Source organism: Callithrix jacchus, chromosome 15, assembly GCF_049354715.1.
Source record: "Callithrix jacchus isolate 240 chromosome 15, calJac240_pri, whole genome shotgun sequence".
NCBI classification, from domain to species: domain Eukaryota; kingdom Metazoa; phylum Chordata; class Mammalia; order Primates; family Cebidae; genus Callithrix; species Callithrix jacchus.
The window spans coordinates 60,844,272-61,420,987 of NC_133516.1; the positions used below are offsets into that span (position 1 = coordinate 60,844,272).

General features: G+C 38.9%; 2 protein-coding genes across 9 annotated transcripts; both read left to right on the forward strand.

Annotated features, from left to right (window-relative positions):
• Nucleotides 1–140,879: 140,879 nt before the first annotated feature.
• Nucleotides 140,880–470,886, forward strand: LOC100415537 (leucine rich repeat neuronal 1). Of its 8 annotated transcripts, none has more exons than XR_013527442.1 (4): nucleotides 140,880–141,876; nucleotides 151,735–151,931; nucleotides 161,585–161,631; nucleotides 176,892–180,137. XR_013527442.1 is itself a non-coding variant. In XM_035276158.3 (3 exons), the coding sequence occupies exons 1-2, from the start codon at nucleotides 141,188–141,190 to the stop codon at nucleotides 161,589–161,591; spliced, it is 696 nt and encodes a 231-aa protein (XP_035132049.2). In that variant the 5' UTR covers nucleotides 140,880–141,187; the 3' UTR covers nucleotides 161,592–161,631; nucleotides 176,892–180,137. The 8 variants fall into 8 exon arrangements, 4 of the variants coding, with proteins under 4 accessions (XP_035132049.2, XP_035132050.2, XP_002758623.2 ...); XR_013527444.1 differs by having other exon boundaries at nucleotides 140,880–141,864; XR_013527445.1 differs by lacking the exons at nucleotides 151,735–151,931; nucleotides 161,585–161,631; nucleotides 176,892–180,137 and adding exons at nucleotides 307,285–307,423; nucleotides 470,130–470,886.
• On the forward strand, nucleotides 176,891–180,639 carry LRRN1 (leucine rich repeat neuronal 1). Its single transcript, XM_078351525.1, has one exon. The coding sequence runs from the start codon at nucleotides 177,167–177,169 to the stop codon at nucleotides 179,315–179,317; it is 2,151 nt and encodes a 716-aa protein (XP_078207651.1). The 5' UTR covers nucleotides 176,891–177,166; the 3' UTR covers nucleotides 179,318–180,639.
• Nucleotides 470,887–576,716: the final 105,830 nt, after the last annotated feature.

The following is a 576,716-nucleotide window of genomic DNA, read 5'->3' on the forward strand; positions in this document are numbered from 1 at the left end:
TTCAAAATGCAAAAAATAGCCAATTATGTTAATTTCCTAAGAGATTCCAAAAGACTACAAAAGCCGATGGTTTTCTAATTAGCATCCACAAGACTATTATATATAAAATCAGTTTAAGATATACAAATGGTCCTTGAGAAGTAGAAAATGAATGGGAAGAAAATGCTTTGGATGAGAGCTCAATCAAAACAAAAGAAACTTCCAGATACTAAAGAGTCCCATGGATTCCATTTGCATGCACATGCACAATGTAATCTATACATGTTCCTATCTGGATAACTAGGTAAGCATCCTTAATTGCAGGATTTGCCACCATGAGCACTGATAGCCCCAAAAAGAGACAACTGAAAACTCCAGGCTGAAAAGCTAAATCTTATGTTTCTCACTCCTAACTCAGTCTGGAACTCTAACCTCACACATGCTGATTTTCTTCCCCAAAATAGCACTTCTAAAGAGAAAACTGAGATCACAGAAAAGCCTCGTGGGTTATGTTCAGGATAATCAGCTGAATTCCTTAAGGAGTCCCTTTGTTTCTTCATTAAAACAATACTATTTACTTGGAATCTTTTAGTCTTTTGAGACGGGTTGTGGTTTTGAAAATAAACCTGAAGCACAGTGTTTTAGGATAGGGGAAAGTGGAATAATGGTTCGCATTAGGGTGTTTAGATTCATGCAAAATCCAAACAAAACACATGATGTCAGATTTGCAGTTCTCCAAGTCTGTCTCCCAGTATATGTGCTTGTATCACACATGCTCTGGAATACACAGGTACACACACACACCAACACCATGTCTTGCACCCTTCCATACCCAGTCTAGTCTTAGGCTATCACCTAATTCTGACCCTTGGATGCCACCAGAAGTTTCAAATGATCTCTTTATGTGATTTTTTTCTGCCTCTGGCTGCAGGGACAGTTAGTAAGCTCCTTCTCCCCACCTCTTCTCACTCATATAACAACACTATGCTTCCTTCCTTCCAAGTTCTCACGTTATATTTCTATACCTATCTTTAAGCCCATTTCTCCAGCTACTAATTGTGAGTGTAAATCTAAATGTCTAACAGGACAACAAACATTGCTGGGAATGTAAAATTCTAATCAAGTTCCTATAGCCTTCAAGTACTAAAGGAAGTGTATTAGGCCATTCTTGCATTGATATGAAGAGAAATACCTGAGACTGGGTAATCTGTAAAGAAAAGAGGTTCAGTTGGCTCACTGTTCTGCAGGCTTTACAGGAAGCAGGGTGCTGGCATTTGCTTGGCTAATTGAAAGGCCTCAGGAGGCTTACAGTCATGGTGGAAGGCGAATGGGGAGCAGGCCCGTCACATGGGGAAAGCAGGAGTAAGCAGGAGAGTGTTGGGAGGCAGGGGTGACACACACTTTTAAACACATAGATTTCTCAAGAACTCACTATCATGAAACAGCACCAAACCATGATCCAAACACCTCCCACATGATCCAAACACCTCTTACATGATCACCCACATGATCCAAAAACCTTCCACAAGGCCCCACCTCCAGCATTGGGAATTACAATTAGACATGAGATTTGGGTGTGGACAAATATCCAAACTATAACAGGAAGTGCAAGTAGAAGGTCTGCCAATAGTAGATGGAACAGAGTTTTGGGTGATCTCTCATGCCCCTTCCCTTACCAGAATAGTGCACGCCAGCCTTACTTCCAGTTGCCAATACTGAGGGTGTTCTTTGAGCTCTGAACACTCTTTGCCACCCTAGTGGCAGAACAGAAGTACCAGGGAATTCATGCACCCTTAGAACAGTCCTCAGCCAATGGGCGACAGGAACTGATATATAAATACCAAGCTTCTTTGCCCACTGGGTAGCAGGACTTTGGGGTGTATATTCTACTCTGGTCTCCACAGCAGGATTAAGTTTCCCTAGTAGGATTAAGTTCCAAGGGCTCATGGTAAGTCTGGTTTGCTGAGCACCCTTCTTTATGAACTACCTTCCTCTGGACTGTTTTCCAGCACCAACCAATTCTCCAACTCCCTGGACACCAACAAGAGGTCCTACAATTTAACTCAATTCTGATTCCAGCTACCCTGATTTAGTGCAGACCACAGAGGATCTAGGCCCACAAGACTGCTTTCCCCCTTCACATGCCAACTGCAAGTAGGGGGTCCCAGGTACCCACATATCAGTCTGGCTGGTTCTAAATAGGAGGTTCCCACAACCCCCTCCCCAGGGTTCAATAATTAGCTAGAATGGTTCATAGAATTTGGGAAAGCATTTACCTAGATATACCTAAATTTATAATAAAAAATACAATGAAAGGACAGATGGAAGGGATGTCTAAGGCAAAGTGTAGAGGTGGGGAGGAGCAGCCCAGAGCTTCTATGCCCTCTCTTGGCACACCACCCTCCCAGACCCCAAAGTTTTTCAAATCTCTTTGTTCAAGAGTTTTTATACCTGCCTAGGAAACATGTTGAGACCCCATCTCTTTGGAAAAACTTAAAAATTAGCCAGACATGGTGATGTGCGCTTGTAGCCCCAGCTTCTTGGAAGGCTGATGTGGAAGGATCACTTGAACCCAGGAGGCCAAGGCTGCAGTGAGCCACAATCATGCCACTGCACTCCAATATGGGTGACAGAGTGACATTGTCTCTAAACAAACACACAAACAACAGTTTTTATACCACATAGTCTCCAGCACCTCCCCCGCCCCCTAATCACTTGGTCTTTCTGGTGACCATTTCCATCCTGAGGCTATCTAGGGGCCCCACCCTAAGTCACCCCATTAGCATGAATTCAGGTGTGAACAAAAAGGGCTTCTAGTGAATAACAAAGAATGTTACTATCACTTAGGAAATTCCAAGGTTTTTAGGAGCTCTGTGTAGAAACCTGGGACCCAGACCATATACATTTGTTAGACCACATTTCTCCTTGACTGTCTAACTTCCCCAGTCCCTGTTGGTGGCCTGTTTACTTCCCAAATATGCTTCTTGCATCAAATCTTGTCTCAGGGTTTCCTTCTGGAGAACCCAAAGTAAGATAGCAGGTAACATCAGAAACATGGCGTAATAACACGTACTAAACTTGGTATTTTCAAATCTGTTCCAGCAGAGCAGGCACAGAGAAGCTTCAGTATAGAGTGCTGAATGACAGTGACACTCCAAAGATCCCAGTAAAAATGCCTGTGGGGAGCAGGGTCTCTCAGAGTCAATTAAAGGGCATTAAAAGAAGGAATGGTAGAGGTCGCTTAAAAGAAGAAACATTCAGTGGAAATCTTGTAAGATACCATAAAATTAAATGATCCACTTTTCAGAGCACTTGAAAAGCAAACTTTTCAGAAAGAACAAAACTGGAGTTCAAGGTTAGAAAGAACAAGATGGTCTAATGAACAGCTCTAATTAGCACTTTTCCTAGATGTATTGCAAAGGAAAAAATGAAGGTGTAGGTTTGGGTGAAATAAAAGCCAATGCACTTTAACCCTCAGATACATTTGCTCACCTCTAATACTGCTACTATCTCATTAAATAAGCCACAGCTATTCTGCTGCTGGTCATTAGGGTTCAGAGTTTATGTCATAATTGTAATAGGTTATTGATTGGCTCTTAAAGAACTTCATAGCTCCCCAGGCTTTAAAATCCATTAATGAATGTTGGAGCTGACAAAGCTGAGTTTAATTACATACTGAATGTCTTGTTAGACATTGAACTTGCATTTATTATATTATTAATTTTTTGGCCCAGTTGAAATTTTATTTTATTCATTCACAAAATAAATGTCTGTCTTAGCTGCGTTTTATTCTCCAGAAGTCATGGGCATCAATGAAAACTTAATTTGGAAAAAATATAGCACATTCTTCTTCATGATTTATTATTTACACAGTAGTAAAGTTGTATTTGTGCCTGACTCCATAGTTTGCAAGATCGGTAATCTAATCAGATGATCTCCACTGGGAGAACCCTTTTTTCTTGTTCTCAGCTCCCTACTAAATTTCCATGCCCCATACACTGCTCTGCCCAAGAGGCCATTATATATCATCCTCTCTTTAGAAGACGCTGATGTATGAATGGCACAAGGGCAGCCCAGCCACAGAGGTACATTCAAGAGCTTAGACAGAAATGGAGAAGCAAACCTTTCACGTCAGATTACTATTTTTAATCCATTCCAGGTCAGGAGTGTGCCTGTTTGAAGGACATTCTCAAGGCCTCTTTTAATGGGTCAGTGGGTTTGATGTGAAGTCTTGAATAGTATATAAAACACATTTGTAAAGGAAAATACTGCCAGACCTTAACATTACTAGTGACAGTATGCTAATAAGGGAAATAGCAATTTCTACCATGGGATTCACTCTCTCTGATTCTCAGAATCCAGATCAAGTATCCTCCTCTATTAAGTATTCTTGGATTATACAAAAACATTCTCCCTCCTTGGAATTAAACACATTGTTTTCTATCCTTCATCTTGAAATAAATATTGCATTATGACAGCTTTTGAAAGTCAGGTTCTTGGGGGATAAAGATAACTTCTACTTCTAAGTCTCCCACTGGGGCTGATGACATTGTTCCTGCTCAGGTGTAGGCACTCTACTGGAAGCCCAAGGAGGTACCAACCACATAAAATTCTCTTTCTGGAGCAAGGCAGAGGAAGAGAGTGTGGAGAGAACATCACAGAGAAATAAACTGAAAACAAAGGGGAACCTGGGAAATACCCCTTCACTGTCTGAGAGCTTCATTAGTAAAACCCTAATGGCTGATTTTAGCCTGTTCCAACTCTCTTTGTAGAATATTTCACAGGCACAAAGGCAAAAAGAAAGGAACTGGGAAAATCTAATCAAAGTCTGACTACATAAGAAAACTGTAACCTAACCAATGGTATGAGCATATCTGAAGAGAGAACATGTCAATAGACATGGGCTATGGTCCATATGGAATATAAGAAAAGAGATGTCCTCAGGGGAAGATTTGGACAGCATTTATCCGGGCCTGAGGAGATGCAGTGCTCTCCACCATTCTGTTATTAAAGAGCCATGATAGCTTCTTAGCCCACTTTGTGCCGCTATAACAGAATATATGAAACTGGGTAATTTGTAAAGAACAGAAATTTATTTGGCTGATGTTTCTGGAAGCTGAGAAGTATAAGACACAGGGATAGGCATCTGGTGAGGGTCTTCTTGCTGCATCATCCTAAGGCAGAAGGCAGAAGGGAAAAGAGCATATGCAAGAGAAAGCAAGAGAAAAAGGAAGGGGCAGAACTCATTCTTTTATCAGGACCCCACTCTTGCAATAAAGGCAACAATCCATTGATGAGGGCAGAGTCCTCATGATCAAATCACCTCTTAAAGGCCCCACCTCTCAAAACTGTTACATTGGGGATTACATTTCTAGTACATGAACTTTGGGGAACATATTCAAACCATAGCAAGAGGAATCCTTTAAGAGTGTCACTCTTTCCTAATGGTAAAGCAAAGGGAAGATCAAAGTCCTGTGTCCCTAATTTTTCAGAAATAAATATGTGAAACTGTCAGGGACCTGAGGAAAGGTCAGAAAAACATGAAGTCAGTTACATACATTGTGACCCACAAATTAACATTTTATTTAATAATTGAAAACTTGCTAAATTTGTTACCAATGTAGAAAATTAAAACAAACAAAATAAAAAACTTTTTATTATTACAGAATGACACTGATATGCCATTTTACTAATGTATCCTATGGGAAGTTCTACCATAACTAAACATTATAGTCACCCCCCAATGAACTCCTTATCTTGATTATAGAGTCAATAGCAATTTGAGATTATGACTCGACTTCCCACATTATGTGTCTCCAGATGTAGGGTATTTAAGGTGATTCTTCTCCTAACTTTTCTTTGGACTTACTCCAAGAAAGACTGGAAGAAGTCCAACCCTCCTCTAAGAAGGTCATATAACTTCCTCTAGGATGCCTTCACCTGGCTAGTGATTATAAAAGCCCGATTACACTCCATGAGGCTACAGTCTTTCATAGAATGGCCAACAGTCCCAGTTTTCTGGGATTGGGAGGTTGAGGAAAAGGGAGTTGCTGAATGGAGAGCTTTCAGTGCTAAAATCAGAAGAGTCTCAGAAAAAAAAAAAAGAAAAAAAACAGAATGCTTTGATCACTCTATTTTACATTTCCATTTTCAGGACACCTATGGCAGTATCTACAAAATATATTCCAAATATATATAGGATAAAAATGTGATTCCAGTGATTCTAGATACAGAGTTAACCATTGGATCAATTTAGTAGGCCTTCCTTGTAGTTATGACTAAGCATTTGTTTACATTTTGAAATACATAAAGGATAAACTAATTTTGCCTTTTTCTCTATTTATTACCAAAACAATATGGGAGAAAAAGCACAATACATAATTGCTTTTATACTGTAACTCTGAAATATATAGTCCAAGATTGAAAAGCAACATAAAAGTAGTTACTTTGTTTTTATGATAGATAGGGTCATGGTTTTGTTTTATTGGAAGATTTTTATATTAAAATATTTTTATAATTTTTAAGTTGATTTAACACTGAATCTTTGAACTCCAAATCATATTCTACTTTCTCTCTGAAACTTTTCCAAGAACCTTCTAGAAAGAAATAATGTTTCCCCTCTGAATGCTTTCGCAATTGTTGCCATTGATATTCATCTATCATATACCATATTAGTAACTTATAGTTATTTCTTTTCCCTTCCTTGTGACCTTACTGCCTATCTACAATGGACTCTGCCCGCCTGGAGGACAGGCATTACATTTTCATCACTTAAGGTCTCTTCCAATGCCTTACAACCTCTCGGCCAAACTGCCCCTACCCAGCCCTTTCCAGCCCTGCCTGGGGAACCCTACAGTTCAATATCCAGAAAGCTGCAATTTGCAGCCATGATCCTACTGTCCTGTGAAACTCAGACCCTCTCTGGAGTACAGACAAATTCTCACAGAAAAGACTGGGCCATTCCTTCTCCATAATCCCCTCCTTTAAAAGTCTTTATTGGTCCCAGGACAGCTATTGTGAACAGAGTCTCTATAAATCAGTCAGCTAGAGATGTGCGGAGTGAAAGTTGAACACCAACCTTGCTGCAGTTCAATTCTGCTCTGTTCCCAAAAGCAAGAAGTGTGTTGCTTCTTTAGGCAGGGAAGGGAAAGCAGGATGCAGCCTGGAGAGAAAGCAGCAGGTCTGGGGGGAAGAAACAGACTGCTACATCCGAGGAGAAGCCAATTCTAAGATTTGGGCTAACAAAGTTCCGGAGGCTTCAAAAGATGGGACTGAAGTTTCAGAGAACTTTTAAAACACCTGTTTTTCATGATCCCATGTAAATTTCATTAGAGGGGGGAGACTGGCCGTAACAAAGATGTATCTTACACCTGCTAACCAATGCCTCTGATCTCTGGAAGCAGAACTGACAGATTTAAATGAGAAAAAGAGATAATGTTCTCTCTAAAAAATGTGCATATTTCAAATTACAAGAGAAGCGGGGAATCTGGAAGCAAAATCAAATTGAAGGGAAATATGGAGAGAGAAGACCTCTGACAAATTCTGCATTATCCCAGTTGGGAGGAGAGAGGGAGGGAATAACTCCCTCCAGAGTGGTCAACCCAGCACTAAATTTATGTCCATTTAGGGGGAAATTAAATTAAGGAGCAAGAATAACATACCCAAAATACTTCATAGACGGCCCCTTTGCCCTCCGATCTAAAGACATATTATACATTTTAACTTTTCCTTCCTTCATTTATTTTCTTTTATTTTTCTCTCTTTGTGTTTAAATGTATTCTCCTTGCTTTGTGTGAATACTCAGTGCAGGAACAAAAGGCCCATTTGTCATGCTGAAGACTAAGAACACATTAGGTATAACGGAATTCTGGTCTGGGCAACGCTCTTCATTTGTTCAGACATTTCATCACTTTGTTCTGACATTCTGTGTGATTCTTTTACTCCTAATCTATGTGACCCCACACAGCATCTTCCCAACGTTATGTAATTAATATTGGTAAACAATCTTTGTTCACTACCTGCCCTTGTAATTTCCTAAAAATCTTCTGGCTTATTCCTCAATGTTAGCCAAATCTATATACTCTGAAAGCAAAGTCATATGCAGAGGACAAAAACAATTAATGATTACATAATCAAGTACAAGGGAGAAGAGAGAGAACTCTATCCTGTTAGGTGACTGGATAGTATTGATAATATCACAGCATGAATGTGTGACTAAAAATCCTAAACCAAAATCCCTTATAAAAGTATATTCATAATGCAATGTAGTACTCCCCCCTAATTGGATTATGCTTTTCTTGCACAAAGTGGAAGTATTTTGCTATATTTTGGTTTTATCTGTTACGGCAAATATAAGAGCAGTGCAGCAGTGACAGTGAGTCCTATCTGGAATGCTCGGTACACTCTCAGGAATGGCCGCGGCTTCCTTTGTCCCATCTATTCCGCCTTGTCACTCAATACCCAAGTATTTCCACTCAACCACCACTAGGGCATTCCCCCTGTGGTTCTAGACTGCAAGGCTCAGGCTTGCTCCCTCTTGTGGATTCAGTGCACTCACTGTTCCTGACTGGGATCTCTTGGGGAGACCTGGGTGCTAGTACCTCTAGCAAAACTGGGTGTGTGATTTTCAGTAAATAACACAGACATTGTATTAGTCAAGGTACTCCAGAGAAACAGAACCAATAGTGTGCACACATCTGATATGGTTTGACTGTGTCCCACCCAAATTTCATCTTGAATTGTAGCTCCTATAATTCCCATGCATTGTAGAAGGGACCTGGTGGGAGGTAACTGAATTATGGGGTGGGTCTTTCCAATGCCATTCTCATGACAGTGAATAAGTCTCATGAAATCTTATGGTTTTATAAAGGGGATTCCCCTATACAAGCTGTCTTGCCTGCCACCATGTAAGATGTGACTTTGTTCTTCTTTCACCTTCCATCATGACTGTGAGGCCTCCACAGTCTCACAATCTATGAACTGTGAGTCAGTTAAACCTCTTTCCTTTATAAATTATCCAGTCTTGGGGATGTCTTCATTAGCAGGATGAGAACAGACTAATACACATGGGGAGAAAGAGAGAGAGGATAAGAAATTGGCTCACATGATTATTGAGTGTGAGTTCTATAATCTGCCATCTGCAAGCTAGAGACCAAAGAGAGCCAATGGTATAAGTTCCAGTTGAAGAGCAAGAGAAAACCAGCATTCCAGCTCAAGCAGTCAGGCAGAGAGAAAAATCTATCCATTTCTCTACCTTTTTGTTCTATTTAGGCTTTCAATGGATTGAAGGCTGCCCAACCACAATGAGGAAGGCCATCTGCTTTACTCAGTCTACTAATTCAAATTCAATCTTATCCAGAAAGACTCTTACAGACATACCAAAAACAATGTTTAACCAAATATCTGGGCACCGCATGAACCAGTCAAGTTGACACATAAAGTTAACCATTATAGCAACCATTTGGTTCCTTTTCCTGGCAAAGGAAAAATGTCAGATTAGATCAAAGCTTGCCAAAATATTTTAGTTGTACCTCTTGAATAACTGGCATTTTGTTTTGTTTTTGACACAGAGTCTTGCTCTGTTGCCCAGGCTGTAGTGTAGTGGCATGATCTTGGCTCACTGCAACCTCTACCTCCCAAGTTAAAATTCCTTCATCAGCCTGATGAATAGCTGGCCTTACAGGTGCTGGCCACCATACCTTGCTAATTTGTATATCTTTAGTAGAGATGGGGTTTCACCATGTTGACCAAGCTGTTCCCACACACCAGACTTCAAATGATCCACCCACCTTGGCCTCCCAAAGTGTTGAGATTACAGGTATGAGCCACTTTGAGCTAACCAGGACTTATTCATATGAAAGCTGTCACAGTTCTGAGACAAAAAGTGGACACATGCCAGTTCCCTTCAGGTTGGAGGCTTGGAATTGGCATAACATCACTTCTGCCACATTCTGTTGACCAAAGAAAGTCACAATCCAGCCCAGATTCAACGTGTGGAGAAATTAACTATCTCCCTATGGGAGAGGCTACACAGTCACATTGCCAAGGTTATGCATAAAGGGAAGGGTGGAGAATTATGGCTATTCTGGCATCAACCAGAGTTTTTCCTTTCTGTAACTCCGTAACTATTGAATACATTGCCTTGCCTGGCTTAACCACCACCTATAAGGTTTTCTCCTTTCATAAGGCAATGAGTCACTTGCCAAACATTTACCAAAGACCAAATTACTGCTGGGAATTGCCACCATGCATGGATATTTGAGGATATGTGAAATGGAAAGACATTGTCCCCCAGAATCTAGAGTTTAGGTGAATACATTCTTGAAATGTCTAGTTCATTTGTTTTGTTTAGTTGCAGATGATTTAGTATCAGGAACTAATAAATCATTAAAGCCAGTAATAAACTGAAGATCATCTAGTCCAGGGATCACAAAGCTAAATGCTTTAGAGAACAAATAAGTAAGATAAATGAGCAAAATTTGGCTTAAATGAGTTTAAGCCAAAATGGAGCAAGAGAGACTGAGAAAATGGCTGGAAATGATCCCAACTGAGATAATTAAAATTCTTGCCTTAAAAAAGAAAAAGAGCCAGGCACAGTGTCATGCCTTTAATCCCAGCACTTTGGGAGGCCGAGATGGGTGGATCACGAGGTCAAGAGATCGAGACCATCCTGGTCAACATGGTGAAACCCTGTCTTTACTAAAAATACAAAAAATTAGCTGGGCATGGTGGTGTGTGCCTGTAATCCCAGCTACTCAGGAGGCTGAGGCAGAAGAATTGCCTGAACCCAGGAGGCGGAGGTTGCGGTGAGCCGAGATCACACCATTGCACTCCAGCCTGGGTAACAAGAGCGAAACTCCATCTCAAAAAAAAGAAAAATTAAAAATCAGCTAGGCGTGGTGGTATGTGCTTGTAGTCCCAGCAACTTGAGGGGCTGAGGCAGGAGGATTGCATGAGCCCAGTAAGTCTAGGCTCTAGCGAGTCATGACTGTTTTACTGCATTCCATCCTGGGTGAAAGAGTAAGACCCTGTCTCAAAAAAGAATGAAAAGGAAAAGAGGGAGGGAGGAAGAGAGGAAGGGCAGGGAAGAAAGAGAGGAAGAAAGAAAAAGAAAAAGAAACAGGAAGGGAAGGAAGGAAGGAAGGGAGGAATTGTTCAGAATAAATAAGAGACACATGTAAACAGATTCCAGACCCCAGGCCTCCATTTTGTAATCTGTGATTCTAGGTACACTCTCACTTTACAGATGGAAAAATCAAGGCCCAGAGAGGTTAAGACATTTTTCCCATTGTGGCCCAGCTGATCAGCAGCAGAAATGAGAATGGATTCTGACTTGCCTGATGCTGTGTGCTAACATCAATACTGCCTAGAGTACAATTTTACAAGTTTTCTTCCAGATGGGGAAGCTAGATTCAATCTCTTCACAAAATACTTGCCTCATGGGTTTTGTCAGAATTGAAAAAGCTCTCCTGAAAAATGGCCATCTCATGGGAGTAACTGCCTGGGTCAGGTTTACGAAGGGAACAACAATGTGATTTGTGGCTGTCACCCGTGGGAGCCAGGTTGTGCTTGCCACTTCCTCACTGCTGGCAGGAGGCCAATGAGGCCGAGGTGAAGCCGTCAGTGGCTGCTGCGCTGACAGATGCCACCAGTCTGGGCACAGGCTGTGCTTCCAGGCAGCCCAGAAGACATATCTGACTCGTCCTTCTGGCCCCATGGAAGATACTGCCTGGCAGAAGTGGAAATGGCAATGCAGGACAAGAAAGGAGAGAAATCCAATAAGGCTGTGGTCACTAGTGGCCAGAAATTGATGTTTTAGCTATCTTTTCCTCAATTCCATTGGTCTGTTTACTTCCCATTTTTAAAATATCCTGGTTTTCTCATCCTTGGCCTTGATGGGTAAAGGGTTGTTTTGTTCAGGGAAGAGAAGGAGATATAGTCAGTGTTGATGAGTGTAGAAGGATTTATAAATCAAAGAAAAATAAGTCAAACAGAAAATCACATCCCATGTATATGTAGGAGTGCAAACCACAATTTGGCCTGCTGCCTGGTGTCACAAGACATCAGTGGCCTTGCTGTAACCTTCTCAGGAAGGTTTTCAGGAACCTTTTCAGGAAGCCCCTGAAAGTATCTACTTGTAATAGTCAAGAAAGGGAGGTCTAAGCCTGCACACTTCCTCAAAGCTGGTTTCTCTGCTCCCACAGATAGTAGATTATCAAGAGATTTTTGATGATGAAACTGATAGATTAGATAAATAATTGCTTGATTCTGAATTCTTTTCTAGCATAATAAAACACAAACAAAACCAATGAACATTTTACTGAAATACCTGGAGGTGGTAATTAAAAGACCGGACATACAGTGACACATGCGTGCAGTCCCAGCTACTAAGGAAGCTAAGGCAGGAGGCTTACTGGAGCCCAGGAGTTGGAGTCTAGCCTGGACAACATAGTGAGATCCCATCTCCTGAAAAAGGACACTGAGTGTTTAAAAGCCATAAAGAAATAGGAACAAAAATGAGCCAGTTAGAAGTGGGTTCTAAAAGCCAAACATCTCAATATAGATATAATAGCCCAGATAGTCAACACCTGTTACCCGAGAACATACAATCGGGATGCTTGACAGGCCAAGCCTGTTCTTTCTAAAATGTCTTACAATCTTTATTCAAAAATGAATGAAAGTGCCTACTTGTCTGGAGTCCATCTGATCTAATATAGAAAGAAAGATTTAAAAGGTGAACAGTTTTAGGACAGGTATTGCCACTGGGTGTTTTCAGAAAGATACACACTCAGGTGATGTCCTTCTCATTTTTACCCTCTAGTTGAACAATATTCATCTACTTCCACACTGTTTCTAAAATGAGATGTTTTGGTGCAGGTCAAATGAAAAACAGGAATGTGCTCTGCTAGTGGTCAGGAGATGGAGGTTCTGGATCTGCTTAGAATAGGACCTGTGTCCTCCTGGGTCCCAGGTTTCCTCATTTTACAAATGAGAGATTGGAGCAAAAGTTTATAAAATTCCCTTTAGCTTCACAGTTCCTTTTTCATTCATTTTGACATAGTATTCATTCATTCATTCATTCATTCCTTTTCATTTATTCAACAAATTTTATTGAACCCTACTCCACATCCAGCACTGTACTGATAACTACATATAAAGTAGTGAACAAGAAAAACAGTCTCTGTCCTCACAGTGCTTCCATTCTAGATAGAAACAGATGATAAATGAAATAAAGAAGCAGGTAAGTTCAGATTTGCTTGGGGTGTGATGACCAGGACAAGGAAAGAATCCTGTGTTGTGTGAGAGAATAATTGAGACTGGGATAGGTGGGGAATACCTAGATCAACAGGAAATGAAAAGACCTGTGTATAGTTACTAGTGACCACAGCCTTACTGTGCCACAAATGAAGCATGTGAAATTAGACAAGTCTCTTTCCCTTTCTGTATCTGTATCTTAAAACAACACAAATATATTACCCTAGACTTCTGTAGGTCAGAAATCTGACACAAGTTTCAACAGACTAAAAGCAAGGAGTAGGCCAAGCTGTTTCTTTCTGGAGGCTCTAGAGGAGAATGTTTTTCGGGGTTTTTTTTTTGTTTTGGTCATTCAGGTTGTTGGCAAAATTTAGTTCCTCGCTGTTCTAAGACTGAGTTTCCTGTTCTCTTCTGCTTGTGAGGGAAGGCCATCTCCAGCACTTTACAGTCTCCACATTCTTGGGCTCATGGTCCACTTCCTCCATCTTCAAAGTCATCAATGGCAGTGAAGTTCTTCCCACATACCTCTCTCTGATCTATTCTGCTTTTCTGATTCATTATCAGATTAGGCTCATTAGCATAATCCAGGATAATCTCCCCATGTCAGGGTCCTTAACCTTCACCACATCTGCCCAAGGATATCAGCATCCCAATCCCAGAGCCTAGGACAATGTTAACTTACACAGTGAAAGGGTTGACATATAGAGCTTGGGCTCTAAAACACCACTTGAATACATGTCCCTTGAGACACACAGTCATTTCCAGAAGATGTCAGGTGAGTCAGACAGTTTCAAAACTTCATATTTCATAGATCATTAGGATTATAAAGATTGCAGATAGAAGATCCTGCCTTGAGTCTTAATAAATTACTGTGTGACCTTAAGCAAGTCATTTAACTTCTCAGTTTCCTCATCTGTGAAGTGAGAATAAATAATATCTATATCACATCACCATTATAAGGTTCAAATAAAGTAAGTACAAGTGCTTTGCAAAAGGTAAATGCCTTATACACATTAATTGATAACCCTATTATCATTCATAGTTCTTTAAGAAAGAGTAAGTTGAGAGTGCTCACTAATTTTGGTTAGCTGTCATGATTTGTAATTGTATATCCATGTGTTTATTGTACAAAAGGCTTTTCCTGCCCCCAGCATCCTATAAGCTCCTGAAAGCTGGAACTGGGTCTCTTTTGATCACCACGGTTTTCTTGTTCTCTTACCTAGTACCTAGCACTTAGTGGGTACTCAAATATGCAATGAATAAATTAAAGAGAGAGTAAAAGTGAGAAAACATAGAGATGTAACAAGGAAAGGCAGGAGGAAAGAAATAATTGTTTTAAAGTGGACGGTGCAATGTAAATGTTATTCTCTAAACTGCAGAGTTTAAAATAGTAATAATGAACAAAATAGTTTCTATTTATTGTGTAACAATTATTGTGTGCCATGTGCTATTGCTGAATTTAATACTTAAAACAGTCCATGAGGCGGTACTATTATCACCATTTTGCAGATAAGGAAACTGAGGTTTATCTTGATGAATAACTTGTCCAAAGTCATAGAGTAAGTGGTAGAAGTGGATGAAAGTCAAACTCCGACAATCTAACTCAGAGCCTATACCAAGTTATTCCATGCAAAATTTTATTTTTTTATTAGTGCAAAAACAGAGTTACCCCATGGCAAAGATAAATTACTGAAGGCAGACTAGAGTACAGGAAAGCAAAAGGAGCCCTATGAATTCCCCTCCCACAAAAAAGTACATCATACAAAAAGAAGTAGGGAGAAATGCAGTATAAGGTCAAGAGATGGAAGATACTGTAATAGGCTGCCAGGCTGCCTTTATATAAATTCTATAAAGAAATTATTTTTCAAATATTCAATAAAAAGCAACTGTTATTTAAAGACATGGCCAGATAGAATGACAAATGGCATACCATTTCAATTTTTCTCCGGTATGCAAGTTTTAGCTGAATAAACATTAAAGAAATCAATCTACATGGTGCAAATGTGAAAAGAAAAAACAACAAAATCTATATCCTCAATAATAAAAGGCATCTACTGTTCTAAAACAGCCAGCTCATGGAAAATGGATACCAACCAGAGAGAGAAATGCATGATGGGAAAGCCAAGAACCTCTTCCATTTAGTTCTAAGCTATCAACATTCAATTAAGGGTATACTCTTTGAGAAAACAGTGCACAAAAAGATTCTGCAAGATAAACTGAACAGAGAGAGCCTGATAAACTCTTTTTGTCCTTCTGTGGTTAGCAGCCATTCCAGATCCCAGGATGTTTTTCAAATATTAATTATGTCTCAAAAATCCCAAGACTTAACACTTACATTGTGGTGACCAACCATATCTGCATGGTAAACTGTCAGCACAAACCTAAATAAAAGCTGACTGGGACATACTGGGGGAAGGAATCAGGGGTCACTCTAAAATTAACCACGTGATTACTGAAACAGAAATCTTAGTTGAGGACATGCAGTTAAAGCAGGGAGTCAGACTGTTAGAATGCTGAAGACCAACCAGTCTAGAGCAGAAATACTAGCAATCCATGGGCCAAATCTGGCCCAGACAAATACATGTCTGATTTGCAGGGCCACATGGTGCTTTTTGGTTTTTAAATTTTGAAATAGTCGCCAACATTTAAAAATTGGAAAAATTTTTTTCAAGTTTTAATCAAAGCTTGTATATAAGATTACTTTATTCCTGCATCTTCTCAATTGCTCCTTCCTTGTATTTGCCCTTTTCATTCCCTACTTGGTAAGATTTGGCTTTCCGTTCAAGGATTTTTTTTGCAGTCTGTCCAGTTTTAGCCTACAGATAACCACCTGGCTGGGATGAATGCCTATGTGGACAGTTGTGCCATTAGCCTTTTCCCACTGCACTCGTTCAATGTAGATTACATATTTCTTCCTGTAAACCTGGACTACTTTGCCAATCTGCTGACCTTTATAGTGTCCTCGTACAACCTGAACTTCATCATCCTTTCGGATGGGCATGGACCGCACGTTGTACTTCTGTCTCAGCTCTTTGGACAGCTCTTATGTCCTCTGGGAGGACATAATCTTCCTGCGAATGTGGGAAGGTGCATTGAAATGCCTTTTGCGATTCTTGCTTTGGTCAGAAGTCACAAAAGGATTGAACTTCATTTTGGCAGCTCCCGCTTAGGTCAAAAAAAAAAAATTGGAAAATTTTGAACGCTAACAAAATCTAAATTTCCCTTGAAAATGTGAAAGAGCAGACAATACTTGGCCCTCATTCCCGAATGGAAACAATTCGCTAGATGAGAATGGGTGAGCCCTTCCAGAGAGAGTATGCTTTCTAGATTAGCACAGTCCTTCTCAGCACCCATTATCTCACACTCATTCTACTTCACTGATTTACATTACAGCCTGGGCTCTGTGGTCTAAACTTTCCACTTTACAAATAAAACTCAGAGGGCTAAATAGTTTGATCATGGTCATAGATAAAGGTGCCGTGTTAAGGTGGGCCCTAGGCCAGAGGCTTCTGGTTAAGCTCAGTGTGTTAACATTATCTTCATGGGCTCTTTGGAATCTATAAATGACCTGTAAACACCCAGGACACTCAACTTGCTGTTCCTTTACAGCCCTTACTACTTCTTACTTTCCATTGGAGTTATTTCTATATGCTCCACTGGTCCTTTATTCATTTACCCACTTAGTATTTACTGAACATTGACTGCATACCAAACATTGTGTTTGATTCTGGGGATACAGTAATAAACACATTTTATACTCTAGTGGGGAAGACAGACAAGTCTGAGCTCCTCAACTACCCTGTTTACTTTCGAGCTAACACTCAACACAACAATAAAAACATGTAAGTGTCCAACAAAATATGGAATAAATAAAGGAATCCTTTCTTCATTTGTTCTTTACAACAACCCTAAGAAGGAAGCATGACTAAGATCTCCATTCACCAATAAATAAATCATGGCACTGAGCTTAAATCACTTGGTCATAGCTAGTAAGTAATGGAAGACACTTGACCACTCATCCCGAATTAAAACAAACATCTTTCTGTAAATAGTTTCACCAGTAAGACACAATTACATAGCAGTATTCTATGAAGAATACTACTTCCTGTTAATATTTATCACTTTTACTCTATCACATGGGTTCTAGCTCTAGATAAATTGCTGGTTAGCTGTGTGATCCTGGATAACACAGGTAACATACTGTTCTTCAACTTCCTCATTGATAAAATGTTAGGTTGTACAAGATGAAACCCAGTGCTCTTCACTTGGGTAATATTCTATAATCTTTAGGTTACAACAAAAGAACTTTCTCTGTTTTTTGCAATGATGCTATGGATTTATTCACTTCTTTTAGATTTATACTCCTAATAACAATCTCTTTAGAGACTTTTGTATGCTGGTAGTTTAAATAAACTATAGCTAATGTGGCTTCATAATAGGATTATGATAAATTTTGACAGACACTCAATGCTGATTCAATTTTAACAGAATAATGATAGTTCTAATGTGTTGATTCACATCATAGGAACATCACTGGGATGAAAACATTAGTGTCTCAAAATATTATTTTCATGATTTTAATTATACTTTGACTTACAACCACAATGGAAAAACTTAAATTACCAAGTTCTTTTTAATTAGCTCAGTGTACATAAAGATCACTTCATTTCATTTTGGAGCTCCCTGTTAGTATCTCTGAAAGGTTGCCAGTTTATTATAATGGTGTATTTATTAAATTGCTCCAGAAGCACATGAAACCAAAGTCCTACTTTTGTTTAAACCTATTTAATATTAGTATTTCACATGTAAATTAGAAAACTATATGCTCTGGAAATCTTAGAATCATTTTATTAAGCACAGTGAAATGTCAATAGATGGGAAATGAACAGAAGGTTCTTCCAGCCATCATTTTAGGAGGCTTGTGATTTCTAGGCAGTATCCAGAAACAAATCCCACATGTACCTACCCCACTCTATCTTCTCCTGTGCAGTTTTCCTCTTATTGCTTCATGGGAAGGACCTATGTAATCCTTAGAGCAAAGGGACTGATAAAATATGATTGTTGTCAAGATGCAAGTCAAGAGGCAGCTATCTGGGTAGATTCAGGTAGTTTCTGTGAAAGACACAGCTCAAGGCTTCCCACATTAAATCTTCTTTAAATTAGCCCCAAAATCTTAGTACTGTGAGTCTGCGCACAGAATATCTTCTAAACAAAACAGTATATTTAAAAAAAAGTCAGCACTATTTTTAAAAATCTATAACCAATTCTTTTGTTTGTGCTCACATTCTAGAGTCTTAGTTTAAGCTCTGTAGGAAATACCTGGTTCCTTTGTCATAAGTATCATATGTTCCATGTTGAAGACTTACATAATTTCTTACTTCTGTAAGATTTTGCATTTGAAACTGGACCACAAGAATTGCAGTGAAAACAATCATGTCCCTCATTCATGAGTGTTTCCAGTCCCAGGACCACTGGCCTAGTTACAACTAGGTAGCAAGCACAATAGATTAATTGTATGGCAGTGTTATAACTCACCTTTCTCCCTCAGCTCACACTGAGCTAGAAACAAAGACTCAAATAATTAGCTGGCAGAAGTTGGAGATAGAAAATTTTGCAGAGTTTGCTTTTCTGCAAAAACAGACAAAACTCGGCTAGGAAGAGGGAGGAGGAATTAAAAAGCTAACTTAGACTTTGGGAGTAGAGAACCTGGCCTATTTGAGGTGAGAGGGAGGAAAAAGGGCCACTCTGGAGAAAGAAAGTGAATTGGGAGCTAAGGGATGACCCTCAAGGTCTAGCCCACTGGCCATTGAATATGCCAAGTCCCTATCTCCTTATGCTTCCCTGAACCTTCATCCTTTCTTGCCCCCAAATAAAGGTGGGGGACTAGTGGGAACTGAATTCATTACCCACAAAGGTAGGAGAGGACACAGCCTATTAGACATGTCCCCTGTTGTACTGGTAAGCACAGCCAAACCATTTCATTTACTATATCCTTAAACGAACTCCCCTTTCCCACCTTTGAACTTCTGCTCAATCATCTCCACCTATGCTATCTTCTTTCCAATGACTAGGATGACCATACATCCCAATTTTCCCAGGACATCTCAGTTTATTCCAATTATATCTATATAATTGTTAATAGTGCCTCTTTATTCTCTGGTCTCTCTCCTGTTGTCCAAGTATAAACAGTAAGTTATCACGTTGCCAATCCATTTTATTTATTTATTTATTTTTAAGATAGGGTCTCGCTCTCTCATCCAGCCTGCAGTGCAGCGGTATAATCTCAGCTCACTGCAACTGCACCTCCTGGGCCTCAGGGGATCCTCCCACCTCAGCCTTCTTAGTAGCTGGGAATACAAGTACGAGCTATTGGGGTTTCACCATGTTGCTCAGGCTGGTCTCGAACTCCTAGGTTCAAGTGATCCACCAGCCTCAGCCTCCCAAAGTGCTGGGATTACAGGAATAAGCCACCAGTGCCCAGCCCTCAATGTCCATTTTTATCTTTGAAAATATTCCCTATTATTCAAGGTATAGTTTAATCCCTACCTCTTACAAGAAGTCTTCCCTAATTTTTTAAGTTATCATTTCTCCCTATTCTTTTATTTTATGGCTATTTGGAGAAAGAAAGTAATATCTGCCTTTATAAAATAGTATTAGTAAACATATCCTATCCCTGTCTAGATTTATAAAGGTCAGCATCATATTTTTTAAGTGTTATCCACAGTAAATTCTACACAGATCGTCACCATCTATTTCCAGAATTTGTTAAAATTATATGTATTTTCAGACATCATAATCCCTGAATGAGAAAATGTGAGGACACATTTTCCATAAAATTAGTTTTAGAATTAAATTTGATTATATATGCAAAATTGTCAGCACGTTGTTATTCAGTAAGTTTCATAATTGGTAGCCATTTAAATATTACAGTTTTGATAAATTATTGTATTGTCTACTGATGAATTAACTGGTTCTTCCTCTGTGTCTCCATAGCACTTTATCCATACATCTATTATGGCATTATCATGTATTACTTTAAATATATGTCACACCTCACGTAAGATACACAAGGACAGTTGTATAGCAATTTTAGCACAATGCCTGCTTTACTATATAGCTGAAAAATACACAAGATACATGAGTCATAATCATACCACTGCATTCCAGCCTGAGTGACAGAGCAAGATCCTGTCAGGTGGAAAAAACTAAATATCCATCAACTGGTGAACAGAGTAACAAAATGTATTATATGTATACATTGAAATATTATTCACCAATAAAAAAACTAAATACTGATACATGTTACAAAACAAATGAACTTCAAAAATATTATCCTTTGTGAAAGATGCCAGATACAAAATAACACACATTCTATTATTACACTTTTATGATATGTTCAATAAAGACAAACGTACAGCAAGTCAGTAGAACAGCAGTTACTCTATGCTGCAGGAATGGTGAGTGACTAAACAGGCATGTGGTGATGGAAATGTACTAAAACTAGATTGTGGGGATGGTTAACAACTCTGGAAATAAACGTCAGTGCATTGACTTTAAAATGTGTGAATTTTAGTAGAGACAAATTAGCCGGGTGTGGTGGTGGGTGCCTATAGTCCCAGCTACTCAGGGAGGCTGAGGCAGGAAAATCACTTGAACCCAGGAGGTAGAGGTTGCAGCGTGACAAGATTGCCCCACTGTACTCCAGCCTGGGTGACAGAGTGAGACTCCATCTCAAAAAAAAAGTGTGTATTTTGTTATGTAAATTATATCTCAATAAAACAGTAGAAAAGAAATCAAACTGACAACCTACTGAATTACTGAATAGTAATATAGAACACTTAGATGCATTCTTTGATTTGCAAGTCGCCGTTTGCTTCAGTTTCCCAATCTAAGGGTGTTCTTCTTCCCTTTAATTAGGGAGAAGTGCCAGAAAAGTGGGACAGATATAATATATCCTTGGTGATTCTTTTTTAAGGCAAAATAATGTGGACTGTAAAGGAATAAGGAGCCCTGAGTTTCATAGATATCCATAAGTCAGCAACTGGCTGTATAATCATGGACAAATCACTTCACCTCACAGGTGTTCAATTCTCTCCTCTTAAAATGAAAGGCTAGAAGACCTGGTTTCTTATTCTCACCCACCCACAGCATTACAGAAGGAGATGGCCCAGTAGCCACGGCTGAGGACAAAGGATGGACACACAACCCAGTCTGATTCTTCTCCTAGAAATCTGGCTTTGCCCTTCTGGGTCAGCAATGGTATGAAATTCAGAGCAAGTCATGTCAACTTCTGCCCCCTAGTCCAGTATATCTGAACCATTTGTAATCTGAGTAGGTATCAGTGGAAAATAATCCACAGTATAGCAAGAAAAAGGAGCAAACATGAGGCAGAGATAAAAAGATCTTGAGAGATGAGGGCAAGGTAGGCCTGGTTTCTGTAAACTTTCTGGTTTTCCTGAGGTCATGTAATACTCTGTGTCCTGTCCTTGGGTTCCCAGAGACCTGTTTGAGTCTTTATACTATCACCCAATTTTCTTGCTATAACTTGAGGAAGGCCTCCATTCCTAGCAATCAAAAGAACCCCACCTAGAAACAAAGACACTGCATTAAATGACTTTTATTCTGTGTGGCAGCTCTTATACTTTCTCAATACTTGAGGTCTTAGGCACCCAAGCCCAGCATAGGACAAAACTTCTTTCTAGAGAGTTAAGAATTTCCCCATTAAAACCTACTTTCTTGGGCCAGGTGTGGTGGCTCCAGCCAGATGTGGTAGCTCACGCCTGTAATTCCAGCACTTTGGGAAGCCAAGGCAGGTGGATCACTTGAGCTCAAGAGTTCAAGACCAGCCTGGGCAATATGATGAAACTCTGTCTCCACAAAAAAATACAAAAGTAAGCAGGGTGTGGTGGCACACACCTGTAGTCCCAGCTACTTAGGAGGCTGAGGTAGGAGGATCACCTGAGCCTATGAGGTTTAGGCTGCAGTGAGCCATAATCGTGCCACTGCACTCCAGCCTGAGTGATACAGAGAAACCCTGTCTCAGAAAAAGGAGGATTGAACTTGGTGGCTCACCCCTGTAATCACAGCACTGTGGGAAGCTGAGCCGGGCGGATCACAAGGTCAGGAGACCAAGACCATCCTGGCCAACATGGTGAAAACTGTCTCTACTAAAACGGCAAAAATTAGCTAGGCATGGTGGCACATGCCTGTAGTCCCAGATACTTGGGAGGCTGAGGCAGGAGACTTGCTTGAACCTGGGAGGCAGAAGCTGCAGGGAGCCAAGATCACATCACTGGACACCAGCCTGGATGACGGAGTGAGACTCTGACTCAAAAAAAAAAGAAAAAAAAAAAAGGAACCCTGAATGAAAGCTGGGAAAGATTTACTCTTTTTTTTTTTTTTTTTTTTTGAGATGGAGTTTTGCTCTTGTTACCCAGGCTGAAGTGCAATGGTGAGATCTCGGCTCACCGCAACCTCTGCCTCCTGGGTTCTAGTAATTCTCCCGCCTCAGCCTCCTGAGTAGCTGGGATTACAGGCACGCGCCACCATGCCCAGCTAATTTTTTGTATTTTTTAGTAGAGACGGGGTTTCACCATGTTGACCAGGATAGTCTCGATCTCTTGACCTCGTGATCCACCCACCTCGGCCTCCCAAAGTGCTGGGATTACAGGTGCGAGCCAGAGCGCCCAGCCCAAGATTTACTCTTATACACCAAATAAATATTTGAAAATGACTACTAGGGGGTCTAATGCAATTGTGTCACTTAATTCCACTTAATCTCAACACCCATATTTTAGTGTAAGCATGGACTTAAAGATTAAGGCAACCAAGGAAAAGTAAGTGATTCTGTGGTCTACAATTTTTAGCAAAAACATCCTCAGCAATGACTCGCTTAAGAGCCACTCCTTCAGCTCAGCCACGCCCACTTCTCTTGCTCTCTGTAGTTTCCAGTGTTTGGAATAGCATGAAAGCTCGCAAGCAAGGAGGTAGTCACTCTAGTGATTAAAATCCTACACCATTCTGCTTCACTCCCACTTCATGAAATGGATTTTTTAAATGGCAGGCAAATACAAATCAGCACATCATCCCATTTTACTGAGCCTAAATGATTTTATGTGCCTTCTAAAGAAGCAACTAATGTGACCCATAAATAAAACAATCAAAGTTTAAAGCCTTCAGCCTGTTTTCTCACCAGACCACCCACTCTGATTTCACAGCCAGACTAGAAGTAAGTAATCAGATGTCCTAATTAATCAGACAGAACCCATGAAACTTTCTTTACCATCCTGTTGAGTCATGAGGATTTAGAGCTACCAGAGGTCTTTTCTGATTACTCTACACAGTACTTGGGACATGGAACGTGACTTAAGTCTTGCTCTCAGTAGCCTCTCTAGCCAAGATTTATTTAGACCTGGAGCAGTGGCTTTAAACTGGGGGTGATTTTTCCCCCTCAGGAGCATCTGGCAGTGTTGGGGGCATTTTGGTTGTCACAGTTTGGGAGAGGATTACTAATGGTATCTAGTGGGTAAAGGTCAAAGATACTATTAAACACCCTATGCCCTTAACATCAGATTTGCTTCAGATGTTAAGGCTGCCGATGCCATACACACACACCAAGAGGGTATGCAAAGGCTTATTACTCACATAAGAAGGCTTTCTGGAAAATGCAAGGCAGAGCCCCACGTCAGTCTGAAAGTGGCTTGGGTTTTTATTGTGATTAGGAAGTGAGCTAGGGTGAAGACTCCCACCCGTGGGCCTGGATTAGCTTGATTAGAACTTCCTCCTGGAGCCCAGAGAGAAATGCTCCAAGCTTTCTTAGTTAGGGCTTGTTCAGAGGTGGGGCAAGAGGGAACTAGAGGGTGGTGGGACTGGAAAGTTGTCACAGTCAACTATTAGAAATGGAGTCAGACTCTTTATTCTATCCTACAGTACACAAGAGAGCCCCCACGATGAAGATTTATCTAGCCCCAAATCTCCATAACGCCAAGGTTGAAAACCCCTGTACTGGAGGAAGGCTAGCCTGACTCAGGCTGTATCTACAATGTTGAGGGTGCCTCTCAGATGGGCTCCTTTCCTGCTGGGGTGCTCCAGTGCTGAGCAGGCTGCTGCCCAACTCACAACAGAAACCCCACTCTGTAATTATCTTTTTGGCCAGTGGAAAAAGCTAACTCACTTAAGGTGACACCCTTTCCCCACCCATCCCCAGGAGCTGCCCAATATCCACCTGGCTCTGAGGATACAAAGGTCCTGCCGCGCTCTGGCCTCAGTTCAGGACAAATCAGCAAGGCCATCCAAGGTCTACAGTTCCCCATGGGGATCAGATGGGACTTCCGTTGCAATTATACATCTGTCCAATTTCCTCCCCTGACCAGTCCTCTTACCCTCATCCTTTGCACAGGTGTTGTTTCCACCCTGCACTTTTCAACAAGCTCACCGCACACAATTCTCCATCTCAGAATCTTTCCCAGGGAAACTGACCTTCTCTTGACCAGACCTAGAATGAGAAATAAAATTTACATTGTGACCAGGTACACGTATGCATATGTATATGTTCTCCCTATATACATAAATGTTCACAAATCCAACACTAGCCATTATTATGACATATTCTGATATTTTCTATTTTAGTATTTTATTTTAAAAAATGCTGGCCAAAACTCAATAATACATTGATCTCACAACACACTAATGAGTCTTGATCCACACAGACTGAAAAGCATTTATTTAGATGTACAACCAGGTTAACTATTTTGGCAAATTGTACTTTTGAAAAATGTAACTAATTGGATTTTTTTAATCTTACTCAATTTGATAGGCCAATTTGGATCCAAAAGCCTAATTAGTTCTATGTGTGTCACTACGAAGAGTGAAAAATCTCAAACATAGACCACCATTAAAGAAATGGGCCTTATTACTTTCAATCATGTTATAAATCCAACTAACAGATTGTTAACCCTTGCCAAACTCAGTACATTTAGTCTTGTCATTATCTCATTACTACTGACTAATTATTATCACAATGCCTCAAGAGTTAATTTTCTTAAATTTCTCCTTACAAACCTAACCTAGTTTTCTTAAGTGACCTCCTCTTTCTTTTCTGAAATAGAGATTTTAATAAAGTTCCAGCCAAGGAAGTTTTACTAGATACAATTTGCTAGTAAATTGTATTTACTAGAAGTATTTTAAAGTGATTAAAAATGAGAAATTTATATATGTGCCTTTTGCCTTATAAATATCATTTACAAGGGTAGACAGAAGTCGTGTCTCGTAAGGATATAGTGCCTCTGGGAGAAGGAGGCTGGTAATTGCCACAGCCAACACGCCAGGAAAAAACAATGGTAAGAGAATGCTAGTGAAGACTTAGAAACTGTCCAGTGTTTTCCTTTTACACAGAAACTGAAGTCCAGACCAGGTAAGCAATTTACCTATGGCCACAGATCTGACAGGCAGCAAAGCTGGAGGAAGAACTACAACTCCTGGTTATCTTGTCCTGATGCTCTTTCTGCCACATTGCAGGACTTCCAGCCATGAGATTTCCTCTTATCATAAAGAGCGTGTGCCTCGAGATTTCCCCAGATTTATTCAAAAATAAGTTCCAAGAAATAGGTGGAGTTGTTTTCTACTCAAAATATACCTACCACAGAGCTTTCTGCCAACATTAGAAATATTTTGACATCTCCCGAAGCAACTCTAATGGAGGCAGAAGACAACTTATCTGTTCTCTTTTGATAAAAACAGGTAATTCCTAAATCTGTTCTTTCTTCTCGATACCCAGAAAAACTGCTAAAACCTGCTGGGTTTTATCCTTTGAAATATTAACTTGAGCCCTTGAGAGTGAAAAGAAGTTACCAAGACTCTGGCATAATGTCGTGGGGGAAATTATGCCTTATTTGCTCATTTGCAGGTGTTTGAGCTAGTGTAGACTCCCCAAGTCAAGATCGTAAGAAAGTTCTTACTCTAAAAGAGCCTTATTTTAGAATTGCCCTTTCCAAATTTCTATCTGATGCTTTAACTGGCTTTGTAAGAAAATCCCTTTATCTCTTTTGGATTTCTGGAAATCCTGCTGGTTGGACACAGAAAAGCAAACAATTTTGGTTAAGCAAATTTCAGATCTTAAACACATACTAATATGAATGTATGCTATTAGACTATGTGTAAATATCTTACGAGAAGGATGCTTGCCTAAAATAAACATTTTAAAAAGATCAAATGAAACTTCTATTTAGAAAGTACCTTTCTCCAAGGGGTTCAGAAATGCTTTATAAACACTTGCTTGATCTTAAATCAAGATTTTTTTTTAGCTTGAAACTATCAAAATGTATCTCTTCTGTTGTGTCTTATGTTTGAGTAGAGTTTCATTCAGGGAAAACTAGCCATGATTTTGTTCAAAGTTCTCCAGCAATAGTTTGGGAGTCTGGGAGTCTGGTCTCTGGTCCTCAATGAGCTGATGACCAGCTGGGTAACCTTAAACAAGTCAGTGCACCACACCACACCCTATGTCCCAAAATGGGGAGGAGGTTGACCTCAGTCCTCTGAAAGAGTGTTTCTAGTCTGATGATAGGAGTCACCTAACCCTAAAGGCATGACAACATTTTGGGATACGTGAGCCTTTTAAATCTCTCATTTTTATGGTTAATTGCATTAAGGAATTATGAAATTTATTTGACAAAAACAAACCCCATTCAGAACAGAGCTCAATTTTCAACTTCTCCTGTCTGCATGTTTATAGTTTCTATCTAAAATTCCAGTTAACTTTAATAGTCCATAAAATGTGGAGTTAACAGAAAGAAATGAGTTCAAACTCTAGTGCTTTCACTAATAAGCTGTTTGTTGACCTCAAACTCTCCTGTATCTCATTTGTAAATTGGGAATAGTAACATCAACAGATAAAAGTTGTCGTGAGCATTAAATGAGATAATATATGTAGGGCCCCTGGTATATAATAAGCATTCAAGAGATGGTAGAGGAGTATTGGGATTTTTTTTTTTACATTGACATGTTTATATTGACAGGTTTATGTGGTTTTTATTTTTATATTGACATGTTTTACATTGACAGCTCATGGGAAAACTGAAAATCATTGATTACTTTCAGAATGAGTTTAGGGGGAGAGAAGGGTGGTTAGAAAGAATATTGAGAACATAAACCAAAAAGTATCTGAGACAAGTCTCAATCAATTTAGAAGTTTATTTTGCCAAGGTTAAGGATGTGCTCTTGACACAATCTCAGGAGTTCCTTATGGCATGTGCCCAAGGAGGTCAGGCTACAGCTTGGCTTTATACATTTTATGGAGACATAAGACATCAATCAATACACGTAAGATGTACCCTGGTTAGGTCTGGAAAGGTGGGACAACTTGAAATTGAAAGCCTTCAGGTCATAGGTGGATTCAAAGATTTTCTGATTAGCAATTGGTTGAAAGAGTTTATTTAAAGACCTGGAAACAACAGAAGGGAGTCTCTGGGCTAAGATAAGGGGTTGTGGAGACCAAAGTTCTATGCAGATGAAGCTACCAGGTATCAGGCTACAGAGAGAATAAATTGTAAATGTTTCTTATCAGACTTAAAAATGTGCCAGACTCCTAGTTAATTCTCTCCCAGATCAGAGGAAAGACCTGGAAAGGGAAGGGGATTTGCTACAGAATGTAGATTTTCCCTACAAGGGAAAGTTTTGCAGGGCCAATTCAGAATATGTCAAGGAAATATACTTCACAGTAAAATACTTTGATTTTTTTTTTTTTTTGAGACGGAGTTTCACTCTTGTTACCCAGGCTGGAGTGCAATGGCGTGATCTTGGCTCACCGCAACCTCCACCTCCTGGGTTCAGGCAATTCTCCTGCCTCAGCCTCCCAAGTAGCTGGGATTACAGGCATGTGCCACCATGCCCAGCTAATTTTTTGTATTTTTTCAAAGGTCTCTTCTCTGTCTGGTGATGCTACACTAGGATCAGGCTGGAATTTGGTGTCTTGTTGCTACCAAAAGTCTTAAGACCTCTGTTTCAATGTTAATTGTGTTAGTTATACCTGCATTACAAAAGGAGGGGGGTAAAAGAGAGATGTCCAGTCCCCCACCTCCTTCACATCATAGCCTGAACTAGTTTTTCAGGTTAACTCTGGAATGCCCTTGGCTGAGATGAGGGGTCCGTTCTGATGGTTGGGCTTAGAATTTTATTTTTTTAGTTTAAAAGAGTAATAACATTTGATATGGTTTGGCTGTGTCCCCACCCAAATCTCATCTTGAACTGTATTCCCATAATTCCCACATGTTGTGGGAGAGGCCCAGTGGGAGATAATCTGACTCATGGGGAGGTTTCCCCCATACTGTTCTCATGGTAGTGAATAAGTCTCATGAGATCTGATGGTTTTATCAGGGGTTTCCACTTTTGCATCCTTCTCATTTTTTCTTGCCACCACCATGTAAGAAGTGCCTTTCACCTCCCACCATGATTCTGAGATCTCCCCAGCCACAAGGAGCTCTAAGTCCAATTAAACCTTTATCAGCAGCATGAAAACAGACTAATACAATATTCGTTTTTATAAGAAAGGAAATAGAATCTTCTGGAAATAAGAAGACTTCATAAATTAAGAGAAAGATGAATTTTGTGCATAAGAATAATGCAAGTTATAACAGGATGAAATGGGCTCCTACTTGATCTAGAGAATGAACTTATGAATCCTCTGTAAATTCTCAGTAAATCCGTGAGCCACCAAATGTTGACATTCTACGAAATAACAAAAAGATTTGTGTGGTCCTGAGAATAATTGAGATTTTCTTTAAGTTGGAAAAAAAAATGCTATCACAATATAACATCAGATCACACTGCCACTAAACCACACACTGGAATCAATGATTTCTGAACTGTAAATGCTACTCTAAATTTTGAAACTAATTCCAGGTTCTCGTGACAGAAAAGCCTTTGTTTTTGTGTATATTTTGAGCAGTTTTTCTGTTTTTCTGCCATCTTCCCTCTTATTTGGAACAATGAAGGCCTATGATTCTTTTAACATCATAAATATTAATGTACAGCTTGGAGATGACACAAACCTCTCATTCATTTATTAGGCATTTAAAGACCACCAACCATATGCCAAGCTCAGTGATGGAGAGGGAGGATAAAAATATGGGCAAGAGTTTCTGTTCTTTAGAATTCTAGAATCATCTATCACATACTCCCCAAAGATAGAAGAATCCCCTGTTCAACTATTTTGTTCCATTGGCTGAGCACCTGTGATGTGCCCAGGTACTGTGCTAAGTGTTTGCTGCATTATCTCATTTGCCCTGACAGATGCACATCTGCCTGTGCTAGAATATGACAAGGTACTTTCTAACCCAAGGCCATGCTCTTTACTCCTGAACAGATGCTGTAACCAAAATCTGCATCCCTATAACTTCTGCCTAATCCCCCTGGAGACACACAGTATTGGGCTAATTCTTTTTCTGCCTGTCAGCTGTTCAATTGCTGTCAGCTAGCAAGGGCCTCTATTATCAACTCCAGATTAATCATCCCCTCTTTTCAGAAACTCTTGTTCACCAATACATCCCCAGTACCTAGGACTGTAGCTAGCATATGAGAGAAATTCAAAAACATTTTTTCTAAATATAAAATACAGTCATATACCCTGCCTGTCCTATGGTTTATTAATAACCTACTCAAAAGATAAAGATCAGAACTGAACACAATATTACAGGTATAGTTTGACCAGTGCAAAGTAGACTGGGTACAGTGCAAAGTAACTTGGGTACTTTGCACTGATCAAACTATACCTGTAATATTGTGTTGAGTGTAACCCAATTAAACAGTATATTTTCTGGCAACTAAAAAAAAGTCACTCATTCAGCTTGAGTGAAGTTAACACACAGCCCCAAAGGAACATTTTTTCAAGCAGGTTTTGCCACCCACTCATTTGTGTAGTTAATGTAGGTTTTTGTTTATTTGTTTAACCCTTAAGCATAGGTCTCTCTTGTATATTTTTATCTTTTTAAAATTTGGTCCAGTTTGCCTCCCTAGATATTTTTGTTTAAATCTGCCACGAATTTTCTAACATAATTCCAAACTTCCCCAATGTCAAGCCTCCTACAAATCCAACTGGTAAACTCTTTCATATTTTATCTAAATAATTAACAAAATTATTGAATAAAACAGAGTTACATAGAATGACACTAGCAATCTGGCTCCAAGTTGATACCTATTCACCAGTCAACTTTTGAATTCCCCTAAGACACCATCACATGCAGGCACTTTCCTCAAGGATATTATGGAAATTTTTTTCAAATGCATTGCTCAAAGCTACAGAGCCCAGCTCACACTGTAATAATCCCAATTAAAGTTAAGTATGCTGTTGGGGGGGCAGATATCCTGTATTTCAATTCATCTAATTTATTGCATACATTTTTCTCTCTAAATCTTTTAAGGGTTTAACTTATGAAACTAATTCCAGGTTCTTCTGACACAAAAGCCTTTGTTTTTGTGTACATTTTGAGTAGTTTTTCTGCTTTTCCAACATATTTCCTCTTACCTGGAACAATGGATGCTAATGATTAAAGAAGAGAGAGCAATTTATTCAAGAAAATGGACAATGAAAGGGTCCATATAAAAGAAACTCAAGTGAAAAACACCTCAGAACACTCCCAAAATATTATCTGGCTATATGGATTTAGAAACCAGTCTCCCTCACAGTTGGTTAACTTTTCTTCCTGATAGGAGAATTTCAATGCATGGGCTGAATTTACAGTAAGACTTTCTTTACAAGTATGTAGCAGAGTAACTGAACAAGCATGAGCAGAGACTTTTTGGTATTGCATACCAGCTGAAGATTAACATGGCTACTACACATTACATGAATTAAAAATTTCAGGAACTTTGCAATAAGAAACCTTATAGCTCTTTATAAGGAAGAAAATTATTATTTCTATTATTTTCCCTTTAGATGCATTGACAAACTTAGACATTTAGAATATGTTATCTTTAGTTGTTCAGGCCTTACCATGTATTTGTATAAAGCAATCTATTTTTCTTGGGGAAAACCAAATGCCCATGACGTATGTTTGCTTTAGAAGATGGTTTCTTTGACTTGTTGGAATAAATCACAATGTCCTATTTCTACTTTTGTCCTTCCACAAGGATTTCCACAATCACTTTTAAGATGTGTTTTAATATTTAAAGGGGAAATATTTATTCAAAAGACAATTGAAATGCTATTATATGCATTTGCCAAGGGAAATGTAAAGGTTTAACTCTTGAGGAGCTTAAAATATAATAAAGAAGCAATGTCAAGGTCAGTCAAAATTGATAAAATAAATATCTATACCACAACATTCTTTGGTAGACTAATTTATATTTTTTCTGCCTGGTTGCGTCATTGCGATGCTAGGTATTTTTTTTAATATAAAGATGAGTTTCTCGCTATTTTTAAATGTTGGTTGAAAAGTCCCATATCAACATTTATGTGTTTCCTCAAAAGTCTTTTGTGATTTAGATCCTTAGCTATAGTAAATCTATCAAGCTTTCTAAATATTTGAGTCATTGTATATTTTAATGGAAACTGGGATACCCAAAAGCTCAATGATATGTGATTATTAGAATGATTTGTTAAAAATAATAGCTCATGACAGCAATGTTTCTGACATTATCTAAAAACCCTTTTGTAAGCTCAGCCTTTCCATTATTACTCTTATGACTATAATCTCACTTATCCTTGTACAGAGCAAGGATGATAAACAGAAAATTATTCCTTTTTAAGACATAAAGACTTATTAGAACTTGTTCTCCAGTCACCTGGTGCATCTTACGTTGGTTAATATTGTTTTCCTTCAATCCTTTCTGGTATTTTGTTAGAAGCAAAGTGACAGTCATAATTCTGCAAGCTTTGTGTTTTTTCACTGCTGAAGCAAACAAATGTGTATAACTTTGAAGAAAAAAATTAAATAAAGAAGAAAGAGCTCATTGATGTCAAATGTCTTGCTTACTGATTCCAGATAGAAACCAGAGTAAATTATTGACTTAATAATAATGCTCGAGAATGGCCAGCTTTCTGAAAATATTAACAAAATGACACACACCTCCCGAGTTCTTTCTCCAGTGGAAGGTATTTAAAGACTGTAATCCCTGAAGGATAGATTAATTTAAATTTGTCTCAGTCTAATACATTAAATTATATATTTAAATAAAACAACAGAAAGGAATCCTCAGTTTATTAACAATTTCCTTATACCTCTTTAGCACTATCATCATTTACAGATGAAAGATTTACTTTCAATATAGGCTTAATAGTTATTATAGACCATGAAGAAATGACTCAGATTTTCCCTGATTTATGCAAAGTATAATAAAACAATTAGAAAAATACAATAAATTCTTTTATCTGGTTAAATAATAGGAATAGAATGTTCTGGTTAATTAATCCAATAAGAGAGTTAATATTAACTTTCCTGCAGAAACTTGCTAGGTTTCTAATTTTTTTTTTTTTTTTTGAGACAGAGTCTTACTCTTGTTGCCCAGGCTGGATTGCAATGGTGTGATCTCAGCCCACTGCAACCTCTATCTACCAAGTTCAAGCATTTCTCCTGCCTAAGCCTCCCAAGTAGCTGGGATTATAGGCATCCACCACTACACCCTGCTAATTTTTACATTTTTAGGAGAAACAAGGTTTCACAATGTTAGGCTGGTCTTGAACTCCTGACCTCAGGTGATCCACTCACCTTGGCCTCCCAAAGTGCTGGAATTACAGTCATGAGCCACTGTGCCTGGTCTAGATTTCTAATTTTTAAAGGGAAGTTTACTATGTCAAAATCCCTATAACACTACAATGTCTGCTTTAGGATATATCAAGATTTTACCATGCCTCAGAGACATCATTGTGTCACTGAAATGTAGATAAACTCATTCTTTTATACTACACATGTTGCTTGACTACCTATCTATTAGGTGTCAGTCAAGCTGCATGTTAGGGAACAATGATGCCTTCCATAGGAGACCATGTCTTGTTTCAGAGGAGAAGAGAGGTATATATTTATATTTATCTAGTAATATGGAAACAATGGTGGCTTACTTTGGACTTCCTCCAAAGCAGACCTTTTTATAAAGAAATGGGTACAGGTAATTTACTCGGAAGTGGACCCTAGAAACACAAATGTGCAGGTGACCATGTGGGAAGCTGGGATTCAATGTCACTGAGGTCTTGTCAGGAAGCACATACAGCGTACTCAGAATCATCCTGCTAGAGCTGGGAAAACACAGGTCTCCACCACCCTCCTCCTCACTGGTTGAATGTTGTCCCTGAAACTTCTAGGCTGTCTGACCCATAAAAAGCACTCAGGCAGAGAAGAGAAAGATGTACACTCTTGAGGTGGGGAGTCATGGGCACACAGGGGAGACACCCACCACAGCTTCCCATGAACACTATGGTGGCCAAGGAGCATGGGTATGACATCAGCAGCCTCTGCAACAGATGATGATTTAAAGTCCACCATCGTAGAGTGGGACCCAGAGAGGAATCAGTTCTACCTGGGAGTCCACATTTCGGAGGACAATAGATGCCTGAGATGATGGAGTATTCTCCAGAACAGGGGTCCCCAATCCCCAAGCTGTGAACTGATACTGGGTCATGGCCTTTTAGGAACTGGGTCATACAGTGGGAGGTGAGTGACAGGTGAGTGAGCACCACCTGAGTTCTGCCTCCTGTCAGATCAGTGGTAGCATTAGATTCTCATAGGAGCACAAACCCTATTGTAAACTGTGCATACAAGGTATTTAGGTAGGTTGTGTACTTTATATGAGAATCTAATGCCTGATGACCTGAGGTGGAACAGTTTAATCCAAAATGAACTCTCATCTGTGGAAAAATTGTCTTCCATGAAACTGGTCTGGTGCCCAAAATATTGTGGACCACTGCTCCAGAAAATACAAGGAGTGAAGGTGGAAGACTGCTACTTAATTGCAAATACATTCAAGTAAAATATCAGATCATAGAAAGGTCACTGAGTCCTACCTTTGCAACAGCTGTGATCAGATTCACTGTTTAAATAAATAAATATTTATGTGCTTTTGCTTAGGTAGGTACAGGTTCCAATGTGCCCCTTTTTTAGAGCTAATGTAGATGTTTCAAAGTGTTGACAGTATAACAGACAAACAGTTTCTTACAAGAAATATGAAAACATTGCCTTATTCTACCCTTGACTCTGACCAGCAGATGTAAAGGTGGCATCAGACAGATGACAGGTTGACTGGCTGGAAATCTACAGGTAATAGGACTCCAGGAGAGAAATTTTTGAGCTCTAGGAGAACAGAGAAGGGCAGGATCAGATCTTGGTCTCATAGAAAATGAGAAGCTTGATCTGTGTTCAAGGCAGACAATAGGATGTATAGAGTGGAGAGTAGAGACTGGGAACACAGTTCTGGAAACTGAGGCACACATAAATATTAAGAAACAAAACAAGACCCCACTGACAAAAACTGGGCACCAAGTCAGAACAAGTGTAGCACCAAGAGTGATGGATCCAGGGCCCCTAAGCTATGAAATTTCGGTTTCTTCATTTTTACATAAATGAAGTCAGTAGCTTTGGGACATTTATGCACATAAGAATCCCCTTGAAGCCTGTCTTACACATTTAAAAGTAAGCCCTCATCATATCCTACCCATATATTATGCTTCTGTAGGTTTAGAGTGAAGTCTGGGAATCAGCATTTTTAACAAGAGTCTTAAGTGCCTCAGATGCAGATAGCCTGTGGATTGTCTGTTAGGAAACAGTGCATTAAGAAGAGATTGATCTCAGGGTCTGAGAAGGGAAGAGCTTCAACTGGCCCCAACAATGCCAAAAGTAGAGTGATAAACTCATTCTAATTTACCCAGAACTTTTTCAGTGTTAGCAGGGACAGTCCCACATTCCAGGAGACCATTCGGTCCTATATATACTGGAACAATCTGCCACCCTAGCATGAAGGGACATGCCATTGTGTCAGGAGCTCACAGAAGACCTAAGCATCATCACCTCAATCTCATGCGTTCCTCTAGACTTCATACTGGACCAAGCTTCCTCCACCCACACACACTTCAACTGACTCCATTCTTGGCTCAAATCTGTAATACATACTAAGGTCAGAACTGATGCATAAAAACTCATGAGGTCCTGAGTTGAAGATCCTACTTTCAGAGGTTACATATCTACCTCCAATTTCCCTACCCTCATGCCTGGAAAGAAAGTATTCCAGTAAACAAAAGGAAACAAAAGACAAAAAGGGAGTGGGGGGGCACGTTGACTATGGTGGCTCATGCCTATAGTTTTGAGAGGCTGAGAAGTGGGACTACCACTTGAGCCCAGGAGCTCCAGCTCTCTCCAATCATAGCAGAGAGCCATGATTTGACCACCGCACTCCAGCCTAGGTAACAAAGTGAGACCTTGTTTAAAACAAAACAAAAGAAAAAGTCAAAGAAAAGAGTACCCTACCATTTGGACAACTGTCTATGTAAGAATCCTAATGTAATGCACAAGGCTAGCCCTGGGGTCTCATGCCTGAGCTTGCATCTACCGCTTACGAGATGTGTGACCTTGGACAAGTTACCTCCACTCTATGTACCTTTGTTTCCTCATCCAAAGTAATCATAATATTGTCTACTTCATAGGATGAAATTAGTCAAGACAGGCAGTGCTCTTTGCGAAGTGCCTGACACACAGCAACAACTCCATAAATGCAGTTTTTCTTATTAAACTCCTGATGTTTAAGATAACCCACTCACAGTTACCTGTATGAATAATAAGACTTTCAGCACCCAAGCAAACTAACTTGTAACATTCAAAGTCCTTTTAAACAAGTAGTTTCTTTTCCTATCGTTGAAAATACCATGTGGAAAAATCCACACTGCACTTTAGCCTTCCTGCAGGGCTGGTGGAAGGAAAGATGAATCAGCCGCACACAAGATGCCTGTTAGTTCCCCAGCCAGCCTCGAACCTCCAGGACACTCCCAAGCACAGGGAAGAGGCTTGGAAACATTTCAAAGCCTGCCGACACACAGATTGCTTCTGGTCACCAGTAGATTAGTATTGGTGTTATGTCCTTAGCTGCACACTTCACCTCCGTATGTCTCAGCCCTCTTCACCTTTCCCTCTGACTGTGACAATGAGAATATTGAAATCGATAAGTTCGCCCTCCTTGCTCCACAGACTCAAGTGCTTTGAAATGAAAAATGGCTCAGGAGGAAGAAGCCAAGACAGGGGCTGGGAGGACACAGATGGAAGTTAGAATTGGCAGGATCTGCAGTCTAGAGAAAGAGGCAGAGAGCACAGTGGACTAGGAGTGAGAATACTGGTGTTCTCCCACCCTTTGATCACTACTCAGTAGTAGGGACAGGTCATTTTAATTTAATGGACCCTGAAATCTCTCCTCTGTAAAATAAAGGCATTGTGCCAGATAAACAGCTATCATCCCTTCTAGTTGTAAATATCCTGAGAATATTTTAAAATGAAATGTGAGCCAGCTGTCTTTAGCCTTATTCCTCTCTTTCATAAACACCACCCTGTTGGTTATTGGGTTACAGTGCATTCTTCTAATGCCCATTCTCAGTTTGAAACCACCTAATCACACATTTGAATTTCCTGCTAGATCAGAAGTTCCTTAATGGCACAGACTTTGTTTTAATCTCATTTTATCTCTAGTGCTTAGAACTATGCCTGACACGAAAAGATTTTCAAAGGGTGTTTCCAGAATTGAACCCATGCATCGTCAGTCTCCTCACTCATGTTATTAGTCAGAAACCCAACAAGAAACAGACAGTCCACATGCACAGGGCAATTGAGGCGAGAGAACTCTTGCCAGATGTGGTGGCTCATGCCTGTAATCCCAGCACTTTGGGAGGCCAAGGTGGGTAGATCGCCTCAGGTCAGAAGTTCGAGACCAGAAAATCTGAGAAAGTCATGGAAGCTATAGGTGCTGAGAGCGCACTGCCTGACCTTATTTAGAAGAAAGCAACTTACCTGTATCTCAGGAGGGAAGGACTCCCTAGCCACATACCTCCTCCTCAACCTCTCTCTCCCTTCCTTTTTCTCTCCGGCCCTTCCATCTCCCCTCCAGCCCTTCTATCTCCTGCCAGCACCTCCATTGGCTGAACACAATGGGAAGCAAGAATGCATGGCCAAGTGTCCAGGCAATACATGAAGGACACTGAGTAGGGTGGAGAGCCTTCCTGGGAAAAAGATGAACAGAAAACATCCATCACACTCAGCTCCCAGCACCACTGCCTCCTCCTTTGAAAAGTCCTGTGAGGTTGGGTGTGGTGGCTCACTCCTATAATCTCAATACTTTGGAAGTCTAAGGTGGGAGGATTGCTTGAGCCCAAGAATTCGAGACCAGCCTGGGCAATCTACTGGGACCCTATCTCTACAAAAATATTTTAAAATTAGCCGGGCATGGTGGTGCGCACCTATAGTCTCAGCTACTCAGGAGGTTGAGATGAGAGGATCGCCTGAGCCTGGGAGTTTGAGGCTACAATGACCTATGATCATGCCACTGCACTCCAGCCCAGGCAACAAAGCAAGACCTTATTAAAAAAAGAAAGAAAGAAAGAAAGAAAGAAAGAAAGAAAGAAAGAAAGAAAGAAAGAAAGAAAGAAAGAAAGAAAGAAAGAAAGAAAGAAAGAGAGAGAGAAAGAAAAAGAAAAGAAGAAAGAAAGAAAAAGGAAATGAATGACTATTTATTCAGGTAACATTTCTTCAGCAAACGTGTACATTTTGCTTTATGTGTACACAGTGCTTTATAAGTGCTGCCTACTTTTTAGCTAGCATACATTTCTTCTAACCAACCAGACTGTCATCTCTAATACATTCTTGCTGTATATATAGCACTCAATATGTGCAACTTGAATGACCACTTTTATAAGAAAAAAAAAGTTTTCAAAACAAATTATACAACTGGTTATCCTTAGAGTGTTACCCAATTTCTAAATCTCTACAAAGAGCTGAATCAAATGTATAGTGTGGCTCATTGCCTTGAGTGTTTCTGTCGAATGGTGACCATGGTGGCGAGGTGTGAGTCTTCCCCCTCAGGAAGACTGGAATTCACTTCATAGTAGTTCCTGGAACCCATTCAGTCAATATGCCTCTATTCATATTCACTAGGAGTAATGTGCTGTACCAGATACTCGAGAAATCAAAGGTTAATTTGACTTAGATTTTGTCCTGGGAATTAGAGTACAGTGGGAGACAGAAAGTGTTGATGTAATTAGGTGAAGATAAGGAAAAAACAATCCCAAGACAAAAAGAGATGCAATGCTAGAAAAGTTCTGAGTAACAGCAATGATTTTGATGGAGAAATTTAGAATAGGCTTCATTTTGGTTAGATCTTGGAGACCATGTGTTCTTTGGTCATGAAGAGATAAAAGAAGGAATATGCTACACACATGTGGCTGAAAGCTTTCAGGGAAAAACAACTCTGTTCGTTCCCCTGAGAGTTCAAAGAAAGTGCCGGAGAGGTCTGTAATTAGGAAAATATGCGCTGGAATAGATATGGAGAGCCTTGAATGGCAAGCTGAGTCTGAACCACCTTTCTGCTGGCAATAGGGAGCCAGTGAACCATTTTGAGCCAATGATGAAAACTGGAACTTCAACGAAAAATGATAAGAGGGGACAATGCACCGAGAGCTTTCTGTGCAAGCACAGTTCTTCATACCGATCCCCAGTGGGCAGGAGTATGTTATCACTGCTATTGTTTAGAATTGCAGCTGCAGGATGATAATAAAAAGCATCCAGATGATTCGTTGCTTTCATTATTCTTCCTAAACTCTCTACGAACAATGCATGTCCCGCCTTGGCTGCAACTTGTTGCCTGTATCTGGGGCAAATGCTACACACATATCAACTCATTTAATCTTCAAAACATCCCTGTGAGTTAGATACCATTATTATTGTCAGAGAAGCACAATGAGATAAAGTGATTTTCTCAAGATAACAAAGCTGGTAAATGGCAGAGTCAGAATTTGAATGCTGGCTGTTCGACTTCTAATAACTACTCCCACTGGCCTGGCAGGAAGATTATAACTTTCTTGAAATCAGGGGTTGTGCCTATTAAAGTTAGCTCCATGCAACCCGTTGGTAAATAGGAACTTCAAAAGTAGTTATTTTGTGGTGATTCCAGGCCTGAAAAACGATCCAGTTTTCTACACACAAAAGATCCTAAGCAGTTGTATCTTGATTTTAAGTTGGTTCTATTTTGAGTTCCAGTAGACATAAATCAGGGTGTTTACTAAGAATCCAGGTGTATTTAACAGAAAGCAAATAACTACAATTGTCTAATCAGGCATGTGGAGATAAGTGCCATGCCAGCCACTGCATGGGTAGGTCGGATAGTTAACATTCTCAGTGGTTAAATAAAATCATTTCCTGCATTCTGACTCTACCAGCTATTTGCAGCATTTCTTTTCAAGTGGTCCAGGTGCTATTGTTCAAAAATGATTGTTCTTATTATTAAACCCTTTAAGTATTCCAAATGCCAAGGGCGAAATCTCCTTGTCACACTGTTTCAAGTGTGATTAGGTATTTAAAAAAATTTCCTATTATCAGTTATTATTCAGCACTGACATTGCATCTTGGATAAGAAAGCTTTCTGATTCATGGATTCAGCAATCACAGTTTCAATGTGTGACGCTTCCTGATTATAAGTGCTTTTCCAGCCTCTCCCTTTGTATTAGTCAGTTTTCACATTGCTATAAAGACATACCTGAGACTGGGTAATTTATAAAGGAAAGAGGTTTAATTGACCCACAGTTCCACATGGCTGGGGAGGCCTCAAGAAACTTATAATCATGGCAGAAGGCAAAGGAGAAGCAAGCTAAGACCTTCTCTCACATGGTGGCAGGACAGAGAGGATGAGAAATGAAGGGGGAAGAGCCCCTTATAGTCATGATATCTAGTGAGAATTCACTGCCATGAGAACAGCATGTAGGAAACTGCCCCCATAATCCAATCACTTCCCACCAGGTCTCTCCCTAAACACCTGGGGATTACAATTCAAGATGAGATTTGGGTGAGGACACAGAGCCTAACCATATTACCCTCCCATTGTGCCTTCTTCCTACCTCATCCTCCTCCGCTTAATCCATTTCTCTCCCTGTTTACCACCACCTCCTCCTCCATCACCACCACCGCCATAGTGCCCAGTGGGGCTGCTGGCACAGCTACTGAAGCTGGCACATGCAAACGGATCTGGGCTTGGCTCAAGCTCCTACAGATTAAAAGTTAATATAATAATAATAATAGCAACAATAGCAACTGCTAACACCCGTTTGGAGGTTACCACTTTACATGCACAGTTTCATTTACTCTTCAGGACAGCACTAGATAGTCAGAACTATTACTGTCCCCAATTTCTATGTAAGGGAAACCTCAAAGGGGGTTAATGAAACAGTCAAGATGGTACAGTTCATCAATAGCAGTGTCTAGACTGGCTAAGAAGCTGTGTGGTTTCAGAGAGCATGCTATTAGCCCCTGCACTACACAAAGGGTTTCCCCTACATTGCTACAACCAAAGGAAATTAAACAGCAGGGGAAAGAGAGAGAGTCTCAAAAGGGGGAGCTGTCGGAAGTAATTTCTGGAAGAAACAAAAGTCCTAGGGTAGTTTTCTCTTTGGGCGGATACTTTGGATGAGAAGGGAGTTTTATCAGCTGGGACAGAGGAGCATTTGTAAAATTCTATTAATCCCTAGTGGGTTGTCTCCATGGCTGTGACTAGATGACACTGTTACCACATTTTCTGCTTAAAAAAAAAAGATCCTAGGAAAATCAAATCACTGTCTCCAAAATATGAGAATCCCAGACTTCTGACTCTCCCCAAGAGACTTTGGTCTATTTAAACACACCAAACTCTCCTGCCTTGCATTAGCAAAGGAAAGTTTAGAAAAACAAAATTAGATTTTACCTGCAATATGTTAAATGAAACCTTCCAAATTATGCCCACTTTAAAAGATAATTGAATGTTAAGTTTTTTACTTATTTAAGAGCAATTCCATTCCACCCACTTTGCCTTTTAGCATATCAGATGTTCACAAGCACACTAATAATATTAGGGGTGCTTCACCTACTCCATTCTTCTCCTAGTTGATATGTCTTTTTAAACAGAGAAAAAGATCAAAAGAACAGCAAATTCCCCTGCATGGCAACCAAATCGGAAGATACATTATAATGACAAACTTTTCCTCAATCCAAAATGAACATGCTTCATTTCCCCCGTGGTTTATATCATGATCATCTCTTTTGACAAATTTAGACCAGTCTGGATCCAAATAATATAGAATATGTCCAGAGTGTCCATGGAGCTTTCTTTCACCACTTCCAGTTCTGCCATCAGATGCTCAGATCGCCTGGAGCAGGGGAGAAAGATGAAGCGATAGGAAATCTACTTAAGTAAAAACGCCTGTGAAATAATCATTCTTCTAAATAGGCAAGGTGGTAGATAGACATTTTCCTGCATGATCATCCCGAACAGTTCTTAGAGGGTGCTTGGAATGGCAATTTGGGAAACGTTGATCAATCAGTAGTATATCTCTGAAGCTGGTATATGCAGAGGCCCTGGGCTTGGCTCAAAGCTCTACAGATTAAAAAATAATAATGAAAATAGCAACAATAACAACTGCTAATACCCATTTGGGGCTTACCACTTTACATGCACAGTTTCATTTAATTTTCAAAACAGCGCTAGGCAGTAGGAACGATTACTATCCTCATTTCCATGTGAGGAAAATGAAACTCGAAGGGGTTCATTTGGGAATGCTGATCAATCAGTGGTGTTTTCTGTATATGGGTGTGGAAGGGAAGGGCAGAGCTGCAGTTTGGGGAATGGAATAATATGTCAGATTAGATAATGATGTCATCAACCTCGGCTAACTTCTGCTGAACTGAGATTGGGTTTTCCGTAAAACACTCTCATTATTTTCTTCCAAGATTTCTGTATATACATTTTTTGTCAAGGACTCAGAGTAATGGATACAGTTTGTAACTTTTTGGAGTGCTATACTACCTCCTGTATATCTGCCCAATGAATCCCTTTATTCCCCCACCGCCCCCTGCACTGCCATCACCATAGTACAATGCACCCTCACTTGTACTTAACTTACAAAACAATCACGTTCCCAGCCTTCATGAACCAACTCTTAAGCTCTATCATGCCTCTCCTCACTATTAACAAAGGAACCATTTTAAAATAAAAACCTGGTCAAATTCTTTTGGACACCCTCTTCCTCACATACCCACAGCCTCCCATGGACTCATTCTCTCTCACTGCAATAAGTAATCAAGCCATTGGTTCAACTGTAGGCGTATTCCTGGTGGCCTTTGCCTGTGGAGAAGTTAATTTCAACATTCATAGATCTATTTATTTTTAAAATTTGTGTGATAGCATTCCACTGTATGAATGTACCATCTTTATTTAACTGAACATCTATTTATAGATATTTTGATATCTCTAATGATAGTGCAATGAATACCTGTGTTAGTTCTTGCACTGCTGGAAAGAAATACCTGAGACTGGGTCATTTATAAGGAAAGAGATTTAATTGGCTCATGGCTCTGCACACTGTACAGGAAGCATGGCAGCTTCTGGGAAGGCCTCAGGAAACTTTCGGACATGGCAGAAAGCAAAGGGGAAACAGGTACAACTTACATGGCTGGAGCAGGATGAAGAGAGAGAGTGGGGAGGTGCCACACACTTTTAAACAACCAGATCTCATGAGATCAGCACAAAAGTGATGGTGCTAAACCATTCATGAAGGACCCCCTGTCATTATCCAATCACCTCCCACCAGGCACCACTTCCAACATTGGGGAATACAATTGAACATGAGATTTGGGTGGGACACAGATTCAAACCATATCAATACCCTTCTATACATACTTCTGTACAATTGCCTAGTTATTCCCTGGGATACACTCCTAAGAATATAATTGCTGAGTCAAAGATTACACTTATTTTCATTTCATTTTAAAGTAGTTTTTTATGCTGTAAGTGTAATATATGATCTTGGCAGAAAATAATAAATCAAAAGTTCAGATGAACATAAAGTTACAAATAAAAGCCCTCTTTTTCTTCCCCATTTCCAGGATTATTCCTTAGAGACAACCATGTATATCCTTCTGTAATGTTTGCCCAAAGAAAAAATAAATGTAATTGTTGTTTGTATATATACACACATATATACACATATGCATAAGTATAGCTATATATAGTCTATTTTTTTAAAAGGCCGCAATATATGTTATACTTGCATTCAATTTTGATTCATATTGCAAAACTATCTATAGCCACATTTACACTCCTACCAACAGTATATGAGAATGTCTATTTTTCAGCATCTAAACTTAAGATGTAGAATATGAGGAAGAAAAAATAAAGGCCAATGTCTCTTAGCTTTGATTTCCTTATTTTTTAAAGTCAGCATAATGTCTATTTTGCATGCCTGTTTGTGAACATTAAATGAGATGATAGAGAGAACTTCCATACATTTTTCCTGGCCCACAAAATATGTATGAATAAGTGATAATAATTCATATTGTTACTGCTATTATTATCATTTGGTTTATCTAACACATCAAATTACTTTTATGTAGTGATCCTGGTTCTATCTTTTAATGTAAGAAAATAAATTTAACTTTTCTAACCTTAAGACCTTGAGTTACTACCTTTAATAATAAAGTGCTAGGAAATTTAAGTGATATGAGTCAAGAAGACAGCAGTCTCTAGAGAAAACATATATATCTTCTATACTATCTTGCTAATCAGTCATCTGACTACAACTTTCTATTGATTTTTTCCTTGGAAAACTTGAGAATATTCTAACACCCAGAACTTAGGCTCCGAAGGATGAACAGTTAGATTTCATGGGCCTATTTCCCTATTACAGAAAGAGATATTTATTGCCTGCAGCACAGCTGAGGGACTGCATTTGGAAATGCCATAGAAAGTAGTCTGTGGCTGAGGTCCTGGGGCTCAGCCCAGGATAAGGCATTTGGCAGGTTCAGTCCCAGAATGGCAGGAAGCCTGCTTTCCAAACAGCAGCTGCAAAAAGAGACTGAGTTTGTTAAAACTTATTTGGCCTTATTCTCATCTCCCACTGCACCCCTTCGGCACTCTCCCAGGCATAGTGCTGTCTTTGTAATCCAAGATAGGGGAGCAGGGAGGGAAAGAAAGGGGGGGAAAGAGGGAAGGAGAGGGGCAAAGGGAGGGAGAGGAAGGGGGAAGGATGAGGGGGAAAGAAAGGAACTGGGGCAGAGAGAGAGCTAGAGAGAGACAGAGACAGAGACAAAGACAGAGACAGAGAAAGGGGGTATCCCTGAAGAAAAGACTGAAATTCACTTCTTTACAATAAAAGCCATGCTCAAAGTAATATTGACAAATGGATCTTTTCCACAAAGGAAACCTGAGGCTTTTCTGCATTCAGGCCTTTACTCTGAATCTATAGATGCATTGACATTGGTAATATTACCATCATCATTATTTCCTTTAACCAAGCTCTTGATCGCTATTCTTTAACTTTAATAAAAAATAAATTTTTAAATAATAATTTTCCATTTTTCAGAGGAATGTGCAGAGTAGTAAATAACTATCCTAGTATTACCCTGGAGGTAATACCGAGGGGATACTGGGAAACAGACTCCCAGTGTTACCAGACAGGCGTCCCTATCCAGACCCCAAGAGAAGTTTCTTAAATCTCATGCAAGAAAGAATTCAGGGTGAGTTTATAAAGTAAATGAAAACAAGTTTATTAAGAAAGTGGAGGAATGAAAGAATGGCTACTCCATAGACAGAGCAGCCCCAAGGGCTCCTTCTTGCCCATTTTTATGGTTATTTCTTGATAATATGCTAAACAAGGGATAGATTATTCATGCTCCCCCTTTTTAGACCAGAGAGGGTAACTTACTGACATTGTTATGGCATTTGTAAATTGTCATGGCACTGGTGGGAGTGTGGCAGTGAGGATGATCGGAGGTCACTCTTGTGGCCGTCTTAATTTTGGTAGGTTTTAGCCGATTTCTTCACTGCAAACTGTTTTATCACCAAGGTCTTTATGACCTGTATCTCATGCTGACCTCCTAGCTCATCCTGTGACTTTAGATGCCTATCCATATGAGAATGCAGCTCAGTAGGTCTCAGCCTTTTTTACCCAGCTCCTATTTAAGATGCAGTTGCTCTGATTCAAACTCCTCTGAACCAGGATCCCAACCCGATGCTCCCTCTCCAAAGCCAGGCTTTCTGATAATATGTCTCCATTTTGCCATTTGCTTGCTACATTATGGATGTCATCAAGAAACAGCTGAAGATGGGAACAGCTCCATAAACTAGAGCCCGGGTTCCATGAACAGGTTGTCTGGGTGTGAGTGTGGGCTTTGTCACCTATCAGTTGTGTGACTATAAGAAAGATCCTGACACCTCTGTGCCGATATTCCAATATCCAAAATGGGAATTGTCATCATATCTACTTAGTAGGGTTATTGTAAGAATTAACCAAGGCCAGGCGCAGTGGCTCACACCTTTAATACCAGCACTTTGGGAGGCCAAGGCAGGTGGATCACCTGAGTTCAGAAATTCAAGAGCAGCCTGGCCAACATGCTGAAACCCCGTCTCTACTGAAAATACAAAAAAAAAAAAAAAATTAGCTGGGCATAGTGGCACATGCCTGTAATCCCATTTACTAGCAGGGCTGAAGAGGAGGATTCCTTGAACCTGGGAGGCAAGGTTGCAGTGAGCTGAGAGCCTACCACTGCACTCCAGCCTGGGCAAGAGAGTGAGACTCTGTCCCCCGCAACCCCCTTCCAAAAAAAGAAAAAGAATTAAGCAAAATAATGCTTACGAAGCACTTAGAATAGAGCCTGACACATACTGAGGACCTAATAAATGCTGGTGAGATGGTAATATTTAGATACTAATGAATTAGTATCAGATAATGTAGACAGGATTTTTCAGTTACATAGCAGATCTTGAAAAAATATTCTCATAATCTCCACTTGATTTTTTACCAAAAAAAAAAAAAAATGAAATTGTCTAGAGCTAGGGAGGACAGTTGTTCCAAAGAAACATGCAGAGGGCAAACGTTGGTCTGTATTTAGCTGAAGTTCTGCAATCTCCAAAGATTAGGCGTGGGAGGTGCCCTGAATTCACTTCTTAAGGGCAATCCCAGGCCACAGAGAAAAACCAGCCCATCACATTAACAATTCTTTACCAGGCACGGTGGCTCACACCTATAATCCCAGCACTTTGGGAGGCCGAGGCAGGTGGATCACAAGGTCAAGAAATCGAGACCATCCTGGTCAACAAGGTGAAACCTCGTCTCTACTAAAAATACAAAAAATTAGCTGGGCGTGGTGGTGCGCACCTGCAGTCCCAGCTACTCTGGAGGCTGAGGCAGGAGAATTGCTTGAATCCAGGAGGCGGAGGTTGCAGTGAGCCAAGATCGTGCCATTGCATTCCAGTCTGGGTAACAACAGCGAAACTCTGTATCAGAAAAAAAAAAAAATTCTTTACCTTTGGGGAGAAATTTCTCTCTTCAAGGTTCTGATGAAAGCTAGGAAGAAAAATGCATTACCATGCAAAATTTTGCATCCAATTTTAAGAATTAAGCCCTTACCTAATGCCAAGCATCCTTTGGCAGATGAAGAAAAGATAAAAGATGTATTAGAAAAAAACAGCCTTGCTTTTCTATATTTAAGGTCTGCGGTGAAGTGCAGTTTTGATCCTACTTATCCTCCCTGCTGATTTGCTGCTTCCGAGTGTGGGCATCACCTCTAACCTATTTCACCAGCAAGGGTGCACAGGAGTATTAGGTCAGAAGAGGAGAAATAGGACAGAAGTGGGGGGAGCAGACATAGCAAACGTATAGGCAAGAACATTTTATTATGCCTCCTTTAACTTTCTCATGAGAGTGGGAGGGGGTGAGGGAGAAGAAAATACCCAGGAGAGATTTATAGGAACAAAGAAAGGTCTCTTCTAGCCCTGTGACTCTACTGAAAAAATTTAATCTCCTCTACATTTTCCATGAGGCATCAGTTGCTCTTTATAGTTTTTAAGGCAGCAGAATTATTATTAGTACTATGGAAAATATTGAACCACAGTTGTTCTCAGGAATATCTTGCTGCTTAAGCTTAAATGTCACAAGGTATTTGATCATAGATAGATACCAATAGGGCAGGCAAAAGCCTGCTGCTCAGAAAGGGAAAAGCACACGGAAATGACAGAGGTGGGCACAAAATAGACCTGGGGATGTGGGAGACAGATAAGACTTTTCTGAGAATGATAATTTAGCTTTAGAATGTGGCTGGCAACCCTGTAGTTGTTTATCTGGTGCTTGTTTAGCTACAGCAGCCATTCCCCAGCCTTGGATTATAGCATTTCCTTATCAATACTTTGATCAAGATGCAAATAAGCAGAGCTCCCACACCAATTTGGGAGTAACAAACAGTTCTCACTCTCTCGCACCCGGCATACCTATGAAAATAAGCAGATCTGAGTAGGTCTTTCTAAGGATCTGTTCAAAATAAAAGTAAAAAAGAAAAGTGTGACTATTTTTATTTACTTATTATACTTAAAGTCCTGGGGTACATGTGCATATCATACAGGTTACATAGGTATACTCATGCCATGGGGGTGGTTTGCTGATCCATTGCCCCATCATCTACATTAGGTATTTCTCCTAATGCTCTCTCTCTCTCCCCAATCCCCCCACCCCCTGCTATTCCTCCCCTAGCCCCCGCACCCCCCAGGCCCTGGTGCGTGATGTTCCCCTCCCTATGTCCATGTGTTCTCATTATTCAACACCCACTTATCAGTGAGAACATGTGGTGTTTGGTTTTCTGTTCTTGTGTCAAGTTGGTGAGAATGATGGTTTCCAGTTTCATCCATGTCCCTCCAAAGGACATGGACTCATCCTTTTTTGTGGCTGCATAGTATTCCATGGAGTATGAATGCCACATCTTCTTTATTCAGTCTATCATTGATGGGCATTTGGGTTGGTTCCAATTCTTTGCTATTGTGAACAGTGCTGCAATGAACATATGTGTGCATGTGTCTTTATAATAGAATGATTTATAATCCTTTGGGTATGTAACCAGTAATGGGATTGCTGGGTCAAATGGTATTTCTATTTCTAGATCCTTGAGGAATCACCACACTGTCTTCCACAATGGTTGAACTAATTTACACTCCCACCAACAGTGTAAAAATATTCCTATTTCTCCATATCCTCTCCAGCATCTGTTGTCTCCTGATTTTTTAATGATCACCATTCTAACTGGCATGAGGTGGTATCTCAATATGGTTTTGATTTGCATTTCTCTAATGACCAGTGGTGATGAGCATTTTTTCATATGTTTGTTGGCTGGATAAATGTCTTCTTTTGAAAAGTGTCTGCTCATATCCTTTGCCCACTTTTTGATGGTTTTTTTCTTTTCTTGTAGATTTGTTTATGCTGTCTGTAGATTCTGGATATTAGCCCTTTGTCAGATGGGTAGATTGCAAAAAACTTTTCCCCATTCGGTTGGTTGCCGGTTCACTCTGTTGATAGTTTCTTCTGCTGTGCAGAACTCTTAAGTTCAATTAGATCCCATTTGTCTATTTTGGCTTTTGCTGCTGTTACTTTTGGTGTTTTAGTCATGAAGTCCTTGCCCATGCCTATATCCTGAATGGTATTGCCTAGGTTTTCTTCTAGAGTTTTTATGGTGTTAGGCCTCAGGTTTACATCTTTAATTCATCTTGAGTTAATTTTTGTATAAGGTGTAAGGAAGGGATCCAGTTTCAGCTTTCTGTGTGTGGCTAGCCAGTTTTCCCAACACCATTTATTAAATAGGGAATCCTTTCCATATTGCTTGTTTTTGTCAGACTTGTAGAGGCATCACGTTACCTGACTTCAAGCTATAAGTCTACTGTAATCAAAACAGCATGGTACTGGTACCAAAACAAGAGATATAGACCAATGGAAAAGAACAGAGGCCTCAGAAAGTATGACGATTTTATATAACCTAAAAGGATGACTAATTTGTAGAATCAGTATATCCTGATGGTGAAGGAAACTTCTAGACACCTACATAAAGGTAGCAGATATACCAAGAGAGGGACATGTAGATTGAGTTAAAGGGTCAAATTTTACTTCCTTTTTTCTTTTTTTAAGGTAATGAGGTTTTATTACCTCAGGCACACTGGCTACACTGAGTAACTAGAACTAAGCTGAGGAAGTGTTTCTGACTGGAGAACCAACTCTAACAAATAGATAAGGCTGGCTTATAGTCATTTATCAATTATTTATTCACACATGAATATACTAAAGGGCTTGAAGGTACTTTGTGTGCTTCTGTCAGAGATGTTTGAACCAGAAAAACTCCATCTTAAATAGGGACTGGGTAAATGAACCTGGGACTTGCTGGGCTGCATTACCAGAAAGTTAGGTATTCCTAGTCTCTAAATGTGTACAGTTAAGGGAACAGATTGATAATGTTTACTAAGCAGACTCAGGCTTAAGAGTGTCCTGATACCCTGATATCTTGAGAACAGAAGCACTCCTAATTTTGCTTTAAAAATAATAATGATTCTTGCAAAATATAGTAACTGAGGAAATTAATCCTTTATCACAAACCCTTGTAACAGAATGTATCTCCCATGATCTTTTTTCATTCTACATATAAACAAACACTGTACCCAAGGTGAACACATTTCTCCTCTCACTTTCAGGAACGCCCTACTCTGTCCATGGAGTAGCTATTTTCTTACCACTTTACTTTCTTCATAAACTCGCTTTTGCTTTATACTGTGAACTCGCCCTGAATTCTTTCTTCTGTGAGATCCAAGATTGCTCTCCTGGGGTCTGGATCGAGACCCTTCCTAGTAACAGTTCAGTCTCCCTATAAGCCTGTTCTGCAATGTCATTTTCTAACCACTTTTCTTCTTTTCATATATAGGACAAAATTTCCTTCCATCCATATTCTACCTCCAAAATTCTGAATTAATATGGTCTAAGCAATGAAGGTTTTAATGTGCCTACATTTCCACCTGTCTATCCTCTAATTTTACCCTCAGGCCAGCCCCTTCCCTGAGCTCTACATATTTTCAATTCTCTACTGCAGCAATCTTCAAACTGAGATATCTGTGCCCTCCAATATTCCAGCGTACAAAGGGTAACTGAGCACAAATAGTTTCAAGAGTAGACATTTCCAGATCCTCAATTTCCACACGTGCTTTCGCCTAACATATCAGCCTTAGAAAGTGCCTGTAGTCAGCATTATATCAATATTCTTTCCACCCTCCTAACCACCCCTTTTCCTCCATTTTAACAAAAGGAAAGCATAACTCTTATCTATCCAGATATTACCATTGTAAAATAAATCTGGCAATCTCCAGTTCTTTTCTTTCAACACATATGAAGAATTTAATAAACACGATTACTGACACATCATTAAAAATCAGTTTTATGATAAATTATTATGTGATTTTTGGCATGTATCTGTAAAGATATTCATAGACTTGAGTAACATTGCTCTTAAAAAGAAAAAACCAAACAGAAAAATGACATAGAATTGATGCTGCATCATCTCTCATTCCAACAATAGTAATTTTTATTCTTAATACATGAGCTAATTAAAAAAGAAAATCAGCCCCAATCATCTCCTTAAAAGATGCATTTCCAATATAATTACTTTATATTTAGTATTTATTGAAATGTATATTTTGATCCAACTCATTGAAACAAACAATTTAATCCAGAAGGAAGTTTTAACATTTGGACATTAAAGCCTTAAAATACTTTGATCTTTTTTAAGTTTCAATTTATATGCATATTTTTATGGTAGCGAAGTAGGCAGAATACTAAAAAAAACTTTCAACACAAAAATCTATCACTTTAGGATAAAATTTTGTGGGAAACATACAATGAAGTATGAGTAAAAGGAATGATGTATTTTTTAGCTGTGTAAGAAAAACTTGTTCAACTATATTTTAAATACAAGCATATTGTACTTGTTCAAGTATATTTTAAATAGATGATGATGGGAATCAAATCACTATGGTTCATAGGCTCATGGATTCACTTAAAAGAGGTGATATAGTCTGACTCTGTGTCCCTACCCAAATCTCATCATGAATTGTAACCCAAAGTGTAATCCCCTTATGGGAGGTGATTATATCATGGGGGCAGTTCCCCCATGCTGTTCTCTTCATAGTAAATGAGTTTTCATGAGATCTGATGGTTTTATAAGGGACCCTTTCCCCCTCACTCTGTACTTCTCTCTCCTGCTGCCTTGTGAAGGATATGTTTGCTTCCCCTTCTGCCGTGATTGTAAGCTTCCCGAGGCCTCCTCAGCCATGCAGAACTGTGAGTCAATTAAACCTCTTTCCTTTACAAATTACCCAGTCTCAGATAGTTCTTTATTAATAGAGTGAAAATGAACCAATACAGAAGGATATTACTGAGTTTTTAAAGATGTCACTAAAACAGACTGGAAATTATCCTTTGTAACTGTTTAAACACAATACAAAATAATGGCTGTCAACTTATAGATGTGCAAGAGAGGAGATTTCCAAAATTCTTTAGGTAGTTTAGAAGCAAAAATGTTTGAAGCCCATTGCTCTTGAGCCTTGCTACTGAAAATGAGACTCCACAGGCGTCCCCTGGAAACTTGTTAGAAATATGTATATCAGGCCCCCCTCAGCCTTGTTGAATAAGACTCATTCAAATACAATTCCCAAATAACCCATATCCCATTAAGGTTTAAGAAGTTCTTCAAGATTCCTTCACTGAGTGTCTCAAAGTTAACCTATTATGTCCCTAACCTTTGACATTTCTTTCACTTTTTCTTGTCCTTGTTAATGGCATCAGCAGCCAGTTAACCCTGGGTAGAAACCCCAAGGTCATGTTTAAGGCTTCCTCTTCGCTTACTCCATCATCACTCCTCACATCCAATCAGCAAAGAAAGAAGCCAAATCAAGTTTACATTTTTCATTAGTTACTGTGTACTGGGCAACAAGGATAGAAACATATTCCGAGTTTAGGCTGGGCGTGGTGGCTCATGCCTGTCATCCCAGCACTTTGGGAGGCTGAGGCAGGCAGATCACAAGGTCAGGAGTTCAAGAGCAGCCTGGCCAATATAGTGAAACCCCATCTCAACTAAAGTACAAAAAAATAATTGGCTGGGTGTGGTGGCAGGAGCCTGTAGTCCCAGACACTCAGGAGGCTGAGGCAGAAGAATCACTTGAACTTGGGAGTCAGAGGTTGAAGTGAGCTGAGATCACACTACTGCACTACAGCCTGAGTGACAGAGTGAGACTCCATCTCAAAAAACATGTATATAATATATATAACATTTTTATCTATTATATATAATTATATTATATATTATATAATTATATTATGTATTATATAATTATATAATATACACAACATAGTCATATTATATATAATATATATAATATAATTATATTTTATTTATTATATATTATATTATTATATAATTATATATTATATACATTATATATAATGTATATAACATATAATTGATATTCTCCAAGCTTAATTTAAATAATTGTCTTCTAATTCCAATGCCCTCTGTGGTGGACAGACTCTTAAAAAGTAAACAGAGGAGCAATAAAGTTTTAAAGGTTTATTTGAGCTAATAAGGATTCATGAATTGGGCAGCTCCAAACAAGAAGTGGTTTAGCGGATCCACTGAAGGAACTTAAGGGAGAGGCTTTATAGGACAAATGCAGAAGTAAAGCTAAGAAAATCTTTGACTGGTTACAGTTATACAGTTGCCTTATTTGGTCTATCCTGTTGGAAAATCTCTATTTACATAAATTTGTTGACTGCTTCTGATTGGTTGAGCTTAAGTTCTGCCTTTCTTTAATATAGACATTTATAAAAAAGAGCTCAAGTTATGTTTTACTTATGTTTGCAATTTTATCAGAGTTAAGAGCACTGGCTTTGTCTGCTCAGAGATCCTTCAGGCCTGGTGAAGAATTCACTTTAACAACTGTAAAGTGACCCCAACTAGTCTCCATATGCTATGGTAATCCTTTTTTGTAATCTTCTCCCCTTGAGTATATGTGGGAAGGTGGACCTGTGACCTGCTTTTAACAAAGAATATATACCAAAATAGGTCCCTCCTGTGCTTACATTTTATAAGATTCCTTGCCAGACTTGCTTCAAGTCTCTGCACTGCTGGCCTTAAAATGGTGAGTTGAAAGATAATAAAGTGCCTGGAGAGGGCTGTGTGGCAGGGAACCAAGCCCGCCCCCGACCCAACAACCCCCTGCAGGAGCTGAGGGCAGCTCTTAGCACTACAGTTGCAAAATAAATAAACAGATAAATTCTGCCAATAACTTGGGAGAGCTTGGAAACACATTCTTCTCCAGACAAGGCCCCAGAAGACAATGCAACCCAGCAGATAGCTTGATTGCAGCCTTGTGAAAGACCCTGAAACTACCTCAGAGAGAACCATTCCCATTCTTCTGATCCATTCTAAGCCATTCCTGGACTTCTGATCCATAGAAACTGTACGGTAGTAAATGTGTGTTGCTGTTAAGTTTGTGTCAATTTGTTATGCACAGTAGAAAACTATGTGGGCTCTGATAATGTCTTAGCTGGACAGGTGAAAGAAGACCCTTGTCATTGTTCCTCTATCCACGATTTTTCTCTTTCTTCATCCTGCTTCAAAACAAATCTCCCCATGTCATATTCATGCCTAAAATACTTCAAGGTCCTAAAAACTCTGTCCAGAACATAGTAGGTTTTCAATTAGTGTGTTAAATGAATAAGAATATAAAAGTATTATTAAGTTACCTGTATATAATACAACAATAAGCAATAGACCCATTGATTACAAAGACACAGGGCAGGCCTTCAAGATGCATCAAGCTCACATACCAAGGAGATGATAGGGCTGAGGCAGTTGTGATTTTGCTTAAATTTTAGCTTTACAGGTATTCTTTGCAACCTTCGAAAAGTCACCTCTCATATCAGACTGTCCTATTTTATAATAACAAAAAGTAGGCAATCCTCTGTAAGTGTCTAATTGATGTATTTTAAAACCATGTCCTGTTTCCAACTGCAGGGAGAAGAAAACTTTCAATTTACTGAGCACCGAGTCTCCTACTTTACGTTTCATGGGCTCCCTGTGATTTAGGGATCAGGCACAGGCCCAGCATACACAGGCCCAGCATCTATACTTTCTCACATCAAAACAACTTTCACATTTGCCTCCATTTTGCTTTATTCATTCACAGAGAGCTTTGAGTGCTGCCAAGTTCAAAATGTGTTGCTAAGAGACAGACTTGCCCTGTGGATCAGGAAAAGGAATCAAAGGCAACTTGCCAATGGTTTCGTTACTGACTCATTTATCAATCTTGGAAGACATAGGGCTGCTCTGCCTCTTGGTTTCCCCAAATGGTAATTAGAAAAAATTATCTGATGGATGCTCTGCGCAGAAATGTGATCCTATTAATTTCCATCACCCCCTCCTGTCTCGCTTCTGTTGAATCCATGCTGCACCCCAGTGCCAGGTGGACTTTGGCACAGCACACCTCTGTCTCTCTGCCTTCACACTCATGCTGAAGCCCTTCAGTGATCTACCAGTGCATTGCGGACCCATTCAAGCTGTTCAATAAGGGCCCTTTAGGATCTTGCCTCACCTTCCCGCTGTGGCTCCCTGGGTTTGCCCTGCATGTTCCTTGCACAGCAGCCACCTGGCTCCCCAGATAACCCACGGCTTCCCATCCCAAATTTTTGCTGCAGCCATGCTGGCTGGTTTACAAAGAAGTCCTCTGATATTTCTGGCCATTGGAATTTGCCTCCATCCTTCAAAGCCTTTGCAATGATTTTCTTTATACTGTGCCCCTAAACAGAAATGATCTTCCCCCCCTTCATCCCGGTGATTGTGTATTTTTCTATTTTGAGATTCCAGCTTTCTTCACTATAGTGGTTACAGTATTTGTTATCTCAACTAGTCTGTTGGGCTACTTGATTTTAGGCACTATGCCATCCACACTTGTCTCCCACACAATAACACAAAAGCAGATACTTAATTTGTTTACTACATACGATGACTAACATTTGTGGAGTGTGTTATCCAGGCTAAGCACATTACATGCATTATCTTATTCACTCCTCATAATTACCCAAGAAGTTACTGTTATTAACCCCATTTTACAAATCGGGAAATTGAGCTTCTAAAAGATTATAAACTAGCTCAGGGTAACAGCCACACAGCTGCTCTGTGGCCAAGTCAAGATTTGAACACACATTTGTATGTCCCTACTCCCTCTCTACTGAATGCCATTGATTTATGGATATTTGAAAGCTTAAAACGGAAGTCCTGAAAAATCCTTAAAATTCTTTTGAATAAAAATGATAAAGACTGCATTATTTGTAGTAATGCATTTAACTTTCTTTCAGGCAATCTCATTCACTGCAAATGAGAGTTTCTACAGGTACAGCCTCCTTTCAGGATATTTAGATATTATTTTCAATACATATTTCATTTGAATAAGTTAGAATTTCATTTGACAGTGTGTAACAGTGAAAAAAAATTGTAGTAGCTGAAACAATATAGAAACTTAGTTCTCTTTTTGTAAAAGAAAAGAGTTGTCAAACACTCCAGGGATACTATGGTGGCTCAAAGTTTTCAGGAGCCCAGGCTCCCCTAGTCTTGCTGTCCCCCCATGACCTTAGTATATACCCCATGATTCACCACAGCTTCCTAAGTCCCATTAGCATGAAAAAGGTAGGAATGAAGAAAAGTTTACTCTTTAAATAGTAAGGAGACTGCTCAGAATAATTAAATAATACTTGAGCTCAAATTTCATTGGTTAAAAGTCACATGGCCATACCTAGCCATGAGAGAATCTGGGAAATGTAGTCTTTTAGCTGACTGCTCTGCTCCCTAAAATAAATGTGAGGTTATATTATTAAAGAAGAATGAAAGAACAAATATTGAGGGGCAACCAGCAATTTTTACATCACATCTAACACAGGATTTCTATTTCTAGCAACTAGTTACACAGGTATCAAAGATATATGTGTAAGGATAGTTATTCAGCACTATATGAAACAACCAAACATAAGTAATTCTAAAGTGTTTAAGGATGTGGATAAGTTACTTCTAGTATGCCAACAAAATATGATGATGTTCTATGCAAAATGTAGTTAAAATATATAGTTAAGTGAAAAAGCAACTTGGAAAACAGGGATTAGAGTGTGATCTAATTTTTCAATAAATGAAATATGAATAAAATGGCTTCTATATTACTTTATATACTTATATATTATTTTAATTTTTTTAAACCCATGAATATGTAATACCTTTACAATGATTTAGTTTTGAGTTAATACCTTATTTATCAAAAAAAGCACCCCTAACCTTAGGATCTTTTACATCCCTTAAAACAATTTTATTTGATATCCCTTTATTTCTGTTTTACTTGCTAACTCAGAGCAGCAACATTATAAAGCTTCACACTTGAGACTATAAAGGGATTATTTCTGAGCCACCCTAGAAGAGTTCTATCCAGGTTCTCTTAGCCCCTCAGCCTATTTCAATGCAGGACAGGAAAACCTTTTGAGTCACAGTTATATAATGGAGTTCCACTATCAGAGAAGTTTGGAAAATGCTAAGTTGCATTAAAATGAGGGTTTTTTTTTTTCTGCAGAATATTTTAGTGTCTTTGATAGGGAAAGACTTGTGAATCGATAAGAAAGATTCACAAGTCTTTCCCTAGCAAAGACTCTAAATAATATGCATTAATATACAGTAAGTAATATGCATTGCTTAGAAAGTACTTTACCAGAAAGTACTGGTATTACTTACTTTCTCTAATAGGTTTTTGCATTGAATATTGTTCAACCTTCAGAAAACTCTTTTTCAGAGAAATACTTGGGCAAATCATGCCGTAGACACAGGCTCTTAACGATTCATTATTATCTTACTCAGCTCTATCTACAAAGACAACAACAATAAACAAATTAAAGACTTGGGGGCTTACACAACTAATATTTATTTCTCATAGTTCTGGATGTCTGGAAGTCCAAGATTAAGGTACAGATTTGGTTTCTGGTGAAGACCCACTTCCTAGCTTTTGTCTTAGTCCATTTGCGCTGTTGGAACAAAACATTATAGACTGCCTGGCTTATAAACAACAGAAATGCCTTTATCTTCTAGAGGGTGTGAAGTCCAAGATCAGGGTGCCAGCATAACTGAGCTCTGGTGATGGCCTTCTTCTGCAATGACCATCTTCTGTGTCCTCCCATGGTAGAAAGAACAAAGGAATACCCCCTCCCTCCAACTCTTTTATAAGGGCACTTATCCCATTCATAAGAGCTCCACCCTCATGATCTAACCACCTCCCAAATCCCCAGCTCCTAGTACCACCACCTTGGGGTTTAAGATTTCATTATATGAACTGGGGAGGGATATAAACATTCAGGCCATGGCACTTGTAAAGGGCCACCTCTCATTGTGGCTCACAGGGCCCTTTCCTCAGTGCATATGCTTGAAGAGAGAGAGAGAGAGAGATAAAGCAAGCTCTTAATGTTTCTTCCTCTTTTTAGAAGAGTATTAATTCTATCACAAAGGCCTCAAGACCTATCTAGTTCTAAGGATGTCCCACAGGCCCCACCTCCAGTACCATCACATTGTGGGTGAGGGCTTTCACAAATCAATTATGTGGGGGACACATTCAGTCCACAGTAGACCCAACAACCTTTCCATCTCCCATCGCCAGCTCACCATTCCTTTTGTTCCACCATTCCTTTGTTCCAGATAGACTAATTATCTTTTGTTCCACCCTTCCAACCCTCTTCACTTGGCAAATTCCCACTTTTCCTTCAAACTTCTACTCAAATTTAGCCCCTCCATGAAGACTTCCTTGCTCATCCTCTTACCTCCCCCACCTGCCAAGTTTTCTTTATATTGATCATAATACTCACCACCACTGTGTGTGTAATATCTAATGCATTTCTCAGTCCCCCCCACTGGAATGCAAATCCCCTCAATGCTAAGAGCTTGTGGCTCATTTGCTTTTGTATCTTCAGAACCTAAAATAGTACCTGGAACATAAGGTATGGTGTAATACATACTTTTGAATGAATAAATGGGTGAGCTTGGTAGTTAAATGGTGTGTTTAGGATAAGTTGTAAAGTAGAGAAATTTACCACTATTTTCTGATTAGTAGAAAAATTATTTCTTAAAATAAGAAATTTAAGAGTTCTTTACATGAAGGAGGTTTCATGAGTAAATGCATACTGTAAATAAGGTTTCAGAATTTGAAGTGGCTATCATGAAATAAAAAGTAATATCTCTAGTTTGAGTTGAATGCTTATTTCTCATAAGTCCTGCTAAATTTTCACATTAGGATGTAAATATTTCTCATTTTCATTGATATAAAGGTCCTACCAGAAAATGTTGTTATGAGTTGAATTGTCTTCCCCAGAAAGACAGGTGTAAGCCCATTCCCTCAGTAACTGTGAATGTGACCTTATTTGGAAAGAGGGTCTTTGCAAATGTAATCAAGGTAGGATGAGGCTGTGTTTGATCCAAGTGGGATCCCATTCATTATAACTGGTATCCTTATATGAAGAAGAGAAGAGATATACAGACATACAGGGGGAACACTATGCAAAGATAGAGGTAGAGATTGAAGTTATTCATCTACAAGTCAAGGAGCATCAAGGGGTTTTAGCAATATCAGAAACTAAGAAAAAGGCACACAACACTCCCTGGAGTCTTCAGAAAGAGGATGGCCCTGCTGACACCTTGATTTCAAACTTCTGGCCTCCAGAACTGTAAGAAAATTAATTTATGTGTTTTTGTTTTTGTTTTGAGACAGAGTCTTGTTTTATTCCCCAGGCTGGAGTGCCAGTGGCATGATCTGGGCTCTCTGCAACCTCCACCTCCCAGGTTCAAGTGATTCTCCCACCCCAGCCTCCTGAGTAGCTGGGATTACAGGCGCCTGCCACCACACCCAGCTAATTTTTGTATTTTTAATAGAGACAGGGTTTCGCCATGTTGGCCAGGCTGGCCTCAAACTCCTGACCTCAAGTGATCCACCTGTCTTGGCTTCCCAAAGTGCTGAGATTACAGGTGTGAGCCACAACACCTAGCCTAATTTCTGTGGTTTTAAGCCACCCGGTTTGTGGCATTTTGTTACAGCGGCTGCTGGAAATTGATACAGGTATATATTGCTCCATATAACTCATTTAAACAACTCTCAGACTTGTGATCCCAGGTTCCACTTCCACCAGGTCTGAGTATATCTAAGGTAAAGCCCAGAAATGTGTGTGGTTAATAAGCTACTTATGTGATTCCAAGCATGGTGGATCACAGACAAAATTTTATAAAATGTTAATTTAGGCTGTCAAGGTGCTTTGCTTCTTCCCTGACTTTAATCAAAAGCCAGGTCCTTTCTCCTGTGCTTTTTCCCAAGTAGACCAGGGAACAAAAAACAAGCATGTATATTTGGTTCAATACTAACCCAAAATGATCAACAGTAATTTTCATGATAAAGCAATGCTAGCTAAGCTGACATACCATATCCCAAATTGTAGACCAGAGGGACTAGAGTTCGCCAAATGACTTTCCATTGAATAGGGGAATATGGAAATTCTGACAAGACTCTTACTTCACATCAAAATGAGCAGGTGTTGCAATACTGCAAATGACATTGCTACCAACAGCATTCCCCTCTGCTCTGATGGCTCACTTTGAATGTTTTAGTGTGTCCACTCACTAACAGCCACCCTGCAGCACAGCCAGCCGGAGAAGGGAGAGAAACTGAGGTTCGTCAGGAGCTGTGCTCCTTTGACAAATTCCTGACTTGGAAACTCAAAGAATGATCTGCATCGAGTTCTCCAGCTACATCTAGTCAGATCATTGAGAACCTGAAGATGAGGCTGCTTAAAGCTCAGTGCTAAAGACATCAGGACTTGGATCTCGGCACTGAGTGGATCACTGAATGTTACCACCCACATCATCAGGCACATCAGTCTTGATGGATACACAACAGGGCTTAGAGTCTAGGACTCATCTTGACCATGTCTCTAATTGCTGTGTGACTAGGCCCAAGTTATTTACCTTCTCTGAATCTCAGCAACTCCATCTATAAAACAGTGATAATAATTCCTACCTCCCAGGGGGCCATTTGGAGATACAACAAAATGGCTTATAAAAAATTATCCATAAACTATTAGTTAATATAGAAAGGCATCCACACGTATATTCTTCAGCCACAGGCTATACCCGCAGCCCCACAAGTAAGCTCAAAGGAGACCAGGTCAGAGATAGTGAACCTGTCTGTACAAGCCACCCCACCCCTGTTCAGTTTCTACAGAGCTTGTGCTGTGGACATTGGGTGCATCGTGTACCTTGGAGGGGACACCTTGAACAGCAGAAATGCTCTGTTGTTAGGCAGTGTGACAAATTGGGTAGTAAGTCAATTAACAGAGACTATTGGTAAACCGGAAAATCTTTTAAAATTGTTCATATGTAACTTAAATTTTGACTGTAATTTACGATGTATAAACTGGATCCACTCCTAAGATCCTGATGCCAGGGTTTTGTAGTGTGGCTGACTTTAAATTTGTCCAGTAGCCAGAGTTCACATTGTCTTTGTTGCAGGAATACCTTACATGCACTCTCTCCTGGGATTTACAAGTTTGCTTTCTTTAGAGCAAAGTGAGAATGTAAAGACCTTTGTGAAACAATCTGAGTGCAGACTCTGGAGTTTTTATGATTCCTTCCACCCCCAAGGCTTTTAGAGTTATCTCACCCACATCTAATTCAGCATTGTTTTAGCAACTCAACCCTACTGTTTCCAAAATATTCATAGAATCAACAACTCTCTTTTTGCACTTATATTAAATCAGTTTATAAAACCCTTAATTGAAGCATGTAATTACATAACAAATAAAACTGGCATAAATAGATATGGGCGGCAGCACAACTGGCTCTTGGCAAGCAATCAACTGTACTGGTGGGAACAGAAGTACCAAGATGAACAGCAAGCTGGCCATTAGCTCGGGACAATCTGCATTAGCTAGGCATTAGGCAATATGTTTTACACAGGGGATAAAAAGAACAGTTTTGCCTAGTGGTAAGGAGATTGATTAAGAGTTTCTGATGTGGCAATTTGTCGAATACAGAAGCACTAAACTATTAGCAAAGAGAGACACTAGCAGGGGCTAGCAGAATTAGTATGGACCAAACAGAGCCTTTAGTGTAGACGTGTACTTCTAGAAACTGCTATTTGTGGGTCAGTAGAGAGTTCTGGGGTTCTTCCTGCATTTTTATTCTAAGAAAAAGTTTATTTCATCAGCTCCTTGAATATTGAAAGACTCATCTCCTGATGAAGCTTCTGTGCATCCTGACCCAGTAAGGGAAAGTCTCCAGGCCTCCTGGAAAACGACTCAGTGTGTCAGTTTTAAGCATTGGCAAATAGCTGAGCTGATGCTTGACTGAAGGCCCAGCAGGAATTCCCTGGAGGAAACTTCTTGTGTGAGGCCACAGTGCTCACTCTGAAGTCAGAGCCAGACTACCATTCTCAGGACAGCTTCTTCAACAAATGTCACTAGAATCCATGACAAGATCCCAGCAACTAACAGCCACAAAACTCTTTCTCATAGTCAGACACTGTACTAGGTGCTGCATAAGCATTATCTTGTCTATCTAAGCTTAGATTTAAGCCTTACAACAACCCTATGAGGTTATTATATTATTCCTATGTCACAAATAAGAACACTGAGTCTTAGAGGATTAAAAACTTACGAACACACAGCTGGTAAGTAGCAGAGACTGTCTTACAATGGAGCAAGGGTCTTTAATCAGGACAAAAGAAAAAAAGGAGGAGACTATTCCTGGGTGTGGTGATATACAGCAACATGCTGTGATTTTAACAACAGTTATTACTTATTTAAGTGACATCCTTGAAGATGGAGAGGAGCTTAAGCTTCCAAATCAGCAACACAGATAAGGCAAAAAGGCTTTATTTGGAGTGTTTTGGGCAAGACAACTGTCAGTATCATCACTCTGGTGAGAAACTCTGGACTACTCTGTTAGGATGATGATGGTGGCCTGGTGGAAAATGAAAACGTCAACAGAGAAGGAAGTAGGAGGGCCCCGGCTCAGTGTTAGGCAGATAAGCAGCCTTCCAATGTGTTGTTTTTAATTTATTATTTGCTTGAGAAAATCCCATTATAAAACACTGCCTTAAAACATCACCTATGTGACCACTTGATGTGTAATAGCGTATGGTACATCTCTCCAACAACGGTCAACAGGGTGAAGTCTTATCTCTGGCATCACACCAATAGTAAGTTGGAATAAATACTTTGAAAAATATTTGGCCCTTTTATAAGAAAATTGACACATATTACTTCCTTTCTCCAATATCCCAGTGGGATCAGGAGAAAAGCTATTAAATTAGTATCTCAACTTCGGTAGAGACAAAATTTGTTCAAAGTCGCAAAGCTGTTTATTAGATGTTACAACCAGTACTCAATTGGTTAGAAGTCAGACAAGAGGATCCAGTAGGAGAAACAGGAAAAAGAAACTGACCCAAATTGAATATTTTCTGTTATTCCTAAAAAACCACAACTAGCCTTGAGCAATCAAGAGATGACCATATTAACACTTTAAGGTCCTTGGTTGAAAGGCAAATTATAGAATAGAGTCTCATTTTCTTTCATTCATTCATTCATTCATTCATTCATCCCATGGATATCTGCTGAATACATTCTACATGCCAACCGAAGTGCTAAGCAATAGGCATACAGTCACAAGCAGATGTACAAAATTGCTGCCCACATTCTCTTAGTGATCTATTCCATACTGTACAGTTTGTACTAAGAACTAAGAGGCAGAATTCTCTAAGCCAGATCCACAGCTGGCCAGCAAGGCATCTACTAACCTCCTGAAAACAAAGACAGTTTTGGTTGTGTGTTTATTTTTCTAAGGAATAAGTTCCTAGCCTTTATTCAGTTCTCAATTTCTTTTTTTGGCGGGGTGATGGAGTTTCACTATTTTGCCCAGGCTGGAGTGAAGTGGCACATCCCCCAAGTTCAAGCAATTCTCCTGCCTCAGCCTCCAGATTAGTTGGAATTATAGGTATTACCACCATGCCCGGCTAAGTTTTGTATTTTTAGTAGAGACAGGGTTTTGTCATGTTGGCCATGGTCTCAAACTCCTGACCTCAGGTGATCCACCCACCTCTGCCTCTCAAAGTGCTAGGATTACAGGCATGAGCCACCACTCCCAACCCATTTCTCAGTTTCTTACCTTTAAAAGTTAACAACTGATAGTAAAAGAACCATGATAAAATCAAGGAATAAACAAGGAGCTATTACTGACAAAGGGCTAATGTCCTCCCTTCCTGACCTCTCCATCCAACCTCAACCCCTGGTCACATTTTATCTGACAAATCCCCAGTAGTCACCAGGGTCTAACAGTGTGGCATTTGCCTTGTAATCTCCAAAGGACTATATACAAATAATAGTTAATATTATGGCTATTACTACTCAATTTGTAGGTTTCTTCTTCCAACAGTTCCAAAGAAAGACAAATATTTAATGAGCAGCCGCTGCGTTCCAAGGATGTTACTGTGTAACACAAGGTCATTTATGAAGTGAGAGAAGAGGGACTCAGCTCTCGAGCTACCCCACTGGCCAGCGAGTTTGATGCTTTTAGTTTTCAATTTGTCTTTCCTTCCATCCAGTCTTCCTGCATTACTTTTTTTTAAACTACAAAACCACCAGAAATTTTTAAATGGTTATTAATTCTGCATATTTTTAAATGACATTAGCACATCCCGAGACTAAATGGGACCAGGTAGTTTTTATGAATATAATACATACATAAAAACACATCCCCACAGAGCTGGGAATAGACACCTATGTTCAAAAACCCTCCTAGGAACTAAAAGAAATTAATGTTTTTCATCATCTGAACCCTGGGCACAATGTATAGGCTGAATCCTGAATTACACAGTGGTTTGCTAGATTTTCTTATCCTCCTTTATTTGATATACACTACAGTGAAAAAATTCTCTGAAGAATTTAAGGAAGCACTGTCACATAATTGCAGCCTTTGAAGACTGACACCCAAATGCATGCATACACACACACACACACAGACACACAAACACACAGACACACAGACACACACACACAGACACACACACACACGAGCTTTCCTCGGCTCACGCTTTCAGACAGCTTCTCCTATAAAGATGACTTATTTTTTAAAATAATTGCACTTATTTTGACTAGCCTGGCTTTTTAAGACAGTTTAGTTATATTCATTGCAAAAGCATTTGGAAATGGTCTATTCATTTCCTCTCTCCCAGCACACATACTATCAATTCATCTTGTGGTTATGAAAGAAATAAACACCCCACAGGAATCCTCCGTTTTCAAAGTCAGGTAGGTGTGTAATATCTCCAGCTTTTTCAGGATTTAAAGCAAAGTATAACTAGAGAAACGCTCCTGTCTTCTGCTGCTGTTAAATTCGATGGAAACACCACAATTTGACTTTGTAGATCCCAAGTATCTCCCTTCCCTATGACAACTCTAGTAATAGTGCCGGGGTTAGAAGCAAGATCCTCAGAATATGAAAATCCAATTCTATATAATCCGCTTACAGCAGAAGCAAATTAAAAGTGATTTGTATAAGTTTTTGAGCTCAACATATGGTCTTTACCACAAATGGAATTTGACACTCCATCTCTCCTTACCAATGACCTGAGGGATATTTGTCTGTCCAGAAGCTTACAATTAGCTAAATCCACTCTAGTAACGGGCTGTCCAGTCTACATTAAAGACATATTTGCTTAAAGTCTCTAAACAGAATCCGTTTTCTGCTTTTTATTGGTAAGTAATTTCCCTGAAAATCACTTAAGCATTCCAGTTTACTGTATTATCTGAAAAACAGCATAACTTTCAGCCCCCATCTCTTGGTCATAACATAACAAAGTCAATCTAAGCCAAGAATATAAGAAGCAACTTTGTTGTAATGACAATTTTTTTTTTCTGTTGCGGTTACACCCACTCTTTGGAAAGAAAGCAGAGGTCTGCCTCACAATGACCAGCTTTAAGAACACCACGAGGTCAAGAGATCGAGACCATCCTGGTCAACATGGTGAAACCCCGTCTCTAATAAAAATACAAAAAAATTAGCTGGGCATGGTGGCACGTGCCTGTAATCCCAGCTACTCAGGAGGCTGAGGCAGGAGAATTGCCTGAATCCAGGAGGCGGAGGTTGCGGTGAGCTGAGATCGCGCCATTGCACTCCAGCCTGGGTAACAAGAGTGAAACTCCGTCTCAAAAAAAAAAAAACCACCATGCAGGTTGCATTTTGCAAACCAGACTAACTGCTTATACATTGGAAAGGAAAGCTAGATTATTCGAGCCAAGTGGAAATTTACGTGGAGATACTCGGGATTTATCTTTTGTTATTGTATGAGATGCATGTTACATATCAACAGGCAAATGTTTCCAAGTAGTACAGCCTAATGTTTAAGAGTGCAAATTTTATTGTCAAATGGAGTATTTTTAAATCTCACCTGTCACTAGTTATCTGTATGGCTCCATGCAGATTACTAAACCTTACTGCACACAACTTTCTATTTGGTGATGTAACGATAGCAATTGTATCCCCTCACAGACTCATAGCAGGGATTAAATTGCAGGATCCTAAAACCCCTCCTCTCAGGCTGTCTTTGGAAATTCAACATTCACAGCTTCATTAAACAGAGCTTCAGCTCTTTCCATGTCTACCTTTTGCCCACAAAAACTGAATGCAGGGAGGACTTCTTCCTACACAACCAGAGAAGCCATCGATCCAAGCATTCCCTAAACAGAAGTCCTTCTCTCTTGAAAAGGAATTCTACTTTCAGCTTTAAAATTAAATAATTTAGGTAAAAGCAACAAGCATAGTGCATAGCCAATTCTTTTTAAAAAATGAACTAAATTTGAATCTGTAGCTTGCTTACTTTTGTTTCCTCAGATTCTTAGCAAAATATTTCTGCTATTATTCAAAGAGTAAATTAGCTAGGCATCTGCATCCCCATGCCTTTCCTTGGGAGACACTCTTTATCCTGCCCCAGAACTTTCACTGGCCATAATATCCCTGTCACATTTTAGGTTTTCTGTTTCCTACAGCCTCCTTTGGCAGAAGTCATAGAAGGAGAGAGAAGGAGGAGCAGAAGACAGCAGTAAGAATTGGGGAACTTGCTCTGCTGTCAGGCAGTGGGATGCCCAGGTCACTGAGAGGTGCAGATTCCTCCAGTATCCAAACAATATTGAAGCTTCTGAGAGGAGCAACTGCATGGCCAATATTCTTGTCTTCTTTATTCATCCATGAGTGAATATGTGATAAACGCCTGGATCCTTAAGGTACCCTGACTGAGTCTCCCTTTCCCATAACCCAAAGAATCTACCTTCCACGCTTCCTGTTGGACTGCACATTTCATCATCACACACACAACTGACTTTCAGGGAGCAGCAGCCCATGACTGATATCCTCTGTCTATCAGACATGTATCTTCCACACAAGGAAGCAGGGAACCATGCAGTTGTCCTCAATTGTTGGCTAACTCCTGGGCTCCTATCAAAGGCAGGCAGAGAACGTCAGTTGGCATCCAGTCCTCTTTGCAACACACTATTTCCCTAACACGTCTTCATACAAAAGCAAGCACCAAGTGGATAACAGTCATGAGCAGGGACAACTGATATGCTCCTTGGGGGAACACCCTGCCTCTGGGAATGTGCTCCCTTGAGTCCCAAGAAATAGTCTGCCTGTGGTCTAACTTGTTACAGACCACAGAGATTCCCACACTTGGTGGATAGGTCTGCTGCCCTATGCTGAGTATATCCTTGGGCTGCTGGCCTTGGCTTTAACTCATCAACCCCTTGACCTCTTCAGCCATTAGCCACTTTCTGGCCCATAAACCAATTGCTATTTTTCAGACTTTTCACATCCCTGCAAACCCTCATAATCTACCTGCTTAAGGTGACTCAGAGTTCTTGGCTGTTTGGTCCATGCTAACTGCCCAGGGTTCTCAATCTCCTTAGTCTCAATGCTACAAGAGGATGATATTCCACTTAACTCATCCCACAGTATTCCTCAGCTACAGACAGCGGTTCATCTCAACTGACCCAGCTCTGGTACCTTGACCCAATAGAACCTGAAATTTTCACATCATATTACTGGAATCAGAAGATCCAGGTTTTCATCCTGCATTCATTCTATATGATCTTGGCAAATAGTCTCTAGATCCAAAACCACTTCCTAAACCCTACTGATGTATTAGTTTGCTAGGGCTGCCATGACAACATGTCACAACCTGGATGGCTCAAACCACACAAATTTATGGTCTCACAGTTCTGGAGGTTAGAAGTCCAAGGTCAAGATGTTGACAGAGTTGGTTCCTTCTGTGAGCTGTGAAGGAAAGGTCTGTTCCAGAACTGTCTCCTAGCTTCTGTAGGCCTCAAGCATTACTTAGCTAGTACATGGCCATCTTCTCCCTGTTTTATTTTTTACCATCTTTCCCCCATGTGTGACTATGTCCAAATTTACCCTTTTTATAAGGACACCAGTCATATTGGATTAGGGACCACCCTATTTCAGCATCACCTCATCTTATCTAATTACACTTCAAATGAGACTATTTACAAATAAGGTCATATTCTATAATACTGGCAGTTATAACTTCAGAATACGACATTTGCAGGGGCTCACAATTCAACCCACAACAAATGGCTACAAAAGCATCTTGCAAGCTATAAAAGTACTGCACCAACACTGGGAATGACTAGGAATCAAGCGTACTCATCTGTCAGTTTATTTGTTGAGGTTTACAGTACGTGGCCATCCGATTGATCAAGCTGCACGTAAGAACTGACTGGAAGTGGCCTTGTTACTTCTACAAAAGTGAATTTTATCTTTCTGCAAGTGCTGTTTCCCTCTTATTTATTGATTTGCATAAAATGCCACTTAATGCTTAAATATTTATATTATATGGACTCAGTAATAGCTTAATTTCAACAAAATAAAAAGGTACATTATCTCTTATTGCAGACAGAGTCTTCTTTTTCCAAGTCATTTATATTTCCATCTCCCCAAGACAGAACTTAGGTAAATGGATTCATGGCATCGAAACAAGATATAGTCCTTGCAGGGGAAAATCTGAACAAAGGGTTAGTATTCTGAATCTGTCCGAATCTCTTCTCACATAAGAGTTCCTCTAAAGCCTAAGTTGTAAGGGGGACACTTGAAAAGCTAGCTGAAATGATAGTTATTATTTCCCTTAAGGAAGAAAGAGAAAGGAAGGTTTCTCATTCCATTTTCCTGTTTATCCCAAATGTTAGTATTGGGCCCATCTTCTTCCTAGGGGAGGCTGATGACAAGAATCAACAATTGTTTTCACAGAGAATGGCTATGGACATTTTATAACACTTCTGAAAATTATTTTGAATTACATGACATATTGGTTTCCAGTGGCTGCTGTAACAAATTACCACTAGCTTGATGGCTTAAAATGATAGAAATGTATTCTCTCTCAGTTCCAGAGGCTAGAAGTCCAAATTCTGGCAGGTGCATGCTCTCTCCCAGGGCTCCAGGGAAGTCTGTCCCCAGCCTCCACTAGCTCCTGCGGCTGCCCCAGCCTTCCTAGGTTTGTGGCAGCACCACTCCAACCTCTGCCTATCTTCACATCACCTTGTCCTCTATGTGTCTGTATCTTCTCTTCTGTCTGAATCTCCCTCTACCTCCCTTGGGTAAGGATATGTATGATGGCATCTAGGGACAACCAGAGTAATCCAGGTAATCCCCTCATCCCAAAATCCTTAACTCCATCCCATCTGCAAAGACCGTTTCCTCATCACAAGGTCACATTCAGGGGTTCCAGGGACTCTAGGTAGAATCTTCTAAGGGCCTATTTTTCAACCTACCACACATGGGTAGAGAAAAGAAGACTTCCATATTTATTTTTTTAGATCATTAGTTTTCAAGCTGGTTCCAAAAAGCTTTGGGGCTCTGAGGGGCCATAGCAGGAATTGCAGAGAAAGGTGAGACTCTGAGTCCTGAGGCCTCTTCCTCACTTCCTCCATCATTAAAATCAGCACTGCTTTCCTGTTTTGGAAAATGGCGTCCTGGGAGAAATGTCATTTCAAGGTAGGATTCAGTAGCTTAAACCCAAGGCCGAAAACAACCTTTCAAGGTTGGTGATTTTGAAAATGTTTTTCTATCTTCATAAAATCTACATGGAAAGAATCTTCTCAAAAAGAACATATACTCCCAGCATGGGAGAATCTGTGCCAATTCCAGTCCCAGGCCTGGGAGGAACCTTGGAATTGGCACTTTAAGAGGTACCATGGCAGCTTGATCTCACCTCTAGGATGAGGTGTCATACAACTCCTTGAAATCAGGGTCCTCTCAAGACCATTTTTGATCTATTATTTGCATTTTTGGCAGGAGAGAGACATTTCTAGTGCCCAGTAAGAATAAGAAAAGGCTGGAAAGGCCATTTCTGTGATGCAAATATTTCAGGGCACTACTATTTTTATTGTTTGAGACAGAGTCTCGCTCTGTCACAAGGCTAGAGTGCAGTGGCATGATCTCAGCTCACTGCAACTTCTGACTCCTTGATTCAAGCAATTCTCCTGCCCCAGCCTCCTGAGTAGCTGGGATTACAGGCATGTGCCACCATGCCCAGCTAATTTTTATATTTTTAGTAGAGATGGGGTTTTACCATGTTGGCCAGGATGGTCTTGATCTCCTGACCTTGTGATCTGCCTGCCTCGGCCTCCCAAAGTGCTGGGATTAAAGGCACGAGCCACTGCGCCTGGCTGGGTACTACTTTTTAAAGTACCATTTGCATTGCTAAACAAATATTACCATTTCCCAAAAGGACAAATTCTGTATGATTCCACTTATAGGAAGTGCCTAGAACAGTCAAATTCATAGAGACATAATAGAGAAGTCATTGTCAGTGGAGGGAGGTGAAATGGAGAGTTGTTGTTTAATCTGCAGCTTCAGTTTTATAAGATAAAGAGTTCTTTGGTTGGATAATGGTGATGGCAGCATGACTATGGGAATGCATCTGATTCCACTGAAATGTACACTTATAAGTGGCTAAGATGGTGAATTCTATGTTATGTGTACTTTATACCAATTTTTAAAATTTTCATAGGAAGCAGGGTATCATAGACAATGTTGGTGCTCTGGGTTCCTGTTCAACACTTTTGTGCATCCCTTTCTTGTATAATCTTCGTTCCAGCAACCAGCACCCATAGATTATCTTTTTAGGACTTCCCTTAGGTAACTTGAGCCACTCTGCACTCACCAATGCCCAGGAAGTGCCTGGACGGCCTCCACCCAACAACTCAGAGGTGCTCCCTAGTCAGGACACCTCTGTACACAGCTTATGCTGCAGAGCTCCTGTGGGATCAGGCTGAACACAACCTCCAAAACGTTCTGTGTGAGATTTCAAATTTGCTTGGCTTCTTTCCATTCCTTGGTTCCCAGTCATGCACACCAGTCTCCCTTGGGAGTCCTTCCTAAAGAAACTACTTGCTCCCCCACGCACCGCATTTTGGTTCCCATTTTGACTTGAGTCAGTGAGAACAAATTCATGGACTAGAACCCATTATATAATTCTTCCATAAAAAAATATAAATTGTGTTCTCCCTTCTGGAATCAGTTGAGATTTTTAAATGACATGACATCAGGAAGTATATGAAGAAGGTCATATGGGGGATATGAAATGTTGAGGCATTTCAGTGCAAGAATAAAGTAATTCAGGTTGGGATAGCTACGGACAACTGCATGGAGGGAAGGATTGGCTCTAAAAGGATAGGAAGGATTTGGATAAGCAAAGAGTAGGTGATGGCAGCTCTGAAAAAGAAGAAAATGATACCAGAAGTGAAGGTAGAAAAAAAAATGTGTTCTAAAGCTAGGTGTGGTGGCTTATGCCTGTAATCCCAGCACTTTGAGAGGCTGAGATGGGTGGATCACTTGAGGTCAGGAATTCAAGAACAGCCTGGGCAGCATGGCAAAATCCCATCTCTACTAAAAATAATACAAAAACTAGCTGGGTGTGGTGGCACACACCTGTAAATCCAGGTACTTGGCAGGCTGAGGCATGAGAATTGCTTGAACCCAGGAGGTGTAGGTTGCAGTGAGCCAATATCACACCACTGCACTCCAGCCTGGGTAACAGAGTAAGACTCCTTCTAGGGAAGGGGAAGGAGAGAGGGAAGGGCAAGAGGAAGTGGGAGGGGGAGGGGAAGGGAAGGAAAGGAAAGGGTTCTGGGAAGGGAAGGGTAGGGTTCTTGGAAGGGTCTAAGAAGGGAAGGGTAGGGTTCTGGGAACAGAAGGGAAGGGTTCTGTGAAGGGAAGGGAAGAGTCCTGGGAAGGGAAGGGAAGAGTTCTCGGAAGGGGAGGGGAGGGGAGGGGAGGGGAGGGAGGGGAGAGGAGAGGAGGGAAAAGAAGGGAAGAGAAGGGGAGGGGAGGGGAGGGGTGGGGAGGAGAGGGGAGGGGAGGGGAGGGAAGGGGTGGGGAGGGGAGGGAAGGGGAGGGGAGGGGAGGGAAGGGAAGGGAAGAGTTCTGGGAAGGGTGGGCAAGGAAACCATGTCAGATGGTGCACTTTCTCAGGCTACCTGACCCACAGGAATTACAGGGAGGGACTCTTGAAACCTTAAAGGAAGTCAGTTACTGCAGGAGTCAGACTTAGAGATGCTAAACTAGAAGAGAACGAGAAGCCAGGAGCCAGAATTGGCAGGCCACAGGGCTAGACACGTCGGCATGTGAAGAAAGAAAATTAATAACAAATAAGAAACAAAATGAAGTTCTCGATATGAAAAGATAATTTTTAGAAAAGGAAAAATCATGCCTCTCCTATAAATGTAAACTTAAAATGTGTCAATGATTTTATTTAGCTCATTAAATAATGAGGGAATAAGTAAGATGTAAAAACTGAGTAGAAAGGGAAATCCAAAGAACACAAAGGAGTGCTGAAATCAACCTGTCAGCAGGTGTATCCTGACAACACCACCAAATAAAAAAATGCAATCGTACTTCCAAGAATAAGAATGATTTATATTACTATTAAGTTTCCTACAGTTTACAGATTTGTAAAATAGCTTGGTCATAGACGATAAAAGGCAGGTGCAATGATGGCTCATGCCTGTAACCTCTGTACTTTGGGAGATTGAGGTGGGAAGACCACTTGAGACCAGGAGTTCAGGGCTGCAGGGACCTATGATTGTGCCCCTGCACTACAACTTGGGTGACAGAGACAGACTGTGTAACTAAAAACAAACTAAACATCTTACAGAAGTCTCAAACCACCCCATGAGGTAGGCACTATTTTGGCCAGGCAGAGTGGATCACTTTGGCAGGCTGCAGTGGGAGGATTTCTTGAGGCCAGAAGTTTGAGACCAGCCTGGGTAACAAAGTGAAACCCCTGTCTCCACAAAAAAAATGTAAAAATTAGCCAGGTGTGGTGGCATATATCTGTAGTCCCAGTTGCTCAGGAGACTGAGGTGTGAAAATCACCTGAGCCCAAGAGTTAGAGGCTGCGTGAGCCAAGATGGCACCACGGCACTCCAGCCTGCACAACACAGTGAGACTCTGTCTCAAAAGAAAAAAAATGGCAATTAAAAAAACCCAACCCAAGACTCATAGAATCAGATAACCCAAAAGAGCAAGGCAGTAGTTAATGCCTCATATTCAATTAAAGGGACACCCAGATATCTCTTCTGGACATTTCAGTCTTTCAACTATTCCTGATAGTGATCAACTGATTTTGAGAAACATTGGGTTAAACAAAGTTATCCGTTAGCTGTTCTCAAAGCCTTTAATGGTTAAGATCCATTGAGAATCAATAAGAAGGCATGCACTGTTTTCCAAATTTATGAGGCTATGAGACTCTTTTTCATGTAAATCTTTTTAAGATATTATAAAACCTCAGTATTCTGCAGAGCTCTGTTTGGAAAACCCTGAATATTAATAACTCCTGGAGATAACAGAAGAAAGGATGATCTTTCCTGAGGATTGTGGTGGCTTAACAATTTTTGTCAGTCCTGCGTGAGCAAACTGGACCTACAGATTTCCTGCAACTTGTCCTCATCTTGTTGCTCCTTCCCCTCCCTACCCCACTACATGACACAGAACACACTTTCAGTCTAGCACATAAAGGGACTGAAAGGATTAGAAAACTAACGATTCTCGTCTCTTCCCCAACCCCATCCCAAAGTTCTATATCTACATCTGTTACATGTGTCTGGCATGCCTTGGGCTCCATTAGAGACAAAGACATGTCTCAAGAGAAAGGATTTGTAGCTAAAATACACCTGCCACATATATGTCTGTCAACTGAGCTATCAATTTAGAATGTTTAAGAGCTACCTATTTAGAACATTTAAGAAGAATGAACAACTGTTCTCATCAGCAGTCAGCTGTTTGGAGAAAAAGATATCTTCTTCCACCCTGGCTCAGACAATAGAGAAAGGCACGAAGCCACTGGAAGTTCCTTCTTTCTAGGACAAATAGAACTCCTAGTCGTTCCGCAGCCCAGTGACCTTTGAAACCAGAAGACATGAATTCAAGTTCTAACCTTTACAGTCTCTACCGTGTAACTTCAGACAAGCATTTCCCCTTTCTGAACTGCCACTCTTTCATGTGTGAAACAAGTATAAAGGTAACACTGAGCTCAGAAGATTACCCTGAGTAGCAAAGTATTCATTGAGATCACACATATGAAGCACCTACTGTGTATCTGGCACAGAATAGTTTCCAATATTAATGCTCCCCATTTCTTTCATTTAATTAAATACAAGAAGGCTGTGTTACGTGAAGTTTAGACAAATGATATGCCACCCTCATGGTGCACGAGCTAATTTTACATAGTAAATGTATTTATTTGTATATATATTATTTAAAAAGCACTCCCCTTTCAAAGCCATAGTTTCGCAGGTAATTTTGCTTAGGATAAAACTAAACTATTTACATAAAAAAAATAAGTCAATTAAAATACTAAGTGAATAACATTACAGGTAGTACTCAGCTATAAAACAATTATAAAGGGGTACCTGAATGACTAAATTTGGGGAAACATTAATATAGACGTTCCAGATGTTCCAAAAAGGTTCCAGAAGCAAAAGATGTAAACTTCCAGAAGAATATTTTGTGATGGAAGAACTTTTTAAGATAGCGGAACAAAGATGGACTGGACCAGGTAACTATTTTGCTGCTGGAGACATTCAAGCAAACATTATATGTTGGTGAATTTTAGGCGTCAACTTGACAAGGCTAAGGAATGTCATAGAGTTGGTGAAATATTGTTTCTGAGTGTGACTGTGAGGGTGTTTCTGGAAGAGATTAATTAGCATTTGAATCAGTAAACTGAATAAAAAAGATCAGTCCTCAGCAACATAGGCTGGCATCATCCAATTCACTGAGGGCTCAGACAGAACAAAAAGGCAGAGGACAAGGGAATTCACTTTCTGTGTTTGAGCTGAGATGTCCATCTTTCCTGCCTATAGACGTAGAAACTCCTGGTTCTTGGGCTTTTGGACTCAAACTGAAACTTACACCATCACCCCAAACCCACCAATTCAGTCTTTAAACACAAACTGAATTACATCACTGGCTTTCCTGGTTCCTCAGTTAGCAGGCAGCAGGTCATGGAATTTGTTGACCTTCATAACCAAATGAGCGAATTCCTAGAATAAATCTTTCCTTAGATATAGCTATATATTTTCTATTGATTCTGTTTCTCTGGAGAACTCTGACTAAGGCTTTGGAGATTTGGACTTCGGATGGATGATTAGACCATGTGCCCATGAAGTTTCCTTTGAAGCATTTGAGACTGTGCTCCTATCATTAGAAAGACTTCCATTGTAGAAGCTTACAGATCACAAGTAAAAATATCGAATAAGAGACTTGGGACAATGTACTATCCTTCAGTAGTCGAGGGATTAGCGGTTCTCTCCTGGGTCCCGAAAGTCACCCTGACTGAGTCTCCACGGCTTGTCTCCATCTATGACTGCATGCCAATTTCAATTGCATTTTCCAGCTTTTGCACTTTCTATTCACTGAGTGCTTCCTTTGAGAATATAGTCCAGATCCTGTGCTGCAGTGATTTCCTTTGGGTGTGAACGGTTGGAAGGCACGGGGTAATTAAAGCCCACACACACAAGCGTGTCTGACAGACTGATGTGTACTCCCCTCTCATTGGGGTCTGATTTGAATAAGAATGCCAAGCAGGTCGAGCCAAGAGAAAGCAAAGGCATAGGAAGCCTTTCTAAATTCTAAAAAGAAAATGTCAGACCAGGGCTGAATTGCATCTTCAGCCAAGCTCTTCCACCCTCCTCCCCCTACATACACACACACACACACGCACACACTGAAGACTTTGGTCTATAGTTTTGGAGATTCCACAGAGAGCCTCTAAGAAAAAACCTGACTTCCTGGTCTAACTACCTGGTTGCTCTATACAAACCAGGTTTTACAGATTGTCTAGGCAGATGCCCAAGAGGCATGATTTCCAGGGAACTTGGAAAACTCTGAAATACTTCCTTTTGACTGAAATCCCTTTAACAGCTAACAATGTCTCTATAAAGCAACTGCCCCCAGGGAAAGAAAATGCCATGACTGAAATTCAGGTTGAGGGTAGAAATGATACACTTGGTCCTAGATTGTAGAATCTTAGATTGGGAATATTACAGCTGCTGTTGCTACTGATGATAGTATGGTCCAGGTGCAGTCCTAAGAAATGCTTCACTTGCACCAATTCCTTCTCACAACTACCTGCGAGGCAAGCGCTTTCAAGATTCCCATCTTACAAGTGACTGCAGACTCAGGCAAGGCAAGGGCTAGCCCCAGTGCACACACCTGGAAACTATCATCCTGATTATCTGATTCCAAATGTAAGTTTTAAATCAAGAAAGAAATGTATAGATCATTTAGACTAATGTTTTGTTTTTAAAGAAAGAGAAATTTCAAAGTAGAGAGAAGTATGCAGCCACCATTATGCAGCCAGTAGGTAGCAGAGCAGAAACCCAAGTCCAAGAATTTCAGAATGTTGAAGTTCAAATTCCAGGCTCTTTTGAAGGAGCAGGTGTAAAGGGGAAAGAGGTAAAGGATTCTGGGTGTGTGAAGTTTAGGACAGAAAGAAAACCGCTGAGAGCAATGAGCACGTACTTCATACCTCCTTCACGGATTCCCTGCAGTGGCAGTGCGGTGACCTACAGCTCAACTTATTGAGCCCTTCCTATGCACCAAACCCCTTTCTAAGAGGGAGCAATGTGTGTCTTGATGCCAATAAAGGCATGGGATAAAGTCCCAGCTGTGCCACCTTCACCACACAGCCTTAAAGTCCTTATTCCACTTGACCTCTGGAGAAGCAGAGAGTGGGCGAGGCAAGGCCACGTGCTCAAAGTCAGGCAGCCACGGACTGGTAGAACATTCATAGCAACTGGTAAAAACAGAATGGGATAATTTGTCATAATTTTGGTGTTTGTAGTTTGGGAATTTTGTTGCTTGCTTGTTTGCTTTTAATCTGAAGAGGAAGGGGGAAAGTGAGGCATGTTGCTGGCCTTCCAGGTGCTGCATCCTGACTGTGACTAATATTTCTGCTAAACATTAGCCCAGGGGCCACTGGCCCTGAGGCTGTTTCCCTGGCTCTCCCCAGATGCCAAGTGCTGTGTTCCCCACAAGGCCAGCTCTCAGCAATAGGCAGCCTCTCTGAATTCCCATGGGAAAGGGTGCCCTGGTGACCTGGAACAGATAAAAGTGTCACTTGGAGAATGGAGCAATTAGCTGTTCATGCTGAGCTGCTGCCATTAGTGACCTGGGAAGTAGAGGTGAAAGAGCCCTGTCCCCATCACAGTATTACAGTGAGCTGGGAGTCTGGGAGCCTTGACCACTTGGGAGCAGACAGTCCTAGGAGCTGTTGTTACCCAGGATGTCAGGACCCTCTGGCTCTGCTACAGGAAGCAATTCATATATTCCCAGGACCTGGCTGGCATTTGGAGAAAGGGGTTTAGCTATAAGCAACCACTTGGCCTAGAAGGATGAGCACATCTCAGGGTCTGAGCAGCTCTGGGCCCCGGAGCCTGACTACTCTGTGCCAAGTTTCCACATGTTGGATTGTGAACATTAATTAGACACCTGGGTGATGTTTATGGCCCATGACTTCAATCTCTGTTAAGATTTTTTAATATATCAAGCTCTTCTGAAACCATCTGCCAATGGAGGAGGAAGAACCAAGTGAGAAGCAGGTTAGAGTTCTGGCTCTGAAATCTTATAGACCTGAAATGAAATCCCCAAAAGCTATCAGTCTCTGTTGCTCCTGGCCACTTCTTAACCCCTCTAATCCTTGATTTCCTCATGTAAAGTGGGAATCATATTTCTTGTTTTTATTGGAATTGCTTTTAGACTACACAAAAAATGTTAGCTCTTATCATACTGTATTGTAATTACCTATTCTCTGGTTTCAATCCCCTACTAAACAATACATTATGTAAGAATAGAAAGCGACTTCCTGCTCATCTCTTGGCTTAGGCTGGACTGTTGCAGAAGTGTCCCAAGACAAGAAATTGAGAGCAATAAATTTATTTGGTGGTGGTCCCAGGAGGCAGGAGTAGTGGACTAGGGAAGCAAGGCAGAAAAGGGACAGGGAGTGATGAATGCCGTGTCCAGTCTGCTACTGCTGTGGGCAGCTGAGGCTCAGTCCCATTAGGATCCTCTGGGACAGCATGATTCAGGGGTTTCCCTCTGGAATAATGAGCGAGCTGGGTGCTTATCTACCCCAGCATGTTCATCTTTGCAGGAAGGTAAGAGTTGAGCAAGCGAGGAAGCAGGGCTGTTAATCCACCAATTCCCATTCACTCTTGGGTGAAGGCTGCTCTTGGCCCATTGATTCCTTGGCACTTTCACCTGCCCTGGATACCTGATAGAAAGCCTCCAGGCAGAGAGTTGCAGGAGCTTGCATAGAACATCAGAAGCAGGCGATGACACAGCCAATGCCATCAGGAAAATGGGCAGGACACTATCAGTATCTGCTATTCCTCTAGATCCCTGGCTTCTAGCACAATGCCTGGCATATGTCTGGTCCCAATAAATATTGAATGAAACAATAGAGGACATATACACCGACATTATTAACTATAATACAAGATAATAACTGATCAAAACTATGAAAAGGCCATTAAATTACCAAGGGAGATTGAAAAGGGATAAAGTTCACTTTTATTAAAGGGTATCACAAAGGTTTTAAAAAGGCAACAGTTTAACTGACTCTTGGAGGATAGGTAGCCTCTGAGGCTCTGGGAACCACAGGCTATCTTCATTGTATCTCAGAACCCAGCATACTTACCACATTGCAGGGGCTTAATACATTTTTGTTCTGTGAAAATCTGGCCAAGTGGACAGCAGAAGAAAGGTATTCCAGCAAAGAGATGTGCGTGAATAATGAAGACCAGCAAGTATGCTACCTACTGGAAAAAGCAAGAAGTTCAGTTTGGCTGGAATGCAAGTGCAAGCAGTATCTGGTGTGTTGGGATGGCAGATTGCAGTTGGAATAAATTAATTATCACATTGAGGATTTTGGACCTTATTATATGGAGTGGTAGTGACAACCCCTTGCAAGAATCAGAGCTCCCTATATCCCCGTGGTGATTCTGGGCTTGGCTAATGGTACGTTGGCAAATGTGATACAAGGAAAGCTTGAGAAGTTGTTGCATATTGGGGCTTGCCCTCTCTTTCTGCTCTTAGGAACCCTAAGATCACACAAGAAGAAGCCAAGGCTTAGTCTCCCAAAGGATGAGAGATCAGGTGTACCAAAGACAAGCTGCCCCCAAAAGGCTCCCATACCGTCCAGCCTACCCACCTTCACACCTATGAATGAGGCCATCCTAGACACTCCAGTCCCAGCCGAGGTGATCAACATCAGAAGTATCTGGCCAACCCCCAGAATTATGAGAAATGATTATTTGTTTTAGTGCACTAAGTCTTAGAGTGGTTTAGTATGCCGTGAAAGCTACTGATACAACTAGGGAGTTTTGAACGGTCTCAGAGGAGGGAAGGATACAAACTGAGGCTTTAAGACTAATCTGAAAACATTTGCAGGATTTAGGAAGCAGTTGTTCTAGCTGTTTGTCACTGGAACAGGTAAACCAATTCTATATTCTCCCCTTCTCTGAATTTGTCTAGCACCAAAACTGAGATGGGTCACACACAGGAATCTTTGATTATACTATGGATTTACCACCTAGAGCTACTTGTTCCAGAGAAGATGTGAGATTTGTTCCTTTGAATCTAAATTTTGCAAATGCAGGGCAAAAGCCAGGGGTGGGATGCCAAGATAATAAGGCAATTGAACTATTATACATGCCAATACAAGAGGGATACCAATGAAATAATCTCAAATTCGGGGCAGCTGAACTACAGAGAAAAATAGTTCAGAGCTGGAGTTCAGGTCAGGATAAAGGAATGGCTCATACAACTCTGAGACGGAGCTCATGTTGGAGTTGATTATGGCTGGTGTGTACAACCTCTTGGCCCTGACCCTTTTGCCCTTGTATACAGCCAGAGTCACTTAGCAGAACTGAAAGGTAATAAAGATTTGTGGGATTATTTTGATTCCAAAGCTATGACAAAATGCTAAGTCAGAAAGGAGGTGTAAATCATTGCTTAATTTTAATCATGCTACTCCTCTCCCCATCTATTCCCTTTTTTGTTTTTAGATGAAGTCTCACTCTGTTGCCCAGGCTGGCAGGCTGGAGTACAGTGGTGCGATCTCAGCTCACTGCAACCTCTGCCTCCTGGGTTTAAGCAATTCTCTGCCTCAGCCTCCCGAGTAGCTCGGATTACAGGCACGTACCACCACACCTGGGTAATTTTTGTATTTTTAGTAGAGATGGGGATTCACCATCTTGGCCAGGCTGGTCTTGAACTCTTGACCTCATGATCTACCTGCCTCAGCCTATGAAAGTGTTGGGATTACAGGCGTGAGCCATCCATTGCCGGCTCTCCCCAACTATTCTTGGAATTGGATACATTATACCATGCAAACAAATTCAAGGTAGAGACAGTGTTCCGGAACAGTGCCCTTCACTTTTGAAGGTTTCGCGTTTACAGAGTTCATCACTGTAACCCTTCCAGCAACTTCATACTGCAGCTCTCAGCTGTGTGTGTGGTATTTCACAAATAATCCAACCAAGGTCATGGCATATGACTTACTAGAAGGCTAGAGCAAGTTACCAACATAACCCAAGTTAGAAACCACACCTCCAAATGTCCAATCCACATTCTCAGCTCTGTCCTCACTTAATTGCCTATAATTTCCTCAAAGATGATAACGACTAATTTATGAAAATAGAAAAATTGCTCACATTGTTTTCAATTCAATGCACTCTTCAGCATGCAAATCACATGAGACTTTCGCTAAGGTTTGGGGCAGGGAGAGAGTGAAGAAATTGGGTTTGATGCTGCTAAATTTGATTTACCTTTAAAAATCATAATCCAGCCAGGCACAATGGCTCACGCCTGTGAGGCCGAAGCAGGCGGATCACGAGGTCAAGAGATCAAGACCACCCTGGCCAACATGGTGAAACCCTGTCTCTACTAAAAATACAAAAATTACCTGGGTGTGGTGGCATGGGCCTGTAGTCCCAGCTACTCAGGAGGCTGAGGCAGGAGAATTGCTTAAACCAGGGGGGCACAGGTTGCAGTGAGCCGAGATCGCGCCACTGCACTCCAGCCTGGCGCCTGGCGACAGAGCAAGACTCTGTCTCAAAAAAACAAAAAAAATCATAATCCACTATAATTATGATAAGCAACCTAGAACTGATGTTCTACCCAGCCCACTACCTTCCCTACATTCATTTTTCTAACTTCAAAGGGAACCAATCCTCTGATTACTAGTAAGCAGTGTTTCCCACATGCGTGTTGAGAGCATGAACCTTTGTGTCTCTGTAGAAACAATTATCTGCAGGTCTGGAAAATTAAAAAGTTGCATTATGTTCTCACGGATGCAGATTCAGATGTTAAGCACTAGTGCAGAGAAGAGAGTTCTAACAATCCTCTCCAGATAAATCCTCATGAAAACATAGGACTTCAGCAATCTGCTCTTTTCACTTGCTCAGGATTCAGGCTTCAGGTTGCGTGGGGACTGTGTAGAGGGCTCATATTTAGTGATTGTTTTGCAAATGTTCTCTCAAAAAGTTTCACAGATGTCTCACGCAGGCTGTTGAGGGTACGTGTCCTTTTAGTGGGGACTATCTGTTGTCTGAACTTGCCAAGCCACTCCTGCACAGATAACAGATTTCACATTCAGTTTTGAGTGAGATCGATGGGTTTTTGAATCTATGACAAGCAAGACGCAGTTGTAGCACAGTAGACAGATAACAGCACAGGTTTAAGAGAAAGGAAACCACAAGCATCCCAGGTTTTATTAATAATAACATTAAATATAATTGCTGATAATGTTATACATAATAATAGCAGATAATATTTACTGAGTTCTTAATAGGTGCCTCTGTCCAAAAATCAGCTCTATCACTTGCTGCTGATTTGACCTTGGAAAGTGACTGTATTAGTCTCATAGGGCCGCCTTAACAAAGTCCCAAACACTGGGTGCTTAACAGAAATGTGTTTTCTCACAGCTGTGAGGGCTGGAAGTCTGAAATTAAGGTGTTACAGGGCCATGCTGTCTCTGGGGACTCTAAGGGATCATCTCTCCTCTCCTTTCTAGCTTCTGATATTTGCTGACAGTCCTTGGCATTCCTCAGTTTGTATATATGCCACTCCTGTCCATGGCCATCTTCTCTCTGTGTGTGTTAGTCTCTGTGTCCCAATTTCCCCTTTCTATAGGTACTGCAGTCATATCGAATTAGACCTTAACAAATGACCTGATGTTAACTTGATTACCTCCATAAAGATACTATTTCCAAATAAGGTCACATTTTGAGACACTGGGAGTTAGGACATCAGTGTATCTTTTATATGACACACACTTAAACCCATCAGAGTTTCCTAACCTTCATCTTAACACCACTTTCCCTTTATAAAATGAGGATATGAGTGCTGACCTCACAGGGCTGTGGAGAAGCTTGGGCTATGCATGCAGAAGGATTAGCATAGTGCCTGGCACATGGCTGGAAGGCATCAAATGTTAGCTCGTATTATTATGAAATGGGGATATAGAGCCTTAAAGCTCCATTTATTTTGCTTTGCTTCATAGAGAAGCCCATGTGGATAACATTATCCTCCAACTCTAAAGGGCATAACGATTTTTCATAACAGTGTAAGTTGATTTTTACATCTTGTACTTTACAAAGGAACTATGTTTGAATACAATTTACTTTTTATTTGAATATTACCACCTATTCATACTATGATATTATCACCTTGAATAAATACCTTACTCCCAGAAGGTAAATTAAAGGTTAAAAATCTGAACAGTTTCAACAAGGTCAGAAAATGCTCCTTCTAGATTATTCCTAAAGTAAAAGAAATAAGGGCTCTACAATGCAACATGAAGGACTTTAATCCCACAAACCATGCTGATGTAGATAAATCATATTTTAAATATTGGGAGATAGCTTCATAAACTGAGAAGAATATGGCTTTTATATCCAAGTACATATGGATTCAACTCCCAACTTTACCCCTACAGCTCTGTGACCAGTGGAAAGTTGGGCCGACCACTAACAGCTCAGGATTGTAGCTCCCAGTGAAAGCTCAGAGAACGAGACGACGCCACATCATTAGACGAATTTTCGTCACTCACCGATTAGCCGACTCCCAGTGGAGGAGCCCCACGGGTCGCCAGCGCGACTCTTGTGGCCGCTGCAGTGGTTTTGCCGGCGTCTCGGCGCAGCAGCTCTTCACGCAGAGCCAACGGGAACGCTTCCCCTACTGACCAGAGTTTGGAGCTCCGGGAAGTCAGAGCCGCTTGTTGCGGACTCAAGAGGGAAGCCAGACCAGAGATTCCCGGGCAGAAGAGCACCATCAGTCTTACTGCTGCTATTTAGGCTGCCACAGTGGGTGGCTCGGATCCCAGCACTGGGAATCAATAAGTTGGACGTCGACTCAGAAAACTAATTAGAAAGGCGGGTCATCTACAATGAAGGGAAAAAAACAGCCTAAGAAGGCCGAGTATACCCAAAATCAGAACCCATCAGCAACGGAACAAGCCATGATGGAAAAGGGCTCATCAGCAACCGAACAAGCCCTGATGGAAAAGGACTCATCAGTAACAGAACAAGCCCTGATGGAAAAGGACTGTGTTCCATTATCTGAAGTAGGCTTTAAAAGGTGGATGATAAGAAACTTCTGGGAGTTAAAGGAACTTGTTCTAACCCAATGTAAAGAAACTAAGAACTTGGAAAAAAGGTTCGATGAAATGTTGAAAAGAATAGACAATATAGAGAGGAATACAAATGAACTTATGGAGTTGAAAAATACAACACGAGAACTGAGTGAAATATGTACAAGCTTAAACAGCCGAATGGATCAAGCAGAAGAAAGGGTATCAGAGGTCGAAGACCAACTTAATGAAACAAAACGACAAGACAAGAATAGAGAAAAAAGGATAAAAAGGAATGAGCAAAGTCTCCAAGAAATATGGGACTATGTGAAAAGACCTAATATACGCTTGATTGGTGTACCTGAATGTGACGGAGAGAATGAAGTCAAGCTGGAAAATACTCTCCAGGACATTATCCAGGAAAATTTTCCTAATTTAGCAAAGCAGGACACTATTCAACCCCAGGCAATACAGAGAACACCACAAAGATATTCCTCAAGAAGACCAACCCCAAGGCACATAATCGTTAGATTCACCAAGATCGAAACGAAGGAGAAAATATTAAGGGCAGCCAGAGAGAAAGATCAAGTTACCCATAAAGGTAAGCCTATTAGGCTTACAGCAGATCTCTCAACGGAAACCCTACAAGCTAGAAGAGAGTGGGGGCCAATATTCAATATACTTAAAGAACAAAACTTTCAGCCCAGAATTTCATATCCTGCCAATTTAAGCTTTACATTTGAAGGAAAAATAAAATCTTTTAGGAACAAGCAAGTACTCAGAGATTTTATTACCACCAGGCCTGCTTTACAAGAACTTCTAAAAGAAGCATTATACACAGAAAGGAACAACCAGTATGATCCTTTCTAAAAATACACCAAAAAGTAAAGAGCGTTAACATAAAGAAGAATTTTTATCAACAAAAGGACAAAATAGCCAGTTAATATCAAATGGCAGCAACCCTAAAGTTAAATCAATCAAATCTCCCAATCAAAAGATACAGACAAAATCCAACGGTATATCCAAAGATATACATAGACTCAAAATAAAGGATTGGAAAAAAAAAAAAAAACGTACCAACTAAATGGAGAGCAAAAATAAATAAATAAAAAGCAGGAGTTGCAATTTTCACATTTGACAAAATAGATTTCAAAGCTATAAGGATACAAGGGTAAAAGGATTAATGTAACAATAAGAGATCTTAACACCCAGATACATAAGACACATAGATTTAGATTCAACGAGACAACAAATTGATAACGATATCCAGGATTTGAACTCAGAGCCAGAACAAATAAACACAATAGAGGTCTCCATTTTAAACACATAAAATATGCATTAACCACTTTAAACACTCAAAATATTGATCGGCCATTATTGAAACCCATTTTAGGAATGAAGTAATATTCCTTTTTCCCTCTTTTTCTTTTTTTCCCCTTCTTTTTCTCTTTTTCCAAAAAAAAAAAATAAATAAAAATAAAGAGGAAACAGTAGTCGAAGGTCATGGTTTTATAATAATAATCTATTATTTCCAAAATATTTATTGAATCAGAAAATCTGAAATTACACTTATTGTGAAAGAACTAAAGTAGTCCCATACATTCCCCATTATTTACTCTTTAAACTTTACCAATAAAATACAAAAGGATTCATGTGTCAAAAAAAAAAAAAAAAAAAAAAGAAAGTTACATAACTTTGTTCAGCCTTGGTTTCTTCATTTGTGAAATTAGGGCAGTAATACTCCTTCAAAAGTGAGACACTCTAACCAGCAGTGGATGAATGGATAAACAAAATGTGTTATCTACATATGATGGAATATTATTCAGCCTTGAGAAGGAAGGAAATTCTGACATATGCTGCAACATGGATTAACCTTGAGAACATTATGCTAAGTGAAATAAACCAGTCATCAACAGACAGATACTGTATTATTCCACTTATATGGGGTACCTACAGTAGTCAAATTCATAGAGGCAAAAACAGAATGGCAGTTGCCAAGGTCTAGGAGAAGGGCAGAATGAGGAGCTATTGTTTCCTGGGTAGAGAGTTTTAATTTTGCGGGCCGAAAAGAGTTCTGGACATGGCTGCTGGGGATGGTTTCACAACGATGTGAATATCCACTAAACTGTACACTTTTAAAATCTTGACAGTGGTAAATCTTATATGTATTTTACCATAATATTTTAAATAACTTTTTAAAATATATTCTTAAACATTTTTTTAAAATGTGAAACAGCTTAAGGAAATCCCCTAATGCGATGCCTAGAATAGAAGCAGATAGCTATTAGACATATTCCATCATTAATATTAGCCTTCCCACCATAAACAGTTCCAAAAGTAATTGGAGTGTGCACAGAGCCAAGGATTTAACGAAAACAATTTCCAGATAATTCACTAACCCTTGATTTTGAAGTGAAGCTTATAAGAAGGTGAACCGCATTGGATCAGGAGATAAGAAAATCAGCCCATATACTGCAATTAACTCGTTCTGAGATTGGGAACAAGTCACTTCGCTTCTTTAGACCTGCCTTCTCAGCTGCCAAATGAGGGGGTTGAACTAGATAATCTACATTAAATCCAAGTCCTTAGAGGCTTTTATTACATAAATAAAGTCAAGACATGGTATTTAAGAATGAAGGGTCATAGTTCGGCATGCCAATATTTCTTCTTTGTGCAAAAAATAGAAGAGGAAAATAAATATCTTTTATCATGATAGCATGATACATTTGCTAGAGGGAGGAAGGAATAGATTATTAGACAGGCTGAAAGGAGCAATTAATAGCAAAATGTCACACTATTTTATGTCAAATGTTATATATTTAGAAGAATATGTCAGTTTTACAAGATGAAACAGTTCTAGAAATGTGTTGCATAATGAGATATATATAGTTAACAAGTCTATGCTGTACATTTAAAATGGTGAAGATAGTAAATTTCATATTATGGGTTTTTTTTTTGCCACAACTTAAAAAAAGAATATGGGCACCTATTTTCTTTTTTAAACATCCTCATTTTTCAAAAACAATACCAGTGGTTTTTTAACTATTTTTTAAAACAGCAAATCCATTCTTCTAACAAAGTTTTATGAGAAAAATAACTCTTTTTTAAAAAAAAAAGAGTTGAAAGTGAGGCACAAGATGGAGGTAACGAATATTCCCAGTTTAAGCCTTTCTCTCATGTTCCCTGGGCCTACCCCTGAGTTCTGCAAAGATTCCTAGTGGTCCAGGAGGCTGGTTTGAAAATCAATGCTTTATACTCTATAAACAAATGTAGGCCAGGCACAGTGTCTCACACCTGTAATCCCAGCACTTTGGAAGGCCAAGGTGGGCAGATCACTTGAGGTCAGGAGTTCAAGACCAGCCTGGCCAACATGGTAAAACCTGTCTGTACAAAAACCACAAAAATTAGCCAGGTGTGGTCCTGTAGTCCCAGCTACTCAGGAGGCTAAGATGGGAGGATCACTTGAGCCCAGGAAGTCAAGGTGGCATTGAGCCGAGATAACATCACTGCACTCCAGCCTAGGTGACAGAGCAAAACCCTATCTCAAAACAAAAAAAAAAAAAAAAAAAAAGAAGGAAAGAAGGAATTGTAAATGGCCACTCACAGTGCATTCAACTGGGAATTAATAGGGATAGAGCTTTAATGAATCTGACCCCACAATCCATCTAACCATTTACTGTAACTACTGTACAAGTGGACCTTGAAGGGAGTATTTCTATCTGCTTTCAGGAAGAGATACTATGGATACCCTGAGTTTAGTATATGCTCAATAAAAAGGTGTATAAATGAATTTATGAAAGGACCCATGCTTAGGAAAAGCACAGCAGAAGTATTTTATTCATCAATCCATTTATTCATTAAAAAACATTTCCTTATCATCAGTTATATTCCAGATGATTGTTAAGCACAGAATATAAAAACATGAATCAGATACTATCTCCATCCTCAAGGAACTCACTGTCTGGTGCAAGAGACATGTTTCAACAGGTCATTGTAAAGAAATGTGAGAAATCCAAGAATTATGCACTGAGGGTTATGGTAGTACTAAGCCAGCTGTGAGGGAGCCAGGGAAGACTTCTTGAGGGAGGGATTAAGAGCTAGCTGCCCAGTGACGGGGAAGTCATAGAAAGTGTAGACAAAATAATGAACATGTGTGGGAAGCAGCTTGATGTGTTTGGAAACACATCAGAGAGGGAATGGGAGACATGAAGCCACAGGCAGGGTTGTGGAGAGTTTTGCATGTGAGTAGGGTCTGTCTGCTTTGCCTGGCTCCTTTCATCCCATCCTAGGGGACCTCTACCTGATACTCCCACAAGCATTGAGTTTTATGATCAGTAGCTTACTTCCACTCCATGGAGAAAGAGGAAAGAGGGCTAAGAGGAAGAAGGAAGGGGTATTTCACCTACTCAATGGAAGCCAGCATAAAAAGTCAGATCAGGCTGGGTACAGTGGCTCACACCTGTAATCCCAGAACTTTGGGAGGCCAAAGCAGGCAGATACCAGAGCTCAGGAGTTTGAGAATAGCCTAGGCAACATGTTGAGGCCCCGGGACTACTAAAAATAGAAAAATTAGCTCAGCATGCTGGTGTGTGCCTATACTCCCAGTTACTAGGGAAGCCAAGGCAGAATTGCTTGAATCCAGGAGGCAGAGCTTGCAATGAGCCGAGGTCACACCACAGCACTCCAGCCTGGGTGACAGAGCAAAACTCCTTCTCAAAAAAAAAAAAAACAAAAAATAAAAAAAGAAGTCAGGTAAAAGGCAGATTCAAGATGGACAAATAGGAACAGCTCTGGAATGCAGTTCCTAGAGAGAACAATGCAGAAGGTGAGTGATCACTGCATTTCCAAATGAGTTTTTACTGCCCACAAATCAGGAGATTCCCGAGATGAGAAGCACCACAAGTTACCAGCATGGCTGTTTCAGCCAGCACAGCAGGTCTCTGCACAAAAACTCACACAAATCTGGGTGCCCATTTCAACTGGTGCCTGGAACGTCTGGGAGACAGAGCCACCCATTCAACTGAACAAAATGGGGCTAAAACAGGGAGCCAGGTGATCTGGCTTGATGGGTCCCACCCCCACAAAGACCAACAATCTGAAACACTCTGGATTGAGAGCTTCCCAGCAAGCACAGCTGGAACCGGGACAGTCCAGCTCCCTGGGGGGAAGGGCATGTGTCATTATCAAGGCAGTCTGCCATTACCGAGGCAGCCTGTCATTCCTGAGGTAGGTCTAACTACACCTCTGTGAACAAAACCCCAAGGAGGTTCATACAGCAGCTGGACAGAGCCCACCACAGCACAGCAACACCTCTCTGTATGCAGACTGTGTTTAGACTATCTCCTTGCTGGGCAGAACATCTCTGAAAAAAGGCACATCAGGAACTTATAAACAAAGCCTCACCTTCCCAAGACAGAGCACCAGGGAAAAAAAAGCCAGTTATGAGTTCCACTGCAGCAGACTTAAATGTACCTGCCCAGTAGCTCTGAATGGAACAACAGAGCTCCTAGCTTAGCACTTGAGCTCCAATAAGGGACAGACTGTATCCTCAAGAGGCTTCCTGACACCTGTATATCCAAAAAGACACCTCATAACAGAGAGCTCAGGCTGATATCTGGCGGGTATCCTTCTGGGATGAAGATAACAGAAGAAACCGGCAGCAATCCTTACTGTTCTGCAACCGCCAAAGGTGATCCCCAGGCAAGCAGGGTCTGGAGTGGACCTCCAGCAGTCCTACAGTAGAGGGGCCTGACAACTAGAAGGAAAACTAAAAAACAGAAAGAAGTAACTTCAACATCAACAAAAAGGATGTCCACTCAGAGACCCCATCCAAAAATCACCAACTACAAAGACCACATGTAGATAAATCCACAAAGATGGGAAGAAACCAGAGCAAAAAGGATGAAAACACCCAAAACCAGAACATCTCTCCTCCTCCAAGGGATCACAACTCCTCACCAGCAAGGGAACAAAGCTGGATGGAGAATGAGTCTGATGAATTGACACAAACAGGCTTCAGAAGGTGGGTAATAACAAACTTCTCTGAGCTAAAAGAACATTCTAACCCAATGCAAAGAAACTAAGAACCTTGCAAAAAGGTTTAACGAAATGCTAACAAGAATAAACAGCTTAGAGAAGAACATAAACCACTTGATGGAGCTGAAAAACATAGCATGAGAACTTCATGAAGCATACACAAGATTCAATAGCCAAATCAACCAAGTAGAAGAAAGGATATCAGAGACTGAAGATCAACTCAATGAAATAAAACAAGAAGGCAAGATTAGAGAAAAAAGAGTGAAAAGAAATAAATAAAGCCTCCAATAAATATGGGATTAGGTGAAAGACCTAACCTATGTTTGATATGTGTATCTGAATGTGATGGAGAGAATGAATCCAAGCTGGAAAATATTCCTCAGAATATTAACCAGGAGAACTTTCCCAACCTAGCAAGGCAGGCCAACATTCAAGTCCAGGATATACACAGAGCACCACAAAGGTTTTCCTCAAGAAGAGCAACCCCAAGGCACATAATCGTCAGATCCACCAGGGTTGAAGTGAAGAAAAAAATGCTAAGGGCAGCCAGAGAGAAAGGTCAGGTTGCCCACAAAGGGAAGCCCATCAGACTCACAGCAGATCTCTCCACAGAAACCCTACAAGCCAGAAGAGAGTGGGGGCCAATATTCAACATCTTTAAAGAAAAGAACTTTCAACCTAGAATTTCATATCCAGCCAAACTAAGCTTCATAGGAGAAGGAGAAATAACATCCTTTAGTAACAAGCAATTGCTGAGAGATTCCGTCACCACCAGGCCTGCCTTACAAGAACTCCTGAAAGAAGAACTAAACATAGAAAGGAACAACTAGTACTAGCCACCCCAAAAACATACCAAATGGTAAAAGGCATTGATACAATGAAGAAACTGTGTCAACTAATGGGCCAAACAACCAACTAGCATCAAAATGATAGGATCAAATTCACATATAACAATATTAACCTTAAATGTAAATAGGCTAAATGCCCCAGTCAAAAGACAATAGGCTGGCAAATTGGATAAAAAGTCAAAACTCATCAGTGTACGGTATCCAGGAAACCGATCTCATTTTGCAAGGAAACACATAGGCTCAAGATAAAGGGATGAAGGAAGATTTACCAAGCAAATGGAGAGCAAAAAAAAGCAGGAGTTGCAATCCCAGTCTCTGATAAAATAGACTTTAAAACAACAAAGATCAAAAGAGACAAAGAAGGACATAATGGTAAAAGGATCAATGCAACAAGAAGAGCTAATGATCCTAAATATATACACACCCAATACTGGAGCACCCAGATATATAAAGCAAGTTCTTAATGAAGTACAAAGAGACTTAGACTCCTACACAATAATAGTGGGAGACTTTAACACTCTACCATCAATATTACATCAACAAGACAGAAAATTAACAAGGATATCCAGGACTTAAACTCAGATCTGGACCAAGCAAACCTAATAGACATCTACAGAACTCTCCACCCCAAATCAACAGAATATATATCCTTCTCAGCACCACATCACATTTATTTTAAAATTGACCACATAATTGGAAGTAAATCACTCCTCAGCAAATGCAAAAAAATGGAAATCATAACCAACAGTGTCTCAGACCATAGTACAATCAAATTAGAACTCAGGATTAAGAAACTCACCTAGAACTGCACAACTTCATGGACACTGAACAACTGGCTCTTGAATGTTGACTGAATAAACAATGAAATGAAGGCAGAAATAAAGCTGTTCTTCGACACCAATGAGAATGAAGACACAACATACCTGAATCTCTGGGACACATTTAAAGCAGTGTCTAGAGGGGAATTTATAGCAATAAATGCCCACATGAGAAACAAGGGAAGATCTAAAATGGACAGCCTATCATCAACACTGAAAGAGCTAGAGAAACAAGATCAAAAAAACTCAAAAGCTGGCAGAAGACAAGAAATAACTAAGATTAGAGCAGAACTGAAGGAGATAGAGACACAAAAAAAACCTTCAAAATCTCAATAAATCCAGGAACTGTTTTTTTAAAAACATCAACAAAACAGACAGACTGCTAGCCAGATTAATAAAAAAGAAGAGACAAGAATCAAATAGATGCAATAAAAAAAATAAAGGGGATATCACCACTGATTCCACAGAAATACAAACTATCATCAGAAAATACTACAAACAACTCTATGTACATAAACCAGTAAACCTGGAAGAAATGGATAAATACCTGGACACTTCCACCCTCTCAAGCCTAAACCAGGAAGAAGCTGAAACCCTGAATAGACCAACAACAAGGGCTGCACTGCAGCAGCAATTAATAGCCTACCAACCAACGGTTCACAGCCAAATCCTATCAGACATCCAAAGAGGAGCTGGTACCACTCCTGAAACTATTCCAATCAATCCAGAAAGAGGGAATCCTTCCAAATCATTTTATGAGTCCAACATCATCCTGATACCAAAACCTGACAGAGACTCAACTAAAAAAGAAAACTTCAGGCCAATATCCATGATGAACGTGGTTGCAAAAATCTTCAATAAAATACTGGCAAACTGAATGCAACAGCACATCAAAAAGCTTATTCATCACGATCACGTAGGCTTCATCCTGAGGATGCAAGGTTGGTTCAACATATACAAGTCTATAAACGTAATCCACCACATAAACAGAACCAAAGACAAAAACCACATGATTATCTACATAGATGCAGAGAAGGCCTTTGACAAAATTCAACAGCCCTTTATGCTAAAAACTCTTAATAAACTACATATTGATGGAACATATCTCAAAACAATAAAAGCTCTTTATGACAAACCCACAGCCAATATCATACTGAATGGGCAAAAACTGGAAGCATTGCCTTTGAAATCTGGCACTAGACAAAGATGCCCTCTCTCACCACTCCTATTCAATATAGTATTGGAAGTTCTAGCCAGAGCAATCAGGCTAGAAAAGGAAATAAACTGTATTCAGTTAGGAAAGGAGGAAGTCAAATTGTCTCTATTTGCAGACAACATGATTGTATATTTAGAAGACCCCATTGTCTCAGCCCAAAATCTCCTGAAACTGATAAGCAACTTCAACACAGTCTCAGGATAAAAAAATCAATGTGCAGAAATCACAAGCATTCCTATACACCAGTAACAGACTTAAAGAGAGCCAAATCAAGAAGGAACTGCCATTCACAATTGCTACGAAATGAATAAAATACCTAGGAATACAACTAAAAATGATGTAAAGGATCTCTTCAAGGAGAACTACAAACCACTACTCAAGGAAATAAGAGAGGACACAAACAGATGGAAAAATGTTCCATTCTCATGGTTAGGAAGAATCAAGATTGTGAAAATGGTCACACCGTCCAAAGATATTCATAGATTCAATGCTATCCCCATCAAGCTACCTATGGCCCTCTTCACAGAATAGGAAAAAAACACCTTAAACTTCATATGGAATCAAAAGATAGCCTGCAAAGCCAGGACAATTCTAAGCAAAAAGAACAAAGATGGAGACATCATGCTACCTGACTTCAAACTATACCACAAGGCTACAGTAATGAAAACAGCATGGTAGTGGTACCAAAAGAGGGATATAGACCAATGAAACAGAACAGAGGCCTCAGAGGCAATGCCAGGCATCTACAACCATCTGATCTTTGACAAACCTAACAAAAACAAGCAATGGGGAAAGGATTCTGCTAACCATGTGCAGAAAGCAGAAACTGGACCCCTTCCTGACACCTTACACTAAAATTAACTCCAGATGGATTAAAGACTTACACATAAGACCTAACACCATAAAAAACCCTAGAAGAAAACCTAGGCAACACCACTCAGGACATAGGCATAGGCAAGGACTTCATGACTTAAAAAGCAAAAGCAATGGCAACAAAAGCCAAAATAGACAAATGGGATCTAATTAAACTCCAGAGATTCTGCACAGCAAAAGAAACAATCATTAGAGTGAACCAGCAACCAAAAGAATGGGAAAACAATTTTGCAATTTACCCATCTGACAAAGGGCTAATATCCAGAATCTACAAAGAACTAAAACAGATTTATAAGAAAAGAAAACAAACAAACCCATTCATGAGTGGGTGAAGGACATGAACAGACACTTTTCAAAAGACATATATGAGGCCAAACATGAAAAAATACTCATCATCACTGGCCATTAGCGAAATGCACATCAAAACCACATTGAGATACCATCTCATGCAAGTTAGAATGGTGATCATTAAAAAATCTGGAGACAACAGATGCTAGAGAGAATATGGAGAAATAGGAACACTTTTACACTGTTGGTGGGAGTGTAAATTAGTTCAACCATTGTGGAAGACAGTGTGGCGATTCTTCAAGGACCTAGAAAGAGAAATTCCATTTGATCCAGCAATCCCATTACTGGGTATATACCCAAAGGATCATAAATTATTTTATTATAAAGACACATGCACACGTATGTTCATTGCAGCACTGTTTGCAATAGCAAAGATCTGGAACCAACCCAAATGCCCATCTATGATTGACTGGACAAGGAAAATATGGCACATATACACCATGGAATACCATGCAGTCATAAAAAACAATGAGTTCCTTTGTAGGGACATGGATGAATCTGGAAACCGTTATTCTCAGCAAACTGACACAAGAACAGAAAATCAGACACCACATATTCTTACTCATAGGCAGGTGTTGAACAATGAGTACACATGGACACAGGGAGGGGAGCATCACACACTGGGGTATGTTGGAGGGGAATAGGAGAGGGCCAGCAGTGGATAGGGAGTTTGTGGAGGGATAACATGGGGATAAATGCTACATATAGGTGACAGGGGGATGGAGACAGCAAACCACATTGCCATGTATGTACCTATGCAACAATCCTGCATGTTCTGCACATGTACCCCAGAACCTAAAGTGCAATAATACACACACACACATACACACACAGGTATATATATAAAAGAAAACATCAAAAAAGAGGCAATTCCAACGTATTATAAATATTGACATTTTAAAAACAAAATGTTATATTACTTAAAAAAAAAGAACTCAGATCACAACATTTACCCATGAAAGAAAATGATGTTGCTTCATGAGTCCTTGGTGGGTTTCTGAGATGCAGAAACCTTGACTTGAAGATGCTGTGTGGAAAGGGCCCACTGAGAACTCCTGCTCCACCAACTCCCTGAGACCAAGCTATCTATAGGGGCTGGGTGTTCATGGCTCATACAGCCTCAGGCAGACCTGGTCCTTCAGCTTCAATTCAAGACCTTCAAGTACTTTGAGCTCAAGACTGCCCCTCCTTAGGACACCCTACTTTCCAGCTTTATTTAATGAAAACATTCACTTCTGATTCAATAACATTAGAAAACTGGGATTTCATTTCTCTTTAGACCAGCAAGAATGCCTGAATCATTCCCCTACTGGGAGTCTATTTGGAATTTGAATCAAAATACTGACCTTAATGGAGGGACTTCCTACCTTACATCATCATTCACTAGATAAACATCAAACAAACATAGATATGAAAATCCTGACATGGGGAAGACAGGAATGAAAGTCTGTTAGGAAAGACCTCAGAATTCCCTACACTGTTTCTAAGTAGATAGAGATACAGATAAACATCCCAAATTTTAAGTTCTTAAAACTTTATGTTGATAAAAAGTAAAGCAGTGACTGACTCCATGTAGTCCAGACCAGGTTTTCATCTAATGAAACCTCAGAAACCCAACAGCCCCACTGAGTAGATTTAGACCACAGGTTTCTGGGAGAAGATAGATTTCAGAACCAGCAAAAATCAAAAGCAAATATTCTATTGAAACTTGAAAATCAATGTTTTAGAATCTGAATTATATTGGCAACCAGAGAGAATCAAGCATTCTTCATTGCCCAAAACACTAACATTTCCCTTGTGGAATTGATTCTCAATTTCTATTTATTTCAAAAGGAAGAGAAACTTGAAGCCTTATTCTCCTTCTTTTTCCCTTTTCCATTGTCATGAATAGCAAAGCACTGTTGCTCTGAACATAATTTTGCATATGCTATCAGATAAATCTAAAACGTTTGTGTGGCTACATTTAGATATTTGTATAACATACTGAAGGAAAATTACTTAAGTGATTTTGGCCCAATACTCAAAAAAAGTGTTTCTATACTTTCAGTAAAACTACAACAAACTCATTTAATATTTGGTAAAAATAGGGAAACTTGGTTAAAATTTGAAAATCAAAAAGTCTTAAATTAAAAAAGATAAGATGATAGATTCATGTTTCCATGAACTGGTAGAAAAATTATTTTTTAAAATATATACATATGCTGTTTTTAGAGCAGTTTGGGGTTCACTGTGAAATTCAGCAGAAAATATAGAATTTATAACCACTCCACCCCATGCACAGCCTCCCTGATCATCAAGATCCTCACCAGGTGGCACATTTGTTAAAACCGATTAACCAATTAGAGCCCACAGTCCATAGTTTAATTAAGGTTCACTACTGTCTATGAGTTTTGACAAACGTGTAATGCCATGTAACCACCACTATCATATCACATGGAATAATGTCACTGTCCTAAAAATCCCCTGTGCTCAACTTGTTCGTCCTTCCTTCTCCGCAGTTGTGGGCAACCACTGATCTTTTTGCTGTCTCCATAATTTTGACTTTTCCAGAATGTCGTACAGCTGGAATCAGGCAGTATATAGCCTTTTGAGATGGACTTTTTTCACTTAATAAAATGCATTTAATATTCTTCCATAATTTTTCATTATCTAGATATACCACGGCTTATTTATTCATTCACCTACTGAAGAAGACCTTGGTTGCCTCCAAGTTCAACAATTTTTTTTAAACTTAATTATTTAAAGAGTGGCTACCTCAGAATAACTGCTGTCTTTATTTTCTTACTGAATTTCAAAGGTGACCAAGACAGCTCTTAAGGAATGCATGAATTCCCCTTAGCAACAACCCCAACCGACTGTTAGACTGACTTTGCTTGCTTCTTCCTCTAATGACATTATTTTCATAAGGCAGCCCATTTCATTACAGGATATTTCTATTTGTTATGAAACAGTTCATCCTAATGGTGGGCTATTTCCTATACCTTTCGAGGTAAATCTACTTCCTTTCTATGTGTTTCCAAATGTATCTTTTTACCCGGAAATCTCAGTATTTTTCTTTGTTTTTAACTTTTCAGGTTCAGAGGTACATGTGCAGGTTTATTACATAGGTAAACTTTTGTCACAGGGGTTTGCTGAACAGATTATTTCATCACGCAGGTATTAAGCCTAGTATCCATGGGTTATTTTCCTGATCCTCTCCCTCCTCCCACCTCCCACCCTCCAATAGGCCCCATTGCATATTGTTTTCCTCTATGTGTCCATGATTCTGTTAAAAGCAAAACTTCAGCTGAATTAAATTGAAAGGAGTTTAATTGAGCAAGGAATGATTCACAAATCGACAGCCCCCATAATTATAGCAGATTCACAGAGACCCCAGGGATGCCTTGTGGTCAGAATACATTTATAGATTTATAAAAAAGGGACGTACAGAAATTAGAAGTGAGGAACAGAAACAGCTGGATTGGTTACAGGTTGGCGTGTGCCTCATTTGAACACAGTGACACTCAGCAGTGTGTGAGTGGTTGAAGTATGGCTGCTGGGATTGTCCGAGACTCAGCTATTGTTACAGGCACATACTCCTAACTTAGGTTTTCAATCTTGTCTACCTATTAAGTTAAGTTCATCCACAAAAACTCACATATAGAAGTACAGAGTCCTTCTCAGGCCATATTTAGTTCATTTTAACAATTCTCATCATTTAGCTCCCACTTATAAGTGAAAACGTGGTATTTGGTTTTCTGCTCCTGCACCAGTTTGCTAAGGATAATGTCTTTGAGCTCCATCCATAAGAAAAATCTCAGTATTTTTCCATTGTTTAAAGAAAAAAAGTAACAATTATTGGCGTGTTGTTTTTTCAAGCGCTTTGAAGTTTATTCTCTTAAAATATTTACAATAAGCAGAGACTTTCAGATGGCCAGCGTGACCCCTCCCAGAACCACCATCCCATCTGGCCAAGCTTTTCTCCTCCAGGATTAACATTGCTAATTTCTTGAAGTTGCTCTCACATCATTTTAGGTCTCCCACATAGTTCTGGGAATCCTCCTTTAAACATGGTTCTTTTTCTCTATATTCTTTCTCTAGAATTGGGCACAATCTTCGATGAGTAATCAGCTGAATGCAGAGGAGAGGGTAACAGTGATCTTCACATGGAGTAAGTACACACATTTCCATGACTGCAGTCAGGGACTGCATGAGCTTTCCTGCCTTGCCACTGTGAGACCACACAAAACCTACAGTTCATTCAAACTCACTTCTTCCCCATCTGCTCTACTCTGCCCCACACTTCATCACATTTTGCCTCTTAAATTTCATCCTATTACATTTGGCCCATTGTATTAATCTGTCAAAGTAATTTTGGAGTCTGTATCTGTGATCTAAAATGCTAACTCCCTCACCCTGTTTTGCATTTATGGTTTTGATCAATTGTGTTTAATTCATTAATTAATTCATTCAACTAATATTTATTGTCAATTACAGTGTCATAATCTGGGCTAAGCTCTGTGGATAGTGGCCATAGGTTCCTATTCTTAGGAAATACGCAGTCTAGTGAAAATTACCAGGTTATAATCGATCAGAATAATGAATGCATAGCTACAAACTCACTGAAATTAAAAGTATAAATTTATTAGTGATTATAGCCAAGTATTCTAATGTAGATATAGGCAGAAGAGTGGCAAGGGAAGGCTTCCCTAGAGAAATGACAATTGAGCAGAAACCTAAAAGACAGAGAAGTTAATTAGCTAACAGGGCAGGTTGGAGAGTGGAAGGGAGCCACCTAGCCAGAGGAAGAGCCCTGGAGAAAGAGCCCTGGAGAAGGAGCATAGCAGAGTTCAGGGACCTGAAGCAAGCCCAGGGTGTCTAGAATGCAGTGGTCATGGAAGGAATCTCACAAGGCAATGCCATAGACACAGACAAGGACAGACCTTGTAAGGGCTTTGCAGGGAGAATTAATGGATTAATGATTTGGCTGTCCTCACCCCATGAACAGTTTCTCTGAAGCAGAATTCTCTTTATAAATTTTCTTCATTTTCCCAAATTTTCAGAGACTTCCCGCTTCATCAGTCAAGTCCAAATCCTCCAGCTTGCCATATAAGGCCCTCAAACTTTGATTTGCCTTTTCAACTATGTTTCAAGTATGATGTGAGCCCCTTGTTCCCACAGAAAGGACCAGTAAAGGGGGATATTTTCTCACTCCTCTGTGTTCACCTGGAATGTGCTACTGCTCTGCTCCAGCCTCAACTATGGTCCATAAAATGAATACATGGTCACATGCAAGACCACGTAGCATTTCCTCAGATTATGGCCCTGTTTTCTCAGAGTGAGACTGTGACTTCCCAGTGGGCCAGGCACATTTTGTTACTTCTTTTGGATGCTACATGGCTTCTATGTGACTTCTACACCCAATACATAGCTGATTCCTGTTTACAGATTGTATAAGTAGCCCCGCCCCCACAACAGCTCCCTACTGAATAAGATTACTGCTTTTGCCAAGCGCCTGTCGTATGTAGTAGGCACAGCAGTAAAGCCCGATGATTATGAGGTTCAGTTTCCTAGAATAGATGCTGTTGGGCCTTCTGCATTATGAGTCTTTGCATAACAGAGCAGGCAAATTAGGGTATGGATACTTCCTCTTCCCTAATATTCAAGGTAGCATTTTTCAAAATGTGCTCCTCACTAGTTCGGAGTGATAACAACAGAAGTTACTTGAAAAGGAGTGCCTACATATGTTTGGGAATATCCAGTTATATATGAATTCAATCTACAGAACTCAGAGCCTTAACCTATTGGTGAGTATTCTGATTGCCCATGAGAGAAACATGACGTTGTTTGTTCATTCTTTCAACAAACATTAAGAATCTACCATATGCCAGGTAATATATGGGATATTAACAAAGGTATATTGGTAAATGTTAAAAAAAAAATAGCTGTCTTAAAAAAACTAACTAAAAACACTAATTTGTAGTGTTTGCCAATTTCTGTGGTATAAATATTCCCCCATGGCTGATTAAAAGCTATCAACATGATGTCACTGAACTTAGAGTAGGGAAGAAACGCACGCACACAGCACCCACCAGCCATTGGAAGCTGGTTCCAGCACAACATAGGTGATAACCACTAATGAATGAACAATAATGAGCAAAACGACCATGCTCTCTGGCCTTGTAAACATCTAGACTTGTGCAGGGACAAAAAAATAGATGAGTGAATAAACCTCATGAATGAATAAACAATGAGGCTGAATTTTGCAACGAATGGCCAAGGGAAAAATACTGAGCCCCGTGAGACGGCCAACCACTGGAAATTAGGGAGATGGTCACGTAGGTCCTCCCCAGAAAGCTGAGAACTAAATTATCAGAAGGAACCTGTCCGGGGAGCAAGGAAGGGAAAAGCATTTTAAGTGAGAAGAACAGCACAGGCAAAACCTTGAGTCTAAAAAGGATGTGGTCATTTAAAGGACTAAGAATTCCATTTTGCCTGGCCAGGAGTAGGTAGCAGGAAAAAAGAAGAGATGAATTTGGAAAGGCAGGCATGAGCTACATGTACTATCTCAGAGCTCCTAGGAGGGAGTTTGGATTTTAAAATGCAAAAGCAAGCACTTGAAGGTCATTTTGATTTAGTTTTAGAAGGAAGTGAACTCTCCTTAGCAGTTTTACCAGGTCAGGCTGACTGGGTGTGGAGGATGGCCTGGGGCAGTTTCCACTGTGATCTGACTGTGGATCCCTGCTTTCTCCAAGCGTCTTTCTCCAGAGTGTCCCTCACAGTGCATTTTGGAAAATGTTAAATTAGGAGTTATAAAGAGGCTTGTAACTAGTTAAGGTATAGACTGGCACAAAAGTAAATGAGGTTTTTGCCATTAAAAGTAATGACAAAAGCCACAATTACCTTTGCACCAACTTAATATTATTTCTCAACCTCTCATGTAGTAAGAAACAAACACTTAAGTGTGATTCATACAGGATTTTTTTCTTTGCTTCTTCCTACCAAACCTAGGCTTTCCTAACAGGCTTAGTAAAATCACTGCCATTCATACAAATGAAACAAGTGAAATTGCTTTCATTAAAAATTCTGGAGACAACAGATGCTGGAGAGGATATGGAGAAGTAGGAATACTTTTACACTGTTGGAGGGAGTGTAAATTAGTTCAATCCTTGCGGAAGACAGTGTGGCAATTCCTCAAGGATCTTGAACTAGAAATAACATTTGACCCAGCAATCCCATTACTGGATATATACCCAAAGGATTATAAATCATTCTTTTATAAAGACACATGCACACGTATATTCATTGCAGCATTATTTACAATAGCAAAGACTTGGAACCAACCCAAATGCCCATCAAAGAGAGACTGGATAAAGAAAATGTGGCACATATACACCATGGAATACTATGCAGTCATAAAAAAGGATGAGTTCGTGTCCTTTCCAGGGACCTGGATGAATCTGGAAACCATCATTTTCAGCAAACTGACACAAGAACAGAAAAACAAACACCATATGTTCTCACTCAGAAGTGGGTGTTGAACAATGAGAACACATGGACACAGGGAGGGAAACATCACACACTGGGGTCTGTTGTGAGGTGAGAGGCCAGGGGAGGGATAGCAAGGGGTGCGGAGATTGGGCAGGGATAACATTAGGAGAAATACCTAACATAGGTGATGGGTGGGATGGAAGCAGCAAACCACCATGTCATATGTATACCTATGTAACAATCCTGCAAGATCTGCACATGTACCCCAGAACTTAAAGTAAAAATTAAAAAAAAAATGTTTTAGGGAAAAAGAGAGAGAGAGAGAGGGAGGGAGGGAGGGAGGGAGGGAGGGAGGGAGGGAGGGAAAAAAATCCAAAGTGAAAGACCTAAAGACACTGTGAAATCCAAGTCAGGTGACACTGGCTATTGATAATTAGGCCCCAAACCTGGCTGGTTTCAAGAACAGCACTGCACAACAGAACTCTCCATCATCATAGAGTTTTCTAGTTTCTGTATCTGCCTACCCACTAGGGTTGTCATTAGCCACATGTGACAACTGACCACTTGAAATGTGGTAATGTGACTGAGGCATTGAATTTACATTTCATGTAACTTGAATTCATTTAAATTTCATTTAAAGAGTCACATATGGCTTGGCCTGCCATGGTGGGTGTCAGTTCTAGAGGATATTAGCGGCAAAACAAAAAGCGGTAACTTCCCTCTTTTTGTAGCTAAAGGAAACCCCTGCTCTCAAATAAACTTAGTCCCATAAGAGAGCGGTAATACATTGAAAGCATTTTAAAGGCCACTCTGCAATGTAGTCTTCTGAGGCTATTTTCTGCTCATTCCCAGCCACCCTTTCACCCCCCCATTCAAAGCCATATATACATAGGAAATGCTTCCTCTTTGATGGAAGAAAAAAGTTAGAAGGCCACAGAAAACAAAAGAGTCTTGTGACTTTGTACACAAGTTTGCTTTGTCAATATGTAGCTGCAATCAACTAACACAACAACTATTACCCAACCCTCCTATTTTTATGTCACCACTCAGAGTTCCTTTAAATCTGCTTTGAGCTCCCCAAGCCCTTTTAAATTACATCATACCAGTGGAAGAATAGGAAAAATGGTCAGGAATATATGGTCCATTAGAAATTCCCTACTGACCTTCTATTATGAGTTGTTTCTCAAACTATTCTGCAATTTTGCAAGATAAATCTTTCTTACTGATTTCCATCTTTAACACTTTGATCATGAAGAAGTGAGCTTGTAAATGGTCCAAAACATGGGGTTGCAACTTGCTGTGTTCAAATCACGTAACCCCATCCTTTTCCATGTAGGCTTGTATTCCTTTCTTCAGTCCTTTATTTCTAATCTTTCCTCCTTCCTTCCTTCCCTCACCTGTCCAGCAAATTTTTTCTGAATGCTTACTACGTGTCTGGTACTATGGCAGATGGGTCGTAACACTCATAGAGCAATGGAATGCTACCAGACACATGACAGCCTGCTACACAGCCCGAGAAGGTCTATAAACAGAAATGTTTGGGAAACAGATCAAAATATTTGTCTACAAGAAGAAAGAAAAAATGAAGAGATAGGCTTAGAGAACCAATACACTGGGCTTGAATTTCATCCAGAAGTTTTCCTTTGTAAAGGAAAAGGAAAATGTTTCCCAGAATCATCTTGAAGAACCACTGAAAATATTTGAAAATTATTGAAAATCAAAGCAAATCTCAGTCCATCACTGAATAAAGAAGTTGTCTTTCTGTGAATAGAAGAATAAATAAAAATCTCTGTGTTTCAGGAAGCTGATTGTTTAAAATTGATTTGTGGGCCATTAAAGTTTCCCCATATTGCCGACCGGATAGCCTGATATCATTAGCCAGGCATTCAAAGCCCTCCAACATCGATCTATCTCCAACTTACTCATTCAATTTTACATCTTTCTGCCCTTCTCAGGAACTTTCTGTTACAATCAGGTGGATCTATTGACTATGTCCTAAACGTTAGGGCATTCTTTGCCTCTGTTTTTATTTTCTTTTCAAATTCTTAGCAATTGCTCAAAGGCTAAATTAAATCTGATCTCCAATATATAGCTTGGCCTAAACTCCCTAACTTGTAGGACATGCTCCTTTTCTCCTCTGAATTTGTAAGGCACCTCATTTTTTGGGGGGGGCAGTGACAATTTATCATTTTGCGGTTAGCAAACAAACAATAGGTATGTCTGTCTAAGTCATAAGAGCAATGTAGCCTACACTTTTTACTAGTAAAACATTTGTATATACATATACAATATATAAAGTGTTTTGACAAACCCTATCTCATTAAATTTAATCCCTATTACTTAAGGTATTTTCTTTACCTGTGGACAGAGGAACAAATTAACTTGGGGTTACACAGCTAATCATACAGAGCTGAGTTTAAAATGAGGATTTTGACTCCAAAACTACTGCTCTTTCACTCTAACAGTAAAGAATCTTCAAATACAGGACCCTTGATACAATGCCTCAACCTGCCCAAGATAGCTTCAACCATACCATAGGTTTTAATGGGTAGTATTCAAAGACTATTACTGCTGGTTAATGATTAAAATGAGGCCTCCTTTAAAATCAGCTTTATCAGTAATGCAAAAGCAGTGAGGATGAGGATTCATCTTTTATAGTGCCGAGCATGGTAATTTTTGGATTTAAAAGACAGCTACAAAAAAACAATTGTGATTGTGGCCAAGGCTGCTCCAGAGTCAACTAACCTGTGGGTCTGCTTTTTTCCTACTGGTTTCAAGCCACACAATCAAACCCTTAATGGCATAACAGCTCCTCCATAAATGGAGACAGATCAGAATAGACTATTAATAGCCAAGCAGATGCAGAAACCACTCAGATGGATAATTTCAATGTTAATACAAAAATATTTAAAAGAGTTACAGAATGTCACATAGAGGCTTAGCAATACAAAAAAGATACAAGGCATTTATTTTTGGAAAAGTAATTTTTTTTCTGTGTATCACTTGTACATTTTAAATAGAGCTTCTACTACAGCTTACACATAAATTCTACTTTCTGAGCAAGAGGTATTTTCCCTGGTAGGTAAGTGTGCTGCTGGGTTATATATACTTAATCAGGTTAGCTTCCACATGCCAAATGTGTCCTCTACTATGCATTGTGAGAGTTCTTTTGTGCTCCTCATCGACAACCCTGCAAGCTGCATGTTATTAGAGTCATTCTACCCAGGAGGAAGAAACCCCCAAACTGACTACAGATTGGTGGAATATGAGACTATGTAAGAACTGTAACAGAGATTATATGATTACAGCTTGGTTGAAGGATAACTTTTTTTAGTATGGAGAAAATTAATTAGAAAATCACATTTTCTAATGGATTAAAGTTGGAGAATTGAGTAATACAATTGTTAAGTTGGAAAAATAAAAATGAACTCAATTTACCTAAAAAGAAGTTTTTTTTATTCAGTTTATTTTTTCTCTAAAATTGACCCAACAGTGTCAGCAGCACTTTTTTTTTTTTTTTTTTTTTCTTTTTTGAGAAGGAGTTTCGCCCTTGTTACCCAGGCTGGAATGCAATGGCGCGATCTTGGCTCACCGCAACCTCCGCCTCCTGGGTTCAGGCAATTCTCCTGCCTCAGCCTCCTGAGTAGCTGGGATTACAGGCACACGCCACCATGCCCAGCTAATTTTTTGTATTTTTTAGTAGAGACGGGGTTTCACCATGTTGACCAGGATGGTCTCGATTTCTTGACCTCGTGATCCACCCGCCTCGGCCTCCCAAAGTGCTGGGATTACAGGCGTGAGCCACCGCGCCTGGCCAGCAGCACTTTTACTTCATCAACTCTTTATGTGGATCTCTAGAGTTCAGATATCAGTTTCCAATAAGTTTCTCCTGAAAAGAAACCTAGGATTCTTAGAGGGTGACTGATTCCCTGCCTTGAAACCGAGTAATATCAGGAGATCCTGGAACAACCGCAGTTGCTTTAAAGAAAATGGTGCTCGTGAGAACACTGAGATAAATAGTCAACTTAAATAAACTTGTACTGACCAACTTAAGGTAATTTGAGGATCAAAAAGATAAAAATAATTATGCCTACATGAAACCAATTTGAGTCTGTGAAAGACCATGATTCTATTCTAGAAATAAATGGAGAAAGTTAACACAAAGTGAACTAAGCAGTCATTCTATTGCAAAAATTAAAAAAATTAAAAAAAGAGAGAGAGACTATAAATATATATGTATTCTTTTAAATTGGTTATAATAATTAGAAAAGAGATTACATGTAAGTATATTGTTTCTTCTATTTATTCTCATGTACATCTGTTCGTAAGTTGTAGATATATACCTTCTGTCTAAGTAGAGAAGGGTAAATAAAGGAATTATGAGTCGGGCAAGTAGTTCCAAGGACCTTTGGAACTAAACTCCAAGTTAGGAAGGATTCATTACCAGTAATAATCAGGTAGCATGAAGATGCAGTGTGTGGTGACACTCAATGACCAAATAGAAAGAGGGTTCAACAGTAAATTTTGAGATGATTGATAACCAGAGAGCCAGATGCCCTACTGAGTATAATAAAATACTAAAAAGTAGTATTTATTAGTATCATAGATACAAAATTAACACCATAAATACAATATTAGTATCCTAGATACTAATAAATAGATACATTTTAAATAATGTATATAGGACAGGGCAATTAATAGTCATTGACAATAGAGTGAAGATACAGTTCTGGCCTTGCAAAAGTTTTTAAGAGTGCTACATTCTGGAGATAAAAGAAACACAAGTTGCGAATATATATAAACCTGTGGGAACACATAAGATTAAAACTATTTCAAATAGAGTTTTATAAGAAACTTATTCAAACAATCAGTGGCTCAGGTTTGAGTCAATTTGGGATGAGCAATCCTACATAGATCAGAAATCAGCTGGCTGTTAATTCAGATCTTATGTAGGTTAACATGAGAACGTAGTGAGTGGGTGTTTGTTTTTTGAATTAGTGAACACCTTTATAATCCTAGAAAACCATCAACATAATTTCTAGTATAATTTTCAAGTTAAATTAAAACAAATATTTTATACTCCTATAAAGGTATTTTAAAACATATAGAAATAATAAAGAATAGTGTAATTATAATTTTGAATAGTGTAATTACAGGAATACATTCAGTAAACATGATGATTACAGTTATTTTGTCTAAGGTATTTATAGTGTTCAAAATTTCAGTCACATTAAAATTCTAATTTTAATTTGCATATTCTAGGAGAATTTAATGAATTACATTTGTAGTAAGTTTTAAATGTTCTATTTGATATTTCAAGTTTATTAGATCTGTACATTTTCATGTAATAAACTGAGCGTTTTATGAAGTATACACATACATTTTTAGTCCTATTAAGTAAACCCCCATGAAATCAAGGCATCTTAGCAGAAGCAGTCCCAGAGGGGGTAAATAATTTGCCCCAGGTCACACTGTTAATAAGTGACAGATCTAGGACTCAAGCCCAGATCTATGAACTTAAAACCTGTGTTTCTATCTTCTGCACCCCAGCTCTTTGCAGACATTTTTTGAAGTAGCTTTTTCACATTCCTAGGACACTGTTTTCTTTTTCACTTAGCAGTATGTGATTTAGGATCAGACAGACATAGCTGTCAGTACAGGTTCCCATAGGCTGCATTCAGCCGTTAGAACTGTTGGTTTGGACCACCACATAATTTTTTATTAAAAAATGAATTAACTAGTTGATAACATTTTTAAATTGGAGGATTGCCCATAGGAAACTAGTTGTCTAGCTTCTCTTGAAAAACTGGAAGATTGGTAATATTGGGCCCTCATTGGCAAAAATCAACAGAACTGAGTGGTGGCGGCCACTGGAATAGGGCACTTGTCTCCAGTTAGCCGCTGACCCCATCCAGCCAGGTTCCCTAATTTACGTCTGGCACCTGTGTGCATGAAACATGCTGTTTCTACTGCAAACCAATGTACTGAAACCAACTGCTCAAAGATCCTCAAGTTACTGCATGCTTGTGGAAACCATTGTCAAAGGGGAATTTAAATAGTACAAGACACAATGAAGAGAAAGAACCTATTTCGAGTCCTCAAGAACGATGTTTCCTCAGTTCTAAGCTGTTGTTAAAAGAAAAACTTCAGGCAAATTAAATCTAAAGGAGTTCAGTTGAGCAAAGAATGATTTATCAATAGGGCAGCCTCTCGAGCCAGGGTAGACTCAGACTCCAGTGCATCCAAGTGGTGGAAGAAGATTTAAGGACAGAAAGTGAAAGTGATGTATAGTAAGTGGAAGTGAGGCACAGAAATAGCCATATTGGTTACAGCTCAGCGTTTTCCTTATTTAAACACACCTTGAACGGTTGGCCATCTTTGATTGGCCAAAATATGGTGATTGGCACAAGAGTAGACTACAGTTTGTTTACAATTCCATTTAGGTTATAGTTCATGACGTACAGAGAAACATTTAGGCTGAAGTTAAACTATGTAAGGAGCCAGCTTTAGGGTAAATTTGATTTAACATGTGCAAACTCCAGAATAGTCATATAACCAATAAGATCGTTCTCCACACCTAGAATTGCATGTGTGAGTAATCTGCCATTCCTAGTCCTAACTTTAACATCTAAAATATTCTAAATACAATTAGACATCAAGCAAAGGAGAAAGAGCCAGCATAGGGCACAGAAAAAAAGCGGCCAGAGAAGTCAGAAAAGTTCATCATCCATTCCTTCATCTATGAAAGTCCTGGTATATAGGGGGCTCCTCGTACCTCTTCATCAAATACATCCATCCACTCACCAAGTGGGTTTGAGGACCCACTTTGTTTTAGGCACTATGGAATACACACTGGATACACAGCAATGCACCAAATGGATAGGGTGACCTTCATCCCCTATCAGCACTTCAGTGGATAATCATACCAATAATGTCTTAACACTGTGATAAATGTGATAAAGAAAAAAGCACAAGATGCCATGAAAGTGTATACCAGAGGCTGCTTATCTTTTTATTTTAATTGCATTTAGGTTTTGGGGTACATGTGAAGAACATGTAAGATTGTTGCTTAGGTACACACATGGCAGTGTGATTTACTGCCTTCCTCCCCATCACCTACATCTGGCATTTCTCCCCATGCTATCTATCCCCAACTCCCCATGCCCTGCTGTCCCTCCCTATCCCCCCTACCCGCTGACCCCTGACAGACCCAGGCTGCTTATATTAACTTACGGATTCAAAGCAGTTTTTTTCTGGGGATGTGACATTAAGTAATTAGGTCCCACAGGGCACTGATCATCCCTTTCCAAACCCTGGTCTGCATCCTCATCTGTTCACTTGCCAACTGGACTAATAACAACAGTTAACATAAACTAAGGACTTAGTATTTGCTCAGCTTTGTGGTAAGTGCTTTACACAAAATAACTATTTAAACTTTATACCAAATCTATTTTAAGGCTAGTGTTATTATTTTCTTAATTTTGTAGATGAGAAAGCAAGTGGAGGCATAGTGGGATTAGGTACTTGCCCAGAGCTGGAAAACTAAAGTCAAGAACCAAATCCAGATCTGCCCTCCTTGACATGTCATGCCCTTAACACTTGATTTTCTTGTAAAATAGCCATTCCTTTTCTACAGATGTCAATCTAACTGGTAAATAGCTGCATAGTAAACACACACACACACACACACACACACACACCCCAGAGCAGCTTTTCCCAAAAGAATAAATATCAATATATCTTAACCCACTTTTCTAGTAACAAGTTGATCCAGCCATAACAAGAATATTCCTCAGGTAATGCCTTTTTATTAAGAACAAATATGAGTTACGAGACACGATACAGTATCCAATCTCAGAAAGCAATTTTCAAGGATTGAGTATCTCCACTTTATGCTGCAAAATAATGAACACATGGATACCCCAGAATGCTTATCCAACATAGCTTGCCACGTTAGCATTTAAAATAGGCAAACATGTGCTGGGAGACATAAAGAAATGTAACTATACAGATGATTTCTTCCCTGTTTAGCTCAACATTGATGATTCGCTGTTAAGTAAACACTTTAACTTAAAAGGAGTCCATGAGAATTTGGATATTTGTGAAGAAGTCACACAGCAAAAGCTTACAATGGAGAGGTGAGAAAAGGTAGCAGAGAGTCTAGTCCTGCTGAAAGGCTGAGAAAATCCTTTCAGAATAAGACATCTACATATGCAGGGAAGATCACTTGATATGCATTTGCTTTGTGAAATATGGGAATTTTCCCGCTTTATGTAAGTAAAATAAGAGAAAAGATTTCCTCCCTTATCCACGTGCAAGAAAAATTATTTCCATTAACATTAGGAATATGAAAAGATGGCATGTCACGCCCTAGATGTCTCCAGCATCAAGACCTCATGGACTTTCTTAACCCTTTGACACTCACACCTTTCTAAACAGGGCTTCCTGGGAAGGTTTGTAATGCAGCCTGAATCCCAATCCTTAAATACCCTGCTGTGCAGAGAGAACAGCCAAAGCCAGAAAACCTCAGGAAGCCGTAGAAGTCTTTTTCCTCTCTCCTTCAAAGCCAGCAAAACCTCATAGAAGCATGAGTTTCTTCTCCTCCTTTTGGACTTGGGAAATCTGGGCCTATTGACATGAGATAACATGTACACATTCTGCCTAAATGTAATGAATGTTTCAAAGGTTTCACCGAAAGCTCAAGCAATGCAACAGAATGGATCTTTTATGTGGGTTTTTTTTGTGTGTGCATATTGAGAGGGTAGGAGAGGAATCAATGTTTTTCAAGTTCTGTGATGTTCCATGATAAATTACAGCAATATTTCTGAAGTGTATTCAATTATAAATTGGCTTGAGTTTTCAAAAGGACAGGGCTTACAGGTAGATACGCCCTGAATATGAAACATTACTGTACTAACGATCTGTTAACATGTGCAAACTCTTATTTCATAAAAAAAATCCTTCTCCTAAAGTACATAAAAAAGTATCCACAGCTTATCATATATGCTATGTGAAAGAGAGAAGTTCTTGGCTAAATTTCAAATGCCGATGGGCACAAGAAAATGGAATCATCTAACTAAGCCTTGTGTAGTTCTGTGTTTTCATTCACTCATTCCACAAATATTTAGCAAGGGTTTACTATGGATGACATCTTTCCAGGCACTGAGGATATAACAGTGAATGAAATAAAGTCTCCTTCTCCAGGGGCAGTGGTTCTATTTGGAGAAACATGATAAAAAGCAAATCAACGTGCAGTAAAATGTCAAGGAGGAATACGGTGTCTGCAGATGAGTTTAGCAGCAAAAGAGAACAGGGTGGGAGGGGTCTGGGAAGGGCAATTGAAGGAAGGTCTTATGAAATGGTTTGCCAATGTCATACCTCCTGTCAAGAGGATAGTGAAACCCAGAAAGTGTCTTGAGTTAGAAGGCCAGGAGATAGGGGCCCTCACGATACCCTTCTCACCAAGGGCTCATTTTTGTTAGGAACACTTATATTCAAGATCTTAGGCAAGCCCAGAAAAGTAAGAAAACTTGAGAGAGTAAAAAATTGAAAAGAGAACTCTCAGCACTGCTTGTTTGAAGGCCAGGTCTTTTGCTTTATTGGGAAACAGGAAAGAACAAGGGCATTGGAAGCAGAAAGGTTCAAACCCCAGTTCAACCTCTTGTCTGTGTGACCGCTGGTAAGCCACTTTATCATCTTTCTCACTCCAAGTCAATATCTTCATCCATCAACTAGAAATCCATTACTGCCTCAGAAATTTCCATGAGGATTAAGTTTGATCATGCACACAGAATTAGCTCAATGCTTAGCACATGGTAAGCACTCAATAAATGGGATATGGCATTATTATAGAAGATAACAAACTGCTAATATCTTTAAAACAAAACCAACAGGCCTTCTTACTTTCTCAAGATTCCCTTCCCTTCTTCCAGGTGAAAAAACCTAATTATTGTAAATTGCTCTCTTTAGCCTACTTATAGATTTGTGAATCTATAAATCACACTATAGATTGGTCCACTAAATATTTTTATTTTTAAAATAATAATAATAATTTGCAGCTATTCAGATAAGCTGAAGGAAAAAAAGCGACTGAAAACTAATGCAAGTCATTCCGTGACTGGGTACAAATAATTTATAATTGCAGGGGCCAGGTTTTCCCAGGTTTGGACTCACATGGAGAGAGAGGAGCCCTGGGTACCGAGTGGGTGTGTTTATGTGTACTTGATTGACTGTATTCTAAATACAAATATTAAAATAAACTTGAATTTTAACTACTTCATGGATTATTATTACATGGAACTCTCTGCTAAAGCCAGCAGAGAGATTTAAGTGCTGAATTGAAAATATTTCTAGGTATATTTACATACCCTGCTCAGAAACAAAAAGGAAAGCAATATTTTTAAAACTTTGCAATAAAACAATGTGCAGCAAAGAGGAGATTAGCCATTTGGTTACGAACGGCTCAGCCAGCGGAAAGCCTATGCCAGGAATGCAGACAGAATGCGACAGACAGACGTGGTGCTATTTGGAACAGAAGGAGTTCCCAAGAAGGATTTCTTACATTTGATCCATGAAGCAACAGGTGTTCTTGGAAACAGGATCCTAGGTTTGACTCAGACCACAACCTCTGTCAAAATGAGAACAAAGGATTGGAAAAATCACCACCACACTGGCAATTCCCATTAACCTCTGGCATGGAATAACATGCTCTTATCTGCCTACAACTGCTGCCCAGTCTGCAGCCTGCACCTTGTCTCCATTTGCAGGCTTTAGAATCACCCTAGCCTCTGAAAATTCACCAAGAGAAAATATTGCTACAACCTGCACCTCTTTGGTAACTAAGACCCCCCTGAGGCCCATAGGGAAGGGTTGCAGATACATGTTTCTCTTGATATGTACACATCACATTGCCTAGGCTTTTCAATCCAGGCCAGTAACTGTCCCTCTTTTTTTGGAAAATGCACAGGGATTGAATATCCATCAGGCTAAGAGGGTAGAGAGGGGCAAGAGGAGGAAGGAGCAGGGCCCGTGGCCACACTACTTTCTCAGCTAAAAATGTCAGGGTGTGTAGGACAGCAGTGACATTCTGGAAGAGGCTGCTAAACAAGGAAAGGCTAATACAAGACATTGCCCAACCCCTAACCCAGGACATGTATCTCAAATTGGTACAGACATTTTCTTGGCTGTCCATAAATAGCCAATCTCAATGCAGTCATCCAGGAAGTCATTTCCAACTCATCAGACCTAGCACATGAGAAGAAATCTGCTTCACCTATTTTTGCATAAGGACATAGTATAATCTTTCCCCCGTAGGACATGGAAACCTAAAAAAACTTTAAGCTTGGGGATTTTAACACCATTCATTCCCAGCTAGATTTTGACCCATGTGGCACCATTCTAGAAACCACATAGTCCATAAAGGAAAATGTCATTGCAAAGCAGCAAATGTGAAGGCTTGAAATGTCAAGTGGATTTAAAGAAAAACTGTACTTCTAAATGGCAACAGGTGGCCTTTACTTTTCACACTCATTTTAAGAGAGAAGATCACAGAGGAGGACACATTCTTCCCATCAAGGTGATGATGGATAATCAGACAGGAGGTGAAAATTAAGTCCAACATAAGGAAGTTACAAGTCAAAAGATTTGAAAAGGTTATAAAAATTTGTTTTCCATGGTACTCAGTAGTTTAAAATCCTTTTGTGGAGGGAGAGTACATAGAAACATGTTGTATAATTTCAACTATGATCTGTCCTTCAGGTAGAAAAAAAATGGGTTTTGCAGAGAAAGGCCAAGTTGCATTTTATGAGGAAAAAAATGGCAGTAGAGAATGACTGACAAATAAATGCTTAGGTGACAAATACTTGCATGTGTCTAATCCAACTCTATAAGCAAAGTTGAGTCTATCTACATTTAATCAATTCACAGGTGACTTCCCACCAGGAAGAGAACTAAGCCTGTCAGCCAGCAAGAGGCTCACTGTGAAACCAAGGTCTTTGAGTTTTGCACACAAACCATTGTCTTGTAGCTCCTTATTGGCTATGTTTTCAATTCTTCAAATCTAGCCAGTTTGCATAAGCAAACAATATTTCCACTTCACCATTTGATGAATTAATGTCTCACTACCAAAATAGGGAACTTTAACATGAAAAACCTCTACTGAGGCCCCTAACCCATCTTCCTGCCAAAGTGGCATTTTTGCAAGGCATGTATTTTGTAGTGCTTTACTTATTCCCATTTGAAATATACCAAGCAAAAAGCCTTTCACTGCCTAAGTGCTCTCACTGCCCAAGAGCTTTCCTTCCTTATACTAAATGTACACTGAACTAAGTTCAAACAATTATTTCTTTTTACTGTTCCCCACTGGCACCCTATTTTGTCCCCAGTAACAACTGTTATAGAAAGAGGAAAAAAAGAGGACAGAGAATTGTCAGAAGGCTTCAAAAAGAAAACAGAGTTGAAGAACTAGCTCTTAATTCTATTATAGAATTAAGAATGCACAAAGCACTTTATGAGTTAGTTGATTTCCTGCAGTAGCAGATAAATTTTCTACTCAGTCCTCCCAATTTTATAAATGCTTTTTATGCTTTCTTCACTCCCACACATTCTGTCTCACCCCACTACATCCTTTGGGTGCTGATTCCCACAGCTGAGTTTACCCAAGATGAAAGAGTCACAGAAATTCTGAAAGAGGAAGATCTATTACACCCATTTCATGGGAACTGTTTTTTGTCTGTTTGTTTTTCTGCCAGAAACTCCTAGAGGAATGCATTTATCTTTAGCTATTCCTTTTAATAATTTTAAAACAGATTTCCTATTATTTTATTGTATAATTAAATCCTTTACACAGTTGATCTATTAAAGTGAATTCACGAGTTAGGCAAAACAATGCTTAGATTTTGACATTTCAATGATAATAAACAAATTAATCTTAAATTATAAAATCACTGATTAGAGTCATATGATACAATGATTTCTATAGTCCAGAGAGGTCACTCAAAATTCTAAGATTTTTTTTAAAAAATGTGTAACAATTTTGAATTCAAAAAGTAAGAGGATATGATAGGACTGACTATCAGAGAGGCCAGTCATCTCTCCTATACATAAAGGCAGATATATAATGGTCTCATGTATTATAATTTATGCCTGGAGAAATGCCCAGAACTTTTCACATTTCTCCTTTCCATTTCATATATTTCATAAGTATTTTTCATAACTTTTCATAAAGTCCTGTTTCCTCTTAACAACATGCGTATGCATTCGTGGGAGCATACAAAAACTCTAAGAATAATAAATGAGATTTAGTAGGCATTTACTCTGATCCAACAACTAGTCTAAGCTCTGTAGGTAACAACACATTTCACTCTTACAAAACAGTTACAGGTTTTATATTATGGCCATTTTAAAAATGAAGAAAGTGAGGTAAAAAGTTAAGTTACTTCTCTAACTTAATTCAGTTAAAACCAATGTGTCAAGAACCTACATCCCCAACCATCGTATTTCACTGCATCCCTCAAAAGAGCAACCTAAGTTGATACCATCTATTACTCCACTGTGCTTTCAACCTTGACTGAACGGTAAGAAGCAATAACTTAGTGGCAATTAAATGCTGCTAAGACGAAATACTCAGAAATTTTCTGAGGCTAAAGGACCATTTCAAAATTGCTCTACTTGTTGAAAGTTATTTCACTACAACTAAAATTATATATTGCCTCAAAATGGTGTGCTTGCAAATAATTGGCACCATCTTGCCCTTTTCTGAGATCAGGTCAAGGCTGTATTCCAAAGAGTGGTGGGCAGCCATCTTACACTGACATTCATCTTGGAGAGTATTAAAACATCAACAAGATGTGATTGCTTTATTAGCGCACCCCTTATTCCATGGAACTCTCACCACCACACTGAGATGTAGAGAGAAGCACTTCCCTAGATGAAGTGGAAGACACAGTTTGAACCCAGGTCTGTTTGACTCTAAAAATTTCTCTTTGGGTTCCGGTATACTTACAGAGAACCTGAAGAGAATCTCTAAGCTTTTGGAGCAAGGGAATGGCTTAGATACAGTTTATTTTAATTTTATAAAACATTTGACAATCTTCTATAACCATGTATTATTATGGAGATTTGCATTTATTTAAAAAATTATTCCTAATGAATGCTACTTAATTAATATCAAATTGGAGAGAAGTCTCTGGGATAGTGATACATAGTTCTGTTTGGGGATCAGTGCTCTTGAACATTTGAACAATATCTCACATTAAAATGCAGAATACGTGTCTGCAAAAAAAAAAAAAAATCTTTCGAACAGAAAACTCTAAGAAAGATAGCACTATAATGGCCAATAAAATTAAGTTTCAAAAACATCTCCATAGGCAGCAATATGGAACCAAAACGTCAGAAGAAATTTAACAATTATGAAAGTAGTTTTCTATCCTTAAGCTTCAAAAAAACCCATCATTCTCAGCAAACTGACACAAGAACAGAAAAACAAACACTGCATATTCTAACTCATAGGTGGGTGTTGAACAATGAGAACACATGGACACAGGGAGGGGAGCATCACACATTGGGGTCTTTTGGGAGGAAATAGGGGAGGGACTGCAGAGGGTGGGGAGTTGGGGAGAAATAGCATGGGGAGAAATGTCAGATATAGGTGATGAGGAGGAAGGCAGCAAATCATGCTGCCATGTGTGTACCTGTGCAACAATCTTGCATGTTCTTTACATGTACCCCAAAACCTAAAATGCAATAAAAAACACTCATTACAAAAAAAAAAAAGAAAACCATAAAAAAAATCAACTAAACAAATGGACAATGAGAAAAATCCAGGTTGAGAGCCATTTCCTTTTTTAAAAAAAATTAGTAACTTTTATTTCATCAATGTCCAAGCTCCCCTTCGATACAAAGGACATAGGATGCCAAATTAGCAGAAGAGGCTGGATGGGGACATGGCTACACCTAGATCAGCTGCTGATCTACCCTGAAAAGAACACATTTGAGTTCAAGCCCTGGAGAGCCCTCCTGGGGTATCACACAAAAGGGGCTGGGTAGAGCAGACAGAATTAGACACAAGCCAGTGGCATATCATAGGAATGCTCTTGCCCCTGGGGCAGTGCTGGTTAATTTGGAACCATGAGAAGGAAGCAGAAGGCCTGAGTCACTAGACAGGCCATTAGGTTTTTCCAGGCCACAAACGGCCATAAATAATAGTAAACAGCTGAGTGTGGCCCTGTTCCAATAAAACCTCATTTATGGACACTGAAATTTGAATGTCATAATTTTCATGTGTCACAAAATATTACTCTTCTTTGAATTTTTCCCAACCATTTAAAAGTGTAAAAAGCATTCTTAGCTTGCAAATGGTACAGATATAGGCAAAGAGCCTCCGTGTGCCAACTCCAGTGGTAGACAACAGTTGAACGAATGAATGAATGCCCTTTATTCAATGTTTTAGAGAACAGAGATAACACCAAAAGCAATGGAAGATGAACTTCAAAGGAAGGGAAAATACTTATATGATCATTCAGCTATTTTACAATAATTCTGAGGAACATGTTAAAGTATAAAAGAAAAAAAAAAAAACACTAAAAATAGTCATAACTGTGCAGTAGTAACCTGGGCCAAAAATTGATTCAGGGAAATGTGGAATTGCTTCCAACAAAAAGAGAGGAAGTTCATCATTGCCTAGCTTAAGACATTCCTTGAAGCTGAGGCCAGGAGTGATACACTAGCACTGAATGTATGCAAGAAACAGGACATAGCAGCATTTCTATGACAGGACTGGGTTTCCAATTAATATTATTTCAGACTGAAATAAAACTTTTTTTCCCCCAGAAGAAAGGCTTTTTAAAAATAAATACAAATTAAATTATTTTCTAGGATACTTTGGATGACTATAAGGTTAATTTTGAGTATTTATTCCAACTCATTTGACTACTTCTATTTCATTCTGCTTGCACTGAGAAATTTAATCAAACTTAGCAGCACAAATGGCAGCAGTCCCTTTGTTGGAAGGGAAATATAAGAACAAAGCTAATGGGTTTCCTTATGAGATGTGTGCTTTCCTTGGAAAAAATATGCTCCTGAGTGTTGTGCCAGGGAATAAATTGCTCAGGGTTGAAGATTTTCCCATGAATCATGTACTGCAATTAACGTACACTTGAATGCTATATCTATCAAATATTGCCTATATGTCAAATATTATGTTCGTGAATATGGTGTGTAGTCCCCTAATTTCTAAATGGACAATGTTAATACCAATTCTAGAGCAAGAGTGACAGCCTGGTTGTGTATTACACAGCAGAGCCTGCCATCATCCTCTTTACATGAAAAAATAATGAATCTCATGTCATTTGCAGGTTCTTAAAAGCAGAGCATCATGTGGTCACATGACTGTATGAAGCCATAACTCATAAATAGTAAATGCAAGCAGAATTTTCTTATCTTATGACTGAGAGCTCTTTGGTCCTCTTGGGACCCAAACTTCTTTACAAAAATTTGAAAGTTCAGGGAAAATATATAAAAAAAAAACAAAAGCCTCTGAGTAGTGTGGAAGAACACGAGGTTTCTTTTTCTCTCCCTTTCCCCTGGAAGTCAGCCAGTCATTCTATAGCTATAATCACTTCTAGGATAGGAAAATCCATCATCTGCAGAAAACCTCGATGTGCTCATTTTCACGAGTAATACAAATATTTCTTTTTTTTTTTTCTAGAGTAGCTCAACACGCTCATGAAATTTAGCATAGTACTTGTGTTCATTTCCAGGGCTGCCATAACAAAATACCACAAACTGGGTGGCTTGAAGCAATTTAAAAGCATATTCTCTCACAGTTCTGGAGCCAAGAAGTCCAAAACTGAGGTGTTAGCAGGGCCATGCTCCCTGTGAGATTCTGGGTAAAAATCCTTCCTTGCCTCTCCCCAGCATCTGCTGGTGACAGCAGGCCCTGGGGTTCCTTGGCTTGCAGCCAGGTCACACCAATCCGCCTGTGTTGTCACATGGCTTTCTTCTCCCTGCATCTCTCTCTCCTCTTCTTATAAAGCACCAGTTACATGAAATTAGGGGCCACCTTACCCCAGAATGACCCCATCTTAACTAATGACATCTGCAACAATGCTATTTCCCAAAAGGTCACATTCTGAGGTTTTGGGAGTTAGGATTTCAACACATGTTTTGGGGGCACACAATTCACCGATACTATTACTTCAAGAAATCTGAATTAAGAGATTTCAGGCCCAAAGAGTTTTCATGTCAATGAAAAGCGCAGGCACACCCTGTTTTATTTTGCTTCTCCTTATTCTAGTTTTCAGATCCTGCCCCCCGCCTTTTTTTTTTTTTTACAAATTGAATGTCTGTAGCAACACTGCATAGAGCAAGTCTTGCCATTTTTCTTTATTTTATTTCACAGATATGTTTTATTTCAATAGCTTTAGGGGTACAAGTGGCCTTTGGTTACATGAATGAATTGTATAATGGTGAAGTCTAAGATTTTAGTGCATGCATCACCCGAGTAGTACATTGTATTCAATATGTAGTTATTTATCCTGCACCTCTCCCCACTTCTTAGTCCCAGTATAGGTGTCATTTATCTAACAGCACGTGTCTCTGTGTCACATTTTGGTAATTCTCACAATATTGCCAACTCTTTCATTATTATTTAACCTATTACAGTGATCTGTGATCAGTGATCTTTGATACAACTTTTATAATAATTTGGGACACCATGAACCATGCCCATATAAGATGACAAACTTAATCAATAAATGTTGTGTGTATTCTGACTGCTCCATCAACCAGCCATTCACCTGTCTCTCTTCCTCTCCTTGGGCCTCCATGTTTTCTGTGACATAACAATATTGAATTTAGGCTGACTAAAACCCCTATGACGCCCTCTAAGTGTTCAAGTGAAAGGAAAAGTTACACATCTCCTACTTTAAATCAAAAGCCCTAAGCTTAGTGAGGAAGGTATGTCAAAAGCTGAAATGGACCCAAAGTTAGGCCTCTTGTACCAAAAGCCAATTTATAAATGCAAGGAAAAAGTTCTTGAAGGAAATCAAAAGTGCTATTGCAGTGAAGACACAAATGATAAGGGAGCAAAACAGGCTTATTGCTAATATTGAGAGTTTTACTGGTCTGGATAGAAGACCACACTGGTGGCAGGAGCAGTGGCTTATGCCTGTAATCCCAGCACTTTTGGGGGCCAAGGCAGGTGGATCACCTGAGGACAGGAGTTCAAGACCAGCGTGGCCAACATGATGAAACTTCATCTCTACTAAAAATGCAAAATATTGGCTAGGCACAGTGGCAGGAGCCTGTAATCCCAGCTACTTGGGAGGCTAAGGCAGGAGAATCACTTGAACCTGGGAGGTAGAGGTTGCAGTGAGCCAAGATAGTATCAATGCACTCCAGCCTGGACAATGAGAGCAAAACAGAAGAGAGAGAAAGAGAGAAGGAGAGAGAAAGGGAAAAAGAGAGAGAAAGAGAGAAGGAGAGAAAGAAGGAAAGGAAGGAAGGGAGAGAGAAAAAGAAGGAAAGAGAGAAAGAAGGAAGGATAGAAAGAAGGAAATAAGGAAAGAGAGAAAGAAGGAAAGAAAAGAAAAGAAAACCATGCTGGCCACAACATTCCCTTAACCCAAACCCTAATCCAGAGCAAGGCCCTAATTCTTCAATTTTCTGAAAGCTGACAGAGGTGAGAAAACTGCAGAAGAAATGGTTAGAGCTAGCAGACATTGGTTCATAAGGTTTAAGCAATGAAACCATCTCTATAACATAAAAGTGCAAGGTGAAGCAGCAGGTGCTGATGGAGAAGCTGCAGCAAGTTATCCAGAGGGTCTAGCTAAGACTGAAGAAAGTGGCTACACTAAACAACAGATTTTCAGTGTAGATCAAAGAACCTTATGCTGGAAGAAGATGCTATCTAAGACTTTCATAGCTAGAGAGAAGTAAATGTCTGGCTTCAAAGTTACAAAAGACAAGCTGACTCACTTGTTAGAGGCTAAAATGCAGCTGGCAACTTAAGGTGGAAGCCAATGCTCTTTGACCATTCTGGAAATCCTAGAGCCCTTAAGAATTATGCTAAACCTCATCTGCCTGTGCTCTCAAAATGGAAAAAACAGAGCCTGGATGACAGCACATCTCTTTAAAGCATAGTTTACTAAGTATTTTAAGCCCATTGTTGAGACCTACTGCTCAGAAAAAAAGATTCCTTTCAAAATACTGCTGCCCATTAACAATGCAAGTGGTCATACAAGAGCTCTGACAGACATGTACAAGGAGATGAATGTTGTTTTCATGCTGCTAACACAGCATTCATTCTTCAGCTCATGGGTCAAGGAGTAATCAACTTTCAAGCCTTAATATTTAAGAAATACATTCCATAAGGCTATAGAGTGCAATTCCTCTGATGGATCAGGAAAAAGTAAATCGAATACTGTCTGGAAAAAATTTGCCATTCTATATGCCATTAAAAGCATTTGTGATTCATGAGAGGAGAAAACTGCCCCTACTAATAAAAGATTGATAGGAGTTTGGATGAAGTTTATTCCAACCCTCATAGATGACTCTGAGGAGTTCAAGACATCAGTAGAGGAAGTAACTGCAGTTGTGGTAGAAATAGCAAGAGAACTACAGTTAGAAGTAGAGCCTGAAGATATGACTGAATTACTACAATCTGATAAAACTGGAACAGGTGACATGTTGCTTCTTACGGAGGAGCCAGGAAAGTATTTTCTTGACATGGAATCTACCCCTAGTAATCCTAATGAAGATCTGTGCACATTGCTGAAATGACAACAAAGGATTCAAAATATTGCATAAACTTAGTTGATAAAGCAATGGTGTTGTGCCGAACCCCTATTAACCTCAATAGGGAAGGCACCATGTTCAAGTAACCAAAGACAACACCTAGAGCCAGCAAATGAGACATGGAGTTTATTAGGGGATGAAATACAGGGGAGGGAGTTCAGTAGCAGAGGGCTGGACAGGAGAACCACCCAACATACAGAGATGGTTCAGTGGTGGTGGGCTGGACAGGAAGGCAACAACAGCTTGCAAACAGCATGCAGCACCACATTTTCACTTAACGCCCTCCCCTTAATGACCTCCACCTGGCAACCTCCATTTAACCCAAAACTCAGGGTCTCAATCCCCTGTATGGCCCATGTTTCATGGGACGGGACAAGGACTCAGATGTACCTCATAGGCAAGGAATGAATCTCCAGGTTGGCCATTCCCAGATTCCCTGGCTCAGAACACACATTAAGGTGTATCTGCCATACAGTGATTCTCAGGGTGTGCTTACATTAATGCTATCAGGTGCATTTCCCATACAAACAGCAGGGTTGAAGAGGATTGACTCCAAATTATATGAGTATGCTATCAAACAGCATCACATGATACAGAGGAATATTTTATGAAAGGAAGAGTTCATCAATATAGCAAACTTAATTGTTGTCTTATGTTAAGAAACTGCCTCCGCCATATAAACCTTCAGCAACCATCTTGATCAGTCAGCAGCCATCAATACTGAGGCAAGACCCTCCACCAGCAAAAAGGTGATGACTCGGAGAAGGCTCAGATGATTGTTGGCATATTTTAGCAATAAAGTATTTTTAAATTAAGGTATGTACATTTTTAGACATAATGTTATTGCACACTCAATAGACAATGGTATAGTGTAAACATAATTTTTATATGCACTAGAAAGCCAAAAAATGCATGACTTGCTTTATTGTAATATTCTCTTTATTGCAGTATTCTGAAACCAGACCCTCAATATCTCTGAGGTATGTGACTATACTAAACAGAGGCCAAGACTAAACTCACAAACATTTGTGGAGAACTCCTTCCATGCAATAGAAAGCCTATGTACCTCTTCCTGGGCATCTTTTCCATCCCAGCCACCATACAACCACAACACTGCTAATCCTTTTACTGTTCTGCAAGGAAGATGCATTATATCATCTCAGTTTTATAGATGAATAAAATGAGGATCCAAGAGGTTCAATGATTTGCCCAATGCCACAAAGAGAGCAAGAGAAGCAAGCAAGCAAGATTCAAATCTGGGCCAGGCGCGGTGGCTCACGCCTATAATCCCAGCATTTTGGGAGGCCGAGGTGGGTGGATCACTAGGTCAAGAGATCGAGACCATACTGGTCAACATGGTGAAACCCCATTTCTACTAAAAATACAAAAAATTAGCTGGGCACGGTGGTGCGTGCCTGTAATCCCAGCTACTCAGGAGGCTGAAGCAGGAGAATTGCCTGAACTCAGGAGGCAGAGGTTGCGGTGAGCCGAGATCGCGCCATGCACTCCAGCCTGGATAACAAGAGTGAAACTCCGTCTCAAAAAAAAAAAAAAGAAGATTCATATCTAGGCTTGTCTGGAAGGCAAAGCAGTGAGTAAATGTATAGGGCCATGTGATTAAATCATAATAAAATAAATTATTATTATTAATAATGTACAGCAGGGTGGTATCATTTAGAATTGTTGCAAAGGTTCAGAGGAATGAGAAAGTGTTTGGGAGGCCGAGGCAGGTGGATCACGAGGTCAAGATATCGAGACCATCCTGGTCAACATGGTGAAACCCCATCTCTACTAAAGATACAAAGAATTAGCTGGGCATGGTGGCGCATGCCTGTAATCCCAGCTACTCAGGAGGCTGAGGCAGGAGAATTGCCTGAACCCAGGAGGCGGAGGTTGCAGTGAGCCGAGATTGCACCATTGCACTCCAGCCTGGCTAACAAGGGCGAAACTCCGTCTCAAAAAAGAAAAAAAGAAAGTGTGTGGGCTGCAGGTCTTTATAATGTTTTATTCTGAACGCTTTTACAGGTAAGGCTGACATGAAGAATCACCAATTGTTGAGTACTTACTGTTTGCTTGGTCTTGCAGTAGATACTAGAGACAGAACACTGAACAAGGTATAGTCTCTGCCTTCAACATGCTTATAGCCTGTGAAAGGAGAAAGACAAGTAAATGGACAGTTAAAATGTGGTGTAATAAGATAACTGGTTACATTTGTGGGACATTTATTCTCTTCCCAGGTCTAAGTGTTTAACATGCATTCGTGTCCTGGTCCTCACATCAAACCTAAGACAGGTGCTATTTTAAATCTTCATTTTACAATGAAAAAAAAAAAGGCAGAGCAAGAGCAAGTTTAACTTGCCTGGAGCCACACTGCCAGGAACTGGCAGAGTAACTCCACACCCTTAGCTGTTAAATGTGTTGTCATCTCAATAATAGATGTGAGAACAGAAGTCAGCACAAACATTGCAGAAGCACAAAGGTTAGGCACATCACCAAGATCATAGAGGAGGTAAGAGTGCCTCACAAGGGGAGAAATACCTGAGCAGAAACCTAGAAAAAGAGTGTGTTTGCAGCAAATTCAATGACTCAAAGGAAAACGAGGGTAATAATCTTATGTGTCTCTTGAGATTGCTACATATGGTAAGTGGAATAAATATAGGTAAAGCCCTTGGTTCAGTGACTGACAATTCGTAAGCACTCCGTACCTGTGAGCTTCCATCCCCATGGCCAACACCATCCCTAGGCTGACCAAGAGCCGGCTGGTGGAAGGAGGGGTGAGAGATTTAAGTACGGGGTGGTCAGATTCACAGGTGGACTGAATTGAGTAGCAGGCATAGGATCAAGCGGGATGGAAGCAGGTGAATTTAATATAGATTTCTCAAAGCAGAGTGATTAACAAAAACATTTGGGAATAGTTTTTTAATTGCAGTTTGGGGGGTTCTAGAGCAAACAAATAAAATAAATAAAACTCTGAGAAGTACAGTACAAGAATGTGCATGTTGAAAAAGCAGCCCAGGTATGAGATTTGGAAACTGCTGAAGTGCATGACCGTTAAGGTTCTTTCCAAGCATGACACTATGATTCAGACCTGACCTGACATTTCATTTGATCAGGTATCCAAAAGTTGGGAAAGATGGATATAAGTGGAAAATAGAGAGGCAGGCCCATCAGAGTGCAACAAAGGCAGACAATGACATTCTGACATAGTCACTGTGGCACAAGATCATTTTAATGCTGCCTAAAACAGAAGGCATCACATGTTATCTAAAAATTACACACCAAAAAATCTGTCATATTAGCCCCAATGATAAGTTTCAACCCATGCCTGTTACTCAACTCAGTCCACCTGTGAATCTTATTTCTCCTCTCACCACACACATGAATCTCTCACCATTCTTGACTCTTATGCTCTCTCTGAACCTCGTGAGGCTCCTGAGTCTTGCCCACAGCAATGGCGCAAGGGATATTTAGGGATGGAGTGTTTGCTGGTATCTCTGATATACAGACTCCTTAGGAATCATATATAGCATTTTTATGTCTGACAGAGCAAAAATAAAGTATCAGTACTCCCAACCTTACCTTCCTTTGTCCTCTGGTGCAAATTCTGTCTTTGATAGCTTGTTGGTTCCTGGGGTTGAGGAGATGGAGAATCCAGGCAAGGCTAGAGAGGGGCAATATTTAAAAATAAATAAATAATAAAGGCCTTAATTTTAAGATTAGCTCCTGATCTGAGAGATACTGGGTTTGAGAGAACTAAAGAAACGTTATTTTAATAATAGTGGATCGATTTTCAGATTTTTATCTGCCTTGACATTATTCAAGAGAGTCCAATAAAGATTTGAATCGTCTAAATTACTTTTGATTGATAGCTTGTATTTTTTTCGAAAGCAACACTGAACAAACACTAGGTATGTAGAGCAAAAAGTTTTTATTTTGGTTCATGCATTTTGACATAGCCAGTTTGATGAGATCAAATCTAAATGACTTGCCTTAGAGTCCCATGAGCCCAGTCTCCTGGAATGGGTTTTTTTCTTTCAAATCACAAGCTAGATCTTCATAACCTACACACCTTCAATTGGCTTATTTCCACAAGAAACAGGGTAATTTCTACTTAGTTATAGCAGTTAATTGGCCTAAAGACACAGGTGTCAACTGTATTTCCATTTAATTTCAAATTTAATGGAAACCTGGGTCTTGTGCCATCTCTTCGCATCTTAAGTGTTAATCGCCTCCCCAGGTTAAATGCATTTGCTAAAAATATCTGGCCTCAGTTTATGTTCTCAGTAGAAGTTAATATAAAAGTTATTTATCTGAGATGTAAACAAGTGTCATGGATATTTCATAGCTGGCAATAAAGTTATTATGAGAATAAGACAGAACTGGGTTCAGATTCTGGCTCTTCAAGTTAACTGCAAAATTTTAAGCATTTCTTATTTACCCTAAGCTTCAGCTCTTGCAAAGTGAAGATAACAATATCTACCTCATGATTGTTGAGATGAAGAACGATTTTATTTTTAGAAAGTCCTCAGTGCACAGAAACCATGAAAAAAAAGAGTCTGGAAAACACGCCTTGCATAAACATACAGAAAGAAGGCACAAAAACTTAAACGCCCTATTGCAAGAAAATTATAAATCTTGAAAATGTGATAGATGTGTCAAAAGTACATCAATCACTATAAATTTGTAACACATAAATCTTTATGTGACACATAATTTACTCTTCTGTTTATTATGTAGAAAATGTTAAAAATAACAAATTTTTTTATGAAGGAAATAAAAAGATAAAAAAACTCAATAACTAATGGTGCTTCAATTGTTTCTCTTGTGGCCAAGTGTAAAATGTGTCCCTCAATCTCCCAGCCCCTCCCAAAGCATATTAATCATGTTTTATCTACACCAATGTGGGACAGCCTAATCTAGGTGAATCTGGAGAAAATAAGTTAATTTCAGTTTTTGTACAGGTCACAGATTCTGCTTGAATTCTAGCTTTCCCAGTCTAGAAAAGGCAAATCTGAACAAATTTATCAGTCATATCTTCACTTCTTCACAACTATTGAGTGATCACCTCACATTGCTAATGTCAACCATTAGGCCATTCATTTTACTTTTAAAAAATGCAACAGTTCCCAACACAAATGATATGGTTTGGCTGTGTCTCCATCCAAAATATTATCTTAAATTGTAATCCCCATGTGTCAAGGGCAGGACCATGCGGAGGTCATTGGATCATGGGGGTGGTTTCCCCATGCTGTTTTCGTGATAGTGGGTGAGTCTCACCACATCTGATGGTATTATAAGCATTTGACATTGCCCCTGCTTGCACTCACTTCATCCTGCTGCCCTGTGAAGGAGGTGCCTGCTTCTCCTTTGTCTTTGCCATGATTGTAATCTTCCTGAGGCCTCCCAAGCCATAAAGATCTGTGAGTCAATTACGCTTCTTTCCTTTATAAATTATCCAGTCTCAGATATTTCTTCATAGCAGTGTAAGAACCAACTAATACAGTAACAAAGAAATGATAAATGTTTGAGATAATGGATATGCTAATTACCCTGATTTGATCACGGGAAGTACCAAAACATTACTATGTACCCCATGAATATGTACAATTATCAGGTTGGTGCAATGGTAGTTATGGGTTTTGTCCACTTTTTTCTACTTTCAATTAAAAAATAAAATAAAATAAACAATTTTTAAAATGCAACTGAAATATTTACCCTCTACCTTCTCTATTCCACCCTACAGAATAGAGTAGCAACAATGACCAGATTTGTTATATAATTTTTAATGTACATAGTTAATAACCAGTGAGAAAATGGACCATTGCTTCTCTTGTTAATGTGGCTAGTCCACCTATATGGTTTAGCTGGGACATGTCCATCTTCAGCATGATACTGGCGGAAGGTGAAGAGATGAAATTTGTGGTCCAAAAGGAATAGATATTCCAGCCGGGTAATTCCAGGAGTTACTCAAGAGCCGCTATCCAGTGATTGAGCACATGCATTTCTTTGGCCAGGACACACAGCAGACAAGCTCTCTTGTGTTGGAGGTGATGCTCTAGACATAAGTTCAAAGCATCAGCAAAGAATCTGGCCTGAGTCCACTCTGAATCCACCCTGGGGAACCTCCAGATAAACTGATTTAGTCACTCACAAGTTAGCAAGTAGAATCCAGGGGTTTTATTCCCCTTACTTTTTCTCAGTGGAAGTGCAAAATGCTCCTAGGTCATGTGCAGCAGAATATGCTAAAGCTTTCCATTGTGAATGGAGAACCAACTCCTCTCACTCCCCACCAAAATTATGTGAATTGTATGGGTGTCACTCATTTGTTTGTATCTGTTACATTAAGTAAACAGAGTCATTCTCATTAATAAGTCCAGGTAATCTACACTGTATTAGGGTTCTCTCAAGGGACAGAAGTAATAGGATATATATGTATGTGAAGTGGAGTTTATTAGGAGAATTGACTCTCACAATCACAAGGTAAAGTCCCACGATAGACCATCTTCAAGTTGAAAAGCAAGGAAGTCACCGGTGGATCAGCCCAAGTCTCAAAACCTCAAAACTAGGGAAGGTGACAGTGCAGCCATCAGTCTGTGGTCAAAGGCCCGAGAGCCCCTGGCAAAACACTGGTGGAAGTTCAAGAGTCCAAAGGCTAAAGAATTTGGAGTCTGATGTTCCAGGGAAGGAAGCATCCAGCATGGGAGAAAGATGAAGGGAAGAGAGGCAAACAGGCAAAAAAAAAAAAAAAAGATAAAGGCAAGAGATGAAGGCAAAGAGTCAGCAAGTCTGCTCTTCCATCTTCTCCTGGCTGTTTTTATTCTAGCTGCGTTGGCGGCTGATTAGATGGCACCCACCCAGACTGAGCGCGGGTCTGCCTCTCCCAGTCCACTGACTCAAATGTTAATCTCCTTCAGCAACACTCGCACAGACACACTCAGGAACAATACTTTGAATCCTTCAGTCCAATCAAGTTGACATTCAATATTAACTATCACATACACCAATTGATTATTTATGTGAAATCTCAAAGGACCCCTCTAACTATTGACAAACACACCTGGATTGGGTGGACACTACTTATTAGAACAATTTACAAAAGAGAAGCCCATGGGCAGAATGCAGCCCAAAGACATTTGATTTATTCTACAGAGCTTTTAAAATTTAACTTAGGTAGCTCAGGTGCGGTGGCTCACGCCTGTAATCCCAGCATTTGGGGAGGCCAACGAGGGTGGATTATGAGGTCAGGAGATCAAGACCACCTTGGCTAACACAGTGAAACCCCATCTCTACTAAAAATACAAAAAATTAGCCAGGTGTGGCGGCACACACCTGTAGTCCCAGATACTCGGGAGGCTGAGGCTGGAGAACCACTTGAACCCAGGAGGTGGAGGTTGCGGTGAGCCAAGATTGCACCACTGCACTCCAACCTGGGCAATAGAGCAAGACTCTGTCTCAAAAAATAAATAAATAAATTTGACTTAGCTGCTATCTTGACATTTTTAAATGGAATATTTCACACAAATTTTGGATTCCCATTCTCTCTTGGCAAAGCCAGACCCACGATCTTCAAAGATGGCAATTGAATAGAACTGAATAGCAGCTGCCCACTTTAGACAGGGCACATCCTCTGCAATTTGGTGCCGTCCTTTCCAGGTCACTTTACTCACTTATCTGCCAGCCCCCTGCAGACATCTGGCTTTGTGACTGCTGGAGTAAAGAATCTTGTAGTTCCATGAGCTAAGCTAGAAAAGCAGCAGTCCCCTCAAAGAACTCTCATTTAATGCAATTTACATCTGTCTGGCTGTGCTACTTGTCATTTTTGTATCTCTCACAGCACAGTGACTTTCACAGAATAGTTGTCATATATTTTAGTTGAATAAATGAATAAATTAAAGACAGCTGCTCATGTTCAGTAAAACCTCTCCTCCTTTGTTTTAAGCTTAATACTTCTTTTAATGAAGCCCAAGGTCATATTAGCTCTTTCGGCAATATGCAGCTAAAGCCCACCTCCTTTCTGCTACCCTAAAAATAAAACACTGAAATCACCTCTTAAAATCTATGGTACAAACCCAGGAACATCCTTCAAACAGCAGAAGAGGATGTTTCTAGTTAAGTGATTTTAGCAGATTTCTCCAGCCTGGTTTAGGAGCTGATCCCAACAACCCAGTGCTGAACCATCACTCAGAACCAGCAATACCTTTTGCCATGAGAACTGATTCAGTCATGCAGAGGACAGACCTAATGTGAAGACCAGCACAGCCATCACACAACAACATATGCCAAGGATGCTGGATGAACATTTGGCTTAAAGTCAATCACAGAAACCACTTGGTGTGAAAGAGATGGAGGGAGGGAGGAAAAGGAGAGAAGAGGAATTAATATGGGAAGAGTCAAGTTCACTGCTAACGAGTGACATTTCTCCCCTAGGAACTTTTAAAGAAAGCCCTTCAGAGTTTCCCAAATGAGCAGACCGACTAACCCATTATGTTAACAGAAAATTCGAAATTACAAAGAAGTTTCTCTCCATTTGGCTAATGTGGGGTTGCATGTGGCTGCTTGTTGCTGCTTATAAACTCCAGTCCCCACAATTAGATTTGACATTTCAACCATGTTTTCTCCGGCTCATGGGCACAGAAGGATTTCTGCCTACATAGCATGGCAAGGTATATATCTGTCCTGTCTCTACCACCTTGTCATTGCCCTTGCATTTGCACATGGCAAGAAAGTCACACAGATAAAGGGATTAAAATGCAATAATTTAGGTAGGATAAAGGCTTCAAGAGGATATGTTCTGAGCTGGCTCCTCTTACATACATATAACATTAACATTCATGGTGGTAGACTCGCAGTGTAAAATGCAGATCCAAAACTAAGTATTTGCTGCATATTTTATTCTAAGGGCATTACAAACCAATCTCAGCAATTTGTGTTCCCAAAATTTGACTACACTAATTTCTAGAAGCTTTTAGGAGACAGCCAATACATGAAAAGACAACACTTGCACTTGGGGAGTTTACAATTTTGTTAGTAACTTGGAACACACCCAATTGAAACATTTAAATAGCATTACCAGGGCAATACATGAAGCATAAATGAAGAAAGGCTAATGCAGACAAGCGTGTGTATATGAAACTTCTTATCTCTAAGCCAATGTGGCATGTTTTCTTATTCCAAAGAAACTTAAAACATGAAGGCACTCCCTCTCTGTGCAAGGCACTTGTGCACGTATTATCTCATGTAACCTGTTCAAATGCTCAGAAGCTGGGTATTTCTGCTTGTATAGATGAGAGAGCTGAAGTGCAGAGAAGTAATCAATTTGCCAAGAGTCATCACAATAGCAAGAAGAGCTAGAGCCAGGGTCTGAGCTGCCCTCTGAAATTTCACTCCAGACCTCTCTGTACTACATCACCACTGCATCCCAGTTCAAAGCTTTTCATTTTGAATGCAGGGAAATAAATTCTGCAAAGGTAGAGAGGCTGTCCAACAGGGGATGTAAAACCCATTAACATGACCAATTTATCCCAATTTAGCAGAACCTCCCTGGCTTTAGCATGAAAATACCACATCCTGGGAAAGCATTCAATTCTGGTTTTAAAAAGAACTGTTTTACATCCTAGACAACCTCTCAGTCCCAGGCAAACTGGGATGGTTAGTCATGCTATCTGTGGTTTCCCAACGTACATGGGGCAGAGTCAACCCTAATATCTCTTTTTTAACATCATTCCTCGTGTCCCCACCTCAGTCCCCATATGATCATCTCAGACCCTATTAAAGCTCAGAGCCAAAAAAAAAAAAAACAAAAACAGTGCTTAGAACACAGTAGAAACTCAACAAATATTTGCTGAATTAGTGTCATGTTTGTCTAGTCTCCAGTTCATAGGCCATCATGTTTACATGTAGCTGATGTTTGTCTATGTCTACTGAGTCAAATACAGATGAAAGCAGTCCATAATTGATATGGTTTCGCTGTGCCCCCAGCCAAATCTCAACCTGAATTGTAACTCCCACAATTCCTACGTCTCGTGAGAGGAGCCTGGTGGGAGGTGATTAAATTCTGGGGGCGGGTCCTTCCCCTGTTCTCATGATAGTGAATAAGTCTCACAAGATCTGATGGTTTTAAAAACAAGAGTTTCCCTGCACAAGCTCTCTTTTTCCTGCCACTATTGACATCAGATGTGACTCGCTCCTCTTTGCCTTCTGTGATGATTGTGAGGACTCCCCAGCCACATGGAATTGTGAGTCCAATTAAACCTCTTGCTTTCGTAAATTGCCCAGTCTCTGGCATGTCTTTATCAGCAGCTTGAAAACAGACTAATACAGTAATAAACAACAAGGGAAATCTTGGAGTTAAGGGAGACTCTGAGGGACCCTCTGTCCCTAAGTCTTGGTGATGATAGAGGACTTGTGGTTGATGGCACATTTATGAATATCACATTTCTTGCTTTTCCTCTCCCCAGCAGCAGGCTCCCCAAGTCACTGCTCAACTGCTAACACTATTTAGGCCCCATTTGGGCCTCCAAATGTCCAAAGTCTAGACAAAACATCTATTGTCTCAAGAAATGTGCTAATAATTTAACATACATTGTCCCATTTAATTCTTGCAACGTGATGCAGTTACTGTTATTATTCCCATCTAATGGATTCGTTACTAATGCTTCCAAATGTCAAGGGAATAAATCCAGAGTCCAAGCTCTTGGGCACAATAACATGGTGTATCCCAAGTTATCAAACAGTGATGGACATGTTATACCTAATAAGACACCACCTCATCGATATCTGATGTCTTCGGGGTACTTTGATAACAGTTATTTTCTGATAATTGAGAGACTTTAAAGAGTCAAAAGATTATATAAACAGACCTCTGTGTAATTTAAGGTAGCTTAAGCTTGCCCACTGCTTCTTTTGACTTTTGGAGCTCTGTGCTGGGGCTTGTAAATTTGAACTTAAACACTGTAGGCAGTTTTCCTATCTGCGAGTACTCTCAACTTAAAAATGCTTCTCTTGAAAGGCCCCAAATCTGCTCTTCTGAAAAGAAATCCCATAGAAGACCTTTGTCAGAGGTTTCTTTTCTCTCCCTTACACTCCCTTTCATTTTATGTGAATTGGGTAATCTTATACTGATACCTAATTGAAGAAATCGACTAAAATGTAAATGTAGACAAAGCCATACTCCTTGGGAATAATATTCTTACAGGAAAGTACTTGTTTAAACACTTCTACTCTAATTTAACCTTGGAATACATACAATCAAGGAATTTTAGCAGTGGAGAGAATCTTAAAAATAATCTAGTTTGGTCATTATCTGACTTGATCTGCAAAGCTTTGGGGACCTGTTTAGTGCATGACCAGCCAGCAAGGCACCACCATCCCCAAGGAACAGTGACAAGAGAAAGCTGAATAGGGGCTCCTGCTCTGGCCATCTTAATGAGTGCAGATGACAGGGACAGGCCCACCCATACCCAGCCCTGGCTTCTAGATGGCTTCCTATTCTGCACTGGGCCTGGGTTTAGTCAAGCAGCACGGAGGCACAGTGAGCTACATAAAATGACAGCTATGGCTAGGGGCCTAGATCTTCTGGCAGGGACAATGGCAGTATCATTTGGGAGAGGCGTGCAGAGTTTCTGACCAGACTAGACCATAATGTGATAGGTACTGAATGATGGGCAAGAATGACAACATTGATTCTACCAGAATAGGCACATGGGATGTCAGGGGGTTTTCTCTGGGGGCTTTTTCCTGGCTGGGCAACATTCACATTCTCTAGCCCTTCCAGAGACCCTGTAGACTAACTCACACCTTTTAGTAAATATCTTCCTGCCCAATTAGCTAGAGTAGATTTAGTTGTTGTGACCAGATAAATTTGCTATTATGTCTTGATATGTTTGTTTCTTTTTTTCTTTCTTTTTTTTTTTTGAGATGGAGTCTCACTCTCTTGCCCAAGCTGGAGTACAGTGGCACAATCTCGGCTCACTGCAACCTCTGCCTCTCAGGTTCAAGCAATTCTCCTGCCTCAGCCATCCCAGTAGCTGGGATTACAGATGCATGCCATCATGCTCAGCTACTTTTTGTATTTGTAAGTCGAGACAAGATGTTGGCCAGTCCCGTCTTGAACTCCTGACCTCAAGTGATCCACCTGCTTCAGCCTCCCAAAGTGCTGGGATTACTGGGATGAGCCACTACAACTGGCCTGATATGGTGTTTTCTTATGATTTAATTTAACCAAAGAGTTCTGGGTGGAAAAGAAAGTATGAATACCACAGATACTTTCAGTGGTCTCATTTTATACATTAAGAACTGAGAGGGTCAGAGATGGAAAGTGATGAGTGTTAAGACTGAGTCTAGAATCCAGTTCTCACTAGAGGCTCACCAGATCCCTTCATTCCAGGAAGTGATCTGGCAAACCACATCCCATATAACTGCCCTACCCTTAAGAATCAACGACGTGGTCCCTGGATGACCCTCCCTGTGCCCCAGTCAGAAAGCTCCAATATCACAAATGGAAATTTCATTACTTTTTACACATCAAAAATTTTCAAATACCCTACTAGTTACTTTCAAATATTATTTTCTGAATATACTGATGAAATGTGAGCAGTATTTCTTATGTTTCTCATTTTAGAAAGAATTAATATATCTGAGGACAGCTCCTTGGACACTACTTCAGTCCATGTTGTTTATTGAATTTAGAATCTTTTCCCCTAGTAGACATAGTATCAGTGTTGATATGATCAAAACAGGGCAGGCCTGTCAGATTCTGGTATTATGGCATAGATAGAATCTGGGGCTACAGATCACATCAGAGTTGAGAGCATGAGCTCTGGTATCAGCCTGGTGATCCAGGGCACGTGATATAACTTCATTAAGGTCTCAGTGGCCTCATCTGGAAAAAATGAAAGTAATAAACAGCATCTGTCTCTTGGGATTATTCTAAGAATTACATAGAATTCATGCAGAAATTGCACCATGCCTAGCACACAGCTCATCCTTAATTAGCCATTATTATTACCATTATTATTACAACTAAATCTTACCTGTGATGGAAAAAAATCCCACAGCAAATTGCTTCCTGCTTTCCAGCCCCAGATTCCTTCAGGAAGAACTGAAGTATGAAAGGCAGAGGACTCTGAAATGTCTGGAGGGCATTTAGTCATTTGTCCCAAGGTGTGCTGGCAGTTTTGTTTTCTTCCCTGACACTGTAGTGAAAGGGAGCAGGTACATTTGGGAGGTGCAGTCTACATTAGGCATCATACACATGGCACAGCCTGCCACAGTCTGTGGGAACCCCATTCTGGAAGCCCACCACCCACAGAGCCTTCCACTATCCCAGCATCATGAAGACATGGTCTACACATTCCGCCATTTGCAAAGTACTTCCCTGAGCAGTTTGATTTGATCTGGAAACTGAGGAAGCAGGCCAGATGGATGTTTTTACTCTGACTTCTCAGGGAGCATGTGAAAACTGAGTCTGTCAATGGCACATTGAGAGGTACATGGCTGCAAATGACACACTCAAATCTTCTGACTTTGGTTCAGGATTCTAGAGATAACTCTCTCTCTCTCTTTCTCTCTCTCTCTCTCTCTCTCTCTCTCTCTCTCTCTCTATATATATATATATATATATATATATATATAGTACAATTAACCTATTTGGGTAGTCAATTCTGAACCAACTTATACACCAATGTGCAGGGGTTTGCTTTTCTCCACAATCTTCCTAAAACTTACCTTTCATCTTTTGATAATAGCTACTATAGCAGGCATGAAAAGATAGCTCATTGTGATTTTGATTTTCATTTCTCTGATAATTTGTGATTTTGAGCATTTTTAAAAATCTACATATACCTTTGGACACTTGTACATATTCTTTTGAGAAATGTCTATGCAGATATTTTGCTTATTTTGTAATTGGATTATTTTATTACTATTGAATTAAATTATTTATATATTTTGGATATTCACCCATTATCAGATGCAAGGTATATATCAGACATATATGTTTTCCCATTCTATAGGCTGTTTGTTCACTCTGTTGATTATTTCCTTGGCTGTGCAAAAGTTTTTTAGTTTGATGTAATCCCATACACATACTTTTGCTTTTGTTTTCTGTGCTTTAGGGTTCATGTATAGCAAAGTAGCAGACTCTTAAGAGTATATCCCATGAACTTCTGGGAGGCCTGAAGATCCTAATTAAAGTTACACTAAGATAAGAGAAAAATCAAGTAAACTAGATTTTAGCCCAGCTCTCTTGTTAACCAGCAGTGGACCTTGGGTAAGGATTTAAATCCATTCAAATTTCCCAAATGCACTGAAGTAAATAGAAATGTTGGTCTTCTTGAGCCTTCAGTTTGCTCATCTGTAAAATGAAAGAGTTGAGCCAGACCATCTCTGAGGCTCTTTACAGCTCCCAAACCCTCTGGTCCTTACAGAACTGAATTACAATATGACCTTGCTTCGAGTAACTAGATAAATCACCATTATCTGCAGCCTTCTTTCTCCAAGGCTACAAAACTCAAAAAACTCAGTCTCCTTTCCAAAAGATAGCTAGTATGTGATGCAAAGTTTGAGCAAAGTGATACAGACTCAAAAGTACAATGTGAACTGAATTCAAGAAAATATGGTTTTTAACAGATGATTGGTCCAGTAAGTGAATAGTCAGTTATCCATGAAAATGCAATAAGGGCAATGTTTTACTCAAAAGAGACTGTTAACATACTCAGAGATAACAAGTATGAGAGTTCTCCCTCATAAAAATAAAATAAAGTACAGGCAAATGGAGACAAACTTGTCAAAGAAGGTACAAAATGAAATGTAGAGGAAATTCTGTGGGCTTCAGTGTTTCTGCAAAATGTGTATAAGCCAACTGTGTCTCCTCTAACTGCCAATATTTCTTTTATAGCCTCATAGGCCCCCAGGAGTAAAAGTAACTGTGGATATTAAATTTATGATAATAGGGACACTGAATTCCAGTGCAGTAGTCTCTACGCACTTTCTTGTGAGGAACGATTCTGAACTTCCTTAAAGTTTTATGGTTACTGAAAGAAGAAAGATGGTACTAAAAGAATAAGGAGTGCATGCTTCTGGCAAGGAAGCTGACAGTCTTCCTCTCGCTGCTTGAAGTCTCTGGGAACTTTGAGAAGGCACTATGTTGATGGTAATTAGAATAGCAGTCAACCAAGAACAGTTTTAAGCTGAACAGAGGACTTGAAAGCCCTGCTCTAGTTCTATACATATTTTGTTTGCTGTAATGATGCCCTCCTACTTACAGGATGTCCCTGAAGTAGTCATTTTCTCTCTTATCTTACCAGAGTTGTTATGAAGACTAAATAAGATAACAGCCAACAGAAGGCGAGATGACTGTATTTCTAATATATGTTACTGTATTGCTAATACAGACTGCAAAATGTTGCACAATTTCTTCCTCTACTTTCTAGGCACATACCTAGCCTGCATTCCCTAGCTTCCCTTGCTATTAGATGTAGCTATGTAACTGAGTTCTCACCAGTAGTAATATGAGCCATTTCTTAGGCTGGCCCATAGAACGTTCCTGTGATCCTTTAGTCTCTTTCTCTTTCTATCCTCTGTGCAAATGGAAAAAAAGCCTACAGCCATGGAGGAGGAAGAACCAAAAAGTGGAATTCACCTGGGCCTGGACTCACCAGGTAGAGGCCACTGGGCCCAGAAACACACTCTGTTACTTGAGTATGAAATAAACTTGCCTTATTTAAGCCAGTGATGGTCTTTGGTTTATTTGTTCCCGGTGACAATTATAAGAACTCTGGCTCTTAATTGTTACACTAGACTACCTCTCTCAATACAAAAAACATGACTAGGTGTGCTACTTGGCCCAGAGTTAGTTCTTAGTTTATGTTAACTATCATTATACAGACAAAAGAGAAATCACAATGGAGAGCAAATAATTAAAAACAAAGAAAATTCTAAAATTCTTCTTTCAACTGAAATCTTTACCAAAGCAACCAAATATTCTTTTATTTTTTAGTAACTTTGCCTAGCTAAAGGTAAACAGTAAGGAAAATAGAAAAAGTAGTATGTGCTAACTTGATCATCCAAAGTGTAGTTTATGTTTATAGATCAATAACCAAAATAGCATTTTTAAACAAGTGTGTTTATTATATGTGGTAACAAATAATTCAGAAAGTCATTTCTCTCCAGCAAAACACTGGTGGAATTATGCAGACATTAAGCATTATAGCTTCAAAGACTTTTTAATGATACGAAAAAAATACTCATGAAATAATGTGATCCAATTACATAAAATCATTCATTTATTAACTTATTCATTTATTTTATAAAAAGTTTACCAAGTACCTATTACACGGTACAGGCCCTGGGCTAGGAGTTGGTCATATCATCCCTCTCCAAAGAGTATATGGTCTAGCTTTCAATGTAGGCCTTGTAAACAGACTGGCAGAGTCCCTCTTCTAGGACTTAGTTTCTTTATCTACAAAATAAGAAAGTTGGATTTGATGACTGACATGGTTTGGCTGTGTCCCCATCTAAATCTCATCTTGAACTGTAGCTCCCATAATCCCCACATATTGTGGGAGGGACCCAATGGGAGGTAATTGAATCATGAGGGTGGATTTTTTCCCTGTGCTATTCTCATGATAGTGAAACAGTCTCAAGTAAGATCTGAAGGTTTTATAAGGGGCAGTTCTCCTCCCATACTCTCTTGCCTGCTGCCAGGTAAGAGAGTGCCTCTGCTCCTCCTTTGCCTTCTGCCATGATTGTGAGGCCTTCCTAGACATTAAAACTATGAGTCTATTAAACCTTTTTTTTCTTTATAAATTACCCAGTCTTGGGTATTTCTTCATAGCAGTATGAAAATGGGCCAATACAATGACTGTCAGCCTCTCTACAACAACTAAGTCCTACAAATGGAAACAGGACCTTTTATTCAGTCAGGAATAAAACATTATTTAGTATATTTGCAAAGCTGCAACTCGACTAAAATTGTAATAGCATCATAAACCTATTAATGATAGTTTCATTTAGAACCACCTCCATCTTGTTTTACCCAAGACTAAGGGGTTACCTGAGATGTTGAGACTTTTAGGACCAAAACCTGGAGATTCCCAGGCAAACTAAGATGGTTGGTCACTTTAGTTTCATGTCAAGTTTTTAAGCTTAAATGCAGAACTAGTTTTAATTATAGAAACCTCAATTAACGCCTTTTTTGTGTTGGGGTATTTTATGTACAGTTAAAAAAAAACTAGAACAGGAACTATGTATCTATAGTAAATCCACTCATTGTCAAAAATACTTAGAGAAACAATACATTTGGTATGAAAGTTAACAATGACACAACAGTCACATAATTTTAAGTTGCAGTCATCACCCTCTAAGAACTTGGTGGTAGTTGTTTTAAAACTATAATTTTAGTTCAGAAATTGGAAAGAACTCAAACTACTGGTACTCTATTAATATTTCAATTAGAGAGAGACATATTTTCAACTTTGAAAAATTGCATTTAAGTGGCATATGATAATTATCTTTTCCCAAAATACAGATGTTCTTTTAAAAATTATTCAAATATGATTATTCTCTGAAGTTTCTTTTTTTCCTTCATTTACCACATAGATCAGTACAATTAGGCTAATACCAATTATAATGTTCCTTCAAACCAAAGCTAAAGAACCTCAAGGGGCCAGTGAAGGAATCCAGAGGGGTTTGTAGTGTCTCATCACAGCCAATCTAGGGGCAAGAACTCTTTACATCAACTAAGACTTTGCTCTCTTGGGAACTCTTGGGCTCTTGTCTCCAATTTCGTTCTCCTTCAAAGATTCCAAGGTCTTCTGCCATACCTTAATAAATAACCATTAAGAGCTTTTGTACTCATTCAGGATCCCAGGACTGTGTGGGCTGACTAGGAGTAATTCAGAGTGATTTGAGCTCTTTAAGCAAGAAGCAAGTAAGAGATTTGGTTTAGTTATGCTGGTTCACTGACTTGGTGTTTCCTCTTCTTCCATCCCAATGACAAGGAGTTTTTAAGTATCAGTTAACAAGATAGTCTTGAAACCCCTTTGCAGAGTTAAAAAAAAAAAACGGTAATTTCTAAAATTTGAACCAATTACCAGTTAGGCAATTGAGCAAATTTCTAATAACTGCACCAAATTTCAGACTCTTTTATAATTGCCATGCTCATCTGTCCTCTTCTGTCCACAGCAAGCCCCATCCTCTCACCCAAATTCCTTCCCCCATCCCTGACACACGTCTTCCTAATGATAATGCTCTCTCTGTCTGGAACCAAATGCATGCAGTGGTCAAGTAGAAACAGGCAAATCTGCCTTTCTCACTCTTGCTTTGGGGAAGAGGGAAATTAGTTTAAATAAATGACATGCTAATTTAAAAATAAATGAATTGAACAGTGGGGAGAGAGAGTCCATTTCCACTACTGGAACAGCTCGTGCCTTTGAGATACTCTGTCACATGTGGAATCATCAGCCCACCTGTATGAACTGATGTCTTCTTTTAGTCTTCAATACCTGCCTAATAATGCCAAGAGTTTACAACTGTCATTGAATGCTTACTGTATACTAAGCACTGTCCTAAGCATTTGACGTGCTTACTCCCACTTAACCATCATAATTCTTTGGGATAAGTACTGTTATTAACCCTAGTTTAGAGCCAAGGAAATGAAGGTTTAAAGAGATAAAGTGACTTACCCATAGGGACACAGCTCATAAATTATAGGGCTGGGATTTAAAACAGGGTTGGCCTGGTTTCAAACTTCACACATTGGTCCCTGACTCATACCATTCTCACAAAGTCTCTTCCAAAACCTGGAGGCTGTTCTAGATTTTGCCTCCTAGGAGCAACTGTCACCATCATTAATTGCTCCAAATGCTCCTTTAAGACCTCTCTGTAAAGCTCCTCCTTGAAGGGCACAACCTCATCTCTCTTCCACTCCCAGGAAGACAGGCTGGAAACCTAATGGAGACTCCCTAAGAAACCTGCATTCTATCTTTCCCTGACCATTCAAGTTCTGTGCTTCTACCAGAGGCCACCTTCTGTCAGACAAACTCCATGTTGTCTGCATGCTAACTCCATGGATAATCTGCATGAAAGGGGGGAAAAGAGACAAAATCATGTTACAAAACTTGGGTAAGCGTCTAGACTCAACTTGCTTTGAAAGATCTTAAATCTTATTCAGCAGTGGGCCTTTTTCTCTAGCTGTTCCTCTGGTCTGCAAGATGTTCTAGCCCAAGTGCTAATATCATCTTTTCTTAAAGCCTTCTAAAACACAATGTGACCATTGATGTCTACATGACAATTTCAGGATAACAATGTATGTGAAAACATAAGGACATCAAACGTTTATCAGATCTATGCGAGACGCCAAGAAATGTTAGAAGGATCAAGAATATGATTACTGACAGTGAATTTAACTCGTGGCTTAGAAGAATCCAAAAGATTATTCTCTAGTAATATATCCTTCCAAATTCTCCAGAAGTTTTAAGCTTAGACATCATAATGAAATGTCACCACAATCCTTTGCCCAAAGTGGTTAAGTACTGAGGGTCTAATGATGCTTTCGCTTAAAGCAGATTCCCGCAGTAAAGAGTGCTGTTCTGTGCTTGCTGGCGATTTTGAAATTGAGACGCCGGTTCACTTGCAGTTTCCGAAGACCCATTCCCTCCCGACCCTCCACTTAAGACTGCGTTCTCAGTCCTCCGCCGCCTATTTAAACACAACTTTTACACCTAACAGATCAGAAAGCTGTAATTTCAAAGTTTCAGAAACGTTTTCAGAAAGCCTCCTCAAATGGGGAGCGACTTCACCACTGAGGTAAGCGTCCGAATCCTCCTTCCCGCGGCAAGGGCACCGGCCCGGGCCAGGTCGGCGGAGGACGCCCCAGGCCACGCACACACAGCCCGAGGACGCGCCCTATATTTTAAGACGCAGGGTCGGATTTCACCCGGAAACTTGGCTGTCACAATCCCGGGCCCAACTGCGTCCGCTTCTCAGCCCTGGAGCCCAAGTTCTGCGTTGCACAGAGATGTGGCCCCATTGTGCCTAGCTGGCCTCCTAGCACGGACTGTTTTTCCTCTTGGTCTGTCTTTTGCTAAGAAACATCAGTGCGCCTCGCCTTCCTACCCAGCCGCAGCCTGCTGTCCCCTAGACAAAAAGAGGCTGCCGGCTGCTCCCTGCAGCGGCGACCGCGGCGGCGCAGCGCGGCCCGACCACCCGAGGCCCGCCGCGCTGCGCCTTTGTTGGGCGGGCTACAGATGGTGCCCAGCACCGGGCTACGCCGAAGGCGGGGGCGGGGGCGGGAGGGGGAGTCCTGGAAGGGGGTCGGGCGGGAGGGGAGGAGACGGCAGAGCAGCCAATCCGCGCGCGGCCCATCAGCTGACCGCCTTTGCTTACACCAGGTGCACGCCGGCTGCGGGGAGCACAAAGCGGGGCGCACCGAGGGCGCCGGCAGCGAGCGGGGGAGCGAGGCGAGGCCCGTGCGCCCGCGGCTGCAAGCGCCTGTCGGGCGGGGAGAGGGGCCGGCGGCGTCAGCCCGGGCGATTGCCACCGCGCAGCGGCATCCCTACTCGCCTGGGGCGCCTTCCTCCGGACCTGGCCGCTCGCTGCCCCGCCCTCTGCACCCCACTTCTCTGACCCTCTTTTCCAATCCTGCCTGCCCCTGCCCTGGCCTCGAAGAGCTGACTGAGCCCAGCCCCGTGCAGCAGCTGTTGCTTGTGTTGCCGCCTCGCCTCCTGTCTTGGTGCTCTGCCGGGGGTCCCCCGAGGAGCCAGTGCGCGCTGCGGGCTGGGAAGGAGGCGCCTCTCGGCCCGTCCTCCTCCTCCTTCTCCTCCTCCTCCTCGTCGTTCTCCTCCTCCTCCTGCTGCTGCTGCTGCTGCTGCTGCTGCCGCCGCCACGGGTGCCGGGTCCGTGCGCACCCCGACACCCCCACCAGGTGGGCCTCGGGGTAAGTGCCCTGGCCAGCGGGGCCGCAGCGGGGGGTGTGGGAGGCAACGAGGTAAAGTCGAAGCAAACTTGGTGGCGTGGGGGACCCTGGAGGGTCTGGGGAACCGCAGGGTAAGATCGCGGGCCTAAGGGGGACCAGGGGGCGCGGCTCATGGAGCTGGGGAAAATGACGAAGTGCGGAAACGGGAATATAGTGCTCCGTCTCTCCCTGTTTCCCCCCACCAAAAAGAAAAAAACCAGGGTGTGGGAGAGCGACAGTTGGGAAGGAAGGCCGGATAGAAACAGGCAAAAGGCAGTGACTGGAGCCGAGCCCGCTGGATTTCAGGGGCCGACCAAGGGAGGGTGGTGCCCGGGGACTGGGAGGGAGGAGGGCTACCGGGATGTGAACTGGGGAAGGCAGCTGGGGCTGGAGGAAAGCGTGGAAAGGGAGCCAGCTCAGGGAGTTGGAAAGAGGGCCAAGAGGAGGGAAAGGAAGGTGGCGGATTATGGGGAGAGAAAAGAAAAAGGGTGTCTTGGCGGTGGCCTTGGTAAAAGAAAGGGGCAAAGGGCATAATTGACAAGGCATTGAATGTGCTGAAGTCAGAGCCTTAGGAAGAATCTACCCAGCTATCGGCGGTCCACGCGGGGATAGACCTCAGCTTGTGAGCTTTGAGCCCGGAAGGAGTGGCAGCCTCAGGACGCTTGCCAGACAGCCCAAAATATTAGGGAAGCCTCATTCCCGCCAGGAACCGAGCTGGCGCAGAGTTCCCGGCTTGGCCTGGGTCAGAAGCGAGGAAAGTTTGCCAGCGAGTGTCCTTTGTGCTGTGTGGAGAGGGGTGTGGGCAGCCGCCGACTCGGCGCTTCCCCGCCTCCCGCGGCGCCCGCGTCCCGCCCAGGGACTCCCTGCCTGGCTGGCTGCGGTGGGGGGGAAAGTCCAGCAGCGGGAAGGCCGCTCGTCCCGGGACGGTTCCGGGGGTGGGGGGGGGGGACGCACGCGCAGGTACGCGGACTGGGCGATTCTGCGGGATGTCTGCTCCAGGAGAAGGGGACCTTGCCCGCCGTGTTCACCGCCGTAGCCCCAACGTCAAGAACAGAGCCTGGCCATAAGTGAATGACCGGCCGGGGTGCAAATGGTTTTGAAGCATTAGAACCTAAAAGGCAAAGGCTAAGAGTCTAAATCCCATCCTGCCGTGTAAGTATTTTCATTCCCAAACCTAAATCACAAAGGAAGAGTAGAATTCTGATGGAGTGAGGGAACAGGTACTGCCGACTCCGGCTTTTGCGTGTAGGATTTTCTAAAAGACAACGTGTTTTGTATTGTTTTGCCAAGACAGTCCAAGTAATATTAGCGGAATAGACTCATTACTTCATTTGTAAAAGCCAGGGCTGGAGGAGTGGAAAGTTCAGGAAGGCACTTTGATCAGTATAAATCTAGAGTAAAAGTGTTACTGGCTCCAGGGCCATATGTGTCCTGAAGTCTCTGATTTGCATGCAAATGTGAGCGGATCCTGGCAGATGTCTGGCCTCATCCATTCACATGAAGGAATTTGAAAAGACAAGGAGTCTTCAGTTAACAATAGACCTTAAGAACATAGAATAAAGAAGCAGTGTGAGTTTTTCTGTTTGGGAATTCCATGGCTTGCTGACACCTTTATTCAAGAGCCAAATTCTTTAAGTGCTATTGTATTGAAAGCTCAAAGTGCTGCTTACTCTTTACCTGGCTGTATATATTCGTGCAATATTCAAGCTGGATATTGTGAGCCAGTTAGGAATAGGTTTATGTGAGGCTAACAGTAATTTTAATCCACTTCTGTCGGCTTGAAGTGATTTCTGAATTGACCCCTCAACTTCTCGAGTCTTCTTTTAATAATTTGACTCTTGCTCAAATTTGGTCCTCATGGTCAGAGCCATTCATGATAGTAGAAGATCACTACTATCTTCATGTCCTTGACTGACATGAAGATCTCATGAGCATGTCCACTGTCTAGTCAAAGTCGTTTTGGTTCTTAAGGTACCAAACTTGTAGAACCGCAGGTGATGCAGGTGTCCCATCCCGTTACCCAAGTGGTTTTCAGGTCACAGAAAAGTGAATGGGGAGGCAGTCATGCAACAGACTCTGGAGCAAGGGCCTTTCTGCCCTGTCTAATGTTAGCCGAGTGACCACACTGCACTGTTCACCTCTTCGCATTGTGTGACAGCCGAACAAAAGGCCGAACATGAGGCAGGCGATTATATTAATACCTAGGACTAACCAGCCCCAGTGGCCTCTTCTTTTGTCAACCTCAAACACTGTTGAAGGGAAAAAGAACCTATTCACTGAACAGCATTTGCCCCTGTATTTTATATATTCACTGAAAGGGACATTAAAATACAACACCCCCCACCCCCACGAGAAAAAAAGACAACATTGTTTTGGAGGGCTCAGTGTTTGGGGGAGGGGTAGACAACAGATGTTAGTCTGCTATTTTACATGTTCCCTTAAGTTACTTTTTGCTGGTTCAGTGCCTTTTAATACATAAGGCAATATTTTCCCAGGAGGGGAAAAATGAAAATGTGATAGCCAAGTTTGCATTTTCTGTCTTAGAGCTATACGGAAGTCAGAAAGTAACAAATTATTGTAATAAACTCTTAATTTGACTCTTCACACATGGGATTCTGTCTCCCTGATAGAGTTGAAGGGTAACTTAAACTTGACATTTCTAAACTAGACTATAAAGTGGTTTGTTGTAAAGTTATCATCTGTGTATTTTTGAAACCTGGTAACTTAAAAATGACCCTCACATTTGTGAAACCTTATCTTTGGCAATTAACCTCCCTGTGTGTAATCTTTATTCTGCAAGTCTCATGAAAGAAAAGATTAGAACACATTTCTTGGTAAATAAAAGTAATAAAGTGTTTAATTATTAGAAAAGGATCATTCTGCTAAATATTTCAAGACCAGATCCACCTGCAGACTGTGGTTCTGAAAAATAACCTTAGCTAGCGCTGGTTAATGTCTGAAATTCTGAAAAAGCAAGGAAAAACTCAACCATTGATCTCTCTCTGGTCAGTCTGTGCTAAGGCCACCTTCTTGACCTGAACTGCTAGAGCTATTACCACATATTCTAAAGCAGTGACACTCATGGGAATATACTAGGTACTAAAGAATATCTATCTCTACAGAGTTATATTGCTGCATCTCAAGCCAGTGGAATACAAATAATGATGATAAATAATCAGAATGGTGGGCTTTTTATATCACCATAAGTAGGCCATAAGTCATAAATAAAATATGGTAAATTATAGGATGCAGATGTCACTTTTATGAGACTTTCACAATGCTTACTTAAAATTTATTTTTAAGTAACAGAATAATAGCTCTCCGAATGATTCATTTTAGCACTATATGTCAGGTTATTCAAATATTGTATTTGATTTTTTAAAATTAAGTCAAACATCTATTTTGGGTTAAGCCACTCTGGAGATAAAGCAAATTCCATTTTAGAATCATATGATCATTTAGAATCATATGTTTCTGAGAACAATGAAAGTATCTTTACCTCATGAATAGAGCTCTGATTAATATTTAATTCAGGATGAAATTATAATTATATAGATGAAGTCAGAAAAACATTTATTCTCTCTTGTTTTGGCTCAAAGTACAGAATAGAGACAAAAGTTAAACCATATCTGTAAAATTCAATTTAGTGACCAAGGGATCCATTTGTTCTACAAGTCTTTTTAAGTGAAGTTTGCTTTTTAATTTCTTGTTTTAGCATATCACCATTCACCTACTTTATAGATTATAGAAAGTAGCTTTCCAAGTTTTGAAATATAGACAAATAGATGATAAATGGTTTATTGACATTGCATTGTAATCCATGATAAAATGATAAAGGTTTCCAGACTTTACGGGTACCCTGTAGAACTAGTGAAGCATATTATCCAATAATTAAAATACATACTATTTAATGTTACAGTTTTTTAAAAGAAACAATATGCAAGCTTACTACTATTATATGTTTTACTTTTTGAACGTTTTCAAAGCTCTAGGCAAATGTCGAGCTTTATTAACAGTTTTATCAGTTGATTGGTTGGTTAACAAGCTATTATCCAATCATAGCTGGATGATCTTGGATCTTGTTTAACTCCATACCAACCCTCACTTTTGTCATGTGTAACATAATAGAGTTGCGAGAATAAGGCTGCCATAATCAATGAGATTACCAAAATGTTTCTGTAAGCCATGCTTCCAGTACCACAATTAAACATTTAATTTATATGGAACCATTATACCTAATGAACTGAAAATCATCCCTGAGATGCAAAGAAGCCAGGAGGGAACTTGGAATAATACATTCCCAAGTTCTTGTCCACTCTGTCTTCAGAATACCTTCTAAAGATGCTGCTGTATCAGCTTAAGACACTTAGTTTTTAAATCTGTGGAGTGAAAACTGCTTTTAGAGTTGCTTATTGCTTTCCATTTACACTCTTTATTGCTCAGAGGTTGAGTGTTATTTGAAAGCTCTGATTAATATAAACGAGTTGTAATTTTCCAACCCAGGCTGTCGTAGCTCACATCTATTATACCACTGGCAGACATGTGGACTCCACAGCTGTCCCCTCATTTGTGTATGAAACAGACACATTGGTGGTATTTTTTGGTTACCATAATTACATTAACAATATACATGTGACATGATATCCTATGTGAAAGGTTTCTGTGGCAGATATTTTGTAGACCTGGGAGTAAAGGACAACTATTTAAAGTTTGGGGAACACATAAATTAGTCTGCCATTGTATTCTGGAGCCACCATTTCAACCCAGGGAAGAGAGCCATCCTACAGTGGTGTCTGGGAAAGGGCAATCTTGGAAAAAGATTTTCAAGGGAGGCACTTCCAGCAATGCCTAACCTCTTCAGGAGAATGTCCATTGAATATTCATTTCAAAATATTTGCTCTTCCTATTTATGACTGCCCTTTGTGAGATAACATATTAGCATAGTCATATTCAATTTGTGGGGGGACAATGGACGGCACCAATATTAGCATCTATCTCAGTAAGACCTAGGAAACAAAAAATGAGTTTTCACTATTAAGTGGGAAGCTGCAGTGAGAAAAACTAAAAAAGCTTTAAAAGAAAGAAAGGTAGCTTAATTGCTTTCATGCCTATAATTTTCTCCTCTAGAAAAAAAAATGTTAGCATGGCAATAAAGAATATCATTAACCTGCATTGTTATTTCACAATAGTGATGTCTTAATTTTCATCCATAATAATCAGTGTAATCAAGTACTGTACAGAGAATCAGGAAGGCACAGGCTCAATTCCCAGCAATGACACTAATGACTCAATGTTTGACCTTCTGGATGTCCTGCAACCCTCCTGGTGCTTCACGGCCCTGTGAAAGTTGTGCACTAAAGGATCCAGGTATACTGGTAAATGATTTAAATATTACCAGTACAAATAATATATTTCTGCCCTAAGTGCTTGAATTAAATAGAGAGCTAATAGTCTGGGTACAGCCCCACCTTTCTGCAGGGTGATGTTTCTGGTCCCTAATCACATAGCTAAGAGATTTTGTTGTTCTTTTTAAAATTTTCTCTCCCTATCATTGACAGTTCCTCACCACCTCACCTGGGCCTTCTTGAGGGGAAAAATTTTACCAGGGGTACAGGATGCCATTTACAATCATTAAACATCTGTTCACCCTGGCATACAGCAGGTATATATTGAGCACCTGCTGTATGCCAGGCATTACAGAAGGCAATAAAACCAAAAGAAGTTAGCTTGATTTCTCTGCAGCTTGTACATTGGAGAATTTTGTTTCCATCAACCTATGCATTCTCCTACAAATATTTGGTGCTCTGTATGAAAAAGGCACTCTGCACAGAGGATTTCAACCAAGGGTGATTTTTGCTTCTGAGGGGACATTTGGCAATATTTGGAGACCTTTTTGGTCAGCTGCTTTCACAAGTGAGGGTGGGGACAAGGGTGCTATACTGGCATCTTATGTGTAGAAGCCGGGATGCTGCCAGGACAGCTCCCATAACAAAGAATTATCCGGTCCAAATGTCAGTAGTGCCAAGGATCCTTACTCTGCCCTCAGTGAGCTTCAGTTTAGTTAGGGTTATAGAAAGGAGTCTGACAAGTGCAGCATGGTGTGCTATGATGGCAACAGTGCAGGGTACAGACACATGGAAGCAGCAGCTTTAATTCAGATGTTAGCTGCCAGCAGAGGCTTTAAGAAACATACTGGTTAATTTACACAACAGGCTTTCACCTGCCACACAAGTGCTCAGCAGGAGACGATTTTCAATCTAGCCTCATTGAACATAAGTGGGTTGGATGGTTGCTTGAGAGAGGGTAGACTCCTTAAGTTTGTTGAGAACTTTAAACTGGAGATGAAGTTGTTAATTCCTTGTAGCACTTGGTCAGAATTCAGTGTGTCTTGAGTAAACAGGAGAGGAGGCTGGAAACAGAAAGTCGATAGCAACAAACTTAGGACAGCACAAGCTGCATGAAGAGAAAATGCAGCTGGGCTGACAAAGCTGGGCTGACACTGCCTCATGTTTTAGAGCTTTAAACTTTGCCGAATCCTTAAATATGTGTCTCATTTGACCTGTAACATCCTGAGATGCCAAATGTGATTGTTCTTTCTCCTTTTCCCCAATAACTGAGGGACCAGAATCATGGAGAGGTTCATTGTGACTGTGGACAAGTCACTCGATCAAGTTTATCTGTAAAAAAAAGAGGTCTTGCAAGGCTCCTCTTCCTAACACTAGTTGAATTTGTCTAGGGTCACACATCTAGGGAAAGACAGAGGTGGGATAAGACCTGAGACTTCCTGCCTATCTCAGACCTAGTGTCTTCCACTCAGATGGTAGTTGCTTCCTGGACTGTGGAGTCCAAACAGGTAACAATAAGACAGTGACTCAGCATTCTAGCTCTTGGGTTACCAAAGAAAGCAAGGACCTGTGATGCATCAATTAAAAAGTATCAAGCAGGGAAACTTAAGCTGGGTTTCCCCTACACTTAAGGATTAACCGTGCCCTCTCCTTAATGGCTTAAGCTGACCTTAGCCACTTAAAAAAATACTTGTGACAATCTGGGAAGAAAACTTCATAAGAGAGCACAGCTAGAGTTAGAAAATGAGATGGAAAATGGGATAACCCAAAACATGTGGGAAGAATGGAGGATGTTCTGCCTAGAAAAGATGTTATTGTGGTATCATTTTCTCTTTTTGTTGACTTTTGTTTTTTCTTTAGTAGGAGCATTTTAACTATCCTATCAGAATAATGACCAATGTATACAGATATGCACACATACACACACACACGTCACACATATAGAGCAGGGGAGACAGATTTCTTACAAGTTTGTTTGTTGTTTGTTTAGAAAGACATGCATATCAAAATGAGTTTTGGAGAGAGCCTTCCTTCAGGGTCTGAAAAGTATACTGAGTTTTGGTTTCTCTGGGATAGTGTAAGGTTTCCTATGAGAAGTAAGACTGAGAAGCCACATGACTACTCAAGGTTCTTTTTATTCTCTGTGGTTTCCAAGATCAGGAATCAGAGTTAGGTAGGACTTCAGCCATATCCAGAGAGTTTCCAGGACATATATGGACTCTATATGAACTCATCAGACCATCAGAGAACCATGAGGACAGTGGAATAGCAATGACTGGCTTTTTCCAGATCGTTATTCCAGCTCACTTTGGTTCTGTGCAGTGAGGACTACATGTGAGGCCTAACCCCCCAAAGGACCAGTTAGCTTTGCTGTGTTATACAGGTACACAGCAAGCCTCATCACATACTCAGAAACTCATCCTTTCTTACCAAGAGGCCACTTCACAGCCATCTGAAGGCAAAACACAAAATATGTGGGCAAATGCTGGTGGAATAGTTTTCTCTTCATGCATTCATTCACACTGTCAAATTGGAATCCTGGCGAAGTTCCCAAATGGCTTCACTACCAGGACTGAGCACTGCAGTGAGAGATTAGTTCTATGCAAATGAGACACTTTAGTGATTGGGAGGAAATTATTACATATTACTCCCAAATTCTATCCCCAGAACCCACCATTTTCCCTAACATAGCATATAGTAGTAGCAGTAGAACAATGATGTCCTACACTGTGCCTTTCCAATGTGTTGGGAACCGTCACCAACACCTTATGTGGATTAGCTCCTTTCAATCCTTGCAACAATTCTGCAATGTAGACATCCACCTTATAGCTCAGGAAACTAAGGCAGGCTGCAACTAAGTAACTTGCCCAAGGTCAAACAACTAGTGTGCATGTAATAAATATTCATCAACTGAATGAATGGATACATATCTGTTTTAGAGGAGACAATCCTTTATTTGAATTCTCAGGTATGGCATTCCTGCTTTCCAGGCAGGGCATTTTCAAGAACTGCCTCTGTGACTTGGGAATGATAGGAGGAGAGCTGGTCATTAGAGAAGCAGGGATTGAACTTGGGTCTGTCTGACTCTAAACCTGTGCTGTTAAAGTGCTTGCCTATTTTTCTTCCTCTTTAATTGCAGCTATAAAACAAAAGGACTAGACTATGTTAGCTCTTTTAGCCCATTCTGCTCAAAATATTATATATTTCCATGTTAACATCTATCTAAAATCACTTTTTTTAACTACTTTTAATTTTGAAATCTAGTTTGGTATGTTTATTTAACCAATCATTGAATTGTCTTTTAAGATATTACAAGTATTAACAGAACATATTTATAAACCCTCTTTAAATCATTTTAAATGGATGAGAATGCATAGTTACAGACTGCATTCTCCTAACCATTACCATCTCACTGCCTATTAAGTTATATCATCATTGTCTAAATTTAGAAGGTTTCTAAAAATTCAAAAGCAACTTTCTGTTACACAGGGAAAAGACAGGTAAAGTGATTAATTTTGAAAAAATTACTGCCAATATTTGCCAAAATAAGTAGGTTGCTGACTCTAATGAATAGTATTGAATGATTTTCTTTAATATGGAGCCTTGTTTCTGTCGCCCAGGCTGGAGTGCAGTGGCTCGATATTGGTTCACTGCAGCCTCTGCCTCCAGGGTTCAAGCGATTGTTGTGCCTCAGCCTTCTGAATAGCTGGGACCATAGGTGCCTGCCACTATGCCCAGCTAATTTTGTAATTTTTTTTTCTTTTGTGATGGAGTTTCACTGTTGTTTCCCAGGCTGGAGTGTAATAGCTCTGTCTCAGGTCACTGCAACCTCTGCCTCCTGGGTTCAGGCGAGTCTCGTTCCTCCTAAGTAGGTGGGACTACAGGTGCATGTCACCGTGCCCAACTAATTTTTGTATTTTTAGTAGAGATGGGGTTTCATCATGTTAGCCATGCTGGTCTCAAACTCCTGACCTCAAGAGATCCACCCACCTCAGCCTCCCAAAGTGCTGGGATTAAAGGCATGAGCCCCCGTACCCGCCCATGAAAAGCAGCGAATGATTTTTATGAGCTTCAAACTGCTACTAATATTAAAAACTACTACTTGAGATTCACTTCTAAAGATTGTTTTGCTTTAAGGTATCCTTCTGATATGCAAGTGAAGCATCAGAGCAATGTGTCAGTCATTGCCATAGTGTTACAGGACGAGCAGCCCAAGGCAGGGGAAAGAGTGGGTAACCAGGCATGTCCTAGATTTGGGAAGAATTAGTTTCAAAACTGCTTCTCAGCTCCGATCTATGGTGATTTCATGGAACCTCAGTATCTACATCTGCAAAGTGGAAATAATAATAGAACCTGCCTCATAGAATCATTAAATGAGAACATGCATATAAAGTTCTTAGCACAGTTTCTGTTCCAAGGTACATACTTAGTATACTATAGCAATGAGTAGAAGTGGTATTATTATGTTCACATCTGACATTTCTAACTGCTACAGGGTCTGCAATCTGAGGAAGCTAATTCCAAGGCAAGCGGAGAGATTTTAAGGAACAGGAAGATTCAGACGAGATATTTTATGAAGTCAGTAGTTCACATGGTTGTCACCTTTTGTGGTGGACCCTGGAGTACTTTATATTTGTCCAGACTTGGGAAATTGGGATTCCACTCATGTGCTTTGAAAGAACTGGCAAACAGGTGAATACATTGGACTATTTTTTGTTTGTTTCTAGATTCTCTAATGTATCCAACTCTCTCTTCTCTCTGAAAATATTATAATGCCCCTAAATAGTAATTCATGGAATCACATTTTCTAACTAAAAAGAATAGGTTAGGTTCAGAGCTATCATTCCACCAAGAGGAGCTAAATTTAAGACATTTTAATGAACAAACTCAAAAGCTTCATCTCTCTGCATCGATTGTGATATGAAAGTTGTTGGCTACGTAAAACTCTAAGAATAATGCCGAGCGTCTTGTGAGTGGTTCACAGGCAATGCAGCTACCATTGTTGTTGTTAATTCTTAGTATCATCATTATCACACAACATCATCATCTTGTGTCTTGACCAAATCACAAAGCTCCTGGTTAGGACCAGACTAGAACAGTGCAGTTAAACCACAGATCTTTCTGGAAGCAAGGGAAAGTCACCAGGTATACTGAGCATGGTGGTGCACACCTATAGTCCCAATTACTTGGGAGACTGAGGCAGGAGGGTCACCTGAACCCAGGAGGTCCAGGCAGCAATGAACCCTGATTGCACCATGGCACTCTAGCCTGGGTGACATAGCAAGATGTTGTCTCTTAAAAAAAAAAAAAAAAAAAGGAAAGAAAAGAAAAATAGAAAGTCACCAGACAAGCCAAAATCAGGTGTGGCCCTTGGAGAGATTCCTGGTGAACCCACAGAGGCCGGTTGCTATGAGTTGCTCTCTCTAACACCTCCTCTGTTTCAGCTAGCTAATTTTCACTTGCACGTAAAGGGAAGAGTTGAGAATACCATTAACCTGATATTCTTCAAATTCTTTGTGAGATGGAAATAACAATTGCAGAGAACTCCATATTCATTGTCTTGTATAATCTTGATTATCAGTGCTTTCCAATTGCTGTGACCACATTTACAGGTAATTGTAGATATTCATACTCTAAGCTCTGGGGGAAAGCCAGTGCCACACAGCTAGTCACCTGACTACCCTTGCAGGCCGGTAAATGGAGTTTTCTAAGTGTGCTGAGAGGAACACATGTCAACTCTGGGAGTTGTGTATTATCTTCATTTTAAAGATGTAGGAAAAGACCCAAGACAAGGATCTTTGCCCAGTATCTTACAGCTAGTAAGAAGTATGCGTAGGAACAGTAATTCTGGTTTCCTCCAGACTGAGTTAGTCACACTGTCCTTGATTCTCCCACATCTCCTTGTCCTCACTCAAGTCTAGCATGTGTTATGTTAATTTAGGAGCATTTATTTACATTCTGTAATACCACCACCACCAAACAGCTCCTTAAGGGAAAAGACTATGACTGAGTCTTTGGTCCCTGGCACCTATGAAAGCATTTGGCACATAGAAAATGTACCTAGTGAATATTCAGTCATTGAAAGAGGAAAGGGATTTCTGTGTCACATGTCTATTTCATTTTGCCACACTGCTTCTTTAACATAATTTTTACAAAGTTATTTCCTTTGTATTTGGTAGAAAATGAGTAGTTCATAAACCTGTATTATACTTAAAGATATTACTATGTTACTGCTTTAGAGAGGTTATTATAGAAAGTTGAACTCATTTGGGAATGCTTTTTGTGATACTGCCAAGAAAGTGTTATTAATCAAAAAGTATTCATTAAATGTATGTAGAATATCAAGTGCTATTGGAAAGGTGATATGAGGGTTAAAGAAAATGGATGTTGTGTTATTTCTGTCTAAATGAGCTTCCAGACTCACTGGTGAGATAGAGTGAATAGAAGCAAATCAAAATAATTAAGTGATCATCTGTAGGAATTCTGCAGCAAAGCAAAAAAAGAGGAGCTCAGACCAGACGGGTTTGAAGATCAACTCTGTCCTGTAATAGCTGTGCTCAGTATTGGTTAAAAGACTCAATTTATTAACCCCAAACTCATCTGTAGAATGGAAGAATAATGTCTACCCATAGGGCTGCTATGAGAATATATGGGAAAGCACTTGGTACAATTCTTAGAACATGACAGTCATTCACTGCGATCATTTGGCAGATATCCACAGCCCCATTGTGTGCAGATCTTTTTCTCTGGGGTGGGAATATAGTGGAGAGCAAAACAGATGATTTGTGCTCCTTTCCCATGTGGAGCTTGCTGTCTGATGTAAGCTAAAAGCAGTAATCCAGTTATCACACAAGTAAGTGTAAAATGATGGCTGTATTAGTCCAGTGAAAAAGAAGTACATGAGGCCAGGAGAATATAACATAAAGCCTTCTAAGAGAAGACCTCCCCAAACAAGTGACATTTAAGGCAAAATCTGAAGGTCAAGGGAGAGTTCGCCAGGCAAAAGATATGGAGAGGGAAGAGCTTTGTAAGCCAAAGCCCAGAGGTGAGAAGGACTTTTTTTGGTATGCTCGATCAGCAGAGAGAAGACCAGTGTGGCTTAGAATAGAATAAAGTGGGACCTTCTTTTGTGCCTAGTTCCAAAGTGCACTTGGAGTTCAAAAAAGGCAGAACTTGTACAAAGTTCAGCAAAGAAGAGACTGCATCCTGTACTGAAAAGATGTGTCACCATGACAGAACGCTTGAACTGGTGGAGAGGGAAATTGTGTGAGCAATTCTATGGAGTCTTAGCTGGTTCGGGGGCATGTCACTGTCTTATGTGGTGTGGACTGGCATATGACAAGTCAGGCACATCAGGGAGAAAGTTTCTCCTCCATTTCTGTGTGGCCTTGAGCATGCTGATTAACTTCTCTGAATCTTGGTTGTAAAAAAAATGTAGCATCACAGGTTTGTGAGAATGGGAAGACATAATACATGTCAACATGCACATAGTGTCTAGTAAATTAGCTTACCTTGTTTTATTTTCTGCTCTTCATTGCCCTTTTCTTCCATATACTACATTTTCCTTTCATTGTAGATGAACAGCTGATTAAGACACTTGCTAATTGACAACACATCACCTGTGTTGCCCAGAGATGTAGATTTTTTTATAGGAGTTTTGTGATAGCTGAAACATTTCTCTTGCTTGGCATGCACATGCTCCGTGCATGTACTATCATTCTCATTCATGAACTCATTGTGTAAAATGCACTTAGCCACATCTGGCTGGCATTCGCATGAATGGAGGTGACTGATAGTGGACAAGATCCTCCACAGGCTTTAGATGTTGAGTAATTTCACTGGGGCTCTAATGACCATAACACTTAGTTGCTATCGATTTATCTATAGTGGAGAGATGTACCTTTCTGCCTGATCTTAATTATCATGGCTTATGAGATCATTTCAACACTGAGTTAGCATTTTGCCCCTGTAACAATTTGTTTTAGTTCCATCTTTGCATTAACTTATAACTAAATTTAGAAACTATTACCAAATACTTATGAAGAAGAGATAGTGGGGGTAGAGTTTGTCATTTTTCAGCAAGATGCTGAGTAATCCTTTATTACATCCTTTATGGCAGTCAATCTTGGGCTCCCCTACACCCTTTTATTACTAACCTACTTTTCTATGTCCCTTGAGATCTTAAGTCTTCTACTTATTAGATCATTATGAGAAAAACTCCCAAATTTCTCTCCATAGCCTCACTTCCAAACTCCAGTCCTATGTTTCCAAATGCCTGCTGGATATTTTCATCCTGAAAATCACAACATCACTGAAGAAGCTAGAGGAAGAAGTGGTTTCCAGGATGCAGAGTGAACTGTGGCTATGCAAGAGGAGAGAGAACGTTCCTTCAGTAGAGGAACGAAGCCCCTGCCTATTGGCTCAGCAGGGAGGGAACCAGGAGGAGAAGTACTCCAGCCTCTCTTTTCCCACCCTCTTGTAATCATTCAAATGGAAACTCATCCCACTCCCAAAATGAGCTCCTGCCCTTGCTGGCCCCTATCTTGTTTTGAGAACTGCCATCATCACATCACCCAGGCTCAGTCTTGGCATTATTTTTAACTTGTCCCTCCCCTGTCTGCACATCTAGTCAACTGCAGTATCCAATAGATACCTCTCTAGTTATAGTTCCCTAGTGTCTTTTGAATATGGCACTTCTTCTTTTTTCCTATCAACACTACTCCAATTCCAGCCTTCATTGCCTCTCCTTTAGCTTACTGTAAGTCCTTCTTAACCAGTTTCCCCATATCTAGTGTGCCTCCTCTCCAGTCTATCTTACATACAGCTGGTGGATTCATCTTTCTGAATTACAGGAATTATCCCATAGTTCCCCTGTAAAGAGGCATTAAATGGTCCCCCCTGGCTATAGTATTGTGCTTGATATCCCTGCAGTTCTGCCCAATACGCTTTCCACTTTGCTTTGTACCCTGGGAATCAGATGGATATGGACTGCACCCATAAGTGGGTCCCTTGGCAGCTGGCTTCTTGTTGGGTTCTGCATCCTGCAGTAGCTCACTCAGGGTTGCTTGCTCCTCTTTTGTGAGTTGACTTTAACCTTACCCATCCCTTACGCTATTGTTTGAATGTATGTGTCCCTCCATAATTTGTATATTGGAACTTAAACCCCAAGGTGATGGTATCAAGAGGTGGGACCTTTTGGGAAGTGATTAAGTAATAAGGGCTCTGCCCTCTTGAGTGGACTATGCTCTTATAAAAGAGATTGAAGGGAGTTCTTTAGTGTCCTTTTGTCTGTCAGTCTCCTCTGCCATGTGAGGATATGAAGACATAGCCTCAGTTTTGTCTCTGTCCCTTCCCTTCATGTGAAGACACAGAAAGAAGGCATCATCTTTAAAGCAGAGAGCAGCCCTCACCAGAAACCACATCTCCTGGTACATTGATTTTTGGACTTCCCAGCCTTCAAAACTATGAGAAAATAAATTCACGTTCTCTATAAATTACCCAGTCTCAGATATTTTATTGTAGTGACAGGAATAGAGTAAGACATCTTAGAAATGGTCCCTTTTTAAAATATTTCTTTATTCATTCTCTTTTGAATGTACCATCTGTTTTCTTCTAAGTCTCTGACAAAGATGTGAAATTAGAGAAAACTCCTTAGTGAGGCATAAAGGCCCTCATATCTAGGCACCATCCTACCTTTCTGTCTTGATCTCCATTGCTGTTGTGGCATAACCAAAATCCCATTCAAAATGAAACCGTTCCTTTTCTGTCCCCTATTCCAAGTCTGCTGCCTTGGCACCTTTACACCAGTGGTATTCCTGTAAATGTTTAACAACTGGCTCTCCAAAAAGATAAGCCCTCATTTTTACGACCAATTTTAAGATACCAATGTGATATATCTGAACTCAGATTTGGAAAGAAATGCTCACAACTGGCTCAGAATACCAGTGCTTTGTGAACAACTTCCCCTCCACCTGTGATGCTCCACAGCTCCCCCGCCTCCCCTGCTGCTGCCCTCAGTGCCTTACACAGAATAGTTGCTCAATAAACTATTCTCATTCATTTCTATCACTCCTGTGGGCATTCAGAATGGTACAAAAACCTAATTACCAGCCACATGTTGATGGTAATATTTGTGTACCCAGAATTTTTTGGTGAGGGCCAACATAGGTACTAGTTGGATTTTGAGACTTGAAAACCCTGAAGTGAAAATAAACTAACTACCTGCTCACATTTTTATACTAAGTTGCTGAAGCATACTACTTAATGTTGCTTAATTCTCTAATAAAATAATTCTCATTTTCTGTTCTTGTTTTCAAATTATATCTTCATTATCCTTAATTAAATGTAATTTGAAGTAATAACCACCATTAAAATATATTTCCTCATTATTATAACCATGAATGTTCTATAGGTTAAATTATGTTTCCTTAAACCAGAAACTCTACAGGAATTTTTAAGGCACATGTTCATCCTAGACATATAAGATTGCACTGCAATTTACTCTAAAATGTATTTTATTAAGAAATAACCCTTTCTTAGTCTAAGAGATAACTTTAATTTTGCTTCATTTAAACAATAATATCTGTATTTAAAGTTCAAAATGCAACTACAATTTCTATTTAGAAAACTAGGAGGTAAACCAATAAAAATAATCTTATAATAGCATTGGATTCTTTTATATTTTAATGGTTATGAAGGACAATGTCGATATTCAACTAAAATTATTTTTACTTTTAGTTTAATAAACATATTAGTTGAAGAGATACAATAGAATGCACTATGATTTGTAATGCATTAAAATGAAGAAAGCATTTAAAAGAACATTAAAATGTTCTCAGCTATTCCTTTGCACGATTTGATTACACAAGGCCAAAGCTGTGCAACTACGAACTATCCACTAATGTGCGCTAGTGGATTTATGGCGTCCAGGTCATCGACGATCTGAGCACTTAGAGTACTGGGCCGTTAGTTTAAAATGCATACTAAGATAGGGGAACGCATTGGCATCAAGGAAAATCTATAATAAGAAACTATTTCAAATTCAGGGAGGTAATTTTCACCTGATTTTAATTTACCAAAACAATTTAAAAACATGATTAGCAGAAATCCTAATTAACTAGATCCCCTCCACCCTTAGTCCACTGTTAGAAGAAAAGGGAAGATTGGAAGAAAATAATTTAACCAGGGCTTTCGATTAAGAAACAAAAAATTCCAATAGAGTTTATTACTAAGGCCTTGAAGAAAACTATGTCTTAGTAAAAACACATATGTTACCAAAGGCAAAAATATAGCTATTTCAATTTGATGAGTGCCAATATAGGTACTAGTTGGATTTTGAGACTTGAAAACCCTGAAGTGAAAGCTTTCTAGGAAACCTTCTGCCAAACAGAAAATTAAATTTGCAAATTCCCTGAGCCCTAATGCTCTAGTTAACCAAGGTTTTACTCTACAAGTTAATTTTCTTCTATGTGTCTAAAAGAAAGCTGCCATGTACTCTTGGGGTCCAATAAGACAGTTGAGGTAGGTGAATTCACAGAAAGGGCCCGGGGCAAGAAACTTGGCTTTAACCTCAGCTGCTTCACCTATAGCTGTGGGAATTGTGACATCACTTGAATTAGTCATGATTCGCCAGATAAAGAGAACGAATAGGATGGGCAGATGTATGACTGATAAGATAAAACAGAGAGATTTATTATAGGAATTGGCCTACATGATTGTGGAGGCTGAGAAGCCCCACTGCCTGCCATCTATATGCTGAAAAACCTGGGAAACTGATATTCTGTCCCAGTTCTAAGAATGTAGGTAAAGTACCTTCCACAGTTTCTGTTTTGTATTCTGTACCTCTTCCCTATGACCACTTCCTTAGAGAAATCGTCATAAAAAAATAGTTTCGAAAAGGAATTTGAAACAAAGTTTAAGAGTTCAGGGACAGATGACTTGACTTTGCTTCTTTAAAAAGATGGCTTTCAGTGTGGTTGGGTACTATCAAGTCAAAGGACAAGTACTGTCATTGTCCCTAACACGGCTGTCTTTAACCTTAACTAGCAGGAACTTTTACGTTAAATGTATGCACACTTCTGTACATCTGTCTTCAAATTTTAAAGGAATATTTTAATGTGGAAGGGGCATGTTCTTGACATTTTCTCAGTCTGAAGTTTAAACAGCACTTCAGTCTTCTAATTAGCAAATCCTAAGCAGTCAGGCTCTTTAGAGAAATACCACTAGATCAGAGCTAAAGGCCCCCATATTAAGGACACTGGATGTTAGATTTTTTTAAATAAAAATGTTAAAATGTCAGATAATTAGTACAGATTACTACTGGTTTAAAAAATATAACAAAAGTTAGTGCAGAGCTCTAGATGAGCAGAGAAAAATGCAGTCAATGTTCTGAAATACATGTGAAAATATTAGCCATTTTCCTGATGAGGAGAGATTATTCTCACAATTACAAACTAAACTTTAATTCAGTCTGGGAGCGAAAGCAAATCTGATATAGTCTAATGGAGTTGCTTGACTTGGCCAGCATCCAAAAATCCATGGCTCGGTATTAGCCGCCTACATATTGGCACTTTCAGTGCCCACAGTGACGAGTCTATTTTTTCGCTGGTGTGTATGTGTAGTGTTGAATGTACAATCTGGAACCATTGTAGCAACCAGTTCCTTATGCAACATTTATTAACAGCGCATGGTCAAATCTGTCCGAAGTGAGAATACCCAGCACTGTGCTGTGAAATACTTAAACAGAAGTAATGAAACTGGGCCTTCCAGGCATATTAAGGCTGCCAAAGTAAAGATTTAGCATTTATTTAACATTTAATCATGCTGCTAATTACAAAGCAATTACTTCATATAGACATATTACAGGAAGAGAATTGAAATCTGTAAAAGACTAAAATTAATTGATTTCATGGTAGTTTTTATATAATTACACTTGCTGGTGCTATAAAGTAGCAATAAAAATAGCCCAGTTGTTGGTTGATGTTTTGTTCTGTGCGGGCCTTCTGTCAGTTTCTCAATTCAATAATGTTAAATTGCTACTTTGTGATTCCAGCTATGCAGACAATCCATTTCTTGAAAAGAAAATCAAACAGAAACTTTCTTGATCTTACAAGTGATTTAAATGACAAAAAAAGTTTTCCCCTGTCCTACTTTCCTTGCCTGTCATAGAACCTTGGGTTTAAAAGGGCTGTGAAAGACTAAAGGCTTAAGATTCTTCCAACTGTATCTGCTGTGTGACTTTTCAAAACATGGGAGGAAAATGATTTGGACACAGAGCAAAGGTAGTTCATGAATAACTATAAGTTTAGACTGCTCTGTCCTAGAAGAAGTTACAAAGATCACAGAGCTTACCACAGCTTTTAAAGTTCAGGAACAGGTACCTCTGTCTCCCTATCTGTAGGATTTCCAGGCAACAGTAGAAAGCAAACTCTTTTCATCATCAATTATGTGTACTAAGACTGCAATAGGGAGGGTAGGGTAAGGAAAGTCAGGAACCTAAGTATTTGATAAAATAAACATTCATATAAAAATAATTTAGAAGGTAGTTAATACGCATATTAACTAGTTTACTTTTTTTTTTTCTTTTAGAGACACAAGTCCCACTGTTTTGCCCAGGCTAGAGTGCAGTGGTGTGATCACAGCTCACTTGCAGCCTTGAATTCCTGGCAATCTCCTACTTTAGCCTCCTAAGTAGCTAGGACTGTAGGCACACGCCACCACGCCCAGCTAATTTGTGTATGTTTTGTAGTGATGGGATCTCACTGTGTTGTTAGGCTGGTCTTGAACTACTGGGCTCAAGCAATCCTCCTGCCTCAGCTTCCCAAAGCACCGGGATTACAGGTGTGAGCCACTGTGCTCAGCCCAATATGAACTACTTTAAAATATTTATACTTCTTTGGTTTACTAGGTCTGTCGGAGCAAAGCACCACAAACTGGGTAGCTTAAAACAACAGAAATTCATTATTTCACAGTTCTGCAGGCTGGAAGTCCAAGATGAAACCACAGGGTGTCAATAGGGTCATGCTCCCTCTGAAACCTATAGGAGAGCGAGTCCTTGCCTCTTAGCTTCTGGCTGTTTGCTGGCAAACTTTGACCTTCCTTGGTTTACAGCTGTGGAACTCCAATCTCTGCCTTCATTGTCATCATGGCGTTTTTGCTGTGTGTCCTTGTCTTCACATCACTTTCCCTCTTCTTTTAAGGATACCAGTCATATTGGATTAGGGGCCTAGCCTACTCCAGTATGACCTCATCTAAACTGTATCTGCAATGACCCTATTTTCAAAAAAAAGGCCACATTCTGAGGTTCTTGGGATTGGGATTCAACATCTCTGTTTTTGAGTCCACAGGCCGTAACTAACAAGCACTTCGACAGAGATCATGGGATGGACTCACGGTAAGTGATGTAGGCATTTTGTGCATATTAACTCATTTCATCTTTTTAACATCACATGAAGCAAGGATGCTGACGCTACTCTCAAAGGAAGACACAGAGGCTACAAAAGCATCATGTGTGGAGCTGGATTTTAATCTCAATCTGTTGGCTCCAAAGCCTATGTTTATTGCCGTATTCTGAAGAGCTGACTTCTCAGGGATCCTGTTTTCCCATCCTCGTTTTTTTCTTGTTGTTCTTTTTGGAAAATCTAGAGATAATTTCCTAGTTCTCCAAAACCATATCTACCTTTCCCACAATAATATTAATCTGCCCTGCCAACTTTTAGAATTACTTTTACTTTATATCTTCTATAATTATGTGGTCTAAGAATCTGATCTGGAAATGACACATCTTTTTAATGAGAAGTAACTAAAATGCCTAAAGTACAAAACAAATTGGTATCACCTAAAAAGCCTTATTTGTTCATTCAACAATCATTTTCCAGTAACCCCTCTATGGCTAGCATTCTGCTAGGCCCTGTCTAGCAAATTTGCCATCAAAAGCTCTTAATTTCTAAAAAGTGTCATTCAGCTTTTTCTTTAGGGAATATGGTGGGACTCATGGCATTTCATATAGGGCTAAACATTTTTTGTTTAAGTTATTTTCTATGTAAACTCTTCAGTTATTATATTTGAATACAGTAAGGAGAGCAATGGTGTACTCTGATACTTGAAAAGAGGAGCTCTATTCTGATGAAAACCTTTGTTTGCTTCATCCTAAGAGTTTAGGTAAAAGAATTCTTACATATTTCCTCTGGATTCAAATTATGTGAAATTTATGAGTCCATACACCTGTTTCAGACAGCCTTTGTTCTCTCTGGTATAGCGAGAGAAGTCCAATAAATGAAGAACGGTCTGAATAGATTTTGTGACGTACTCTGGTTGTTTCATTGAACACTTGCAGGCTAGTCACTGTGTTAAGTGAGGTACCTACCAGGATGAATAAAACATAACCTTGGTCTTCAAGAGTTTGAGTCACCTCTGAGAACACTATGATGAGTGACTGGAATAACGAAACACTGGCTTAGAGCAAGCCACAGCTACCTGTGTCTTTGCAGTTACCAAGCCCCAGCTGACATGCTGTTGGAACCTATGAGCCTGTGAGTGGTGGCAGGGTAGAGCAATAATAAGGCTGGGAGTCTTTTAAACGTGCTCTTCATGATGGGACTCAGATGCTTTTAAAAATATACAGATATTCCCAGACCCCATCCCAGACTTACTTAATCAGAATCTCTATGAGGCTTGAGAATGTGCATTCTTAAAAAGATCTCCAGATGAGTGAACAACTAAGTTTGGAGATCTTGGACTGTGCTGCCTAGTGTGGCAGCCACTGGTTACATCTGGCCATTTAAATGTAATTCCAGTCAATTGAAATAAAATGTAAAAATTCCATTTCTCATTCCCACCAACTACATTTCACATGCTCAGTAGCCACTCAGGAGCTACCATGCTGGAGAGTGCAGACAGAGTATTTCTGCCCTTGCAGGAAATTGGATTAGATAGTGCTGATAGAGCAAACACAGGTTGGCAACTCTTTCCCCACCCCAAAAGATCCACCTATCCCTGTATTACTCCCTTTAACATGTACCTTTTATTTTTTTTTTTAGAGTCACTTGTGTACTTGTCTTATTCACATCCCTTAAGATTAGAAGCTTTATAAGGGCAGGGTCTGATCTTCCTGACCCTGTGACACAGTAAACACTCAATGTTTTTTTAAAATAAATTAGTGTGATTAAATTTGTACCTATTGGATCCCTTTTGCATTTTTATGGACACTAGATTTCATCAGAGTCTAGAGAAAAGGATGGATCACAGAGCAGGTTTTTCTCAATCACAAATTGTAGGATGGATTTGTGCTAAATTACAAGTTTTTCTTAAGCACAAAATGTAGCTGAGACCCACTGGGGCTATGAGTATTTGCAAGCCTAAACCTGTTGTTGTATTTGGATACCTGGAAAGCACATTTGAATTGATTCAGCTAGCTGTTTGGTTTATTTATTGAGTACCCACTATGTACATGCCAGACCCAATGCCTGACCCTGGAATGACTCAGAGTGAACAAGACAGTAACAGGTTCCTCGTTCCATCAGATGGACACCCTTATACTGGCATACTGAAATATTGGCAAGGACTCTCCTGGTCCAGATGGATTGGGATAAAAAAGGGATGTGATTTGGGTTCTGGTATCAGATGCCTTGATTCACATAGAACCTCAACCACTCTACTGTACTGGTTCCAAGACCTTGGGTAGTTCATTTTATTTTTCTGAGTCTCCATTTCACCACCCTTAAAAATAAGAACATGATAGCATTCAACTCATAGGCTTGTGAGTATTCCATGAAATAGTTTATGTAAAGGATTCAGTGCAGTACATGTTACATAATAAGAGCTTAATAAGTACTAACTGCTGTTACCCTTACAACTCCTACTCAGTCAAAACTACCCTGCAATTAACATTAAGATGTAAAAAATGAGGTGTATGCAAGGTTAGAAAATAATTCATTATTTGGAAAGGGTGTTTCCTGTCTTTCTTGAGCTAGCAGTTTAATTCCCTTAGCTTATTATTTACATCCTTAACATCTCGAATGACTGAGATGGATATATAAATGTTTTGGTAGATGCTTATCTCTTGTTTTATTTTTTGTATTTCTTTGGTGAAGGATTTAACTTGTTTGAAACACTTTTTTCCAAGACAATTAAGAACATGGAAATGCTTCAGGTATCATTCAACCTATCTTAGTGTAGAGAGATGACAAAGGAGAATTCTTTAAAGAAGCTCACCATTAAACTGCAGAACTGAAATCTTTATAACTAGAATGCAGATATTTAATTAGCATTTGTCTCATTATAATAAGCATGTGAGTTTTTTCTTACCTTCAAAAATGACATGGCCTTTGAAAATACATACTGGAATTGAGCTGGGAAAGGAAGGATTGCATTTTGAAGGCAGCCACTCCATACTGGGGAGTTTGCAAGTTGAGCCTTCCTGAGTCCTTCCTACTCTTGTCTGTGGGAGAACACTTGCTTGCACACCTGTATATAATAGTGAAATTAATTTCAAATCCAGGATCTGCTTTATTCTCACTTCATATTCAATGAAAACTGTCTTTGCTTTAAACTTTTTCTAGTATTCTAGAAATCTACTCTAGAATCCTTACCCAAGGGATACAGAGTGTTTCTGTGGCACCCAAGCTGTTCGGTGAACAGATGAACTACCCCAGGTTCTTCACTGTGATTGGTTGGGCTCAAATCATTTGGTGAAAATCTGTTGCCTTCAAGAGCTATAAATGCTCCCGGGAAGCCAGTCTATATTGTTGATACTTTATTTAATTCAAAATTGGGGGTTCTTTAGGATGCTTGTGTGGCATGTGGGAGGTGATACTTAGAGCAAAGGCTTTGAAACCAAGATGACTCCATTTGATTCCTTCCTTCCCCACTTTCTAGGTGTGTATCTTGAGCAGGTTATTTAACATCTCTATCCATCTATTTCCTCAGTGTAAAAAGGGCAATAATAGTATCTAGCTCCTGGGGATGTTGTTAAAAAAAAAAAAAAAAAAAGTAAAAAACCAAAGAAGGTTAGGTTAAAAACAGGAGGAAAAGTTCCAGATAATTTTCATATAAAATTAATGTATTTCCTGAAATACATTATACTTCTGAAATACATTAATTTTCTTATTGGAAGAGTAAATATTAACTTATGTTTTCAGCACCTGACCCTAATTGTCTAAGTTGACACCAAAGAAAATTTGTTGAGATCCTGCTGTGATCCACTGCTTGAGACATGTTCTCTGATTTAATCTCCGGAACATCCAAATGAAGTAGGTGTAACTATGCCCTTCAAAAAGAGCGGGGAGCCAGGGCCTAGAGAGGTGGAATCATATGTCCCAGGTGGCATAGGTAGTGTCAGGATATGGACCCAGCTCTGTCTGCCTCTTGAGACTGTGCCTTTCTTTTTAATTTTTTTAAAGCTAAACACAGCTTCTCTTTAAAATCTGGGATCAATTATTTTGCTTCCAATCAAGAAGTGCTGCTTACATGGTGTGTTTAAGAATAGAAACTTGAACAAAGCATCAAATACCCAATATCTTGGAACTGGAGCCCTAATTTCAGCCCAACCTCATCATTTAGAGACAGGAAAGGTGACTAACTAACAGGCACTGAGCTGGAGGCAAGACCAGAGGTAAGGACTTGGGTCCCCTAACCCTTGGTCCAGTGCTCCAGCCCCTGAACCATGCTGCTTCTCAAACTGCCTGAGAACCAGATAGGGCTCAGAGCCAGAGAGCATTCAGGCATGGTCCCTATGTCCATGACTTACTAGCTCACTTGGAACAAATGAGTTGACTTCTTTGAAAAGCATAGGGATGATATGATATGGTCATCCCTATGCTTTACAAAGTCAAGTGTAGTGAATTAAATCAGTGTGGTAATTAGTACACAGTATTTTTTTAAACTAAGCTTACTAGTGTAGCTAGTTTCATTCATATTATTCATGAGAGCTTTCCTATCTTGAATGCCCAACTCCAACTCCTAGTTATTTAAAAAATCTACTATACACTTCTTTCATTTAATTTTCTTTTGAGATGGAGTCTAACCCTGTTGCCCAGGCTGGAGTGCAGTGGCATGATCTCGGCTCACTGCAACCTCTACCCTCTGGGTTCAAGTAATTCTCCTGCCTCAGCCTCCTGAGTAACTGGGACTACAGGTACACGCCACCATGCCCAGCTAATTTTTTGTATCTTTAGTAGAGACAGGGTTTCACCATGTTGGCCAGGCTGGACTCAAACTCCTGACCTTATGATCCACCCACCTCAGTCTCCCAGAGTGCTAGGATTACAGGTGTGAGCCACCGCACCCAGCCTCATTTGAATTTGTGTACCCTCACAGACTCTGCAGCACATGTTCTATCACCAATTAAGAAAAGTTCAACTTATGCATTTTACAAATTATACATGTAATTTGGCCATGCTTATACAGCACACATCAACATTATGATCAATTTACTGCCATGTTAAAATCAATGAACATTATTTGACTGACCTGACTAATATTTTGGAATAAGTTTGCCATCAGTGTGATTGATTAAGCTAGCTATACAACCCCCCCAACTACCTAAAGCAAAAGTCAAAATAGAGGTCATTAAAGAAAACCAGCCACTGAACGATCCCTAAATTGAGTGACATTTTCCTATGCTACTTATAAATGGGTCATTAATGGAGTGCTAAAGACTAATGTCATTCAAAGAGTTGTACACCCTGCCCTCGTGGTAAAGAATCTGAATCTGAATTTAACCCTAGACAAAGTGAAGCAATGTGGGGTTGTCTATCTAGAGTACAGGACAGGATGCTTGGAGACTGGAGCTTTGCCTCCAAATATACAACCTCACCTCCTGAAGTGTCCTCTGCAAAATGAGAGGTTATTATAGATGTGTCAGGTTATCTCTAAGGCCATCTCTACCTTTCAGTTTGTGCTTCTGTGAATTTCACAGGGAGGCTACCCGGTTTGCCTTTGATCAGTTGAAGTCAAGTCAGACTCTGAGGTCAATGTTATTCCCTAGGGCCCTTTCATAGACACCCTTCCTGTCCATCCCAAGACACCTTCCTGGGTTTGGATTCATGCCAGCTGGCATTGGCTTTTCATTTTTCTTTTGCCTTTTACATTTTCTGTTGTAACTCTTAAGTCCATCCAGTCCAGCCTACCCTGCTTCCCATGCCTGGCCAACCCTCCTGAAAGGGCTAAAGTGCCATCCATGCCCAGTTCCTCTTAGGAGCTGAATGAATTGTGACCCCAGCTTTTATGCTCGACTTGGAGGCCAGCTGCGCCTTTGGGCTTTTCCCAGAGATGTTGGCTGAGACTGCACCTGCAGTGTGATGGATTTGCCCTCGCCTGAAAGAGGAAGGAAAATGAGGGAGAATCAAAAGATCACTTGTATCCATTCCCTTCTTTGTACACTAGTACATTTATATCACCCAAGCACACCAGAGAATTTTTGTCTCAATTAATAGTAATAACATACAAGAAAAAGGAGAAAAGGAAAATAAAATTAGGGGAGGACAATCTAATTTTCTCTGGCAGCGAGTAAAACCACCTCAGAAGTTTAACATGATCAGATTAGGAAACACTGAATTTGGGAGCAAGGCATTTGGGTTTTATTTTGCTCCCTTGGCAATTAACTGGGTCAATTTGGATCACTTAGGGTATCTCTAAGGTCCTGAGTACCTTTTAAAGTAGGTCTTCTGAAAGAAAGGAGTGTCAAATGAATTTTAATGCTTCTTAAAAAAGCACCAAAGTAGTTTTCTTCTAAGCAGAGATTCACACCGTAATAAACTCAGTTTGTGATTCTAGATTTTCACATATGGAGTATTTGCCAATAATATGAAAATTTATATCTAATCATCTAGTTATTCCTTTTAGCTCAGCATTATAGGTCCATTTTTATACTTACATAATTCAGAGGTTACAAAGTGGTCATGAGCTGTAAAGGACCTCTGAAAGCAGACAGTTTCCTGCACAGCTAAAACATGTTGGGATGCCTTTTGGAATTCATTACTACATGCTAATACTTCTCACTGTTTTAGACTCAACTCCCTACACCTGCCTGGACCTAGAAAGCATTAAGTTTGAGGTCCCTGCCACAAACTCTATCCCTTGAAAACAATTTAATAACACAAGAGGAAGAAAAAAAGAAGGGAAGAAAGGAAGAGAAAGGGAGGGAGGAAGCATTGTGTCTCTGAAAATGGTTGGAAGTAAAGTTTTTTTCATGACACCAGAGGAATGGGTTGATGACTTCCTGAGGTTCCGTTAGGCCTAGGAAGCTATGACTACTTAAGGTAGGATAAATAAAATAGGATACAAAGTTATATGACCTGTTCAAGATCATCCAGAAAGTTTGTGGTGAGGCCAAAATGAAGAATTCCTTTCCTGGCAGACATCCTTGTTCTGTTGCCTGCCCGACTGAGAGGTGCGGTCACATTGCTTGCTGATGAATGTGGGCTTTTAGGAAGAGTTCCTTATGCAAAGGAACCTCAGGAAGCTCTATTATGTCCTTGCAAGTGGATATACTTTATTGTTTCCTTAATGCAGTATGGAAACTATTATAGCTCTTCCTTCCATAGGGATGCTACATCTGTGATCACTAACACACATTACAGAGTGTTTGGCTTTGGATAATGTGTGAACCAGGAGCATAATTTTGGAAAATGGTTGGAGAAAGAAATTAAGAGTCAGAAGGGGTCAGGGGCCAGACAAAAGTCTAAGAAATTAATGTCCTTAACAATAGTCTGTGCAGATTCAGCATTCAGAATGTATGTGTAAGGCCCTCTTTCATTCCCAAGGGGAATAAAATGTACCCTCCATAAAGAATTTACGGTAGTTTCTCTCTTTGGCCCCACCTGTATTGGCTATCTACATTATTTAAGGTACAGAACCTGTACTTGGTCACACCACAAAAGGCATCCTCTACTGATTTCAGCTATCCACATCTTACTTTCATCTTATGAAAAAGACTCAGATTCAGTAGGAGACATCAACCCTGTAAATAATAGTAGCTAACATCTACTGGGCCTTGCCATGTGCCAGGCCCTCTGCCAGAGGCTTTACATTTAAACTTTCACTCTCATTCTCTCACAACCCTTGCTAAGCAGGTTTTCCATTCTCCATTTTCTAAAAGAGGAAACTGAGACTTAGAAAGTTTTAATAACTTAGCCAGTGTCACAGAGCTGAATTTGAAACCAAGTCTGTCTCTCCAGAAGCCACATTCTTAACTCTAAGCTATACTCTTGTTTCAGACAGCTGAAAGTCCTTGTTAAGTATTACAATCTGTACTGGGACTTGTAGCAGAAGGCAGAGTGGCCTTCAGGGACAGGAGGATCCTTCTGCAAGGTCATTCCATACAGTGGAATTTGGGTCCACCTTGCCCCATGGAGTAGCTACAGGAAATGTTTGTGTTGGGGCAATTTATTTTTTAAACATGTAGGGACAGAAGGAAATCTTGCTTGAACAAAAATCCCATTGCCCCATTATTCAAACCATTCCTAAAAGATAAGAAGCAAATTTGAATGCTGCATTAGCCCTGGATCTATTTGGAACCTGAGAAAGAGCTAAAAGAATGATTTTTTTAAAATATTATCTACATGATATGAATTTGGCCAATCTAGAAAGGATACATAAAAGCACATGCCCTCAGAAGGCATTTTTTTTTCATTTGGGGATCAAAATTTTAGTTCTTTGCTGTGACTATACTATGAGATGGTGATAATTTCCAGGTTGGAGGTTGTGTTTTATAATTTGCCTGGATAGGGCTTCAGTTTAGCTCTAATGCAATATTTGATCTCTGGATTTCTAACAGTATTAATTCCAATGATGCTGGTTGAAAATGTAATTGAAATGACAAATAATAATGATAATGACTCTATCAAGCATCTTCCATGCTCAAGGTCCTTAAAGAGATTATTCATTAACTCCCAATAACAAGATGAACATAGAATTTAATAGCAAATCTGACAGGTTTCCAGAGGTTCAAAAATAAGTATTTGAGGACTCACTATGTGCTGTATGTTTTTCCAGTGTATTAGTCAGGTTCTCTTAGAGGGACAGAATAGGATACACACACACACACAGAGACACTCGTATACATATATGTGTGTGTGTGCATGTATATACACATGCACACACACACACATATATGTATATACCCACACCATATATACATATATATCCCATTAATAAATGTGACTATTATATATATAAAGGGGAGTTTATTAAGAACTTAACGATCACAAGGTCCCACAATAGGCTGTCTGCAAGCTAAGGAGCAAGGACAGCCAGTCCAAGTCCCAAAACTAAAGAACTTGCAAGTCCAATATTTGAGGGCAGGAAGCATCCAGCACTGGAGAAAGATGTTGGATGGGATGCTAGGCCTGTCTCTCTTTCTCACATTTTTCTGCCTACTTTATATTTGCTGGAAGCTGATTAGATTGTGCCCACCAGATTAAGGGTGGGTCTGCCTTCCCTAGCCCACTGATTCAAATGTTAATCTCTTTTGGCAACACCTACACAGACACACCCAGGATTAATACTTTGTATCCCTCAATCCAATCAGGTTGATACTCAGGATTAACCATCACAAATCCACCCCTTATCAACTTGAACCCATACACATCTCCTGAGATCATACATTATCTTCAAATAAAGATAATAATGAGGTCATAATTATACCTAACATACAACTATCCTTCCTACAACCGGAAACATACCAATCCCTAAGCCAAATACTATTATATAGAGTTAATAATACATAAATGCTGGTATGAAGTCAATAAATCTTATGTCACATGATAAGGAAAAGTAAATAAAATGGTATTTTCTTAGTATAAATGTGTGCATGCACAAACATGTTTTTACCAAGAAGGAAATACTCATGACAGTTAACAGTCCTTGTTTCTGCAGCTGGTCACATGGTCATAGCTGGCCTTGATGACTACCTTCTTGTATTACACATTCTGTATTCCTTTTGCCATTAGCAAGCACCTCAGCAGGTTGTGGGATTTTTTGTTTGTTCGCTTTTTCCTGGAGTGACTCAAACCTTCATTTCCGAAGAGTCTGGGGCATTTGTAGTACTGTCTGGATGGGGCTGTTGTAGTTTCCCATTGACCTTAATCACAGGACATGGTAATACTAAGAGATGCCCAATGGATCTCCTGTGTCCCATGCATACTCCTCCTTACCTTCATTGTGGAGTAGTAGACTGATTTCATCTTGATAGTCCAGGTCGGTCACCCCACCCAACACTGTAACTCCCTTCTTAGCCTGTTGACTTAAAGGCAGTAGAAGCCCGAAGTGTCCAGGTGGCAATCTTAACTTCCAGTTTAATGGAAGTGTTGTGTAATCCTGGTGGCAGCGTTAGTCCCTCTGAAACTAAGACCTCTAGGAGAGCAGAACGTAATGTGGGAACAGGAAGCAAACATAATGCTAGTGGATCACTAGGGGTGATGATGAGTGGCGCCACTTCTACCCCTTAATTCCTGGACCCGTGAATCCTAGCTATGGGAGAAACAGTACCATATACTGGATGCTGATTCAGAGCATACACAGCCTTCTGGAGAACTTTGCCCCAGCTCTCCAAAATATTGTCACCTACTTGGTGTCACAATTGTGACTTCAAAAGGCCATTCCACTGTTCTATCAATCCAACTGCTTCAGGTTGATGGGAAACATGGTAAGGATGGGCCCGCTGCCACACTTCCTTAGCAGTAAAGTGAGTGCCTTGGTCAGAGGCAGTGCTGAATGGAATACTATGACGGTGGATAAGGCATTCCATGAGTCCATTGATGGTAGTGCAGGATAGGCAAACTCATATCCAGAGTAAGGGTCTATTCCAGTGAAGACAAACCTCTGCTCTTTCCATGATGGAAGAATTTCAATTTAATCAACCTGCCAGATAGCTGGCTGATCATCCCAAGGAATGGTGCCTTATCAAGGGCCCAGTGTTGATCTCTGCTGCTGGCAAATTGGACACTCAGCAGTGCTAGAGCCAGGTAAGCCTTGATGAGCAGAAGTCCATGTTGCTGAGTCCATGCATAACCTCCATTCCTGCCACCATGGCCACTTTGTTCATGGGGCCCATTGAGTGACAAAAGCATGGCTGGGGAAAGTGGCTGAGTGATGTCCACAGAACAGGTCATCCTATCCACATGATTATTAAAATTGTCTGCTGAGGTCACCCATTGGTGAGCACTCACATGGGATACAAATATCTAATGATCTTTTTCAACATAATTTTGGCAATTTAAAATACCTTGATTTCATATGAGTTTTAGAATTTTTTTTCCTGTAGAAATTATCACTGAGATTTTGATAGAGATTGCATTCATTCTGTAGATTGTTTTGGGAGTTATAGACATTATAATAATATTAAATTTTCCAGTCTATAAACATGGGATGTTTCACCATTTTTTTCTATCATCCTTGATTTATTTTGGTTGTTTTCTATAATTTTCATTGTACAAGTCTTTTGCCTTCTCAGTTAAGTTTATTCCTAAGCAGTGCATTATTTCTGATACTTTTGTAAATATTGTTTTCTTAATTTCCTTTTCAGATTAGTTATTCTTAGTTAATGGAAATACAACTCATTTGTGTGTTAATTTTGTATCCTGCAAATTTGCTGACATCATTTACTAGTTTTAGCAGTTTTTTTGGTGGAATCTTTAGGATTTTCTATATATAAGATTATGTAATCTGGGAACACATAATTTTAATTGTTTTCCACTTGAATGCCTTTTATTTTTCTTATCTGATTGCTGTGGCTAGGGTTTCCAGTACTATGTTGAATAGAAATGGCAAGAATAGGCTTTCTTTCCTTATTTCCATTCTTAGAAGAGAAACTTTAGTTTTATGCTATTGAGTATGATTTTAACTGGGCTTTTGATATGTGACTTTTATTATGTTTAGGCACTTCCTTCCATTCCTCATTTGTTGAGTGTTTTTATCGTGAAAAAGTATTGAATTTTGTCAAATAGCTTTGTGCATCAATTGAGACGATCGTGTGTTTTTACTTCTTCATTGTGTTAATGTGGTATATTATACTGATTGGTTTTCACATATGGAACCTTCCTCACATTTCCAGTATAAATCCAACTTGCTCATAACATATCATCTTTACTTTTGAACTTGTTTTGCTACATTTTGTTGGGATGTTTTGTCTCAATATGCATTAGTAATATTGGTCTGTATTTTCTTGTGATAATAGATTTACTTTTAAACACTCTTAGTGAGTAGCTCCTGGGAAATGCCCTACATTGTAAACATTTAAACTGGTTGAAGGACTCTATGAAGTTGTTCTGTGTATAATGTCATGTTCGAAAATTTGTCTGGTGAAACTTGCTAAAGAGAATTCAGAATTAAATACAAATAGAAATATCTTAAACACCTCCTTTTGTGCTAAAGAAGTTTCCTTCCTTGCTGCCAAAGGAATGTGTTGTAGGATGTGGAGAGGAAATTCTTATACATACATTCTTAGAGAATGTAGGAGAAAAAAAAGTCTTTTCTCAGCATTTGATTTGCTATCTAACATTCTAGGTTTCTGTGGTTGGTTGGTTGGTTGGTTGGTTGGTTGGTTGGTTGGTTGAAAAAGGTACGTATGTATGTCAAAGAAAAAATTGAACATTTCAACACAATTATCTCAAATCATATAATTTAAACTAAAATGTGGGTATTAGCTATAATAATGTTCAAACGATAGCCCTATAAAGGCAATTTCTTAATACTAATAGATTGTTTTGGAAGTCTCTCATACAGCTTTAATACATATTTTACTTCTTGGTACATTTTCTTACATTCAATCAAAACATAAAAACTAGTTGAAATTCTGTCTCAGTTTTGAAAGGTAGGTTTATTCTTTTCATTTTCCACTTTGAGTTATGATTGAGAAATAACCTGTGGTACAAGTTTTCTTATCAGTTTATTGTGGCCATTGCACCTGTTTCAGGATTACTCTAAACAGAAACAAGAGTGAAATAAATTTGCAGTGTTAATAATAAAAATGTTATTCTCTGTGGTATGTTTTCTTTTTCTTTTTTTTTGAGACTGAGTCTCACTTTGTCACCCAGGCCTCAGTACAGTAGCATGATCTTGGCTCACTGCAACCTCCGTCTCCTGGGTTCAAGCGATTTTTCTGTCTCAGCCTCCTCAGTAGCTGGGATTACAGGCATGTGCCACCATGCCCAGCTAATTTTTATATTTTTAGTAGAGACAGGGTTTCACCATGTTGGTCAGGCTAGTCTTGAACTCCTGACTTTGTGATCTGCCCGCCTCTGCCTTCCAAAGTGCTGGGATTTCAGGCATGAGCCACTGTGCCCGGCCAGTATGTTTTCATTTTATAGAATTTCCAGATAAAAGCCAGAGTCAGCTAGTTTTATAATATTGAAAATTTTGCAAATACAAGCATGTCACTTAATGATAGAGATATGATCTGGGAACTGTGTCATTAGGTGATTCTATCATTGCATGAATATCATAGAGTGTACTTACATAAACTTAGGTGATATGCAGCCTATATGATATATGTATATGATATATGTAGCCTATATCATATACACTATTGCTCCTAAGCTGGAAACCTGTATAGCATGTTACTTTCCTGAAGGCAATAGGCAATTATAACAATGTCAAGTATTTGTGAATTGAAACGTAAAAGTATAGTAAAAATATGGTACTATCAATATAATCTTATGGGACTACCATTGTATATGTGATCCACCAATGGTCAAAATTTCCCTATGATGGCACAAGGCTACATAATAAATTATAAAGTAATCACACTTGGAGATGGGGAGGAGGAAGAATGCCAAATGTATAGTACTGGCTACTTATATTCTTATACTTCTTAGTCACAAAGATAACTGTTTTACAAAGTGAAAAGGTTAGTAATAGCAGCTAGCATGAATTAAGAGCTTGTTATGTATTGAGCACTGGGTTTAAACACATATACTCTATTTTATTAGCTCCTTATAGTAATCTTAGAAAGTTAAAGAAAATACTAGTCACTGAATTTCCTTCAGTGCTCAAGACTCAAGTGCACTATAGCAAGACAGACACCAGGAAACATGTAACTCTACTTTGAATACTTCAAGTAAATGGCTGAGTTTGGGAAACCAAGACAAACACTGGATCCATAATGGCTTTTTACACCTGATTGGGGAATGCAGAAAAATAGAGCCATTAACTACTAATATTGTCTTTATAAGCAGGTGAGTAGTACATATCTGACCTCAGAGGATTTTATTGAAACCAATTGATGATGGTTAATAAAAATCAGTATCCTTAGCTTTCTTTCTTTCACTTGTCCCCTGACAACCACTATTTAGATAAAACTAAAATGGATTAGAGATAAAAGATGATGACTAACAAATATTAATTTTTGTGAGTTAGCTACTACACTAAGAACTTTACCTAGATTCCTTTTATTTTCTCAATAATCCTGTGAGAACTCTACTTGTATAAGCAATGCTATTTTATAGCTGAAGACACTTGAGGCTTCAAGAGGTTATATAAACATGTTCATGGTCAACAGCTATTAAGCGATGAGTGACATTCTCATGAGATTAATGGAATCATCTATGTGAGATACAAATACATCTATTGTGAATGTTTGTGTTTTTAATGGAGACCAGTGGTATAACAGAATGAAGTCCTTTTGTTATTCAGTCAAGATCTGATGTGGCTATTCAAATATAGGAAAAAGTGATGTTTTCCTTTTTTAGTTATGTTCAATTAACTTTAAAAATAATAGCTTTATTAAGATATAATTGACATAGCATAATTTGCTCATTAAAATATTTGAGTCAAGAGTTTTTAGAATATTCACAGAATTGTGCAACTATCACCACAAACTTTAGAATGTTTTCATCATCTCAAAAAGGTACTTTGTAGCCTTTAACACCCCTCCCACTGTGTCCCCCATCTCCCTGGCCATAGACAACTACTAAATTACTTTTTGTCACTACAGTTTGTTCTATTTTGGATACTTTGTATATGGACTAATACAATATGTAATCTTTTATTACTGGCATCTTTCAAGCATGTTTTTTATGTTTTCATCCATGTTGTAGAATAGTAAATTATTCAATAAGAATAATTGAGTCAGAAAAGCATTGGCTGAATATATCTATAGAATGTACCTTTTAGAAAAGAAAGAATTCCAGGAGACAATTGAGGTATTAACTAAAATGTAAATAGCTAAAAATTAGCTTTGAGTATTAAAATACCTTTCATGTTTTGCTTTTAATAGGCATGAACTTTTTAAGTTTTTGGAGCTATAAATATATGTAGCTTCTAAAGACATCTTTATTTTTAAAGAAATGATATCTGTAGGCTTTTAGTATTCATAGTAAGTGTGTATGAGTGTGTACATTTGTGTGTGAGCGCATGTTTAGTGACTGTACATGTGCATACATAGAAATGTACACAGTCATATATGACTAATAGTATGAGTGGAGTCTCAATTTAATTGTAAAAGTGAAGGAGCTCTAAAACTAGGTTTAGTATAATAAGTGGGATATAGTAATAATGTCCTACAATTTAAAAGCCTGTTTGGTTATTTTGAATGAATTTTGAATGTTTCTGATCCTAGATTTGCGAGTGACTGTGCCTTTTTAGTAAACAAAAGAAAGGCTATAATGTAGAAAGTTTATGGAATAAGCATAACATCTGTCCTAATCTAATTTTCAGGCACATCTCCAGACTTGGATTTGGCTGAAGTGACTCATGCCACGGCCCTGTACACATGCCTGGAATGGAGAGACATAGTTAAAAGACTCCACATTGATTTCTGCCTTTGAAAACTCCCCAAAACCATCCGTTTGGACTGGAATTCTACACAGCTCAACCAAGACTTTGCTTGAATGTTTACATTTTCTGCTCGCTGCCCTACATATCACAAAATAGTGTTCACATTTTATTAAAACTTAGGGGTGTCAGGAGTTGAGCTTGCTCAGCAAGCTAGCATGGCTAGGATGAGCTTTATTGTAGCAGCTTGCCGATTGGTGCTAGGCCTGCTAATGACTTCATTAACTGTGTCTTCCATACAGAATAGTGAGTGTCCACAACTTTGCGTATGTGAAATTCGTCCCTGGTTTACCCCACAGTCAACTTACAGAGAAGCCACCACTGTTGATTGCAATGACCTCCGCTTAACAAGGATTCCCAGTAACCTCTCTAGTGACACACAAGTGCTTCTCTTACAGAGCAATAACATTGCAAAGACTGTGGATGAGCTGCAGCAGCTTTTCAACTTGACTGAGCTAGATTTCTCCCAAAACAACTTTACTAACATTAAGGAGGTCGGGCTGGCAAACCTAACCCAGCTCACAACTCTGCATTTGGAGGAAAATCAGATTACAGAGATGACTGATTACTGTCTACAAGACCTCAGCAACCTTCAAGAACTCTACATCAACCACAACCAAATTAGCACTATTTCTGCTAATGCTTTTGCAGGCTTAAAAAATCTTTTAAGGCTCCACCTGAACTCCAACAAATTGAAAGTTATTGATAGTCGCTGGTTTGATTCTACACCCAATCTGGAAATTCTCATGATTGGAGAAAACCCTGTGATTGGAATTCTGGATATGAACTTCAAACCCCTTGCAAATTTGAGAAGCTTAGTTTTGGCAGGAATGTATCTCACTGATATTCCTGGAAATGCTTTGGTGGGCCTGGATAGCCTTGAGAGCCTATCTTTTTATGATAACAAACTGGTAAAAGTCCCTCAACTTGCCCTGCAAAAAGTTCCAAATTTGAAATTCTTAGACCTCAACAAAAACCCCATTCACAAAATCCAAGAAGGAGACTTCAAAAATATGCTTCGGTTAAAAGAACTGGGAATCAACAATATGGGAGAACTCGTTTCTGTTGATCGCTATGCACTGGATAACTTGCCTGAACTCACAAAGCTGGAAGCCACCAATAACCCTAAACTCTCTTACATCCACCGCTTGGCTTTCCGAAGCGTCCCTGCTCTGGAAAGCTTGATGTTGAACAACAATGCCTTGAATGCCATTTACCAAAAGACAGTCGAATCCCTCCCCAATCTGCGTGAGATCAGTATCCACAGCAATCCCCTGAGGTGTGACTGTGTGATCCACTGGATTAACTCCAACAAAACCAACATCCGCTTCATGGAGCCCCTATCTATGTTCTGTGCCATGCCGCCCGAATATAAAGGGCATCAGGTGAAGGAAGTTTTAATCCAGGATTCAAGTGAACAGTGCCTCCCAATGATATCTCACGACACCTTCCCAAATCGTTTAAACATGGATATCGGCACAACAGTTTTTCTAGACTGTCGGGCCATGGCTGAGCCAGAACCTGAAATTTACTGGGTCACACCCATTGGAAATAAGATAACTGTGGAAACCCTTTCAGATAAATACAAGCTAAGTAGCGAAGGTACCTTGGAAATATCTAACATACAAATTGAAGACTCAGGAAGATACACCTGTGTTGCCCAGAATGTCCAAGGGGCAGACACTCGGGTGGCAACAATTAAGGTTAATGGGACCCTTCTGGATGGTACCCAGGTGCTAAAAATATATGTCAAGCAGACAGAATCCCATTCCATCTTAGTTTCCTGGAAAGTTAATTCTAATGTCATGACATCAAACTTAAAATGGTCATCTGCCACCATGAAGATTGATAACCCCCACATAACATATACTGCCAGGGTCCCAGTAGATGTCCACGAATACAACCTAACACATCTACAGCCTTCCACAGATTATGAAGTATGTCTCACAGTGTCCAATATTCATCAGCAGACTCAAAAGTCATGCGTAAATGTCACAACCAAAAATGCCGCCTTCGCACTGGACATCTCTGATCAAGAAACCAGTACAGCCCTTGCTGCAGTAATGGGGTCCATGTTTGCTGTCATTAGCCTTGCGTCCATTGCTGTGTACTTTGCCAAAAGATTTAAGAGAAAAAACTACCACCACTCATTAAAAAAGTATATGCAAAAAACCTCTTCAATCCCACTAAATGAGCTGTACCCACCACTCATTAACCTCTGGGAAGGTGACAGCGAGAAAGACAAAGATGGTTCTGCAGACACCAAGCCAACCCAGGTTGACACATCCAGAAGCTATTACATGTGGTAACTCAGAGGATATTTCGCTTCTGGTAGTAAGGAGCACAAAGACGTTTTTGCTTTATTCTGCAAAAGTAACAAGTTGAAGACTTTTGTATTTTTGACTTTGCTAGTTTGTGGCAGAGTGGAGAGGACGGGTGGATATTTCAGATTTTTTTAGTATAGCGTATCGCAAGGGTTTGACACAGCTGGCAGCGACTCTAGGCTTCCAGTTGGTGTTTGGTTTTTATTCTTATCATTATTATGATTATTATTATATTATTATTTTATTTTAGTTGTTGTGCTAAACTCAGTAATGCTGTTCTAACTACAGTGCTCAATAAAATGATTAATGACAGGTTGGGGTTCCCCTGTGCTTTTACCAGTAGCATGACCCCTTTTGAAGCCATCAGTAGAAAGTACCTTGTCCTACAAAAAGCTAACGTACAGTTTTGAAGCAGCATTGAAACTTTTGTAGCAATCTGGTCTATAGACTTTTAACTCAAGAAGCTAAGGCTAGACTTGTTACCTTCATTGAATGATGTTAGTTGACTGTACTGTAATGTTGTATCAACTGAATTGAATGTTTGCCTTTAAACAATGAATTCCCTTTTTCTTTCCTTTTTTTTTGTAATAGTTAAAGAGGCTTAGAACAAGCTAACAAGGCAATAGAAATATGTATATCAGATTTTTTAATGTAACAAACTACATGTTAATTGTTATCTTATTCTTTTTATCTTTAGTAGACACTTTTAAAAGAAAAGACAATTTTGTTGTGTTTAACTCACCAATACATGGTGTATAATGAAGACAGAACTATAATAAATTAGTTTTGTTCTGGTTTTTTAGAACACTTGCAATAATGTATCATTTATAGTTCTTGCTAGTTGCAGTGGTAATATTTTTCACATCCATAAAAATAACCACCAAAATAAATCAGCTATAGCATGTTGCTTTTTAAAGCTAGGCCCTAAAAAGTTTTCATTCTTTTTCTAAGGGAAGAAATGTCTATTTTAATTAAGATATTTTAATCAACAGGATTTCTGTATTTTAAATAGTACTGACTAGCACCTAATGGGCAGTGGGAGGGTAGTTCACATGAAGAAAAAAAAGGTATATTGTTGTATCCCATGTGTAAAGGTAAATATATATATACATATATTTACCAATAAATTTATATACACACACATCCCAACCTGTCACATACACATAATGCATGTGTGTGTATATATATATTTGACTATATTGGGTATATAGTTCATTTTCTGTAAGAGTTTTGTTAAAACCTGATTTTCTTTTGTAGTATCCACATTTTTCACCAAAGTACAAAAACATCTATGGAGTGTCCCAAAATGTATTACGTGTTCTTTCTTTTTAACAGTTGTCTTTATGCTTTGACCCATATTAGTCTATATCTGTGTGGCAATATCTGCTGAGACAAGTAAATGATTCATAGAAAACAAAGCTTCTATACAGTTGACATTTTTCATCCAAATATATATAGACAGTTTTGGAGAATTGGTTCAAGATTACAGAGGAAACGTGTGTAACATTTAGAGCAGATAGAACTAGGTTTAGGTAGAAGGCCAGTTCCACAAAGGAGGAGTGAGATTTAAAAGTATAAGTAAAGAAGAACCCCTTTGAAAATTTAGGTTGATAAGTCAAAGAAATAAAGAAAATTCTTTCAAACACACCATTCCATCCGAGAGTTGCCAGACAAGCAAAAGCAAAGAAAAGTTGGCAGAAAGAAAGTCCAGGTAATGTAGGCTGATGGATTTTTTTCTTTGGCAATATCCTGGTTTTGTGACTCACTTAAAAAAAAATTATCACTTTCTTCCCATTTATAAGGGGCCTTGGCAAACAGAATTTCAGATCTTGAAACAAATGAGCTGCAACCGAAAAATAAGAAGTACCTGAGTTCAAAGCATTCCTTGCGAAAGCCTTCAATCATTGGTGAGAAAAACCTGGGCCCAGGGAGGTCTTGCAGCTTACCCAGGTCAGACTCCTGCTGCTTCAGCACTCTGCACTCCATCTATTGTTCTAGACCCAGCAGCCTTTTAAGTTCCTGTGCAGGGCCCCTCTTTTACAGTTCTGAATAACTGTAACGTCTGGGGCCCCTGCTTCAAAAATGCAGTACATCCTTAAGTTCCCATTTACTTAGGATAAATTTTAGCACAGGGCAGATCAGAAGGTGTCCTAGTAGTTAGTAGTGCCAAGTATGTATGGGAAACACAGAGAATTGGAGCTGCATTGAATGCAAATTTGGTGTGTTTCCTGTTGAGGAACTGTCATCTTCAAACGTCTGCAGAGAGTAGTGGACCATGTTACAACTTTCCTGTTGATCTGTGAACCATGAAAAGGGGTGGCACTGACGCATTAGACCCTCAAGAGCCTGCAGTTGCAAATCTGTGAGACTTCATTCCACCCATAAAGCACATATTTGAACTTACACAGAATGAGCACTTAAATACTGGTGCAAGAAATGATGGGGAAAACCTCAGCCATTTCTCCATTCTGAAGATAGAGCAAGCATCAGGAAATCCAAAATTTTTCATCAACAATATCTTTTGCCAGCCCAATTTGGGGGAAAAAAATCTCTTTTACATGTTTCTTCAGCAAAATACTGGAGCTTACTTTTCCAGTACGTCTGTGCTAATGAGTCGATTTTCAGCTGACAGAAAGCAAAATTATAGAGTACTTTTTCCTTGGCCAACTGTCTTCTCATTTGTATTTAATTTAATTTGATAAATTAGACAGCCAGTTAAATTAGATATCAAACCAGGTCCTGACTGATAATGAATGTGATACCACCTTTAACAGTGAAGTGGTTATTATAGGTCACTTTCTAATTTCTTATTTTCCCTTTTGCTTTCTCCTGCCCTCAGGGCATATAGTGTATCTATAACCTGATTTTTCAAGGTTATTTTTGGAGCAGTCTCTTAAAACAGGCATTCCCTAACTTGCTCATTTAATTAATGAAAAATTGAATTGATGCCATGTATATAAAAACAAACGCAATGTTTGATTGTCAGTGTTTCTCATTTAGCAAAAAGGAATCACTTCCTTTTTTTTTTTTTTTTTTTTGCAAACAATATCAGAGTGCATATTTTCTCTCATGTGGTTTCTATTTATTCAATCATTCATTTGTCTGCTAAGGACACCATAGTCAACCCTTTAACTTGGTGTTTGCTTTCTATCTCTGTATTCATTTTCCAAGGCATTTTCTTTTGTTTATTACTGTTTTTACCATTGATGGGGTGGGGGGAAGCATTTTTATCTCTAACACTTTGCTGGGAAAAACCATACTTTCTCCCTTTCTATTTATTGAAAAGGGAAATGTAACTACTTCTGATGCATTCTAAGTACAATTGAAAATGCTTTCTTCACCTCAGTTCTTTCACTCTCACCTTGCTTGCAAATAGACTTTTATTATTCAAAAGGGATTAGCTTGGAGGGAAAAAAATGTTTCTTTAAAGATTGGTGATTCAGAATCACCATCTGGAGGTCTAGAATAATTTTGCCTGGCATCTCTGCAGGACTTGGTCTAATCTAGTGTGGATAGTTCTCCTACCCCTACCTCTGATTCCCCCATATGCCAGTTTTTTTATAAGGAGATGCTGAGGGAACTAATGATTTTTGTATCTGCTGGTTCAACATTGCCCAGAACAGGTAAACAGAACAAAATGGGTTTCCCATATTAAAGAATTCCTAGGAGACTTGATGGCAGGAGATGACACTGAAGGCTTTATGTCTTCAAATTTATTTATCTTTTCTTCAAGAAAGCATATATACTGGGAATCTGAGGTACATTCCAAAACTATACTTATATCAGGCTGAATTTTAGTTCTAATCTTGAACTCCCCCATACTATTCTCTGTTACACACTCCTAAAATTTTTAAATGTATAGTGTGTAGATTTTATGAAGAAAACACCAAATGCTTTCTCTTCTTAGCAGGAAACCATGGAAAGCTTTTATAAAATTAATGACAAACTCAAGTGTTTAGCTTCAGAGCTTAAATGGGAAATGTGAAGTCCATATAAACTGAGCAGTTTGTAAGGGTATCTGACATACCTGAAAACACAGGGAACAGCCAGACACAATTGATCTTGGATAATTACCAAATTGTGGGGTTTGTGGATATGTTTATATTTAGGAAGTCATCTAGTCCCCTCTCAAATTTATATGGATGCCATAAGACATTAAAGTGGCATTATGCAATTTCCCTCCTGACAGCCCATTATGTCAATTACATATTAAATATGAAGCAAATCCAGTATCATGTACCTCATAAAGTAGTCCTAGTCACAAAGTAGGTCAGATCATGCCTCTCCTTTCCACCTTGGCCTTCCTGTCTCCCTCCCATAAGATTAGTCGACAAAGTAAATTTCAGCCTGGGCCCTAGATAGAATGATCATGAATTCCTAATAAGGGGGGGTTATCCTGTAGCATGTCTCATTCATATAAACAGAAGACAGTGGCCATGAGGAAAAGGAAAATGTAATTGGGGCACATAGGACTACATTTTTATAGCTGTGACTTAAAGAAGGAAAAGTGGGGAGAAACATTTATTGTGCCTGTAGCCCTCTGCTAGGAGCTTCACATACATTACTTACATTGATTACCTGCAGTTGCACATGTTGTCCCTATGTTAGAAAATAGTGTTTACTCAGCCTCAGAGAGCCAACCAACTTGCCTGAAATCTCACAGCTGGTAAGAAACAAGTAAGAATTAAATCAGGACTAGATGACTAAAACCAGTAGTTTTCCAACTATATAATGGCCCACAAACTAAATCTAGGTCAGGAATAGAGAACACATAACCCCAAAGTATTCGGCATTTGAGTAAGAAACTAAGGACTAAAGGGAGGGTTTAATTTAAGACTCAAACCTGAGATCAATATACGGAAATCACAAGCCAGAGAGGAAAAAGTAAAGGATAACATTTCCATGGTTGTGACAACAAATCCCTACAATGAACTGGAAGAAACTGAAGCTACAAAAGAAAAAAAAAAAAACAGTCAAGCAATCAGTCAAAATAAGAGTGGGTGGGAGTAAAAGTAGGTCCAAATATGGCCATATTTTGAGCACTTGTTATGCTTCAGATGCTGTGCTGAGCACTTGGCCTGTAATATCTTGTGGAATCCTCAATAACTTTGTAAAGTCGGTATTCATGTCCCCATTTTTCATATAGAGAAACTGAGCCTCAGTTAATCACTTATAAGTGATGAAGCCAAGCAACCCTGTTAGACTCCAAGGCCCAAGAGGAACCACAAAGCTATTTTCTGGCTGAAGAGGCACTCAGTACCAGCTGGCCATCTTACTACCCTGGTGGATTTAGTTCATTCTGAGAATGGGAAACAAAGAAAAGGGTAGGGGTCATCATCTTGCAAGGAACCTCCCCACAGAAGGTTTGTTAATGTGGCATTTAATGCCACAGCCTTAGATAAGAAAGAAAATGCTACCTTACCCTTTTTTAATTATTAAGGCTAGTCTCCCATTTTAATCATTTATCTGATCTACTTTTTAAAGGTATACCACATTATCTACCACAAAGATTTGTTCTAATGCTGTAAGTAATCTCAGCTTTCCTGTAGATCATTCTTGGGGCTGGGGGTGCTAGGAGGAAAAACTCCCTGGAGAACTCAGTGGAGTGAAGAGTTTTATGTCTAATCCTGTATCTTTCTAATCTCAATAGCCCTTAATTTAAAAATATACTACTTTCAATCTTCTAAAAGACAGACTGGTTTAAGTATCTCCTGTGCTACTGATGAAACTATGAAAAGAAGGCCACTGTGAATATTAACCAAAATATATGCTTTCATATTATTTTCCCACTTATCAGAGCACCGCATGCTTATTATCATCAGCACTTGATTTTACCAAATTTTATTCTAACTGGCTTAGAGGTGTCCCTGTCATCATAAGATGGTTCGTGTTTGCAACTCATTTAAAAATTGTAGTTTTTCTTCTAACAGTAGTGTATGTTTACTATAAAGAATCTAGAGAAAAAATATTTATTAAAAATAGCCTATAATTCCACAACTCAAAACCAGATAAGATTTTGGTACACTTCCTTTTAGTCCTTTTTTCTGTGTATACAATCATATATATGTGTATATACATATAATTATAAAAATATATACCTTTATGAGTATAGAATTAGAATCATGGTATATATGGCTTTATATACTTTTCTATCAGCAAAATGTAAGCATATTTTTATATTATTAAACTATCTTGGAAAGCATGGTATTAAAGGCTGTATAACCATCTATCACATGGATATTCAGTAATCGAACAAGTGCTTTTGGAATCATTTTGCCTCTTCATGTCAAGCCCCAGGGACATAAAGTTGAGCTTATCCTGACCCTGCTCTCCAGGGTGTAGTCACAGAGGAAGATAGACATCCACGTAAAGGACCATCCAGTTTGATGACTACACTGAGAAGATGAAATGGCACAACAGCATAGGGAAGAAGAGCTCTGGTCGGATTGGGGAGCTCAAACTTCAGATCTCACTACTTAAGCTCAGAATGAAAAGATGAGCTGAGGCTTCACAAGCAAGAGTCGAGAGGGAGGGTATCCTAGGCAGCGAACAGATTGCTGTGATCACAGGCTTTCTACGGATGTGGAAGAAGCCTTCTCGGAGGACTTGGGGATTCTGGAGGCCTTCCGATAAAGGGGAAGGGGCTCCTAAAAATACAGAGAAACTACATTGTAAGCTAAAGTAGGAGAGAAACTATAGTGAGTTTTTGTGCAGAGGTGAGAGGGAGAGGCTGGGTTGTATGAGGAGCCGATGGTCCCCAGATGTAGCTTTATTCCCAGTTTAATTTTTTAAGCCATTCCACATAATCACTGCAGGGATTTCCTTCCTGGTGAGATAAGAGAAGCTTGCAAGAGCAATTTGATAAACCTTCCAAGCCTGGGGGCCTCAGTGTGGAACCTCAGTTGTGGTAATATGTAAGACACAAGCATGTGAGATTGTCCTACTTGCTAAAGACTATCCCAGTCAGTGACCTGCACTTAATACAGGTTTTCTTTGGTGTCTGTGGTGTCAAGAAAATAGAAAGTGCATGTTTGGAAAATTAAAACTGATTATGTGGTGTTTAAAAGCACAAATGAATCCTCTGTTCAGCTTGTCCTTTGCCCACTAAATGCAATATTTCTAGTTCACTTGCTTAGACACAATTCTGATCTTTTTTTGGTGTGTGTGTGTGTGTGTGTGTGTGTGTGTGTGTGTGTAACAAACAAGGCCTAAGACTAGGAATAGTAATAAAGAACAATCTGTACTTGGAAACATGTACCCCCAAACTTACAAATTGCACCTCTCTCTTTGTTTCCAAAAGTAAAACAGGTGAAGACATTGTAGCATAACAATGCAAAATACTTCTGAATCTAGATTCTATTCCTATGGGATTTTCCTTGGGTTTTTAATTGGATTGACTTCTGATCATAGAAATTCCTGACAGCAAAAAAAGAGATTGATAGAGAAGGTTCTTTTCCCCAATTGTGTTAACAAGTATATGGGTGGACATCACACTTCTTACTGTTTTGATCATTAGATTTGTCCCAGGCAGATTCCATCAGCACGTCCTCTAAATTATTGCTCTCTCTCTGGAGAAATACTCAATTGACCATCTTACAAAAAACTTAATTTCAACTAATTTCCCTAGAATTACAAGTTTTAGTTAGCTTCCCATTAACTACATAAATTATGAGTATTCTGTAAACAATGGAAAACACTGGGCAATCCAAACGTCAATAGAGGTTTGTTGAATGAACGAAGTCACTCACAACTTTGACTCTGGAGAGAACAATACGTTTTTGCTATAAGCAAATGCATTCGTCTCCCTGGTTATAGTTTGTTTTGCCTGGTAATAGACTTTTGGACTGTTGCTGAGAGCAAGCTGGCATTTGGTTGATTCGGGGGAACAGACTGCATTTCTTAAATTTGCTTTCCTTTTTTTCTTCCATATTGAGACCTAGGAAAATTTCCCTTAACTTCATTCCAAGTCTGTGGAAATCATACAACCCAGGACATCTTGCCTGGGCTGAGCCACTTGTAATGATCTGGGATTGTTTGGATTTATGTTTAGCTCCCCAAGGTGCTATTCTGAACACACAACACAAAAGCTTACATTTTCTGGGCACATAGCAACTCTCAGCAGATTTGGTAACCGTGCAGATGAGTACCTATTCTTTTATTTATTTATTTATTTTACTTTAGGCGCATATTGTATCTGGCATTTCTCCCCATGTTATCCCTCCCCACCCTCCCCTCCCTCCCACCCCCCCCATTGTCTCTCCCCTACCCCACCCCAACTGTCCCCTGTGTGTGATGTTCCCCTCCCTGAGTCCATGTGTTCTTATTGTTCAACACCCACCTATGAGTGAGAACATATGGTGCTTGGCTTTCTGTTCTTGGGTCAGTTTGCTGAGAATTATGGTTTCCAGATTCATCCAAGTCTCTACAAAGGACACGAACTCATCATTTATTTATGGCTGCTTAGTATTCCATGGTGTATATGTACCACATTTTCCCTGTCCAGTCTATCATTGATGGGCATTTGGGTTGGTTCCAGGTCTTTCTGTGGGTACACTTTCACAGTTCCTCAAACTCTGGAAGCCTTATTCAAAAGAGTACAGCCATCTTTTTCTATCCCAGCAAATCTTGAACTTTGGAGATGACTACCAGGAATTAACACACAATCTTCCTCTTGTAGCACAACTCCCAAAGGTCAGGTTTAGGGGAAAGTTTGGGAAAGAGGATTGACACCAGAGGAGGAAGGGAAAGAAAGCCATGCAGCCACTGTGGAAATGTCAAACAGTGGAGATGGTGTAGTCAGAAAATACTACTTAGAGTCAGAGTGGTAGACATCAGTCTCTCTCCCTAAAAGCTCTGTAACATGAGATCCTGGTAGGAGCAGACAAATTATAACTCAAAGTGTGCTGAAAGAAGAGCCTTTTATAAACTGGCCTCTTAGGAAACAGTCTCTCCTTTTCCCTCTCCTTTTTCTTTTTCTCTAAGCAAAGCTGTTCAGAATTTCTACAATTACTCCTAACACTTCTCTCATTTGGGTTCTCTTCTCTGTAGGCAACATCCATTCTGGGGAGTGAAGAAAACTCAAAGTTGGATGTAGAAGAGTGGAGGCAGAGAGGTCTGGACCCTGAGGATCCTGAAGTTTTCTTTTTAAGTTGTCCTGGCCAGTCCCCCAGGGAATATGGAAAGAGACATCCAGAGAATAAAAGCTCTTTCCATGCATTCTAAAAAAAAAAAAAAAAATTGCATATGATTAGCTTGAGCGTCCCTTCCTTAGTCATCCTGAAGGTGAAAGAATGATGGATAAAGTCTAGAATGGCTAGCAGTCAGAGCCAAATGGGTTGGACATTTCCATTCCAACCCTAGTCTTTTCTCTTCCTCCATGAAAAGCATTAAGCTGTTTGTCTTTTCTAATTCACTGGCTTATACTTCCACATCCCTGCTACTTGTTCTCTGTATTGCAGTTACAGTAGGCTGCTTTTCAGAACCTTGGTCATAACTTCTCACATTCACACAGATCCTCTCACTGAAAGGCCTCCACATTTTTTCCCTGATTAATCCTCACTTTTTCCTTGGGGCTTCTTAGACAAGGCCTTCAAAGAGCCCAGATTAAGTTAGGTTTGCCTGTCACACCTTCTCATATCAGGCTGTTCTCTCATTCTTAGCAACTGTCATGGCTGCTGATTTTATTAACCACTAAAAGGTATTTGCCTTATTCACTACTGCATGCCAAGGGCCTAAGACAGTACCTGGCCCCAGGTAACTTCTTGATTGTTTTCTCCCCCATTTCTAAATAATGAGTAAATGTATGTCCAACTTCTGACCCAAGGACTAGGCACTTAGGAAACAAAATTTTGGGAGCAGCCTTACGAACACTTTTCTCTTACCCCAATTTTTTTCTGGCTATTCTTCCCCACAACAATAGCATTTATACTCTTCCTTAGACAGCACAGTCCTTGTGTTTATTTGCTGGGACTGCCATAACAAAGTACCACAGATGGAGTGCTTAAACAACAGGAATCAATTTCCTCACAGTCCTCGAGGTTAGAAGTCCAAGGCAAAATGTTGGCAGGGTTGGTCTGCTCTGAGGTTCTTCTCCTTGGCTTGTAGATGGATGTCTTCCCCTTATGTCTTCACATGAGCTTCCTTCTGTGCATCTGTGTCCTATTTTCTCTTTTTTTTTCTTTTGGAAACAGTTTTTCTCTTGTTGCCTAGGCTGGAGTCAGTCCAATGGCATGATCTCAGCTCACTGCAACCTCCATCTTCCAGGTTCAAGTGATTCTCCTGCCTCAGCCTCCTGAGTAGCTGGGATTATAAGCTACTCACCACCATACCTGGCTAATTTGTGTATTTTTAGTAGAGACAGGGTTTCACCATGTTGGCCAGGCTGGTCTCAAACTCCTGACCTTGGGTTATCCACCTGCCTCGGCCTCCCAAAGTGCTGGGAGTACATGCATGATGACTGCACCTGGCCCTATTTCCTCTTCTTATACAGACACTAGTCATATTGTATTAGAGTCCACCCTAATGACCTCATTTTAACTTGATTCTTCTCTAAATTAAACCTGGTCTCTAATTATAGTCACATTCTGACATAATGGAGTTAGGGACATCGGGGGGACAATTCAACCAACAATTGGGAGTCCTTCTTGGATGAGTATGTCCAGGTAGTCCACTATCATTGTGAACCCTGGGTAAGTCACACCCTTCACAATGACATACAAATATAGTTCTGCTTTTCTCACTCACCAAATGGGTGCCCCCAACCTGATATGTCTCATCAAGGCATATTGATAAACAAAAGTTCCAGGAACCTTTATAGACCATTTAGTTCAATACCTTTGTTTTGCAGATGGAGAAACTGAGGCCCAGGGAAAGAGAATAATTTAGCCAAGCACTCTCAACCCGTGAGTGGAGAAGCTGAAACTTGAACTAAAGCCTCCCAACATTTAGAAATAGGAAAACTTAAGCTTCCCCCCACCCCCAGATTTTCTCACCCTGCATTATGAGGAAAATTGCCTAAGGCTAATTTAATTATGTCTATTGAGGAGGAATAATTTACGGTTGCATATATTTCTGGCTATGACACTCTTGCTGTTAGCTACTATAACATGTGTGGAGTTCCATTCTGTTTTCACCCCAACACCCTGCCTACATCAATTGCACTGAGCAAAACCACAGGCAGCAGCCTTCAAGCCCATTTCTCTTCTTCTAGATTAAAAAGACTTTTTTTCCCCCAAAATACAGGGGATGCTATTGTTTTCCCTGCCATCTTATAAGGGAAGAAGATAGCAAGACAGAGCTAACTCATCATAATCTTTTCAAATACCAAAGCATTCCACTTCCCATTTAATCATTTTGAAACTCTAACACAAGCAAAAATGATAGCTGTCTTAGAGAAAAGAACTCTTAATTTGAAAAGATCGAGTTCTAGCATAGAGAATCCCCCAAACCAGTTTAAATCCACAAGTCATACAATATATCTGACATGTCACTAAATCCTCCCCAGACCCAAGGCTAATGGTTTTTGAAATCTCAACACACACTTTCTGAGGAATTCCAGTTGGGGATGAAACTAGGGCTTCCTGTGGAGTGATCTGTATAGTACTCATGGGAAACTCCTTTCACTGAATAAATACTTTCTGAGCATCTGTTATGCATTGGACATAATTACAGGTAGTTCTCTTTACTGATTAGAGTCAGTATGGTAGAGGGGACTGACATTACCTCATCACAGAAGCCCATGGGAACAGAAGACACATCCTCCAGACCTCACCTAAGTGGGAGTCCAGAGAGCCTCCTTGATGTAAGTGGCTGTGGCTTTCACCTTGAAAAAAAGTGTTATGGGAATTCAGAGAAGGAGAGATCCCTTAAAACTCTAGAGGGAAAAACGGGGAAATTTTTTTGTGGAAGTATTTAGGATTTAGAGATTTTCTGTGGCAGGGCCTCAGAGAATGAGGGACATTTGAAGTTGGGAAAGTAGGGAAAGGAATGAAGAAAAGCATGAACCAAAGGAAGTCTGGAGGAAAATGTAAATTATGGGGTACTTGCAACAATAATTAGTTCCATTGCTGGATCAGGAGGGAGAGGTGGGGAAAAATAACAAACTTTTATTGTGCTTTACAATGTTCCAGGGAAAATGGTGAGCACTTTATAGGAATAATTTTATTAATCTTCAAAACAATCATATGAGGCAGGTTCTCTTGTTTTCTCCATTTTATACATGAGGAAACTAGAGGCTTAGAAAAGTTAAGTAATTTGTTAAAGGTCACAAGAGGCAGAAACAGGTATTTAACCCAGAATCGATGCTCATCACCATGACACTATCCTAGAATTAGATTATGAGGAAAACTGTGTGCTGGAGTGAAGGCCTGAGACTATATTTTCCAAATAGAGGGGAGCCAGTGAAGGACTTTGAACAATGAGAATGACATAATCAATGTCATTCTTTAGGAGGGCCAAGGGAGTAATACAATGATCAAGAATCAAGTGTCCAAAATACATGCAAAGAAGACCCCCACCGAGACTTCTTACGGAAAGTGAAAAAAAAAGAAGAAAAATGTGCAGCTTTCAAGCACCAACATCATTTCCCTGCTTCAGCTACCATTAAAGAACTGATGTAGTTGAGAAAGAAGAGACAGACAGTCCTCCTCCTTCCCCACCTGTATTTTATGAATTGTCTCAGGACATCAGGCTACAAGGTACCAGTACAGAGGAGGCTAGAGAGACATGTGAAGCAAATCCTCACTAGTGGCTGTTGGAAGGTGTAACACACAAGTTTCCTCATCTTTAAAACCATCATGGAAGCAAAGAACAATACCCATACAAGTATGGAGACCAACTGTGACAAATGATTCATCCCAGTATGTGGCCCTACTGCCACCTTGCTTCCTTTCTGCCAGCAGTGGTATGAGCCCTTAGCTCTTCGGATATAAAGAGATGGATATAAAATGGATGATGTGTTTTTTATAGTGATGTAACACAACAAAATGTGACAAGATATGGAGCAGAAAAAATAAACAGATATAAAAATTACCTCAAGGGTACAGTGCTCACTCTTATAATGCCAGCTACTTGGGAAACTGAGGCAGAGGAATGCTTAAGGCCAGGAGTTTGATACCAGTTTGAGCAACATAGCGAGCTCCCACCTCTAAAAACATTATTTTTAACTTAGCTGGAAGTGGTTACACACACCTATATTCCCAGCTACCCAGAAGGCTGAGACAGGAGGAACCCTTGAGCCCAGGAGTTCAAGGCTGTAGTGAGCTATGGTTATGCCACTGCACTCCAGCCTCAGTGACAGAGCTAGACCTTGTCACCAAAAAAAATATTACTTTCCAAATATAAAAAAATCTACATTCTCAATTATCCATTTCACTGATACTAGGTATACTTACTGAAGCTTCTTAAGAAGATTGTACTGATATATGAAGTATTCACTTTTAAGCATCCCATGCCAACTTATTTGTTGTCTACAATTGGTATCTTAAAAATCACAAGCATGTGAAATTACCTATTTGGCTATGGAAATTCAAATGCTCATGGGCAATTATAAGTATCTTGACAAATGTGTTCAAATTCTGTCAGAAGAGCAAAATTGTATCATGGATTTTCTAATTCATTCATTCATCTCTAAATTAGTCTTCATTGAGCTCCTACCATTTTTCAAGGGATACAAGAAAACAAAGCGGACTTGTTTCTTGCCCTCTTTGAATTTATGCTTTTGAAGGGCAACTAGATAATAAGTTAAATAATTAGTTAATTGCGGGTTATGATAAATGCTATAAAAAAAAATAAGAGTACTGAGGTAAGAATACTTGGTGTGAGAGAGGGAAGGTAACCTATTCCTTCCCCCACCCCCACAGCTATCTTTTTTTTTTTTTTAATTAGTATTTTATTTGTATTTTTGGAGAAGATATAGAGTTTCATGAGAAACTGATTTTTCTCAAACAATAGAAAAAGTTTTTTTTTAATAAAAACCAAAACAAAAACCACTGTCTTAGAAGAGGAAAACAAGTCCCTTCAGCAAGCATGCAGCCAATTCAGATTGGAGGAACCAGTGAAGTAGAAGTTACACATAGGAAATAAGTTCAGATTTATCCACAAATGTCTTCTGGTCTAGTTCTGTAAGGCTCCAAATGGGCCATCTCAGCTTAAAACTGGGAACACCCTCAAACAAAGCTCCCAGGGTCCCATCTAGTTTGAACACAGGGGACTCATTCTCCAGGAGGCTGCATCTGTTTACAGAACTCATCAAACTGCTGCTGCTCCAGTTCTGTCATGACTCTGTTGAGGGCATAGATCTCCTCATTCTAGATCACACTACTATGAAAAGACTCAGTCCCCTGGTACTGGCTTTGTAGCAATAGCTGACTGTACTCTGATAAGGATGCTTTGTTACTTAAATATCTCCCTAGCAGAGGACTCACAGCAGTTTTCAAATGGCATTTCCATTCATCACTGCAGCACTCCTGAGAAGCAAGAGAAGTTCAGGCCTCATTACCTCTATTTAAGAAAGAGGAAGGGCAATGGCTGGAGAACTACCCTCTGCCAAATATTAAGGAGCAAAGCAGTTTGATGTAGCCCGGCTCAGGTCCCCTCTTCCTAGCTTTCTACATTAGACCATTTATTCTATCCTTCAGTGTAAGTTGGGAACATATGCCCAGAGGTTTTAGAAATAAACCAACACAATCCCAACTCAACAAATAGGGTATATTTGTTACATAAAGTAGAGACTGTTTTCAATAATTATTAATATGAAGTTTGTTTGCCTAAACTCATAATATTTCCTATGTGAGAAAATCTAGTCAACAGAATCACAAACTGAATAATTCTGTTGACTGTTTCAGCTGGCTTTTTCCTCCTTTAAAACACAAACTAATAACCTTACAATGGAAATTTATTTCACATGAATTCATGGGGACTGCATCAAGCGGAATTTGTTATAAAGCAGCCATCATGAGCCACATTCAGAAGAATAGACTCAGTTATTTAAATACCCAAAGGACATTAGAGAGTCATAAATTAATGTTCTGGAAGGGTTAACATTCCAGACATTCCTTAACATTCCATACATGGTTTGAAGCCAAGAAAAATGAAATCACTTATCAAAAGTCTCAGGACTTTTGAGCAAGACTCAAATTCTGGTTTCTTTAATACAAATTCTGTGCTCTGATACAGGTATTAGAAAGTCTCCTTAATTGTCAATGCATCCTTGCACTTTCCAATGGACATGCATAGACAGAGATATCTTGGCTTAAGAATTCTGAGGACACTTCACTTACCTCATAATGACAAGATCCATCATGGAGGTAAGCAACCACAAACACCCAATAACTCAAAACACAGTAAATTTTTGTGTTTTTAAATTTTTATCATAATTTTAAAGACATTCAGGAAAACTACAAGAATAGTACAAAGAATTCTCAGATACTTTTTATCCAGATCTTCCAAATGTTGACATTTTACTACATTTGTTTCATGTCTCTCTCTCTCTTCTGAACTCTTTCAGAGCAAGTTACGAACATGATGTCCATTTATCCTCAGTGTGCAATTCCTAAAACTAAGAATATTCTCTTCCACGACCACAGTATAATTTACAAAATCAGGACAATTAATATGAATCAAATACTATTATCTAATCTATAGCCCTTATTTGGATTTATCTAATTGCCTAACAATGTTCTTTTAGCAAAAGAAAAATCTAAGACTAAGTGTTTCACTTAGTGTCCATATCTTTTTAGTTTTTCTCAATCTGGAATAGTTCTTGAGTCCTTCTTGGTATTTTATGAAATTGACATTTTCGAAAAGGGCAGGCCAAGCATAAAGAATGTCCCTCAATTTGGTTTTCTCAGATCATCAGATTTTTTTTTTTTAAGATTAGATTCAAGTTACACACTTTTGGCAGGAATATCACAGAAGTGAAGCTGAGTTCTTCTCAATGCATCATATCAGAAGGCACATGCTAAAGATATGTTCCATATCCCATAAGCCAATTGGGTCATTTGGATAAGGTGACGTATCAGGTTTCTCCACTATAAAGTTATCTTTTACCCTTTGTAATTATCTCATGAGGGAAATGCTTTGAGAATATGTAAATATTCTGTTACTCCTCAAACTTTCACCTACAGTTTTAGGATCCAATGAATATTCTTGTCTGCATTAGTTATTATTATGTTGGCCAAATAATGATTTGATAATTTCATCTTCCTTTCTACATTTATTAGTTGGATTTTGACTATAAAAAAGAGTTTTCCATTTTCATTTGTTTGTTTTTTGTTTATCTGTGGACTAAAGGATTCTTACAATACTTTATTCAATACATTGTAATCTTTTATGATCATTATTTATTTCAGTTCTCCAGTTGTCCTAGATTTGGCCAGTGGGAGTTCCTTCAAGCTGGCACCTGTGTCCTTTTGACCTGTTCCTTTCTCCATCATTATTTGAACACTCAAAGAAATTCACTTCACTCATAAGAATTTATAGAAGTTAAGCTACTAAGCTATAGGAAGCAGACCCTGAGAAAAGGATTCGAATACAAGTATTTGGATTTGGGAGGTAATTCTGGAAGCCACTGGGAAGGAAATGCAGTGAAACAAGAAAGGGAAGGAAACCAGGAAAGGGTATTTATTGAGCAAGTAACCAATATGAACAGCTAGGGCTAAATCCCATTGGGAGACTCTGAAAATGGTAGAACATATGCTTCAGTTACCCCTTGTAAAGAATGAGGAAACTAGAATATTCACACATTGTGGTAGGCAGAATAACGTCCACACCCCACCCCAAAAGATGTCCCTGCCCTAATCACCAGAACACGTGGATACATTACAAAGCCAAAGCAACTTTGTTGATGTGATTAAGTTAAGGACTTCGATACTGAGATGGGGAGATTAGACTGGATTAACTGGGTGGCCCCAGTGTAATCATAGGGTCCTTACCACAGGGAGGCGGAAGAGTCAGAGTCAGGAAAGGATATGTGACCAAGGAAGCAGAGGTCAGAGCAGTATGGAGCCACAGGCCATAGAATTGTTTTCTTACCTATTTCCATAGGCTGGAAAAGGTAAGAAGATAGATTCTTCCCCAGACCCTCCAGAAGGAACATGTCCCTGCCAGCCCATTGAGATAGCCTGGTGGGATCTGTGTCAGACTTCTGACCTCCAGGACTATAAGATAATAAATTGGTGTTGTTCAAAGCCACCAGATGTGTGGTAATTTGTTAAAGCAGCAATAGGAAACAACTGCATATACCAACTCTCAGCCATTTTTAAAGGACTGTTCCTGGGGTGTTTATTCACCAGCACTTCCACTCTGCAGGCTGGGACTGGAGGAAGCCTCAGACAAAGAGACACAGGTGTAGACATCTATACCCAGATGGTGTAAATTCAACAACATACAGGCAGAGCACTGACTGCCTGTACTACCAAACTTTCTAATCCCCTCCCATCCTCTCTTCTGTTGCGACAATTTAATCATGAAAGAAGCAATGAGGCGCATTACCCAAAGAGGCCAAAGAAGCACACTTTGATGTATTTCTCTGTGGATCTTATCTCAATGTGTTACTTTCTTGCTGTGGCTCTTGGCAATTTAAGAGAGAGGACCTTGTCTATTATGATTGAAAAAGGGCCCAGAGAAAGACAGAGGCTTATTAAATTTTGGTATCATTAGAAAAACCTAGCTTCATTATATATTCTGCAATATTTAACATATTCAACAAGTATCACAGATAAGACGAAAGGTCAGTTTACGAATATCTACATGGCAAGCCCAGGGAAAGTGAATTTATACTAGAATCATGAAAGACTATAAAAAATTTTTTTTTAACTTGGAGAATGTTATTTTATGGTACTCTCTATAGAAGGAAATACAGGATATAAGCAGTAGGTAAGAAAACAACTCAAGGAGAAATGAAGGCCAAGATAGGTTTGAAATAATCACTACTTCTCAACCTCTGATCACTGTTAGTTGCCTGAATGTGAATCCCTGAAGTTCCTTTTGAGTATCCTCTGCTTATCCATTGTGCCTCCTTCTACATTTTGCCTTCATTTTACATGCATGCCAGGAGGGAAGTATAATAGCGAGACAGATAGAATAGGTGGGCTACTCCTTTATTCTAAAGGCTGTAACTTTTATGGCAACCAATATATGTATAAATCATTGTCCTTGTCCAAAAATGCCTATAAATTTTAATAAATAAAGCATGATCACTTCCAGAAATTCCTGAAAGAGAAAGTGCATATTTGATTGGAAACTTATCACTGAGTCTAGCTTCTGTTTTCAGGTCAATTAAGTTCATAATATCGTATTAGTCTATTCTCACACTGCTAATAAAGAGAATGGGTAATTTATAAAGTAAAGAGGTTTAACTGACTCACAGTTAAGCATGGCTGGGGCGGTCTCAGGAAACTTACAATCATGATGGAAGCGGAAACAAACACATCCTTCTTCACATGGCAGTAGGAAGAAGGAGAGCCAAGCAAAGGGGGAAACCCATTATAAAACCATCAGATCTCGTGAGAACTCTTTAAAATGGAGTAGCATGGGGAAAACTCCCTCATGATTCAATTACCCCCATTAGGTATCTTCCACAACACATGGGGATTATGGGAAATACAATTCAGGATGAGATTTGGGTGGGGACACAGCCAAATCATATCAGTTATTATCTACCCAACACCAGCCTGACTCTACATGGGGGTTTTAGAAAAGTAAAGAGAATATTGTCCAATCATATTAAAATCTTAGAATTTTAGGAAATTGTGCAGCCCAAAAACATCTAGACGCCATGAAGTCAAATACTAAATTGTGTAATCTAGATTCCTAGGTCAGGGGTTCAGAGGAAGAGAGAACAGATGAGGATTTTGCAGAAATACAAAGAAAACATCAAGTGAGTCTCTTCTATCACCTTCTAGGATCTGTTTCATACCAAATAATAGATACAGAAATATCTAATTATCCTGTTTTTCCAATTCCGCTTTCATGTATTTTTTTTTTTTTGCCCCCTCTCTCGAAACATAGTAGCTGTGGGAGTTGAAAATTAAGTTTTCACAAATAGATTAAAAGAAGTAACTTTATTCCTAAAAAATAAAACTGGGAGACAGCAATAACGGTACTGATGTAAGAATAGATGGCAGACTTCTACACTGCACATTTTCAGCAAATCCTATTTTTCACAAAAACAGTTTGCAAAGTTGGCATCTTGAAACATGAGAGATGCTCAAAATGAGATTTCTGTATTTAAAACCACCATTTTAGTAGCTACATTCTCAGATTATGTGCTCTGGAGTCAAACTACCTAGGGTCAAAGACAGGTTCTGCCAGTTACTGACTGAGACCTTGGGCAAGAATTTAACCTCATCTGCAAAATTGAGATAATAATAGTAAATATCCCTATGGGATACTACCACAAAAATCTAAAAGAAAATGCAAGTAAAATAACCACCACAGAGCCTGCTTATAACTTACGTACCTAGCCAACATTTATTGGGCATGTTCTAATTTTGAGGTACTGAGCTAGCCTTTGGAGGTACAGTTGTAAGGAAAACTCATCTTTCCTCATAAAGAACCCATCCTGTAATAATGAAAACACCTATATCCTCTACTATAATGTAACATTATGGTCAATACACGCATAACTCTATATGCAGAATGCCTCGGAGAGGGATAGCAGAGACTGAGCAATTCAATGAAGACAATGAGAAGGTTCAAAAAGGAGATTATTTTATCATTGGACCTTTAAGAAAAGTAGAATGTTGCTGTTTGGAAATGCAAAGATGAAATTCCAGTTGACAGAGAAGTACAGCCAAAGGACAGAGCTATAGAAGTAAATGGTGTGTTCTTGTACATGAAAATAGTCTGGCATAACTACAGCATGGATTTCAAGGTGGGTAGTGTTAGAAATAAGGCTGTAAAGGTAGGCTTCCTCCAAATAGTGGTGAATTGACTGACAATTGATTGATTGATTGATTGAGCAATTATTATTGCATACCTGAGTTAGATCAGAGAAGTACTATTATCTCAATTTACAGATACAAAAACTAATGTTCAAAGGAGTAAATGGTTTGCTCAAGGTCACAAGCAAATTCTCCTTTCAACCAGTTTTTTTTTAAATTTCAACTTTTATTTTAGATTCAGGGAGTACATGTGCAGGGTATATTGTGTGATGCTCAGGTTTGGGATATGATTGATCCAATTACCCAGATAGTGAGCCTAATGTTATACAGTAAGTGGAGAAAGGTAGGCCGGATATAGGTTTTCTGATTCTAGAAGTGAGAACTTTCACCAATGGGCCATGTTCCCTCTGGCATCTCTGCAATCATGTGTCTTCACAACCTTGAAACCCAGGAATATTATAAGCACACAATTTGTTCTCAACTGACAAAAATCATTGGCAGTGCCAACTCTGTCTGGTGCCAACCCAGCTCTTTCCCCTGACCCAGTGGGGAAAAGGTATTTATGGTACTTAGGTGAAGATAAAGGCATTTAAGAAAAAAATAGGGTTCTGAAGCATCCTATGCTTCATTCTACTTAAAGACCTCTCTTCTTCCCTCCTCTATACACACCCCAAGATCTGGCTTTACCCCTTACTACTACTTCTTGTTACAGGCTTTTACAGATCCCTGTCACTCACCATTATTCTTGGAGATCTTAGGTCCTGAATTACTGCTGCTTTCTCCAATGCTACTCCTGTCATCATTCTCGATGACTTTAATATTGATGTACATAATCCTTCCAGTTGCATAGTATCTTAATTCTTTGACCTCCTTCCTGTCTTCCAGTGACTTTGTCTCACACACAATCTCAGCCACTTAACCCACAGTTATTTTCTGGACCTCATCATTCCTATTACGAACCCTCCATCCTCTCAATTTCAAATATTCCATTCTGGAAAGCAGATCCATCACCTCCTGTGATTCTTCATTCCCAACCAGGACAAGCAGTCCACTAGTGCTAAAGCCATTTTCCTATCCTTTAAACCTCCTATGTCCTCACTTCCTTATTACCCATCTTCCATGCCAGGTGTGTCATTCCTTGATGTGCATACAACCACCACTTCTTTGCCCCTTATCGTTTTTATACTCTCCAACCAAACCCTACCCTAGGCAAATCTAACTTTTTAACAACCTGAATTCATACCTGTGTAGCTGAAATGGCAGGGGGAAGAAAACTACAACCATTAGGAATGCTCTGCCTTTAAGTTAATGACCATGAACCTCAAAAGGGTTATAGCAGTACCTAGTAATCCCACTACATCCCCCAGTCCATTCCCTCTCCCCGTTTCCTAAGAGAAGTATTTCATGCTCTCTGTTTCCCCTAACATTCCAACTCCTCCCATACCCTCACTCCCAGCTAATGAATGCCCTTGTTCCTAATTTCACCAAGAAAATAGACACAGTTGGAAGAGAAATTCTGCATGTTCTCATAACCACATCTACGTTCCCACCTGCATTTATAGCCATATGCCCTGCCTTCCCTCCTGGCACTCCTGTTTGCTTCCTGGACTCACTGTCCTTGCTTCTACCTAAATTCATTCCCCACAATTGTGCAGTACATTCCATCCCCTCTTGCCCACTTTAGGATATTTCCCTAGCAATTGTTCCCTCTCTTTCCTGCATAATTAAATTTTCCCTTTCTATTAAATTATCTTCATCAGCATTCAAGTGCACTGGCTGTAATTTCTTCCATCTCAACAAAACAAAACAATCTTGACCCACTTTCCCCTCTAGCTACCACCTCATTTCTCAGCTGCCCTTTAGAGCAAAACTCTCTAGTTTATCCCCTTGCATTCTCTTTTGAATCCACTTCCCTGAAACTGGTCTTGACAAAGACACCAATGGCTTCCTTACTGCTAAATCAAATGATTGCTTTAAAGTCCCCATCTTACTGAAGGGTGAGCCACATTTGACACAGTTGATTATTCCCTCTCCTGGAAACAGTTTCTTCCTGTGGCTTCTGGAACTCCACACCCTCTTGATTTTCCTCCTGCCTTACAGACCAGTCTTTCTCGGTGTTTCTGCTGGTTTCTCCTTATCTCTCCAAACTCTTCACTGTGGAGTACCCCATCATACCTCCATCCACATGCACTCCAGTCTGAGGGCTTTGACTGCCATCTGCACATCCATGGTTGAAATTGCTACCTCCAGTTCACACCTCTCTCCTGAGTTCCAGTCTTTAATATGCATCTCTACCCTGATTTCTAATAGGTCTCTTAAGGTTAACATGTTTGAAACTGAACTCATAATTTTTCCTCCAAACGTACTCTATCCCAAAATTTCCCGTATCTGTTAAGAGCAACTCCACCTTCATTTATTCTGAGTCCCAAATCTTGGACTCATTCTGGCCTCTGTTCCCCTCATACCATTCATTTGTTCTACTGGCAAATCCTGTTGGCTCTACCTTTGGTACAAAATCAGAATTCAGCGTTTTCACTCCAATGACACAAACCCAATCCATGCCACCATCACCTCTCACTTGAAATGTTGGCAAATTCTCTTGGCTCTGCCTTAAAGTATCCAGACTCTGATTAGTTAGGATCAATTCATTATCATCTCTTGCCTGCTTGACTGCAAGAGACTCCTAACTGGTCTCCTTGCTCCTGCCCTTGATCCTAGGCTAGAGTGATCCCCTTTAAGGTAAGGCTAAGCATGTAAGTCACTGGCTCAAAACCCTCCAGTGATTTCCCACCTCACCCAGAGTGAAAGCTCACATTCTTACAACTATCTTCGAGGCCCAGTTATGCTCCTATCACTGCCAGCTACCTCTGAGACCTCACGCCCTCCTATTCTCTCAGTCAGTTCTCTACTCCTGCTGTGCCGGTTTTCGTGCCATTATTCAAACACTACACACCCTCTTTCCTCTAAAAGTCTTTGTTCACTGACTAGTTCCTATGTCTGTCCAATAGAATTCTGTCATGATGGAAATGTTCTAGATCTGTGCTGTTCTAGATCTGCTCTAGATCTGTTTTAGGTACAGTAGCTACCAGATACCTGTGGCTATTGGGCACTTGAAATATGGCCAGTGCAACTAAGGAACTGAGTTTTTAGTTGTTTGTGTTTTATTTACTTTAAATGTAAACAGCCACATGTTGTTAGTGCATATCGTATTGGACAAAGCAGGTCTAGTGTGCTCTTCCTTCAGACACCTGCATGACTCATTTCCTCACTTCTTTCAGGTATCCACTTACATGTCACTTTAATAGTGAGGCTTTCCTGATCAAAGTACTTAATGGAGCAAGTCACCCCGACCTGGCACTCTTCATCTGCTTTCCCTTCTTTGCTTAATTTCTCCATAGAAATTAAAAAGATGAGCATACTATATGTTTTTATTTGCTCATTTATTTGTGATCTGTATCTCCAAACTAAAATTAAAGGTCCATAGAGGCAAAGATTTTAGTCTGTGTTACTTTTGCTGCTATACCACCAGTGCCGAGAACAGTACCTGATATGTAGTCAGAGTTCGGGAATTACTTATAGATTATAAAATCTCCTTTCCACCACTAACTTCTTGGCTAGTCTTAGACAAGTCATGGTTCATCTCTTGACCTTACCTTTCTTCTTTTTCCTAATGGGTCCTCTAATATTCAACACTGTTTGTTTCCTTATTAGTACTTACAACAATTTAAATTATAAATTCTCTGTTTGTGTACTTGCTTATTGCCTGCCTCCTCACTGGACTGTAAACTCCCAAATGACAGTGACTACATTCTTCTTATTCATTTATTGTCATTTTTGCTCAATAACTAAAAGTCTTTCTGGGGTGTGAGGCAAGAAAATCTGCCACCCAATAGGTGCTCACTCAGTATTTGTTAAGATCTGCATTAATTATTTCATATTCAAAGTGAAGAGTTTTAACTACTTGGAATGTAATTAACTCATTGGATTAGAGGCCTACAAGCTACCACTGTGTCAGTGGGAAAATGTAGTTACATTAATCCATATTTGGATATTTTTTTAAGAACCACAGGATGCCACTGAATAGGTGTCCAATAAGGATTTGTTGAAGATTGTATTAATTATTTCATCTTCAAACATGGGTCAACATAATGACACAGACAGCAGAAAAAGGCCAACTCTAGAATGTCATACTCTTGTAGGATTGTGGACCCCTAGGAGCCCTGGAGGCTGGGAGGGTCCTCATGAAGGGCTGGCATTGTGCCCAACTGTCAGATGTGATTGGGGTCCTACCATCTGGGGTTTCTCCATTTTTTCACTTTCCTGGCTGGTTTTTGTTGTGGTGGTGTTTGTTTTATGATAGTGGTTTTGTGAAAAGGCTCTGGAGGGCGTTTCTGCGCTGTTAACATAGCTGTCTTCGTAACACCTGCCACCTGTGTTAAATGGCCACTCCTGCTCAGTCCCTTGCCCTTATTCAGCTCTCATCCACGGCTCCAAGGGGGCAGTTCCTATGAAAAGGCCCTTCCTTCCTTTACTACATGAAGCTTTAGAACTCGGCAGAGACAGGACACTAAATCGGCAGTAAACTTGTCCATTCACCTTTAACATTTCAAGTCCATAAAATATGCTTTACTGCTAGCAGAGAGTGCAGAGTTTTCCTATTGGCTTGACAGAGTTTTCTAGAGGGATTTAACATTTTCTAAAAGACATCCACTAAGCTCTCAATAGATCTTCCATAAAATAGAACTGGTTCCTAAGATTATCACCTTTGTTTAAAAATCCAGTTTATCAGGATCAATATTATCACTTGCTTAATTGTTTAACAAAAATATATGATCACCTTCCACTCATTTTACTTTAGGGAAAGTTACACTGGGCCTCATTCTGATATCTTCCAAAGTTACCATTCTTCTTCTTATGACCTTAATACTTCTATGAAGAATCAATAATTAAACAGATATTTGTGATGTGATTTTTTTAGCATCAAAATTAAACTTTACTTTATAAATTGCTAAGTTATGTTTCTAATTCTGAACTGAAGCTCTCACTTTTTAGTGTTAAACCTGTCTATCAAAAGCTCAAATTTTCAGGGAGTCTAAAATTTGTCTTTGACACTGTATTGACGAATTGCAATGTAAATTTTCAGAGACAACAGAAAAGGGCCATCACTTATACATGTCCATTTTCAAAGGGTAATTTCTGCAGCTGTCCCTCTTCACTCTGAGAGTCTGAGTGACAGTCTGTGCCCTTGGTTAACCAACCTCAGGGATGGCTGTTAGGACTTTCAGTTATTTACTGTCACCAAAGTGAAAGCCATCTTTTAAAACGTGTCCTTATAAATCCAACAGGAAATCCAAGTTTCCTATTGGTCGTTCCTGATTCTTCTCTGATTTCTTATTTGGAGGAATTACTGACAGCAGTGTACTAATTATGTTTTGAGGAGGGAGACTTTTAATAATGAATTAAGACAGCATTGTTGCAGTGTTGCTAAGTGGCTTTAGTCTACAATGGACTCAGTGATCCCAAAATAAATGTAATGTTCTTTCTCAGTGAAATAGTTGAAATCTTGGTACACAAAGTAAATTTGGAAAAAGAAAAATACCTGTGGTGTAAGCTACTTGGGAGTCTGAAGTTGGAGAATCGCTTGAGCCCAGAAGGTCAAGGCTGCAGTGAGCTATGATCATGCCACTGCTCTCTAGCCTGGGTGATTGAGTGAGAACCTGTCTCAAAAAAAAACAAAAACAAACATAAGACAGAAACAAAAATAAATTATAGAATATAATAAATAATTAGGATCTTCTTATTTTCAAGGGTAGTAACATAAATTGAAGTTCTAACAGTATTGCCAGGCAGAGAATGGATCAACCCTACTGTAATGAAAACTCAAAAACCACTTGTAATTAGAAAACCAATTTTCTTTTTCTTTTTTTTAATTTTTTATTGGATTTTAGGTTTTGGGGTACATGAGCAGAGCATGCAAGACAGTTGCGTAGGAACACACATGGCAGTGTGCTTTTCTTTCCTTCTCCCCTTCACCCACATTTGGCACTTCTCCCCAGGCTATCCCTCCCCACCTCCCCCTCCCACTGGCCCTCCCCTTTTCCCCCCAATAGACCCCAGTGTTTAGTACTCCCCTTTCTGTGTCCATGTGTTCTCATTTTTCATCACCCACCTATGAGTGAGAATATGCGGTGTTTCATTTTCTGTTCTTTTTCTTATATCACATAGACAAATTTTTTCCTTTCCAGGCACCACAACTCATCACCATTCCTTACAACTCATCACAAACTGTGGGGACAAATGCCTAACGTTTAATGCTTACTTTGCATTAACTGCTCGGTGGGTTTCCTGATTGAATCAGCTACCCAGGAGACACTCAACCCCCTTAGCCTGACAGAAGAAAGAACAGAAGTGGTGGGAAAAAGAATTGGGGAGGGGGAACTATCAATGAGGTAAATTAGTATCTGGCAGACTACACTTATTTAGCATGTCTCAGGCTTTTTGTAGTCTATATTCATGTAATACATCAGGACAGGATCAAGAGAGATGGTATAGTATAGTCAAAATCACCCTGGCTTCATCAGGAAACCTTGATTCTAGTTCCTGACAGCTCTCACTACCCTGTGACTCAGTGTCAACATCTGGCTGCCATCTCCATCATCTACTAAATTAGAGAGGTTGGAAAATCTATTCTCTAAAGGTCTCTTTTGACCCTAACATTCCATGATTCAGTGAAATATAATGACTAATATACAGAAATAATCCATTCAATCAAGTTATATAACCTCAATCTAAATGATTTTGGGTTTCAAAGTTCAAATGTAATTACAAGAAATGAAGAGGACAGAAATGAGATGCCACTGAAAGTGAACAGGCATCACAGGCAGCAGCTCACTTTCCTGAAATGCTCATTGACAATTAGCAATTAACATCTTTTGGAGACAAGCAAATGATCATGAAGCCTCTTGGCAGAAGGGAGTCATAAAGTTTCATCATACCACTTAACAGATATTTTATCACATGATAAATTAGGTACCTTTCCATCCACTGTAATAATATATTTCCTACAATAATTAGAGGTGATTCCAGGCCTGATGCACTGTGGCTGGGTGTGATCCCGAAGAAACTGCTAGTTCAATCCGATTTTGGTAGGTTTGTGCCAAAAAGAAGAAAAGAATCATGATTTTCTCTTATCTTTTGGTGTTCAGAAACAGAAAATTGAACCCTGCAAAGGGAACACATTGATTCAATTATCTGCAAAGATCAGCTTAGACCTGATCAAAGACAGGGCTGGATTCAGGGGATCTCACAATGTCACTAAGACTCAGTCCTTCCCTCTTCGGGCTCTCCTCTGTTCTGTGTTGGTTTATTCCCAGGTTTATTACACAAACAGCAATGTATCTGGCTGCTAGGAGTTCTGAGTCTACATCTTCCCAGATTCAATTTCAATGCAAATGAATACTTGTTTTCCACCAAAGTCAGAGCAAAAATCCTGAGCCTGATTACTATTGGCCCGGAATAAATCACATGGTCAAATCTGAACCAAGCACTGTGGCCCAAGGATACAACCAGCCGATCGGCCTGGCCCTTGGTCCCATGGCAGCCCTGGAGGTTGTAGGAGAAGCAGAGGTCAGCCACCCCACCATGTGCACCCTGCAAAGTGAGAGTGAGAGACTTTCCTCAGGGAGTAACCTTAGCTAGAAGCTGGATAATGGCAGAGTTATAAATTACAGATCTCTATTTCATGCCGGAAATAACATGAGATCCTAGAGTACAGTCATACTTAGAAATCATCCTAAAGATCTCAGTCCCATCTCTTTATGTAAGACTGAAAATGCAGAGTCTTGAAGAAACTGAGGCAGTAAAGCATAGTAGTTAAACTCATAGGCTGTGGAATCAGATAACCTGGGTTTTGAGTTCTGATTCTATCACTTAACTAGTTCTGTGTCTTTGAGCAGGTTACTTTACTGACTGGAGCCTGATTCTATTCATCTAAAATAGGACAAGTTGTGGTATCCACCTCACCAGGGTGATGTGAAGATTGAGATAATTAATGAATGTATAGCCCTTAGCAGAGTACCTAGCACTCAGTCAAATAAATGACAGCCATTACTAGTAAAGAGAGGAAAACACTGGTCCAAATGCACACAGCTAATTCATGGCAAATCTGGAACTAAAATGGGATCTCTTGACTTCTGGTTCAAAGCTAGTAGTAAGTAGAAATTTAATAGCACACAAGACAACTAGACCCAAAATATCACAGAAAAAAATCAGTCTTTTTTCCCAGATTGCTACCTGGAGCTTCATGGATCCCATTTCTCAGAGCCATATAATGTTAACACCACCACCTTCTTTAAAGAAGTGTCTGTTATTTTACTCCACTGACTATGACCAGGTGCATTCGAGAAAGACACAATCGACCTCACAAACACAAGGTGAGAACCCTGGGAAGATAGGGCCACTGGTCTCAGCAGCCAATATTTGCTAAGAACTCTCTGTGAATTCAAATTTGTGTGGAATATTAAAATAGAAAATACATTATCTGCATTGAAAGACCTTACTCTTGTTGTGAAATGGATCAAGTGGATGGGAGAGACCATAACTGTTCAAAGTGCTAAGGCAGAAGAGATTGCTGTGGGAAATGCATGGCTGGCTGGGGCAGATGGGATTAAGGAGGATGCAGCTGGAAAGGATGTTCCAGTGAGGAGTTCAGCATTAGCAAATACTGGCAAGAAGACAAGTAGGAGAGTAGGAAGAGGAGCTTGCAGGACAAAGGAAGGAGAAGGAAATCAAGCCAGGCAGTACAATGGTGGCTCTGGACTCAGGCCTGAAGAGGCTACACATGAGTGGCTGAATGTTCAGGCATGCAAACCAGTGAGAGCAATGACTCCAAGTCACTCATCTCTTCAAAATGTTAATTGGGTCTCCAGATCTTTACCTTGTCCCCAAGATCATCCCTGTTCTGATGCCATCTCCCATTTAGTTCTTCCTCCTCCTCCTCCTCCTCCTCGTACCCACCATTCTGCTCACTCTGCAAAACATGACTGAGATATGTCAGTCTTTCCTCGTTTCCATGATCCATTTCTCATATTTAAAATGCATTTCCTCTTTTTGTCTGCCTCCATAATTCCACAGACTATAATGCTCAAATCATGTAGCCTTATTTATGATTAATCATACCTTGAAATTGATGATGGAAAGTACAGTTAATGAAGGACTTCCATATTCACTACCTCATGTCAGGACACTTAGACTCTTTCACATTTCAAACTAGTTGTGATCGCTCCTTCCTCTGAGGCCCATGTAGGAGTATCATCAGAAATAATAATAATAATAGTGATAATACCACTATTTTTTTATTGCATTTTAGGTTTTGGGGTACATGTGCAGAGCATGCAATACAGTTGCATAGGTACACACATGGCAGTGTGTTTTGTTTGCTTTCTCCCCTTCACCCACATTTGGCATTTCTCCCCAGGCTATCCCTCTCCACCTCCCCCTCCCACTGGCCCTCCCCTTTTCCCCCCAATAGACCCCAGTGTTTAGTACTCCCCTCCCTGTGTCCATGTGTTCTCATTTTTCATCACCCGCCTATGAGTGAGAATATGCGGTGTTTCATTTTCTGTTCTTGTGTCAGTTTGCTGAGAATGATGTTCTCCAGATTCATCCATGTCCCTACAAACGACACGAACTCATCATTTCTGATTGCTGCATAATATTCCATGGTGTATATGTGCCACATTTTCCCAATCCAGTCTATCATCAATGGGCATTTGGGTTGATTCCAGGTCTTTGCTATTGTAAACAGTGCTGCAATGAACATTTGTGTGCATGTGTCCTTATAGTAGAACGATTTATAGTCCTTTGGATATATACCCAGTAATGGGATTGCTGGGTCAATTGGAATTTCTATTTCTAAGGCCTTGAGGAATCGCCACACTGTCTTCCACAATGGTTGGACTAATTTACACTCCCACCAACAGTGTAAAAGTGTTCCTATTTCTCCACATCCTCTCCAGCATCTGTTGTCTCCAGATTTTTTAATGATCGCCATTCTAACTGGTGTGAGATGGTATCTCAATGTGGTTTTGATATGAATCTCTCTGATGACCAGTGACAATGAGCATTTTTTCATATGATTGTTGGCCTCATATATGTCTTCTTTCGTAAAGTGTCTGTTCATATCCTTTGCCCACTTTTGAATGGGCTTGTTTTTTTCCTGTAAATCTGTTTGAGTTCTTTGTAAATTCTGGATATCAGCCCTTTGTCAGATGGGTAAACTGCAAAAATTTTTTCCCATTCTGTTGGTTGCCGATTCACACTAGAGACTGTTTCTTTTGCTGTGCAGAAGCTGTGAAGTTTCATTAGGTCCCATTTGTCTATTTTGCCTTTTGTTGCCAATGCTTTTGGTGTTTTGGTCATGAAGTCCTTGCCTACTCCTATGTCCTGGATGGTTTTGCCTAGATTTCCTTCTAGGGTTTTTATGGTGCCAGGTCTTATGTTTAAGTCTTTAATCCATCTGGAGTTAATTTTGGTGTAAGGTGTCAGGAAGGGGTCCAGTTTCTGCTTTCTGCACATGGCTAGCCAGTTTTCCCAGCACCATTTGTTGAACAGGGAATCCTTTCCCCATTGCTTGTTTTTGTCAGGTTTATCAAAGATTGTATGGTTGTAGCTATGTTGTGTTGCCTCTGATGCCTCTGTTTTGTTCCATTGGTCTATATCTCTGTTTTGGTACCAGTACCATGCTGTTTTGATTACTGTAGCCTTGTAGTATAGTTTGAAATCCAGTAGCGTGATGCCCCCTGCTGTGTTCTTTTTGCTTAGAATTGACTTGGCTATGCGGGCTCTCTTTTGGTTCCATATGAAGTTCATGGTGGTTTTTTCAAGTTCTGTGAAGAAAGTCAATGGTAGCTTGATGGGGATAGGGTTGATTCTGTAAATTACTTTGGGCAGTATAGCCATTTTTACGATATTAATTCTTCCTAACCATGAACATGGAATGTTTCTCCATCTGTTTGTGTCCTCTCTGATTTCGTTGAGCAGTGGTTTGTAGTTTTCCCTGAAGAGGTCCCTTATGTTCCTTGTGAGTTGTATTCCAAGGTATTTTATTCTTTTTGTAGCAATTGTGAATGGCAGTTCGTTCTTGATTTGGCTCTCTTTAAGTCTGTTATTGGTGTAGAGGAAGTCTTGTGATTTTAGCACATTGATTTTATATCCTGAGACTTTGCTGAAGTTGCTTATCAGTTTCAGGAGTTTTTGGGCTGAGGCGATGGGGTCTTCTAGGTATACTATCATGTCGTCTGCAAATAGAGACAATTTGGCTTCCACCTTTCCTATTTGAATACCCTTTACTTCTTTTTCTTGCCTGATTGCTCTGGCTAGAACTTCCAGTACTATATTGAATAGGAGTGGTGAAAGAGGGCATCCTTGTCTAGTGCCAGATTTCAAAGGGAATGCTTCCAGTTTTTGCCCGTTAAGTATGATATTGGCTGTTGGTTTGTCATAAATAGCTTTTATTACTTTGAAATACGTTCCATCGATACCGAGTTTATTGAGGGTTTTTAGCATAAAGGGCTGTTGAATTTTGTCAAAGGCCTTCTCTGCATCAATTGAGATAATCATGTGGTTTTCGTTTTTGGTTATGTTTATGTGGTGAATTACGTTTATAGACTTGCGTATGTTGAACCAGCCTTGCATCCCCGGGATTATTCCTACTTGATCATGATGGATAAGTTTTTTGATGTGCTGTTGCAATTGGCTTGCCAGTATTTTATTGAAGATTTTTGCATCTATGTTCATCATGGATATTGGTCTGAAGTTTTCTTTTCTTGTTGTGTCTCTGCCAGGTTTTGGTATCAGGATGATATTGGTCTCATAGAATGATTTGGGAAGGATTCCTTCTTTTTGTATTATTTGGAATAGTTTCAGAAGAAATGGTACCAGCTCCTCTTTGTGTGTCTGGTAGAATTCGGCTGTGAACCCGTCTGGACCTGGGCTTTTTTTGTGTGGTAGGCTCTTAATTGCTGCCTCGACTTCTGACCTTGTTATTGGTCTATTCATACTTTCAGCTTCCTCCTGGTTTAGGCTTGGGAGGACACAGGAGTCCAGGAATTTATCCATTTCTTCCAGGTTTACTAGTTTATGTGCATAGAGTTGTTTGTAATATTCTCTGATGATGGTTTGAATTTCTGTGGAATCTGTGGTGATTTCCCCTTTATCGTTTTGTATTGCATCTATTTGGTTGTTCTCTCTTTTCTTTTTAATCAATCTGGCTAGTGGTCTGTCTATTTTGTTGATCTTTTCAAAAAACCAGCTCTTGGATTTATTGATTTTTTTTGGAGGGTTTTTCGTGTCTCAATCTCCTTCAGTACAGCTCTGATCTTAGTTATTTCTTGTCTTCTGCTGGGTTTTGAGTTTTTTTGATCTTGCTCCTCTAGCTCTTTCAATTTTGACAATAGGGTGTCAATTTTGGATCTCTCCATTCTTCTCATATGGGCACTTATTGCTATATACTTTCCTCTAGAGATTGCTTTAAATGTGTCCCAGAGATTCTGGCATGTTGTGTCTTCGTTCTCATTGGTTTCGAAGAACTTCTTTATTTCTGCCTTCATTTTGTTGTTTATCCAGTCAACATTCAAGAGCCAGTTGTTCAGTTTCCATGAAGCTGTGCGGTTCTGGATTGGTTTCTGAATTCTGAGTTCTAATTTGATTGCACTATGGTCTGAGAGGCTGTTTGTTATTATTTCAGTTGTTTTGCATTTGCTGAGCAGTGCTTTACTTCCAATTATGTGGTCAATTTTAGAGTAGGTGTGATGTGGTGCTGAGAAGAATGTATATTCTGTGGATTTGGGGTGGAGAGTTCTGTAAATGTCTATCAGGTTTGCTTGCTCCAGGTCTGATATCAAGCCCTGGATATCCTTGTTGATTTTCTGTCTGGTTGATCTGTCTAATATTGACAGTGGAGTGTTAAAGTCTCCCACTATTATTGTGTGGGAGTCTAAGTCTCTTTGTAAGTCGTTAAGAACTTGCCTTATGTATCTGGGTGCTCCTGCATTGGGTCCATATATGTTTAGGATCGTTAGCTCTTCTTGGTGTATCGATCCTTTTACCATTATGTAATGGCCTTCTTTGTCTCTTTTGATCTTTGTTGCTTTAAAGTCTATTTTATCAGAGATGAGAATTGCAACTCCTGCTTTCTTTTGCTGTCCATTAGCTTGGTAAATCTTCCTCCATCCCTTTATTTTGAGCCTTTGTGTATCCTTGCATGTGAGATGGGTTTCCTGGATACAGCACACTGATGGGTTTTGGATTTTTATCCAATTTGCCAGTCTGTGTCTTTTGATTGGTGCATTTAGTCCATTTACATTTAGGGTTAATATTATTTTGTGTAAATTTGATGCTGCCATTTTGATGCTAGCTGACTGTTTTGCCCATTAGTTGTTGTAGATTCTTCATTATGTTGATGCTCTTTAGCTTTTAGTGTGATTTTGGAATGGCTGGTACTGGTTGTTCCTTTCTATGTGTAGTGCCTCTTTCAGGAGCTCTTGTAAAGCAGGCCTGGTGGTGACAAAATTTCTGAGTACTTGCTTGTTCGCCAAGGATTTTATTTTTCCTTCACTTCTGAAGCTCAGTTTGGCTGGATATGAAATTCTGGGTTGAAAGTTCTTTTCTTTAAGGATGTTGAATATTGGCCCCCACTCTCTTCTGGCTTGTAGAGTTTCTGCCGAGAGATCTGCTGTGAGTCTGATGGGCTTCCCTTTGTGGTTGACCCAACCTTTCTCTCTGGCTGCCCTTAGTATTTCCTCCTTTATTTCAACCTTGTTGAATCTGACGATTATGTGCCTTGGGGTTGCTCTTCTTGCGGAATATCTTTGTGGTGCTCTCTGTATTTCCTGCAATTGAGTGTTGGCCTGTCTTGCTAGGTGGGGGAAATTTTCCTGGATAATGTCCTGAAGAGTATTTTCCAGCTGGATTTATTCTCTTTGTCACATTCTGGTACGCCTATCAAACGTAGGTTAGGTCTCTTCACATAGTCCCACATTTCTTGGAGACTTTGTTCATTCCTTTTTGCGCTTTTTTCTCTGATCTTGGTTTCTCGTTTTATTTCATTAAGTTGATCTTCAACTTCTGATATTCTTTCTTCTGCTTGGTCAATCGGCTATTGAAACTTGTGCATGCTTCACGAAGTTCTCGTATTGTGTTTTTCAGTTCCTTTAATTCATTCATATTCCTCTCTAAGGTATCCATTCTTGTTATCATTTCCTCAAATCTTTTTTCATGGTTCATGGTTTCTTTGCATTTATTTAAAACATGTTCTTTTAGCTCACAAAAGTTTCTCATTATCCACCTTCTGAAGTCTAATTCTGTCATTTCATCACAGTCATTCTCCATCCAGCTTTGTTCCCTTGCTCGTGAGGAGTTTTGGTCCTTTCTAGGTGGTGAGATGTTCTGGTTTCGGGTGTTTTCCTCCTTTTTGCGCTGGTTTCTTCCCATCTTTGTGGATTTATCCACCTGTCATCTGTGTAGTTGCTGACTTTTCGATTGGGTCTCTGAGTGGACACCCAGATTGTTGATGATAAAGTATTTCTGTTACTTGGTTTTCCTTCTACCAGTCTAGCCCCTTCGCTGTACGACTGCTGAGGTCCCCTCCAGGCCCTGCTTGTCTGGGGTGAACCTATAGCAGCTGCGGAACAGCGAGGGATGCTACCAGTTTCTTTTTCTGCTATCTTTGTCCCAGAATGATGCCTGCCAAATGTCAGTCTTTTGGATATAGAGGGGTCAGGGAGCTGCTTGAGGACATAGTCTGTACTTTGTAGGAGCTCAAGTGCTGAGCTATGAGCTCTGTTGTTCATTCAGGGCTGTTAGGCTGCTATGTTTAATTCTGCTGCAACATAACTCATTTAAAAAACCCTTTTTTTCTCAGATGCTCTGTCTGGGGTGGGTGGTTGGGGCTTTCCTTGTGAGTGTCCACCTCGCTGTCCTGCCCAGCTAGGAGGCAGTCTAGTCACTATTTGCCTGCCGAGGCTCCACCCTGCTGGTGTGAGGTTCCCCCTGTTGCTGCAGGCTCTGCCTTTCTGCTGCAGTCTCCACCCTGTTGCCATGGGTTACGCCCTGTGGCGCAGTCTCTCTGTTGTACCGGGTTGCCTTGGCAATGGCAGGCTGTGTCAGCAATGGGCATGTACCTCAGTAGGAGCTGATTGCCTCGGTAGTGGCAGACGCCCCTCCCCCACGGAGCTGTGCTTTAAGAAAGCCTCCTCACCGGGAGCGTTTGGAATCGCCATTTTGTTTGTCGCACTGCACTACCCCAAACGCCGTTTCCCTGGGATTTCCTGGGCTGGCTCACTGTCCAAGTCCCATTCAGTCTCAAGTTCAGCCCTCTCAGGTCTCAGTTTGCCGGTTCAACAGGGCACCCGTAACAGTGCGCTTTTGTATGGAGTGCTGTGGAGCGCCTCTGCACTCTGGCGCAGGCCGGAGCCACACCGGCTGCCGGCTACACCAGCCAAGACCTTCGCCTGGCGTCCTGCGTCTCTTTTATACCCGGGAATTTCCCCGTTCTGTAAGCAACTAAGATCCATCTGGAAATGCGTCCTCGACTCACCCTCTCCACACATCCAGCGAGAGCTTCAATCCTGGGTTGTTCTCACAGCGCCATAATACCACTATTTAATAAGTACTAAGCACTTTACCTGTATTGTCTAATTTAGCATGTATACCAACTTCATGAACAGTTCTGGCATTCCCATTGTGTAGATGCGAAAACCAAGACTCATAGGGAGCAAATAAATTGCCAACTTCACAAAACTAGTAACTAACAGAGCAAAGGTTGGAACTCCAAAGCCTAGTTTCCTAATCCATTGTACTAACAGAGAAATGTTTTCCTCTCTGGTGGCACAGATTATATATTACCTTTGATAGTTGCAGTAGTTACTATTTATCCATGGGAATACATTCCAAGACCCCCAGTGGATGTGTGAAACTAGGGATAGGACCAAACCCTATATAAACTATGCTTTCTTTCCCTGTGTATACATACTCATAATAATGTTTGATTTATAAATTAGGCACAGTACAGGATTTACCATAATAACTAATAATAAAATAGAACAATTCAGGACAATAAAGGCTACTTGAACACAAGCACTGTGATACCATGACAGTCGATCTGACCACTGAGATGGCCACTAAGTAACTAGCAGGTGTGTGGCAGCTATAGCATGGATACATTGGACAAAGGGAGGGTCTGGGCAAGATGGAGCTGGATGGTTTGAGATTTCATCATTACTCAGAACAGTGCACAATTTAAAGCTTATGAATTGTTTATTTCTGAAACTTTCCATTTAATATTTTCAGATTGTGATAGACCTTTAATCCTTTAGTAAGTAAAACTATGAAAGGTGAAACCAAGGACAAGGGAGAACTGCTGTATTTATTTATGTTTATGTCTTAACTCCATAAGACTTCAAGTTCCTTGGCAGTATAGAGCATGTATCATTCATCTATATTAATAATAAATAACATTTATCTAGCAATTTAGTAATTAACAAAGCCCTTTAACACACTAGTGCATGGAATTCTTACCACAATCTTGTGAAGCAATATTCTTGTTTCCACTTCATTCTTAAGAAAATAAAATTCAAAGGACTTAAGTGGTAATAATCAAGGACCTATTGTAAGTTGCACAACATTCCCACCAGCATTTCTCAACCAAAATCTGATGGTTTGGGAGTGCTTCATAAATACTCCAGCTATCTGACTCCTCCAGGGAGAGAGTGTGGAGGTGTGTTCTACACTAGTTCCCATAGTTCTCCAGTAGGAATAGGCTCCAGTTACCCACAGTGGTAATTTGTTTGATCACACAGGCTTTATTGGCTCCCTCTTCTCTCTTCCCCACATCCAGACTGCTGTTTCCTGGGACCACCTTCCAAATCAACTACTTGCACTCAATTCCTTTTCTCAGTTTGCTTCCAGAGAAACCAAAATGAAGACATTCTTCTAAAAGCACTGTTTCTGCCAGTGGGTTGGATGAGTAAGGCTAAGGAGGAATCTAAATAAATCAGGAATTTTTGACTATGTAATTTCCATTTTTAATTTTTCAAACAAAAGGGAGAGGGAGCCGTTATAAAGAAAACAGTCATTTTAATAGCCTGAAGCCTGTTAAATTCATTGCAAGTCAAAACTTCTGCTTAAAGGACCCCAGGTATCAAATTGACATTTGCCTTGGAATCTAAAATAGAATTGGTTAGAATGGACTAGAGAAAAATATTTCGCATTTCTCTGGTTATTTCCATTACAGACAGAAATACTCTGACACTTGTTCCTTTCCTCTGATTACAGCTTAAGGCAATTTCAGAAATTCTTAAATTGAACTGGAACCTCCACCTATACCAAGACGCATAACTCCTTCTCAGTGTCTCAAAGCCTTAGCATGAAATCAAGAATTTAAATGTGGTCAAGGGGCATTAACAGAAAAAAGTGAAAACAATTACATTTGATGAAGGAGTGTTCAAGACAACAGATATAAAATGCATGCAGTAACTCACAAAGTCCATTGAATAACTAATGTTATTTTGGGTTCAGAGGGCATTTTTATTTTTATCCAGGAAATTATCTGAATCCAGTGGTGGCTTCATTGTTCTCATAACATTTCTGGCCCTCTCCCCAGAGGGGAAAACTGTAACACAGACATTTTAAGTCAAGTGGCAGAGCTACACTGATGCCTTAAGATGGCTTGCTTATGAAGATTACTTCAGGTTTTGGGAAAGCATATTCCTCAAAATCTTGGCCTAATTTCCTGCTAATGAATGAGGAAGTACTTTTATATATAAAAAGGCTCTATATAGCTATAAATATTTTTATTTTACGTGGTTTGTTAAATCATCTGTCCAGGTAGAGTCCTATTCTAAATTGGAGGTCAGGAATTGGTTAGGAGTTTTGGTTAAGATTTAAAGGATGATGGTGATTACTTTGGAGAAGAGAAGGCTTGGCACAGAGGTGGTATTCATCTGGCCCTATAGCTGAGTCAGTGATAGAACTGAGTAAAATATTCACATCTTCAAAAATCCCTGGGATAGCCTGGGACTCTATTAAAACTCTGAATGATATCAGATTCTAAGAAATCTTTGTTCAGAGAATTATCTCAACATGTGATGGTTCCATTTATTCTCGGGATATCCCTAATGGGTACACTATGGATAAAAAACACTACTTTTCTCCTCCAAGGAGGAAACAGGGAAGAGGACTTGCAAGAAAACTATCATGGTCCCAAGTGGGAGTGTTAATTGATGGATGGCAGAGTCAGGAAGGTCTTTTTTTTTTTGTTAACTGCTGATACTCCATGTCACCAAAAGCCAAAAATTCTTAATTCTGGAAAAAAATAGAAAAAGAGGGATTTGGGAATCTAGAAAAGCTAATGTCAGAGAAAAGATAATTTTTCCTCGCTGCATTCTTTGGAGAGATAAAAGAAGCTAAAGCAAATGTAACTTGCTCAAATAAAGGGTTTAACTGGTCCAATCTGTGTTCTGCCATGCTAGGATGGGCTTTGTTTATGATTGACATGCCCACCATGGGCAAAACCAAGCCGGTGTTGTGGGAAATGTTGAAAGCATACCCTTGAGTACATCTTGTAATTTCCCTCACTCAATTATCCTAAGCTGAATAGGTTAAATGAAAATGATCTGAAGCTTTTTCTCATCTTAAGAAAGATACTCTTTGTCTTCTTCCATATCTTATGGAGAACTGGGAAGCAGGAGTCAGCACTTAAATAAAATAATCTAAAGAAATGCATCGAAAGGCTACTCTCATTAAGAGGAAGTCCCAACAGTGTTCAGATATTTCACTCAAAACCAGAATGGTTTTCTTAGTCTTATCATTTATTAAATTTATGTTTATCAATGAGGTAAGCTGGTTAGGTTACATTACTTTCACTTTAGGGGTGACAAGCCTATGGCTTATATTAATTAAAAGATATCAAGTAATTCTTTAGGTTTAATAACATCTAGCTGCATAGAAAATATCTTTCACGAAACTGGAAAAAACATACTGTTTTTTTGTTTTGTTTTGTTTTTTTGCTACCACCCAGAGAAGACAAAGAAATCCCCTGGATGATTGATATTGACATTTCTGTTCTATCGTAGGTTGTGATGCTGGCTCTTTCCATCACTGATTTCTCCACCTGTTTTCAAAGGTGGACTTGTAAAAGTAATTGCCAAAGTAATTCCTCTATTATTGCTCTGCTCTTTTGGGTGCCCTCTTCTGCAGCTAAAGGTTATTGTACCCACTAATCAGAAATATGGAAAATGCCCTCAAAGGTCATTTCTGAAAGCTTGTCTTAAAGAGCAATCTCTTTTGCAACCTAGTCAGGGTCTTTTGCCAGTGTTCCCAAGAAAAGAGTTTTACGGAAATTGTTCTTACTTGTAAGATGTTTCCAATATTAATTGAAAATTATTTTGAAGAAGAGAGCCAAGTTGGGAGTCAGGAATCAAGGTTCTATGGTCTGAATGTGTCCCTCAAAATTCATGTGTTAGAAATTGAATCCTCAGTGCAATCAAGTTTGAAGGTGTGGTCTTTCAGATCATGAGGGCTCTGCCTTCATAAACAGAGTAATGCTGTTATAAAAGGGCTTGATGGAGGGAGTTTTGTTCCTTTTTGATCTTTTACCTTGTGCCATATGAGGTGCAGCATTCAAAGTGCCATCTTGGTAGTAGACAGCAGCTCTCACCACATGCCAGAGCTTTGATCTTGGACTTCTTGGCCTCTACGAGTGTGAAAAATAAACTTCTTTTCTTTATAAATTAACTAATCTGTGGTATTTTGTTACAAAGGCACAAAGAAAGGCACCAAGTTCTAGATTGACAGCTGCCACAAATAGCTATATGTTGTTGAATAAGGCATTTAATCACCCCAGTTACAAAATCTTTTATTTGCAAAATAAGAGAATTGGAATGGATGATCTCTAAAGTATATTCCAGTTCTAAATCCATTAAAATTCCATGACAAATAATGTTGGGTATATTTTTAAAGACAGACATATATTTTATAAGTGATTTTAATTAAATATTGAGATAAAAGTTTTTTTGCCTGTCTCTTGTGTTATAAAGGCTTTTTTTATGGTGAGGATTTTGCTCCATAGAAGGATAGGAAGAAGGAAAAGTTTGGGATTGGATAAAAATAAGATTTCTTTTCTTCTCCTTGGTTACTAATCCTTCAACCAGTTGGTAGGTGCTTCATTCACCCTGGAGATCTTTGACTAAAAGGCAGGCATTCAGGGCCAATCATAATCCATGTCTTGCATAAAACATGGGATACCTTGGAGAAGGATGCCTCGTGTTCAAAATGATAATATTTCTAGCCCTTTGTCAAACTGATATCACATTCCACATCACTGCCCCCTCCACTTGTCAGAAGAGGATTAGAAAGGGGGTTACTACAGAAAATAAGAATTTCAAAACCAACAAACCCAGGTCAGATACCTATGAAGGCTTACAAAACAAGAACAAATTGTTATTAAAGAAGATGCCTAGCAAAGAAAAAATGAAGTGTAATACTGATGGCAGTGTAAGAGAGCTCATATTCTAACTATGTAAGTGGGAAATACTCAACCTCCTGAGACCCCTCCTACATCTAAAATTCTACAATTCTGTGCCTTCATGATACTTCTAGATTATTATTATTTTTAATTATACTACAAGTCTGGGATACATGTGCAGAATGTGCAGGTTTGTTACATAGGTTTACAAGAGCCATGATGGTTTGCTGCACCCATTAACCTATCATCCACATTAGGTATTTCTCCTAATGCTTTCCCTCCCCTAGCCCACAACCCCTGACAGGCTCCAGTGTGTGATATTCCTCTCCCTGTGTCCATGTGTTCTCATTGTTCATTCCCATTTATGACTAAGAACATGCTGTGTTTGGTTTTCTGTTCCTGTGTTAGTTTGCTGAGAACAATGGTTTCCAGCTTCATCCATGTCCCTGAAAAGGACATAAACTCATCCATTTTTATGGCTGCATAGTATTCCATGGTGTATATCTGCTACCTTTTCTTTAACCAGTCCATCACTGATGGGCATTAGGGTTGGCTCCAAGTCTCTGCTATTGTAAATAGTGATGCAATAAACATACCTGTGCATGTGTCTTTATAGTAAAATGATTTGATTTATAATTCTTTGAGTATATACCCAATAATGGGATTGCTGGGCCAAATGGCATTTCTATTTCTAGATCCTCAAGGAATCACCACACTGTCTTCCACAATGGTTGAACTAATTTACACTCCCACCAACTGATATCAAAACTGATACCGCATTCCACATCACTGTCCCCCTCCACTAGTCAGAAAGTGATCCCCCCTCCACTTGTCAAAAAGTGTTCCTATTTCTCCACATCCTCTCCAGCATCTGTTTTTTCCTGAGTTTTTAATAATTGCCATTCTAACTGGAATGAGATGATATCTCATTGTGGCTTTGATTTGCATTGCTTTAATGACCGGTGATGATGAGCTTTTTTTCATATGTTTGTTGGCTGCATAAATGTCTCCTCTTGAAAAGTGTCTGTTCATATCCTCTTCCTGTTGCATTGATCCCTTTGCCATTATGTAATGCCCTCCTCTGCCTTTTTAAATCTTTGTTGGTTTAAAATCTGTTTTATCAGACTAGGACTGCAACTGCTGCTGTTTTTTTCTTTCCATTTTCTTGGTAAATATTTCTCCATCCCTTTATTTTGAACCTATATGTGAATTTGCATGTGGGATGAGTCCCCTGAATACAGCACACAAATGGGTCTTGACTCTTTACCCAATTTGCCAGTCTGTTTTAATCGTTATGTATGAATTTATTCTTTTCATTTGGATGCTAGCCGGTTATTTTGCCCATTAGTTGATGCAATTTCTTCATAGTGTCAATGGTCTTTACAATTTGGTATGTTTTTTACAGTGGCTGATACCAGTTTTCCTTTCCATATTTGCTGCTTCCTTCAAGATCTCTTGTAAGGCAGGCCTGGTGGTGACAAAATCTCTCAGGTTTTGCTTGTCTGTAAAGGACTTCTATATCTCCTTTGCTTATGAAGCTTAGTTTGGCTGCATATGAAATTCTGGGTTGAAAATTCTTTTAAAAATGTTGCATATTGGCCCCCACTCTCTTCTGGCTTGTAGGATTTCTGCAGACAGATCTGCTGTTAGTCTTTATGGGCTTCCCTTTGTGGGTAACCTGACCTTTCTCTCTGGCTGCGCTTAGTATTTTTTTCCTTCTTTTCAACCTTGGTGAATCTGATGATTATGTGTTGTGGGGTTTCTCTTCTTGAGGAGTATCTTTGTAATGTTCTCTGTATTTCCTGAATTTGAATGTTGTCCTGTCTTCCTAGGTTGGGGAAGTTCTGGATAATATCCTGAAGAGTGTCTTCCAACTTGGTTCCATTCTCCAACACTTTCTGACAGGTGGAGTGGGGCGGTGAGGTGGAATGTGATATTAGTTTTGACAAAGGGCTAGAAATATCACCATTCTGAATACAAGGCATCCTTCTCCAAGGTATCCCATGTTTTATGTAAGAGGTGGATTATGCTTGGCCCTGAATGCCTGCCTTTTAGTCGAAAAGTACGCCAATCAAATGTAGATTTGATGTTTTCACATAGTTCTATATTTTTGGAGGCTTTGTTCATTACTTTTCTTTCTTTTTTCTCTATTCCCATCTTCACACTTTATTTCATTAAGTTGATCTTTAATCTCTGATATCCTTTCTTCCCACCTGATCAATTCAGCTACTGATACTTGTGTATTCTTCATGAAGTTCTCATCCTGTGTTTTTCAGCTCCATCAAGTCATTTATGTTCTTCTCTAAACTGGTTATTCTATATGGCAATTCCTCTAACTTTTTGCAAGGTTCTTAGCTTCCTTGCATTGGGTTAGAACATGCTCCTTTAGCCCAGAGGAGTCTGTTATTACCCACCTTCTGAAGCCCACTTCTGTCAATTCATCAAACTCATTCTCTGTCCAGTTTTGTTTCCTTGCTGGTGAGGAGTTGTGATCTTTTGGAGGAGAAGAGGCATTCTGGTTTTTGGAATTTTCAGCCTTTTTTCCCTGGTTTTTCCTCATCTTTGTGGATTTATCTACCTTTGGTCTTTGATGTTAGTGACTTTCAAATGGGGTTTGTGTGGACTTTTTTTTTAGTTGATATTGATGCTATTCCTTTCTGTTTATGAGTTTTTCTTCTAACAGGCCCCTCTGCTGCAGGTCTTCTGGAGTTTTCTGGTAGTCCACTTCAGACCCTGTTTGCCTGGGTATCATCAGCAGAGGCTGCAGAATAGCAAAGACTGCTGCCTGTTCCTTCCTCTGAAAGCTTTGTCCCAGAGGGGCCCCCACCAGATGCCAGCCAGAGCTCTCCTGAATGAGGTGTTTGTCAACGCCTGCTGGGAGGTATCTCCCTGTCAGGAGGCACGGAGGTCAGGGACCCACTTGAGGAGACAGTCTGTCCCTTAGTAGAGCTCAAGCGATGTGCTGGGAAATCTGCTGTTGTCTTCAGAGGCAGCCAGCAGGAACATTTAAGTCTGCTGAAGTCCCAGGGAGATGGAAGCATGATCTATAAGCCCCTGACTGGGGCTGCTGCCTTTCTTTCAGAGATGTCCTGCCCATAGAGGAGAAATCTAGAGAGGCAGTCTGGCTACAGAGGTTTTGCTGAGCTGCGATGGGCTCCATCCAGTTTGAACTTTCTGGTGGCTTTCTTTACACTGTGAGGCGAAACCTGCCTACCCCAGCCTCAGTAATGGCAAATGCCCCTACTCCCACAGGCTAGAGCCTCCCAGGTCAAATTCAGACTGCTATGCTGGCAGTGAGAGTTTCAAGCCAGTGGATCTTAACCTGCTGGGTCCGTGAGGGTGGGATCTGCTGAGCTAGACTACTTGGCTCCCTGGCTTCAACCCCCTTTCCAGGGTAGTGAACAGTTCCATCTCACTGGTGTTTCAGGTACCACTGAGGTATGAAAAAAAAACTCCTGCAGCTAATTTGGTGTCTGCCCAAATGGCCACCCAGGTTTGTGCCTGAAACCTAAACCCTGTTCCTCATGGCACAGTCCCTCATGGCTTCCCTTAGCTAGGGGCTGGAGTTCCCTAACCCTTTGCACTTTCTGAGTTAAGCAACACCCCACCCTGCTTCAGCTTGCCATCACTGGGCTTCACCCATTGTCTAACCAGTGTCAGTGAGATGAGCTGGGTACCTGAGTCAGAAATGCAGAAATCGACCACTTTCTGCATTGATCTCGTTTGAAGCTGCAGACTGGGGCTGCTCCTATTCGGCCATCTTGCCAGCCACCCACTTCTAGATTATTTAATAGATGAAATGGTTAGAATTCTTTGGGGGCAATGTGAATCTAACTATAGATCCCTTCAGATCCCTATAGCTTCAGACACAGGCCTCTTTTAGGGTATTTTGTTGTTGCTGTTGGCCATAAATCACTAGAATAACAAGACAATAGATTTAACCCAAATACATTAATAATGTGAATTTTCAGGTCATTCCTTGTGAAGTTGAAGCTATACAGAAGAGTCACTGGCCGGAATTCATTTATCATATTTACCAACTCCAATGATCCATTTTACAAATTATTATTACCCATTGTTTTAAGAATCCAGTTCATATGGATAGTATTTTCCTTAATTAGTTGGAAACACAAAGTTAGATCTCAGAACAAAGGCTCACATGGTGCAATAGCTTGATTTTCCATAATAAAGTAGACAATTATCCTTTGGATACTAATTAGCATGAACTCTGATTCAGCTTTTCTCTTCTTTGTCCTAATAAATTGAAACAGTCCCAGCTTTTCAGTTTTCCTTGGTGTTTCTTTGGTTTGCTAATATCTTTTAAAGAAGGTTTTTAAGAATGTTTTTAACAGTGTCTTATATCTTTAAAAGGAAAATATATAAAAGAAATTGCATTGTCTTGTTATTAGGCTAGGATTAAATTAGATGTTTGTGAAAGCCATTATAAATGGTAAAGTACTTCACCAATGTTAATTACAATAATTTGACACAATGTAGGGCAGTGGTTAATAGCATAGGTTTTAAAGTCAGAACAACCCAGTCTTGAATCTTGCCTTGCCTGCTACTAACTCTCTAACTTTGGTAAGTTTTTCAATGCCTGAATACCTCCTCTGCTGGCCTATAACATGCAAATAATATCAATATCTACCTCCCAGGGTCATCTAAGTGCGAAGTGAAGACAGTATAGGTAAAGGACTTACATAGTGCCTGCTCAATAAATGTTGAATATTATTATTAATTGTATTAGCTTGATAAATGTTAAGAGTAAATGTACTGGTTAACTAATCATTAGATTATTGTGAGGATTAAATCAGAAAATGTATGCAACAAACATAGCACAAAGCCTGGACAATGCCCTATTTTGTTGCTTCTAAGAAGTCATCCACTATAAGATGCACATATTGTTGCATGTGCTTTTGCAAAAGAAAAAAATTCTGTCAATTAATTGTAAAACACCATCAAACAATGAAACATAGCCCTACTGGAGAGAAGTAAAACTGTGGGAGAGAAAATGCACCTTAGAATCAATGAACTCTAACAGCTTTAAATAAATAGTACAATGATAAAAGATGAAGGAGAGAAGGAAAAGGAAAAATAAAAAATTCTCATCAAACTATTTTCTCTGTGGTCTTGGAGCTATTTGTGAATTTTTGTTTCATTCATGTACCCCAAATTATCATTCTTGTTAGTGAGGAAGAAAAATTAAGAAACTCGCCAGAAGGAGCCAATAATCATAAAATAAGATTATAGTGAATTATGATAAATCTCCCATAATATTCATGGAGTCCTTGCAGACAATGAGAACTTATCAGTCATTAGTTCTCTTTCTTACAAAAAGCAAGTATCTCTTCTACAGCGCACCAGTACATTTCACTTCAGGGCCCCTTTCAAGAAGTCTCGGAGTTGCTCTTGTGGAAACGCAGACCACCTTCCACAGGATGATGCTAGGGTAGGTGGGAAACGAGTGGCAGGATGTGGGGGTCTGCTAATCATCAATGCCAACCTTGATGGGAAAGTGGGTGAAAAATGAAGAAGTAGCATTTGAAGTATAGTTTAGAAAAGATCTGGAAAATAAATGACAGAAGAGGAGAAAAAGCTCTCATTTATTTCAGAAAACTGCAATCAGTGGCAGCCAAGAGGAGGAAGATGATGTGTGAGCAAAACAGGAATGTTTTTGAGCCCTTGAGCAAAATAACTGAAGGAAAACAAAGCAATTGCTGCTATCTGGTGGGAAACTCAGCAAGTGAAGGTCACAAGCTTTTCTACCCTACCAATCATCACATCAGTCTTGTACAAGTCATGTTGACCAAGCACATAAAACCTAAACATGTAGAAGCCACTGGTTCTTTTTGATTAGCTACTCAAAGACAGACTTTTCCTTCATTGGGAACAATTCTTACTCATTTCTATATTTCAGTCACCCCCAAGTAATTATTGGCAACAGTTTTTGAGCTTTTACTATATAGAAAATTCATTAGACTCTAAGAAGATTTTTTGAGATGTACTATTACTAGTTCCATTTTACTAGGAAATCAAGCCCCTGGGAGGTAAACTTCTCTAAAGTCCTAGAGCCAGAATGGGACCCAGAGGCTATATTCCTAGCCACTGTGTCATATTGCCTCCACCTCGACTTCATTTCCGTGATCAATGAAAACTGTTCATATTGAATAATTTGGAAGAAATGCACATCATCCCAATATGCTGTTCAAAAAGAATTGTTTTTTTCCTCAGGCAGTAATGATGTCTACACCTTAACTTTTCTTACTCTCTCTTTACATTGTCTAACATTTAACTATCAGATGTGTACAAAGTCTGAATATGTAAATTTTATATATACACACACTGAAGTGGTCCTAAACAACATTATATTTATTCTCCTGTGCTTCTGAACTTATAGGCACTCTGTATTTTCCCCTGATGGGGGGCTGTTACACTATACATAGAATTCAGGGGTCAGGATAGAGAATATCTGATAATAGCACTGTCCTTTAAGAATTATAGTCATTTGGAAAATATTAATTACACTTGTGGTTGACTGGGTGTTTTCTCTGTCTCTTTCTCTGCATTTTATTTAATTTTAAATATATGAAATTGTCTGCATTTTGAACTCAGATTTTAGCACCATTGATAGCTAAAAGAGAGAAAAGCTATACTTGGGAATCAACAATACTGCAGGTGAGCCAGGCATGGGACATGCTTATACTAAAAATAATTATTTATTGTTTATCTGAAATTCAAATTTAGCTGGGTATTTTGTGTCATATTTGGCAACTCTAATAGAAGTGGCAGTGTGTGATTTCAGAGCCTGGTTTATAAAATGCATTGTGGTTCCCTCCTTCTCTCTTGGATCACTCACTCTGGCAGAAGCCAGCTGCCATTTTGTGAAGTCGTTCAAGCAACCCTGTGGTGAGGCCCATATGGTAAAAAGCTGAGCCCTCTAGATAATAGCCAGTGAGGACTCATATCAACAGCCACTCTCAAGCCTTTAGATGACTGAACCCCAGCTGATATTCTGACTATAACTTCATGAAAGACACTGGCCAGAACCACCTAACTAAGCAGAATTCCAGACTCAGAGGAGCTGTGAGATACTAAGTATGTATTGTTTAAGCTGCTAAGTTTGGTGTTAATTTGATATGTAGCAGGAGATAATAATATAGCCATATTACAAGTAGATGTACATTTATTCAGCATTCTAGTCCAATTCCTGACATACAATTAATCTTTTTGTTCAAATAAAAGTTTTCTTGCCTTTGTTGGTAAGTGTCACATTGCCTGTGAAATAGCCCTTAACAGCCTAATATGGTTTGACTGTGCCCCGACCCAAATCTCATCTTGAATTGTAATTCCCATAATCCCCATGTGTCTAGGGAAGGACCCAGTGAAAGGCTGATTGTATCATGGGGGTTGTTTCCACATGGTGTTCTCATGATACTGAGGTGAGTCCTCATGAGATATGATAGTTTTTATAAGGGGCTCTTCCTCCTTTGCTTCATACACACACCCTCTCTCTCTCTCTTGCTGCCACGTAAAACACTCCTTTGCTTCTCTCTCACCTTGCACCATAATTGTAAGTTTCCTGAGGCCTCCCCAGCCATATTGAACTGTGAGCCAATTAAACCTCCTTCCTTTATAAATCACCCATTCTCAGGTATGTCTTTATAGCAGTGTGAGAAGGAACTAATACATAGTCCTGCCAAAGGAAGAGTCAATATAGCACTCACTGAGTTAATTTAAGAGATGTTCAAAAAATAGTATGTTTTCAAAACAAATTTTAAGGAAATTATAATATATAATAAATCTGCAGTGTGACCTAGATTGTAAACTTTCACATTTATCACATTATTTGATTATTAAAATGAAGCAAGAGTATTACCTAACCTTTACAAGTAAAAAACAAAAAGAAGGTAAGTTTTTGTTGATAATATTTCCAAGGTTACACAGCTAATCACACAGCTAGGATTCTAACACAAATCATCTAAAACCCAGTTTCTTCTAAGGTTCTGCCTCTCAAATATGAACAGGGTCTCGTCCATTCTGACACTGGTCACTGATCTTAAATGGTGTTCCGTTGCGGGTGTTTTTCAGTATCAAATATGTCAAAATGAAGGGTGGAAAATGGTCATCAGCCCAGGCATAGTGGTTCACGCTTGTAACCCCAGCACTTTGGGAGGCCAAGGCAGTGGATCACAAGGTCAGGAGTTCAAGACCAGCCTGGCCAAGATAATGAAACTCTGTCTATACTAAAAACTACAAAAATTAGCCAGTCACAGTGGTAGACACCTGTAATCCCAGCTACTCGGGAGGCTGAGGCAGGATAATCACTTGAACCCAGGTAGCAGAGGTTGCAGTGAGCTTAAATCATGCCACTGCACTCCAGCCTGGGTGACGGAGTGAGACTGCATCTCAAAAAAAAAAAAAAAAGGAAAAGAAAAAAATAGTCATTAATCATTTGACATGAAATCACAAAAGTGAGCTTCTCTTGACCTCTGAAAAATGAGTTTTAATTGTCCTCATTAATTCAACAGCCATAGTTGACAATATCATCGGTGATTGAGTTAACTCGATCATTCAGCAAGTCCTGTAACACTATTTGACTTGACATTTCCCATCATGAGAAATGACCCTCAACAACAACAACCAAAGGACAGATATTGGGACAAATTTATTGCAGGCAAGAAATGCAAGACAAAGAAAAGCAAGGCAAAAAGTAGAATTCTCATATTTCCACTCATGGGAATCTAACACGTGACTCCTCAACTCCTTGCCCAGGAATATTGGGTGTTGATAAAACTTAAACTGTGTTCATTTTGCTGTAAAACTCATCATCAGTTGTTTGTCAACTATACTACTCAACCCCCAGAGAAGAGTCCATATTGAAGCCTTATTTTTGAAGTCAATTCCAGGGAAAGTTTTGTTTCTTTTGTAAAAAGTTACATATCAAATGAACAGTATTATAAATAGAATGGGAAATAATTATATACAAAGAAGGAACAATATCAAAGTTGGTTAGTAGAAATAAGAAGAGTAAATAAATTCAGTTAAATAATTTCAGGTCAGCAATCATGGTTAAATAGGAAAATAATACGGTGGGAGAAACCAAAGTAACTTTGGGATGGTTTGCATTCTTCTCACTAAAAGAATAAGGAGGAACCAAGAACAGAGTATGAAACTGAACAAGTGAAAATTTGTTGTTTGCTAAATGTTTCACTCTGGATACTTCGTTCCTGCTTGTCTTGGAATTAAAATAAGAAAAACAACATGTGAATAAAGCAAGCAGGAATTAGAAATGGAGCCACAGTGATCTAGTATCTCCATCATGAGAAAAAGTCTAGGGAGGATTTTGGGAGATTTAAAAAGTCAGGAAGGAGAATAATTTAGTTATATACAAAAAAGTTAACTTGATATTATACCATTAAGTGGATTTCAAGATCCTGTAGACCTGTCGTTTCTCTCACTGATACTGGTAAAGTCATTGTAGGCAGAATTAAGGTAATTATAATTCATATTCTTTCATCTGTTTCACTTGTTAGCACTGCTGCTTGAAAATAAATTCCAGTAGCCAAGGACTAGAAAAGGATGAATACTCGCTCATCTGGTGCCCTGAATAAGGTGGATAAAATGGAGCAACCACATACCCTACCATTACCATTTCCCAGGAATGGTGTGTCTGCTCTAAGGTGGGGAATAAGGGCTGGAGTCAACACTGGCTTCTTCCTTGCTTCTCCCTTTCTGACAAGGAAAGTGTATCAAATGGTCACAAAACCTCAAAGTTCCTGCATGTTACACTTCTCTCTTTTGAGAAAACTATTACAAGAAATGCTCACTCAGAAGTTTGGCATGCATTTTCCACTACACCAGGTCAAATTAGCCACATGTGGTTGAACTGGTGTACTATATGCTAGGAAATAACCTCTAGGGTTACCTGGCCTAAGAACTGTTCCCAACAGGAATGCTCCATGTTGAATAGTGACCAAGCATTCCAACCAGTTCCCCTTTCTTAGGGAAGCCAAAACACAGTGATCAGGTAAGTTCACATTTATATTATGCATTCTTCGAAGGAAGGGAGCAAAATCTCTGAGAAATTAACAAGGCTTTTTCCTTTTCTTTCTTTCTTTCTTTCTTTTTTTTTTTTTTTTTTGAGACAGAGTTTCACCCTGTTGCCTAGGCTGCAGTGCAGTGGTGCAACCTCCACCTCCCTGGTTCAACTGATTCTTGTGCCTCCCGAGTAGCTGGGATTAAAGGCATGCGCCACCATGCCTAGTCAGTTTTTGTATTTTTAGCAGAAACAGGGTTTTGCTGTGTTGGCCAGGCTGGTCTTGAACTCCTAATCGCAAGTGACCCACCTGCCTTTGCCTCCCAAAGTGCTAGGATTACAGGTGTGAGCCACCATGATCCATTTTAAAAAGTTTTTCCTAAATATTTCCATGAACATGAACAGAATTTGAAATTTTTCTAGTTCACCTTCCTTGTCTCTTTGCTATGTCTTTACACATCATTTGACTTCACATGTCATTTATCAGAGAGCAGGGAATGCTTTATCACTCTCCAAAGTTCATAGCCTCCTCATTAATAATCAAACCTGAAGGGGTGATAGGCTAACCCTGAATAAAATTATACTACACATTTACTATCAGGCACTCTCAAGAATTCACATATTTTCAAATGCTTCTATTTAATAGGGGGTCAGCTATTACCTGTTTTCCTCAAGCCTTGGTGGCTGAAAACATTCTACTGAACACAACTTTTACCTTGCTTCAGCCATGACTTTTCAAATGTCCCCAGAGAGCTGGGGACAGTCCCAGACATCACTGTAGGCAAGAATGGGTGCCCCTCAGGGCCAGAATCAGACACAGAAACCAGCAAAGTCCAAAGCGTGTAAGTGATCCATTCGGGTGAGCTCACATGTGAAAACGAAGAAAATAAAACGCAGGTATTCTGCCTGTATACCGGAAAATGCAATCTACTCTCAGGTCATTTGAAAGCAAGTCAAAGGAGAGAAGGAGGAATTAGGGAGATGATTTATATGACTGTGAATTCTACCAAAATTGATAGAAAACATTCAACACATCTAAAGTCACAGAATGTTGTAACTGGTAAAGTCTTAGAGACAGAGCCTAGCACCCTCACTTTTTAGAAGAGGAAGGTGAAAAAGAGCCAGGAAAGAACTGTCCATTCCACCAGGCTCGTACCAGAAAGAGCTTTGGGGTTTGGCAATCTGGGGTGAGGTTCTGACTCTGCCACTTATTTTATCCCACTTAGCTTCAATTTCCTCCTAGGTAAAATAAAGATTCTAATAATGCCTATATCACAAGGTGAGTGTAACAATTAAATGCGGCATGCACATAAAGTATCCATTGCAATGCTTGGCACACAGTAAGTGTCCAATAAATGTTAGCTATTAGAATGATTATCCATGATAGATACCCATCCTAGAACACAAATCCTTTCATGTTGTTGAAGAGCCAGTCATAATATGTGGGGAAATCCTCCCCCATTCAGTTCAGCTCTTTGGCACTGGGCTAGAATAGGTCCTGATGGCATGAGGTGGAGATGGAAAATGGGTTCTGGCTGTATTTCCAAAATCTTCCATATATAGACCTGAAAGTTGAAACTGAATGCTTCACTATCAGATTTATCCCAGAGTTCCCTGGGGGTGTTAGAAGATAACAATCACCAAATTTGAAGGTACAGAGACTGTAAATCACAGACCTTTATGCTGAAAACTACCTCAGATATCTTGTAGTCTAACATATCTTGATTATGGGATCCTCAAAAGCAAGGCCTTGCTCCTTTATTATTTTGTTTTTGGAAAGGCCGAGGTTATACATATGTCAAACTCAATGAGTGTTTGTGTGAGGTGGAAAGATAATCATTTATTGATCCTTCAGCCTTGTATCTGTTATATGGGGTTACCTTTGTCCATGAATTCTATGACGCAATCATTCAATAGCACATTCTTACCTTGAATTGATGGTAACAATAGCCAGCATGAAGTGAGCAGTTTCTAACCAGTCAGTGAGCAACCACTTCACGTGGATCATATTCCCACAACAAGTCAGGGAGGGAGGCTGTTATCATATCCCAATTTTACAGAGGGAAAACTGAAGATCAGAAGTCACTCACCAAGGTCACACAACTAGTAATTCAAGATTCAGCCTAGGGAATCTTGAGCTGATTTTGTGCTCTCAGTACATTTTCGGTCTCTAAATATGACAAAACAATTGATAATATTTCCCATACTCTGTTACTCTGGTAACCTTCTGCAGTCCTTTTTCCTTGGCCAGAATTTACACCCTTCCCCAATAAAATAGGTTGTAGATGCCACAGTTAGAGGTAGTTACTTGAAACACCCATGTGCATGAGTGCACCCTCACACATGCGTGCGCACACACACACACACACACACCCAAGTTATAGCACATGGGACACAATGAGAACAAAGAGAGAATGCACTGGCTAGGTGCAGTGGCTCACGCCTGTAATCCCAGCACTTTGGGAAGCCAAGGCGGGTGGATCCCCTGAGATTGGGAGTTTGAGACCAGCCTGACCAACATGGAGAAACCCTGTCTCTACTAAAAATACAAAATTAGCCAGGCAGGGTGGTGCATGCCTGTCATCGCAGCTACTCGGGAGGCTGAGGCAGGAAAATCACCTGAGCCTGGGAGGTAGAGGTTGTGGTTAAGCTGAGATCACACCACTGCACTCCAGCCTGGGCAACAAGAGTGAAACGCCATCTCAAAATAAAAAAAAGAGAGAGAGAGAATGCACTAAAACAATTGCCACAACTGTACACTGTCTTCTGTCAAAGGAAATCAACAAAGTGGAGGGTACTTGCAAAAGCAGAGCAAAGCCATGTGTTTACCAACACTTGGGAAAACTGAAGTTTAAACCCAAGGCCAGTCATTAAATATTTTTATGTAAGGCACCAGTTCTGTGTCAAGTCCTTGCAAGGCTTAACAGCCAAATTAGCAATAAATTCTGACAGCCCCATCTATCAGCTCTGTTCAGCCAATCCAATGGCAACATTATGTTTCTTTGCAGGCCCAGGAAACACACACTTGCAAAGGAAAAAATGCATTTGATTAAATTTGGTTTTGAATAATTGGTTCATTGAAATTCTTGAGCTGAAGAAAAATGGCATTTCTAATTTATAGAAATCGCTATTTGAAATATAGTTATGACTGCTCAGAGAACCCCTAGAACTAAATAAATTTAAGTCAGCACATTTAAGAAAACCATTAAGAGGTACCTAATGACAGCCCTACCAACTCTCTTTCCAATAGAGTCCACGTGGAACCCTGCCAAAAGCCAGCTCCCCTGTTCTCCTGACTGAGGTTATGTGTGGCTTGATGCTTGAGAGCTCAGCTTTGGTGTATCAAGGCCATTCACATCCACCTAGCAAGGTTAGGAACCTGATGGTGCCTGATATGGTTTGGCTGTAGCCCCACCCAAATCTCAACTTAAATTGTATCTCCCAGAATTCCCAGGTGTTGTGGGACAGACTCAGTGGGAGGTAACTGAATCAGGGAGGGTAATTGAATCATGGGCCTGGTCTTTCCCATGCTATTCTCCTGATAGTGAATAAGTCTCATGAGACCTGATGGGTTTATCAAGGGTTTTTGCTTTTGTATCTCTCTTATTTTCTCCTGCTGCCATCATTTAAACGGGCCTTTCACCTCCCACCATGATTCTGAGGCCTCCCCAGCCATGTGGAACTGTAAGTCCAATTAAACCTCTTTTTCTTTTCAATCTTGGGTATGTCTTTATCAACAGCATTAAAAATGAACTAATACAGAGCCTAAGAAGGAGAAAGGCAGCATTCTGGGCAGGAAAGGAAAAAAGGAAAAATAGCTTTCATTAGCAACTCCAATGCCTCTTTGGGAGGATTCTTTCATAGGTGCACACTGCCTGCTTGCAAATATCCCTACTAACCTGCACTGGGTATGCTGGGCAGTCAGTTATCCTAGCATCTTAGAGAGCCAAGAAAGACTACTCCAGACCTGTCTGACCATTGCAAGGCAACATGGAATGTTTTTATGTATGATATCTGAGTGAGAAAGGAGAATCTACGCTTCTCTTCCAACCTTGTTTCATGGGCAGATTAGTGTTGTTTAGATTTTGTAGTATCTCTTAATTATTACATGCAAATTCAAGCAAGCAATGTGGGACAGAAAAGATCTCCAGGTCCTTTAGAAACCCAGGCCTCTGCAGATGAGTCATTGAGTCAGCCAGGATCCCCAAATGAGAGGAGTAAACTTTTGACCTCAAGGAGATTTCTGTGATCTCATGATTACCACAGCAGAGCCCAATCCTAGAAATCCATCAGCTTTGAAAAAACAATGAACTCGGGTGGCCTGATTTGGCTCCAACCTCACTGCTATGATAAAAAGCATGGCTCCTGTCTTGACACACCATGGCCCATTTTCAAAATTGCTTCTGAGAAAGTAAATGAGACCCTAGTTTGAAAAAAATAAGGCCAGACTGAAAGATGTCCTTCTCTAAGTATTTTGGCAAGCATGAAAATGACATCTGTGGGCTTCTCATTCCCAGGCCCCTATCCATTTCACTCAAATAGGTCGCCACTCACCACTTTTAGTGACACCCACTGGACACAAACTAGGATATGGGTAGAATGGGAATTCAGGCAGAATTTGCCCTTGGCATCACTGTGGTAGACATAGAAAGGCATAGTCCAGGCCCCCTTCAAGGAAGACCTTGCTTCCCTGCTACAGGGAGTATTGCCAGCAGGCAGCCTCCAGCTGTCAGCCTCTGCAGGACCACCTTAGCTGCAGAGAGCCAGCTCACAGAGGTTGTGCCCTTACCAGGGTAACTTGTATCCAGTGGCTGAGCAAAGTGGGGCTATACAGATCTTGTTGTTCAGCCTGTGGCAGTACTCTAAGCAGGGCAGTGCTCACAGAAGCACTCCCTGCCAGGCTGGCCATGGCTCTCTTGGGCCTGCGTCACAGTTTAACATTTTCCTCTATCCAATTTTGCTTGCCGTTCCCCTTTTCAGGGGTTGAAACCCAAGAAGTGTCTTACATCAAACTCCATTTTAGCATCTGCTTTTTGAGAACCCAATCTGTGACAATCACCTTTTTCTGTTCTGTGAGCCTAACTCCTCTTAATTGCATTCCCTTTTAGCCCAGCACCCCAAAATAAGTGGATAAAAAATACTTAATTGGTTGGAAGCTTCTGGTCCTTCTTTTACATACTACCCAAAGTGTGATGTAGCAAAAGTAACACAGGTTTTGGAAACAGAGCTCTGGGTTCAAATCCCAGCTCTGTGTTATCTGGGGCATGGAACTTAATCTGTGTGAGCCTAAGTTTTCTCCTTCATCAAGTGGGGATATCACCCTCTACCTAGCAGGTTTGCTGCAAGAATTAAATATAATCACATACACAACACATGTAACATAATGCCTTGTACACAGTAGGTGTCTAGTAGTTGGTTATATATTATTATGGGTCCTTTAGCACTTCACATGTACTCTCCCTGTATGCTAATTTACATTTTCAGGTATTTCTTTCTTGCTTGTTCTATGAAATTCTGAATTCCTGGAGAGCAAGAAATATGCTTGGATCTGGATTTTCTGTATGATGCAGTGATGGTTAATACTGATTGTCAACTTGATTTGCCTGAATGATGCAATATTGATCCTGAGTTTATCTGTGAGGGTGTTGCCAAAGGAGATTAACATTTGAGTCAGTGGGCTAGGGAAGGCAGAGCCACCCTAAATCAGGTGGGCAATATCAAATCAGCCACCAGAAAAACGTTGAAACGATGATAGGCCTAGCCTTCCAGCCTACATCTTTCTCCCATGCTGGGTGCTTCCTGCTCTCAAATATCGAACTCCAAGTTCTTTAGATTTGGGACTCAGACTGGCTCTCCTTACTCCTCAACTTGCAGACAGCCTATTGTGGGACCTTGTGATCATGTAAGTTAATACCTAATAAACTCCCTTTTATATATAGCCTATTAGTTCTGTCCCTCTAAAGAAACCCTGACAAATATAGATGTCAAGAGTGTATTGATATTGTACACGATATATAAAATTTATACTTATCAATTAAAAAACATTGAGAAAAGGAGGCATGGATTGAAATATATCAAAAGTGTCTTCAGTATAGTAGCCAAGCTGAAACGGGGTTCTTGGTGTGTTACAGTTACAACAGCAAGCCTAATACCTACTAGTAGATATATAAAGGCATTAAAATAGATTTTGCCTTCTATTCACCACTGCAAAACCAAATACATAATAGTTAATAATGAACAGCAGACATATGGTTGGCACCTGAAGAGTAACTGCAGAAATGATGAAGAAACCTAAGTAGACATTGCATGAGTAGACTCATGTCTATTCCATCCCACATGATCAGTCCAATTTAATCACCCTATTCAATCCTCTGGGGACTCAGTTGGTGCAAGGAGGGTCATGGGTCTTTGCTTGGCCCAAACAGACTGAAGAAAAGGAACTAGATTGTGTAGTTGGATAGGAGATTTTTTCTCTCTCATACACTAGATGTGAAAAGCATGATGCTTCAGTTTACATAAAGTCTCCAAGAGAACCAGCCAAAGGAGGAAGCTGATTGGGAAGATCACAGAGCAGACAGACGAAAGCTCCTGGGTTCCTGTGACATTGTTGAGCTGCTGAATCACTGAAATACAAAGGCTATGCTACCTCTTATCTTCCTGTTATGTAAGAGAACAAATGTCCTTTAGGTCATTTCAGTCTCGGATTCTATTTTTTTTAATCTGCTGCAGAAAGTATCCTGAGAGGTAAGGCAAATATTCAATATACAAGCACAACTATCCAGGTATCTTTCATGCTTAGAGCTGTATCAGAATTATAACTTTTTTTTTAGTAGAAAGAGGCCACCTAATCTGAACTCATTTATGGATTAGGAAACTGAAGCTCAGAAAGGCTGAATGAGTTGCCTAAGAAGGCAGAACTCATAAATAGCAGTCAGGACTTAACACTCCCAACTCAGGAACTATTACCTGTTCCTCCAACAGCACTTATGGGTATCTACTATATGCCAGGCACAGAATCACCCCAGTTCCAAAAACATATATTGGAAATGAACTCTTACTACAATATTTGCAACTGGAGCCAATGAACAATAACAGATGTTTCACAAGGCCCTGTTTGGACAGAGGCACTTATGGGATGCTACAGATACTCTTCACCAACCAGGAAATAAGACTCACCTAAGGAAGAGATGGGGGAATGTCAAGCTGATTGGAGAGATTTATCAGAAATTTTTTTTTTTAATTCCAGTATACCCAGAGAAGAGAGGTATTTAACACGATTACCTGGGCTCATTCACTTTTTTCCTCACTATAGAACTGTAAAATGTATTGCTGTAAAAATTATATAAAAAATGAAGGAAAGGAAAATAAATGTCATTTTACTCAAGGCATATCACCTTGAGCTCAAGTCAGAAGTGTCACAGTCCATCAACTCAACTGAAAAGAATTTAGGAAGGTAAAACATGAAGAAAAAACAGGTACCAGTTTTCCAGCAAAAATATCAGCAAAGGCTATTATGGAGTCTTAGTTCCATTAGCATACAACATGGCATTTGGAAGGCAGAAGTGCCTCATCAGAACAGGGAGCAGCCAAACTTTATTGTGGCTTCAGCTCCATCAGAAGAATCATGGTGCCTTGAGCAAGGCCATCTTTACCACATGAGCATGTGACAGCCAAGTTGGATAATACTGAACCGGGTAGGTGCTTGTCATAGTGCTTGCCATACTCACAGCCTTTTGTTGAAAAAAGCAGTTCTTTGAGCAGGGAAAGCCATTTCAGTACACATGAATAGCCTCACTCCAACCAGATCTTTTTGAACTTGACCCAAGGTCAGGTAACTCAAAGACTGGCCATCAATCCATGGATGTAACTGAACATAGCTTTTGAAAAATGTATGCTCCTAACCTCTACTCCAGAACCACCAGATCAAAGTATCTGGGAGTGGATTCCGAAACCTACTCTTCAACAAGGTGATTATCATGCACTAACCCAAAGTTTTAAAAATATCAATCTAATTCAGGCCCTTTATTTTTACAGATGAAGAAACTGAGGCACAGAGAGGTCACAAAAACAAAACAATACTTGCTTTTCTACCAGAAATACTGCTGCTCAACTGATGGCTTTCCTAGACTGATGGTTCCATTAGCAGTGTTTGAGTACCTACCTTCTGCTTACAGTGTATTTCTCTTCCCGTGTTTACATTTTTCATTCATTCATTCACTCACTATGTAGTTGGCTAGGACACTTACTGAGTGTCCCTTATGGGCCAAGTCTTTTCCTAGGTCCCAAGGAAACAGAAGGAAACAGAATGCCAAAATCTCTGATCAAGGACTTGTGTTTCTTCCATGAATAAAATTATAAACAATATTTCTTTCTATTTGTATCACCCTTCATTCTAAATACCCAGGTGTTTATAATATCCTTATCTAGCAGTTGTTCAATAAGAATTATTGACAGAACAGATCCACTGTCCCACCGAATCTCATTACCCCAAAAAATCAAAACCTAAATCTTGCTTGTGTTCTCACCTAGAAATAGAAAGAAATATGTCCTCATACATTGAGGCATTAGCTAATGCAGCCAGATTTTAAACTATTCACCCAGATCTAAGACCATCTAGAGTTCCAATGGAGCAATGGTCATTAAACATCTAATAACCACCCATGCACAAAGAAGACCATTAGCTGTGTAAACTGGCATGTATCCCACAAAGATGATCTGGGCACACAGTCCCTGTTGCTTTCATTTGAAATGTTTCTCTCTTTTATTGTCTGAAGATTGTGATAAAATGCCTCTAAGCAGTACAAAAGAGCTATGATTTTTATTAAAATGGAGTACATAAAGAGACCAAAAAGAAAAGAAGAAAGTACCTACCAATGGAGGCAAGGAATAAGTCACAGAAAAAGCTGGATATGAGGGAGAGGACACCGGGAGAGGCTCGTAGAGGGCTGGGATGCTGGAGTAGAAACTAGCTGTGACTCAAGTGAAAGGTTCTGAACATCAAAGGATGTAAACATGTCAGGCAACAACATCACCACTGGTTTCCTCAGTGAAGGGGCAGGGGGCATGGAACAGAGGCAGGAAGTAGATCTGCCCAGACCATCCATTCACTGCTTACTGGACCTCATTGTTAGAGGAGGGGTAAGGGGCATAGCAAGGGAAATACCAAAGAGGAAAGAAAGTGGCAGGGAAAAGTGTTAGAAGGAAAAAATATAGCCTGGGTCCTTTGCATAGTTTTAGAAGGAACCCAGGAAACTTAAACTGTCAAAGCAATAAATAAAAATAATAAAAACTACAATCCTTAGATATAGCATTTTATATTTTATGAAGTATTTCAGAGCCATTTTCTCCTTGACACTACGTCCTCACTCCATTTCTCCTCGGCCACTGCTTATAATCTCTGGGTGTTGAGTCTCTTGATGTGAACAGAATGGAGAACACTTTGGTATTTACCTATCACCTCTACACCTTTTGTTTCCCAGGAACAGAGGCTACAAAAGAGCTATAAGAACAGAGTGAAGCAGGCTAGTCCTGGTAATTTGTAGTTTTGCAGATAAAGAAGAACACTTACCTCACTACATGTGCAGTGAATCCTGACACCAGAGCTTCAAAGAGATAGTCCTGCAATTGATCCCAAGAAATCTGTCACATCCCTGGCAAAATCAGCACATGAGAGTTAATCTATATTTGGGGAGGGAGCACCTTTCAATGTGACAGAATAAATGAGAAAGGCATCATCAGTAAATAACCAAGGAACAAAGGAAGTCTGAATCAAAATGAGAGTCAGGCTGCTCAAGATCAGTGAACTATGAAGCCAAGTATATAGTCTCACATGGCCAGGAACATCACATAAGTCCTTAATAAATAGCTGATGGGCTTTGTTTGAAAGCAGGGTCCCCTACTTTGTAGTAATAGAGATGTTACTGGTACATGTCACATCTTCCTCACATAGAGGAGCTTGCAACCCACTATTCTCCTGCCACCATTAAAATGATACATTGCTAGATTTTTGTAATTGTCATAAAATTCCATGCCTGAAACAGGGATGCTGTCTTCCTATTTTCCCACTTACTCTATTTTAAGTGAACCTATTAATGATATTTCTCTACTTGAAATAATTTGGATAATCTAAAACAGAGAAATAAGCACCTTTTTTTCCTCATTGTTTTCTCTTCTTTATTTCTCACAGCCCCAGGGAATCACAAATATTTGTCTTTAGGGTAATATCAGCAGTTAATGATTCATGTTCAAAGGCTCAAAGTTGTCTAATTAACAAAAGGTGATGTTTTACAGAGGCCATTTTTGCTTTCAAGTTAATAGCACACCGTACATGCAAAGGGTGGACTGCATGCAGGTCTTTAAGCTTGCAGTCTGTTACTAATTCAAAACATTCTAATTTCACTTTTTTTCTGGCCCAAACTTCAAGTCATTAAAAATTAATTATTTTCACTTGCTTCACTCTGATTTATTGGTGCATTTATATTACAGTTCACACATCACATCCTCCTATAGTGTTCATAAAAATCACGTTTTGGTTTTTATTAAAATATGCACTTGATTAATGAAAATATTATTAGCATACTTTCTATGAATTGTATTCTTAATAGCATCAGCCAGTAACAAAATCAGAATCTTTAAAATAGTCCAAGCATCTTCTTAATGTAAATGGTAACCTGAGCTAAGTATTTCCTAGCAGCAGAAATTTGATAAGATTTCTGGCACTATATCATCATGGCATCATGAATTTCTGTAGAGAGGGACTGACATCAAATATTGACATTTCCAAAATTACAGTATGTATGTGTGTTTCTGATGCCAATGACTTTGAAATTGGCACAAATTCAAACACATCAGATAAAACTTTTGTAGATTCACTATGATCTTGGATCTCAAAACAAAGTTGATTCCAAGGAAGTAAATACTTGTTCCTCTACAATGCCTGGATACTTTGCACATCCATTTATTATAATTGCTTACTTTCTTGTCTGTGTCCATACTAGCAAGCAGAGAGTGTATTATTATATTCTTTGCAGTATAGCACAGTGGTTAAGAAAGTAAACTCTCAATTGAAGGCTGCCTTGGTTTGAATTTCAGTTCCATGCTTCCTAGTTTATGTAACGTGGACAAGGTACTTAAACTCTAAATGCAGCTTTCTTATCAGTAAAATGGGCATAATGATATCCATTTTCTCACAAATCTGATGGGAACAATAAAAGAGATGTATTCAGAGTGGCTTATACTTGATTAACACTCATCAAACGTTAGGTATTATTATTTGCATTTTTAGTATCCACAACCCAGGGATGAGAATATGGTAACTACTCAGTGATTATTAAAAGAGTAAATAGATGAGTTAATAAGACAAACGCTAATATTCCTACTTATAGATGAATAAAACCAGCCTCCATAAAGAAAAAAAAATCATTCCCAATTTCAGTCAAGTAGTAAGTGACAGAATCATTTTTCAAACTTGGGTCTGTCTATGGCCAAACTACAGGAGAAGGCTCACTGTCTCCCAGAGGTCCCTGAGCTTCCTATTGGTTAAATAATACAAAAATTTCAAAAATGAACCAAGTGATTCTTTTTGTTTCAGGAATAATTTAAAAGTTATTGGGCAGAATGTCAGAACTTCCACCCTCCCATCAGAACTTCCCCCCTGCCAATTAATATATTAAAGAGCAATAGCTATGAAATTGGAACTTTGTTCCCAAAACTCTCCAGAACTCAGAAAAATGGGGGGCAGATGATATTCTGACAGCTAGCTTTCCACTTAAGTCTCCGCCGTTCTCAATCTTTGTCAAAATAGGTTTCTTATAATTAAGAATCATAGTTCTCGGAGGAGACAAGTGGCAACTCAATAGCTCAAAACATACTGAAAAATGCCACTGCATATTGAAGTGCCCATGCACTTGAGCATTCACACCCATCTCTGCAACCCAATAGCTTTGCTCAGTGAAGACAGCAAAGAAGCTACCTATGCAAGGATGCTTTAAGCAGGTGTTCTCATCCTTCAGTGATAATTACTTGAGTTACCACCTTTTACCATTGCTATGAAGAAAAGGATATTTTATGAGAAGGAAATGAGTTCATTTCCTAACTCTAGATAGGTGAAATTCTTTATATTTGTTCATTCAGTAGAAGCTACTACTAAGATTGATGATCTTAATATATACACTATAAGGAAGATCCAGTTTTCACCCTTAAAGCCTTGCTGCTTTACCACCCTAATAGATACATGATTTTCTTCACACTGTCTCAGACAAGAAAGGAGACTACAGCCTACATGAAGGTGTTTTATACTGTGCCTGATCTATCTACATTTTACAGGACTTTGTTCTCAAAATACATGCTTATAACACTAATTTTTTCCTTTCATACTTAGTATTCATCAAAGGGAATTGCATTTTACTCTCCCAGAGCTAAAAAAGATGATCTAATTAAAAGTATTAAAGAATGAGCCATTAAAGAGCTGTCTGAAAAAAATGTAATGCATGGGGTTCATGCATGTATTCATTCAATAAGTAGGCACTGAGCTGCTATAACCTGCAGGGGGCACGTCCTGGAGATAATGAGATTTTTAGTATTAAACACCTCTATAACCAAAATACTATTATACAACAATTTAGCAATATGGCTAGACATTGGAGATTAAAAAAAATTCTAGATCTAATGAATTGTTTTGTTGAAGGCAACAGGCAACAAAAGATGTCTAAACATTCACATTTCAGAAAACATACTCCCCAGGTACCTTGATCTTAGATGTTATTGGGAAACAAAAACAGAACTAAAATTTAGAATCAAGAAGTCACCATATAAAAATATCCCAACCCAAATGCCCATCAATGATAGAATGGATAAAGAAAATGTGGCACATATATACCGTGGAATACTATGCAGCCATAAAAAAGGATGAGTTCATGTCCTTTGCAGATACATGGATGAAACTGGAAACCATCATTCTCAGCAAACTGACACAAAAACAGAAAACCAAACACCACATGTTCTCACTCCCAAGTGGGTGTTGAACAATGAGAACACATTGACACAGGGAGGGGAATATCACACACTGGGGTCATGGGGGTGGAGGGTTAGGGGAGGAATAGCAGGGGTTGGGGGGTTTGGGGACAGATAGCATTAGGAGAAACACCTAATGTAGATGATGGGGGAATGGATGCAGAGAACCACCATGGCATGTGTATACCTATATAACAATCCTGCACGATCTGCACATGTACCCCAGAATTTATAGTAAATAAACACATAAATAAAATATAGCAAGCATAGCAAGCTTTCAGTATCTTTACCCTCACTATACCTTTCCTTATATTAATAATATAGCATTCTTACCCCTAAGAAAGCAACCTCAGCTTACCACAGGCTTTTTTCTACAATTAGTGGATCTACTGCATTATTTCCAACAGCATGTAAACATGGCCTATATCCCCCATCAAAAGAAAAAATGTGTCTATATATGGTGGTTGTGGGGGTGGAGGACAGATTGCATTATTGTTTTCAAGTATTCACTATTTCATTTGCACACATTACCATAGGCAGTGAAATGTCTTACAGGAGTGTGCTTTTTCAACTCATTGACATCAGCTTGGCCATGTAACTTGATTTGGTCAATAGAATGTATGTAAATGTGTAGTATGGCAAATGCAAGCTGAAGATTTGAGACATTGCATGGCATGCTTCTGTCTCTTGCTTCTCTCTTCCATCAAAAGGATGTATCCCAGATTTGGGGAGCTCTGTCAGCTTGTGTCCAGACATAAGACACACAGTGCAGGGCACAGCTAACCTCTAACTACTGACATGGAATATGATCAAGAAACAAACCAATTGTGTTTTATGCTTTTAGTTGGTTTCTGTCACTGCAGTATAGCCCCTACTGCTCTATACATCCATGTTTCTCTGCTCTCTAAGCTGCTGTCTCTACATCTTCTCCTTCTATTCTCCGTCAATCCTCTACAACCAGGCTTCTTTCCCACCACACTACTCCTTCCCTCTCCACTGAAACAACTCTTAACAGGATGTCTTCCATATTTCTAACTCAAATGATCATTTCTATCTTCATCTCTTTTGAGAGCATTTGTCATTGTTGTCTACTCCCTCCTTCTTAAAATATTCCCTTCTCTTGATTTCTCCCAACTTGCCCTCCATCTGACTGGCCATTACTCCTCAGTCACTTTTTCTAGTTCTCTCTCCTGTTTCTAATCACTGAAGTGTGAATATACCAAGCTTTCCTTTAGCCTTCTTTTCTGTCCCTACATTCTTCCAACTCTACATTCATCCTCATCTAGACCTCTGTTGTAAATATAGTATGTATAAGAAGTACTCTCTAGCCCTGACCTCTTAATTTAGCCCCAAACTTTTCTGTTCAGCCTGACATCCTCATCTATGTGTCTATAAGCATTTCAGTCTGAACTTGGCAAAAATATGACTGTTGATTTTTCCTGTATAGATCTGTCCCTCCCACAATCTTTCTGATCTCAGCAAGTGGCATCACTATGTACATAGTCGATTAAGCCAAGGACTGAGATCAGGGTGATTCAGCTACAAGCCAAAAATTATCAAAGATTAAGAACAAATCACCAAAAACTAGGGAAGAGGCATGGAAGAATTTCTTCACCACATTCCGCTGAAGTAACCAACCAGGCTGATGACTTTATCTTCTGGCCTTCAGAACTATGGAAGAACAAATTTCTGTTGTTTAAGCCATCCAGTTTGTGGTACTTTGTTTTGGCAGCTCTAGAAGTCTAATACAAGTTCCTGTTCTGCCAACTTGGTAGGAGGTTGAATCTCAACCCTTAGGGGCATTTCCACCCCTCCCTCATGCTCTGGAGATGTCTTTAGACTCCAATATTAAACCAGGCCAAGCCAAGGGGCTGACCCCAGGGAGGTGAGCCTAGAAAAATGAGTCACCTTTGACCAGCTTACCAAGGGATCCTAGTCTGGGCACACCATCATTCTTTTTCCAGATCTCACTATCTGGCATGCTGCCAAGCTTTATGGTATTGGTCTCTGATACACTTGAAACCTATCATGTCATTTTCTGCCCCACTTCTATTGTAGGGAATTTCTCATCTCTCTCCCTCTTCTGCCTTCCCTTCTTCCATAACAATCACAAAAGGCAACCAGAAAAATTATTTTCAAGCAGCTTCTACTTTTAGTTTGATAAATGCCCTTGATACGAAGAATACACGATCTGGCTACCTTTGGAAAAACAGATGCCAAGATTTGAGAATATCACATGCACAGTGATTCTCATTCTTTATGTTTGATCTTTTCTTTCTCATTCTTTGTCATTCTGATTCTTTCACATCAGCAAAGGGGATAAAACACAAACTAATCTCTTTTTTTTTTTTTGAGGCGGAGTTTCGCTCTTGTTACCCAGGCTGGAGTGCAATGGCGCGATCTCGGCTCACCGCAACCTCCGCCTCCTGGGTTCAGGCAATTCTCCTGCCTCAGCCTCCTGAGTAGCTGGGATTACAGGCACGCACCACCGTGCCCAACTAATTTTTTGTATTTTTAGTAGAGATGGGGTTTCACCGTGTTGACCAGGATGGTCTCGAACTCTTGACCTCGTGATCCACCCGCCTCGGCCTCCCAAAGTGCTGGGATTACAGGCATGAGCCACCGCGCCCGACCAAACTAATCTCTTAATAATTTATTTTATCCAAAACCAGGCCAAACTAATCTCTTAATAATTTATTTTATCAAAACAGGGATGTCTATCTAGGGAAGGCTTACCTGATAACAACTTCATGATACACAGATAATATCATGTACCAAGACCATCACCCTGTGATGTGCTCATAACCAGAATCTGTCTCATAATCAGCATAGCAACCTAGCCACAATGCAGAAGAATCTTCAAAGGATTCAACAAGCTACAGGGCAGAAAGAGTTCAAGTTGTTTCTAGATATCCAGTCACTTCTTCTGTCACCACCCATGCTGTTTCTTCCTCCTTACAGCCTTATTTTTGAAATTTTAGCCCATTTTGAAATTTTAACCAATTAAAAGAGGTCAAATACCATGCCCTATATTAATAAATTCTCTTCACTGTTTGCATTCTCTGCTCAGAGAAACTCCCTATTTACTGTAGATTTCAAACCCCCTCTGTTTCAGGAAGTAATTCTGGTATCTGATGGTACAGTCATTATAGTGCTGTTGTTTCTGAGAATAAGGTACTCCAAGGGAATTAAATAAGAGCTGGGGAGTTTTCTCATGAAACAAACAGCCCACTGCTGCTTCTGTTGATAAATAACAATGTTCTCAATTTGTATGGATGCTGCAAGGTGGGTCCTTGTATGCTCATCAGTGACCTCCTGAATGAGTCCAGATTTCCCCTCTTCACACAGGTACATGGCATTTAGGGTTACAAAAAAAGAGGAGGATGTATGTATTGCTCTTCTCATAAAGAAAAAAAGCTTTTGGATGGGAGGTTAATGTATGTTTTTTGGTAGTATCACCAGTAGATGCACTATAACTACCAAGAAGGAGGCAGCCAGTGGTATTTTATGGTTCTCCTTTCCAATTCTAATAAGGAAGCGTGTAATACTTACAAAGTACATATTGCACTGTTTCACTGGAAGGCATTTATGAATGGATAAACTAGGCAAGGAAAATTACTGGAAACTTGCATATTTTCCCACACAAACCCTCTCAATCCCTCATCTTGCAGGAATGAGCTGTAGGAAATTTGAATACTATTCCTACTGTGCAAAAATAAAAGGAGGAATAAATTCTGCTGATTCTATAATAGCTGGAGTTGAAAAGTCACAACATTTTTCATTTAAGAGGTCCACATATTAGAGCAAAACTGCTCAAGAAGTTTTACGGTTATCAAAATCTGTCATCCTCAGAGTTAAGATGAAATTCCAACTTGGTTTGGGGGTCTTCAGTTAAGGTAACATATTGCCAGAAGAACTGGGATTTGTGATTTCTAAAGAAGTATTAAAGGATCTAAAGAGCTTTTAAATAAGATAGCAAGAATTGTAAAAGGAGTTTTTAATCATCAAGTCCTCTCCAAGTTATAAAGAACACATTACGGAATGATGAATTTCATAGTCAACTAAAGATATATTCTGAGATGTTTTCTTCTTCTTTAGAGCTGAAGCTTTACACTTAACAAATCAGTTAGAATACAAGAAAATATTAAGCTTAAATTTCTGACAACATCATGAACATTAATAATAAATGTGGATTTCAGTTAAGACTATTCTCTTCAAAATAATGGTTTCAGTTATTTGAGACTGTTTGCTATATAAACAAAGCCTACATTTACTGCATAGCAATGATCCATAATTAAGCTTTTATTTTTCATGTGCCTAGATATGAGTCAATTTTCAGTGATATTGACAAGATCTATGAAGCATCACTACTTTTGGAAATGTTGCAGATTCTAAAGATATTAGCACTGGATCCTATCTTTGAAATGATGCAGCACTGAGCAGTAATAATGCAGCTTAATTGTTGGTAAAATTAATTCTGTTTCTCAAGTTAATATCTTGCAGAGAGCAGAGCTCATGATCATCTGTACTAGAGAGACACAATGTCATCCAGAGGCAAAAACCAGCTTGTAAATCCTTATAAATCCTTCCTTCCTAGTCATCATTTTCTTCCAATCATCCTTTCTCAGGATATATGATAAAACTCCATAATGGAGGTATTATCCCCATTCTATAAATGTGTAAATTGAGGCTCAAAACTATTAAGTAATTTCCAGTAGTCACTGATAAGTGGCAGAGCCAGAATCAGAATCGAGGTCTGCCTTTCAAAGTATTAAACTATTGGTCATAGACGACTGCAAGCCTCCTCCTGTATTTCATGTCATTTTATGCAATACTGCAGATGGAGTGGTAATACACATGACAGATAAAATTGTAAGGAAGCATAGTTCATCCTTTCTGTGTCCCCTGGCCACTATCAGCTTCTCCCAGGCTTGATACTTACCTTCCTTTTTGTCTACTTCTCTCCTCCCATCCAATGAACTCTAAGAAAGAATATGACACCTATCATTTGTGAATTAGCATGAATTTCCATCAATCATCAATAATCCAGACTTTAGAGCTACAAAGGATGATAGAAACATTTTCTGAACCCAGTGATTTTACAGATGTGGAGACCAAGCCACAGAAAGGTTAAGGGACTCACCTGAGTTCACAGAGCTAATGATGTACATATAGAACAGAGGCAAGAATTCTGTCTCCCAACCCAACCCAGTTCTATTCATTACACCTTCACAAAGGTATTTTCCATCAAAGTATTTTTTTCATTTCAGAGGAAGGTTCTGACCTCAAAGAAATTTTACACCTCAAGGAGTAAAGAGACAACATATTGAAAAACAGGAGCCATGCATGAATCCCTTAAACCATATTTGTTCGTGGCTGCCTACTCTTCTTGTGTAAGACCAGTCCTGCTGAAGGAAGCCACTGGTGAGCATGGTGAACACCTCTCTCACCTGACAACAGTCTGCAGAATATCCTCCCTTCCAGACCTGCTTCCTTTTAAAACAGCAAGCACTGCTTCTCTCTATTATTCTCCCCCACAGGAATCAATGCAATCATTGTGTTAAGGCCCCGCAGGAAGCCACCACTGTGTTAAAAATAAAAATAAAAAACAATAAAATTTCAGATTGATCATTTCTAGTTACTAAAAGAAGAAAATAATAGACTTTCCCTTCCTGATTATGTTCATTACCATAGATTTCAATTTGTCTCAAATTACAAGGAAAAGTGGATTAAAATCTATAGCTGGATCCACAGGTGTAACGTTTCATTTTTTAAAATCAATATGAAATGGAAGCCATTTTGCAGTTAAGTATTTTTGGCTTCAGCTCTAAAGTACTAAGGCTATTATGATGCATTTAGTCATCCAGATAGTTGATCATATTCAACCTATACCTGTTTTCACTCTCAATCTTTCTGTCCTGCATAAACATGAGGCTCTGAATGTCAGTGGTTTTTGAGAGCTTCTTGCCTGTAAAAATAACTGTGTATAGTTTGCTTGGACTGGGTATTTATGGTGTTTTCCTGTGCCTGTATCTATAAACACCAATCAAGGAGGAGGATAAGTCAGATCATCTGGACATTTATTAAAAAAAAAAAAAAAGGAAAAAGATTGCTAGAAAAGAGGGAAAAGTTTCAAGGGTCTGACTATTCAGATTGACCAGCATCATCACTTTAGTTTTATGTTTTAAGTGATCAGTTTCTGAAACAATATACCGCATCATATAAGAGTCAGAGCTAGAAGGAACCAAGTAAACCGCTAATTCAACCTCCTCATTTTACAAATGACACCTCTAAGGCCAAGAGAAAGTAAGCAATTTGGCCTATATCATAACCTAACTTGCAGAGCTGAGACTCAGAACTATAAGACTTCATAACACTGATATTTTAGTTTAGATTTCCCCCAAAAGTGGAGCTGAGAAAAAGAGTAGGGTGAAGGTGGTTTATTTTAGAAGTAATCATAGGAAATGGGAGCATTAAAGAAGGAAGATGAGGCCAGAAAGCAGAGAAAAAAATAGATGCAACATTGATTGGTTATCACTGTGGAAACTAGGGCCCAATTCCACCAGGGACCCTCTGGAATCAGACACCACATGCATCAGCAGTGTGCCTTCACAGGAGGGAAGCCCACAACACTTAACCACACATTCCAGTAGAGGGTTGTTCCCACAGGCATTAACTTCCCCAAGTTTTCAGGCTATGACTAAGTAAGCCTAGTGAGTTTAGAAAAAGCCTAAAGACAGAAAAGCAGAGACATAGCTGGGTACTTGAGTTAGGGTACTTTAAGCAACGCTCCATCACAGCTGCAGCTGAAATAAATGGAACAAGAGATTGTGTCATAGGCCACAAAGAATCTACTACAAGTGGTTTTTAAACTATGTTGCCTACAACTTTGGGGTCGTTCTGTAAAGAGGCTCCAGAGAGGCCTGAGAAAGGACCTGGTGTATTAGGGTTGTCAAGAGAAACAAAACCAATAGGATATTTATAAATATACATGAAGGGATTACTATGGGAATTGGCTCATGCAATTATGGAGGCTGAGAAGTCCCACGATACGCTGTCTGCAAGCTGGAGAACCAGGACACTGGTGATGTAATACAGTGTAAGAACCTGTGAGGGGCAGGGGGCACTGATGGTGTTGGAGTCTGTAGGCCCAAGAATCTAGAGGTCTGAAGTCCAAGGGCAGGAGATATATGGATATCCCAGCTTCAGAAGAGACAATGAACTTGCCTTTCCTCTACTTTTTGTTCTATCCCAGCCCTTGATTGGATAATGCCTATCCACATTAATGAGAAGGATCATCTATACTCAATCTACCTTTTCAAATAGTGATATTTTCTGGAAACACTCATATCTGATGCTTAATCAGGTATCTGGGCATCCTATGGCCCAGTCAACTTGACACATAAAATTAACAATCACAAGTCCATCCTTTGTCAAGCTGGCACTCATATGCATCTCCTTACAGCATACTTACTTGTCAATTAAACATAATAACAAGATCCTAATTCCACCTAATAGGAAGCAACTATCCTGCAAACAAACAAAAATCGACAAATCCCTTCCCAAGAAGAGGATGTAAAGTTCATAAGTGATATTTACTTTTTCCCCGATAACCCATAACTTAAATACTATGAAGAAAATTAACAATATCTAATACATCTTATGTTACATAAGTAAAGGGAAAAAACCAAGGTATTTCCTTAATATATGTACGTATACACACAAATTCACTTATAACAAAAATAGGGAAGAAATATTCAAGATGATTATAGTCCTTGTTTCTCTAACAGGTCATGTGGTTGTAGCTGGTATTTATAAATACCTTCTTCTACTACTCATTCTGTGTTTCCTTTGCCTTCAGTAAACATCTCATCCAGTCTTGGCTCTTTACCTAGCAAGGTGATCCAAACCATCATTCCTGAAGGTTCTGAGCCATTTGTAGTCCTGCTTGGATTGAGTTGTTGCAGTTTTCTATTGACCTTAATTAAAGGGCATGGTAATACTAAGATATGCCCTATGGGATCTCCTGTATTCAAGGTATATTAACCTTTCTTTTTTCCTTGAGACAGAGTTTCACTCTTGTTACCCAGGCTGGAGTGCAATGGCGTGACCTTGGCTCACTGCAACCTCCGCCTCCTGGGTTCAAGCAATTCTCCTGCCTCAGCCTCCTGAGTAGACGAGACTACAAGCATGTGCCACCATGCCCAGCTAATTTTTTTGTATTTTTTTTAGTAGAGACGGGGTTTCACCATGTTGACCAGGATGGTCTCGATCTCTTGACCTCGTGATCCACCTGCCTCGGGCTCCCAAAGTGCTGGGATTACAAGCTTGAGCCACCGTGCCCAGCTAGGTATATTACTCTTTACCTCCTTTATGGAGTAATTATCCAATTTCCCTTTGATAGTCTAGATCAATCATCTTAAAAGACACACCCAGAAATAATATTTTATCAGCTATCCGGGTATCTTTTAACCTAGTAAAGTTGCCATATAAATTAACCATCACACCCAGAAGATTTTCGGACTTCCCCATTGAGAGCAGGCCTACATTTGTCTGTTTTATATGTCAGGAGTGCTCTATGAGACATCATTTGTAGGGGGATGTGGGGGCTTACTTATGTATTAGTCATGATTCTGTAGTTTTAAGTGCACAAAACGAATTGAACTAGCTTGAGCATAGAAAAAAAGGTCATATAACTGAGAAGTCAAGGGCTAATCAGGGGCTTTAGGCACAACAGGATTAAGGGTTCATATAAAGTTGTCTGGGCTTTCTCTTATCTATGTGTCAGTCTTATTCTCTCCTACTATAGAGGCACTTTTTCTGCAAAGAGACAGAAAATGGCTGCCAATAGCTCCAGGGTTATATCATACTAGCTAAGCAATGCCATCAGACAATGAGAGCTTCTTCCTTCTTGAGTTTATATAATCATAGCAAATGACTGAAATATCCTGCTTAGTTTATCCAACCATCCCCTTAAACCAACTGCCATTGCTTGGACAGCTAGTCTAAAACTTTAGCATGTGTCAACATCACCTTAAAGAGTTGTCAAAAAATGCTCCCAGAGTTTCTCATTTAATACATCTGGGATAGCCCACCTTTCAGGTGACATTCATTTTGCCGCTCCAGTGACCACACTTTGTGTATCACTGGCTATAGGGACGAGGTACTTATAATCAAATCAAATCACAGAGGCAGGCCAGATTCTAAGGGGGTGGAGTGTTTTGCAGGGAATAGATTCCATTTCCTAATTGGAAGAGTGGCAAATAATCTGTGGCTACCAGGAGACATGGTGAGAAGGACCAACATAAGTGTAATTGCCTCCTAGAAGGGAAGGGAAAAGAAAACAAAGTAGAATTTCAATATGTGAAGAGATGATGGCTGAGAATTTTCCAAAAACAATAGAAGACATTAATCTCTATATTCAAGAAGTACTACAGATTCCCAGAAAAATAAATAAATGAAAAAACTAATATAGGCACATCTTGGCAAAACTAATTTTAAAAAAACAAAGAAAATATCTTAAGCCCTGATAAAGAAAGATGACATTATTTTCAAAGAAACAATAACATTTAAAAATTACTTCTCAAAATAAGTAATGGATCAAAGAAAAAGTGGGATGACATATTTGACATGCTACAATAAAGAAACTTAAAACACAGAGTTTCATTCAGAGCAAATTATCCTTCAAATATTAAAGCAACTTTAAAGCACTTTAGATAACGAAAAAATACATAGGATGGAGATAAAGGTGTGTTCAGAGGAAAAAATTTTAGCCCTACAATTCATTTATTTGAAAAAAAGAATAAACATTAATGATTTAAGATGTATCTCAAGAAATTAGAAAAACAGCCAATAAAACCCAAAGAACATATGATTAAGGCAACAATAAAGGTAAGAGCAAATATTAATGAAATAAAACAAAACATTCAACAAAAAAATCAAACACAGCAAATAATGGTCCTTTATAACAATGAATAAGTTTGATAAGCACCTAACAAAGCTGATTGAGAAAAAATGATGGCACAAATTTTAAACGTCAATAATTAAAAAGGGAACATCGCTACAGACATTATAGTTGTTAAAAAGATTACAAAAACATATTAGGAGCAACTCTATGACAACAAATTTGAAAGTTTAAAATCATATTAAGAACAACTCTATGACAATAAACTTGAACGTCTAAATGAAATAGACTAATTTCTAGAACAATTTAAACTAGAAAAACCAACACAAAAAGAAACAAAAAGTCTAGATAATTCCCTATTTGTCCAATAATTGAATCCATAGTTTATAAAGCTTCCTACAAGAAAATATCCAGGCTCATATTGACTTTCTGTTGAAATTTTATAAACATTTAATGAGGAAACTATACTAAATTTACACAAAGCTTTGTAGATTTTAGAAAAAGAGAGAAAAAATACACTCATTTTAGCAGAACAACATAACATTGTCCCAAAATCTGACCCAAAAAATGTAAGAAAGGGAAATTATTAGTCAATCTCTATCAAGAACATAGATGTATATATCTTAGGAAAATATTAAGAAATTGAATCCAGCAATTCACAAGAAGGGTAATGCATCATGACCAAGTTGAGTTTCTTTCAAAAAAGCAAGATTGGTTTAACTATCAAGATAATAAGCCAAAGCCAGCCATGATGGTTCATGTGTATAATCCCAGGACTTTAGGAGGCAAAGGTGGGATGATCACTTGAGGTCAGGAGTTTGAGACTAGCCTCGGTAAAATAGCAAGACCTCATCTCTACAGATCTGTTTTTAAAAAATCATCCATGTGTGTTGGCACGTGTCTGTAGTCCCAGCTATTCAGAAGACTGAGGCAGGAGGATAGCTTGAGTCCAGTAGTTTGAGACCACAGTGTGCTATGGCTATGACACTGCACTCCAACCTGGGCAACAGAGTGAGATCCTGTCTCTTTAAAAATCCATAAAATTCTCCAATTAAAAAAATGGGAAAAAAATTCTATAATCAATATATGCAGCAAAACATTTTATAAAATTTAATATCTATTTCAGAAAAAACTCAGTATACTAAGAATAAAAGGGAACATCCTTAATCTGACAAATGTTATCTACAAAAATAGAAGGGACTATAATAAACTTATGCTCATGAAACATGAAAAGCTTTTTCTCTAAAATCAGCAATGAGATAAAATTTCTACTATTACCATTTTTATCCACCATTAAACTGCACATGTTAGCTAGCACAATAAGGAAAGAAAAAGAAAGTATAATCATTGAAAAGGAAGAAATAAAACTGTTATATGCAGATGACATAATCAGGTATGTAGAAAGTCCAAATGTATTGGTAAATTTTTAATACTAATATGTGAATTCAGAAAGTTCACTGGAAACAAGATTGCATTAAAAATTTATTATACTATCATATATCAGAAAAAATACGTAACAGTATTTGTAATAAAAAAGAAATGTTTTAAAAAGACTACTTACATGGTGGTTCAAAAAATCAAGTACTTAAAAAGAAATCTATTAAAAGATAAGCAAAATCCCAAACCCAAAACTACAAAACATTTATAGGGGGAAGGGAAATCCAACTCCAACTCCCTCTAGGCATCCTATCTGCCATACCTAAGGGGAGGGAAAGGGACCAAGAAGCACTTGTGAAGATTACAGCACAGGGCACAGACTCACTAATTGTTTGCAACTTAATTATATAGAACTACAGGATACTACTTGCCCTATGCCTACACCTTACTACCATATCACTAAAGGCCAATTCATCAGTTTCTTTTCTCCAGTGCACCATGTCCAACTTTCAACAAAAAAATTACAAATCAAAACCACAATGAGACCCCATCTCATGACAGTTAGAATGGTGATTATTAAAAAATCAGGAGACAATAGATGCTGGAGAGGATGTGGAGAAATAGGAATGTTTTTACACTGTTGGTGGGAGTGTAAATTAGTTCGACCACTGTGAAAGACAGCGTGGCGATTCCTCAAGGATCTAGAAATAGAAATACCATTTGACCCAGCAATCCCATTACTGGGTATATACCCAAAGAAGTATAAATCATTCTATTATAAAGACACATGCACATGTATGTTTTTTGCAGCACTGTTCACAATAGCAAAGATTTGGAACCAACCCAAATCTCCATCGATGATAGATTGAATAAAGAAAATGCACATATACACCATGGAATACTATGCAATCATAAAAAGGATAAGTTTATATCCTTTGCAGGGACATGGATGAAGCTAGAAACCATCATTCTCAGCAAACTGACACAAAAACAGAAATTCAAACACATGTTCTCACTCACAAGTCAGAGTTGAACATTGAGAATACATGGACACTGGGAGAAAAACGTCACACAATGGGGCTGCTGGCGGGTGAGGGGCTAGAGGTGGGATAGCATTAGGAAAAATACTTTATATAGGTGACGGGTTGATGGCTGCAGCAAACCACCATGGCAGGTGTATATCTCTGTAACAAACCTGCACGTTCTGCACTTGTACCCCAGAACTTAAAATATAATTTTAAAAAAGACACCTTAGAAAAAGAGAAAGATAAGACATAAATTAAAAATATCAGAAATCAAAAAGGAAATATTGCTACAGATCCCATGGGCATTCAAAATGATAATAATGGAATACTATGAACAACTATATGCCCACAAGTTTGATAACACAGATAAAATGGACCAGTTCTTGAAAGGTACAATCTGCTAAAACTCACACAATAAGTAGACAATATAAATAGACCTATATATATCTTTTTAATTATGATGAATAACCTAAAAACACTGACTACACCACTATGCAATCTATGCATGAAATAAAATTACCCTTGTGCACCATAAATTTATTAAAATTTTTATATTTTTAATTTTTGTGGGTACATAGTAGTTTTATGTATTTATGGGGTACGTGAGATACAGGCATGCAATATAAAATAAGCACATTATGAATAGGGTATCCATCTTCTCAAACATTTATCTATTGAGTTGGAAACAATCCAATTAATTACAAACTTTAAATTATTATAAAGTATAGTTATTATTGACTATAGTCATCCTGTAGTGTTATCAAATAGTAAACCTTATTCATTATTTTTAGCTCTTTTTGTGCCCATTAATCATCCCCACCTCCTCCCCAGTGAGCCCCAACTACCCTTCCCACACTCTGGTAACCATCCTTCTACTTTCTATATCCATTAGTTAAATTGCTTTGACTTTTAGATACAAGTAAGTGAGAACATGGGATGTTTGTCATTCTGTGCCTGGTTTATTTCACTTAACAAAATGATCTCCGGTTCCATCTCTGTTATTGCAAATGACAGATATCATTCATTTTTATGGTTGAATGGTACTCCATTGTATATATGTACTACATTTTCTTTCTTTATTCTTCTGTTGATGGAAACTAGGTTGCTTCCAAATCTTACTGTAGATGGTGCTGTAACAAACATAGGAGTGTAGACATCTCTTCAATACACTGATGTTCTTTCCTTTGGGCATATATACAAGTGAGACTGCTAGATCATGTGGGAGCTCAATTTTTGATTCTGGAGGCACCTCCAAACTGTTCTCCATAGTGGCTCTGCTAATTTACATTCCCATCAACAGTGTACAAGGTTTCCCTTTTTCCCACATCCTCACCAGTGTTTGTTATTGCCTGTCTTTTGGATATAAGCCATTTTAACTGGAGTGATATGATATCTCATTGTAGTTTTGATTTGCATTTCTCTGATGATCAGTGATGCAGTGTACCTTTTTACATGCATGTTTTCCATTTGTATATGTTGAGAAATAAGTATTCAAATTTTTTATCCATCTTTTGATTGTGTTTTTTTCTATAGAGTTGTTTGTGCTCCTTTTGTACTCTGAATACTAACCCCTTGTCAAATGGGTAGTGTGCAATTGTTTTCCTCCACTCTGCAGATTATGTCTTCACTTTGTTGATTGTATCCTTTGTTGTGCAGAAGCTTTTTAACTTGATGTGATCACATTTACCCATTTTTGCTTTGGTTACCTGAGCTTGTGTGTATTGCTCAAGAAATTTTCGCCCAGACCAATGTCCTAGAGATTTCCTCCAATGACTTCTTGTAGTAATTTTATGGTTTGAGGTATTAAAGCCTTTAATCCATTTTGATTTTTTAAATATGGCAACAGTTAGGAGTCTAGTTTCATTCTTTTGCATATGGATATCCAGTTTTCCCAGTACCATTTATTGCAGGAACTATCTTTTCCCCAGTGTATGCTCTTGGCATGTTTGTTGAAAATGAGTTCACTGTAGGTGTGTAACTTTGTTTTTTGGTTCTCCAGTCCATTCCACTGGTCTATGTGTCTGTTTTTATTCCAGTATCTTGCTATTTTGGTTATTGTAGCTATGTAGTAGAATCTGAAGTCAGAAAATGTGATTCCTACAGTTTTGTTCTTTTTGCTTAGAATAGCTTTGGGCATTCTGGTTCCATATACATTAAGTTGTTTTTTTCTATTTCTGTGAAGAATGTTATTGGTATTTGATAGGGATTGCATTGAGTCTATATATTGCTTTGGGTTGTATGCACATTTTAACAATATTGATTCTTCCAATCTATAAACATGGAACATTTCTCCATTTTTTTTTTAGTATTCTCTCCAATTTCTTTCCTTAGTGATTTATAGTTTTTATTATAGAGATCTTTCACTTTTTTGGTTAATTCCTATGTATTTAATTATATATATAATTATATATATGGCTATTGGAAGTGGAATTGCTTTTTTATTTCTTTTTCACATTGTTCACTGTTGGCATAAAGAAATGCTATTAATTTTTGTATGTTGATTTTGTATCCTGCAGCTTTACTGAATTGGTTTATCAGTTCTAATTGTTTTATTGCGGAGTCTTTAGGTTTTTCCAAATACAAAATCATATCATCTACAAACAAGGATAATTTAAATTCGTGTTTTTTTGTTTTTTTTTTTTTTTTTGAGACAGAGTCTCCACTGTTGCCTGGGCTGGAGTGCAGTGATGCAACCTCAGCTTACTGAAACCTTTGCCTCCCAGGTTCAAGTGATTCTCCTGCCTCAGCCTCCCAAGTAGCTGGGATTACAGGCACCTCCACCATGCCCAGCTAATTTTTTGTATTTTTGGTAGAGACAGTGTTTCACTATGTTGGCCAGACTGGTCTCAAACTCCTGACCTCATGATCCGCTCACCTTGGCCTCCCAAAGTGCTGGAATTACAGGCATGTTTCACCATGCCCAACCTCCATTTTTTTTCTTCTTTTTTTGAGACAGAATCTCACTGTGTCACCCAGGATGGAGTGCAAGGGCAGGTTCTCAACTCATTACAATCTCCACCTCCTGGGTTCAAGCAATTGCCATGCCTCAGCCTCCCAAGGACTACAGGCATGAATCATCACACCTGGCTAATGCTTTGTATTATAGTAGAGATGGGGTTTTGCCATGTCGCCCAGGCTGGTCTCGAACTCCTGAGCTCAAGTAATCCACGCTTTTGGGCCACCCAAAATGCTGGGATTGCTGGTGTGAGCAACTGTGCCCAGCCTGAATTCTTTCTTTCCAGTTTGGATGCCCTTTATGTTTTTCTCTTGTCTCACTGCTCTAGCTAGGACTTCCAGTATTATGTTGAATAACAGTGGTAACAGTGGGCATCCTTGTCATGTTCCAGATCGTAGAGGAAAGGCTTTCTCTTTTTCCCCATTCAGTGTGATACCAGCTAGAGGTCTGTTGTTATGATGAGGTACATTCCTTCTATCCCCTGTTATTTTAGGATTTTTATCATGAAGCAATGTTAAATTTTAGCAAATGCTTTTTCATCATCAATTGAAATAATCATATGGTCTTTATCCTTCATTATGATGATATATCACAACAAATGATTTGCATATGTTGAACCATCTTTGCATCGCAGGGAAATCCCACTTGGTCATGGTGAATGAGCATTCTGACATATTGCTCAATTCAGTTTGCTAATATTGTGAGGATGTTTGCATCAATATTCACCAGAGATACTGGCCTGCAGTTTTCTTTTTTTGATTTGCCCTTGTCTGGTTTTGGTATGAGGGTAACACTGGCCTCAAAGGATGAGTTGGGAAGTATTCTTTCCTCCATTTTTCAGAATAGTTTGAGTAAGACTGGTATTAGTTCTTGCTTGGTAGAATTCAGCCTTGAAGCCCTGATGCGCTGGGCTTTTCTTTACTGGGAGACTTTTGATTAATATTATGGCTTCAGTCTCGTTACTTGTTATTGGTCTATTCTGGTTCTGGATTTCTTCCTGAACCTTCCTTTGGTAGGTTGCATGTGGCTAGGAATTTGTGCATTTCTTCTAGATTTTCCAGTTTATTGGCATAGGGTTGCAGTATGAATTTGAATTTCTGCAGTATCAGCTAGAACGTCTCTTTCTTCATTTCTGATTTTATTTAATTGATTCTTCTCTCTTTTTTCTTAGTCTAGCTAAAGGTTTATCAATTTTATTTAACTTTTCAAAACAACCAACTCTTTGTTCCATTGAATTTTCGTATTGTTTTTCTCAATTCAATTTCATTTATTTCTGTTCTGATCTTTATTATTTCCTTTCTTCTAATCATTTTGGGTTGGGTTTGTGCTAGCTTTTCTGGTTCTTTAAGATGCATCATTAGATTGCCTATTTGAAGTTTTCTCTCTTTTTGATGTAGGCACTTACTATAAAATTCTATCTTATTATTGCCTTTGCTGGATTCTATAGGTTTTGGTATGTTGTGTTTTCATTATCATTTGTTTCAAGAAAATTTTTAATTTTCTTACTAATTTCTTCATTGACCCACTGGTCATTCTAAAGCATATATTTTAACTTCCATGTATTTCTATATTTTCCACAATTCCTCATTATTAATTTCCAGTTTTATTCCATGGTGGTTAGAGAAGACATTTGATACCATTTCAATTTTTTGAATGTTTTACAACTTGTTTTGTGATGTAACATATGGTATATCCTTGAGAGTAATCCATGTGCTGAGGAAAAAAATGTGTATTCTGTAGCTGTTGGATGGAATGTTCTGTAAACATCTATTAGATCCATTTGGTGTATAGCCCAGATTAAGTCTGCTATTTCTTTGTTGATGTCCTGTCTGGAACACTGGCCTAATTCTGAAAGTGGGGTGTTGAAGTCTCTAGCTATTATTTCATTGGACCTTATCTCTCTCTTTAGCTCTAAAAATATTTCCTTTATATAGCTGGGTGCACCAGTGTTGGGTGCACATATACTTAAAATTGTTATATCCTTGTGATGGTGAATAGTAAGTGTCAACTTGATTGGATTGAAGACTGCAAATTATTGTTTCTCGGTGTATCTGGGTGTTTCTGGGTGTTGCCAGAAGAGATCAACATTTGAGTCAGTAGACTGCGAGAAAAACACCCACCCTCAGGAAGACTCCCTCACAAAGTGGGTGGGTACAATCCAATCAGCTGCCAGCATGAGTAGAAAAAGCAGGCAGAAGAAGGTGGAAGAAGCTGACTTGCTGAGTCTTTCAGCCTTCATTTTTCTCTCATTCTGAATGCTTACTGCTCTCAAACAACAGACTCCAAGTTCTTTGGTTTTTGAACTCTTGGACTTACACCAGTAGTTTACCGGAGTTTCTCAGGTCTTCTACACTGTCAGCTTCCCTACATTTGAGATTTGGGGACTCGAACTGAGCCACTACTGGCTTCCTTACTCCTCAACTTGCAGACAGCCTGTCATGGGACTTCACTTTGTGATTGTGTGAGTCAATTCTCCTTAATAAACTCCCTTTCATTTATATATATATCCTATTAGTTCTGTCCCTCTAGAGAACACTAATAGAATCCTCTTGCTGAATTGACCACTTTGTCATTACACAGTGACTTTCTTTGTATCTTTTTACAGCTTTTATTTTGAAATCTATTTTATCTGATACAAGTAAAGCAACTCCCACTCTTTTTTTTATTTCCATTGGTATGGAATATTTTTTTCCATCCATTATTTTCAGTCTATATGTGTCTTCACAGGTGAAATATGTTTCTTGTAGGCAACAGACCAATGTGTATCATTTTTTCACCCATTCACCTAGTCTATATCTTATGATTGGAAAGTTTAGTCCAATTACATTCAATGTTATTACTGACAAATAAAAACTTACTCCTGCCATTTTGTTATTTGTTTTCTGTTTGTTTTTTGCTCTTCTCTTTCTTTCATTCCTGATTTTGTAAAGATGATTTTCTCTAATGATATGATTAAGCTCCTTGCCTTTTTGTGTATGTGTATTCATTGTATGCTTTTTGGTTTGAGGCTACCATGAGGCTTGAAAATACTATCTTATAATCCATTTTTTTAACCTGAGAACAACTTACGGTATTTGCATAAACAAATAAGAAAAAGAAAACTAATAATAAAACTCACTTTAACTTTGTCTTCCCACATTTTAACTTTTTTGTTTCTATTTATATCTTGTTGTACTATGTCTTAAAAAGTTATTGTAGTTGTTATTTTTTTTATTGGTTTATTGGTCTTTCTACGGGGACAAGTATAGTTTACCTACCACAATTACAGAGTTATAATATTCTGTATTTTTCTGCATACTTACTATTACTGATAAGTTTTATACCTTCAGGTAATTATTTATTGCTCATTAATGTCCTTTTTTTATTTGATAGAAGTGCTCTCCATAGCATTTCTTATATGGTGGCTGTAGTATTAATGAACTCTCTACTTTTGTTTGCTTGGGAAAAATCTTTCTTTCTCCTTCATGTTTGAAGAACATTTTTGCCAGATATACTGTTCTGGGGTTAAAGGTGTTTTACCTTCAGCATTTTGAATATGTCATGCCACTTTCTCCTGGTCTGTAAGATTTCCACTGAAAAGTTTGCTACTGACATATTGAAGCCCCACAGTATGTTGTTTCTTTCTCTTGCTGCTTTTAGAATCCTTTCTTTATCCTTGACCTTTAGGAGTTTGATTACAGAATGCTTCCAGGTACTCTTCTTTAGGTTAAATCTGCTTGGTGTTCTATAACCTTCTTGTACCTAGATGATATTTTCCTTTAAGTTTGTAAAGTTCTCTGTTATTATCCCTTTGAATACTTTCTACCCCTATCTGTTTCTCTAACTCCTCTTTAAGACCAATAACTCTTAGATTTTCCCTTTTGAGGCTACTTTCTAGAGCCCGTAGGTATGCTTCACTGTTTTTTGTTTGTTTCTTTGCTTTCTTTCTTCTGTTCTGAGGCAAAATTTTGCTCTGTTTCTCAAGCTGGGGTGCAATGGTATGATCAGATCACTGCAACCTCTGCCTCCTGGGTTCAAGCAATTCTCCTGCCTCAGCCTCCCAAGTAGCGGGGATCAGAGGCATGCGCCACCATGCTCGACTAATTTTGTATTTTTAGAGACAGGGTTTCACTGTGTCAGTAGGCTTCTCTCGAACTCCCAACCTCAAGTGATCCACCTGCCCTGGCCTCCCAAAGTGCTGGGATTACAGGTATGAGCCACCACACCGAGCCACCTCATTGTTTTTTCTTTTTATTCTTTTGTCTCTTCTGACTGTGTATTTTCAATTAGTCTGTCTTCAAGCTCACTAATTTTCTTCTGCTTGATCAACTCCGTTATTAAGGACTCTGATGCATCCTTCAGTATGCCAACTGGATTTTTCAACTCCAGATTTCTGCTTGATATTTTAAAATTATTTCAATCTCTTTGTTAAATTTATCTGATAGAATTCTGAATGCCTTCTCTATGTTATCTTAAATTTCTGAGTTTCTTCAACATGTATATTTTGAATTCACTGCATAAAAGGTCACTTATCTGTGTTTCTCAAAGATTGGTCCCTGATGCCTTATTTGGTTCACTTGGAGAGGTCATGTTTTCCTAGATGGTGTTGATGCTAGCAGATGTTATTCATTGTCTGGGCACTGAAGAGCTATGTATTTATTGTAGTCTTCACTATCTGGGCTTATCTGTAGCTCTCCTTTGGAAGGCTTTCCAGACATTTGAAAGGAATTTGATGTTGTGATCTAAGTTGTTTCTGCTTTCAGGAGCATCCTAAGTCTAGTAACACTGTGGTTCTTAAAATATTCTTAAAACTTAATAAGAAAATACACACAAAAAAACTTGACCTTAAAATGTGCAAAAGACCTGAACAGATACCTCACCAGAGAAGATATACAAATGGCACATAAGCATATGAGAGGATGCTAAACTAACATCATATATTATTAGGTTATTGCAAATTAAAACAACAATGAGATACCACCACATATCTATTAGAATGGCCCAAAACACTGACAATGCTAACTACTCATGAACATGTAGAGCAATAAGAACTCTCATTCATTGCTTGTAGGAATGCAAAATGGCACAGCCACTTTGGAAGGAAGTCTGCCAGTGTCTTTCAAAACTAAACACACTCTCAAATGTGACAACGTGGATGGACCTGAAGGATATTTTGCTATGTGAAATAAATCAGGTACAGAAAGACAAATACTACTTAACTCACTCATCTTTGAAATCTAAAAATTTTGAACTCATAGAAGTAGAGAGTCAACTGATGATTACCAGAGGCTAGGGGGCTGAGGAGGGAGGAAATGGCAGATGGTGACTGAAGAGTAAAAGGTTTCAGACAGACAGGAGCAATAGGTTTTGATATCTGTTGCACAGCAGGGTGACTATAATCAATAATAATGTACTGTGTATTTCTAAATAAATAAAAGTAAATTTCAGATGCTTCAACATAAAAAATGGTAGGTAAATGACATGATCACTATGCTAATTAACTTGATGCAATCATTTTACACTGTATAAATCTATGAAAACATCACATTGGAACCCACAAATGTACACAATTATAATTTGTCAATTAAAAATAATACCATTAAAATATTTAAAAACTAAATACCTTTATATTATATAATCCAGCAATCGTGATCCTTAGTATTTATCCAAATAAATTGAAAACATGTGTACACTAAAACCTGAACATGGATATTTATAGCAGTTTTATTAATAATTGCCAGCAACCAAAATGTCCTCCAGTGAGTAAATGGATAAATTGTGGTAGACACAGACAATGGGATGTTACTCGCTAATAAAAAACAATAAGCTATCAAGCTATGAAAAGATATTGAGGAAACTTAAATGCATATTACTAAGTGAAAGATGGCAAACTGAAAAGGATACATATCGTACAGTTCCAACTATATGACACTCTGAGAAAAGCAAAACTATGGAGATAATAAAAAGATCACTGTTTGCCAAGGTTTAAGAGGGAGGGAGGAATGAACAGGTGACAGGTGGAGCATGGAGAAATCCCAAATGGTTGAGAATACAGGTGTCTGCCACCATGCCAAGCTAATTTTTGTAATTTTATAGTAGAGACTAGGTTTCACCATATTGGCCATACTGGTCTCAAACTCCTGACCTCAAGTGATCCACCCATCTCGGCCTCCCAAAGTGCTGGGATTACAGGTATAATCACCATGCCTGGCTGAGCACAGATAATTCATAGGATAGTGGAAATACTCTGTATGTTAGAATAATGGTGGATACCTGTCAACAGATACTTGTCCAAACTGATAGAATATACAACACTAAAAATGAACCCTAATGTATACTATAAACTTTGGGTCATAGTGTCAGTGTAGGTTCATCAATTGCAACAAATGTACCACTCTGGTACAGGATATTGATACTGGGAAAGGCTATGTATGTGGGAGTAGGGGCAGATAGATAGGAAATATATAACCTTCCTCTCAGTTTGGTGGTGAAACTAGAATTGAGCCAAAAAATAAAGCTTATTTAAAAAAACAAATCATTGAGACATATTAAAGAAGAAGTAATTAAATGGAAGAATATACAATGTTTGTGAACTATTAATAGAATACTCAATATTGTAAAAATGACAATTATCCCTACTGCAACAGCATCATGCAATATACTGATTGCAATGATAATCAGCATCATTGCAATCAAAATTCCAGCTAGTATTTTAAAAATACAAATTGATAAACTACTTGTAAAATGTATATACAAATGCAAAAGGAAATGAATATCCAGGAATAACCTGAAAAAGAACAAAGCTAGAGGACTTACATTACCAGACATGAAGACCTAAACAAAACTATAATAATTAAGACAGAATATTTTGCTTAAGGATAGACAAATATATCAATGAAATAAAACAGAAACTGTCTCACACATATATAGGTACTTAATTTAACTGTCACCTAAATATAAAACTAATACCAAAAATTGTAGGCGATATCACAGGAAAATATTTTTATGATTTGAACAGACGAAGATTTTTTTTAAGCAGGAGAGTAGGTACTAACCACAATGAGAAGGATTGATGAAATGGACTACAGTTGATCTTTGACTAACAAGGGTTTGAACTGTGCAGGCACACTTACATGCAGATTTTTTCCATAAATGTATTAGAAAATTTTTAAGAGATTTGTCCCAATTTGAAAAAACTCACAGATAAACCACATAGTCTAAAAATATCAGAAAAACAGTTATGTATGTCTTGAATGCACAAAATATAGGTAGATACTAATCTGTTTTATCATTTAATACCATAAAATACATGCAAATCTATTATAAAAAGTTAAAATTTATCAAAACTTAGACACACAAACACAAGACCTTACATGGCACCATTCACAGTTGAGAGAAATGTAAACAAACATAAAGATACAGTATTAAATCATAAGTGCATGAAATTAACTGTACATACTATACTACTGTAATAATTTTGCAGCTACCTCCTGTTGCTGTTCTGCTGAGCTCAAGTGTTGCACGTATCTACTTAAAACACCATGTGATGCTAATCATCTCTGCTTGAGCAGTTCCTCTTTCCAGTAAATTGTTTATTGCAATAAAAAGTTCTTAGGTATTTTTCACCATGTTTAGTGCAATAACATAAACCTGGAATAACACCAACAGGACCCATATGAAATGCCACTAGCGATGCTGGAAGTGCTCCCAAAAAGCAAAGTCATGACATTACAATGACAAGTTGAATTGTTTGATATGTACCACAGAATGAGGTCTGCATCTGTAGTTGCCCACCAAACAAATAATTCATCTTGTACAAAGACAATGTAAACTTAGAATATTGACAAATATTGGCCAGGTGCAGTGGCTTACACCTGTAATCCCAGCACTTTGGGAGGCCAAGGTGGGCGAATCACCTGAGGTCGGGAGTTCAAGACCAGCCTGACCAACAGGGAGAAACCCCGTCTCTACTGAAAATACAAAATTAGCCTGGCATGGTGGCACATGCCTATAATTCCAACTACTCGGGAGACTGAGGCAGGAGAACTGCTTGAATCTGGGAGATGGAGGTTGCGGTGAGCCCATGATCAGGCCATTGCACTCCAGCCTGGGCAACAAGAGCGAAACTCCATCTCAAAAAAAAAAAGATAAATATTTTACAGTACTAAAAATGCATTTTATCTTCCTCATAATTTTTTAAATAACATTTTTCTCTAGCTTACTTTACTATAAGAATATATTATATAATACCTATAATATAAAAAATGTGTGCTCATCGACTGTTTATCAGTAAGGTTTCCAGTCAACAGTCAGCTATTCATAATTAACTTTTGACGACCCCAAAAGTTAACAACGTTTTGTTGTTTTTCTGTTTGTTTGTTTTGTTTTGAGATGGAGTTTCGCTCTTGTTGCCTAAGATGCAGTGTAATGGTACAATCTCGGCTCACTGTAACCTCCATCTCCCAGGTTCAAGTGATTCTCCTGCCTCAGTCTCCCAAATAACTGGGCTTACAGGCATGTGCCACCATGCCCGGCTAACTTTTTGACTTTTTAAAAGAAACAGGGTTTCACCATGTTAGCCAGGCTGGTCTGGAACACTTGACCTCAGGTGATCTGCCCTCCTCAGCCTCCCAAAGTGCTGGGCTTACAGGCATGAGCCACTGCTCCCAGCCAAAGACTTAGTTTTTACCTCACGGAGATAAAAACCCCCACGTTGTTTTAAGGGTCAATTGTACATTAAAATGAAGCACTTCTGTTCACCAAAAGATAGATTTAAATTGCAAGCCACAGAGTAGAAAAAGTTACTTGCAGTATATGTATAATTTGTATAGATATATTTTAAAATCCTACAAAATAATAAAAAGAATGTAACTTAATAGAAAAAAATAGGAGCATAAAACTTGAACAAGCACTTTTGAAAAGAGGATATTCTGAATAGCTGACAAATGTTTGAAAAGGTGGTCAACTTTATTATTTTTCAAGGAAATGCAAATTAGCCCCACCACAAAACACTGTTGTGTAACTACCAGAATGACAATATTTATAAAATAAATATTATTGTATATATTTGAGGTATATAACATGATGCTATAAGATATATAGTAAAATGGTTTCTATAGTATAATGTAACAAATTAACATGTCCATCATTGGTGGCTCAAGCTTGTAATCCCAGTACTTTGGGAGGCTGACGCGGGCAGATCACCTGAGGTCAGGAGTTTGAGACCAGCCTGATTAACATGGTGAAACCCCGTCTCTACTAAAAATACAAAAAAATTAGGCAGGTGTGGTGGTGGAAGCCTGTAATCCCAGCTACTCGGGAGGCTGAGGCAGGAGAATTGCTTGAAGCTGGAGGCAGAGGTTGCAGTGAGCCAAGATCACACCATTACACTCCAGCCTGGGAAACAAAGCAAGACTTGTCTCAAAACAAAAAAACATTAACCAGGTATGATGGCAGGTGCCTGTAGTCCCAGCTACTTGGAAATCTGAGGCAGGAGAATTGCTTTAACCCAGGAGGTTGCAGTGAACTGAGATTGCTTTACTGCACTCCAGCCTGGGTGACAAAAATGAAAATCCATCTCAAGAAAAAAAAATCCATCATCTCACATAGTTACTGAGCTATAGTTTCATTTAGCAAAAGTCCTGAATACAATACACTATTATCAACCACAGTCCTCATGTTTTACATTGGATCTTTTGACTTATTATCCATAATGTTTATTATTTTGCATCTTTTGACCTACATCTCTCCATTTCTCCTCCCAACCCCAACCCTGGTAACTACTGTTTTATTTTCTATCTCTATATGTTTGACCTTCCCCTGCCATTCCACCCCACCCAGCAGATTCCACATATCAGTAAGAGTATGACATATTTTTCTTTCCATATCTGGCTTATTTCACTTAGGATAACATCCTATAGGCCCATACATGTTGTGGCAAATAGTAGAATCTTATCCTTTTTTATAACTGAGTTCCTTATCCATTCATCCATTGATGGATTCATAGGTTGTTTCTACATCTTGGCTACTGTGAATAGTGCTGCAATGAACTTAGGAGTGCAGATATCTTTATGAGATGGTGATTTAATTTCCTTAGGGTACATATCTGGAAGAGGATTGCTGAATTATATAGTAGTTACATTATTAAATCCTTTAAGAACCTCCATACTGTTTCCACAATGGCTGTACCATCTACATTCCCACCAACAGTATGAAAGGGTTCACTTTTCTCCAGACCTTCAGAATAGCAATATTTAAAGAACTAACAATATAAAATGTTGTGAAATTGGGGGAAAACTTTAATTTTCATGTTGCTGTTAGAAATAAAATGTGGAAAATTGTTCTGCAGTATTTACAAGCACTGGACATATATACATATATACTTTATGACCCAATAATTTTACTTCTAGGTATATATCAAACAGAAATACATATATATTTGTATATCAAAAGTCATGTGCAGGATGTTTAGAGTAGCACTATCTGAATAGCCAAATGGCATAATGCTCATCCACAGAATAAATTGTGATGTGTTCATACCATGGAATACTCACAGCAATGAGAATGAACAAGGTACAATCACTTGCAACAATATGAATAGAGCTCACAAATACAACATTAAATGAAGAACATCATACACCTATCTAATATATGATTCCATTAATGGTCAAAACCAGGAAAAACTAATTAATTGTGATAGAAGTCAGAAGAATAGCTGATTCTGGGCATGGTGAAGGAGAAGCATGGTGAAGACTGGTAGGGCACATTAGGAGGTTTTCAAGGGTTGATGCTGTTTTATTCTGATCTACACAGTGCTGAAATAGGCATGTTTACTTTGCAAAAATTCATTGGCTATATGCTTGCACTTTTAAAAATATGTACATTACTTTTGTGTATATATTACTTATGATTACCACAAATAAAAATTCTACACAAATACACAATTATTTGTATAAAGACAATTACTTGAACAAATATTTGTGTAAAAACAGAAAATAATTCTCAACACTATACTGAATTCACAGCTAAAATAAAATAAAATAAAATAAAAACTTGTTAAATTAGCCATATCCACAATATAAATAAGTGAACAACACTATGAAAGTTGCCTTTAGAAGATTCCTTTTATGTCTCTGATTCTTTTATAAACTGTCTATCTCAGGCTTCGTCCCTGGTTTCTTGAATAAAATCATTAAAATAGTTGTCAGCTCTTATAGACCTGAAGAAATGTCACCAACTTTCCCAAGTATAGGGAAGAGAAATGAAAAGAGCTAAAGACTACTTCCATTTTTGAAATTAGTCTTTGGGTATAAAAAACAAAAGTAATACTTGGCTTAGACTGGTATATAGGTTAACTTAATTACAAACTGATCTTTTATTGTTTTTAATTAAATACTATTGTTTTCAATTTTTTACTAAAACATGTATTATTAAACAAGGGAGACTCCTAAAGATACCTACTTTAAAATGCTCCAAGAATGAAAAGAATTGATTTTCATTTATAACTGAATCTTTTAAAATAAATAACTATTGGAGATCTGTGATCTTTTCTCATCTCTGTCACAATACACAGGTAAATAATACACTTTAGGCAAATCAAATCATTTACCTTTTTTGGTCAGTTTCATCATCTATAACATGTAAGAATTGGATAAATTCCCATTTGGCCTTAGCATTCTATGTATAAAGCAAACATGAATGAAGCTAAACTTCCTAAGATAGTAGATTATCCTAGCTAATATTAACTCTTGCATAAAATACACAGAAGGGTTCTGTTCATTAATTGTCCTTAAATATGTATCATTCATAACCTTGAAGTCATTATAATTACTACTTTATGATGCCAATTTACTGATATAAAATTTATTTTTTCTTTTGTTTATACCGATATAAAATTTAAAAGTATTTTTTCTTTCTTGTAATAGTTAAGATAATGAATGTTAAGATTAACAAGAGGTTGTTTTATAACTAGAACATGTAATTGTTCTACAATTTTAGTATTCCAACTCTGTCTGAAAGATTGTATGAAGTTATAGAGTCTCTTTTTCCATTGCATTTTTGGAAAGACACAACACAAATAATATTCCCAGAGGAATACTAGGTTTCTCATATCTCTGATAAGATTGATGATTGATAAGATATCTGGCAGTACACTTGGTAAGAATCAGAATGGTGGGAGGAAAAAAAATCAATGATACAACCAGAAGACAGCACTTTTCTAGGAAATGCTGTTATCTTCAAACATGTCAACAAATCTGTACAAGTTATTGTCAGAAACCGTCTCTCTTTATAACAAGTGGCAATGTAAAAGGAACCTGTTACTGTTCAAGTTTGGAGATCACCAAGGTGAGAGAATTCAAGGTAGGAGTTACATGAAGAACAACCTGTATCAAAAGTAAATAAAATGTCTCAGTAGGATGCTTTGACCCACTGTAATGTTTCTTGATAAGCACAGAGAATAATGAATTCATTACTCAGTTTTCTCTCTAGTTAGAATATTTATGTTAATTCAGTATGCTGTGCTCCCCCAAGGGCACAGATAGCAATATTAGATAATTAAACAAGAGTGAAATGGTAAAGAAACTGAAATAATATGTCTACCCACACTTTTCAGCTCAAAATATTTCTGGTGTCAAGATTAGAATGACCTACAAAAGATTTCCAGAGAATAAAAAATTTATGACTGAAAATATCTGTGGCAAATATCCAGATAAGGAAAGTGCCCTGCCCAAGGTCAAAGCCACTTAGTAACAGGAATAGAACCTGTTGCTAGTAACAGTCACTGCTTAATAGTTTTGACCTCCAAGTAGTCAGTGGGCAATAGACAAATAGACAAAAGAGACAAATCTAGTTTTCAGATACTCAAGAGACTTTCATCATATTATTATATATAGGTTAGCAAGGTCACATCACAAACCTTCATAATAAACAAGAATTAACATATATGTATATGTGTATATATATGTGTGTGTGTGTATTTATTTGTATATATACACATATATAAAACAAGTATTTTATATATATATGTGTGTGTGTGTATTCCATTACGAATAGTAACCTTTTTTCCAATTCACTCCCAGTTCTGTGCCTTTCCTCCAACTATAACTTTAGCAAACCACAATCCATAAAAAGTTGAGTAGGAGACATTATCAAGAGAGGCAAAAGAGATAAGGTTTGATATCTCTTTTTAAGATCTAAGCATCTTGCCTTGCAGATGATTGGCTTTGTTTGCCATAGTGTACTATCCAGTTAGGACTGGAAAATATTCCCAGATGAATCCTAGGTAGTTCTAACTTCTCTAGGTCAGATTTATCACGAAGTCTCATTACATGGCTTCCACAAAGCCCAAAGACATCATTATAGATAATCTCCAAATTATATAAATCCTTCATAGCAAAGAGAGGGCAGATGAAGAATCCCAGCTGTAACTAAATTATTAAATCCTAATCACAAAAGGAGACTATAAAGACTGTTTTATAACAGAAAGGTCTGTAGAAAGCCATGCTACTGATTAAAAAAATTAAGATGTCACCAAGATACAAGAGCATGTTAAGGAGAACAAAGAGGAAACAGAAGCCTATCAAAGCAGGCTTGCAATGGCCGCCCAGCCAGACCACTGGGTCTTCAGCTAGCTACCCATGAGAGCTCATCTCCATGCTTTTTGAACAATTCCCTTTTGCATTCACCTAGCAGAATTCATTTCCTCACTCTTAATCTAGTGCTTTTCACATTTTACTTTGCTCCTTTCCTTTCATCCTTTCAAGATTAATACTGGTCAAAGTTAAACTGTTCTATTAAAAATTTTAAAAATGCAAACAATTAGGTAGAAAATATGTAATTAAGAATATTTTTCCTTGAATTTTCCTGATTATTGCTTCAATAATTTCCTCACAAAAAACCGTGGGCTTCATCTTAGCAAAAACTGTATCTTGTTATTAAACCACATGTTGTAATCCAGAGTACAGTGAACTACCTAAGATTTAATCGGAATCTCCCAAACTCTTTGGCAAATTATGTCATCACAATTCAAACTAGGTTAAGCAAAATAAGGTAAAATAGTGGTGCAAGTAGCTGGAACATCCATGGATATTTCTGGTTATAGCCACAGACAGATCCAGGGCACCAGCAAGATTGTCAGGACACAGTATTTTGCCAATGTGTGGCTCTGCCACCACAGTAATTATTAGGAAGACTCTTTCCCTAGTGTGGGAAATATGAGCGACAGAAGCTCCTCACTTACATTCTCCCAGCTCAGCAACCCTAATGAGGAGAAAGAACCTCTTTCCGAAGCTCCAGCAAAATATGGCAGGACTTATGCTCGCTGACCGTAACCTGGCTTGGGCCGTACACCCAACCCTTATAGCATGTGAGTTTTCTCTTTGGGCAAACTTGGGTTTCAGATCCTGTGGAGTTAGAAGGTGGACTCAAGGCCACCCAAACTCTACAGATTGGAAGGGAGGAGTAGTTTCCTCTTGCACAAAAATCTGGTTCTCTTATCAGAAAAAGAGAGAATGGATTCTGGTCACAAGGACAAGAAAAAGAAGGTTCACTACCTGGACATATACTCTAGGAAACACAAAAGTCACTCATGAAAGCATATGTTGTCATGGAATATTTCCAAAGATAGTATTTTACAAAGATGTCAACATACAAATGATCATTATGGATGAACATTACAACTCTCGGTGCCTTACAGACAAAGACATCTTCTGAAAGAGTGTGAACTTTATATACCAACTTGAAAATTATAAAACATTATTGCCTTTATAATGTTAGGCCAAGAAACTAGGCAATCAGAAAAAGTTCAAATGTTACTTAATAATTATAAAACTTTTTAATTTAAACACATCTTCAAAATTAAAATAATTATTTATACATTTGGCCAGTTTTTAAAAAAATGAACAGGCTTATATGGTTTCAGTGCTGCATTTAAATGACATCTATAGTTATTTTTAATTGCTATTTACAGGAATCTTGATCTCTTTGTAAAATCTGTTACTATAGTAATCTCAGCAAATAATTAGCTCCTTAGGGAAAGTCCAACTCTTCATAACTTCTAGTTGAAACAAAAAATAGCCTTTAGCTTTTCTTCGTAAATAATGATACATTTATTACTTATACATTGCTGCCCACTACACTTGTAAAATAAAACTAAATTTTTTCTTAGAAATGCTTTCAGACATTGTATCTACTTCTTCAAGATATTTAAAGGTAAGAAAACCATTTAACTTAACAGGGTCAGAAAAGTTAATATACCATGGAGTTTATAGCCTGGCAAATTATTTTTAAATGATTATTTTCTGTTCTTTTTTCCCCCATTTCACAATCCCCTGTGGCTAGAAACAGACAACAAATTAGGTACAACGAACATGCTTTCTGCTTACCAGGGACAAGTGACTATTTTCTTTTTTTCTTTTTTTTTTTTTTTTTTACACAGTCTCATTTTGTCACTCAGGCTGGAGTGCAGTAATGCAATCTTGGCTCACTGTAACCTCTGTCTCCTGGGTTCAAACGATGCTCTTGCCTCAGCCTCCCTAGTAGCTGGGATTCGTGCACCACTACGCCCAGCTAATTTTTTATTTTTAGTAGAGATGGAATTTCACTATATTGGCTAGGCTGAGGCTGGTCTTGAACTCCTGACCTCAAGTGATCCAATCGCCTCAGCCTCCCAAAGTTCTGGGATTACAGGTGTGAGCCACTGTGCCCAGCCTAACAAGTGACTATTTTCAAGCTAAGTATATTAAATGTATCTCTAAATAGTCCATAAATAATAATGTCAAGTGTAAATGATTAATTCTAATGTATATATGTTTTATTGTTTATATATATCATGTTTAATTCTAAAACGAATTTAAAGCAACTTCAAAGATGTCAAAGTAAAATAAACAAGATGAAGCAAAAGGCAAATAGAGTATAAAAGCAAGTTAAAGCCAAGAATGAAGTTTGTACTCAATAGGCATTCCGTGAAGTCCACTTACTAATAGTGGATCTTAACCTAGGTACTTTAGTTTCAAAGTCCCTGAAGTGAACAATATATGTTATTCCAATACAAAATAAAAGACTGAATGGCAAAAGAGAATCCTACATTGTATCTGAAGTACATCTGTAAATATCAGAACCTAACAAACCAAGCATAATGTATGTATGTATGTGTGTGCATATATATATATACACATGCAGAGAGAGAGAGAGATGCAAAATTATTAAAACTTGCACTTGTCATAAGTTTTCCACTTTGTTAATTCTGATATACTCAAACCAGAATGATTTTATATTGTCCTACTACAGACCTACTTTCAATATCTGCTAACACTGTAGTTTGAGTATGCTAATTGATTTGTTCTAAATAATCACTTTTACCTGGTAGGGCCAAACAGAGTTAAAACTAGAGGTTGGATGCACCAGATGTAACAGGGAGGGGAGACCAGGCTTGGATCCAAAGAAGCAGAGCCCTGGAAGCCCAAGGCTCACTGATTGATGGATGGAGAATACAAGGAAGCAATGGGTACAAAAAACAATGGCAGATGCATAAAGTTACTGCTAACAGAACGACTAGAGAATTAGGAGCACAACATAAAGAACAAAGGAAAGGTAAAGAAAGAGAGATAAGAATAGAAAAATTTTAATGTGGCATTTAAGTGAATTACGTATTAGAAGCCTAGTAGGACTTGCTCCATTTTTTTCTTGATAACCCACTGTTTTTACTTACAGATTCAAAATTAACTCACTCACCTTTCTGCAAATAGCCTAAAATGTATTCATTATTTTTTTTTTAACAGCAGAGTTCTCATAATCAACAACATTCAAAGGAACAAGACATTAACACGAGGCACAGGCTAGAATTCTGGCTTTCTGGTGTCAGCACAGCATATAATGATGTAGATTCCATGAAGTACATGCTTAGAAAAGAGTCACTGGCATTTTAAGTTATGAGTTTGGTAGGATTCTTGTGATCTTCCTCAATCCAGGTAGCTTCAAGTGCCCTCCCCAAACCTCTTTTCTAATCAGATTGCTATACTTAATCTGCTCATGGGGGCCATCGCAGCTTGGTCAAACGGACCTGGGCTTGACTACCCAATTCACCTATTGACAAAGAATATTTATTTAGTCTTTTCCAGTTCCAAGACTCACTACTGTTTGGGGATTATACTGTTGCAAAGTACCCAGTTATATTCCTTACCGTCATAAAATGGTAGAAATAGGCACAGGAGAAAAGTTCGAGAGCATTGATATTACAGAGGGCTATGGTCTTCCAGTGACTGAAAAACATTTTTTCTAGAGATGAAATCCTGTTTCTAATCCAGTCAACCTCCTCACTGCGGGAACCCAAACGATCGGCATCTCACCCTCATCATATACACAATGAGGTTGGATTAGATGTGATAGATCATCTCAGGTATGCTTCCCCTCTATAAAATTCTGTGGCTGTACAAGTACTGTAAATTAGGAATTTTTCAACTAATTTCCCTTGGGGCTTACTAGTCTTACATTGAACCCCCTTCTGGTGCCCTCTAGTTTTCATCATTAATATTTCAAATGATCATGAAGAACAGATAAGATGATACCAACCCTGAAAAATGGAATTTAGTATTGTGGATGATCAAAACCTTTTGAAACAAGGCAGACCTTACATTAAATCCCAACTCTGCCATATTGGTTATATAACCTTGAAAAAGTTATTTCAGCTCCCCAAGAATTTGTTTTGTACTTTACAAAATGAGGCTAATGAATAATATCTACCTTAAAGTATTAGTTTCTGAGAACTTGAATTCTCCTGGCTTCTAGCAGGCATTCAATATTATATTATTTTGTACCCTGAAAGAATCATGAAAATTCAGCTTTAAATCCTTCTAGATATGCTTAACACATTTTTGACTGAAGAACATGGCGAGTATCTCACAGAAATTTTACCCAAAAAATCTTGTCTAATTCAAAAAGCCAAAAATTAAAGCAACAAGAAGTTACCAAAATTATTGCTCTAACTTTGCTACGGGTTGAGCATCCTTAGTCTGAAAATCTAAAATCTGAATGCTGCAAAATCCAAAACTTTCTGAGTACCAATATGATGACACAAGTGGAAAATACCACACCACACCTCACGTGACAGTTTGCAGTCAAAACCTTTCCATGGACAAAATTATTTAAAATATTGTACAAAATCACCTTTGGCTATGTGTATAATATGTGTATAAAACAAAAATGAACTTCATGTTTAGACTTGGGTCCCTTCCCTGAGATATCTCATTATGTATATGCAAATATTCCAAATTCTGAATAAAATGAAATCCAAAACACTCTGCTCTCAAGGATTTAGATATCTGATATTCAACCTGTACCAAACTGTGGCAAGATAAGACTATAAAATATCTGAAGTGTACCTCAGACTGAACTAACAAGAATTACAACCACATCAAGATAGGCATTTTAAATTGTTGTAATGAGCACACATTAGTGATGAGATAAAAATTGTTATTCACTTCTGAAAGACCCCTGAACTGAATATTAAAGCACTATTTCAAAACCGATTTTTATAAAAGTGCATCAAGCATTCAGAAAGATTATTTGTGAATAATGAAACACCATTTCAAAGCCAGGAGGAAAACTAGATTGGCTCACTTTTCAGTTCTCGTATTATTAGTTCAATAGGTTGATTTAAAAATCTCTCTGATCTTTTACTCTGACACACTGAAAGCAAATTTTGAAAAGTGGAAAACCTATAAGGCTTTTTATTTTCTACTAAGTATCACTCACAAATCTAACCTCAATAAAATATGACAGCCCTGGACCTGAATATGACAGCCTTTATATTGTTCTAATGTATTGCTTACCCTATCCACAGAACAATCACTAAAATCAGCAGGAAAAAAGATCAAGCAGTAAAAATAGGAATGTGAGTTTAATTCAAGTACCTGAAATATCAAGGTGCTTTTATATATTCTCAGTACTGATTACTTTTAAAAAGGTGTAACACTTCATTTAAAATGAATATATGAGTACAGTTGATTATTTCTGCTTTGTTATACATCTGTAACTATTCAAATAGTAACAATAAAAACAATGATTGCTATCAATTTCTTGAGTACAAACAAAAGACCTGAATCCCTGACTTAAATACTTTACATAATGACCTCATTTAATCCTCAAAACAATTCTACTTATAGTTGAGAAAATTGAGTCTCAGCAAGTTTAAATAACTTGATCAGACCACACATTAAATAAATGATAGAGCTAAGATGGAATTCAGACATGCCCTGCATCTTTCATTCACTCATGAGTATATTAATTTATTCAATAAATATCTTTATCCTAAAGAAATGCCACTGTCATAGAAAGATGGTTGCAAATTCTTTGTCCCTGTGCACATCTAGAGGTGAAACCCATTGTTCTTCCCTTAAATATGGACTTGTCCTGTGGCTTGGTTTGACCAAAGGAATGTGGTGGAAGTGACTAAGTTACTTTCAAGCTAGCACAAAGGAGATCTCCTGATTTTGCTATCACCTTCTTGGAACATTCTGGGAACCATACCGCTGTAGAGTGAGAAGCCCAAGCCACATAGGAGGCCACAGGGAGCAGAACCAGGATGTGCCAGTCAACAGCCTCAATAGCCAGCACCAAAGCCAGTCATGTGCGTTAGCAATCTTACACATATCAGGCCTGTTAAACATTGAGATCATTGCAGCCACAACTAACACTACATGGAGTGGAAGAACCACCCAGCAGTGTACAGTCAACCCATAGAATATCAAGAGATAATAAATGGTTGCTTTAAACCATTAAATTTTGGGGTGACTAGTTATGCAGCAATGGATAAAGAGCTGCAATGTTTTTCTTGAAATGAGAGTACTGGATATAATACAGCAAAATACACTCTAGAAAGAAAATAAACAACTATAATAATATTATTTTGGTGTAATACAGCAAAATATAACTCCAAAAAGGAAGTGTGCATTCAATTGCTTTTGCTCTTCTGCTTGGCTCTCCTTAAGGTTTCTGAGTTCCTAACCTGTCAGAGCATTAGTTTCCTTAAATGCAAAATTAAGATAATTCTACCCCTACCTGCCCCAAGATGTATTATGCCATGCAAATAACAATTATGAGATAAAACTATTAAATCTTGATACTGGGGTCAGAACTTATTGACATAACCATCTATGCACTTGTAAGAAGAAGAAAATGAAAATTAACTGTAAGAGCTCTACCCATACTTAATTAAACAATGTCTCCCCACATTCAAATGGACGATTCTAATAGGGCTGAGGATCATAACAGTCTGTCCTACTGTCCTCAGAGCTGGGCGTGGGATGCAACTGGTTTCATAAGATTCCTCTGCCAACAATTGTTAGATTTGGAGCTAATGGAGGAAAGGCTTGGATTTTGAGTCACTGGTCAGAACAATGCAAATCAAACACTGCCCCACTATCTTCCCTGTTACATGGAGAAAGCCTATATTCTATGAGAAAATATGAGATCCATAGAGACAAACAGAAGTGAGGGAGAGACTGAGTCTTAATGACCTCACTTGGTCCCCTAAATCAGGCTGTGACTAAAACTGTGATAAACCTTCATTTCAAAGTTGTGTGAACCAAAAATTATTTTATCATTCAAGTTAATCTAAGTTGGATTTCTGTTCACTGCAACCAAGAGTCTTGGCTAAAAATAAAATTAAAACATCAGAGGTACATTGAAATCATCTGAGACCTTCCATAATTTGTTTGGTCAATGAATCTCCTATGAGGATAAAAGTATCTCTAACCTTTTTTTTTTTTTTTTTTTTTTTTTTTTTTTTGAGACAGAGTCTAGCTCTGTGGCCAGGCTGAAGTGCAGTGGCATGATCTCCGCTCACTGCAATTTCCACCTCCCTGGAACAAGTGATTCCCCTTCCTCAGCCTCTCGAGTAGCTGGGACTAACAGGCATGCACCACTGCATCCAGCTAATTTTTTGTATTTTAGTAGACATGGGGTTTCACAATGTTGGCCAGGATGGTCTCAATCTCCTGACTTCATGATCTGCCTGCCTCAGTGTCCCAAAGTGCTAGGATTACAGGTGCAAGCCACCATACACAACAAGTATCTCTAATCTTAAATTAAGAAAGACCATAGTTAAAGCAAGGGACATAATGTAACACTCTTATTCTAGCCACCAACATGATTGCATTCTTTACTTTCTAGTCAAACCCCGTCTTCCCTTGTCTAACTACTTATCAATACAGATTTTTGTTCTCATCTTTTTTTTTAATTTTATTTTTGAGACACAGTTGCCCAGGCTGTAGTGCAGTGGTGCAATCATGGCTCACTGCAATCTCCACCTCCCAGGTTCAAGTGTTTCTCCTGCCTCAACCTCTCAAGTAGCTGGGACTACAGGTGCACACCACCATGCCCAGCCAATTTTTGTATTTTTAGTAGAGACAGGGATTCACCGTGTTGGCCAGGCTGGTCTTGAACTCCTGACCTCAAGTGATCTGCCCTCCTTGCCCTCCCAGAGTGCTAGGGTTACAGGCATGAGCCACTGCATCCAGCTTAACCTGTCTTTTTAATTTCCATTTCACAAAGTACTATCCTCCAAGATGCCAGGAAATGAACTAGAGGACAGAATTAAGAGTCAAGAAAGGAAGGATAAAACTTAGTTCGTAGCCTAGCGGCACAATAGCTAATATGTCTAACCATCAGCAAATGCTCAAAAGTCCTGAGTCCAGAAAAACCCTTATTCATTACCATTAAAGAAATACATCTAGCAGGATAGCTACACTGAATATGTTTGGGAAATGGAGAAGCACTGGTATTTTGATAATTCAAAATAAAATTAAATTGACTAATGGAAACTACCACTATTCATTTTCTGGACATATGTAGAGATAAAGCTAGCTTAAAACAACAAATAACCACCTAATCTCTTAACCTTCAGATATGGTGCAAAAGCATTACATAAAAGGTAATTTTTCATTACTAGCAAAGCAAGCTTTAGTCTCAAACTTTACCTTAGACTATTCAACGTCTGCCCATTTGTCTTGTACAGACTTTTCCTTTCAGTGTCCTGGATGTCAAGGGAACTTGGCTGCCAAAGACTGAGGCTGAAATCAAAGTGCTCTGGGCTTTCCCACCAGAACTTCATCCATGGGGCATAGAGTCAGACTTGGAAATAGACAAATGCTGTGTCTGCAAAATAAATTAATTAACGTAGGGCAAAATGGGCTCTATCTTTTCCTCAACTCAGCCCCAGGAAAAAGCAAGACTCTTGTGGTCATTTCCTTTGCTTACATCCAGAGATGCCTGAAGCTAAAGAAAGGCTCCTTAGTAGACTATGGTAAGTCCCCTTTTATCCTCCTGCTGTCAGGGATGAAAGATTCCAAGCCTCAAGTGCAACACAACTGCAGGCGCTGACTTTTTCAAAAGATACAAATCAAAACCCAAAAAGACCACAAGTTCACTTTGAAATTAAACAAAAACAAAAACAAAAACAAAAAACCTGCCTCCTCAGAGTGGCTGCTTTCCAGACACCAGACACACAAATGCTTTAAAGACAAAAACAAGTTGTTACATTTGTCAGGGTGAATAAAAAGCCTAGAGCAGGACTCTCAAGTCTCTCTTTCAGTGCTAAAGAAAGTCTTCCCAATTTTTTGTAGCCTTGAGGACCATGAGATGACTGGGAAATTGTCCACAGGAACCGAGAAAGGGCTGTACTCTATATGCTGGCATTCAAGGACAAGCACAGAGAGGCAGCAACAGCAAAGAGGAGTCCTGGTGCTCTTCCTGGCGTTTCAGGCTCTACTGGCTGTGGATCCTGTTTTACAATCAAATACTTACTGTGTGCCTACTACATACTGGGCACTATTCTAGGCCCTGTGGATGTATTAGTGAATCAAGCAGAAAAAATACCACCCACTCATGTGAAGATTATATTGCAATAGGCTTCGGGGACAGAGACAGAATAAATTAAACAAGTAAGTAAAGTTTATAATACCTTAGAAATTAAAAGGCACTATAAAGAAAATAAAGCCAGGAAAAGATATAGAAATTCCCAGAAGGTAAAATGGTAGACTTGCCATTTAAAATTGGTGTTCAGGGAAGACTAAAGGAAAAGTCAAAGTTTGAAAAAGGATTTGAAAGAAGGAAGGGAGTAAACCAGATATTTGGGAAGAAGAGTGGTAGTGGAAAAGGAGACATCAAGAGCAAAAAGACTGAGAGAAAGGACTTTGCCAGCCAGGTTCCAAGAACAGCAAGCAGGATTCATGTCTGCAGTAGAGGCAGTGATGGGGCAGAGGTTAGAGATAAGGTCAGAGAAGTAGTTCTGAACCAAATTACATAAGGATTGATAAAACACCAGTTTTTCTCTGATGTAGGCAATCTTCAGAAAGTTTTGAGCAGAGGTATGATACAATATATAACTTGGCCGCTGAATTGAGGACAGAAAGAAGGAGATTAGTTAGAAGGCCATTAAAATAATACTCATACTCTGGCGATTTCAATATGCATCTTAATTTTCTTATAGTTTACCTTCAAATGATACTGCACTGCTTCATACATAATGTAACAACCAAATCACTACAACAGAATACTTCCATTCCTCCCTTCTTCCTTTATGCTATTATCATATTTTACTCTTACGTTATAAACCCCACAATGCATTATTTTTGCTAAAAAGAAAATTATTTTTCAAATGTAAACATGAGGAAAGAAAGTCTTGTCTATTTTCCCATATGTACTGTGTCTTGCACTCTTCAATTTTTTTTTTTGGAGGTCCAAAGTTCCCTCTGGCAATTACCTTCATATTGAAATTTTCTTTATCATTGCCTGTAGTGCAGATAGGCTGGGAATGAGTTCTTTTAATTACTGCTTGTCTGAAAGTGTCATCATTTTACTTTTACTTTTGAAGGATATTTTCACTGGGGATATAGAATTCTAAGTTAACATTTTTTTTTCTGCTCATCATATTAAAGATGCCATTTCATTATCTTCTGGACTACATTGTTTCTAGCAAAAAATCAGTGGTACTTCTCACTTTGCTTCTTTATAAGATGTCTTTTTCTTTGGCTGCTTTTAAGATTTTTAATAATCACTTATTGTAATTGTGACATATATTGGGATACTATCTTTCATGCTTATTCAATTTGGGACTCATTGAGCTTCTTGGATCTGTAGGTTTACAGATATCATCAAATTTGGGGAATTTTCAGTCATTAATTTTGTATCTCTTGTCTCATCTTTTCTTTCTGGGACTCCAGTTACATATGTTAGAACCCTGTGTTCCCACGGGTCACTGAGGCCCTGTTCATCATCTTTGAGCTTTACTTTCCTCTGTGTTTTAGTTCAGATAGTTTCTACTCTGTGTTTAAGTTCTATGGTAGATCTTTTTTTCTGGAGGGTCCAATCAACTGTTACCTTCATCTAATTAGTGTTTTATTCCTGATATTGTGTTTTTCAGTTTAGAAGTTCCATTTGATTTTTCTCTCTATTTTTAATTTATCACTTCATTGTGTCCATATTTTAAATGAAATCTCTCTACATATTTACAGAGCTGTTTTAAAATCTTTGTCTGGTACTTCCACTATTTCTATTATTCTTGGGTTTGATTCTATTGACTAATTTGTCTCCCGGTTATGGGTCACATTTTCCTGCTACTCAGACTGTCTAATACTTTTAAAATTAGATGAAAGACATTATGAACATTATGTTGCTGAGTATCTGGATTTTGCTGTCTTCTTCTAAAAAGTGTTGAAGGTTATTTTGGCAAGCAGTAAACATTTCTTGCAAATGAGAAGTTTTTTAAAGTCTTATTTTTATGCTCTGTTTAGTCTAATGTAGCCTTTACTCTAGAGCAAGTTTGGTCCTCCTACTGAGTCATAATCCTTTTGGGTGTCTCTAATGAATGCATGAGGTGTTTGGTGCAGTCTCCCAATATAGTTGGAACTTAAACATCTCCCAGCCCTATGTGAGATCTGGGAAAGGTTTAGCTCACAGTTATCTAGTCTCTTCCATTGCCCAACTTTGTGAAGCTTCCCCATTAGCATGAACATCTTAGCATTCAGCAACAATTCAAGAAGAATCCTATACATATGTCTGGAACTATTTTTTATACCTAATTCTCTCCTTCTGGTGCTCTGTACCACAAATATCAGAAGCCTTGTTCTCCGCACATTCCAATATTTATCCCTTCAGCTCAGAAGTCCTACTGGGCTTTGATTATGTTTCATCTCTCTGTGGCATAGTCCAGAAAGTACCTTCAGGCTAATACTGGAATGAGCTTAGGAATTATGTTGTTTGTTATCCTTCTCTCAGAAGTCACAGTCCTATAAAACCAATTGTCCAACAACCAAGAATCATTATTTTAAATTTTGTTCAATTTTCTGTGTTTCTTTATGGTGGAAGAGCAAGGTTAGAGCTAGAAAGAACATGAAAGGGAAGTCCACATCCTTCCCTTTTGTAGATGAAACAACAGAGACTCAGGGTAGGGTTGCAGTACATTCAAGGTCACACAACTGTTGGTAGCACTATCAAGCTCAGAAGCTGTTTCCGAAGTCCAATGTCTTTCTCACTCCAGCATGCTTCCTCTTACAGAATGATTGGTAGAGTGTAGTATATTAGTTTCCTAGGACCGTTGTCACAAATTATTAGAAACTAGGAAAGTTACACAACAGAAATTTATTCTCCCTGGCTGGGTGCAGTGGATCATCCCTGTAATCCCAGCACTTTGGGAGGCCAAGGTGGATGGATCACTTGCAATCATAAGTTTGAGGCTAGCCTGGCCAACAGGATAAAACTCTGTCTCTACTAATAATATAAAAATCAGTCAGAGATGGTGGCACTTGCCTATAATCCCAGCTCTTTGGGAGGCTGAGGCAGGAGAAGAATCACTTGAACCCAGGAGGTGGAAGTTGCAGTGAGCCAAGATCATACCACTGCACTCCAGCTTGGTTGACAGAGTGAGACTACATCAAAAAAGAAAAGGAAAAAAAAAGGAAAGGAAAGGAAAAATGAAAAGGAAGGAAGGAAGGAGGGAAGGAGGGAGGGAGGGAGGAAGGGAGGAAGGGAGGAAGGGAGGGAGGGAGGGAGGAAGGGAGGAAGGGAGGGAGGGAGGAAAGGGAGGGAGGAAGGAAGGAAGGGAGGAAGGGAAGGAATTTATTCTCTCCTGGTTCTGGACACCAGAAATCCAAAACCAAAGTGTTGATAGGGCTGGTTCCTTCTGAAGATTCTGAAGGAGAATCCATTCTATAACGCTCTCATAGCTTTTGGTGATTGTTTGAAATCCTTAATGTTAGTTGACTTGCAGCACAGACAAATCTCTCCAGTTTCTGCCTTGTTTTTACATAGCCTTATCCTATCCTCTGTTTATGTCTTCTCCTCTTCTTATAAGGACCCTTGTCATTGGATTTAGGGTTTACCCAGTAAAACTCAGGACGATTTTATCTAGAAATCCTTCACTGAATTACATCTGCAGATACCATTTTTCCAAATAGGGGTACTTTCACAGGTACTTAGGGTTAGGACATAGACATACTTTTTTTGGGAGGGGGCACAATTCAACTTTCAAAAGGTAGAAAAGGGAAAGGGTAAATAACACAAAGTCACAATTTGGAAATATTTGCCTCCTATAAAAGCAGACATGGAGGTTGGCCCCAGCTGAATCTATTTTGGAGAATTTGAAAGAGTTTCCATGTAGAGCTCTAGGACTATTAAGGAAAAAAAAATGCAAAAGCAGGTTGATAATGTTGTATTTCACTTGGGCACAATCATGTTACTGGCTCACGCCTCACTACATTCACTAAGTGCATCACACATTTAATACCACTGTTAATTTGGCCAGATAACCCAAGATGCAACAAGGAATTATTGCTTTCACTTAATCTAGCCTCTTATGTCTCTAATAACCATATCAGTCATGACCAGAGGCTTGAATCCTGAAAACAGAAACATGTAGGAGAGATAAATTACTGACGAGCCCTTACCTATAATAGGAGGAATGTCATCACTATAATAATTGTGTTTGCCAAGATGACCCAATGCCAGTCTCAGAGTCTTTATGAGGTCAAAAGGAAAGGACATCTAATTGCTATCTTAGCTATCATTTTTCACTACCCACTGAACTGTGCTTTTTTTTAATGAAGGCTTTTTAAAAAAAAATTCCAACTTTCTTAGCAGGTTCAGACACTGCATTGTGAGACAAGGATAAAAGCAACAGGGAGAATCATCTCATAAGAAAACTTAGCAATAAAGCACTGTGACAGGACAGCAAAGGCACTTTGTTAAAAAATTATTTCAACCTGAATAATTTGGCAGTGTTAATTTGTCAAGAAAAAAAATATCTAGAACAGATACTACCCTGAGATCCTTAAGCAGTTCTCTGAAACTTTGTTTAATACAAACATTTCAACTACAATGCAATTGGGAATACATCTTTCAACCCACATTTTGCCTGGGTTATAAGTCCTATTGGTACTGAGCAGAGGCAGTCAATTTGATTTTCTTATGATCTCAACCAAACATAAACATTAAATGGGGTCAAATAACACACCCCACAGGCAACCTTCAAATCTCTAAAGCTGATTTTAAAAAGACTGGGAAACTGAGCTCAGTAGAAAGGGCAAAAATAAAGAAGTTCATTTTTAATGAACAAGTAAGCCTACCAATATCAATCTCCACTGTACCACGGATGCCCCATTGTGCCCCAAATTGGATTGAAATGCAGAAGCCAATAAGCACAAGAACAACTGCCCCTCCATTCTCCCCCCGCCCACAAAAAAATCACAATTTGGCAGAAGGGAAAGATTTAGAGGAATGTTAACTTAATGCACCTAAAATTCAAAACACCATTAGAAAAGGGTATTATGCGTATGGCAATTTAAGGTAGGTAAAGAAAATGAGCCTACTACCAGGAGAATTACAGAATAGTTGTGATAGAAGAGAATTAGAGAATAATTTTTATCTTAAAGTATAGATCCTGAGTTCAGAAAGAAGCAGCTACTTGCCCAGTGTCTAAAACTAAAATGAGATTAGAACCCACACCCTTTTGAGTCTTGTGCTCTCTCTACTCTGCCAATTGTTCTCAAGACTATGTGGGGATGTTAAGAGTTTCTCAAAGTTCACAATTGAGCCTCCGTTCCTTCTCTCCCCTCCCTACTCCTTGATCTCATTCTTTTCCCAAGCTTTTATTCTCATTAACAGACTTAGTCATCCAAATATATTTCTCCAGTTCTGACATCTCTGCACCCCATACTGAGAATCAACAGTTCTATTTGTGGGTATCCCAGGCAGCTCAAACTTAATATGTACAAATGTAAACATCTGGCCCCCATCCTTCCCACTACAGATTTGTTCCTCCCCTCTTGCTCTCCATCTGCTAGATGGAACTATCATCTTACTAGTGTCAGCCTTGAATTAATATCTTTCCTTCACCATTTCCCTACATCTACTCATCAGTGAGACCTCCTACGTGTATCTCAAAAACATCTCTCCATTTTCTCTGACCCCACCTTAGTCTAAGCCACCAACATCTTCCTCCCGGACTGCCTTCTAACCCCTCTCTCTATTCTAATTTTTCTGCTTCCAGTTCATTTGCCACACAGCAGCCAGAATGATCTTTTAAAGACATTTCATTTACAAGAAAATCTAAAACTCTCACCATTGCCTACAAGATCAGGGATTATTTGGCCCCTTACTTCTCTAATCTCACGTCATGCCACCCTCTTCCTTTACCCTTCTGCTCTAGGCATAGTGAACTCTCTAAATTCCCTAAACACACTGTGCTCTTTTTAGTGCAGGACCTTGGCACATGCTGCTCCCACTGTCAGGAATGTTCTTTTCATTGTGAAAGGCTGGTTCCTTTTACAATTTGGGGTTCATGTTATATGTCACTTATAAAAAGAGGCCTTTCCTGATCATTCATCTCAATGAGGCCTTAGCTTCCTCCTGCTAGCCTCTGTAGCAAAGCCTTATTGTTTCCTTCAGTGTGCTTATTACAATTTGTAATCATTTATTGAGTAGATTATTGGTTATTATCACTCATGAGTCTCACAGCTAAAGGACAGCAGAGATCAAGTCTGTCTTCCTCATTGTGTCACTATTGTATCTGGCACCAAGCACATACAAGGCATTTGATAAGTATTCTTTAACATAATGAAAATGATGTAAATTTATAACACTGTTCTTTCTACCCAAAGAGGATGCAAAAGATTATGGACTTCCATTCTGTATCAATATATTCAACATGATAGAAGAAATACCACAACTGAGGGTTGCAAAACACTGAAAGTTATCAACTCTTATTCTCTAGAAATCCTTGTTAAACAATGTCCCATCCATCAAGGGTGAATTAAATTTGTCCCTGGCTTGAGGACAAAATAAGATGAGTTCACCCGGCCCCTTATAAACTTATGATTTTATGAAAAATCCATAAGCTCTCATCCTTCCAGCACTCTGATAATGAGGTAATTACCCTTCTAATGAAAAAGGAACCCTTTTTATATCTATCCCCATTGAATTATGGACCTCAAAATTGAATTGGAGTCTAATAGACATCAAGCGCAACTACCTGCCAGTTCCTAAAAAAGATGAGGAAAGAAAACACAGTGATATCTGGGGAGCCAAGAGGCAGTGTCACAGTGTGTCCTTCCTGCCTTCTCTGATTTGCTGTCAACACCAGTTCTGCCTTTTGTGCCTCCCTCAGTTTGTGAGCCAATCCGCAACAGCAGAAAAGTCATTAGTGTCCCTTCCCTATCTGTTCCATGGGCATTGAAATGAAGCTTCCATTCAGATTCTCTTTTAGATGTGACTTTCTCCATTCCTACCATGTTGACCTCAATCAAAGGGCTGAGCTCGGTCTTGATAACACATTCACTAGGCCTGCTCCAGAATCCCAACCTATTTTCCTAGTGTCCTAAGACCTGTCAAAGCCCCCGTCACCAGCCTCCTCCACTATTGACTGAGCTCTTATATCGAAGGTCAAATTAATGGAACCACAAAACCAACACTCCAGATGAATTACACCCAGAGTCCACAATCCATACTCTTCCCCCACGCTCTTCCAGTTTGTTCATGCTGCTTAATGACCAGAAGTGACTCAGATTAAGCCCTAAATGTCTAGCTAGCCCATTCCACAGCCAAGACTGTTACTTTCACTCCTGACTCCTAGGTCTGCTTGCCTAACTCTCCTCATTTCAGATATTTTATAGCTGAATCTGTCCAAGTTATCACTCATGGCTAAATACACACTTTTACTTGGTCTCTATATTTTAACCCCTTGTGATCTCTTTTATGCACTTGCCAGTTTGGAGGCATACTCTTGTAAACCTTTACCTTCTGGAGAGTAGCAATGGCAAGTTTATTATTTTCAATTAAGATACAATGTAGAGTGACAAATGCAGCCTCTGAAAGTGGACAACTTCTTTCCTCTGGAGGGTCTTTGCCCAACTTTCCATATCTGGACCCAAGGACATTTCCTTTCTCTCTCTGCTAACATGGAGTACAGAAAGGTTACATTAGCTAATAAAAGCCCTCTGCTGACAAAAGATGCTTTTGAAAAGTCACTCGAAAAGGGCGCTCTGTCGATAGCTTTATTAAAATAAAATGCCACATCTTTGTGAAGTTAAAAGTCTCTGGATTGTAGTTAAAAGTCTGGTCAGCTCCAAATACAATGGAAAGTCACACACACACACACACATATATATGTATGTATATGTATATATGTATTCCATGATGTATATGTACTACATTTTCCCTGTCCAGTCTATCACCGATGGGCATTTGGGTTGGTTCAGAGCTTTGCTATTGTAAGCAGTGCTGCAATGAACATAAGTGTGCATGTATCTTTATAATAGAATGATTTATAATCCTTTGGATATATACCCAGTAATGGGATTGCTGGGTCAAATGGAATTTCTATATCTAGGTCATTGAGGAATCCCCACACTGTCTTCCACAATGGTTGAACAAATTTACACTCCCACCAAGTGTAAAAGTGTTCCTATTTCCCACATCCTCTCCAGCATCTGTTGTCTCCAGATTTTTTAATGATTGCCATTCTAACTGGCATGAGATGGTGTCTCAATGTGGCTTTGATTTGCATTTCTCTAATGACCAGTGATGATGAGGATTTTTTTCATATGTTTGTTGGCCTCATATATGTCTTCTTTTGAAAAGTCTCTATTCATATCCTTCGCCCACTGTTGAATGGGTTTGTTTGTTTTTTCCATTGTTTTACGATGGAAAGTCTTTTAAAAGCCATGTGTTTCTCAAGCTGGCCTCACCATGCATGACAGCTACAATATGAAACCAGGTTCTCCCTGCCCAATTATCATTTCCTTTCTGTGTCATGTAGAGGTTCATATGTGAAGGAAAGATCTCCAGAATAAGATGAAAGACAGCTTTTATAAGAGCATCAAAGAAAGAAATTATAGAAATCATGATACTGAAATAATTTCTTCCAAGGTAAAACAATTAGGTACCTATTTGCTCATCAGATAGGAAAGAACACTAAAATTTGAATTTTGGTCAGAATTCAAAAAAATGTTATTCCTACATAATGTTGCTAGAAATGTAGTACATTTTTGATAGTCTGTATTACAGTGTGAAATGCAGCTGCCCTTAAATTCAGTGATTCCACTTCAAGGTATGCTACGTACTTGCAAATGTGTAGAAAGCAGCCTCTACTCAATGCTCCTTACAGCATTGTTCATCATAGTAAAAATATTGAGACTTATCAAATGTCCATCCCATCAGGGGAATGATCTATGCATATATATGCAGGAATTTAAAATAAAGAGGAAGACTTACATGTATAATGACCTAGGAAGATATCTACCAATACAAACAGCATAATCCCAAATGTATGAAAAAGAGAAACCAACGCCAGACATGGTGGCTCCCACCTGTAATCTCAGCATTTTGGGAGGCCAAGGTGGGCGGATCACCTGAGGAGTTTGAGATCAGCCTGGCCAACATAGTGAAACCCCATCTCTACTAAAAAAAATACAAAATTAGCTGGGTGTGGTGGCAGGTGCCTGTAGTCCCAGCTACTCAGGAGGTTAAGGCAGAAGAAGTACTTGAACCTGGGAGGCAGAGTTTGCAGTGAGCCGAGGTAGTACCACTGTATTCCAGACTGGGTTCCAGAGCAAGACTCTGTCTCAGAAGAAAAATAAAAAAAGAAACCAAGTTAAATCTGAATGTATAAAAATATATGCACAAAATAAATATATATTTATTTAAATGTACATAAAAAGGTTGTCAATCAAATATTTGCAAATTCTTTATCTAATAAAAAAAATGTAAATAATTATCTGATATATGATTTGTGAATACATTATTATTCACAAATAGCTGATTATATACAATGTACTCATTTGTAAGGTATATGTATCTAATAATCATATATCTGATATATATCTAATAACATACACAAATATCTATATATATTTGTAAATAACATATCACAATATATAAAGAATGCTTACAACTCTATAAAAGAGCAAATAACCCAATTAAAAAATAACAAAAGGTTTAAATAGATATTTCTCCAAAGAAGATACACGAATCACACAAATAGCCAATAGGTACATGAAAAAATGCTCAAGATCATTAGTAACTGGGAAAATGAAAGTCAAAATCGCAATCAGATACTACTTCATGCCCACTCAGATACCTTTAGCCATATTGACTGACAATAACAAAAGGCAGCAAGATGTAGAATAGTTGGAATCCTCACACTTTACTGGTGGGAATGTAAAACGGTGTAGCTACTGCAGAAAACAGTTTGGCAGTCATCCAAAAGTTAAATATAGTTACCATATCACCCATCAATTTCATTCCTAGATACATACCAAAGAGTATTAAAAATACACATTTACATAAATACTTATACAATAATGTTCATAAAGCATTACTCATAATAACCAAAAACTCAAAGCAACCCAAATGTCCATCAACTGATGAATAAACAAAATATGGTATATCTAGACAATAAAAATATTATTCTGCCATAAAAAGGAATGAAGTACTAACATATCTACAAAATGGATGACCCTGAAGACATTATGCCAAAATAACACAAGTAAAACACAAAAGTCTTTTCATATGATTCCATTTATATTAAATGCCCATAAAAAACAAATCCATAGAGACAGAAAGTTAATCAGTGGTTGCCAGGGGGTTGAGGAGTGGGAGGAATGGGAAGTAACTACCAAAAGAATGATAAAAATGTTCTAAAATCAGACAGTTGCACAACTATGTGAAAACAGTAAGAACCACTAAATTATAAATTTTTAAAGAGTGAATTTTATGGAATGTGGATTATATATCAACAGAGCTGTTATTAAAATTTTAAATGAAAATTGTAAGAGGTCTTGAAAAATACCTACCAAGCCAATAACAGTGGTTATTTGGGGGAAAGGGAATTAATGTATTTTTAAAAATAAGAATAGACTCACACCACCCTGGGCAATGTAGTGAGATCCCTTCTCTATAAAAATAATTTAAAAATTAACCGGACAAGGCAAGGCACACCTGTAGTCCTAGCTACTGAGGAGGCTGAGGTGGGAGGAGTTCCAGGCTGCAGTGAGCCATGATTGCACCACTGCACTCCAACCCAAGTGACAGAGCAAGATTCTGTCTCAGGTAAAAAAAAAAAAAAAGAATACATTTGTATTAGTCTGTTCCCACACTGCTATGAAGAAATACCAACTGGGTAATTTATACAGGAAAGAGCCTTAATTAAACTCACAGTTTCATAATGCTGGGAGGCCTCAGGAAACTTATGATCATGGCAGAAAGCAGAGGAGAAGCAGGCACCTTCTTCACTAGGTAGCAGGAAGAAGGGAAGGCAAACAGGGAAAATGCCAAGCACATGTAAAGCCATCAGATCTTGTGAGAAGGCACTATCACGAGAACAGCACGGGGAAACCCTCCCCATGATTCAGTTACTTCCACCTGGTCCAGCCCTTGACACATGGGGATTATGGAGATTACAATTAGAAGTGAGATTCATGGGGACAGAGCCAAAACCATATCAACATTCATTTATTTCTTATTACTTACATAACTAAAAATACATTAAAAAAGAAAGAAAAGTCCTAAGAACAACATAAAATGGTAGTGTATTAAGAAATGTATAGCAGTGCATTTTACTCTTTTTAACTTACAACCTAAGAATAAATATTAATTGCAGAAAATAAGCATTTAAGAGCATTTTTTCTAGGCCCTCGGTATATAAAAATAGCCAAATTTTCTTCTAAGACTTTATGGTGCATATCAGAGTGGAGGCATGTACACAGCCAAATGTTAAATACTGTGATAAATGCTATACTACTAACGTCTACCGCTAGCTCTGGAAGCACAGGGACAGGGACCCCAGGAAGAGGAGCTGAACTTTAAAAGATAAGCAGAAGTTAACCAAGAGGAGAAGAGCTAAGGCAGATAGGCAGTGAGAACAACATGGGAAAAGCCTGCAGATATGCTGGTGCATGGAGTTTTCTAAGAACAGCGAACATCAGTGGCTGTGACCCTAAAAAAATGTCTTGTTGGAGAGATTCTTGCAGATAAAAGGGTTGACTGGAATCAGACTGAAAAGAGCCTTAAATAATCCCTTGCTAAGGATGAGGTCGTTATTATGTAGACTAGACCAGACGGAAAGAGACTAGAGACAGGGAACTCAGTTGGAGATTCCTGAATTAACCAGGCAGGAGAGGAGCTTGTGAATAAGAGCAGGGGCAGTGGCAGTGAAGCGGCAGATCAGATTCATGAAATCTTTCAGAGACAGAATAGGCAGGACTCCATGATGGACATGGGAGGGAGATGGGGATGTGGTAGTGACTCCCAAAATCCATTAGTTGTCAGAGCACATATAGGAAGATTATAGTCAGTCTTGTTTGCCCCTCAGGAAATAAAATGGAGATGAAAGAAAGAGTTCCATGTCCAATAGGAGAAAATATGTCCTACACTTTACATGCCTCTGGATAGACAGACTCTCTCAAGCTTTTGTGACATTATGTGCTGGTGCAAAGGATTATTTGTTAACATTAGTATTAAGCCAAAAATAGAGTATGTATCATGCACTAAGTCAAGTGCTTTACATGCATAATTTTATTGCATCCTCAGGATACTGTTTTGTAGAGATGGGAAACTAAGGCTTACTGGTATTAAGAAACCAAGCTCAAACCCAGACAGCCTGACTTTAGAGGCCAATGTTCTTAACTTCCGTGCTGTCTTGCTTCAGACAAGACGGCTCTGAGAGATTGAGTTAAGCAGCTTCAGTTATTTACTTCTAAAGTAGTCAAGCCAGATAATAAACTCATCCTCCTTTCTCTCTCTCCAGATCCAGTGCACATCCAGAGCATTTATCACTTTCTCCCAGTTGAGATCAAAGTGACTCCTCAATCTTCTCAGTGACTTTCAGGATGTCAGCAATGGCCCCGTGAGGCAGGTGCATCCATCAGTGAGCAGCACTGCTCTTTAGCCTGCCAGGGAATCCAGGTAATACTGAAGGGTATTCCAGCCATTCTTTTAGGGCAATGAGACTATTCAACCTAATATTTGGAGATTCAGAGATCCACTGTGGGAAATGTAGGTTGTGTTTTTACTACCTAGCATATATTTGCTTCTTTTTGATTAACTTCATCCCTTTCTTTTATCTGGTGACCATACACAATCTAGATTTGGTCCATGTAGTTGGGCTGAATGTACTTCATGTCTACCTTCATGAGTGAGTGCACAATTCAGGCCTGACCAATCAGAGCATCTTCTGATGCTAAAGAAGAATGCTTGACAATTCCAGGGACATCCACATGGCAAGACTCTCTCTGAGCAGGTAGCCAAAACAGAGGGATAAAGAACTGAAATATGGAAACAGGGAAACATTGAGCCCCTGAATCAAGATGCTCTTGAAACCTAAGCAGAAATTATCTGTTGGCTACACATGCCAGTACATTTCCCTCGATGTTTAAGCTATTTTGAATTTCTGACATCTACAACCAAAAACAAAAAAGATATCAGAAGAAAGAAAAACTGAAAAGACCTGTCTCGAGAACAACTAGAAAGTGACGAGTGGGCAGCTAGCTAGCCTGCTTGCAAAGGAAACATCTAGAGGAGGCTGCTTTCCAGGCATTTATAAGACTGGCCTAGGAGAAGCAGCCAATGTAAGAGCTGTCATACCAGGAAATGCTCGGCATTGGCCTGTAAATAGTACATTACATAGAGGTGCTATGGGGCCCAAGCAACCAAAGAGAAGGTTAGATAATCTCTGTGACCACTGCATGACTGCTGTCAGCCCAGCTGTCTCACATTCTGGCAAATAGTGTCTTGTATCCTGACATCACACACCTAAGTTTTCCCTCTCAAAATGTCCTCCCTCATCAAGCCCAGGTGTTCAAATCCTAGACATTTCAAAATTCACCTCTAGTTTTGCCTCCTACAAAAAATCTTTCCTGGTCATTACAGCCTTTTATTGGAGTGTTCTTTGAGTTCCTATAATGTTTAACCTTAATACCAACTACATGGGATCCAGGCAAAAGAGTTGAGTTTACACACCTAATTTGGAAGATATTCCAGAAGCCTGATCTTCATCTGTGTTGAAGGTCCATGGGGAGGACACAAAAAGAGGAATTATAGGTTACTGCCAAGTCCACAAGAAGTATAGATTTGAATATTTCAGGGAGAGAATGATAATATTCTATGATTTTGCAGTTCTACAGAGGGCATCTGTAGAACTGGGGAAGGACAGTGCTTACCAACAGCCAAGAGTCCAGGCACTTAGCCTTGAGTGCGGCAATTCCAGGTTCCTTCCTTCCTCCAAAGGGTCAAGGACTAATGCAGAGCTGTGGGTGCAGTGCTGTCAGACACCCTGCAGAGGTGATGCCAAGAGTAAGGCAAAATATGCCATTGTTGATAGGGAGCCCAGAAAGCCAGACTTCAGCAGACACCAAAGAGTCTATCAAATTGCTCTGATGGGAGTGCTAAAATGTGTGCTCTGAATGAAGAACCACCCTCCTCCCCGCACCGACCACCCCCAAACAGGCTTTCTGTGAGCAACATGGCTGTTTATTCGCCTGGGTGCAGGCGAGCTGAGTCTGAAAATGGAGTCAGTGGAGGGCGGAGGGATAGGAGTTGGTTTTATAGGTTTAGGGTTAACAGTGGAAAGTTAACAGAAATAACTTTAGAGTGGTTTTCTGCAAGCTGGGAAGGGGTCATAGGGTGTGGAATCACAAGGTTGACTAAGGTCAGTTACAAAGTCCAAGGGCCTTGTCAATGGAGGCCAGAATAAGAAACAATAGAAGAATGTCTCAGGTTAGGCACCACAGGGGTTACCATCCTCCCTTCCAGCTACTTCAGGTTTTCTAATTCCAGAAGGCCCTCCAGAAGTGTACGTGCAGGTCACGAGGGTGGCCGTGCCGTCCACGGTGTGACCTTAAAGGAAGGATCCACAAGAGCAATGCTGGGTAGTAACACCTGCAATGAGAGACACCATGGAGAGTAGCTGCTAGACTTGTGGCTACAAGCATCAAGAAAATCCATTGCCTGGAGCTGCCTCTGCAAACATCAGCTACACTCTCACTAGAGAGCCTGCCAGAGAAACACTTCCCAGCAGAGGCTCAGCTTCTTGCTCTTCCAGCATGAAAGGCTATGTGGTTTTGTGTTTAAGATGATATACTCTGAACTGGAATAATGCTCTGTCCCTGACTACTGTATGACCTTGGGGAAATCACTTGATCTCATTCTAAGCAACAGTTTTATCATTCATAAAATTAGGATAGTACTACCATCTTATGGGGATGCTACACAAATAAAATGAGATAATGCCCAAAAGGAGTTTTACCCCATGCCTGGTACAAGATAAATGGCTCAGTAAGTGTTAGGCATCATCATTATTATTGTCACTATCCGGGGGAAGATTGTGGGGATTAGAAGGTACACTTGCTGGTATGTCGAGACACCTTCATTGACAAGAGAGAATAAGAAATTCCTCCCTGAAACCCAGAGCAGATGGTGGTCCAGGCTTGACTGAGGGCTCACACTGATCATTGAGAACCTGCATTGTAGAGACCTGAGATTCCTACTGCATATGTATCCTACAAAGAAAGATTACAGAGATGCTATCTTGAATTGCTTGTGAATTTTTCCATGTGTTGGTTTTGCTGAATTATAAACTTCTACAACAGAACCATATGTTTCACTTCTTATTAAATCTCTCACAGGGTCTAAGTCAAAGTCAAAGGACCGTCATTCATCAGTTGATTGGCACTAGAGTGGTTGGCCTAGAGTGGGTGGCTATTGTCATTTTCAGTGTCAGAAAATCTTACACCCTATCAGAAGAGCATAAGAGAAAACACAAAAATTAGAGGACACAGCAACGTAACAGTTCTATAAAGATAGCACATATTGGGAGTCTAAAAAATATCCATATCTTATGACATAATTCTAATTCTAGAAAATCATCCTACCAACATATCTAAAGAGTAGAAGGAAATTTATGAAGAAAGCCATTCTTTCAACAGAATATATAAACAGAAAAATTTTGAAACAATCTAAATATCAACAATAAAGGATATGTTATATAAACTATGAGTCCTCTTCAATGTAAACCAGCTATTGAATATAATCCTTAAGAAGCATTTTCAAAAGTTTAATAAGTGCTTATAAAGTAATGTTCAGCAACAAACAATTGCATACAAACTAGGATCTCAATTATGTTAAAGTGTGTAGAATACTGAGTGGGTATTTCTGAGTGGTAGGATTTGGGGTGCTTTTAATTTTCTTGTTTGAACTTTGTGTTTTCTATTTATCAAGTTTCCTGTAATAGTAAAACTACTAAACTGTTACTTCACATTATGCATGTGAAAAGATTACCTAGCCCCGGTGGTCATTGTAGCCAGCTGCAGATGGTAAATCCAGCTAGACCCTGGCCTGGCTCTTGAGAGGTTAATATCTGTGCCCCCACTTTCAAGGCCAAACAGGGTAGCAAGCTGGGAAGCTGGTAAAGGAGCCTAGCCTCTTCCTCTGTACAGGATACTGCAACATCGAAACAAAGCCTTCTAAATACTCCCCTAAGGAGAAGGAAGACCAGTATCTGTGATGTAGCTACTCTCTGCTGAGACATACAGGAAAAAAAAAATAGGTCTGTCTTATAACAAGACACCATTATATCTCAGGTTAACCTGCCATTACCTTCCAGCACGTAGAAGCTGAGGGCTGTTTCTGCAGCCCTATCCTACCCAGTCAGCCCTCTGCAGGCTCTCACCTGCTCTTCTCACTGCACACCACCATTTTCAAGCAAAGCTCTGAAAAGCCCTTTAATGCCCGAGAGTCACAGCCTGTGTTTGTGTTAATTACTAGAGGGCTCAGTTCACAATATCACTTAATAAAAATTAATCGTTTTCAAAAAAAATAAATTCATAATCTTCTCAGTTATCAGAACACCTAAAGTTATTTATGTGAATACTGGAACAACATTATAAATGTTTGCTTTAATACTTCATTGATGAATCACATGATAATTTATAATATCATATTTTTACCTGATATATTTAACTGGCCATGTTCTCCTAATTACAACAAACAGATGAAAAAGAATTTCTGAGTTATTTCCTCTTTCCTGCAGAATCTCAAAGGATGTTCATTGTGAATACTGACAAAATAATTTATTATTATTTTCCTAGATTCTGACCATCTGTCTGCTAAACAATTCATAGAAATTCAACTCAAAAAGAAAGTCTTTGGAGATAGAATGTTAATATACCAGTTTAGAGAAAACAACATACAATTACTTTTGCACAAGGTCAGTTGGAGAATAGTTTGAGAACTATCTAGAGACACCAAGATATTCTCAAGATGCTCTAAGTATTCATTTTGATCCTATGACTATTCTCAGCACAAACTCGGGATTTTAGTTTCCTTCACTGATACCTACTAATAAAAAAACTTCCATGTATTATTTATGAGAAGAGTTAAGCAGATAAACAATAAAGTCTCCTGACACTCCAAAGGAAAATGAAGAAAATATGAGTAAATATAAAATCAATTTATCAGATACATTTTAAAATTCCAGCTGTTAGAATCAGAAGGAATCGCTTGCAGAAGATCATTTCACTCCATCTCTTGGCTTTATGCTGACAAGGTACTACTCTATCCATATGAGCAAAGATGTAGCCCCAGATTAAGGGGCAAGGCTTTTGGCACACAGCTGGTTAGCACCAAGAAGCAAAGTGTAGTTAGATTTCAGTTTCTAGTATCTTCATACAGGCCTATTCCCAATGAACCAAGCTACTTCTCTTTTAAAAATAATTCTCATGAGGTCAGGAGATCGAGACCAACCTGGCCAACATGGTGAAACCCCGTTTCTACTAAAAATACAAAAATTAGCTGGGCGTGGTGGTGTGTGCCTGTAGATCCAGCTACTTGGGAGGCTGAGGCAGGAGAATTGCTTGAACCTGGGAGGTGGAGGTTGCAGTGAGCCGAGATTGTGCCACTGCACTCCAGCCTGGCGCCTGGCGACAGAGTAAGACTCTGTCTCAAAAAAAATAATAATAATAATAATAATAATTCTGTTGAAAGCATTAGGGGTGTCATCCTGTATTTATTCTTCATGTTTTAAATACACAGAGCTCACAATTCAGTAAGGAAAACATCAACATGAACAATATCCATGGTACTTGGATAGCAATACGAGCACAGTGCTATGGGAACATAGAAGAGGGAAGAATGCATTCTGCTAAGAAAGTGTTAAAAAGTTTCACAGAAGAGCTAGGCCCCAAAGATGAGTAAGAGGTACTTAGGCAGAAGGAACCATGAGAACAAAGGCATGGACGTGAACAACGTGTTTGAGGAGCAGCAAGCATACAGCATGAAAGGTAATGCACATCAAAAGCAAAACAGCCTTTGCTTTTACACAGACCTATCATGGTAAAGCATCCTCACAGCTTTAGGTTATTTCCGCATTCCCCAGCCCTTCTGAAGGGCATCGTTGTGTTTTCCTTGCCTGTATCCTGTACCCACTGTCAGGAAAGGCCTTGCCCTTTTCCTTTATGCCAACTCCCCACTGTCCCTCCTGATGCATCTCCAATATTGCCTCTTCTCCAGCCTCCCTGGGAGAGTTACTTATCTCTTCCTTTGTGCTCCTATAATAACTTTTACATCTCTTGCAAGAGATTATTTGAATTATTTGTTTATATACATGTCTACCTCCCAAACAAGTAAAAAACTGTAGGCTTCTAAATAATTGTATGTTTAATAAACATATGAATGAATGACCTTCTATATGGAAAGCTAGGTGCTAAGGGTAATAGAGAGATAATATGCATAGTCCCAGTTCTCAAGGGAAATAGACACATAGACAATGTATAAGCGGAAGAATAATTTTTAGCAGGGAAACATTTTCACCCAACCGAAAATCTAACTGCAATCTAAAGATTTTCACATACAACCACTTGGCATTGACTTAAAATACCACCCAGATGAGTTCATAAACTCAGATCCTTTTCATGTTACATTCTTAGCGCTCATAAAAGGTGGTCTGAAAAGGCAGATCTTTGGGTGTAATTTAGTCATATTAAACAGAATTGTAAGGGAGAGAAAATGACTGTCTAGTCCTTCATCACTGGGCATGTAATCCATTATAAAGGTATTCAACTCATTGGTAAGTGTGAAAATGACAGAAAATGAGTCTACTGACAAAAAATGCAATTAGACAATAAACTATGATTAATGCTTCACAAATCCAAAGCTTCTCAGCCTTATTGTCTCCATTTGTTATTCTCATGAATTATCAGACAATAAAGCACAGCCACTGCTCCTAAAAATAAAAATCTTATTAAACTTATTATCCATAAAACTGCCTGAAGACATCGGCTCTCCTTTCACCTCATGAGTTACTCAAGATAATTCCAGGGTCAAAGAAATATCTCATTAGCAGTACCAGATGTCAGCAGATGTGTTATTAAACTGCCTGTCACTCAAGCCTCAATACTGAAAAATACCTAGGTCACCTAATGCTTTGTGCCATCCACATCTTTTCACATACAATAACAGGAACTTCAATGCCTGGAATTGTTATTAACAATAATTGTAAAAACTCAATCATTTCTGGGCTGGCTTTGAGTTAATGGGAAAGAAGCTACTGCATACTGGTAAGAGATGATTGAGAGAGGACAGAGAGAGTATCAGCCTCCTTTGGCTATGTCATAATCCATTCAGCTGGCGATAACAAAATACCATAAACTGGGTAGCTTATAAACAACAGAAACATATTTCTCACAGCTCTGGATTCTGGGAAGTCCAGGATCAAGGCACTGGCAGATCTGGTGTTTGGTGAAGGCCCACTTTCTGATTTACAGATGGCATCTTTTTTGCTGTGTCCTCACATGGCAAAAGAGGCAAGAGAGTTCCCTCGGGCCTCTTTATTAAGGGCACTAATCCTATTTCTGAGGGACCTGTCCTTCATGACCTAATTATTTTCCCTACCTCCTAATACCACCACATTAAGGATTAGGATTCAATGTATGAATTAGTGGGTTACACAAACATTCAGACCACAGCAGGCTATCTTAAATACCACAATCTGGGTGACTTAAACAATAGAAATGTATTTTTCATAGTTTTGTGAGCTGGAAGTCCAAGATGAAGATGTCATCAGGGTTGGAATCTAGCAAGGCCTTTTTTCCTGCCTTGCTGTCACTGCCTTCTTACTGAATCCTCACATGACTTTTTCTCTGTGCACTCACAGAGAAAGAATGAAATGAGCTCTCTGGTTTCTCTTCCTCTTTGTATACGGTATTGGATTTTGGCCCTACCCTTATAAGCTCATTTAACCTTAATTATCTGCTTAAAAGCCCTATCTCCAAATACAATCACATTGGGGTTAAGGCTTCAAAATATGAGTTTGATAGGAGACACAGTGCAGTCCACAATGGATAGATGGATGGATGGGAGGAAGAGAGAAAGAGAGGAGAGGAAGGGGAAGGGAAGGGACGGGAGGGGAGGGGAGGAGAAGGGAGGGGAAGGGAGGAAAATCATTAACTCATGAAGGAGGTAGGACTAGGATCAGACTTAAATCTGCTGGAAGCAAACCATTGCCTGAGAGGTAAACAATTGGAAAGTGTTAGAAAGGTCTCATATTGTTCCAACACGCTGCACATAAACACACATGGGCCACAGTGCCTAAAATTTCATATTAACCAAAGATTTAACAAACATTTATTGAAGAAGAACTTTGTGTCTGGCACTGAACTAGGTGTTAGTTACAGAGTATGTTAACTGAATTCCTGGCTGAAGGCATTTATATTCTAATACGAATGGAAAAATCTATGTGTAAGAAAGTTGTTCTTAACCTGATTCACACAAGAATCACTTGTGGGACTTTAGAAAAATACATATTCCATAATCATATCTTCTGAATCTAAATAGCCTGAGGGAGGCCCTGGGCATTGAGGTATGTATATATTACATCTCTCCAGGGGATTCTGAAGCACAGGCAATATGAAAATCCAGTCCAGACTACTGAGATAAGCATTGGCCTTTTCTTCTAAACACTAGAAGATAATATGTGAACAATATAAAGATAATAGAAGATATTATGTGAAGAACCTACTACCTCAGTGTAAGTAAACTCACTAGATGGCTAGCAATAAATGATCCAGAACAACATGAGACTACTGGGAAAGAGAAGGCATGATTGATTTAAGAGAATGTACATGAAACCTGATAGCAGACATGAAATCCCTCTTTAAACATAAAGGATTATTATTACTCAATAAGGTCACCAGTTTACAAGGCAGATCATTTCATTTCAAGTGCTTCCAAATACTGAGCCAACACCTGCTCCTTTGTAACTTTATTCCAATGTGTCTAGTTCCATACTTTTCAGTGCATGTCTTCTCCAGAAGTTTTCAGGGTGAGAATCTACAATGCCTTAGGTCTAGGACCATAGCCGTCTAAAGTTCCTAAGCAAATCTGGACAAAGGCTGATCAAGATCACTAGGCTTAGCCCTAGAAATATTTGGGAGTCTGGAATTAATTTTGCAGCCATTACCCTGGGCGTCAGTGGATGCCCAGGGCAGCTGCGTCTCTATTACAATGCAGTGTTGCCTTTAATCCCACCTGCTGCCAGCCCTTAGTCTAATCCATTCAACTAACTTCTGTCTAGGGTTCCTGTTCTCCACTAGAGCTCTCTCAGGAACCTAGCCTGTTTGGCTGTGCTCTGATACTCTGTCCAGTCATTGCCACCTGCACACTTCAGGGTTGGGTTTCATTTCCTATACATCTAGTCAGTGGCTGAGTGACATTTCTTTACTAGTGACATGCCCAATATGCTATATGGACTCCCAACTTAGATCACTGATTCTCAGATGGGATAGTTCTGCCTCCAGTGGAAGATTCCAGAAACTGTTGATGATATATTTGATTATCACAACAGTAAAATCTGCTTCCTTCTACATTATCACCCCGTATTTACTGGCCTTTAGAGTGCGGAGGCCAGAGAAAATAGACATCCCACAATGAAGGCACTGGATAATGCACAGTAGAACAAAGATTAGTTCTACTGTGTTCCTTGAACACTCACGTAGATGAAAAACCTCTCTGTTAGTATCTGAGCCTGGAAGCCAACTCTGTTTCATACACAATCTCAAAGTACTTTTTGCAGTATGTTTCAATATGCAACTAACTTTCCAGGACAGTCTCTAGCCCTAAATCATAGGGAGAAAGCTTTACCAAAAATTGTTCACCACCCTGAAAATCACTTCACCAATACTACAATGACATTCTTGCTACTTAAGTCACAAGTACAAAGCTCCTGTGTGAGTCTGCATTTGCAATTTCCATTCTTTATGTAGGAATAAGCATCTGACTACTTCAATATGTCTGTTAGTGTAACCAGGCTCAAACATGTCTGTATTAATATACATATTATGTTAGTTTTAATTATTTTACACTTTTAAACCTACATGTTAAAATTAGGGCATAAACTGATTTATTTTCTGTGTAAAATTAAGCATGAAGAAGTATTACCTACAAATTATTTTTGAGAGCAAAAAGGGCACTACAAAGTATCTGTTGGAAAGAGGAGACATTGGGTCTGATAGGTTTAAGTTCAGTAGTAGCCTTTATTCAGAATAAAGTCAATATTCTCAATAAACCCAGCAGGTTCCAGCCATACTCTTTCATGGCTTGGCCCTTACAGCTGCATCAGTTCCTGCAGTTCAGCTCCCAGCAAGCCATCCTCCATCCCAAGGATCTCCCAAGATGCCTTGCAACCAAATCTACCCATTGGCAGATGCCATCCTACAATTCTAAATCCTAAAGATTATTTGTGTAATTCATTTTAATTAAAAACTTGACTTTTAGCAATAATAGCACAGAAGAAATTGGTTATTATTTTTAAAACCTATATTTCAATAATGCTTTCACATATATTGATTTCATTTGATATTCACAACAACATGATGAGATGATCGAGAATATTGTGTATTTTGGTATCTGTTTTAAAACGAATTGTGAGGCTCTGAGATTCTGACCAACTCAGTCAAGAGAGCTGGGATTGGAGTCTACACCTTCAGAAGCCAAAAGCAGTATTATTGCCACCTACATAACACTGCCTTTAAGGTGAAACAAGGAGAAAAAACAACAGAAAGAACAGCAACAAAAAAGGATCAATATGAAATGTTGAAACATGTAAATACGAACAGGGTAATGGAAATTTCTGAAAGCCGAGAGAGGAAAATTCCACACCACAATCCAAAAGAACTGATTAAGCCGGCTTTTTTGACATGTGAATATACTCTTCCATTGCAACCCACCAGGGCTCACATCTTTGCACCCACTGTACACAATGCCTTTGAACATACACAAATGGCTCCCCAAGAAGACACTTAAAAATAGCTGTGCTGCCCTCTACTGTTGAAAAAAGAGCAAGTATAAAAATGGCAATCAGATTTGCTACTTAATGTTGTTATCTCTAAACTGGTAAGTAAACAGCAGCAAAGCGCTACAAACATCATTTCATTATTATCAGTCGGTGGTTCAATAGTAACTTTTGCATCGAAATAAATATTTTGACATTAATGAAATCAAACAATTTATTTGGCTTAATAAAGACAATATCCTAATCGTTTATTGTTGGTGCTATCCTTGTTACTTGGACTGTGTGCTCAAGACTAGCTGAATACATGAATATTCAGTACTTCAAGTGAGGTTTCAGATCTTGTATTGTCAGGGCTAAATAAACCTTAAAGGTCACATACAGGTAAACTGACGTCTTACACATGACAACTCTGATCCATAGGCAGCAGCTACCTGGAGAAATATATAAATAAGGATTTTGAGACTGTCCAAGTTCAATGACAAAGAAGATCACAATTGATTGGTAATGTCTTCCAAGTAAGAGAAAGTAACATAATACTATACATGCAACATCCATGTTGTCCCTGGGCTAAATCAGACTGCCATCCCTAGGCTTATCTGATTACTTTACAGATGAGGAAATCAAGGCCCACTAAGATGAAACTGCTTGTTAAAGATCTCATTGCTGCTGGAAATTAGGCTGAGTCAATCCTATTATTGGGTATATACCCAAAAAAATATAAAGCATTCTACCACATAGACACATGCACATGAATGTTTATTGCAGCACTGTTCACAATAGCAAAGACATGGAATCAACCTAAATGTCCATCAGTGATAGATAAGACAAAGAAATTGTGGTACATACACACCATGGAATACTATACATCCATAAAAAAGAACAAAATCTTGTCTTTTGCAGGAACATGAATGGAGCTGGAGGCTATTATCCTCAGCAAACGAACACAGAAACAGAAAACCAAATACTGCATGTTCTCACTTATAAGTGGGAGCTGATGATAAGCATTTATGTACACAAAGAAGGAAACATCAGACACTGGGGTTTAGTTGAGTGGGGAGGTTGGAAGGAGGGAAAGTAGCAGAAAAGATAACTATTAGGTACTGGGCTTAATTCCTTGGTGATGAAATAATCTGTACAATAAACCCCCATGAAATGAGTTTACCTATGTAATAAACCTTCACATGAACCCCCGAATCTAAAATAAAAGTTAAAACAAACACCTGTAATGTGAAAACCCTTTACTAGTGGGATTAATACTGTTTGGGCAATCATCATCCCTGTAGAAGTAGCTGTTAATAGCATTTTCCACTTGCTCCATTCTGGGCAGTGTACTATATTCTTTACCAATGATTATCTTATTTAATTATCAAAGACCCCTTTGCTGTTGGATATTATTACCCTTTCTGTTTTTTAAAGAAATTAGGCTGGATCAAGAATTCAAGCATCCTGTATTCTGGAACATTTTTCTTGCCATTAGACATAAGTTTCTTAGCCAGACTTCGAGGAACAGAGCACAAGAAATTCTAGCCCAAACTTTATAAAGTAAAAAGTGATGTTCATTTTCAATACAGCTTTAAGATAATTCTTTATTGTCACCAAGGCACATACTTTTTTCTTTACATAGACCAAAAGCTTTTGTGAAAGGTAAGGAAACAGACAAAGCCTTTTCATCTTACAATTGATCTTTTTGATGATTTGTTCATAAAGAAATAGAATTTCCCATTGTGAAATCATTTCCATGGTTACCTATTGATTTCCTATAGGAAGCCTGCTGTTTACGTGGCCATCAGGTCTTTATTGTGGAGGGTAAATCACCCTCTGAGTTTTCACTTTATCTGCAACCTGAGGCATGTAAAAATGAGCTCTGCAAAATACCAGAACAAGATAAATAAATGATTCATGCGAATTGGTTTTGCATGAATAAGTGATTAATCCTTTTTCAACCCTGCTATGAGAGAATGCAGATTTAATATAATTCTATGCAAATAGAAGCCCACTTTTCTGAATTCTGACCTAATTATAGGTATTTGTGAAGCAAAATATATGTAAAATTTCTGTGGTTTTTAAAAAACTGATGATACTGCTACTGAAAATCAGCAACCAAACTTCTCTTTATAAACCTTAACTGCAGATGCACATGGATGAGATTGTGATTTACCCTAAAATTTCCTTCAAAGCATCTTGTAATTTGGCATTTCAAAAGTATATGACCTTAGTGTTCCAAAGTAAAACTTAGCATTGCTCACCAAACAGCCTAGTCCTTTAACCAGAGTCCATGTGGCAGCCTCAGCAGCCTGAATTAATTAGGCTCTTGGAAGAAATACACCTAGGACTCCCTAGTTTTCACATAATGAGAAATCAGTGGACCATTCAATAAATCAGTAGAAAACTCAAGAGCCCAAGACAACATCAACAAAAATAAAATCCTTTAAATTGGGGACATAAAATAACAATTCTATTATATAAAGATGTGCCTCTGCATTGTGCTAGAAGCTTAGGTCTCTTCCTCCAAGAATATTTCACCTGTAGTCGAGGACTTTGAACATAAACCCAGACCAACCAAGTGATTCTATTAAAGTCAGGAAATAAGAATACTAGGAGGAAGAGATCATTTTTTAATAGAAAGTGGTCAAAGAAGGCTTCTTGGTTGCTGCAAAAGTAATTGTGGCTTTTGCCATTACTTTCAATGGCAAAATAAATTGCATATTTTTTAGGAGACTTGCAAGAGCAGTGAGATTTGAATATATATATAAATGGAAAATTACAGTAGCTAACAGTGAGCACTTACCATAGGCCAGGTGCTCTGCCAAACCCTTTATACACTACCTTATTTCATCTTCGTAACTATCCAATGAAGTGAGTAAGCTACTATCCTCTTTTTTATAGGTTAGAATGCTGAAGTTAAATAGTGACAGGGCTAGTTCCAATGATCCCAGTGCATGCCATCTCCTGAGTCTACAGTCATAACTAAACCACTCTGGGCAGAGAGAAATAGGGAATATAGTGGCAATGAAGCAAATCACATGGCAAGAGGGTGACAGAGGGTAAATCACTACATCAAGAGAGACTAATGTAGTGAAGGGAGGAAGGGCTGGGAAAACTGCATGAGGGTGGATTATAAAGAGTTCTGAATGCCATTCCTGGTAGGATAAGATTTGAGAACTGAACCCCAACTGAGAAGGTGCCAATTAATTCAGGTGGCACTGACCTGTGAGGCTGAGCAGGTCTTAATCACCAGAACACTAAATGCTCATTATCCAACCTTTTAATTAGCAAAGAAACTACCCCATCTGGAAAAGTTTTCAGCAAAGAACCAAGATTTGATCACGGTGTTAAGGGGAAAAAAAAAGAAAGGAAGAAAAGAAATAAACAATCCTCTGATCTCTCCCAGGCAACAAATCTGTATTTCAGATGTATGTCTTCTTATCTTCCAGGTCCCCACTGGAGACAAAATGAGGAAAAGGAAGAACAGATGGAACTAAAAGCAGAAGGTACCTGATGAAAGAAAAACAGCAAGGCTGGTGAAGGGTGTTTAGAGAAGGACTGGGAGAACAAAAGAAAGAATTCTGAAATGTAAGGTTATCTCCTCTGCTGAACTACACACACAAAATGGTTCTATTTGCTGCTTTGCAATATTTAGTGACTCTATCAAGTATTGGTAGTGATTGGTGCCTATGAATAATCACATGGATCTCTCAACAGAAAGGTCACTTTACAGAACCAGGTCACTAATAAGGGCCTGGGACATGTGTACCACCAAGTAAGTATGAAAATGCAGAGCAGAGTCAGGCTGTGCCCAAATCTTCAATTCATACAAGTGAAAAATGAAACCCAAGAAGGTCAACAGAAGGGGCATTGGCCTGGCTATCAGAAAGGTAGTCCTTTCCCTGAAAGAGGATAAATGTACTTTCCCAAGGTGACAAGATAAGTAGCAGAATGCCTACATCTTGTTTCTTGCCTCTTAGGAGAGCATGCTTTCTTTGTTCCCATGAACTTCAGAATGAGCCATATTTTCACTCAAAGCCTACTCTGCCACTTATATATGTGACCTTAGGTAAGTTATTATCCTCTTTACCATGCAGATAAACAAGACAAGTTCTTTGCTCTCAAACAACTAAAGTAAATCAGTCACAGATAGGTAGGCAAGTTTGAACAGGAGAAGTTGGTGTTAAGTGACTCAACTTTCTTCCCAGCACCAGGCTCATAGTATAATTATAACCAAGAGAGCAGGACTTACCACTTCAATAGGGAAAAGGCTCCCATGCTTTTCCATAGCTTCCAAAGTTGGGTTTGAAGATGAAGGAAGAGAAGGAAATTGGGACAATACCTTCAGTACTAGATAATATGTATTAGTCACTCAGAGCTGTCCACTGTGCTTACAACTTGGTGTATATTCTCTTATTCAATCCCCCAATAATCCTATAGATTATTATTTCAATTGTACACATGAGAAAATTGAACTTCAGAAAAATTAAGAGACTTACCAAATCATGCTAGATTTAGCACCAGGCTCCAAGCTAACAGCAAACTAGAGAGCTTTTATGTGAACAACCATATTACTACAGCCTTCCCAGTGCAGTTGCCTCAACCAATTCAGGGCTCTCCAGTCCAAACAAGGTGTTGTGACAGTCCATTCATACATTTTAACTCCCAGGAAACATTTCCATTCCCCATGGAGCAGAATTCTGTGATGCCAATTCAACAAATTCTGCAAGGTATTGGGGGCAATGTGACTATTATACAGAAATAAAAGACAACTTTGCTGTCCTCCAAGAACTTATAGTTTAGCATAAAAGTGGTAAGTAAACAGAAAACAACATGTTAGACATCTTATTCAGAGATATATTTGAGCAGTGCAGATGTACAAAGAAGGGGGAAGAAAATGAACAGGGAAAGAGACACCAAGGACAAGCTGGGGAGGGAGGAAGGGAGGGAGGAAGGGAGGGTCAGGCACTATGTTAGCTATATATTGCCTTATCTCTTAATTCTCCCAACACGCAGTTGTTGATATCATTACTCCTATCCATCACTGCTCCTAACCTTCATCACCCTTAGAATGATGCAGTCCTGCGTGATATGGTTCCTACCTTCCTCTGTGGCATGCATCCTACCACACTGAACCCTTTACTATGCCTTGAATATATCAATCTCCCTTCAACCTCAGGGCACTTGCTGTCTCTCTACCTCAAATGCCTCCCACTCCCTCCAGAAGTCCACATGGCCTGCTTCTCTCTCTTTCTTCCTTCTGCTCAAATGTTGCTTCCACAGAAAGGCTCTCCTTGATGCCCCTAATAACCCACCTCTCAGCTCCACTCTCATCTCCTTACTCTGGTTTATTTTTCTTCAAGGCACTTATCATTACCAGTCCTCCTTTGTTGGTATTTGTTTGTTGTTTGTCTCCCCATTCCTCCACTAGAATGTAAGTATTTATTCTCTCTCAGGATAGCGGGCAGTGACTCTTTATATATCCCCAGAGGAGTCTAAACAGTGCCTGGCACATAGTAAGGGCTCAATAGAAATTTTATGAATGAGTTAACAAATCTGCCTACGTAAGATATGGAAACTGAAGTTCCGACAAGTTAGGCCTCTTGGCCAGGTCACATAAATGGACCTACCAATTTTATGACATTGTTACACTCATTCCTACCTCAGGCTTTGGGTCTTGAAAATCTCTCTTCCTGCAGCTCTGCTGACGGATCTTCATAGATCTGGCTCATTCCCATAGCTTCCGAAGGACCTTCTGGGGTCACCTGCTTTAGAATTGCCCCTTCCACTCCCATCACCCGAGTTTACATTCTCCATGACACTTACTACTCTCTAGGATTACCTTATCGTTCATTTACTTTTTGTTATCTCCCCTATTAGAATGTAAGTACTAGAGCAATCAAACCAATGAGATGACTTCTTTCTAATTCATGGCCTGCCTAGAGCAGCACAAGCAATACAAAAAGAAACCAAACAATGAATGAGAGTATTTATGTAGGTCTCTTAGTACTAGCTATTAGTTATTAATTTTTTAGTAGCAGTGATTTAATAGGCAAAGATTATAGGAAAAAAACTCAAAACAAAGGCAAAATTGTGAATTAAAAGCTAGCTTTACTTAAACTATGTTGCCAAGGCAGTTTTACCCATAAATCTGTGTCCTGGGCAAAAATAGTGGAAATTGGCCTCAGTGCAATCAGAAGACTTCCAGAGGAGTCTTTCACTCCATATAGATCAAAAATAGTGTATTTCAATAAGACCATGGCTTTGGGCATCTACATGTACAATTCACATATTTGTTAGACATATAAACATTTCAATTTCAAGAATGGCATCTAATGTGCAATTTAATTTGGACTCGATTTTATAACTCTCCGAGCTGATAAATGTAGTTATTTTCACTTGCAGCAAATGGTTTGGTTGAATAGTGTGCATGACTATCCAGGACTGGCAGAAAGTGAAACACCAATCAATAAGAGCAATAAAACTGGAAATCTACAAGATGTATAGCCTGAAAATGTATAATTTTTAATTCATAATTTACTTAAAATGAGATTGATTCTCCCAAAAGAAAAAACCAAAATAAATGATAAAATTGAAGGTTTAATGTACAGAAAAATGAATACAGTGTTAATATGTCTTTAAGATTTCTCCACAACCAACAGAGAAGACATGGTAACTTCTGGACCCTGAAGTAAATCCTATCTTTATTTTGAGGATTAATTGGATATAGCTGCTATTGCCAAAAAAATAAATCCATACTATGCCCACCTCCCATAGGTTCTACAATCATTCCAAAGAAAAACAGTTGAGGAGCTAAAAGATGCTGTAAAGATCAGTGAATTTGGAATAAAAACATCTATATTCAAATATTGATTCTGTGGTATGTAAGACTGGAGATTTGGACAGGATGGCAAGTATGTTGAATCTTTACTTAAGGACCAACTCCCAGCCAGGTGCAGTGCCTCACATCTGCAATCCCAGAACTTTGGGAGGCCAAGGTGGGTGGATCACGAGGTCAAGTGATCAAGACCATCCTGCCCAATCTGGTGAAACTGCATCTCTACTAAAAATACAAAAATTAGCCAGGCATGGTGGCACATGCCTGTAGTCCCAGCTACTTGGGAGGCTAAGACAGGAGAATCCTTTGAACCAGGGAGGTGGAGGTTGTGGTGAGCAGAGATTGCACCAGTGCATTCCAGCCTGGTGACAGAGTGAGACTCTATCTCAAAAAAAAAAAAAAAAAGACCAACTCCCTTGCTGCCTACTTTTTTTTTTTTTTTTTTTTTTTTAAGAGACAGATCTTGCTATGTTTCCCAAGCTAGGGCGCACTTCTATTCACAGATGCATAGTATACTACAGCCTTGAAATCCTGGGATCAATCAGTCCTTCTTCCTCAGCCTCCTGAATAGTTGGGACTAGGCCTGCCTATTTTTGTGCTCTACATTTATCCATTTCCCTTAAGCGGTAAGGGATATAGTATTAGTATTTAAGACTTGTTCCTTGAAGCAGGCCTCCCAGGAAACAAGTAGGCTTTCTGCAAAGCGCCAGTGAAACTGGCAATGGCCTAAATCTTAAGGACATTAATCCTGGTCAATGATGGCAAGTCTTGGATCCCAGTACCCCAGTTATGCCAGATTCTTGAGCCACGAGTGCTGATGTGGCAAATCCAGTCAATAGCTTGCTAGACTATACAGCTGCAACCACAAAAGTTGGACTCAAACCTGCTAATTCCTCCAGCGGAGAGACCAGTGCTACCCCAAACATAAAGGCTGAGTTAGCAGCATGGAGCTATAGCTAACTCATATTGCTGTTGAATCCTGGCTGGTCACTGAATACAGCAAGGAGAAGCTGATGCTTCCCTAATAATTCAACTTGAAAGTCCCAAAGCCCAAGGATGGGAATCTCTCCCAGAATCTGACTTGTAGCCATTCTGAATTGCTGTGTGCTACCCTAGAATGTGATGAACAAAGAGAAAACCACACATCTGCTACTGCATATTTTTGTAAGTTTTTCTCTAGGGCTGATGTGTTTACATTCTGGCTATTTGTCCTGGTCCCTACAATGCCTCTATTTATAATAATTATGAAGGGAGGAATAGTACCTCTTGATAACTGTTTGGAAGTTGACAAAATAGAAAAAGAAGGTTTAAATGTCTATATTTTATGTATACAATTATATATGTTTACAACTTCTGCTATTCTTTTTCTCAGATCACATGATCCTCTGGAATAAACATGTAAATATATACGTGTGTGTGTGTGTGTGTGTGTGTGTGTGTGTGTGTGTGTGTGTATGTTTCTGTGTCTATATTATTCATATTGTATTTCTGGGTATTTTGAGGTCCTGTGGTAAAGGCCTTGGTCATGTCTGCACAAAAGTCAGCATGGGATATCCTCAAAGCTGCAAGGCTCCATCTATGTAGACACTACTGGGAGCAGGATGCCTGGAAGACCAAGCAGGGCTGCATGAGAGTATTTTGTAGCAGAGGCAGCATTTATGGAGATGTGTCTTTGTGTCTCAGAGGATTGTTGCAAAAGAGTTCACAAATGTGCAGTTCCCTATTCTCCCCAACCCTTCAAAGATGGAAAAGATCTTCATTTAGATGTTCCATCCTGACAAGTTTTTTTACTGACCTAGGCAATACCAGGTCCCCTTAAAACACACACACACACACACACACACACACTTCCTGCAATAGATCATGCTGAAAATTAGCCTTGCTGTCATAGTCCCATTATCAGGAGAGTTTGGAGTAATGCCCAGCCTAGTCCATAATCAAAAATTCTGGCTCAGTGTCCTGATTAAAACCACATTATCCTTTCTTATCTATAGCTCCATTCTGAATTTCAGTCAAGCCCAAGATGCTATCCAAGGTGGCTTGGAATGCAGGCCCACATGTTCCTCTCTGCTCTGAGTATAGGTAGAACCGCACAGCTGGGATTCAAATTGAGCTCTCTTTGGTTCTGAACTGCATGCTCTTTCCCATGAAGAAGGTCTAGTGTTTTTGTTTGTTTGTTTTTTTACCTGTTAGGGGCTGTAAAGGGTTGAACTCTGTTTCCTCCACCCTCCCTGAAAAAGATATTTTGTAGCCCTAACCACTAGTACCTTAGAATGTGACCATATTTGGAGATATGGTTTTTATAGAAGTAATAAAGTTAAATAGGGTCTTGGGTCATTCAGTGTGGGCTATAATCCAATATTACTGGTGTCCTTATATAAAGAAGAAACCTGAACACCAAGAAAGAGCCACTGAGGGATCAGAGAAAAGACAGGCATCTGCAAGCTAAGGAGAAAGGCCTAGAACAGATCGTCCCTCACGATCCTTAGAAGGAACCAATCCTACAAACATCCAGCCTCCAAAACTGTGAGGCAATGGATCTTGGACATCCAGCCTCCAAAACTGTGAGGCAATCAGTAGTGCTTTGTTATGGCAGTGCCAACAAATTAATGCAGAAGAAATTCAGAATTTTCAAACTGGACGTGCATGTCCGGGAACATTAGATTGTTGCAGCCATCCAACTGTACAGTGCACAGCTCTGGAGGGCAGCATCCCCAGGGCCACATCATGGTGCATTCCTGTGCTAGACAGCACACACACCACAGCCTCACACAGCGTCCCTCACCAAGCTGGCACACAGATAGAGTCTCCTCCTGTGAGACACCTGTCACATATGGTTCAACCTATTATAAATTTATCTAAATCACCTTCAAATTAAAGATTATAAAAGAAAGATGTTAAAAGACATACTATTTGATTTGTTGCAGTGCATTTAAAAATAGATAATTTAAGGGCCATGGAATATGGGACTGCTTTTTAGCCCAAATTATAAAAGCAGAGAACTGATGTGTGTTAACCTATCAGGAAACTCATCTGAGTATGAGCTGGGCAGATGTTTTGATTGTCTATGGAGGGCTGGGGTTCCCACTTTTCTCCCATTCATCTGACAGGATCAGTTTCTCAGGTGATAAATTAGAAACAAGGTGAGAAGTCGGTGGCTCTAGATACCACCTACTTCTAAGAGTGACTATAGCACTCTTCTCTGTTCATGAGATTCAGATTGCCTGATAATTAAAGCTGCCTCCACAACAGAATCGCTTTCCTCATCTAGTATTCTTGGCACAGGGTAACTCAACTGAAGACTGGGCTCATTTATCCATTCACCTCTATATTAAATACAATATCCAGGCAATGTCCTGGATATTGGAGAAAGAGAAAGAATAGTGCCAGTCATATCAATCTTGCTCTCAAAAAGTTTAGGTTCTAGTAGGAGAAATAAGGTAGATACATAGAAAATTCCAATATAGAATAGGAAACTATGTGTTACAGAAAAAGTGCAGTAAAAATGCCACAGGAGTTCAGAGCAGTTTAGGAAGGAAGATACTGCGAGAGTGATGGCATTTAAGCTACATGAATGACATTAGCAGATAGAGAAAATGGCATAAGGCAAGATAGAGAGGAGAAGCTGAAGGCTGACTGAAGTACAGGGCATGTTTTGGGGAGCTAGAAAGGTTGTCTCTAACTTCTTTGTACAGGGTTTTAACCACTAGACCAGGAATGTGAGTTGTAATCTAAAGACCAATAGGAACCACTCAAGGAAGACGACCTTACAGTGATGTTGACAGAGAAATTCCAGTGACAAGAAGTTACTCTACCAAGTGACTTGAAATCTCTCTCTCAGATCACTGAGTCTCTGGATTCATGCTAAAAAAGAAACAACAATCCCCCATTGTGGATATGGACCACATCAGTTGAGTTAGGGCTTGGAGGATGGGGAGGCTATGATATCCATTTGAAAGTATGGCTGTATTTTAGGGGATACAGAGAAAGCAAAGTTCAGGCAACTAAAGGGAATAGGAAATCCAAGCTATGTTGGAGGGCTCTTCCCTTTCTCATGTTGTTCCTGGGCAAGAAGCCAGTTCAGAGACATCATCAGCTTATTTTCTCACAAACAACAATTTATCAGTAGGAAAGTGATATTTTTCCTCTTTGCCTGACTCCTTAACACATAATTGGTAGTTCCTCCCATACCTGATTGTCTCAGAACAAAGCTGAAGAGAAAGTAACTATTGTGGGCTGGAAGAAATAAACTACTCTAGGCATCTTTGACCTCATTAGAGCCATTTACAGTGAACTTTAGCCAAGGGCAACTATTTAGTGAGGAGCTAGAAAGGATTTGTGGAATCCACTGAACTGAAATTTGGTGCACTGAGCTTATCCTGCAAAACTGTGATTATAAAATTACAAAGCTTGACCAAAGAAAGCTTCATGAATTCTGTGGACTTGTATCTAAAATCACCCTTAGTCTGAAATATCCATTTTCCCTTCTACAGGAATTGGCTAACTATATTGCTCTATTTATAGCATCTCTGTGCCTAAACACTATGATTAACTTACAAGTGTGGTTTCCAGAAATTTTTCAAAAGGAAACAGTTAACTATGGAAAGATACATGCAGAAAGATGTTTACTGCAGCAATGCCTAAGATAAAGACTAGAAACAATATAAATATCCATCAGGAGAGGATTTTTTAAGTATAGTACAGTAACACACTGGACTATCATCCAACCAATAAATAGAGTAAGTTAGATGTACTAACAAGAAAAGATGTCCATCTGTTGCCCATGTGTCCATTAAATATTGCTAAGAAAAAGAAACAGGATGCAAATAGTACATATCATATGAACTAATTTTTAACTCTGTATGTATGTTTGAGAAAGAGAAAAGCATAAAAATGGTCAATCAAATTAACAGTGATTATCTCTGGAAGACTGGGATTGTAATGAATCCTTCATTTTCTCCCTATGCACTTCTGAATGGCTTGGATTTTGTTACAATGAGTATGTACTGTTTTTATAATTATAAAAATTATATTTCTATCAGAAAAGGAAGATAAAGGACTAATTCTTCATTATGTTTTCCAAATTTTAATATTACTTATATCAGAGATGATTTTAAGATCTTTTTAAACTACTCAGTATAGTGGAAGCAATACTGGACCTACAAGCCAAAGTCTTCAGCTATGAGCTCCAGCTCTCTGCTTTCCCTCTCTGAGCTTTAGCTCTCTTCACACATAAAATAAGTGGCTGTATTTATCAACTCACAAAGTCCCTACTAGTACTCATGTTTCATAATTCTAACTGGAAATAAATACATGAGGCATTCAATCTTGTCTTCTGAGATATGGCCTAAAATGGGGCCCATAAACTGCTATACTCTAAAGACAAGTGGGGCCAGCCCCTCTGAACTCTTGGAAAAACTGAATTTCATAATAGAGTAAGTTCCTATCATAGATCCCCAAGTCACTAGCATTCACTAAGCAAAGAATCTGAGGGAAAAAGGAATGAGTCTTTTTTATACACTTAAAATCAGAAGTTCTGTCAATAATTCTACATTCATCTCTAGGCCCAACACACACCATTTATTAGACAGGAAACAAGACGCTGTTCCCCTTCCCCTTTCCAGAAAAAGTAAAAAATAAAAAAAAAAGACCACAAAAGCAAAGGTACCTACATAAAAGCTCACAGTTAATAAGTAGAAAATTCAGGATGCAAACATTTAATAATATCTGGGCTGAGTGTAACACTCCTTAGATCTTAGAGTTCGGGCTAAACATCCAACATCCCCCAATCCAATGAATTTCTTTATGATATCCTCCACAGCCCAATCCACATCTCTGAAACTGAAACATGTTAAAAGGAAAATACTTTGGAAGAAGGATAATTTCCATTTCCTTTTTCCATCCACATATGTGCAGTCACACTGATATAAAAGAAGACTTGAAAAATTTTGTGGCATACTCAGCAGAAAGAATGAAGTCAGAGGTAACACATTACCCAACTTCAAACTATACCATAACGCTATAATAACCAAGACAGCATGGTACTGGTACAAAAAACAGACACATAGACCATTGAAACAGATAAGACAACCCAGAAATAAAACTGCACTCCTACAGCCATCTAATCTTCAACAAAATCAACAAAAATATGCAATGGTAAAAAGACCCCCTATTCAATAAAAGGTGCTGGAATAACTGGCTAGCCATATGCAGAAGAAGGAAGCTGGACCCCTATATTTAACCATATACAAAAATTAACTCAAGATGGACTAAAGATTTAAATGTAAGATGTGAAGTTTTAAATATAAGAATCCTAAAGATAAACCTAGAAAATACAATGTTGAACATCAGCCTTGGGAAAGAATTTGACTAAGTCCTCAAAGCAATTATAATAAAAATGAAAATTAACAAGTGGAACCTAACTAAACTAAAGGGCTTCTGCACAAGAAAAGAAATTGTCAACAGAGTAAACAGACAACTGAAAGAATGGGAGAAAATATTATCATACTATGTATCTGACGAAGATCTAATAAAGAACTTAATTCAACAAGCAAAAAAAAAAAAAACTCTATAAAGAACTTAAACAATTCAACAAGCAAAAAAATAACATCATTAAAAAGTGGGCAAAGGACATCTCAAAAGAAGACTTACAAGTGGCCAACAAACTTATGGAAAAACGCTAAACATCACTAATTATCAGAGAAATGCAAACCCAAACCAAAAGACATACCAACTCACACGAGTCAGGATGGCTATTACTGGAAAATCATAAAACAACAGATACTGGTGAGGCTGTGGAGAAAAAAAGAATGCTTACATATTGTCGGTGGGAATGCAGATTACTTCAGCCACTGTGGAAAGCAACTTGGAGATTTATAAGAGAACTTAGAACCGAACTTAAAATTTAAAACATTCAAATCAGCAATCCAATTACTGGCTACATATCCAAAAGAAAATAAATTGTTCTAACAAAAAGACACAAGCATTCATATGTTCATCACAGCCCTATTCACAATAGCAAAGACATGGAATCAACCTAGGTTCCCATCAGCAGCGGATCAGATAAAGCAATGATCCCCAACCTTTATGACAACAGGGACTGATTTTGTGGAAGACAATTTTTCCGTAGATGGAGGTGGGGAGGGGAGGTGAAGAGATGGTTTCAGGATGAAACTGTCCCATCTCAGATCATCAGGCATTAGTTCCTCACAAGGAACATGCAACCTAGGTCCTTCTCATGTGTAGTTCACAACAGGGTTTACACTACTATGAGAATCTAATGCCATGGCTGATCTGACAGGTGGCAGAGCTCAGGTGGTAATGCTCATCTGCCCACCGCTCACCTCCTGCTATGCAGCCTGGTTCCTAACAGCCCATGGACTGGTACCAATCTGTGGCCCAGGGGCTGGTGACCCCTGGGATAAAGAAAATGTAGTACATACATATCATTAAATACTATATAGCCATAACAAAGAATGAAATAATGTCCTTTGTAGCAATATGGATGCAGCTGGAGGCCATTATCCTAAGCAAATTAACATAGGAACATAAAACCAAATACTGCATGTTCTCACTTACAGGTGGGAGCTAAAACCTGGGTACTCATGGACATAAAAATAGCAACAATAGAAACCAGGAACTGCTAGATGGGGAAAGGAGGAAAGTAAAGGAAGGGACAAAAAATTATGGGGTACTATGGTCACTAACTGGGCAATGGGATCATTCAGACTTCAAACCTTAGCAACACATAATAAACCCACAAAATAAATCTAAAACCTTTTTTTTCTGGAAAAAATGGAATTAAAAGATAAAAATAAAAAATATAAACTCTATTTCTCTATATAAACACTATCAAATTCAAGACATTTTTATAAGTAATGATACCAGTCATTTACTCAGCCTTAAAGAACTGAGGGTCCTGGGAAGTTAACCATGTCTTTACAGTCTTTTTACATTATTAATAAAAGAAAAATGAGTGTCTTTTAAAGATTTCTTAAGAATAGAAAATAAAAAGAAGTCAGGAGAGGCCAAATCAGGACTGTAAAGTGGATACCTAATGAGTTCCCATTGAAACTCTTGCAAAATCTCCCTTGTTTCATGAGAAATATTAGCAGGAGCACTGCTGTGGTGGAGAAGGTCCCTCTGGTGAAGTTTTCCCAGGTATTGTTGTGCTAAAGCTTTGGCTAACTTTCTCAAAACACTCACAATAGGTAAATGTTATCATTCTTTGGTCCTCCAGAAAGTCAACAAGTAAAATGCCTTGAGCATCCAAAGAAACTACTGCAATGACCTCTTGACAGTTCTGATTTTGCTTTGACTGGACCACTTCTACCTCCTTGTAGCCATTGTTTTGAATGTGCTCTATCTTTGGGATCATATCAGTAAAACCATGTTTCATTTTCTGTTACAATTCTTCAAAGAAATGCTCCAGGATCTTGATCCCACTTGTTTAAAATTTCCATTGAAAGCTCTGCCCTTGTCTGCAGCTGATGTGAGCACAACAATTTTGGTACCCATCCAATAGAAAGCTTGTTCAACTTTAATTTTCAGTCAGAATTGTGTAAACTGAATGAAGTGGGATATTTATAGTGTACACTATTGTTCATGTTGTTAATCCTTGGTCCTCTTCAATGAGGGTATGAACAAGATGAATTTTTTCTTGCAAGTTGATATGAATGGCCTGTCACGGCAGGCTTCATCTTCAAAATCATCTTGTCTCTTCTTAAAACAAGTCATCCATTTGTGAACCGCTGATTTCTTTAGGGCACTGTCTCCATAACCTTTTGGTAAAGCATCAGTGATTTCACCATTCGCCCACCCAAACTTGATCATAAATTTGATGTTCATGATGCTCTGATACGGCTCTTTTCAAATGAATGTCTTATCCTTCTTAGTGTCTCAAACTAGGTGCTGTTCAGACACGTTATAATAAGTTAGTACAAATTTATTTCAGTGCAAAAAAAATGTACAATTCATGCATAGGTTTTTCATAACACATTTTCTATGAACTTGTGAAGAGCCCTCATACACCTATCACTTACTTCATATCATTTACTTTAAAGCTGAAACCAGACTCAAGGTGTGGATCGCAGTTATCCTAGTCACCAGCAAGGATGACTTTTAAGATGGAAGAGAGATTAAAAATTAGATTTAACTTAGAAGTGTAGAGCAGCTGTATTTAATAGAAAAATCACGAAACTAGGAAATAAAAGACCTAGGTTCAAGTACTGTCTCTGCTACTCAGTTTTGTAGGACCTTTGTCAAGCTATTTAAGTTTTCTAAGCCTAGTTTCCATATGTATAATTTAGGAACCATTCACTCATTCTCATGGAGTTTATAGAAGGAGAGTTAAATAGTAAATAATCATACAATAAATGAATGTGTATCTGAAGACAACTGATATGGTCCTTTCAGAGAATATAACAGGAGTACCTGATGTACTTCATATCAGGTGATGCTTCAACTTGGATTTGACAGATTAGTCGTCATTAACTCAATGAAAGGAAGAAGAATATTCCAGGAAAAGGTAGCACCATATTCAAAGGCTCTATGGTGGTAGGAAGCATAGCTGGTTTGAGGAAACCAAGTAAAAATGGCCATTGAAAAGTTTAAAACATGGGAATGAATGTTACAAGGTAACTGCGAGATGATCTGAAACAGGGCACAGAACATTTCTTTAAGTATTAAAGCACAAGATATATTAGGCATTGATAGAATAAAAGTACACAAATTATCTAAAAGAACTCTTCCCCAGCACAAAGGCACTGTCAAAATGCTAGCTGGAGTTGTTCAGTGACTAGGGTACTCTGCTAATAAAGGCAGGAATGGAATAAAACAGCACTACAGTGACTTTTTCAAGTTGAAAATCTTCCAGCAGAAAGAACAAAAGATATAAGTTCACCATCCATAAAAGAACCTTCCTGTAGGGCAAACAAATGACAGAATTTGTCAGAAATCTCCACTGCAGAGCCACCAATGAATACTGACCCAGTTTGACATAGTACAGGTGAAATGCCAGAACAGAAGACCCCAGGTTGTGATCAAATGCAGCTGTTTGGGAACAATTCAAAATGCAAACAATGAACTTCCTGAACTCCTGGGTCAAGCTTCAGCCACAGCAATTATAAGCTGATTTGGTCACAACTAAAATTTATCCCACAAAATGGATATTTTCTTTTGAACTTCCATGAAACTCAAAAAAAGGTATCAACAGAATTGATAGGTCATTTTTCTTTCTTAAGAACACTGCTGGGGAAATTACTAATAAGACTTATAAATGAGGGTGATAAAATGTCAGCTCTGATAAGGATATTAATTAAAAGAAAATTGACTGTTGACATTTCTGCAAGTTCAGACTATCAGATCAAACACAAACCCAAAGGAAGGGAGAAGGTCAAGATGATGTTCTATAAGCCAGAAAGTGGGTTAAAAGTTTCTGGTCAAACTAAGGCACATGAAATTGAAGACCTGTGGGGTTTTATGCTTATAGAAAATCTAAACTAGAATTATCTACAACTTAAATGGAAAGGAATTTGTAAAAACAACATACTAAACAGCAATCGGCATGACAATACAGAGCAGATCAATGTAAATTTTCTTCTTTGAGAAAGTGAAAGACCACATAAACAAAGGAAGAAAGGGTATATAATCTATTGTAACCTTAGCAATCTAACTCTACATGCAATACATGGTACCAAATAAGATTAAAATGTAGATTTTTACAGTAATGAGGTAGCTGGAAAATTATATGCAAAGAGTGGTTAACTAAACAACAGGATAATGTATACTAAAACTTTTAAATATATGCAAAGCTATTTAAAAACTAATTGAATATTTTATCAAAGCTTTGGAAAGAGGAACTAGAAGCAATTTGAAAACCAGAAAGAAAAAGATGGGCATACTATGTCACCTATAAATGAACATGCTTCTGAATATCAAAAGTGTAACCCCAAATAGAGGTTATAGATTGGGGAAAACATTGGCAAATAATATTGTAGACATCAGATTACTATCTTCAATATACAACAAAGTCACTAATAAACCAATGCAAACATGGGTAAAAAATGATAAAGACAATGGAACTAAGGCCTGGTTTTTAATGAGGTTTTGTTTAGGGTCATTGCTTTGATTCCTGTGTGTATTTGTTATCTATCATCATATAAAAAAATACCTGAAAACTAACTAGCTTAAAACATTAAACATTTATTATCTTACAGCTTAGCAACTTAGTTGGCTGGGGCAGTAGTCATCTGAAGGTTTGACTGGGGGTGGAAGATCAGTTTCACATATGGTTCAAATACATGGATGTTGTGGGGAGGAGGCCTCAGTCTCACCACATAAACCTCCCCATAGGCTGCCAGAATATCCTCACAACATGGTAGCTGATTTCCCCCAGAGTTAATGATCCAAGAAGGAGCAAGAGAAAGTCACAGTATATTTTTTGGCCTAGCCTCAGCAGTCATAGTGCCATTTCCACAACATCCTATTGGTTACAATGATCAGCCCATCCAATGTGGAAAGGACTAAACTAGGGCTTCAACATCATAAGACTAGCTACTGATGAATAATAGAACATTATATAAATCTTTCTTTTTCCACTAAATATTTTTTAAATACATACAATGTGCAATTGGGAGTTCTACCCTGGTAAAAACCAATTCAAAATGGTAAACGTCACATCACAAAAACCTCAAGCAATAATGTCATATTTCAACACTGAGCAAGAGTGAGACCTGAGAAATGCCACATTCATGCTGCAGTCTCAACCCTTCATCCTTGAAACATCTATGGATCGTTATGCCAATGGGAAGTTCATAAGTTTATTTAATGGCCAGAAAACTGTTCATCTACATCACAATATCTCACCCAATACCAGACCTTTCCCGAGCATGTCAACACAAATTTCCAAATGAAGATTGCAGCTTTCTACCTAGGACCAACACAAGAATCATCAATCAGTGTTTGAAAGGCTTAGATTTGAACGCTGTAGATATTTTATAGATTGTTCCAAATCCATCTTATGTGCACAAGACGATCTTTCTAGCCCACCACCCCTAGAGTGTGCATTTTACTTTTTCTACTACCCAATCAACACATATTTGATGGAATGCCTGTTAAATGTTAGGTACTAGACTAGTTGTTGGGAAACATATTTTGTCTACATGGGAGAAATAGATATATGGCTCATCATAAATGCTATAAATCCAATAAGCAGAGGTCTTGATAGAAAATGCTAAGAGAAGGGTAGCAGAACCAAGCTGGGATGATTTTCTGAGATAATACTTTAAGCTGAGACCTTGGGGAGGTAATCGTTTAAAAGGCCAGAAAAAAGCACTCCAAGTCCAGCATTTTAGAATGATAAGTGCCTAAGTATTAAAATGCTTGGTAAGAGCTTGGATCTGTTGGATGACAGTTTGGCTGAAACCAGAAACAAGAAGAGAGTCCCTCAAACTGAGGTAATAGAAATAAGAGGCAAAAGACAAACTTTTCAGGGCCTTAAGACCTGTGGTAAGAGTTTGAATTTAATGCTAAGAGCGATAGCAAACCAGCAAATGATTTTCATCAGGCAAGTGGCAAGGTCAGAGTTAAATTTGGAGTTTGCGGCATAGTCCATTAGATCTGCGGTTTGTGTGACAGCTGCCAAAGACTATCAAGGGCAGTCAGGGCAAAGGAACCAAGCAGCTGATTCAGCCTACAGTAAGATCAGATCCTCAGCCTTATCTTCATTTGAACAGTGCCATTTATATTGGGGACTGAAATAAATGCAGCCATTGCTACTGATGGTTAGTTTGTCCTCATTTGCTGAAAGGGAAAGGTCTTCTCTTCATGATTCATCCACAAATCCTGCTGATCCTCCTAATTAAAAAGTTTTCAAACAAGTTGATATATTAGTTATTATGAGTCCCGACACACCAGGCATAAATCCTTCCTGCCATCCATATGTGTACCAGGACTTCACTATTGCATCTTTCATCGTTATGAGGGAGTCTTCAATATAATTTTCATGAAACCATCTGCCATGTCCTTCTCTCAACTTTTTTTTGGTGGGGTGACTACTCAGTGATTATGAATGTCATATCAGGCATCTTTTAAATATAAAACTCTGACAGAAATCTCAAGGGGGAAAATTAGTCATAAAAACATATCCAACTGGCAGTGGTGGCTCATGCCTGTAATCCCAGCACTTTAGGAGTCTGAGGCGGATGGATCACCTTAGGTCAGGAGTTCAAGACCAGCCTGGCCAACACAGTGAAACCCCGTCTCTACTAAAAATACAAAAATTAGCTGGGCATGGTGGCATGCACCTGTAATCCCAGCTACCTGGGAGGTTGAGGCAGGAGAATTGCTTGAACACGGGAGGTGGAAGTTGCAGTGAGCCAAGGTCATGCCCTTGCACTCCAGCCTGGGTGACAGAGTGAAACTCTGTTTTAAAAACACACACACATATCCACTGGCAAGTGCTACAGACCACAGACCTAAGAATGCATTGCAGGTTAGCTTTTTTTATACCAAAATCAACAATGCAACTAAGAATGAAGATAAACTAAATTTGTAGCCATCTTAGTTTTCAGCAATTATTGCATTCTTTTAAAACATTGCACCTTTTCATCAGTAAAATTGGTTATGTGTTGTAAACTATTAAAGGTGGAAAGAGCAACTCTTTTTTTTTTTTTTTTTTTGAGATGGAGTCTCGCTCTGTCACTCAGGCTGGAGTGCAATGTTGTAACCTCAGCTCACTGTAACCTCCTCCCAGCTTTCAGCAAGTCTCCTGCCCCAACCTCCCGAGTAGCTGGGACTACAGGCGTGCGCCACCACTCCCAGCTAATTTTTGTATTTTTTACTAGAAACAGGGTTTCATTATATTGGCCAGGCTGGTCTCGAACTCCTGATCTCATGATCTACCTGCCTCAGCCTCCCAAAGTGCTGGGATTACAGCGTGAGCTACCACACCCGGCAAGAGCAATTCTTAAAATTAAACTGTCTCTCCACTCACCTTAAACTTATGTATCCAATACCTTTAAAGCTCCATCTCCTCTGAGATGACTTCTCTAATGAATCCAACCACATGGTTTATTCAAATTATGTGACATTATATGTGGCCTCTGGCATGAAACCATTAGCAAATAAGCATGTATCTAATTTGTTTTTTTTATATATCTCTACCCAAAATAAATACATAAACAGAGACAAGGACTTAGGTGCAAGGAGTTTATTTTGGAGATACCCCCAGGAAGCAGCAGTTAGGGAATAGGGAGACTGAAACAGAGAAGAAGGAAGAAACAATAAGAGGGGCTGGTAACCACCATGGGCAAGTGGTGCTCAATGCAACTGGGGACAATTCCTTGAGGGATGGATAGAATGCCCCTAAGAATTTCCTTCTGAAGGACAGAAGGTTAAGGTATCTGTCCTATTTTCCACTGGCTGAAGTTTGCCATTGGAGCATTAATTTTTCAAAGTTCTGTGTAATCCAAAAGCCAGATCAAGCCAGCTCCTGGGCCTTTAGAAAAAGCCTTGAGGCAGAAGTATAGAAGGGTGGGAGGTGCTTAAAGTGGGAAAAGGTCATTTTGCACAGGAACTGTCCAGCACAGCTACAGTGGAAGTTAGTGGTGGGTCAAGGAATTGTAGTAGAGGGCACAGAAAGTGTCTGTTTCAGCATAAAAATTACGTTGTTAATTAAAAACAAAATTTTGTTTAAAATGATGTTAATAGTATCACTGAAGATATAAACAATCATTCCTCTTAGTGTCATAGAGAAACTGACTGATCAGCTGACTCAGTCTGAGAACACCCAACTATTAAATGAGCACTTGTTGAACACTAGCTGAGCAGTATGAGGCAATGCGTAAGTTAAAGTCAAGATGCCAAACTCGCAAGGAACTTGCAGTCTTACAGGGATTATCAACATTCACAAACAAATTAACATAACTGGTAGTTCTGACTATAAAGGCCAAAAAAGTGAGATGTAGCGGTTAAGAAATTCCACTGCGGAGTCAGAGAGACCTAGGTTTAAAATTAATCGAGGATCTGCGGTGTGATCTTGGACAAGGTGCTTACTCTCTCTGTGTCAATTTCTTCATCTAATGTTTAGAAAAATAATAGTATCTGCTTCATGGGGTTGTTGTGATATGTAAATGAATGTAAAGCACTAATCACAGCACCTGGCACATAAATATTCATTAAATGTTGGTTGTTTTGTGAAAATTAAAGAGAAATGTAATAGGAGAATGGGATTTAAAGGAGAGAAGTATCTCCATGTCTAACTCTTTCTCTTTTTTAAATATGAATTTTCTATAGCCTCTGACCCCTGTTCTATACAATTTTACCTGTCTTAAAAGCTACATTTTCTAAAAAGAACTACTTGTATTAAGATTGGGAGACAAGTATTAAAAGATGCAGAAATATAGCACAAAATGCATAAGCTTTAGAGCAATACTAACCAATTTTAAATCCATGTATCTTGCCACTGCATGACTTTGAGTAAATCTCTTAAGCACACTGCCATTCAGTTTTCTCATCTACAAAATGGGAGGAATATAACCTGTTACCATGAAGAGAAAAGGAATGTTTCTAGAGGATTTCCAATACATTTTAGACTCTCAAAAGTGTTGATTGCTATTATTCGCTATTCGTTCAGTAGATACTTACTAGGCACCTACTGTATATAAAGCACTGTACTAGGTTCTACACAATAAAAAGACCAACATAAATAAGACTGTACCAACAGTCAAAAGTTTTAAAGGTTAAACTTATTAATATGTAAACAAATCTAGCCATTTAAAAGTATTCAAATTAATACATTACCTGAATATCAAATGTAATTACCCTAATTTCAAAGACAGGGAAAGAGACAGGGAGGAAGAGAGAGGGAGGGAGGAAGGTGGGGAAGGAGGAAGCTAAGCTGGTTATCTCTGAGACAGTCTGTGAACATACAGGGTAATGAGATCTATTTAAACTCACATCTGCTATAGGATAGTCAGAAGTCTACAATGTGAACTGAACTCAGAAAATATTTCTCTCCTGAGGCTAAGATGTATAAGGCCAACTCTACCCCCGCTGAACTTGCAATATATAACAATGCTGCTCTATCCCAAACTTTTAATCCAGGTGAAACCGGGATGAAATGACCATTGATGACAGCCTGGAAGGGAAATTAGTTTGAGTAGAGGCAAGAAAAATGAATATAGTGATAATGAGATCACTCCACTGGCTGGAATGCATATAAGGCCTCACCTCTTTCCTAAGTCACTGTCTTACCAAACCCGAATTGGGGGCAGGAATTCCAAAAAGAGCAGGATCTAAGCCAGTACCCCAAGTTTCTTGAACTCAAGATGAGCCTGGTCTTCACAAGTACATACTCCTTGTTGGCTCAATAAACACTCCTTCCTCACATTTGCACAATACTTTATAGTTCACAAAGCACTTTAATGTCCATCATCTCACTTACTTGTCAGGACAGCCCTATGTGATTAATCTCCATTTCCTAGATGAACAAACTGAGACTTGGGAAGCTTAAGCAACCGGTTTGAGGTCCTATACCAAGATGCAGAGGATCTTGGACTGAAACTCAAGTCCTCTGGTTCCATTTCCAGGGCATTTTCCACACTTGTGTACAGCCTCTGAGAAAAGAGAAAGTTGGTTGATCAATGGAATTGGAATGTAGTGACAACAGGATGCCATTTTCCTCTGACTCAGCGGGCATCTCCCTCAAATCAAAATTCCCAACTAAAAAACTGGTGGTAAGCTGAGCATAGTGGCACAAACCTGTAGCCCCAGCCACTCAGGAAGCTGATAAAGGAGGATCACTTGAAATCAAGAGTTCAAGGTCAGCCTAGGCAGCCTAGAGAGACCCCAACTCTAAACACACACACACACACACACACACACACACACGCAAGTGAAAAAATTGGTGGCTCTGAATCTGTGCTATCCCACCAGATACTCAGATGTGGAATCCTTACATTCTTTATGAACATGCAGCCTACTCCATGAAAAGCACCATTAGATTGAAGATAGTAAAATTTATTCGAAACTAATTGGTGAGTAATGAAGTTGCTAAAGTTTATGAGCCTTGCACTAACACTAATACAGGGGTACAGTGTCAACAATAAAATTGTAATCACTGACAAAACTAGCCTTCTGTACAGAAAAGGGAAGCTTTTCCCTTGGCCCATAGGCAAAAATAGCATTAGATAATTTCTGGAGTGACAAGATCACTTCCTTTTGCATGGTTTTAAAGAGTGGCCACAAGGTAAAGCATCACCCTTAGAAATAACCTTCGATTATTTGATAATGGAAAGGAAAAAAGTGTACAACTCTCCTCTAGTTAAATTTCAAGTCTTTATAGAAATAGATATGTCTATATAATAACATATCCTCAAAAACAGCCATGGCCATACACAAGAGAATAATACGGCAGCCCTTTGTACTCCTGTCTACACAGGCAATTGTCTGCTATCACAGAGGGGTTTCAGAAGAAAATGTGATTTGAGGCAGAAAAGACTGACCCCCCGCCAATAGGCCTATCAGAATATGCTAACCTCTTGTGCAACCCCCAGAGAGCTGAATGGATAAATCCATTGAGTAAAATCTACCTCAGAACAATTATTCTCATTTTTCTTAGTTAGTATTTGTTCTTCCTAATTGTACTGACTAAGAGAACCAATTGTTTCCAGAGGCTAGTCCTGGAAAATGCTAGCAAGCCCCGGGATCCCTATGGAGGAGGACCTTGTCTTCACGTTGGCTCTAATGCTACACTGACCAACACAGTCACCACAGGCCATAAACAGCTATTGAGCACTTAAATAGTCCAAGTGACATGGCCTGTATGCAGACAAAAGTGACTCCATATTAGACGTTAAGAGCTATGTTGACTTATTAACCCCAGCCCCAGGAATGCTTTCTGATTCCCACTCTATTTACTGTCCTCAATGTGAGAACATGTACTTGCTATAAATTCCACCTTTACATCAAAGCAACCTTGACGTTATTACACAAATTATAGGCTACGAGGCACATGGCATTCTTGCCTTTTCTGGAGGGTTGCCTTTAATTGGCTACAGAGCACGTATGTCATTTCTCTATGGCATATAAGCTCCCCGTCTGAGGAGTAACGGTGTGGAGATCTACCTGTCTTGCTTCCACTCAAGACCATGTGGCAAGTTCCCCAGTAAATCACCCTTTACTAGCAAACTGGATTTGTCTGCCTCATTCTTTGGTTTCTCAGCTCCTTCTGCATTTTGGGGTCACTTTGCATATGCAGCCTTTTTATAGAACAGACTGTACATGTCAAATACACACCAGATTTTGAAGAGTTAGAATAAAAATAACACTGGTCATTTCTATATTGATTCCATGTAAAAATGATAGTAATTTGGATGTATTGCTTTAGTAAAATAGATTACTAAGTCGATATTGTTAAAAATAATTTCATCTGTTTCTTTTCAAATAATATACCTACTAGAAAATTTAAAATTACAAATGTAGTTCACATGTGTAAATTACATTATATTTTTATATGGCTCTAATGCTCTGGAGGACATATCCTTCTTCCCCAAGATCTCTATCAAGCTATTTAGGTAGGTTTAATAGAAGAGGTATAAATGGCAGGTTTTAATGCCTCTGAATTCAGGTAAGTTAGAAAGTGCTTACTTGCTGTCCAAGGTGCTTTGAAAGTAGAAGGATGCAAAACTCTGTGTTTGTTTGCCTGGCTGTTTTTAGCAGTTTGATCTTTCATTGTCTCTGGTAGAAACAGTGTCTGTTTAAGTTACCTACAGGGATTCAGCACTGTGTGATGGGGCATGTGGGCATTTAACTCTAACACTGGAGAAGAATGCTTACTGTTCAGCTGTTAGAATCTCATACTAAGGAATCTAAGGCTAAGGGTTGAATCCCCAGACAGACACACTTAGCTCAGCATTTTTTTGTGAACCAGGGATGCACTCCCCACCTGGGCTTGCTTTCTTGCAAACATTCATTCTTGGTTACAATAGGTGCCAGTGATATAATGGTGCTATGGCTTATCAAATCCATCATTCACCACTACAAAAAGCAGCTCAGCTTCATCCTTTAGGGGAACAGCATCACCTGTACCACCTTTTCATATAAAGGAAAGCATGTTATCTTCCTTTGTTAAAAAAGGGGTTTTTTTTCCAAAAGCTGCATCTGTTACAAGTTTCAAAAGCCAAGCAAAGGCAAAAACATAAAAAGTGTTGTATTTGTTCCCTGATTTGCTTCCAGAAAAACCATTCTCAAGCTACAAAGGTCCAGATTTGGGTGAGCTAAATCCTATCCATCTAGGAGATTTAGAAGATCATAAACACATTTGTGCTTCTGATTTTTCATAACCTTATTATTAAGCAACTCAGTGTATTAGATTCTTACATGACTTGTATCCCTCAAATTGCCAAGAGGCATTGGCCAGAAGTGCTGTGCAACAGAAGCTAGAGTCCAGAGATTCAGACCCCAAGCTGAGTCTGCACCAGTGGCTGTATGGGATGAGACAATTTATGCCCCTCTATGGTTCTGAGTGTCCCCCTCTGTAAAAGCAGAGTTTGAACTTACATTTAGTCTAATTTTACAATTTCAAAGCACCCTAGCTGTCCACCTTGAAAAGCCAAATCAGATATTCATTTTTCTCAAATCTACTTTTTTGTTTGTTTCTCTTCAAGAGCAATGGAGGTGATGTCTCAGAATTTGGCTGACTTTCATTTCAAACAGCTGTGCCAGGAAGCTTTGGAATAGGCTCCTGTCTCCAGCGGCTTTTGCACCTGCAATCTGGCTGGCTCAAGCTTTCTGTTTCCCACCTGCCTGGCAGCAGGCTAGGAGTGAGAGCAGTTGCCTATGATGTACTCTGGGTCTCCTGTCCCAGGTGGCTAATCCAGGAGATACCTAAGGGGCTTGTCAACACCTAATGCTGTCTCTCCTTCTCCTTGGCTTCAAACACTGTTGGGTATTGCCTCAGCTGGGCCTGGCTAAAGACCTGCCTTCTGAAGCTAGGGTTGACCTTTTATTAAATACTAACCTACAAGAAAAGTAGAATAAAGTAATTCCATTGTAACTTGTCAAGAATAATACATCCATAAAATGGGGACAGGAGTACTAAAATAATCATAAGAGATAACACTGAATATATACTACAGCCTAGATGTTGTTAAGTAGTATATTTCTAATTTAATCTTTGATCTTTATAACAAGCCTATAAAACAGATAGGTACTAAGATTACTGCTATTTTACAGATGAAAACTGGAGATTAAAGGGAAAAAAAAGTAGCTTTCCCATAGATTCATAGCTAGTAAGTGGCAGAGGTAGGATTTGGAGCTAGGTTGATCCACTTGATTCCAGAGTTTACACAGGTACCTACCTTACCATCAGGATGGCTTTTTGGAATTCATTTTGATTAAAAAAAATCAAGTTAAATATGACAGACTTGATCATTTCTTCTGCTTGAGATGCCTAAAACATCTGAAAATGCTGTACATTAGTTCACATTCAATGAAAAGCAGGCACCAAGACAGGCTAGATGTCACTATTTCTGAGCCTCCTTCTACTCCTTTTATTTTTGTTTTTGTTTCTTCCTTTTTTGAGGAGGGTAATACTGGTGGAAAAAGGAATACACAAACCTCAGCAGGGAGCAGACAATTCACAAATTTCTACATTGTAACCTTCAGTGCCAGTAAGCATCAGATAGTAGAGCTTCAGGTATGCCCCTGAAAGTCTCCTTGCAAGGAACTGAGAAACCTAGGACGTTTCTGCATTTACGCTCATCCACCTGCTTTTATCCTCTAAATTCATTTGATACCTGCTCTTCCTTTCAAAGGTAATTTAGATCACACCATAGCACCATGGACCATAAATCATTCTGAACAGAACTCTGTTTCTGGGGCACATCAATGTTTATTCAAGGGATCATCCCTTAAAAACTAACCACCAATTTATATCTCAGTAATCTACTCCAATACTTATAATGTGACACAAAGAACAATCTTCAGCCTTTACCATTTCCTCAACACTACCACAGTTTGCCTTTGGAAAGCAAGCTTTCCAGAACTGCCTTTGGAATCTCATCATTTAGGAGGGAGCTTATATGCAGCAAAAGGGATAATAAGTAATCATGTTTACCAGAGGCTCATCTAGGAAACAGCTAAGGAGAGATGACGAAGCTTATGAATAAGCCTTAATTCTCAATTTTGATTGTGTTAGATACACCAAGTTCACTGGAACCTTACTAGGTTTCCTGGTCTCAGCCACTGTTTTTCTCAGGTCCAGGACATACCTCTGAGCATCTCCCCTAGGCTGATGTTGATTTATGAGGTATTGCCTGCCAACAGCCTATGGCTCATGCTAAAAATAATTGAGGTTGTTCAATCATTTCTAGAGAGGCAGCTGGTGTAGTGGAAAGAGCATTGACTAATAATAACAGCTATTGTGTACTCACTGCATCCAAGACATTTTATATGCATTATTTCCATTCCACTGATAACCTAAGGAAATAGGTATGATTACCCCTATTTTTTACTTGAGTCAATTAAAGATTACAGAATATCCATGATGTACCCAAGGTCACACATTTATTGTCCAACAGAGCCAGGATATGAATTGAACTCTCTCTGACTCCATATAATTCTGCTGTATCATTACTGCCTCCAAATAGAAAGCAGAAAACTTGGTCAGAATCCTAGAATTGCCAGCTGGGTGGCCTATAACAAACCTTAATTTCACTGTGGATCTTAATTAGCTCAGCTACAGAATGAAAATAATACTATTGAGTCTTAGTCTAGGATGCAGTCCTAAGAGCCAAATAGCCTGGGTTAAAACCTAGTCCCATGTTTACTAGATGGATGACCTTGAAGAAGTAAATTAGCTTTACCTTTAACATGGAAATAATAGCAACACCTACCCCAATAGACACTGAGTAGATTAAACAAGTTAAAACATGTAGCATGTATTTGTCAGGGTTCTCTAGAGGGAAAGAGCTAATGGAATATACATATGTATATTGATATAAAGGAGTTTATTAAGTATTAACTCACATGATCACAAGGTTCCACAATAGGTAGTCTACAGGCTAAGGAACAAGGAGAGCCAGTCTGAGTTCCAAAACTGAAGAACTTGGAGTCTGATGCTCAAAGGCAGGAAGCACCCAGCAGGGAGAATGATGTAGGCTAGGAGGCTAGGCCAGTGTCTCTTTTCACATTTTTCTGCCTGTTTATATTATAGCTGCACTGGTAACTGATTAGATTGTGCCCACCTAAATTAAGGGTGGGTCTGCCTTTCTCAGCCCACTGACTCAAATGTTAATCTCCTTTAGTAACACCCTCACAGACACACCCAGGATCAACATTTTGAATCCTTCAATCCAATTGAGTTGACACTCAGTATTAACCATCACAAGAGTATATTGCACTGGCATATGATAAGCATTCCTCTTCTTCATCTTCATCATCACCATCTAACTATAATAATGTAATTTTTTTCCTATCTTACTTCACAAGATGTTTTTGAAGATTGACCAAAAAAATTTAAACTATGTTATGCATAATGCAGACATAAGGAAATAATATTATCCAAAAGGCCCATGCTGTGAGACTAATAATAAGAGTTGGGATACGGTTCTAGGCTCCCACTTAAACCTGAAGAGTCTGAAGACTTATGCACTTCAGGTTAAATAATATAAAAGTTCTCCACACTAATATATGAATATACTTTGCATCTATATATGAATAAAACAGAGTTTATTAGTCTGTTTTCAAACTGCTGAAAAAGACATACCTAAGACTGGTTAATTACAAAGAAAAATAGGTTTAATGGACTCAGAGTCTACATGGCTGGGAGGCCTCACAATCATGGTGGAAGAGGGAGAACAAAGGGACATCTTACATGGAGGCTGGCAAAGAGAGAATGAAAGTCAAGTGAAAAGAGTTTCCACCTATAAAACCATCAGATCTTGTGAGACTTATTCACTACCACAAGAATAGTATGGGGAACTCACCTCACATGATTCAGTTTTCTCCCACTGTGTCCCTCTCACGACATGTGGTGATTATGAGAGCTACAATTCAAGATGAGATTTGGGTGGGGACACAGCCAAACCAAATCACCAAGGCACCAGGTGATAGTCTGCAAATTCCTAGTTTTAAAATGATTTTTTCCTTTGCCTGGCCTAAAGGTATGGAGGCTCCATTATTATAGCATCCAGCTAGACATAGGGGAGCAGCCTAAATGCCAAGATGCCTGGTATTAGATATTTCACTTAAAGGCAAAGTATGGAAATTGCTAAGAGCAGGGAAAAAAAGGTACAAATATTTTTCATCTTATAAGAGAAGATTACAGCGATCATGGAGTGTAGTGGTTTGGCATCAGACTGCCAAGAGTGAAATCCCAACAAGTTTGCTTATCGGTGTCTCAGTTTCCTTGTCGGTAAGGTTCCCCTGTTAATAGTATCTACCTCACAGGGTCACTAAGTAAGGCATTTAACACAGAGTTAAGTATTAAATAAGTAACAGATGTGATCCTGCAAGGAACTCTACATGTTTGCTGAGAGAAACCCTTATTCCTAATATTGTTTCCTCCAACTTCCTGTGGTAAGAAAGTTAGTATGGAAAAGGTCTGAAATTGGGAGAAAGTTGCAAAATTAGCTATAAGACATTGTTTGTGCCCTATGTCAAAAAGACTTGGCCAGAAGCATACATCTTTGAGACAGACTTGAGAGCTCTTGTTTGGCTCTCTGAACTTCTGTGGAAAATTAAATCTCCCAAGTTGTTAAATGCAAGCCAGTCTTTTTCTCTTTTTTAGTTGTCCCAGCCCATAAATGCAGAAAAGGGGCTCCTGGCCCTGGTACCAGAGCTCATCTTATAGCCCAACCTAGTATAGTTCTAAACTAAGCATATTCTATAAGCAAAGTCCCTAGATTTGTATTCTGGCTTCACCACTTACCATCAGTTGAACCCTCGGCAAGTTATTCAACCTCACTAAGCCTCTCTTTTATCATCTGTAAAATGGGAACAACGAAATAGAGACACTGAGAAAATTCAGTGAGTCCACGAATATGTGATAGGCAGAACAACATTCCCTTCCCGAAGAAAAGTCCATGTCCTAATTTCCGGAACCTATAAATATGTTGTATTACATAGCAAAAGGGATGCTGAAAGTGAAATTAGGTTAAAAATTTTTTAATTGGGAGACCGTCCTGGATTATCTGGGTCGACACAATCTAACCACATTAGGCCCTTAAAAGTGGAAGAAGCAGCAGAAAAGTCAGACAGAGAAGCAGCCAGAGTGTTCCAAAGCATGACAGGGATTCAACCCACCCTTGCTGGCTCTGAAGACTGAGGAAGAAGCCCACAGGTCAGGGAAAGTGGGTGGCCTCTAGAAGCTAGGAACAGCACTCAGTTGATAGCAAGGAAACAGGGACTTCAGACCTGTAGCAACAATAACTGAATTCTGCCGACAACCTGAATTAGCAGGACTCAGATACCCCTCGAGCCTCCAGAAAGGAATGCAGTCCTCGTAACACCTGATTTCAGTCCAGTAAGACCTGTGTTGGACTTCTGACCTACTGACTATGAGACAGATTTTTGTTGTGTTAAGCTCTAAGGTGTGGAAATCTGTTATGGCAGTAAAGGAATTGCAGTACAGAATGTCAAGTACTTAGCATGTCCCAGCACACAGAGTAAAATCTAATTAAAATCCAGCAATTTGATGATGGCAATGTTAATGAGGAAGAAAACCTCATTAATGATAATGAAGTTTTAGATTACATCTGAAATTATGAATATTCAGCCTACTTATAATCACAATATTAAGATTTTTAGGTCCTCCTGTGGATCAGATATCATATTAAATGTTTACTATTCAGTAAGTTATTTTATCTAAACCTCAAAACTATTCTATGAATTAGACACAATTATCCCTATTTTCATGAGGAATTAGAGCTCAGAAAACTTCATTTATCTTACACTGAAGTTTGCTCTGAGTGATTTCGTGTTATGCAAGTTATCAACAATATAAGACATTCCTAAGTGGAGGGAAAAGTTTGTAATGTCCCCAACAACAAAAATACAGCACAACGAGATATTCTTTTAATGAGCATGGATACTTATGCAACATCAATGCCTAAAGCGATGGTTGGAGCTCTTTGAAATCAAGTTAAAAAGAAGAGGTGCACAGAAGCACTAGAACTTGCAACTGTTTAAGAAACAGAAAAGAATTGTGCTGTTTGAGCAAGGCAGTCCTAGCCATGTGCCTGCTGAGATCCCAGAGCATGTCAGCTTTAAATAAGGAAACCAACTTCAAATCCTCAGCAGCTCAGGAAATACAAATGGATTTCAGGTAGACTGAGACAGAGTTTAGAAATCAGATCAAATGTGCAATCTCTTTTGACCAAAGTCTTAAAGGATGATTTGATTCTTCTTTTCCCAAGCAGAATGCAGTTTTAGGTCACTCATTACAGCCCAAGAGAAATCCATAAAAGTATTACTCAACAGGTGAATGCCACAGAATTTTCTAGTTCAAATTTTAGACCACTCCTAGTGGCAACTACTGCTTCAAAATCGTGTTGCCTGAAAGAAATATAGCTTCCTGTCCCTCTCCCAAAAGCTAAGAATTTGCAGAAGCCCAGAATCTGCATTTCTAACAATTTCCTTAGGTGATTCTCTTGCAAATTCAAGTCTGAGAAACCCTTTGCAGAGACTTACATGGGTATCCAGAGGTAAGTCAGAAGGCATCAGCAGATATTCTGTGGCAGGACCCATGGGAATTACTGAGATAAAAATTCTTGCCCTGGCTCCAGGATTTCACAGGCAATTGATGAACTACAATACAGGACAGACAGACATAAGTAATACATAGTGGTAGTTATAAGTGCCTGCTCTGGGCACACAGAAACAGAGCAATTAATTCTAGCCAGGGCTCTCCCTCCAGGATTTTAGGAACTAAGGTTGACAATGAGATCAGCACATTATGGTGTAAGATTGGGCAAGAATAAGTTGGTTCCACAACAGAATGGCCAGACCAAGGTCAGCAAAGGCACAAAAGCATGTCCAGAGCTGATGCTGCAGTGGAATAGAAGTCCTCAAAGGCTCTCAATGAAGAAGTCAGAAAATCAGTCCAGCTGGAGGACACCAAAGGCACTGATGGCCATAATAAAGTGGGGGACAGTTTGAGTTTTTAAAGAAATTGTATGAGTTAGTCTATGGTTTCAAAATGAAATAGGCTATGCATTATTTTCTGCTGCAAGAAATTATCACAAAATGAGGGGCTTAAAACAGTAAAAATGTACTCTTTCACAGATTTAGAGGCTAGAAGTCTGAAATCAAGTGTTGGTAGGCCCACATTCCACCCAAAAGCTAGAGTAAAGAATCTTTCCTTGCCTCTTCCATCTTCTGGTAACTCCAGGCCATCCTTGGCTTGTGGCTGTATCACTTCTATCTCTGCCTCTGCCTTTGCATGAGCTTCTCATCCTCTTCCTGTTACCATCCTCACTTCGGTCTCTTCTGAGACCATCTGTGCATGGATTAAGATCCCAACGAGATCATTCAAAATGATCTCATATTTAGATGCTTAATTTAATTACACCTAAAAAAATCCTTTTTTCCAAATAAGGTCATATTCACAGAAGATTAGGACATGGATTTATTTTGCAGAGGCCATGATTCAACCTACAATAGGCTTCCATTAGGCAATATGATAGAGAGACAGAGAGCAGTTTTTGAAGACAGACCTACCCTTGTTTGTCAAATCAATTCTGCTACTTATTGGGCATAGAACAAATGTGCACAATGGTGATCATAAATATTTTGTAGGGTTGTTGTGAAGATTCAAATAATGTCTGTACCTTTCTAGGATAGTAGGTATCTGGTGCATAATGGAGTCTCAATAAATTGTAGTCATATTAATGGCTTGAAAGTACTAGTGCTTTGTGAGATGTTAAAGGCAGTGAAGTTTGGGGGATGAGGGTACAGGGTTGAGAAATGAATGCTTCTGGTACAGTTCTTAGCCTATGTGACCAATAACCTATGTGACCTGAGGAAAGTGACTTCATCTCCTGGAGTTTTTTTAAAATCTGATATCTGTGAAAGGAAATGTATAGTATTTACTCTATCAGTAGATTGCTGTTAGAGTTAAAAAAAAAAAAGAATGTATTTAACTCCCACTAGAATATGAGAAAACCAAACCAAACAAAACAAAACCAAGTAATGAATAGAAAATATTTATCCCAGTGCCTAGCCTAGCACATAATAATTGAGCTACTCAATGATTATGAGGATGAGACAAAGGATCATGTGTATGAGAAAGCGGTCACTCACACATAGAGACCTCATGTTTAGAATGTAAACAAAGTACTTCTGTGTCAAATAGCTCATTTAGATTTCCTATAAACTGTTATCTTATTTTGAGACTCTCCCTTGGGCAAGAAGTCTGCCCTTCCAGATGCTCAGGGAGAGACTACCTCCCTGGATCACATTTCTTATCAAGTTAAGTACTGCAGAGAATTTTCCATTGACTTTTAGGGGGCAGAGGACACAAATTAAAAATGAAGGCTCTGGGGGAAAGAAAACCTGCATGAGGATTCTATAACTCTTCCCATAGGCCTGAGTGATGGCTGCTTTAAGAGGAGTTTTCTTACTCCTCACTTCACTGCCTTCTTTGCTATGATCCTCAGAAATTAATCCATTGAAAAGAAAGAGAGAGAGAGAGAAAGAAAGAAAGAAAGAAAGAAAGAAAGAAAGAAAGAAAGAAAGAAAGAAAGAAAGAAAGAAAGAAGAAAGAAAGAAAGAAAGAAAGAACAGAGCTGGTCAACCAAGATCTGCTCAGTCCAGAGAAGCTACCCAGAGCCTCCATTGTGAGTAGAAACTAACATGATAATCTATTCTGGTGCTTAATGTTCTGTCTCTACCTCAATAAAGCAAAGACTTTGCTTTAAAATTTTTTTCTAATTTCAAACAAAGACAGGTAATTAATTGTCAGAATGTACAGGCAAAGCAGATCTGCTGAGGTCCATGAGGCAAAAACAAAAACAAAAAAAAACACAGTGAAATCACAAGGTGAATCATACAGAACTAGGTAGAGATGTTGAGGGAAACAACACATTGTTCTGAACACTTTGGGGGCTTCAGAGTATGAAGATGACCATGTTCTAAGACATATACACAGCTTAAAAGTTTCAAGGAGACACAAATCAGAAAGCTGTATCACCACAGAAGGACAAACAAACAAATTCAAGTACTCTCAAACTAGAATACACCACAGAAATACTCTAAGACTCAGATCTAGTCAAATACATTGAGAGAATGATCTATTGGCATGAGTGACACAGAATAAAGAAACACTATGGATAGACTACATTTATTTTCAATGAAGAAAATCAGGGAGCAGAGATAAAACTGAAACTAAGTTCCTAAACAATCCCTTATCTGGCCCCTTCCTTCTCATCCTAACATAGCCATCTCCTTCCTTCAACTTCTATAGTAATTTCTAACTGGTTTCCTTAGCCACCTCCAATTTTAACCTATTCTTCTCACATCTACCATTTTAACATTATTCCCAAAAAACATAAGTGGCCAATACACTCAAATAAAATTTCACATATGCCAATATAATAAGAGACGAAGGAAGGTTAATGGTAGAGGGAGGAAGAGTGTGTATTTTAGCTCTATCAGATTCTTTTTTATACTGGCTCATTCATCTGTCAGCTCCTGTATCATTTTATTGTAATTCTTAGTTTCCTTTTATTGGGTTTTGCTATCCTCCTGAATCTTGATGATCTTTATTCCTATCCACAATCTCAGTTCTATTTCTGACATTTCAGCCAACTCAGCTGGTTAAGAATCCTTGTTGGAGAACTGGTGCAGTTGTTAGGAGGACATGGCACTCTGGCCATTTGGGTTGCCAGAGTTCCTATGTTGATTCTTTCTCATCTCTACATGTGTGTGTTCCTTTAACTGTGGTACAGGCTGAATACAGTCAGTAGACTTCTTTTCTGGATATGTGCACAGAGCTGAGGCTTTGTGCAGGGTCTTTATTTGTAACTGACATCTTGCCTTTGGTTTCACAGTGGGCAGGGTATTTTAGTGAGGTATTTTGGTGTTGAAGCTTTGGGGTGTGATCTAACAGGTGGCATTTAGGTATAGTGGTTGGCTGGCAGGTTCTTGCTCAGTCACTGTGTTCCCTCTCAATGCTCTGAAAGTGTGGGTTCCTCTCCCACTTAAGCACTGGTTGTAGATCGTGGCTTGGCACTCCAGGGCTGCCCATCACTGCTCTGGGGTGATCTCTAGGTTTATCTTTCCTCATCAACTTAGATACAGCAGAGGAAGAGACCTTAGCAGTAGATGTGGCTGACAGTCTTTCACTTGTCTCCTAGGGGCTCCACCCCAGAGAGATGCAGGTTAGCAACTCAGTGCAATCAGCCCAGGATAGGGGTGTGCGCTGTGGGCCCAAGCCAGGGGTTCCCTGCCTAGTGATGAGTGATGCAGAATGGAGCTTGTGGGAGGACTGGCCTCCTCCCCATGGGTCAACTGCAGCTTGTTAGAGGTGTGAATAAGGCACTTCCAGTCTTTGCTCCTTCATTCGACTAAGGGTAGCAGGGATAGTACCACTAAAGAGGCAGTAGAAGACTGGTTTTCATTAGCTCCTGGGGATTCCACCTCTGATAAATGTGGACTGCCAGCTGTAACTCAGTGCTCAGCCATTGGCATGGGGCAGCTGCACTGTTAGTGTGAGCTTGGGGCTCCATTTGTTGGGGAGCAAAAGGCAAAGGGATCACTGGGAAGAGAGACTAATCTCCTCTCCATCTGGTGATAGTGGCATGCTATAAGCTCAGGTGTAGCCCTCAGGCTCTTTGTTTCTTCCCCAGACTGAGGGCAGCAGGAAAAGGACCACTGCTGTGACAGTGGAAGAGAGGCAGTCAGATGGCTCTGGGAGACTCTCCCCGAAGAAACTCCAGACCACCACCGCTGGGTATGCTCAGGATGGCTAAGTTTTACCAGGAAAATGCATATTGAAAGAGTACAGGGGTTGTGATATTAATATCAGACAATAGTCAATTCAAGAAAAAAGCAATAAAGAGCATAAACAGATTAATTAACTAATTCACAATTAAAACAGCAACTTAATCATTTATAAAGAAAATGCATATCATAATATTTAAATTTTGTTTGAAAACAGAAATGCACCTAAATGCAACAGCAATGGCAAACACTAAAGCACTCCCACCTTAATTTTTTATATTTCATGTAGAAAAAAAATTACAGAGAATCAAAAAATACAGAAAATACATTTAATCTAATATATATTATAATCCATATCTTAAACATGGATCTATAATTTCTTTCAAGGATGCATGAAACATCTATCCAAATTAACAATATATTAAAAAGTAAGAAAGCTCAATATTCTAAAAACAATAGGTCATGGTGACTATAGTTAATAACAATGTTTTGTAGGGTCAGTTATGGTGGCTCACACCTATCATCTCAGCACTTTTGGAGGCTGAGGCAGGAGGATCACCTGAGGCCAGGAGTTTGAGACCAGCTTGGTCAATATAGTGAGACCCCATTTCTAAAAAAAAAAGTTTTTAATTCATTGGACACAGTGGTATGTACCTATAATTTCAACTATTCGGGAGCCTGAGATAGGAGGATCACTTAAGCCCAGGAGTTAAGGCTGCAATGAACCATGATCACACTATGGCACTCCAGCCTGGGCACAGAGCAAGACCCTGTCTCTAGAAAAAAACTATTTTGTATACTTGAAAATTTGCTAAGAGTAGATCTTAAGTATTCTTACCACACACACAAAAGAGAAATAACTATGGAAGGTGGTAGATACATTGATTAGCTTAATTGTGGTAACATTTCACAATCTGTAAATATATCAAAATATCACTTTGTACTCCTTAAACATACATAATTTTAATTTGTCAATTATACTTCAGTAAACCTGGGGAAAATAAATAAAAACAACAGATCAAATTATGTCCCTCAGAATGGTGATAAATTCTTTCCTAGGCTCTTTATAACCTACTTTTCTAGGTCTATTGCTACTAATTCATTAATTTTACAACATACTATGGTTGCTCTTCATAATTATTCTTCCCCATGTCTCCCTACAATAGTCATCAGGAACCCAGCAGGCCTCTATCAACCCTTCCTCCAGCGCTGTTTAGCATTTTAATCAATGATTTAGATGAAGATATAGGGGATATTTTTGTTGAATATACAATTAAAACAATAGCAACTATGTGAGCAAAATCAACATCCAAAGTACTCATAACAATCAAGCCAGTCTAAATAGAAGGAAGTTCAGCAGACATATAAATACATGATTGGATATAAAACCTAAAGAAGTAAAGAATGTCTGAGATTTGATTTAGCAGCTGTATGTCATGTAAAACTGACATATTATAATCTGGTGTTAGTAGACAGTAAGCTTAATATACAGTTCAACAGTGTACAAACACTGGTGCTGAAATGAGGTAACGCTGTGTTACTAGATTGTAGAGTAACTAGAAGCAGAGAGGCAATCCATTTCAATTTCAGTTTGGGGTGTGAAATCTTTTTATTGAACTCTTTATAGACTGAGTGGGCTGATTCAGAGGGCACTGAGTTCCCATGACCAGAATTGTTCAAGCAGGGGCAGAACTATGTTAGTGGATCCATCCATCCAGACTTTCCAGTAGTAACCTCAGACTGGGTGCCCTTGTGGTCTGAAGTTTATGGCAGTTCCCAAAGAGTGCTTCCCACCTGGGATAGCCAGATTCAATCGATGCAACCATTCTTTTATGTTTTTGTTTTTGTTTTTTTGAGACAGAGTTTCGCTCTGTGGCCCAGGCGGGAGTGCAGTAGCATGATCTCAGCTCACTGCAACCTCCACCTCCAGGGTTCAAGCAGTTCTCCTGTCTCAGTCTCTAAGTAACTGGGACTATAGGCACACACCACCATGCCCAGCTAATTTTTGTATTTTTAGTAGAAATAGGCTTTCACCATGTTGGCCAGGCTGGCCTTGAATTCCTGACCTCAAGTGATCTGCCTGCCTCAGCCTACCCAAAGTGCTGAGATTATAGGCATGAGCCACAGCACCCAGTCAACCATTCTTTATGATGATACCTCAGACTTACTTTTCATTTCCCTTTCACATTCACCTGACACAATAACTATTTTTGTAGACAATACCCTTCAAAGAGCTTCAGCACCCCAATCCTGCTCAGGTGAAAACTTATTAAGAAGGAAGTGCCACGTAAAAGCAGCAGATGGTAAAATTCCCCTAATACAGCAGTATCTGATTGTCCCAGAGAGCCAGCATTTCTACAGGCCAGATACCAGTGTGGGAAAGAAAAGTTGCCCCAGTCAGCAGCATTTTTATGCGTAGGTAACATTCTACAGGTAAGTGACAAAAGGGCAAAAATAAAAAAACAACACATTTGGTGAGACACAGGCATACACATAAGGTAACTACAATTTGTTGCCATGTGCTACCCGCATGAGCTATACTCTTTTGGCCTTTTTGACAGAGAGAAATAGGAGTGGCTGGTTATGAAAACTGACAGCACAGCCTTTTCCCTTCCTGTGTAATCTTCCCAGAAAGGAAAGCTGGCCTGAATCCTGGGTGCTGTTCTTCCAAACCACATGAAAGGTACTGTGTAAGCCTCCTCATCTGGAACTTTTATGCTTTACAAAAATGATAACAGTCCCTCAAAACCACCTAAAATGCTGAATTACATAACATTCAAAGTATACTAGGAGAAAATTACAGTCAAGTTTGAGTCAGAAGATCTCCTAATCTGGTGACCTTTATGAAACCACTTAATTTCTCCAACTCAGTCATCTTCGCTATAAAATGGGAACAATAAAACCTATCTTGACTACTCTAGAGGCTACTATTGAGAAGCAAATGAGATAAGAGACATGAGGAAGACTTAGAAATTATAAAATTCAACCTAAGTACAAACTAATGAAATAAAATATATATGTATTTTTTAAAAAAGAAAAAAAGAGAGAAAGAAAGAAAGAAAAAAAAGGAATGAAGAAGAGGAAAAAAGAGGAAGAGGAGGGGGAAGAGAGAACGGGAGTGTTGTTTAGTTGCCCAGGCTAGAATGCAGTCTAAAAATGGGTATTGAAAACCTCCCTTATACCATCAGTCGTGCTTAATAATGACCAACCAATATTTCAATTAAACCTGTGAGTAGGTGTGATGTGGTACTGATAAGAGTGCCTATCTTGTGTGTTTAAAGTGGAGAGTTCTATAAATGTTTATTAAGTTTACTTGTTCCAGATCTGAGTTCAAGTCCTGGATATCCTTGTTAATTTTCTGTCTCATTGATCTATCTAATATTGATGTTAAATATATATTTTGTCACCTGATCTTTATAATGTGACAATTGTCCAAATCAAAATGGAGTCACTAATTTTTTTTTAATCCTGACAAATAGAGCCAAGGAAGTCCATAAAGAAGATGTTCTCATGCTTGTATACGTGGTAAGAAACACTATCACAAAAGACTGCAAAAAACACAATCTTGTACAAAAACCATTACAAACTTATACCAAAAAATACTTCTGCAAGGACATCTGCCCAGCAACTGCCTGTCCCATCACAGACTTGTGTCATTCTTGTTATTTATCTTTGTAAACAAGGATAATTATTTCAAAACAATTATGTAATTCTCCTCAGTTTTTCCTCTAAATACCTTTTCTTTCTTTTACCTCCCTGAGTACTCACATGGCTTACCAGGCAGAACATTCTCATTGCAGTGCATTCTTATGCACTATTCCCAAATAAATATATTATTTTCTTTTAGAAAGCCTTCTCTGTTTGTTATTTAGGCTGATGCTAACAACCCCAGGAAATGGGTAAGTTATTATCCCTATTTACTGATGGGTTGGGGTGAGAAATAGAAAAGGATCAGGCTATTTGCTTAAAGTCCCTCAGCAAATTGCCTCCTATGGCAAGTCCAGTATCCTTGTGTCCCATCACCTCCTAGACCCTCCACCAGTGCTGGTTATTCTCTCTTTGCTCTTTTCCCAGAATCATTCACTGCCCTTCTCTGCATCACACGAGCTCCTGTCTCTTCTGAATTCAGGTTGGATTGGCTAATAGAAAGACCAAATGGTGGCAGGAGAGTGGAGTTGGGCATTCAGTACCTGGCTTTACCCCTGCCTGAGCACTGTGGCTCCGACAATGACTAGATCCCTCTACAACTTCAACTCTTACCTAGAGCCTCCTTCCACAGTGGTAGGTCATGGGGCCCCATTAACACTGGATCCCCATGCTTACCCCATGTTCTTCAGGCCTGGACAGCATAACAGCTTCCTGCTATTGCTAAAACCTGGCGCCTCATCCTCTCTTCCTAGATGCCTCAGCCCTGCCCACACATCTCTAAATTGTTCCTTTAAATTGTACCTTTATTCATTATCTGTAAAATTCCAGAGCATGTGTTCTATTTCTGCTGAAAAAACTGAGAAACTCCCCCTTGTCAACCTGTTTACAGGCTGCCAAAAACTTTTACCACCTGTCCCCAGTTTCTCTCTAAGCCCTCTCCTCACTTTACCCAGGCTCCCTCCCCTCCACAGGAAGCCATAAGCCATTCCCATTCCTCTCTAAGCTGGAAGACGGGTGGGTGGGTCTGGACCTGCCCTTTGCCAGTTCTTCTTTATTAATTTAAAAGCTGCTAAGCCCTCTCCCTAGCTCCTATTTCCCAAAAGCCCTTCTTCGTCTCTTACTTTATGTCTCCATAGGAAAGAATTTGAACTATTGATCTGTCTGCTGTATAATTTGGATTGAGAACCAGAGCATTAAAACACTCTTTGAATACCTTCAGGGAAACATACTGCATTCAAACTATATGTTTCTTTCAACTCTAAATTTGTAAACTAGTCTTTTTCTTTAAGGTAGTTCTGCCTAAAAGGGATAAAAAAAAATGACTACCCTATCAATTTTGCCCTCAAGGTTATACAACTATTTCTATGCTGGCAATACAACAAGTCCATTTCTTTCAGACTAGATCACAATTGCTACTAGGCACATGGGCTGCTAACTGTCTCCAAGGCTGCAGTAATTCAGTGGCCTAACATTCTTTCCACCATCAAAATTTATAGCAGAAACAGGCACAATAGTCATTTTGGCCTCTAGGGTGCCTTCTCACTGAAGACCATGAGTTCAGTGGTTACACATAACCTATAATAATAGGTTTGTCTTCCTAGGGTGTGATTGGAGAGAAGAAAAGAAATAAAAATGCCCTTGCCTTCTTATGTTAGAATGCATAACCAAAAGCACCCAAGAGCTGACATTTACTTCAGGATTTCTGAGACCCTTCCTCCTTTCCTTGCTGTGAAAAATAATGATCTGTTGTTCTCTGACTGTCATTCAAACCATGGGCCCAAGAAGCCAACATCTGTCTCCTCACTAGCCTCTTCTTCCCTAAATGTACTGTCTGTCACCAAAAGGCAAATAGCACTTCTTGTGACACTTTCCAAACCAAGTGCTGACAATAATTACTAACAAATTGAAATGGTTGCCCAAAATGGTGACTGTACGGGCCTACAAAATTGGTATTTTTACTGCAGTAAAAGGGTATGAGTGTCAGACTTCGTAAGTAATTTTATGGCATTTTGGCTACTGATCACAGGTACAAATTATCCATGCTCAATTAAAGAAAGATGAAAGTTCAGCTTTCTATAATTAAACTAATAACTTGTTCAGCCTCAGGGCCGGAAATAAATGTTAAGGATTTGTGTCTCGAAATCCTGCACAAAGAATTAAAGAAGCAAACTCCACTATCACCGACATACTTAAAATCAAGTCCTTATCCATATTGGAAATTATTCATGATGAGACTCTTAGAACAGTTAAAAATAAGTCATTCTCACACTCTTAGCTGCCTTGCAGGTAATAACTTTCTTCACTATTCTGTTTTGAATATTGTATCATTTAGATCATTCTTGGTAAGTCAATCCAGACATTTTCTTTAGATTCTGCTGAGAACATTATATAAAATTTAAGGACCTGAAAAAATACTTAAAAGAATATTTTAGTAAGATAAATAAAATCCAACAAGCTCTGCAACTTCCTACCCTCTGCTTCTATTTCTTTACCTATAAAATGGGCTGTGATTAGTTTTGTCAGTTTATCTAGGCTGCAGTCCTCATTTATTTAATCAAACACTAATCTAGGTGTTCCTGCAAAGGTGTTTTATAGATGTGATTAAAGTCCACAGTCAAATGATTTTAAGGCCAGGAGATTATCCTAGATAATCTGGTAGGTCTAGTTCAATCAAGTGAAAGTCCTTAAGAGCAGAGCTGAGGCTTCCTTGAAGAAGAAGAAATTCTTCCTGTGCCTTCAGTCATGCCGAGGAGTTCTAGCCTCCTCCTCCTAGCAGCATATCCTACAGATTTTGAAATTACCTAGCAGCTCATAGTTGTGTAAACCAATTCCTTCTAATAATTCTATGTCCAAATATCCACCCATCCACCCATCCATCCAACCATCTTACTGCTCCTGTTTCTCTGGCTATATCCTGACTGATATGAGAAGATCATAATGCCTATTCCGCAGCAGTGCTATACTATAAGAATAAAATGAGATTGTATACATAAAAGTTATTTTAACACAAAATAAATGTAAGGAAGTATATGTACTATTGTATGTACTATGTAACAGAAAATAAATGTAAGGAAGCATACATTACTATTTGATGTGAGTAACTCAAATCCAAATAACAACTCCATATAAACACTGCTCTTACCTAACAGGTCTTGTGATTTTGTTTTTTAGATTCTACACTTCTCTTATATTCTAAGACTGCTTCATAACACTACCAAACACAGCTTTGCAGTTTGGAAGAGTGAGAGAATCAAACCCAAAGCCGCAAACATCCAAATGTGGTGCTCCTTCACACGAAACTAATAATGAACTTGAGACAGTCTGCAGGGATAAGTATCAGAGGTCAAATCTAAATTACATACGGTCTATGTTCAAACAGGAGCCTGGACACACCTGAGATAAAGAATGAGTCCAGAGTGGGGCACATTGGCTAAGGCAAGAGGATTGTTTGAGGCCAGGAGTCTGAGGCTGCAGTGAGCTATCATCACACCACTGCTGACCAGCCTGAGGACATAGCCAGACCTTGTCTCTTAAAAAAGAAAAAAGAATGAGTCCAGTGTTAGAGATACAGGATAAAAAGAAGTTAACTGAACTCACAGGGAGAGAGGAGGGGAACTACTCCAAATTCTAGTCAGTTCTTACCTGAATATGGGCTGGCTCAGCTCCCAAGTGGCTGAGTGAGGTCATAGACTGAGAAGAAAGTACCCCAGGCCAAAGTTGTGAGTCAAATGACTCAGGTTGAGAAGCTTTCATACCTAAGAATCAACTGGCCAGTGGTGTACTGTGAGAGAATTGATCAGCAAGCTGTTTTCTTCTCATTCAGGTCACAAACCTAGATTACCTACACCAGTCTTCCTTGCAGTTAGATCTGGCTATGAGGTTGAGTTTCAGCCAGTGAGATAAAGGCAGAAGTGTCTACTGGCCAACCCATAAATTCCTCCCCAGAAGTCTTCCCATTTTTTTTCACTGGGCTGACTGGAGTGCAGTCAGTCCCCAGGGCAGTCTTAAATGCCACATATTGAAGATGGAAAAGCCATGTGAAGAGCCTGAAACACTGCTTGGAAGAAAGTCATCCAGGAGCTACCTGACTGAGAGATCCTGCATCTGACTATTACGTTAGCAAAAAACAAACTTGATTTGCATTAAGCCCTGATACTTGGGGCCTTGGATGCTATGTTAGCCAGATAACAAAAATTGTCACCAAATTTGTTATATTATTTAAAATATATAGCACTGGCTTTATCAAGTAGTGCAGCAAGGAACCTGACAGTAGAATCCGAGAAGATGGAAATCCATGCTCTGTAGTGACAAAAATCCAAAAGTGGCACTGGAAGGCATTTTAGAAATCATCTAAGTCAACCACCATGAGGCTGGTCTGAAGTCAGAACAATAATACGACCACTATTTTAACTCCTTTCCTAACTTCCCCATTCACAATGGCCAGATTCCTCTTTCTTATCTATACTCATGCCCACTTCAATTGTCTAATTAAACTGCTTATCCCACCTGATGCCACCATCATCGCCTTTTCTCATTTGAATTCTATTCTTCCTCAAGGTCAAATCAAGCCTGACTTCTCCACAACACCTCCAAGATTGCATTACCACATGGCAGTCCTACCTGCCTCTAAACGTACTCTTTAGACCACGTATTTGGGCCTTTTTTAATACACTGAGATCTGATTTTTTTCCAGTGGATTCTCTGGTAAAGCTGTAAACTTTGTTAGCGAGGGACCCCAAATCACATATTAATCAACTTTCTCACTCCCAGCACCTTGCAGAGCATTCGAAGTGCACAGTGGGTCTCAGTAAATGCTGAAAATGAATTGCATTTCACTTACCCTAAATTTTACAATAAACCAGTAGTAAGCTGAAATGATTGATGAAGAATAGATGCTAAATATCACGCAGTGGGAATGGCAGATAGATGTGTTTTGAACACCAGCACCAAGGAAGTGGTGCTGTGGCTGCCGGGAGCACCATGGCTGTGATGCTGATGAAGAAGACTGGCCACACCCAAGCTCCACAGGCAAGAGTTTTGCAATCTATCAGCAGTTTCTGCATGGACATTGGTATGAGAGCGGCAGCATGAAGTTCTAGCATTTGCAGCAGGCTTATAGGTGGCTAGAACACTCAAGGCTTCCAGAGTCAACTACCTACTTAGCAGTACCACTTGCATGTCACCTTGGCATCTCGTGCTTATTTTACCTAATAGTACACTCTTAATCTTATGACCCCATGTCTTCTCTTCTCCCAGGCTTCTTTATCTCAGCAAATGTCACTAGCACATATCCAGTCATTCAAGAAAAAGCACAATGGGGAAAACTATTCCCTTTACATCGCTCTCTCCCAGCATCCTGCCAAATCTGGCTCCAAATAGAGCTTGTTTGTCCACTTCGCTCCCTCTTCCCCAGTATATTTCCTTGGTTTACTCCATCGCCATCTCTCAATTAGACTATCGAAATAAAATCCTACCTGGAATTTAAACCCCTAAATGTTTCTTTGTTCATATTCTTATCCTCCAACAGCCTATTCTGTATACCATGGCAGAATGATCTTTCAAATCATTAATCCAGTTTTGTCACTCCACTGCTTGAAACTTTCCAGGAGCTTTCTCTTCCTTCACACTTAACAATAAAATTTTAAACCTGAATGTGGCCTAAACCCTATAAATTTTGCCTTATCCACTTCTGTCACCGTGTTTCTTACCACTATCACCCTATCTCACTGGGTTACGTGCTACACCCAGCTTCAGACACACCAAGTGTATTCCTCCTTACAAACTTTGAATTTGCTATTCTATTTCACTCCAGGAACACTCCTGCCCCAGATCTTTTTGCTGGTGCCTTTATATATTTCAAGTCTCAGCTTAAATGTCACCTCTTCCAAGAGACATCCTCTGACTACCATATATCACATATCCCCCAAGCTCATTATTCTTTGTCATTGTACCACGTTAACTTTTGGAATTACTGGTTTTCTTGCATGTTGTCAATCCCCCTCACTGAATCTTTAGCTCCATAAGAGCATGGACCTTACCTAACTCCTTTATTTCACTGCTATATCACCAACGGTGAAATCTTGGTCATCTCATTCCCCTTTCTAATCCTTATTTTCTCCATTTTTAAGATGACGAGTTAGAATACAGTGCTCACAGGAGATAGGCTCTGACATTCTTTGCATTCATAGTTCCAAGGAGACTTTAGAGCTCAATACTTTCCAGACAGTGACATTTCTAAACGCATTTTTCAAATGAAGTCAATGCCCTCAGGCAGCCCAGTGGGGAGGTCATGCAAAGCCAGTGAGAAGGAAGGTTGGTAGTTGGCTTACACAGTTCCATTCCACCCAGACTGAGGAGATGCACCTCATTAGGTACTAAATGTTTAGTGACTATCACTATTAATTGGTGGGGATTAATACTCAAAGGAGACAGTAAATCTCATGCTGGACTCAATGACATCAGACCCTTGCAGTCAAACAATTCATTGGGAGTTTGAATCTAAAGTATCACAAAAAAAGATACCCAGAGACTATCACTTCTCTGCTTTTAAGAGTAAATATTGGTTGCCAATTATATTGAGCATCTCCTCAGTTACCAGGATCCGTATTAAATATCTTACTTTTATCATTTGATCTTGACCTTGATCCTATGGCATAATTCCATTTTTTTTTTTTTTTTTTTGAGATGGAGTTTCGCTCTTATTACCCAGGCTGGAGTGCAATGGTGCAATCTCGGCTCACCACAACCTCCGCCTCCTGGGTTCAGGCAATTCTCCTGCCTCAGCCTCCCGAGTAGCTGGGATTACAGGCACGTGCCACCATGCCCAGCTAATTTTTTGTATTTTTAGTAGAGACGGGGTTTCACCATGTTGACCAGGATGGTCTCGATCTCCTGACCTCGTGATCCACCTGCCTCAGCCTCCCAAAGTGCTGGGATTACAGGCGTAAGCCACCGCACCTGGCCCATAATTCAAAAATTATCCTCATTTTATGGATGGGGAAACTTTCGAAGAGAAAGAAGAAGCACCTTGCCCAAGGTCACAGAGCTAATAATGATGGATCCATTATTTAATTGGGATCTGTTTTATTCAGAAGCCTATGATCTTAGCTACTAAGTAATATTCTGTTTCCTATAGCTATCATTACCTCACATGATTACAATTATTTTTTATTCAAAGCTGTTCCATTCTTCAAGTATGAGCTTAAATGCTACTTTTTTTCATGAAGGTTTCTCTAACCTCCAGACAGATCCATACTCCCTGTCACCTTTCTCTGCATTGGTTATATAGAATCAATCACATAGGGGAAGGAGACTCAGAAACTAACATTTAATAGCATATATGGTATGCAGGCACTGTCACAGACAAAAGCTTGTATTAGTCTTACAACTACTCTGAGAAAAATACATTTATATCTGTTTTGAAAGGTAAAATGCCATTCATATGGCTCAAAGTGATAGAACCAGAATTTAAACGCAGGTCTGCTTGATTGCTAAGCCGAAGGCATTTCCACAAACTTACTATGAGCTCTTCATTATGCCTCTGGACTAAATAATTCCACCTGTTATAAGTCATCATTGCACCATGTGCCTCTTCTTTACAGTCCCCACCCCATTTATAATTTCATCTATCTTAGCGTGATTAATTTTAATTTCCTTTTTTAGGCCCTAACTCCATGTAAGAATGACCATATCTCGGGCAGGGCACGGTGGCTCACCCCTGTAATCCCAGCACTTTGGGAGGCCGAGGCAGGTGGATCACGAGGTCAAGATATCGAGACCATACTGGTCAACATGGTAAAACCCCATCTCTACTACAAATACAAAAAATTAGCTGGGCATGGTAGCGTGTGCCTATAATCCCAGCTACTCAGGAGGCTGAGGCAGGAGAATTGCCTGAACCCAGGAGGCGGAGGTTGCAGTGAGCCGAGAACACGCCATTGCATTCCGGCCTGGGTAACAAGAGCAAAACTCCATCTCAAAAAAATAAAAAAGAATGACCATATCTCTTTTTGCTCTACAAAATCACTAACACTTGACAAATATAGTAGTCATGAACCTTATAAAAGTATGTTTGAATAAATGCACAAACCATGTACATTTCATTGCATACATTTAATACATAAATACAGCCCTTCCCTGCTAAACTCTAATTTCTCTGAGACAGGTTACCAAACTAATTTATTTCTGAATCCCTCATGATGTTCTGCACTTCGTAGGAACTCAATAAACATTTATTGAATAAATTGTGCTTATCAGTCTGTCTGTACCATTTGAAATTCTTTAACATCCAAGGCTTCTAAGTGGGCATTGGATTTAATTATAGAATAATGACCACATAAGAGTTTTCTAATCTAACAGGTATAGGTGTGAAAGCCATGGGGAGCATGAAACCCATGTCACAAAAGTGTATCAGTTAATCTATGCTGCTATGATAAACACAGCAGCTTAAAGAAAAGGTTGGTTTCTCACTTGCACTACACAGACACTGCAGGCTGTCTGAGGTCATTGTTCTACATCATCCCACCTCCAAGACCCAATCTAACAGAGCATTTTTGGTTGCCATGGCAGAAGGAAATGAGGCAAAGGCAAATAATTCAATAGCTCTCAGAGCTTTTACTTAGAGGTAATACTGTGTCACTTCTTATTACATTTCATTGGCTATGTCTACCTTCAAGGAAGTGATGAAATGCCCTCTTACTCTACAGCAGGGAGGTCAGCCCAAAATATTTGCTGGATGGCACTAATGACCACTACCACAACAGACTGCATAGGAGAAAACACTGGGAAATTGAAATGGGAGCATTCCCTGATCTCCCTTGCAGGACATGTGACAGGGGTATGGCTCATCTTTTGGGTAATCACTGCTCCTCAAACCCTTATGGGAGGGGGCATGCAGGCAGGCAGGTTCAGGAGCAAGAGAAAGCACCCCTGGGCTCCAGCCATGGTTGACAGCCTGTAACTCCCAAAGACCAAATTGGCATGTGTTACAGTGCACTCTTTCAGTCTTGCCACTCACAGACAGCTTATGTGTTAACCAGCTCAGTGGACTCTCTGCCTTTTCACAACAGCAGAAGGCCAGTGTGACAGCTTTCTGTACCCATGCTCTCATCCTAGAAGAATCGGGTCACATACAGACTTTAAGGATGAATGAGGGGATATTACTGAATGGTGGAAGTTGCTCTCAATGGGAAGAATAGCGAGCTGGAAGGGGGATGGAGTAGGAAGATGATCTTCCCCTAGAGTTTGACCATTCAGTGACCAATCTCCTCTCTGACCATCCCCAGCCAAACTCCTCTCAGCATTCAGAAGCCCCTTCTCTTCTCTCTCCTATACCATTCTGCCACTCATCTACTCTTCTCCATTGTCTGCTTCTGGAGCCTGCAGTCTGCAGTTTACATGAGTACAGGATAGAGGTCATGGTGGGCCAAAAGACAGCTTTTGGGCATGAAAATCTGAGTGCCTGTCCTCATTTAGGGCTGTGGGTAACCTGTCTTGAGGGTGGGGCCCTTGCCAAGGAACCACCCTGTTCTATCCAGTATTTCTCTGTCTCCTGTCCATATAAAATGATCCATTTAGAACCTGACCTACTATCTGAAAAGAATACTCTCCAAGGCAACCTACTGTTTTAAAATAACTGAAATTTCTAGAGTCTTTCCCTAGGCTTCAGAGCAGTTGCTTTCTGAGCCTCAGTGTCCTTGTCTGTAAAATGTGAAGAAAGGAGAATTTCAGAGCTGTTTTGAAAATTATAATGATGGTCAGGTGTGGTAGCTCATGTCTGTAATCACAGCATTTTGGGAGGCTGAGGCGGGTAGATTGCTTGAGTCCAGGAGTTCAAGACCAGCCTGGACAACATGGCAGGACTTCATCTTTATTAAAAATACAAAAAATGAGCCAGGTGTAGTGGCGCACACCTGTAGTACCAACTACTCAGGAGGCTGAGGTGGAAGAATCACCTGAGCCTGGGAGGTGGAGGCCACAGTAAGTTGAGATCGTGCCACTGCACTCCATTCCAGTCTGGGCAACCAGAGTGAGGACCTGTCTCAAAAAAAGACAAAGAAAACTGTAATAGTGTACAAGAAAGCACCCATCATAGGGCCGGACACAAACAGTTGATCACTAAATATTAGTGTTTTAAGAAACATAATCTTCAAATCCAAGTATGGGCTTTAAAATGTAAGAAAAATTAATTTCTTCCGATAAATTCATAAGCGAGAGAAAACTATGCCTCATCCTCTAAATTTGACAGTTTTATTCTGTTGATATTGTTGATTGTATACCCGCTAAAATGACTTGCTGCACACGATTACGCATGTATCCCCACAATACGAGTACTCAAGTAATTTGAACAGGGATAAATGTACACATTCTAAGGCAAAAGAAGGCTAGGGCAAGGAAAGCAATGTAAGAAAGCTCCTAAAACAACTGGAAACTACTTGTCTCTTCCAGACAGAACCAACCTCCCATCCAACAGGTTTGCTATACAAGTTACCACATGTTTTCTATCCTTCTGCTTTGTTTCCCATCTCCACATCCCTCCTGAGCATAGGGCTTGGTGTAGCATCACAGTGTTGTACATTCTCCAGTTACTTTCTTTGCACTAAGTCATAGGACAAAGAGCCCCAAGCAAGTGTTTTTGTCCAGTGCTGCACAGCCCCCCTGTGCCCCCACTGTCCATACTCACTCAAGTATGTGATTCAAGGAGATATAAAGGACAAATATCCCCAAATTAAATATTACTATATTCCCACTCCTATGTATGACTCCATACAAAGGTTCTCAGGCAATGGGAGAAGCAAATCTTAAAGTTGTAAGGTTTCTAATTAGATATATCATGGAAATACCTTAAAGAGAGAAGGCGTCCAGATTTTTCCCCCTCCTACCCTTTTTAAGAATCAAGGACAAGGCTCAATTCCAGGACACTAGCCATGTCTTCTAGCAGAGGGGCTATTAGGCAATAAAATATCACTGTTTACATGTTCACTTCTGTCTTCTCTCCTTTTCATGCCATTGGAATCATAAGAATGTATACTGGTTTGGACAGCAGAAAAGACTCGGCCATCTTACCACTTTGCTTTTCTTCCTTCTTTTGTATCCCTGCAGCCTAAGTGGTAAACTGGTCTGAATAAGGTCAGTACTGCACTTTGGATCATGACTGACATAAACCAAGAAAGTATCAACTAACAATCATATGGCACTTTTATTCTCAACATGGTTTTGGTTTTCTGTCTACTCTATCTTCAAAGCAACCTGTACTTGTTTCCTGAGGCTGCTGTATCACCATGCCAAAGCTAGTTGGCTTAAAACAACAGAAATGTATTGTGTCATAGTTCTGAAGGCTGACAGGTCCAAGATCAAAGCACCAGAAAATCTAGTGTCTGGTGAGGGCCTGTTTCCTGGGTCACAGATGACAACTTCTCACTTTGTCTCCACATGATGGAAGGAGCAAAGCAGCTCTCTTCAGTCTCTTTTACAAGAGTGCTAATTCCATTCATGAGGGCTCCTCTGTCATGACCTAATCACCTTTCAAAAACCTTCTAATATAATCCCTTTAGGGGTTAGGAACTTAATATATGAATTGGGCAGGGACACAAATATTCAACCACAGCAAAAACTTTTATGTACTTTTCCACCCTTTCCTGAAACTGATCAAAGACTAGAGCTTGGGGCTAGTCCACTGCTCTGGACATACATGCTTTCACCTCCCATCTCATGCCTCCCAGAGAAACTGCAGCTTCTGCATGCTTCCAGTGGAACTACTCAAACAACAAACAGCTGATGGGGAAACAACGTTACCCCCTCAAATGCAATATTCCTGGATTAGGCGCTAACAAGTTACTTTTAAGAAAACTACTACTTACTCATTTTTTGTCTGCTGTTTTTGTACACATAATCTGCTTCTCACAATACCCTCAAGAGATAGGCAGAACAATTATTACAGATATACCTTGGACATATTGTGGGTTTTGTCCCAGACCACAATAAAGGGAGTCATACAAATTTTCTGGCTTCCAGAAAATTTGCTCAAGATTAGGCTTTGGCTTAAAATAATATTGTGTCTGGTTTAATGTTCCATCCAGACCACTCAAACATTCTCCGTATCAGCATTAAGGCTGTTTGCTCTCTTATCATTCATGTATTCACTAAAGTGGCACTTTTAATTTCCTTCAAGAACTTTTCCTTTGCACTCGCAACTTGGCTAACTGCCTGGCACAAGAGGTCTAGCTTTTGGTCCATCTCAGCTTTTATATACCTTCTTTACTCAGCTTAATCATTTCTAGCTTTTGATTTAAAGTGAGAGACACATGATTCTTCCTTTCACTTAAACACTTAGAGGGCATTGCAGGGTTATTAAGGGGCCTAATTTCAATATTCTTGTCTCTCAGGGAATAGAGAGGATCAAGGAGTGTGAGAGAGATGGAGGAACAGCCTGTCAGTGGAGAAGCCAGAACACACACAAGATTTATCGATTAAGTTTGCCATCTTTTATGGACATGGTTCATGGCACCTCAAAACAATTAAAACAGTAACATCAAAGATCAATGATCACAGATCACTGTAACAGATATAATAATGAAAAAGTCTTAAATATTGTGAAAATCACCAACATGTGAAACAGATACAAAGTGAGCATGTGCTATTGGATCAATAGCACCAATAGACCTGCTTGATGCAGGGTTGCCATGAACCTTCAGTTTGTAAAAAATGCAAATCTGTGAAAAACAATAAAGTAAAGCATGATTTTTAATAACAAGAATCAAAAAGCTAAAAGAAATTCACAAATGTGCAAAAGAATTTAGAAGGTGGTCCAGAATCCCAGAATCTTATCTCCCCTTAAAAAGCCTCAACTGCCCTCCCCACTGTGACATGGCATTTGAAATCAGAGAGAAAAATGAGGTTGTTAAGTTTTTGAAGTGGAAGGAAATTAATCTTATTAAATAGTATAGGAGGGAGAGTAGAGAACAAACAATTCCCAAGACACATAATAAAACAATGAACAATAGTCATTACCCTCAGGGGACCAGTGTTGGTTAATATTTTCAACTTTCCAAGCAAGATAAATATGAAATATGGATAAACTTAAACAATGAATAATATAACACCTATGAAGTCCTTCCAATAAAAAGTAAAGTTTTATCACAATAGCTAGCTCTGAAGTAATCTGGAAGCCCTATAATCACCTGTTCTGTGGGTTAAAAACTGCCATCCTTCACAAAATTAGTCTCTACCAAATCAATTTCTAAAACAATCAATAGTAACACACTCAAAAAGAATGTCTGAGAAATAATAAGAACCAATGAAACTAATCACATCAGAGAAAACTCAAGCACGACCTTTTGAGCAATCCTGTTTGTTGAGCTGGCGCTCTGCAAGATAAATAACTTTTAAATAAATGAACACAGGCCAGTAGTGAGAAAAAGAACTACATATGAGCATAATTTCAACACAAAGTCCCGGTATGGCTTTCAGAGCAATCATGCCTTTACCAGAAACAAAACAGCTTCAATTTAAAGAATTTATCACATGAATGATAAAGTCTTTTGAAATGTCAGCACTAGGTCTAGAAATTATCAAAGGAAAAGAAAACTAATTTACACTCCCACCAACAGTGTAAAAGTGTTCCTTTTTCTCCACATCCTCTCCAGCATCTGTTGTCTCCAGATTTTTTAATGATCGCCATTCTAACTGGCGTGAGATGGTATCTCAATGTGGTTTTGATTTGCATCTCTCTGATGACCAGTGACGATGAGCATTTTTTCATATGATTGTTGGCCTCATATATGTCTTCTTTTGTAAAGTGTCTGTTCATATCCTTTGCCCACTTTTGAATGGGCTTGTTTGTTTTATTCCTGTAAATCTGTTTGAGTTCTTTGTAAATTGTTTACAATAGCAAAGACCTGGAATCAACCCAAATGCCCATCGATGATTGACTGGATTGGGAAAATGTGGCACATATACACCATGGAATATTATGCAGCAATCAGAAATGATGAGTTCGTGTCGTTTGTAGGGACATGGATGAATCTCAGCATCCAGAATCTCAGGGACATGGAGAACATCATTCTCAGCAAACTGACACAAGAACAGAAAATGAAACACCGCATATTCTCACTCATAGGCGGGTGATGAAAAACGAGAACACATGGACACAGAGAGGGGAGTACCAAACACTGGGGTCTATAGGGGGGAAAAGGGGAGGGCCAGTGGGAGGGGGAGGTGGGGAGGGATTGCCTGGGGAGAAATGCCAAATATGGGTGAAGGGGAGAAAGCAAACAAAACACACTGCCATGTGTGTACCTATGCAACTGTCTTGCATGCTCTGCACATGTACCCCAAAACCTCAAATGCAATAATAAAAAAAAAATTAAAATAAAAAAATTAAAATTAAAAAAAAAGGAAAAGAAAACTAAAACTAAAAATGAAAAACTTGCTGACAACAGCAAAAATACTATGACAATCCACCAACTTGGCAAATTATGTCTCTTTTATTGGCTCTCTAGCATCAGTCTCCCATCCTCTGAAACTTGTCCAAATGCTGTAGCAAACAGTTAAATATTTTATTTAAGTGTATGTTTATGTGCCTGTTTTAAAAGACATCTTTACCCGCCGCCCTCCATTTATCTGTCACAGCCTTTTAGCATCAAGAGCATGCCTGTCTTCAGTACTATGTAATATTTATGAGATACTCACAGTGTGCTCAATGCAGATATCAGCTGAAGGTCTGTCATCTCTATATTCAATCTTTTTGACCCAGAATCCCAGAGAAACTGATAAACAACTACAGTAACAATATCAAAATATCTTTTAACAGATACTGAGCTTCTGCTTTGCACCAGCACTATGCTAAGGGCTTCATGTATAATCTTATTTCATCTGCACAGCAGATGTGCAATATAGGTGTTCTAATTATTCCCATTTACAATGAAGACAATTGAGACTAAGAAATGTTAGGGAGCATCCCCAAGACCACAAACTAATATACACCCAGGGTGTTTCCTGGCTCAAGGATCTTTTCAGATACCTTACAAATAGCACTTAACCAACAGGCTGCATGACTTCACCAGTTCACCTTTTCTCAGTGCATGTCATTGAAATAGATACTGCAGTGGAGCAAAGACACTTTTCTTCATGCAGTGTGTTGTTGACACTCATCTGCTGAACTGAATTAATGCATACTGTGAAAAACTGTTGAGAACAGTTGAAAAGTACTATGGTACAAATGATGACATGGCATAAATATAATAAAATGGGAAAATGTGAAAAGGGAAAAAGCAGATTGTAAAACAATACAGACAAAAGTACAAAGTAATGTTAGCCATTATTGTTTACTATATCTTAGATATTTTCCAATTTATTAAGCTGTATTAATATATTGACTCTTTATAATAGCTCTATTTATTTATGTATACCAGGTATATTAATTTTCTATGACTGTGGTAACAATTCTCACAAACTTAGCAGCTTAAAACAACACAAATTTAGTACCTTTTAAATTTTTACTTATTTATTTTATTTTTATCTTTTAGAGACAGAGTCTCACTCTGTCACTGCAGTTGGAGTGCAATAGAAGCTTGAACTCCTGAACCCATGGCCTTAGTCTCCTCAGTAACTGGGACTATAGATGCACACCACCATGCCCCACTAATTTTGAAATTTTTTTTAGAGATGGGGTCTTACTATGTTGCCCAGGTTGGTCTCAAGTGATCCTCCTGCCTTGGCCTCCCAAGTGTAAACCATCACACCTGAGCTAAAAATTTGTATCTTACACTTAGTTCTATAGTTCAGAATTCTGAAATAAGGCTCACTGGCCTATAATCAAGGTGTTGGCAAGGCCATATTCCTTTCTGGAGGTTCTAAAGAGCAATCTGTTTCTTTTTCCTTTCTAGCTTCTATCCACATTCCTTGGCTCTTGATGATTTTCCTCCATCTTAAAGCCAGCAATAATGTGTCAAGTCTTCCTCATGCTGCCAACGCCCTGGTTCTGTCTTCCAATTTCCTCCTCCTCTTTTAAAGACCCTTGTGATTACAATGGGTCCACCCAGGTAATCCAGTATACTCTCCCTATTTTATGGTTAGCTGATTAGCAACTTAATTCTATCTGCAACCTTAATTCTCCTTTGCCTTGTAACCTAAAATATTCACAGGTTTGGGGAATTGGGATGTAGACATCTTAGGGCACCATTATTCTGCCCACAAGAGTTGCCTTGTGATCCCAAAAGATACACACATGTCCCAAGCCATCACACCAGGTAATTCTCATTGAATTTTCTCTATTGGAGTGCTTGCTATCAAAATACAGAAGTCAAAAAGGTTCATAGAGTATGAAATAAACCCCAAAGTTAAATAACAAAATATTAACAATATTTATTGGTCTGACATGGTGGTTCGCGCCTATAATCCCAGTGCTTTGGGAGGTCTAGGCAGGAAGACCACTTCAGCCCAGGAATTTAAGACCAGCCTGGGCAACATAGCAAGACTTCATCTCTACAAAAAAGAAAAAGAAAAAGAAATAGCCAGATGTGGTAGCATGCTAATTGGGAAGCTGAGATGGGAGGATCACTTGAGCCTAAGCAGTTCAAAGTTAACAGTGAGCTATAATCACACCACTGCACTCCAGTGTGGGTGACAGAGTGAGATGTTGTCCTTAAATAAAAAAGAAAAGCAATATTTAACTCTGGGTAGTGGAATTATGTGTGGTTTTTGTTTCTTTCTTACTATGTGATCCATAAGTTTTACAACAAGCATGAATAACTTCTGTAATCAGAAAAAGTTATTTTAAAGAATAAAATGTATTGAAATGAGTTCCAAAAAAAGAATGTGCAGGATGACAGAGGGGCAACAAGGATAGCACCACCAGCTGCACTCAAATGGGAAGGGAATTAAAGCTGTCAATGAGAAAGAATATGCCAGATGGAGGTCAGATGGGCCAATCCAAACCAAAGAACCAAGTCAAGGGCTGGAGGCCAGTTGCTCTTGCCTCCTCCTCACCATCACTCACTGCAACAGGCGTGAGTTGGGGAAGGGCAGTTTGCTTATAATGAGGGACTCAGATTTGGCAAAAACCACAAAAGGAATCTAAGAAAAGGGAAGGGCATGGATAAATCAAAAACTAAATTCAGAAATTTCTGTTGAATAAAAGAAAGAGCACAGAGAACCAAGTTCAAGTCCCACCTTCACAATTTACGTCTGTGCCAGCCTGGGCCAGTCCAGCTGTCTATCTGGCCTTTGGTTTTCATAACTTTAAAACAGAAATGAGAATAATGCCCTGTGCCTCCCACAGTTGTTATGAGTATTAAATTTCATGGTATTCTTAGCAAACTATAAAGAATCATCACAGGAAAGGAAGAAGGAACCTATGGTCCTTAAAGCAGCAGCTGAAATGTCTCAACCAAATAAAAGTAGAAAGTTGCAGGTAGGCTGGCATTTGGTAGTTTATGAGAATAGATTATTTTTAACAACATCAACACTGAAGTTCCAAGAAGTTAATTACCTTGTCTCAAGTTAACAACGACAAATGGTAGAGTTGGAACCCTCTGGCTTCAAAGTCTACTTTTTTTTTCTGTTTATAATATATGCCTTGTGAAACAAGAGATTCAAGATGTTGAAAAGCAGCAGAGCAGGGATTAGGCCTAGATCTACCAACAAGTATAAATGAGCATTCTCTCTATGCTAGACACTGTTGTAAGTACTTTGTATTTAGTAACTTATTAAATCATCCCAATATCCATGGAAGAAAATTGTCCCCATTTTTACAGATGAGAAAACTGACACATCAAGATATTGAATAGAACCCAAGACCACACAGGTAGCAGATGAGTGAACCAAGATTTGAATCCAGGAAGCATAGCGTCACAATCTGTATTGACAACGTCAAAGCCACATTGCTCATGAGCAGGTGTATACACACATATTCTGCCAGACTGCCCTGCAACTCCTTAGGCATTATCTGCAAGCACCTTCATCCATTCTACAGGGTCACATACATAACAAGTGCTCTTGAAAGATTTGTTAAGTTCAGAAATGGACTTGGAATGCAGTAATATTCAGGGACATGATAAGGAATGAGGAGGAAAAAGCAGACATTCTGGGTGACGTACTAGATATGGAATACCAAAGAGGGACAACATAAGGAAGCTGCCTAGATTAAGGGACCAGGGACTGGCTGGATCCACCCAGGATGGGGAGGGAGCTCTGTTAAAAGATGGCTGGGAAAGTAAGAGAAAAATGAAGTAAAAGGAAAAGGGGGAAATAGGGAAATCAATTGGTCATCATATAGGAGATGAGCTCCTCAAGATAATATTTTGACCTAGTATCTCTAATTATGCAAAAGGAAATACTAAACTAAAGAAAAAAATCACTGCTAAAGTAGGATAAGCATAGTTCCTCAAAAGACATTTCGGGAGAAGAAAACTTTTCAATGCATATGCAAAAATATACAAACAAAAAAAAACCCTCCATAATTCTAACCATTAACCCAATGTCTGATACCAAACAGTAAGCTTTAGTTAATAGTTTTATAGTGTACCTAATTTTCAATTTGTGAGTTGTCAATCTGGGAGGCTTTGTTAGAAACCAATGAGGTGAGATTATTCTAGCAATTACCCCCAAATAATGGGTGACTGCATTCGACAAGGCTGTAAATAAAAAATGCTTTTCTTTTCACTGGAGAGAATGAGCAGCAGAGAAAAGAGAGCATTCAGGACAACATATTGGAAAAGGTGATCACTCTAAATATATAGTGAGCTATTATGGGACAGATTTCTAGAATCCTATAGAATATAATCCCACCAATATACTTGTGTTTAAAAAAATAAAAAGGCATCACACTATTCCCTCCAAAGAACTCCAGCTTACTAAATTTGGCATAAGGCCCATAGATAGACACACAGATGCCATCTGCCCCAAGATTTTTCAATGTGAGGTCTAAAGTCAGCCAAGCACCTAACACAATTTGTTTTGCTGAGTTTTCAAGAAAGCAATGTACTTTATTTGTATAGCTGCCCATTTCAACTGTCCCTTCTATGCCAATAGAAGCAGGAAAAGAGGCCCTTTGGAAACTGTCATTCTGGTATTGAAAGCTTAAATCCTCCAGGCAGCCATTAACTTTTAAAGGACATCTAAAAGTGCAACTCTATGATACCCAAGAAGATGGTGGTGATAGATCTGCCTATGACTGAATACACAAATCTCTTCAACTTCTACAGCTGCTCAGCAAAACAAAGAAATAAACCTTGCATTCTGCTGAGAATACATTCTATCACGTTATTCAACAAATTTGTATTCATCTATGACTATGTGATTGCTACTGAGTATACGAAGTCACAAAAGTGGGCAAAAATGGAAACAATTTCTGCCTTCATGGAGTTCATAGTTCAGAGGGAAGACAGGCATTAAGTGCATAATCACACAAATAAATATATGACAAAAACTGTGATCATTGCTATGAAGTAAAAAGATGTCCCTGTGGAAAAAAACTTTGCGCTGAGATGTGAAAAGTAAACCAGAGGTGACCAGGGCAAGACAGGGGTGATGTGCTGGATAAGGAGAAGAGTCTTCTTGGAAAAGGGGACCATATATACAAAGGTCCTGTAGCAAGGAGGACCACAATATAGTCAAGGAACTGAAAGAAGATGAGGATGCCTAGAACACAGGAAGCCTGAGGGGCTATGGATGAGCTGAGATGGGAGATATAGGCATGGTCAAATCATGCCAAGTAGAGGATTTAAGTTATTATAAATGCAGAAGAAAACCATTGACTCAGAGGCTTATAAAGAAGGTACGATATGAATCAGATTTATGTTTTGAAAAATCAGTCTAGCTGCCTATCAGTAAATAAATTGGTGGAGGCAAGCAATATGTCAGAACAAAAGTGGAGATTAGAGATTTCTGAACTTACATGACATCATATACATACAGAGTGTTTCGGCAGTGAATAGCAGCCTCTGAATCCATGTTTGGACATGTCATGGCACAGATTGGTTAAAAACATGGACTACAGAACAGTATTCCTGGATTAGAATCTCATGAATGCCACTCTGTGCCCTTGTACAAGTTATACAACCTCTCTGCCTTGGTTTTCTCAACTGTAAAATGAGAACAATAATATAGGTCTCAAAATCTTCAGGACCAGATATATTTTGAAATTCAGAATTGTTTGGACTTTTGAAAGGCATGAGATTAGACTAAATATTCTGTAACACTCCCAGCAGAGTCTTGGGTAGGACCCCATATTCAAATACATTAATATATTTTGAAGCAAGGTGTATGATTATTAATACTATGTGGAATAAAGACCAATAAGTAGACTTAACGTCAATTCAGACCAAGTTTTGCCATCAAATGAGTTTGCACCAACTTTCAGGATTCTGTTTATTTTTTCAGAATGCTTTGAAATTCAGAACTGCAAATAAGGGACTATGTATATGCAGTGCCTTCCTCCTAGGGTTATTATGAGGAATAAATAAATCACTGTAAGCTCTTGGGAAAGTGAAACATAGTAAACAGCATTTGTTAAGTAAATAAAGCCCTTATGTACCAAACTAGCTAGCTGCATGAACTTAGGAGTTCCTACTCTATAAATTGAAGGATGATAGGATGACCTCTGAGGTCCCTCCAGTTTTCAAGTTCCATAAGACCCTGAAGTGTCTTGAGGAATATCTGTTTCCAATACTTTGTGGTGAAGCCAGGAGACGACCCTGAATCTATTCCTGATTGGTGTTAAAAGAAAAACTTCAGACAAATTAAATTTATCAGAATTAATTGAGCAAAGAATAATTTGAGAATTGGACAGCCCCCTGAACCAGAATAATCTTCAAAGAAATGGTAAAATCAGACCACTTGTCCCATAGCGCTGATGTCTATGGTTTCTTTTGAATAAACATATAAATTGAACCTCACAATCTTAAAAGTAGAAAAAGTTACAATTGTCTTATCTGAGTTTCTTTCTCAGGAAACCAACCATCAGGCCTCCCAGATAGTATCAAGGAACTAAAACTTACCAGACCCCACATCTGAACAAGAGACACCAGATCCCTCACCCACCATGACTGCCTAACTGATTACCTGCTTCCTGTTGATCAGTTCCTCTTCCTTACCCCTCATTAACTCCTGTTTTCCTGCATGTAGTTATGTTTCTTCCCTGCTATATAAATCCCTGATTTTGGTTGGTCAGGGAGATGAATTTGAGACTGATCTCCCACCTCCTCAGCTGCAGCCCCCAATTAAAGCCTTCTTCTCTGGCAATACTCATTGTCTCAGTGATTGGCTCTCTGTGCAGGGAGCAGCAAGACCTAGACCAAGCCCCTGACATGTTGGCAATAATGGGGTGGTAGGTGACATATAAATGAGGTACAGAAATGGCTGGACTGGGTACAGCTTGGCATTTGCCTTATTAGAACATGGGTTGAACAGCTGGCAGCCTGTGATAGGCCAAAACTCTGTGATTGGTAAAAGAGTAGGTTATAGTCTGCTTACACATCTAGTTAGGTTACAGTAAACTGTGTAAGGAGAAACCTTTAGGCCAAATTTAAAGTATATAAGGAAGCTGCTTTAAGGTACACTAAATTTAACAACAGATAATGATGATTCTGATTCTATAGCCATTTGATACCTGGTCCTCCCACCTCTTCTGTCCCACTGGTCAGTTCAGTTACAAACTCGATGCTATATTTACTCTCCTCTAATACCATCTCACCCTCATTCTTCTGCACCTCAGCCAGGACAACCTCTCCTTCCATAGCACCCTTACCACAGATTCAGTCATGCCCTAAGCTCCTCATCATTGATACAGACCACCAGACTCCTAGAAAATATGAACTCCTAAGTCAACCCTTGCCTGGGAAATGGAAGCTGACAGCTCTTCTCACTGTGCTTGCTTTCAAATGTATTGGGAGCATGGCAAAAGTTGGCATGAAGGAGTCTAACCATAGGTCTTTGGGAGAGTCAGAAACTTAACTGATCAGAACCTTGGCTCCCTTATGTGCAACATCAGAATGATAATAATAACAACAGAACTTTTTCATACTGCTACTGTGAGGGTCACACCAGGTATAATACAAGTAAAAGTTACCTTACAAAGTGCAGCTTATTGTTATTATCAACTGTTGCTGCCAGACGAGGAGTAAGAGCCCCATTATCGGAATGTGGTTAGCTCATGGGTCATAGGATAGTAAGAAAAAAATGTTATTAGATAGAAAGAACACTACAGAAGCACAAACGGGGTGCCTCAGCAAGAGAGCAATGAGTGCAATGTGATGGATTTTTCCATAGGAGTATTTATGAACCTTAAAGCAGGTATTTAAGAGTAATATGGACCATATTAGTCATATAGATAATGAAAAATGATTGCATTTGTAGGCATTTTGGTATCTTGGTGTCAGTAAGGGTTACACATGAGTTTTGACATGCATTCATTCTGGAGATGTATAGAAATTCTAGTTACTTATACATTTTTGGGAAAGAAGCCTGCAACCAGATGCCTGCTTTAGATGACAGGGAAGTCGAATTACTTCTAAATTCCTTAAATAAGGAGTTTTGTCTCTGGATGGCCTGATAGCCAGGTGATCTTTGCTCTCCTTGGTTGCCTTATAATTGAAATCCTTTCTGCAAGAAAAGATGTCCTGATAATGAATAGTCCTCTTAGAAAAAGAAAAATCTCCATTTTCAGTCCTTTTTTAAAAGAGGAAACAAGCATTTATTGAGATCTTTACAAATGCCAAAGTGATCTGAGAGACCACACCTTTATCAATTAAGACAGACACTAGGGTTAAGGAAATCAAGGTAGAGGGTTCAGGGCCTGGCCAGCATGGCAAATTTCTAAATGGGCACACATAAACTCCCTAACAATAGGAGCTGTCAGGCAGACTTACAACCCAGACCACTATAACTCTAAACAGAGGACCAAGAATCAGCCTTACAAACATTCTTTTCTGAGCTACTACAGAACTTAGACCAGTTTCAGCAGCTTATAGAGACTGCACTCAAACTGTTTTTGTGCCCTATAGTTCATCTTTTAATGTATAGAGCCAAATTCCACCTCATTTTAATGCTAAAACCCCACCCCAAAGTGAACATGGGATGTATGTTACATGTACATTTACCCATCAGGCATGCTCGAAGCTCCCATCATAAATACGTATAGCCTTTCCCCAAACTTGTTGCATGATAAAGGCCCTGTGAGGCGTAAAACCCAACCTGTCCTTCCCCTCTTCAAAGAGAGAACACCTTCAGTCCATGATGGAGACATTATCTTTCTGGCTTGCAAACCAATATCACCAATAAAAGTCTCCTTTCTACTATTTAGCCATCCTGGTGGTCTTTTGGAAGACACCAGGCACTATTCTAGATCATTTTACATGTATTATATTATTCAATCAGAAAACTTACTTTTGTGGACAATGTCATCATAAACCTTATTAAATTATTACATGTTTCTTGGTCTTTATTTCAAAACAAATACAGTTTGATGAAAGTCAGATTTATTAATCATAGATTGGTAGCTTAGAAATAATAACATCTTAAATCAGTACAGCACTTGATATTCTATAAAGGGCTTGTCCAGTCATTGTTGAGCTTGACTGTCCCAACAAGATACAATTATTAGCACTACTTGACAGAGAAGGAAACTGAGGCTGAGATAATGGCCTTGTCAGAGGTGTTGAACCATGGTGACTTCATCTTGAACAGGAGCTATACAAACTAAGGCTGAGACCTACTGAGCTGCATTCCCTAGAGGTCAGGCATTCTTAGTCATAGAATGAGATAGAACGCAGGCACAGGATACAGGTCACAAAGTCCTTGCTGATAAAAAGAGATGCATTAAAGAAGCTGGCCGAAACCCACCAAAACCAAGATGGCAATGAAGTGACCTCTGATCGTCCTCACTGCTCATTATATGCTAAACTATAATGCATTAGCATGCTAAATAGCATCCCCAATGCCATGACAGTTTACAAATGCGATAGAAATGTTGGGAAGTTACCCTGTATGGTCTAAAAGGGGAAGAAACCCTTAATTCTGGGATTGCCTACCCTTTTCCTGGAAAACTCATGAATAATCCACCCCTTGTCTAACACATAATCAAGAAATAACTGTAAATATACTTGTTGAGCAGCCCATAGTGCTCCTCTGCCTGTGGAGTAGGTATTCTTTTGCTTCTTTACTTCTCTAATAAACTTATCCCAAATTTGGACTCATCCCAAATTCTTTCTTGCACACGGTCCAAGAACCCTCTCTTGAGGGGTGGATCAGGACCCCTTTCCAGTAAGAGCCTGATAAGTGGGGAACTCAGGAATTGAACCCTGGCATACAGAATGCATGCTCTTAACCACTGTGCTCTAATCATTGTCTCTGCAGTCCCAAGGAGTATGCCTCAGCCATATTTTTAATGAACAAGTGCTAAATTTCTTTGCTCAGATAATTTCTTCAAACTAGGTCATTTGGAAGAAAACTAAAACAGCATGGGACACAGCAAAAAGTGGTGAGTTTCATTAAACTGATGTGACAAATGGAAGCACAGAGAAAGAGATATACTCTAATGGTCACTTGCAACATGTAAATAAAAAAGCAAGGTTTGCACCATGGTGCAATTCTTCAACCTCCCTGGCAAGTGGCAAATCCTCCTAATAACTCTGATTTACGGTATGTAAAGTTCTACAGCAGAAGGAAAATCAACTTCTGTTTACCATGCCTCACCATTTCCCCTCCTGTCTCAGAAGGTACTGTGCAAAGCCACTGTACAAACTTAATAGTTTCTTCCACATTTCAAGATGCTTTTTCTCACTACTTTTTGCTTTTTTCCTACAATGAGACAGAGAAGCAATTACCTCTCCATCTGTTCATCTTGATACCTCTGCTTCGCTGGGCTAGAAAGAAGAGGAAATGAGAATGGGAAATCTAAAACCAAAGACCTAGAGCCTGAAGAAGATGTACAAAGTTTTTAATTCAATGAGATTTGCATGAAAATCTGCAGTTCATGTCTATCCTACTCCATTTCTGAGAAAAACTTAATTGCATCTGACTAAGGCAAGGCAAATATAACTGTATTTTTTAAAAATAATACTTTTATGGTTCAGAGAATCTAGTATAACTCTATCTTGCATTTCTATAGTAATTTTCATTTAACAAAGCATTCACATACATTATCTCATTTATTTCTTAAAGCAGTGCTAATTCCTTAAGCAATCATTTGAACTTGGAATTTAAAAGGATTTGGCAGAAAAAAAATGATCATTTGAGAGCCTACAGAGTGCTAGTCATTGTACTGGTGATTTGCATTTATTATCTCCAATCCTTACAACAACCCAGAAAGGCAGGCCCATCAGCCCTGGTCCCAGGAGAGTTTAAAGTCATCCAACAAGGATTGCTGCAGTAACCTGAGGCTAGCAACAGCACTGGGAACTCAGAGAGGGTAGCAAATGGCAATATAAACTATGGCTTTCCATAGAGTGAGGAGCCAATCTTTGCGATGTGACAGGGATAAAATGAGGGGAATAGATACTCTTAACCCTCTGTGCACCTGCTGTCTGATCTACTGCTTCTGCCTCCCTTCCCGCTCCATTGTCTAAACACAATTGGAACCAGAGGACAAGAGATCTCACTGATGAAACCCATCAGGATGAGCCTCCTGGGGCACAAAGCAGGGTAGGGAAGGGTGAAAGTGGATCTGAAGGGGAAACAGAAGACATCCAGCACAGTCCATCATTCTCCCAGCAACCTTCCCCCAGAATCCTCCCCCATCATTTACTCTTATTTTTAATTCAATTGCAAAAATGACAAAGCAGGATGAAATGATGTCAATTCCATCAACTTCTCAACAGAAACCCAAAACATGAGCAACCACCAAGAGATGGTTTTCATAAAACTGTCTTATTTCATAAAAACTATGAGAGCAAAAGGTGAGGAGGAGATAACTAGATAACATAAAATATAACTTTTATTTCTGAAAGCAGCCCAAATGTCCCATAGAATGATGTTTATGGTTCCCAAATAAACACAGAAATTGGCTTTCCTGGTATTAAAGCTTGAAACTTAACATTTGTCTTATCTGAGTTCCTTTCCCAGGAAATCAACCCTCAGGCTTCCCAGATAGTATCAAGGAAGTGAAATTCACCAGATCAGTGAGATGCCAGACCCCTTATTCCTCTGGACTGCTTCCTTACCCTTTCCTAATTTCTGTTTTCTAAATTCCCTCCTGCTATATGCCCCCAACCCCATTTTAGTTGTTTAGAAAGAACAGAGTTGAGACTTGGCTCCCATCTTCCCAGCTGACATCACCTGCAATACAATAAAGTCTTATTCCCTGGTATATATGCCTCAAGACCAACAGCTAGGATTATAATGTCATTCCTTATAGCCAGAATGCCCAGGTATGGGAACAAAGGGTGGAGATGGGAGTGGCCTGTCTTACACATACACCAAATAACTCATTGGAAGTACTTTTGCTTAATGTTCTGAAGCTCCTAATGCCCAAAGAAAGAATACTTATGTAAGAGTCATGGTTCTAGTGAATTGGAAGCTGAAGCTGCCTCTGGCCAACGTTTCAGTGATTGGCTTTCTGTGCAGTGAATGATGGGACCTAGACCAAACACTTGGCATTTCCATAACAGTCCCTTTAGCTTTGCATTTGAGCATAAGACCTAAAATGATAACCATGGCAGCCAGCCTTCTTCCACCACTACTCCATGTTTGCCCTATCCTTTGCCCACTTCCTAAATGAATGGTGTTCCTTACTGAAAAACTGACCACAACCTTGATTTATAAACAGTCTGAATTGATGGAGGTTTTGTCTCTGTTGGGTTGCTTCAGTTGTCCACTGACCAGGACTACTAGGCACAGCGTAAGAGGCCTAGAGTGAATCTTTTGAGTCCCAGACACAGTCCTCCTTTTCCCCATTGTGTAATGCAACCCCATTATCCCCTGGTAATCAAGACCAGTCACCTCACTGAATGCAGTGACCCCTTTTCTGTACAGTGGTCCAGCTACATGAGCAGCTCAAAATGGCCAGAGGCAGCTTCAGCTTCCAATTCACTAGAACCATGACTCTTTCAGAAGAATTCTTTCTTTGGGCATTAGGAGCTTCAGAACATTAAGCAAAAGTACTTCCAATGAGTTATTTGGTATATGTGTAAGACAGGTCACTCCCATCTCCACCCTTTGTTCCCATACCTGGGCATTCTGGCTATAAGGAATGACATTATATCCTAGCTGTTGGTCTTGAGGCATACATACCATATCATGAAGGACAGCACTCCAAATTTGAAGAATGTTGCCTTCCTATCAGCTTATAACTGAACCATTAGCAGGCCATTCCACTATTCTGTTCAGTAGTCACTTCTAGGCGATGTTGCATATGATAAGGCCAATGAATTCCATCAGCCTAAGTTGACTATGTCATACTTTTGCAAGAAAAACTGACCCCAAATCATAAGTAGTATTGGGACAGATAAGGCATTCTATATAGGAGGTAATCGAGCAAGCTCTGGGGCATCCCCAGAATGGGTAGCTCATCCATCTGATTATGGAGAACCTCATCTACACCGGATGCTCTCTGTGAGCATTAACACAGAACACAAATACCTGTGCTACTCCAAAGAAATCCATTCATATACTTATCTCCCAGAATTCTGGTGTCCTGCAGGTGCCCAACCCTACTCAAGAGAGTGGAGAGTTTCAGGTCCAAACTCAACTCGAAATCAAAGGTCAAGAGAGCCCTTTGGGGTCATTCATAGATCATCCCCCAGAGTGCAGAACAATGTAGAGAGGATAAAGACTGTAACCAGAAGGCAAAGATATCAGCTCTGTAGATATTGTTGTCCCCTTTTTCAGATAAAGAAACTAAGACTCCAAAAAGCCACAATATTTTGCCTGAAGTCACACAGCTAGAAGAGGAAGTTGAGATTCAAATCTTCCATTCTAAAACTTGTGTTCTTCCCTAGGCCATTAGCACCACATGGAGGAAGAGAAAGCCTCTCAGCTTCCTGTCAAAGAGAATTAGGTTCATCTGAGATGCAAACCAATTACCAGCTTAAAACATTTTCTTACATTGATAAGTGAAATCCAAAGTTCCCTCCTGTGGTCATTAAAATTAAATCTTAAAGATCATGATAAGCAAGGAATTCAAAGAGCTTTATCAGCTTGCTCAGTGGAATGTGTTCTTAAAGACGGTTTCACCCCCAATCCTAAGCCCCCACAATCACAGCCTCCAGAAAGAGCAATCTAACAGAAATATAATGTGAGACACATTACTAAAATTTTAAAAATTTACATTTTAAATTTGAGACAGCTTTTAAAAAGTAAAAAACAATGATACTAATTTTAATAATATGATTTAACCCAATATGTTCAAAATATTATTTCAACATGTAATCAATACAAAAATGTGTGTGGCATGTTTTACATTCTTTATTTCATACTGTCTTCAAAATTCAGTGTGTATTTTGTACTTACAGCACATCTCAATTCAAACCCGCCCCATGTTAAATGTTCAACAGCTGAATGTTGCTGATGCCTATATATTGAGCAGCATGGTTCCCAAGATGAGAAGGTCTACAACCAGCTGCCTATGTGTCTTCTCAACATCTCAGATGTCACACCCTGAAAATAGGGATCATAGTACTCTTGAGACTAAAACAAGTAATAACAAGAAAAAATAATAAAATAAATAGGTAATATTTATTTATTTGTCATGTGACAGGCACCGCTAGATTGTAGAGGACTTACAGCATTTCATTCTTATAACAAAATAAAACAAAAAGTCAACATTTAAAATGATTAAATATCCTGCCCCAGGTCACAACTAAGATAACAATTTGAGCACTGACAATCTGACTATAGGGCCTGAATCCTTTTATGAGAATAACAATAACAACAATAATAGCTACAAATATTCTATTTAAATACCCAGGAAGTTGATAGAATTGTGATTCAAGCCTCAGCAAGGCCAACCTGGCATGATAAATTGAGCCATTATTATGACACTGTCCTCAAAGAGCTTATAATGTTGCGGAGAGAAAAAACATATGGGAGGATATAACTAGTCACAGAAGTCAGTTTATGGCATGACACAGGCAAACAAAGGTGAGCTCTAAAGAAATCCATGAGGGTAGTGATACATGTACAGCCTTAGGGCCCTGCAAGGGAGAGATGAAATACAACAGCAATGATGTGAGTAGGTCCCATGTCACAGGCATGTGTGACTTGTTCAATCACCTAGGGCCCTGTGCTCAGAAGAGTCCCATACTTGGTTAAATACTCAGCTATCATGGTCTTGAGATTCTTAATAATTTTATCACTTAATTTTAAGTGAAATCTGGTAGGACAACAGAGAATGTTCATGAACAGAGGAGATACAGGTAACATGCAATCTACGTGTTCTCTTCCATTTCTTGCTGCCTATTTGCATACAGTATTCATGTTGCCCCATGAGTACATGTGTAGGAGTTCACTGAGATTTAAAAGGAGTACAAGGTGAGTATGTTATGAATATAACCTGAGAACTAAGCTCTGATTTTTTTATCTTGCCCAAATTCCTACATAAGGGGTCTAGGGGTCATGCTCTACAAACCATAAATTCCCATCAGATGGGTTTTATTTGACCCTATATATCATAACTTACTTTTCATTCTGACTCTGACATACCATTACTGAGGGACTATGTTAGAGGAACTTCCAGGGTCAGATAGGGGCTTTGTTCCCAGTGCAGGAATTTTCCCATCCCTGGCTCTTGAAACCAGAGTCAACCCAGTGACTCTGAGTTTTAAAATAGTAACAAATCAAGTAAAGGATTCAAAGATCAACTAATACAGAGAAAGTTTGAAAAAAAAAACCCTCTTATTGGATAAGAACAAGAAAGGGAGGGAATAATAACTCAGGGGTATATGCTCTAGCCACTCAAGCCTGCAGTAGCATCCTTTCAGGTCCCCTTCCATGGCATGGAAGCTGTGCTTTGCTCTAATAAACTGCACTACTGCAATCTCTTTGGGTCCATGAGTTCTATTTGAGCTGGAATACTCACCACAACCTCGAGGCCCCCTTCCCTACTCATCAAGGTTGGAGAGGCTAAGAACATGAGTTCCAGAAAAGCTGGTTACATTATGAGGCAAGGAAAAAATACTTAACCCCAAAATATATTTTCTTGCCATACCTTAAAATTGCCCTGCAGTCTCTTATGGGAAAAATCCATATCCCATAGAGAATCCCCTTTCCCCTTTCTTTTCCTTCCATTCTTTCCACATCCAGGAGATAATCAACTAAGAGCCAAGCACCCTTTCATGTCTGTTAAGAAACATACAACTAACTTCTGCCAAGATGGCTCAATAGGAACAGCTCTGGAGTGCAGTTCCCAGCGAGAGACGCAGAAGGTGCATGATCTCTGTATTTCCAGCCGAGGTACCAGATCCATCTCAATGGGACTGGATGGGCAGTGGATGTAGCCCAAGGAGGGCAAACCAAGGCAGGGTGGGGTATTGCCTCACCCAGGAAGTGCAACTGGCCAGAGAACTCCTCCTCCTACCCAAGGAAGGCCAGCAAGGACTTTTCCAGACACTCCGGCACTCCAGCTCAGATACCACACTTTTCCCATGGTCTTTACAGCCCACAGACCAGAAGATTTCTGCCTGTCCCAATGATATCGGTGCCCGGATTTCCAGCACAAAACTGAGCGGCCATTTTAGCCAGCACCTGGAATGACTGCAAGACAGAACTGCCCATTCCCCTGAATAAAAGAGTGGCTGAAGGCAGGGAGCCAAGTGATCTGGCTTGGCAGGTCCCACCCCCATGAAGACCAGCAAGCTGAGACCCACTGGCATGAGATTTTTGCAGACAACACAGCAGTTTGAGTGCCACCTGGGACAGTCAAGGTCGGTGGGGGTGGAGCATCCACCATTATCAAGGCAGTTCTCACTGCATCTGTGTAAACAAAATCACAAGAAAGTTTACACAGCAGCTGGTTGGAGCCCGCGGCAGCTTAGCAAGGCCTCTGCAGGCAAACCATGACTAGACTCCCTCTTTGCTGGTCAGGGCATCTCTGAAAAGGGGCAGCAGTCCATCAGGGACTTATAAATAAAGCCCCAGCTTCCTGGGACAAAGTACCTGGGAAAAGGGGCAGTTGTGAGTTCCACTTCAGCAGACTTAAATGTCCCTGCCCAGTAGCTCCGAAGGGAGCAATGGAGCTCCCAGCACAGCACTTGAGCTCTGATAAGGGACAGACTGCCTCCTCAAGTGGCTCCCTGACCCCTGTATATCCTAAGAGACACCTCATACAGGAGAGCTCTGGCTGACATCTGGCAGGTACCCTTCTTGGATGAAGCTACCAGAGGAAGGAAGAGGCAGCAATCCTTGCTGTTCTGCAGCCCCCACAGGTGATTCCCAGGCAAGTAGGGCCTGGACTGGACTTCCAGCAATTCTGAAGCAGAGGGGCCTGACAGAAGGAAAACTAAAAATCAGAAAGAAATAGCTTTAATATCAACAGAAAGGACACCCACTTAGAGATCCCATCCAAAAGTCACCAACTTCAAAGACCAAAGATAGATTAATCCATCAAGATGGGAAGAAACCAGCACAAAAAGGCTGAAATCAACAAAAACCAGAATGCCTTTTCTCCTCCAAGCAATCACAACTCCTCGCCAGCAAGGGAACAAAATTGAATGGAGAATGAGACAAACTGACAGAAGTAGGTTTCAGAAGTTGAGTAATAACAAACTTCTCTGCCCTAAAGAAGCATGTTCTAACCAATGCAAAGAAACTAAGAACCTTGAAAAAAAGGTTAGATGAAATGCTAGCTAGAATAGTTAGCTTGGAGAAGAACACAAACGACTTGACAAAGCTGAAAAACATAGCATGAGAACTTCACGAAGCATAAAGTTTCAATAGCCTAATCAATCAAGCAGAAGAAAGGATATCAGAGACTGAAGATCAACTCAACGAAATAAAAAAAGAAGGCAAGATTAGAGAAAAAAGACTGTAAAGAAATGAACAAAGCCTCCAAGAAATACGCGATTATGTTAAAAGACCTAATCTATGATTGATCAGTATACCTGAATTTAATGGGGAGAATGAAACCAAGTTGGAAAATACTCTTCAGGATATTATCTGGGAGAACATTCTCAACCTAGCAAGGCAGGCCAACATTCAAATTCAGGAAATACAGAGAACACCACAAAGATATTCCTCAAGAAGATCAACTCCAAGGCACATAATTGTCAGATTCACCAGGGTTGAAATTAAGAAAAAAAATTCAAAGGGCACCCAGAGAGAAAGGTTGGGTTGCCCACAAAGGGATAGCCATCAGGCTCACAGCAGATCTCTTGGCAGAAACCCTACAAGCCAGAAGAGAGAAGGGGCCAATGTTCAACATCCTTAAAGAAAAAAACTTTCAGCCCAGAATTTCACATCCAGACACACTAAGCTTCATAAGTGAAGAAGAAATAAAATCTTTTAGGAACAAGCAATTGCTGAGAGATTTCATCACCACCAGGCCTGCCTTACAAGAGCTTCTGAAAGAAGCACTAAATATGGAAAAGAAAAACCAGTACTGGCCACTGCAAAAACATACCAAATGGTAAAGACCATCAACACAATGAAGAAACTGCATCAACAAATGGGGAAATCAACCAGCTACTATCAAAACGGCAGTATCAAATACACACATAATGATATTGACCTTAAATGTAAATGGGCTAAAGGTCCCAACCAAAAGACACAGACTGACAAACTGGATAAAGAATCAAGACCCATCAGTGTGCTGTATTTAGGAGACCCATCTCACATGCAAAGACAAACATAGGATCAAAATAAAGGGATGGAGGAAGATTTACCAAGCAAATAAAGAGCAAAAAAAGCAGGGGTTGCAATCTTAGTCTCTGATAAAACAGATTTTAAACCAACAAAGATCAAAATTGACAAAGAATGGCATTATATAATGGTATAGGGATCAATGCAACAAGAAGAGCTAACTATCCTAAATATATATGCAACCAATACAGGAGCACCCAGATTCAAAGCAAGTTCTTAATGACCTACAAAGAGACTTAGACTTTCACACAATAATAGTCAGAGACTTTAAGACTCCACTGTCAATATTGGACAGCTCAACAAGACAGAAAATTAACAAGGATATCTAGGACTTGAACTCAGATCTGGACCAAGCAGATCTAATAGACATCTACAGAACTCTCCACCTCAAATACATAGAATATACATTCTTCTCAGCACTACATCGCACTTACTCTAAAACTGACCACATAATGGGAAGTAAATCACTCCTCAGCAAATGCAAAAGAATGGAAATCGTAACAACCAGTCTCTCAGACCACAGTGCAATCAAATTAGAACTCAGGGTTAAGAAACTCACTCAAAACTGCACAGCCACATGGCAACTTAACAACCTGCTCCTGAATGACTAATGGATAAATAATGAAATGAAGGCAGAAATAAAGATGTTCTTCAAAACCAATGAGAAGGAAGACACAATGGACCAGAATCTCTGGGACATATTTAAAGCAGTGTCTAGAGGGAAATTTATAACACTAAATGCCTATAGGAGAAACAAGGAAATAGCTAAAATCAACACCCTAATGTCACAATTAAAAGAACTAGAGGAGCAAACCAAATAAGTTCAAAAGCTAGCAGAAGACAAGAAATAACTAAGACCAGAGCACAACTGAAGGAGATAAAGTTACAAAAAAAAAAAACCCTTCAAAAAAATCAATGAATCCAGGAGCTGGTGTTTTGAAAAGATCAACAAAATATACTACTAGCCAGACTAATAAAAAAGAAAAGAGAGAAGAATGAATAAATGCAATAAAAAATGATAAAGGGGATATCACCACTGATTCCACAGAAATACAAACTACCATTAGTGATTACCACAAACAACTCTTTCCGCATAAACCAGTAAATTTAGAAAAAAAAAAAATGGATAAATTCCTGGAGACTCACACCCTCCCAAGACTAAACCAGGAAGAAGATGAATCCCTGAATAGAACAATAACAAGGTCTGAAATGGAGGCAGCAATTTAATAGCCTACCAACCAAAAAAAAGAGTCCAGGGCCAGAAGTGTTCACAGCCGAATTCTACCAGACATACAAAGAAGAGTTGGTACCATTCCTTCTGAAACTATTCCAAACAATACAAACAGAGGGAATCCACCCTACCTCACTTTATGAGACCAATATCATTCTGATACCAAAACCTGGCAGAGACACCACTAGCAGAGACACCACTAAAAAAGATAATTTGAGGCGAATATCTATGATGAACAATGATGAGAAAATCTTCAATAAAATACAGGCAAACCAAATGCAACAGCACATCAAAAACCTTATCCATCACGATCAAGTAGGCTTATCCTGGGGATGCAAGTCTGCTTCAACATACACAAGTCTATAAATGTAATCCATCATATAAACAGAACTATATTCAACAGCCCTTTATGCTAAAAACTCTCAATAAACTAGGTATCAACAGAACATACCTCAAAATAATAAAAGCTATTTATGACAAACCCACAGCCAATATCATACTGAATGGGCAAAAAAACTGGAAGCATTCCCTATGAAAACTGGTGGAAGACAAGGTTGCCCTCTTTCACCACTCCTATTCAACAGAGTATTGTAAGTTCTGGCCAGAGGATTCAGGCAAGAAAAAGAAATAAAAGAATTAGGAAAAGAAGAAGTCAAATTGTCTCTATTTGCAGACAACATAATTGTATATTTAGAAGACCCCGTCATCTCAGCCCAAACTTTCCCAAGCTGACAAGCAACTTCAGCAAAGTCTCAGGATACACAATCAATATGCAAAAATCATAAGCATTCCTATACACCAATAACAGACAGAGAGCCAAATCATGACTGAACTCCCATTCACAACTGCTACAAAGAGAATAAAAGACCCAGGAATAAAACTAACAAGGGATGTGAAGGACCTCTTCAAGGAGAACTACAAACCACTGATGAAGGAAATAAGAGAGGACACAAACAGGTAGAAAAACATTCCATGCTCGTGAATAGGAAGAATTAATATGGTGAAAATTGCCATACTGCCCAAAGTAATGTATAGATTCAATGCTATAAATTGCCATCAAGCTACCATTGACCTTCTTCGCAGAACTGGAAAAAACCACCTTAAAGTTCATTTAGAACCAAAAAGGAGCCTGCATAGCCAAGACAATCCTCAGCCAAAAGAACAAAGCTGAAGGCATCACTCTACCTGATTTCAAACTATACTACAAGGATACAGTAATCAAAACAGCATGGTATTTGTATCAAAACAGAGATATAGACCAATGAAACAGAACACAGGCCTCAGAAGTAATGCCACACATCTACAACTATCTGATATTTGACAAACCTGACAAAAACAAACAATGGGGAAAGGATTCCCTGTTTAATAAATGGTGTTGGGAAAAACTGGCTAACCATGTGCAGAAAGCTGAAACTGGACCCATTTCTTACACCTTATACAAAAATTAACTCTAGATGGATTAAAGATTTAAACACAAGACCTAACACCATAAAAGCCCTAGAAGAAAACCTAGGCAATACCATTGAGGACACAGGCATAGGAAAGGATTTCATGACTAAAACACCAAAAGCAATGGCAACAAAAGCCAAAATAGACAAATGGAATCTAATTAAACTTTAGAGCTTCTGCATGGCAAAAGAAACTATCATTAGAGTGAATCAGCAGCCAACAGAATGGGAAAAAATTTTTGCAATCTACCCATCTGACAAAAGGCTAATATCCAGAATCTACAAAGAACTTAAACAAACAAGAAAAAAACAACCCCATCAAAAAGTGGACGAAGGATATGAACAGACACTTTTCAAAAATAGACATTTATGCAGCCAACAAACATGAAAAAAAGCTCATCATCACTGGTCATTAGAGAAATGCAAATCAAAACTGCATTGAGATACCATCTCACACCAGTTACAATGGCAATCATTTAAAAATCTGGAAATAACAGATGCTGGAGAGGATATGGAGAAATAGGAATGCTTTTACACTGTTGGTGGGAAGGTACATTATTCAACCATTATGGTAGACAGTGTGGCCATTCGTCAAGGATCCAGAAAGAGAAAAATCCATTTGGGCCAGCAATCACATTGTTGGGTATATATTCAAAGGATTATAAATCATTCTGTTATAAAGACACATGCACATATATGTTCATTGCAGCACTGTTTACAATAGCAACGACTTGGAACCAACCCAAATGCCCATCAATGATAGACTATATAAAGAAAATGTGGCACATATACACCATGGAATACTATGCAGCCATAAAAAAGGATGAGTTCATGCCCTTTGCAGGGACATGGATGAAACTGGAAACCATCATTCTCAGCAAACTGACACAAGAACAGAAAACCAAACACTGCATGTTCTCACTCATAAGTGGGTGCTGAACAATGAGAACACATGGACACAAGGGGGGAACATCACACACCTGGGCCTGCTGGGTGGTGGGAGAGCTAGGGGAGGGATAGTAGGGGGTGGGGGAATTGGGGAGGGCTAACATTATGAGAAATACCTAATATAGATGACAGGGGGATGGATAGAGCAAACCACCATGGCATGTGCATACCCATGCAACAATGCTGTATGATCTGCTCATGTACCCCAGAATTTAAAGTATAATAAGAATGACCAAAAAAAAGGAACATACAAATTGCTTTCTTTCTGAAGTGTGCCATCTGAGAGCTTCCTCTACACAATAAAACTTGGTCTTCACATTCCTTTATCTTAACCTGAACATGCCTTTCTACTGATCCCAGGTCTTTAGATAAACTCAACCAATTGTCAACCAGAAAAAGTTTAAATTTACCTATAGCCTGGAAGCTCCCGCTTTGAGTTGTCTCACCTTTCTGAATCAAACCAATGTATTTTTTAAATTACTTGATTGATGTCTCATACCTCCCTAAAATATATAAAACCAAGCCGTACCCTGGTCACCTTGGGCACATGTTCTCAGGACCTCCTGAGGGCTGTGCCACGGGGCCATGGTCACTTACATTTTGCTCAGAATCAATCTCTTTAATTTTAATTTTAATTTTTGAGATGGTGTCTCACTCTGTCACCAGACTGGAGTGCAATGGCATGATCTCGGCTCACTGTAACCTCTGCCTCCTGGGTTCAAGTGATTCTCCTGCCTCAACCTACCGAGCAGCTGGGACTACAGGTGTACATCGGCATGCCCAGTTAATTTTTGTATTTTTAGTAGAGACAGGAGTTTCACCATGTTGACCAAGATGGTCTCAATCTCTTGACCTCATCAACTGCCCACCTCAGCCTCCCAAAGTGCTGGGATTACAGGCGTAGGCCACTGCGCCCCGTCAATCTCTTAAAATATTATACAGAGTTAGACTCTTTTCGTCTACAAACTAAGAGGACAGCACCCCGAGAAGCTACAATGTCTCTTTGAACCAGAAATTGTTTCAATCACAGAATGAAGTCATTCTTTCTACAAAGCACAGCATTCTAAGAAACATGAACAACCAATGAACACCATCACATCCTTTCTTAATTATGTTACTTTCTTTATTAACTAACCACTCATGCTGAAAACAGTGACATAGAAGAAAAGGGAACGATAGGGCAATTCATACTGCTCCTCCTTTCAGTCCTTTCTTACTCATCAGTAAGCTTAATGTAGAGATGTTGGTAGACTGTGTGCATATCAGGAAGAAAAATAAGAAGTTGATTTAGCCGGGCATGGTGGCTCACGCCTGTAATCCCAGCACTTTGGGAGGCCGAGGCGGGTGGATCACGAGGTCAAGAGATAGACACCATCCTGGTCAACAAGATGAAATTCCGTCTCTACTAAAAATACAAAAATTAGCTGGGCATGATGGCGCATGCCTGTAATCCCAGCTACTCAGGAGGCTGAGGCAGGAGAATTGCCTGAACCCAGGAGGCGGAGGTTGCAGTGAGCCTAGATCGTGCCATTGCACTCCAGTCTGGGTAACAACAGCGAAACTCCGTCTCAAAAAAAAAAAGAAGTTGATTTAGCTTTGTGTAGCATTTTTACTGTTCTGGTAAGATCAGTATATATATATATATGTATATAAATACGTATATATGTGTGTGTGTGTGTATATATATATATATATGCTATGAAAAACAAATTGAGTAATTTTGGTGATTCTACCTACAAGTGCTGTTTTATTTGCATTTAAAACTGGCATTAAACTATATAAGATGAGTAGTAAAATTTATGCTAATAATTTAAATTTACATTTCTCTTTATTGACAATACTAAATAGTAAATAAAAAGACCACAAGTCAAGAGGCAGAGACCATGGAAGAAAGAAAAAAGCCTGATATTTCAGTACTTTTCATAGCACTTTTTTATTGCTTTTGAGCAAGCGGGCCCACATTTTCATTTTGTACTCAGCTTCACAAATTATGTAGCCAGCCCTGTTGACAAGAGTGCAGCTTTCCTCTTCCTATGCTAATAGCAGTTATTACTGATTGCACAGGGTACTATTCCCCACTGAGCCCAAATATGACCTCAGAATCCTTTTGAAAGCAGGCCTCAAAAGAGCAATCTAGGCAGGCATACAAGCTAAGTCTACGATCATCCCTCAAAATCAAACTATGCAGATAGAAACAGGACTGGCTTTCCAGACAAAGAAAATACTGGCTGGTGTGTACCAGAGCAATGAGTAAGCCAAGCTTGCTAAACTGCAAACTACCCACTACCCGTGAATCAATCCATCATCTCAGCTCCATATGTAAAACAACATAACAAAAATCAGCTTGACAAACAAGATAATTAGATTTAACTTTGATAATGTGTTTCATTAATTACAGAAATGGCCCACAATTTAGAGTTCTTTCTAATTATATTAGAGGAGCCTTTTAAAAATGTATAATGCAATAAACTGATCAATATTTATATGGTGCTAATAATATGCCAGGTGCTATTTTTAAATGATTTGCATATATTAACTCATTTAATCCATACAACAGGCCTAGTGTGGTACCTTGCACCTATAATCCCAGCACTTTGGGAGGCCACAGCAGGAGAATCACTTGAAGCCAAGAGTTCAAGGCCAGGAATTTGAGTCCAGCCTGGGTAACAAAGCCTCTTGAAATTATGACCTCAAGCCTCTTGAAATTATGACCTCAGTTTTCAACTTATTCATTGCCTCCTATTTTGCAAATTAAAAAAACCCTGAAGTTCAGAGAACATCTGTTACCCAAAGTAACATTCGCTGAGCAGGTCAACGCAGGATGCAACTTAGTAGCAAAGCCAGGACCAGAACCCATTTTTTTCTAAACCTCAGAGCACTGCTTTCCCCAAATCAGTGTTCCTTCTGCGTCATCTGGGGTAGATATGCATATCCATCTTCCTGCTTCACTAGCTGATTCTACTCAGATGGGCTTCCTGAAAGGAAGACTGATGCCATATTCTCATTGCCTGGCACAGTTCCTAGAACATAGTAAACTTAATTAATGTCTAATTGAATTGAATGCACTCATCAGCTCTTCACTTTACACACCTGAGTTCTTTTAGATGTTGCAAATAAGCTGATCGCCAGTTATTTAGTTCCTAAAGAGACAGTCCAGAAGGGTGGTTTAGAAGAAGGGCTCTACAGCTAAACCGTATGGGCTTAGATTGTACTTCTACCACTTACTAATTAATTTGACCATGGCCAGGTTACTTCACCTCCGCTTTTTTAGTTATAAAATGGGTTAACACCTCTGTCCCAGGGTTATGAGTGGTAACTTGGAATAATATGCGATGGTCAATTGTAAGTGTGAACTTGACTAGCCTTTAATATTCGGTTACCCAATCCGACACAGCTAAGGGCAGCCACAAAAGTATTTTGTAGGTGTGTTTAAATTCTATAATCAAGAACTCTGACTGATAATGCATGTAAAGCTCATACCTGGCCCATCATACTTTATGAATGTTAACTGCTGATAGTCTTAGTGATATTTTCACTGTTGTTGAACACATACCAAAAGCCTTAACACAATGACTTTAAGTGTAAGGGTATATTTTTTCTTTGTCTAAAATTATCCCAAAGGGATTATGCCTGCAACTTACTTTCAAACAAGTGGAAAAACTGTATACAGACAGTAGTTGATCAAGCACATATAGAAAAATATTAACATCTGGGGAGCCTGATGAAGGATATTTGGAAATTCTTTGCACTACTTTTAAAACTTTTCATGTCTGAAATCATTATTTTAAAAAGCTAGGCTTGGCATGGTGGCCTGCAATCCCAGCATTTTGGAAGGTCAAGGTGGGCAGATGGCTTAAGCTCAGGAGTTCAAGACCAGCCTGGGCAACATGGTGAAACCCCATCTCTACAAAAAATACAAAAAAAAAAAAAAATCAATGGGCATGGTGATGCACTCTGTGGTCCTAGCTGCTCAAGAGGCTGAGTTGTGAGAATCGCTTGAGCCTGGGAGGTCAAGGCAGCAATGAGCCATGTTCAGGCGACTGCACTTCATTCTGGGCAATAGAGTAAGACCCACCCTGTTTCAAAAAATAATTAATTAATCAACTAATCTAATTAAACGTTAACTTTTTAAATTAATAGAATTAAATTATATTTAAAATGCTCCAACAGATTTACTCTGGCAGCAACCAAAGTTCTGAGACAAGGACTGCTGATTTGCAGTGAAAGAGATTAGTTAAAACATTTTAAACACAGTAAAATGTTAAAATGTTAAACATTGTAAAATGTTAAAATGTAACATTTTAAACATTTTTAAATTATGTAACATTTTAAACATTTTAAGATTATGATTGTAAACATTTTAAAATTATGACTCTCATAATCAACTCAGTTACTTATATTTTAGTTATACAATATTATTTCTATGAACTATTAATAAACAGACATTTTAAAGAGAGAGAAAGATTACATCCTGTTTTGGGGAGATTAAAGAGAGAATGGGTATGATTTCACTAGGAAAAAATGAATGATGGAAAAAGAGGGTCTCTCGGGCAATCAAAACAGGCTAAATTAAGTCAGTCTATTTTAGATGATGAAATCTATGTCTGTTTAAACTCTTTTTCTGTGTAATAAGTGCCCAGCAGATAAAGGACCAAACTGGTGCACTGCCTGGCAGGGGTTCATATTTAAAAGTTCCTCATTTAAGCACAGTGCTAAGAAATTTATTTAGAAAATATCTAAATATCTCCTGGGTATATAATATGAGAGACAATGGCAGGCCCTCCTGCTAGATCAAAGTACACCCCATGGATAAACGTGCCCAGACTGAAAAGGATGAAATCCTGGCCATCTGCTGGGATGCAGCTTTGTTCTAACACCTCACTTACGATTAAGAGATCGCAAACTGACTTGTTAATATTGTAATTCAAACTTTGTTGGCAGCCACACAATTGGAACCTCGTGGACAATCTGCCTACCCTTTAAACATGACATTTGAGTTAATACCCTGTCCTTTCTCCAAGAAACACATTACTAAAAATCACTGGAACCTGAAAGCAGCAAAAGTTCAGCAATCAAACCCTGAATCCTGCTCACCACCCTTCAGTGCTTATTGTGAAGAGCGCCACTTAAGCTGATGAGGATGTGTCAGCAAACCAGAGCTCATCACCAGAGCATCTATGGGCTGTACCCCAGCATGACTGTGAAACACCCAGGAGAAGCAAAGAAAAGTCTATGTGCCTTATTACTTTATCTAATTCCTCCAGTCTTCTCCTACCACTATCATCCATTTGCAATCTGTTCCAAGGAAAGCACATTCCATCCAAAATTAGGATCTTAGAGAAGAATTTATACCTCTGACTTCTTTATTTTAAAATATATATTTGAAATCCTACCAAATATGTAATGCCTGGTTAGACACTCTACAAAGATATGTGGGACATCAAGCTTATCCTCAGAGAGTTTATACTCTGTGGGAGAGATAAATATTAATCAGATACAAATACAGGTATGACATCATCTTTGGCACACAGGCATATCAAAAAGAAAGAGCTTAGAAATGGACTTTGTAGGGTTAGGGTGTTCACTAAATATTTTTGTGTTTTCTCTGAGTGGTTGTTTTTTTGGGGATGTTTCTTGTCTTTTTCTCTTTACTTTATGATTTGTTTCAATTTTACAGTATGAATAGTTTTTATTAAAGCAATGATGTTTATTTCAAAAAGAAAAACAGGTTCATAGAGAAAATGGCACTATTTAAATGGACATAATTCAGAGGAGTAATAATGAAATTTGTTGGTTATCTGACCCCCCAGTCTAACTCCTTTTGGAAATCATTAAAAAAAAAAAGAAAGGCAACTCTTCCATGAACCTGGGCAAATTGACAACTCCCTGCTTCTTCCTCCTAATTATTATGCCAGTAAAGTCCAGGAAAATGCATATGGCATACAAGCCAAGCATCTTTTCAACCACCAGATCCAGTAGATTGACTGTCAAGGAGGCTACTCAGAAGTAGATGTTTTGAGAAATGTTATAATTTGCCAAAATATCATCAACAAGTACCAGCTCATGGTTCTAACCTGCCCGTGAGTGTTCCTCCACTCAGCTGTCATAGCAGCCAAAAGAATGATGTGGAAATAATTCACCTCTGCTGTAGAGAATCTGCTTTAGAAATTACATACAACAAAACTTTCCCAGACACAGATACCTGAAGAGTATATGCTAAAATTACTTGATTAGTGAGAACTAAAGCATTTCCAGAACCAAGACAAGGAGATGAATTAGACAGAACACAAGACTTAGAAACTCAAGACTTAGGTTTCTTCCTGACTTTCACACTTAGCACAGTGTGTAATCTTTGATCCAAGGAACTGCTCTTGAGTTTATTAGCAATATTACCTTGTAAATTGGGAAGACAATTATCTTATCTTTAACACTATACAAGATTATTTTAAAGATTGGTAAATAATTATTGATAGTGTTCTTTGTATCTTGCAAAAGGGTGTGGTTACAGTTCCTAGAGTTTAGAAAAACACTGTGTGGATATCTTGTTTAAAGATGAGGAGAGGACCATTATCCCTCAGAAATGCCAATTCTACATCTTTCCCAGTTTCCAACAAAATGGGTCAAGTTTCAAACAGACCATCTTGAATCTTCCAGCAACTACAAGTCAATGAAATATAAATGTTACAGTATGTGTCTTGATTCATCTATTCAAGAAATAAACTATGTCTATCTACTCTGCATATTAAAATAGAAGAACCATCCTATATCACAGACTCAGAGACAGAATAAGGGTTGGCCAACCATTCAGGTAATTAGGGCCCTATCAAATAGGAGAAGTTACAAAATGGCTCTTGGGATACTAAATTGTTATAAAAGTAATGAGATGAAGAACATGTGTTTCCCAGTACTTTAAATAAGGATCAAATATAGGTGGCTGGAAACTATTATTTAGTAAACTGCTTTGGGTGCTCTGTGAGTCCCCAGAAAGCCATGTCCAAGATGACTGCTTTCTAAGGAGGGTGGTTGTGAAGAGCCTGGAGTGTTGGTTTTGCTGAGGGGAGAATATAAATTTGGGGGCCAGAGCTTAGACAATAAAGATGAGGTTGAGAGCTTCACCAGTGGTGATCTTTCTTCGTCCTGACCCCATAGAGTGCTCAAACTCACCTCTAAATGAACAAACTATTAAGTACATCTGTTCAAAGAGGTATCAAATTATTAACCTGCAAGAGAAACCCACGTCCTGTTAAATTGTGACTAGTCCCTTTTGTCATACACAGTCTTAAAGTATTGAGAAACGTAAGTAAAACAAAACTTATTTCTCCCAGTCATTCAGTCATTTCGATATTCCGTCTCCTTCTGCTAACCACCCTGGATAGGACTGGTATTATATGGCAATGCATGGAAAAAACAATAATGCTATAGATATTTAATATTTTTTGTTCTATTTTGTCCCTTTCTTTTAACTAAAGAATTACAAACATGAGACATTCAGCTGTTTTAATACAAAGCTCAAAAGTGGACAAAAATATTGTTTTCTTGACATTATACATCTTTCCCGTAAAAACAGATAATACTCCAATGATTTGATATTGATATCAATCATTTGCTTCCTCCTCCCTCTCTCAAAAAAAAAAAAAAAACAAATACTCAGACCACTGAGTCTAACATGAAAAGTGTTTAAAACTGAAATTTGCAAATATCTGAAGTGAAGCTCAATCCTGAGATGCAATCTAGGAATCCCCTGGTGCAAGTTAAAGCCAATTGCCTCCAACACGATCCACAACACAATAAAGCTGGGGTTTTAAACACAGAGAACACAGGAACAAGGGCCATTAAAAAACCTGGCTGATTAGGCAAAATATACACTACCCAAACCATGATAATTAAGCCACTAAAACAATAGCCCTGCAGTGTTTATACAACCTAGAACCAGAAGAAAATAGATTATCATTAAACTGGGGTAAACTAAAATAACTAACAAAGAAACAAAATAATCCCTACCCCATGTTTATTATTTTAGCTTCTTCTCCAACTTATCCGGGTCCTTTGTGCCCTTGGAAAGTCAATTCACCTCTAAGAAACTCATTTTCCTTTGTGAAATTATGAGCTTAGGTTAGATAATATTTACAATACTGAACAGCTGCATAATGTAACACAAAGGAGTTAGAAGACCTGGTGTCTCATGCCTGATCTGTCATGAAATGCTATGCAAGTCATTTAACCTTCCCTGAGTACCAAAATTCCTCATCTATTAAATGGAGACAAAATCACCTGCTCTGCTTATCTTATAGGGTTGAAGATAATCAGATTTAAAGTGGTGAGAGAACTGTAAATGTCATAGTTATAATGAACTAGAAGTATGATATGGTTTGGCTGTGTCACCAGCCTTTCATCTTGAATTGTAGCTCCCATAATATCCTCATGTTGTGAGAGGAACTCAGTGGAAGATAACTGAATCATGGGGGCAGTTCCCCCCATACTGTTCTCATGGTAGTGAATACGTCTCAGGAGTTCTGGTGGTTTTATAAGAGGAAACCCCTTTTGCTTGGCTCTCATTTCACTCTTGTCTGCTGCCGTGTAAAACATGTCTTTTGCCTTCTGCCATGATTAAGAGGCCTCCTCAGCCATGTGGAACTGTGAGTCCATTAAACCTCTTTTTCTCTATAAATTACCCAGTCTTGGGTATGTCTTAATTGGCAGTGTGAAAACAGACTAATACAAAGTATCATCATCATTTTAACTTCCCATACCATCTAATAGAAGAGATCTTTCCCCCCTTTAGTTTCCAAAGAGCAATCACTAAATAATAATTCTATGGCTCTGAGCAACTTTGGAGCCAATGGCTGATAAAGGTACTGGAAAGCCAATGTAGGGTGGTGAGAATCAGAAGACAAGTCCTGACCAAGACCCTATGTGTGACCTCAGCCAAGGTATTTAATCTGATTGCCTCAGCTTTGTGACCTCACAGACAGGGAGCTGTGCAAGTTATAATACCAAATATCTACTCAATGCTTACTAGGTGGCATGGCTTCTTTCAATTACACCTCAAAATAGTCATATGACATAGGTAAGATGACCATTCTCATCTTACAGGTGAAGTATCTGGCACTGTGCAGGTACATAACTTGCGAAGGGTCACCAAATGCTCAGTAACAGGCTAACTTCAATGTCTGTATTCTTTTTTTTTATTATTGCCCTTTAGGTTTGGGGGTACATGTGCAGAACATGCAAGACAGTTGCATAGGTACACACATGGCAGTGTGTTTTGCTGCCTTCCTCCCCTTCACCCACATTTGGCATTTCTCCCCAAGCTATCCCTCCCCAGCACACCCACCCCCCGCTGTCCCTCCCCTCTTCCCCCCAATAGACCCCAGTGTTTGGTACTCCCTTCCCTGTGTCCATGTGTTCTCCTTTTTCATCACCCACCTATGAGTGAGAATATGCGGTATTTCATTTTCTGTTCTTGTGTCAGTTTGCTGAGAATGATGTTCTCCAGATTCATCCATGTCCCTACAAAGGACACAAACTCATCATTTTTGATTGCTGCATAATATTCCATGGTGTATATGTGCCACATTTTCCCAGTCCAGTCTATCATTGATGGGCATTTGGGTTGGTTCCAGGTCTTTGCTATTGTAAACAGTGCTGCAATGAACATTCGTGTGCGTGTGTCCTTATAGTAGAACAATTTATAGTCCTTTGGATATATACCCGGTAATGGGATTGCTGGGTCAATTGGAATTTCTATTTCTAAGGCCTTGAGGAATCGCCACAATGTCTTCCACAATGGTTGAACTAATTTACACTCCCACCAGCAGTGTAAAAGTGTTCCTATTTCTCCACATCCTCTCCAGCATCTGTTGTCTCCAGATTTTTTAGTGATCGCGATTCTAACTGGTGTGAGATGGTATCTCAATGTGGTTTTGATTTGCATCTCTCTAATGACCAGTGATGATGAGCATTTTTTCATGTTTGTTGGCCTCTTGTATGTCTTCTTTTGTAAAGTGTCTGTTCATATCCTTTGCCCATATTTGAATGGGCTTGTTTGTTTTTTTCCTGCAAATCTGTTTGAGTTCTTTGTAAATTGTGGATATCAGCCCTTTGTCAGATGGGTAGACTGCAAAAATTTTTTCCCATTCTGTTGGTTGCCAATTCACTCTAGTGACTGTTTCTTTTGCCGTGCAAAAGCTGTGGAGTTTCATTAGGTCCCATTTGTCTATTTTGGCTTTTGTTGCCAATGCTTTTGGTGTTTTGGTCATGAAGTCCTTGCCTACTCCTGAATGGTTTTGCCTAGATTTTCTTCTAGGGTTTTTATGGTGCCGGGTCTTATGTTTAAGTCCTTAATCCATCTGGAGTTAATTTTAGTGTAAGGTGTCAGGAAGGGGTCCAGTTTCTGCTTTCTGCACATGGCTAGCCAGTTTTCCCAACACCATTTATTAAACAGGGAATCTTTTCCCCATTGCTTGTTTTTGTCAGGTTTATGAAAGATTGTATGGTTGTAGATATGTTGTGTTGCCTCCAATGCCTCTGTTCTGTTCCATTGGTCTATATCTCTGTTTTGGTACCAGTACCATGCTGTTTTGATTACTGTAGCCTTGTAGTATAGTTTGAAATCCAGTAGTGTGATGCCCCCCGCTGTGTTCTTTTTGCTTAGAATTGACTTGGCTATGCGGGTTCTCTTTTGGTTCCATATGAAGTTCATGGTGGTTTCTTCCAGTTCTGTGAAGAAAGTTAATGGTAGCTTGATGGGGATAGCATTGATTCTGTACATTACTTTGGGCAGTATAGCCATTTTCACAATATTAATTCTTCCTAACCATGAACCTGGAATGTTTCTCCAACTGTTTGTGCCCTCTCTTATTTCGTTGAGCAGTGGTTTGTAGTTTTCCTTGAAGAGGTCCCTTACGTTCCTTGTGAGTTGTATTCCTAGGTATTTTATTCTTTTTGTAGCAATTGTGAATGGCAGTTCATTTTTGATTTGGCTCTCTTTAAGTCTGTTATTGGTGTATAGGAATGCTTGTGATTTTTGCACATTGATTTTATATCCTGAGACTTTGCTGAAGTTGCTTATCAGTTTCAGGAGTTTTTGGGCTGAGGTGATGGGGTCTTCTAGGTATACTATCATGTCATCTGCAAATAGTGACAATTTGGCTTCCACCTTTCCTATTTGAATACCCTTTACTTCTTTTTCTTGCCTGATTGCTCTGGCTAGAACTTGCAGTAGTATATTGAATAGGAGTGGTGAAAGAGGGCATCCTTGTCTAGTGCCGGATTTCAAAGGGAATGCTTCCAGTTTTTGCCCATTCAGTATGATATTGGCTGTTGGTTTGTCATAAATAGCTTTTATTACTTTGAGATACGTTCCACCGATACCGAGTTTATTGAGTGTTTTTAGCATAAAGCGCTGTTTAATTTTGTCAAAGGCCTTCTCTGCATCAATTGAGATCATCATGTAGTTTTTGTTTTTGGTTCTGTTTATGTGGTGAATTACGTTTATAGACTTGCGTATGTTGAACCAGCCTTGCGTCCCCAGGATGAATCCTACTTGATCATGATGGATAAGTTTTTTGATGTGCTGTTGCAATAGGCTTGCCAGTATTTTATTGAAGATTTTTGCATCTATGTTCATCATGGATATTGGCCTGAAGTTTTCTTTTCTTGTTGGGTCTCTGCCGGGTTTTGGTATCAGGATGATGTTGGTCTCATAAAATGATTTGGAAAGGATTCCCTCTTTTTGGATTATTTGGAATAGTTTCAGAAGGAATGGTACCGGCTCCTCTTTGTGTGTCTGGCAGAATTCGGCTGTGAAGCCATCTGGACCTGGACTTTTTTTGTATGGTAGGCTCTTAATTGCTGCCTCGACTTCAGACCTTGTTATTGGTCTATTCATAGTTTCAGCTTCCTCCTGCTTTAGGCTTGGGAGAACACAGGTGTCCAGGAATTTATCCATTTCTTCCAGGTTTACTAGTTTATGTGCATAGAGTTGTTTGTAATATTCTCTGATGATGGTTTGAATTTCTGTGGAATCTGTGGTGATTACCCCTTTATCATTTTTTATTGCATCTATTTGGTTGTTCTCTATTTTCTTTTTTATCAATCTGGCTAGTGGTCTATTTTGTTGATCTTTTCAAAAAACCAGCTCTTGGATTTATTGATTTTTTTGAAGGGTTTTTCGTGTCTCAATCTCCTTCAGTTCTGCTCTGATCTTAGTTATTTCTTGTCTTCTGCTAGGTTTTGAGTTTTTGTTATCTTTCTCCTCTAGCTCTTTCAATTTTGATGATAGGGTATCAATTTTGGATTTCTCCACTCTTCTTATATGGGCACTTATTGCTATATATTTTCCTCTAGAGACTGCTTTAAATGTGTCCCAGAGATTCTGGTATGTTGTGTCTTCATTCTCATTGGTTTTGAAGAACTTCTTTATTTCTGCCTTCATTTAATTTTTTATCCAGTCAACATTCAAGAGCCAGTTGTTCAGTTTCCATGAAGCTGTGCGATTCTGGGTTAGTTTCTGAATTCTGAGTTCTAATTTGATTGCACTATGATCTGAGAGACTGTTTGTTATGATTTCCGTTGTTTTGCATTTGCTGAGGAGTGCTTTACTTCCAATTATGTGGTCAATTTTAGAGTAGGTGTGATGTGTTGCTGAGAAGAATGTATATTCTGGGGATTTGGGGTGGAGAGTTCTGTAAATGTCTACCAGGTTCGCTTGTTCCAGGTCTGAGTTCAAGCCCTGGATATCCTTGTTAATTTTCTGTCTGGTTGATCTGTCTAATATTAACAGTGGAGTGTTAAAGTCTCCCACTATTATTGTGTGGGAGTCTAAGTCTCTTTGTAAGTCGTTAAGAACTTGCCTTATATATCTGGGTGCTCCTGTATTGGGTCCATATATATTTAGGATCGTTAGCTCTTCTTGTTGTATTGATCCTTTTACCATTATGTAATGACCTTCTTTGTCTCTTTTGATCTTTGTTGCTTTAAAGTCTATTTTATCAGAGATGAGAATTGCAACTCCTGCCTTCTTTTGCTCTCCATTTGCTTGGTAAATCTTCCTCCATCACTTTATTTTGAGCCTTTGTTTATCCTTGCATGTGAGATGGGTTTCCTGGATACAGCATACTGATGGGTTTTGATTTTTTATCCAATTTACCAGTCTGTGTCTTTTGATTGGTGCATTTAGCCCATTTACATTTCAGGTTAATATTGTTATGTGTGACTTTGATACTGCATTTTGATGCTAGCTGGCTGTTTTGCCCATTAGTTGATGAAGATTCTTCATTGTGTTGATGTTCTTTAGCATTTAGTGTGTTTTTGGAATGGCTGGTACTGATTGTTCCTTTCTATGTGTAGTGCCTCTTTCAGGAGCTCTTGTAAAGCAGGCCTGGTGGTGACAAACTCTCTGAGTACTTGCTTGTTCACAAAGGATTTTATTTTTCCTTCACTTATGAAGCTCAGTTTGGCTGGATATGTAATTCTGGGTTGAAAGTTCATTTCTTTAAGGATGTTGAATATTGGCCCCCACTCTCTTCTTGCTTGTAGAGTTTCTGCTGAGAGATCTGCTGTGAGTCTGATGGGCTTCCCTTTGTGGGTGACCTGACCTTTCTCTCTGGCTGCCCTTAGTAATTTCTCCTTCATTTCAACCCTGGTGAATCTGACAATTATGTGCCTTGGGGTTCCTCTTCTTGCAGAATATTTTTGTGGTGTTCTCTGTATTTCCTGGATTTGAGTGTTGGCCTGCCTTGCTAGGTTGGGGAAATTTTCCTGGATAATATCCTGAAGAGTATTTTCCAGCTTGAATTCGTTCTCTTCATCCCCTTCTGGTATACCTATCAAACATAGGTTAGGTCTCTTCACATAGTCCCACATTTCTTGGAGACTTTGTTCATTCCTTTTTGCGTTTTTTTCTCTAATCTTGGTTTCTCATTTTATTTCATTGAGTTGATCTTGGACTTCTGATATTCTTTCTTCTGCTTGGTCAATTCAGCTATTGAAACTTGTGAATGCTTCACGAAGTTCTCGTGTTGTGTTTTTCAGCTCCTTCAATTCATTCATATTCCTCTCTAAGTTATCCATTCTTGTTATCATTTCCTCGAATCTTTTTTCAAATCTTTTTTCAAGGTTCTTAGTTTCTCTGCATTGATTTAGAACATGTTCTTTTAGCTCACAGAAGTTTCTCATTACCCACCTTCTGAAGTCTGATTCCGTCATTTTGTCACAGTCATTCTCCGTCCAGCTTTGTTCCCTTGCTGGTGAGGAGTTTTGGTCCTTTGTAGGAGGCGAGGTGTTCTGGTTTTGGTTGTTTTCCTCCTTTTTGCACTGGTTTCTTCCCATCTTTGTGGATTTATCCACCTGTCGTCTGAGTAGTTGCTAACCTTTCGATTGGGTCTCTGAGTGGATGCCCCGATTGTTGATGATGAGGTATTTCTGTTACTTGGTTTTCCTTCTACCAGTCTAGCCCCTTCACTGTATGACTGCTGACGTCCACTCCAGGCCCTGCTTGTCTGGGATACACCTGTAGCAGCTGCAGAACAATAAGGGATGCTACCAGTTTCTTCTTCTGCTTTGTCCCAGAATGATGCCTTCCTAATGTCAGTCTGATCAGTCCTTTTTGAGGTGACTCTGGATATACAGGGGTCAGGGAGCTGCTTGACGAGACGGTCTGTACTTTATAGGAGCTCAAGTGCTGTGCTGTGAGTGCCGTTGTTCATTCAGGGCTGTTAGGCTGCTGTGTTTAAGTCTGCTGTAGCAGAACTCTTAAAACCCCTTTTTTTCCTCAGATGCTCTGTCTCGGGGAGTTGGGGCTTTCTTTATGAGTGTCTGTTGCACTGTCCTGCCCAGCTAGGAGGCAGCCTAGTCACTATTTGCCTGCCGAGGCTTCACTCTGCTGATGTGGGGTCCGCCCTGTTGCTGTGGGCTCTGCCCTGCAGCCACAGGCTCCGCTGCGGGCTCCACCCTGCTGCTACAGGCTCCACCCTGCAGCAGAGTCTCTCTGTTATGGCAGGTTGCCTCGGCAATGGCAGGCTGTGTCAGCAATGGGAGTGTACCTTAGTAGGGGCGGATTGCCTTGGTAATGGCGGACGCCCCTCCCCCACCAAGCTGCACCATCCTGGGTTCAGCTGTGCCTGCAGTGAAACTCTCCACCCTGAGTGTTTCAAATTGCTGTTTTGTTTGTCCGCATGGGAAAGAAACCCACCAAGCCTGCTCGCCTGGCTCCCTGCCTCAGAGTGCCTTTCTTTTTTTTTTTTTTTTTTTAAGTTGAACGGACGGCTTTCTCCCAGGTGTTTCGGTGGCCACTGTTAGGGCACCAGGATCTGTGTGATTTCCCATGCAGCTAGCCGCTGCGCTGGCTCAAACGCCACTTCCCAGGAATCTCCTGGTCTGGCTCACTGTCCAAGTCCTGTTTAATCAGATGGATATGCTAATCTGCGCTCCCAAATCTCACATTGCCAGTTTAGCAGGGCACCCGGGCCAGTGTGTTTTGTGCAGATTGTTGCGGAGTGCCGCTGCGCTGCAGCACCGGCTGAAATGGCTGCAACAGCCAAAACAGCTGCACTTGTGTCCCGTGTCTCTCCTACACCTGGGATTTTCCCCGTTCTGTGGGCAACAAAGATCCGTCTGGAAATGTGGCTTTGACTCACCCTCTGAGAGTTTACTGAGAGCTGCAATCCTGAGTTGTTCTTACCACACCATCTTGAATCTGATTTCCAATGTCTGTATTCTTGACCTTTAACCAGTAGTTCTCAAATGTTTTGGTCTGAGGATTCTTAAAAATTAAAGTATATTTTTCCAAAAAGTAAAATATTAAGAAGAATCACATTGTTTTACAATTTTAGAAGTCTCTCTTTAATGTCTGGCTTCATAGAAGACAGTAGGAGAAATGGCCATTACTTCCCCAGTCGAATCCCCAATACCAATCAAACAAAATATTATATAATCAAATTGAAAGAAAACTAGAAAAAATATAATTACAATTAAAACAGCACCATTTTAACATTTATCTAATAAGCATCTTAAATTTCTAAATTAGAAGGTATTTAGCGAATGAAATGTAATAATAATCACAATGAGATTCTAAATTACATTTTATACTCCAGTGATAATCCCAGACAGATCAGCCATTGCCAGCAATTACTGATAATTTATTTTTGTTAGTGGCCTGAAAAAGTTTTTGAAGAGAAATTAATGACTGAGAGCTTGATGTGAAAAAAATGCATATACCTATTTGATTCTAAGAAGGCATAATACAATTCTTCCTCAGTAGAAGTATGGTCTAAGGGAAAAGATGATAACCTGAGTAAACTGATAAGTCAGTGAAATATATACTTTGGCTACTACTGAGAAGATGGGGATCCAGATAGCCTCTCAACTCAGTTGAGTGTTCTCTTTTAACACCTCTGATTTACTTCCATCATTTCCTTCCTTAAGCCTGTGCCAGACCATTCCTTCCTCCATCTATTCCTTCTACTCTCTAAACTCAGGCAAGACCAGTCTACTTTTTACAATGCCATGATACTGACATTCAACCTTAGGAAATAGGCAAAAATAATATTCTTAATTCCTTTCACTGCTTGGTCCACCAGGTAAATGTCACCTCACACTAAGACAAAATATATTTGCCCAAGAAAATGTTTTATGAACAACTATTATACACCTTAATATTCTCCATGTCTTCATGCAAATAGCATCTTAGCAAGGCCTTCCAGGGCCATCCATCTATTATCACAAACACCACTAATACCACCAGTTCTCTACTTCTTCCCTCTCCTCTCTTCTTCCTTTATTTGCCTGTAATATTTATCACTAGCACATTTTATTCATTTCATTTGCTTATTTTCTATCTCCCCAACTAAAATGTAGATTTCATGAAGACAGATATTGTTTCTTATGCTTCCCTCACTATTGAGTCCCCAGCACCTAGGATGAAGCCTGACACATATAAATTTATTTCTGCCTTTATTGCATATAGTTCCTTCCTTACTGAAGAGAGTTTAAGATGCAAAGTCTCTGACTGGACATCCTGATCAATTCCCCCACCTGACTTAATATGCATAAGCTCTCTAATTCCAGAGCGACAAAAATGAAATGAGAAAACCACACACAAAAAAATGTGTTGAATAAATGAAAGTGATTAGAATGAATGAATAAATGGACAAATGAATGTAGCAATCTGGTGCAGGGGGAGAAAAAATACTTAATTCATGAACTATCCTCTCAAGGAGCCCACAATCCACCAATGACTCTCAACTAGGTATATGTGACAGATGACATACACACAGTTCTATGGCCATAACCCACACCATGGAAGCTGGCACTCATAACATGAACTGCAGATTATATATAATTATCCCTCATGTTTTCTGAAACTCTGCCCTTTTGCTCCGACTCACAAAGCATCCAAGATCTAGACTGAACATGGTATTTGCATAGAGGTGACCTTGAATCAGTTCTATTTTGTAAAGTAAATTTTCTTAAAATGTAATACTTTCCCTATGATTAGTAATCAGTTATTCATAATATAAATCTCAACAAATGGCAATACTTCAGAATGTCCAGCTCTGCTTTATAAAACTGCTTGTCTAGAAAACAAATGAAGCATGTCAATTCAGAAATAAGCTACTTGGTCTACTAGAGAAATATGTAATAATCAATTGGAAAATACTTAGCATAAAAAATACAGGACATTGTATTCAGGTCTATCTTATTCTCTGGAATGTGAGCTCTTATCTTTATTTTCCCAATGCCTTTCTATCACAGAGCCTATCATATGCCTGGAACTCCAGGGATTATGAATAAATAAAGCACTGGATAAAAAACTAAATTGCAGAACAAAGGAAGAATAACGTATTAGTGATTAAGTGATATACCAGAGATCCTAAAGGTCTCAAACCTATGCAACTCATAACTCATTCTTCAAGACCCAGCTGCCACCTTCTAGCAAAGTCTTTCTGACTTTCCCAATCCAAATTTCATTTTTCCTACACCTTGATATCATGTGTTTTGTAGTATCTTCTTTAAGATACTCATCACATTTTATCTCATGCTGGTCCTTCAATTTCAGCTTCAGAGTCCTTTCATTCCCTGATCACTACTGCAATCTTGTGCTGGTTTCTTTGATATACATACTCATGGAACCATGTTCCTTTCTTTCAGGACATTTATTTCAGTGGTAGTTATACAATTATCTATATATTCATGTGGCTTGAGACTATCTCAAATCAATAAACAGAGCTCCACGAGCCTAGTGACTATATAAGATTTTGTTCACCATGTATCCCCAGCCCTAGCACAGTGCCTGGCCATAGCAGGTGCCCCATTAATATCTGGTAAATGAATAGATTTATGAATAATAATATTGCTTTGGTCAACATTGTTTTGTATAAAACTGATAAGAGGGAAAAAAATCAATTCCTAGCCAGGTCCACTGTCTGTGTGGAGTTGGCACAGTCCCCCCATGTCTGCATGGGTTTTCTCTAGGTACCTTGGTTTTCTCCCACATTCCAAAGCTCTGCATGTTAGATGAATTGGCATGTCTAAGGTATCCCACTGGGAATAAGTGTGCCTGTGTGTGAGTGAACCTTGTGATGGGCTGGAATCCTGTCCAAGGTCAGTTCCCACCTTGTACCCTGAGCTGCCAGGATAGGCTCCAGCCACCCGTGACCCAGAAATGGAATAAACAGGCTGGAAAAGAATAAAGGAATAGGCTGGGCATGGTGGCCCATACCTGTAATCCCAACATTTGGGAGGCTGAGGCGGACGGATCACGGGGTCAGGAGATCGAGACCATCCTGGCCAACATGGTGAAACCCCATAGCTAATAAAAATACAAAAAAAAATTAGCATGGTGGCACGTGCCTGTAATCCCAACTATTCAGGAGGCTGAGGCATGAGAATCACTTAAACCTGGGAGGTGGAGGTTGCAGTAAGCTGAGATGGTGCCACTGCACTGCAGCTTGGCAACAGAGTGAGACTCTTATCTCAAAAAAAACATTGTGAAGTGTACAGTGAACATACAGATGCAAGACAATAAACTATGCAGTATAAAAGTGCCCAGCAAACCCCCCCTATTTATTATTGTTTGTTTTTGAACCACATGGTGGTCAGAGGGGCTCCTGACAATTTTTACTTTGCATTTATTCCTTGATTAAACCTGCCATTACTACAACCACTGTAACTTAGTGATTCATCAAAAACTAGATAAACATTACCTTGTTTTTATTATTCTTTCTTAAGTATATACATAGCTCGCATTTATTTCAATGATTAATAGAAGTGTTTTGGGTCTTTATTTATAAATTTGATGATGTTTTGAGACCAGAAATATGCCCTAGGAACTTAACTCTTATTTATATCAGTTTTATTACACATTGTTTCACTTAAAGTTGCAGTTTCTAAGAACCTATTGACTTTAAGTGAAGACTTACTGTGGTATCTTCTCAAAAGACAGTAAACTTCTTTACCTCTCATGACAGGGAATTTGATACCTTGAACGTGACTGTGGATCCATAAATATTAACTTGGATATATTTTCCTAAAGTTGTATGTATTTGTGTATATGTGCATGAGGGTGTATGTGCATCTATGTGGCAAGGAACTCAATGTACTTTTTAAAATGTGTGATAGCTTTCTGCCTTTCACCTGTGTCTTCCTTCAGAGGATGTTTTTAATGTACAAATTGAATATTCATTTAAACAATTACAAGGTTGCCACACTGTTGACAAGAAGCCTGTTGCAGCCTTTAAGACAATCTCAAATAGGATAATAGCCCTCTATGACTTTAACAAAAATTCATTTTTATTGAAATTAACCAGCATATACTAGAACCTAAAGGAAAAATAATTCTGCCAGACTTGGCAGCACAGCAGGACCAGTCTGTGCAACCTATTTACTGGTAATAATGGTTATGTAGGAGGCACTTGCATGGGACCATCATTTACTCACAAGGACATGCACCTCACAGCCTGGTTCAGAGCATAGTCATTATTCTGGATGCTTCCATTTCAATTCAACTGTATTTTTGAGTGTGTAATTAAAAAAAAAAAACACCTTCCAGGGACCATTAAGTAATTCTTGGACACCCCTCAAAGGACAGATGCAATATATTTAGACACTTAGTCATACAGTTATCACCTCTTCTTTCAAAAGGCCACATCAGCAAAGAGTAAAGGAATAGATTGGGAACGCCTAACTGGTATCCTGGCCAGCTGTATCTACTTGGCCTGATGTATTATTACATAGGCCAACTATCAACAATCAATTCTTTAATCCTCTCTTACAGCTGCTTGGCTGCTTGTCCTGCTCCATAGCTCACTATCATAATCTCCTTTGACACACAGTGGAGTCCAAAGCACAGTCTCACACAGAGTCAGGGTTGCAGTCTGGAACACTCTGAAGTGCAAAGAATTTGCATTTGACCCTTTGCCCATTCACTCACAGAAGTCCCTGTCCAAAGGAGAAATAGCACAGGACCTGAAATCACCATGAGATCATAGTTCTCTATCCAGGTTTTGTATCTAAAGTTGGGGATTTGAAGCAAGACAAGAAGCACAAGTATCCCTCAGTTTCCTTTTCTGTTTTCAGAGGGTGGTGAATTTCCGGACTTCAAAGGATCCTTTCCGCATTGAGCACCTATGGCAGTGATATCACTATTTTAATGTGTCAGTTTTATTTTGTTTTATGTTCTCTCTTTGTTGAAAGTAGTTAACCCTTTCCTTAAGTGAGGACAACTTGACAAGGATGAACGTTCACACTGGATAACCATCTCATATTCCCAGCCTGCCTCTAATCTTCTGGAGACTCGTACAGGAAAAACAATGAAAGCGATCCCCATGTATAGTATAAAATCAGTAATTTTTTTAAGTTCTACTGAGTGTCCAGAACTGTAGTGTGTGTGCATATGAGGGGAATGGAGCAGTGTGTCTTTAGAACACAACCGAAGTCTAGAGAGAGTCAAGGAATCGATAAGAAAATTGTTGCATTTGAAGCATTCAGGCTAGAGTACTGAACTTCATGTGGCCAAATGAGTGAATACATAAGAACATAAGGCTGATATAGTCATGGAACAAATGGTTAGAAAGGTAAATTTTGGTGTGTGCCTTACAAGATAGAAAGATTTATAAAAGGGAAAAAAAAAAACAAGGAAAAAGTTATCCCATGAATGTGCCAATGTTTATAGAGATAGAAATTACTGAATATATGCAGTGCTTAAAAATAAGAGCTTTGCAATCTGGCAGCCTGGCTTCTGATCCTGTTTCTGTCATTTGTAATTGTGCATCCCTTGATAAGTCATCACCTGACTACTCTGAGCCTCTAAATTTCTTTGCCTACAAAATGGAGATATTTAGAATGGCTAGCTCAGGAATTAGGTTCTGAGATTTAAACTAAATGAAAATTAAACAAGGTAATACCTAGCACATAGCAAGTATTCAATAAGTTTTAGTCATAACTGATATCACTATCAATTAATATTTGTTGAGAACTTGTTACATGTCAATCACTCTTAGGCCTAAGAACTATAAATAAATTAAAACTAAGTTGCTGGCCACAGAAATTCTCAGTCTGAAGACCAACTGACAAATCAATTAATTCACTGTGACACATATTATACCAGAGCCTTACAAATAGAAACACAGGAAGCAAGCACCTAACAATGGTTGGGGACTAGAAAAGGATGAAGAAAATAGATCGCAAAGATGGTAAGGATTTTTTTTTTTTCAGACAGAGTCTTGCTCTGTCACCAGGCCGGAGTGCAGTAGCACTATCTTGGCTCACTGTAACCTCTATCTCCTAGGTTCATGTGATTCCCCTGCCTCAGCCTCCTGAGTACCTGGGACTACAGGTGACTACCACCATGCTCAGCAAATTTTTTGTATTTTAGTAGTGATAGGGCTTCACCATGGCCAGGATGGTCTCAATCTCCCAACCTTGTTATCTGCCTTCCTCGGCCTCCCCAAGTGCTGGGATTACAGGCAGGAGTCACCATGTCTGGCAAAGATAGTAAGAATTCTAAGTCTAAAAGAATGAGTAGGAACACACAAACACTAAATAAAAATAGTTTTCTAGATAGAATAAATATTAAACTCAAAGAAACAGATATTTAAGAAACAATCTAAGAATTTAAATGGTTTGGTGGAATATGGAGTACAGGATATGGAGGAAAAGAATAGGGGACAAGGCTGGACAATTAGGAAAACACAGATTTGAATTCTAAAAAAGAAGAATAAAAAATTAAAAAGGCAAGGTGGAATCTGTAAATTACACTCAGTTAATGAAGGATCTTAAATGCTAATTCAAGGAGTTTGAATTTCAGCCTATGGACTTTTGAAAAGTATTTTTAGTTCTAAAATAGGGGATAACCATTAAAAATCTATTTTAGGTAGATTAGGAAGGTATAAGTCCAAAATGGGAATTGGAAAGTGATTCAAAATAAAGTACATTCAAGAATAATACAGTAAGGCTCTGGACCTGGATTTGACAGTAGAAATGAAGGTATGAATCCAAGAGATACCAAAACTTTTCTTATACAGAAAATAAAGAAGACAGACAAAGTTTCGTGGAGGAAGTAAGGTTTATGGGGGATAGGTGATAATGAAACAGCTTGAGTATAGATGATCTGCTTAAAGAGGGAAAAGAGGTAACAGTTGAGAAGCCTATCGGACTTTTGGTGTTGAGCTCATTTATTAATCTATTCACTCACTCACTCCTTCAACAATATTTATTGGTACTTCTGACAGGGTAATATGAATAAGCACTGAGGATAGAAAGACAGTATAAATATAGATCATGTCCTCATGAACTTAGAGCTTGCTAGGGGAGATATGGAATGTACCTAAGCAACTATTAAGACAAGGTAGTATGTGACATAATTACCAAAAGAGGGATCACAGTGTGTAGTGAAAAATGACCTCCAACTGGGACAACCAGAAGTCATTATGGAGGTTAGTATGTGAGCTAGGCTTTGAAGGTGAGGTAAGCTTATTAAACACAGGGTGACCATAGGTCCCAGTTTACTCAACACAGTCCCAGTTATGCCTTTTGTCAAGCATAATTGTTAACAGCACCCCACCTTCACTCTCTAGCTAATTGTAATGATAAATTATGCAATTGCCCTAGTTATGGTGAAGGGGTGCCAGGCTGGGCTCGAAAATCAGTGTCAATGAGAAGGTTGAACAGTGGAGTCAAAAGGCTGTTAATAATATTTATAGCTAGGGAAGTAATGATACAGTTCTCCTTGGTCCCAAATCCAACTAGTCACTAATATCACCAAGAGAAAAGAGAACTATGTTCAAAGGAGAGGGATCATGGCGTAAGCTGACTCCAAGCCATGCTAACATTTACTTCACTACTGAAGCCTACTTTGAGGAGGCCTCTCTTGGAATCAGTGTTCTACAGAACACACTTTAAGAAACATAAAATCTTATCAGCAACTGTTGGTGATGTTATAAAGAGAAAAACAAATACTGAATGAAGTATTGATGATTAGTAAGGCATTTCTAAATAGAATTAGGATAATTTCCATGTGACCTATAGTGTAGTATTTATAAAGAACAGATCTCTCTAAAATACAAGTTTCTTAACAATTTCTTGGCTTGTTCAAAGAAATAATCAAAATTTTTAAAAATGATTTTTTACAGGGTAGACTGTATCTGTGGTCCTAAACTCTACATTTTAAACTCCAGAACAGCTTTTAAAATTCTGACTATAGGTCACCATAAGTAACAGAACAAATGGAGTTCTGCTTCCTTTTTGAAAAGGATTATTGTGCAACTCATCATTATGAATTTAAAATGCCAGAAACCTCCACGGCTGTAGAAAATCTAGTGCCTTTCAAAGTTTTATTTTCAAAGCTCTGAAGAATGAGATTGATGATAGAATCCCTAATGTCTCCTTTTTTTTTGTAATCCACACCACGCAAGATTTAAGAGCCAAGCCAGAAAACATCAAATGACTTGTTCAGCATTGTTCAAGGAGAAACACTGATGTTTTCTGCCACATATGAGAAACACTATGATTTTTATAAAAGGTAAAATGAGATATGACCAGCAGCATGTCTGCTACAAGACGCTGTTACACCAACTACCGTAAGCAGATCAATATAAAACAAATTCATATTCCTGACTGCCCAAAAGGAAAAAGACCCTCACGAATCCACAGTGCATGAAAGAAAAATGGTGTTAACAAATAATGAATATAAAGCTGGTCTCAGTGACCTCTAAGCCTGTAAAAATCAAACACATTTTTATATAACTTTATTATTTCTTGTTTAGAGCTAGTGGTAGACAACTCTGATATTCACCAAACAAGGGATAGCAAAAATTCGTTTATCATTTTAAGGCCCAGCTCAGTCAATAAAGACACATTTTATTGTAATTGAATTTTCTCTTTAGTCTTTAAAAATAGAAACTACATCACCACCTGGTAAAATGACTACTAAGCACTTAACAGTATGAGATTCTGGTGGTCACAGGGAAATTACCAGTTTAGAATTCTCTATGAACTAGATATCTTACATTTGTAAAGATTTTATGGTCTTTAAGCTATTTCATTTACACTGCTACATTTGAGTTTCTCAGTACGCTGTGAGATAGGCAAGGCAGGTGATATAATATCCAAATCAGAATACAAAGCTGAGCATCACCAACTCAGTCAGTTGTCATGCCTGAGAACTTAAAGTAAGTGCAGAGTTAGGACTGCAACACATGGTCCCTAACTCCCTTTCTAAGGGTCTTTCACTCACACTGTAGCTGTTAAGAAATCAAGTTTTCTACACTTGCTCCTCATAACAAAGTTGTTGTTTGCCTCTTTCACAACACGTTTTAAAATCAATGATGATAACTGAAAGGGTTACCTTCACCCAAAGAGTGGGTGAAAAGCAGAAATGAGCAGCTTATATAGGTCCCTGATATCAAGGCAGCAGACATCAGCCTACGGACTCAGTCTTCAGACAGCTATTGTGCACAGTAGCTTCTCCATATACAGGTGAAATTAATGCTTAAGTAAGGACTAGTCCACAGAATGCAAAAAAAATCTAAATCTCTTTGCAGATTACCATGATAGCCATGGTCACTGGGAAGACACATAATAAAAATTCGGAGAAGACATGAATCCTGTAAAGATAAAGCAAGAAAAACTCTGGTGGTATCTTAGCTGAAGTTGGGGGTCACAAATGGAAATGTCCAGAGCAATCAGGCAGGTAACACACTGAGGGAAGTGGGCTGGGTCCGAACTGGAGTGAGCTACTCTGTAAAGGCAACAGCACTATTTCGCTCTAATTGAGTCCTGTTATGCAGGAGACCAAGCTCAATGTTCCCAAATCTTCCCTTTAATTTTTAAAGAGAAACTGGATTATTAGGAGGAATTTGATTCCTAGCAACTAAATGAAAAAGGTAACAGAGCATGGATCCAACTAAACACGTTTATTGATTAGATTTAGCCAGTATGTCAGATTCAGCCTGTGGACTAAACACTTTAAAGTTGAAATTTCAGTGTTAAAACTTCTAGTTTAGTCAACGAGAAGTGTATGATCATTTCTGGGTTCATAAAAACATGTATCTAATTGCTCAAAAATGTCCAACAGAGGGCCTATAGAAGTAAACTAGAATTTTCACCTATCCCCTGGGTAAGGGTTAGGGAGACAACCTAAATCCACCTATTATAAGTTTATTATTTCTTTAAAACCTCTAGTTTTATATTAAAAATTCACATTATTGTTGCCTTCCAATTCACAATGCATGTGTTCTTCCTTTTAATATCAAGAAAGATGATTTTTACCCCAAATCTCTAGTAAAGACTCTCCAGGATAATGTGCTACATTTATTCTGTGGCTTTCAAAACCTCTGTAAACCCTGTTTAAGAAGCATAGCCCTAAGATTAACCAGAGTTCTCTCAAGAGTACTACACTTTCTTATATCCAGCTGTCCTTGCACCTAAAGCTTTAGCTCCAGCTATCCATCAGACTGACAATAGTCAAGGGCCAGAAATTGGTGTAGCATACACAAAGACAGACATGCTTATAAGAATTCTCAGGACTCACTCAAAATGTAGCCTGCTGGTCTTGCTTAATCTGATCAACACCCTTTCTACTGTCGGAAACAATGGCCATGATTTTTCGGGCCTTCTCTGACCTCTTGCCTTTCAAAGCAATGTCTTCACTGAAATTCTCAGAAGAATAACTTATCTTCCCATCAGGGTTGAGACTACAAAACTTCCTCCAAAATTGCCTCATACTACTTTTATCTTTAATGCTAAAGTTCACTGAGAAGTACTTGGACATCAGAATGACTCAGTGGTAGAGCATCAGATAGAAACTGAATCTCCCCTAGCAGCATCAGGCCATTCTTAGACATATCTCTTCAGACGATCAACAAAACTATAAAATATGCTAAATACTTAGAAGTAAGTATGCTTCTAAGTCCATTGATATCTCTAACAAGGTAGATTTAGGACTAACATACATAAACATTTCAAGGCTATAGACCATATGTGGATGCACAGCATTATATATTAAAATGTGGTAGAGGCTGAAAAATTGTGTGCCCACCTACATTTTGGTTTTTTAATCTTCTTTTATTTCAAAGAGGATTCTTAAGTGTATTTCTCGTGTATTCTTTTATCTCCAGACACCAGAAATGCCCTTTGTGTGGCAATGATTAATGGCTCTCAAAAGCAAAAGAAGCTGTCTCCTCTGAAAGCTTTCTGAGTCTCTAAATGTACGCTATTTTTTATTTGATAAATATCACCGCATTTTTATGCACAATATTTTCCCCTGGAAAATGCATAATCATGCTAGCTAAACATTGGTATAGGATTTTACTTTGAGACCTTTCGGATGTTTCTTCCATCTGCCAAGAGGTATTCTGTAGATAATCATCCTTCATGGTTTCAAACCAAAAGAAAAAAAAATTAAAGATTAAAACTGCCAGAAAACCATAGAATTAACTTACTTCCATTCATAGGCCTGAGAGGAAACCACAAAGGAATTTCTGACAATTGTAATTTGTCTTAAATATGCCAATACACGGTTAACATTCAAGACTCATTAAGCAGATTTGTAGCATTCCCTTCACATCTGATATACTAGGGCCTCAGAAAATATATATTTTTTAACTCATTAGTGACAGTGAAGTGGACTGTAGCCACTGTGTCCTTAACAAAGCAAAATAAAGCCTATTCTCCATGAGGTATGAGATGGCATTAAAATAAATAAGGATCTGCCCTGATATAGCATCCAGATAATGATGGCTTGGGTATAATCTGCTGTGCCTGCAAATTGGGAGTTAAATGATAACAGATAGTTGGGGACTTTAAACCACCAATCTCCCTTGCTATACACCTCCACACTCCCTGCACTAGCAAGATATTATAAAAAGTAGTGGTGGGATTATCAAGTGAGAATTATTCCTGAGAGGCAAGTTTGGTTCAACATATATAAAACAATCAATGTAAGCCATCATATTCACAGAATTAAGGACAGAAACCATAGGATCATCTTAACAGATGCAGAAAAAGCATGTGACAAAAGTTGGCATCTTTTTATATTAAAATTTGACAAATGAGATATAGAATGTTCCTCAAAAAAATAAAAGCTATATATGACAATCCCACAGCTAACATTATACTCAACAGTGAAAAGTCAAAGCCTTTCCATCTAAGATCAGGAACAAGACAAAGATGGCCACTCTAACTATTTCCATTCAACATAGTACTAGAAGTCCTAGCCAGAGCGATTAGACAAGAGAAAGAAATATGCATCCAAATAGGAAAATATGAAGTTAAATTGTCTGTTTGCTGATGACATGATCATATATAAAAAATACTAAAGACTTCACACACAAAAAGAAAACTACTAGAACTGATACAATCAGTGAAGTTGCAGGATACAAAACCAACATGCAAAAATCAGTAGTGTTTTTATACACAACCACAAACTGTCTGAAAAGAGAAACTAAGAAAAGAATCCCACTTGCAATGGCATAAGAAAATACAGAGGAGTAAATTTAACCAAGGAAGTAAAAGATGTCTATATTGAAAACTACAAAATGCTGATGAAAGAAATCGAAAATGACACAAATAAATGGAAAGATATCCCATGTTCATGGATTGCAAGAATTTATATTATTAAAATGTCTATACTAACCAAAGCAATCCACAGATTTAATGCTATTCGTATCAAAATTCTAATGTAATTCTTCACAGATATAGAAAAAAAATCCTAAAATTCATATGGAACCACAAAAGACACCAAATAGCCAAAGCAATCTTGACCAAAAAGGACAACGCTGGAGACATCACACTACTTAATTTCAAAATATATTCCAAAGCAATAATAATCAAAATGGCATAATACTGGCATAAAAACAGACACATCAACAAATGGAATAGGATAGAGAGCCCAAAAATATACCCACATGTCTACAGTCAATTGATTTTCAGCAAAGGTACCAAGAACACACAATGGGGAAAAGATGTTCTCTGTAATAAATTGTGCTTGAAAAATCACAGATAGAATTTAAGTGTCCCTTATCTCACTCTTATACAGGATCAACTCACAATGAGTTAAGGACTTAGATCTGAAACTGTGAAACTACCAGAAGAAAAAAGGGGGAAAGCTGTATGACAGGGAAAACTATAAAAATACCAGAAAACAAAGGGAGAAAGCTACATGACAGTGGTCTGGACAAAGATGTCTTAGATATGACCCCAAAACCACAGGTAATAAAACCAAAAGTAGACAAATGAGATTACATCAAACTAAAAAGAAATGACTGACAGAGTGAAAAGACAACCCACAAATTGAGAGAAAATATTTGTAAATTATATATCGGAGGCTAATATCCAAAATATATAAAGAACTCAAGCTACTTAATAACAAGAAAACAAATAACTCTATTTAAAAATGGACAAATAACTTAAATAGACACTTCTTAGAAGACATACAAATGATTAACAGATGTATAAAAAATACTCAACTTCTCTAATCATCAGAGAAATACAAATTAAAACCATAGTGACATAGCACCTCACATCTGTTAGATAAGCTATTATTAAAAAGATAAAATTTTATAAGTATTACTCAGGATGTGAAGAAAATGGAACTTTTATACACCATTGGTGGTACTGTAAATTAGTATAAACAGTATGGAGGATCTTCATAATACTAAAAATAAAATTACCATATGATCAAGCAATCTCATTATCAGGTATATACCCAGAGGAATTAAAATCAGTATGTTAAAGAGATGTCTACAATCTCATGTTCATTGAAGCATTATTCATGTTAGCCAAGGTATGAAAACAACCTGTGTCCATCAATGGATGGATTTTTAAAATGTGGTATATATACACAATGGAACACTATTCAGCCTTAAAAAATACAACAGGAAATTCTGTCATTTATGACAGCATAGATGAACCTAGAGGGCTTGCATTATGTTAAGTAAAATAAGTCAGGGACAGAGATAAATATGTGATCTCACTTACATGTGGAACATTAAAAGTTAAATTTATAAAAGTAGAGAGTAGGATGATGGTTACAAGAGGCTGAGGGTGGAGAAGATGGGCAGGGAAAGGAGAGAGCTTGGTCAACAGGCACAAAGTTCCAGTTAGATAGAAGAGACACATTCTGCAAGGTGACTAGAGTCAATAATAATGTATATTTCAAAATAGCTAAAAAAGACGACTTTAAATGTTCTCACTACAAAGAACTGATAACTATTTGAGGTGGCAGATATGCTGTTTACCCTGATTTGTTTCATGTAACTATAATTCTATAGTGGATCCACAGAACTCTGCTATCAATTTTTTTTCAGAAAGGTGGGAAATGTGAGTTTTACTTAAAATATGATATTTACTGTGTTAGCCCATTCTTACACTGCTATGAAGAACTGCCTGAGATTGAGTAATTTATAAAGGAAAGAGGTTTAATTTACTCACAGTTCCACATGGTTGGGGAAGCATCAGGAAACTTACGATCATGGGGAAAGGCACCTCTTCACAAAGCAACAGAAGAGAGAATGAATTAGTACTGAGTGAAAGGGTTTCTTATAAAACCATCACATCTCATGAGAATTCTCACTACCCAGAGAACAGCAGCATGGTGGTAACTACCTCCATGATTCAATTACCTCTCACTGGTTCCCTGCCATGACATGTGGGGATTATGAGAACTACAATTCAACATGAGATTTGGGTAGGGACACAGCCAAACCATATCACTTGCATAGCATAAGTTCTGGAATATTCTTATTAATGTCGTTAAATCTATATGAAGACTTGATTCTGAAAGACCAAGAGACATCAATAAGCATTTTTAGAGAAAGTTTAATACCAGAAGATGTTTTATCTGGAAAGCTGTGATATACAGGTTAGTGCCAAAGTGGCCTTCAAGAAACCCTTATTCCTCTAGGCTGAACTTAATGCTGTGTATATCCCTGAAACCCCATAGCAACAGTAATAATAGAGTCCAGTCTTCCTTTGCCTTCATCCGCTCCTCACTTAGCCAGTAGTGAGGGTATCCTCTCACCTTAATTTCTAGCTATTTGTCAAAGCTTTCTTTGCTGAGGTCTTGTCCATTATTCAAAACTTATCTTACTAAGGTCTAAACATGAAAAGGACTTCAACTGAGATTTTCTAATAGTGCTTCCTGTGTTCTGTATTGCATAATATTATATATGGAATAATTATGATTATGGTTATTCATATACTCTATCTCTCCAACTGTACCTTAAGCTCTACAAGGGCAGAGTCCTTGCACCAGTAGTAGTACAGTACTTGATAGGTGCTTGATAAATTAATGTAGCTTATTTGATAGGGTGAATGAAGGAGTAGGGAAAAAGAGAAGAAATGAGAGAAATAAGGAAGGGAAGAAGGAAGAAAGGGAGAAGAGGAGAGAGGAAAGGATAAAGAAAAAGAAGGAAAATTTTTTTATTTGAGACTGAGTCTTGCCCTGTTACCCAGGCTGGAATAGAGTAGTGTGATCTTGGCTCACTGCAACCTCTGCCTCCCAGGTTGAAGAGATTTCTCCTGCCTCAGCCTCCTGAGGAGCTGGGATTACAGGTGCCTGCCACCACATTTGGCTAATTTTTGTATGTTTAGTAGAGATGGGATTTACCATGTTGGCTAGAATGGTCTCAAATTCCTGACCTCAAGTGGGACACCTGTCTTGGCCTCCCAAAGTGCTAAGATTACAGGCATGAGCCACTGTGCCTGACCAACACTTCTAAGAATTAAGAAAAAAAAAGATTATATCTCTCCTCAAATATATTCTGTCTGACTTCACTGGGTAGATAGAAATATATTTATATTTTATAACAGAAGGTCCATATTAGATGACTTACAACCACACAATCTAGTACTTGACCTCTAAAAGGAATACTATAGGAATTCAAATATGAAGATCAGCATGGCTGCAGAACTTAGAGATGGTTTTATGAAACAGAGGGGATTTTTTTGCTGGAACACAAAGAATGTGGTGAAATGGATAAGCAAAAATGAAAGAGGATGGCAAGTCCTAGAATGTTCCTTGATATTCTCTCTCCCTTCTTAGTATTTTTCATTAGTGATTAGTGATTTCTACTTTGAATAGCACAGTAATTGCAGCTTGAATTTCTTGGACTTGGAGAATAATTTTCATTCCAATAGAGAATAAACACCAACTTTTAATGGGTACACTTACCATGTATCAGGTCCTGTGCTAGAAACTGAACATAAATCATTTAGTCTAATCCTTAGACAAACCACTATGATTATGTCCACTCTACATATAAAACTGAACAGAGGCTAAGAACCTTGCTCTATATCACACAACTGGAAACACCCCATAGAAAAATCAACCAGTGATGCTTAGAAAATTAGGAAGAGCAGAAACAGACCTTCCAATTCCCTCACATATTTTCACTTTAATAATAACACAGAGTTTATTTGGAAGCAAAATTTACTTCAGTTAACCTAAGTTTTTGTCTTTATGTTCTATATCTAAGTTCTCAGAAGTCCAGATATGAGAAGATGAGAGAGTGTGCTAGATATTTTCATTTAGCCCTTGATATGGTTTGACTATGTCCCCACCCAAATCTCATCTCAAATTATAGCTCCCATTATTCCCACATTTGTGGTAGGGACCTGGTGGGAGATAACTGAATCACGGGGGCAGTTTCCCCCTTACTATTTTTGTGGTGATAAATAAGTCTCATGAGATTCTGATGGTTTTATAAGGAGTTTTCCCTTATACTTGACTCTCATTCTCTCGTCTGCTGACACATTAGATGTGCCTTTCACTTTCTGCCATGATTATGGGGCCTCCCGGCCACATGGAATTGAGAGTCAATTAAACCTCTTTTTCTTTATAAACTACCCAGTCTTAGGTATATCTTTATCAGCAGCATAAAAATGAACTAATACAACCCTTCAAATCCATTCCTCACTCTTCATCCTGCTCCCAACAGCTGATGTGTGGAGCTTGCAGCAGTGCACCTGCTCTTTAGCTTCCCAGAGAGGTTATTCAGCAGAATGCATCCACAGGGAATCAGGAAGGAGAGAGAGAGGTCATGCTTTGTATTCTCCAGATACCCTCCCTGCTAGGCCACCTCAGGTTGGTGTCCTCTACTAAAGGTGGATCTAGAGGATCCAAGTAAATCTCAATCTCTCTTTCTCTATCTATCTCCCCCACCCCCACCAATCCTCCTATTCCACAATGTAATCATTTTTTTTCCTTTAACCTTTCCAGGCCTAAATGTTTTTCTGTCACCAGCCTCTATTACCCCTTGCTGCTTTTTCTACACTCAAACATTTATAGAGTCCTTTTACACCATAAAATGCAGCAATTCCACTTCTGGTATATATTCAAAAGGATTGAAATCAGTATGTTGAAGAGATATGTGTATTCCCATGTTCATTTTAGCATTACTCACAATTGCCAAGAAATGGAATAAACCTACATGTATATCAATGAATGAATAAAGAAAGAAAATATGGGATATACACACAAGAGAATACTATTAAACTTTTGTTTTTAAAAAGGAGAAAATCCTGTCATTTGCTGCAATACGGTTGAACCTGGAGGACAGGATGCAAAGTGAAATAAGCCAAGCACAGAAAGGTAAATACTGTGCATGATCTTACTTACATGTGGAATCTAAAACTTCAAACTCATAGAAGCAGGGCATAGAATCGTGCTTACCTGGGCCTGGGAGGGTGGGATGAGGAAAGGAGAGATTTCTGTCAAATGCACAGAGTTTTAGGTAAACAAGAAGAATACGTTTTAGAGATCTCTTGCAAAGGCTGGTGATTATAGTTAACAATAAGGTATATTTTTTAAAAGAGTCTCCTTAAATTTTCCTCAATTACACAGCTTAAGTTTTCTGCAGTGAGCCTACACAGGTAATAAGTTTGTGAATTAGAATTGTGATATTTAATATATAAGGAAAGGTCCAGATCTGAGGTACATTTTGAAAAAAGTAACATAACTGAATGAAATACTGAAACAGGTAAGAAAAGCAGGATAATATAAAAATCATCTAAGATTTCTGAGTCCAGGTAATCTGGAAAATGATAATACTGACAGAAATAGGAACATTATTAAAGGAAACTTAGGAGTTCCTCATACTGTGAATATCTTTTTATTTGAATGCCTGTTTGGGGAACTACAATTCCTTTTGGTTAAAAAGAAATAAGCCAATATAAAAAATTGAACTATTCCTACTACTCCCACTACTCCCGTTTACCAGAGAAATCAAGATCATAAATTGAATATGTATTCTTACAAACTATTTTATATGTTATTTACATAAATGTGTATCCTGGCCCAAGGACATTATTATTCCTAACAATACAATTGTAAAATGATATATGGTTTATTTAACAAACTATAAATCACTATTTCAAAATTTAGCAACCTGAAATTTTTACTCTAAATTGCTTTGGAGATCTATCCATCTTGGCATATATAGCTCTATTTCATTTATTTAACAGTTACGCAATAATTGTTCATAACTGCTTTATCTGTTTGCTTTGTCTGTTCCTCTACAAACAAATTTTTTACTACAACAAACAATACTTCAGTGAACCTCCTTGTCTAAGTCACCTTAGGAAAATTTCTGTAGGGTTCCTGTGTCATTGTTGGGCCAAAAAAATCAAAATGAGTTTAGAAACCTTTATTTTTAAGGTTTGGGCTATGCGATTGGGCATCAAAACAGAATTTTAACAGTAGTCATTAGTAAATATAGGCCTGAAGAAGATTATAAAAAGAAATGAAGATAAAATGTCTGTTTGCCATGATATTCCTATTTCTTTTTTTCAGCGAGGGGACAAAAACAGCACCGTTCTTCAGGCCATAAACCAGGCACCTTGCAATCCTTACCTCCTTTAGTCTTCTCATGTACCCTTCAAGAGATAACTGACATTCACTAATGCCTCATTGTACGTAATAGTTTCCACCTCCACTACAACTCCATTTTTCTTTATATCAGAACAATATAACAAACAGGATATTCCAACTGTATGGAATGTATCCTTTTTAAAATCATCTTTTCCCATTTAAAAAAAAGGGTAAAATCACTAATAAAGAAGTAACAAGTAACTTGAAGGTGACAGGAAAAGTAGAAGCTGAATAATCCACAAACTAGTCAACCCCTGGAGAAATCAGGAATTGCCTCTATTTGAACTCTTAAAATTAATTTGCTTTCCCAGTGAGGGTTTGCTGGTTTGAGGCAAAAAGATCTATTCTTCCATTAACTGAAGATGTCAAACTTGCATCAGAAACCCTCAATAACTCCCGGAAGTTAAATAAATTAGGCTTTACCCTGGATAAACATAGGTCACGTTTATTAGAATTCTCATAAGAAAGCTACACCAACAGGTAAAATAAACTATATTTTTCTAGAACATGATGGTTTTAAGACAAAGGCAAAATATGAAAAAGAAAAAAATTCAGATGTCTCTTCAACCTATTCAGAAAGACTGTACCTGATGGGTTCCCTGTTGTTTCCTGTTGTGTTACCTCTTCGACTTCATTCTTTCATCAGCTCTTCAGATCAATAGCCCAAGGTTGGGCACAGGGGAGCTTCAGGGACAAGCAGCAGAAGCTAGTGTCTCTGGTGTCACTAAACTCAGTTGAGAATTGTTCTTCGTTTTTAGATATACGGTAAACTGTCCAGGACAAAGATTTGCCAAATTTTCTTTCTACGATGCCTATACTGAATAAATGGGGAAGATAATTTTCCTTAGGAGAGCTGTGCATAGAGTTAGGCTTAGGAATAGAGGCAGTAATAATAAAACAATAATGAATGTTTTACAGTAGTGTGCTATTTTGTTTACTATTCATAACACTCTAGAGAGGCAGCTAGCACTGAGGCTCAACTACACAGCTGCCTAAGGATACAAAATGGGCAAATGACAAAGTTGATACTGATTTCAGTATCCAAAGTTGATGCTGATACTGATATTTTTTCCTATAGTACTATCTTTTTTCCTATAGTACTATCTTGCCAAGTTTTTAGCAGGTGTTCAGTGGGTATTTGTGAATAAAGTTTTCTCTTCGTTGTATATCCCACCTGTCTCCTACTCACCTATCTGAATTGCCTGACGTTCGGTGATCAGCCATTCAGCCCTATAATGGAAGAAATTATTCCCTATTAAAGCACAAATATCAGGGCCTAGTGTGGCAACTCATGTAGGTAATAGCAGCACTTCGAAAGGCCAAGACTGAAGGCTCGCTTGAGACCGGGAGTTTGAGGCTGCAGTGAGCTGTGAAGGCATCACTGCACTCCAGCCTAAAATAAATAAATGAATTAAATGCAAATATAAAGAGCTATACATTTTTTAGCCAGGCATAGTGGCTCACACCGGTAATCCCAGAACTTTGGGAGGCCAAGGCAGGTGGTCACAAGGTCAGGGGATCAAGACCATCCTGGCCAACACGGTGAAAACCCATCTCTACTAAAATACAAAAAATTAGCTGGGTATAACTGTGTGTGCCTGTATTCACAGCTACTTGGAAAGCTGAGGTAGGGAAATCACTTGAACTAGGAGGCACTTGAACCAGGAGGCAGAGGTTGCGGTGAGCTAAGATCATGCCACTGCACTACAGGCTGGCAACAGAGCAAGCTTCATCTCAAAAAAAAAAAAAAAGAAAAAGAAAGAAAAGAAAAGGAAAAGAGCTATACTTAAAAAAAAATTTGCCCTAGTAATTCCATTCTTAGGAATAACTCAACAAAAGCAAACTACAAAATACATGAGCTGTTAGGTATGGTATTTTCTGTGATAACTAAAACCAAAAGAAAGCAATGAGGAGGTCAGGAAAGAGGTGGGAGGAAGAGGAAACAAAAGAACCTAAATGGCCAAGAATAGGGGAACAAACTGTAGTATACAGAAGGCTAGAACATTATTTTTCAAACTGTAGGTTGCAATTCATAAGGAGAGATGAAAATTTTTAAGTTGATCAAAGTCAGCAGTTTTTTTAAGATGAAATGGTTAAGAAAGAAAATACAGCCATCCCTCAGGATATTCGCAGATTGGTTCCAGGACCCCCACATGTACCAAAATTTGTGCAAACTCAAGTCCCACAGTTGGCCTAGTGGAACTTGGGTATCGGAAAATTTGGCCTCCATATACTGAGTTTCACCTCCCGCCAATACTGTATTTTTATTTTCAATCCATAATCGGTTGAAAAAAGTCTACATGTAAGTGGACCTGTGCAATTCAAACCTGTGTTGTTCAAGGGTCAACTGTAGTACGAAACAGAATAAAATGAAATAGAAAATATCAGACTCCATCACTCCTAATATAAAATATTAGGATGTCAATTTTAGAAAATATGAATGTGTATATGTAAATGACAGGAAAGGCATGAGAAAACAGTCATTGTTCTAAGAAGACATGTGATTATTATCCCTCATTTTGTTTTTTATTTCTGATCTGAGACAAATAGATTTACAATTAACTCTAGTTCAGACTGGCCTTAAATTCAATTGATAATCTCAATAAATAAAGCAAATTGGAATGCACTTAAGCAAGCAAAGAACCAATCTACTGAGGATATTTATAAATGAAACTAGAACACCAGATATATAAAATATGCCTGCAGGATGGAACAAAACATTTCTAAGCCCAACAGCATGTTTCTTTATACATATGCCAATGCTGAGAGGGATAACTAATTTAACTATCTCTTGCTCATTTATATCTTTTATTTTTTTGACATGGAGTTTTGCTATTGTTACCCAGGCTGAAGTGCAATGGCACAATCTCGGCTCACCACAACCTCCGCCTCCTGGGTTCAATCAATTCTCCCGCCTCAGCCTCCTGAGTAGCTGGGATTACAGGCACACGCCACCATGCCCAGCTAATTTTTAGTATTTGTAGTAGAGACGGGGTTTCACCATGTTGACCAGGATGGTCTCAAACTCTTGACCTCGGGATCCACCCACCTTGGCCTCCCAAAGTGCTGGGATTACAGGCGTGAGCCACCGCGCCCGGCCGCTCATTTATATCTTCACATTAGTTAGTATATCTGGTTCATTCCAATAAAATAATTTGCTTGTGTCAAGAATAGATAAAACTGCTAATGGTGAAAAGAAATTGTGAAAAGAGGGGTTAGAAGGTGCTAAGTTGTTTCTCTTCAGCACCTTCCAGTATCTCTTTTTAATTTACAATTTTGCTTAAAATTGGATGTTTCTTAGAAAGGCATCTTGTGACCATCATGAAGATGGATGAGACCCATATCAAGTTAAAGCACTTCATGAAGCCACCTTAGCTAGTCTGGAGTTACTCTGAGTAAGAAGTTAGACTTGGGGGCTGGATGAGGAAAGGAAGGGGCAAGGGAAATGGTTAATGAGGTTATAATCAGCATAAGTGGAAACAGCTGGGGAAAGCAAACTTGACATTTCTTCTTATCCCCTCCAACCACCATCCAACAGAGTGAGAATAATCTTTCCTTTCAGACACTAAAAGCTGTAGATGCTTACCAACAAACTCATATAATTTCAAGCTCTCATAGTGCTAGCTAGCCTACAGAATCTGAACTAATCTTGTTTGTCAATTAAATATTGAATGCCAATCTGCATAAATAGTTACAATTTCTAAAGTATGTGGCAGGATGAGGTGTTCTGATCCCATACACACTTTTATCCTTCTGGTCCTCATCACTCATTGAGGAAATACTTTTGGTAAAGCTAATTTTAAAATATTTATTTTTTATTGACATGTAAATATTTTACACATTTATGGGATACATGTGATATTTTGTTGCATGTATAGAATGCGTAATAATCAAGTAAGGGTATCTGGGGTATCTGTCACCTGGAATATGTATCATTTCTATGTGGGATGTTCTTGGTAACATTTCAAGGTCTCTTTTCCAGCTACTTTGAAATATATATTACAACCTGGGCACAGTAGCTCACATCTGTAATCCCAACACTTTGGGAGGCCAAGGCAGGAGGACGGCTTGAGTCCAGGAGTTAGACAAGCCTGGGCAACATAGCAAGACCTTGTCTCTACAAAAAAATAAAATAAAAGTTAGCCAGGCATGGTGGCTTGCACGTATAGTCCCAGCTATGTGGGGGCGCTGAGGCAGGGGGATTCCTTGAGCTAGAAGGTCACAGTAGCAATGAGCCATGATGATGCTACTGCTTTCTAGCCTAGGCCACAGTGAGACCTTGTCCCGAAAAATAAAAAAAAGAAAGATATATATATATAAAATCACATTATTGCTAACTATAGCACCCTACTCTGCTATTAGAACTGAGAGGATTTTTAAACTATTAATGCTAAAAGAGGCGGTCAGCACTAAGAGAAAATACTAAAGGTTTGTTTGGAAGATGTACCATTCTTAACAACAACAGAAAAAAATACACTCAGTCTCTCTTTATGTGGCACAATTAAGAGGCACCACCACTCCCAGATCAGGATCAGAAAAAAAGATCATTATGACCTTAATGCGGGGTAGGTAGATAGAAACAAATTACTGAACGTTACTCCACAAATCCAGATGCCTTTTCAAAAGGTAAAGTAATAAACAAAGTATATCTGTCTTCTCTAAATTTCCTTTAGATATTGGTAATATGAACATTAACAACATATCCTATATAGAAGAGAGCAAACAGAAAGGTCATCCCTTCTCTACAAGCTAACGCTAAAACATGCTGAATGGACATTTCTGAAATCAGACTTCATCTATAGATTCTTGGTGCAAATTTCATCAGCTAATTTCTTGGGTGGAAGCTGAGAGATGTCTCACACTTAAATTGAGGAACCAAATACCTAAAATCAAGATTGAGCTTTCCTGTTACACCACTGACCTTTTTGATCTAGGACAGAAATTACCCATGAATAAAGAGAAAATTACTCATATTGGGGAAGGACATTAAGTTTTTGACTAAAGTACCATGCAGAGTTTGCAACAGCAGAATCAAACCTTTTATATTCTCTATTTATTGCACCCCTATGTCATCTACAGTTACAACTCCTGGGACAAAAGAAAAAGGAAATGATTCTAGACTAACATGTGATGAAAGTACCTCTAAATTCTAAGTGTAATTCCCCACATTTAAGGCAAGGTGCTAGAAAAACAGGATAAGCGCAACTGCTCACATGACTTAAGAATCCTTAATATACTGCCCTCATTGACCAAGTTACTGACTACCACTAGTTAATGTAAACTATTGTTTGCATTTTATAATATTTTACATTGTATAAGTATTTTAAGTGGCCAACATAAAAATTCATGAAACCTATGTCAGGTTAAACCACTTTGTGAAGCTACCTCAGCTGATCTGGAGTTACTTTGGGTAAGGAGAGGCTAAACTGGAGGTGGTGAGAGACTGGAAGGTATGTTTAGCTTCTTCCTTAACATTACATAACAGAAAAGTATTTAAGAAATCATTAAACCTAATTTGTCCGTGCCCATTAGACACCCATGTACATACAAGTTCAGTTCACAAATGAGAAAATCAGCTGCCTTTTAAAAATATTTCAATTTATTTAAAATATGTTGCCTTTATTTCTGAGGGAAAATATCTATTCCTTATGATATGGGAAGCGGGCAGGGAAGCACTGAGTAGAGAAAGGCAGGGTCCCTGGCTAGGGCTCTTCCCTTCTGGCCTGTGCCCACGGACCTAGGCGAGGAGAGGCCCTCCTGCTTTTAAGCCCAAATGTTGCATTTTCCAAGACCACCCTGGTCCACCATACACCCCATGCTGTGCCTATAAAAATCCCGAGACCCTAGCAGGCGCAAATGCAAACAGCTAGACACGGAGAGAAGCAGAGGAACAGAAGAGCACACCGACAGGTACCAGTGGACTTCTGCAGGCCATTAACAGCTGGACAACATGGAATTCGGCAAAGGGCGACCAGACTCAAGGGGAAGATTACCTTCCCATTCCATCTCCCTTTTGGCCTCCCCATTTACATCACTGAGAGTTGCTTCCACTCAATAAAACCTTGCACTCATTCTCCAAGCCCGTATGTGATTTGATTTTTCCAACACACCATGGCAAGAACCGCAGGATACACAGAAAGCCCTCTATCCTTGCGATAAGGCAGAGGGTCTAATTGAGCTGATTAACAAGCTGCCTGAGGATGGCTAAACTGAAAGAGCACACTGAAACATGCACCCACTGAGGTTTCCCTAGCTGTAAACACTCAACCCTACATGCTGCTTTGGGGTCAGAGCCCGAAAATGTCCCTGACAACCTGCTCATCTGCATGCTCCCCACGAGAGGTTTGAGCGAGCCACACCTGTATTTCACACGCTGTGAGGAGGATAAGGGAACTTTTCCCACATCACTTGGACTAGCTGAGCAGATTGATTACTTATTTCCTTTCTAGGTTTTCATTTTTTAAACTTATTATATTCTTTTCATGTTTGAGTCCAATTTCTGAATGAAATGGTCTCTTTTATTCTCAATACCTTAATGCTGAAACTTTCTAGATATGAAACTACATTGAAAAAATATACCACTAAAAATCTGTTTTGTAAACAAATGACTAAATTGGGGCAGATTTGCCTTTTGGGCTGGCAGATTTTCTACTGTAGAGAGTGCTATCAGTGAAAAGAGTTCTGATATTTAAACAATGAGCTCTGGAAATTTAAAAAAAAAATCAGGCATTTTAATGAACACAAATAAATGAAAGTTACTGATATTTTTCATGACCCCCTAATTTGTAGAGCTTTATACTTTTCAACACGTCTCCAAATCCATTATACCATTATGTCATTTGATTCCCACATATGTCTATGAGGTGGATCAGGCCACAGCTATCATCATCCCCAATTTATATATGAGGATCCTGAGACACAAAGAGGTTGTATACAACCTATACAATGTCACACGGAAAGTTAACATACAAGAGGGATAACCCAGATCTCCTGGTTGCTAATTTGTTTTCTACCAAGTCACTTCACTCCCCAACATCAAGAGTCACATCTCTTTAATGTGTCCAAGAAATGTAAGAACAATGATTATTATTCCCCTGGATTCTCCTTTCTCCAATGCACAGAACAAGCAATTTCCGGCTACTAACATACATAGTTGCTTTCCTGCAAAGTTTTCCCAGAGAAGCCCTGACATTTCCAAAAGAATTATATATTGCTAGATGGAGGCATGAGAAAGCTTTTGGTTTTATCTTCCCATATCCCAGTTTGATCTATTAAATTTTGAACTCAGTGCTTCTTTAAAGGTGTTTAAAATTCAGTGCTCAAATCCCAAATTTCTCAAGGGTCAGCAAGTCAAATTCATTTACACTTTATCCCTGAGTTTCTTTCCTTTTTATCCTTTCTTGTATATGAAAAGCAATAAACCAGTGACCCATGCTTTTCACTCAGAGACTCTTTGGTCTGCACTTTAATCACTTCTTATCTGGTATCTTCACTATAGGGTGTTATGCTGAAAACAAGTACTACACAACTATTTACTTCTCACTGGACAATTCCAGCAATTTCTATCATGTCAGTTCAATACGTGGTGAGATCGGCAGTTACCAAATCATGAGTCCAAATCTGTCACCACTTGGAAGATAAAGAAGGTCAGGGATGTGTGATTGCAAAAAACAAAGGAAATCTATTTGAGACTTTGTGGAAAATGAAGTTTGCGAACAGCTAATGAATGTGAGGTGAACAAAACAGAGCTCCACTTACATTTATACATGGAAAATCTACAGTCATTAAAGACAAGGACATAGATCTATGTTTACTGAGACAAGATGTTTATAACATTTTACAGAAGTATAGATAATATGACTTCATCTTAAATTCTATCCGTGCATACAAGAAAATCTGGAAATTGTAACTTTCTCTAAGCACGGGAATTATGGATTTTTTATATTGTTAAATTTCTGTTTATACTTTCTAGTTTTTCTCAATTGAGTTTATCTTTCTTACTTTATCATAATTGAGAAGTCAAAACCTATCTGTGGAAATTTAAGTAAAGCAAGCGTTAATAGGGCCATGGACCTCCCTTTCCATCTTTCAAATAAGCTAAAGAATACAACAAATATAAATGAAATAATCTCATGGGACAAAATGACAAATTATTCCTGGAAAGGGATTTAAATTATGATACATGCTAATTAATACTCAAGAAATTAGGTGAGCAGGGACTTAAGGGTAGCTTCTTCCTCATCTTTTCTGGAACTTATTTTCTTAGCTCTCTTCCTTTTTTGTTTCGGGAGCTAATAGGTGGCTTAGTGGATAGAGGCCTGGGCTTAGAGTCAGATCCTTGGTTACCTTATCAGCCTTTCTTCTTAACTGCATAGGATTCACCACCTCTCTGAGTTTTGATTTCTTTATCAAGAATGAGGATAATAATACCTAATTCATGTAAGAATTCCCTGAGAAAATATGTCTGAAAATTCGGAGCATAGAATTAGAACTCAAAAAATGTAACTTAAACATGAATCTCTCCCGATTCTCACCTTGGGTTTCTGTTCTGACTGAAATAAAAACAGATACATTAAGTACTCAGGTTCTTAGATCTCATTCCCATTGGCTACATGGTTCTAACTGATATTCAAGTTGACAAGACAGCTAGCCCTTTCTAATCATCCTGTTATGCCAAAGAAGATATGGTTCCTACCAAGAGACTGACTATTCTGAACTTTTTTTTAACATCCAAAACAAGGCATAAATATGTGTCTTTGAAGCAGGATTCTCAGCTTGAACCTAAGATCTGTCCACCCTTAACATTCATGGTCAGGACATACCAGGGCAGATCTAGCAGATAATAGGGTAGGGTAGATGTGAATTTATTTGCATGAGTAAATAGAATACCTCTCCCCACAAGACATAGAAATGTTCTCCTGGGTTATCTTTATACTCTTGACCACCATCGCCTCTAGCTTTGCCTCTCTTCCTTTTAGAGACAAAAGAACATATTTTGCATGCTTGGAAAAAGGAACAGGATACATGGAAAAGAAACAGAGAACAAAAAAGAGCCACGATAGTGTGATTATCTACATTTAAAATGCAATAAAAGAGGTTAATTATTCAATCTAGGACACTCCAAATTATAGAACCCCCCCCCCAAAAAATCAAAGAAATGGAAATAAAAGAGAAAAAAATAAGAAAATTAAAGAATGAATCCAGGAAGTCTAACATTAGTTCCAGAGAAAGGGACTGTCAGTTTTTCTGAATAGCCTTCTAGTACCCTTTAAATATTTTAAATATGTAGATATATTGCTTTAATAAAACAGAAATTAATTTTCAAGTATTATTTATACTTTTTGAACCCACTTTGTCATTTCTAATTTACCCATTAAACACACCATAATAAATAAACTTACTGTGTAGTTATTTCAACATTGATTTTCTAAATGCCAAATCTAGTGGGCTGCTTCCAACACTCATACTACTTGAGAACTGTGCAACATTTGTCCTGTGACCACTCCCCAACCCCACCTTAATTTCCAGAACGTCACTCTTCCTTAGTTCTCCTTCTCCAAGAGCTCAACATCACCATTGCTGATTTTTCTTCTACATTACATTAAACTTTTATGTCCAAACTTTACTTATTCTCCTTTTACTCTATATACTTGCTGGATAATCTTACTCCTAAATTTTGATTTCCAATCCGTAAGTCAATTATTGCCAAATCTGTATCCCATGAGCTTGATTTCCAGCTATCTACATGATATCCAGATATCTACGTGATATGCTACAAACACCTCAAACATAGCATACACAACACTGAAATCATTATTTAACTATCTTCCTCCACTCCCCAAACCCAAATCCACCTAATCTGCTACATTTTTCATTCAGCTTAATGGCCTGACTAAGGTAACAACCGTGAGGTCACTCTCAACTCCATCCTCAATCTTCAGATCAGAAAGAGCTATAAGTCTGGACTGCTCCCCCACCTACATTGTCACTACCTTATCTTAGGTTTATCATTTATCTTCAGATACTATTCTCTTCCTACCTAGTCCATTCTCTCCATTACTGCCTATTATCTTCCTTAAAACCATATCTGCTCCTGCCTAAAAGCTTTCAACAGCTCATTATCAGTATAATTTTCTTTGCCTGTCATTACAGGCCTTCACAGCCTAAGACCCATGTTCCAGACAATGTGCCTTAATACACAGTGAAGAATGCAGTGTGTCCTCTGCCCCGGACACACTGCATTCTTCTCTGGTCCTGAATGCCTCAGGCTCTTTCATCACTCCATCTGGTCCAACTGCCTGGAATTCCCCACCCTGACTTCTTCAACTATAAAACACTAATTCTTCAAGGCCTTACTGAAATGTCACATTCTCCCTGAAGCCATGCAGAGAAAACTCTTCTTTAGTATTCTCAATATCCTGACATCCTGTTGTTACCTCCTGCAGCATTGTGAGTCAGACTTTGGATCTCCAGGAAGAGGACACACACACACACCACCACCACCACCACCACCAAGTTTCCACTGCATTTAGCTTGTAGCTAAGTACAAAACTTAACAGAAGTGGCTGCACAAAGTAAAGGCACACAGGAAGCTTTTCCTTTGTCCTTGGTTCCCCACAGGTTGTGCAGGTGCCACTAACACTGTTCATTCAGGTAGGGTACAGTTATATTTGGGGAAAATGTTGCAATACTGTTACACCATCACTCCTTTGTACTTGGACTTACAGCACCATTCATTCACCTATGAGCTTCCTTTCTAGGAAATGTTAGCAAACAGCAGACCCTTCTTATTCTTAACCAAATTTAGCCCCTGTGCAGGCATATCCTCACAGAGGAGAGAAAGCTGAGCCTGGGCACAATGTCCCTAAATAATGTCTCTGCCTGCAGACTTCCAGTCACAGTAAGTCCATCTTCCCACATCTCTATTAAAGTTGCCAACTTTGTATTATAATTTATGTATTTATGTCTCTGTCTTTACCACTGAACGGTGAGCTTTCTGAAATCAAAAGCTATATATTATTCATATCTGTATGCACAGTGACAAGCCCAGCATTTGGTACCTAGTTAGACACACAATAAATTTTGTTGGACCAGCCAACCTAAAAAACCTTTCAAAATCTGGCTTTCTGAAAGTTTGTTAGATCTCACAATCAATTTGTAATCCTGAGTTTCTATAATTTGGTGAAGGACACACACTTTACAAAAAGATATTTCAAAGAAGTAATCTTGGACAGCTAAGATTACAGGTTATTTGTGATAGTCTTGTACAACTCTGACCTAAAATACTATCTTCTTTGTCTACCTGTTGGGAAAATAATCACGATACTGCCTGGCCTCCTGGAGTCACAATTACACCTATGAGAAATTCAAGGCCAAACAGTCAGCCTAAGAAGAAAAGGGTCCCTTTCCCGCCACAGATATCAGATAGAGATTGTCTGGAGGAGGGGATTTCCAGGCTGCTACCAGGAAGAGGTGTAAGTGGCTTACGAGGTCACTCTAGCTGGGCTGGCTGGACTGCTGGTTCTACACTTTACACCTCCTTCAGCAAGACCCCCAACTTGTGGTGTCAGGGAAAGTGCACAGATTTGTATTAGATGCACCTGAAGTCTAATTTTGGTTCCACAATTTACTAACTATATGACCATGGCAAACTGCCAAAATTCCATGAACTTCTATTTTCTCATTGGTAAGATGCAGGATAATTGTGAGGGCATGAGATAAAGTATTTCACATACCTAATCTAGTATCAAGTTTGTCCTAGGTAAACAATAGCTGATAACAGATAGCAAATAACTAAACTAGAAGAAGAACTTACTTTATGGGATGGAAAAACACTCGACCAGACATCAGACTAGAGTGATTAACAGCAACAACACTGTGACCTTGGGCTAGTCACATAATCATTGAAGGATATAGTTTCCTCAACTATAAATTTAGGAAAGTTGACTTGACAGTTAAAATTGTTTCCAGCCATTATTAACATTCTATATTTCAATGCATCTAGTTTTAGGTCCCCAATTTCAAAAAAAAACATAATTTTTTTTTTTTGAGACGGAGTTTTGCTCTTGTTACCCAGGCTGGAGTGCAATGGCGCTATCTCAGCTCATGGCAACCTCCACCTCCTGGGTTCAGGCAATTCTCCTGCCTCAGCCTCCTGAGTAGCTGGGATTACAGGCATGCGCCACCATGCCCAGCTAAGTTTTTGTATTTTTATTAGAGACGGGGTTTCACCATGTTAACCAGAATGGTCTCAATCTCTTGACCTCGTGATCCACCCACCTCGGCCTCCCAAAGTGCTGGGATTACAGGCTTGAGACACAGAAAAAAACATAATTTTTAACAACAAAACAACTGAGGCAGGAATGATTAAATGACCTCTTCCAACAGCTAATAAATTACAGATGATGGAAGCTAACATATATTATCTTTACTATGTACTAGGTTCCATGCATTATTCTTGGATCTCATTTAATCTTGTAGTAGCCATTATAGTTTATTTATGTTTTTAGCAATACTACAAACCCTTTTAAAGTGACAGTTGTGTTGTTTATGATAAGTAGAACTGGGGATGCCTACTTAAGGTAGACCTTCTTTTTTTCTGCCAAGAACCACCAGTGAGGCTCCTTGTATCCTATAGACATAGTATGAAAAGCAAACACATGCTCAAACAGTTAAACATATAGTTACCATATGACTCAGCAATTTCATTCCTCGGTGTATACCAAAAAGAAGTGAAAATAAGGATTCAAGCAAATGCTTGTACATGCATATTCATAGCAGCAGCACTATTTTTTTTTTAATTCAACTTTTATTTTAAATTCAGTGGTACATGTTCAGGTTTGTTATATAGGTAAACAAGTGTCATGGGAGTTATAGACAGATTATTTCATGAGCCAGGTATTAAGCCTCATACCCATTAGTTATTTTTCCTGATGCTCAACCTCCTCCCATCCTCCCAACTCTGATAGGCCCCAGTGTCTATTGTTCTCCTCCATGTGTCCATGTGTTCTCATCACTCAGCTCCCATTTATAAGTGAGAACATGTGATATTTGTTTTCTGTTCCTCTGTTAGTTTGTTAAAAATAATGGCCTCCATCCCCATCCATGTTCCTGCAAAGGCCATGATCATGTTCTCTTTTATGGCTACATGGTATTCCATGGTATGTGTGTACCACATTTTCTTTAGCTAGTCTAACATTGATGGGCATTTAGGTTGATTCCATGTCTTTGCTATGGTGAATACAGCAGCAGCACTATTCCCAATAAGCAAAAAGTAGAACTGAAAAGTCCATCAACAGAAAAATAAAGAAATTGTGGTATATAACAGAATATTATTTTGGTATAAAAATGAAGTACTGATACAGACTAAAACAAAGTACTGATACAGACTAAACGACCTTGGAGAGGTCATTTAATCATTCCTGCCTCAGTTGTTTTGTTGTTAAAAATTATGTTTTTTTCGGTGGCTCAAAAGCATTACATTAAGTGAAAGAAGTCATATACAAATGTCATATATTATATGATTTCATTTCTATGAAATATTCAGAATAGGTAAATCCATAGAAACAAAAAGCAGATTGGTGGTTGCTAGGGTTCAGAGAGAAGGTATGTAGGAAACAGGAAGTAAGTATTTAATGGTATCGAATTCTATTTTGGGATAATGAAAATATTTTGGGACTATTAGTCAGTGGTTATACAACATTGTGAATGTACTAAATGCCACTAATTTGTTGACTTTAAAATGGTTAATTTTATGTTATGTGAATTTCACCTCAATAAAAAAACTCATGCCCACTAATATGAGAAAACTGGACATCGGGGTGAAGGCAAAGGAACATTAAGAATCCAAAGTTCTCATGGCAGAAATGGGATCAAGATCTCAACCTATTCTGTCCAAAGTTCAAAGTAACTAAATTCTGTTGAGAAGGACTTAAGTGGCTGTGACTGTGGTTAAGCAGTAGGAGAGAAGCCAAGGGTTGAAAGGGAAAACTGCGTTCAAAGGAGGGAAGCATCTCTGGACTGTTTCCCAGGCTCAGCAGCATGATCTGGTTTGCTGTTGTAAGATGTGGTCCACAGGGCACTGTGTGGCTGATGTTGCAACACCTCTGTCTGCATCAACCACCCAGGCACTGGGGGTCAGTGGACATGTGCCCATTCAACAACAAATCCATTCATTCTACAAATAGGTATTCAGCATTTCCTTAGTACCAGGCATCATTCTATACTTTAGGTAAGACAGAAACGGCCTTTGTTTTCATGTAACTTATATAACATTGAGTAAAGTACACAAAAGATAAGAAAAGAAAAAAGATAAATTCTGATAATTCCTCATAGCTATGAAGAAAAGAAGGCAATGAAATCTTTTATAGATGTGATTAGAGGGGATGAGAGATGCAGTATTAGATAAAGTGGTCAAGGAAGCCTCTTTGAAGATGTAGTATGTTAGTTGAGACCCAAATCTTCAGCATGAGGACTGTTGTGGGGGAGTGATATCACAGCATAGCAGAAACTAGTTTACTAATACAGACACATTATCTCACAATCCCTAACTCCCTACAGAGCTAAGTTCCATATTCTGCACACAGTGAACACTTAACAAATATTAATGGAGGTCAGAATGAGAGGGAGTGTCCAGATGGCATCTAAAAGGTTTGCTTGGTTTGGTTTTGCTTTGTTTTTGTTCCAGTTTTGTCTGTAGGAAGAAAGATATTTGCCCTAAAACATCGTTTCTTCTACTCAAATATAACTGCTGACAAGGCTCAGAATGAAACACATGTATTGTACTTGTTCTATTGATCAAATGGTTAGAAGGAAGAATCAAGCCACTTTCAAACTTCCTTGAAAAGCATAACTAGAAAAGTAGCACAGTAGAGAGAAAAGATCCCTGACCTGGGAATTATGAGACCGTCGTTCTGGCCCAACTTTCTTCTAACATTCCAAACAATCATGGGAAAGTCATTTCAACCATTTGCACCTTGATTTTCTCCAAACAATGGGAAAAATGAACTACATAATCTCTGAGGTCTTATTCTTGTATATGATATATATAAGGGCAGGGGAGAGTAGGGATCAGAGAAAAGTTTAGCTAGGGCATCACAGACATTGATCAGACACAGGGACTCAAGGATGGCTGATCCATGTGAGTGTTTATTTCTCTGGGACATATGTGCTCTCCCTGTCATTACATTCATGTTGGCACTTTTCAGATTCAGCTCCTTTTCTAAAAGTTCTCCCTCCCTCTCTTTACTTATGAGAATGATTGAGACTCTTGTTGATAAATAAAACAACAGGTTTTGAATAAAGCAATAACACTTGAAAGATACATCAATTTCTGTCTTTTTCTTTCCAAAAAATAAAAATCCCACCTATAAGCAAATTAGCTTTACATGCCACCTTCCTGCACTTAGGTAGACAAAATAAATGGATTTTTCTTTCAAATGGCATCAAGACAGTACAACTCTACTCTGAAGAAAATTATAAAAGCATGCAAATGCCCGTTCAATTCAACAGTAGAAGGAGGAGTTTTCCTATATCTTGGAAAGTAGGAAAAGATATTGAGGTCAGTTTGGTACAAGTAATGTTTATGAAACACAATTTTGTTCTCCTTCCTATAAATACAGACTGTAGATCTTATTAATCAGACTTCATTTCCTCCCTTTGCAAGTGTAAAATTTTAATTGTTCTAATCCTTTCCCTGTTGATTTCTTGCTACAATTTTACACAGCAGCAGGTCACCTCTTTATTTTCTCAAAAATACACTAGCACAGTGCCATAGTCCTAAATAATATATTTTTTTAATAGGTAAAGAAAATAGTAGAGGAAATCAACTCTGAAGTTCAGGAACCTAAAAATAGTCTTCCCCAAAAGGACACACATTTACTCATTGGAAGCTAGTATTAATTTTCTTTAGCTTTCATGACCAAGAAACACAAATCTTAAGGTTCCATTTTTAGGAATATCTATCTACAAAGAATCAGTGCATTGATTTGGAATGCTACTTGTCTTTATCTAATATCAAAAAAACTCAGGAAAATATTTTACTGCTTGACCACTGACAGTCAATATCTAATATACACTTATATACTCATAAAGAGCCATTTTCTATAATATGGTACATATGAAAAATGCATGGACTGGAATTCAAAGAACCATCATTTCAGCCCCCATTTATCTGATAGCTATATGATTATGATCAAATAATTGAATTGATTTGGGCCTAATTTTTCTCACTGTAAACAGTTGTAAAACAGTGGAAGATCACCTTAGTAAAGCAGTTTTATGATTCTACAAAATGAAACCTTAAATACATCTTAATAAAAAAAAAACTTTGCATGCATTTCATTAAAAATTTGTAAATAGCATAAAGCTGTGCTGTATAATACAATAACCATTAGCCACACGTGGATATTTAAATTTAAAATAATTAAAAATAAAATCAAATGAGTGCCTCAGTTGTACTAGCTAGATTTTAAGTGCTCAAATAACTACATGTCACCAGTTTTTACTGTATTGGACAGCACAGATAAAGAACATTTTCATCATCATAGCAAGATTTATTTAATGGCACTGGTATGAAGTGACAGAAAAAGCACTGTGCTTTATTATCTCTACATAGCCCTAAAAGAAATGTTTCAGTCGTTCAAGTGAATATTCCAATAGACATCAATCTGTACTTTAACACCCATGGGTACCATTATTTAACAAGTTACAAATCTGTCTGCTTTTCACCATTAACTCACCAAGTTTCTTCTTCTTATTTATAAGAGTATCATGAGAGAGATCATCAAATCCTAGTGCCCACTGTCTATTGTACCAGGTATCTGTAACTCTCTGAAAAGAAATAGAAAGTTCTTCTGTCATGATCAATTATTATTTATTTTTAGAGATAGGATCTCACTCTGCCACCTAGGCTGGAGTGCAGTGGCATGACCATGGCTCACTGCAACCTTGACCTCCTGGGCTCAAGCAATCCTCCTGTCTCAGTACCCTCTGAGTAATAGGGACTACAGGTGTGCATGACCACACACTGCTAATTTTTGTATTTTTCATTTAGATAGAGTCTTGCTTTGTTGGCCAGACTAGTATCAAACTTCTGGGCGCAAGTGATACTCCCACCTTGGCCTTCCAAAGTGGTGGGATTATAGGCATGAGGCACCATGCCCAACCATCACTTATAATTAAGTCCATGCCAGTGCCTCATGCCAGTTTCCTAAGCATGCACAAACGATCCCTAGAATTGCATCTCACCTGTCAGTGTCATGCTGATCCTTCTCCTTTTCATAAAAAAAAAAAATCAGAACTATACATGTTTCTTTTCTGTTTTGTGTCTCGTGTCCCAAGAGACTCCTCAAAGATCACTAACAATAGTCTAGCCAATTCTTTGTACCCATACCCATAGTTTTTGCATCCTAGATAATTTTTAACTCAGTTAAAAGTAGGATTGTAGATGTCAGCTCTTTCTTCTCGGTGCTTGTTCTACTTATTCAAGTTTAAAAATAATATTTCTTGACAGCTTTATTTCTTCTGTGTTAACTTAGCTTTTCCTCTTTTTTTCTGTTAGTGAAAAAAAGGACTTCCTTCCTTACTCTTCTTTCTCTAAACACAACTATACATAGAATTTTGTTCATCTTATTTTTAAAACTATTTTTTGCAGATTTTAGTAAATCTTAGCCTCTAGACTATCTACCAGACACATTACATGCATCCTTAGTTAATAAGCTTTTGTTTGTTAAGACTTTTGATTGTAAAAAGCAGCAGCTCACTTGAGCTAACTTCAGCAACAGGAGTCTAAGAAAGTAAGGATATGCCCCTCAAACAAGGGTATGAATACAACCACTTTTCAGGAAGAACTAAAACTGGCAATGAAAGGGCTGTCAGATTTCAAATGGGGCAAAAATCTTAATGGTTGAAAAACCTGTAACACAAGGAAAGTAGAAAACAATAAGATAATTTATTGTTTGTTTGTTATAAGATAATCAAAAAGATGTTTGAATTCATAAGCATGAAAAGAATATTTTTTTCAGTCCTGTCACTATCAAAAGTGACTCAATGAAAGTAGCAACAGCCTTACCTACTTTCAATCTAACGTGTACTCAAACCTAGATCTCTAATATTCTTCCCTGAGGTAAGTCACCAATACTTAAAAGAGGGTAAATGATTCTACATGGTGGAGAAGAACAAAATTACAATGGGGTTAGAAATCCACTGTGACCAAAAAGTAAAGATTGCTTCCAAAGATTCCAGAGGACAAATAAGCCCATTTAAGAGGTCTCTCACATATCAAGTTGTGTCTATTTGAGCAAATAATAACTAATTGAAACAAGTTAAATGTATAAAAGGCTATGAGCCCACAGTGATGTTCAAACAATAAAAATCAACGTAAAGTATACAAAAATGCAGCGATACCAATCTAGAGAGCCAAAATCACTAAAAACCAAACCCAGGATTTCCTCCTGAGAGTGGTTACAATGCAAATTGTATTCCCAACCTCACAGGGTGTTGTGGTGGTCATTAACATAGGGTGTCAACTTGATTGGAATGAAGGACACAAAGTATTGATCCTGGGTGTATCTGTGAGGGTGTTGCCAAAGGAGATTAACATTTGAGTCAGTGGGCTGGGAAAGGCAGACCCACCCTTAATCTGGGTGGGCACAATCTAATTACCTTCGAGTGAGGCTAGAATATGAGTAGGCAGAAAAATGTTAAAAGAGAGACTGGCCTAGCCTCCCAACCTACATCTTTCTCCTGTGCTGGATACTTCCTACTCTCAAACATCGGACTCCAAGTTCTTCAGCTTTGGAACTCAGACTGCCTCTCATTGCTCCTCAGTTTACAGACAGCCTATTGTGAAACCTTGTGATTGTGTGAGTTAATACCATAAATTATCCTTTGTATATATATCTATTCCATCCGTTCTCTTTCTCTAGCAAACCCTGACTAATACAAATTTTGGTACCAGGAATGTTTCTAGAGAACAGAATATTAAGGATGAAGCTCTTCTGTTGGTTTTGGGGTTTCTGGAGTTGGCTACTTAATATGATATGGACCCAAAAATGCTAAGGACTCTAGGTTCCAATAGTATGCAGAACACTGATAGTTCTTGGCATAAACTGTTTAGATACTTACTCAAAATAAATGCATTTGAAACTCATAAATGCATAATCACTCAAGGGAGGCAAGGAGTTTTTTGACTCTATATATAATACCTTTGACCATACTTGAAAAACCGAGGAACATAATGAAGCTGGTTGGTTGTTCCTGAGTTCAGAGGACAAAGTGATGAAAGAAAATAAGGAACTCAGAGATTTCATCTCCTGGTTTCAGAAGCAGATACTGAGCCTCAAATCTGCTGAGATTGCCCTGAGTGAAAGTCTTATCTCCTGCAGAGAAAGAGCTGAAATTGTGGAAGAACAGACACAAGCTCTTATCATGCTAGTGGCCAACCTGCAACCAAAGTGAATGAACAGCTTCACCAGGTGTCTACTGATAAAGTGAGGGCATTGACTGGAAAAAAAACTGTACCCTGGAACTTGGAATGGGGGACCTGTGGGAGGACCCTGATAAAGCTGGGGACACTGAGTTTGTAAACTCTGATAAACTGTTTTTGCCAGAAGAAACAGCTTCTCTATTCCCAGTAGTGGTAACATCCCCTCCCCCACCGGTGCTGCCATCAGCCTTTCCACCTTTGCCTGAGATCAACCCTGCACTGCCTGAGGCAACAGTGATGGCCTCCCCTGAGGCAGTTGCCAGGCAAGATAATGTACATTCTCCTCAGGAGCCACCCCAACACCCCAGTTTGCTTCTAGACCTATAACTAAAGTACCAGCAAGCACCTAAAAGTGAAATTCAGAGCATGACCCATGAAAAGATGTGCTACACTCAAAAAGAACTGATCGAGTTTTCTAATTTATATAAACAAAATTCTAGAGAACAGACATGGGAATGGATATTAATGGTGTGGGATAATGGTGGAAGGAACATAGAGTTGGATCAAGGTGAGTTTATTAATTTGGGCACACTAAGTAGGGACTCTGCATTTAATGTTGCAGCTCAGGGAGTTAAAAAGGATTATAATAGTTTATTTGCTTGGTTAGCTGAAATATGGGTTAAAAGATGGCTCACTGAGTGAGCTAGAAATGCCTGATCTCCCTTGGACTAACGTGGAGGAAGGGCTCCAAAGGCTTAGGGACATAGGGATGGTGAAGTGGGTTAGTCCTGGGGATGAGATTAGACCTACTCATCCCAGCTGGGAGGATATACCCTTGACAAATGTCTTGCAAAATAGATTTGTGAGGGTAGCACCTGCATCCTGAAGAGCTCCGTAATTGCTCTTCTCTGTATGTCATATCTAACAGTGGGAACCCCAGTCACTCAACTACAAAATTTAAATACAATGGGAAGAATTTGATCCCAAGGTGGCAGGGGCCAAGTAGCAGGAATCAACTATCAAAGGCAAAGTGGATGTAGCTACCATAATGGACAGCAGAGGTAAAGCAGCAATCAGAATAACCTGACTCATGTAGAGCTCTGGTAATTAATCGTGACATTCCTAAAAGTGAAACTGATAGGAAGCCTACTGCATTCCCACTTAATTTATATAAGCAGATAACTTCTAGGTCAAATGGACAAAAGACTAATTTGAATTTTAAAAACAGAGAATCACAGCCCCTCAATCAATTTCCAGACTTGAGCCAGTTTACAAACCCAAGACTCCTTGAATGAAGAGGAGGCCAAGTCCCCTTAAGGAAGGACACCATTACACTACTGACAATTTATGCAGTGAATCTTTCTCCCATGTTTCCCCAAGGAAACTTCCAGCCTTCTACCAAGATAGCTGTGCATTGTGGCAAGGGAAATAATCAGACATTTGGTAAACTACTGAACACTGACTCTGAGCTGATGTTGATTCATTGTACTGGAGGTTCTAGCCAAAGCAATTAGGCTAGAAAAAGAAATAAAAGGATCCAAATTGTAAAGGAAGAAGTACAAGCATTTCTATTTGCAGATGAGATAATCATGTATATAGCAAACACTAAAAATACACACACACAATAGAACTAATAAGTGAGTTCAGCATGGTTGCTGAATACAAATTAGATATGCAAGATTTAATTGTATTTCAATACAGTAGAAATGAACAATCCCCAAATAAAATTAAGAAAATTTTCCATTTATAATTGCACCAAAAAAAATAAATACTTAGGAATAAATTGAACACTGTCTTTTGCAATGAAACATGGTAGAAAGAAATTAAAGATCTAAGTAAATGGAAAGATGTTCTGTCTCCATGGATTGGAAGACCTAATATCATTAAGACAACAACACTACCCAAGATGATCTACAGTTTCAACATAATTCCTGTCAAAATCTGTGTAGTGAAAAGTTAACTTTACTCAAAAAGAGGACTGACCTTTCACCTCAACTACCGGAAGTTGATCTCTACATCCTTGGGATGTCCTACCTAATAGAAATAACTTTGTTTGCCTGGGGCTTTGACCACTGGACAGTGAACACTGATTTATGATGTGGGCTTTGGGATATTCCATGCCAATTCCAACCTCCAGATGAATCAGAGACTAAAGGTATTAGCCTGACCTTCCAGAAGAGACTAGAGACTAAAAATCAGCTACGTGGACAGCATGTGATAAAGTCATACTAAAAGCTCTTCAACGAAAAGCTCAGCAAGCTTCCCTAGTTGGCAATACCCTTTGAGCTTTGAGTATTGTCACACCTGAAAACCAGGATGTGGTAATGTTATCCAGGACTCCAGGCAGAAAAGATGACTAGAAGTTTCATGTGTCAGCCCCTTCCAGACTTCACTTTATGTAACTTTTCCTTTGCCTGGTTCAAATTTACACCCTTTTGCAATAGTAAAACTGTGATCATGGGTATAGTGAGTATAGCACTTTCCTGAGTTCTGTAAATTATTCTAGTGAATTACTAAACCTGAAGATGGTCATGGGAATCTTCAAATTTGTAGCCAGTTGATGTGATGCTCTTGAGGCTATTCACATATATTTTTGCTGTATGCTGGATTTATTATAGCATAGCATGGTAATAAGCATTTTTTTTCTCAATTCCACTTTCAGTGATTTGTATTGGTACCTTGAAATCAACCATGGAGGGAGTATATCACAGAAATCAGCAAAGGCTATGAATCATAGCTTAATTTATTATCTTGCTAACAGCAAAACTATTAATAATACAGATTAAACAAAATTTTATTGTCTCAATAGTCATTACATTGCAAGTAGTACAAAAAGTTGAGGGAATATTCTGTCAGTATTTAAAAATTATTATCCAATTCAGCAAAGAAATTACTGATATCATTGACAAAAGAGTAAATTTCCAACGTATGTCCTCACTGTTTCAGTTTCATATCAGTCATTATTATAAATGAAAATATCAACCAGCATTCATGTTAGAGCTAGACTCATTCATTAACTACAACCATAGCCTGGCTATGTATGTAAGAATTCAGAAAAAACCAACAATAACATTCTGTGAGAATCAACTGGCAATTCACTAAAACTGGAATTGAGAAGAAATGCTCATTGCCATACTATGCCATAATAAATCCAGCATACAGAAAAAAATGTGTAAAGAGCCTCAAGAGCATCACATCAGCTGGCTGCAAATTTGAGGACTTGCACGACCATCCTCAGGTTTAGTAATTCACTAGAATGACTTACAGAACCCAGGAACTTATAGTATACTAAATTTATAATAAAGAGTTGTGTATATTTTATTAAGTGTAAATTATGTGCTGCACATCTTTCATGTTGGTAAAATATATAATAAACTTACATACATGCATACACACACACACACACACATTTCTTAAGGGGAGAGTCAGTTGTTAATAATTTACCAGCACAAGACTGATTTTAGTGTTATTTTCCTGGAGGAAAGAGGTCTAGTCATATGGCAAACAACTGCATAAGTCTAGTTGCACAATTGCCTTTAATAATTTCTAGTGACAAAAGTTAGGCTGACAAGTAAAACATCCCCTCTTTACATTTCCAGGGTCTCCATCTATTCTTGAAAAATGGTATGGACAAGTTCTGCAATGACTCCAGCCTACCCTTTAGACAAACTACAGAGTTTTTTTGAGCTGGCATATGTACATCAATAAAAAGAGGTTTTCTGTCTCTTTTAGCCACTCATGCATTTCCAAAGGACCACACATCCTTTGCAGAAACTCAAAATAAGGGAATTGTAAATGTCCCAAGACATTTCTGAAATCTCTCGACTTTTCCTAGGCCACTATTTTCACCTAACTCAAAACTCCTGGCTCTCCACACTAACTGTAATCCTAATTTTAGGCCTTGGACTACAATTTATCTTAATCTTCTTTTTATTTTATTTATTTATTTATTTGAGACAGAGTTTTGCTCTTGTTGCCCAGGCTGGAGTGCAATGGCATGATCTTGGCTCACCACAACCTCTACCTCCCAGGTTCAAGTGATCCTCCTGCCTCAGCCTCCCAAGTAGCTGGAATTACAAGCATGCACCACCACACTCAGCTAATTTTGTACTTTTAGTAGAGACAGGGTTTCTTCATTTTGGTCAGGCTAGTCTCAAACTCCCAATCGCGGGTGATCTGCCTGCCTCAGCCTCCCAAAGTGCTGGATTACAGTCATGAGCCACTGTATCTGGCCAATTTTTTCTAATTTTCGTGGCATTTTATTTAATTCTCTGTAGGATACCTGGGATTTAATTTATACCTTTGGCTTTCCCCTTCTGAGATTAACTCCTGACATTTCTCAAATTCTATACACTGATGTGAATGTAGTAAAATAGGGCTCTTTTTTATACATCAGATGCATCTGGTAATCCTTCCAAGGATTAGGGTTTTTCTCTCTTTTCCCGCAACCAACATTCTTCAAAAAAAAAAAAAAATTTTTTTTTTTTAGACTAAGTCTGGCACTGTGCCTGGTCTGGAGGGCAGTGGAATGATCTCAGCTCACTGCAACCTCTGCCTCCTAGGTTTAAGTGATTCTCCTTGCCTTAGCCTCCCAAGTAGCTAGGATTACAGGTGCCCACTACCATGTCTGCCTAATTTTTTTGTATTTTTAGTAGAGACGACTTTTCACTATGCTGGCCATAGTGGTCTCAAACTCCTGACCTCATGATCCACCCGCCTCGGCCTCCCAAAGTGCTGGGATTACAGGCATGAACCACCATACCTGGCCCAAAAATCATTTTTAAAAGGATTCAGGAAACTAATTCTTACTCTGTTCTTATATAACTTGCTGCTATCCCAACCTAGAACTCGATCATTTGTCTGTTTCAGTTTTCAGGTAGAGTTTTGTCAAGTATGAAAAATCAGTGCACTTTGGATTTATCTGTTCCTTGCTTTCCCACTGAAATAGATTAAACATTTGTTTTTATCCTACAGTTAATAAAGTATTTTTCTATTTACACACTCCTATGTAATTATTTACATTATTCCTCGACTTTACCTAATTTTTATACTTACTTCTTCCTTGAAACAGTGTGGCACTACTGTATGTAATATATTTCTCCCCAAAATCTTAAATTATTTTATTAATATAATATTTAGTTTTATTGTCCCTTCAGCAGAGAATAGTACAGGTTGTCCTCAAAGTAGAGGGATATCCTTAGAAAAGAGAAAACACTAACTGTAAACTTTTATGTTAAAGGTTTCATTGAAGAAAATAAAGCTTTCAAGGAATTAAGATTATTAGTAATCTGTAAAGATTAAGGTCAAGGAAACGTAATAGGAATAGCAAAAAGGAACAAAACAAAGTCCCTGGAAAATATAAAAAGCTTCCATTAAATGAGTTTTCACCTGATAAGCAAATAACAGACTGTTTAATACATTCACTTGTTGACCTTTAAAAGAATCCATCCTCATGTATTGCATTAGAAGCATACAATGAGATTAGTAATTCAAGACTGTTATAAGAATAGGTCAAGTTAGTTACAAGCATATTTTCATTTTGGTTCACTCTATTTTCTGCCACAGCATTTTGCATGGCAATGTGTACTTGTTTCAAAGAAATGCAGCAGTGAGAGTATTACGTTGACATTTTATCTCATCTCCCCTCTAATCTGGAGGTAATCATCAATAAGCACTGTGAATACTGGAGTTAGGCATTTGTGTAAACAAAAGATTTATTGAAATGACCAACGGGGAGATGAAATTGAAAACCATCTCACTTAGAAGTCTTTAAGAAGACCTTTAAGAAGATCTAACCAGAAAAGCCACCTGGGTTACGACTGTGCCACTGCCCAGAAGATAACTTGACCAGCAACAAAAGCTGGCCTCCCAGGAAAGGAAGCGCAGGATATGCCTCAAAATCTGATTTATTCATCAAGGGTCATTTAAATGTCAACTCAAGTGGCTCACATCTGTAATTTCAGCTTCTCAGGAGGCTGACGAGGGAGGATTGCTTGAGCCCAGGAGTTCGAGGTTACAGTGCAGAAGCTATGATCATGCCACCACACTCTAGCCTGGCCAACAGAGCAAGACCCTGCCTCAAAGCCTCAAAAAAGAGAAAAAAGAAATGAAAAACAAAAGAACACAGCTATAGCTCTTCTGTGACACTTTATTCACAGATACTGAAGGCCTAAAATGTTTGGGTGAGCAGAGAAGTGCAGGCCAAGAGATCCTAATCAGCCAGCCTGGGCTAATCCATAGGGAACTTTTGAAACTGTACTTCTCCAGCACGAAATGAAGGTTTGGGACATTTCCCACTCATCCAACAATTTGGGAGATCTGGGTGGAGTTCTAGGAACCCAAAGGTTTTTAAAAATTGCTCAAGCAAGACCAGAGAATAAAGAGTGTTGAAGAAGGGCTGCTATTTTTCATTACAATCAGCAAACTACCATGTGATATTTATAACTGTGTACAATAATGATTTTGATAAGTACTAAAAGACAAAGTCTCTCCAGGGTATTCTAATGTAGAGCAAAATTGGGGGGCTACTTTGAAGAATGTGGTTGTTTCCCGTAATCTTGGGATACCGCTAATTCCTCTCCAAAATTTCCCAAGGAATAGTTTGTATGTTTTATTTTTCTCTTTTGATGAGAAACAGTTTTTTCACTGTTAAAGAATAAATGGCACTGTCAGGTAGGTTTTCAAATCCACATAGCTGATTCCATAGGGTTTTGACAATTCCATCACATGTCCGACAGTTCCTGTAAGAAGTTGACAGACATATGACACATGGATGCTTAACATAAATTGCTGTATAGTCACATGCCTTCATCTATACTAAAGTTTTACTGAGAGTAGGAATAGTGTCTTTTATCTCTGTATGCCCAGTCTAAATAGGGGATACCATATATTTTGTAATCCTGAATTATTTGATGAATGAATAAACAATACATTGTAAGGCATGGAAAGCAGTTATTATTCATTGTAACTGTATACTTGATAGTACCTAACACAATCAGTTTTTTGCTTGCTTAAGGACTATAAAATACAGTTGAAGACTAACCATTATTTTACATGTTTGAAAAATAGGTGCCTTGGGAATCAGGGAAACTCAATCAGATGAGAGGTTCTTAAAACTTTTGAATTACAGACTGCTTAAGAGTCTAGTGATTTCTATTTCTAGGTCCTTGAGGAATCGCCACACTGTCTTCCACAATGGTTTAACTAATCTACACTCCCACCAGCAGTGTAAAAGTGTTCCTATTTCTCCACAAGGGACATGGATGAATCTGGAGAACATCATTCTCAGCAAACTGACACAAGATCAGAATATGAAATATCGTATGTTCTCACTCATAGGCGGGTGATGAACAATGAGAACACATGGACACAGGGAGGGGAGCACTACACACTGTGTGGGGAATAGGGGAGGGACAGTGTGGGGGGAGTTGGGGAGGGGTAACATGGGGAGAAATGCCAGAAGTGGGTGAAGGGGAGGCAGGCAGCAAATCACACTGCCATATGTGTACCTATGCAACTATCTTGCATGTTGTGCACATGTACCCCAAAACCTAAAATGCAATAAAAAAATACCTAAACCAAAGTATCCACCTCACAGAACTCAAATGTAATTAAATATTGCTTAAGCAAAAAAAAAAAAAAGAGTCTAGTGAATGCTACAGGACTCTCCTCACAGCCCTCATACCTCCAAAGTATACATATAATTTGAGGGATTTGCAAATTAAGCCCCCAAAAACTCATCCATGGACTCCAAGTTAAGAACCACTAGAATGTTCATCTCAAAGACTTTCTAGCTCCACAAATATCTACAATCCCAAAAAAGAGAAGGTAATATTTTCCAATATCAAGTCCCAGGAAGAACTCAGAGACTCAATCAATAGAAATGTAAAAGGCAGTTACCTTCAAGACAAAGAATGCTCCAACAAAGTTTGGGACTCTCTGGAGGTAAGTGTCTCTCTGCAAAGAGGTCATTTACGTCTCTGACCCTAGATCAGCTATTTGTGCAAGGCTGGTAAAGGGGAAGCATGTTTGCCTCATGAGTTTATTACAGGCAAATTATCCCTGGAAAATGCTGCTGGGAAAAGTGCTGAACAATCAACATCTATATTTACACAGTTAGGTATTCATTAAAACAGAAAATTCCCATTAAATTTAGAGAGATGCTGAGTATCAGATTCAAGAACAGACCAGTACAGAAAAGTTGGCACAAATCTGCCCCCAGAATATAACAGGGATAAGTCAGGTTGCAGGGCAATAACTTTTCTCAGGTAACCCTCACTACAAGACTGTCAAGTGTACCTTGCAAAAAGCGAGTTTTGATTTTTCCTAAGGAACATAATGAGAAGGTCAGATAGTAAGATTTCAAGCAAGAAGAATAGCAATTACATCTGAACAGGGCGTTCCCTCTTGATATCCCGGTGGGCCCCAGTGAAAGTTATAATTCATTTTGATATTATTATTTTCACATAAAATGTAATCAAATGATATTCATGAGCCCTCTCTGTGAACTAGAAACCCATTTTCTGTATATGTAGACTAGTTGAATCTTAGATTTGAGAATGTACAGAGTAAACAAGAACTTACTTATCTCTTTCATTCTTATATAAAACTAGGTGCAGGGAGTTAGGTAACTTTCCCAAGGTCATAAAGCTAAGTGAGATAGCTCCTAATTCGTAATCCATCAAGCCCTTGCTACTGAAATTGGGATTCACAGAGCAGTAATGGTAGCAGCATCTGGGAACTAGTTAGAAATGTGGAATTTCAGGCCCCAACCCAGTTCTGGTGAATCTTAATGCACATTCTAACAGCCACGGTAATACATACGCATTATAAAGTTAGAGAAGTACTGCACTAGGCCCTATTGCCTCCTTAAAATCACCACTGTCTTATTTTATTTTATTATTATTTTTTCTTTTTGAGACAGGCTCTCACTCTGTCACCTATGCTGGAGTGCAATGGCACGATCTTGGCTCACTGCAGCCTCTACCTCCTGGGCTCAAGCGATCTAGGACCACAGGTCCACACCACTATGCCTAATTTTTTCATTTTTTTTCATAGAGGCAGAGTCTCACTATGTGTCCCAGGCTGGTCTCAAACTTCTGGGTTCTAGCGATGCTCCCACCTCAGCCTCCAAAATTGTTGGGATTATAGGCATGAGCCGCAGCACTTGGCCCATTTTCTCTAATATTGGTAGTTTGGGAAGCAAAATGAAAGAAAAGAGTAAGTATGTGGCAGATGAGAAGAGAGTTGATAGAAATGTATGCTTTGGCAAGCTTGAGATACTTTGGGAAGGTGGAGGAAAGCAGAAAACCATGTGAAGCATGGGAGCTTTGGACCCTGACAGCATCACCAATCTTTGAAGCAAATTAGAGAAGATTCTGGATCTAGGAGAAGACAAAAATGAAAAGAAGGAACCAGAAATAAATTTTCCTTTCTTTTCAGTTTCCCATACACACCTTATTAATGGAATACAAATGCATTTCAGTGTTAGATTTTAAGAAAAACTAATGAGAAAGGTTAATGCCTGTTTAGTCATAATCCAAGCCACTCCAAAACACAAACAACCTGCTTTTTTCTAAGACTTATAACTAATATTCCGAATGATCATCCTACTGCATGTAGAAATCTACAGAGATGAGTTTTTCTTACTATTAAGTTTAGTGTAATTTCAGTTATTAGTAAGTTTTATTTTGATTCTTAAAAACAGGTAATTCATGTGTAATAGCTTCGTTTATTTTTAGCTAAGTAAAATCCTACTTCCTAAAAGCTGAACAAACAACAGAACTATTCTTATGGTATGAGAGATCTTAAAAGCCATCGCTTCCAGTCATGCACGTGATACCTGAATCCTTCAGACATCTCTATTCATTGCTGAGTGCCAGAACTCACAGAGTGCTTGACCTTATGTGGGTAACCAGTAAATACTTGCTGAATGAATGAATAAATCCCTAGCAAACTTTCTTCTAGCTCTTAAACTGTAAACTCAGAGACTCCCTTACCTTGTGGGAAAGATCTGCTTATTAAAAATTATTTCTTTACACTCTGCTAAATCCTACCTTTCTGTAATCCCTATCTTGTCCCTCTGGTTCTGGTCAGACCAAATCTGCTTCCTTCTCCTACGTGACCTCCCTTCAGCTATAAGCATTATAATGCCTTCTCAATCCATACATATATTACTTTTGTCTCTGTATAATGCAGGGTTGACTCATAATAGACATGAAGTTCATGGTTACTTTTTGCCATAAGCTTCCTTTGACTTTTCATGTCTGCATCAAAGACTGATAGAAAACATATTCAAACCTCAATCCAACAATTTTGGGTGCTTTGGGTTTCATGATGAATGATTGCCAGTTGTTTTGTACTCAAGACAGTCAAGGCAAAGGATAAGCATAAATCAGCAGGGGATAAGTATTTTAAGATACTTGTGTTAAAAGGCTGCCCAGCCCCATTCATCTCTATCTTTTCCTCTTCCCCCCTTTACAGCTTTAGGCCTTGTTACAAAGAACCTCAGCGATTCCAATTCCCTGAGTTCAATTTTCAGGGAGGCATATTATGATTGATTTCACCATGGGTTAAACAGAGTGGGAAAATCCACTGGGTCTCCCTGTTATGTCGACTTGGTCTCATTGTGAAGCCCCATTTATTCCAGCAGGCAGGTACTCGATCTTCACAGATCTTTAGCACACTTAGCGTTCTGCCCAAAACCACCAGCAATGCATTTCACCTGAGAACTTCAGTACTGCTGAGAGAAAGGAATTGCAAGTGTGTTCTGGGAAGATTTCAAAGAAGACCTGAGGAAAAGAGGGGTGGATGAAAGAGGGAAGGAAACAAGGCAGAGAGGGGAAGCAATGGTTAAAACATGCAGAAATGAAGGGAGACGGTAATAATAGAAGAGGAAGCAGAGCAAAAATGGGAGGCTTTCAGAGACTATGGAGGTAAAGGGAAAAGAGGGAGCCACAGTATAAAAAAAGATGGAGAGTTAGAGGTGATGGGGGAAAGGTGAATGGAGAAGTCTTTAGTATTTTCCATTCTCCCACACGAAATCAACACTGTCAGCATATGAAAAAGTAGAACAGAGAGGTGGTAGTTATACATAGCACGAAGATTCTTGGAATTTCTTGATCAAAAATCAAGACCCACATAAATCATCCACCTAATCTTTCTTTTTGTTATAGGTGAGAAATCTAAATCTTAGAAAAAGTAAAGTTCTTAACTCTGCTAGCAGCTGCTTGGTATCAGAGCCAAGATAATAATAAATGCCTCACCTAAAAAGTTGTTTTACAGAATTTATGGTCTTTTTCTAGCCATTTTGAAAATGGCAAAAGCTATGTGGCAACCCTACATAAAAATTATTTTAGAAAATAACCTCTTGCCACATACAGTGACTAACTTATCTGTACAGAACCAGATGCTTCATTATAACAGTCATGATACAGGATGCAGATAAAAAGAACTACCTATCACCCTCTTTTCCTGTATACCTAACCCAGCAGAACGATCACATCAAATCAAAGATGGAAATAGTTCTATAATAAGCAATAATTTCCCCTTCCCTGATCTTAAGTTAGCCAGCTAACCATTAAAACTTCGAAATATGATGGCTCAGCAGGAATCAGCTAATGACCCTTTTTTTTCCACCTGAAGATAAGCAGCTCTGCACTATGCTAGGAAATCTCATTTAGCTCTATTCAGAGAAAATGAGGTTACATGAAATACAAGCCTCCTTTGGCATATTTTTTTTAAATGAAGCATTTTTCAACTAAGTTTAATCACAATGTTGAATATCAGCATTTCCGTTCATAGGTGTAACTCGTACCCACTCCTTTGAACAAACATTTCTTTCAATATAATCTGAAATCTTTGAATGCAGAATTAAATCTCATCCTAGCTAATCAGGCAGAGAAAAGCTGCTATTGAGACAAGGGATAAGATAAGTATCTTTCTCATAAGCCATAATCATTTGCAGAATTTCTCACCCAAGAGATGGGGTTGATTTTTTATTGGTAGTTTTGATATAGTTATAAGTAGTGTTTCATGGATTATTTTTTTCCTTCCAAGACTTCTGTTTATTTTTTTATTATTATTATACCTTAAGTTCTGGGGTACAAGTGCAGAACATGCAAGTTTGTTACACAGGTATAAACATGCCATGGTGGTTTGCTGCATCCATCACCCCATCATCTACATTTGGTATTTCTCCTAATGCTATCCATCCCCTATCCCCGACCCCCATTATCCTTCCCTTAGCTCCCCACCCCCCAATAGGCCCCGGTGTGTAATGTTCCCCTGTGTCCTTGTGTTCTTATTGTTCAACACCCACTTATGAATGAGAACATGTGGGGTTTGGTTTTCTGTTCTTGTGTCAGTTTGCTGAGAATGATGGTTTCCAGCTTTATCCATGTCCCTGCAAAGGACATAAACTCATCCTTTATTGTGGCTGCATAGTATTCCATGGTGCATATGTGCCACATTTTCTTTATCCAGTCTAACATTGATTGGCATTTGGGTTGGTTCCCAGTCTTTACTATCGTGAACATTGCCACAATAAACACATATGTGCGTGTGTCTTTATAATAGAATGATTATAAATCATTCATAATCATTTATAATTCTTTGGGTATAAATCTAGTAATAGGATTGCTGGGTCAAATAGTATTTTTAGTTCTAGATCCTTGAGAAATTGCCACATTGTTTTCTACAATGGCTGAACTAATTTACACTCCCACCAACAGTGTAAAAGTGTTCCTGTTTCTCCACATCCTCTCCAGCATCTGTTGTCTCCTAATTTTTTAATGATCACCATTCTAACTGGCATGAGGTGGTATCTCAATGTGGTTTTGGTTTGCATTCATGGATTGTTTTATAGAAGTTATTTGCTTTAGTTTAGTAGGTGGAAAATAAGCAACAGTAATCTTCTGGGTCAAAGTGCTTAGGCATATAAGCTATTTCCTCAGAATCATCTAGAAAGCTCCTGCCTCACAAGAAGTCATTTTATGTGCATATGTGCAAGTGGATATTTTCTTATTCCCCTCCCCACCCCTCCCACAAAAAAGGACTAGTGCAGGGATGAGCAAAGTTTCCAGCATATGACAGGATAATAAATATTATAGGCTTTGCAAGCCATACCCTCCTTGCTACTACAACTCATCTCTGATACCGTAGTTCAAAAGCAGCCACAGCGTACCAACAAATGATCACGGCTATATTCCAATGAAAATTTCTTTAGAAAAACAGCCATTCGACCACACGTGCTGCACAGACCAGAATACAGTTTACCAATCCTGGCCTAAAAATGTTACCAACTTCTTTAAACTAGACCTCTATAGACCCATTAGGCTGAAATCACCAAATCTCATATTTGGAAGGACTTTTACACAGGGGTCATATCAACTGTGCATTTACTTACCCAAATTCAATTCTACATGCCATAAGTTCAAAAAGAGAGAGGGAAAGAGAAAAAAACTTGACAATTTAAAGAGCATAGGACATTAACCTACCATCCCATTTGGTTGAACCTAGACCCTTGTACAAGACAGAGACCTGATGTTAGAAAAGTGAAATCTCTTGTTTCATCAGTCATTCACAGTTCCTAACTCTGGATTCTCTGGAGTTCCTCAGGAGCTCTGGAACTCTTTAGAACTTTCCTCATATGAGCGCTTTGCCCTAGAGAGAGGTGTTCTTGTTGTAAGATTAAATATGCTGTTATTTTCTTATTATGGGGCTAATAAACTACTTCATCTGGTGCTCAACTAAATTAACAGAAATCATGTCCAGTCCTGGGGGGGGCGGGAAGGAGCATCACTGAACCTGCTGAGAGCATTTATAGCCCCATAATAGAGTCTTCTGGAGGGATTTTCAAAGGTAATTCTGACTATATACCACTTTCTCCTTAAACATGGACTTCAAAACCTTATTCAGCATAGGATTCAATGCCAGTACACCTATCCCAGCCCTACTCAATCTATTCAATGTTTGCAACACTTCTACCACATCCCCACGTGGTCACTGAGCCAACATAAGAAGACAATCACCACACTTAGGAAGCTAATGACTTCTGGAGGCAACATGTTCCTCTTTGCGCAATGTCATTAGGAATTTCTTCCTCAGACTGAGCCAATATAGCTGTCCTTTCAAAATTTTGCATGTACTAAAGATAATCCCCAAACCAGAAGCAACCTTCCCCACTTGGCATGATTAAAATCTATGGCTATAAACCATGATCTATAAAATTCACTGATATTGCAATTTGGGGTAAGGAAGACTGGGAGTTTCCTACATATGGGGTTGCTCCCTGGCCTGTGGACCTACTTGGTGCCTAGAGGTAGTGCTACATGGTTAATAGAGGTAAAGCAGAGTGGTGATGAATAGGGGTCAATAAAGTTCCACTTGCTTCAGTCGATGCCATGTCTGAGCCACTGATTTACTTGTTATGAGAAATGCATCACCTCAATGGGTTCATATTTATAACTGTGGATTTCATTTGCATACCTTCCATATTTAAATTTTATATATTTGGAGATTTGGTTTACTGATTTATAGGTTTAAATTTAAAAAAAGACTTAAGTGAATTCTACTGCTAAGCAAATTTCTAATGATTAGTAATTGTTCTGATAATTAACTCAACTTTACTTTTATTTATTTTTTGGGGGGGGCAGGGGAGTGGTCAAGGTCTCACTCTGTTGCCCAGGCTGGAGTGCACTGGCACAATCATAGCTCACTGCAACCTTGATCTCCTGGGCTCAATCAACTGTCTTGCCTCAGCCTCCCAAGGAGCTGGGACTGCAGGAGTGTACCACCATACTAGGTAATTTTTAAAAATTTTTTTGTAGAAACAGGGTCTCGCTATGTTGCCCAGGCTTGTCTCAAACTCCTGGGCTCAAGTAATTCTCCCACCTCATCCTCCTAAAGTGCTGTGATTATAGGCATGAGCCACCATGCCTGGCTTCAACTTTATTTTTAATAAGAAAAAGAAGCAACACTATGACCAGATGCACTGTTTTGGGCGAGCTTTTGAATCAGCATAGCTGGGCTAAGGAGCATATGGCTGCACCAGACAAAAGAAGTCCCATCTTGTCTGTTCTTTGGAGCTCAGGGAGGTAGCAACCAGACAGGACTACAATAGGAGACCTTTGATGTTACCAGATTCTGTAGGCTTTAGCTGCCTCCCTGTGCTCCAAAACAGCCAGCAAACTCTTTGTGCTCTCTTTCAAAGTGACGGAGTATCTCTTCTGGAACATCAAGGGGCCTTCACACACGAAGTCCAAGATACAGCCTGCTTCATCATGCTTGAAAAGAGGACTAACATCTGGTGGGGTCTTATCTTTTAGAATCACTGTTCTCAAAAAACAGTGTAGCACAGTCTATCAGTCTGGGAGTTTCATGCAACAGAGGACAAGCAAAGACATAATTATACACACACACATAAATACACATATAAACACATATAAAGAAATATATAATGAATATAAATATGCATATCAACATATAATAAATAAATATTAGAATATAGATATTTATACATGTAAATATGGAGTGCTGCTGCTAGTTTGGGGTGTTTCTCCATACAGCAAAGAAGAAAAATATAAAAAACATACACACAGTATATATATATATATACACACACATGCAAGTATATAGAGCAGAGGTGTCAAATCTTTTGGCTTCCCTGAGCCACACTGGAAGAAGAATTAATTTGGGCCATATATAAAATATGCTAATGATAACTGATAAGCTAAAAAAAACCATAATATTTTAAGAAAGTATATGGATTTGTGTTGGGCCACATTCAAAGCCAACCTGGGCTACATGCAGCATGTGGGCCAAGGGTTGGACAAGCTTGATGTAGAGAAAAGATGAACTGGGACACATTAGACAACTCCAGGCCTTCCCATGTTAGCATGGTAAATAGCTATTTCTATCATCTCAAAATTCTCCTCTACTTGCTAGATGGTTTCTGAAATCCTGCTAATGGGAAACAGTGACCTTTGTTTCCTAATTCAGTTCAAGTACTAATATGATGAAAATGCAATCATTCATAATCTAAGTTCACATTAATATCTAAATAACCAATATTCACGAGACCAGACTATGGGCCATAAAGGTGAATAAAGATCAGGATCATACAGAAACACTAAACTGGGGAAGGCAGCAGTGCAAACAACACAGAACTGGAAACATTTTAATGTTTGAAATAAACTTAGAAATTTGCCTGGGACAAAATAGTGATAGAAAAGGAAGGAAAAGATTTATTCAAGAAGTCACTTTCTGAAAAGTCTAGAAGAGCAGTCTGGTTTTGGGGGGGTTTTTTTGTTGTTGTTGATATAGGGTCTCACTCTGTTGCCCAGGCTAGAGAGCAGTGGTGCAGTCTCAGCTCACAGCAACCTCTACTTCCTGGGCTGAAGCAATCCTCCTATCTCAGCCTCCCAAGTAGATAGGGTCCTAATGCCTGCCTTTCCCCCCGACCCTTTTTTCTTTTTCTGATGTCTCGCCATGGTGTCCAGGCATGGTCTCAAATTCCTGGGCTCTAGCGATCCACCCACTTCGGCCTCCCACAGTGCTGGGATTACAGGTGGAAGCCACTGCACCTGGCCCAGTGTGGTTTCTAAAACAGAAGTGACAGTATGTGGATCAGCTCCATAACTCCGTAAGCTCATCTCATACATGAGCTTCAAAACAAACAACTTTTACTTCTATAAATCAAACTTTCTACAACTGGCTGGACCAATGCTTCATGCAGCCCCAGGCCATCCTGAGGCTAGTAATGACCACTAATTCAGCCCCCCCTTCCGCACCCAACCGCACCTCTCAAACAAAACCTCTCAGACACTCAACTCCAAAAGCGCTGTTCAGTAATGTTACTGATGGACTCATGGATAGATAGAAGAAAACATTTTTTTGAATCCCTTATACCTCCCTAGTCTCTCTCCCTGGCAGATAGATTTGAAATCCTGTCAGCTTGCAATCTCCACCCAACACCATAAAAGCTAGTTGTTCAGCATAAACTAAGCAAAAAACCCGGTCTTAAACCAAGCCCTATTCTTCTGAGAACTGCACCTGCAAAGTTACAGCTACAATCACTTTTGATCCTCAAAAAGTTTGATGGATACATACATCAAAACATCTGTTGTACACCTTAAATACATACAATACAATTTTTTAAGTTGTTTGAGCAGAAACATATATTTGGTCAATTATTTGAGGATATCCTTTTTTTTTCTTTTTTTAGAGACAGGATCTAACTCTGTTGCCAGGTTGGAATGCAGTAAGCAATCACAGTTCACTGCAGCCTCCAACTCCCGGGATCAACAATACTGTAACCTCAATCTCCCAAGCAGCTAGGACTATAGGCGCGTGCCACCATGCCAACTTAATCTTTTATTTTTATTTTTTGTAGAGATAGGACCTTGCTATGTTTCCCAGGGTGGTCTTGAATGCCTGGCCTCAAGTGATCCTCCCATGTCGGCTTCCTGAAGTGCTGAGATTACAGGTGTGAGCCACCACACTCTGCCCTATAGATATTTTTTTTTTACCGTGTTTCCAGTATTTCCACTGTTCAATGGCAGAATTTCCTATCAATAAAAAATATATCCAAGCCCTGAAAAATATCAACTTTCTTATTTACCATTTTTATTTTCATTCTTGCCTGTGGATTTTAGTTAAAAACTAGTGTCATTTCCTTATTCCAACATAACTACATTACCATTCACCTTCTTTGTATAGTTATTGTAAAACATATTCTATTTCTGTATGTTATACTCAGCAACGTGACTGTATAGAAATTATTGTCTACAACTGCTTTTAAAATAAATTAATATAAAAATTTTAAAAAATACATATTTTTGAAGTCTGTTAGGAGGCAGGGAGGTCAAGTTCCATCTTCATCTTACTAAGAAAATTGGAGCTTAGGTTAGGACTCCTGCCTAAGGTGTCAGATCTGCTTGCACAATTTGGACAACAATCCATCGACTCATTCCTTCAACTTACAAAGAGTCAGGCAGTTGGGCACTGTAACATGGACTATGGCAGAATTAAATGGAATGGCACGGCACCAAACCTAGACTGACAAGTCCAGAAAGGTTTCTCAGAGGAGGAGGTGACTCCTGAGCTATGTGTGGTACAATGTGTGGCGGTATCCAAGAAATGGGGCAGAGCTACTCCAGAAAGAACAGGCAGCATGGAGAAAGGCATGATGGTGGATTCTGGATCTGAATTAAAGTTTTTAATTCTCCTTCACAACCATCACATAAAGTGACTCTACTCCTGGGGAACCTAACCACACAGGGAACCTAACCACACAGGGAACCTAACCACACCAGGAACCCACTAGGAAGCTCTCCACCCATCAGTGGAATTTCATCCATTCATTTTTCATTTGTTCACTTAACATTTAAAGAATTACCACTCCAACACGAATAATAAGATAATTAACACTTATTGGGCACCTACTATATTCCAGTCACTTTGCACGCATTATTTCATCTGATCCTTGCCATAGCCTACAAGCTGGAGACTATTACCTCTCTTTTACAGGTGAATAGATGAATTTCATTGTCATTAACTGAGTTATCAAAGGTCATACAGCTATGAATTAAGTGAAACAGGGAGCAAAAATTCCTCTTTCATGGGAATGGAAAATGCTAGGTACTTGCTTTTCCCAGCTCCTTTAGGCATGTGATGTTCTCATGTCAAACATGGGCTTAGGAGCTTTGAAGCAAAAGGAAGGAGATAAAGGACCATGCTTTCCCTCCTGGTAGCAATAAGTTACATAAAAGTCACATTCATGGTGAGAAAATAGCAGCAGTACAAACTGACTTCCAAGATTTAGTGGTGGTGGCATCAATTTTCTCTTCGGATCAGTTCTATGATGTGATTTGGGGCTCAGCTTTAAACCTAGTTCCTAGCCAGCACCACAAATCTGTCTGTTTCCCAACATTAATTTAGCAAACTATTTCATGCAAAATCAGCCTCTATTGATTACAGACAGGAAACTTGTCCATCTGTAGCATCTCTTAGCCTCTTCTTCTAGTAACACTACACTGTTTCCTGAGGGGAACTGCCCTAACATCAAATTAAACACAGCACCAAAAATCAATTAGGCCGTCATAGAGGCTCCCCAAGAACTTCCCCTCCACAGATACTCTTCATAATCAAACACCAAGCTAATCATGGTGTCCCTTTCCTCTGAACACAGTAATTACTCCAGGTATAACACTTGACCAAAGCTGGGCCCAGGAGTCTAATTAGGAATTTTCTTTTTCATATGAAACTAAGAAAGAAACCTTGCACACCAGAGTACAAGAGTAACTTTGCTTATGAAATATAAATTATAAAATAGCAAAATGCCATTGCCTTCTCACCACCATAACATAGTCTGGTCCTATACATCTGACTTAGGGTTCCTGCAGAACAGAAGAAGGCATAAAAATTTTAAGCTAGCCTGTCTCTCTCATTTGACAAATAAAAAACACAAGGCCTGCAGAAGGGAAACAACTTGCAACAGGCCACATAACTTTTATACACCAGAAAGCAAATTCTCTCCATCTCCTGCCAACACTCCTGCTCTTTCTATCCCCTACCACCATGCTTCAGCCTTGTAGCACTAATTAGTACCTAATCTAATGTTATATATATTTGCTAGAATGAAGGCTCTATGAGAGCAGGAGTTTTCTGGGTTTTTTTTTCCGCAAACCAGAAATCTTCAGTGTGTAAAACAGTATCCAACACAGTTCTTCCTGTACAAGTGGGAAAGATCTATTAGTAATTGCTTTTATTCCAACAGAAGTAGACCACTTCTACCTGTCACCAAGCTAAAAACTATTTAGTTTTCTGGGTGCTAATCCCACAGGAATGATATTTCTATATTCAAGTCATATACCCCACACTGTATCTTGTATTTACACTCTCTGGGCCCGGAAGCCCTGCCCAGTACCTGGAGTAAGAAAGTTTAATAGACTTTAGGAAAGCATTTATTTCATTTAATCTATTGCCCTAATTGCTAGACAACCCAAGTGAATTCAATCCAACTGAGTTCAACTCAAAGAGTATATCTCAGTAAATATTTTAAATAAATTAATAACTTATTCCTAGTTCCCAGCTGACTAAGTGCAAATTTGAATGAGTACTGCTACTGATCATAAAATGCATGTGTCTTCATATGCAAATGTATGCCATCATTAAAACATTTTCAGAGCCTTTTTTTTTTTTCAAAGTTGATCCAGAAAAATGCCTTGGAGACATCTGTTGGCATCTTTGAGCACCTATAGGATCCTTAGTGTCTGGAAACTAACTTCTTACCCTTCATCCTCCTGGCTACGAAGTTAATCAATAATCTCCTTGCCATCAGGTGTGTCCACCCCATTTAATTGCTTGGTGTTTGGTCTTAATACAGGGATAATTCATACAATAGCGGGTTATTTAGTATCGAAGACATCTTCATCTCAGAATTGTCACTTCTCTAGCTCATTCACTGCTGGGCCAGTTTCTTAGATGTGCTCATCTTGTTCCTTAAGCTAGTAACCAGTTCAAGGAAGAGGCCTTTACCTTCCCTCCTCATTTCATATAGTATTAGCCCCTGGCAATAACTTGAGGTTGCTTTCCAACTGGCTGTGCATTATCCATAAGTTTATGAAGGAATATTTATCAACATTATAGCTATTTTATTCTGTTCCATTTCATGTATAAAATGATTTACTTCTTTCCCCAAAATGTTTTTAAATCAATAGTTCTCTTCTTAGTTTTATATCATAATATTTTACCCTCAGAGTCACTTTCTCAGACTCACATGCCATTGGGAGGGCAAGAGTTGACTTCTGGGCCATCCTGATGTAATTAGCCCATGGATTTCCTCTTCACTGTGTTCTTCTGTCAGAGTGGTTTACATTTTGTTTCCCTTAGAGCTCTGCTTATCTCTATACACTTCTTTATTTATTCCTTTTTCCAGCATAAGGCAATCAAGACTTTAAGTTCTTCCCACAGAAATGAAACGGAGAGGCACCTATTAGTAATTACTTCTATTACAACAGACATAGGCTCTAGACAGGACATTTCTACCCTTTCACCAAGTTAAAAACTATTTAGGCTCTGGGTGCTAATCCCACAAAAATGATACTTCTATACTCAGGTCATATATCCCATACTGTACTTTATATTTTCAATCTCTGGGTCTGTCAGCCCTGCCAAATATCTCATGTGAGGAAGTTTAATATATTACAGAAACATATTTATTTCATTTAAGTTAGTGCCTTAATTGCTAGACAACCCAAGATAATTCAATCCAATTGATTTCAATTCAAAGAGCATCTGCTCTGTGCCAGGTGTTGTACTTGGCATCCTTTGCAATTACCAAGAGGCCACAAACAGTCTCTCTGCCTTCAAGGCTAACTTATTATGGTCTAGATGACTAAAAAATAAACATAAAGATACAAGGCAGAATGCAGTAAGTTACAATGGAGATATAAACAAAGGTTTTGTATAGTTTCCAAAGTTCCTTTTATCATTGATTTCTTGTTTTATTTCATTGTGTTCAGAGAAGATACTTGATATGATTTCAATTGTTTTTGAATGTTTTTAGACTTGTTTTGTGAGCTAACGTGTGGTCTAGCCTCAAGAATGATCCATATGCTAAGGTGAAGAATGTATATTTTGCAGCTATAGAATAAAATGTTCCATAAATATCTATTAAGTCCATTTGTTCTATAGTGCAAATTAAGTACAATGTTTCTTTGTTGATTTTCCATCTGGATCTGTCCAATGCTGAAAGTGGGGTATTGAAGTCTCCAGCTAATCTTGAATTGGGATCTCTCTCTCGCTTTACCTCTAATAATATTTCCTTTATACACTCAGACTCATAGAAAGATAAGTGCTCATATATATGTGGGTACTTCAGTGTTGGCTGCATATATATTTACAATTGCTGTATCTTCTTGCTGAATTCACCCCTTTATTATTATATAATTATCTTCTTTGTCTCTTTTTATAGTTTTTGTCTTGAAATACATTTTATCTGTTATAAGCATAGGTACTTCTGCTCTTTTTTTGGTTTCCATTTACACAGAATATCTTTTTCAATCTCTTTTACTTTTAGTCTATGTGTGCCTTAATATGTGAAGTGTGTTTCTTATAGGCAGGAGATTGTTGAGTCTTGTTTTCTTTATCCATTCGGCCACTCTATGTTTTCTTATTGGAGAGTTTAGTCCATATACATTCAATGTTACTACTGAAAAGTAAGGACTGACTCATGTCATGTTATTTGTTTTCTGGTTGTTTTGTGGTCTTCTCTTCCTTCTTTACTTTCTTCCTGTCTCCCTTTTAGTGAAGGTGATTTTCTCTGGTGGTATGTTTTAAATTTTTTTATTTTTTTTTTGTGTATCCATTGCATTTTTTAATGAGATTACCATGAAGCTTGCAAATAACAGCTTATAATCCATTATTTTAAACTGAGAACAACTTAACACTGATTGCATAAACAAACAAGCAAAATAATAATAATAATAATAATAATACAAACTCTACATTTTAACTTCACCCCTCCCCCCAAGTTTTAAACTTTTTGGTTTTTCTATTTATATCTTATTGTATGGTCTATGTCTTGAAAAGTTGTTGCAGTTATTATTTTTAATCAGTTCATCTTTTCATCTTTCTACTTAAGATATGAATAGTTTATACAACACAGTTACAGTGTAATAATATTCTGTGTTTCTCTGTGTACTTACTATTACCAGTAAGGTTTGTATCTTCAGATGACTTCTTGTTGTTAAATAACATCCCTTCCTAATCTTTTCCAGATTAAAGAACTCCCTTTAGCATTGCTTGTAGGACAGGTTTGTTTTTGATGAAATCCCTCAGCTTTTGTTTGCCTAAGAAGTCTTAATTTCTTCTTTGTGTTTGAAGGATATTTTAACTAGACATACTGTTCTAAAATTTTTTTCACTCAGCTCTTTAAATATGTCATGCACTCGCTTGTGACCTATAAGTTTTCCACCAAAAAGTCTGCTGCCAAACATACTGGAGCACCATTGTATGTTACTTGTTTCTTTTCTCTTGCTGATTTTAGGATCCTTTCTTTATCCTTGGCACTTGGGAGTTTGCATATTAAATGCCTTGAGGTAGCCTTCTTTAGTTCAAATCTGCTTGGTGTTCTATAACCTTCTTTTATTTGAATATTGGTATCTTTCTCTAGGTTTGGAAAGCTCTCATTATTATTGCTTTGAATAAACTTTCTATCCCTATCTCTTTCTCCACCTCCTCTTTAAGGCCAATAAGTCTTAGATTTGCCCTTCTGATACTATTTTACAGACTTTATAGGCATGCTCCATTCTTTTCTCTTTCCTTTTTTTTGAGATAGAGTCTCGTTCTGTCACTCAGGCTAAAGTGTAGTGGTGCAATCTTGGCTCACTGCAATCTCCACCTCCTGGGTTCAAGGGATTCTCCTGGCTCAGCCTCCCAAATAGCTAGGACTACAAGTGTAAGCCACCACACCCAGCTAATTTGTATTTTTAGTAGAGACGGGTTTCACCCTGTTAGCCAGGTTGATCTCAAATTCCTGACTTCAGGTGATCTGGCCGCTTTGGTCAATTCTCTTTTATTCTTACTTCTTTCATAAGAATAAAAGAGATTTTCTTTCTGCCTGTGTATTTTCAAATACTTTCTCTTCAAACTCACTAATTATTTCTTCTGCTTGATTGCTTCTGCTATTAAGAGACTCTGATGCATTCTTCAGTATGTTGATTGCATTCTCAACTCCACTATTTCTGCTTGATTCTTTTTAACTATTTCCATCTCTTTGTTATATTTACCTGATAGAATTTTTAATTCCTTCTCTGTGTTATCTTGAATTCTTTGAGTTTCCTCAAAACAGCTATTTTGACTTCTCTGTCTGAAAAGTCACATATTTGTCTCCTTGAGATTAGTCCTTAGTCCCTTATTTAGTTTGCTTGTTGAGGTCACATTTTCCTAGATGGCCTTGATGCTTGTAAATGTTTTTCAGTGCCCGGGCATTGAAGAGTTATTTATTGTAGTCTTCACAGTTCAGACTTGTCTGTATGCATCCTTCTTGGGAAGGCTTTCCAGGTATTCAAAAGAAATTGGCTAATGTGGTCTAAATTTTTAGTCATTGTAGCTATATCTGCTTTAGGGGTGTCCCAACCCCAGTAACACTCAGACTCATAGAGATACCCCCTTGGTGTTCTTAGATAAGATCCAGAAGTGTTCTGTGGGCTACCAGGCAGAGACTTCTGTTCTCTTCTCTCACTTTCTCTCAGACAAATGGAGTCTCTCTCTTTGTGCTGTGATGCGCAGAGCTAGGGAAGGGGTGACAAAAGCACCCCTGTTGCTATACACACTGAAACTACACTGGATCAGACCCAGCACTGGATCTTGCCCAGTAACCACTATCTGGCTACCACCCATGTTTGTTCAAGGCCCTCTACAATTAGCAGGTGAGAAAGCCAGCTAGGTTATGCTCTTCCTTTCAGGAAAGTGAGTTCTCCCAGGCCCTCAATAGGTCTAGAGATACAGTCTGGTAACCAGGGCCTGGAGTTGGAAACCTTAAAACTCTACCTGGCGCTCTACTCTACTGTGGCTGAGGTGGCACACAAACCATAAGACAAAGTCTTTCCCACTTTCCCTCCCCTTTCCATGGGAAGTGGGCTTCTCTCCATGGCTGTCACCACTACAGGCCCACAGAGAGTACTACTAGGCTACCACCAATGTTCACTTAACGCCCAACAGCTCTTCAGTCAGCTGGCAGTTAATGCTGCCAGGCCTGAGGCTCACCCTTCAGGGCAGTGGGCTCCCCTCTGACCTAGGGCAGGTCCAGAAATGCCATCTAAGAGCCAAGACCTGGAACTGGGGACCTCCAATGCCCATTTGGTGCTCTACCCCACTGTGGCTGAGCTGGCACCTAGTCTGTAGGACAAAGTCCCCTTTACTCTTCCCTCTGCTTTTCTCAAGCAGAAAGAGTCTCTCCTGATAGCCACCAGAGCTGGAAATGTGCTGGGTCACACCAGAAGCCAGCACAACTCAGTCTCATCCAAGGCCCACAATGTGTATTAACTGGCCACCACTGCTGATTGATTATTCAGGGCCCAAGGGCTCTTTGGTCAGGAGGTGATGAATCTTGCCAGGACTGTCCCTTTCTTTCCAGGTAGTAGGTTACCTTCTGGTGCAGAGTATATCTAGCAACTTCATCTGAGAGCTAGGCCCTGGAATGGGGGTCTCACAACTCTGTCCAGTGCCCTATCCTATGGTGGCTGACCTGATATCCAAGTTGAAGACAAAGTCCTCTTTACCCTTGCCTCTCCTCTCCTCAAGTGGAAGGAAGGCGTCTCTTTTGAAGCAGCAAGCTGCGCTACTTGAGGTTAGGGGAGGAGTGGTAAAGTACTCCCTTGGCCACCCTGTCTGGTGTCTCACTAGGTTTCATGTTCCCCAAATCCACTGGCTCTGAGCCCAGCACATGATTAGGACTTGCCTAGAAGTTGCAGTCCTTGTGGCCTAGACTGCCTTTCAAGTTTATTTAGGACCCCAGAGCCCTTTACCAGCAGTGGTAAGGCTTGTCAAAACTAAAGTTCTGACTGCTGAGATGGGTAATTTTCCTCTGGCTAGGGTTTGTCTATGCTCCCTCCACGGACACCAGCTCAGTTCAGCCTGGTGTTGCTTTCCACTGTGACAGCACAGCACCGAGTTCCAATGTAAAGCCCCTCAGTCACTGCACTCTCCCTCCTGCAAGCATACAAATTCTGTCTTTGTGCCATGTGGCTGTTGCTAGGAGGATGAAGCAAGGTGGTGTCAGCAATTCAAGGCTGTCTTTCCTACCCTCTTCAATGCCTCTTTCAGCAATATGATCTTAAAACCAGGTAATGTGATCACTCACCTGATATTTTTTTTCTTATGAAGGTGCTTTTCTCTGTGGATAGTTGTTAAGTTTGGTGTTCCTGTTGAGGGGACAATCAGTGGAGGCTTTCTATTCAGCCATCTCACTCTGCTTCCCTCTTAAAAAAAAAAAAAAAAAGGCTTCGAATGTAATGAAAGAAAACTTAAAAATGTGCACTGCTTCACAGAGCTGTAAACTTATCATGTTAGTGCCCACTACTGGCACTCTAAAAATGTAAAGTTATTATTTAGCCCAGCTGAAGGAAGAAAAATACCCAGTATGGATCAAAAACATACAGATGTCTGATGTAAAGTCACTGGATGTTGAACTAAGCAGCAGCCTGAAAAACAATCACTGTCTACTTCTACACCTAGGAAATGTAGCCTCTACTGAAATTGAGGCCTATGAAAGGTAAGTGCCATGCTCAAGGCCTAGAGTGAGGCAGAATTGAAACAATGTCCTGGGTTTCCTAACTCCAGCTCCATGTACTTTCAATTCTACCAGTCCATATCATAAAAGGAGATCAAGATGTATGGTTAGGCTTGATCCTGTTTCTTAATTTCTAACATCAGTCTTCAAATAGCCACTGTCTTACATTTTCCTATGAATTACCATGGAGAGGAGTGGGGAAGACCATATATTTTCCATTTCTATGGCCCTACCCTGGAACACACACAAGCCTGTACTGAGAATCACCTATGAGAAGCTAAACAGAAAGTCAGCAAAACTGTTAGAACCACCGGCTATTTGATGAATAGCTTGATGGCAGCAGTGGCAAGTCAGACAATATATATACCCTGCCCATTTCTTCTGCAAGGAGCATAGCAGAAAGGTCAAAGAAGCAAGCCCTAGGATTCCACTTGTATTTCTCTGAGAATGATGAGGCAATAAGTCTCTTGGTAGCTACTTTTTAGATATAGAGAAAAGATAGAGCAGGCATCTTTGTGTCAGTTGCTTCTTGGAAAGCCCACCATGAAGTACAATATTCCAGTAATAGCCATAGTCTTGTCCAGTTCTGCCCAGAGTCTTATACATGCATATTTATTGTGCTTACAAAAGTTTAACACTCTCTTGGGCACTTGGCAGTGACCATTACCCAATATAGAGCCTCTATTTTCAGGGGGTTTACAGTATGGCACATTATATCACCTCAATCAGAACTAGATGATTCTTCATAGGAATTAAAGAACTCCTCTCTTTCCAAACATGATTACAACCCCTGTGTGGTCTGAATTTAAAGGACTACATTTTTGAACTAGTAGACAAAATCTACATTTATTACTGACTCAACCTGCCCAAAAATATATCCCAAATTTCAATTTAATTGTCTCTCTACCCTGCCTAAAAACTTTTGATGACACAGATTTGCCCAAGGATAAATATGAAACTCTTTAGCCTTGAGTTCTGAGCCTTTCATAATGTGGTGGTAGATGAAGAGATCTGACCTCCCCAGTTCCAGCTCTCCTCAGAAGCTAAGCTGGTCTTCACTCACTAATCATTAAACTATTATGTAGTAGGTGGTCAATACATGTTTAATGCAAATGAATTGCAGAGTAGGATAAAATTAGTATGGTGGTTAAAAACATGGGCTTCCTCTTCACTTACAATATGTATACTTTTCTTTGTGCATACTACATTTCAATTTAAAAAGTTTTTTAATGAGATCTCTAATTAGTTTGGGTTAAAATCTCTGCTTTGCCACTTTCTGGTAATGACATCGAGCAAGTCATTTCATACTTTATCTCTCTAAGCTTCATCTGTAAAAAGAAGACATTATATTATCCCGTATTGTATTGTATTGAGGGTTTCATGAGATACATGTGAAGCACTTAGCTCAGTGCTGAACACACAATAAGAACTTAACAAATGGTTACAGTTGATGTGGATGAATGAATGTCAATCTCCATCTAAACTCTGGAAACTTCTTCCACTAATTGAGCACATGCTATGTTTCAGCAACCATGTTTGGCATTGTTCCAGGAATGTACTGGTTAAATCTTTGCTGACAGCTTGAGTCCCTTCTAACATCTGCTGTACAAGTAATAGTATTTTTCTCTCTTGGGAAAAAAAATAGATAGAAAACTGTAATTGTTGTCTCTTTTACTGAAGTAAGACAAAGATGTCTCTGTGCATCTTTCCCCACAGGTAAATATTACATTCTGTAACAGGTGGAATAGATAATGCCTGTAAATTCACATGTGAAGATTCTATCTGGAACAGCTGCTATTAAACCTCAGTTTCCACCTTAATCACTGTTACAGGTTGAATTGTGTTCCCCAATAAAATGTTGAAGTCCTGGGAATCTGACTTTACAGAAATAGGAGTTTGCCAATGATCAAGAGAAGATGAGGTCATTAGAGTGGTTCCTCATCCAACATGACTAGTATCTTCACAAAAAGGGGAAATTTAGACTCAAAGACAGAGAAAAGACAATGTGAAGACACACAAAGAAAAGGGGACATGTGACTGGAATGAAGCATCTACAAGACAAAGAACACCAAGGATTCCCAACAACATCAGAAGCCCAGAGAGGCAAAAAGGATCCCCTAGAGCCTTTAGAAGAAGCATGGCCTTGCAGATACCTTAATTTCAGATTTCTAGCCTCCAGAACTGTTAGATGAATCTCTAAGCCACTCCAGTTTTGGTACTTTTTTAGTGCAGCCCTAGCAAACTAATGCAGTCACTATTACCAATACCCAGTTTGGGGCTGGCGATCTGCAGTGATTTAAAAGCTCCTGGAGCATATGGCCATCATATAGGGCTCATGCAAATGGCATGCTCGAGAGGGAGGCTAAATGACAACTGTCAGCTTTTCAAACAAAGAGTAGATATATAATAGCAGACATTAAGGACTAGCTGTAGTGAAATGAACTATCAAATTTCAGCACTAGAAAAGCCCCGTTGAAAGAACTATTCAGCAAGAGAGTTTTCCTTGAGACGTTTTGAATTAAAAGGTTGTAAATTAAAGAGGTTCTAAAATGATGGAGAACATGGATTTTAAAAAGAATGAGACAAATGCCCAGTATTTAGATGTGGGAGAGGTGAGAATGGGATACAACAGAAGTTGGCAAACTATGGCCTGCAGACCAAATCTGCCCACCACCCCACCTGTTTTTGTAAAGTTTATTGGAATGCACTAAGCTCATTGATTTACATATTGTCTGTGGCTGTTTTTGTACACAACAGTAGAGGCCACAGGGCCAGCAAAGCCTAGAATACTTGCTATCTGTCTCATTATAGAAAATGTTGACTGAATCCTAGAGCAGAAAAATGATCTATACCAATGGTTCTCAAACTTTAGAGGGTACCAGAATCACCTGGAGGCCTTGTCAAAATTCAGATTGCTAAGTGCCCTAAATTTTCCGACTCAAAATATCTGAAGTAGGGCCTGAGCATTTCTATTTCTAACAAGTTCCAATGGCCACATTTTGAGAACCACTGCTTTAAGTTTATGCTGACTGATGCACCAATTTAAGCGTGACGTAAGACAGGGGTGGGGAATAGGGAAGGGCAGTTAATTTTAAAATTGCATTTGATTTTGAAAAAAGAACACAGTTGGCAGATTTACACTACTTATTTAAAATTTACTAGTCAACAACAGTAATCAAGACAGTGTAGTATGGTCACAGACAACAGATCAATGAAACAGAGCATAGAGTCTGGGATTAAACCATCAAATATATAGTGAACTAAATTTTGACAAAGGTGAAAAGATAATTCAGTGAAAAAATAATTGTTTTTTCAACAAATGATAATGCAACACTTGGATATCCATTAACAAAAAAAAAATGAACTTTGATCTATTCCTCACACCATATATTTAGTACAAAAGGGAGAATAGCCAACTTTCTCTTCATGATTATTAGGAAAAATAAACCCAGAAGCAAATGAAGTTAGGCACTGTTGCATAAACTACTTGTCAACATTTTTATAAGATAGAAAAGTTGAAAAAATTTAAAGAATGTGGCAATGTAGTGCTCTATGCCATTCACCCAAACACTGCATTTGCATCAGAATATTACTGAGACCCTAACATGAAAACTTCAACAGAATCTTAATTTCAAATTCAAATTTTGTTAAAACAAATTATTCAGAGCCCTTAAGGAGAGAGGATACTTTATAATTCAACAACTGCTGAATAAACACCTTGCTCCTTATAACGGTTTTTCACCCCCAACATGCAGAATGTTGCTAACTACTAAGGATTTTGTCACCATCAGCAGCAAGGAGTAGTGCAGATGCTCTGCAATCTATTCCAGGATTCTCCAGTAGACAAGGAAATCCCCTCATCATTTATTTGACAAAATGTTGGTCAGCACACACGGGTCTGTAAGAATTAGGTCTCCAGAACAGGAGATAAATCAAAAAGGAAAGGGTAAATTAACTTTTTGAGGTTTTGGTTAGCTGATAGTTAGACTCAGTATTCATAGATGTATCTACGTGGGCAAAACAAATCGAAGAGGCATCTGCATAATTCAGGCCAAACGATTACATCAAATTAGACCAGATGATTGTGCCAAAAATAAATTAACAAATATTTTTTATTGTTTACTTGCCTGGACACTGAAATGTAAGTGTCTCTATTCCTCAGAGAATTTGAATGTAGATAAGAAAATAGATAACCCTCTGATATGGAAGCACAAAGAGAAAGTACTCAGCTTTGTCCAGGCCCAAAAGTCTTCACACTGAAAGCAAGTTTTAAAGAATGACTGATGTCCCAGATAAACAGGCTTGTGAGGTAGGGAGGAGATAAAGCGTTCAGAGGCAAGAAAAAGCACAAACTAAGTTCAAGAAAAAGCAAATTTTTTCATATACCTGAAACATCAGGTAGCAGAAGGTGTGGAGAGGAATGAGACATTGGTCCAACCACGATATCCTTCTGTGCCAGGCTGAGGAAAGCACACTCTACCCTTTCAGGCACCTTTAAATCACTTTTAAGTAGCGATGCTATCAAATGTATGTTTTAGAAAGATCACATTGAATGTAATATGATGGGTTGAATGTGGCAGGAATTGAGACAGAGAGTGCAGTTAGAAGTTTCTGTAGGGAACAGACTTCAAATAGGATAGTAGCCAATGCAAGGAGAGGAATGGGATGAAAAATACTTAAATTAAATCTTGATTTGATTTGAAATATTTAGAAGATTCAATTAGCAATATGTAGAAGTTGGTTGGACTTTGCAGACAAAGGGTAAGAAGAGTTATTAAAGATGATTCCCAGATTTATGTTTTGGGAAAACTGAGTGAATGGTGGTGTCAGTGCCACAATTAAAAACACAAAGAGAGGTGTGAAGGAAAGATGATAAGCTTGATTTTGGACATGTTGAGTTTGTAATGTCTATAAAGTTTACACATGTTTATTCACTCAAAACTAGGACCTAAAATCCAGCTGATAATAGTAGCACATTTTTTGAGTCCCAGTCATTCTTCTGAGAACTTTCCTTATACAACTCATTTAAATCTTCACAGTAACTCTACGAGAAAGGTAGGATTATTAGCTTTGCTTTGCAGATGAGAAAAGTGAGGTTCAGGGAGGTTAAATTACTTGCCTAAGGTCACACAGCTAACAGTAAGTTTCATACGTTTGTTGGCCACATAAATGTTTCCTTTTGAGAAGTGTCTGTTCATATCCTTCATTCACTTTTTGATGGGGTTGTTATTTTCTTGGAAATTTGTTTAAGTTTTTGTAGATTCTGGATATTAGCCCTTTGTCAGATGGATAGATTGCAAAAATTTTCTCCCACTCCGTAGGTTGCCTGTTCACTCTGATGATCGTTTCTTTTGCTGTGCAGAAGGTCTTTAGTTTAATTAGATCCCATTTGTCAATTTTGGCTTTTGTTACCATTGCTTTTGGCATTTTAGTCATGAAGTCTTTGCCCATGCCTATGTCCTGAATGGTATTTCTAGGTTTTCTTCTAGGTTTTTATGGTTTTAGGTCTTAGGTATAGGTCTTTAATCCATCTTGAGTTAATTTTTGTATAAGGTGTAGTGAAGGAGTCCAGCTCAAAGGCTGTCCTAGATATTCAAGATTCTAGGTCTTCAGAACTTTAATTTTTGTATAAGGTGTAATGAAGGGGTCCAGTTTATACAAGGTATAGTTGTATTTAGTTAATACAAGGTGTAAATAATGATACAGGGTGTAGGTAAGCATGGGGTAGATGGAGTATAACTACATTAATTCACAGTCTCAAATGAATTGCCATTCTTCTCTCAAAAATAAAATATTATGCCTATTTCTAAATGTGTTAATTCCCCTAGGTTATTCTATTCGCATTTATAGTGCACTGTAAATCAGTAATCTGTGAATCATAAATCCAACTTCCATGTAATATCTATTAATAAAGTGTTGAAAATCTGATTATATTATTTCCCCTCCTTTCTTCTCCCTTTCCCTTAAGGAAAAAATAAAGTTGTGTTAAGAGGGTAAAATGTGGAACTTCAGACATATGCTTCCATTAAATGAAAAGGAAATCTTAAGGGTCCCAGAGAGTTGGAATAATTCAATAGGCTTTGTTCTGCTATGTATTCCACCCCAATTCTCCGAACGCTGATATTCATTCTCTCTCTCTCCCTTTCTCGCTGTGGTTTCTCATGAATTTTATAATGCAAATTTCAGGCATGATGGTAGGACAATGGGAAGATTTTGCTGGACTTCAGGTTTGGTTTTGGAATACTTGGGGTTACACTACGGAAGAGCAATCATAGTTAACTTTAGTACTATGCATTAGAGTTAAAACAGGCTCACATCCTGAATCTGAGACACTCATCACAACAATTCTAGAGGTAGATTATATTCTATTTTACCTATGGGGAAAGAGGGTAACTCAGCAAGTTGGACACTCAACTCAGGTCATGGATCTCCTTCTATTTTTCCTCAGACAGAAAAAACCCAGCCAATTATCTCAGACTCGAGGCCCCAGTAGGCACTGAGGTCAGCTTGAGGGTTTAATGTGTGACCATATATTCTCTGTCATCGGCCAACTGGGAATAAGAGAGTTTATTCGTGTGGGAACTTGCCTGAACTGCCTTGGAGAATTGTTCCATTCCAAGTACTAGCAGGTATTGAGCTTAAATCTAAGGAACAGATTAGAAACTAAAAGATTGGTGTCAAAGGCAAAGACAGTTCATTTACTACAACCCCACCATATAAAATTAAGAATGTTCAGTAACATTTGTGGAGTTTTGAAATCACCACATCTAGATTAAAATAAAATTATAGTTAAAAACAAAAGAAGTTCACTGAAATCTAATCATGTCCTTCTCCTTTATATGTTAAAAATTGGAAGCTATGAATGATGCTTTATAGTCCTGAAGATTTAGTTGCTGAGCAGTTTATTTAAAGTGACTATCATTTTCTTATTATATAATTACTCCTACTCAATTTGTAATGTAAACAAATAGGAGGCTAATAATTTGGAGACAGGAGTAAAATTGATAGCACTCAGATAATAATCTTGATGTATTTATTGCAGATTGCTGATTCAGACCTAATTTAGTTTGAGAGTTAACTAATTACAGAGAAAAGCATTACAGGCATACTTCTTTGGCAGGATTTACAACTAAATAACTTATGATGTTAAGGACAAAAATGATTCATGGAAAAACTGAAAAACACTGAATATCAGTATCACTATGATTTTCTTATCCACTTTAAGCCTGCCTATATGATTCTTGGATATGCAAAACCAATGGAAGGTTGTTAAAAGGAAATAGAATTCTCATTCATTAAAACAAAGAACTGAAAGTTGGTTCACAAAGTAATGGGCTACTTTATAAGTAGTGATACCCCCATTAAAAGAGGCATTAAAGAAAAACAGCAATTAGGGAGACGTGTAGTCACTTGAGGCCAGGCGTTCAAGACCATCCTGGCCAACATGGTGAAACCCCTCAACTAAAAAAAAAATAAAAAATTAGCCGGGTGTTGTGGCACATGCCTGCAATCCCACCTACTCGGCAGGCTGAGGTATAAGAATTGCTTTAACCTGGGAGGCTGAGGTTGCATGAGCTGAGATTGCACCTCTGCCCTCCAGCCTGGGTGATGGCATGTGACTCTGTCTCAAAATAAATAAAAAATTTTTTTAAAAAGGCAAAAGAGGCCGGGTGTGGTGGCTCACACCTGTAATCCCAGCACTTTAGGAGGCCAAGGTGGGCAGATCATTTGAGGTCAAGAGTTCAACACCAGCCTGGCCAACATGGCAAAACCCTGTCTCTACTAAAATACAGAAATTAGCTTGGTGTGGTACCACATGCCTGTAATCCTTAGCCACTCCGGAGGCTGGGGTAGGTGAATCGCTTGAATCCAGGAGGTGGAGGTTGCAGTGAGCTGAGATCATGCCATTGCACTCCAGCCTATGAAAGGCAAGAGAGTCTATTCTCACAATGAGTGAGAGACTTATTCCCATAATGATCTTGAAGGTCATTTCAACTTTAATGTTTTATGACTTCAGATTCAGATCTTAAGTAAATCCAATACCATTTGTCTATATATTTACAGAAAATAATTTCCTTGGGGTTTTTTTTTTTTTTGAGATGGAATTTTGCTCTGTTGTCCAAGATGAGGTGCAACGGTACAATCTTGGCTCACTGCAATCTTCACCTCCTGGGTTCAAGCAATTCTTCTGCCTTAGCCTCCTGAGTAGCTGGGATTACAGGTACCCGCCACCATGCCCGGCTAATTTTTGTATTTTTAGTAGAGATGGGGGTTTTGCCATGTTAGCCAGGCTAGTCTCAAACTCGTAACCTCAAGTGATCCACCTACCTCGGCCTCCCAAAGTGCTAGGATTACAGGTGTGAGTCACTGTGCTTGGCCTCCACATGCTTTTTTTTTAAAATATATTTTATTGCATTTTAGGTTTGGGGATACATGTGAAGAACATGCAAAAGATGTACAAAATGCTCTGTATACTCCTCTCTGATTTAAAAGATGGTATAGTCATCCTATTTCATATACAAGGAGATTTCGTTGGTAAAATTTTATGAGATGATTAGACCTATGAAGTAGTCTTATGGCTTCATAACCAGGAGTTAAGAGTGTTTACATATCATTATCATCTCAAGTCTATGAATTTCCCAGAAGAAATCACACTGTATGCAGGCTTCAGAGGCATAGTCTCTGGTTACTGAACAATCCATAACTGAAGCTTTGAAAAGATTATTGAACACCATACATAATCCCATCTTAATAGAGAGAAAGAGTTCTATATGTTCAAAATGTTGGCCAGTACACACAAAATAACTAATAATGGGTGAAAAGTGATATTCCAGCTGCAGGAGATGATAACAGACTTATTCTACTTTTCATTGCTTTTTTGAATCTAACAACAAAGATGTTGGTGAATTATTTAATGTAAGATACATTATCCTGCTCCAGTCCAGTAACTACTATAAATACTTTCATGTTTTCTGTCCTCAACAGATATCTGATAGTCTACAATGTTCTAAGCCTTAGATCTAGCAGACAGAAATGTTTCCTTTCTCTAAATTGGGATAGCACACTTCCAAAGTTAATACTAAGGAGAACTGTAGCAGTTGAAAGTTAATATTTAGAACCCAAGACAACAATGATAACAAAAGATGCCACAGTTAATAACTGCAATGTTTATAATGATTATAAATTAATAGATCAGTTATAATAAATGCTGCAATAGTAAGTTAGAGTATAATTTTATGACAAAATATTTATGAAGAAAGAGAAGTATTTGTACATACATGGGTAACTGCAGATATGTGTGAATTACTGGGATGACAGATTATACTGGCTTGAACAAAGACATTTTTGTTCTTGTTTTTTCAGGAATGTTTCTCCATGGAAAAAGTTTCTTATAGTGGCAGGATTAAAAAGGGACATTCTTAAATTCACCTGAGATGGAGCCACACTGGAAGCACCAGAAGCAAATGTCTTGCCCTGGACACCTCAAATTCACTTTGACCTAAGATCCTTTATTTTTTCCCTTTCCAATGGACAGTATCTTTAAGATGACCAACTGTGCTTCTATTCTAGTCATCATTGGGAATAGGGTAATTTTAAATACACTCCAGATGTTGCAAGTTCTGTATTTACTGTACATAGAGAGTTTATATCCTTGGCACCAAGACACAAGGATGGTCTGGATCAACCTAGAGGCTCATGCTAATGGGCAGATGCTGTATGTTACAAGATACAAAGATCCACAAGAAGATAATCAGAACTTGAAGGCCAATACCTCCAAATTGGGCATAAAGTCTGTATTTGGAGGTTCAATCCTACTATTTTTCGATTAAGACTCCACCCATGTAGGTTGCTATGCTAATGGGGGAAGGTGAGCTGCACTGGAAGATAATTATATAAAGGGGAGAAGAGCATAACCCATACAGTGGCTTATCATAATATGCTCTTTACGGAAATTCAAATATATGTTGCTCAGTAAGAAATAATTTAAATAATAGCGGAAATTCCGCCCACCATTTCGCTCAATAGGTATATGGCCTAGAGTGAGGTAGAAGCTGAAATATAATACATGGATCTACTGTCCCTTAACCAATCTCAGCTCATTTGTGCAGAAAAATAAAAATGTCCCTGTGACCAATTTTATTGGGTGTTCATAAGCAATATCTATTATACCCAAATTTTGGCCTACATACTAACTACAGAAGGTAACCTGCATGTAAAATGCAAATTCACTATTTAAATATTGATCAAAATTTTCCCCTCAGAGAAAATGTGAGAAGTTAAATTGTCCTTTTGTGATGCCAGATATTCATGAGGTTAGCAATGGCGATGTAATGAGCCACAATCTTCTCTTTCATGTCTATGTTCCTTTGATATAATTTTACCTGGTTCCAGTATTCCAGTAAATGTTTAGATGTACCCCCAAATCAGACATCTACTAAAAATCATCCTTTACATAACACATACAAACCAATATGTTACTAGCATAGCACATTGCTAGTTATGCAGTATGTTCAGAAATTATGTGTTAGGACCATACAATTGGATGGTGGACCATACATCTTCTGAGCTGCAAAAGAATTAAATCATAGGCCAGGCCCAATGGCTCATACCTATAATCCCAGCACTTTGAGAAGCTGAGGTGGAAGGACCTCTTGAAGCCAGGAGTTTGAGACCAGCCGGGGCCACAAAGCAAGAACCCCATCTCTACAAAAAATAAAAATATTAACTAGCACCAAGTCAGGTACCCACAGTTGAAGCTACTCAGGAGGCAAAGGTAGGAGGATTGCTTGAGCACAGGAGCTTGAGGTTGCAGTGAGCTAGTATCATGTCACTGTACCCCAGCCTGGATGACAGATCCTGTCTGTAAAAAAAAAAAAAAAAAAAAATAGAGACAAGGTCTTTTGCAGACATTTGAATTCTTGTTCAAACATTTGATTTTTTTTCCTTCAGAAGACTATGGTCTTCTTAAGGCCAGAGACTATGTCTTGTTTAATGTTATATAATTCCCAGTGCCTGGCACAGATATAGATGCTCAGTAAGTGTTTCATGAACAAATGAACAAAATTGTGGAATTAAAATTAAAGAAGACAGAATTTTGTTGAGGTTCCCAATAAATGAAAAATCAAAGTTGTTTCCAGTGCAGCGAGTGTAAATAATCCCGCGTCTATTCTCACTAGCTACTGGTCATGTATTAGTAGCATGTGTGTACAGAGGTGACTGTGTTTGAGTATGTGCATCGATAATAATCGAAACCTATTGATTAGTAAATTTCTTCCACTTTTGAATATTGTGTCCCAAGCTGATGGTTTGTCTTAAACTTTCTTTGGCCCTCATATTGCCAAAATATTTTTTTAATTTAACAGCATTTTCTCACCATACATCCAGACCTTAACATGCACTTGATTGTGATAGCCCAATGTTACTACTCATAATGACATTGATTTTTACCCCTCATGATAAAACCTTTTTGAAAAAGACTTTAGTTTTTAGAGCAGTTTTGGGTTCATCAAAAAATTAGAAGGACAGAACAAAGATTTCTCATATACCCCCTACGCATGTGCCCTTACCTTCCTGCATTATCAACGCCCCTCATTAAAGTAGTACATTGTACAACTGATGAACCTACACAGACCACATCATAATCTCCCAAAGTCCATAGTTTATATTAGGGTTCACTCTTGGTATTATGCATTCTATGGGTTTGGAAAAATGTCTAATATAATGGCATGTATCCACCATTATAGCATCATACAGAGTATTTTTACTGTCCTAAAAATCTTCCATGTTCCACCTATTCAGCCCTAACTTATCCCAATCCATGATAAAACTTTTTCATGCACATGTTCCCTCTCTCCAGAAAACCTCAGCCAGGTCAGAACTCTGGGCATTAGGTTTTCCACAAAACATGTGTTTAATGAGGTTGCAATCGACATGGTCTGAGAGTATAGCCTAGTGTCTAAGAGTGCAAACTATTCAGGGTCATATCTTGGTTCATCTTTTAGTGCTGTTTTACCATGGGTAATTTGCTTAACCTCTGTGAGCCTCATTTTTCTCATCTATAAAATGGAGATAAGAATGATTACCTCAAAAATTGTGAGAATTCAGTGAGATCATCCATGTAAAACATTTTGAATAGTGCCTTATACATGGCATCTCTATTATGCCATGGGCTATCATAAGTGTTTTGCTGATATTAATTGGAGTAAACACTATAATTACTACATGTTACATGTAATAAATCTTAGTTATTAGCTGTTGTTATTAGGTTTAACTGTATAAAATTCCCAATACTTCACCATTTTGACCTACAAAAACAATTTCACATGGGTTCTAGCTCATATTCTATGAGTTTAAGATACATAAGTGGTTTGGTCAAGTTGATCAGTTCTGTTAAATCAGAGCGTGGTAGAATGATATGAACTAGTTGCTTGTACATCAAGTCCAAAATATTAATCCATCAGTAATATTATCTTAATAAGCTAGGGATTTGTTATATTTTTATCTTCTGACTCAGGACAGAACAGGAAAGCCTATTCGGGGGGAGGGGTCCAAAACTGGGGGAAGACCCTGAATTCTCCCTACCAGTAGACTTCTGCATTTCAGTGTCACCCACAATTCACTATCCAGTGATCTAGCTCAAGGCTAACTGTGTCTATTATGACAGAGTTGGTGAATACCTTTAAGTGATTCCAGGGAACTTTATTAAAAACAGGCATGTTAATTAAATTAAAATGGCTAAAATCCAAGTTCATAGTCATAGTCATTTTGGGGTCAGGAATAATTTTCCTAGAAGATTCCTAGTAAATGTACAAACATGATACCAGAACAAGATCATACTTTACCCATTTAATACCTACTAAATAGGGTTTCTGTTCAGGCTAAGAGGCTGCTGATAGGTTATATGAGAAGCTACAGATGTTGTGATGAGGCAAATGATGGGGAAAGTTAAAATATAAAAAGTAGGACGGCTGGGCGCGGTGGCTCACACCTGTATTCCCAGCACTTTGGGAGGCCAAGGCCGGTGGATCACGAGGTCAAGAGATCGAGACCATCCTGGTCAACATGGTGAAACCCCGTCTCTACCAAAAATACAAAAAATTAGCTGGGCATGGTGGCACGTGCCAGTAATCCCAGCTACTCAGGAGGCTGAGGCAGGAGAATTGCCTGAACCCAGAAGGCGGAGGTTGCGGTGAGCCGAGATCGCGCCATTGCACTCCAGCCTGGGTAACAAGAGTGAAACTTCACCTCAAAAAAAAAAAAAAAGAAAAATGTAGGGCAAGAGAAAAAGAGATCCTACATTAAAGACTCAAGATTTTGAAGAACTAAAGCAAGGAGGAAAAAACTAAAAATAAATGATCCAACCTCACTTGGGCAGGCACCATCTCCTTCTGCTCCCCCAAATCCTCTGTACCCTTTGGATCAGTGAATCAGTGACAACACCTTTCACATTTCCAGCCCCACACCCCCTGACTATGTGCCTATTCTTTTGCTGGTCTAAAATCATTCTTCCCCCAACAGATTGTCTCAAACTACCTTTTCTGTCTCATATGAAGTGACTGCTTTCATCTGAGCATCTGCAAAATCAATTTTCCTCACCCTTCACTTCGAAATGTACTTTTAAATATAGCTCCAGTAACTGTTGTGCTTAACATCAGTGAATTGACTCCAATTTAACTTTTCCAAATAACCATTGATATCAATAAAGATTTTTAGTCTTGCCATAGAAAAAAAATCCCTGAGCTGAATGATTACTTTTTTTTTAAGTGTAAAAAAGATGCACTTTGTTTTAATTTTGTAATTTCTTAATCAAAAATCAGGGAGCTTTTAGAAGCAACATGCTTAACAAGTCATACAATAGCTTCCTCCTTGATGGGAATGATTACTTTTTTTAAAAAAAATTAAGAAACAGTATTCTGTGAGCTTTAAACAGCTTTTAAATGAACTAAGAATCCTTATTGAGAGTTTTTTTAATGAACTCAACACAGCATTAACACAGGAACAGTTGGACACTAATCATTTAGCTGGTGAAAACTGTATTACATGGCTAATGGAAACACTAGGGAAGCACAGGGGAAATAAGAACTATGTGTTGGCAACAGCAATGTGTCTGTAGGCAGTTCCATATTACCAAGTAGGCTTGCATTACTATAAACAGTACGGAAGCAAAAGAATTATTATAACATCCTTTCAGCCTTTTGAGAACTTACCATACGGGGCATCTCAATCCTATGAAGGCCAGTAAGAAATATGTTTGACATGACTGAGGAATGCATTATTAATGTGAGCTCTGTGGGCCTGTTTAGCAGAAAAGTGACCCTTGATAACAATACCAATTCCCTGCATTTGTAGAATACTGTATCCATTGATCTCCTCTCATCTTGACAACAACCCTGAGAAACAGGTATTATAAATGAGGTTCAGAAAGATTAAGGAACTTTCCCTAGGTCACACAGAGTATATAGAGGACAAATTTAATTCAGTATTACTCAATGGATTTTTACTGACTTCCTGCCCTGTACTAAGCACTGGGGATACCAACACATAAGCCACCATAGATGAGTTCACAGCCTACTAAAGACCATAGATGAGTATTCATTCACTTGAAAACTATATATTGAGGGTCTACTACATCCCCACTACAATTGGAGGGCTAGGAAATAAGCAGTACACAAAACAAATCAGGTTCTTGCTATTGAGGAGTGCGCATTCTAGTGAGGCCAGACAGCAGGCAAACAAATAAACAAGACAATTTATTGAGTTCTACCAACTCTGTAAACAAGGTGGTATCACGGAGCTGGGAGAGTGCTCTCATGGATCAAGGAAGGTCTTTCTGAAGATATGACATTTTAACTGAGTCTGATAACGAATTAAGCCTGAATATTCTGGCAGCAATCTTGTTGGAAGGGAAGGACCAGGAAACTCATCTTGAGGCTGCCTTTGTATAGCAAGCCAACTGTTTTTACTTGGATTTTATTTTAATTTAGAGTGGCTTTGGGGGAAGCTAAGGAGAATATGTGAGTTGGAGAGAGGACAAATCTTCCTCCTCCGACCATACTCATGCAGCAAGCCACACCTTGGTGCAGCTTTGAGAAAGAAACAAACGAAGTATGTTTAAGAAAGAAATTTAGGCAAAGTCTAGCAAGCCTGGTACCAAACAAAAGAGTAAGAGGTTCCATCATGTAGGTCCTTGCTGGCCATGATAAAAAATTCAGATTTAATCTCATTGACAGGAGAAACCAATGGAAGATTTTGACCTAGAAGTGACATAATCTGTTTTATATTTTGAAAGGAGAATTCAGGCTACTACATGGAGAATGGATTAAAAGAAAGCAGAAGTAGAGGCAGGTAGACCGGGTAGGCAGTGAGAGATGAAAGCTTTGAGATATATTTAGGCAGTGGAATCAAATGACTTGCTGTTAACTAGATGTATAAGATGAGGATAAGAGAGAAAGCAAGGTGATTTTCTAGATTTTTGGATTGAGCCTCTGGGTCTGTAATAATGCTATGTCAGGACTGGAAGGACAAAAAGAGAAAGAGATTTATTGGTCATAAGAATGAACAAAGAGTTCTGTTAATGTTTGAAATATCTATTCGACAAGGTGAAAAATAACTATAATATGGTGTGATAATTAAATATTCTAAATAATCTAGTAATGCAGAGGAAAGAGAGATTAATTCCATAAGAAAAGTGGCATTTTAATTGACATCAGGGAAGTCTTCACAGAGGAGGTGATGTTTAGCTTGTATATTTAAAAACAATTAAGAAATGGCCAGTGGACAAAAATGGCATTTGAGGCTAAGGGAACAGCATATGTGAATGGCAGGAGGCACAAAAACTCAGTCTGTGCTGAGCTTTGCCCACAGGGCCACAGCTGTCTCCTAAAGGTGGCCTGAGGTTTCTAGGCACAGTAAGGCAGGGAGAAAAGTATGAGATTGTCAGTTCATGACCAGTGTTATATGAGGAGCTTGAAGCTATGACAATGATAAGAGCATTAAATGCAAGGTTTAATTAAAGTCCTAAAGTTCCAGTTCCAACTCTGTCATTAAGAAGCTGGGCAAGCCACTTCCCTTCTCTTGGCCTCTTTCTCCATTTATAAAATAAGAATGTAAAGCCAAATTATTTATAAGGTAACCTTAAGTTGTACAAATCCATATGACAATGGTTAATAGTCCTCTAGTACAAACATATACAGAATGTTTATATTTTTATTTATATGTACACACACAAACATACATAAATCCTTTACCTTACTTCAAGAAGGATTTGAGGCAACCTTTAAAAAATACATATTATTGTATAATAAAGAATTTGTCTGGTTTTGTTCCTGGTTCCTAGGAGGTAACTTTTAATCCTGGAATTTCCTGAGATAGAAGTGTCTTTGTTATTCTTGGTAGGCTCCTTGCATCATACATGATTTATACTAATGAAATAACTCAGGATGGGTCACAGAAAGACCAACCAGGAGATTAAAGGGTTGGGGCTCTGAGTCAGGCCAGTCTCCAGGGAGGCTGAAGATTGAGTTCAATCATATGGCCAATCATTTAATTAATCATGCCTTTGTAATGAAACTCCAATAGAAGCTCTGGTTATGCCAAGGCTCAGGTAAGCTTCACGGCAGATGAAAACATCAATGTGTCAAGAGGATGATGGGCCATGCTTCCAAAAGGAAAGTCTGACATGTAGGAACAATGTCTGACATGTAAGAACGTTTCAAACACATTAGCTATTATTATTGGAATAGGCCTCAATCTAGGCAAACGTCAGCATGTCAAAACATAATTTAATGAAAGTAATGATTTTTAAATGCAGTCTAGATATGAAGCCATATAATTCTCTACTGAAGCACTGTCCAATGATCATTTCTGCAATGATTGTAATGTTCTATATCCGTGATATCCAATAGGGAAGCCACTAGGCACATACAGATAGTGAGCACCTGAAATATGGGTATTATGAATGAAAAACTGAAATTTATTTTCTTTTTAATTTATTTAAATTAAATACATGATGAAAGCTACACATCCAAGACCCTCCCAGCAATCACCTTTTGTGTCTCTTCATTTAGGTGGTCCTGAATTACAGTCTTTATAATAAGACTGTAAGTATAGCACTTTCCTGAATCTGTTAATCATTCTAGCAAATTTATCAGACCTGAGGGGATCATAGGAACACCTGAATTTGTAGCCAGTTGATCCGAAGTGCAGGTGACCCAGGGACACCCAAATTTGTGGCTGGCATTTTAATTGATGGCAGTCTTTTGGAGGGGACTGTGCCCTTAATTTATGGAGTTTGTGTCAATTCCAAGTAGTTAGCATCAGAATTGTATTACAGCATTATAGTAACAAAAATAAACAGATATAGCTAGGAGGAACAGGGGTACAAAAATAGTGTCATAAAAGTAATGCAGTTACTACTCATAAAATGGGAATAATTTCAGAGCATGGTGTGGTGGTTATAAATGTGGGTTTGAGCCAAACTTACAGGACTCAAATTTTACCTCCACTATTTTACCATCTGGGTGACCATAAGCAAGTCTTAACCTCTCTGAGCTTCCCCTCCCTTATCTAGAAAATTGTGTTTATAATAATGCTTACTTCATGAAATTAAGAATTAGTCAATTCATAAAAGCACATAAAACAGCATCTGACATGTAAGAATATTCAATAAACATTAGCTCTTATTACTGGAATAGGCAACAATACATGTCAACATAAGCATGTCAAAACACAATTCAAGAAAGTAATTTTTTAATGCAGTCCAGATATAAAACTCTGCAACAGTCTACTATAACACTGTCCAATAGAAATTACCATGATGATAATAATATTCTATAACTTTGATGTCCAATCTGGAAGCCACTAGGCTCATACAGATATAGAGCACTTGAAATATGGGTACTGCAAATAAAGAACTGAGTTTTTTATTTTATTTTATTTAGATTTAAATAGCCACATGAGACTAGATACTGCCACACATTGGACAGCAGAGAATGCAAGTGTATACTAGATAGGCCACATGCCCTTTGGGTGCTCTTTCATGAACAATATTTCTTACGACCAAGCTTCTGGCAATGACTGGGCAGGCAAGAGTTCAAGTCTGCTTAATTCTAAGTGGCTAGTTAGGGCAAAATCATGTACTATGTGCATCTGAGTAAAGAGTAGGATTAATATTTTATTTTAAAACTCAAGAAGCCTACCCATCAGGCAGGAGCCTGGAGAACACCATCTGCCATGTGGGGATGGGCCAAGATAATATTTGCAGATATGGATACGGCTTTCTTCAGAAAACAGTCAGAGTTTACTATAGTTTATAATAATAAGAAACCCAAAAGTTCTATCTACCTTTTCAGGTTGTGGTGAGAATTACAGGAGAAAATGCTTTTAACTGCTTGGCACATTACCTTGCACCGCCAACATTCAATAAATTTTAGCTCTTGTTATCATCAGTACCATAATTATTCTACACTATAAAATATACCATAATAATTTCAACCTGTAAAACTATGTAAGCACACATTAATAAAGTCAATACAGTTCCCATATAATACAGAATTTTAAACAATGTTATTTAATGATGACCCCTTCAAGATAAGCTAGTGGTAAAATATAAGCTATAAAAAGTAAATGAGTTAACACTTCCATATAGCATTTTTAGTTCTTGACCAATTAAATGCTAAAGGCTCTTGGCAAAAACTAATGATTTAGGTTTTGAAGTCACTTATTTAAAGTAAAGCAATTAGATCATAGGACACTTGTCTGTGGAGGCTTGAATTCAAGAAAATAAAACTGTATCATCAGCATTTAGGCAAGTACTTATCTGTCTGTTCTCTATAGCAAGGAAACATGAATTTGGCTCATTCAGGAATAATAACAAGTCATTAAGAAACACATAAAAAAAGGAGAATTTGAAACATCATATTTTGTCTTCCTTGAAGTTATCTAATCTTCCAAGAAACTGTGTCTAATGACCTAGATTCTGGCAGTGGTGTTAGAATACAAGCTACAAGTCCCATGTAAGTATCAGTAGTTAGGAGTATACATGTAGAGCATAACCAATTTCTGTACATAAGCCAAGAAAAGATCAATAAAATCAACATTTTCAAGGATCTCAAAGAACTCATGCACAAACCAATGAAACTCATACAATGTTGGTCAATAAGGCAAGAGCTATGCCTAAAGCCCTGATAGTCCTTCTACAAAGTATTGTCCTAAAAAACCCAGACTTGCCATTTAACAAAAAGGAAAACGTAGAGGGAGCAGAAAGGATTTTTTATTAGAATCATTCTAGGTATGATTCTACGTATTTGTTGACTCCCAGGTAGCAGGAGTTACGAATAGACAAGGATCTAAGCACATTATGAGAGAGCAGTGCTGAATATTCCAAAACCAGATGACCTTTATCAGTTCTTTATTTAATCAGAGACACTTACTAGGACCCGGACTAAAGTTTTTCATTTCAAGGCAATTGATCATGGTTTTTAAAGCTAGGAGTTTTGTTCAATTTCACTCTTCTTGAACACTAAGAAACAAACTAGCAATCCTACAGCTTTCATCTCCCATGCCTTAGCTATGAAGAAAACACCAAAACAGATAGCTTTAACATGCTTGTCATCAACTCTGAATTGAACTAACATTACCAGGAAACAGTATGGTGGGAAAGAATGGATGATTTTGTTCCCTTTGAATACCAGAAATTATATATAATAATTTAGATGTTATTATACAATAGTAAAAAGCACTGTATAATTAAATAGTATATCATTAGGAATACTTGAAGCCACATGGAGCAGAAAACATACCTATGGTTACCTAAACATTAGGAACTTATTTCTTCTCACATAAGGGGAAGTCCAGAAGCATGAAGTCATTAGTTCTGGTTTAGTTAGCTCCAGAGCCTCTGAATTCCCTTGGTATTTCCCATATGGGCCCAGGTTACCTGTTGCAGCTCCAATCATAAGGTCCCATCTCAGCTTAATGAAGAAATAAAGAGAAGAGGTGGTACTTATTGAGGAGTCCATGTCTAAACCAAAATCCTACAAGTGACTATTCAGGCCCAACCACAGACAATTGACAGGCTTTGCCGGGCAGGCTTCGGGGGGGAAGCTTCCCTTCCTATACCAGACTTGGTACACAGTGAGTGCAATACAATATTCTGGAAGGAGTTACAGTCTTCCAAGCCAGCCATACTAAAATGCATATCTGCATTCCTAGCCCTGGCACTTCCATTCAGAGGCCTCCTTGGCTGAAGCACTTCCCAGGCATCAGCCTTAAGCTCTCCTTATCAGGGACCTTGGCTAAAGTACTATTCTCCACTCTGACTTAGTGCTTTTCTACTCCTAGCCTTTATCTTTCTCCATGGCCCCTGAGTCCACAAAAAAGGCAGAATTCTTCTGTTCAGGGCTCCTTAGCAATAAAATTTCTCCATCAGCATTGTATCCATCTGACCCTTGTAAAGTGCTATTCCACAGGAAAAGTACTAGGGATGAAATACTAGGGAGCCAGTGCCACTTTTTGCTTCTTGCTTGCTTGTTGCAATAAATCAATAAAGCCTTGTTTGTTACTTTCATTTGCCTCACTGTCCTAATTGGCCACCTCAACACCTGGCATCTTGACAGGGTGACAAACCGTACCAGAGACACTATAGCAACCTTCTATTCCAACCCTTTTGGCCTCAACTAAGATACACGTGGCCACTCCTGGATGAAACTGTCTACAAAGACAACAGCAGTGCCTGTTATTATTTGGGAATGAATTCTTTATTTTTTTAATTATACTTTAAGTTCTGGGGTACATGTGCAGAACACGCAGGATTGTTACATAGGTATACACGTGCCATGGTGGTTTGCTGCATCCATCCCCCATCATCTGCATTAGGTATTTCTCCTAATGTTATCCCTTCTCAATCTCCCCACCCACTGCTATCCCTTCCCTAGCCCCCTAACCCCTCAACAGACCTCAGTGTGTGATGTTCCCCTCCCTGTGTCCATGTGTTCTCATTGTACAACTCCCACTTATCAGTGAGAACATGCAGTGTTTGGTTTTCTATCTGGTGTCAGTTTGCTGAGAATGATGGTTTCCAGCTTCATCTAAGTCCCTGCAAAGGACAAGAACTCATCCTTTTTTATGGCTGCATAGTATTCCATGGTGTATACCTGCCACATTTTCTTTATCCAGTCTATCACTGATGGGCATTTGGGTTGGTTCCAAGTCTTTGCTATTGTAAACAGTGCCACAATGAACATACGTGTGCATGTGTCTTTGTAATAGAACGATTTATAGTACTTTGGGTATATACCCAGTAATGGGATTGCTGGGTCAAATGGAATTTCTATTTCTAGACACTTGAGGAATGGCCACACTGTCTTCCGCAATGGTTAAACTAATTTACACTCCCACCAACAGTGTAAAAGTGTTCCTATTTCTCCACATCTCCAGGCTCTGCTGCCTCCAGATTTTTTAACGATTGTCATTCTAACTGGCATGAGATGGTATCTAAATGTGGTTTTGATTTGCATTTCTCTAATGACCAGTTATGACGAGCATCTTTTCATGTGTTGTTGGCAGCATAAACATTTTCTTTTGAAAAATGTCTTTAAATATCCTTCACCTACTTTTTGATGGGGTTGTTTTTTCTTGTAAATTTGTTTGAGTTCTTTGTAGATTCTGCACATTAGCCCGGCTTACAAAGAGACTTAGACTCCCACATGGTGATAGTGGGAGACTTTAACACTCCACTGTCAATATTAGATAGATCAATGAGACAGAATATTAACAAGGATATTTAGGACTTGAACTCAGAGCTGGACCAAGGGGACCTAAAAGACATCTACAGAATTCTCCACCCCAAATCTATAGAATATACATTGTTCTTAGCACCACATCACACTTACTCTAAAATTGACCACATAATGGAAATCATAACAACCAGTCTCTCAGACCACAGAGCAATCAAATTAGAACTCAAGATTAAGAAACTCACTCAAAACTGCATGATTACATTGAAACTGAACAACTTGCTCCTGAATGACTACTGGATAAATAATGAAATGAAGGCAGAAATAAAGATGTTCTTCTAAACCAATGAAAATGAGGACACAATGTACCAGAATCTCTGGGACACATTTAAAGCAGTGTCTAGAGGGAAATTTATAGCACAAAATGCCCACATGAGAAGCAAGGAAAGATCTAAACTTAACACCCTATTGTCACAATTAAAAGAATTAGAGGAGCAAGATCAAAAAAATTAAAAACCTAGCAGAAGACAAGAAATAGCTAATATCAGAGTGGAACTGAAGGAGATAGACACACAAAAAACTCTTCAAAAAAAAATCAATAAATCCAGGAGCTGGTGTTTTGAAAAGATCAACCAAATAGGTAGACCACTAACTATACTTATAAAAAAGAAAAGAGAGAAGAATGAATAGATGCAATAACAAATGATAAAGTGGAAATCACCACCGATTCCACAGAAATACAAACTACCATCAGCGATTACTACAAACAACTCTATGCACATGAACTAGTAAACTAGAAGAAATGAATAAATTCCTGGACACTTACACCCTCCCAAGACTAAACCAGGAAGAAGTCGAATCCCTGAATAGACCAATAACAAGGTCTCAAGTCGAGGCAGCAATTAATATTCCCACCAACCAAAAAAAGTCCAGGTTCAGACAGGTTCACAGCCGAATTTTACCAGACATACAAAGAAGAGCTGGTACCATTCCTTCTGAAACTATTCCAAACAATACAAAAAAAGGAAATTCTCCCTAACTCATTTTATGAGACCAACATCATCCTGATATCAAAACCTGGCAGAGGCACAACTAAAAAAGAAAATTTCAGGCCAATATCCATGGAAATGAGTTCTGTAGGAGGAATATAGGCTTAGAAGTTTAGGGAAGAAAACAGTTTGGCTGAACTATTAGGAGATGGTATCGTACAGCTGGAATGCAATGGGCACAATCACAGTTCACTGCAGCCTCAACCACCCCAGGCTCAAGTGATCCTCCCACCTCAGTCTCCCAAAGTGCTCATTTTTGTATGTTTCACCATGCTGCCCAGTGCTGTCTCAAACTCCTGGGCTCAAGTGATCCATCCACCTTGGCCTTCCAAAGTGCATGAACCACTTCCCACAGCAAGGAGACAGTATCATAGAAAGATTAAACTTAAGCCATGCTCTAAAAGATAAATAAAGTTTAGTGATGAGAGGGCATGACAGATGAGACAAATAGTCTAAGGAAAGGTTTTAAGGAAGGAATAAACATCTGAGACAGAGAAGAAATTACCCTGCTTCTCTGGAGAAGAACAAGAGAGAATGTTTTGATTAAGGAAGAAGAATACAGTTGGCCCCCCAAGGAACAGTGGAGGATGCTATTCTTACAGAATAATCTTTAACAAGTCTGTTCTGACAAGTAAACTAGGAAATGCCTATAAAAGATACTCTATTGTCTATCCAAACATGTCAGTGAAAATTTATGCCAAACAAGTAACTTAATATATGCAGATTACACTTTTCAGAAAAACCAAGTAAAACACGCCTTGTACAATACAATGAAGAAAGCACTATTCTGCCAGGGTCACTGCTTCAACTCTCACTGTGATCCACAGGGTATCCATTCATGGAACTAAAGCAGCATATGACTCGGAAAATATAAGCCTCTGAACTTACAATGAACAGGATAATCTTTAAATTAAAATATAAAATCAAAAATGTTCCTGAATAACAATGAGTTTAAGTTGCTGGGTTTCTAGTGTTGGTTTTAGGCCTTTTTTTTTTTTTCCAGAAAAAGAGATTCTTATTGGTCAAATGAAAAATGTATTCAATAATTGCAGCAGATAAAATCAAAGCAGTATTTTCTCTATATTCCCTAAGAGGTATGTTTCTCTCCTGTTCTTTATTCATTGACAGTAAAATTATAAACAAAGAGTGGAAATAAAACCAGTGAGTGGGATTTTTTTCATGTCTCATTATACTTCCTATGGAGTAAGGTGCAGTTAGACACCAAAAAGCTCAAGGGCCAAGATCTCTCCTGCCATGTCTAAGTGAGTGACACCAGAAGGAAAGAGGAACTCTGCAGAGATCATTCTGAAGGAAGTGATCTCTTGATTTACTAAAAGCTCCCTTTCAAGATGGTTCCCAACAGTCTCCACTTGAAAGCAGATACTTCTTCCTCCCTGACACCAGTTGACAAAGAGATATTCCTACTTATTAATCTACCACTGTTCCTGAAAATTAAAATGTGGTATGCTTTCATTATGCAACTATCCTGGAAATGGAAGGAAATAACAAAGTGTAAACCCACAACTGTAGTCTCCTAAAAAGTGAAAAGACTGACAAAGGGCCGACAAAAAGAAGACATTTTAATTAATATGCTTCCCTGTGGCTTTGCCTTTCTTCTTGTGTGCTCAGCTGGAGTAATTAGAGGAAGATCTGAGGGGAGCCTACCCCAGAAGCCTCACTCAGCCATCTCCCGCTGAGTCCATCTTCATGGGCAACTGTCTCCACTGAAGAAGAGACCCAGCATGTGCTGTAATGTACATCTGCTCTGGGGAATAATCCCTTCCAAGAACCACCAGCAAGTATCCCGACCAAAAAGGAAAAAAAAATCTACTCACTTTAAAAGGAAAAAAAAGAAATAATCATTTAAGAACGATACTGTTCCAAGCTATTATCACTCTGACATGCTTCCTCTTCCAACATTTTTCCTCATTTAACAACTTTTTGAATTGCAATGTACAATACCATAAAGTTCACCCACTTTAAGTATACAGATCAAATGATTTTAGGTAAATGTATGCAGTTGTGCAGCCATCAGCACAATCAAGCTTTAGAACATTTCTATCACTGAAAAATTTCCCTTGTGTCCAGCTGCCTTCAATCCCCGTTCCTATTCACAGCTCCATAAAAACCTGTGAGCTTCTTACTGTCTCTATAGTTTTTTCTTTTCTAAAAATTGCATATAAATGGAATCATACAATATGTATTCCTTTGTGTATTGCTTCTTTCATTTTTGAAGTTCATTCATGTTGTTACATGTATAAGTAGTCTGCTCCTTTTTATTGCTGAATGATATTCTACTGCACATATAGACCACATTTTACTTATCTATTCCCCAACTGATGGATAGTTACATTGTTTCTATCTTTGAGGTATGTATTATAACTAAGATGAACATTCAGATACAAGTCTTCCTGTGTACATATGATTTCATTTATCTTGGGCAGATACATAGAAAAGAAATTTCTGGGCTGTATGGTAATGATGGGTTTAACTTTAAAAAAAATTTTTTTTAATTAAAAAATTTTTTTCAAATTAGTTATGTCATTTTCCACTTCCATCAGCAATGTATGAGGGCTCAAGTTTCTTTATAAATCTAAGTAACACATAGCATTCTGTCTTTCTTATTATGTATATCTCAATAAGTGTGTTGTGTTATCTCTCTGGTGTTTCAATTCACATTTCCCTAATGACTTACTGTGTTAAACATTGTTTCATGTTCTTATTTACTATTTATTGATCTTTTCTGCTGAAGTGGTCAAATTTTTGCCCATTTTTAATTGGATTATGAATCTTCAGATTATTTAAGCATAAGAGGTCTTTTCATACCTGGACACAAGTCCTTGATCAAATATATAATTAGCAAGTATTTGCATCCATTCTTTTTTGCTTATCTTTGTTTTTTCATTTTCTTAATGTCATCTTTCATAGAGCAGAAGTTTTCACTTATCTTTTATTGTTCATGTGTTTTTCATCCTATCCTAAGGTCACAACCTAAAGGTTCATGTGTTTTGTGCCTAGCCCGAGGTCTCAAATTTTTTCTCTCATCTTTAATTCTGGAACTATTATACTTTGAGCTCTTACATTTAGATCTATGATCCATTTTGAGTAGAATTTTGTGTATGGTGTGAGGTAAGCATCAAATTTCATTTTTGGGGGGTTTTTCTTTTTTTGCATACGGCTACTGTGATGGTTAATTTTAGGTGTCAACTTGAATGAATTAAGGGATACCTAGATAGCTGGTGAAGCAATATTTCTGGGTGTGTCTGTGGTAATGTTTCCATAGGAGATGGTGTGTGAGTCAGTGAACTCAGTGGACAAGATCTGCCTTCAGTGTAGGGTGGGTACTCCCCACTCTGCTGAGAGTCATGATGAAACAAAAAGGCAGAAGACTGGTGAATTTGCTCTGTCTCTCCTAGAGCTGGGATAACTTTCTTCTGCCCCTGACCATCAGAACTCCAGGTTTTCCAGCCCTTCAACTATGGGACTTGCACCAGCAGCTCCCTGGGTTCTAAGGCCTTCCGGCTCAAACTGAGAGTTACACCATGAGCTTTCCTGGTTCTGAGACTTCTGGACTTGGACCGAGCCATGCTACTGCTTTCCCTGATTCCCTGGCATGCAGATGGCCTATCATGGGAGTTCTCAGCCTCAATAATTGCATGAGCCACTTTCCTTTATGAATATCCTCTCATGTACCTATCTATGCCTATCCATATTACTGTCTCTATCTCTCGAGAACCCTGACTAATGCAGATACCAAATTTTTCCAGCATGTTTTTCTGCTGAATTACCTTTCAACTTTGTCAAAAATCAAGAGAACATAAATGTGTGGATTCATTTCTAGACTATCCTGTTTCATTACTCTACAGTTTATATTATGCTAATACCATAATGTTTTAATATAAATTCATAGTAAAATTTCCAAAACTATGTAGCATAAACCTTCTAACTTTGTTCTTTATTTTTTATTTTTTATAGGTACTAAGTAAATGTATATATTTATGGGGCATATGAGATATGTTGATATAGGTATACAATGTGTAATACTTGTATCAGAATAAATGGGGTATCCATCACCTCAAGCATTTATCATTTATTTGCATTATGAACATTCCAAATTTACTCCCTCAGTTATTCTAAAATGTACAACAAATTGCTGACTATAGTCACCCTGTTGTGCTGTCAAATACTAGATCTTACTGATTCTACATAACTATAGTTGTGTGGTCATTAACCATTGACACTTCCACTCCCCACCCACTACCCTTCCCAGCTTCTGGTGACCATCATTCTACTACTCTATCTCCATGAGTTCAACTGCTTTAATTTTTACTTTCCACAAATATGTGAGAATATCTGAAGTCTGTCTTTCCATGCCTGGCTTATTCCCCTTGACATTATGTCCTCCACTTCCATCCACATTGTTGTAAATGACAGGATCTCATTCTTTTTTATGGTTGAGTAGTACTCCATTGTATATATGAATCACATTTTCTTTATCCATTCATTGGCTGATAGAAATATGTTGATTGCAAATATTGACTATCATGAATAGTGCTGCAATAAACATAGGAGTGCAGATATCACTTCAATATACTGATTTCCTTTTTTTTTGGCATATACCTAGCAGCAAGACTGCTGGATCATGTAGTAAATCTACTTTTAGTTTTTTGAGGAACTTCCATACTGTTTTCCATAGTGACTGTACTAATTCACATTTCCACCAACAGAACGAGGGTTCCCTTTCCTCCATATCCTTGCCAACATTCATTATTGCCTGTCTTGTGAAGAAAAGCCATTTTAATTGGGGTGAGATGATATGTCATTGTAGTTTTAATCTCCACTTACCTGATGTTAAGCACCTTTTCAAATACCTGTTTGCCATTTGTATGTCTTCTTTGAGCAATGTCTATTCAGATTTTTTTTGCCCTTTTTTTAATCAGATTATTAGAATTTTTTCCTATTGAGTTGTTTCAGCTCCTTACATATTCTGGTTATTAATTGCTTGTCACATAAAGAGTTTGCAAATATACTATCCCATCCTGTGGGATGTCTCTTCACACTGCTGTTTCCTTTGCTGTACAGAAGCTTGTTAACTTGATGTGATCCCATTTGTCCATTTTTCTTTTGGTTCCTGTGCTTGTGGGATATTACCCAAGAAATCTTTGCCCAAACCAATGTCCTGGACAGTTACCCCAATTTTCTCTTCTCATTGCTTTATATTTTGAAGTCTTAGACTTAAATTTTTAATCCATTTTGATTTGATATTTGTATGTAGCAACAGATAGAAGTCTACTTTCATTTTTCTGCACATGGATATCCAGTTTTCACAGAGACATTAATTTAAGAGACCGTCCTTTCCCCAGTGTATGTTTTTGGCACCTTTGTCAAAAATGAATTCATTGTAGATGTATGGATGTATTTATGAGTTCTATATCCTGTCCCATTGGTCTACATGTCTGTTTTTAATGCCTGTACTATGTTGTTTTGATTACTATAGCTCTGTAGTATAATTGGAACTCAGGTAATGTGATTCCTCCAGTTTTATTCCTTTTGCTCCAAACGGCTTTGGCTATTCTGGGTCTTTTGTGGTTCTATATAAATTTTATGATTATTTTTTCTATTTTTGTGAAGAATATCACTGGTACTTTGATAGAGATTGCACTGAATCTGTATAGATTGCTTTGGATAATATGAATGTTTTAATAATATTGATTCTTCCAATCCATAAACTCTTACTGTAACCCATCATTTTTGTTATGTTGTGATTCTATTTTCATTTGTTTTAATGATTTTTTTCAATTTCCTTCTTAATTTCTTCATTGACCCACTGGTCATTCAGGAGCATACTGTTTAATTTCCATGTGTTTGCATAGTTTCCAAAGTTTCTCTTGTTAATGATTTCTAGTTTTATTCCATTGTGGTCAGAGAAGATTCTTGATATTATTTCAATTTTTTTTAATGTTTTAAGACTTACTCAGGGTCTAACATATTCTCTATTCTGGAGAATTATCCATGTACTGAGGAGAAGAATGTACTGAGAAGAAGTAACAGCCATTGAAATGTTCTGTAAATATCAATTAGGCCCATTTGGTCTATGATGCCAATTAAATAGGATATTTCTTTGTTCATTTTCTGTCTAAAGTTATGTCTAATGCCAAAAGTGAAGTATTAAAGTCCCCAACTATTGTTGTATTGGGGTCTATCTCTCTCTTTAGCACTAATAATATTTGTTTTATATATTTGGGTGCTTCAGTGTTGGATGCATATTTACAATTATTATATCTTCTTACAAAAATCACTTTTCAAATTATATAATGACTTTGTCTCCTTTTACATTTTTTGCCTTTAAATCCATTCCATGTAACATTTTTTTATAGCTACTCCTGCTCTTTCATGGTTTTCATTTGCATGGAATATATTTTTCCATTCCTTTATATTCAGCCTTTGTGTGTCCTTATAAGTGAAGTGTGTTTCTTGTAGGCAACAGATTATTGGTCTTGTTTTTTAATCCATTCAGCCATGTAATGACTTTTGATTAGAAAGTTTAGTCCAGGGCCAGGTGCAGTGGCTCACGCCTGTAATCCCAGCACTTTGGGAGGCCGAGGCAGGTGGATCATGAGGTTAAGAGATCGAGACCATCCTGATCAACATGGTGAAACCGCGACTCTACTAAAAATATAAAAAATTAGCTGGGCATGGTGGCACGTGCCTGTAATCCCAGCTACTCAGGAGGCTGAGGCAGGAGAATTGCCTGAACCCAGGAGGCAGAGGTTGCGGTGAGCCAAGATCGCACCATTGCACTCCAGCCTGGGTAACAAGAGCAAAACTCCATCTCACACAAAAAAAAAGAAAGAAAGAAAGAAAGTTTAGTCCATTTACATTCAATGGATTATTGATAATTAAGGACGTTTTCTTGTCTGGTCTTTTCTTCCTTCCTTCCTTTCTTTCTTCCTTCCTTTCTTCCTCTCTTCCTTTTTTGGAAATGGTTTTCTCTGGCCTATATTTTAATTTCTTGCTTTTAATTTTTAGTCTATCTATTGTAGGTTTTCTTATTTGAGGTTACCATGAGGCTTGAAAATAACAGATTACAAAAACAAACAAATGAAGAAAAGTCTAATAAAAACTCTACAATTTAATTTCAACCCCTTGCTTTTCAACTTTTTGATGTTTCTATTTACATCTTATTATATTTTTGATGTCTTAAAAAGCTGTTGTAGTTATTATTTTTTATAGGTTCATCCTTTAGTCTTTCTACTCAATATGTAAGTAGTTTATATACCACAATTACAGTGTTGTAATGTTCTGTATTTATCTGTATACTTAGGTTTATTTATGAGTTTTTGCCTTCAGATGATTTTTTTAGTGCTCATCAATGGCCTTTTCTTTCAGACTGAAGAATTCCTTTTAACATTTCTTGGAGGACAGGCCCTGATGTTGATAAAATTTCTTGGCTTTTGTTCACCTGGGAAAGTCTATTTCTCCTTCACGTTTGAAGGATAGTCAAATAGATATGATATTAGAAAATAATTTTTTTTCCTTTAGCACTTTAAATACATTATGCTATTCTCTCCTGGCCTACAAAATTGCCACTGAGAGGTCTGCTGCCAGACATAATGAAGCTCCTTAATATGTTATTTATTTCTTTTCTCTTGCTACTTTTAGGATCCATTCTTTATCCTTAAACTTTGGGAGTTTTATTAAATGTCTTGAGGTAGCCTTATTTGGGTTAAATCGACTTGGTGTTCTATAACCTTCTTATACTTGAATATTGATGTCTTTCTCTAGGTTTGGAAAGTTATTTGTTATTATATCTTGGAATAAATTGGATAGTCCAATCTTTCTCTCCACCTCCTCTTTAGTCCAATCCTTCTCTCTACCTCCTCTTTAAGTCCAATAACTCTTAGATTTGCCCTTCTGAGTCTATTTTATTCATCTTGTAGGCATGCTTTATTGCTTTTTCTTTTCTTCTCTTTTGTCTCCTCTGCCTGTGTATTTTCAAATTGTCTTTCTTCAAGCTTACTAATTCTTCTGCTTAATCTATTCAGCTGTTGAGAGACTCTGATGCATTTTTTCAGTTTGTCAATTGACTTTTTCAGCTCCAGAATTTCTGCTTGTTTTTTTATTATTATTATTTCAATTACTTTGTTAAGTTTATCTTATAAAATTCAGAATTCTGTCTCTGTGTTTTCTTGAATTTTGTTGAGCTTCTTCAAAACAGCTATTTTTTTAATCTCTGAAAGGTCACATATCTCTGTCACTAGAGGATTGGTCATTTGTGCCTTACTGAGTTCGTTGGGTCAGGTTATGTTTTCTGGATAGTCTTTATGCTTGCAGATAGTCAATGATGTCTGCATTAAAGAGTCTTGTGGGCCTGTTTGTACCCATCCTTCTTGAGAAAGCTTTCTAAGTATTCAAAGGGCATTGAGTGCTGTGATCTAAGTCTTTGATTACTGCAGCCATATCTGCATTAGGGGGCAACCCAAGTCCAGTAACACTGTGACTCTTGCCGACTCACAGAAGTACTACCTTGGTGGTCTTAGGCAAGATCAATAAGAATTCCCTAGATTACCAGGCAGAGTCTTTTCTATTACTTTCTCCCACAGAGTCTATCTCTTCAGGTTGAGCTGCCTGGAGGTGGGGGAAAGGTGATGCAAGCATCCTTATGGCCACTACCACTGGAACTATGCTGGGTCACAGTTGAAGCCACCATGGTACTGGGTCCTGTCCAAGGTCCATGTGAACTACTGCCTGGCTACCACTAATATGTGCCCCAAAGACTCTTTAGTTAGCAGGTAATGAATTCTGCAAGGACTGGGTCTTCCCCTTCAGGGTAGCAAGTTCCCTTCTGGTTCAGAGTGGGTCTAGAACTGTCATCTAGGAACTAGGGCCTGAAATGAGGGCCTCAGGATGCTGCTTGGTGTTTTATTTACTATAGCTATGCTGATATCCAAGTTGTAGGACAAAGTCCTCTTTCTTCAGTCCTCTTTCCTCTTACCTCTCCTTTCCTCAAGCAGAAAATGTCTCTCCAGGAACTGCGAGCTGCATTGCCTGGACTTGGGGAAGGGTGACACAAGCACTCCTTTGGCTGCCCCAGCTTTATCTCACTCAGTCATGTGCACCCCAAGTACACTGGTTCCAAGTCCAGCAAAGCACCAGAACTTGCCCAGAAATTACAGTCTTTGTGGCTGAGACTGCCTTTCAAATTTATTTAGAACCCTAGAGCACTTTAGCTGGACGATTCCCCTCCAGTTAGGGCTGGTCTAAATACTCCCTCTGGGGACACTGGCTGAACCCTGCCCTGTGTTTCTTTGCACTGTTACTGGGCAGCACTGAGTTCCAATGCAAAGTCCAACAATCACTGCGTTCTCCCTCTCCCAAACACACAGATTCTTTCTCCATGACACAGGGCCCTGCCAGAAGATGGGACAAGGGTGTTATAGGCAATTCAAGACTGTCTTTCCTATCTCGTCAGTGCCTCTTTCCTTGGAATGATGTTAAAATCAGGTATTACGATCACTCACCTGATTCTTTGGCTCTCATGAAAGTGCTTTCTTTTGTCAACAGTTGCTCAGTTGGGTGACCGAACAAATATTGTGGGGGAGTAATTACCAGAGGGTTCTATTCAGCCATCTTGCTTCACCTCCCCCATTCTTTTTTGTTTGTTTGTTTGTTTGTTTATTCTAGGTACTCTGCATTTCTACTCAAATTTAGGAACTAGTTGTCAATTTCTATTAAAAGCCTGCTGGAATTTTGATAATGATTATGTTGTATCTATATATCAATTTGAAGAGAACTGCCATTTTAACTGAGTCTTCCAATCTATAAACATAGCATATTTTTCCACTTTTTAAGTCTCATGAATTTCTCTTAGCAATGTTGTATAGTTTTTATTATACAGTTCTTGTACTTTTTACAAATTTATTCTAGATATTTTGTTCTTCTTACTTTCATGGTAAATGATATTATTTTCTTAATTTTATTTTCGGATTGTTGATTGCTAATATACAGAAATACAATCGATTTTTGTGTATTGATCTTGTACCTTATAACCTTGCTAAACTTGCTTATTAAGGTAGATTCCTTAAAATTTCCTACATATAAATCATATCATCCGTGAATAAAGACAATTTTACTTATCTTTCAATATGTATATCTTTAATTTTGTATTCTTACATCATTGTACTGCCTCAAATGTACAGTGCAACATTAAATAGAAGTGGTGAGAAGAGACATCTTTGTATCCTTTCAAGCATTTGGCCTTTTAAATGTTAACCATGAAATTACCTGCAGCTCTTTATCAGGTTGAAGAAATGTTTATTTCTAGTTTGTTGAAAATTTTTACATTAATATATGTTAGATATTTTCAATTGTTTTTATGATTCTATTGAGATAATTACATGGACTTTGTCCTTTATTCTATTAACATGATGTATTACACTAATTGATTTTATGATAATAAGTTAACCTTGCCACGTAAGGAGCTCAAGAGTCACTACTCTACCCAAACAACAAATAAAAAACTAAACAAACTGAAAAGTCAACAACTATTCTTAAGTTCAATGGAGAAGTGAGGTAGCAGGGCAAACCTCTGCCTTCAAAATCATCACAACAGACAAGGAGATACAGAGAACCACAATTTACTAGAGCCAAAACTCACAAAAAGTAACCTCTGCAGAACCACAGCCCAGATAGGAAAACTTGAAATGTAACTGACAATTGCTGGAGACTCAATGTGAACTCTGAGAGTTAAAAACTCCAGGGAGAAAGAGTCAGAGAAGGGCCCCCATGTTTTTGTGAGTTCTACCAGCAGGAGCTCTAAAAAACTCTCATAGTGAATATCTAGGAAACTCTATTCACACTTCTGGAAGGGGATGAGGAAAAGTAAGCATTATGAAATATGCCAGCTCATGCTGCTCTTATTCTTAATAAGGAATGCTGCTCTTATTCTTAATGAGGAATACACTCAATGTGCCTGGCAAAATGGCTGAATAGGAACAGCTCCCAGCAAGATCAACACAGACAGTGAGTGATTTCTGCATTTCCAACTGAGGTATCTGGCTCATCTCACTGGAATGGTTAGACAGTGGGTGCAGCCCATAAAGGGTGAGCCGATGCAGGGTGGGGCATTGCCTCACCCAAAGTGCAAGGGGTTAGGGAACTCCCTTCCCTAGCCAAAGGAAGCCATAAAGGACTGTGCTATGAGGGATGGAGCACTCCAGCCCAGATACTATGATGTTCCCACAATCTTTGTTATCCATAGACAAAGAGATTCCCACAGGTGCCTACACCACCAGAGCCCTGGGTTTCAAGCATAAAATAAGGCAGCCATTTGTGCAGACACTGAGCTAGCTGCAGGAGTTTTTTTTTTCACTCCCCAGTGGCACCCAGAACACAAACGAGACAGAACCATTCACCCCCCTGAAAGGGGACTGAAGCCAGTAAGCCCAGTGGTCTAGCACAGCGGCAACCACCCCCACAAAGTGAGCTAAGATCTGCTGGCTTGAAATTGTTGCTGGCAGCACAGCAATCTGAAGTCAACCTGGGATGTTTGGGCTTGGTGAAGGGAGGGATATCCACCATTACTGAGGCTTGAATAGGCGGTTTAACCCTCACAGTGTAAACAAAACTGCCAGGAAGATCACACTGGGTGGAGCCCATCACAGCTCAGCAAATCTGCTGTAGCCAGACTCCCTCTCCAGATTTCTCCTCTCTGGTAAGGGCAACTCTAAGAAAAAAAGGCAGCAGCCCCAGCCAGAGGCTTATAGATAAAACTCGCATCTCCCTGGGACAGAGCACCTAAGGGAAGGGGTGGCTGTGAACACAAATTCAGCAAACTTAAAGATTCCTGTTTGCCAACTCTGAAGAGAGCAGTGGATCTCCCAGCACAGTGCTGGAGCTCTACTAAGGGATAGACTGATTCCTCATGACTCCTGATTGATTGGGAGACACTTCCCAGCAGGGGTCAAAAGATGCCTCATACACAACAGCTCTGGCTGGCATCTGGCAGGTGGCCCTCCAGGACAAAGAAGAAACCTACTTATAGGACTAATGCTTTCCCTCCCCTGACATCTTACCACTACTTTACTAAACGCCTATTTACTGCAGTTCCTTTTACCCAGTGTATCATGTCCACCTTCCTACAAACATTTCTAGGACATTCTAGAAGGCAAATAAAAAGTTTCAGGAGCCAAAACAAACATCAGAACTAGAGACAGATATTGTAGAAATGTTATAATTATCAGACTAGGTTTTTTTTAAACTACAATTAATATGCTAAGGTTAATGGCAGAAAAGATGAGTAACACAAGCAGAGATGAAAATGCTAAGAAAGAACCAAAAAGATATGACAGAGATCAAAAACACTGTAGTAAAAATGAAGAATGTCTTTAATGTGCTCATTAGTAGACTGGATGTGACTGAGGAAAGAATCCCTGACCTTGAGTATATGACAACAGTAACTTCCCAAACTGAAAAGAAAAAAGACTAACAAAAAATCCAAGAACTGCTGGACAATAAGCAAAGAGGTAACATATGCACAATGGGAATATCAGACAGAGAAGAAAGAAATCTGTTGCTAGACTCAGGTTGTTAATATTTTGTTAAGGATTTTTGCATCTGTGTTCATGAAGGATATTGGTCTATAGTTTTCTTGTGATGTCTTTGTCAGCTTAGTCTGGCATCATTAAAATGAGTTGGGAAGAAGTTCTCTCCTATCTGTTTTCTGAAGAAGTTTGTGTAGAACCACTATGATTTCTTCCTTAAATACTTCATAGAATTCTCCAATTAAAACATCTGGACCTGGCCAGGTCCAGTGGAAAATATTCCAATTTGTGGAATATTATCCTTTTGATGATTCAATTCAATAAATTTTTATTGGGTACCTATTATATATGCACCTCTGCAGTTGACTTTAAGGACATACAATTTCCAATATGTATAAATTTTATACTCTACTATAAAGATTTTTTTTTTTTGAGATGGAGTTTCACTCTTGTTACCCAAGCTGGAGTGCAATGGCGCGATCTCGGCTCACCGCAACCTCTGCTTCCTGGGTTCAGGCAATTTTCCTGCCTCAGCCTCCTGAGTAGCTGGGATTACAGGCACACACCACCATGCCAGGCTAATTTTTTGTATTTTTAGTAGAGATGGGGTTTCACCATGTTGACCAGGATGGTCTCCATCCCTTGACCTCGTGATCCACCCACCTTGGCCTCCCAAAGTGCTGGGATTACAGGCATGAGCCAGCACGCCCGGCCTATTATAAAGATTTTTAAAATCCCACATACAAATATCAAACATGCCATAATACAAGGTACTCTTTGATTATGTGCAAGCACCATGGAAGACAAAACACTAACTAAAACTTTATTCAAATTCTGTTTCTGTCATTACCTGGTAGTTGAATCTTAAACACTTAAACATCCTAAGCCGCAGTCTCCTCATTGTAAAATGATAGAGTTAGATGAGAATATTTCTAAGAACCTTCCAGTATTTAAATTATTTAATCAATAAGAAAAGTTCAAAAATAAACTTTACCACAGATAACAATCTGAGAAAAGTGTTTATAATTCAAAGCACAGACAAAATATTATTCCAAATTAGATCTTAGAGATCAAGAAGAAAAAACCCACAATGTAATAGAAAAATAACATTCAGAAAAAGAAACACCAAATGATCCTTAAACACATGAAAATTACTCAACATCAAAATCAACGATATGCTAACAATAACTAGAAAATGTAATTTTAGAAAGATAAGCATTTAAATTGAAATAAAAGACATCTAATACTTAGGAATACATTTATCAAACTTTATGTAAGATCTCTACACTAAAAACTACCAAACATTGCTGAGAGAAATTAAAGAAGGCCAAAATAAATATTCATGACATTTAAAATTTAGAAAAAAAAATTTTTAGACAGAGTCTCGCTGTGTCACTCAGGCTAGAGTGCAGTGGCATGAACTTGGCTCGCTATAACCTCCATCGCCTGGGTTCAAGCAATTCTCCTACCTCAGCCTCCCAAGGAGCTGGAATTACAGGTGTACTCCACCACACTCAGATAATTTTTGTATTTTTTAGTGGAGATGGGGTTTCGCCATGTTGGCCAAGCTGGTTTTGAACTCCTGACCTCAGGTGATCTGCCCACCTCGGCCTCCCAAAGTACTGGGATTACAGGTGTGAGCCACTGCACCTGGTCAAGACCTGGAAATATTAACATGTTGATTCTCCTCAAAATTTATCCATAAATTCAATGCAATCCAAACAAAATTCCAGCAGGCCTTTTCTATATTTATGGTAAAATGTGCACAGATCTACAATCATCTGATCTTTGACAAACCTGACAAAAACAAGCAATGGGGAAAGGATTCCCTATTTAATATATGGTGTTGGGAAAACTGGCTAGCCACGTGCAGAAAACTCAAACTGGACACCTTTCTTACATGAAAATTAACTCAAGATGGATTAAAGACTTAAACGTAAGGCCTAAAACCATAAAAATCCCAGAAGAAAACCTATGCAATACCATTCAAGACATAGGCATGGGCAAAGACTTCATAATGAAACACCAAAAGCAACGGCAACGAAAGCCAAAATTGACAAATGGGATCTAATTTACCGAAAGAGCTTCTGCACAGCAAAAAACTATCATCAGAGTGAACAGGCAACCTACAGAATGGGAGAAAATTTTTGCAATCTGTCCATCTGACAAAGGGCTAATATCCAGGATCTACAAAGAACTTAAATTTACAAGAGAAAACAACCCCATCAAAAAGCACACAAAGGATATGAAGACATTTCTCAAAAGAAGACATTTGTGCAGCCAACACACATATGAACAAAAGCTCATCATCACTGGTCATTAGAGAAATGCAAATCAAAACCACAATGAGATACTGTCTCATGCCAGTTAGAATGACGATGTTTCAAAAACCAGGAAACAGATGCTGGAGAGGATGTAGAGAAATAGGAACACTTTTACACTGCTGGTGGGAGGGTAAATTAGTTCAACCATTGTGGAATACAGTGTGGCCATTCCTCAAGAATCTAGAACCAGAAATATCATTGACCCAGCAATCCCTCTACTGGGTATATAATCAAAGGATTATAAATCATTCTACTATAAAGACTCATGCACATGTATGTTTATTGTGGCACTCTTCACAATAGCAAAGACCTGGAACCAACCCAAATGCCCATCAATGATAGACTGAATAAAGAAAATGTGTCACATGTCCACCATGGAATACAATGCAGCCATAAAAAGGATGAATTTATGTCCTTTGCAGGGACATGGATGAAACTGGAAACCATCATTCTCGGCAAACTAACACAGGAACAGAAAACCAAACACTGCATGTTCTCACTCATAAGTGGGAGTTGCACAATGAGAACACATGGACACAGGAAGGGGAACATCACACACTGGGGTCTGTTGGGGGGTATGCGGATAGGGAAAGGAGAACATTGGGAGAAATACCTAATGTAGATGATGAGTTGATAGGTACAGCAAACCACCGTGTCACCTCTATACCTTTGTAACAAACCTGAATGTTCTGCACATGTATCCCAGAACTTAAAGTTTAATTAATTAATTAATTCAAAATAAATCAAGTGTCTAGCTATAAGGGTTTGTAGAAGCATGTCTGAAAAAATATCTAATGCCCATACAATGTAACTGTAAAAGTAATAATAGAGGAGAGTCTAATATATTGACATTTGCTGAATGAAATATTATGTAACCTTAAAATATGAAATTGTAAAAAAAAAAAAGAAGGAAAGAAAGTGAGAGATGCCTACGTACTAATACATATGTGTGTACTGACAGGAGACTCCAGGATATGTTATTAAGTAGAAAAAATGGTATAGAACAATTAATACAGAATACATCATTTTGAGTGTTAAAAGCAGGAAAAATGATAAATATATTCACATTTTTCTCTATGTACATAAAACACTGAATGTACAAATGAGAAAGCAGTAAAAATGGTAAACTGCAAAAATAGGGGAGTAGGGATAAGGTAGATGAGACCAGAATGAGAGAGAAACTTCCCAATATATACAGCATATATTGTGAATGGAGGCCGGGCCAGAGCGTCAAATGTCAGATTTCATTTGAGGTAATCAGTTTATAGACAAACCAGAGTCTATTGTTCTTATAATTCATATAGGCAATGAGCATAGTTTCCAAATTGAAAACCAAACCATGATGCCTTCAGAGACAACGTTTTGTGCATATTTCATTTATTTTTAGGGAAATGCACAAGGTCTAATTACACCACAAAGTGTTTATTCTCCTCATTAGCCTTTTGGGTTCCAGCATGTGTGGGTTTTCTTATGTATTTTTATAAAAAAATAAAAAATAACTTTTATCTTTGAACCACAAAAATTTCTTAACTATTTTTTTAAAAACACAAGAAAAAATGAGGTATATCCACAAGTACTGCTACTGAAATTCAGCAGGGAAAAAAATAAGATGTATACAAGCTAAGAAACAATTCGCAGGAGAAACAGAACTTCGTATGGTTTTTGAAAGATGGGTAAGGTCTGATTTTGAACACCTACTTCACATTTCCACAAGTGGATGAGACTCTTACCTTGAAATCCTGTTACTTCAGTCAAAACATTCAGCTTAATATCATGTTATTCGCTTAATTTGGCATAGGGGTCACTTCTGGAAACAGAGAGAGAGGAACAAGAATGAGGAGGGGAGGATTTCTCAGAGACTTGAACTGTATCTTTATTTTACTTCTCAAAAAAAAAAAAATAGACATGCAGGGAAGATCAGGTAAAAATACTGGAAGAAGGCCATCTATAGGCCAAAGAGAGAAGCCTTAGGAGAAATCAACCCTGCCAACCAAACACCTTGACCTTGGACTTGTAGCCTCCTCAACTGTGAAAGAATTAACTTATTTTGTTTAGGCCACATAAAAAATAATAATAATATGTAATTTTTTAAAAATCATGAAGCAAAAATGTCAAAATGCAAAGATTTGACAAATTTATGTGGTGGGGGAAAAAATTAAATTGACAACATGGGCCTCTGAGAATAATAATTGATTTTTTTAAGATAAAGCATTTCACTGTTTTCCGTGTGGACACACAATATAGGGAAGAATAAACATGTGTGAAGCCAAAACAATACAGTACATTTAGAAGGCGTTGGCTCAACAAGAAGTCATTATAGAACCAAGTAAGATTGCGGTAAACTGTGAGCATTCAGTGCAGAGCAAACCTGGACCTGCATGAATCACTGCTGCTGCGAATTGGGGCCACGCCAGAGCATCAAATGTCAGACTTCGTATGAGGGCATCAGTTTATAAACGAACCAGAAGCCTATTGTTCTTGTAATTCCTACAGGCAATGAGCATAGTTTCCAAATTGAAAACTAGACTAACTATGACTAACTATGACGCCTTCAGAGACAACATTTTTACATATTTCATGATTTCTTTTTAGGGAAATGCACAAGGTCTAATTACACAAGCTGTTTATTCTCCTCATTAGCCTTTTGGGTTTCAGCATGTGTGGGTTTTCTTAAGCTTTTCTCACTATTAAACTCAGCCAAATTCGTGCTCACAGGGGAAGTCAGATTCTAGTATGCAGCTCGACAGCAGATCTCCAAGCTACCCAAATCCACCGGGTAATCAAAAACATTCTGTAGGCTGCTGTATGACTTTTTTCTTTCCTCCTACAAATAGCAGTAGCAGAATTAATGTCAACACACACTCCCCCACACCACCCTCAGACAGGCTTAGCCTGTTTACCTGCAATTACTCTCCTGAGCAAGATTCTTCTTGCAACTTGGCAAAGATGACAAGAAAAGACGGTAAAGAGAACAGACTATTCATGTAAATAAATACAAAGCACCTTATGTGTTATTCAATACTTTCCACATTTCAAACATTTTCATATATTTGATCCTTACAAATCAATGAAGAGGCAGAGAAAGTGCTATTGATCCCATTTTACAGATGAGGAAAGCTGAGGCTCAGCAAAGTGAAGTAGCTATTGAAAAAGTTATATAGCTCATAAGTGGATGGAACCCACATTCATATCTTCTGACCCTACCGCAGAGTTCTTTCTGCTGTGCCAGACATTTGCAGACTCAAGTCAAAACTATTACTATTCAAATTCCTTTATATCTACCTGAAAGTTGCAAAGTTTCCCACAATCATGATTGTCTAATGTATTCAATTCCTCTAGATGTTTTGGGCCCAAAATCTCTCCTTCCTCACCCTCTGGCCTGGTATTTCCACCATTTGAGGTTACTTCTCCACCTAACAAGCTGGATTTCACGATGCAGGCCAGTTTTTCTCAATATTGTTTCTAAGGTACCTCCCTAAGAAATACACTGGATATATGTTAAAAATATAAATTCCTGGGCATCATCCCAAATCCGTAGAATCAGAATCTTCTGGGGGTGTGTTTAGGAATTTGCATTTTTAACAAGCTCTCCCAAGCTGATACCAGCTTTAAAGTTGAGAAGCACAGCTTTCAGCAATGAAAAGCCTGGGATGTTTTAAGCCAGAGACTAGAATCACCAAAGGGTTATTTTAAGATGATAAACTTGGAAGCAATGTTTTGCATGAGCTAGAGTAGAAAGACTGGAGTCTAGGAAAACTGTCTGAGGTTACTGCAGCAGCCCAGCTTGAGAAGAAGGATGGGAGGGAAAGAGTAAACACAGAAATAGAAAAACTGTAAGGAGCATTACATAAGTCACTACAACTTATTCTTTCTTTTATATAAAAATTTCATTTCACTGAGGCTCCATTAACCATTAGTAAGAGGCCAAGTTAATTCTGTGAGCATATTTCATCAGGGCCACAGTTCAGCTCATCTGTGTGTGTGCTGTACTTCATACAAGGGGATTTAGCTACAGTTCATGCTAGACTGCTTAATTAATCTCCTGTGACTAAAACTGAGTTCCTTTGCTAAATTCATTTAGATCAGAAGAAAAGTTGGTAAGCTTCCAATAGTGATGTCCAAAGCATTTCAAGTTCATTTCTGAAACTTTAACCCTCCAGGTTTTTCATGAAGAAGTTCATAGGAGCATTGCTTTACAAGTCATCCTGTGAAATCACAGAATGTATTATCTAGGATGGTTTTCATTTTCATTTGTTTCATTTGCCCTCACTTCCTCTCTTTTCTCCCCCTCCCTCTCCCCCTCCCCCTCCCTCCCTCTCTCCCTTTCTCCTTCCCTCAAATGGTGATCAAGTGTTCTTGGATTTTTTTTTTTTTTTTTGAAACAGAGTCTCACTCTGTTGCCCAGGCTGGAGTGCAGTGGCACTATCTTGGCTCACTGCAACCTCTGCCTCCCAGGTTCAAGCAATTCTCCTGCCTCAGCCTCCCAAGTAATGGGAACTACAGGTTCACATCACCATGCCCAGCTAATTTTTTGTATTTTAGTAGAGACAGGTCTTCACAGTGTTGCCCAGGGTGGTCTCGAACTCCTGAGCTCAGGCAATCCACCTGCTTCGGCCTCCCAAAGTTCTAGGATTACAGGCATGAGCCACTGCGCCTGGCCTGGATGATGTTTTAAGTTTTTATCTTTCTCACACCAGATGCTAAAATCACATCAGCCTAGAATTTAGAATGCCTGAGTTCTAGTTCCAGTTTTACCATGGACTTGCTATAGGACCTTCAGTAATTTCACTCTCCCTTCTGGAGCTCAGTTTCTTCATCTGTAAATGAGAAGACTGAACTAGCTGGTATCCAAGTTTACTCCAATCCAAATATTCTTCATTTCTAAGTTGACTTCTCTGTATCCCTTCCAGCAACATGAAAGTTTAAAATCTCCATGTCCAAATTACTACTTGGTTCATTTGAGTTCAGAGCATATAAAATATCTCTAAGAGTGTGCACCAGAGTCTTATGCGATAGCACTGGAACTATAAATTGGCTTAGCTACTTAACTGTCTGCCCACAAATATTTCTCACTACGACTTCCTTAATCAGGTCCAGTGAAACTAGGTAAGGGAGAGAAATGTTCAAACGATAAGCAGTCACCTTAGCATCTGGTCACATCAGAAAGTTATTGCATGCCTTTTATTCGGCATAGGGCCTCTGTATAGATAATTCTCCACCCCTTTCATCCTCCTACCATCACACTCACCAACAAACATGTGCTGATGCAAAAGACACACATGTCACTCCAGCAGCAGTACTAAGATGAACAACACATGTTCCTGGCCTTCCTAGAGCTAGAGAGATGTGGACAATAATGGATAGAGGTGTTTGTTTTAAGTTGCCTTAAATCTTAACCATCATAATGTAGCCAGAACTGCAACTTTTCATGTACTTAAAAGCAGCAAATGGTTTGTGTTTGGCTTTGTGTGTGTGTGTGTGTGTGTGTGTTTGTGTGTGTGTGTGCGTGCATGCGTGTGTTTCGTTTTGTTTGCTTTGCAATTTCTTTATGTACAGATGCTAAACATGTATAAGCAAAGATCCATAATCTGATGTCCATAGTTCTGAAAGCCCTGTCCCATTTCCCAATGATTAGACAACATTCTTATCATCATCTAATTCAAGATCCATTACAATGTGGACCTACCGTTCAATCATTCATTTATTTGATAAATGTTTACTAAATGAATGCCTATTAGGTGCCAAGCACTGTGCAAGGAACTAAGGATTCTCTAGTGAATGGGACAGACACAGTCTCTGTCCTCATGATGTTTAAAAATCTGTGAGAAAAAGGTATATGAGAGATATTAATAAAATATCTATAAGAATAAAATATATGGGCCGGGCGCGGTGGCTCAAGCCTGTAATCCCAGCACTTTGGGAGGCCGAGGCAGGTGGATCACAAGGTCAAGAGATCGAGACCATCCCGGTCAACATGGTGAAACCCCGTCTCTACTAAAAATACAAAAAACTAGCCAGGCATGGTGGCGCGTGCCTGTAATCCCAGTTACTCAGGAGGCTGAGGCAGGAGAATTGCCTGAACCCAGGAGGCAGAGGTTGTGGTGAGCCGAGATTGCGCCATTGCACTCCAGCCTGGGTAACAAGAGCGAAACTCCGTCTCAAAAAAAAAAAAAAAAAAATATATATATATATATATATATATATATATTATACATGGTTGTTTCACATACACACAGACACACATTTGGAAAAAGTCAGGAAGTATATATAATCAAATGGTAATAGTAATTGCTGGGGGGTGGAATTATGATTTTTTTTCTTCCTTATAATGTTTTTTATATCTTCTAATTTTTTTTGCAAACCCTGCTCTTTTATAATGAGAAAAAAAGCAATTTTCATTGTAAAAAAATGTATGCTTTTGAAGATTTATTGAGAGGAAAATATCATATTATTGCTAGAAACAAAAGTTTCAAAATGACATGTATATAATAAGATTTCATTTTGATTGTATAATACAAAGAGCACATACCAAAATACTAGTAGCAGTTATCTTCAGTAGCATAATAGACTGTTTTTTCTTTTATGCTTTTTAAAAAATTACCCAAGATTTCTATATTGAGCATATGACTTTTTATTTATTTTAGCGTTAGAATCTCACCACCTTGAGGAAGCCTTCTTTGGCCAGCACCATACTCTGATCACATGATCGTCCCCTTCTGAATGCCTGTACAACTTGTTGCCACCTTAACACCAAGCACGAGATATGGTTCATCATTATTTTTCTGTGAACTCTGTGAGGGAGGTACCAGATGTTTGAGTTCTTTCACTCACACAAGTATTTGATCATGGTCAATAAATACGGGTATCTCTATTCAATCGCTGGTACCATCAAATCCTACCTGGATGTACCACTGCTGTGTGTAGGGTTGGTTTATGGGTAACTCCCCCAACAGCCCCCGCACCTTGATCCTAGCTCTCTCCCCAAGGGCCTGTCATTGTCACCTCCTGATATCAAATGCATTTCCAAGGGGTAGGGGCTTATTTCTAAACTGAGAGTTTTTCTGCCTCAACCCATCAAGGTTCACTGTGAAAAGTGAAACCAGCAGATGGAACAGAAGGAAAGGGCTCATTATTATAGAACATAATTTATTACCCACAGGATTCCTGAGTCACTGCTGCTGGCTGAGGAAAGAGATCTGGGAAACGTTGAGCCTGGAAGGGAGGCAAGCGAGAGGCTCAACTTTACCAACGGAGAAGCCAGGTATAGAGATAACAAGCAACATGCGTGAGTCCTACAAGCCAACGACAGAGTGGCTTCTCCCACTGCAGCAGCCTGAGAGATAAGTTAGAATACAAAATAATCTGCACAGAATGAGGGGACAGTGATGTAAAGGGGAAATTTCCATGTTTTGCTCTGTATTATTTGCATCTTGTACAAGGAGACTGCAAGATATTTATGAATTGATGATTAATGTTCAACAAAGATATACCTTTTTAGAACAAAAATATCTGACAAATAGAATAGATTGTACTACTGGCATCAGCTCTCTGGATAAATTTCTGGGACTGCTTGTCTGGCTTCTTATCACATTCATGCAGCACCCTCCAGCTACAAAGTACATAGTTAAGAGAAAGAATAGGCTTCAGGATCAGACAGGTTCAAGTTTGAATGTAAACTTGATTTCTTACCAGCTGTGTGATTTGGGTGAGTTGATAACCTCCTTGTGCCTCTGTTTCCTCAGCAGTGGAGGATGGAGATAATGGTATCACATAGCTCACAAGGTTACCTTAAGAATTTAACAAGAGAAAGCTTGGCAATGCCCAGAATGGTGCCTGGAGCATAGCAGCTGCTCACTTTGCCACCTCAGTTTTTCATCATCACTTTCCTTGAGGCTACTTTTATTGCTACCGCTACTCCTGTACCAGTTTCATGACACCAGACAGAGGCCACTTCTCTTTCAGCTGCTTTACTCAGGTTGCTCTTGTTCCCTAGAATGGCCTTCTATCTTCTTCCAGCCCATCAAAGGCCTGAATTTTCTTCCACACTCAACTCAAGATTCACCCTCCAAAATTATCCCTAAATCACTGTCAAAAGTCTCCCCCCTTGCCAAATGGTGATTATGTGCTGGGAAGGTGGTGGCAATGTTTAAAGGTCTGAGCAAACACAGTAAGAAAAGAGGAAAGAGGCTGAGCTTTGTCGTCAAAAGGCTCTGACTAAAAATTGCTCATCTGCCAAATACCAACTGTGCGACCTGGAACAAATCACTTTAAACTCTCTGAGCCTTCTTCTCTTCATCTGTTAAATAAGCATCATAATCCCCCTAGCTATTTCTTCTGTCAAAAACAGTCCAATAGAGAACAGCATTAAGGATAAAAGCAAGGAAGAAGGAACAGGAGGGAAAAAGAATCAAGGTCAGACAAAAGGACAAGGGACCTGGGGTGGACCGTGATGAAGATGGACAGAACCCAGTTGAGGTGAATAGTACAAGGACCTCATGTCTGTTGTTAGCAGAAAAATCAGTCATGATTCCTATGAGCAGAGCCCAATGGTCCTCATGCCAGCAGATTGGTGCAGATAAAGTTTCTGTAAGAAAAGCAAGGAAGGTTAGTTTAGCATTATTTAGGAAAAGACCTGGAAAGAGGAGAAAAAGGCAACAACTTATCCTTCAAAGTATCAGCAGATGGCCTAGCTGGGATGCTACATGACAAGCTGTGTAATGAGGAACTGTTTTATACTGATTCAGTTACACAGTGTTCAAGGCACATTTTGGTGGCAAGTTTTTGGCTTCCTAGCACATTTTTCCCATCTCTTATTTTTATAACAAACCCTGCCATGTGCACCACCACGTCACCCTGAGCTCACAGAGTTAGACAGATGACCCACATCATCCAATCAGAATATCCCATTTCCAGGGATGCTACTCAAAATAGTTCACAGCTAGCACAGCAAGGGAGCCAACTTTCAGGATGGGTTCCTGCCACAGTGATATATACCTGGTGAATTTCAGCCCTGCCCACTCCTCTAGGCATAGGATGAGTCTAGCAGTGGACCTGAGACCAGATGAGGCCAATCAGATCCTTCTCTAGGAAAGAAAAAAACGAACCTGGGAAAGAAGCAAAGATCATTGCATTAGGATAGTTAAGATGTAAAACCTGAGGTAAGAAAGCAAAATGAAAACAATCAGACAAGAAGGAAGGAGAGATGAGCAGAGAAAAAACCCTGGTGAAGTTGTGTACTGATTCTCAAGTTCCTGGTCCTACAGTTCTTTCCTTGATTCTATGGTCTGCACCACCATCCTTCCCAGTCACCTGAGCCAATCAACTCGTTATTTTTTCTTAAGCCGGTTCAAATTTGGTTTGTCATGGATAATCAAGGGTTCTGACAAAAAACTCCTCCTCTCACAATGGCAAACTTAGCTGTGCACAAGAAGTGGCCATGTACCAAATTAATTATGCACCAAATTAATTACAGTAGAAAGACAAGGGAGCATTTGAAGGAGAAAGAAAGAAAAGACCCTGAATCTAAGGATTCACTGTTGGGAGAAAAACATCTCCACTCACAGCACATTTGGCCACTGGAGATTGTTAATCTTAGAAAAGCATCTGCCTTGAAGGCTCACAGTGCCTCTCCTTGTCACAGCACCCCTATCTATGCTAAGTCCCCCCAGGCCTTAGGAGTTCAGTCAGTTTCAAGTTAATACACACCTTTTCCTGGGCTGAGATATCACCAGCCCCAGGTTGTTTTGAGCAAGCAAGTTCCACTGTGACAACCATTACTGTCTAAGCATTCACCAGGAATGGAGTCTCTGGGCTTTATATACAGTAAACACCCAGTGAACCCTTGTGTCATAAAAGAATAACCATGCACCACAAGAACTTCTTAGTCTCCAACCTAACCAGATAGAACAGTAGCTTCAGTCTATGGCATATAAACCCAACTAACACACACACAGTCAAACAGCACTGGTGAATATTCCAAATCCCTGGTGACAGGAACTCAAATGATCAAAACCCATGTGTTTGTCAGATTGATCCACATCTCCGTGACCTCAATAATAACCAGAGAGGATATGTCACCTAAGTCTCTGTAGGTCCTTTGTATTTAAGAAAAATCCCTGGCCACGCATGGTGGCTCACACCAGTAATCCCAGCACTTTGGGAGGCTGAGATAGGTGGATCACCTGAGGTCAGGAGTTCAAGACCAGTCTGGTCAACATGGTGAAACCCCATCTCCACCAAAAATACAAAAATTAGCCAGTGTGGTGGCAGGTGCCCATAATCCCAGCTACTTCGGAGGCTGATGCAGGAGAATTGCTTGAACCTGGGAGGCAGAGGTTGCAGTGAGCACCACAGCACTCCAGCCTGGGTGACAGAGCAAGACTCTGCCTCAGGAAAAAAAAAAACCTGAAGTGCAAATACTCAAAAATGCAGAGGCTAGTAAGGGCCTGTACAAAAAATATCTTCAGTTTATCCCACCTAGAAAAGTACATCAAAATGGTCGAATAACCCCAGTCAGACATGACTAGGCTTAGAAATACTTATGGCTTGTTATAAGGCTATGCATGAAGGTAAGCCAATAAGACAGGAAGGTGTAAGATGGAGAGCCCATCAGAGGGCAAAATGGTGGGAGCAGACACAGAATAGGAGCAGGACACCAGGCCCACACTCTTCCACCTCATAAAGATGACTGACAAACCTCTACCATAGTTCCCTCAACTGGGGAAACTTCTAGCCCACTCAAAATACATAGGATACATCCACTCTCCATTTATAAATGATAATAAGCATTCCATAAATTGTATGCACTGAATAAGCTAGCACTTGGAAAGGGCTTGGACAGTGTCTAGACACTTAATAAGGGTCAGATAACTGTTAGCTATTATCACCACCATCATGATCATTGTTTTTAATCTCCATGGCACTTACATGAGTTAACTACTATTTGCTATGGTTATTTTATTAATATATTTATTTCCATATTTTATATGGAATTGGATGCGTAGAGAAATTGTGTGAGCTGTACAGTATTACTCTATAAGCACAGGAGCCTGGATTCTAAACCAGACAATCTGGCTCAAGTGCTCTTAACCAATATGTTCTACTGCCTCACTACAACTCAAAAAGGAGTTTCAAAAGACCCAGAAAATGCCTTCCGCCAGTAATTTTTATATGATACAACTATGTAAACATGACCTTCTCACTCCTCCCTATCCCCTACTCCAGTGGTTCTCAAACATCAAAATCACTCTGGGAGCTAAAACACAGATTTCTAGGTCCCATCCTCAGAGTTTCTGATTCAGGAGTCATAGGGTAGACCTGGGATTCCATTTCTGGCATTTTCCCTAGTGCTGCTGGTGCTGCTGTTACAGACACTACACTCTAACAACTCCTGTCCCATTCTAGCCCTCAGCTCATATCTCTACCCAGCATCCAAATGGACAACTTCTCCAAGAAGCATTCAAGAGCTTCTTTAGGTATAAGGATCTGGTTACAACACATCCATCTCCTTCCTTGTCACACACTCTAATTTCCTTGACCATTTAATTCACTCATTCCACTTGTGATTACCAAGATCCTCCTATGTGCCTTTCACAGGTACTGGGAATATAGCCATGGACACTGCAGAATTGACTGCCATCCTGGAGAAGTGCACAGCAGATATTAACCAAATGAGAACACAAAATACATTAATTTCAAATTGGACAAGTGCTATGAAGGAAAAAAAAACAGATTATATAACAGAAAACCACAAGGGAGACCAAAGTGGAAATCCATCATCTTTCATCCATCCAGTAGCCATTCTTCCCTGTTCCTCCCCACCACACTTCCTGAGTCACCTCTTCCTCACACAGACAGACATGTTCTCCATACTACCTTGGGAGACTGACCTCAAACACAGGGCTCCACACTGTTACTAATCTAGGCCCAGCCAGGCCAGAAAAGAGAAACCTTAAGTAGTCTCTAGCCACTGCTCCTTTTCCCCCTGCTATGTGGTCAAAGTCACTCCTCAGGTGGGAAGAATGAGAACAACAGTGAGTCATCGAGCTAAGAGGTGAGAGGAGCATAGCAGAGCTAACAGGCAGGAGGCATTGCTTTTAGTCCCTAGAGCCAGTCATGCTTGAGGTCAGCTCCATCCCTGGGCTCCCTGGTTCAGGAGCCAACACATTCTTTTTTCTGCCTAATTTTCATTACTTTATTGCAAATAATCATTATGAATACAGAAACCTAATTTATATTTGAGTGTGATGCTTCTTTGAAGTAATACTTAGGTTGAGGCCTAAAGCATGAGTAGGAGTAGCCATGGGGAGAGTTGGAGGTTACCGAAAGAGAATACAATATATACAAAGGCTCTGCAGTGGGAAAGAGCTTCCTGCAGGAACTAAAAGCATAGGGGGAGCGGTGGACCAGTGTGGTGGGAGAGGGGAAAAGAGAGGTAATTGGGGTCAGACCATGAAAAATATGTGGATGACTTTGTAAGTCACTTTCAAAACATCATTTAAAACTATAAATCTATAGTTAATCTTAAGATTTCAACTAAAATAACTTTAAGTCAAAATTAATTTTCCTAGACACCTGCTGTAACTCAAAACACAGCTATCCACACACCAAGCCATTCTACTTTGTCTCCTTCACCTTTTGTTTATACACATTCCTTACTGCATTCAGCTAACTCTGGGCCCCAATTCCCCTCATCCTAGACTAGAAAAAAAAAAAACACATCCTCTGGTAGCAGATGGCAGGGGATGGAATACTCAGGGTAACACTGCTGTTCCAATAACTAAGTTTATGGAAAGCAGCCCCCATGGGGCCAATTAGAACCAACTCTAACTAATAGCAGCGGCCACAACTTCTGATCTGCCCTCACCTTTACACAGCTCTGCTTCACTGCTTCCCTAGGTCCGATGTATGGGGAATTTATGGGTGGTAGAAAATGTGGTTACTGAGAAGTTCAAACACCTGCTCACTTTAAGTAAAAGGACATTCAATATTCTTTCCTCTAGCTTTCCAAGGTTCCAAATCCTAAAAACCACATTGTAAATTCTTAGAACCCTGACATATCAATTCTTTTAAATGGACTGTTTTAGTAATAAAAGTACCCAGTAGCCGCAGCACTAGAAAGAGATGTCTCTTATAGCCATTACTAGATGTCAGGCACCAAGTGGAGCCCCTCCATCCTTTGTCTCATAAACCTACAATTTTTTCCAAATGACACATACAGAAATTGAGGCTCAAAAGGGTGAATCATTATAACTAACAGTGGCTAGAAGGTAAAGGTAGGAAATGAAAAGCAAACCCAGATGCCAAAGTGTGTTCCAATAACCACAGTGTTATGTGACCTTCATTATCAAGAAGCTGCACTGAGTGATGTACAAAGCAATTTAGATCAAAACAGCAACTAGCCTCCAGGAATGTAAACTCCAAGTGAAATAAAACAAGGACATACATAGAGATAAGTAAATGCTGAACAAATAAACACACCCTGTATGGCCAGTCTCTCACTGGCTGGTCTAAACTTGGGGCTCAAGAGAAGCCCTATACCTTCCTGCATCCTGTCTGAATCCTTCCCTGGTTGTCACAGGAATCCACTGCCCACCCAGACAGTCATCTTCCCTCATATGCCAGCAACTAGCTGCATATGTTTCATTCCTGTGAAATCCTCTGGTGAGCCTCTGATAATCCACCTTTTTTGTAAATGTCCACAGCCCCAAAAGCCAAGAAGAGAAACCACTAGAGCATGTCTTAGTCACGTCATTTCTCCTAAGACTTTCAGCACCATTCCCTACTAACCAGGCAATTTGAGAAAAACTATTGCACCTTTCTGAGCCTTAGTTCTCTAATCTATGAAATTACCTTGCTTAGGAGGTTGCTGTGAGGACTACATGAAATAATTCATATACAACGTTTGACATTTGGCATCGTGCCTGACACACAGTAAACATTTAATAAATTCCAATTATTATTGGCCATATTATCAAGTATGATCTGAAATCTGAAAATCAGAATTTTCAAATAAATACATTAAAAATGATTAACAACATTAAAAGAAACTTTATGGCCAGGCACAGTGGCTCATCTCTATAATCCCAGCACTTTGGGAAGCCAAGGTAGGAAGATTGCTTAAGACCAAGTGTTTGAGACCAGCCTGGGCAACGTATCAAGACCCTGTCTCCACAAAAAAAGTTTTTTAATTAACTGGGCATGGTGGCATGCACCTAGAGTTCCAGCTACTCTGGAAGCTGAGGCAGGAGGATGCGTTAGGTCCAGGAGTTCAATTCTACAGTCAGCTATGATGATTCCATTACACTCCAGCTTGGGTGACAGAGTGAGACCTTGTCACACACACACCAAAAAAAAAAGGAAAAGAAAAAGAAACTTCATTTTACAAGAATTTACCATCAAATTTTTTTAGACAGACATTTCCAGCACATTACAAACGTGACTTGGTCTGTGCTGTTTCTAATCACAGCACTTATAACACCAAATGTGTCATTGTTTTCCTCACACCAACCAGTTCTCCAACTCTCCAGATACCAACCAGGTGTCCTACAACCCAACTCAATTCTGACACTAACTACTCAGAGTTAAACTTCACAGGTTTAAGGGTTAAGTCCCACAAGACTGCCCTCATTTCAGATGCCAATCATAAGTATCGGGTGACCACAGTTTTGTCTGTATTGGCAACGAACAAGGAAGAGTTCCTACAACCTGCCTTTTGGTGTTAATAATTTGGTAAAATGGCTTACAGAACCCAGGGCAACACTTTACTTATATTTTTTGGCTTATTATAAAGGATATGACTCAGGAAAGCCAGAAGGAAAAGGTACATGGGACCAGAAAAGAGGAGCAAGATATGTGGAGCTTCCATTGACCTCTCTGGATATGTCACCTTCCCAGCACCTCCACGTGTTCACCAAACCAGAACTTCTACAGATTATTCACAACCTAGGTATTATTTATTAAATCATTGCCCCCTGGTGATTCACTCAATCTGTAGCACCTCTCCCTTCCCCACTGGTGGGGCTAAAATTCTCAATCCTCTTATCATGCCTTAATCTTTCTGATGACCAGTCTCCATTCTGAAGCTGTCTGGGGGCCTCCAGCCACTGGTCATTCTGTTGGTATACAGAAGATGCTCTTATCACTCTGGAGATTCCAAGAGCTTTAGAACCTGTGTACAAGAAACTGGGGACCAAATACATATTTTTTATTTTATCATATGTGGGTACCCAAAAGTTACATTACCACAACTTTGAAAAACATGTATGCTTCAAAGGGAGGTACATGTGAATTACAGGGCTTAATACCTCTATGTCTACAAAAGATTTCTAGAAAGGATAAGAATATTATCTGAAAGATCTGTCCATTTCTAGAGAAAGAAAGCAAGCTAACAGATATTCCCAAACAATTCACCATGCCAAAGAACGACAAAAAGCAAACTTTTCCAGCCTAGAACTGACTATTGAACTTGCCTGTTAATAGCTAGATACAACCAAGGGAATGCATTTATTACAAGAAAATGAGGAAGAGGACTATGATGCAACCAACTGTGTAATCTTAGTCAGTCACATAACCTTTAGGACTTCAGTTTCCCTGTTAATGAAATGAGATCGTCGTACATAAATGATTTTTCAGGCCCATTTTAGCTTTTAAATGCAAGACCTTAAAAAGACCATTGCCTGCAGAAGATGATACAGAGAACTTTTCTTGAATAACACCACTCTTCAAATAGAAAGCATGCTACTAATATTTTATTTCAATTAATTTTGTTCCTTGCTGTTACCCAAACGAGCTAATAATTTAATCTGTAAGAAATGAAACTTGAACTGATTATTTTGAAGAGCAGGTCACAGACGCATCTGCTATCCTAATTGCTCCTGTGATATGCCCTTTCCTGCTTTGGAAAAAAGGGACATCCTCTTCAAAAGTCAGGGGCAGGCAGAAGAGCCTTATGTTAAGAAACCACTGTACCTTAATAACACATAGCTCTTCATGTTGGAAAAGTCAATGTATTTATCTGTGAAGTGTGTCAACAGCTAATGTTGAGAAGAATCCTGGCAATAGGAGGTAAATATGTATGCTACATGGGAATCTGAGAAATAAAAATCACCCTACCTTTATGTCATGGTCATAAACAATTTATCACATAAAGAATATATCAACTCTCAGAGTGATCTCATTACAGAGAAATTCATTACATGTTTTATTAAGTCTAGGAAAAAGATGCATTTCTTAATTTGTCATGTGGCAAAGAATATAGATGGTGTTGAGAATTATTTGAATGCGAATGATTGGAACAAGTAAATGAAACCAGTGAGTGTTTCATGTAAATTCCTCCTGGTGCTTCATTGATAAATGCAAATGAAGTCCATCTTAGGCAACTAGACTTACCATATGCATCAAAGTTCTTACATGTAAGCAGCAAAGCTGACAATGACTAATTTTATTGAAAGCAAACATTCTGGGGCAGGAGAGAATCAGACCCAACAAGAGCCTGGAGGAGCTTAGAATCATGCAGCAACAAAGGAACTCCAGGAGACCAAGATGAGAGAAAGACAGCAAGCACAGTGTTGCCACAACAGTCAGACCAAAATGTCACTGCAGCTGTTCCCCATGATGAATAATATCCAACTGTACTTTGTGTCCTTAAATCACTTACTCAAGATTCCAAATTCTGAGAAAGAATCTGCTGGTCACATCAGTCCCCTGTGAGCTGAGAAAAGGAGGCTCTGTGCTCCTCAGATTCCATAGAGAGACAAGCACCTGAAAATTTACCCTCCCAGCAATACTGTATGAAACAGTGGAGAATAGTCCCTCAAAGGAAATCTGGGAATTATTCAAAGGGAAGAATTTATGCTTGCTTGCAGCCAAAAGAAAAAAAAAAAGAAAGAAAGCTGTAACCAACAGAGTTGTATCTGTATTTGTTTGGTTATCATTTAATAAATTCTTCAAGGTCATATGATACGACTTTTTTTAAGGCAGTCCCAGGGTATAGAAGATCTCACTAGCCATAAAAACATCTAATACAGTCTTACCACCTTAGATGTCCACAGCTGTTGTGTGTTAAGAACGAATGGGATTCCGCCAGGTGCTGGTGGCTCACACCTGTAATCCCAGCACTTTGGGAGGCCAAGGTGGGCAGATCATGAGGTCAGCAGTTAGACCAGCCTGATCAACATGGCGAAACCCCATCTCTACTAAAAATACAAAAAATAAATAAAAATTAGCTGGGCATGGTGGCACACGCCTGTAATCCCAGCAACTCAGGAGGCTGAGGCAGGAAAATCCCTTGAACCTGGGAGGCAGAGGTTGCAGTGAGTTGAGATCATGTGTCACTGCACTCAAGCCTGGGTGACAGAGTGAGACTCCGTCTCAGGGAAAAAAAAAAAGAATAGAATTTCAATGAAGGTGTTATGCCTGTACTCAAAAATGTCCAAGCCCCAGGTTATGGGACAAATCCCCACAAAGTCATTGGGTTACTGTCTACCTTTTCCTCCCTCATCTGAAGAAGAGTAAAAAATGCAGGTGATTCCATAGGTCTCACCAGGAGTCCCTAACTTTCAACTTTAAACACTTCATATGTGCAGCTGCTGTTAACAGAAGCCTATGGTGTTAAGTAAAGCAAACATCTGTACCCACTCCTAAGCCAGGTTTTTAATAGTGAATCCAAAACAAATGATCTGGACTTAGGAAGCCTCATTCTCAGATCCCAGAAACAAATGGGATGTTTGGTAGCAGCAGACCCTTTATAGATCACCAGATAAATGCTACACCTTCTATGGGAGCTTGGCCAGCATTTATTCTGAGATCTGCAGATGGCATTATGAGAGATGTCATTATGGCTTAGCATGTCAGTGTGAGTTGATGTGTTTCAAAAACCTATACCAAATCTTCCTACTTCACTGAACAGTGAGGTGTGTTATAGCAATAAAATTTCTTGTAGGGAGTTTTGACCTACAGTGGGCAATTTTCTTTTTTTAATGAGCCATTTTCATTTTTAATATAACTTTCTCACAAGCTCTTCTTCCTATTCCTGAGAAAGTAGTCAACTTAGATGCTTTCAGTGAGCAATTACTAAGCTATAATGCAAGTACCAAGCTAATTTGGTGTGTGTGGCTTTTTAACATAAACAAAAGGCTTCCCTGTTCTACTGACAGAACACACAACCAATTTGAATTGTTCAAAATAAAGTATTCAATTTAGAAAGGCCTTAAAATACCACACTGCAGTTTCAAAATGCCTGAGTCATGAAAGACTGTTTGGGCACAGATGAGCAGACATGAAATGCTACTACAGATGTTTCTCAAGGGAGTCTCTGAACCTATGTGAGTTAGGTAAGGACATGAGTTTAATACAAAGTCAATTCTAAACAAGCTTCAGAGGAAAAAGAAAAGAGTATGTGGTTAAAAGCAGAGCACTGCTCTTCCCTTCCTCAAAGTAATAGCACCAGTATTTGCACTGATACATCAATAAATATTCATTTGTACACAGAGCTGCTTCAGCAGTGTCCAGATTCCCCCAGAGACTAGGTCACACTTACCTAATTAGCAATTAAGTCTTATTGTTCATTAGTGTCCCATATGTACTGAAGCAATGACCTTCTGGCCTGAAAGAATCATGGTCATTTTTCTACAAGTGCCTAAACTGGGAACTTGGATAATTTTTCAAAAGATGCATAATGTTAACAATTATATGGGTGTTTAATTGATCCATAGTAACTGATAGTCAAAAGAGCTGGGATCTGGAGTCAAAAGAGCTGGGATCTGGTCCTGACTCTTGTTTCTACAAATCTCTTAACCTTTCTGACCCTCGGTTTCCTCACTTTTAAAGTCAGAGGTTGAATAATTACATAATTATATAACTTTTATAATTACTTATTTTTACAGAAATAAATTAGCATGCAAGAAAAGCAACTGATTTATCAAAAGTCAAAGTGAATATGAATTGTCTTCCAACTTCTAAGCTCAGCAGCAACTGGAAATTTTACATGAAAGCAAAAATTATTACATGTTTGCTTTCATGTTTCTGCTTTTGTTTTATCCTCCCTCAGACTTCTTTAGAACACTAACTCCCTATGTAGAAGCTGGATGGAATCTTTTCATTTCTCCTGCTCATTCACATATCCGTTCAACTAACATGTACATGAATGTTTATGTGTATTCATATATATACAGAACTCACAGCTTAGTAGGATCATTTGTAAAAGCAAGAATTCCTGTATAGCATGATACATGCTCCAAAAGAAGAAGTAAAAATTTCTCTGCAAACACCTATGAGTGGTACCTATTCTAGACTTTAGTGTTAAGGAAGGATTTGGGGGAGAAAGGAATGTCTCAGCCAAGCTGATGCAAAAGATGAGAATGAGCTACCAGTTAAAGTGGGGTATGGGGACTATTCCAGGCCAAAAAACAGAAAAACCCCTACGTGACATTCCAGAAGCAAAAGAGAGCATGGCATAGTCAAGGAAAACAAATTATTTTAGCAAGAAATGGGCTAATGAGGTCTAAAGATGCATTATCCAGAGCATTTGTATGTTGATGTGTGTGTGTGTCCACATGTATATAATATATATCTGAGGTTTAACAAGAGAGTAACATCGACTGACTTTGTATTTTAGAAAGATCACTTCAGTTGCAATTTAGTGAATAAATTTGAAGAGAGTAACACCAGAGGCAAAGAAACGAGGCAGAAAACAGCTGCAGTAACCTAGCTGAGCAACAACAGTGTGCTGGACAAGGGCAACAGCAGTAGAGACAGAGAAAAGTAGATGAAAATATCTAAAATGTAGCAGAGAGCATCAACAGAACGTGATAACTGGTTGGATAAAGGACGGTAAAGGAGCAGAAGGAGTCAAGATTCACTCCCTATTTTCTTGCCTGGCAATTATCTGAGGGTGGTGCCATCCATTGTCATGTGGAAGATTAACAAGTTCTAGAGGTAAAGATAAATACAATTTTGAATTTCATAAATTTGAGGCACCTGTTCAGGAGAATAACACTAGGCTAGACCAGAGACACAGATTTGGGAGTCATCAGCATATTGAAGGCAAAATCAACTAGGGAGAAAGTGCTAAGAAGAAAATAGGGCATAGAAGAAAGCCCTTAGGGCTAACCAATTGGTAAATGGCTAAATTAACCATTACACAACTCTAAATTAAATATGTAAGTACTAAAAATTATAATTAGGAAAAGTACTTTATGATATTCTGTTGCATTTAAGAGACATAGCATAAAACCGAATAGATTACCTCTGTGTACTTAAAGCGAGAATACTAGGTCCTTCTCTGGACATTCTTAGAGAACCCCATGCTCTTGTATTTCTTATGGCAGTGGAAGGTGGGGACAAGGAATAAGGAAAATTATCTGCTGAGATTTTATATGCATAACCATCTCAGATTGTTTTGAACTGAGACTGCCAAAAGATGCAAGTACCACCTCCCTCCCTTCTTCTCATTCAATGCTGCCCTAAATCGCTGCCCTCCTCACCTGCCATGCCTACTCATGTCTGAGGTGGTTTCCATGGCAGCTGTGAAGTACTAAAGAGGTACATTTCTATCCCAAGGTGCATGATAAATTAATTATTATATTTTTTTTGAGACAGGATCTGGCTTTGTCATCTAGGTTGGAGTTCAGTGGTGGGATCTTGGCTCACCAGAGCCTCCACCTCCCTGGCTCAAGCCATTCCTCCACTTTAGTCCCCCCAGATAGCTGGGACTATAGGCATGCACCACCAGATATGGCTAATTTTTGTATATTTTGTAGAGATGGGTTTGCCATCTTGCTCAGGCTGGTCTTGAACTCCTGGGCTCGAGTAATCCTCCCACCTAGATACTAAAAATTTGGTTTAAAAGCTACAAAGGAAACTAACAGAAAAACCATATATCTGACAGAAATTGGCAGGGGACAATAAATGTGAGCTAAATTCCTCATATGTTTGATCAAGGCATCAATCAAATTTCCCAAAGCAAAGAAATCAAGGACAAGAGATATAAGCACCTTACAACTACCAAAAGAACTAAAAAGAAAAATGAGAAATGGCCAAAGATAAATGTTCTTTCTAATGACTGGGCCATTAGGAAAAGGGGAAAAATCATTTTTTAAAAAAACAGACTTTAGCTAGGCTTGGAGACACATGCTTATAGTCCCAGCTACTCAGAAGACAGAGGCAAAAGGATTACTTGAAGTTCAAGTTCAGCATGGGCAACATAGTGAGACCCCCATCTCTAAATAAATAAACTTTATTCCCCTGAGCAGTTTTAGGTTCACAGCAAAATTGTGCAGAAAGTACAGAGTTCTCATATATCCATTGTCCCCATCAACAACCTGTGTTAGTATAGTATGTAATAATCAATGAACCAACACTGATACACCATTATCACCCAAAGTTCATAGTTTACATTGAGGTTCACCCTTGGTGTTGTATATTCTATGGGTTTTGACAAATGTATAATGACATACCATTACATCGTATGGAATAGTTTAACTGCTCCAAAAAACCCTGTGTTCCACCTATTCATCCTTCTCACTGAAAACCACTGATCTTTTACTGTCTTCATTGTTTTCCCTTTTCCAGAGTGTCATACAATAGAAATTACACAGTGTATAAGCTTTTTAGATTGGCTCCTTTCACTTAGTAATATGTGTTTAAGTTTCCTCCATGTCTTTTTACAACTTGGTAGCTCATTTCCTTATATAGCTAAATAATAACCCATCAAAGAGATATACCATAGTTTATTTATTCATTCACCCACTGAAGAACATCTTTGGTTGGCATGCATGGTAAAAGTAAATCTAGCTTTATAGGAAGGTGCCGAACTGTTTTCCACAGGGGCCATATCATTTTGCATTTCTACCAGCAGTGAATGAGGTCCTATTCCTCCATTTCCTCACCAACATTTGATGTTGTCAGTGTTTTGGATTTTAGCCCTCCTAATCTATGCGTACTGGTATCTCATCTTTTTAAATTCACAATTCTATAATGACATATGATGTTGAACATGTTTTCATATGCTTATTTGTCACCTGTACATTTTCTCTGATTAGGTGTCTGTTCAGATCTTTTGTCCAATTTTTAATTGTTCATTTTCTTATCGCTGAGTTTTAAGAGTTCTTTAAATATTTTAGATAATGGTCCTTTATCATAGAAGTCTTTTGCAAGTATTTTTCTCCCAGTCTGTCACTTATTCTCTTGACAGTGTCTTTTGCAGAGCAGAAATATTTAATTTTAATGCAATAAAACTTATCATTTATCCCTTTCATGGATTATGTCTTTTGTATTGTACCTAGAAAGATCTAGAAAGTCATTGCCAAGCCCAAGTTCATCTAGATTTTCTATGTTATCTTCTTGAACTTTTATAATTTTGCATTTTACACAGAGATCTGTAGCCCATTTTTTAAAATATACTTTAAGTTCTGAGATACATGTGCAGAACATGGAGATTTGTTACATAGGTATACAAATGCCATGGTGGTTTGCTGCACCCATCAACCCACCATCTACATTAGGTATTTATCCTAATGCTATCCCTCCCCTACCCGCCTACCCACCAACAGGCCTCGGTGGGTGATGTTCCCCTCCCTGTGTCCATGTGTTTTCATTGATCAACTTCCACTTATGAGTGAGAACATGCAGCGTTTTGTTTTCTGTTTCTGTGTTAGTTTGCCAACAGTGATGGTTTCCAGCTTCATCCATGTCCCTGCAAAGGACACGAACTCATCCTTTTTATGGCTGCATAGTATTCCATGGTGTATATGTGCCACATTTTCTTCATCCAGTCTATTACTGATGGGCATTTGGGCTGGTTCCAGTATTTGCCATTGTGAATAGTGCTGCAATAAACAAACATGTGAATGTGTCTTTATAGTAGTGTGCTTTATAATCCTTTAGGTATATAGCCAGTAATAGGATTGCTGGGTCAAATGGTACTTCAGGTTCTACATCCTTGAGGAATTGGCAAACTGTCTTCCACATGTTTGAACTAATTTACACTCCCACCAACAGTGTAAAAGTGTTCCTATTTCTCCACATCCTCTCCAGCATCTGTTGTTTCCTGACTTTTTAATGATCACCATTCTAACTGGCATAAGATGGTATCTCATGATTTTGATTTGTATTTTTCTAATGACCAGTGATGATGAGCTTTTATTCATATGTTTGTTGGCTACATAAATGTCTTCTTTTTAGAAGTGTCTGTTTCATATCTTTCACCCAAATGGTGGGGTCATTTGTTTTTTTCCTATAAATTTGTTTAAGTCATTTGTAGATTCCATATATTAGCCTTTTGTCAAATGGATAGATTGCAAAAATTTTCTCCCATTCTGTAGGTTGCCTGTTCACTCTGATGATAGTTTCTTTTGCTGTCCAGAAGCTCTTTAGTTAAATTAGGTCCCATTTGTCAATTTCAGCTTTTGCTGCCACTGCTTTTGGTGTTTTAGTCATGAGGTCCTTGTCCATGCCGATGTCCTGAATGGTATTGGCTAGGTTTTCTTCTAGGGTTTTTAATAGTTTTAGGTCTTACATTCAAGTCTTTTATTCACCTTGAGTTAATTTTTGTATAAGGTGTAAGGCAGGTGTCCAGTTTGAGTTTTCTTCATGTGGCTAGCCAGTCTTCCCAATACCATTTATTAAATAGGGAATCCTTTCCCAACTGCTTGTTTTTTTCAGGTTTGTCAAAGATCAGACTGATGTAGCTGTGCAGCATTCTGAGGCTTCTGTTCTGTTCCATTGATCAATATATATGTTTTAGTACCAATACCATGCTGTTTTGGTTACTGTAGCCTTGTAGAATAGTTTAAAGTCAGGTAGCATGATGCCTCTAGCTCTGTTCTTTTTGCTTAGGATTTTCTTGGCTATACAGGCTCTTTTTGGTACCATATGAAATTTAAAGTAGTTTTTTTCTAATTTTGTGAAGAAATTAGAACTTTGATGGGGATAGCATTGAATATATAAATTACTTTAGGCAGTATGACCATTTTTATGCTATTGATTATTCCTATTAATGAACATGTAATGTTTCTCCATTCATTTGTGTCCTTTATTATTTCTTTGAGCAGTGGTCTGTAGTTCTCTGTAAAAAGATCCTTCACACCCCTTGTAAGTTGTATTCCTAGATATTTTATTCACTTGGTAGCAATTATGAATGGGAGTTCACTCATGATTTGGCTCACTTTATATTATTGGTATATAGGAACACCTGTGGTTTTTGCACACTGATTTTGTATCCTGAGACTTTGCCACTGTTGCTTATCAGCTTAAGGAGATTTAGAGCTGAGATGATAGGGTTTTCTAAAATACAGTGATGTCATCTGCAAACAGAGACAACTGACTTCCTCTCTTCCTGTTTGAATACTCTTTATTTCTTTCTTTTGCCTGATTGCCCTGGCCAGAACTTCCAATACTCTGTTGAATAGGAGTGGTGACAGTGTGCATCCTTGTCTTGTGCCAGTCTTCAAAGGAAAACAGGCAGCTTCCACATTTTGCCCATTCAGTATGATATTGGCTGTGGGTTTGTCAAAAATAATTCTTATTACTTTGAGATACATTCCATCAGTACCTAGTTTATTGAGAATTTTTAACATAAAGGGGTGTTGAATTTTATTGAGGGACTTTTTTGCATCTATTGAGATAATCATGTGGTTTTTGTCATTGGTTCTGTTTATGTGATGGATTATGTTTACTGATTTGCATATGTTAAACCAGCATTGCATCCCAGGGATGAATCGGACTCAATCATGGAGGATAAACTTCTTGGTGTGTTGCTGGACTTGGTTTGCCAGTATTTTATTGAAGATTTTCACATCAATGTTCATCAGGGATATCGGCCTGAAATTTTCTTTTTTGTTGTGCCTCTGCCAGGTTTTGGTATCAGGATGATACCAGCCTCATAAAATGAGTTAGGGAGGAGTCCTTCTTTTTCTATTGTTTGAAATAGTTTAAGAAGGAATGGTACCAGCTCCTCTTTGTACCTCTGGTAGAATTCAGTTGTGAATCTGTCTGGTCCTGGGCTTCTTTTGGATTGTAGCCCATTTTTTAGTTAATGTTTGTGAAGGTAATAAAGAGATTTTAATTTTCATTTTGAACCCTTTGGTTCTATTTTATTTTTTTTCAAATGCCTATTTTGCTTTTAGAAGAATAAAAAAATTTTTTAATTACCCCTAAACCTGGTAATTCAACTTCTAAGCACTTGTTTTATTTTTATTTTTTGAGAATTGTGGGTTGTTTTATTATACTTTAAGTTCTGGGGTAATTGTGCAGAACGTGCAGGTTACATAGATATACACATTCCATGGTGGATTGCTGCATACATCACCCCATTATCTACATTACTTATTTGTCCTAATGCTATTATTCCCCATCCCCCACCCCCTGCTATCCCTCCCCTAGGCCCCCCACTCACTAACAGGCCCAAGTGTGTCATGTTTCCCTGTGTCCATGTGTTCTCACTGTTCAATACTCACTTATGAGTGAGAACATGCAGTGTTTGGTTTTCTGTTCTTGTGTTAATTTGCTAAGAATGATGGTTTCCAGTTTCATCCATGTCCCTGCAAAGGACATGAACTCATCCTTTTTTATGACTGCATAGTATTCCATGGTGTATATGTGCCACATTTTCTTTATCCAGTCTATCACTGATGGCCATTTGGGTTGGTTCCAAGTCTTTGCTATTGTGAACAATGCTGCAATAAACATACGTGTGCACGTGTCTTTATAATAGAATAATTTATAATCCTTTGGGTATATACCCAGTAATAGAATAATTTATAATCCTTTGGGTATATACCCAGTAATAGAATAATTTATACCCCTTTGGATATATACCCAGTAATGGGATTGCTGGGTCAAATGGAATTTCTATTTCTAGATCCTTGAGGAATCGCCACACTGTCTTCCACAATGGTTGAACTAATATACACTGCCACCAACAGTGTAAAAGGGTTCCTATTTCTCCACAACCTCTCCAGCATCTGTTGTCTCCTGACTTTTTGATGATTGCTATGCTAACTGGCATGAGATGGTATCTCATTGTGGTTTTGATTTGCATTTCTCTAATGACCAATAAGGATGAACTTTTTCTTTCATATGTTTGTTGGCTGTATAAATTCTCCTTTTGAGAAATATCTATTCATATCTTTTGTTGGGAAAACTGGCTAGCTGTGTGCAGAAAGCAGAAACTGGAACCGTTCCTAATACCTTACACTAAAATTAACTCCAGATGGATTAAAGACTTAAACATAAGTCCTAACACCATAAAAACCCTAGAAGAAAATCTAGGCAAAACCATTCAGGACATAGGCATAGAGTCAAGGACTTCATGACCAAAACACCAAAAGCATTGGCAACAAAAGCCAAGATAGACAAATGGGACCTAATCAAACTCCACAGCTTCTGCACAGCAAAAGAAACAATCATTAGAGTGAATCGGCAACCAACAGAATGGGAAAAAATTTTTGCAGTCTACCCATCTGACAAAGAGCTGATATCCAGAATCTACAAAGAACTAAAACAGATTTACAAGAAAAAAAAAAACAAGTCCATTCAAAAGTGGGCGAAGGATACAGACACTTTACAAAAGAAGACATACATGAGGCCAACAAACTTATGAAAAAATGCTCATCATCACTGGTCATTAGATAAATGCAAATCAAAACTACATAGAGATACCATCTCACACCGGTTAGAATGGTGATCATTAAAAAATCTGGAGACAACATACTGGAGAGGATGTGGAGAAAGAGGAACACTTTTACATTGTTGGTGGGAGTGTAAACTATTTCAACCATTGTGGAAGACAGTGTGGCGATTCCTCAAGGACCTAGAGAAATTCCATTTGACACAGCAATCCCATAGCTGGGTATATATCCAAAGGATTATAAATTGTTCTACTATAAGAACACATGCACACGAATGTTCATTGCAGCACTGTTCACAATAGCAAGGACCTGGAACCAACCCAAATGCCCATCAATGATCGACTCGACAGGGAAAATGTGGCACATATACACCATGGAATATTATGCAGCCATCAAAAATGATGAGTTCATTTCCTTTGTAGGGACATGGATGAACTGGAAACCATCATTCTCAGCAAACTGACACAGGAATGGAAAATCAAACACCACGTGTTCTCACTTATAGGTGGGTGTTGAACAATGAGAACACATGGACACAGGGAGGGGAGCATCACACACTGGGGTCTGTTGGGGGGAAATAGGAGAGGGACAGTGCGGGGTGGGGAGTTGGGGAGAGATGGCATGGGGAGTAATGCCAGTTATAGGTGAAGGGGAGGAAGGCAGCAAATCACGCTGCCATGTGTGTACCTATACAACAATCTTGCATGTTCTTCACATCTACCCCAAAACCTAAAATGCAATAAAAAAATAATAATAACAAAAATTGAAAAATAAAAATTGCATATATTCAAGGTAAAAAAAAGAGAAGTATCTATTCATATCTTTTACCCACTCTTTGATGGGAATGTTTTATTTTTATAAATTTGTTTTTAAATAATTTTTACTTTCCTGGAAGAAGTTATATCATATGTCATCATTAAAACATAGAATGTAAGTTATTTTATTTTTATATATTTTAATATGACATGTATTCATTTTATAATCAGAAAAATATTGTTTTCCTAAGTAACTGAAGTGTCAGGTGACACTTTATAAAGCCCCTCAAAATTTAAATGACAAAAGACATATTTTTCAGGATATTAGACCAAACCAAAGATAAGATACCCTTTTCTTTTTTTTTTTTTGAGACGGAGTTTCGCTCTTGTTACCCAGGCTGGAGTGCAATGGTGCGATCTCGGCTCACCGCAACCTCCGCCTCCTGGGTTCAGGCAATTCTCCTGCCTCAGCCTCCCGAGTAGCTGAAGATACCCTTTTCTAATGTTATTATGAAGTAGATTTAGGCACCCAAAGCACATATAAATCTCTGTATCAGAAACCAGTAGAAATTAATTAGTAGTGGTTGGTTTATTAGAGACAGAATTTAGATAATCGGATAAATGTCAGAATAATAGGAACATTAAAAGGCTCTCCTAATATCTCTGCATAATAGAACATTTCCACAGAGTGCAAAGAATCTTCAACTTCTGAAACTCGGTGTATTAAAATTACGTCTAGACTGTCTGATACTTCACATGTATCTTCGCTTCAGGAGGAGGGGCTACCAAATGAAACTTACCTCATCCTTTTTCCACAAATAATATGTACGCTTAGGTAAGAAGCAGCTTTGTGTTTGTGGGATAGGTCCTGGATTGAAGTCTGAAGACCCAAGGGTAACTCCCTGCTCAAGTACTTATTTATGGCATGACTTGGCTAAGTCATGTAACCAACATGAAAGTTATCTCATTTGTTAATGAGACTGGCTGTGTCTCTTAACACAGTATTGTGAGAACCAAATGAGATCATATATAAGAGAGCTAAGACATGCTAAACAACCAGAATGTATTTTATAATAAAATTTTCATTCTAGCAACAATTCTTTATTGATCATCCAGTAGCAACTTAAAAATGAAGAGGCAGCATTATCTGGGGTAAATACCCAAGTTTTGTTGTCTCATGCCAAGGGAATCAAGGACATAGACACATAAGAAGTAGGTTTGGCAGCGGAGGTTTAATAGGCAAAAGAGAAAGGAGAATAGCTCTCTCTCCTGCAAGAAAGAGGAGCAACCGAATGGGACTTCTGGCCCACAACAAAGTACACAGGATTTTATAGACGGGCTTGAGGAGGCAGTGTCTGATTTACATCAGGCCCACAGATTGGTTGGACCAGTTGCGACGTTTACATAACACATGGGGAATTTGGCCATTCCACCCTAATCTGCTCATTATGCAAATAGACTTTTCACTTGGCTGACACCATGTTGTCTGCTCCCTATTGCACACTTTTTTGGAAAGAAAAAGGGAAGATGGAGCTGCCATTTCGAACATGCCTAGTCCCAAGTGATCTTTTCCTATTGGCATAGCAGCCAGCATTCACTCTTGCAAAATTCCAACTTGTCTATGTCTGCAGCTCAATTTTACAGGCTGCTCTTTGTTAGAATAGAAAATGATTTGGGGGCTGCTTTTCATTAAAAGGAAACCCGTACCGAGAACTTCCTTACCCTCGCCATCTGCCTAAATAATTTTTTAACTCCTATATCAAAAAGAGGAAAAATTTAATCCCAGGTTGAAAGGGTAAGTGACAGGCTGATCTGGCGGCCAAGTGAGCAACTTCTTCCTCCCTGGCTACTCTATGTGCTGCACTCCTGAATATGGGTCCAAAACAGCAGATAACCTTCACGTGTAGACAACAGCATTTTTTTTTAAGTTCCAGGGTACATGTGTAGGATATGCAGGTTTTCTACATAGTAAATACGTGCCATGGTGGTTCGCTGCACCTATCAACCCATTACCTAGGTATTAAGCCCAGCATACATTAGGTATTTTTCCTAATGCTTACCTTCCACACTCCCCCCACCAACAGGCCCCATGTGTGTTGTTCCCCTCCCTATGTCCATGTGTTCTCATTGTTCAGCTCCCACTTATAAGTGAGAACATGAACAATGGCCATTCTTTAGTTGAAGTTTACATAAGGCTGTGTGGAATTACAAACAAGCCCCCAAATGCACCTTCAGCTAGTTTTATGTTAGATTGCTTTATTTGTCCACTCACCTACTCATTGAATTGTGTGCCAAGCACTGAAAACAAGCAATAAAGAACAGAAGTAAGACAAATCCCTGCCCACTTGGAGCCCATACAAAGAGGGAGAATCAAGTATTAATCATAGAATCATACACACAAATGCAAAATGAAATTGTAATGACAATAAAAGGAGAGATTCAGGGGTTATATTTAGTTGGAGTGTATATTAGTCCATTCTCACACTATGAAGAAATACTCAAGACTGGGTAATTTGTAAAGAAAAGAGTTTTAATTGACTAAGCTCTGCATGGTTGGTGAAGCCTCATGAAACTTACAATCATAGCAGAAGGCACCTCTTCACAGAGGGGCAGGCAAGAGAATACGTGCTGAGCAAAGGGGATGTCCCTTATAAAACCATAAGATCTAGAGAGAACTTACTATTCCAAGAATAACATGGGGGAAACTGACCGCATAATTCAGTTACCTCCAACCAGGTCCCTACAATGACATGTGGAGATTATGAGAAGTACAATTGAAGATTGGATTTTGGTGACGACACAGCCAAATCATGTCAGAGGGGCAAATGTGTACCAAGGGGTTCAGCGAAGTCTTAATTAAGCTAATATTTGACAGATGAATAGGTGGGGAGAGAAGAGTAAAAGAATCCAGTAAAGGGATTAGCATGAGAAAAGGCCCTGTGATACAAGGCAGTGACATTCAAGAAAATGGTAAGAAGACAATATGTTTGGAGCAGAGAGCATGAAAAGAAATGTAGCACAAGATAAAAGTGAAAGGGTAGATTATGTCAAGGGTACACTATGTTCAGGGCTCATGAGTCCCTAGCAACTCTGTAGTCTTTACTCTGAGAGCAATGGTAGCCATTAAAAGCTTCCAAGAAAAGAAATAACAGTATCTAACTCATATTTGAAAAGATAATTCAGACGATAATGTATCAGAAAGCCAGGTTGATGTATATGAAATTGGAAGCAAGATTTTTTTTTAACATAGTTACATATAGGTCCCTAAAGTTGAAAGTTTTCTATTAAAATTCTAACTTCAGGCCAGGTGCAGTGGTTCATACCTGTAATCCCAGCACTTTGGAGGCTGAGGCAGGAAGAACACTTGAAGCAGGAGTTCAAGACCAGCCTGGGCAACAAGGCAAGATCCCATCTTTACAAAACAATTTTGTAAAGATACATGTACTTATACTTCTAGCTACTGAAGAGACTGAGGTGGGAGGACTGCTTGAAGCCAGGAGGTCAAGGCTGTGTTGAGCTATTATTATGTCTCTACACTCCAGCCTGGGCAACAGAGTGAGACCTTGTCTCTGAAAAATAAAAACATTTTAAAAAATTTTTAACTTCAAAAGACCACTTTATGTCCTTGATGCTATTTCTATAAGACAGTAATACTGATGAACAAAAACAACAAGAATGAATGAATCCTACCCTAATTAATTAATACATCCTAGGAGGAATTAATAAATTGTAATGAGATTCTGGCCTCATTTTTCCCATCCTTTTCCAATATGGTATACCACCAAGTTCTGGTTAATGAAAAGAATAAGAAAGATAAAAACAGGGAAAGGAAAACATCTAGAAAAACTGGAAAATGCTAATAAGTACCGTGAGTTTAAGCAACAACATCTAGAGTGAAGTTCTTACCCATAGTATTAACATATATTACAGGGCCAATCAACTGTGAGGTATCAAAAGTGACTGGACCTAACAATAGCAAAGGTACCAAAGTTCTCAAGTTAGTATGATCGACCTTTTTATGGATACCCTGCTAAAATTCACTCTCACTCATATTCTGAAATCTTTTTTGAATGAAATGAAAAGAAGTAGTTACAGTACTGGAACATTAAGCATGTGTAACTCATACTGTACCTTCTTCAAATAATCTATTTTATCTTTATTTCCAACTTTTATTTTAAATTCAAGGGTACATGTGCAGATTGTTACATAGCTTAACATGTGCTATGGTGGTTTGCTGCACAGATCATCCCATCACCCAAGTATTAAGCCCAGCATCCATTAACTATTTTTCCTAATCCTCTCCCTCCTTCCACCTCCCCACCCTCCAAGAGGCTCCATTGTGTGTTGTGCCCCTCCCCCACCATGTGTTCATGTGTTCTCATCATTTACCTCCCATCTGTAAGTGAGAACATGCAGTATTTGGTTTTCTGTTCCTGCTTTAGTTTGCTAAGGATAATGGCCTCCAACTCCATCCATGTCCCTGCCAAGGACATGGATCTCATTCCTTTTTATGACTGTACAGTATTTCATGGTGTATATGTACCACATTTTCTTCATCCAGTCTAAAATTGATGGGCATTTAGGTAGATGTCCATCAACAGTGAATAGTGCTGCAATGAACGTAAGTGTGCGTGTTTCTTTATAACAGAATGATTTACATTCCTTTTGGTATACACCAGTAATGGGATTGCTGGGTCTAATAGTATTCCCATTTTTAGGTCTTTGAGGAGTTGCCTCACAGTATTCCACAATGATTGAACTAATTTACACTCCCACCAACATTGTAGAAGAGCTTTTTTTTCTCCCCAACCTCAACAGTGTCTGTTATGTTTTGATGTTTTAGTAATAGCCAATCTGACTGGTGTGAGATGATATCTCATTGCGATTTTACTTTGCATTGCTGTAATGACCAGTGCTGTTGACATTTTTTTCATATGTTTGTTGACTGCACGTATGTCTTCTTTTGAAGTATCCGTTCATGTCCTTTGCCAACTTTAAATGAAGGTGTTTCTTTCTTTCTTGTAATTTTGTTTAAGTTCCTTATAGATGCTCAATATTAGACATTGGTTAGTTGCATAGATTGCAAAAGTTTTCTCCCATTCTGTAAACAGGTATCCATGTTTTACTTTGTAGACCATTCCTTTTTCTGTACAGGCTCTTTTGTTTAATTAGATCCCATTTGTCAATTTTTGCTTTTGTTGCAGTTGCTTTTGGTATCTTTATCATGAAATTTTTGCCCATGCCTATGTCCTGAATGGCATTACCTAGGTTTTCTTCTAGGGTTTTTATAGTTTTGGATTTTACATTTACTCTTTAATCCATCTTGATTTGATTTTTATATATGGTGTAAGAAAACTCGGTTTCAGTTTTCTACATAATGGCTAGTCTGTTCTGCCAGTACCATTTATTAAAAAGGGAATTCTTTCCCCATTGCTTGTTTTTGTCATGTTTGTCAAAGATCAGATGAGTGTAGATATGTGGTCTTATTTCTGGGTTCTCTATTCTGTTCCATTGGTGTATTTGTCTGTTCTTGTACCATGCTATTTTGGTTCCTGTAGCCCTGTAATATAGTTTGAAGACGGGTAGCATGATGCCTCAAGGTTTGTTCTTTTTGTTTAGGATTGCCTTGGCTATTTGGGCTCTTTTTTGGCTCTATACGAGTTTTAAGGTAGTTTTTTTCTAATTCTATGAAGAATGTCAATGGTAGTTTAATGGGAATAGCATTAATCTTTCAATTGCTTTGGAGAGTATGGCCATTTTCATAATAATGATTCTTCCTGTCAAAGAGCATGGAACGTTTTTCCATTTGTTTGTGTCATCTCTGATTTATTTGAGGAGTTGTTTGCAGTTCTCCTTGAAGAGGTCCTTTGTTTCTCTTTTTAGCCATATTCCTAGGTATTTTGTTCTTTTTGTGGCAACTGTGAATAAGAGTTCATTCATGATTTGGCTCTCTGCCTATTGGTGGTGTATAGGAATGCTGGTGATTTTTGCATTGATTTTGTATCCTGAGGCTTTGCTAAAGTCATGTATCAGTTTGAGAAGCCTTTAGGCTGAGGCAACGGGGTTTTCTAGATACAGGATCATACCATCTGCAAACAAAGATAGTTTTACTTTCTTTTTGAATGCGTTTATTTTCTTCTCTTACCTGATTGCCCTGGCCAGAACTTCTAATATTATGTTAAATAGCAGACTCACAGACTCTCTCATTTGTGCTAAAAACTTCACTGACTTCTCATCATTAATATACTATTGGTAGTTGGAACTATTTTAAATGTTTTGTGCCATATGTGATCCCCATTATTTTCCTTTTTTTTGAGATGAAGTCTCACTCTGTCGCCCAAATTGGAGTACAGTAGCACAATCTTGGCTCACTTCAACCTCTGCCTCCTGGTTTCAAGGAATTCTCCTGCCTTAACCTCCCAAATAGCTGGGACTACAAGCACACACTGTCATGCCCAGGCAATTTTTTGTGTTTTAGTGGAGACGGGGTTTCGCTGTCTTGCCCAGGCTGGTTGTGAACTCCTGAGCTCAGGCAATCTGCCCTTCTCAGCCTCCCAAAGTGCTGGGATTACAGGCATGAGACACTACATCCAGCCTTTTCTTTTTATTTAAGCACACATACATATTTAATAATATTTAAGAAAGCAAGCATTGATTAAGAAAGCATGAATGGTATACACACATGTACTCCGTACATGGGTGAAAATGACACTGAGAATATTTCTGCTAATACTGATAAAACAATTACAGTTTCTGGAACAAAAACCCTAAGATAGTACAAGAAAGCCTTGTATAATGTTAACCACTCAAATAATGTATTTAAAATCCTGAAATTATAAGTCTTACAATCATAATAATAAAATTAAGTATATGCTTTCATGCTCTATCACCTATTAAAATATAACTCCTCTTGTAAAGTTAAGATAAAAACCAGATTAGCCATGTTAACTGATTTTCCCATATAAATTATAATCTTTAAGATTATAAAATCAGAAAATGTATTACATGTCAGCAAAATACCTTAAGGAATGCCTTGCTAAATGAGTAAAACCCAATGGTTTGGATTTTATCCAAATCTGGATCCATTTTTGGAATATGCGTGGGAATAATATGTCAGAAAAAGTCTGGTGTCTCAGGACCTTTACAAGGTAAAGTGAAGTGGGCAGCTGATATAGAGAGACAGATCAACACAAGTAAGAAGGGACAGGTAAGCATCAAAGAGTTATGGGGTCCTGGTTTTCAGCACAGTGTGGGTAGTATAAATGCATAGTGAGGGTGAAAAGAATTAGGAGCAAGAATTTCAGTGACAACATAGAGAACACAGGAGCAGTGTCTCGGACACTGCGAGTAATAAGAATTGGAATCCAGGCTTTTAAAAAGTGGCAGTAAGAGCCAGAGGCCAAACATTGAGAACGCAGAGGACAGGAAGAGAGAGGTAATGAATCTGACTTCAGCCCAGACTGTGGTCTCCTGGCTCAGTGCGGGAAAACAAAGGAGTATGCCAGTAGCCACTGAGGAGCACACACTTCTTGTGACCAGAGTTCCACCTCCTAAGGAAATCTTAAAAAGCAGGAAAACCTACAAAGAGCAAAACATTAACTAGGAAGCACTCATTGTATGAGATGCTTCAGATGGAAGGATGAGAATCACCCCTGAGTTCAAATTCTGGCTCTATTATGAACAGCTTGAATTCAGGTCAATTATTTAATCTCTGTGTGTTTTGGTTTCCTTATGTATATAAGATAAATGGGACTAATAATTTCCACTTCTCAAAACTGTTAAGGAGGTTAAATGGGAGAATATATGTGAAAGAACATGGATCCTGAAAAAATAAATGTTCATTTCCATACATTCTCCCTTGTATCCATCAGCACTTTTCACCACCAGGGTAATACAGATGATTTCTGTTTCACATACACGTTACAAAGCCATGGTAGCCTTTTCTACATATAGTTAGTATTCCCTCCCTTGATTTTACATGACTGATTCTTCTTTCCTTTCTACACATTATGACTAACAATATTCTTAATCTTAGAAGTGAGTGCTTATTGCTTCAAATAATCTCTTGACTCTCAGAACAGTGTGGTTATCTGGGGAATAACTGAAAATAGTCAATTGTTTTATAACTCTCCTTTCGGACAATGTGGCCTCAATGCTCAAAGTGGCTCACTGGCTCTAGGAGTCTTGTCTACCCAAATCATACCTCTATTCAAACAATAGGCAAAATAAGCAGCTGTGTAATACCAACCCCAAATTCCTGCTGCTTCTAAAAAAAAAGTAACTGTTCCCATTTTTTTATAAATTGCCTCAGAAAATCATGACTTACAAATATGTCAAGTAAATGGATGGCATTGTTTAAACTGGTCCTGTTAGGAGCAGCCAGTTTCAAAGAGACAGAAAATGAGGGACTTGAAAAAAAGGTTAATTGTAAAACTGTTTAGGTGTCTACAACCTATATTTTTAATGGTAAATACATCCCTTTTTCTACAGCTATCACCTTGAAACATCAAACTCTAAATCAGCTCTGAAAGCTCCGTGACCTCAATCAATTTTTGCCCTAAATCTAGCCAGTCAACAAGCAATCACAGCAAATGTAAAACTACAAGGCATTACAATAACAAAATCCCTGTATTTTCATTTTAATTATTGACTGATTCAGCCATTCATTCAATTTAACAAATAGTTATTGAGTGCGTACCACATATGTAACAAATAATAATTAGTCCCTCAAGTTAAGAGAAGAAACATAAAAGCAAAGATGTATTGAGATCATAAGATATGATAATGGAAAACACAGCATCCCAAAGAACCAAAATATTTTAAATTGCTTTCATTACCGTAAGTGATAGTGTTTCCCTCATCCATAGTCAATTTTGAATCCCTAACTTCCGTAAGAATTAAATAAATCTGATAACTAATTTACTGAAATTTTGATCCTACTCTCTTACCTATCTTTCTATCTATCTTTCTGAAGTGCACTCACATTTCTGGTAATTATCAGAACTTCTTCCATTCTGGCATATAGTTGGACCAATTGCTGATTTGTTTTATCTGCTTTTGTTTCTGTGATAGAGAACCCTGTTGAAATACCTCTATTCATATGCCATAACCTTTTGGTATTTTGCCCACCGAAGTCATTCTATGTTTACATCTTTGGTTACCATTTGTTTAAGAGCTGGCCTAGGTATATGACCTTATGACACAAAGATTCATTAGAACGTCCCAGGGTCACTCAACATTCCTATTTTGTTACTCTTTATTTTTTTTACTGATACATAATAGATTACTGATACATAGTATTTTGGGGGTATATGTGATATTTTTATATATTCACATAATATGTAATTATCAAATCAGGATAATTGGGATATCTATTACCTTAAACATTTATCTTCTAGCTGTTGTGAAATATATAACAGATTACTGTTAACTATAGTCACTCTACTGATTTATTGAACACCAGGTTTTATTTCTTCTATCTAACCATATTTAATGGTTGATTAACCATTAATCAACCTTTCTTCATATACCCCTCCTTTCTACATTTCCTAGCTTCTGGTAACCATCAATCGTCCCACTATCCTCATGAGATTCATTTTATGACAATCCTTTTTAATTGCCATTGCCATCTGAGGTTTTTTTCTCTGTTTCTTGATGCCCTTTAGTTGAAGATACTTCACTAACCACCAGGAGAAGTGGCTGAGTTACCAACTTTAACCAAGTGCCCTTCAAATCTTGACCTTTCTGTTTCTCTATGGCGTGAGAATAAAGACAAATACAACAGGAACCTGAGGAAGTTTAGCACTAAAATTCTGGAAGTCATGGATCTATTTTTAATTGTATATTTCCTTAACAGATAATTTTGTTTTGGGTAAGTTCAACCAATTTTTTTCAGGGCTCATGAGTGCCTCGCAACTATGCAGCTTTAAGTATATGTTATGTACAATTGGTTCAAGGCATATACACAAGGTGACTTCATGTTTTAAGTATTAATTTCCACTCTGCCAGTTAAATAGATTCTCTGCAAATAATATAACAGTATGGCAATACATGGCAAAGGAGGCATATTTTTGCACTGCCCCATTGCCCAGATGGTGAAACAGTGAGTTAGCAACAGAAGCAAAACCAGTCAAGGCCTAATAATTAATTCACTATGCAAATTCCATGGCATAAAATATAGTAGTATTTAAGAGCATGTGTTCTATAATTTTCACACTTGGCCCAGTCTACTCTGAGCTAAATGTCCTTGATATTTCCAAGAACAGCAAAAACCATTAATTCAATTCAACTCTATGCTACAGTCAAATCAACAGGCCCCAAATTACCAATAAAGATTTCTATGTAAAGCTATTAAATTCACCATTAGGTTCTGAAATTAGAATTCAGGATTCTGTAAAGTGACAATGTTCACTATTCACTGCATTAATCATTCAGAAAATCTGATTATAACCTACTACAGTAGATTAGTACTACAAAGAAGGGGAAGGTAGGTGAGAAGCCCAGCTGGAGATTTGAGTGCTAGCTGGGGGAAGGCGACTGGCTTAGATTTATTGGAGACTAATTAAGACATGAGTTGGAGCAAGCAGCTGACATCTAGACTAAAATTGGAGAAACAAGTTTCAACATACACAGAGGGAGTCAGCCGAGAATCCAAGGAAGAATAGCAGTCCACCAGGCATAGAAGAATACAAGCAAAAAAATGTAATGATCCAGACAAGTCCTTATAAAGCCCACTGATCCAGAAACCAAGACTTTGGTGAAGTACAAAAAGTGCTTGAAATCAATATGTCTCAGTTCCAGTCTAAAACTGAAAACTCACAACATACATGATCTTAGAATAGTCCCTTGATCTCTCTGAGTCTTAATCCCCTCATACAAAATAGAAATTCTTTTCAAACTATTTTGCAAAGTCATGGGGAAAATTATATACTGCATCAGAAAATATTTTGTGAAATGCAAATTGACATGATGGCATTATCATAGCTTTTGATATTAGAAGTATTAATTTAATGGGATAATATTTTAAAGATTAACTGATATATTTTTGTCCTGGGTAAGTCTCATTGCTTGGTGATGCTCTAGCCATTGAGGCTGAAGCATCCCTGCTTTAGAGCAAAACCAGCCTGAAAACAAAGGAGTCATTACTCAACCTCAACTTTCAAAATAGACTGTTTTAAGTCATAAAAGGCATACCAGTCATGAAAGAAATTCGTTTCAACTACAAGAACCATACACTTAAAAGAAGGGAAAAATGTTTTCTGAATTCCAGAAGCTTCACTTTATATTTAAACCAGTACCTCACTAATTCAAGACATTGCTTTTTGTTTTACTGTAAACAGTAGAGAAGAAAAGATACAAGGCACAATGCAAGAGCAATTTCCCACTAAAAACAAAGGCCCTCAAAGCCATGCCTAGTCTGGATTAATGAGCAGCAAGATAAAAAGAGAAGCATTAGACATAAGTGAGGGCTTCTGCAACACCCCCCTGTGCATCACCACATATCTGAGATTTCATTACTGGAATGGGAGAATGGGTACAAGAAACATCCCACCCCTCAGCTACACTTCAGGATCCAAAAGCAGAAGGGTCTTTTTTCCTGCTTCCACCTGGAATCCCAGGAAAATACAATCACTCAGTGTATAATACATCAACATGGGGTAGCTATCTATAGAAGAGAAAGAAAACTATAGACAGAAGGAAAGAAGTATAGGAAAAGAAAGTATATGAGAGCAATATGTTCCTGGGGCCTACATGTGGTATGGAGGAAAACCACACATTCCTACCTACCCACACTGTGGACTACAGATGTGCTGAAAGAATCAGCAGACTCAAAGAGGCCTGACATGGGATCAAGAAGACAAAGAGACCAACAGTGGCCATGGCAGCTCATGTGTGTGTGCATGATCTTTCCTCCCCGTCTCCTTCACTTCTCCCTGGGTTACCTTGCTGATGTGCCTGGAGCCACTTGGCCCATGAGGCATATGGGGTCACCTGCCCCTAACTCAGGAGGTATCTTCCTAATGCACTGGCTTCAAAATTAGCAGGGAAAATAAGTTCTGTGTTCTCTAGCAGTGTAGGCATAATTTGTCTTTGACATTTAGCAAATCAAATATCAAAGGAATTTTAGTCTGCTATAAACTATGTATTCTACTGCGTGCCAAACCCAAATATAATATACAGACATTCCTCATTTTATTCTGCTTCATTTTACTGTGTTTCACAGATATTTCATCGTTTACAAACTGAGTCGAGCAAGTCAGTTGACCTCACTTTTCCAACAGTGTATGCTCACTTTAATGTCTCTGTCACATTTTGGTAATTCTTACAACATTTAAAACTTTTTATTATAATTTTATCTGTCATGGTGGTCTATAATCAATAATCTTTGATGTTACTATTATAATTGTTGGGGGAACCACAAACCACGTCCATATAAGATGGCAAAATTAGTCAATAAATGTGTGTGTTCTGACTGCTATACCAACTGGCCATTTCCTTCCCTTTCTCTCTCCTTCAGGCCTCCCAATTCCGAGACACAGCAATACTGAAATTATGCCAATTAAAAAGCCTAAAATGATCTCTAAGTTTTTAAGTAAAAACATGTCTCTCACTTTAAATCAAAAGCTATAAATTATGAATCTTAGTGAAGTAAACACATTGAAAGCCAACAAAGGCTGAAAATTAGTCCTCTTGTACCAGTTATCCAAGTTGTGAATACAAAGGAAGTGTTCTCCAAGGAAATTTAACGTGCTACTCCAGTCAACACACAAATGATAAGAATGCAAAACAGTCTCCCTGGGCCAGGTGCAGTGGCTCACATCTCTAATCCCAGCACTTAAGGGATGCTGAAATGGGAAGATCACTTGAGGCCAGGAGTTCAAGACCAGCCTGGCCAACATAGTGAAATGCTGTCTCTAATAAAAATACAAAAATTAGCCAGGTGTGGTGGCACACACTTGTAATCGCAACTACCCAGGAGGCTTAGGCACAAGTAGCACTTGAACCCTGTAGGCAGAGTTTACAGGGAGCCAAGATTGTGCTATTGCCCTCCACAGAGCAAGCAAGCAAGCAAGTGAGGGATGGAAGGGAGGGAGGGAGGGAGAAAACGGAAAGAAAAAGAAGGGAAAGGAAGAAAGAAAGAAAAAAGGAAAAGAAGAGTAACCTAGCAGAGGCTGGTTCATGAAGTTTGAGAAAAGAAGCCATCTCCAGAACACGAAAGTGCAAGGTGAAGAAGCAAGGGCTGATGGAGAAGCTGCAGCAAGCTATCCAGAAGATCTAGCCAGGATAATTAATAAAGGTGATGACACTAAACAACACATTTTCAATGTAGATAAAACAGCCTTATACTGGAAGTAGATGCCATCTAGTATTTTCATAGCTAGAGAGGAAAAGTCAATGACTGGCATGAAAATTTCCAAGAACAGGCTGATTCTCTTGTTAGAGGTTAAAGCAGCTGGTAACTTAAAGTTAGAGTCAGTGTGCATGATCATTCTGAAAATCTTAGGGCCCTTAAGAATTATGCTAATTCTATTCAGCCTATGTTCTATAAATGAAATAATGAAGCCTAGATGAGATCATGTCTGTTTACAGCATGATTTATTGGATATTTTAAGCCCACTGTTGAGACTTGCTGCTCAGAAGAAAAGATTACTTTCAAAATGGTATTGCTCATTGATAATGTACCCATTCACCAAAGAGTTCCAATGGAGATAAACAAGGAGATGAATGTTTTTCACACCTGCTAACAACATTCATTCTGCATCTCATAGATCAAGGAGTAATTTTGACTTTCAAATCTGGTTATTTAAGAAATACATTTAATAAGGCTATAGCTGCCATAGGTAATTATCCCTCTGATGGTCCTGGGCAAAGTAAATTGAAAGCCTTCTAGAAAGGATTCACCATTCTAGATACCATTAAGAACATTCACAATGTGTGGAAGTCAAAATATCAACACTAACAGGAGTTTGGAAAAAGTTGATTCCAACCTCCATAGATGACTTTGTGAAGTCCAAGACTTCAGTGGAGGAAGTAACTACAGATGTGGTGGAAATAGCAAATGAACTAGAATTAGAAGTGGTGCCTGAGGAGGTAGATCCAAGATGACTGAATAGGATCAGCTCTGGAGTGCAGTTCCCAGCCAAAACAATGCAGAGGGTGAGTGAACACTGCATTTTGAAATGAGTTATTACTGCCCACAGACCAGGAGATTCCTAGGCTGAAAAGCACCATGAGTTTTCAGCATGGCTGTTTCAGCTGGCACAGTGGGTCTCCATATAAAAACTCACACAAATCTGGGTGGCCATTTCAACTGGTGTCTGGAACACCTGGGAGACAGAGCTTCCCATTACTGAAGAAAAGGGGGCTGAAACAGGGAGGCAGGTGATCTGGCTTGGCAGGTCCCACCCCCACAAAGACTAGCAATCTGAAGCACTCTGGATTGAGAGTTTCACAGCAAGCACAGCGGGACCCAGGACAGTCCAACTCTGTTGGGGGAAGGACATCTGCCATTACTGAGGCAGTCTACCACTAATGAAGCAGTCTGCCATTAGCCAGGCAGTCCACCATTACCGACACAGTCTGCCATTACTGAGGCAGTCTGGCATTACCAAGGCAGTCAGACATTACCGAGGCAGACTGCCATTACTGAGGCAGACCGCCATTACCCAGGCAGTTTTAAGTATACTTCTATAAACAAAACTGCAAGGAAGTTCACACAGCAGCTGGGCAGAGCCCAGACAGCTCAGCAACACTTCTACTGGCAGACTGTGACTAGGCTACCTCCTTGCTGGGCAGGGCAGCTCTGAAAAAAGGCAGCAGCATGTCAGGAATTTACAAATAAAGCCCCACCTTCCCAGGACAAAGCACCTGGGAAAAAAGGCGGTTATCAGTTCTGCTGCAGCAGACTTAAACATACCTGCCCAGCAGCTCTAAACAGAACAACAGAGCTTATAGCTCAGCACTTGAGCTCCTATAAGGTACAGACTGACTCCTCAAGCAGCTCCCTGACCCCCACAGATCCAGAGTCACCTCATAAAGAAGAGCTCAGGCTGACATCTGGCTGGTATCCTTCGGGGATGAAAATAACAGAAGAAACTGGCAGCAACCCTTACTGTTCTGCAGCTGCCACAGGTGACCCCCAGGCAAGCAGGGTCTGGAGTGGACCTCCAGCAGTCCTACAGCAAAGGGTCCTGACTGTTAGAAGGAAAACTAAAAAAAAGAAATAACTTCATCATCAACAAAAAGGATGTCCACTCAGAGACCCCATCCAAAAGTCACCAACTACAAAGACCACAGGTAAATAAATCCAAAAAGATTGGAAGAAACTGGCGTGAAAAAAATGAAAACACCCAAAACCAGAACACCTCTCATCTGCCAAGGGATCACAACTCCTCACCAGCAAAGGAACAAAGCTGGATGGAGAATGAGTCTCATGAACTGAAAGAAACAGGCTTCAAAAGGAGGATAATTACAAACTTCTCTGAGCTAAAAAAAAACATGTTCTAGCCCAATGGAAAGAAACTATGAATGTTGAAAAAAGGTTTGATGAAATGCTAATGAGAATAAACAGCTTAGAGAAGAATATAAATGACTTGATGGAGCTGAAAAACAAAGCACAAGAACTTCACGAAGCATATACCAGTTTCAACTGTGAAAATCCATCAAGCAGAAGAAAAGATATCAGATATTGAAGATCAATTCAAAAAAATAAAATGAGAAGGCAAGATTAGAGAAAAAAAGAATGAAAAGAAATGAACACAGACTCTAAGAAATATGGGATTATGTGAAAAGGCCTAATCTACATTTGCTAGGTGTACCTGAATGTGACAGAGAGAATGAATCCAAGCTGGAAAACACTCTTCAGAATATTATCCAGGAGAACTTCCCAAATCTAGCAAGGCAGGCCAACATGCAAGTCCAGGAAATACAGAGAACACCACAAAGATATTCCTCAAGAAGAGCAACCCCAAGGCACACAATCATCAGATTCACCAGAGTGGAAATGAAGGATAAAATGCTAAGGGCAGCCAGAGAAAAAGGTCAGGTTACCCAAAAAGGGAAGCCCATCAGCCTCACAGTGGATCTCTCAGCAGAAACACTACAAGCCAGAAGAGAGGGGGGCCAATATTCAACATCCTTAAAGAAAAGAACTTTCAACCCAGAATTACATAACCAGCCAAAATAAGCTTCATCAGCAAAGGAGAAATAAAATCCTTTAGGAACAAGCAATTGCTGAGAGATTTTGTCACCACCAGGCCTGCCTTACAAGAGCTCCTGAAAGAAGTACTAAACATGAAAAGGAACAACCAGTACCAGCCACTCCAAAAAAGTATCAAATGGTAAAAAGCAATGACACAATGGAGAAACTGTGTCAACTAATGTGCAAACAACCAGCTAGCATCAAAACGGCAGGATCAAATTCACACATAACAAAATTAACCTTAAATGTAAATGGGCTAAATGCCCCAATCAAAAGATACAGACTGGCAAATTGGTTAAAAAGTCAAAAACCATCAGTGTGCTGTATCCAGAAATCCATCTCACATGCAAGGATACACTTGGCTCAAAATAAAGAGATGAAGGAAGACTTACCAAGCAAATGGAGAGCCAAAAAAAGCAGAAGTTGCAATCCTAGTCTCTGATAAACTAGACTTTAAATCAACAAAGATCAAAAAAGACAAAGAAGGGCATTACATAATGGTAAAAGGATCAATGCAACAAGAAGAGCTAATGATCCTAATTATATACGCAACACAGGAGCATCCAGGTACATAAAGCAAGTTCTTAATGACCTACGAAGAGACTCAGACTCCCACACAATAATAGTGGGAGACTTTAACACTCCATTTTCAATATTAGACAGATCAACAAGACAGAAAATTAACAAAGATATCCAGGACCTGAATGCAGATCTGGACCAAACAAACCTAATAGACATCTATAGACCCTCTCCACCCATAAGCCACAGAATATACATTTTACTCAGCACCACATCAAACCTACTCTAAAACTAACCACATAATTGGAAGTAAATCACTCTGAAGGAAATGCAAAAGAATGGAAATCATAACAAACAGTCTCTCAGACCACAGTGCAATCAAATTAGAACTCGGAATTAAAAAGTTAACTCAGAACCACACAACTTCATGGAAACTGAACTGGCTCTTCAATGTTGACTGGATAAACAATGAAATAAAGGCAGAAATAAAGATGCTCTTCTAAACCAATAAGAATGAAGACACAACGTACCAGAATCTATGGGACACATTTAAAGCAGTGTCTAGAGGAAAATTTATAGCAATAAATGCCCACATGAGAAGCAAGGAAAGATCTAAAATCGATGCCCTATCATCAAAATTGAAAGAGCTAGAGGAGCAAGATGAAACAAATTCAAAAAGTAGCAGAAGACAAGAAATAACTAAGATCAGAGCAGAACTGAAGGAGATAGAGACATAAAAAGCCATTTTAAAAAAAAATCAATAAGTCCAGGAGCTGAGTTTTTGAAAGGACCAACAAAATAGATAGACTGCTAGCCAGATTAATAAAAAAGAAAAGAGATAAGAACAAAACAGATGCAATAAAAAACAATAAAAGGGATATCACCACCAATTCCACAGAAATACAAACTACCATCAGAGATTACTAGAAACAACTCTATGCACAAAAACCAGTAAACCTGGAAGAAATGGATTAATTCCTGGACACTTGCATCCTCCCAAGCCTAAACCAGGAAGAAGTCGAAACCCTGAAGAGACCAATAACAAGGGCTGAAGTTGAGGCAGCAATTAATATCCTATCAACTAAAAAAAGCCAGGTCCAGATGGGTCCACAGCCAAATTCTACCAGACATACAAAGAGGAGCTGGTACCCCTCCTTGTGAAACTATCCCAAACAATCCAGAAAGAGGGAATCCTTCCCAAATCATTTTATGAGACCAACATCATCCTGATACCAAAACCTGACAGAGACTCAACTAAAAAAGAAAACTTCAGGCCAATATCCATGATGAACATGTTTGCAAAAATCTTCAATAAAATACTGGCAAACTGATTGCAACAGCACATCAAAAAGCTTATCCATCATGATCAGGTAGGCTTCATCCCAAGGATGCAAGGCTGGTTCAACATATGCAAGTCTATAAATGTAATCCATCACATAAACAGAACCAAAGACAAAAACCATATAATTATCTCAATTGATTCAGAGAAGGCTTTTGATGAAATTCAGCAGCCCTTTATGCTAAAAAATCTCAATAAACTAGGTATTGACAGAACATATCTCAAAATAATAAAAGCTATTTATGACAAACCACAGCCAATATCATACTGAGTGGGCAAAAACTGGAAGCATTCCCTCTGAAATCTGGCACTAGAAAAGGATGCCCTCTCTTACCACTCCTATTCAATATAGTATTGAAAGTTCTAGCCAGAGCAATCAGGCAAGAAAAAGAAATAATGCACATTCAATTAGGAGAAGTGGAAGCCAAATTGTCTCTATTTGCAGATGACATGATTGTATATTTAGAAGACCCCATCATCTCAGCCCAAAAGCGCCTTAAACTAATAAGCAACTTCAGCAAAGTCTCAGGATACAAAATCAATGTGCAGAAATCACAAGTATTCCTATACACCAATAATAGACTTAAAGAGAGCCAAATCAAGAACAAACTGCCATTCACAATTGCTACAAAGAGAATAAAATACATAGAAATACAACTAACAAAGGATTTAAAGGACCTCTTCAAGAAGAACTACCAGCCACTCACTGCTCAATGAAATAAGAGAGGACACAACAGATGGAAAAACATTCCATGCTCATGGTTAGGAAGAATCAACATCATGAAAATGGCCACAGTGCCCAAAGTAATTTATAGATTCAATGCTATCCCCATCAAGCTACCTTTGACCCTCTTCACAGAACTGGAAACAACTACCTTAAACTTTGTATGGAACCAAAAGAGAGCCCACATAGCCAAGACAATTCTAAGCTAAAAGAACAAAGATAGAGGGATCACGCTACCAGACTTCAAACTATACTACAAGGCCACAGTAATCAAAACAGCATGGTACTGGTACCAAAACAGAGATATAGACCAATGGAACAGAACAGAGGCCTCAGAAGCACCACCCATCTACAATCATATGATCTTTGACAAACCTGACAAAAACAAGCAATGGGGAAAGGATTCCCTGTTTAATAAATGGTATTAGGAAAACTGGCTAGCCATGTGCAGAAAGCAGAAACTGGACCCCTTCCTGACACCTTACACTAAAATTAACTCCAGATGGATTAAAGACTTAAACATAAGACCTAACACTGTAAAAACCCTAGAAGAAAATCTAGGCAAAATCATTCAGGAGTAGGCATAGGCAAGGACTTCATGGCTGAAACAACAAAAGCATTGGCAACAAAAGCCAAAATAGACAAATGGGATCTAATTAAACTCCAGAGCTTCTGTACAGCAAAAGAAACAATCATTAGAATGAACTGGCAACCAACAGAATGGGAAAAAAATTTTGCAATCTACCCATCTGACAAAGGGCTAATATCCAGAATCTACAAAGAACTAAAACAGATTTACAAGAAAAAACAAACAAACAAACCCATTCAAAAGTGGATAAAGGACATGAGCAGACACTTTCCAAAAGAAGACATCTATGAGGCCAACAATCATATGAAAAAGTGCTCATCACTGGTCATTAGAGAAATGCTAATCAAAACCACATGGAGATACCATCTCATGCCAGTTAGAATGGCGATCATTAAAAATCTGGAGACAACAGATGCTGGAGAGGATGTGGAGAAATAGGAACACTTTTACACTGTTGGTGGGAGTGTAAATTAGTTCAACCATTGTGGAAGACAGTGTGGCGATTCCTCAAGGTCTTAGAAATAGAAATTCCAATTGACCCAGCAATCCCATTACTGGGTATATATCCAAAGGACTATAAATTGTTCTACTATAAGGACACATGCACACGAATGTTCATTGCAGCACTGTTTACAATAGCAAAGACCTGGAACCAACCCAAATGCCCATCGATGATAGACTGGTCAAGGGAAATGTGGCACAAATACACCATGGAATACTATGCAGCCATTAAAAAATGAGTTTGTGTCCTTCATAGGGACATGGATGAATCTGGAAACCATCATTCTCAGCAAACTGACACAAGAACAGAAAAAAAAAGCCACCACATGTCCTCACTCATAAGCAGGTGTTAAACAATAAGAACTCATGGACACAGGGAGGGTAGCATCACACACTGGGGTCTGTTGTTGGGGAATAGGGGATGGACAGCAGTGGGTAATGAGGTTGGGGAGAGATAACAGGGGGAGAAATGCCAGATATTGGTGACAAGGGGATGGAGGTTGCAAACCACATTGCCATGTATGTACCTATACAACAATCCTGCGTGTTTTGTACATGTACCCCAGAACCTAAAGTGCAATTAAGAAAAAAAAGAAGTGGCACCTGAATTGCTGCAATCTCATTATAAAACTTTCATTGATGAGGAGTTGCTTCTTATGGATGAGTGAAGAAAGTGATTTCTTGAGATGGAATCTACTCCTAGTGAAGATGCAGTGAACATCGTTGATGACAACAAAGGATTTGCAATATTACACAAATTTAGTTGATAAAGCAGCAGCAGGGTTTGAGAGGACTGACTCAATTTTTGAAAGAAGTTCTGTGGGTAAAATGTTAGCCAACAGCATCACATGCTACAGAGACATCCAACAGCATCACATGCAAAAGACAAAGTCCATTGATGTGGCAAGCTTCATTGTCTTATTTTAAGAAATTACCACAGCCACCCCAACTTTCAGTGATCTCCATTCTGGTGAATATTCAGACAGTCAAACCTTTGAAGCTAGGCTTCTATTTAGCTTTGAAAATACCAGATAGCATCTTCTTGTATTATAAGGCTGTTTATCCACATTGAAAATCTGTTGTTTAGTGTAGCCACCTTCATCAGTCGGGGACCATCAACATCAAGGCAGGACCCTCCACTGGCAAAAAGATGACAACTCACTGAAGACTTAGTTAACTGTTAGAATCTTTTAGCAATGAAGTGTTTTAGTAAGGTATCTACATTTTTTAGAGATAATACTATTTCACACTTAACAGATTTACAGTAGTGTAAACATAAATTCTATATGCATTCACTTTGTTGTGCCAGTCTGGAACCAAACTTGTAATATCTCCAAGGTATGCCTGTAGATAGTGGTAGTTTCCATACTAATTTTCTCATTGTTCTCACCCCACTGACCTAAGTACATAAAGACATGAGTAACATTGAACAAATTAGCACCAGTTTCTGAGAACAATTCTAATCCCCCACAAAATATATTGTAGCTACAAATGATGATAGAATTAATGATTGCCCCCTGACCTCTTCTCCATGAGCTACACAAGTGTAATTTCTAGGACAACCAAATCTTCTGAAAAGTCAACAAGAAAGTAGTAAATAGTTCTGAAGAATATTTTAGATTCCCTTCAAATACACACACACCATTGGCTGTTTAAAACATTTGCACAACCTGCCCACATTGTCTATTACCCCAAAATACAAAAATAAAATAATCTCTAAATAGATTCACACTTTGAGACTGCTGAACTTTCAAATATGAAAAATCAAACCCTGAGTGGCAAAAGTTGGGAATGAAGGCAGCCAAGCTCATTACCAGCCTGCCTCTTTGCCATTTTCACAGGTACAATGAACTTAAAGGTCTCAGGAAGAGAACAAAAACTTGGAAAATTGAAAGTTACAACCTCAAGCAGTTTCCATCAACCACTTTCTTCCCAATTTGCTCTATGCATCCAGCCAATCCCCTTAATGAAGGAGAAAATCCATTCTTTCACCAAGTATGTGAAAAATAGTCGCAAAGCAAAGAACTCTACCTCCAAAAACAAACTGCAAATGGCCTGTCTCGGTAAATATTCAGGCAGTCAACAGATAACCTAAAATTGCACCTCTTCTTATTATTTAAACACAGAAATGCATCCTAAAACAAACACAATCCTGGTGTAGTCTTATCTAAAATATCAAGTTCTCCACTGACTCATTACTCTTCTGAAACCAACATTGGGAACATTTGACTTAGATAATCTTTCAATGCAGGTTATCACCAATCAGACTTTATCATGTGCTTTTCCATAAGAGTTTTAAATTTTTTTAAAATCTAGCTGCATGTTATATGTACAACATGTAATGTAATGAAAGAAATAAAGCACTGCGAAAAGCTTTTGGGTTACAACACAAGCTCAGTTTGGTTCAATTTCCTTCTCTTGTATTCCTCTCAAGAAGGAGTCATAATTTGAGGATGAACCTTGCTTTTTTCTTTCCATTGGGAAAAAATAATTGTTTCTTTCCAACATTCCTGCACTTTCATGGCTATTGTGATTTTAACTTACATTATTATCATCTTATTTGACCTAGATGTTACATAAGGCAAAAAGACAGCATTTAGAGAATCTGCAGTTATGTAAGATGATATGATCATTCAACACAGTATGAATATCTCAAATGTGAATTATTTACATGTTACCACCTTTTCAACAAAATAATATTTGAATTCGATGTGGGATATAAGGCTTTTTGGGATTGTGTTTTGGTTTTTATTTTGATGCTATTGTTTTTTTTTTCAATCAATAAATCTCAACACCTTACCTTTTGGTAAGAAAAAGAAATAAAGGGTATTTGATTAGTAAAAGAGGAAGACAAATTGTCTCTATTTGAAGATGCCATGATTGTGTATTTAGAAGACCCCATCATCTCAGCCCAAAATCTCCTAAACTGATAAGCAAATTCAATAAAGTCTCAAGATACAAAATCAGTGTGCAGAAATCACAGGCATTTCTATACACCAATAACAGACAGAGAGCTAAATCAAGTGAACCCCCATTCACAACTGTTACAAAGACAATAAAATACCTAGGAATACAGCTAACAAAAGATGTAAAGGACCTTTTTAAGGAGAACTACAAACCACTGCTCAACGAAATAAGAGAGGACACAAAGAGATGGGAAAACATTCCATGCTCATGGTTGAGAAGAATCAACATCATGGAAATGACCACACTGCCCAAAGTAATTTACAGATTCAATGCTATTCCCATCAAGCTTCCAATGACCCTCTTCACAGAACTGGAAAATCCCACTTCACCAAACTGCATATGGAACCAAAAGAGAGCCCGCATAGCTAAAACAATCCTAAGCAAAAAGAACAAAGCTGGCAGCATCATGCTGCCTGACTTCAAACTATACTACAAGGCCACAGTAATCAAAACAGCATGGTACTGGTACCAAAACAGAGACATGAACAAATAGAACAGAATAAAGGCCTCAGAAGCAACACCACACATCTACAATCATCTGATCTTTGACAAACCTGACAAAAACAAGCAATAGGGAAAGGATTCCCTATTTAATAAATGGTGTTGGGAAATCTGGCTACCCATGTGCAGAAAGCAGAAACTGGACCCCTTCCTGACACCCTACATTAAAATTAACTCCAATTGGATTAAAGATCTAAATAGAAGACCGAACACCATAAAAACCCTAGAAGAAAACCTAGGTAAACCATTCAGGACATAGGCATAGGCAAGGACTTCATGGCTGAAACACCAAAAGCAATGGCAACAAAAGCCAAAATAGATAAATGGGATCTAATTAAACTCCAGAGCTTCTGTACAGCAAAGGAAACAATTGTTAGCGCAAACTGGCAACCAACAGAATGGGAAAAAATTTTTGCAATCTACCCATCTGACAAAGGGCTAACATTCAGAATCTATAAAGAACTAAAACAGATTTACAATAAAAAAAAAAAGCCCACTCAAAAGTGTACAAAGGATATGAACAGACACTTTACAAAAGAAGACATCTATGAGGCCAATAAACATATGAAAAATGCTTATCATCACTCATCATTAGAAAAATGCAAATCAAAACCACATTGAAGTACCATCTCATGCCAGTTAGAATGGTGATTATTAAAAAATCTGGAGACAACAGATGCTGGAGAGGATGTGGAGAAATAGGAACTCTTACACTATTGATGGGAGTGCAAATTAGTGCAACCATTGTGGAAGACAGTGTGGCAATTCCTCAAGGACCCAGAAATAGAAATTCCATTTGACCCAGCAATCCCATTAGTGGGTATATACCCAAAGGATTATAAAATCATTCTGTTATAAAGACACATGCACACGTATGTTCACTGGGCACGTATGTTGTGGCACTGTTTACAATAGCAAAGACCTGGAACCAACAAAAATGTCCATCAACAATAGACTGGATAAAGAAAATGTGGCACATATACACCATGGAATACTATGCAGCCATAAAAACAATGAGTTCGTGTCCTTCATAGGGACATGGGTGAATATGGAAACCATCATTCTCAGCAAACTGACACAAGAACAGAAAATCAAACACTGTATGATATCACTCAAAGGTGGCTGTTGAACAATTAGAACATGTCGACATAGGGAGGGGAGCATCACACACTGTGGTCAGTTGGGGGAGACTAGGGGAGGGACAGCAGGAGGTGGGAAGGGTGGGGAGGGATGGGTGGGGAGGGATAACGTGGGGAGAAATACCAGATATAGGTGATGGGGGAGGAAGGCAGCAAACCACCTTGCCATGTATGTACCTATGCAACAATCCTGCATGATCTGCACATGTACCCCATAACCTAAAGTACAATAAAAATATAAAAAATAATAAAAATAAATAAGCCTCATTTTACCATATTCTCCTACTTGTTATTGCTGTTGTTCCTTCAAGAGAAGCCAGAAATCTGTGTCTTGATGTGAAATCTCTCAATTTTAAAATGATCAAATAAACTGAAATGTTTAAAATATGTAGGCCAGCCTACATGACTATGAACCTCATTTGGCCTGTTGGTTACCAATTTGCAGCCCTGATTATCAGAGACTGGGATAAACCTAGGCAGGACCTAGATCATATTTTTTACTTATAGAAGAATTCTAGGCAGATAGTAAGCTTCCACAAACAGAATTTAGTATTTAGCCATGTGTGGCGATGCCTGTGGTTCCAGTTACTCAGGAGGCTAAGGCATGAGAATTGCTTGAACCCAGGACGCCAATGCATTCTAGCCTAGGTGACAGAGCAAGAACTTGTCTCAAAAAAAATTAATATTGACAGACACTTAAGATTTCAGCAACTGGTAGGCAGATCAATGCCACCCCCTACCCTTCACATGTGCCTGTCCTAATCCCCAGAACCTGTGAATATGTTACCTTACATGGCAAAAGGAATTTTTCAGATATTATTAAAGTTAAAAACTTTGAGATGGGAAGATTATCCTGGATCATACTGAAGCCCAATATAACCACATGAATCCTTAAAAATAGAAGAGGAAGGCAGAAGAGTAGGTCAGGGAGATGTGAGAAGAATTTGTCCCACAATTGCTGTCTTTAAAGATGGAAGAAGGGGCCACTAACCAAGGAACACAGCAATCTCTAAAAGCTAGAAAAGACAAGGTAATGAACTCTCCTCCAGACCTCCCAGGAAGCCCTGCTGATACCTCGATTTTAGCCCAGTGAGACCTATGTTGGACTTCTGACCAATAGTACCATAAGATTAAAAGTTTTTGTTACTAAGCCACTAAATTTGTGGTAAGTTGTTATGGCAACAATAACACTCAGCCAATTTTGACGAATTGGAAAATGAAGCTCCACAGAGTATAAAAAACAAAGCAAGAAAAAAGAAATACATCTCAAGAGTCTCCATCCAGTGATCTTCCCGCTGTATAAGCCTGCCTTGATTGACCTTGTGTTTGCCTTTATGTAATTTTCTCATAAGGGCAGAATAAATAGCACGCAGAGAGAAGTGGGGAGAGAAACCTTCTGTTTAACTGGGACTTACTTGAACAGTAATATTTGATTTGGGATTGAGAGGACAAGTAAGTAAAAGGAGGAAGATGATACATTCAGTTCAAAAACACAAAGCTGCTCCAGTATATGAAATCAGTCTACTTTGTTAATTTTACTTAAATGACTGCCTTTGGTGCTTTGCTGTCTAACTGGGAACTGAGTTTGCTATCTAGTTTGGAATTTGCAGAAGTTAAAACAGCCTGGGCATGGTTTGTTGTCTCCTGCTGTCTCTGGAGAATTTGTAAGGATCTGTTATCCTATGGATTATGCACATTTTCTGTTGGCTTAGGTGTCAACCATCTGCAGTATAACTGGAGCTGTGATATGCCTGCTGAGATCATGATTACAATCACAGCTCGATGGCAGCAGCAATGCCAGAGTCAGCAGCGTGAAGGACATCAGAACTCAAGCCTGCTTGAAAAATCTGTCCATGTTCACTTCTGCTTCCCCTTCCAGTGTTCAGTAGAAGACCAGCATCAGTGCCACATACAAACTTCTCCCAAAAGTCCCACAGCTAGTGCCTGCACTGCTGGCACCTGAGTACTGACGTACAGAGTCAGGTGGCAGGACCACAGCAAGCATTCAATCCACTTCTATTAGCAACCTACAGGTTGTCCTTTCAAGGACTGCCCTTGATGTACATTTCAGCCAGATTTCACCAAAAAATAAATATTCTGAATGATAATAAAGAGAAGGAAACCAAACACATAACAAGATCCGCCCCTCTTCTTTTCAAAACAACCAAAACCAACCACATCTCTGATACTCTCTGTGCACTCAGAGCTGCTACAAGCCAAAGTTTGTCTATGCCTAGGTCTCAAGCCAATCAAAGAGCTAAAGGGTAGGGTAACAGCCCCTCCTGTCATAAAAACACACCTGGAGGGTACCTGAAAGCACCCTTTCTTTGAGCCAGGTAGGGGAAACACATTGCCCAGCACAACCTCCAAAGTATGATGGAGATATCGGGCCTAACATAACAAAGCAATCCTAGCCACACTGCAAGGCTCATTATAAATTCCATCTTCAACATTATGACTTCCCAGCTCACTTACGTTCACAAATACTGCCTCTTTCCTCTGAGTGCAAACCCTAACACCTCTAGTATTTCTCTATGTGTCAAAGTGGTCAAAGCAAAAAAAAAGATAATTATTGGTAGACAAAACCACAAAATACATGACTAGGGTGTCAAATTCTGGCATGGCTGGTGCACAAACAAGGTCATCAGAATGTGGTCTCTCTCTGGCTCCTGGCTCTGCTTTCCCCCATGTGGCTCCATTCTTACCCAAGGGGTAGCACAATGGCTACCAGCAGCTTTAAGATTTATGTTCTATTTTCTCAGCAGCCCCAGCAGAAAATCATGCGTCTTTTCCAAAAGCTCCAACAGAAGTCACAAAAGTGACTCTTTGGCTCCCAATTGCCTGGCTGACCACATGCCCTAAACCAATCACCATAGCCAGGGTGATGCAAATGTCCATCAGGCCATGAGAGGATTCTCCCAGATGTAGCAACAGGTGAGTTCCACCTCAACCACATGGTCCAAGAGTAGTTTGTTTGTCTAAGGAAAATCAAAGTGCTACTTAAAAAAGAAAGGAGAATTCACACAGGGCTGGCAGAAAAATCCAAAGCACAACTGTGCCCTAACCTAGGGCCAGAATGATGACACCAGCTCTATGAGAGGAGTCAGTTCATGTGTATGTTTTCTCTGTTTCCAAACTTTCTGTAATTTTATTATATTGTCTTTATTTTTTAAATGGTGGTGTAAGGCATGGAGTATAGAAAAAGAAAAGCAATGCTAAGTTCTAAATAAATGGAGATATGATCACATAAAAGTCCAGGGTTTCCTGCAGAATAAGCAAATCTCCTATCTGTAATATTGTTTTCCTTTTTAATGTCTCTCCTTGTGTATAATCTCATTTGATCAGTTTTAAAAGTCACTCCTTCTGAGGATGACTTAATAAGACAAATGATATCATGAACTGCCTTCCAAATGATTTCTGCATTATTAAATCATCTTGTTCTGAATCCACAAGCATGATTCCAAAATAATTCAAGGTAAAGGTGTATGATGTTTTTAAAAAAGCCAAGAAAAAAAATTTCAACTAGTTCTAAATGCTATGATGAAAGATCCAGTACTATAAAGATTCCTTAGCCTAGCAGATCCAAGACCCTCCTTGATCCAGCCCCAATCTGTCTCTCTAGTTTTGTCTCCTAGTATACCCAACCAAGTATGCCATGCTCATCAACACTGGTCCATTTCTATTCCACCAACCCACCAAGCATTCTCAAGATTCCTGTCTTCTTTCACCCAGTTCACCGGGAAATGCCCTCAGACTGTTCTTTGTCTATGAAATCCTTCTCATCTTTAAAGGCCCAATTCAAACACCACATTTTCTAGGAAATATTCCCTTGCCCCCTTATTAAGTTCTCCAAATACTCAAGGCATATTATGCATGCTCCTCTCTGGCCTTTATTCCATTCTGCCTTATATTATAGTAGTAATGTGCTCTCAGTGGGCAAGGCCATTCATTTCCTACATATTTATAATCTCTTTCCTACCCTAATTATTGCAATTGAGTTATTTTATTTTAGGGCCCAAAGATAAAAAGAGAGACTTGTTCCTCTATAAACTACAGATAGGAAAATACATATTAATAACAATCCTTGCTATTACACACAACATTTTCTGAAGAAATATATCATTTTATTTCCTTCTCCTGGTGGCAAAAGAGAAGAAGAAAATGATTATGATCCATACTAAAGAAATAAAGGTCTAAGAATGAAACTGAGCTCTCCTTGCTATAATCTGACTTCAGCAATCATCTGAAATAGGAAGTAGAGTTAAAAATAAAGCTCCCACCCAAAGGCAGCCAGGAAACAACCCAGTTAGGCTGAGCCAGCATCTTTCCAGAGACACTTCCCAGGCAGTTAGATATAGCCATGCACAGTCCTCTAGGCCAGAGCCTGGAGCTAATGAGGGAGTCTGGGAAGGAGCAGTGAGACTTTTAACAAAAGAGCCCCACAAGCCATTGCATTCATATTATGCCTCTTCAAAATGTCCCAGCTCCTTTCTCACCATCAAGTATCACCACACTGACAAACATGGGAAAGGGGAGGTTGGGGTGATGAAAATTTCATGAGCCATGGGATGTTTCTGTAATTCTCAGCATCAGAACACCACTTTTTTTATACATGAGAAGCAGGAGGGAAAGGCATATATTTTATTTTTCCATAGATATGACCTGTAAACATCTAACTCAGCTGCCCTTTGACTACTTCTAAAGTGCTTTTCTTCTGACAGAAATAACACCCATTTGGTTTTCCATCAAGTCTGGGTGATAAAATGGGTACTTTCACATCAGAAAGTTGACTCATTGTAAATGTGAGATATGTCAAGGGAGGAGAGCCAGATTCTCTCAGGCTATAAAAATGATGTTTAACTACCTAATATCAGACATTGTTACAGCAGCCTAACCCCAAATCTCATCAGTCAAGAACATTTCAAACATGGTTGGGAGCAGTGGCTCACGTCTGTAATCCCAGAATTTTGAGATGTGAAGGCTGTTGGTAGCCCTGTCGCTACCAACAATAGAAAATTGGCTGGATGTAGTGGCACACGCCTGTAATCCCAGCTACTCAGGAGGCTGAGGCAGGAGAATCATTTGAACCCAAGAGGTGGAGGCTGCAGTAAGCTGAGATCATGCCACTACACTCCAGACTGGCTGACAAAGCAAGACTCCATGTCAAAAAAAAAAAAGAACATTCAGGACACAAATATGTTCTATACATCTGTCAGGAGCAGAAAGGTCCCTGGTTGTATGATTATTTTTGCTACTATTTGATTCCTGCCCATGTTTTCAAAGAATCTCAATGTTAAGTATCTTAAAGTAGCCAAACCTTTAGCTTAGAGATCACAGACTTGTAGTCCACATTTTTTGTTCCTTTAAAATTCCTGTAGTTATTTACAACAGTGACTTCAAGTGTGATTTGTCAATTTTTCTGGCAATAATGATCATGATTCTTCATATATAAATAACACTTTATAGTTACAAAATACTTTTTCTCAAGTTATTATTAAAGTTCTCAGTGTTTCTGCTAATTATTCCAAGTTTGCCGAACCACTCTCCAAATTATACTATTTCACAAAAGCACAAAAACATATTAAAACCCCTCGATTTACTTCTACATAGTAATATAAAATGTTTTTCTTTTGAAGAATGAAAGAATTACAGGATTATATCTCAGAAACATTTGTGCTTCATAATTCACTATTGGCAACACATACTTACCAAAGGCCTATGATGGTATTCCAATTTTTCAAACCTTAAATGCAGAAATACAATTTTAATCCAGAGTTAGTCATGAATCATAATTAAAGGGTGTTTAGTAGATACATGCCAATATCAAGCTATCTTAACAAAAATGCCATATTCCAAATTATGTAGTATATGCAGAAGACAGGGCAGCACTACAGGGCAGAGGAGAGTTAACAAAAACCAAAAGTGGGGGAAAGAAAGAACGAACTCAGGTGAGTTGTCATCCTGACAATCAAAAATTCACATTTTCCAAAACCCAACAGTCATGCCCAAAGGTAAAATAGGCAAATTCCTTAAACAGAATAATATTGGAAGCCATGAAGCTCACAATGGCACTTCCGTTCAACTACTAATGCACAAAATTCTATCAGAAATGCATCCCTCTGAGGATTTGGCCCTATTAAATTCTCATCTTTATTTGGGTAGACTAGAAAACGAAGGGTATACAATACAAGCTGCTCTTAGCTACCTGCACTCTGTGTAAGGATAGTCTACAAGAGGGAAATTTTTCAAGGTGAAGAGCTGATGAAATAATGATACCATATATTAATTGACTGTTACGTGCTAACCTTTTTACAGCATCCCATTTAGTCCCGATATCAGTGCTACAAATTAGGTACTTTTATTTTTAATCACATTTTAAGTATAAGAAGGCCAAGGCTCAGAAAAGTTAGGTCATTTACCCAAGGTTCAGGAGGACCTGGGGTCAGAGCTGGACTGTCAGGGAAACAAAATGGATGATACATTGATGCTGAGTCAATGACCTTAGCTCCTTACAAAGCAGCCTCAGTACTCAAATAATTAAGCACTGAAGCAATACTGACAATAGGGGAGAAAGTGACCCCAGATCTCCATCTGGAAGAAAATAAACAGGGAGATCAAGAGGGGGAAAGACTCCCCTTTCTCATGTCTTCCTTCCCCTTCCATTCTTTTCGCTTTTCCTCTCTTTGCGCACTCACTATCTCAGGCACACACACATACCACCCACTTAAATTCAAAGGACATGGGTAAAGACAAAGCTTGAACCATCTACTAAGCAATGAATTTACAATTACAACTCCTAATTCTTAAGGATTCTGCAATAACAAGGGTACATATTTACAAAGACAAAGGAATGTAAGGGGAATTTCAATTTATGGGAAGAAGAAGGTCATCAAAAAACAAAGAGCACTGAACTTTGCCCCAGATTTCGATAAAAGATACCAGCATATGGGATGCTCCCTAAATAGAACGGGTATTAAAAACTAATCAGGTCTGGAACTAGCATATTTCTTGGCTTTGCCACACAAAAAAGTTAGATAATTTAATATTGATATTAGCAAAAATGAAAGGAATGGTTATTTGATTTTCACTTTGTTAGGAACTTCCCTAGAGGGCTTTGTATTCTTAAATAGCATTTCACCCAGGAGAAGAGTTTTAGAGACCACAAAGTAAAACCAAATCACGTAAAATGGAAACTGATCAACTAGCTCTGAGTGTACTATGCAGTTCGTGAAAGCAACAAAGAGAAAATACCTTTAAGCCTGAATACTTACATGTCTCATAAATGTTTGTTAATGGTAGTATTCAAAGTAACTGAAATGCAGAGGATAAAAACTAAGTCCTAGAATACATCAAACCCAAAGTCACCAAAAGTGCTCAGTCAACCTGATTGATTATACTAATACCCACCACCAATCACATTTCATGAGGATCTCAACAGTGATTTTCTTTATGAAGAAAAGTTTTTAACTCCTGAAAAATTAGAAATCACCAAAGTCCTAAAATACAAGAAAAAGAGCGAGGTATAATAAAAAAGCATTTGACCAAATTTCAGTCTTGGTTCTCCTTGGTGTTCTTGGGCCAACCACTGAATGTCTTACGCACCATATATTTCACCTACTAAATAAGGAGGTCGAGCCAGATAAACTCTGGAGTCTAACATTCTCTGATTTCTTGAGGCATCCTTGGCTGAATGTTTAAAAATCTACTCTATTCAAATGCTTCTATACTATCTAGATCTAAATAGATAGACAGACAGATAGATAGATAGACAGATAGACAGATAGATATGTAGGTGGGCAGGGAGAGAATCTCTCCATTGCCCAGGCTGGAATACAGTGGCAAGATCATATCTCATTGGAGCCTTGAACTCCCAGGCTCAAGTGATCCTCCCACCTCAGTCTCCCAAGTAGCTGGGACTGCAGGAGCACACCAGCATGCCCAGCTAATTACTTTTATTTTTTATAGAGGCAGGGGTCTCACTCTGTTACCCAGGATACTTTCAAGCTCCTAGCCTCAAGTGATCCTTCCACCGTAGACTCCCAAAGTGCTGGAATTACAAGAATGAGCCAACCTGGTCTACGCCATCGATGTAAACATTAATTAAAAATTAAAACCAGTGCTTGTACTCAGAAGTATCCCTAAAAAGGAGTTCCTCAGAATTCCACTTCTCTTAGGGCACACCAAAGGATGATTATTTCTACATATCCTCTGGTTGATATAAGATAAGCCAAGAAAAAATATATTTTCTTAACAACAAATTGCTGGGAATTTCTATGATAATTAAATTCTTTATCTCACTGCATGGCTGCCAGTTTACCTAGCATTTCACTGCCCTCTCTTGGTAGTTGCTGAGATAACAGAAGCTGATTTCCTGACCAGGAATGGAATTTGGCTTCAGGCTTCAAGAAAATATTCTTGATTCTTGCCAGTAGGGAAATCTACTTAAAAAGGCAAGTGTAAATGTAATCTGTAATATTTAAAAGACAGCAATTTGTTGTTTTCAAGGTTGGTTTCCCAAGAGATGAAGAATTCTGTGCAGAAAAAGATACTAGGAAGAGCTCTGCAGACCAACCCTTTCTCTGGGGGAAGGAAGGAGGCTGGGCTGTCATGTGTTTCCAGCAGGGCCTTTAATCCACCCCACAGAGAATTCTGAAGCTGGCTGGACTTTGGGAATTGTTCTGAGTTAGGACAAGAAGACTGGGCCTTCACATCCTCACATCAACCAGCCATTGGACACAGGCTGTCCAGAGCCCTGGACAAGGAGCCATGACCCTGAGTAAGGTGACTCTTCCTCTAGGAACAGTTTCTGAAGGGGGCTGACACAAGGATACTATCAGGTAGCAGCAGAGCTGGAAGCGGAAGGAGCAGACCTTCCAGTCTTGAGGGAGAACCTGGGTGTGGCATTACAGTGTCTGCTACATCACTGTTCTATACTATCATTAATAACTATTTATTCATAAACACAGTGGCAAACACAGTGTAACTAATCTTGCAATGATTACAAAAATCAAAGGTAATAAGCATGGGAAATGGCACAGCCACATTGGAAAGCAATTTGGCATTTCTTTAAAAATTAAATTGACCACATGAGCCAAATACTGTGGCTCACACTGATAATCCCAGTACTTTGGCTTTGGGAGGCCAAAGTAGGAGGATCACTTGAGGCCAGGAAATTGAGACCAGCCTGGGCAACATAGCCAGGCACCATCACTACTAAAAAGTGTAAAAATTAGCCAAGCATGGTGTTACGTGTCTGTAGTCCTGGCTACATAGGAGACCAAGGCAGGAGGAATTCAAGGCTACTATGAGCTATGATCATGCCACTATGCTCCAGCCTGGGTGACAGAGTGAGTCTCTTTCTCAAAAAAATAAATAAATAAATAAAAATTAATATATATATATTTGGATCCTGTGGTAAATTCAGATCCAGCAATTCCACTTCTAGATGGAAGAGAAGTCAGAACGTATTTGTCCATACAAACACATATACAGGAATGTTCATAATATCATTTTTCACAATGGGCAAAAACAGAAACATTCCAAGTTCTATCAACTGGCAAATGGACAAATAAAATGTGTTCTGTCCTTAGAATAAAATAGTATTTGGCAATAAAAAGGAACAAAGTACTTATACACGCTACAATACAGATGAACTTCAAAATATGCTTTAAAGCCTAAAGGAACAAACTACATATTATATGATTCCATTTATATGAAATGTCTAGAAAAATATTTATAGAGAGAGAAAGTAGATTACCAACCACCTAAGACTGAAGGTAGAAACAGGGAATGACTGAAAATAGCATGAGCAATCTTTGGAGGTGATAGAAATGCTCTAACATTGAATTGTGAAGGCACCACTCTGTGAATGTACTAAAAATATTTTAACTGTATACTTAAAATGAGTAAATTTTATAGTAAGTAAATTATACTCAAGGTGGAAGGAAGAAAGGAAGGGAGGGAGGGAAGGTGGAAGGGAGGGAGGGGAGGGGAGGGATAAGAATGGGAAGGGGTAAGAATGGGGAGGGGTAAGAATGGGGAAGGGTGAGAATGGGGAAGGGTGAGAATGGGGAGGGAGAAGAACTAGGTACCTGACCTCTACTGAAAGCGCACTATATTCAGCACGGTGCTTGTTATATGTTATGTCACTTCATCTAACTACAATTCTGTGAGGGGGCTATTATTCCTGTTTAATGAATAAGAAAGCAGAGGCGAAGAGGATTAAACCATTCATCTGAAATCAGCCAGGATGGTAATAAGATGACCACAGATAAGACTATATAAAAAGACAATACACAAGTATCAGCTACTTTGCAATTGTCTTTTTGGAGTTAGGCAGCCAGACTCTGACCCTATGAATAGGAATGGGTTTTCCCCTGAAAAAACTGAATACCCCACTGTAAACATCCTGGGAAGAAGTTTTTTTCTGCTGCTGAAAATGAATCTCTGAAAATAAAAAACCTTCCCTCTGGTCACTCTGCCTAGGAAACCAAAATTCAGAAAAACCCAGAACAATCAAAGGAGATAAGCTGCTCTTGGCTTCATAGAGGCAAGAGAGAAGGTAATAGGAAGCTGGCCTGGAGTCACAGGTTGAATTCACCAGAAGCAGGTGTCAAGATTGTGTTTAGGGTCAAGATATTTATCTTATCAGTGAAATGAGGGGCAAGGAAGCAGAATTAGACAAAGGAAAAAGTCCAAATATCAGACAAGCCTGATGAAGCCCTGACCACTCTGGAGGGTATCTCTGCAGCAAGCATTACTCATCAGAATTGTTCTGTGATATATCATTGTGTCTCCCAAATCTAGGAGCACACCCTAGGGTTGGTCTAGGATTATGAGCAGTTGAAAATTACCATCCAGACTGCTCATTCTTTTCTTTATAGTCTGGTCTGGTTGTGCTATGAGAAATTAGGGGGAAAAAATCCTGACCATGGTAGAATAATAGATGCAAGAGATGAAGCACTTAGAATAACTTCAGCTGTAAACACAGTGTTTTAATTTATTGAAATAATATGTATTGTCTTATATACAATATGAGATATTCAAAGGGAGAGAAATTGTAGTTTGCATGATTGGGGCACCACTTCCCCCTGTGATATGGGTTCTCTCCTCTATGTTGGCTTCATCCTTAGGCTGGTAGTAAAATGGACTAGTTCCAGATATAACATTCACACAAGGCAATGTCAAAAGGCAGAGGAGGGAAAGTCTCTTCTGGTGCATCCATCATGAGACCAAGGAAACCTTTCCCAAGACTCCCCACCTCCATCCCAGCAGACCTTTCCTTAAACCTTATTCATCAGAACAAGACACATGTCACTCTCGAACCAGTCATTGGCAAGTGATTCATTTGGAATAGTCATGACCAGCTTAGTCTATTCAGGACCTACCTGTTATAACTGGGGATGAGGCCAACTTCTCCTAAAGCATTTAGCTTTGCAGAGGAGAGATGGATGCTTGGACAAAATCATAATTCTCTCAGGAAGAAGACAAAAGCAAAAAGTTGGTTGAGCATATAACCTACAATGTTCCCTATATAAGGACTCTTGCTGAAGTCAGCAAGTATCACCTAGCCAAGCACCTATGGTTCAAGGGTCAGAACTAGCAGAAGCACCAGCTTTAGAGCAGTAACAGAAAATAATCATATTGGCCTGTTTCTGCTCATATACTAGAATCCTAAGAAAACCTAGATTATTTAAAAATCTTTTTGTAACCCCCAGAAGGCTAATTTCGCAAATCAGTTTCTTTTCTCTGTAGTTCTGGTTAACCCATCCATAAGAAACAAAATACTCATGCCCTGATCTGTCTGGTTCCAAGTTCATGAATTAAAGCATTAGACATTAATTTTTCTCAGATCCCATCTTCCCTGGGAAAATTTACTGAACAGAAATCTACCCCCATGGCCCAGGATCATTCTCTGACAAGAGATATGAAGGGATCTTTTACAGGGGACAACAGGCATGCTTAACTGCTGTTGGAATAGGCAGAAAATAGTATTTATTGCATTTCCTAAAACTGAGGCTATATGGCAGCACATGATGAATATGCAAGTTGATTTAAATGAATAGCCTGAAAAGAAATAGACAATATTATATTTAACCAATTTCTCTAAATGCTTTATTATATTAAAACATAACTATCTTTTACTATGACAAATGAGAAGTTTGGGGCATAATTAAAATCAGCAGAATATTCCACCAATACTTTTTGTAGAAGTAGTCTTTTTTCCATTAAAAGAAGGAACTCTTTCTTTGAAAATCATTTGTAACTCCAGCTTCACCACTCATTGGATGGTGGTCTTACCTTCTTGCGGTCTCCTCATTCCTTCTTTTGTAAAATGCACATTATTTCTGGGTTCCTTCTAAACCTCACAATTTATGACTGCAAGATATAATTGATTCCAGGAACCAGTCATATTGTGCCATAAATTTTGTATAGTTCTTGGGAGCAACAAGCTATGGTATTTTTTTTTATTTTCTTGTTTTCCAAATATGGTTTCATAGGCTTTATGCCTGTTATACCTTTCTTTCATGGCTTTTTATTCTCTAAGTAAATTACAATACTCTACATTTTATTATTAGTCATTTAAACAGTAATTTTGTAAAATACAGCAATGTTTAGAAACCTTGATAAAATAAGTATATAAATCTGGACACAATAATCTCCCACTGCCTTAAATAAGTTCACACTTTCAGCCTTCAGGATGTTCTGATGGAAGATGGGGACGGCGGAAAGGAAAGAAAGATGAGATAAAATATCAAACACATTATTTTAGATTTGGCAAAGGCATTGGAGGTAAGCTAATCCAGTGGTTCCCTAATCTTGTTATGCAGTCTATTATATGTGGAACCTGCTTAATAAAACTATCCCCCTCACTCCTAATCTCCCAATCTCTAAACAAACTCAATAGTTTTGGAGTAAAGTAATACTGAACATCTGCATTTTTATCAAGTTCCTCAGGTATTTTGAAGCACAGGCAGGTCTAGGAACCACTGATAGAGTCTAATCACATTACTTAATAAAGGAGAAAAATTAAATTCAAATAAAGAATTAAGGCAAAATGAAAATACCCAGGTCTCTTTCCCAAAATCCTGGTATTCTTCACATTACCTTATCAACACAAATTATAATTATGTAAAAATAATATGCCTAACATTAAATTAAAAACTAGTTACAATTCTTTAGATCCAGTGCAAGAAAATGAGGGTAACTAGAGGAAAATTCACAACACACAGAGAGATCCAGACCTAATAAGAAGGACAGAGAGAACTACAGGAAAAGAAGCAGGAGACAGGAAAGTCAGGGATGCTATGCAAATTAGTGAGGGAAAACAGACACAGTAGGATCTTGAATTAAATTCAAAATGAAAAACATGTATAATATTTACATTCAGAAGACTCAAAAGAACTGGCATAAATGAGAATGACTTTGTATGTTCCATTTCTGTATTATACTTTCTCAATCAGCATAATAATCTGTGGATGGACAGATTGAAACAGAGTACAATCAGCAGTATTAGAGTACCTTCATTAAATAATAGGCCACTAACCAGGTCACTGCAGCCTAGAAAGAGCTTCCTCTGAGGTCTCCCATTTCCACCAGTACCTTTAAGCAGGGCCCATCCAAAGTTTTAAGACATTGATGTGTCAATCTAATCATCACTATCATCATCATCAAATTATCATCAATTAAGAAAACATGCATGTTGAAGTGCAGCAATTATCAAAGGGAAAAATTATATAGAGGATGATTGAACTACAAAATGAATTTCTTGTTTTGCTGCAACATAAGAGAGCAGTTTGGCCCCAAGTATTTAAATTGTTAATTGAACACCCAGATTTGTTTGGCTGACATTTTTGGCATTTTTAATTTTCTTAATATTTCCATAGAAATAAAGGACTGCAAAGTATTTTTTGATGGCATGTGAGATCAAAGGACAAAAGCAAACTTCAAAACCTTGGAAAAACATATTATGGCATGTTCTATAATTTATCAACAATTGGCCAGGCGCGGTGGCTTATGCCTGTAATCCCAGCACTTTGGGAGGCCAAGGTGGGCAGATCATGAGGTCAAGAGATCGAGACCATCCTGGCCAACATAGTGAAACCCTGTCTCTACTAAACTATAAAAAATTAGCTGGGTGTGGTGGCACGCATCTGTAGTCCCAGCTACTCAGGAGGCTGAGGCAGGAGAATTGCTTGAACCCGGGAGGCAGAGGTTGCAGTGAATCAAGATCACTCCACTGCTCTCCAGCCTGGCGCCTGGCAACACAACAAGACTCTGTCTCAAAAAAAATAAAATTTATCAATAATTATCAGAAAAGTAGGTAATAATCTTGATATATTGTACTAACTACCTTATTAATTCCATGAAACTTCTGAATTTTGTTTTCCACTAAAGGAGATCAATTCATAGGAGATGCATTAATTTCAAACCTAGTATCTTTATTGAAAGGTCATTTAAGTTTGGCTGTAATTTTAAAGGACAAACTCTGAGACTTAAGTACTGATAAAAAATTGAAGATGAATTTTGAAAGTACAAGATGTCTTAATTTTGAGCAAGCTTTTAAAAAGAACATCCTGAGCTTGCTAAACTGTTTTTAAAATCTCCTCTTACATAACCATCAAATACTTCTGTCAGACTGGTTTCTCTACTAGGAGTGTTATTAAAATAGACAACAGAAACAGTTTAGACATACATTATCTCCCTCAAGTGGCATTGTCATCAGTTGAACCAAGATTTGATAAATTAACAAGTAAAAAGAAAGCCTATTTATCACAATGAAGATATTAAATCTTGATATACATGGTATTCTCTAAAAATGGGTTATAGGTATATAATAAAAGAAACCCTAGGTTCACTTTTAACATTTTATTTAGTTATAATGGTGGAATAACAAAAACTTATAAAAATTAAAATTCCCCATATTACCTGTTCTCAAATTTTTTGATGCCTTTTACATGAGATGATGATTGAGGATACCACACTACCATTTAAGAACCACTGTTCTGGCTGAGCACGGTGGCTCACAACTGTAATTCCAGCACTTTGGGAGACCAAGGTGGGTGGATCACAAGATCAGGAGATCGAGATCAGCCTGGCCAACATGGTGAAACCCTATCTCTACTAAAAACACACAAAAAAATTAGCTGGGCATGGTGGTCCACGCCTGTAGTCCCAGATACTCAGAAGGCTGAGGCAGGAGAATTGCTTGAACCGAGGAGGCAGAGATTGCAGTGAGCCAAGATCACGCCACTGCACTACAGCCTGGGCAACAGTGCAAGACACCGTCAAAAAAAAGCAGAACAAAACAAAAAAAAACACTGCTCTGTATTAATCATTAATCATTGAGACTTTGTAGTTTGTATGTATTTTTAATTTTATTTTTATGATAATATATTTTTACTGTATTTTATCAAACTATTGGTCTGCCAAGGATTGGAAAAAATTTTTTAAACAAAACAAAAGCGGACAATTTTGCCACATGTAGCTTGAAAAGAATTACTCTAATTCAACCGTGCATGACTAAGTTAGACATTTTTTTTTTGTTTTTGAGACGGAGTTTCGCTCTTGTTACCCAGGCTGGAGTGCAATGGCGCCATCTCAGCTCACCGCAACCTCCGCCTCCTGGGTTCAGGCAATTCTCCTGCCTCAGCCTCCCGACTAGCTGGGATTACAGGCACACGCCACCAGGCCCAGCTAATTTTTCTTATATATTTAGTAGAGACGGGGTTTCACCATGTTGACCTGGATGGTCTCGATCTCTTGACCTTGTGATCCACCCGCCTCCACCTCCCAAAGTGCTGGGATTACAGGCTTGAGCCACCGCACCCAGCCTAGACATTTCTATTTGAACACTGAATGATAGCCACTTCATTTGACAGGTTATTAGCATTACACTGAAGTACCATATGAAAGTCATCATAACCTCAAATAGTTTATTAAAAGCCAGATATGGGAAGAAAAATCATCTAAATACCTTTAGCCTTTTCATTCTGTCAATTCATAATTTCACAATGTAGAAACAGAAAGGTCAAGGGCCTCTAAAAGATTACATATGTATTTTTACTTGTTAAAAGAATGAAAATAGCCTACATGTCCATCAGCAATTAAATAAATTATGACACAGTCATAAAAGAGAATGCTATAAAGCCATGAAGAAGAATGATGTAGCTTAATGTGTGCTAAAACACAACTGTCTCCAAGATATACTGGAAAGTACAGAAGCAAGTTACAAATAGTAGGTGCTATGATCCCACTTATATGAGAAAAAAATCTGAGGAGATGCCATTGAGCTGTGACTGCATTCTCTGTGGGAGGTGAAAGTTCATCACAACAGAGCTGGAAGCAATAAATGCAAACATTGCTTCATTGTAATAAAGCCACATTGTGTTTATACTCTAAGAAGAGACACATAATAACCAAGTTACATATGCCACCTCTGCAGGCTGGAAGATAATTTTTTAAATGGAACCACTTTTTCCCAGTTCCTGGCTTTCTTTAGGGAACCCATTTCCTAAGATTCTCAACTTTAGGATGCATAAAAATTAGTGTACCAGATGGCATACACACCAAAAAACTGCATATATTATATTTTATGAGACACTTCTAGAAGATTTTTAAATTTAACTTTGGCTATATATTAAAGCTAACTTTAAAGAATCCTTAAAGCTGTATTCTTTAAAGGATGTGACTCGACCGTAGCAAAACATATACGAAAAAGACAACACTAGCCATCTGTAAAAATACAATTCCAATTCTGAAAACCACTAAGACAGTTTTTAAGTGTTCTTACCACACACTAAAAGATAAGTTGTGTGAGGTAGTACAGATGTTAATTAGTTCTCTTGAGCCATTCCACAATGTATATATATCTCGAAGCATCATGTTGTAGGTGATATAGATTTGTCAATTAAAAATTAAAATGTTTTTTAAAATTCCAAGAGGCATTTTATAAATGCACTGCAAATATAACCAAAGATCTAATCAAGAACACCCTGGGGTCCTAAAAAGCTTTGGCCTACTCCATTTAACTTAGGTTTGCTTATCTGTACTGCATGTTATGGACTATTGGGAATCCAAAGATGAAAAGATGCAATGGCTCTCCTCAAGTAGCTCATGGTCTAGAGGTACTGAACTTGAAGTACCTTAAAATTTTTTTATAAAGCAAGATAATCTAATAGAAAAAAAGAGACAGGAACCTTTTATGTGGGAGGAAGGCTTTATAAAGAAGGTGGCTTTGACACGAAAATTTGAAAGCCTTGCCTATTAGTTTCCTGCAGCTGTCTTAAGAACATACCACAAACTGGAAAGCTTAAATAACAGAAATTTACTATCTAACAGTTCTGGAGGTTAGAAGTCCAAGATAAAGGCGTGGGCTGGGCTCTGCTCCCTCTGAAGGTGGCTAGAGAAGAACCTGTTCCAGGCCTCCCTCCTGGCTACTGGTAGTTCCTTGGCTTATGACAGCATAACTACAATCTTCAAATGGAATTCTCTGTGTTTGTGTGTGTGTGTGTGTATGTGTGTGTGCACATGTGCATCTGTGTGCACATGGGTCTATGACCAAATTTCTTTTTCTGATAAGAGCACACTCATGTTGGATGATGGCCCATCCTAATAATTTCATCTTAACCTGATTACCTGTAGAGATCCTGTTTCCAAATAAGGTCACATTCACAAGTACTAGGAATTAGGATTTCAACATCTTTGAGTGGGGCAGCAGTCGGGGTGGGGGGCACAAATCTATCCATAACAGCTTGTCAAATGGAAAAGCAGGGAATGAGAATTCTGAGCAGGGAGGATAGCATGTGCAATAGATAGTGAAGAACAATTGCATACAATGAACAACAGATAAGAAGAGCATCATGAAGAGTAAAACATGCCCTTTGAAGGATCTCTCCTCTGTGCAGGTGATACAAGCCACACAAAGACCACTCTACTTGCATTGTGAAGAACAGATGTACAGGAGCTATACTACAGACAAGGAGACATTTGTGATGTTATTGTAATTTTGATTCAGGGAAGGAATGATGGAAAGGGTTGATTTCACTATGAGAGAGAGAGAGAAAAGGCCAGAGGAAAGGAAAGAGAAACTGATGTATATTGATCACTCACCATAGGCTACTAGCTGTAAGTTACCTCATTTAGTCCTCATAACAACCCTATGCCATAGATACTGATAATTCCATTTTCACAAGTAAAGTAACTGAGACCCTCAAGTTTAATCCAAGGTCACACACTTAGTAAATGGCAGAACCAGCAGTCAAACATAGACTTATCTGATCAAAAAAACCAAAAAATCTTCAAGAGATGTTTACAGTTCAGGGATGAGATAAAATAATTAGAAAAAATAACAATTTAAAATGTTTAGAATGATTTACATATTAAGTAAACTTTGGGGGGAATAAAACGGGGTAACGAAAATAAATATATATATTTACATGAAAAAGTGGAAGAGTTTACAATAAACTAATAAAAGTTATTACCTGGACGGTAGAGTGGAAGGAATAGAGAAAGAAGAAAAGTAGGAACAAGAGTAGGAATGAGATTCCTTAACACATACTTTTTATATTCTTTTTTTTTTGAGACGGAGTTTCGCTCTTGTTACCCAGGCTGGAGTGCAATGATGCGATCTCTGCGCACCGCAACCTCCACCTCCTGGGTTCAGGCAATTCTCCTGCCTCAGCCTCCTGAGTAGTTGGGATTACAGGCATGCGCCACCATGTCCAGCTAATTTTTTTTTTTTTTTGTATTTTTAGTAGAGACAGGGTTTCACCATGTTGACCAGGATGGTCTCGATCTCTTGACCTAGTGATCCACCCGCCTCGGCCTCCCAAAGTTCTGGGATTACAGGTGCGAACCACCGTGCCTGGCGTACTTTTTATATTCTTTTGAGTTTTTATCCATGTCAACATACTTTCTCTTCAAAGAAACAACAAAAAAGATTTTATTAAAAAAGAAAAATTCAGTTAAATTGCAAAGACAAACCAGAATGCAGAAGATTGTACAGGTATTTAGAAGCTGGCTTCAGTCTTTTGGTAAAACCCCATAAACTTAATTTTCTTTATTTAACATGACTGATTTGTCATTTTCATGATACATTTCATTTAATGTTGTCTAAAGAGAAAACATCTTTAAAGACTCTGTGTGGGTTAAAAATACAGCTACATTTAATAACAATGCAGAAAAATTAGAATCAGTAATCCCTATTATCATTTTTTTAAACCTCTAATCTCCATGAAACATAAAATCAATATACTTATCCAGCCACCTTTCAGATTTCTTCTGAAGAAATCACATTCAGATGAATATGACAGAAAAAGTTTTATCAAAGTTTTCCCAAAAGAAAAGTCTGGTTGCTAATAAAATACAATACTAAGAATTTAAAATGTTGTCTTTTAAAGGGAAGAAATATACAGAGGAAAAGGGTGTAGAGTTAATGCACTGCTATTCTTATTTAATTTCTATGATAATTACAATCTAAAATCAATTCACACAAACCTTCTACAATTTCTCTATCTCCCCAGTTCTTGCCTTATCAGAGCAAAGAAATAACTACTTGGTACTGAGAGTGGGGAAAAATCCTTATAGTAACATGAATGGCTCTTAGACCACAGTTATTAACATTTCAACCATTTTATACTAAATGGCATTTTCAGTGAAAATAATGATACCAGCCCAAGAGTGGAAAGTGGGAGAACAGTTGCTCAGTCAATTCTTATTTAGAAAAAGATTTTAAAAGAAAATCTTATTTCAAAACTTAATGGTCATAAAACATTCTCTTAAAATAAGGTGTATCATTTCTGTCCCGCATCGATCATTTGTTCCTTTCTCCTGTGACTGCCTCTGGAGACTTAACATCTCCAAACATACTACCAAACAAGAACTCCAAAAATGTCTTCATTGATTGGATACTCTGCTCAGTGAAAAATTATTTTTTTATTGGAAATGGCTGTCAGAGCTATTTTTATTGCTCTCCTAAAGGCTCAATCTGTAATCATGTACTACACTTCTCTACTCTGAGAACAAAATGAATTAGATGACTGCCTCTTTTTCAGACTGCACATTATGCCATTTTAGGAGCTCAGACTGTGGACCTGAATGGAATTGATGACCTGCATTTGGTGCCTTTCCCTTGAGAATCTTTAGACTCATGGAGATAGAGAAATAGCTAAGCAGAGAAGGCTTGCAAACCTGCTACAAGTTTGTTCCCTTTAGTTCCAATCTCTTCAAGAAAACCACCTCCACTCTCAACTTCTAGAGGCAACAATTTTCAAATGCATATTAAAAGACACAAGTATCATTTCATCCTTTTATTCTTGTCAAAAAAAGAACTATATGTTCAACTAGAACTATTTGACAGTCTGTAGGATAAACTTAGGAGTCTTCAATGCTAGCCTGTCTCCAAATATTAATACATTCTCCAACCCATCTGAAATTTCATTAAATTTCATTAAATGTTTGTCTTTGCTTTGTTAAAGTTTTGCCTCTCCAGAAACCTTTTGTTAAAATTCAAATAAAAGATTTACAAATTAAAATAACCCAAGTAATGAATATATTTGGAGGAATCAGGGCATGCCTTATAATAACAGAGAAAATGACCAAGAGTATATGTAGGTTTTAATCAAGGAAAAAAGCATAATAGAAGTCTAAGTATTGGCCACTACCTAAAGAGGATGGTGTTACCCACCAGAAAGGGGCTGACTTAGTCCATTCAAGCTGCTATAATGGAATACTATAGACTGGGTAGCTTATAAATAACAGAAATTAATTTTTCACAGTTCTGAAGGCTAGGGAATCCACCATCAAGTTACCAGTATATCTGATGTCTGGTAAGGGACAATTTTCAAGAAGATAGTGCCTTCTTGCTGTGTCCTCAGATAGTAGAAGGGATATGGGATCTCATGGGGGCCTGTTTTTTAAGGGCATGAATCCCATTTACGAGAGATCTGCCCTCATCACCTAATCATCTTCCAAATGCCCTACTCCCTATTATTGTCCTTGGGGGTTAGGATTTCAGTGTATGAATTTTGGGAGGATACAAATGTTCAGGCCATAGCAAGAGCCCTAGAGAAAATATCCAGGAGGAACTAAGAATGGGAAGTGCTAACAAATAATGTAGGAGGCCAGGAGAAGAGGCTCATGCTTAGAATGCTAGCACTTTGGGAGCTGAGGCAGGCAGATGGCTTGAGCCCAGGAGTTAAGACCAGCCTAGGAAACATGGCAAAACCTTATTTCTACAAAAAAAAAAAATCATGCATGGTGACATGTACAACTAGTGCCAGCTACCTGGGAGGCTGAAGTGGGAGGACCTCCTGAGCCTCAGGAGGTTGAGGCTGCAGTGAGCTGTGATCGTGCCACTGGACTCTAGCCTGAATGACTGAACGAGACCCTGTTTATAAAAAAAGAAAACAAAGAAGAGAAAGTACAAAAGAATGGGCTTGCCCTGCTTTTCCATTTTGCTACAGGTGGCCCTGGCATCAACTCTGCATTACCCACATGAGATTGATCCAATTTAAACACTATCTTTGACGTATCTTTCACTCCAGTTGATATTTTCTTGCCACCAAATTGTCTGTAAGTTGGCTCTTCCTAGGCATTCACACTAGTGTCAACAAATACTTCAAATCAGGGAGAGTAAAAAATCTACTGAAAAAATTGTACTATAGATTCTAACCCAAAATATAGAAATAAATGGGGTAATTTGTTATTTGAGATTATCTGTGGCACGTGTAAATGAGAAATGCTAAGAGAAATTGATTATTTAACACATGATTTTTCCTGTAAATTGAGTATTTTAGTAAGCAAATGTTACTTCCAATACAAAGATTTAACTGGTAACTTTGATACGAACATTCTTCATGGTAGATTTGCTAAGCTTTTACCCTCATTTATAATATGGTCACTAAGAATCAGCTGATCATCTTCTTCCCTGAAGTAAAATGAAGCTTGCTTCTGTTTCTCAATAGAACCTACCACATTCCTAGAACTCCATGAGTACAGTTCTCCTGTCTCTAAGCCACCAAGTAAGGCAGCTGCATTATCTCTTTCATTTCTTGGGCACAATTATAAAGCTACTCCCATAATTATAGCCAAATCACTAGTCTTCATAAAATAACTTGCACTTAAAGTAGCTTGATTTAATAGTATCTCCTCTTTCAAAATCACTAATAGCAAGGGCTGTATACAATACTTGCATTACTCCTAGGACTATGCTCAGAATGAGTATCTTTACAAAGCACTTTTCAAAAGAATCTACTCAGGATAATAAAGTGACTAAAGCTAGATACCAAAATATTAATGATGGTAATTGTTATATAAAGTTACAGGTGATTTTTCTTTTTTGTGACTCTCTAGAGTTTATATTAATTTTTCACAATGAGAATGCATTTTTTTTTTGATAAGACAAAATCTCACTGTCGCCAGGCTGCAGTGCAATGGCAGAATCTCGGCTCACTGCAGCCTCTGCCTTCCAGGTTCCAGCGATTCTTCTGCCTCAGCCTCTCGAATAGCTTAGATTACACCATGCCCAGCTAATTTTTATACTTTTAGTACAGTAGGGGTTTCACCATGTTGGCCAGGATAGCTCAATCTCCTGACCTCATGATCCACCCACCTTGGCCTCCCAATGTGCCGGGATTACAGGCATAAGCCACTGTGCCCGGCTGAGAATGCATGATTCTTATAAGGAAAAAGTATATATGGTTATTCCTAATCTTTGACAATGAAACTTCCCACACAAGATTAATCTCCATACATGAATACAAATTGCATGTCATCTTAACCATTCTTTTCTAGCATTTAGTACTTTCTTCCATATATCCGATTTCCTTGTATAGGTCTGTAATAGATTACAAGCTCTCTGAGGACACATTTTGAGCCTTACACATATTTTCCCCCTCACACAGTACCTCATGGCACCTCATATTTGGTAAGTGATCAGTATTGTATGAGAGAGGAATGATACTTCCAATAACCCAAAAGGTTAGAGTTGATATATCCATCCAATATGCATAAGACTGCTAAAATGTGGAAATACTTCCATACTAATTGGTAAATAATAGCAATGCAATAAGCAAAAAAATTAAAAGTATAAACTATAATTTAAATTCATTAATTCAAGCTAATTGTCAGAGCATGTTGTGAAAATAAATCCTAACTAGGTCCCCCACCAAGTGAGCAATTAGAAATACTTGCAGAAATATCCACCTGTTTGGCCCACAGCAAAGTATGCAGCAAGAATATAGTGCACATTCGTTATGAGATTCCTTACGAGTATCACTCATTTGTTACACTTTCAAATCCCATAGTTACATCTATTTTCAAATTACTTAGTTTTTTTCTCTCGTTTTTATTGTCAGTCACAACAATTCTTGTTTAAGTAAAAAGTGTGTTGCTTTTTAATATTTATAAATGAGAAAGTTTATAATAAAATATTAAAAACAAATTTTCAGAATAAAAAGACTATAAAGTTAGGGAAAGTTTCTTATTGTCCCTTCTGAATATTATAAACATGAACTTTCAGGAAACAAAGCAGAAACTGTATGAACCAAGAATCAAAGCTGGGAACATCTTCTAATATAGTACAAAAGCACTAACAGCCTAGAAAGTCTTTTTATGCTATGCAACAATTGGTGCAAAGTAAAACAAATTTTACCTCTGGAATGAAAAACAACTTATTTGAAGAAAGAATATGATTGGGAGAGGACTCAAGATGGCGCTGTGAGAACAACCCAGGATTGGAGCTCTCGTTGAATCCGCAAAGAGGTGAGTCGGAGCTGCATTTCCAGACTGATCTTTGTTGCCCACAGAACAGGGAAACTCCCAAGTATAAAAAAGACACGGGACGCCAGGCAGTAGGTCTGCCTGGCGAAGCGGCAGCCGGGGTGGCGGCGGCCAGCCCTACCCAGCAATCCCCACAGGGCGCACTTGTCCGGGTGCCCTGTTGAACCGGCAACCTGAGACTTGAGAGGGCTGGACTTGAGACTGAATGAGACTTGGACAGTAGGCCAGCCCAGGGGATTGCAGGGACAGATCATTTGGGATACCCAGTGGGACGAACAAAACCGCGATTTCAAACTATCCCAAGCAGACAGTCCGAGACGCTCTGTGGGGGAGGGGCGTCCACCACTACCGAGGCAACCCACCCCAACTGAGATACACGCCCACTGCTGACGCAGCCTGCCGTTGCCGAGGCAACACGCTACAATGAAGAGACTCCGCCGCAGGGCATGGCGGAGACCACAGCAGAGCCTACAGGAACAGGGTGAATCACACAACAGCAGGGCGGAGCCTCGGCAGCCAAACAGTGGCTAGTCTGCCTTCTAGCTGGGCAGGACACCTCATCGGACATCGAAAAATAAAGCCTGAACCCCCCCAACACAGAGCATTTGAGAAAAAAAAGGTTTTTTTTAATGAGCTTTGTTGCAGCAGAATCAAACATAGCAGCCTAACAGCCCTGAATGAACAACAGAGCTCACAGCTCAGCAATTGAGCTCCAAAAAAGTACAGACTGTCTCCTCAAGCAGCTCCCTGACCCCTCTATATCCAAAAGACTGACATTTGGCCGGCATCATCCTGGGACAAAGATAGCAGAAAAAGAAACGGGTAGCACCCCTCACTGTGCCACAGCTGCTAGAGGTGCACCCCAGACAAGCAGGGCCTGGAGTGGACCTCAGCAGTCATACAGCGAAGGGGCTAGGCTGGTAGAAGGAAAACCAAGTAACAGAAATACTTCATCATCAACAATCTGGGTGTCCACTCAGAGACCCAATCGAAAAGTCAGCAACTACGCAGACAACAAGCGGATAAACCCACAAAGATGGGAAGAAACCAGCGAAAAAAGGAGGAAAACAACCAAAACCAGAACACCTCGCCTCCTAGAAAGGACCAAAACTCCTCACCAGCAAGGGAGCAAAGCTGGACGGAGAATGACTGTGATGAAATGATGGAATTAGGCTTCAGAAGGTGGATAATGAGAAACTTTTGTGAGCTAAAAGAACATGTATTAAATCAATGCAAAGAAACTAAGGAACTTAAAAAATTAAAAGAGCTGAAAAACACAATACGAGAACCTCGCGAAGCATGCACAAGTTTCAATAGCCGAATTGACCAAGCAGAAGAAAGAATATCTGAAGTCGAAGACCAAGTCAATGAAATTAAACGAGAAACCAAGATTAGAGAAAAAAGCACAAAAAGGAATGAACAAATTCTCCAAGAAATGTGGGACTATGTGAAAAGACCTAACCTACGTTTGATAGGTGTACCAGAAGGGGACGAAGAGAATGAATCCAAGCTGGAAAACACTCTTCAGGACATCATCCAAGAAAACTTCCCCCACCTAGCAAGACAAGCCAACACTCAAATGCAGGAAATACAGAGAACACCACAAAGATATTCCGCAAGAAGAGCAACCCCAAGGCACATAATCATCAGATTCAAGAAGGTTGAAATAAAGGAGAAAATACTAAGGGCAGCCAGAGAGAAAGGTCGAGTTACCCACAAAGGGAAGCATATCAGACTCACAGCAGATCTCTCAGCAGAAACACTACAAGCCAGAAGAGAGTGGGGGCCAATATTCAACATTCTTAAAGAAAAGAACTTTCAACCCAGAATTTCATATCCAGCCAAACTGAGCTTCAGAAGTGAAGGAAAAATAAAATCCTTTGCGAACAAGCAAGTACTCAGAGAGTTTGTCACCACCAGGCCTGCTTTACAAGAGCTCCTAAAAGAGGCACTACACATAGAAAGGAACAACCAGTACCAGCCATTCCAAAATCACACTAAATGCTAAAGAGCATCAACATAATGAAGAATCTACATCAACTAACAGGCAAAACAGCCAGCTAGCATCAAAATGGCAGTATCAAATTCACACATAACAATATTAACCCTAAATGTAAATGGACTAAATGCACCAATCAAAAGACACAGACTGGCAAATTGGATAAAAATCCAAAACCCATCAGTGTTCTGTATACAGGAAACCCATCTCACATGCAAGGATACACAAAGGCTCAAAATAAAGGGATGGAGGAAGATTTACCAAGCTAATGGAGAGCAAAAAAAAGCAGGAGTTGCAATTCTCATCTCCGATAAAATAGACTTTAAAGCAACAAAGATCAAAAGAGACAAAGAAGGCCATTACATACTGGTAAAAGGATCGATAAAACAAGAAGAGCTAATGATCCTAAACATATATGGACCCAATGCAGGAGCACCCAGATACATAAGGCAAGTTCTTAATGACTTACAAAGAGACTTAGACTCCCACACAATAATAGTGGGAGACTTTAACACTCCACTGTCAATATTAGACAGATCAACAAGACAGAAAATCAACAAGGATATCCAGGGCTTGAACTCAGACCTGGAGCAAGCAAACCTGATAGACATTTACAGAACTCTCCACCCCAAATCCACAGAATATACATTCTTCTCAGT

Coding starts and splice junctions, on each gene's coding strand:
- LOC100415537 (XM_002758577.7), top strand. CDS start 141,188: ATGGTGCCCAGCACCGGGCTACGCCGAAGGCGGGGGCGGGGGCGGGAG. Junction 141,877..176,891: donor CCCACCAGGTGGGCCTCGGG/GTAAGTGCCCTG, acceptor TCTAATTTTCAG/GCACATCTCCAGACTTGGAT.
- LRRN1 (XM_078351525.1), top strand. CDS start 177,167: ATGGCTAGGATGAGCTTTATTGTAGCAGCTTGCCGATTGGTGCTAGGC.